The sequence below is a fragment of the Aotus nancymaae genome, unplaced genomic scaffold (assembly GCF_030222135.1).
Source record: "Aotus nancymaae isolate 86718 unplaced genomic scaffold, 86718_ANA_hifiasm-v0.15.2.pri h1tg000015l_0, whole genome shotgun sequence".
NCBI classification, from domain to species: Eukaryota; Metazoa; Chordata; class Mammalia; order Primates; family Aotidae; genus Aotus; species Aotus nancymaae.
The window spans coordinates 1,581,133-2,157,848 of NW_026988426.1; the positions used below are offsets into that span (position 1 = coordinate 1,581,133).

General features: G+C 46.3%; 4 protein-coding genes, 2 non-coding genes and 2 pseudogenes across 18 annotated transcripts; 6 read left to right on the forward strand and 2 right to left on the reverse strand.

Annotated features, from left to right (window-relative positions):
* Window positions 1-707: 707 nt before the first annotated feature.
* On the forward strand, window positions 708-35,684 carry KPNA7 (karyopherin subunit alpha 7). The gene is made up of 11 exons (XM_012455457.3): window positions 708-795; window positions 1,012-1,100; window positions 5,450-5,584; window positions 14,666-14,748; window positions 15,505-15,773; window positions 17,695-17,777; window positions 21,602-21,865; window positions 24,119-24,352; window positions 27,459-27,641; window positions 30,676-30,822; window positions 35,469-35,684. Exons 2-11 carry the CDS (start codon window positions 1,035-1,037, stop codon window positions 35,553-35,555), a joined length of 1,551 nt encoding a protein of 516 aa, XP_012310880.2. The 5' UTR covers window positions 708-795; window positions 1,012-1,034; the 3' UTR covers window positions 35,556-35,684.
* A 30,786-nt stretch (window positions 35,685-66,470) lies between these two features.
* SMURF1 (SMAD specific E3 ubiquitin protein ligase 1) lies at window positions 66,471-185,407 on the forward strand. Of its 5 annotated transcripts, none has more exons than XM_021671673.2 (19): window positions 66,471-66,835; window positions 152,888-152,926; window positions 154,028-154,136; window positions 156,039-156,172; window positions 156,319-156,384; window positions 158,831-158,906; window positions 161,297-161,538; window positions 162,302-162,386; window positions 162,762-162,839; window positions 164,063-164,209; window positions 165,170-165,368; window positions 167,198-167,301; window positions 170,758-170,872; window positions 172,436-172,614; window positions 174,061-174,198; window positions 175,389-175,509; window positions 176,881-177,082; window positions 179,443-179,527; window positions 182,183-185,407. In XM_021671673.2, the coding sequence occupies exons 1-19, from the start codon at window positions 66,781-66,783 to the stop codon at window positions 182,280-182,282; spliced, it is 2,274 nt and encodes a 757-aa protein (XP_021527348.1). In that variant the 5' UTR covers window positions 66,471-66,780; the 3' UTR covers window positions 182,283-185,407. The 5 variants fall into 5 exon arrangements, with proteins under 5 accessions (XP_021527348.1, XP_021527351.1, XP_021527352.1 ...); XM_021671674.2 differs by having other exon boundaries at window positions 66,753-66,835; window positions 179,452-179,527; XM_064376428.1 differs by lacking the exon at window positions 66,471-66,835 and adding an exon at window positions 118,394-122,401.
* TRRAP (transformation/transcription domain associated protein) lies at window positions 163,573-332,260 on the reverse strand. Of its 8 annotated transcripts, XR_010342806.1 has the most exons (79): window positions 332,152-332,214; window positions 329,611-329,771; window positions 328,835-328,884; window positions 323,421-323,531; window positions 321,977-322,081; window positions 320,616-320,699; window positions 318,417-318,473; window positions 316,390-316,515; window positions 314,636-314,713; window positions 314,367-314,455; window positions 313,423-313,519; window positions 309,974-310,112; window positions 306,930-307,008; window positions 303,651-303,885; window positions 302,194-302,557; window positions 302,006-302,103; window positions 301,342-301,536; window positions 300,079-300,270; window positions 296,361-296,526; window positions 294,597-294,853; window positions 290,550-290,750; window positions 287,751-287,902; window positions 284,551-284,750; window positions 282,367-282,584; window positions 282,048-282,245; window positions 281,171-281,431; window positions 279,683-279,844; window positions 277,472-277,568; window positions 275,876-275,997; window positions 275,351-275,521; window positions 269,892-269,960; window positions 267,074-267,127; window positions 264,832-264,951; window positions 264,481-264,600; window positions 263,588-263,752; window positions 263,327-263,508; window positions 262,926-263,124; window positions 262,181-262,309; window positions 259,609-259,875; window positions 257,850-258,056; window positions 256,869-257,027; window positions 256,644-256,778; window positions 255,092-255,202; window positions 253,699-253,845; window positions 250,594-250,807; window positions 249,946-250,071; window positions 247,564-247,710; window positions 246,479-246,681; window positions 245,526-245,647; window positions 245,004-245,217; window positions 241,797-241,976; window positions 240,324-240,470; window positions 235,904-236,023; window positions 235,400-235,687; window positions 235,096-235,233; window positions 233,873-233,985; window positions 233,289-233,424; window positions 231,603-231,794; window positions 230,078-230,306; window positions 229,223-229,488; window positions 228,560-228,660; window positions 224,690-224,891; window positions 223,060-223,224; window positions 221,469-221,559; window positions 219,958-220,157; window positions 218,843-219,104; window positions 208,515-208,740; window positions 207,638-207,855; window positions 204,498-204,682; window positions 201,586-201,789; window positions 201,306-201,500; window positions 199,771-200,773; window positions 181,848-181,978; window positions 179,525-179,664; window positions 176,863-177,128; window positions 176,537-176,673; window positions 174,053-174,164; window positions 167,207-167,471; window positions 163,573-165,397 (listed from the first exon to the last, which is right to left on the reverse strand). XR_010342806.1 is itself a non-coding variant. In XM_012455499.2 (73 exons), exons 2-73 carry the CDS (start codon window positions 329,708-329,710, stop codon window positions 200,489-200,491), a joined length of 11,622 nt encoding a protein of 3,873 aa, XP_012310922.1. In that variant the 5' UTR covers window positions 329,711-329,771; window positions 332,152-332,260; the 3' UTR covers window positions 199,648-200,488. The 8 variants fall into 8 exon arrangements, 4 of the variants coding, with proteins under 4 accessions (XP_012310922.1, XP_012310916.1, XP_012310926.1 ...); XR_010342808.1 differs by lacking the exon at window positions 267,074-267,127 and having other exon boundaries at window positions 230,111-230,306; XR_010342807.1 differs by lacking the exon at window positions 267,074-267,127.
* Window positions 209,709-214,261, forward strand: LOC105719382 (E3 ubiquitin-protein ligase RNF14-like; annotated as a pseudogene).
* Window positions 214,464-215,098, forward strand: LOC135268106 (E3 ubiquitin-protein ligase RNF14-like; annotated as a pseudogene).
* Window positions 325,097-325,201, forward strand: LOC135275141 (small nucleolar RNA U13). Its single transcript, XR_010342855.1, has one exon. It is a non-coding gene; the product is annotated as a small nucleolar RNA U13 (small nucleolar RNA).
* Window positions 328,975-329,174, reverse strand: LOC135275144 (small nucleolar RNA ZL1). Its single transcript, XR_010342857.1, has one exon. It is a non-coding gene; the product is annotated as a small nucleolar RNA ZL1 (small nucleolar RNA).
* Window positions 332,261-341,786: 9,526 nt separating the features above from the next.
* TMEM130 (transmembrane protein 130) lies at window positions 341,787-365,131 on the forward strand. 2 transcript variants are annotated; one of them, XM_012455491.3, is made up of 8 exons: window positions 341,787-341,943; window positions 349,126-349,431; window positions 351,566-351,725; window positions 355,453-355,619; window positions 356,307-356,391; window positions 360,034-360,236; window positions 363,272-363,384; window positions 363,722-365,131. In XM_012455491.3, the coding sequence occupies exons 1-8, from the start codon at window positions 341,859-341,861 to the stop codon at window positions 363,908-363,910; spliced, it is 1,308 nt and encodes a 435-aa protein (XP_012310914.2). In that variant the 5' UTR covers window positions 341,787-341,858; the 3' UTR covers window positions 363,911-365,131. The 2 variants fall into 2 exon arrangements, with proteins under 2 accessions (XP_012310914.2, XP_012310915.2); XM_012455492.3 differs by having other exon boundaries at window positions 363,758-365,131.
* Window positions 365,132-576,716: the final 211,585 nt, after the last annotated feature.

The following is a 576,716-nucleotide window of genomic DNA, read 5'->3' on the forward strand; positions in this document are numbered from 1 at the left end:
TTCAAGTGATTCTCCTGCCTCAGCCTCCCAAGTAGCTGCAGTTGTAGGCATCCACCACCATGCCTGGCTAATTGTTGTATCTTTAGTAGAGACGGGGTTTCGCCATGTTGGTCAGGCTGGTCTCAAACTCCTGACCTCAAGTGATTAATCTGCCTCAGCCTCCCAAAGTGCTGGGATTATAGCGTGAGCCACTGCACCTGGCATGAAAGGCTTCTGTATATGACAACCAGCCTACCTGTCTCGTTGAGGACCTAGTTGAAGCCAAAACACCTTTAAAGGGTTTCCTTCACTGTTAATGCCCAGGGCTGGTTGTCTTGGTGCTCTCACGGTGCTCACAGCCTACTGAGCTGGCGTGGCAATGCTTATAGGAGCTGTCTTCAAGTGTGGCATGGCGGCTCATGCCTGTAATCCCAGCATTTTGGGAGGCTGAGGTGGGAGGATCACCTGAGCTCAGGAGTTCAAGACCAGCCTGAGCAACATGGTGATATATATATATACACACACACATACACACACACACACACACACACACACACACACACACACACACACACACAGAGGCACAGACACACACACAAATAAGCCAGGTGTGATGGCTCATGCCTGTAGTCCCAGCTACTCAAGAGGCTGAAATGGGTGTCTCACTTGAGTCCAGGAGGTCAAGGTTGCAGTGAGCCGTGATTGTGCCATTGCACTCCAGCCCAGGTGACAGAGTGAGGCCCTGATGCCAACAAGCATGCCTTGCAGACATAGGACTTGGAACTGAGAAGTCCGGACTGTTGTTCTTGCTTCCAGGCTGAGCCCAAGGGCTGGGGATGGGGAGTCTGTGCTGTGTATGTGGATTCTAACTCGCACTCGGCTTCTCTGGTCTCAAAAAATAAAAACGTGCTGACTTACTGGGTCTGTCCTCTGCTCCACTGGGAGCCCTTTAAGGGTTAGTGCCCGATGATACTGATGTAATAACCTACACAATGGGCACTGAAAATCTCTTTGTTCTTGTCCAACCTGCAGGTAACTTACTACTACCCACCAATATGCCGAGCTTAGATGCTCCAGAAGAGAGGCTGAGAAAATTTAAGTACCGAGGCAAAGATGCATCTGTGAGTATAAAGTACCCACATGCTTCTATCAAGGACCAGTGCAATGTGCATAAAAAATAGAATGGAGAGGCCAGGCGTGGTTGCTCACACTTGCAATCCCAGCACTTTGGGAGGCCAAGTCCGGTGGATCACTTGAGGTCAGGAATTCAAGACCAGCCTGACCAAACATGGTGAAAGACCATCTCAACTAAAAATACAAAATTAGCCAGGTGTGGTGACAGGTGCCTGTAATCCCAGCTACTTGGGAGGGTGAGGCTGGAGAATAGCTTGAACCCAGGAAGTCAAGGTTGCAGTGAGCCGAGATCGTGCCACTGCACTTCAGCCTGGGCAACAAGAGCAAAACTCCATCTCAAAAAAAGGAGCGGGGTGGGGCACAGCAGCTTATGCCTGTATTCTTAGCACTTTGGGAGACTGAGGTGGGCGGATCATGAGGTCAAGAGATCGCGACCATCCTGGCCAACATGGTGAAACGCTGTCTCTACTAAAAATATAAAAATCTAGCTCAGCGTAGTGGTGCACACCTGTAGTCCCAGCTACTTGAGAGGTTGAGGCAGGAGAATTGCTTGAACTCAGGAGGCTGAGGTTTCAGTGAGCTGAGATCTCGCCACTACACTCAGGCCTGGTGACAGAGCAAGACTCCATCTCAAAAAAAAAAGCAGGGATGGTGGTGGTTGGTGGTGGAGAGATGGATTGACAAGGCAAATACAGCAAAAGATTTTTTAGATAGATGCCTGAGTGTTTCCTTGAATTATCCTTTCAACTTTTCTGTATGTTTGCTATTTTCATCAAATATTAAAGGTGGGAAAGACAAAAACACGTGGACTTGGGAGCCAGACAACTGTGGAATCAAAGTTTCCATGGGATCTTGCAATTATTTTATTTCAGAATCCCAGTTTCTTCATCCATAAAACAGGGTTGCTTGGGTAGGCATGGTGGCTCATGCCTGTGTTCGCAGCACTTTGGGAGGCTGAGGGGGGAGGATCGCTTGAGGACAGGGGTTCGAGACCAGCCTGGGCAACATAGCAAGACCTCCAACTCTACAAAAATCAGCTAGATGTGGTGGCGTGTGCCCATAGTCTATTACTCAGGAGGCTGAGGTGGGAGGATTGCTTGAGCCCAGGAGTTCAAGGCTGCAGTGAACTGCGATTACACCACTGCACTCCAGCCTGGGTGACAGAGCCAGAGCCTGTCTCTAAAACAAAACCAAACTAAAAACTAGGCTGGGCCAGGCGCAGAGGCTCATGCCTGTAATCCCAGCACTTTGGGAGGCTGAGGCGGGCAGATCACCTGAGGTCAGGAGTTCGAGACAAGCCTGGCCAACATGGTGAAACCCTGTCTCTATTAAAAATATAAAAAATTAGCTGGGCATGGTGGTGGGGGCCTGCAATCCCAGCCACTTGGGAGGCTGAGGCAGGAGAATCACTTGAATCTAGGAGGCAGAAGTTGCAGTGAACTGAGACCGCGCCACTGCCCTCCAGCCCGGGCAACGGTGAGAGATTCCATCTCAAAAAAAAAAAGCCCGAGGCCGGGCGGGGTGGCTCAAGCCTGTAATCCCAGCACTTTGGGAAGCCGAGGCGGGTGGATCACGAGGTCAAGAGATCGAGACCATCCTGGTCAACATGGTGAAACCCCATCTCTACTAATACAAAAAATTAGCTGGGCATGGTGGTGCGTGCCTGTAGTCCCAGCTACTCAGGAGACTGAGGCAGGAGAATTGCCTGAATCCAGGAGGCGGAGGTTGCGGTGAGCTGAGATCGCGCCATTGCACTCCAGCCTGGGTAACGAGCGAAACTCTGTCTCAAAAAAAAAAAAAAAAAAAAAAGCCCGAAAAACACAGGCTGCTACTTATCTCCCAGGGGCTGGATATATTTATCTCCAAGGGCCAGTATACAGGTGTTTAACTACAACTGCTCATGTCAATGTTGAGCTGTTCTTGCTGCCAGGCTGAGCCCAAGGGCTGGGGCTGGGGAGTCCGTGCTGTTTATATGATTCTAACTCTGACTCAGCTTCTTTGGTTGCATAGTTTTCTGTTGCTAGCTCTGTATCTCTGTATCTTTTTTTTAGATGAAGACTCGCTTTGTACCCCAGGCTGGAGTGCAGTGTTGTAATCCTAGCTCAGTCCAACTTCTGCCTCCCAAGTTCAAGCAATTCTCATGCCTCAGCCCTCCAAGTAGCTGGGATTACAGGCGTGCACCACTATGCCCAGCTAATTTTTGTATTTTTAGTGAAGGCAGGGTTTTGCCATGTTGTCCAGGCTGGTCTCAAACTCCTGGCCTCAAGTGATCCACCCTCCTCGGCCTCCCAAAGTGCTGGGATTACAGGCATGAGCCACCACGCCTGGCCCCATCTCTGCATCTTGACTGGCATCATAGAAGGTTAGCTCTGCTTTGGGAATCTGAAAGCCTGATTAGGGATGAGGGAAGCACAGGGTGACAGCAGCCTGGTCAGGCCACAGTCAGGAACCAAATCCCTCTTACAGTAACCTGTTCCAGCAATGAAGCTGTCTGGCTTCTAGGACCACTGCAGATTAAAGGAAACCAGTGAGAACAAAGGAACTGAGTCCTCCACATGGACAACAACAGGGAGGGCCTGCCAAAGAGAAGAGAGAAACATATAAAACTTTTCACAGGGAAGTCCTGCCTAGCGATGCGGCAAGAGTATGCTGGACTCTGATTCCCACAGGTGTTCCTGCCTTGCCAGATAATGCCACCATGACTCTTTAACATTTTTTCCTTTTATTATTATTGCTATTATTTGAACACAGTCTCACTCTGTCATCCAGGCTGGAGTGCAGTGGCATGATCATAGTCCACCGCAGCCTCTGCCTCCCAGGCTCAAGTGATCCTCCCACCTTAGCCTCCAAAGTAGCATCATGTCCAGCTAATTTTTTGTAGAGACAGGGTCTCACCATGTTGGCCAGACTGATCTTGAACTCCTGAGCTCAAGCAGTCCTCCTGCCTCAGCCTCACGAAGTGCTGAGATTGCAGGTCTGAGCCACCATGCTTGGCTGATGACCCTTTTTCAAACAAGAATTAAATAGCTTAAGGAACCAGAAGTATCTCATATGTTGTGACTTCTTTATAATTACTCCTTAAAAGACTTCAGCTTAAACTCAGCTATCTAGAAAGGTTAGGTCATTTTCCTCAGGATTCTCAACACTATAAAGTTTGAGTCATTAACTGACAAAAGGAGAAAGAGAGAGAGAGAGAGAGTGTGTGTCTGTGTGTGTGTTTTAGAGGCAGGGTCTCAGTCTATTGCTCAGGCTGGAGTGCAGTGGTACAATCACAACTCAAAGCAGCCTAGACCTCTCTGGCTCAAGGGATCCTCCCACCTTAGCCTCCCAAGTAGCTGGGACTACATATGCATGCCACCAATCCCAACTAATTTTTTTTTTTTTTTTTGGTAGAGATAGGGTTTTGCTGTGTTGTCCAGGCTGGTCTGGAATATCTGGCCTTAAGTGATCCTCCTGCCTTGACCTCCCAAAGGGCTGGGATTACAGGCATGAGTTGCCATGCCCAGCCTTGTTTTAATTTTAATCACCCTCAGTACGTAGTCTTGGGGATGAAGGCCTTAATGGCTTATAGACAAGTTTCATTAATAGTGGAAATGGGCCACGCGCAGTTGCTAAGCCTGTAATCCCAGCACTTTCAGAGGTTGAGGTGGGTGGATCACTTGAGCCCAGGAATTTGAGACCAGCCTGGCCAACATGGTGAAACCCTGTATCTGCTAAAAACACAAAAATTAGCAGGTGTGGTGATGCATGCCTGTGATCCCAGTGATTTGAGAGCCTGGGACACAAGAATGGTTTGAACCCCAGAGGCAGAGGTTGCAGTGAGCCGAGATCACATCACTGCACTCTAGCCTGGGTGACAGAGTGAAACTCCATCTCAAAAAAGTAGTGGAAATGATCAGGGCGTCTAGGACATGGACAGTCCCCTAATCATCCATGGCACCACCTGTCAAGCCACCACTGAAAAGGCCTGGGCACATTCAGGAAGCAGCCATACTCTTCAGGAACTGATCAGCATTGGTGAAGATGCGTTCAGACTTATGGAGGGCAATGGGATGCTTTGCCGAGGTGTTTTTACAGCTGAGAATCCTGACCTGTCAAGGTTGTACATGGTCTTGCTTTATTTTGGAAGAAGATTGAATTATTTTCTAGACATGGTAGAAGAGAAAGCAGAAGAGAATGTAAACAGCTGAGATGATTTATTAACTGTGATCCAAACTCTTTCAGCCTGTTGGATTTGTAAAAATGAGATTGGATACTTTGAAACGTGTTTGACAGACTAAATGTGGTGATATCCCCACTCCTGGTTCTAAATGCTCCAATTTCTTTTCCTCACTAGCTGAGGCGACAGCAGAGGATGGCAGTCAGCCTGAAGCTCCGAAAGGCCAAAAAAGATGAACAGACCTTAAAGAGAAGGAATATAACCAGCTTCTGCCCTGACACACCTTCTGAAAAAACAGCCGAAGGGGTGGCGGTCAGTACATAGTGTTTATAGCAGTCTTGTGCAAAATATGTTCTTAGTGTCTCTGGCTGGAAAATGTTTAATAGATTCAGAACTTGCAAACTCTCATTTGGGGCTTTTAAAGAAAAGAGTGAAGAGATTATGGTTTGGTCTAAACCGCCTTCGTCAAAAGGAAAATGGCCATTACTCCTGTGTTTGTGAGCTGTGGAATCTAGGTCCTAGTGGGGGATGGAAAACGTGCTATTTCTTTTTTTATTTTACTTTTTTTATTTTATTTTACTTTTTTTTTTTTTTTTTTTTTTGAGGCAGAGTTTCGTTCTTGTCTCCCAGGCTGGAGTGCAATGGCGTGATCTTGGCTCACTGCAACCTCTGCCTCCCGGGTTCAAGTGACTGCCTTAGCCTCTCGAGTAGCTGAGATTGCAGGCATGCACCACCACACCTAGCTAATTTTGTATTTTTAGTAGAGACGGAGTTTCTCAATGTTGGTCAGGCTGGTCTCTAACTCCCTATCTCAAGGGATCTGCCCGCCTTGGCCTCCCAAAGTGCTGGGATTAAAGGCATGAGCTACCATGCCCGGCTTACTTTTTTATCTTTTTAATTTTTAATTTTTGAGACAGGGTCTCTCTCTGTCACCCAGGCTGGAGTGCAATGGCACAATCGGAGCTCATCGCAGCCCTAACCTCCCTGGGTTTAAGCGAGTCTTCTGGCTCAGCTTCTAGAAGACCTGGGACTACAGGCACTCACCACCATGCCTGATGAATTTTTGTATTTTTTATAGAGACAGGGATTTGCCCTGTGGCCCAGGATAGTCTCAAACCCCTGACTCAAGTGATCTGCCCGCCTCAGCCTCCCAAAGTGCTGGGATTACAGGCGTGAGTCACTGCACCTGGCCAAAAAGGTGATATTTCTAATTGAAAATTCACTTGCTACCTGTAAGCCTGAAAACTGAGGAAATGAGGGTAGGTGAAGGTTACTTCTCAGTGGAGGCATCTAGTCCCTGGGTGGGTTAAGTCTTCCCTTCTCCATCTACCCCAACCTCATTAAATGCAGATTCTGGGTTGACTTCAAGGTTAGTTTGGTTTCTGTGAATCCCGAATGCCTTGACCAGGAAGTTTTCCTTCTTAGCACTTCAATACTGTTGCCTCTGTCTGTCTTTTGGGGTACACCACTGTCTGTGTCTTACCTTAGCCACCCACATGTCCCCTTTTACCCTGCTAGGCTTAGGGCTCTTAGAGGGCAGAGTCTACTTTCATTTTTACCACTTGGGTCCAATGGTTCCTTCCCATTCATCAGTGAAATGGGTAGTCATTCTCTGAATTGCCATAGGAATCCGAACTATATCTCTAGTTAGCTTAATTTGTTTGGAGCAGTCCCTGGAATCCCCCATCCAAGAAAGGTATGAAACAAAAGGGAAAATAAGGCCAGATGCAGTGGCTCACAGCTGTAATCCCAACACTTGGGGAGGCTGAGGCGGGTGGATCACCTGAGGTCAGCAGTTTGAGATCAGCCTTGCCAACATGGTGAAACCCAGTCTCTACTAAAAATACAAAAACTAGCTGGGTGTTGTGGCATGTGTCTGTAATCCCAGCTATTCGGGAGGCTGAGGCAGGAGTATCACTTGCACCTGGGGGGCAGAGGTTGCAGTGAGCCGAGATCATGCCACTGCTCTCCAGCCTGGGTGACAGAGCGAGACTCCATCTCAAAAAAAAAAAGAAAAAAAATTGCTTACCTTTTGGTTCTATATTAGCGTTTATTTATTTATTTATTTAAAGAAACGTAGATATAACTCATACTTCAAATTTCACTCTTGAAGTACCTAATCAGTGGTTTCGAGTATAGTCGCCAAGTTGTGCAACCATCACCACTAGATAATTCCAGAACCTACTCATCACCTCAAATAGAAACTCCACACTCATTCAGTAGTCACTCCCCATTCCTCACCCACTACAGTCTCTGCAAACACTAGTCTACTTTCTGTCTCTGGAATAACCTCTTCTATACATTCCCTATGAATGCAGTCATACAACATGCAAGTTTTTGTGTTTAGCTTTCATGTTTTCAAAGTTCATGTTGTAGCCTGTATCAGTACTTCCTTCCTTTTGAACAGAATGATATTCTGTTGTATGGGTAGACCACAGTTTGTGTATCTATTTGTTTATAAGATAAATATAAGTCTCACTCTGTCGCCCAGGCTGGAATGCAGTGGCGCAATCTCAGCTCACTGCAACTTTCGCCTCCTGGGATCAAGCGATTCCCTTGCCTCAGCCTTCCGAGTAACTGGGATTAGAGGTGCATGCCACCAGGCCCGGCTAATTTTTGTATTTTAGTAGAGATGGGATTTCACCATGTTGGCCAGGCTGGTCTTGAACTCGTGACCTCAAGCAATCTGCCCACCTTGGCGTCCCAAAGTGCTGGGATTACAGGCATGAGCCACCATGCCCGGCCTGTTTATCCATTTATTAGTTGGGGGACATTTGAGTTGTTTCCACTTTTTGGTTATTATGATGAGTGCAGTCATTAACATCTGTGTACAAGTTTTTATGTGGATGGATGTCTTTGGTTCCACTGAGAATAACTAGGTTATGTGCTGAGTCTGTTTCAATCTTTGTAGTAGGCTGTATCATGGCACCCCAAGTGTCTGCATCTTCTAATCTCCAAACCTGTGAATGTTGCTCTATGACAAAAGGGACCCTGCAGATGTGATCAAGTTAAGAATTTTGAGATAGACAGGTGATTCTGTATTATATGAGTGGGCCTGGCATTCGATGGGGCTTATAAGAAGAGCAATGTGATGATAAAAGCAGATGCCAGGGATGGCGGTTCATGCCTGTAATCCCAGCACTTTGGGAGGTTGAGGCAGGAGGATCACTTGAGGTCAGGAGTTTGAGACCAGCCTGGCCAACATGGTGAAACCTCGTCTCTACTAAAAATACAAAAATTAGCCGGGCTTGGTGGCACACACCTGTAATCCCAGCACGTTGAGAGGCCAAGGTGGGAGGATCACTTGAGGTCAAGTCCAGCCTGGCCAACATGACAAAACCCCATCTCTACCAAAAAACACAAAAATTAGCTGGGTGCAGTGGTGTGTGCCTGTAATCTCAGCTACTCAGGAGGTGGAGGAAGGAGAATCTCTGGAGCCTGGGAGGCAGAGGTTGCAGTGAGCTGAGATCACACCACTGCACTCCAGCCTGGGTGACAGAGTGAGACTCTGTCTCAAAAAAAAAAAAAAAAAAAAAAGGCTGGGGAGTGGGCAGATATTAGCATGGTGTGCTTTGACGATGGAGGGAGGGACCACAAATCAAGGAATACATGTGATTCCACGAGTAGCTGAAAAGAGCAAGGAAACAGATTCTCCTCTCAGAGGCTTCAGGGGGAACCAGCCCTGTTGATATCTTAATTTTAGCCCAGTGAAATCTATTATGAACTTCTGACCTTCCGAACCACAGGAATAAGTCTGTGTGTTCTAAGCCACTAAGTCTGTGGTAGCTTTTGCAGCAGCAATAGGAAACATGATGTCAAGCCATTTTCTAAAGTGGTTCCACCACCATACAGCTTGACATTCCTACTAATACTCGTTATTGTTTATTTTTAAAAATTATAGCTATCTAGTAGGTTCAAAAAGCTATGTTACTATGATTTTCATATGTTTTGCCTTTTTTTTTTTTTTTTGGTTGATGTTTTGAGACAGACTCTTGCTGTGTCACCCAGGCTGGAGTGCAGTAGTATGATCACAGCTCACTGCAGCCTCAAACTCCTGGGCTCAAGCAATCCTCTTGCCTCAGCCTCCTAAGTAGAGGGGACTACAGGCATACACCACCACACCTGGCTAATTTAAACATTTTTTTGGTAGAGATGGGGGTCTCACTATGTTGCCCAGTCTGGTCTTGAACTCCTGGCCTCAAGTAATCCTCCCACCTCAATCTTCCAAAGCACTAGGATGTACTTTTCATGTGCTTAATTTATATTTTCTTTGGAAAAATGTCTATTCTGGCTGGGCACAGTAACTTACACACCTGTAATCCCAGCACTTTGGGAGGCCAAGGTGGGTGGATCACTTGAGGTCAGGAGTTTGAGACTAACCTGGCCAACATGGTGAAATCCCATCTCTAGTAAAAATACAAAAATTATCCAGGTGTGGTGGTGGGTGCCTGTAACCCCAGCTACTCAGGAGACTGAGAAGGAGAATTGCTTGAACCCAGGAGGCAGAGGTTGCAGTGAGCTGAGATCATGCCACTGCACTCCAGCCTGGGTGACAGAGAAAGACTGTCTCAAAAAAAAAAAAAAAAAAAAAGGGTAGTCTATTCAAGCCCTTTGTCTATTTTTAAGTCAAATAAATTGGGTTTTATTGAGTAGTAAGAATTCCTTATATATTCTAGATACTAATCCTTAGCAGATATGACTTGGAAATATATTCTACTGCTCTGTGGGTTGTCTTTTTCACTTTCTTTGTCTTTTCACTTTCTTGATAGTATCCTATGAAGCATAAAAGGTGTCTAGCTTATTTTCTTAGCTGTGTTTTAGGTGTCATATTCAAGAATCCATTGCCTAATCTAAGGTCACAAAGATTTATGCTTATGTTTCTTTTTTTTTTTTTTTTTGAGATGGAGTTTCGCTCTTGTTACCCAGGCTGGAGTGCAATGGAGCGATCTCAGCTCACTGCAACCTCCGCCTCCTGGGTTCAGGTAATTCTCCTGCCTCAGCCTCCCGAGTAGCTGGGATTACAGGCACATGCCACCATGCCCAGCTAATTTTTTGTATTTTTAGTAGAGACGGGGTTTCACCATGTTGACCAGGATGGTCTCGATCTCTTGACCTCGTGATCCACCCGCCTTGGCCTCCCAAAGTGCTGGGATTACAGGTGTGAGCCACCGCGCCCGGCCTGCTTATGTTTCTTTCTAAGAGTTTATAATTTTAGCTCTTACTTTTAGGGTTTTGAGCCATTTGGAGTTAATTTTTGTAAATAGTGAGAGTAGGAGTCCAACTTTGTGCTTTTGCATATGATACATAGTTGTACAAGCACAATTATTTGATGAGACTACTTTCTACCCATTGAATTGTCTTGGTACCTTTGTCAAAAATCAATTGACCATGAATATAAGGGTTCGTCTGTGGATTGTCAGTTCTATTCTATTGATTATATGTTTATCTTTATGCCATTGAATATTTGATTACTGTAGTTTTGTGGTCAGTTTTGAAATTGAGAAGTGTGAGTCTTCCAGCTTTGTCCTTTTTTCAGTATAATTTTGGCTATTCTGGATCCTTTGTATTTCTATATGAATTTTAAAATCAGCTTGTCAATTTATTCAATAAAGGCAGCTCAGCTTTTGATGGAGATTGCGTTGAACCTATAGAGTGGAGTCATTGAACCTATAAGGTGGAGTATTGCCATCTTAATATGAAGTCTTCCCATCCATGAACATGGGATACCTTTTCATTTATTTCAGTTCTCTTTATTATTAATTTTTTACAGTTTGCATCATATAACTCACATTTCTTTTGATAAATTTATTACTAAGCATTTTATTGTTTTTATGTTATTGTAAATTAAATTGCTTTGATTTTTGATCACTATTAATTGTGTAAAAATACAATTAATTTTTGTATATCAATTCTGCAACCTAGCTGAATTTATTAGCTCTGGGCTTTTTGTGTAAATTCCTTAGGATTTTCTATATATAAGGTATGTTGGCTGGGCATGGTGGCCCACACCTGTAATCCCAGCACTCAGCACTTTGGGAGGCTGAGGTGGGCAGATCATGAGGTCAAGAGTTTGAGACTAGCCTGGCCAATGTGGTGAAATCTCATCTCTACTAAAAATACAATAATTTGCTGGGCATGGTGGCATGTGCCTGTAAACCCAGCTACTTGGGAGGCTGAGGCAGGAGAATCACTTGAACTCAGGAGGTGGAAGTTGCAATGAGCTGATATCACGCTACTCCAGCATGGGTGACAAAGCAAGACTCTGTCTTGGGAGAGAAAAAGGATTATGTCACTTGCAAATAGTTTTATTTCTTCCTTTCCAATCTGGGTGCACTTTATTTGTTGCCTAATTAATGCATCTAGAACTTCCAATACCATCTCAGATAAAAGTGAAAAGAGCAGCATCCTTGTCTTATTCCTGATCTTGGGGAAAACCTTTAGACTTTCACCATTAAGTATGAGGTTACCGCTGAGTTTTTTGTAGATGCCTTTATCAGAATGAAGAAGTTACCTTTTATATCAGTTTGTCGAGTTTTTTTTATTATGAAAGTATGTTGAATTTTGTCAAATGCTTTTTCTGCATTGAGATGATCACGTAGGTTTCCCCCTTTACTAATACGGGGTACTATGTTGATTTTTTCACATGTTAAACCACTCCTGAATTCTTGGATTAAATTCTAATTCATCATGATGACCAATATGTTGATCATATGTTTCACATGTTTATGCATTTGGTTTCCTCCTATTTTGTTGAATTTTTGCATCTGTAGTTATACGGGATATTAGTATGTACTTTTCTTTTAATGTTCTTAGTTTGGTATCAAATTAATACTAGCCTCAAAGAATGGGTGAGAAATTTATTTTGTAAAGTTGGTAAAGATTCTTCTTCTTCTTCTTCTTTTTTTTTTCTGTTTTGAGATGGAGTTTTGCTCTTGTTCCCCAGGCTGGAGTGCAATGGTGTACAGTTCTTGGCTCACTGCACCGCAGCTTTTTGGCCTTGACGTTTTCTGATAAGAGATCAGCTCTTAATCTTATTGAGGCTTTGTACATGAGTTGTTTCTCTCTTACTGGTTTCAATGTTTTTGATTCTATAGTTTTGGCTTTCAACAGTTAGATTATAATATGTCTGGATCTTGGGATTTATTCTATTTGGAGTTAATTGAGCTTTTCAGATGTGTAGACTAATTATTCTGTTGGATTTGGGAATGTCTTTGGCCATTATTTCTTTGGATATACTTTCTGCTTCTTTCCCTCCTCTCCTTCCTATTGTGCATTTGTTGGTATCCTTGAGGGTGTTCCACAGAGCTCTAAAAATCTGTTAATTTTCATCTTCAGTCTCTTCTGTGTTATCTTCCTCAGACTGGATAATTTCACTTAACCTATCTTCAGCTTCACTGCTGCTGTATTCTATCTGCTTAAATCTGCTGTTAAGCCCCTTTAGTGAATTTTTTGTTTCAGTTATTGTATTCTCCAATTCCAGAATTTGTATCTGGATCCTTCTAATAACTTAATCTGCTCATTGATATTCTCTATTTGATGCGACCTCATTCTTGTACTTTAGTTCTTTAGTCATGGTTTACTTGAGTTCTTTGACTGTATTTGAAATCTTTGTCTAGTTGAACATCTGGTCTCCTCAGGGACCATTTCTATTGATTACTTTTTTTCCACATATATATGTATATGTGTGTGTCACACTTTCTTTGCTTGTCTCATAATTGTTGAAAACTAGTCATTTAAAATAGTGTGACAACTCTAGAAATCAGACTTTCCATTGCCCCAGGATTTGTTGTTGTTGCTGGCTGTGCTTGTTTAGTAATTCCTGAACTAATTATCTAAAATCTGTATTTTTTGTGATGTGTGGCTACTGAAGTCTCTGCTCAGTTTGCTTAGTGTCAACTAATCAGAGATTTATTTTAACACTTGGAACCACAAGGAAAAGAACCCTCAATTTTTGCCAAGAAGCTGTGTGTTGGGGGCATGCCGTCATCACTCAGCCAGGCAGTTGACAATTCTGCTGTAAGCCTTCACTTCCTGTTTGCATAGAGCCTTAAGGTCAGCGAGAGGTGAGAGCTGAGGGTCTTAGTTTTTGTTGTTATTGTTTTTAGCGTGTGTATAGCCCTATACGTGCACATGACCTCCTAGATTCTTAGGAATATGTCAGAGCTTTCAAAGCCCCAATGGACATCTAATTCCTCAGATATTCCTTTCAAGTTTTTGTGTTAGCCTGTTGTTTATCCCAATTGTTATTCAACCTCTCAGGTAGCTGTGAAGTTAAACAACTTACTCTGTTTTCAATGAACATTCTCAGGGAAAGGCCTTTTCACATTGAGTAAGCTCTGAGTCAGCATGGTCTATAAGTGGGATCTTTCAGGGAACGACCAGGAAGATCAAATAATAATTTTCTGGGAATGGAGCTTCAAAGGAGCACCTACCCATTTTGCCTCTTCTGGTGGCCATTGGTTTTTCACAATGATTGTGGACTATTGGTTTTCAAGACTACCATGGAGCTGAGGGTGGACAGGAATAGGGCAAAGTGCTGCAAAGCTCTCATGATTCTTTTTTTTAAGACAGAGTCTCACTCTGGTGGGCTGGAGTGCAGTGGCACGATCTCGGATCACTGTAACTTCTGCCTCCCAAGTTCCAGCTATTCTCCTGCCCCAGCCTTGTGAGTGGCTGGGACTATAAGAGCATTTCATCATGCCCAGCTGCTTTTTGTGTTTTACGTAGAGACAGGGTTTCACCATGTTGGCCAGGATGGTCTGGATCTCCTGACCTCGTGATCTACCTGCCTCGGCCTCCCAAAATGCTGGGATTACAGGTGTGAGCCACCAGGCCCAGCCATTCTCATGATTCTTACTGAGATTCGGCTGTCTTTCCTGGATGAACACTTCCTGGCTTGAATAAAACAACTGGCTGAAAGCCTTTGGTCAATTTCTACAGTGCTGAAAAAGTTGATTCTATTTTGGTCAGTTTTCTTGTTGCTTCTATGGAGGAGATAATTTTTTGGACATCCTTAGTCTGCCATGTTTTGTATCCAGTAGCATGTTCTTACTGCATGGGATAAAAATGTTCTTGGGATCCAAGTCATGATAGGTATGACAGTCTGCCATGTTTTGTATCCAGTAGCATGTTCTTACTGCATGGGATAAAAATGTTCTTGGGATCCAAGTCATGATAGGTATGACTTCTCCCTTAAGCATGGGAAGTGTCACCCAGATCTGTGAGATCCGTGGACCACCAAATGTTCTTGCCTCCCTGAGTAGAGAACAGCATGCAAGATGGGACGTCCTGTTCAAGCCAGCCTGTTTTAATCAGATGGATGACGGCTAGACGAGGTGATGTTGACAGCTCCTTTTGGCAGAGAATCTGACCTGAATGTGTCTCTCCTTGCAGGTCAGCCTCACTCTGGGTGAAATAATCCAAGGTGTGAATAGCTCAGATCCAGCCCTGTGTTTCCAGGCCACCCAGACAGCCAGGTATCTCTCCAAACAGACTTCTGCTGTTAGCAGGTTCATAGTTAGCCATGAGGTCCAGTGGCCTATTTGGTTTCTTGGCATTGGCAATATGCCTGTAAAACACACACAAAAGTCTAGCCCATCTACAAGTGAAATGAGATTGCAGTTCTACACTGTCCTTGAGGGCAATTTAAAAGATTCGATGTGTTGTCAGAAATGAATTGCTTAATTTACATTGGCCTCTACAGAAATTTCAGCTTGTAGATAATACCTTAAAGGGGAAAATGTTGCTTGATCACTGCAAAATGCTATCATCTGAACACTAGGATGTAAAATAGCTCAGACCCAGTTATGTGCCTCATCTGATAGTTAGGAATGCCAAGAACATGTATAAAAGGAGGTTCTTTTTTTTCTTTCTTTCTTTTTTGAGACAGAGTCTCACTCTGTCACCCAGGTTGGAGTGTAGTGGCACGATCTTGGCTCTCTGCAACTTCTGCCTACTGAGTTCAAGTGATTCTCCTGCCTCAGCCTCCCAAGAGGCTGGGATTATAGGTGTGTACCACCACACCCTCCAATTTTTGTATTTTTTTGTACAGATGGGGGTTTCACCATGTGGGCCAGGCTGGTCTTGAACTCCTGACCTCAAATGATCTGCCCGCTGCGGCCTCTCAAAGTGGTAGGATTACAGGTGTGAGCCACCGCACCTGGCTGAAAAAAAGGTCCTTAAAACCTCCCTCACATGACCTCCCCCGCCCCACCCTCTCTTTCATTGCATAGGAAAATGCTATCGCAGGAAAAGAACCCCCCTCTGAAATTGGTCGTCGAAGCGGGCCTCATTCCCAGGATGGTGGAGTTCCTGAAGTCATCACGTTACCCTTGCTTGCAGTTTGAGGCCGCCTGGGCCCTCACCAACATTGCTGCAGGGACTTCGGAGCAGACTCGAGCCGTGGTAGAAGGGGGAGCCATCCAGCCCTTGATTGCGCTCCTGTCTTCCCCCAACCTGGCTGTGTGTGAACAGGCAGTATGGGCTCTTGGTAACATAGCTGGTGAGACTCTCCCCTTAACGGGCTAAGAAAAGAGGGGGGCTTTGGTTGGTGGGTATACTCAATGTCCCAGAAACCATTGCCACGTAAATACCTAGAAGTGCTGTCAAGAGTACAATGAGCTATTTCATAACTCAGAACCAGCCCAGGCACGGTGGCTCACAGCTGTAATCTCTGCACATTGGGAGGCCGAGGTGGATGGATCACTTTGAGGTTAGGAGTTCGAGATCAGCCTGGCCAACATGGCGAAACCTCGTCTCTACTAAAATAGAAAAGTTAGCTGGGTGTGGTGGTGTGTGCCCTGTAGTCCCAGCTACTTGGGAGGCTGAGACAGGAGAATCGCTTGAGCCTGGGAGGAGGAGATTGTACCGCTGCACTCCAGTGTGGGCAACAGAGGGAGACTCTGTCTCAAAAAAAAAAACCCTCAAATCCAAGTTTAGAGGCCAGATATTGAAGGTGAAACAGGATGATACAGTGTGTACTGAAGCCATAGGCTAATTAGAGCTGTCAATACCAGGGTCCTACAGCCTCAGGGGTTAGTGGCTTCAAGAACAAGTCTTTGGCTCATGCAGTGTGGGAGTTTATGACAGACCCTGACATAACTCGGGATTCTAGAAGGACTCTGCCTTCAGTGGAAGTTGCTAAGGGAACATGCCAAAAACAAAAACAAAAAAACAAAACTCCTTGGTTTGGGCTAAAAAGCATTCCCTGCAAATGCAATCCAAAGACTCCCTTTCTGAATATGGCGCTCAATGCCGTGTTTCCTTCGGGGTCTAGTGAGTTAGTGCTGTAGGGTTGGAAGCCCTCAGATTCCTGGCTGACATCAATCCAGTAACTTTTTAAGGAAAACTAAGTTGAGTCCCTCAGGATTTTGACAAATTAAGATCAGCCAACTATTAGCATTTTCAAGTTCAGAGAAGCAACAACCCACCATGACTGAGTCAGCAGAAACGGTACGATTAGACCTCCAGGATTTCACATATTGGAATTAGCAAACAGAATGTAAAATAACTGCTAAAACGAAACAACACAAAAATGCTTGCAGAGGCCTAGCGTAGTGGCTCATGCCTTTAATCTCAGCACTATAGGAGGCAGAGGTGGGAGGATTGCTTGAGCCCAGGCGTTTGAGACCAGCCTGGGCAATGTAATGAGATCTCATCTCTACAAAAAATAAAAATATTCACTAGGCATAGTGATGCGTGCCTATAGTCCCGGGGACTCAGGAGGCAGAGGTGGGAGGATTGATTGAGTCCTGGAGGTCGAGACTGCAGTGAGCTATGATCGTACCACTGCACTCCAGCCTGGGCAACAGGGTAAGATCCTATCTTGGGGAAAAAAAAAAAAAAAACGGCTTGCAGAAGGAAAGTACCTACTAGAGAAGCTGTCTCTCATTTTGCTTGGTGTGCAGTAAAGTAGGCAAGACTGGAGGGTACGAAGTGACGCCTTGCCTTATGGTTAACAAATAGAGACTTATGGGTCCAAAATTGTTATCCTAGCTAAGGTAGCCGGTGGCTGGTCTCCAGCACCTACGGATCCCCAGACTGTTCTGAGTTGCATTGGAAGTTATTGCCCTGTGCCAGGGTCTTCTGGGAAGACAACTTGGTCTGCACCAGCCTTCGTCTTCCTAAGAACCATGCTGTGAAATGCCACCAGCCCACCTTGGCTGAGTTGGCTGGCTCTGCTATGCCCATAGCCTCTGCTTCTAACATTGCTGACGAGGGATGCCTGCTTGTTACATCGGGACTGTGCACCCACCCACCACGCCAGACACCCAGAATTGAGTACGTGGCTATACTACCTACTTGCCAAACCCGGGAATGAGTTTTTTTCTCTTGCCCTTTGCACAGACTCTTAAAAAACAGGTCACCCGCTTCAGGATTGTCTTTGTTCTCTCCCTGAATGTCACATTCTGATCTATTTGTAGGTGACGGCCCAGAGTTCAGAGATAAGATCATCTCAAGCAATGCTATCCCACATCTGCTGGCCTTGATTTCACACACCCTACCAGTGAGTGTCTTTTTCTTTCTCTTTATTTTTTTGAATTAAAATTTTAAAATAATTTTAATAGAGATGGGTGTCACTATTCTGCCCAGGCTGGTCTTGAACTCCTGGCCTTAAGCAATTCTCCTACCTCAGCCTCTCACAGTTCTGGGATTATGGACGTGAGCCACAGTACCAGGCCAAGTGAGTGTCTAAATGTGAGAGAACCTAGCTAGATAACAAATTCTAATGTTGGGACATTGGGAAGTACTTTTAAATCAATGCTAGATCATGTGGCTGCTGTCTGGTCTCTTAGGGACTTGAAAACAAGGCTCAGGGCTGGGCACGGCGACTCATGTCTGTGATTCCAGTGCTTGCTAGACCAAGACAGAAGGATCACTTGACACCAAGAGTTCAAAACCAGCCTGGGCAACATAGGTGAGACCCTGCTTCTAAAAATAAAAAAAAAAAATTAGCCAAGTGTGATGGTGTACACCTGTAGTCCCAGCTACTCAGGAGGCTGAGGCAGGAGGATTGCTTGAGCCCAGGAGACGGAGGCTGCAGTGAGCCAATATCACACCACTGCACTCCAACCTGGGTGATAGATTGAGACTCTGTCTCTAAAAAAAAAATAATAATAATAATAGCAAGGCTTAGGACTGAGTATCATTTTAGGTAAAGATTGACTCAGTTCTGTCTTTAGGGACCAGTAGCACTGATCCTTCTCTTTGAGGCACTGGAAGAGGTCCACAAGCTTACCATCTTGTGAAATAGATGGCTGAGATCTCCATTCTAGGATCATAGTTTAACATTTATGCCTAGTGTTCTATTATTGGAACGCTAAGCTTGTGGGAGTTATTTATAACCTGCTCAAGGTCATCACCAAGGTCTGATTTTTCACCACAAAAATGTTGCAACTTCTGGCATCAATGGGTTAATGTCTCACCAGTTCTGTTCATGGGGAACAGGATCTTCTTTTGGGGCTGAGAGTCAAGGTTGGTTGATTGTGGTTGTTGATTGAAGAGGACTTCTGGTTTAGGAACTGGGTTCTAGGTTGGCCTCAAACAAAAAGAATCCAGGGGACTATGTTCAAAGCCTTCAGCTGGGCGCTGTGGCTCATGCCCGTATTCCCAACATTTTGGGAGGCTGAGGCAGGTGGATCACCTGAGGTCAGGAGTTCGAGACCAGCCTGACCAATATGGTGAAACCCAGTCTCTACTGAAAATACAAAAATTAGCTGGGCATATAAGTGGGCGCCTGTAATCCCAGCTACTTGGAGGCTGAGGCAGAAGAATTGCTTAAACCTAGGAGGCGGAAGTTGTAGTGAGCCAAGATTGCGCCCCTGCACTCCAGTCTGGCAATAGAGTGAGACTCTGTCAAAAAAAAACAAAAAAAAAAAAACAAAAAACTTCAAGCTGGAAAGAAAATCTGACATGGTTGAACAAAAAAAAGACTAGCCATGACCCGAGGGGGGTTCCAACTAGAGAACACTTACAATGTCAAGCAGGAAAAGGGCTTAGACACCCTCTTGCTGGCAATGGGGAGGCTTTGGAGGATTTTGAGGCAAGGGAATAAAGTGGTCTGATCTTCCAGAAACACCCATCTGGCTGCCTGCAGTAGAATTATATAGCAGAGGGAGATGGTGAAGCAGGTGGGTCTGGGATGTGGCTATCATAGACATGAAAGGGAGACAGGAAGAAGCCAGGATGCCCCTAGGTTTCAGGTTAGGTTGTTCAGATGACTGTCTTCCTAGAGAAAGGGGAAAAAAAGAAATCGAACCTTTCATTGCAGGGGTTGGGTTGAGGCAAGTTAGAGACACATTACAGCAGAGTGGGGTTGAGAGATGTGCCCCCCTGGTGACCTATTTGTATATATCAGCCAGCTGGGCAAGGTCAACTGGGGCCAGGGGTCACAAACCTGTCCTGACCAGCTGCTTGCTTTGTAAACAAAGTTTTATCAAGCTGGGCATGGTGGTGCATGTCTGTAGTCCCAGCTACTTGGGAAGGCAAGGTGGGAGGATTGCTTGAGATGGAGGCTGCAGTGAGCTATGATTGCATTACTGCACTCTAGCCTGGGTGATGGAGTGAGACCCTGTCTCAAAAAGTTTTACTGGCACACAGCCACGCTCATTTATTTACATACTGTCTAAGCTGCAAGGATAGAGTTGAGTTGTTACCACAGAGGCCACAGGCTGAAAATGTTTACGATCTGGCCCTTTATAAAAAGAGCTTGCCAACCCCTGACCTCGAGTGTGAGGAGGGCCTGGGACCCAGTCCTGTGGGCTCTAAGATTCTAAAGTCGGACAGAGCCTGTCAGAAAGACTGAGTAGCAACAGCTCATTTGGCCGTAGAAAACCAGGCGTGGTGTCATGGTTGCCAAGAAGATCTCTTTCAAAAGGGGAAGGGCTGACTACTAACCACAGCTGAGAGGGACAGTCACTTTAGGACCAAGAAACAGTTGCTGAGTTTGGTGACTTGGAAGGAGCTGATTCCCATTCCTAACCCCAAAGAATTAGGGGCAGAAACATGACTAGAATGGCCTGAAGAACAGCTGGAGGCCAGGCGCTCATGCCTGTAATCCCAGTACTTTGGGAGGCCAAGGAGGGAGGATTCCTTGAACCCAGGAGTTTGAGACCATCCTGGGCAACATAGCAAGACATTGTCTCTACAAAAAAGCATGGCTCGAGCTGTAGCTACTCAGGAGGCTGAGATAGGATCACTTGGGCCTGGGAGGTGGAGGCTATAGTGAGCTATGATCGTGCCACGGCACTGCAGCCTGGGCAACAGAGTGAGACCCTGTCTCAAAAAAAAAAAAAAAAAAAAAACCCAACAGTTGGGAATCTGGGAGGTAGTGAATATAGATGCCTCCTTGAGGATGGACACTGAAAGAGGTGGGGTGATGGCTAAAAGGGGTGGAAGGGGGAGCAGCTGACAGTCCCAGAATGTTGTTTTTTTTTTTTAATTGGTGGGAGTGACTTGGGGTCAGAGGTGATTCTGGGCAGAATCTGTAAAGGCAAAAAGTAAGGGCCAGGTGTGATGACTCACGCCTGTAATCTCAGCACTTTGGGAGGCTGAGGTAGGCAGACCAGTTGAGCCTAGGAGTTGAAGTCCAGACTGGACAACATCGCAAGACCTCCTGTCTCTACAAAACCTAAAACTAATAATCATTAAAGGCCAAAATGGATGGGATTCAGAGGCAGAGTAGGAAGACTTATCCTCAAATAGAAGACCAGAAATATGGGGATGACATGCCGGTGGTGTTCTAGACCAGCGGAAAGACCAGGTAACTCTTGCTTGGGAAAGAACACTTTGAAAGACACAAGGAAGGCTCCACCTAATGTTGGAATGTGAAATATAAAGCTCATTCTGTGTCCCTAATACACATCACTGCCTGGAACACATTTCTATTTGAAGCTCAACGCTCTGATTCAGCCGGGCACACAGCCTGTAATCCCAGCGCTTTGGGAGGCCGAGGCTGAGGCCGGCAGATCACTTGAGGTAAGGAGTTTGAGACCAGCCTGGGCAATATGACAAAACCCCATCTTTACTAAAAATTTTTAAAATGAGCTGGGCGTGTGTGACAGGTGTCTGTAATTGCAGCTACTCAGGAGGCTGAGGCAGGAGAATCGGTTGAATCTGGGAGGCAGAGGTTGCAGTGAGCCAATTTGTGCCACCGCACTCCAGCCTGGGCAACAGAGCAAGCCTGTCCCAATAAATAAATAAATAAATGTAAATGTTAAAAAGTTCTGGTTCATGCTGATCCATGATACTGATTGGAAATGGTAAGAACACACTGCTGTTTGCATTTTCTCTCCTTTACACCGGATGCTGGAGGCAGTCTCCTTGTTACAGATCACATTCCTGCGGAATATCACGTGGACCTTGTCGAACCTGTGCCGAAACAAGAACCCGTACCCTTGTGACACTGCGGTGAAGCAGATACTGCCGGCCCTCCTCCACCTCCTACAGCACCATGACAGCGAGGTTCTCTCTGACGCCTGCTGGGCGCTGTCCTACCTCACTGACAGCTGCAGCAAGCGCATCGGCCAAGTGGTTGACACGGGGGTCCTGCCCAGGCTGGTGGCGCTCATGAACAGCTCAGAGCTCAACGTCTTGGTAAATGTCATCATGGACCCTGCAGATTTGTGTCCTCGAGTCACAGTCAGTTTAGCAGGTTCTGGGGCAAGGCTTGTCATCTGCATTTCCCTGGTCTTTGCTATTGTCTCTCTCTCTTTGCCTTTTTTTTTTTTTTTTTTGAGATAGAGTCTCACTCTTGTCACCCAGGCTGGAATGCAGTGGTGCGATCTCAGCTCACTGCAACCTCCACCTCCTGGGTTCAAGCAATTTTCCTGCCTCAGCCTCCCCAGTAGCTGGGATCACAGGCGCCCACTACCACCATGCCTGGCTAATTTTTGTATTTTTAGTAGAAACAGGATTGCACCAGGTTGGCCAGGATGGTCCTGAACTCCTGACCTCAGGTGATCTGCCCACCTCAGCCTCCCGAAATGCTAGGATGACCGCATGAGCCACTGCGCCCTGCCGCTTTGTTACGTTATTAAACATGTTACCTACATCATACACTGCTTTGAAACGTGGGTGCATTATATGGAAGATGCCTCTGTGCTGCCCGCTCTTGACTTTCCTAATCTTTTACCTACTTTTGCATACTCTGCAGCCTTAGTGATCATCTGTTTTGAGATTAGTATAGGATTTTTCAGATGTCAGGGTTGGTTTGGGGATGGTGCTAGGGGCATGGAGAGCATGAGGTAAGACTAGCTTTTCTTTTTTTTTTTTTTTGGGATGGAGTCTTACTCTGTCACCCAGGCCGGAGTGCAGTGGCATGATCTAGACTCCCTGCATCTTCCATCTCCCGGGTTCAAGCGATTTTCCTGCCTCAGCCTCCCGAGTAGCTGGGACTACAGGTGTGTGCCACCACGCCCAGCTAATTTTTGTATTTTTAGTAGAGATGGGGTTTCACCATATTGGCCAGGCTGGTCTCGAGCTCCTGACCTCAAGTAATCTTCCCACCTCAGACTCCCAAAGTGGAGAAGCAAATTCTATAAGTTGCTTATCCCTGAGTTCTGTGGTCTATTTGGAGCTGCCCTGGTAAGGCCATGACTGGCCTGAAGTACCACTTGTACCTCTCACTTCAGTATCACGTAAGTAGCCTAATAGGCTAGGAACATTCTAGAACTGTTGCTGGACTTCACTGGGGCTGCCACTACAGTGCAGAGAAATCAGAATAAAGCCATCATCAGCCCTTGTAGGAGAGTTGTTGTTTTGAGCCCAATCATAGACGTGTCCTGGGGATCTTCTGAGTTATTGTGAAGGGGTTCCTGACTACACCAAGGAATGCCATTGCGATCTCATTATCTCCAGTTAAATATTCAACAAGCTTGACGCTGCTGCTGAATACTGATTCAGTCATTATTACATGATAGAGGCTATAGTCACCAGGCGCAGTGGCTCACGCCTGTAATCCAGCACTTTGGGAGGCCGAGATGGGTGGATCTCTTGAGGTCAGGAGTTCGAGTCCAGCCTGGCCAACACGGTGAAACCCTGTCTATACTAAAAATATAAAAATTAGCTGGGTGTGGTGGTACATGCCTATAATCCCAGCTACTCAGGAGACTGAGGCAGAATTGCTTGAACTCTGGAGGTGGAGGTTGTAGTGAGCCAAAATCACACCACTGCACTCCAGCCTGGGGGACAGAGCAAGACCCTGACTCAAAAAAAAAAAAAAAAAAAGCTATCATAAATTTAGCATTTGATGATGAAATTGAAATTGAAAGCATATGAAAAGCACAACAGCATTTCTCAATAAGGATATTTCTTGGGTATTTCTATCCCACTTGAGCCAAACAAGTCGGAGGCCTGAAAGTTCCTTTAAATCACACTGAGGTAGCCATGGGCCAGGCGTAGCAGCTGATGATTGTAATGCCAGCACTTTGGGAAGCCAAGGCAGGAAGATCACTTGAGGCCAGCCTGGCCAACATAGCGAGACCCCCGCCTCTATAATAAAATTTAAAAATTAGCTGGGCATGGTGGCACACACCTGTAGTCCCAGATACTTGGGAGGCTGAGGGAAGAGGATCACTTGATCCCAAGAGTTGGAGGCTGCAGTGAGCTCTGATCACGCCGCTGCATTCCAGCCTGGGTAACAGTAAGACCTTACCTCTAAAACAAAAAATAAAAAGGCCATGCATGAGTTGAATAAATAATGATCACAGATATAATTCCTGTGCACAGACTTCCAGACTACCGTCAGCATAGCATGACAATGTTTGGGAGGGAACAGGGGTTGGTGTGATTGTTGCCTTCTCCTGTGACAGACTTGCAATACTTAGACGGCTCGTCTTGTTCTTCCAGACCCCTTCTCTCCGCACCGTGGGGAACATTGTCACGGGCACAGATGAACAGACGCAGAGGGCCATCGACACAGGCATACTGAACGTGCTCCCCCAGCTCCTCCAACACAACAAGCCCTCTATCCAGAAGGAGGCAGCCTGGGCCCTGAGCAACGTGGCAGCAGGGCCCTGTCACCACATCCAGCAGCTGCTTGCCTACGACGTCTTGCCTCCCTTGGTGGCTGTGCTAAAACACGTAAGTGGTGCACACAGGGACCGTGGCAAAGGACTACTTTCCAGTAGCACTGGGTTGAACTCCTTCAGGAATCCAGACATAGGCAAGCAAATTAATTGAGATCACAAGGGAGCTATGAAACCTGAGATTCCTAGGTCTGCCTGAGAAAAGGAACGGGGCATTCTATTCTGAAGAACCCATTCAAGATCTGAAAACTGTGGCTGGGCGCGGTGGTCAGGCTGGACTCAAACTCCTGACCTCAGGTAATCTGCCTGCCTCAGCCTCCCCAATGTGGTGAAACCCCATCTCTACTAAAGATACAAAAAATTAGCCGGGTGTGGTGGTGGGCACCTGTAGTCCCAGCTACTGGGGAGGCTGAGGCAGGAGAATCGCTTGAACCTGGGAGGCGGAAGTTGCAGTGAGCTGAGCTCGTGCCACTGCACTCCAGCCTGGACAACAGAAGTGAAACTCTGTCTCAAAAAAAAGATTTGAAAGATGGAAGAAGCATTGTTCAGTGACAAAGCGACCCATGGCTCAAACATCCAGAAAGCTCTTGAGCTAGTAAATATTGGCTTATGTCTAAGTGGTGGTGAAAGAATGTGCCGTCTATTCTCTCCCTACCAAAAGAGGGTGGAGTTTTTGTTTTTAGGAGGAAAACCCTATCAAGGCTATGGTGATACCATACACTGAAGGGAAGCCAAGTTAAGTTGATTAAAGTGGCAATATCAACAAAATTCTAATCTAAACATAGAAATACAATAAAGCAGACTGAGCACAGTGGCTCATGCCTGTAATTCTAACGTTTTGTGAGGCTGAGTAGGGTGGATAGTTTGAGCTCAGGAGTTCGAGACCAACCTGGGCAATGTGGCAAAACTTCATCTTTACAAATTATATATATATATGTGTACACACACACACACACACACACACACACACACAAAGTAGCCAGGCCTGGTGGCATATGCCTGTAGTCCCAGTTACTTGGGAGGCTAAGGTGGGAGGATCTATTGAGCCTGGGAGGTCAAGGTTGCAATGAACTAGCATCACACCACTGCACTGCAGCCTGTGTGACAGAGTGAGACCCTGTGTCAAAAAAAAGAAGAAAGAAAAAAGGGCCAGGCACAGTGGCTCATACCTGTAATCCCAGCACTTTGGGAAGCTGAGGCAGGTGAACCACCTGAGGTCAGGAGTTCAGGACCAGCCTGGCCAACATGGTGAAACCCTGTCTCTACTAAAAATACAAAAAATTATCTGGGCGTGGTAGTGGGCACTTGTAATCCCAGCTACTTGGGAGGCTAAGACAGGAGAATTGCTGGAACCTGGGAGGCAGAGGTGGCAGTGAGCCGACATCATGCCACTGCACTCCAGCCTGGGCAACAAGAGTGAAACTCCATCTCTTAAAAAGAAAAAAGAAAAAAGCTTCATTCTTCTGATTTGCAGTCCCCTTTCGCAGGAGCAATGACTATCCTTTGCATTTTTCTTTTTGCCACCTTTAAAGAATTGAGCTGTGTTTAAACCATCTGTAGTCAGGAGTGGTTACCTTGGGCTGGGGGTGGGGAGGCAGGTGGAGTCCCATGGGGGTGAGGAGAAGCTACTGGCAGTGTTCCTGTTCTCAGGTTGGGTAGTGGGTTCCCAGGGGTGCATCAGGTATGACAGGCTAGGCGAGAAAGGCCAGGCGTGTCACCCAAATGATAGCTTCTTCCAATCTATTCAGTGCTTTTTGTCCTGCACTCCCCTGTGAATCTGTACATATTTTAGTGAGAAATGTCTAGTCATGAACCAAAGAGCATTTATATTTCAAGTGGTGTCTTTTGAACTAGAACTTGATTGGAGCCGTAAGTTATTTGTTTTGTGTTTTTACACTGAGGTCAGTTTTCCCCAGCCATAAAATGGGAATAATAAAATAGGAATAGAAAAATAGAAGATAAACTCCTCCCATATCTCTGGGCCAAGTATACTTTACAAATGCAAAGATTTATTGAGTAATCTTCCTTTCTTTCTTTCTCTCTCTCTTTCTTTCTTTCTTTCCTTCTTTCTTTCTTTTTTTTTGATACAGAATCTTGCTGTGTTGCCCAGGCTGGAGTGCAGTGGCACGATCTTAGCTCACTGCAACCTTTGCCTCCCAGGTTCAAGCAATTTTCCTGCCTTAGCCTCCTGAGTAGCTGGGATTACAGGTGCACACCGCCACGCCTGGCTAACTTTGTGTTTTTAGTAGAGACAGTGTTTTACCATGTTGCCCAGGCTGGTCTTGAACTCCTGAGTCCAGGCAATCTGCCTGCCTCAGCCTCCCAAAGTGCTGGGATTGCAGGTGTGAGCCACCACACCCAGCCCATTGAGCGATATTTCTAGGCTCTTTCTCTGTCACCTCTGGACTGGCTTGGTCCCTCAGGCTTTATCTGTGTTCCCAGCCTTTATAGCTTCTTGTCCAAAGTTTTACTAGATCAGAAAGACTAGAAATGCAGACATAGGTCACTATCATCTAAAACCCCAAGCATAACTCCGTCTATGTAGATTACCTGGATTGGTTAATGTCAGTTTCATTTTCCTATAGCCTGATGTGGGCAAATGAGCCTATTTAATCTTAGAGCCTCCCTTTAAGATCCCATCTCAGTCTGTCTGCCTGCTTCTTAGCTTTTCAAAGACGTCGTCTTCTGATCAAAAGCTAGAGACAGGGGCTGGGCATGAGGGCTCACGCCTGTAATCCCAGCACTTTGGGAGGCTGAGATGGGAGGCTCACTTGAGGTCAGGAGTTCGAGACCAGCCTGGCCAACATGATGAAGCCCTGTCTCTACTAAAAGTACAAAAATTAGCCAGGCATGGTGGCAGGTGCCTGTAATCCCAGTTACTCAGGAGGCTGAGGTCGGAGAATCTCTTGAATCTAGAAGGTGGAGGTTGTGGTGAGCTGAGATTGCACCACTGCACTCCAGCCTGGGAGACAGAGTGAGCTGTGAGGGTGGGGGGTGGGTGGGGAAGAAAAAGAACTAGAGGCAGATAGCCAAGGCGTTCTATGTAAATGGTACAGGCATTCCTGGCTGTCACCAGGCTCCCTAGAAAGTGAACCAAGTTGGTGTCACTATATTTACGTTCTTCAGGACCTGTAGAGAATGTAAACGTTCTTGTTCTGCAGGGAGAATTTAAAGTCCAGAAAGAGGCTATCTGGACGGTGGCAAACTTTGTAACGGGGGCCACCATGGATCAGCTGATCCAGCTCGTCCATTCTGGGATCCTGGAGCCCCTGGTGAATCTGCTCACCGCCCCAGATGTTAAAATTGTTCTCATCATCCTCGATGTCATCTCTTTCATCCTCGAGGTGAGATGTCCTGAACAGGTTGGTTTGTAAATAGCTGTCTCCAACTGGATGAAGACATTTAATTTGGCTCGTAAAACCCAAGTTGCACTTTGGGAGGCCGAGGCAGGTGGATCACCTGAGGTCGGGAGTTTGAGACCAGCTGGGCCAACACAGTGAAACCCGTCTCCACTAAAAATACAAAAATTAGCTGGTAGTGCATGCCTGCATCCCCAGCTACTCAGAAGGCTGAGGTGGGAGAATCACTTGAATCCAGGAGGCGGAGGTTGCAGTGAGCTGAGATCGTGCCACTGCACTCCAGCCAGGGTGACAGAGCCAGACTCTGTCTCAAAACAAAACCCAAGTTGGATTATTTCTGTTCCCCTAATCCCTCCTCCCTCCTCTGTCCATGTGTCCTGTGGATAAACACAAAAAGAGCCATTTTGAAGGACCATTGTCTTCATTTTCTCAAACTAATGTCTATGTGCCAGGTATTTTTTTCAGATGCTCAGACTATGACAGTGCAAAGTCCTTGCTGTAATGGACATTATGTATGAGGAGAGAAACAGAGGACAGATGCATCGGGGAGGGAGTTATGGATAAAGTAAATCCGATAAAGGGGCAGTCACTAATAGCTCAGGTTGGGGAGTGGCTGTAGCTATCTTTATTTATTGAGAGAGAGAGAGACAGGATCTCTGCTCTGTCGCCCAGGTTGGAGTGCTGTGATCTTAGCTCACTGCAGCCTTGATATCCCAGCTCAAGCAATCCTCCACCTCAGCCTCCAGAATCCCTGGCACTACAGCCAGATGCCACCACGCCTAGCCAGTGTTTGTATTTTTAGTAGAGACAGGGTCTCACTGGCTGTTCTCTAACTCCTGGGCTCAAGTCATCCTCCTGCCTCAGCCTCCCAAAGAGCTAGCATTACAAGTGTGAGCCACCATGCCTGGCCAAGAGGATTGGCTTCTCAGGTGGCTCACACAGTGCTGAGAAGTCACTTGTACACGTGGCCCCTCTCCATTGGGGTGGCTGAGTGTTCTCACGTCACAGCCGCTGCCTTCCTATGGAGCAAGGGGTCTTAAAACAAGGCAAGGGTCTCAGTGTCCTTTGCGGCATGACCTTGGAGGTCACATTATGTCACTTTTATAACATTTTATTGGTTACACAGGTCACCATGATTCACTGTGAGTGGGGAACTACACAGGTTTTGAGCATCAGGAGTCAGGGATCATCAGGGCAATCTTGGAGGCTAGCTAGATTCATTTGGTTAGGGTCCTTTGCAAAATCACTATTTTTTGAGCTGGGAGTGATGGCTCACGCCTGTAATCCCAGCCCTTTGGGAGGCCGAGGCATGTGGATCAGCTGAGGTCAGGACTTCAAGACAAGCCTGGCCAGCATAGTGAAACCCCATCTCTATAAAACAAAGAGAAAAAAAAAGGAAATTAGCCAGGTGTGGTGGCTCATGCCTGTAATCCCAGCTACTCAGGAGGTTGAGGCATGAGAATGATTTGAACCAGGAGGTGAAGGTTGCAGTAAGCCGAGATTACACTACTGCACTCCAGCTTGGGCAACAGACCAAGGCTCTGTCTCTGAAAGTAAAAATTTAAAAATAAATATATTTTGAAACAGGATCTCATGCTGTCACCCAGGCTGGAATGCAGTGGTGTGAGCTCAGCTCACAGCAGCCTCAACCTCTGGGCTAAGCTTATCCTCCAACCTCAGCCTTCCAAGCAGCTGGGATTATGGGCTTGTGCTACCACACCCAGCTAATTTATGTATTTTTAGTAGATACCAGGTCTTGCTATGTTGCCCAGGCTGGTCTTAAACTCCTGGGCTCAACTGATCCTCTCACCTTGGCCTACCAAAGTGCCGGGATTACAGGAATGGGCCACTGTGCCCAGCTTAGTTAAGGTCCTTTTATAGGTGACAAAACCATCTGAAAAGCTTCAAAGTGACACCAGGGAGCTCCCTTTCGAAGCCCACTTTAAGCATCTTTTTAATGTAACTGTCTTGAAAAGAACAATTTGAGTCAAGACTAGATTTGAAACTCAACCCAACGGCACCCTGCAACTTGGAGCAAACCACACAGATATTTGGATCAAGTGCAGTGGTTCATGCTTGTAATCATAGCACTTTGGGAGGCAGAGGCGGGCAGATCACCTGAGGACAGGAGCTCAAGACCAGCAGGGCCAACATGGTGAAACCTGCTCTCTACAAAAATATTTTAAAAATCAGCCAGGCATGGTGGCGTGCACCTGCAGTCCCAACTACTTGGGAGGCTGAGGTAGGAGAATCTCTTGAACCTGGGAGGTGGAGAGTGTAGTGAGCGGAGATTATACCACTGCACTCCAGGCTGGGTGATAGAGCGAGACTGTCTCAAAAAAAAAAGATTTGGGCCAAGTGCAGTGGCTCATGTCTGTAATCCAGCACTTTGGGAGGCTGAGGCAGGAGGATCGCTTGAGACCCGGAGTTGGAGACTAATCTAGGTAATGCGGTAAGATACTGTCTCTACACAAAATGTTAACAAAATTATGATACCTTCCGAGTCTTTCCTATGTATCTTCTTGTATTTTTTTGAGACTGAGTCTCATGCCGTCATCCAGGCTGGAGTGCAGTGGCACAGCCTCAGTCACTGTAACCACTGCTTCCCATTTCAGGCATTCTTGTGCCTCAACCTCCTGAGTAGCTGGGATTACAGGCACTGCACCATGCCCAGCTACTTTTGCATTTTTAGTAGAGATGGGGTTTTACCATGTTGGCCAGGCTGGTCTTGAACTCCTGACCTCAAGTGATCCACCTGCCTTGGCCTCCCAGAGTGCTGGGATTCCAGCCATGAGCCACTGTGCCTGGCCCTGCCCTGTATTTATGATATATGTCTATATATCATGGATACCTGGAATGGGAGGAAGATCATGTAATTTTCAACCAACGTGGGAAAAGCAAAACTGCAGCTACCCCTTCTGGAATAGTAGCCTTTGGTCTGCTTCTACTGAGGGCAGCTCCCTTGAGGGCTGGCAGAGGTCCTGCTGGGGGTCTCATGTGCCCTTGTACTTGGTCACAGGCGGCAGAGAAACTGTCTGAGAAGGAAAACGTGTGTCTTCTGATAGAAGAACTTGGTGGAATTGATAGAATTGAAGCTTTACAACTGCATGAGAACCGTCAGATTAGCCTGTTGGCTTTGAACATCATCGAGAAGCACTTTAGCGAGGTAAGTGACTTAGGAGTGCAAAGGAGTGTCCAGGGGTCCTGGTAGGGCCACCTCTGCAGAGGGTCACCCTGCCAGGGTCTGGGCTGTTGGTTGTGGCAGATGACTGGGCAGGTGGGCTTCTGTCCTGCCCCATCCTCCGAAGTTAATGTGTTTCCCCTACCCTTGCTGTATCGGGTCACCTTCTTGGTGCCTGGAAGTTCTTCTAACACCTCGGGAGCTTGTCCTGCTGCCTCTGACTTAAAACTTCACTCTACTGGTCTCCTTTTTGGGAGATGTATGGCAGGGGAGAGGATTTGGTGCTAAAGTGACCTTTTATTTTTTTCTGTTTTTATTTTATTTTTATTTTTGAGATAGCCTCACTCTGTTGCCCAGGCTGGAGGACAGTGGCGTGATCTCGGCTCACTGCAACCTCCGCCTCCCGGATTCAGTTGATCCTTGAGCCTCAGCCACTCCAGTAGCTGGGATTAGAGGGATGTACCGCCACATCCAGCTAATCTTCAGTAGAGATGGGGTTTCCCTGTGTTAGCCAGGCTGATCTCAAACTCCTGGTCTCAAATGATCCACCTGCCTCGGCGTCATCCCAAAGTGCTGGGATGACGGGCATAAGCCACCATGCCCAGCCCATCTCCACAGCGTTTTTAACTTCCCAAATGGAAACTCCCTACCTATTAACTACAAAGTCCCCAACACACCTTTCTCCCAGCCCTTAGTAACTATCATTTAGCTTTCTGTCTCTATGAACTTGACTATTCTAGGGACATCATGAGTGGGATTGCACAGTATCTGTCCTTTGGTGACTGATAGATTTCCACTTGGCATACTGTCTTCAGGGTTCATCCATGTCGTAGCACGCATCGGGATTTCTTTCCTTTTTAAGGCTGAATAATATTTCATTGAATGTATATGCCACATTGTATTTATTCATTCACCTGTGAATGGATAAGTGAGTCTCTTCTACCATTTGGCTATGGGGAAAACACTGCTATGTATTTATTCATTCATCTGTCAAAGGATATGTGAGTTGCTTCTACTATTTGCCTGTGCTATGAACCTGGATGTGTTAGCCTGTTAGAGTCCCTGCGTGAATTTTTTTTTCAATGGAGTTTTGCTTTTGTTGCCCAGGCTGGAGTGCAGTAATGCAATCTCGGCTCACCACAATCTCCATCTCCCAGGTTCAAGTGATTCTTCTGCCAAGGCCTCCTAAGTAGCTGGGGTTACAGGCATGTGCCACCATGCCCACCCAATTTTGTATTTTTAGTAGAGAGGGGGTTTCTCCATGTTGGTCAGGCTGGTCTTGAACTGCTGACCTCAGGTGATCCGCCCACCTTGTCCTCCCAACGTGCTGGGATTACAGGTGTGAGCCACCACGCCTGGCTGCATTTTTTTTTTCAAGACAGGGTCTTGCTCTGTTGTGCAGGCCGGAAGGCAGTGGCCGCAATGATAGCTCACTGTAGCCTTGACCCCCTGGGCTCAAGCAATCCTCCCACCTCAGCCTCCCAAGTAGCTGGGACTACAGGCATGACTCGCCATGCCGGCAGCTAACTTTTCTATTTTTTTTTTTTTTTTGTAGAGATGGGGTTTCTCCGTGTTGCCCAGATGGGTCTCAAACTCCTGAGCTCAAGCAAGCCACCCCTCTTAGCCTTGCAAAGTGCCGGGACTACAGGCATGTGCCACCACGCCTGGCCCTATTCTTTGGAGTATATACCCAGAAGTGGAATTGCTAGATGATATGGTAGTTCCGTTATGGATTTGTGAAGAACTACCATGCTCTTTTTCCATAGTAGAAGTACCATTTCACTTCCCTACCAAGGATGTACAAGGATTCCAGTTTATCCACACTCTTGCCAACACTTGTTATTTTCTGGGTGTTTTGGTAGTAGCTATCCTCATGGGTATAAAGTGGTATCTCATTGTGGTTTGATTTTCACTCATATCAGATACTTTTATACGAGGAAGGCAACCTCATATTTATTACATGACCAGATAAAAGTCAGTGAAGTTGATGTGTAGTATACCTGAGTGAGAGGCAACAAGAAGGTATTGGGGAAGGGAGGAAAAAGGGTGGGGGGGGGGCCCTTCCTGTGGTGAACTGACAGAACCTTCTAAGATGAGCTGCCAGTATACCCCATGGATGGGGCAGTGCCATGTGAAGGCATGCTAGCTGACCAACAGAAAAGGCAGGGTGACGGACTGACACTAAGCTGTCAAAGGTGACTTATCAGCAAAATACAGGACTATACAATCAATATGACCTGGTCATATTGATTGTATGCTGGTGGATGCTGTGGTTAGCTAGGGCAGTTAATCTTGATTTAGGACCACAGAAGATGCTCTCGGCTGGGAGCGGTGACTCACGTCTGTAATCCCAGCACTTTAGGAGGCTGAAGCAGGCTGATCACTTGAGGGTCAGGAGTTTGAGACCAGCCTGGCCAACATGGTGAAACCCTGTCTCTACTGAAAATACAAAATTAGCTTGGCGTGGTGGTGTGTGCCTGTAATCCCAGCTACTCAGGAGGCTGAGGCAGGAGAATCACTTTAACCTGGTAGGCGGACGTTGCAGTGAGCCAAAATCGCGCCATGGCACTCCAGCCTGGGCGACAGACAGAGCAAAACTTCATCTAAAAACAAAAACAAAAACAAAAACAAACAAACAAAAAAAAAACTCAAGTCAGGTGCGGTGGCTCACGCCTGTAGTTGCAGCACTTTGGGAGACTAGGTGGGTGGATTGCTTAAGCCCAGGAGTTCGAGACCAGCCTGGCCAAGATAGCATGAACCCATCTCTATAAAAAATTTAAAAATTAGCCAGGCGTAATGGCATGTGCCTGTAATCCCAGTTACTCGGGAGACTGAAACGGGAGGACTGCTTGATCCCAGGAGGTGGAGGCTGCAATGAGTTGTGATTGTGCACCTGCATTCTAACCTGGACAACAGAGCAACGCTGTCTCAAAAAAATAAAAAAGATGACCTAGAATGGTGATAATGTGATAAGCATCTTCTAGGTTAAGGGTTCCTATGAAAACCTCGTAAAAAAGAGACTTGGCCGGGCAAGGTGGTTCACGGTTGTAATCCCAGCACTTTGGGAGGCCAAGGCGGTGGATCACCTAAGGTCAGGAGTTTGAGACCAGCCTGGCCAACATGGCAAAACCTGGTCTCTACTGAAAATGCAAAAATTAGCTGGACATGGTGATGTATGCCTGTAATCCCAGCTACTCGGGAGGCTGAGACAAGAGAATCGCTTGAACACAGGAGGCAGAGGTCGCAGTGAACCAAGATCACTCCACTGCACTCCAGCCTTAGGTGACAGAGGAAGGCTCTGTCTCGAAAAAAAAAAAAAAAAGACTCCTCTCTCAAAGAGGGTTGAATCCCTGGGGCTTATCCAAGAACTCCAGGTTAAAGACTTCTCGTCTAGAAATGGTAGCTATTCTCATCATCTCCTTCCTCATTGCCAGGATGGTGTTCTAGTACACCAAACTGCATTTAAAAACAAGCTAGTCACAAAAGGACAAATGTGCGATTCCACTTACATGTGGTACCTAGAGTCGTCAAATTTGTAGAGACAAAGTAGAATGGTGGTTGCCAGGTGCAGGGTGGAGGAGGAAATGAGGAGTGATTTAATACAGTGGTCCCCAGCTTTTTAAATTTATTTATTTTGAGACAGAGTCTCACTCTGTCGCCCAGGCTGGAGTGCAGTGGCACGATCTCGGCTCACTGCAACCTCCACCTCCCAGATTCAGGCAATTCTCCTGCCTCAGCCTCCTGAGTTGCTGGGATTACAGGCATGTGCCACCATGCCCAGCTAATTTTTGTATTTTTAGTAGAGACAGGGTTTCACCATGTTGGTCAGGCTGGTCTCGAACTTCTGACCTCATGATCCACCCGACTCGGCCTCCCAAAGTGCTGGGATTACAGGTGTGAACCACCGTGCCCGACCCCATGCCCAGCCTTTTTAACACTAGGGACCAGTTTTTATGAAAGACAAATTTTCCACTGACTTTGGGGTGAGGGGATGGTTTCAGGAAGAGCATTATATTTATTGTGGACTTTATTTCTATGATTACATGGTAATATATAATAAAATAATTACACAACTCATCATAATGTAGAATCGATGGGAGCCCTAAGCTTTATTCCTGCAACTAGATGGTCCCATCTAGGCGTGATGGGAGACCGTGACAGATCGGGAGGCATTAGATTCTCATAAGGAGCAGGCAACCTACATCTCTCTCAGGCACAGTTCACAATAGGGTTCATACTCCTATGAGAATCTAATGCTGCAGCTGATCTGACAGGAGGCGGAGCTCAGGTGGTCATGTGAGCCATGGGCAGTGACTGTAAATACAGAGGAAGCTTATTTTGCTGCCCTGCTGCTCACCTCCTGCTGTGTGGCCCAGTTCCTAACAGGCCATGGACAGGGGGTTGGGGACCCCTGATTTAATAGATGCTAAGCTTCCGTTGTACAAGATGAAACAGTTCTAGAGGTGGGTGGTGGTGGTGGTTGCACAGTCACACTGAGGTGACTGTACTTAATTAATTCAATGTGAATGTACTTAATGACTTAGACACGGTGAAGAGGGTGGATTTTGTCAAATGTGCAGTGATGATGTGCTGAGAAGCCTGGAGGTATAACAGTTTGTTCTCTCCTGAAGGAAGAAGATGAGAGCCTAATGTTACTGAGCCAAGTCATAGACCAAGATTGTGAATTTATAAATTGTGACTGCTTAGCAAAAAAATAGCCAAGCTCCATTACTCCCAACCCAACAACCCAATGCCAGTGGATAACCTCTTTAAGAAGCAGCAGCCCTATATCTTAGTGTAACCCAAATGTAAAGCTTTTAAACTTAACATTAATAAAATATTCAGCATGTACACCTTTCTCTATCTGAACTTCAGATAAACCACTTGCATCTTAAAACCATGTGGAATTCATCTCCTAAGAACATTTGTTTAGGCTGGGTATAGCAGCTCATGCCTGTAATCTCAGCGCTTTGGGAGGCCAAGGCAGGTGGATCATCTGAGGTCAGGAGTTCAAGACCAGCTTGGATAACATGGTGAAATCCTGTTTCTACTAAAAAGACAAAAACTTAGCTGGGGGTGGTGGTGTGTACCCATAATCCCAACTACTTGAGAGGCTGAGGCAGGAGAATCACTTGAACCCGGGAGGTGGAGGTTGCAATGAACCAAGATCATGCCATTGCACTCCAGCCTGGGCAACAAGAGTGAAACTGTCTCAAAAAAATAAAAATAAACATTTGCTCAGTAATTGGCTTTTAAAAGGTCTTAAAGTAAAACCTTCAAGACCGTAGAATGGTGTTATAACTATCTGGATGACTGTTTTTCTTCTTTTTATTTTTTCTTTTTTGAGATGGAGTTTCACTCTTGTCACCCAGGCTGGAGTGCAGTGGTATGATCTCAGCTCACTGCAACCTCCATCTCCCAGGTTCAAGCGATTCTTCTACCTCAGCCTCCCAAATAGCTGGGACTATAGGTACCTGCCACCACACCCAGCTAATTTTTGTATTTTTAGTAAAAGAGATGGCATTTTGGCCAGGCGTGGTGGCTCACACCTGTAATCTAAGCACTTTGGAGGCCAAGGTGGGCAGATCACCTGAGGTCGGGCGTTCAAGACCAGCCTGACCAACATAGTGAAACCCCGTCTTTAAAAAAAAAAAAAAAAAAAAAGATGGGGTTTCACCACGTTGACCAGGCTGGTCTTGAACTCCTGATCTCCAGTGATCCACATGCTTCAGCTTCCCAGAGTGCTGAGATTATAAGTGTGAGCCACCGCGCCTGGCCTCTGGACAGACTTCGACTTGAGGATACCGTATCATTGGTTCTTGGTGCTGCAGGAGTAGTGTTACTGGCTTGCTTTCCTCTGGCAATTAACATCCTGACATTGATAAGATCAAAGATGATCGTCTGTAGAAACTCAATCTCTCTTACCCTTCCTAGAAAGTTCAAGAGACAACATGTGTGTGTGGATTTAAGCCATCATCTATAGTTCAGGGCAGTGCCACCACACACAGCTAACTTTTTAAAGAATTCTGTAGAGATGGGGTCTCATTATGTTGTCCAGGTTAGTCTTGAACTCCTGACCTCAAGCTATCCCCTCCCCTTGGCCTCCCAAAGTGCTGGGTTTATAGGTATGAGCCACTGCACCTGGCCTACATTTTATATTTGAACCATGACTTTCCTATATACTTTGTTTTCATAACTTAAATGAACTTTGATACAATGTATACATTTTATAGAGCTAAAGATATTTAAAGCAAGGGAGGACTGGTGCCTGCCTCTTCCACCCCTGCTCCACCTTACCCAACCCCAGAGGCCAGAACTTTCTACTCTTTGATCTATTTATTCTAGTCTATGCTTTCATAATTCTAAACATCATGCTTACGCTACATTTAAAGATGATGTTCAAATTTACAGAAGAGATACCCGGGGTTTTTCTGGTTGTTGTTTGTTTGAGATGGGAGTCTCGCTCTGTCGCCCAGGCTGGAGTGCAGTGGCATGATCTCGGCTCACTGCAACCTCTGCCTCCCGGGTTCAAGGAATCCTCTGTCTCAGCCTCCTGAGTAGCTGTGATTACAGGCATCTGCCACCACAGCTGGCTAATTTTTTTTGCATTTTTAGTAGAGACAGGGTTTCACCATCTTAGCCAGGCTGGTCTGAAACTCCTGACCTCATGATCCACCTGCCTCAGCCTTCCAAAGTGCTGGGATTACAGGCATGAACTACCACGCCTGGCTGAGACACCCAACTTTTTTTTTAATACCATCTCCCTGTCTTCCTATCATAGATATCTAATTTTTGTTAGCTTGATGTCAGGTTTTGTCATAATTATGTAAATTATATTCAGAAGTGTGTTTTCCTTGGAATTAATCCACATCTTCACTCGTATCTTTGTTTTCCTTGGGCTTACCTCATGCCAAATTCTTTGCTACAAGTGTAAACCTCCTGCTGAATATAATACATCAGTAATCTACCAACATGCTTGTCATCCACACCCACTGTAAAGCTCTCTGTTTACTCCAGCCTGGAATAGTTACCCCTACCCTCTGGTACACGTCTGTTGTCCTGGGATCGGCTTTTACCATCATCCTGGGGGTTCCACTCACTTTTCCTGGGTCTGTTTTCCTATTTCCTGGATCTCATGCCTGCCTTTACTTGTTTTCTCCTTTATTTTAGAGCCAAGGTCTCACTCTGTCTCCCTGGCTGGAGTCCAGTGGCACCATCACAGCTCAGCTCACTGCAGCCTTGAACTGCTGTGCTAAAGAATCCTCCTGCCTCAGACTCCTGAGTAGCTGTGTCATAGGTGTGTACCACTATGCCCAGCTGATTGTTTAATTTTAATTAATTTGGCTTTTAAAATTTTAATTTGGCTTTGGGAAGCCATGGCAAGAGGATTGCTTGAGCCAGGGAGTTTGAGGCTGCAGTGAGCAATGATGGCCCCTGCACTCCAGCTGGGGCTACAGAGTGAGACTCCATCTCTAAATGAGAAAACAAGTGAAGGTAGGCATGGGATCCAGGAAACAGGGAAGCTGATCTTGAATTCCTGGGATCAAGCAGTCTTCCTGCCTTGGCTTCTCAAAGTGCTAGGATTACAGGCATGAGCTACTGTGACCCACTGGCTTTTACATAGGTGTATCTTGCTTCTGAGAGAAGGTACATAGGAGGTTAAATTTCAGACACTGCTCATCCGAAAACATGTACTTTATTTTTTATTTGTTTGAGACAGTCTCACTCTGTCACCCAGGCTGGAGTGCAGTGGTGTGATCTTGGCTCACTGTAACCTCCACTTCCAGGGTTCAAGCGATTCTCCTGCCTTAGCCTCCCAAATAGCTGGGATTACAGGCACCCACCACCATGCCTGGCTAATTTTTGTATATATATATTTTTTAGTAGAGATGGGGTTTCACCATGTTGGCCTGGCTGGTCTCGAACTCCTGACCTCAGTGGGGTTACAGGCATAAGCCACCATGCCCTGCCTTGAAAACATGTACTTAGCTTTGGCTCCTGGTTGTTAATTGAGCTGCAGAGAGTGTTCTCAACCGGAAACTATGACCTTCAGAATGTTGCAAGCATTGATCAATATCTTCTAGTTTTCAGTGTTGGGTTCAAAGTCTTCTACTCTGATCGCCAATTATTTTGTGCATGACTCTCTTCCCCTGTCTCAGCTTTACTGACTGAAGTTTGTAGGTTGTGTCTCTGGTATTCTTAATGTGCTGTCCTGAATAGAAACCTATTTTGTCTATATCCAAGTATGAGCCTTGCAATCTAGAATTATGTTCTTTGGTGTTTTTTTTGTTTTGTTTTTTTTTTTGAGACGGCATTTCAGTCTTGTTGCCCAGGCTGGAGTGCAATGGTGCGATCTCGCAGTGCAATCTCCATCTCTTGGGTTCAAGTGATTCTCCTGCCTCAGCTTCCAGAGTAGCTGGGATTACAGGCATGCACCACCACACCTGGCGAATTTTGTATTTTTAGTAGAGATGGGGTTTCTCCATGTTGGTCAGGCTGGTATTGAACTTCTGACCTGGTGATCTGCCTGCCTCGGCCTCCCAAAATACTGGGATTACAGGTGTGAGCCACTGCCCCTGGCCCATCCTTAACTTTTTTTTTTTTCAAAGAGCTTGGCATAGTGGCTCATGCTTATAATTCCAGCACTTTGGGAGGCTGAGGTGGGAGGATCCCTTGAGTTCAGGAGTTTGAGACCAGCCTGGGCAACATAGTGAGACACCCATTTCTAAAAAGAAAAGAAAAAAAATAGAATTATCTCCCTTGCCACCACCGTTTTTTCCCCTGAAACGGATTCTCTAATTTTCTTGTCTCATTCTCTATTTTCCTTCTTTATTTTTTACTTTCTGGGGTATTTATTCCATTTCACCTTATTTCCTCTTCCAGGCTTTTCATTTCTGCAGTCACTTAATTGGAGACATTTTGTTTGCACAGGCTTCCCTTGTCAAGCCTCCTTCTTCATTAATGCAAGATCCTATCTGTGCTATCGACTATAGCTGTTTGTGCATTGATTCTTGGATGGGGGTGTGTCTGTCTGTTTTTAGTTTGGTATGCCCACGGCAAAGGCCTCCATCAAATGTCTGGTGTCCTTGGATCTCTGCTTATAATAGAAAGGTCCTCGGGCTGATTGGAGCCATGAGTGGGGCTTGTCATTGGTGGACATCTGCTAGGGGACCGCATAGGAATCTGGCCCTTCCAACAAGTGATCCCAACGGTCAGAGCTGCAGATCTTATTTATTTATCTTTGTTTTTTTTTGAGACAAAGTCTCATTCTGTCACCCAGGCTGGAGTGCAGTGGCACAATCTCAGCTCACTGCAACCTCCACCTCCTGGGTTCAACTGATTCTCCTGCCTCAGCCTCCCAAGTAGCTGGGATTACAGGTGCGTGCCACCACGCCCAGCTAATTTTTGTATTTTTAGTAGAGACAGCGTTTCACCATGTTGGCCAGGCTGGTCTTAAATTCCTGACATGAAGTGATCCGCCTGCCTTGGCCTCTCAAAGTGCTGGGATTACAAGTGTGAGCCACTGTGCCTGGCCCAGAGCTGCAGATCTTCACTTACGGGCTGTTTAGTTTTCCTACAGAGGAATCCTTCAACCATTCGTGAGACTTATGCTGCCCTCCTTCCATTCTCTGGGCAGGGCACAGGAACAAGGTCAGATTGTTTATTTTTGAGATGAAGTCATGCTTTGTTGCCCAGGCTGGAGTGCAATGGTGAGATCTTGGCTCACTACAACCTCCCAGGTTCAAGCGATTCTCCTGTCTCAGCCTCCTGAGTAGCTGAGATTACATGCATGCACCACTATGCCTGTAATCTAATTTTTGTATTGGTAGAGATGGGGTTTTACTATGTTGGCCAGGCTGGCCTCGAACTCCTGACCTCAAGTAATCTATCTGCCTCAGCCTCCCAAAGTGCTGGGATTACAGGCATAAGCCACTGTATCTGGCCAAGGTTAGGCTGTTCGGTGGGCAAAATACTCACTTTTCTCAGGGTTCCTCCCTTGGACGCTGTCCTCCCCAAGTCCAGAGTCATTACACCTGCCCTCCCAGGGACCCGCCAAGCTTTCAGGCTGGAGGCTAAGAATCCAGTAAAATTGTTTCATGTTACATTAGTGGAGAGTTCAGGATGGAAAGCAAACTAATGTTAAGGGCTAGATGTGCTTTGAAGTTCTTTAAAGTGGGTGGTGGTGCACCCATATCAAAGATAAGGAAACACAGCTGGGTGTGGTGCTGTGCGTGTGTGGTCCCAGCTACTGAGGAGGCTGAGGTGGAAGAATCGCTTGAGGCCAGGAGTTTGAGATCAGCCTCAGGCATATAGCCAGATCCCATCTCTACAAAAAATTTTGAAAATTAGCCAGACAAGGCGGTATACACCTGTGGTCCTGGCTACTTGGGAGGCTGATGTGGGAGGATCACTTGAGCCCATGAGGTTGAGGCGGCTGTGAGCCATGATCCTGCCACTGCACTCCAGCCTGGGCAACAGAGCCAGACCCTATCTCTAAAAAAAAAAATAAAAAAAAAAATAGGGGGTCAGGCATGCTGGCTCATGCCTATAATCCTAGCACTTTGAGAGGCTGAGGCAGGCAGATCACAAGGTCAGGAGTTCGATGAGCCAGTCTGGCCAATATGGTGAAACCCCCCTGTCTCTACGAAAAATACAAAATTAGCTGGTGTGTGCCTGTAGGCTCGGCTACTTGGGAGGCTGAGGCAGAAGAATCGCTCGAACCCGAGAGGTAGAGGTTGAAGTGAGCTGAGATTGTGCCACTGTACTCCAGCCTGGGCGACAAAGCAAGACTGTCTCAAAAAATAAAATAATAAGGAAACAAGTCCCAAAGTGGTAAAGATGAACACCAAGTAATAGCAGGGCCAGGATTCACTCTGCTGGTCTGGAAGCCCATGTTTTGTGTGTGTTTTGGGGGAATGGGGGTTTTGCTCTGTGAGGGACACTAACCCCCTATCCCCACATCCCTCAGAACACTGGCTATTACCACTTGCCTGAGAGCCATCCAAGAAAATGGCAAAAATGCAGAATTCTTGGCTGGGCGTGGTGGCTCACGCCTGTAATCCCAGCACTTTGAGAGGCTAAGGTGGGCGGATCACCTAAGGTCAGGAGTTCAAGACCAGCCTGGCCGACATGGTGAAATCCTGTCTCTACTAAAAATACAAAAATTAGCCCAGTGTGGTGGTGCACACCTGTAATTCCAGCTACTCAGGAGACTGAGACAGGAGAATTGCTTGAACCCAGGGAGTGGAGGTTGCAGTGAGCTGAGGTCATGCCACTGCACTGCAGCCTGGGTGACAGAGAGACTCTGTCTCAAAAAGTAACTGGGATGGAAGGGACCTAGAAACGTAGATTAGGTGCTAGGCAGTGTGGTCATGGATATGAGATATGTTGAAAGAGGGATTAAACTGGGCGAGGCGATGTGCACCTGTAATCAGTGTATTCGTCTGTTTTGGCATTGCTATAAAATACTTGAGACTGTGTGGTTTATAAAGAAAAGAGGTTTGGCTGGGTGCGGTGGCTCACACCTGTAATCCTAGCACTTTGGGAGGCTGAGGCGGGGGGATGACAAGGTCAGGAGACTGAGAACAGCCTGACCAACATGGTGAAACCCCATCTTTACTAAAAATATAAAAGTTAGCTGGGCATGGTGGCAGGTGCCTGTAATCCCAGGTACTTGGGAGGCTGAGGCAGAGGTTGCAGTGAGCCAAGATCGTGCCACTGCACTCCAGCCTGGCGATAGAGTGTGACTCCATCCAAAAAAAAAGAGGTTTAATTGGCTCACAGTTCGGCAGGCTGCACAGGAAGCGTGGCTGAGGAGGCCTCAGGAAACTTACAATCATGGCAGAAGGTGAAGGGGAAGCAGGCATGTCTTATACAGCCAGAGCAGAAGGGAGAGAAGGGGGAGGTGCTACCACTTTTAAATAACCAGATCTCATGACAACGCACTATGATGAGAACAGCAAGGGGGAAATCTGCCTCCATGATCCAGGCCCCACCTCCAACACTGCGGATTACTATTTGACATGAGATTTGGTCAGAGACACGAATCCAAACCCTATCACCCAGCTACCCGGAAGCTGAAGCTGGAGGATCCCTCAAGCCCAGAAGTTCAAGTCCAGCCTAGACAATCTAGCTAGACCCTGTCCCTAAGGGATTGGACTTGGTTTGCACAAGTTGAGTGTAGAGATTAGATCAAGCTAAATTTTGGCTCAAAAGTGTCACCAAAACATCATGCCCAAAGCGGGTCTTTGGTGGCCCTTAATACATGGAGAAAAAAGGTGTTTGGGTGTTGGTCTAAAATACTGCTGGAAGACAGTTCACATGCACCAACTGCTCATTTAGTGATAGAACAAGTCTATGATTTAGTGGACATGGGGGCCTGCAATCAGTATCTTCATCTCCTTCTGGGGCGATTATCTGTCCACTGTTGAGGGTATGATGGGGGCGGAGGCACTCCTTGAGGGGCTCTGCCATCTCACATGGAGATGGGGGCACCTGGGAGATTCCAGTTCCTCGTTTCTCGTCAGCTCAGGATGTCCTAGGTGGCAGATCTTTGGCCAAGCATACTCTCATCTTTCTCTGATATATATATATATTTTTTGAGACAGAGTCTCACTCTGTTGCCAGGCTGGAGTGTAGTGGCACGATCTCGGCTCATTGCAACCTCTGCCTTCCGGGTTCAAGCGATTCTCCTGCCTCAGCCTCCTGAAAAGCTGGGACTACAGGCACGTGCCACCATACCCAGCTAACTTTTGTATTTTTAGTAGAGACAGGGTTTCACCATGTTAGCCAGGATAGTCTTGATCTCCTGACCTCGTGATTTGCCCACCTCGGCCTCCCAAAGTGCTGGGATTACAGGTGTCAGCCATGGCGCCTGGCCAACTTTTCTTTTTCTTTTTTTTTTTGAGACAAGGCTTCACTGTCGCCCAAGCTGGAGTGCACTGGCACAATCTTGGCTCACTGCAACCTTTGCCTCCCTGGTTCAAGTGATCCTCCCGCCTCAGCCTCCCTAGTAGCTGGGACTACAGCTGTGCACTACCACAGCCAGCTAATTTTTGTATTTTTAGTAGACAGGGTTTTGTCATGTTGACTGGGCTGGTCTTAAAACTCCTGACCTCAGGTGGTTCTCCTGCCTTGGCCTCCCAAAGTGCTGGGATTACAGGTGTGAGTAATGGGGCCCGGTCTGAGACTTTGAATCTAAGACCCAGGGGCTGGGGACAGAAGAAACAGCTTATGTGTCTTTGATGACTCCAGTGGCAAGCCCTGCAGTCGACGTTTCCAGTGGCTGCCTGCATCCTGCCTCTCCGGGCCTCCTCTTTGGTCTTATGTGCTCTCGGATTCTCTCTCAAATTCTTTTTTTTTTTTTTTGAGACAGAGTCTCGCTCTCTCATCTAGGCTGGGGTGCAGTGGCGAGATCTCAACTCACTGCAACCTCCACCTCCCGGCTTCAAGGGATTCTCCTGCTTCAGCCTCCTGAGTAATTGGGATTATAGGCATGCGCCACCATGCCTGGCTAATTTTTGTATTTTTAGTAGAGATGGGGTTTCTCCATGTTGGTCAGGCTGGTCTCAAATTCCCGAACTCAGGTGATCTACCTGTCTCAGCTTCCCAAAGTGCTAGGATTACAGGCGTGAACCACTGTACCCGGCTCAAATTCTTTTTAAGTAGCCAGAGTGGGTTCCTGTTGCTTGCAACTGAAGGATCTTAAGCACATGAGGAGTAGAAAACGACACCACAGCTCCAGCCATTATTGAAATCTAAAAGATCTATTAAGTCTCATTCTGTCAAGATAGAGACATAATATAACATTTGAATTTTTACATTAAATATGTAATATTAGTTACACACAAAATACATATTAGGCCAGGCATGGTGGCTCATGCCTGTAATCTCAGCACTTTGGGAGGCTGAGGTGGGAGGATTACTTGAGGCCAGGAGTTCAAGACCAGCCTGGGCAACACAGTACAACCCTATCTCTATAAAGATAAAAAATTGGCCAGGCATGGTGGTGAACATCTGTAGCCCCAGCTACCCAGGAGGCTGAAATGGAAGGATCACTTGAACCCAGGAGTTCAGGGTTACAGTGAGCTACAATTGCACTACTGTACTCCAGCCTGGGCAACAAAGTGAGACTGTGTCTCAAAATGGATATATGTATTTATATAGATATATATTTATACATATATATAAATATATATATTTATACATATATATAAATATATATATTTATACATATATATAAATATATATTTATACATATATATAAATATATATTTATATATAAATTTATAGTATATATAAAAAAATATATAGAAAATGCATTACAAATTTAAAAATTAAAGAAAAAATGTATATGTAAATTCAAACTAGAAAAATGCAAACATAAAAATGTTTGTGACTTCACAACATGTTTTCCCCCATTCGTAGACTGTAGTTGAAGGGAGGCAGAAAGGTGAGATGGTATGCAAGGATATGTCTTTGAGAAAAAAAAAGTTTGAATTTAAAAAGCTGGAAGCCCATGGAGCTTAGTTACTGTTGTCCAAGTGATTTAACCTTGTTGGCTGAAAATACCGTCAACCTCTTTTTTTTTTCTTCTCTCTCAATTAACTATTCTTTGCTAAAATTGCATGACAAAGGAGCCTTTGTAGTTTGAAGATACTGATACCAGCTTGCCTAGCAAGGTTTAAAAAAAGGAGCAATTTGCCTTTTGTTCATGGTCTGGGTGCAGAGATGGTGTTAGTCACCTTCTGGCTGGGGGCCTACGTGCTTAGACTCAGGGAGTTGGGATGACTGGCAAGGCAACAAAGAGAGGAAGGAAGGCGTGAGTGGCTGTAGGTTGGCTTACAGTGTGAACACTGAACTGAAACAACTTTGACCTTTTGCATTTGCCCAGAAATTGTCATGCACCATTGAAGAATGCAATTCTCAGCCAGGCACAGTGGCTCACATCTGTAATCCCAGTACTGTGGGAGGCCAAGGCGGGTGGATCACCTGAAGTCAGGAGTTCAAGACCAGCTTGGCCAACATAGTGAGACCCCATCTCTGCTAAAAATACAAAATTAGCTGGGCAAGGTGGCGCATGCCTGTAATCCCAGCTACTCAGGAGGCCAGGCTGGAGAATTGCTTGAACCTGGGAGGTGGAGGTTGCGGTGAGCTGAGATCGCGCCATTGCACTCCAGCCTGGGTAACAAGAGTGAAACTCCATCTCAAAAAAAAAAAAAAAAAGCAATTCTCTTGGTTAGCCATGCACATGGTGTAAGTTATCTGACTTATCTGCTGTTTGTTCCTGAAACAGGTTGTATTAATGATAATGAGATGCATTGTAAGGCAACACAGGTTGCTTTAAGGCATGAAAGAGAATAATTTGGTTTGGAGCCATGAGCCCTGGGGTCAGTCCTACTCTTTTTCTAAATAGCCTAAGCCTGGACATGTCATGTAATTTCTCTGTTAAGTGCTTCATCTGTGGATTCTTTTCTGTGAATTCCTTTGGGCTTCAGTTTTTTTCATCTATAAAAGAAGAGGTTCAAATGTCAAACAAGGTGATGCAAAAATGGTTATCCTCAATTTCCAAGTAAAGAAACTGGAGCTCATAAGGTTAGCCAACTTGCGCTTCATCTTTCAGTAAAGTGGCAGACAGGGAATCACTAATAACTAATTCAAAGCCTCATGAATTAGTTATTTGCTATATAATAAATTTCCCAGAAACTTAACAGCTAGAAAAAAAATTACTATACACAGCTTCTGTAAGGCAAGAATCTGGGGACAGTATAGGTGGTTCTGGCTCAAGGTCTTTTATGAGGTTGGATTTAAGCTGTCAGCCAGAAATGTGATCTCATCCGAAGGCTCAACTGGGGGAGGACCTACTTATAATGGTAGTATGTGGTGGTTAGAGGGTTTCAGTTCCTCCGTGGCTGATGGCTGGAGATTTCAGTTCCCTACCACATAGGCTCTTGCCCTTGGGCTTCCTGAATCTCAAATGGCAGGAAAATTTGCTTCTCTCAAAGCAAGTGATCAGAAAGAGAGAGAGAGAAAGAAGAGAGAGAGAGAGAGAGAGAGAGAGAGAGAGAGAGAGAGAGAGAGAACACAAGACAGAAGCCATAGTCCTTTATGACCTAATCTTAGAACTGGCATATAGGGCCAGGCACGATATCTCACACCTGTAATCCCAGCACTTTGAGAGGCTGAGGTGGGCACATCACTTGAGGTCAGGAGCTTGAGACCAGCCTGGTAAATAAGATGAAACCCTGTCTCTACTAAAAAACTACAAAAATAAGCCAGGTGTGGTGGCACATGCCTATAGTCTCAGCTACTCAGGAGGCTGAGGCAGGAGGATCACTTGAACCCTAGAGGTTGCAGTGAGCTGAGATCATGCCACTGCACTCCAGCAGTCTGGGTGACAGAGCAAGACTCTTGTCTCCAAAAAAAAAAAAAAAAGCATACAATCACACTGCTATATGCTAATCTTGGTAGGATGTGGGAGGGGCCACACAGGAGTGTAAAGACCAGAAGACAGCGGTCATTGGGAACCATCTCGGAGGCTGGCCTCCCCACTCATCCACTCCACCCTGGGGTGGATCATTTGTTCTCATTGGAAAGGACATCATTTAGATGTTAACCTAGAGTCACTGAAGTCTCAGCAGAGAAATAGAAGAGAATCAAATGTAGGTGTTGGAACTGAGAAAATACAATAACTGGAATTTAAAATTTACTGGATGATGGCCGGGTACAGTGACTCAAACCTGTAATCCCAGGACTTTGGTAGGCCAAGGCAGGAAGATTGCTTGAGCCCAGGAGTTCAAAACCCACCTGGGCAACATAGTCACACCCTGTCTCTAAAAAAAGTAAATAAATAGGGCCAGGCACGGTGGCTCACGCCTGTAATCCCAGCACTTTGGGAGGCCGAGGCGGGTGGATCACGAGGTCAAGAGATCGAGACCATCCTGATCAACATGGTGAAACCTCGTCTCTACTAAAAATACAAAAAAAAAAAAATTAGCTGGGCATGGTGGTGCGTGCCTGTAGTCCCAGCTACTCAGGAGGCTGAGGCAGGAGAATTGCCTGAACCCAGGAGGCAGAGGTTGCGGTGAGCCGAGATCGTGCCATTGCACTCCAGCCTGGGTAACAAGAGCGAAACTCCGTCTCAAAAAAAAAAAAGTAAATAAATAAATTTACTGGATGTGCTAAATAGCAGAATGGAGGAGACAGGAAAGAATCCATGAGCTTGAAGATAAAACAATAGAAAGCGCAATTAAACCTCTAGATCCAACTACCAGTTTATAAGAAATACAAAGGGGAAAACGCTAAGCTACACTTCAGAAAAGCAAGCGGCAGACTCCAGACTGTGAGAAGCAGGCAAGCCACTTCATTCCTCCTTCTAATAAATTCCAACTAAAAAATTGCTCAGCAGGGGAGGGAACTTATAACTTTAGACTTAAATGACGTATTGACTAACCAGAATGGGCCTCATTTATATTCTGATACCACCAAACAATTGAGGAAATAAAACACACATGATGTTTATGAGACAATTGGAAACTTGAACATTGAATGGAGGTTTGATGATGACAAAGAATTATTGGGTGCTTTGGTTTAATCGTCATATTGGGGTTATGTTAGTTAGAAATAAAGTCCTTTTAGAGAAATCTGAATAATCATAGATGAAATGATGTGATGTTTGGAATTTGTTTCAAAGTAATAATGGAAGAGGAAAGTGAAAGAGATACACGCATGGGGTGGAATTGGCAAAGTGATGATGGTTACTGGGGCTGGTGATGGGTCCATGGGGAAGTATATACTCTTTCTGGGAGTGTTTGAAGTTCTCCATAATATGAAGTTAAAAAGACAAAAAGCTGTTAAATCCCCCTATTCCATGTAGCTGACCAACTGCCCCCTACCCCACCTGGTGGCAGTAAACTGAAAGTTTATTCTCTCTTTTTTTTCTTTTTTTTTTTTGAGAGCGGTCTAGCTGTGTCACCCAGGCTGGAGTGAAGTAACACGACCATAGCTTACTGCAGCCTTGAACTCCTGGGCTCAAGGAATCCTGCCACTTCAGCCTCCCAAGTAGCTGGGACTACGGGCACGCACTACCGTGCCTGGCTACTGACATTGCTTTTATGAAGCAAAACATAGGATACGGCCGGGTGTGGTGGCTCACACCTGTAATCCTAGCACTTTGGGAGGCTGAGGCGGGCAGATCACTTGGGGTCAGGAGTTCAAAACCAGCCTGACCAACATGGTGAAACTCTGTCTCTACTAAAAATACAAAAATTAGCCAGGCATGGTGGTGCAAACCTGTAATCCCAGCTCAGGGGGCTGAGACAGGAGAATCCCTTGAACCTGGGAGGTAAAGGTTGCAGTGAGCCAAGGTTGAGCTACTCCACTCCAGCCTGGGTGATTCTTTCTCAAAAAACCCAAAAACAAAACAAAACAAAACAAAAAAAAAACCCCAAAACACAGGATGCTATTTATATAAATTCCAAGAACAAAAAGGGTTATTGGAAATTAAAAATGATAGTAGAAATGGGCTGGGTGTGGTGGCTGACGCCTGTAATCCCAGCACTTTGTGAGGATGAGGCAGGTGGATCACTTGAAGTCAGGAGTTCGAGACCAGCCTGGCCAACATGGTGAAGCCCTGTCTTTACTAAAAATACAAAAATTAGCTGGGCATGGTGGTGCACACCTGTAGACCCAGCTACTCAGGAGGGTGAAGTAGGAGAACCGCTTGAACTCAGGAGGTGGAGGTTGTAGTGAGCAGAGATTGTGCCACTGCACTTTAGCCTGGGTAACAGCGTAAGAGTCCATTTCAAAAAATGAAAAATAAATAAAAATAATAGTAGAAATGAATAACAATGGTAGAATTGGAAGATGAAATTGAGGATATTTTCCATAAAGTAGAGCAAAATAGCAAAAATAGAAAGGATGAAATTATATAAAGTCCAGAACTGGAGATCTGAAATCTGAATAAAGGAATTCCAGAAGTAGAGAAAAAAAAATACAGAGGAAAGAAAATTATCAGATAAGTCAAGAGCATTTCCCCAAACAGAAGAAAACTGATCTCTACATTTAAAGGATCCAGTGAATAGCCCAGAAAAATGGATGAAAGCTGACTGATGGCAAAGCATGTCATTATGAAAATTTAAAACTCTGATTAAAAAAATAATAAGATCCAGTTGGGTGCAGTGGCTCACACCTGTAATCCCAGCACTTTGGGAGGCTGAGATGGGAGGATCGCTTGAGGCCAGGATTTCACGACCAGCCTGGGCAACAGAGGGAGACCCATCTCTACAAAAAAATCAAAAAATTAGCCAAATGCGGTGGCATGTGCCTGTAGTCCCAGCTACTCAGGAGGCCAGGAGTTGAAGACCAACCTGGGCAGCATAAGGAGACCCATCTCTACAAAAAATGAAAAAAAAAAAAAAATTTAGCCAGATTTGGTGGCACCTGCCTGTAGTCTTAGCTACTTAGGAGGCTGAGGTGGGTGGACTGCTTGAGTCCAGGAGTTTGAGGCTGCAGTGAGCTGTGATCACACCACTACACTCTAGCCTGAGTGACAGTGAGACCCTGTATCAAAAAAACAAACCTACACATTTCTGGAGTGTAAAAAGAAGTCATGTTTAAAAGATCAAGAATCACAATGGCTTGCTTTCTTACCTGACAGTCAAGAAATTTTAAAATCACATTCATAGGGCATTCAGTCAGCTAATCTATTCGTAGAAGAATTCTAACAGGAATACCTAGATGTGTGTCTACAAGAAGAAATCTAAATGAATCATCCTGAAAAATCAACCTGGGCTCCCATTCTTAAATATGAAAGATCAGACACAAGAAGAAAGTTGGCATGATGGAAGAGAAAAAGGCAAATGAATAAAACCATTTCCCTGAAGAAAGAGTCATACTCAGAGAATTGGGGGGAATTAAAACCAACGTCCTCTAATTTATAGTCTCAACAGCTTTGAGAAGATTCTGCGGCTATAAAACAAAAAGATACCATGAAAAAGGAACAATCTCAGAAAATAAATGATTACCAGAAAAAAAATTCAACAGAAAAGTTTGAAGATAAAGAAATCTGGCTGGGCTTGGTGGCTCATGCCTGTAATCCCATCACTTTGAGAGGCCAAGGTGGGTGGATCACTTGAAGTCAGGAGTTGGAGACCAGCCTGGCCAATATGGTGAAACCCTGTCTCTACTAAAAATACAAAAAAATTATCCAGGCATGGTGGTGTACGCCTGTAGTCCCAGCTACTCAGGAGGCTGAGTTAGGAGAATCACTTGAACCCAGGAGGCGGAGGTTGCAGTGAGCCAAGATCAAACCATTGTACTCCAGCCTGGGTGACAGAGAGAGATGCCATCTAATAAAAAAATAAATAAAAGAGAAATATTTCAGAAGGTAGGCCAGAAAGTTACAAAGAGATGAAAAGTTTGGGGAGAAGAAAAAATGTCAATTCAAGAAGCTCACCATCTGAGTAACTGAAGTTCTAGAAAAAGACAAAAGAGAAAACACAGGGACAGACATTATCAAAGAAACCCTAGAAGAAAATTTATCAGAATTGAGGCTGGGCACAGTGGCTCATGCCTGTAATTCCAGCACTTTGGGAGGCTGAAGCGGGTGGATCACCTGAGGTCCGGAGTTTGAGACCAGCCTGGCAACATGGTGAAGCCCTGTCTCTACTAAAATACAAAAATTAGCCAGGCATGGTGGTGGGCACCTGTAATCTCAGCTACTTGGGAGGTTGAGGCAGGAGAATCATTTGAACCTGGGAGGCAGAGGTTGCAGTGAGCTAAGATTGTGCCATTGCACTCCAGCCTGGGTGACAAGAGCAAGAATCTATCTCAAAAACCAAAACAAAACAAAAGCCAAAACAAAACAAAACAAAACAAAACAAAAAAAACCCCCCAAAAATATTTATCAGAATTGATGAAAGTAAATCTCTAGGCTGAAATGGCTCATTGAGTGCCAAGCAGAATAAATAAAAATGATCAATCCTGGATTCAATGCTGTAAAATTTTGGAACGCCAAGAATAAATAGAAGACTGTTTCCAGAAAGAAAAAATAGATTATAAAAGAATGAGAATCGGGTTGGCCTCAGATTTCTCTTTGTGGACTCTGAATGATAGAAAAATTGTAAGTTCTAGCTGGGCACAGTGGCTCGAGTCTGCAATCCCAGCACTTTGGGAGACCGAGATGGGTGGATCACCTGAGGTCAGGAGTTTGAGACCAGCCTGACCAACATGGCGAAACCCCATCTCTACTAAAAAATTCAGAAGTAGCTGGGTGTGGTGGTGGGTGCCTGTAATCCCAGCTACTTGGGAGGCTGAGGCAGGAGAATCGCTTGAACATGGGATGTGGAGGTTGAGGTGAGCTGAGATTGTGCCATTGCACTCCTGCCTGGGCAACAAAAGCAAAACTCTGTCTAAAAAAAAAAAAGGAAAATTCATAAATTTAGGACCATAAATCATTTAGAACTACATAGCCATATAAGACATAATCATATTCTCAGATATAAACTCAGAAAGATGAAATTTCAAGTACTAAGAAAGTTACTTGAGAATGTACTCCATTTAGAAAGGATGTAAATAATATATCCCACCTCCAGAAAAGAGAAAGATAAAATACAAGAAATGGTGAAACCAACCTAGAAGTCCACTGAAAAGCAATCGCAAGATGAGAGTTGTACAGGAGACCTGAAAGGCGGTTTTCTCCATATGAGAACAGATGGGGCAGCGAGCTCCAGGTAGACTGTCTTCAACAAGAAGAATAAAGTTGATTCTTGTTGGAAGAATGAAATTGATTCTAACTAATAGAATGGCTAAGATTCTATTAGTTGGAATCAATTTCATTCTTCCAACAAGAATCAACTTTATTCTTCTTGTTGGAAGATGATAGTTAGATGATACTAATGACATGACAAAGAAAACATAAATCTGGGCTGGGCGCAGTGGCTCATGTCTGTAATCCCAGCACTTAGGGAGGCCAAGGCAGGCAGATTGCTGGAGCCCAGGAGGTTGACACCAGCCTGGGCAACAGGGTGAAAACCCATCTCTATAATTACAAAATAAAGTGGAGTGTGATGGTGCTGACTGTTAGTCCTAGCTATTCAGGAGGCTGAGGTGGGAGGATCATTTGAGCCCAGGAGGCTGAGGCTGCAGTGAGCTGTGATCACATCACTACACTCCAGCCTGGGCAACAGAGCAAGATCCTATCTTAAAACCAAGAAAAACCCCATAAATCTGTTCCTTAACACCAATAAGAGGAAAATAAAGCAATTAGAAACAACAACAAAATATGTAAGAAAACTCCAGGTCCAAACATGAAGCCAACTGAAATGTGGTGTGATTTTGACCTTGATTCTAAAACAATCCATTTATAGAATCAACAGACAAAACAGGGAAGTCAGTAATGCACACAGAAGAGAATGTGACTTGTCATCCTTGACATTGTCAACGTTCAGCTGAGAAGGATGAAGGTGGAGTATAGAGCGGAACAGATGGCTCAGCGCCAATATCTTTGTGTAACATGGAGGGGATCGTAAGTAATAAGCTGATAGGAGAGGAAACAGGTTCAAAAAAATATTTAAAAGTACAAATAGAAAAACTGAAAATAGTAACTATAAAAATGGAGGCAGGAAGAAGGAAGTGTTAGTCACCTACTCTTCATAAATGAAGAGCCAACACATAATGTCCTAAATTGGTGAATCAAGAAATATATGTGCATATGTCTGTATACATAAACACACACAGACATATGTATATATATAAAGTTTTATACAAAGTATATATGTGTTAGTATATGTATAGAAAATAATTCTGGAAGCCTGTTCACCAAACTGCTGACTTCTGTCTAGGAGATAGAATTGAGTGGATGTGTCAAGTTTATCATTGGTAGCTTTTTAGTGATTTAAAATCTAGGAAAACCTCAAACATTAAAACTGTGTAATTTCATGGTGTATTTACATGAACATAGATTCAAGACCTAAGTTTTTGAAGCATAACTACCTACAATCAAAGTCTGATAAGTGACCTGGGAGTTACCTGTAATAAAAAGGCATTTCTGCTGGGTGTGGTGGCTCACACATGTAATCTCAGCACTTTGGGAGCCCAAGGTAGGCTGATTGCTTGAGATCAGGAGTTCAAGACTGGCCTGGCCAACATGGTGAAACCCCATCTGTACTAAAAATACATAAATTAGCCAGGTATGGTGGTGGTGGGCACCTGTAGTCCTAGCTACTTGAGAGGCTGAGGCATGAGAATCACTTGAACCCGGGTTGCAGTGAGCTGAGATCATGCCACTGCACTCTAGCCTGGGTGACAGAGAGACACTGTCTCAAAAAGAAAAGCATTTCGTGTGTGAGCTACTCTCCTTTAAAGTAAACACTCTTTTTTGCTCACTTTCAGCAAATTATGAATGGGAAAAATATTCTATATCCCTGATTTACTTGTCTTTGAGAAGTGTGATTATTTGGAAAACATTTAAAGTTTTTTTGGGGAGGGGGATCATAACATTAAATAATCATTAAAAATTATGGAAACTTCTTTTCTTTTCCTTTTTTTAGAGACCCTTGCTCTGTCACCCAGGCTGAAGTGCAGTGGTTTGATCATGGCTCACTGCAGCTTTGAACTCCTGGGCTCAAATGATTCTCCCACCACAGTCTCCTGAATGGCAAGGACTACAGGCATGATCAACCACACCTGGCTGATTTTCATTTTTATTTATTTTTTGTAGAGATGAGGTCTTGCTATGTTACCCAGGCTGGTCTTGAATTCCTGGGCTCAAGCAATCCTTTCACCTCAGTCCTGTAAAGTGCTGGGATTACAGGCATGAAGGCATGAGCCACTGTACCCATCTGGGAGCTTTTATTATGTATAAAGTTCTGGTCACTATATAGATATTCAGTAAATATACAAAGAAAACCAAAGTCTCTTTTTGGACACTTGTAGGTTTACTCCAAGATCAAGAACAATCTTTTTCTTTCTTTTCTTTTCTTTTTTTTTTTCTTTTTCTTTTTTGAGACAGAGTCTTGCTCTGTTGCCCGGGCTGGAGTGCCATGGTGCAATCTTGGCTCACTGCAACCTCTGCCTCCCAGGTTCAAGCGATTCTCCTGCCTCAGCCTCCTGAGTCGCTGGGATTACAGGCATATACCACCATGCCTGGCTAATTTTTTGTATTTTTTTTTCTTTTTTTTTTGAGACAGAGTTTCGCTCTTGTTACCCAGGCTGGAGTGCAATGGCGCGATCTCGGCTCACCGCAACCTCCGCCTCCTGGGTTCAGGCAATTCTCCTGCCTCAGCCTCCTGAGTAGCTGCGATTACAGGCACGCGCCACCATGCCCAGCTAATTTTTTGTATTAGTAGAGACGGGGTTTCACCATGTTTACCAGGATGTTCTCGATCTCTTGACCTCGTGATCCACCCGCCTTGGCCTCCCAAAGTGCTGGGATTACAGGCTTGAGCCACCGCGCCCGGCCTCTAATTTTTTGTATTTTTAGTAGAGATAGGGTTTCGCCATGTTGGCCAGTCTGGTCTTGAACTCCTGACCTCAGGTGATCCTTCCAAAGTGCTATTACAAGCATGAGCCATAGCGCCTGGCCAAGAATGATCACTTATATAACACTTCTACAAAGAACTTTCAAAGACATCATCTTCTATACCAGTAATGCTTACAATAGCTGTATGATGTTGGTGTCACCTCTGTTTTATAGATGACAAAATTCAAATCTCAGAATTTAAGGGAACATGTTGATGCCAAATTCACACCAGGGAACTAATTGTTCTGGGGTTTATCCTTGTTCTTTTTTTGGAGACAGAATCTCACTCACTGTTACCCAGGCTGGAGGGCAGTGGCTCAATCTCAGCTCACTGTACCAGTGCCTCTCAGGTTCAAGTGATTCTCCTGCCTCAGCCTCTCCAGTAGCTGGGATCACAGGTGAGGGTCACCATGCCTGGCTAATTTTTATATTTTCAGTAGAGACGAGGTTTCACCATGTTTTTCAGGCTGGTCTTGAACTCCTGACCTCAAGCAATCTGCCCTCCTTGGCCTCCCAAAGTGCTGGGATTACAGGCATAAGCCACTGTGCCTAGCCCCAAATATCATGTTCTAAGCAACTGGTAAGTTTATAACTTTTTTTTTTTTTTTTTTTTTTTGATACAGAGTCTTGCTCTGTCACCAGGCGCCAGGCTGGAGTGCAGTGGCTTGATCTTGGCTCACTGCAACCTCCGCCTCCCGGGTTGAAGCAATTCTCCTGCCTCAGCCTCCCAAGCAGCTGGGACTACAGGCGCGTGCCACCACGCCCAGCTAATTTCCGTATATTTTAGTAGAGACAGGGTTTCACCATGTTAGCCAGGATGGTCTTGATCTCTTGACCTCATGATCTGCCCACCTCCCAAAGTGCTGGGATTACAGACGTGAGCCACTGTGCCTGGCCAAGTTTATATTTTTTAAAGTCATTCACTGTTGGTACCAATGCCCTACCCACTTCCCCTCTCCTCCCACTTATATAAAAATCATTCTGCAAAGTATTGCATTTAGGGAGCCGAAACTCCTTCAGGGAAACGTGTTAGTCCAACAGATTCCATGAAACATCCCTACGATCCTCACCCCCTTAGCAAGGTAAGCATTCTCCTAAGACCAGCCTGTTGTTATAAAAATATTCCCTTCCTATGCATGGTGGCTTGTCACAACATTTAAACCTTCTCTTAGCTGGGCACAGTGGTGCATGCCTGTAGTCCCAGCTACTCGGGAGGCGGAGGCTGGAGGATCGCTTGAGCTCAGCAGTTCTGGGCTGTAGTGCGCTATGCCGATTGGGTGTCCGCACTAAGTTCAGCATCAATATGGTGACCTCCTGGGAGCAGGGGACCACCAGGTTGCCTAAGGAGGGGTGAACCGGCCCAGGTTGGAAACAGAGCATGTCAAAACTCCCGTGCTGATCAGTAGTGGGATCGTGCCTGTGAATAGCCACTGCACTCCAGCCTGGGCAAACGTAGTGAGACCTCATCTCTAAAAATATATAAAAATTGAAATAAAAAAGAAATCCTTCTCTTAATTTTTGTCAATGAATTGAGGATCCAACCATAATCTATAAATTCAATTAAAGTAAGTACAGTCTTTCCTTAGTGAAAAATAAAACTGTTTTCCCATTTGATTCTGAGGACGCTCGCTTATTAAAGAGAGGCACGGCAGTCCTCATCTTGCACTCAGTGAAGACATCACAGACCCTGCTCTCTGAGCAGATTGCGATGTCTAAAATGATTATACCTCTAAGTGATAACCCGAGATGAAAACTCACAGCAAAAATAGATGCGGCTTGTGGAGACAGAAGTGCTCAAGGCTTTTAAATAGCAAAGGTTGGGGCCGCTTTACAAGACATAAAGTTACCAAAGATACGTCCCAAGTATATTTAAATTCGTAAGGTTCCTGAATTAACCACTGTTAATTTTTGAATCTCTTTAGAAACTAAGATCAGCAGCAAAACCACCAAACATGCAAGTTACTTTACGCATATAATCCTGATGAACCCACCAAACGCTTCCCTTTGCATGCCCATATCCAAGGCATATTGGTGTCCACAGAGAAGGGGACTGCTTCAGTCAGTCCTTTCTACCATATTTATACTTTTTTTTTTTTTTTTTTTTTGAGATGGAATCTTGCTGTGTTGCCGAGGCTGGAGTGCAGTGGCATAATACTGGCTCACTGCAACTTCTGCCTCCTGGGTTCAAGTGATTCTCCTGCCTCAGCCTCCCGAGTAGCTGGGATTACAGGTACCTGCCACCATGCCTGGCTAATTTTTGTATTTTCAGTAGAGATGGAGTTTTACCATGTTGGCCAGGCTGGTCTCGAACTTCTGACTTCAGGTGATCTGCCTGCCTCAACCTCCCAAAGTGCTGGGATTACAGGCATGAGCCACGCACCCAGCCTATACATTGTTTTAATAATGTGTTTATATGATGCACTCCATGACTAGATGTGAACCACAAAATACAGGGACTATATCTTGTTGACCTTTTAAAATTCTTTGTATGTTACCACATTGCCTGGTACATAGGAGGTTCTTAATGTTTGTGACCAGGAGCAGTGGCTCACACCTATTATCCCAGCACTTTTGGAAGCTGAGGTGGGAGGACTGCTTGAGCCCAGGGATTCAAGACCAGCCTGTGCAACATAGGGAGACCCTGTCCCTAGAAAAAAATTTTTTAAAAAATTTAATTAGCCAGGTGGTTGGATGCAGTGGCTCACACCTGTAATCCCAGCACTTTTGGACACCAATGCGGGCAGATCACTTGTGGTCAGGAGTTCAAGACCAGCCTGACCAACATGGAGAAATCCCATCTCTACTAAAAATACAAAATTAGCTGGGCATGGTGGCACATGCCTGTAATCCCAGCTACTCAGGAGGCTGAGGCAGGAGAATCGCTTGTACCTGGGAGGTGAAGGATAAGGTGAGCTGAGATCGTGCCATTGCACTCCAGCCAACAAGAGCAAAACTGTTGTTGCCAACAAGGGCAACAAGAGCAAAACTCCATCTCAAAAAAAAAAAGAAAAAAAAATTAGCCAGGCATGGTGGTGCACACCGTGGTCCCCAGCTACTCAGCATTGGGAGGCTGAGGCTGGAGGATCAGTAAATCCCAGGAAGTGGAGAATGCAGTTAGCTATGATTGCACCATTGCACTCCAGCCTGGGCAACAGGGCAAGAGCCTGTCTCAAAAAAAAAAAAAAAAAAAAAAGTTTGCTTACTATTCTACAGTACAAAGAGAAGAAAAATGAATTAATATTACTAATAGTTGCATACAAATGACAAAATTGTGTTTTTTAAATATGATTTCTGGGAAGAAAAAGATCAAAATCTTAAGGCCATTCTATGGATTAAGTCCTAGGCAAGACTAGGTCCAGAGAAGTCCTAGGCAGATGGAAGATTGATGCAGGCTAAAGTGACAGACAGACAGACAGACAGTGTTGGCTATCAGTACCATGCAGGCACAGGAAAAAGGGACAGGAAGCTGGATTGGAGATCACTGTCCTTGAAAAACCTTCATCATGTTCACTAAGCAGGAATAGTAACTAATAATTACCTAGCATCCCTCTCTCACACAAACCAGATGCTGTTAAACCCCAAATTAACTTAATTTGTTTATACAAATACCTTTAAGTAATGAGGTACAGCTCCCCACCCCTTTCTTGGTAAGTAGGGGAATCTTTGTCACATTGATCCTTACTTGTTTCCATTTTTGCACCATCAGGGTAAGATTAGAGCCTCACCAGGACTCAGTGGAAGGGTAAGCTTGATGTAGATACTCTGCAAATGCAGAGGGCAATGATTTGGTTACGGGTTCTGCACAACTGTATGAGTGGGGAATTGGGTCACCTCCTTGCCAGCAGGAACTATGGTGAATATTTGCCACAGCTGGGCACTCAACTACCATTCTTCTTGATTAGTACAAGAACGTCTGATTCATGAAGTTTCCAGTTTGTTGGAAGTCACCACACCTGTAATCCTAGCACTTTGGAAGGCCAAGGTGGGCGGATCACTTGAGGTCAGGAGTTCAAGTCTGGCCAACATGGCGAAACCCTATCTCTACTAAAAACGTGAAAATTAGCTGGGCTTGGTGGTGCATGCCTGTAGTCTCAGCTACTTGGGAAGCTAAGGTGGGAGGATTGCTTGGGCTCAGGAGGTCAAGGCTGCAGTGAACTATGATTGTACCACTGCACCCCAGACTAGGTGACAGAGCAAGACCCTGCCTCAAAAACAAAAACAAAGGCCAGGTGCGGTGGCTCATGTCTGTAATCCCAGCACTTTAGGAGGCTGAGGCAAGCAGATCACCTGAGGTGACCAACATGGAGAAACCCCATCTCTACTAAAAATACAAAATTAGCCAGGTGTGGTGGTTCATGCCGTAATCCCAGCTACTCAGGAGGCTGAGGCAGGAGAATTGCTTGAACCACAGAGGCAGAGGTTTTGGTGAGCCAAGATTGTGCCATTGCACTCCAGCCTGGGCAACAAGAGCAAAACTTTGTCTCAAACAAAACAAAATAAAACAACAACAACAACAAAAAACTACCATTTACCAACAGCTTGCTGTATTGGAATGCTAAATCTACATCCATGATTTAAGCCTCATCAGTAACTTTGAGGGAGAAGTATTATCTCCATTTTACAGATAAGCAAAGTGAGGCTTGGAGAATTTTATGATCTTGCTCCAGTACCAGCTGGTGATGTGGTGGGGGCGGGCTTGGGTGTGGGCCTCCGTGGGTCATAGCTGTCCTCTTTCAGCACACCTGCTACCTTTCAAAAGGGTTATTATTGTCCTTGATCCTGAACACATACATACAGGATATGCTCAACATCTTGATAATTTCCTTTAGAAAAAAATTCTTGGGTTCAGGTGTGGTGGCTCACACTTGTAATCCCAGCACTTTGGGAGGCCAAAGTGGGTGGATCACTTGAGGTCAGGAGTGTGAGACCAGCCTGGCCAACATGGTGAAACCTCATGGCTACTAACTATTAAAAATACAAAAATTAGCTGGGTCTGGTGGTGCACGCTTGTAATCCCAGCTACTTGGAAGGCTGAGGCAGGAGAATAGCTAGAATCCAGGAGGCAGAGGTCGCAGTGATCCGAGATGGTGCCATTGCACTCCAGCCTGGGCGACAGGGCAATACTTCATCTCAAAAAAAAAAAGTTATTGGGCTGAGTACAGTGGCTCATGCCTGTAATCTTAGCCCTTTGGGAAGTTGAAGCAGGGGGATCACTTGAGGCGACCAGTGTGGGCGACAATGTAAGACCCTATGTGTACAAAAAATAAAAAATTCAGCCAGGTGTATGTGTTGGCACATGCTTGTAGTCCCAGGTACTTGGGAGACTGAGGTGGGAGGATTGAGCTCAGGAGTTCAAGGCTAAAGTCAGCCATGATCACAGCACTGCCTTTCAGCCTGAGTGACAGAGTGAGACCCTGTCTCTTAAAGAATAAAAAAGGAGTTATTAATCTAGGGACTAGAGGCCCTTACACGATTCATAAATTGGTTTCAGGTGATTATAAACCCACTGAAATCAGAAGCAAATTTTGATGTATATTTTCACATATGAATTTTTCTGGAAGAAGGAGTCCAGAGTTCCCATCAGATTGTCAAAGAGGTTTGGGATTCAGAAACTAGTTAAGAACTACTGCAGTCTAGCCGGACGCAGTGGCTCACACCTGTAATCCCAGCACTTTGGGAGGCCAAGGCGGGTGGATCACCTGAGATCAGGAGTTTGAGACCAGCCTGACCAACATGGAGAAACCAGTCTCCACTAAAAATACAAAATTAGCTGGGCGTAGCGGCACATGCCTATAATCCCAGCTACTCGGGATGCTGAGGCAGGAGAATCGCTTGAACCTGGGAGGTGGAGGTTGCAGTGAGCCGAGATGGTGCCATTGCATTCCAGCCTGAGCAACAAGAGTGAAACTCTGTCTCAAAACAACAACAACAACAAAAAAACAAAACAAAAATCACACACACACAAAAAACAAAACAAAAAAACTGCAGTCAGATCCAAAGAGAGATTTGCCCACTGGAAAATTTTGCAAATGCCCAATAACACCTATACAAGGAACTGATACATTTCTGGGAAATAAAAGCTGTGAAACTCTACCTAGAAAGCAGGGTCAAAACTGCTCTGTGTAAAGCCATTGCAAAGAGGACACTTTAAGAGGCTCACCAAGTTCCATCTCTGTTTCTGCAGAATTGTTAGACGTTTTGCATCTATTCATTGGTTCCAGATAGCTTTAGAAGATAGTATTTTTGAGGAATGTGATACATGATGAAAGGATATGAAGATACACTTTAAGTTCAATATGATAATGACTGATGATTTTTAAGTGGGCAAATGCTTTTTGTTATTTTTTTATCAATTTTTTTTTTTTTTTTTTTTAAAGACATGGGGTCTCATTCTGTGATCTAGGCTGGAGTGCAGTGGCACAATCATAGCTCACTGTAGCCTTGAACTACTGGGCTTAAGTCATCCTCCCCCTCAACTTCCTGAGTAGCTGGGACTACAGGCATGCACCACCTCACCCAGCTAATTTTTAAACTTTTTTGTAGAGATGGGGGTCTTGTTATGTTGTCCAAACTTTTATCTTTTTTTTTTTTTTTTATGAGATGGAGTCTCGCTCTTGTCGTCTAGGCTAGAGTGCAGTGGCACAATCTCGGCTCACTGCAACCCCTGCCTCCTGGGTTCAAGTAATTCTCTTGCCTCAGCCTCCCAAGTAGCTGGGATTACAGGCACCTGCCACCACACCTGACTAACTTTTTTTTTTGAGATGGAGTCTCGCTCTGTCACCCAGGCTGGAGTGCAATGGCTTGATCTCGGCTCACTGCAACCTCCGCCTCTCAGGTTCAAGCAATTCTTCTGCCTCAGCCTCCAGAGTAGTTGGGACTATAGGCGTCTGCCACCACACCTGGATAATTTTCGTATTTTTAGTAGAGATGGGGTGTCACCATATCGGCCAGGCTGGTCTTGAACTTCTGACCTTGTGATCTGTCCACCTTGGCCTCCTAAAGTGCTGGGATTACAGGCGTGAGCCACTGTGCACAGCCTTTTTGGGTATTTTTAGTAGAGATGGGGTTTCACCATGTTGGCCAAGCTGGTCTTGAACTCCTGACCTCAGATGATCTACTCACCTTGGCTTCCCAAAGTGCTAGGATTACAGGCATGAGCCACCGTGCCCAGCCTTTTATCAACTTTTAATGGAGTAAGCGGTATGGATAGAATATACAAGCGGCTCCATGAGTACACTTTTATTGAAAATGGTGCTGGAAAATGCATTCATGTTTATGCCTTTGCACAGCTATTCCTTCTATCTATAATGCCCTTCCTCACCAATTTGCCCAGCAAACTTGAACACTGGCTTTAAGCTCTAGTTTAAGGTCATCTGTGACTCGAGATGTCACCATTTCTCTTCTTATGCAGAATTGTTCTGTAATCTGCATTCTAGCCTGCTATACAGATCCTTGTCACTGTGTCATTGTTAGTTGTTCATGTCTGTTTCATCCAGTTAACTGAGCCTCTGGAATGCTGCAGCTGTAATGGATTTATTTTGTGTTCCTTGTTCCTAGCGATATAGTAGGTGGCAGATGTTTGCCGAATGAGTAAAACATTCGCTTCTGGGTAGGAAGGTCCCCTTTGTGCAGCCATGGTGAAAGATACTATTGGGTGTATCTAGCAATTTCAGATGGTCCCAGTTTCTGATGGTTTGACTTAGGATTTTTTGATGTTATGGTAGGAAAGTGATACACATTCAGTGAAACCATACTTCAAATTTTGATTCAAAATTCTGTATAACTTTATTGTAAAATAGGCTTTGTGTTATTTTGCTCCACCATATGATAATGCAAGTGTTCTGTGAACATTTAAGGTAGGCTGGGCTAAGCTATAATGGTTGTAGCTTAGGTGTAGTAAAAGCATTTTCTGTTATTGATTGATTGACAGAGTCTTGCTCTGTTGGGAGGCTGAAGTGCAGTGGCATAATCTCGCCTCACTGCAACCTCCACCTCCCAGGTTCAAGCAATTTTTGTGCCTCAGCTTCCAGAGTAGTTGGGACTACAGGCACCTGCCACCACACCCAGCTAATTTTTGTATTTTTAGTAGACAGGGTTTCACCATGTTGGCCAGCCTGGTCTCAAACTCCTGACCGCAACTAATCTCCCCACCTCAGCCTCCTAAAGTGCTGAGATTACAGGCGTGAGCCACTGCTCCTGGCCTTTCTAAATGCATTTTTCACATGATATTTTCATAGGTTTATCAGAGTGTAACCCCATTATACATCAAGGAGCATCTGTACTTGTTAATTAGTGAACACAATGCCTTTCACAAACCTCCAAAAGCAACCTCCTGACTCAAAGGTTGAGGAAAAAGTCAAGCTGAGGAAGAACTAGCCATCTGAGCAGGGAGAAAAACGATAAAAATAAGCAATGAAAGGTTTCCAGGTCAGGAACACCTGGGGATGAGAAGAGGCACCTGCACCCAGGTAAGCAGAGAGAGATGTTTGGTTTTGTTTAGAGAGGAGACTCTTTGAATAGGAAAATAAAGAGGAGGGGGAAATACTAATGGGATTGGCAGAAGAATGGGGATTACTTGGGAGCATTAGAGACTGGATGGGTTAATTCAGACCCAGGCGTTCACTCTCAGGGACAATCATCTACAAATGGAAATCGCGGATTCTGGCTCTACTGATACTGCTTAAACATTCCTTGTATTCTTGGGTCTTTCCTGAGGATAACTCAAAGTCAGAGCTGCAAGGTGCCATAGAAATGATCTAGGACTGGGCTGGGCACAGTGGCTCATGCCTGGAATCCCAGCACTTTGGGAGGCCAAGGCTGGTGGATCACCTGAGGTCGGGAGTTCAAGACCAGCCTGACCATCATGGAGAAACCCTGTCTCTGCAACAAATACAAAATTAGCTGGGTGTGGTGGCACATGCCTGTAATCATAGCTACTTGGGAGGCTGAGGCAGAAGAATTACTAGAACCTGGGAGGCGGAGGTTGCAGTGAACTGAGATCACGCCATTGCTCTCCAGCCTGGGGGACAAGAGCGAAACCCCACCTTAAAAAAAAAAAAAGGAAAAAGGAAAAATAAATGACCTGAGACCATCCTTCTATTTGACAGATGTGATGCCTTGAATCCTACCCAGGACTTTGACTAGGTTCATCCTGAGGCCGGTGGGCAGGCAGCCATGTCTAGGGGCTCTAGGTAGAAGTCTCTATTCTGAAGACTGTGACCTCAGAAAGGGCCCAAGGCTGCGGGAGATGGTATCAATGGCTTAGAGCCTACTTTCCTTGGGAGACACACACACACACACACACACGGTATTAAAAGAATTTGTTCAAGTGATTGATGAAGAATCCAACATAAATAAGAATTTGTGGCCAGGCGTGGTGGCTCACACCTGTAATCCCAGCACTTTGGGAGGCTGAGGTGGGCTGATCACAAGGTCAGGAGTTTGAGACCAGCCTGACCAACATGGTGAAACCCCATCTCTACTAATAAAAATACAAAATTAGCCGGGTGCAGTGGCACACATCTGTAATTCCAGCTACTCAGGAGGCTGAGGCAGGAGAATGGCTTGAACCCGGGAGACAGAGGTTGCATTGAGCTGAGATAGCATCATTGTACTTCAGCCTGGGTGACAAGAGCGAAACTCTGACTCAAAAAAAAAAAAAAAAAAAAGAATTTGTACTTGAAAATAGGTAGTCGGGGCTGGAAGTGGTAGCTCATTCCTGATATCCCAACACTTTGGGAGGCTGAAGTGGATGGATCACCTGAGATCAGGAGTTTGAGACCAGCGGAGTTTGAGACCAGCCTGGCCAACACAGCGAAACCCCATCTCTACTAAACAAACAAAAAACCAGTTGTGGTGACTAACACCTGTAATCCCAGCTACTCAGGAGGCTGAGGCATGAGAATCGCTTGAACCGGGGAGGTAGAGGTTGCACTGAGCCAATATCGTGCCATTGCACTCCAGCCTGGGTGACCAAGTGAGACCCTGTCTCAAAAAATAATAATAATAATAATAATAAAAATAAAGCAGTGGCTAAAAAACAAGTTTGATAAACCTAGCTTTCTCTCTAATAACATATTTCCTTTCTATAACATGCTAACAAAGATGTTTGCTGGAGAAAGTGCACAGTGAGCTTTTATAGGGGGTTTTCTTTTTGGAGACAGTGTCTTGCTCTGTCACCCAGGCTGCAGTGCAGTGGCCTGACCATAGCTCACTGCAGCCTTAACTCTGGGGCTCGAGTGATTCTCCCGCCTCAGCCTCGCAGTACCTGGGACTACAGACGCCGCGCCACCATGCCCAGATAATTTTTAAATTTTTTGTAGAGACAGGGTCTCGCTATGTTGCTCAGGCTAGTCTCAAAATCCTGGGCTCAAGTGATCCGCCCGCCTCGGCCTCCAAAAGTGCTGGGATTACAGGCTACAGCCACCTACCCAGCCATGAGGTTTTGGTTCTAACCTGCAACCCTGGGAGAAAGGGAAATTTAGCAGAAGGCAGGGGAACACAAGCCGCAGTGCTGCTTTCTTGTTTGGTCAAATTGTATGCAGATTGGAAAATAACAAGCATCCACCTCTCAACTTTATCCCTTTCTCTCATCTACTTTCCCTTGTCGTCTGTATGTGCACTTCTGCAATTCTGGCAACTTTGTTATGGGTCAGTGGAGCACACCCGTTGCACAGAACACAACTAAGCGCTTTGTCTCTTGGAGAAGTCCCTCCCTTGAACTTGCACTATCGAAAGCTCTTAACTAAAAAGAAACTGGTATTGCACGCCTGTGTGCAAGGTGCTTGGTGTGAATACAGACCACGGTTTCATGCAAACCCCTCTTCAGTCACTCAGGAGCGCGGGCCAAGACCGAGGGCGACGGTGCGCTGGGCCCCAGGGCCAGCTCTGCTCTCCCTTCCCGGGCTCAAGGCCAGACTCTCCCACCCGCCGGCCAGAGGAAGAGAGAAGACCCCAGCCCGAGGGATCCGGGTCCCGCGCGCTAGAGGCTGGCGGGCGACGTAGCGGCGCAACCCACCCCGCCCCGACGTACGCCGCGGGGGCGCGCGCGCACGCAGGCGCGGGGGCGCGCAGGGCCGGGCCGGCACGGCGGCGGGCGCGCGCGCGGCTTGGGGAGGCGGCGGCGGCGGCGGAAGCGGCGAGGGCGGCGGGCGTCCGGCTCTGAGGTAGTGGAGGCGGCGGCGGCTGCTCGGGACTGGGCTCGGCTGGGAGGAGCGAGGGTCAGGGCGCCGCAGCGAGCGCTGATCTCCCGGCTCTACCATCCATCAGCCGCCCAGACGCCTGGGCCGCGGAGTTTGTGTCCCGGCTCGGACCCCGGCGCCCAGCCCGGAGCCGTAACCTTGAGGCGGCGGCGGCGGGGCCGGGCCGGGCCGGGCCGGGGGGCGGCGGCGCTGGATCCGCGGCTGCCCGATCGTTGGCGGGAGATGTCGAACCCCGGGACGCGCAGGAACGGCTCCAGCATCAAGATCCGTCTGACAGGTACGGCCGGCAGGAGGTCCACCCGCGCTCCGGCGCCCCCTCGCCCGCTCGGGAATTCCCCGCAGGGCGCCCTTGGAAGCGGCCCTCCCCCACGCCGGCCGTTGTCCCAGGACCTCGTCACCCCCTTCGGCGTGCGCCCCTCGCTTCTCCCTCCCGGCCCCGCCCCCTCGCCGCTGCCCGGCCCCGCCCCCTGGCCGCTCGCGCCCCCTCGGTCTCCGGTTTCCTCCCGTTCCCCCGCACCTGCCCACTCGCATCTCCGTCCTGGCCCCGCCCCTCTCATTTTCATTCCTAGCCCCGCCCCTTGCATAATCCTTCCCTGGCCCCGCCCCTCGCTTTTCCTTTCTTGGCCCCGCCCCTTGTATCTCCTTCCAGGTCCTATCCCCTCACCTCTCCCGGACTCGGCCCCTAGCCTCTCGCTTCCCTGTCTCTTCCTGGCACCTGACCCCTGGCTGCTCCCTCCAGGCCCCGCCCCGTTGCCGTTCACCTCCATCCCCAGTGGTCTTTTCGCTTCCTCCCTCCCTCCCCTCCCCCCTGCCCCTGGCACCTGACCTCTCACTTCTCCCTGTCCCGCCCACTCGCTTCTCTCTGGCCCCGCCCCCTCACTTCTCCTTGGCTCAGGCTCCCTCGCTTCTCCCTGGCCCCTGTTCTCTCGCTTCTTTCTGGTCCCGCCTCCTTACTTCTCCCTGGCCCCGCCCCCTCACTTCTTCCTGGTCCCACCTCCTCACTTCTTTCCTAGCTTCGGTCCTCACTTCTCCCTGGTCCCGCCCCCTCGCTTCTCCTTTTTTTCCCTCCTCCGCCGTTTTTACCTCCTCTAGCCTTCTCGCTTCCCATTACTCCGCCTACCTGCCCCCTCGCTTTTTCCTCCTGGCCTCGCCTCTGTTCCCTTGGTCTCATCCTTCGCTTCTCACCACCTTTCCATCCTCTCTCTTGCTTGCCTGTGTCCCCTCCCACTTGCTCCCTCTCTTCATCCTCCTGGTCCCTCCCACCTGCTTCTCCCCTACCTCCATCCTCTTTTACTACCTCCCCTTCCACTTGCCCACTTGCTTCTCCCCTCCTGCTCTCACCCACCCGCTTCTGAACCCCTCAATCCTCTTTCTTTTCTACCTCTCCCCTACCGTCCTTCTTCCTTCTTCCCCTGGCCCCGCCCCTCACTTCAATCCCCGCCCACATTCCTACCTAGCCCCGCCCCCTCGTGTTGTCTGGCTGGGCCTCCACCCTTTCTTTCCTTCAGCCTCAAATTTCTCCATCCTATCTAGTAGCTGCTCCCTGTCCTGCTCTCCTCACTCCCCCCTGGTCCAGCCCTCTTCAGTCTCAGTCTGGGCCACTTCCTGTCTCTTAGGCCAGATCGCTAGCTACTCTTGACTCTGCTTCTTTAATTCTTACCTTTTCTGCATTTCACTTCACTATCACCCCCACACTCAGCACCCCTGAGCCCCGGTGAGACGCTGATCCTTACTCCCACACTCACTGGAGGCTTTGGAAGCTACCCACACGCAGGCTCCTTCATTCATTTCGTCTTCAATGAGAAGCCTGTGTTTCCTGGGTGGCTCTGTAGTGCCACCTTCAAGAGTGAGCGCGACACTCTGCCGTGGGCCTGCGGCTTGGTGGCGCGGCTGTGTGTAGATGCCAACCTGTCTCCCCAGCGGGCTCCAGAGGTTCTGGACCAGGCTGCATCCTTGTCTTCCCTTTTTCGCTCTGCTCAGTACTAATCTCTTGCCAGTTTCAATTCATCCCTAAAGCAGGATGGCCGTGTTGCAAATGTGGCTCTGCTCTAGGACTTTCCAAACTCAAGTATTTCCAGCTCTGGAAGGAAACTAAAAAGTTCATTCTAATCCTCGTCAGGGATTTTCCCCTGGATTTTTCTGTTCAGTGGCCCAGTCGGGTGAGAACTCCAAGTCCGGGTCTGGTCAGGTCCTTTCAAAGAGAGTATTTTGAACACTTTGTGGCAGATTCGCAGCCATAAAGTCATCAGTAAAATCCATGCAAACAACAGGTAATTTTTTTCAAACAAAAATTTACTTTGAAGCCCATAGTTGTCGCACAGCCCAATTTTTGTCTTAAGAGAAGATTTTGTTTTTTGTATAAAGATGTCAGATAATGATTTGGACTCAAACCCAGACCCTGTTTTTGTAACGTTAACAGGTAGTTCCCTCTTGGATTTTTGCTTCTGGGGAAATACACGTCAGGGCTGATAGGAAACACTTCTCACTTTGTAGATTCAATGTAGATACATTGTTATTTATGTGATAACATAAAAGTAACATTTTTGAGATTGTAATACTTGTATTTTTAAGTTGGTTCTGATTTACAACTGAGTCTGTAATTGACATCAGATTGTTTTCAGTACCTTGTTAAAAGCGAAAGTAACTGATTTTGTGAGTTTTGTTAGAAATATAATGAATGTTTTAGAAGGAATAGATTTTAATTGAAATGTTTATGATATATAGATATATAAATCAATCCTAGTTGCAAAGCCTAGGCCTATCAAAGGGAGGATTTGGTTTGTCCTCCTCCCAAATTACTTTTGGATTCAGAAATTTAGATGTTATCCATGCAAGAATGCTCTAAGGAATTTTTGGATGACATTTGATAGGGAAGGGTCAGATGACGAGTGTTCTTTCTGAAACACCTTTTCCCTTTCCCTTCCAGTAGATGATATGAATGGTCTGAGAGGATCTGTGAGTGTGCTCATCCTTACAATAGGATTGAGGTTTAGCAGTGATGGTGTACACATGGGATGCTAGTAGTCCGTGGAAACTTAGTATATGTGGAAAGGCTTGAACTAGAAATTTTGTTGACAGTGGAATAGGTTTTAGCCTCATCTTTCTGGTTTTTAAGGGAAGCTTGAATTCTCATTTCTGGCACGTTGATTAGCAGTCTTTCAAAAGTTGAATATTTTTGTTACAGGTTTCAGAGATTATTTCCATGTATGATATTTGAAAAAAAGGACTTTTAAAAATGAAGGATATTTCAACCAGTCAATGAATAGACATAGAGCATAATTCATTGCAAAGATAGTGAAGATACTGCATTTAGAACTTTAGGGTCCACGATTGTATTTGGGGGTGAATAAGCATTAGATTTAGAGTTAGGAGATCTGGATTCTGGACAGATCTCTCATTAACTACGTGTTATGGAACACGTTATTTAAACTTTTTGGGTCTCAGTTTCTTTATATAGCAAATGAGATTTCAGCTCCATGATAACACTTTCTTATCCTCCTTCTTACAAGTATATCAATTTGGCTACCTACTTACTTCAAATTACTGTTGGGCACTTGGGCTTGCTGGTATTCTTCATCCTGATATTCAGAAAATTGTGTTGGAGTGTAGCACATGTGTTTGATTTATGCCAAACATTAATTTTGTGTATTGATTATATTTACAACTTTTTTTTTCTTCATGTGGGATTGTTTTTGAAAACTGTTGGGTAATATGTTGAACTGCTTTGGCAACCTCGTCTAAACAGAAGAATGTTTGAGCCTTTATATTTAAAATAGTATTATTTTAATGAATGTCTTTGTGGTATTTTAGTAGGAAAATAGTTTTTAAATGGTTTCAGTAGGTTTGGGGGCCTGATATATCCAGAATCAAGTGATCTTTGTTAAAGAGCATTATGTTGCAGTCTTGGAGTTTACTGGCAAATCAAACACTTTAGAAACATTTTGATTGAAAAATCAAGCCGTTTTTGCAAAGACTTTGTTCTTATGTGGTACACAAATGAATCCCAGACACATTGTTTAGGCCACTTTGGGTAAAATAATGGAATTCAGGGTTCTACAATGCTCTTAATTTAATCAAGAAAATTAAATTTTGTTGTAATGTCAACCAGTTAGTTGAAACACCAAGTGCCTAAAATTTTTTTGTGGTTTTATGCATTGATGAAATAGTCTCAGATCTCTTGGTGTTTTTATATCTTTTGGAGCATGACTGCATATCTGCATATTGTAAAATAAGAAAAACTCTAATTCCAAATAGAGAGGGACAAAGAGACTTTCCTTGATAGCATGTGGAAATATGAGGTTGTTTTTTTAAAATTGTAGCAATGGGATGTATGGGTGACTTGCGTTTTGGCAGTCAGGTGATGCAACTTTGAGTGAAACAGTTGTAGTAATAGCTGTTGATGACATCAGTTGATCAATAACAGGTGTCCCAATTGAGTCAAAATAGTTAAGTTTCTCAAGAAAGATTAAGAAAATTGTTAAGACTGTTGACTTTGTCAATTTGTACCGGCAAAGAACCTCACTTATGTAAGGCAGGCATAACTGTTTTTCAACAACCATGTAACACAGTTGCTGTGATGAGATGGATAGGTGGTCAGTTTTTAGCTCTCCTTTGCATTTACATTTTCCTTAGGGTCTGCCTCAAGTTTAGGAAGATCCAGTTAAGGCAGTTCTTTGAGTGGAATTATCGGAAGGTGTAAGATGGGTTAGAACAAACGCGGTGGCAAAACCTGAATTGCAATTATACTTTAAGAGAATCACATTCTGCCAAATAGAGGTTTTGTCACTGATTTTGTGATTTGATCACATTTGTGTTGCCTTTTAAAACAACTTTCTTTTTTCAAATCCATTTTTTTCCTTTTAATCTTCTTGGCCCACTCAACTGACTTTAGACATGAAATCGTTCATATGCTTTATTTCTATCTCTATTTTTACAGTAGTTGTGATTTATCTAACTAGGATTTTTTACTTCAAGTCCATCTGTCAGAGTTTAAAACCTCTAATCTTGCAGTTACAAAAGTCGTTTCTGAATGTCGGGTTTTTCTTTCTCTTGCACAAATTTTCATTTTCTTGGTTCAGTCACAATATCAAGTTCTAGTGTGGAACTCCGGATGAAAGAAAGGAGGTGTTGGAGGCTGTCTTACTTATGAAATATTTCCTCATGGATTAAGAAAGTAAAAAAGACAAAAAGACAATGTTTCAATATCAGCTGAGTTGATCCAGTTATCTAGACTGGCTGTTTTGTAAAACATTGTGGGCACTGGTTAACAGTTAAAATAGCTGAATTGTGCATTTTACTGAGTGGTTCAAAAAAGCCTCAAATGGATGAAATAATTTGATATCTTCACTATGCTCCGATTTGCTGGGTAAGAAAGCTAACTCTTAGGATGCTCATTTGGATCAATTTTTTATAATTTCAAAAACATTTTAGAGGTTAAATTTTTTAAAACAAATAAGGAATACATGAATCTTTTTTTTTTGTCACACTGAACAAGTTAAATTACTGGTTTGTTATTTTGTAAGTGAGTTTGTAAGTGAAAGCCTCCAACTTAAATTAGCTTCTTGTCCAGGGAACTCATTCTGACTGACTAAAGTCCCTAAGGCCTTTCTAGTTAAAGGACAGCCATAGAGCTGTGTTTAAAAAACAAAAGCACATAGCCATGTGGCTTGAGCACATCTTTTTAAAATGTCAGTATTACTGTTTTGTCTCCAGAACAAATTTAATCCATTTAGATATTTAAACCAAGTGGAATGTTGTTTCCACATTTCTGGACTAATGGGGGAGAAAAAACCCCTTATATTGTTTTAAAACAAGGTTAAAATAATGTACAATCAGTGCGTCTGGTGACACGCCCCACTCTGTAATTCCAGCTGTGTTCACCTCCACTGCAGCTGAAAGGAATTCTAATTGGCTGAGGAATGTCGGCAGCATCATTTATCACTGAGCAGGAACCTATCCTCCTGGCCGCTGGGTGATGCATTTCAGATGTTTTAAGCTCCTTAGCCCAACTTGGGCTTGCTTTCAGGAGTCTGGAAGAGCATGTCACGAAGCTGCAGATTGTAGATGGCAGCCTGCGTTCTTCTTTGTATGTTGGGCATCCGCTGAGTTCTCTAAAGGGTACAATGCTGTCTTATGGCTCCAACACTAGGCTGGGGATCAGATCTGAATTTTATTTTTAATTCACACAAGTACCACAATGAAGAAAGGGGTGGTCTGCATAGAATTATAATCTTTTCACGATTCAGTTTTCCTATCTGTAATGCCAGAGATCTATCTTTTTAGATCACAAAAGGACCTGCTAAAGATGGATTAAATATTTTAATGAGTAGTCATGAATTATTTATAGAGTTGCACAATGTTAATACAGTCATAGATTCCTGTTATTTGTTATTCCTAAATAGCCAGGTAAATAATAAAGCTAATAATGTACTCTGCCATTGAAGAAAATCTATAGAACCGATTAATAAACATGGAAAAATAATACAATGAATTGATAAATTCTCTATGTATTCAGAAAGATCCTTAGAGAAATAGTGTTAGAAGCCAAAGCCAGCATTATTTTTATTTTATGTATTTTTTCCAGGCCAGGTAATGTGCCATGAGATAGCAGCATGTTTATTTTTTTGTTTTGTTTTGAGACTGGGTCTCTGTCATCCAGGCTGGAGCACAGTGGCACTGTCATGGCTCACCTCAGCCTCAACTTCCTGGGCTCCAATGATCCTCCCTCCTCAGCCTCCAGAGTAGCTGAGACCACAAACATGTGCCACCATGCCTGGCTAATGATTGTATTTTTGGTAGAGATGGGGTTTTGCCATGTTGCCAGGCTGATCTTGAACTCCTGAGCTCAAGCAATCCACCTGCCTCAGCCTCCGAAAGTGCTGGGGTTACAGGCATGAGCCACTGTGTCTGGCCAGCATCATCTTTAAATGGTGAAATTGTGGAAACATTCCCATTAAAATCAGGAACAATGCAGGGATGTACACTGTCAAAATTGTTATTGTTAATAACTAGAGAAAGGTATCAGAAAGCAGGAAACAAAATTGCTGTTATTTACAGATATTATGATATATTGTTAAAAACCCATAAGATCAGCTGAAAAACAATTATAAACAATAAACTTTAGCTGGATGGAAAATTTCTTCATGGCAAAAACAGGATAAAATGAACATGCAGAGAAAAACTAGGAAAAACAATTTATAATGGGTATGAAAAATTAAAGTCTGGTTTTCCTAATATATAAAGAGCCTTCAAAATCAATTAGGAAAAGGCCATTACCTAATAAACAAAGAATATGGACAATTCGTAGAAAAGAAAATGGAAATGGATTTGAAACATGTGAAAAGACAACCCTATTTTCTCTCTTCTTCTTTGCTTTCCTTTACTTTTTTAGAGATGGGGTCTTGCTCTGTTGCCCAGGCTAGGGTAGAGTACACTGGCATGATCATAGCTCACTGCTGCCTGGAACTCCTGGGCTCAAGTGATGATCAGCTTCTGGAGTAGCCGGGACTACAAGTATATGCCACTGTGCCCTGTTCTGTCTAATGTCCATTTTCTTTCTTTAAAAGATTATTTTTAATCCCAAAACCAGTATAATGCTTAATGGGTAAAAAAAAAAAAATTATTTTTAATTGATAATCAGCCCTATTCATACTGAACAAACTACAAATTAAAAGTAAGAATGAAACAATTTTTTATCTAGAAGGGTGGCGGACCAAAGAGTCTGAAAATCTTCTGTGATGAGGCAAGGGTGTGGAAAACCAGGTCTTTACCCTGGTGGTCGAGAATATAAATGGAAACAGCAAGTACTGAGAGCAGTTTGGTACTGTCTATCACGTCATAAATGTGTATGCCTTTTGCTCTACCAATTCTGATGCAGGACTTTTTTCTTACAGGTGTATTCACATATTTACATAAAGTCTTGCATGCAAAATTATTGGAGCATTGTTTGAAATTACAAAAGACTGAAATCAACGTGAATGTGCATCAGCAGAGACTAGTTAAATAAATTATCATGTATCCCCAATGATGCATAGCTGTTTAAAATAATAAGATAGTGCTTTATATTTTGATATGGAATATTCTCCAAGATATATTATTGAGTGGGGAGAAAAAAGCAAGATTCAGAACAGAGGCTACTGTGTACTATTTGAGTAATAAAACAAGAAATAAAAATAAAAGGGGAAGTTTATAGTTATGTTTGTATAGAATGTCACTGGGAGATGTTGATTGTGATTTCCTCTGAAGAGATTCCTCTTCAGAGGAAAGAGAGGAGAGAGGGAGAGAGGAGAGGAAAGAGAGAAAAGAGGGTAACTTTTCATTGGGTGCCTTTTGTAATATTTAATCTCCTCCCTTCTCTTACCCCCTTGAGCATATATTGCTTTTCAACAATTAAACAGATTAAAAAGCTCTTAAATAGGTAAGAATTTCTTAGAGGAACTAGTAACTACAGTAGCTGCGAATAGTAATTGTTTTAATAATATAGGCATTCCAAAAATTCAAAATGATCATGCCGAATGTATTTTAAAAGGCTAAAATGTTATAGCATTTCAAAGTATATACTCATGTTTATAAGGACTTCCTTACTAGGAAGATTCTTGGGTTCTACAGAATAAAATTCTTGGCTACTTCTGTTATAGCTCTGAACAAACTTATTTTCCCAGAGAGTATGTTTATTATATGATAGCAAGATGCCTGACCCCCCCCCCCCCGCAAAAGCTTGTTCTATCATATTAAAATAAGGCCAAATAATTATTTTCAGATTAAGAAATTTGGACTCCTTAGATCTTGTTTATATAGTGAGTTCTTTGAAAAACTGAGGTCTTGATTCTGAATAATAGTGCTGGTTTATATAATTTATTTAGAATGCCATTTGGGGTTATCTCTGACCTATTTTAATAAAATAATCTTATCCCTAAAATAGGAATAAAATGGTCATTTGCATAAGCCAGTAATAATAATTTAGTGTTTTCCCAAGTATTTATAGTCAATATGTTTGCCATGAACTTTTTTTAAGAGATTGTTTTTAATTTTCGAAGTGCTTTAAAAAGCAGTATTGACATCTGGCTCTGTAGAAGTAGAAAAAATGGTAACCTCAATGTCATAGATTGCCTTTTTTCCCGCTTATGTCTTTGGAGTAAAAAAATCCAAAGTTTATTCAATTTTATTTCTACATATATTCCCTAGACATTATAGATGTGAGAACTGCTTGCTGCCTGTTCATACCTGTCAGTGATACTAATACCTTACGTCTGTACAGCATGTCATAGTTTCCAGAGGGTTCTTACATGGTTCCTCAATTGAGCCTGGTGAGGAAATACCTATAAACCTGGGTATAAGTTTTAGTCCCTTGTAAAACTCTGATATAATATCAAGACCAGGAAATTGTTCACAGATTCTAAGGATTGGGGAAAAGAGAAAAATAACCAAATTGCTCGGGAGTAGAATTTGCAAAAAAAAAAAAAAAAAAAAAAAAGTGAAACAAAATAGAAAAATGCTGAAAATAAGGGATGTTAAGCCTTACAGGAAGAATCCCTGTTTCCAAAAAAAAAAAAAAAGTGGTGGAGAAGCACTTTTCCTGATCTAGATCAAGACATAGAAGATTGCTGGTACTTGGAATGTCCCCACAATCCTGAAAATACCTCCTTCTGACTTTCTACCTCCCTGAAGCCCCCCAAAGATAACCACAGTCCTGACTTGTAACATTCTATTTTCGAACTTCATATTAATGGAATCATACTGCTTGCAACTGGCTTCTTTTGTTCACTATTATGTTGATGAGATTTATCTATATTGTTATGTGTGGTTGTACATCAGTCATTCTTTTTGCTGTTCAGTATCACATTATGGGCATATGCTATAATTTATCCCTTTATCTGTTGATGGGCAGGGCAGAGTCCTTTCTAGTTTTGGCTTTTATGACTAGCACTGTTTGGAATTTTCATGTATGTGTCTTTTGGTGAGTATTTGCATGCACTTCTGTTGGGTGTCTACTCAGGAGGAGAATCACTGGATTGTGGAGTAGGCATATGTTCCACTCTAACGAAACTTTCCAAATGCTTTTCCGAAGTGGCTGTACCAATCTACATTTTCCACCAGTGTTGGATGAGAGCTCTGGGTGCTCCTTTGCCACGCTGGGTGTTTTCTTTTTCATTTTAACCCTTTCCCTGGTGTGGATTGGTGTCACACATTGTGGTTCTACTTCCTACTTTCACTTTTCTCCAGTCTATACCTTAAACGGCAGCTTTAGGAATCTGGTTTTTGTTTTTTTTTTTCCTTTTTAAAATTTTGAAGTATGATAGATGCACAGGAGATGGGAGAGAAATGTACCAGGAGGTCCTGTGTACCGTTCACTCATCCTCCCCCAGTTTTAGTGTTTTGTATAACTGTGGTATAATACCAAAACCAGGAACCTGTTCACAGGTTCTAAGGATTGGGAAAAAGTAAGAGCAAAATAACACAAAGAAAAAGCCCCTGGGAAACTCTTTACATTGGTGCAATCCAGAGCTTAATCAGATTTCACTAGCTCTGCATGCACTCTGTGTGTGAGTGTCAGGTGGGTCTGTGTAGCTGTCTATGCAGTTTGATCCCATGTACAGACTCATGTCACCACCATTGCCGTCAAGATGCCCAGCTGAGCCACTACCCCAAGCTCCTTGGACCTTTCTAGCCGCACCGTCCCTCCCCAATCCCTGGGGCCCTGGCAACCACTGAACTGTCGTCCCCAAATCTTTTAAGCACATAGATCAGATCATGTCATTTTCTTCCTTAAAGTCCTCCAGCAGCTCCCTACTCAGAATAAAATCAAACTCCCTCCGTGATCCTGCCATCTTCCTTTCTGGCTACCTCTGTGCCAGGTTCTGCCTTATTCTCCACCCCAGTCCTCACATGTGGTGAGTTTAATCTTGCTTTAGGGCTTTTGCATGAATTATTTCTCTCTGTGTGTGTGTGACTGTGTGTGATGTTATAAAAATCTCCCTCTCGACTTCTGGATGGATTCTTCCTGTCATTCAGGTCTTTAGCCTAACTAAATATCATCACGTCAGGGAGACCCTCTCTGACCATCCCACCACAGTGGCACCCTCACTCATGACCAGGCAGCCTATTCTGCTATCTTCACAGCACTCATCACTTCATGATATTTTTGTTTGGTTGTTTGCCCATCATTCATCTGCTGATGAATCAATTTTTATTTTCTGTGCCTGCTCTTGGTAGTCAAGTTCCATGAAGCTAGGGTCCTTGCTGTCTATTTACTTCTGTGTAACACTGCTTGACACTTCCTGGTGCCCACAAATACCTGGTGAATGAGAATGAATGCCCTCCTTGTTTATTGGGTCTCCTGGTCACATCTGAGTTGGGCATTGGAGGACGCCCCTCCTGGAGGCAGCATTGTGTTCATAGCCGCTTCTTGTTGATATGAGCAGGGATTAGGGATCAAGCAATTACAGATTGTTGTCAGCCAGGCTTGGGGTTTCTTTGACTATGTGATACCCTAAAAGCCTAGTCTACTCTATCTTGGGCTTCTGGGCCATTCCAGGGACTTGAACCAAAGCCTGATTTTAATTCTGGAATTTGACCCATCTTTGTAGCTTTGGTTTCCTGGTCTGTTCCTTAGCCTCTCTCTCCTTCAGGGCTGTTGGGAAGAACTGGTTGGGCTGGAGAGACATCATTCATTTGCCCCTTGCCCAAGCCTTGCAGTTGCATCTTGAATAACGTTTCCCATTTTCAGGCTGTGAATACTGGACATGAGTGCCTGGGAGAGACCTGGGGAAGGCTTCTTTTGCTCACCCTACCTCACAGCCTTACCTCCTGCTAAATCTACCACTTCCCTCCCTTTCTTTCTTCATCCTATCTCTTGGTTCCCCTAGATGGCATTTTGTAGCAGAAATGGCCTCTTTCCTCCCTTTTCACTGCATTTGCTTTGAGATGGGATCTTGCTCTGTCGCCCAGGCTGGAGTACAATGGCACAGTCATAGCTCACTGCAGCCTAGAACTCCTGAGCTCAACTCATCTTCCCACCTCAGCTTAAACCACCATGGCCAGCTAATTTTTAAACTTTTTGTAGAGACAGGGTCTCACTATATTGCCTAGGCTGGTCCAGAACTCCTGGCTTCAAGCGATCCTCTCATCTTCTTCTCCCAAAGTACTAGGATTACAGGTGAGAGCCACCACACCCACTCATTTCCTTGATTCTTTCCTACCAAGTCTCTTAGTGTTCTTTGTAGTCTTGGTGGCTGTATCAGACCACAGTCTCATTCTTTCTTTTTCTGGTAATAAAGATAGTTAAATTCTCAGGCCAGGTGAGGAGGGTGTTCATTGATTTTCACTCTGCTTCCTTCAACTAATCCCACATTTCTGGTTCTGTCTTTTATTTACAGTATCACACTTTCTAATATTGTTGTTGTTTAAAAACAGGATGCCTTCAGATGTAAGTAACAGAAAACCTAGGGTAAATTGACTCAATAGAGAGAATTTTAATGAATTGACTGAAAAGCCTAGGTCATTCCAATGGCAAAGCAGGGACCTGGTTTCTCTCTGTGTCTCAGTGTTGTGACCTCAGCATCAGTCATGACCATCTCTTACCCTTGTGCTCAAAAGGTTGCTGCCAGCAGCTCCCATGGCTGTTTGCTTGCAGCTTTAAATCCAGCAAAAAGTTAAAAGTCTGCTTCTTCAACAGCTTAGTCCTGGGGTAGAGGCCTGGAGTTGAATCTTGAATCTTCTTGTCTCATTGGCCTAATTTGGGTCAAGGGTTCATTGCTGAACCAATGGCTGTGGCTGGGATGATGGATGTGCTGGTTGGACAGTTAGGTTCCATCTTTGAATCTAATTGTGGCATTAGTCCCACCCACAATACAGACTTGAGTTATTTGGGGGAAGAGGAATGTGGATGCCAGGTAGGCAATCAACAAATAACTGGATGATACCAATTGTTTTCTTTTAAACTTTATAATATTAGCTTCGGGTATGCTGAGTAAAAGGAAGGCACATCATTTAATGCACTTCTGAAAAAGAAGTATACCTTCTTTGTGGTAGTGTGAAGCAAAGGGTGTATTTTTGTAAAGGCACCAAGAATTTTTGCCAAAGATTAGGAGTGGTACCTTTATATGTTAACTTAGCCCCATAAATTTTGTTGCCAATTTGTATTGCAGAATATTCCTGGATTGTTGTATAATGTTATTTTATTTGGGACTCTTTTTTTTTGAGAAAGAGTTTCGCTCTTGTCGCCCAGGCTGAAGTGCAATGGGGCGATCTTGGCTCACTGCAACCTCTGCCTCCCAGATTCAAGCGATTCTCCTGCCTCAGCCTCTCAAGTAACTGGAGATACAGGTGCACTCCACCATGCCTGGCAAATTTTTTGTATTTTTAGTAGAGATGGGGTTTCACCATGTTGGCCAGGCTGGTCTCAAACTCTTGACCTCAGGTGATTGACCTGCCTCGGTCTCTCAACATGCTGGGGTTGCAGGTGTGAGCCACCACGCCTGGACTATTTGGGACTATTTTTAAACAAAATTCAGGTACAGATTGTAGGAATATATTCTTAAATTATTTCTCTAGAGATAACAGGACAGTTTTAAGAAAGGAAAATACATGCTAATTATCTGTAAATTGAATTCAGGATGTGTAGAAATAAAAATAATTTAGTTTTTCTGCAATAATGTAGTTTTTATAGGATAAGTGATTACCACCCCTTTCCTGTAATAAATGCTTTGAATTAATGTCTGTTCTTGATATCTGGAGCTCTATATTTTCATGTCTGTATTCTTCAAACAAAAAGTTCTTGTAAGATGCTTGGCTGAAGTTTGAACCTGTGTTCCAGGAATGGTTGAGTCTCAGACCCCCAAGCTCTTCCCTCTGTGGAATCATTGAGGTGGAATGGTTAAGGGCTGGGCTGGAGCCAGCCTGTGCCTTTATGCAAATGACTTCATTTCTTAGTTTCCTTAGCTATAAAAATGGGGGAAGACTGGGTACAGTGGCTAGCACCTGTAATTCCAATACTTTGGGAGGTCGAGGTAGAAGGATCACTTGAGCCCAGGAGTTTGAGACCAGCTGGGGCAACACAGCAAGACCCCATCTCTTAAAAAAAAAAAAAAAAAGTTGAGCATAGTGGTGCCCACCTATAGTCACAGCTACTTGGGAGGCTGAGGTGGGAGAATTGTTTGAGCTCAAGAAGTTGAGGCTGCAGTGAGCTGTGATTATGCCACTGCACTCTAGTCTAAGAGTGAGACTGTCTTTAAAAAAAAAAAAAAAAGGCTGGGAGCCATGGCTCACGCTTCTGATCCCAGCACTTTGGGAGGCTGAGGCGAGTGGATCACCTGAGGTTAGGAATTTGAGACCATCCTGACCAACATGGAGAAAACTGTCTCTACTAAAAATACAAAATTAGCTAGGTGTGGTGGCACATGCCTATAATCCCAGCTACTCAGGAGGCTGAGACAGGAGAATTGCTTGAGCTGAGGAGACAGAGGTTGCAATGAGCTGAGATCGTGCCATTGCACTCCAGCCTGGGCAATAAGAACAAAACTGTCTCAAAATAAAACCAACCAAAAAACATAATATAAAAATGGGGGAAATAGCTGGAATCATTTCAGAGTGTTATTATTGTGGGTAATAAATGAAATAATACACATGCACTGTCTGGTACATAATGTGTTCAATGTATGTTAGCTAATATTAACATGGTCTTATTTCAGTGAATCTAAGATGACCGCTTGTAAGTCATACCATTGTTTTATGTACTACTTAAAAAGAATCACAGGTGATTACACTGCAGAATGTGATCCATTTGAAGATTTCAGGGATGTTAAAGTATGAAGAAAAGTGTGTCTTGAAATCAGTGCTATACGGTATTATGGCTGCCTCTTACTTGGAAGTCCTGGGAATTGTTTGCATACCCATAAATATACGCCATCTGCCTTGGTTTAAACATAATAGAGTATGATCTAAAGTTTCTTTTCATTTTTGTTTTTGTTCTAAACTTAACATTGAATTTAGTCTCATATGTTGCAACACTGGAAATTTAATAATCATTAATTTATTCTGTAGGCTTAAATAATGGATTATATAACATTCAAGATTGGCTTGGCAACTTCGGTGATTAATTTTTCTTCAGCAATTTAGAAAAAACATGAGACATGTTTTTGAAAATCGTTACTATTGCTTGAATAAACCTGTTTGGAAGGTAAAGGTGGGTTCAGCGGTAGTGCCTGTAACCGCTTGGAGTGGCATGAGTTATTGGCAGCAAGCCTGTTTAGGTAACCACCTTTGATACACCCAGCACATTCAATTTAGAAAGTACAATATTGGTATTTGAAAGCAATGCATGGTAGTTGATTTTCCGCTAAAATTTAAATGTGGACAGTGTATTATAGAGCTTGAATGATAGTCACAGGCTATTTAAGGACCAGCCTGGTAGAGTAAAAAGTTGCTATGTAATACACTTAGCATAAATTTAGAAGTAAAACCCATGAGGATAGCATATTGCTTTGTGAGAATGCCATTTCTCTTAGGAGCCCAGTATTTAGAATGATATGAATGGGATAGTTTATTATAAGCTGTTTTTTTTTTTCTTAAAGGCTTGCTTTTTGATATTTATGTTGAAATGAATTATGGAAGCCTTTTTGGGGACTTGACCTGTTTATTGACTGCATTATTCATGGCTTATCCTCATCAGCCAAATGTCAGCAGGAGTCTACTTTTAAGACAACCACATGAGAAGAACAGATGTGCCATTGGGTCATCTTGTCACAAGCCCCAGAGGCTATCTCTTGGCACATCTAGCATGTGATGTATTTAAATATTATTTTAGGGTGTTGAGTCTAATTTTGTAAAAGACTGTGTCCTGGTACATTCTATATCTTAATACATACTGAAACAGCAATATTATTATTTTGTTGGAAGCCCCAGAGGGTTTACTTAGTGTATTTTGTATAGGGTTCAGCTTAACAGTACGAAAAGTACATTTTTATTTTAGAAAAGGAGTTTTGGTTGAGAAAATGGAAACTGAATTGAAATAATAGTAAAATTATTCTCAAAAGGAGACAGTTTAAGTACATTTTGTATCCCCTGTGTAGTAGTGTTGTTTGTGTTTAGAACAGACAGAAGCCAGTCCGTGATCTCCCACGAAGACTTTATAAAAGGATACGGTTTTTGTCATGGTTACTCCAGGTGTTTCATTTCAAGCAGTATGAGTCAAGGATTTGGTGTTTCTAATACTAGAATAAACTGGACTTTATTGAGGGGGGAAAAACACCCAACTCATTAATTGGAAGTACATGTCTCAAAGCCTAAAAATTATTTCAGTTAGTACTTTTAAATAGATAATACATGCATATGGTATAAAAGGGTAACTGAAAAATAAGCCTCCTTTCCCCTCTGTCCCTTGTTAACCAGTCTGCCTCCAGAGAAGGAGCTGTTCCTTTTTTTTTTTTTTTTTTTAAATTTTTTTTAGAGATGGGAGTCTTGCTATGTTGACCAGGCTGGGTTTGAACTCCCGACCTTAAGTGTTCCTCCTATCCTGGCCTCCCAAAGTGCTAGGATTACAGGCGTGAGCCACTGCGCCCAGCTGAGCTTTTCTTATCATGGTATTCTTGTGTTCTTCCAGAGATTTTAAAAATGTCTGTTCCTTTTCTCATTCCCTCCCTCTTTGTATTTTAGCACCGATGGGGGCCTTGTGTGTGCATTGTTGTATACTTGCTTTGTGCACATACAGATCAGGGATTTCTCCATTTCCTTACCTCCTGATCTGCTTTCTGTGGCAGGAACATTCACTATGCAATGACTATCCCTGTGCTCTTCAGCATTCCCGTGTGACCTTGCAGTTAGGTGGGACCATGTAACTACTACTGGATAGCGAACTGTGAGAAGTGAGTTGTCCCACTTCGGGGCTGAAGCACTAGGAATCTCCAGCTCTGCCGAGGAACACCCTGAAGCTCTGTGTCATGTGGTGGAGCCTCGATCAGCCTAGATCCCCAAGTGATTACCTGAAGCTGACGATACCCCTTCCTCCCTGGCCCCTGCTTAGACCCAACCTACGCTGAACATGTAGTTGAGCAAGAAATAAACCTCTCTTAATTTGTTTCTCTATCACAGAGCTACCCCGATACAGCTGATTTCTTTTTAACAGCTGTGAATTCACAACACTTTGAATGAACCCAGTTCAGATGATCAAATAGCTTAAGAACAAAAGAACATCTAAAGAATAATGATTTTAAATATACAGGTACCAGATCAATGCATCTTATCCCAGTGCGTTACCACACAAATATAATCTGTATACGTAATTTCTAATTAAACTTATTATTTATTTATTTTTTTGAGATGGAGTCTCACTCCGTCGCCCAGGCTGGAGTGCAGTGGCATGACCTCGGCTCACTGCAACCTCCATCTCCTGGGTTCAAGCAGTTCTCCTGCCTTAGCCTCCTGAGTAGCTGGGACTATAGGCGTATGCCACCATACTGGCTAAATTTTGTATTTTTAGTAGAGATGGGTTTTCACTATGTTGGTCAGGCTGGTCTCAACTCCTGACCTTGTGATCCACCTGCTTCTGCCTCCCAAAGGGATTACAGGTGTGAGCCACTGTGCCCGGCTGACTCTTTTTTTTTTTTTTTTGAGACAAGATCTTACTCTGTCTCCCAGGATGGAGTGCAGCAGTCTTTGCCTACCAGGATCAAGCAATGCTCCCTCCTCAGCTTCCCAAGTAGCTGAGACTTTACAGGCATATGCCACCATGCCCAGCTAATTTTTAGTAGAGATGTAGTCTCTCTATGGTACCCAGACTGATCTTAAACTCCTGGGCTCAAGTGATCCTCTTGCCTCAGCCTCCAAGAGTGTTGGGATTAGAGGTGGGAGCCACCACACCCAGCCTGTAATTTAAATAAAGGAATATATGCTTTTTGAAAAGTATAAAGGAGAAATACGTACTTTATTCTTTGAAATGAGACTTGATTCATTAATATTAAAGCTTACAATTTTTGCCTTAGAATTTGGTATTAATTTTCTAGTCATTCTAAAGGAAGATGAATACCAAAGCCATACATGCTAGCTGTTCTCATTGAGGACAACAGTGAGTAGAGAGGAGTACTGAAAAAGACAGTAGTCTCTACCAGAAATGTAATGGTCATAGGGAAGTGGGACATTCACTAGAAACAGTTAAGTAACAATACAAAGTGCCCCCGCGTCTAGCTGCTGGGGAGGCCAAAGGTGAACTGGCTCTAGAAAGATCTGGGTAGGCCATATAGAGAATAGCACGAGCAAAGACAGAGTGGACATGAGTCTGACGGCTTTGAAGGACACATCGACAGAAAAGGTGCCAGGTATGTAGAGGGAAGAGAGGACACGTGCTTCTATAGTGGTTGTGTGATGTCGGGGAGATTGGATGAGGAAATGAGATGATAAATTGTAAGTTTTATAGGCCTGCTGGGTAGAAAATAGGGGCTTTTCCTTTCATGCCCTGAGGATATCATGGGATCCAAGGACTGGAGTAGTGTGGTGACTAAGGGCCAGGTGCTGAAGGCAAGTAGCCTGGGTTCCAATCCTGGCTTTGCCACCTTCTAGCCATGGAAAGTGCCAGGAGGGTACGTGGGGTAAGTGTATAGGTAATGTGAGCTGTGACAGTGGCTGCTGTTGTGCTACTTGAGAAGGAACCTGGTGACACAGAGCGACATCTAATGAGGGAATAAATTAGGCCCCTTCACAAAGTAAGTGTGACACTGTGCTTACACAAATGCTGATGATAGTCTTTCTAGCGTGTTCCACAAGGACTCCTTTACTGGGGGCAAAGTTTAGACTAGGTGCTTTACAAAGATTCTTAAAAAATGTTGGCTGGGCACAGTGGCTCATGCCTGTAATCCCAACACTTCGGGAGGCTAAGGTAGGAGGATTGCTTGAACCCAGGAGCTCAAGACCAGCCTGGGCAACCCCCTCATCCTTAAAAAAACAAAAACAAAAACAAAAAAATTAGCCAGGTGTGGTAGACTGTATATGCCTATTGTCCTAGCTACTTGGGAGGCTAAGGCAGAAGGATCTCTTGAGCCCAGAAGCTTGAGGCTGCAGTGAGCCATGGTGGCACTACTGAACTCCAGCCTGGACAACAGAGCAAGACCCTGTCTTGAATGAATGAATGAAAGAAATTTTTATTGAATGACTACTATGCTCTAGGTTATCTGGCAAGTAGAGTACCAGACATAGTAAACAGGGTAGAGACCAGAGGAAGTAAATACTGTTTATCCACTCTGCACATTGTTACTGAGTTAATGTCAGGTTCCTATCTGGCCCTTGAAAAACCACTCCAAGTAGATAAGAAGTGTCTGTAAGTAAGTTAAATTTTTCTAAGTACCAAGATGACGGACGTCTTGATAAAGCGCAGTGGCATTCAGAGGGAAGTTTAGCTGGCCCTGCCCGCGAGGTCCTTACATTAGTATCTTGCTGCTTTATTGTACCATGCTTTCTTAAAACCTTCTTGGAAGTACTAATTGGATCCCAACTGTGGCTCCTTCAGTCAATGGTTAAGTTAGTATTTGTGCAGTGACTTTTTTTTTTTTCCTTTTTGACACTGGGGCTACTTCCATTTACAATCAGATACTGCTTGAAACCTTTTTGTGGGCAAAGTAGGTCAAACCTAAAGCGTACAGGAACTGCTTGGGTTGAAAGGCAGATTCTTTAGAAGCTCCTGTCCTGTTTGCCTTCACTTGGTTCTGCCCTTGGATTACTTTCGCTGGAGCCGTGCAGCCTTCATGCCCAAAGCTTGGAGTCTCTCCAGAAGTATTCTAGAATGAGATTCTGCCAAGTGCTGGCACTAAAGCTTACTGAAGCTTTAGTTGGGACTTTTGAGTGCCCCTTCTGTCCTTTGACCTTTCTAAATGGAAACTGGGCAAGGCTGGTAAGCTCTACCTTACTATTCTAAGGTGAACACCACTTGGCGTATAGGTTTAAGAGTACTGCTAACCTGGGTTTCCAGTTCAGCTCTGGTGCTTGGTAGTGGGGTGACTTTGGATGGTAATAATAAAGCTATTTGTCAATTATTTGAGCTTTTTACTATGTTCCCGGCAGCACTGATGCCAAGCACTTTTCTTGAGTTATGTTTCCTCCTCTCGATAAACTCAAAAGATATGTCCAATTCTTGTCCCATTTTTGAGATGGTGAAATGCAATGGAGTCAGCCAACCCAGTTCCACCACATACCAGTAGCCTTGGCCAAATCGTGTGCTTCATTTTTAAGCCTCAGACAAGACCTACCCCTCAAGTTGTTGCAAGGAACAAGTGAAGTAACCTGGTACCCACCTGTTGCCCAGCGCATAGCAGGGGCTAGCTTGCCTAAGGCTTCACTGAGAGTGTTTTGTAAGTGGACTAAAGTTGAACTGCTTTGGGAAGATATTTGGCTTCTTACTTTGTAAGTTGGGGTAAAGATTGTTCCTAATTCTAGTTATTCTCCTTTTTGTCTCCAGATTAAACTCTTACTATCATTCAGTTAGGAGCTCCCATGTTTAGCCAACATTCCCAGAAAGGGGTCAGTTCCAGGGCTGTGGCATGGAGGGGAAATGATGCAAGCTTTATCATGATACAGATGAGTAACTACGTAAAATGGAAAAGCGTATTTGCTCTCCCTACATTCCAATCATCCCCTCTTACCAACCTAATGTTTATTTATCTATCTATTTCTTTTGAAAATTTTGAGGCAGGGTCTGTCTCTGTAACCCAGGCTAGAGTACAGTGGTGCGATCATAGCTCACTGCAGCCTCAGCCTCCTGGGGTCAAGCAGATCCTCCCACTTTGGCCTGAGTAGCTGGGACTACAGGTGTATACCACCATGCCCAGCTGATTTTTTTATATTTTGTAGAGACAGGGTCTTGCTATGTTGCCCAGGCTGGTCTTGAACAACTGGTCTCTAGTGATCCTCAGCCTCCCAAAGTGCCAGAATTACAGGCATAAGCTATCATGCCTGGCCGTAATATTTACTTTTTTATTGCTATTTATAACTTGGCTTACACCCCTACTGGCTATTTACTAAAAATCAGAGCAAACTTTGCCTTATTATTATGTATTGCATATATATTTTTGAAATGTCACTCTTTAATTGAAGTTTCACTAAAAAAATAAAAGTTTTCGTGACTTCCAAAAGTTTGAAAATTCTTGGTTTTGGCTAGCCGTGTCCTATGTTTCCATCTGGCTCTGTCCTCAGGCCTTGCCAACATTCTCTCTCCACGAAAGAACTTTGCTGCATGTTCTATTCAGTTTCATGAACCTGCCTGTGACTTTGAGACAGAGCATTTTGGGATTCTGCTCCATTAGCCTTTGAACTCATGAACCAAGTTGACAGAATTTGCTTCTATAGGCAACTGTTGGATCGTCAAGGTATTTTGAACAATTCCCAAGTACAACACCAGTGGTTGTCCAAAAGACACAGAGAAGTGATGTGAAATTATGATTATGTTTAAAAAAAAAAAAGAAAGCCCTGTGTTGTGGTTGACGTCACTGCTGTGGAGTAAGCCTTTTAGTAGTGCAGTCAAGGACGCTAACATTTCTTTCTTTTTTTTTTTTTTTTGAGATGGAATCTCGCTCTGTCATCCAGGCTGGAGTGCAGTGGCACTCTCTCAGCTCACTGCAAATTCTGCCTCCCAGGTTCAAGTGATTCTCCTGCCTCAGCCTCCCAAGTAGCTGGGATTACAGGTGCCTGCCAACACATCTGGCTGATTTTGTATTTTTAGTAAAGACGGGGTTTCACCATGTTGGTCAGGGTGGTCTTGAACTCCTGACCTCAGGTGATCCACCTGCCTCAGCTTCCCAAAGTGCTGAGATTATAGGCGTGAGCCACCACACCCGGCCTTTTTTTGTTTGTTTGTTTTTGGGACAGAGTCTCACTCTATTGCCCAGGCTGGCGTGCAGTGGCCTGATCTTGGCTCACCACAACTTCTGCCTCCCGGGTTCAAGTGATACTCCTGCCTCAGCCTCCCAAATAGCTGGGATGACAGGGCATGCGCCACCACGCCTGGCTAATTTTCGTATTTTTAGTAGAGACAGGGTTTCACCATGTTGCCCAGGCTGGTCTCGAACTCCTGACCTCAGGTGATCACCTGCCTCAGCCTCCCAAAGTGCTGGGATTACAGGCGTGAGCCACTGCGCCCGGCCTAACATTTCAAAAATGCTAAAAACAGGTTCTTCTATTCTTTTCCCTGTGTCCAGTATGGTTTGTTGCTGACAATGTCAAGCAGTTACCAAGATGGTGCAGTGAAGGTGATGCGCAGTGGAGACTCTGTCCCCCTCGCCACTCCCTGGTTCTTGCAGAGTCCTGTTGGGAACTCGTTGGAACAATAGTTTTCCCCTGAAGTTTGAGGAGCTTGTCTTGGGTGTGGTGCCTCCCTGCACCATGTGTACAGTTTCCAGACTGCTATGATTTTATCTCTCAGCAACGCGCTAGGAGGTTTTAGTGAAAACTAAAAACCGCCGAGTCGCCTATCAAACTTGAGTTTGAAAAGAGACCTCTGGGGAAAGGACAAACTAAATATTCTAAGTGGTCTGCGATCCAAAGCATTTCCTGGGTTGAGTGTTTATCAAAGCTGAGCTTTACTTCCAAACTAAGCTTGAGAAGGATCTGGGAGTGTTTCCCAGCTGACTGGGGGTGGAGGGAAGAGGAGGATGAGAGTCCAAGAACAGAGAAAATATCACTCTCTTATCTTTTACACAGTTATCTGCTGAAATCTGTCTACAGATATGGCTTGCAAACTAAGTGTTGCTTTGGAGGAGAAATAGGTTAGGTTTGCTAAGTGTTAATTTAGAAAGAATTACATGTAATATTTAAATTTTATTTTAGGAATGGAGCATTGGGTAAGATTAGCTTTTAAATGGATCAGCTTTACTCTTTAAGGTTAAAAAAATGCATAGAAAATGACATTATTTCCCTGTTAATTGTTATTAATCTCAACTCCTAACCCCCCCTCTTTTTTTTTTTGCCTTGACTCTTATCATCTCAGCAGAGTTCATGGTCTAAATTGACACATTTGGGAAGAGCAGGGTGTTGGGGAAAAAGAACTGGTAAGTGAATGGTTTTCCCCTCCCATCTGACTCAATGTTAGAGAACTCTGCTTGAGACAATGCTGATTTCAATATCTGGATGCCTGATTTCATCATTACAGACATCCTGATATACAGAGTAGCTTATTTGCTCTCTGAATAGAAATCTTGCAAAGAAAATCTTTCTTCCTTATTTCACTGTTTCTTTCCCTAAAAGTTTTTGTATACCACCCCTTTATCAAGAATTAAGATCTTGATGACACCAGAAAAAAAAAAAATCTTTGGGCTAAATAGTGCCAACTTCACTTCCCTCAACGATGACACATTTATCTGTATTTTAAAGTTGTTTTTTTTTCCCTTCCCACTATACTGCTCTGCATGTGGGTTCCCTAGCTGAGAAGCTGCCATTGATGGTGAAAGACTTTAATCTAAATTTAGATTCTCTTCAGAGGTTTCGTAGAATGCTTCCTTAAATTAAGCCACAGACTGCAAAAGCTGCTGCTGAGTGGGGCTTCCAGGTTTGTTATTTTTTTTCAGCTTTAGAAATAAAGAAGATGGGGCAGGAAGGACTGGCTCTCACTCTCAGCTTCTTTGGGAGATTCTGCCATTGTAGACAGAATCAGTAGCAGCTTCTGTCATGAATTTAAAACTCAGGAGAGAGGATTTGGTGGCAGTCTGATGGAAGTGGAAAACAGTCACGACTCTGAGGGAGTGTGGGTGAAACAAGTGGCTTTGTTTGGGTTTTGATGTAGATTGTAGGTAGTAATAGACAATGATAGGACATCTTTTTGTCTGACGCCTGTAAATGTACCTGGAGACTTTTAAGCCATACTTGTTAGTTCATTCTTGCTTTACTGTAAAGAAATACCTGAGGCTGAGTAATTGACAAAAGAGGTTTTATTGGCTCATGGTTTTGCAGGCTGTATGTGAAGCGTGATGTTGGCATCTGCTCAGCTTCTGGGGAGACCGCGGGAAGCTTCCAGTCACAGCGGAAGCCAAAGAGGGAGCAGGCATCACGTGGTGAGGGAGGGGGTGAGATGCCAGGCTCCTTAAACAACCAGATTTCATGTGAACTAGCAGAGCAAGAACTCACTTATTACCATGCGGACGGCACCAAGCCATCCATGAGGGATCCGCCCCCATGACCCAATATCTCCAACACTGGAGGTCTCATTTCAACATGAGATTTGGAGAGGACACATATCCAAACCATATCACCATGAGTTAAACCATTTTAGGGACCGTTGGAAGATCTTCAGAGTCAAGAAGAAAGAGTTGAAAATGGGGTGTTGGACTATAATCGTGAGTTTTTTATACAATCTCTCTTTCTCCTTGAATCATAGAAATGGTGTTTGAAGGCTCCTTTCAATATAGAGAACTCCCTTACCTGTCAGTGCCTAAAGGTTCCCGACTGGAGAGAGCTGAATTGGGAGGAAGAAGGCACCCAGGGTTTCCTGTCCCTGGAGAGCCATGGGTCCTGAGGATTGCTTGCTGGGCAGGCTTATCATTGGGCAGGCTGTTGTCACATACACAGCCTTCCAGTTTCTATTATGATACATTACACTGTTTATATAATCTTGTATTTGGGAAATGCCTAATTATATTTTTGCAAATTATTCCAATATCTGTCACTGTTAGATAAACACATCTAGAATCTCATTCCCAGTGTTTTTCCCCCCCAGCATGGGTCAACAACATTCCCATGAGCATCTTTTCATTATATAATGGCCCCTTTATTTACATATTTACTCTTTTTAAAAGGTTAACTTCTTTCGGGGGAGGGAAGGTAATACACTCACAGTGTGACATTTAAACTGTACAAGATGGCTTATTTGGAAAGGAAATCTCTTCACGCCTGGCCTTTGCCTCTAAGTTTTCTTTCCCAGAGGCAATCCACTAGTAACAATTTCTTGTGTATTTTGGCGAAGATATGCTAGAATAAAAATGTTTGTACATATATTCCTTCTCTATCTCCTCATCCCCCTTTAAAAGAAGCATACTGGGCCAGGCGTGGTGGCTCATGCCTGTAATCCCAGAACTATGGGAGGCTGAGGCAGGCGGATCACGAGGTCAGGAGTTCAAGACCGGCCTGGCCAATATGGTGAAATTCTGTCTCTACTAAAACTAGAAAAATTAGCCAGATGTGGTGGTGCTCGCCTATAGTCCTAGCTACTTGGGAGGCTGAGGCAGAAAATCACTTGAACCTGGGAGGCGGAAGTTGCAGTGAGTCAAGATCTTGCCATTACATTCCAGCATGGATGACACAACTTAGACTCCGTCTCAAAAAAAAAAAAAGAGAAGAAGCATACTATACACAGTTCTTTGCTTTGGTTTTTTCCTCAATATAACTTAGAGATGAGGAATTCAAGACCAGCTTTGGCAACATAGCGAGACTCCATCTTTACCAAAATAAAAACAATTAGCTGGGCATGTTAGCTACTCCGGAGGCGGAGATGGGGCGATCGCTTGAGCCCAGGAGGTTGAGGCTGCGGTGAACTGTCATTGCGTCACACACTGCAGCCTGGGTGACAGTACAAAAATAACAATACAAAAATAAATAAAAATAATCTTAGAGATCCTCCCATATCGGTGTAATATAGAGCTGTCTTTTAAAAAAATTGAGGTAAAATTTCATGCAACATAAAATGTACTGTGTATAATTAAGTGGCTCTTAGTACATTCCCGGTGTTGTACAACCATCACCACTATCTAACTCCAGAACATCATCACCCCAAAAAGAAACCCAGCGCCCATTAAGCAGTCATCTTTCATTCCCCTAACCCTAGCCTTTGCAACTACTAATCTGCTCTGTCCCTATGAATTTGCCTGTTGTAGATGTTTCACGAAAATGAAATTATATGTATGTGGCCTTTTGTGTCTGGTTTCTTTCACTTGGCCTAATGTTTTCAAGGTTCAATCATGTTGTAACTTGTATCAATACTTCACTCCTTTTTCTTGCTAAGTAATATTTTATTGTTTGGATAAACCACATTCTTTTAATTGATTGACATTTGGATTGTTTCTACTTTTTGGCTATTGGGAATAGTGCTGCTGTGAGCATTTGTGGGCAAGTTTCTCTGTGAACATATGTTTTCATTCTTGGATATGTACCCAGGAATGGAAATGCTGGGTCATATGGAATTCTGTATTTAAATTTTGAAGGACTGCCAACCTGTTTTCCACAGTCGCTGCATCATTTTACCATTGCCATCACTGGTGTTCAAGGGTTTCAGTTTCTCCACATCCTAGTTATTTTCCATCTTTGTTTTGTTTTTTGCTGTTTCGTTATTATTATAGCCATCCTAAAGGGTAGGAGGTAGTATCTTATTGTGGTTTTGATTTGCATTTCCCTGATGACTAATGAGGATGAGGTTATTTTCATGAGCTTATTGGCCACTTGTATATTTCCTTACAGAAATGTCCATTGTTTATCCATTATTTGTATATTTTCCTTAGTGAAATGTCCAATAATTTTTGTATTTTTAGCAGAGATGGGGTTTCACCATGTTGGCCAGGCTGGTCTTGAACTCCTAACCTCAGGTGATCCTCCCACCTCAGCCTCCCAAAGTGCTGGGATTACAGGTGTGAGCCTATAATCCCACTGAGGCGGGAGAATCACCACCTCACCCGGCCTATATATTCTTGATACTAGACTCTTATCAGATACATGATTTCCAAATATTTTCCCCCATTTTATGGGCTTTTACTTTTTTAATAGTGTTCTATGCTGCACAGAAGTTTTACATGATAGAGTCCTTTATTTTAAAATTTTGTTGTAGCTGGGCATGGTGGCTCATGCCTGTAATATCAGCACTTTGGGTATGACAGGTGGGTGGATCATCTGAGGTCAGGAGTTCGAGACCAGCCTGGCCAACATGGTGAAACCCTGTCTCTACCAAAAATACAAAAAAATTAGCCGGGCATGGTGGCGGTTGCCTATAATCACAGCTACTCTGGAGGCTGAGACTGGAGAATCACTTGAACCCAAGAGGCAGAGGTTGCAGTGAGCTGAGATTGCTAGCCTGGTTGACAGAGTGATACTCTGTCTCAAAAAAAAAAAAAAATTGTTGTTTGTGCTTTTAGTATCATATTGAAGAAACTATTACCTAATCCAAAGTCATGACTAGTTTACCTCTATGTTTTATTCTAAGAGTTTTACTATTTTAGCTCTTACATTTAGATTTTTGTTCTATTCTGAATTAATCTTTATATATAGTGTGACATATGGGGTCCAGATTTATCCTTTTGCTAGTGGATATCCAGTTGTTCCAGCACTATTTGTTGAAAAGATTATTTGTTGAAAAAGACTTTTCCCCCATTGAATGGTATTGGCACCCTCTTGAAAAGAAAAGTTGACCATAAATATATGGCTTTATTTCTGAACTCTCAATTGTATCCTGTATTCTGACTCTCAATTGATCTATAATGTCTCTCCTTACGCCAGTGCCACACTGTTTTGATTACTATTGCTTTGTAGTAAGTTTTGAAATAGGAAGTATGAGTCCCCCAACTTTGTTCTTTTTCCAGATTGTTTTTGCTCTTTGGGCTCCCTTATAGTTTCATATGAATTTTAGGATGAACATGTTCGTTTCTACAAAAAAGGCACTTGGGGCTTTGATAGAAATTGCTTTGAATCTGTAGATCAATTTTGGGAATATTGTTATCTAATATTATGTCTTCATATTATTAAGTCTGTGAACACAGTATGTTTTTCTATTTAAGTCTTAAGTTTCTTTCAATAATATATTGTAATTTCAGTGTATGAGTCTTGTATTTCTTTGACTAGGTTTATTTTGAAGTATTTTACTCTTTTTGATGCTAATGTAAATGGAATTCTCTTCTGAATTTCATTTTTGGATTGTCATTGCTGGTATATTGAAATATAGTTGATTTTAGTATGTTGATCTTGTATTCTGCAGTTCTGCAGAGCTTATTCATTAGCACTAACAGCTTTTGTGTGGATTCTTTAGGGTTTTCTATATATAAGATGATGTTATTTTTGAATAGAGATAGTTTTACTTCTTCCATTCCAATCCGGATACCTTATTTGGCAAATGCAGTCTAGTCTTGTTCCTGTTATTAGTGGGGAAGCCATTTGGTCTTTCACAAGTAAATATGATATTAGCTGTGGGTTTTTCATAGATGCCCCTTATCTAGTTGAGGGAGTTTCTATTCCGAGGATGTTGAATATTTTTATCATGAATGTTGGAACTTGTCAAAAAAAATTTTCTGCATCAATTCAGATGATATTGTGGGAAAGTTTCCTCCTTTATTCTATTAACATGGTGTATTACATTGATTGATTTTTGTATGTTGAACCCTTGCATTCCTGGGATAAATCCCTTGATCATGACATATAATCCTTTTAATATGCTGCTATATTAAATTTGTGCATATTTCATTGACGATTATTTGCATCTGTACTCATAAAGGATATTGGTCTGTAATGTCTTTGTCTGACTTTGGTATCTGGGTGATACTGGCCTCACAGAATGAGTTAGGAAATTGTTCCTCTTTATTTTTGGAAGAATTTATAAAGGGTTTTTGTTATTTAAAAAAAAATGTTTGGTGAAGCTCACCAATGAAGCCATCTGGTCTTCAAGTTTTTCTTTTTGGATGTTTTTTTTTTGGTTACTGAATTAATGTGTTTCTTATAGGTCTATTCATTTTGCTGTTTCTTCTTGAGTCAGTTTTTAAAAAATTTGTAATTTTTGTGTTGAGTCGGTTTTTGCAGTATGCATATTTCTAAGAATTTGTTCATTTCATCTAGGTTACCTAATTTGTTGGCATACAATTATTCTTAGTATTTTTTTTTTTAAAGTTCAGTAGTAATGTCCCTAGCATCTCTCTCTCTCTCTCTCTCTCTCTCTCTCTCTCTCTCTCTCTCTCCCCCCCTCTCCCTCTCTCCACCTTCAACCACCCAGGTTCAAGTGATCCCCTCCACCTCAGCCTCCCAAGTAGCTGTACTATAGGTGTGTGCCACCATGCCTGGCTAATTTTTGTCCCTTTTGTTAGCGATGGCATTTCACCGTGTTGTCAGGCTGGTCGCAAAACTCCTGAACTCAAGTGATCCACCCACCTCAGCCTCCCAAAGTGCTGGGATTACAGACATGAGCCACTGTGCTGGCCCGTGTCCCCACTTTCATTTTTTATTTCTAGTGATTTAAATCTTCTCTCTTTTTATTTTGGTCAGTCTGTATAAATATTTGTCAATTTTATTGATCTTTCAAAGAACGAACTTTTGGTTTTCTTAATTCTCTGTATTGCTATTTTAGTCTCTATTTCTCTTATCTGTGTTCTAATCTTTAATATTTCCTTTCTTCTGCTTGCTTTGGGTTTAATTTGCTGTTCTTTTCTGATTCCTTGAGATGGAAGTTTAGGTTATTGATTTCAGGTCTTCCTATTTCAATATAGGCATTTGTAGCTATACATTTTGCTCTCTTCACTGCTTTTGTTATATGCCATACATTTTGAAATGTTGTATTTTCTTTCTCATTCTTCTCAAAGTATTTTCTGATTTCTCTTGTCATTTTTTCTTGACCCATTGGTTAAGTTTAGTGTATAATTTTACATTTTTGTGAATTCCAAATTTCCTTCTGTTACTGATTTTTAATTTCATTCTAGTATGGATACAGAAGGTACTTTGTATGACTTCGTTCTTTTAAAATTTATTAAGACTTGTTTTGTGGCCTAATACATATCCTAAAGAATGTTCCACATGTACTTGAGAAGAACAGCTTTTTGCTATTGTTGGGTAAACTATCCTGCATATGTCTGTTAGGTATAGATGCTTTATAGTATTTTTTAAGTCTTCTGTGTCCTTGTTGATCTTTGGTCTAGTTGTTCTGTTGTCATTGAAAATGGAGTATCAGTGTCTCCAACAATTATCATAGAGCTATTTCTCCTTCAATTTTGTTAGTTTTTTCTCTCTTATATTTGGGGCTCTGTTGTTAGGTTCATATACGCTTATAATTATTACATCATCTTGATGGTTTGATCCTTTTATTATTATATAAGGTGTTTCTTTGCCCCTTTTAACAATTTTTGTCTTAAAATCTATTTTATCTGTTATTAATATAGCCACTGCAGTTGGTTACTGTTTGCATGGGTTATCCTTTTCTATCCTTCTACTTTCAACCTATTTGTGTTATTGGATCTAAAAAGAATCTCTTGTAAACAGTGTATCATGTTTTGTGTCCATTCTATTTTTTGCCTTTTAGTTAACCTATTTACATTTATGTAATTGCTGATAAGGAAGAGTTCTACCATTTTCCTATTTGTTTTCTGTCTGTCTTATATCTTTTTTGGTTACTGTGTTCCTCCAGTATGTCTTGTTTATGTTAAGTAAATATTTTCTAGTATATTATTTTAATTCCCTTTTAATTTCTTTTAGTATACACTTAAATAGTATTTTCTTAGGGTGCCCTGTGGTTTACAATTCACATCTTAATTTATAACAATCTAGTTTAACTTAATACCAACTTACCTTCAATGGTAAATAAAAACTTTGCTCTTATATAGTTCTGTCCACCACTTTATCTTGTTATTCTCACAAATTATATCTTTATTCATTATGTGTGCATCAATGTGTATTTGTAATAATCTTTATGCAGTCATCTGTTAAAGCTTATTTAAAAAAGAAGAGTTACAAACCAAAAATAACATTAATACTGATTTTAAAAATTTACTTATATATTTTTCTTTATTGATGCTTTTTATTTCTTTATATGGATCAGGTTACTGTCTAATGTACTTTTATTTCAGCTTGAAAAGACTCCCCTCAGCATTTCTTGTAGAGCAGGTTTATGATCTACAAACTTTCTTGTTTTTTTACCTTGTAATGTCTTCTTTTCTCCTTTGTATTTGAAGGATAGTTTTGGCACATGTAGAATTTTTGGTTGACAGTGTTTTTCTTTCAGTAATTTGAATATATAATTCCATTGCCTTTGGCTCTATGGTTTCTGATGTGAAGTCACATGTGACTTTTATTGAGGATCTCTTCTACATGATTAGTTGTTTCTCTTTTGCTGTTTTCAGGATTCTCTCTTTGTCTTTGTCATCTAACAATTTGATTACAATGTGTTCCTGTGTGGATCCCTTTGAGTTTATCTTACTTAAAAGTTTGTTTAGCTTCTTGAATGTGTAGATTCATGTTTTTCATCAAGTTTGGAACACTCGCAGTCATTATTTTTAAAAATAATTTTCCCTCTCCTTTCTCTTCTCTCATTCTGGGATTCCCATTATGCTTATGTTATGCTTGATGGTATTCCACAGACTTCTTAGACTCTTTGTTTTTTAGAAATTCTTTTTTTCTTTCTGTTCATCAAGCCAGAAAACCTGAAGTTACCTATCCTCAATTCTCATGACCTAATTTTCTACTTATTCAAATCTGCTGTTGAGCCTCTCTAGTGAATTTTTAATTTATGTTATTGTACTTTTCAAATCCAGCATTTTTATTTGATTGCTTTTTTATAATTTTTGTTGCTTTGTTGATATTCTTTGTTTGTTGAGACATTGTTCTCATGATTTCCATTAGTTCTTTAGGCATGGCTTTTGGTTTTGTTTTTAGCTCTTCAAGCATATTTAGGACCATTGATTTAAAGTCTTTGTCTAGTAAGTCTAGTGTCTAGGCTTCCTCAGGGACAATTTCTGTTAATTTCTTTTTTCTGTGTACAGGCCATAGTTTTTTGTTTATGTCTCATAATTTTTTTGTTTCAAACTGGATTTTTTGACTATTATAATGTTGTAAATCAGTAAATGAGATTCTCCCCCTCCCTGTGGATCGTTGCTGCTTGTTAGAGCTATGCTTTGTTCATTTAGGGCTTTTCTGAACTAATTTTATGAAGTCTGTATACTTTGTCATGTGTGGCCACTGAGGAGGCCTCTCTTCCACTAGCTTAGTGGCCAGCTAATGAATCACTAGAGATTTATTTACATGTTTGGGATGACAACAACAACAGAAACCTCCCAGTCTTTGCAGATGGGCTGTGTGTATGTTGTGAGGCAGGCCTTCAAGATGCAGCCAGGTAGTTTACAACTCTGCCTTAGTTTTTACTTCCTGCTTGCAAAGATCCTGAATGTTAGCCAGAGGTAGGAGCTTAGGGCCCTCTTAGGTCTTTTCTGAGCATGCACCCAGTTGTGGCATGCATATGTCCTTCTTGATTCACAATTATGTTGGAGCTCTTCAGATGAAGCCCATATTCCCTAAAGAATCTCATTCCTTAGCCTTTCCTCCCAAGCATTTACATTAGTCCATTGTTTGTCCCTTGCCCCAGGTAATAGCAATGAGTACATAAATGTTTTCAACAAATGCATGCCCCTGCACCCCACCTCTCTCCTCCCCTGCAGACCTCCACACTCCCACACCCTTATGCCGATATCTACCTTAGCCCTGGGAGAGTTCTGAGTTAGGCAAAAGACAGGCATACCTTTGAGCCAGTTCTTCAAGGAGCCACTAGACAGGTCAAATCAACCACAATTCTTTTAGAATAAGAAATGTTCTGCTCCTTCCAGTACTAGTTACCTATACTGGGAATGTTAACTGTTGCCTTCAGGGCTGCTGCTAAACTGGGGAGTGGATGGGACCAGGGTAAATTAAAATTCCATGACACTCTCTTAGCTGTTTATTTTTTATTAGGTGTTCCCTTGCTTGTAGTAAGCTTTTGATTATTTCTCAGCGTTCTGAAACAGTTGATTCTGACAGTTTTTGCCAGTTATTGTTTTCAATAGAGTGACAGACTTTTGGTGTTCTCTACTGTCTTAGTCCATTGTCTGGTGCTATAACAGAATACCACAGACTGGGCAATTTATAAAGAAAATAAATTTATTTCTTATAGTTCTGCAGGCTGGGAAGTTCAAGAGCATAGCTCTGGCATCTGGCAAGGGTATCATACATGGCTAAAGGGCAAGTGAGCACATGATACAGAGAGAAAGTGGGGGCTGAACTTATCCTTTTATCAGGAGTTCATGCTCATGGTAACTAACTCCCATGATAATGGCATTAATCCATTAAGGAGTGTGATTACCCCACTTTTTATTAATGAGCCTTCATGACCTAATCACCTCTTAAAGGCCCTACCTCCCAATACCATTATATTGGCAATTAAATTTCAACAGAGGAGACTTTCAAACCATACCACCTACTCTGGCATTTTTTACCCTCAGTCTTTTAAAATAACTGTATTGTATTTTATCATATGGATATATATTGTTTTGGTGTGTTTTCTGTTAGTTATAATAGAATACCTGAAACTGGGTAATTTCTAAGAAATAAAGTTTATTTCTTATGTTCTGGAGGCTGAGAAGTGCAAGGTTGAGGGGGCAAATTTGGTGAGAGCTTTCTTGTTGGTGAGGACTGTACAGAGCCCTGAGGTGCACAGTGCATCACATGGTGAGGGTGCTGAGTGTGCTAACATGCCACACTCAGTTCGCTTCCTCTTTTTATAAACCTATCAGTCCCACTCTCATGGTAACTAACTCATTAGTCTATTAATGCTTTAACCTATTAATGCAGTTAATTACATTTTAAAGGCCTCACCTCTTAAAGTCCCCACTTCTCAATACTACCACATTGAGGATTAAGTTTCAGCATGAGCTTTGGAGGGGTTGTTCAAACCATAGCCTACATTAAATCCACTGGCCTTCTTTGATGGACACATAGGGTGTTTCCCCTCTTATGCTTTTTTTTTTTTTTTTTTTTTTTTTTGAGACGGGGTTTCGGTCTTGTTGCCTAGGCTGTAGTGCGATGGCACAATCTTGGCTCTCCGCAATCTCCATCTCCTGGGTTCAAGAGATTCTCCTGCCTCAGCCTCCCGAGTAGCTGGGATTACAGGCATATGCCATTACGCCTGGCTAATTTTGTATTTTTAATAGAGATGGGGTTTCTCCATGTTGGTCAGTCTGGTCTCAAACTCCCAACCTCAGGTGATCCACCTGCCTCAGCCTCCCAAAGTTCTGGGATTACAGATGTGAGCCACTGTGTCTGGCTGTCTTATGCTTTTTATATACAATGCTGCAGTGACTATCATTGAATATATGTAATTTTATGCATATGCAAGCACATCTGTGGATAAATTCCTACAACTGGTAATTTTGGGTCAAAAGTTTTGTGTGTTTTAAATTTTGATTTATAATTTTGATCTCTGCATTGGCATAGGTGTAAAAAACAAAAAGAAAATATTTTTTGAATGTTTAAAAATTATAATTTTGATAAATTTGATACAATTAAATTTAAATTTGCTAAGTAGCTCTTCATAGAGATTATTTTAATTTATATGCTTATCAGCAATGTCTGAGAGTGGCTGTTTCTCTGTACCATCATCAGCACTACTTAGTATCAAATTTCGTGATCGTCACAAATTGGTAGATAAATGCTATCTCTTTTTGGTTTGCTTGGCTTTTCTCTTATGATTTTGGATAAATTTTTTTTAGGTGTTATTCGTATTTGTTTTTCCACTGAACCGCTTTTTTGTATCATTGACCTTTATTCAATTTTTCTTGGCCTTTAAAATTTATTATTTTATTTTGTCATTACCTCTTGACTAGTATTACATTTAACTGGTTAAAAAATCAAAGTGCTATAAAAAGGAGCACTCAGCAAGTCGTGCACCTGCAGTTGCTAGCTATTTTATTAGTTTCTTGTTGATCCTTCCATGGTTCTTAACATGCAAATACCAGCAAACACGAATTTACTTGTTAACTCCCTTCTTACACAAAAGGCGACACCCTGTGTATACCACTTGCGTATTGTTTTTGTCACTTACTATTTTCCTGGGGGCCTTTCTCATCCTTTTTCGTGGCTGTGTATTTACCAGAATTTACTCCATCAGTCCTGTGTTGCTGGATCACTTGGGCTTTTTCCTGGACTCTGCTCCTCAGTGATGTGCTAAGTAGCCCTGTATACATGTGCCAGTTTGTCTATGGACTACATTTCCAGAGTGAGATTGCTAAGTTAAAAGGCACATGCATTTAAAAAGATACGATAGATATGGCTGGACTTCCCTACATAGGTGTTACAGCATTTTGCATTTGTTCCAGTCTGTTTCCACATCATCTTTACAGTAGATTGTCAAACTTGGATTTTTGCCAGTCTGATAGGTAAGAGATGGCATCTTATTGTAGGTTTAATTTGCGTCTCTCTTGAGTAAGGTTGAGGGTCCTTTCATATAGTCACAGGCTGTTGATTTTTATTTTTGGTGAGCTAGCTTTTGACATCTAGTTCCCTGATTCTTCCCCAAGAAAAATTCCATAAATATTTTAACAGGGTTACGTTAAATTTCTAGATTAATTTTGAAAGAACTAGGGTTTATGTTGTGTCTTTTTATCCAGGAACTTGTTATGTTTTCCATTTGTTCAACCCTTCATATATAAAACTTTCTTCATATGCTTTTATTTCTAAAGTTTATTTCTAGGAATTTTATCTTTTTTCGCTATTGCTTTAAATGAGATCTTTATCACATCTTTGAACTAAGATTGCCTATAGATACAAAGGCTATTGTTTTCAGTATTCTAATTGTGTTCCCAGTTATCTTACTGAATTATTCTTATTCTTTATGTTAGTTTTGCAGTATATGTTCCTGATTAAAAAATCATATCAATGAACGATGTTTCAGGACCTCATTTTTTAGTTCTAGCTCTTTTCTTGCTCTGTTGAGTCATTAGTGCATTCCAACACGCCTTTTTTTTTTTTTTTTTTTTTTTTTTTTTGAGATGCAGTCTTGCCCCTGTTGCCCAGGCTGGAGTGCAGTGACCCGATCTCTGCTCACTGCAACCTCCACCTCCTGAGTTCAAGCGATTCTCCTGCCTCAGCCTCCTGAGTTGCTGGGATTACAGGTGTGCGCCTCCATGCGCAGCTAATTTTTGTATTTTTTTTTTTGAGCTGGAGTCTCACTCTGTCACCCAGGTTTGAGTGCAATGGTGTTATCTAGGCTCACTGCAACCTCTGCCTCCCAGGTTCAAGCGATTCTCCTGCCTCAGCCTCCTGAGTAGCTGTGATTACAGGTACATGCCACCAAACCCAGCTAATTTTTGTATTTTTAGTAGAGACGGGCTTTCTCCATGTTGTTCAGGCTGGTCTTGAACTCCTGACCTCATGATCTGCCCGCCTCGGCCTCCCAAAGTGCTGGGATTACAGGTGTGAGCTACCTCACCTGGCCTAATTTTTGTATTTTTAGTAGAGATGGGGTTTCACCATACTGGCCAGGCTGGTCTCTTAACTCCTGACTTCGTGATCTGCCCACCTCGGCCTCCCAAAGTGCTGGGATTGCAGGTGTGAGCCACTGCACCCAGCCCCAACACTCTTGTACTACAAAAGAATCTATGTACTATGTACTGTGTGTTGGTGGTTCTCGGGATGTCCTTGGTTGCTCTTGGCTTTGATGGAAATGTGTCAAATATTTCTCCATGAAGTGTGATGTTTGCTTCTGAATTGAAATATGTATATTTTTATCATGTGGAGAAAGCATTTATATCTTTTTCTTTTATTAAGTTTAAACAAATCATAAATGGATGTTGAATTTTATCAAATGCTTTTTCAGTGTCTTTGGTGACTGAGTCAGAGTCCAGTCAGAAAAACAGATTGCTCTAGCTATTTTCAGAAAGAAGAGATTGAATACAGGGATTGGGTTACACATGTGTTCAAAGGTTGACAAAACACAGAGGAAACGGGTACTAGGATAGCGCAGACACTGTCACTTCCAGCACTGAGGAAAAATAAGAGGTGATGTTAGCACAGCTTTGGAGCTTCGTTCAGGGCTCCTGTGGGGCTGGTATCCAGGCCTCTGAGAGAGGCACTATGGAACTGCTGTACTGATGTTTGAGGGTGTGGGTGCAGCTCAGTGAGTGTTTGAACCCCTGGGGAGGGTTTGTGACCTGGTGGGTGCCAGGTGAACTGAGAGGGGTCCCATCTGGTCAGTGTTTGGAGAGCCAGCTGGTGAGGGAGTGAGTACAGTAGAGCCTGAGGACACAGCCTAGGGCTAAGCCCTGCGGCTTGCTGGTGTCTTTGAGGGGGTTGTGGGGAGGCTGGCGCTAAGAGTGACAACGGAAGGTGGGGGCTGGAAGCACCATCTGCTGCTGGTGGTGGCATACTGACAGAAATAGGAAACTGGGAAGGAAGTCCCTTTTTCTCTCCTGTCATCTTCCATCCTCTCTCTAGGACTTCCTGCTGGCAGAAGTTAACAGGGAGTCAGCCAACGTGGGGTCTGGAAAACCTAGTTGAGTTGGTGGAACTCTAGCCCCGGTGTTACAGAGTATATCAGAGTAGGCTTGGAGAGGACGAGCATGCCAAATAACTGCACATGAGGATTCATGCTGTTCCCTGAACATGCCATTTCTAGGTGTCCAGAATGACTTTCAACATGGTTACATTAGCTTCATATCATAGTAGGAAAACTCAAACCTTTTCCAAATTACAGGTCACACCACCACTTTGTTACTCTTGTCAATACTGAATTCCATTCATTCTGTTATGCTGTTACTCTTACCAGCCTTCTTCTTTGATTGAAAATGTGCATATTACTTTAGGCTTGCAGCTAGTGCTGTGCATATAATGGGCAATGCTGCTGTGTCCTTTTCTTCTTTCATTTTTTTGGGCAGAGTCTCTCTCTCGCCCAGGCTGGAGTGCAGTGACGTGATCTTGGCTCACCGCAACCTCCACCTCCCGGGTTCGAGCAATTCTCCTGCCTTAGGCTCCCGAGTAGCTGGGATTACAGGCATGTGCCACCATGCCCAGCGAATTTTTTTTTATTTTTAGTAGAGACAGGATTTCACATGTTGACCAGGCTGGTTTCAAACTCCTGACCTCAAGTGACCCGCCCGCCTCGGCCTCCCAAAGTGCTGGGATTATAGGCAAGAGCCACCACGCCCGGCCACTGCTGTGTCCTTTCCAAATCTCAGATGAGCAAGATTGCTGTCAGTCCCTGCATCAGCTAACTGGAAGAACGGTGTATTCCAAATCTTAGCCATATCTAACCTTCCTTTTTCTCTTAGCTTCTGTTATGCTTTCATCATCAAAGAGTATGCCTAATAGGAAGTGAACTATTAACGTGTGTTGGCATCTATAGAACAGCAGAAATATCCCTCGAAGCTCAAAAACAGTTTTGTCTGGTGGATGTGTTCTAGAGTGGTGACCATATTTTCTGCTTCTTCATGGAATAATTCTGTTTAAAACTTGTTGTCCAGGTTGGGCGCGGTGACTCACACCTGTAATTCCAGCACTTTGGGAGGCCAAGGCAGGTGGATCACTTGATGTCAGGAGTTTGAGACCAGCCTGGCCAACATGGTGAAACTTCGTCTCTACTAAAAATACAAAAATTAGCCAGGTGTGGTGGTGTGTGCCTTTAATCCCAGCTACTCAGGAGGCTGAGGCAGGAGAATCGCTTGAGCCTGGGTGGTGGAGGTTGCAGTGAGGCGAGATCACGCCTTTGCACTTCAGCCAGGGCAACAAGAGTGAGTGTCTTCTCAAAAACAAACAAAACCCCAAAAAACAAACAAAAAAAACTTGTCCGAGCATAATTAATAATAGCACCCTTTCTTTTTAAATGTGCCCTGGTTTGTCCAGGTGGAATGGCTTATGTCTGTTATCTCAGCACTTTGGGAGGCTGAGGTGGGAGGATCACTTGAGACCAGGCGTTCGAGACCAGCCTGGCCAACATGTTGAAACCCCATCTCTACTAAAAATGCAAAAATTAGCTGGGTGTAGTGGCTCATGCCTGTAATCTCAGCTACTCAGGAGGCTGAGGCATGAGAATCACTTTTTTTTTTATTTTGAGATGGAGTCTTACTCTGTCACCCAGGCTGTAGTATAATGACATGATCTCAGCTCACTGCAACCTCCGCCTCTCGGGTTCAAGCGATTCTCCTGTCTCAGCCTCCTGAATAGCTTGAATTACAATTGTGCCCTACCATGCCTGGGTAATTTTTTTGTATTTTTAGTAGAGACGGAGTTTCACCATATTGGCCAGGCTGGTCTCAAACTCCTGACCTCAGGTGATCCACCTGCCTCGGCCTCCCAAAGTGCTGGGATTACAAGCGTGAGCCACTGCGTCTGGCCAAGAATCACTTTGGACCCAGTTAATGGAGGTTGCAGTGAGCCAAGATGGTGCTACTACCCTCCAGCCTGGACTGTACGATGAGATGCCATCTCAAAAAAAAAGTGCCCTGGTTTTGTTGCTGTGGTCCCTCTACATCGAATCTTTCTGACTGATGTTCAAGCTGTCTTCCCTGGTGGAGTTCTGTTCTATTAGAAATTCTAAAAGTTTGGCAGGGCATGGTGGCTCACGCCTGTAATCCCAGCACTTTGAGAGGCTGAGGCAGGCAGATCACGAGGCCAGGAGATCGAGACCATCCTGGCCAACATGGTGAAACCCCATCTCTACTAGAAATACAAAAATTTGTATTTCTAACTGGGCATGGTGGCACGTACCTATAGTCCCAGCTACTAGGGAGGCTGAGGCAGGAGAATAGCTTGAACCCAGGAGGGGGAGGTTGCAATGAGCCGAGATCATGCCACTGCACTACAGCCTGGGTGACAGAGCAAGACTCAGTCTCAAAAAAAGAAAAATCCTAAAAGTTAACCTCTCAGATAATTAACCATGGTCCTTCATACATCACCACGTGAGGATGCCATCCAGAGAGAGGTTGAAGTCTAGGGTTGGGCTGTTACAAGGACCTGCAATATCAGGTTGCATATGTGCCTATAATGACATATGTGTCCATGATCATCACCATACATGCTTTCTCAGGATGTGTTCTCAGACATCCAAACACATGCACATCTCTAAGGGATTTATTTTCAACTTTAAGTATTACTATCCTTTAATAAAGGAATGATTCTTTGCAAGATGAGTGGTCCTATTAATCTTTTTAAATTGCAAGTCTTGGGTGCAAGGGCGTAACAGGGAATGCCTGGTATGGACCAGTTGTTAAGACTCCACACAGCAACAATGGCCAAGTGTTCTTTGGGTTGTGAGTAGGTTGTGAATTTCCTTACAGTTTGATGAGGTTTGTTCCGTTAGGGGTTTTTGAATACTTTCTTTTTTTTTTTTTTTTTTTTTTTGTGACGGAGTCTTGCTCTGTCATCCAGGCTGGAGTGCAATGGCGCAATGATCTCCGTTCATCGCAACCTCCGCCTCCTGGGTTCAAGGAATTCTACTGCCTCAGCTCCCCAAGTAGCTGGGACTACAGGCATGTGCCACCATGCACAGCTAATATTTGTATTGTTAGTAGAGACAGGGTTTCACCGTGTTAGCCAGAATGTTCTCAATCTTACCTCGTGATCCATCCGTCACTGCCTTCCAAAGTTCTGGGATTACCGTGAGCCACCTTGCTCAGCCAGGTTTTGCATACTTTCAAGGGATTTTCTTAAACTTGAGAGTTCAGAGATGTCTGTTATGAATGAGATTTTAAGAAGAATGACTTTTGAAAGGGTTCTCCCGTAGGCAAATTAGGTCAGCAACTTCACTTTCCATGCTTTTCATACTTTTGGACTATTTGTCACCTAGTTTCTGGGTCAGGTGTGTATATATGCCAATAGGCTGGCTGTTTAGGTGAGCAATAAGATGTCTCAATACCCTGGTGGTGTTACTAATACTCAAAAGATCGATTAAGTGTGAGGTTTCATTAAGGGCAACTTCTTTTTTTTTTTTTTGAGACAGAGTCTCATTCTGTCACCCAGGCTGGAGTACAGTGGCGTGATCTCGGCTCACTGCAACCTCTGCCTCCTGGGTTCAAGCAATTCTCCTGCCTCAGCCTCCCGAGTGGCTGGGTTTATAGGTGCCCACCACCATGCCTAGCTAATTTTTGTATTTTTAGTAGAGACGGAGTTTCACCATGTTGGTCAGGCTGGTCTCGAACTTCTGACCTCATGATCCACCTGCGTCAGCCTCCCAAAGTGCTGGGATTACAGGCGTGAGCCACTGTACCTGACCAGGGCAACTTCTTTTCTCCAGGAATGCCACTTAATGCCACTCAGGACTGGCTCTGAGAAAGATGGGAGAAGCTTAATATTTCTTGCTTCCTGTAACTGTATGCTGTTTGGTACAGGGTAGCCCTGCAAATAGGACAGAAAGATCGTTTGCAGTGAGAATGGCTGGAGGTTGACGCCCAACTTTCTCTGTGTTCAAGAATGGTTGTTTCCCATTTGTCAGTTGTGTTAGGTCCAAGGGATTTCCAGGAACTCCTCATGAGTCTGGATCTTAAGGAATCAATGAAGCCCAATCAGAAATATCTTAATGTCAGTTTCTTTCTTTCTTGTTTTTTTTGGTGAGAATTAAAATTTTATTATCTTTTAAAATTTTTGTGGGTCCATAGTAGGTGTATATATTTATGAGGTACATGAGATGTTTTGATACAGGCATGCATTGTGAAATAAGCACATTGTGGAGAATGGAGTATCCATCCCTGGAAGCATTTATCCTTCAAGTTACAAATAATCCACATACCTTCTTTAAGTTATTTTAAAATATATGAAGTTTTCCAAAAAAGAATGCTTTCTGTAAGAGGCTCCCCATGGTGAGGGTTCTTTGTGGTGGCGGAGGAATTAATGAGCGTAGATTTGGATTTCACACCCTTTCTACAGAGGTGATGGGAGCTCTCTTTCTATGTTTGCTTTGCAGGTGCTGAGGGCAGTGAGTCATCTTTGTTTAGTCTTGTTTCTCCTGGTGACACAGGAATGTACCTTTACCAAAAACTTATCACAGAATCTATGATGTGTTCTTTCCATTTGGTTAATGATTAAAACTATCTTTGAGTTTCTTCCTACCATCTTTCCACATTTACTTGGGGAAAATGCAAAAGGAATATTTCATTTTCACTGTAGTAGTGCCTGTGATACATGCAGTCATGAGCTGGTAACGAGAAAAGCAAAGAACTGCTTAGCTTTGATTTAATCCTTAAATCACTTGGAAAAAACCAACTTAAGGGAAAAAAGGTTGGAGAAGGCACTGGAATTCTCTTTTTTATTTTTTCAAAAGATAGGGTCTCGCTATATTGCCCAGACTGGATTCAAACTCCCAGGCTCAGGCAATCCTGCCTCTGCCCCAGGTGGTTGGGATTACAGGCATACACCACTGCTCCCAGCAACAGTGGAATTGTTAAAAACAGGCTGGCCACCTGTCTGACTTGCTTGCAGTTAGCACCCACACTGCTTGTGAAAGTAGCAGTGAGTTTCAGGCCTTTTCCTTGTGGTTCGTGTGACCTTGTGTTCCCAGTATTTACCAAATATTTTAAATAGTTTCCCGAAAAATTTCCTCTTTCATTTCGCACAGTGTGCACATTCAGACCACAAAAGGACCTATTGGAATAAATGCTGAAATTTCACAAAACACAATGTATCTTAATGATAGGTTTTTCGATACAGATTTACAGGGGGGCTTTATAGTCGTTTCATGATAGGATGAATTTTTCTAAATCTTTGATATTTTCCAGTTTGCCTCCTTGGGATTGCATTTTGGTAGAGAAGTCTTCAATATCCCAGTTTTCTTAACTTGAGTAGTTGTTAATTGAACAACTACTTTTGGCAATAACCTTCTTCTATACCATAGAGGATATCAAACAAAAAAGGAGAATTGACCAGATGTAGTCCCTGCTTTGTAGAATTTTACATTGGGAGGGGAGGGATGGAAAGGTAAACAGAATCACAGGAATATGGAGAGAGGCAGATTCATTCCAGCTGGAAGGGTTTGGGGAAGGTTTGTATAGGACGTGGCATTTGAACTTGCCCTGACATAATTGGTTGGAAATAGACAAAGCGGTGATGAGTTGGGAGGGCATTTTAAATAATGCAGATAGATTGAGCAAAGGCTTGGAAGTAGAACAGCGCTTGGCATTTGTTGGGAAAAAGGGAGTGATAGTCACTCTGTGGACTGGAATCGTACTCTTAATGGGACAGGCAATAGGAGATGGTCTTCATCCAACTGTGTGGTAAATATCCTCTGGCCATTTAGGACCCATCTGTAAGACACACAGCCAAAATTTAATATATGATTAGAATGCAAAAATCTATCATTATAAGACAAAAATCAAGAAGCAATATATGTGGTGGTGAAGAACACAGTTTTGAAGCTTAGCTGTCTGGGTTCAAATCCTTAATAGCTGTGTTATCTTGGGCAAGCTACTCAGCCTCTCTGATGCCTCAGTTTCCTCACATATAACATGAGTGTAAGAATAGTCCCTATGATAGATTAATTGCAAGAATTAGATGGTTAACGTGAAAAGGGTTTACAACAGTACCTGACATATAGTATAGAGTAGTATGTAATTGTTAGTAATTTGTAGTAGTGGTTGTTGTTTTAGTATTTGTATTTGGGTATAATGTGTTATTTGTCTTTTTTCCTCTGAGAAAGATTAGATTAGTCTTTCTGTAGCGTATATATTCTAAATAATTTTGCATTAGTGAAAGTATAGCATCTCAAGCTCATAAGTGCATGAAGACTCATGCCGGAATTTTCATTGTGATAAAAATGTTTTTCTTTCAGAGAGAATTTGTGCTTTGCATTGTAGCTGTCTAGTTTCACTGGCTGCATCTTGGGACGTGGCAGATTGTGAAGGTTGATTGGTTGTGTAGCTTATTCACGTGTGTGCAGGTGTATACCTGTGTGTGTATCACAGGTTTTCTTTGAGTCCATTTTGAAATGAATGGGATATTTATAGAAGAGAATTATGTCTTTTCTATCAGGAGGGTGTTTTGGTTACAAGCAACAGAAACCAACTTTGGCTAATTTAGTCTTAAGAGAACTAATTGGAAGGCTGCTAGGAGTGCCTAGAAGGGTCAGAAGCTGGGCACCAAACTTGAGAAAAAGCAAGAAGCAAGGTAGCTTGGGTGACCACGAAATGCAGCAGCCAGATCACAGGCAGACAGCCTGGTCTGTGTGAAGCTGCTGTTGCTGTCATTGTCACTGCAGTGTGGGATCTCCAGCTTCCACTTATTCCTACTCTCCTCATGTAACTGCTTGTTGTACAATAGCAACAAATTGGAAGCAGTTTAAATGCTTAGCAATAGAGATCTTAATACATTATGAAACAGCCATGTAGCGGAATAATTGCAGCCCTTAAACATTTTATGTAAGAATATCGAATGACATAGAAACTGTTCACACATTCTATTAAGTGAAAGTGGCAGGTAGCAAAACCATATGGGCAGGATAATGACATTAAAAATCCGATGAAGTAGGTATTACTGCTATTCCTGTTTTACAGATGACACATAGACATATTAACTCTTTTGCCCAACATCACGTGGGCTAGGAAGTGGAAGAGGAGGGTTTAAACCTGGGAGTGAGGCTCAGAACCAGGCACTTAGCCATTTCACTGTCTTTCCCCTGATAAAGACAGGCTCTAGAGGAAAAAGTAGTAATAGCAGTTATAGCTGGGTAGTGAGATCATGGATACTTGTATTATTATTTATTCTAATTTCTGTGAACATATGTTACCTGTAATAGTGACCAAAATGATTCTTAAGTTATTGTAAAAACATAAAGTTTTAGAATACTTTTCTTCCAGTTGAAAAGTTATGTGTCCAGATGGGATGTGATGACTCATGCCCATAATCCCAGCACTTTGGGAGGCCAAGGCAGGCAGGTCACTTAAGGTCAGGAGTTGAAGACCAGCCTGGCCAACATGGTGAAACCCCATCTCTACTAAAAATACAAAAATGACCCGGGTGTGGTGATGCACACATGTAATCCCAGCTACTTGGGAGGCTGAGGCACAAGAATTGCTTGAATCCCAGAGGCAGAGGTTGCAGTGAGCCGGGATCACACTGCTGCGTTCTAGCCTCGGTGACAGAGCAAGACTCTGTCTCAAAAAAAAGAAAGAAAAGGAAAAAAAAAAAAGGAAAGTTATGGGCCAGAGATATCCATCACAAATTTCTTTTCATATATAACAAGAACATTTCAGAATTGTCTCCAGTAATATATGAATTTTCTCTTTGAACTTGTGGGTCCTACCGCGTGTGTTTATTGTAGATAGGATAAGCAATTTCTATCACTGAAACCAGAAAACATCTTTGGAATTTTAAACTCAGTTTTGCTGTATTTTGGGGATTACATAAAAGCGTTGATAAAATAGTTTGTGCTTTAAATGGAAGATTTAAATCTGTGAAGCTTTTTAAGATTTGTGTTTGTCACGTCTTGGCACACATTTCTTGTTTGTAGAGTCTGGTTATGAAAAGACTCTGGTTTCCATATGTATATTTAAAATACTCTGAGTCATGGATTCAAATAAGTAATTGACATAATATCTCCATCAGATTTCTGCTTTGTGATAGCTTCACATGAGGGCAGTACCTTTATTTTAGTAATTGTAATAGCAAACATATTTAATTAGCAAAATCGTATTCATTTTAAATACCTTTCCCCAGTGTCTTTTATAACTTTCCAGGAATTGCTTTATTGGAATGAAAATGTGTGTTTGATTTCATAGGAAGCTTAGGAAAAGGGTCACATGTATATGAACACAGGCATATATATATGATGCTAGGAGTGATGTGTACATAGGTGTTTGGAGATTAGAAGCTTCATGTCTCCATTTCTTCCCCCTTTTTACTAAGTCTCAACTTAAGATCTGAAACCACATTGATTGTAAGATGTACAATTACATGTGCCACCAAAAAAAGAAAAAAGTGTGATTGTAGCCAGTTGTGGTGGCTCATACCTGTCATCCCAGTATTTTCGGAGACTGAGGTGGGTGGATCACTTGAGCTCAGGAGTTTAATACCAGCCTGGGCAACATAGTGAGACCCCATTTCCACTAAAAATACAAATATCAGCCAGGCGTGATGGCATGCACCTGTGGTCCCAGCTACTTGGGAGGCTGAGGTGGGAAGATTGCTTGAGCCCGGGAGATACACTATTTATTGCACTCCAGCCTGGGCAACAGAGTGAGACCATCTCAAAAACAAAAAACAAACAAAATGCAGTTGTAAGTTTTATAATTACATGCACCACCAAAAGAGAAAAAATGCTATGAATTAAATAGAATAATTAAATAATGTTGATGCTTTCTAATTATCTGTAAGCTTTATTTATAATATTGAAAGAGCCACTTATTTAAGTATAGATTTTTTGCATATGTTATTCTCACATCTACATAATTTAAAAGTATAAGAAAAATAGATTAAAGAATTCTTAAAATGTCTTTACAGTCAGTGTCCATCTCTTCTGAGTCATCTGTTTGACACAGAACCAACAATATTTGTATTTCCACTAATGAGTAATCAAAGTGTTGACAAGGTAGCTTTTCTGGAAGAGGGCTCTGTAAGTTTTTTTAAACAGCTATATTAAGATTGAATTCACATATCATATTATTTGTCCCTTTAAAATGTAAATTTCAGTGGTTTTGGGTATACTCAATTATTCATTTTGTAAATTTGGTAAAATATACATTATAAAACTTGCCATTTTAACCATGTTTAAGTAATGCAATTCAGTAACATTAATTACATTCAGAATGTTGTACAGTCATAGCCACTGTCTATTTCCAAAACATTTTTTAGTCACTAAAACAGAAACTCTGTAACCATTAAGTGGTAACTCTCCATTTGTAAGTGTCACATCCATGTATCAGACCAGCGTTTCTTTTCCATTGTTGAATTTCCATGAGAACTTGTTCTCCCCATCCCTTGTTTTTTTAACCAGTGAATCAGACACACACACACACACAGGCACTGCCACATAGCATGCATTTGTCATGATATTGCTATAACTGTTGAGTGAATAGTTCTCTTTCAAAACTCATTAGAGACAGATGCGTAGGATGTTATTAATATGAACAAAGAACAGCCAGATGTTGAAATAATTTCATTAAAATGTTAGAGAGATTGTAGAATGTATAAAAATATAAAAATTCCATGTTACTATGTATAGGATCTTATTTTACCTATCTTTTATAAATAGAGTGAAAATTTAAGTGGAATCAAAATTTATAATCCTAGTATGCCCATATAAAAGGGTAGACAATATACAATGCCTTGTCTTTTAAAATTTCAAGTGTGTCATAATATCACATTAAAACTTTTTGAACATGCCTAAACATGGAAATGCAAAATAAGGAAAATTAAATCATTCCCTATTTTTGTATGTATCTTTTTGTTTTTTTTGAGACAGAGTTTTGCTCTGTCACCCAGGCTGGAGTGCAATGGCATGAACTCAGCTCACTGCAACCTCTGCCTCCTGGGTTCAAGGTATTCTCCTGCCTCAGGCTCCCAAGTAGCTTACAGGCACCCACCACCACACCTGGCTAATTTCTGTATTTTTGGTAGAGATGGGATTTCACCATGTAGGCCAGGCTGGTCTTGAACTCCTGATCTCAGGTAATCCGCTCGCCTCAGCCTCCCAAAGTGCTGGGAATACAGGCCTGAGCCACCATGCCTGGCCATGCCTAGACATGGAAGTCTTCTGTTTCAAGGCTCTAGTCTTCTGTTTCAAGTCTCAGTTTGATTATTGATAGAATGTTTCCAGTATCATTTTTTTCCCTTTAGGGTGAGATTAAAATGTCTAGACCTTTAGATGTGGAATTCCCATCTCCATTTACAAAAAGTGATTATACATTGGGCAATAAGTTAAATATATTTATTGTGTTTCAGTCTGAAATTTAATTGTGCATGTCTCTGGTAGGGTATTGTTTTGCTGTTTAAATCTCTGCTCCAAATATGAGCCAGGAGCTCTGTAGCTCAGTTTTAAAATTAGTGGAAACTGCATGTTACATGAATGGAACATTCTTTTTTTTTGAGTCAGGGTCTTACTCTGTCACCCATGCTAGAGTGCAGTGGTGCAATCACAGCTCACTGCAGCCTCGAACTCCTGGGCTCAAGGGATCCTCCACCTCAGCCTCCTGAGTACTGGGACTACAGGCACTCTCCACCACACCCAGCTAATTTCTATATTTTTTGTAGAGATGAGGTTTTGCTATGTTGTCCAGGCTGGGGATGGGACATTCTTATCACTATTTCCTACACCACAGATTTCTTCAGAACTTAATAATAGGTTTGTTCCTTATCAAGAACCAAGTTCATTGGTAGCGTCTCAGAAAATTGGACTCAGTTCTAAAATGAAGAGAGTCATTTGCTTGAACCCAGGTGGCAGAGGTTGCAGTGAGCTGAGATTGCGCCATTGCACTCCAGCCTGGGTAATAGAGTGAGACTCCGTCTCAAAAAAGAAAAAAAAAAAAATACAAAAATAGGGAATGATTTAATTTTCTTATTTTGTATTTCCATGTCTAGGCACGTTCAAAGACTTTTAATGTGATACTATGATGCACATTTGAAATTTTAAAATTTATCAAATGCATTTAAAAATTGATCACCTTTTCCTCCATTTAAGAAAAGTCTCAAAATCACTTCATTATATATAATACTCTTTTCTCCACCTTGCTTATCTCCGAAACATTCTTTCTTGCATTTGTATTTAAAATTTGATAAGAATTATTTGTATCCCTCTTTGACTATGAATATTCTTGTTGCTTCATAGGATGTATGTCTGAATCTCATCACTTCACTCCACATCATGAAATCTTCCTTCTCTAGTCTTCTGTTTCAAGTCTTAGTTTGATTATTGATAGAATAATCCAGTATTAACTTACAAGCTATGACTATGAGTTGGTAACTGTTGTTATAACAAAGATACAAAATTTATTCAAATAAATCTGCTTCTTTAGTCACCTGGGAAAGCTGGATATATATTTCTGTGATGTTGGGGTGAGAATTTAGAACTGTGTTTTTATTTTATTTTTAAATTTTTATTGTTCAAGATGGAGTTTCGCTTTTTTGCCCTGGCTGGAGTGAAGTGGCACTATCTTGGCTCACTGCAGCCTCTCTCCCCCACCCCCGGGTTCAAGCGATTCTCCTGCCTCAGCCTCCCGAGTAGCTGGGATTACAGGCATCCACCAACATGTCCAGCTAAGTTTTGTATTTTTAGTAGAGACAGGGTTTCACCATGTTGGCCAGGCTGATCTTAAACTCCTGACTTCAGGTCATCCACCCACCTCTGCCTCCCAAAGTACTAGAATTACAGGTGTGAGCCACCATGCCTGGCTGGAACTGTGTTTTTAAATTGAAATTAACTCTGGATGCTCTCTTACTGGTTGACTAGTTACAATACAACATCTTTCCCTTTGCTTAGTTTATATTGTTAAAAATACATATTTGGCATTCTAGCCAGCCTGGCCAACATGGTGAAAGACTTTAACCCCAAAATGAGCATTTTCTTATGGACATTACCAAAGGTGACTGAGTTAGAGGGATCTCTGTTTATGAACATGTTAACTGACTGGGAGAAAAAAAAATGACTCTAATCAAAGAGAAAGAGGAATGTATATAATAACAAAAGACAGAATGGTCTCGCAGTGTAAAGCGAACTTTTTTTAACTGGACAGATCACGACTATGATGTGGAACTCTCTCCATATATATATATATATATATTTGGGTGTGTGTGTGTGTATGTGTGTGTGTATATATATACGTGTGTATATATATATATATATTTGGCATTCTGAGGTCAGAGCATTTTACTTTGCAGTTTTGTTTGTTTTTTTCTTTAACTTTGTCCCACTAAGGTTTTAAGATTACTGTAAATGTGATAAAATGAACATAGAAGAAAACCTGTGCGAACCAGGGTTCTCCAGGGATTTTTGACTGTATATTTGGAATGGTGTGAAAGGCACTGGTGGCTGTCTTAGTTCATTTAGAGTTGCTATATCAGAATACCTGAAAATGGATCATTTATAAAGAAAAGAGGTTTATTTAGCACATGATTCTGAGGGTTGGAAAGTTCAAGATTGGGCATTTGCATCTGGGGGAGGGCCTTAGACTGCTTTAACTCATGTTGGAAAACAGAAGTGGAGATGGGGTGTGCAGAGAGACCACATAGCAAGAGAGAGAAACCAAGGAAGCCAGAATCTTCTTAACAACACATTCTCTTGGTAATTGTGAGAATGAGAACTCACTCCTGTGGGAAGGCATTAGTCTATTCATGAGGGATCCACCCCCATGACCCAGATGCCTCCCAGTAGGCCTACTAGGCGCCACCTCCCACCACTACCACAGTGGGGATCAAACTTTAACATGAGTTTTGGTGGGGACAAGCCAACCACAGCAGTGGTCTTGCCAGTGTGTACATGATAATGGGCTTTTCCCCCCATCCTGGGAAAGGAATTACTGCATGGACCTTTGAAAGCAGGTAAACTACTCTATAAGAAATGCAGGCATTTTTGTCTTAGAATCAATTCGGCTCAATGTTATTGTTCTCTTTTATGTGTTAGGCCCTGTGTTAGATACTTTGGAGTGACAGCAAAGCAATGTAAAACCTCCCTAGACTATTCAGACAGCCTCCAAAGAGGTCAGTTTCCTTCCTCCTGCCTCTCTCCATTCCTTCTCATTTTCTACTCCAGTGCCAGTTTATAGCTTTCCAAAAAAAAAAAAAAAAAAAGAATAAAAAAAGAATCTAGTTATGTTTGGCTCCTCATTGCCTACAGGGCAAAGTCCAGATTCCTTAACATTGATATAAGACCTTTTCTCATCTGGCTCTAGTCTCTTCTCTTGTTCCTGAACCAAATCTTCATGGAAACACGTTACCCCAAATGCATTCTGCCTCTCAAACATGTCTTTACACATGTTCTTTCTGTGGAATCATCTACTCCCTAGTTACTCCTTCTTGTCTTCCCGTCACAGTGTCTTCATAACCCTATTCATATTATTTATTTCCTTGTCTTTGCTGCTGCCAAAGATGAAAGGAGGGATCTCAATCATTTCTATTCCAGGGCCTGGTACAAAGCACTTATTAAATGTTGTTTTCAATTAACGATGCAGAGTACCTCCTTAAAGGAGATTATAATTTAATGAGGAGAGAAGATGATCGGAGGTCCGAAAGTCACTAACGTGGCTGAATGGAAATCGTGTATTATTCAGCTAAATTCTGCAGTTCCCCTTGACTAGATAGAGAACAAATATAGATCTGTCCAATTTTAGTTACCCCATAGCTTAGTGTTCAGTGACGTTTCTCAGTGCACTGTGGTGTTATTTTGTATGTTACTGTTCTTTGTCAGTAAAGCTCCAAGCAGAGTGCTTGTGAATACAGGGCTGATGTTTGTTGAAACGGGGAAGAAATATGAGTCAATTAGTGATGAACAGGAGGAAATGCACTGTTCCACATCATAGTTGTGATCTGTCCAGTTAAAAAAAGTTCGCTTTACACTGCGAGACCATTCTGTCTTTTGTTATTATATACATTCCTCTTTCTCTTTGATTAGAGTCATTTTTTTTTTTCCCAGTCAGTTAACATATTCATAAACAGAGATCCCTCTAACTCAGTCACCTTTGGTAATGTCCATAAGAAAATGCTCATTTTGGGGTTAAAGTCTTATAGTCTCCCCCAGCTTCCATCTCAGTTTCTTTACCTTACTAGAAAATTAGGTAATTATCTATTAGATTTAAATTTTGAGGATCAGAGTTAACTCCTGAAATAAGGAGAAAGTTGTAGATTATTTTGTTGTTTATTATTCTTATTATTTATTATTATTTTTTTTTTGAGATGGAGTTTCACTCTTGGTCCCCAGGCTGGAGTGCAATGGCATAATCTTGGCTCACTGCAAACTCCACCTCCTGGGTTTAAGCAATTCTCCTGCCTCAGCCTCCTAAGTAGCTGGGATTATAGGCATGAGCCACCTATCCCAGCTAATTTTGTATTTTTAGTAGAGATAGGTTTTCACCATGTTGGTCAGGCTGCTCTTGAACTGACCTCAGGTGATCCACCCACTTTGGCCTCCCAAAGTGATGAGATTACAGGCATGAGCCACTGTGCCTGGCCTGTTTTGTTTATTCTTATAGCAAATTTAGTGTTACTGTAGAATTACTTTATAATATTTTATGAATTTGGATTTTTTCTCTGGTTTGTGTGTCTTAAATAAAAGCAGTTCTTGATGTTGACAATGAAAATTTTGCTGATGGCTAATTTGGGTTTTGTCTGTTGAAAAAGATCTTTATTTTTATCTTTTTTTTTTTTTTAACATCTCCTTCTTGAATTATATCTTGATTCTTGAGAGCTATTTTTGCTGGGTAGAGAATTCTAGGTTAGCAGTTATTTTCTTGAAGATATTCCTCTGTCTTCAGATCTTCACTGTGGCTTTTGAGAAGTTAGTCATCAGTACTTGGAAAGTGATCTTTCCTTTTTCTGTGGCTGCATTCAATATTTTTCTCTTTGTATTTCATTTTCTGCAATTTCACTGTGATGTAACCAGATATGTATTTCTTTTCATTTATCCAGATATCTATTTCTTTTCATTTAGGCCCTTCGAATTTATGGATTGGTGTTTTTCATTACTGCCTTAGTCTGTTTTGTGTTGCTATAACAGAATACCACAGGCTGGGTAACTTATAAATAAAAGAAGTTTATTTCTTACAGTTCTTGAGGCTGGTTAGTCCAGTATCAGGGTGCTAGCATCTGGTGAGGGCCTTCTTGCAGCGTCATTCTGTAGCAAAAGATGGAAGGGCAAGAGAACATGTGTGTGAGAGAGAGCAAGAAAGAGATTGAGCTCACAGCCTCAAGCCCTTTTTAATGTCATCAATCCATTCATGCAAGTGGAGCCCTTCATGACCTAAATAACTCCCATTGGGCCCACCTCCCAGCACAGTTGCATTGGAGATTAAGTTTCCAATGTGTACTCTTTGGGGTACACATTCAAGCCATAGCAATCACGTGTTGAAAATTCCCAGCCATGATCTCATACGTTGTTGCTTTTGCCCCATTCCCTCTCTCTCTCCCCTCTTTTTGGTACTCTAGTGAAGCTCAAGTTAGAGTTTATGATTGCAATGGTTCATTTGCTTTCCCTTTTTAACTTCTTAAGACATGAGCTTAGATACTTGATTTGTGACTTTTTTCTTTTGTAGTAAAAACATTTCATCTTATAAATTTCTAAATGTAGCTGAATCTCAGAACTGTTTATTTTTTTTTCCATTTTCTTTCAGTTCAGAATATTCTCTAATTTCCTTAGAGACCTTCCCTGTCACCCATGGATTATTTAGAAGTGTGATGTTAATATCCAAGTGTTTGAAGATTTTCCTGTTATTTTTTCATACTGCTTTCTAGTTTAATTCCATGATGGCCAGGAACATACATTGTATGACTGCAGTCCTTTTCAGTTTGCTAAGATTTCTTTTACAAATGTTCCATTTTGTACTTGAAAAGAATATGTATACTGTTTTGGTTGAATGGAGTGTTCTATAAATGTCAGTTTGATTCCATTAGTTAATAGTGTTCAGTTCTTCTATATATATCCTTGCTGACTTTGTCTACTAGCTCTGTCAATTGCTGATTATAGTTTTTATGTCTCCAGCTGTAATTTTAGATTTGTCTCTCTCTTTCAGTTCTGTCAGTTTTTGCTCTATGTATTTTGATGCTCTATTAGATGCAAACATGTATAGGATTGTTATATCTTCTTGGTGAATTGACCCTTTTATTATCATATAATGTCCTTCTTTATCTCCCACAGTTTTTCTTTCTCTGAAGTTTACTCTAATATTAATATAGTCATGCAGGCTTTCTTATGATTAGTGTTTGCCTGGCATATCTTTTCCCCCCATGTGAGTTGCAATTTCCCTGGTTCTTTATATGCTGAGTAATTTTGGATTTTATCCTTGACATTTTGGTTATTATGTTCTGAGACTCTGTGTCTTGTGTAAATACTATGGAGAATATTGACGTATTTGTTTAGCAGGCACTGACCTAGTTGAGCTCAGGGCACGTGTTCTGTTCTAACTAGCCTTTTGTGGGTTGTGGTTTCAATGTCACTTCTGTTTTCAGAACCTTTGCAGTGCTATTTGTTACCTATCGGTATTTTATCATGTGATCACCTGGAGCCTGGTTGGTGGTTTACCCCGTGATTTAGGCGTGCTGGTCTTTTGTAGTTGAAAGTTGTTCATAGTAGTCCAGAACCAAGGTTTGGGATTTTCGTGGCCACTCAGCTGATGTGAAGCTGGGTTGCTATCTGAACTTGTACCCTCAGGGTGCTGCCCCTTTGAAGGCTAGCCTAAACTGATAGGTAATGCCCCAGCACCCCATTCTTGGAAGTTAAAGGACTCCAGCCCTCATCCTCCAACCCCTAAGATGACTCCTTTCAGCAAATGACCCTAGGACCAAAGCAGCTGGACTTTTCTATGTTTGCTTCTGGCTCATGTCCTGATCTGAGGTTTCTAGCCTTCAGAACTGTGAGACAATACATTTCCGTTGTTAAGCTACCGAGCAGATGGTACTTTATGGCAGCCCTAGCAAGCTAGTGTTAAGTGTGCAGTTCTCATCTCCCCCATGCCTCTGTGGCTAAGTTGAGATCTTTAAGAAAACATATTCTTTGAGGTCCTTAAGTTTAACTTTGAGTACCTAGTCCATTGCCTGTACATAGGAAGTAGGCACTTGATACATACTCACTGGTGTTTCTGCCAGATGGAAAATTTATGTTCCTGAAAAACCATACATTCTGCACAATAATATACTAAAAATAGGCCGGGCACGATGGCTCATGCCTGTAAGCCCAGCACTTTGGGAGGCGGAGGTGGGCAAATGACGAGGTCAGGAGTTTGACACCAGCCTGGCTAACATGGTGAAACCCTGTCTCTACAAAAATACAAAAAAAAAAAAAAAAAAAAAAATTAGCCGGGCGTGGTGGCGGGTGCCTGTGTAGTCCCAGCTACTCTAGAGGCTGAGGCAGGAGAATCGCTTGAAACCAGGAGGTGATGGTTGCAGAGAGCCGAGATGGTGCCATTGTACTCCAGCCTGTACAACAATGCGAGACTCCATCTGAGAAAAACAAAAAAAAATCCACTAAAAATAATAAATATCTCATGGGAAAAGTAAGATTATAGCTGATCTTTCAAAATCATTGCAACTCGATAACTACTAGCAAAAACCATAATTGCTACCTTAAGAGATTATCCAGACCACCCAAGCAGGCATCTCGGCATGACTGGATGTTGCTAAAATGGATACTAAAATATACAAAAAACAGGCTGGGCATGGTGGTTCATACCTGTAATCCCAGCACTTTAGGAGGCCGAGGCAGGTGGATCACCTGAGGTCAGGCATCCAAAATCAGCCTGGTCAACACGGTGAAACCCCGTCTCTACTAAAAATACAAAAATTAGCCGGACATGGTGGCAGGTGCCTGTAATCCCAACCGCTCCTGAGTCTGAAGCAGGAGAATCACTTGAACCTGGGAATTGGAGGTTGTAGTGAGCCAAGGGCGTGCCATTGCACTCCAGCCTGGGTGACAGAGCGAGGCTCCATCTCAAAAATAAAATAAAATAAAATATACAAAAACAGCAATATGGAAACCTGACAATGTTTGAATTGGTACATGGGTGGTTGAGACAATGCACATAGAAGTGGAACTCTCAGCCCTGGGGCTCCTGTGATAGAGAGGCCATTGATGGAGCCAGTGCAGGTAGTCAAACTGAGGGAGCCTCTGCCTGGCTGTGGATGCACTGTCGGGGAGTGGGACCCAGCTATAGGCTCTTGGACAGTGTGGCATGAAGTAATTTTTTGCATGAAACTTTTTAGTCATGAAACTGCAAAGCTGCTTAGGACTTGGGTGCCATTTCTAAAGGGCTCTGACAATTTGGCAATGACTTAATGTCATTCTAGGGTGGTTGCTTTGTTCTTAAAATACAGCTTCTTGCTAAGGCCAAGTTAGGTGAGGATTTTTTTTTTTCCTTTTCTTGCCTAACATTTTCATTTCACTCCCCCCACTTTTTTGCTTAGGAAACTCTCAGATGAATCAATGTGACTTCCATGCTGTAAGATGTCACTGCCACGTACCAATCAAACATGAGCTCATCTCTGTTACAGAAGCAGAACAGAACAGATGGTATTTGAATTAAATTGAATTCCCTTTTGTACTCCTCCTATTCATTTGTTAGTCTCCTGTGCTTATGATAAATTCAAGTGACTTCAGATGTATTGAGTTAGCCAGAGCTGTATATTTAAAATTACCTGTGGAGTTATTTAAAAATTAAGTTGTTATATATTACCCTAAACTTGTTCAAAATTTGAATTCATTCATTGAGACATTCAAAAATAGAAGGTTTCAATTAATAGAGACATCCTCTGTGTGATATAGAAAGCTATTCATTGTTCTTGTTGATTTCCTTTCTTAAAAAAGAGGTTGTTTATAAACTTTTAGTTTGATCCTAATTGTATTTCTGATATTTTTGGTTTGCTTCCCTAAGATAGTTAAGGTTACTTTTAGGTAACAATTAGCATTTTGACCATATATAGACATATACCACACACACACGCGCACACACACACACACACACACACACACACACCCTACACCCCCCCCACACAAATATAGTTTCAAATAATTTCTTTTAGTTGATTTCAGTTTTGCTAATCTTGTGCATTAATTTCAACTGAGCTATTAATGACACCTACAATTGATTTTCATTATTTGTTATTTTTGAAAATTCAAATGAATATATTACAGCATAGAAAGTCTCCATCAAATCTTGAACATTTAGATTGTAAAGCTTTTTGTTTTAGCAAATTTACTTATGATCAATTTATAATTGAAGAATTGGCTTCTAATCTCAATTTAACATGGGGTATATAGTTTTTTAAAATTGAAATTTTACATATATATATATATATGCAGAAAAGTACATTTATAGAGTGCCATACTTTGTCATAGGTTAAGTTTTCTAAATAAGGAAAGTATCTTAAAGAGAAACCCTTTCTATGAAGAGGAAAGTTGTCATAAACTATTCTTAGTTTGGCATAAAATGATTTTTTTTTTTTGCATGTAAATTATAGGTGTAAAACTGCAAAAACTGCTTAGGACTTGGTTGCCATTTCTATAGGACTCTGGCAGTTTGGCAGTAATGTAATGTCATTATGGCATGGTTGCTTTGTTGCATTTTATTGACTTTTTAGTGATAAATTCCAGGAGAATCTTTATTTTCCAGGATAAAACTCAATGCGGTGTTAATCCTTTCCATTTCTCACCTCCTTTCTGTAGCTAGAGCTGACAGCAGAGTAAGAGTGGCTTTGAAAAGGATGGAAAATAAGTTTGACAATGATAACACATGCCAGGCTGAAGGCAGCTTTTTAATTTGATTAACCAGTTTGTAATTCATTTTTGGGAAACATTTCCAAAACATAACAATTTCAGAGAACACTAAACCTTCTTATAATTCTGGAAGTGGGAAGGAGAGAGGAACAGTGTGTGTTTTTGATGTGTAGCTTGCATTCCGTCTTCCGTTTTTGGAGCAGTGTGAGATTATTAGAATGCTACATTTCCTCCCTCTGAGCCCTCCTACCCCATAACGTGTCTCATGGGTGGTGTGATATAGGCTGTGGGGGTGAAAACCACTGGTGTTAGTCTGTGTATAGTTCCTGGGGTGTGGCAAGTATCAGCTCTGACAGTGGAAGAGAATGATACAGTGGATTCCCATCATTCTCAGTAGCTATGTTGTATAACATTGCCATGAACATCAAATTAGTGAATCCTGAGCCATCGTTCCCAGAGGAATAGGGGGTTAGGGTTCTGTGAGCCATAGGTCACAACACTGTTTTTGATTGATTAATATGTAACCTTATTTGATAGGTGCTTCTGTTTAAAGATACCTAACTTCCTATATATCATGGATTCATTCACATTGAACTCACAGTGAACAGCACTGCCACTCACATCTGCACAAAATTTCCCTAATCCATGCATTTTCTCTGCAAGGCACATGGATAGCACTTCACTACCATGCTTGGGGACCTTTCTGAACAGCAAAATCACCAACACAAAGCACAGACATGTGAAAAAAAATAGCACTAAATAGACCATAAAAAGACCATTTGTTGACAGTAGGAGGCTCAAACATGAAGGCACATTGTTGCCTGGCTTGACCTCAGCTGGGAATATGCACGTTCGATGACTCAGTTTTTTTTGCTGCTCTGCAAACATCTGTAAATGACCAGGGAAGTGCCATGAGTATTGATTTTTGAGGTTACAAATACATTTTAGGAAGTAGGTGAATTCACAAATACAGAATCCACGAATAATGAGAATCAGCTGTATTGGAAAGACTAGGATTGGAGTTTTTCCGTCTCAGTTTCCATATTTATAAAATGGGTATAAATATGACACACAGTAGAAGTTGGTGAATATCAATATGGAAGGTTAAATGAGTAAAGTTTTCATCACATTGCCAGACGTTAGAGTCCTCGATAAGTGATAGTGGCATTAGCAGTAATTATTAAGACAAGTTAAAAATAATAGCAGCTATCTTTATTCAGCACCTATGCCATTGCTCACAATAACCCTGCAAAGTAGGAAGTATTATCTGAAAATTGAAGCCCAGAGAGGTTGAGTAATTTGCCCTGTCACCCTTCTGGGAAAGAGCCAAACTGGACTTTGAATCCAGGACTTGATGAGTTCAAAATCCACATCTTTTGGCCTGATGCGGTGAATAAAGATTAGATATGGCTTCAGGTCCCAGACGATGAAGGTGGGATTGATATTAGGTTGGTGCAAAAGTAATTGCACCAAATACATCCAGGTGAGGGCAGAAAGTAGCCAGGGAAAGAGGAAAGCCATGTGGGGGAGGTTAGGCTTGCTGCCAGAGCTGGAGACATTCAGGCAGAGTGATCCAACTGACTAGTCTTGGGATGCAAACACATTAAAAAAAAAATTATAAGACTGGAGTAGAAGCCAGAGGGGGCTAGAAAGAGAATAAAGGCTTTAGCTAGGGACATTCTGGAAAGAGGGCCTGGGCAAGGAACGTTTTGTGTTTAAGGGAGGTAGTGAATTTGAGGCTCCTTGGTTTCAGGTATTTCTGTCCATCATCTTTCTAGCTGTCCAAACCTTCTCCCTTCTCCTCCTGATTGTTGCATAGAGCTAATTGTGAGCCAAGGCAGAGCAGTCTTGTGAATGCCCAAACCCTAAGAGACAATGTAAGTTTCCTATCATTTTTCTACTTGTTATTCTGCAAATATTTGTCAATAGACTACAACATAGCAATTTCAGAGGAATGCTTCATGGTGTTCTTGTGGAATGATTATTTCCTACATCTGGTTCAAGTTTGATGGGTATGCATTGCATGAATTTTACCAAATTGTGTGTGTGTGTGTGTGTTTGTTTGTTTCAAATCTGTGTAAATAAATAAGTAGTCAAAAGCAAGGGTAGTGTTTTGGGGAATATATTTTTCTTACATTGTGGGTCCCCAAGAAATTTGTCCACTGATTTTATGCATATATGCGATCATATCTGGAGTAGAGGCTGGCAAGCTTCTGAAACACTCAGATAGTAAATATTTTATGCTTTGCAGCCCATGTGGTCTCTATTACAGCTACCCAACTCTGCTGGTGTAGCCAGCTGTGTTCCAATAAAACTTTATTTGCAAACACAGGCAGTAGCTTGCCAACCCCCAACTAGAGCATAGCTGTCACTTTAAGACCAGAGTGTAACTTCTTTGTAGGGTTACACCCTTGCAGGAATTCTGCCTGCAGCGTTTCCGAGTTTGCATTATAACCTTGTGGACAGGGCAGTGAAAGTAATGTTATATAGGAAAGTTACCATCTCCTAGGAAATTTTGTTTTAAGAAAAAGATTGCAGTACTGAAGTATGCCATTTGTTGAACATTTTTTATTGGCAGTAGGAAAGGAAAATTGAAATTACATGCAGGAACTCCAAAAGCTTGCTCATGCTCATTTTTCTTCTATTACAAATTGAGCATTTAATGATAAATGTGGGTGAGGGGATTTAATATTTCAGACAGAAGGCAGAGATTAATTTTATTTTGCCCCCTAAAATGTAATACATTTTCTCTCTCTCTTCTTGCCTGCTGCCCTGCCCTTTCCCACTCTTCCTCTCTGTCCCTCTGCTGGGATAGGGAAATTGACTGTAAGGGGATATGGGTCTATGCAGGAGGGAGAGACCACAGGGTCCTGACAGCAAGAGGCCACCTCTGACCCTGCTATGGCTGTAAGCAGTAGGGAAGGGTTGATAGCTCTCTCAACTCCTGATCGGTTAGTGCCACCTCCACGATTGTTTGATCATGGTCAATTAGTAGAGGATCCATTTCTAAAGAGCTTTGTTTTAAACAGCCCCTTCTTTAAACACCTTAGATTGCACCCAGCACCTGGGATCACCTGCTGGAGGCCACAGAGGACAAATGTTAATTGCCAGGTTTGTGAGCCGCCTCTGCTGAACAGTAGTGGGTGTGGGAAGCATCAACAATTATCCACTTGCTTTTCACAGTCCCTTTCCAAACTGACTTTTACTCATGCATGGCGTGGAGATATGTTTGCCAGTCTTTGTCAATTCATCAGTTTTTTTTCCAGGAAGTAAGTCCTTTTCTTTCAAATGCTATCATATGAAGGCTGCCTATGCTTTAAGCATTTGTGATACCATTATTAAAATGAAGAAGGAGCCCCTTCCTTCTCTCCTACCCCACATTCTTTGGAGGTTTAAGTGAGCAGAAAATGGTAGTATGATCAAAGATCCATGTAGGTGGGTTTGCAGAAAAGTTAATCCAAGATCCTATTACAGGTAACAGATTGAAGACTTAGGCTTCTGACTATGCTAGCACAAACCGAGTTAAGTGGGTCGATTAGAGTTTATTTTCCAACATTATTTTGATGAATAGTGTAACATTTTGAAAGGCTTTTTGAAGACAAAACAACTAACCCATTGTATTTTTTGTTTTAAGAGACAGAGTCTTGCTCTGTTGCCCAGGCTGGAGGGCAGTGGTATGATCATGGCTCACTGCAGCCTGGACCTCCTGAGCTCAAGCGATTCTCCCACCTCAGCCTCCTGAGTAGCTGGGATTACAGGCACATGCCACCACATCCAGCTAATTTTTGTATTTTTTTTTGTGTGTGTGGAGACAGGGTTTCACCATGTTTCTCAGGCTGGTCTTGAACTCCTGGGCCCAAGCGATCCTCCTGCCTTGGCCTCCCAAAGTGCTGGGATTACAGGTGTGAGCCACCATGCCCAGCCTTAACCAACTAGATTTTAAAGATTCAATATGTATCTGTGTTTGGATACAAGCAATTGACACACGGACCCTAGGATATGCTGTGTGCCGTCTGATTTCTTTCTCTCTCTCTCTCTTTTTTTTTTTTTTGTACTTTTAGTAGAGATGGGGCTTCACCATGTTGGCCAGACTGATCCTGAACTCCTGACCTCAGGTGATCCACCCTCCTCAGCCTCCCAGAGTGCTGGGGTTACAAGCATGAGCCACTGATTTCTGACAATACATCTTTACAATGGATCCAAAACCTACCTGACTTTTGAAACCCAGGCTGTCTCACCTTACAAAAACAAACAAACCGCCTTCCTAACCATTCCTACAATACGATTCTATTTCTCTGAATTCTTATAATCTGCCTGAACAGCCCATTGTGAAATCTGATTCTCTATGTCAGTGTTTATTGCCTTAGATTTACCAGCTGCGTGGATCCTACTTTTAATGAATTTGAAATCTGTTTGGAGAGTGATATAAGTACCAATGAAAAAAAGGAGCAGCTAACTTTACAGGACAGTAAATGACAGATGATTGAAGGAAGGGGACTTGAACTAGGTCTGGAAGGCAGGGGTAAAGGAAATGGAGCATGTTGGTTGCAAGGGGACCCTGAGCAAAGGAGCACTTAAAAAAATGCATGAGGGGAAGCAGGAAGCAGTGAGGTCAGTAGTTCGATCCAAGGGGGTGCTAAGAGTTTGTACTCTTTTTGAAAAAAGTACTTTTTTTTTTTTTTTGAGACAGAGTCTCGCTCTGTCACCCAGGCTGTAGTGCAGTTGTGCAATCTCGGCTCACTGCAACCTCCGCCTCCCAGGTTCAGGTGAATCTCCTGCCTCAGCTTCCTGAGCATCTGGGATTACAGGTGCCTGTCACCACTGGCTAATTTTTTGTATTTTTAGTAGAGATGAGGTTTCCCTATATTGGCCAGGCTGGTCTTGAACTCCTGACCTCAGGTGATTTACCCGCCTCGGCCTCCCAAAGTACTGGGATTATAGGCATGAGCCACTGCACCCAACCAAATACTTTTTTTTTTTTTTTAAGAAATTTTCATTTAGTAAATGATGGTGAGCTCAGAGGTTTATGTGTAGGAGGGTTATATAATGACAAATGTTTTATTCATTTATCCAACAAATAATTATTTCATGATTAAAATGAATTAGAGAAAAGAGTTGCCAAAGCCTATTGTAATCATCCAGACATGAGATAAGAGTTGCCTGGAATTGAGCAGTGGCAGCGGGGCTGGAAAGAATGGACCTAAAAGATAGCACAAAAGATGAATTGATAGCGCCGAGGAGTCACTGAATGTGGCAAGCAAAAGTGATCGGCCCACACTATCGTTGCTTTTCTTGCTGATGCGTTTTTGTCTGTCTAGCTAAACTCTAAACTCTTATGCGCAGACACTACCTTTTATAATCCTTTTACACTCCTTTTACAATAGGTGCCATTGTCTTTTTATTCTTGTTTCAATAATTTATTTAAAATATATTACTCCACACAGCAGGGCATTTTAAACACTGACTTAAAATACCCTAATAAAATAATGCTAAGAGTGACGAATACTTAAAAGAAACAAATGCCACTTCTGTATGTCTTCAAATTACTCTTGTGTTTAATTTTCTTTTTTGGGCAGATCTTGCTGTGTTTCCCAGGTTGGAGAGCAGTGGTGCACTCATAGCTTATTGAAACTTTGACCTCCTGGGCTCAAGCAGTCCTTTCACCTCAGCCTCCCAAGTAGCTGGGACCATAGGCACATGACACCATGACTGGCTCAATTTTTAAAATAAAAAAAAAATTTTGTTTTGTAGAGATGGGGTTTTGCTGTGTTGCCCAGGCTGGTCTCAAACTCCTGAGCTCAAGTGATCCTCCCACCTTGACCTCCCAAAGTGTTGGGATTGTAGGCATGAGCCACTGCACCCATTACATTTAATTTTTTTGAGATGAAATTGTAATACCATAAGCTTAACCCTTTAAAGTGCATAATTTACTATTTTTAGTAGAGACGGAGTTTCACTTTGTTGGCCAGGCTGGTCTAGAACTCCTGACCTCAGGTGATCTACCCACCTCAACCTTCCAAAGTGCTGGGATTACAAGTGTGAACCACTGCGCCTGGTTGTGGAAAATGATATTTCCTAGTAGTTTTGATTTGCTGATGATGTTGAACATCTTCTATGAGTGTATCAGCCATTTGTTCATCTTCTTTGGAGAAATGTCTGGTCAGATCCTTTGCCTATATTTTAATTGGCTTATTGTGTCTTTATTGCTGAACTGTAAGAATTCTAAGTGAAAGAAGTCAATCTGAAAAGGTTATATACTATATGATTCCAACTATGTGACATTCTGGAAAAGGCAAAACTTTAGAGACAGTTAAAAGATCAGAAGTTGCCAAGGGGAGGAAGAGAATGATGGGTAGAGTACAGAGGATTTTTAAGGCAGTGAAACTATTCCATGTGATACTATAAGAGTGGCTACATGTCATTCTACATTTGTCAAAACCTGTAGAATGTACTACACCACGAGTGAACCCTAATGTAAAGTATAGACTCTGTATGATAACGATGTGTTAACATAGGTTCATGGATGAGAATAATGCAGTGCTCTGATGTAAGATATTGATAGTGCATGTATTCGTCTGCTCTTGCAGTGCTATAAAGAAATACCTGAGACTGGGTAATTTATAAAGAGACTTAATTAGCTTATGGTTCCACAGGCTGAACAGGAAGCATGATGGCTTCTGAGGAGGCCGCAGGAAACTTTCAGTCACGTGGAAGGTGAAGGGGAAGCAGGCACGTCTTACATGGCCAAAACAGGAGGAAGCGAAAGAACGAGGGGGCATGCTCCTTGCTACACACTTCTAAGCAACCAGGTCTTGTGAGGACTCACTATACAGTACCAAGGGGGGTAGGATTTAAACCATTCATGAGAACTCCACCCCCATGATCCACTCACCTCTCACTAGGCCCCACTTCTAACACTGGGGAGACTTGGTGGGGACACAGATCCAAGCCATATCAGTAAGGCAAGCTGTGCATTTGGTGGGGGAGCAAGTATATAGGACTTCTGTGTACCTTTTGCTCGATGTTGTTGTGCTAAAGCTGCTCTACAAAATAGAGTCTACTTAAAGAAATAATTCAAGGTAATGTAGATTTATGTGTCAAAGGCAGGAAGTACTTTAGCAGTGTAGAGAAAGGAGAATCATTGTTGGCCCTAGAGATGAGAGAGGAAAGAGGATTTGAGCAGTCAACTGAAGAATAACTAGGATTTCAGTCACTGGACAGTGGTTCAATGTGTGCAGCCTTGGACAAGTGATGTTTTAGACTGCTAGTTTCTTCACACAGTTTGTGGAGGAAATACAGGAGACAATGTAGGTGAAGTGCTTAACACAGAGTCACGCATACAACAGTAGGTGGAGCTCTTCAGCAAATACTGATCAAATGCCTACTATGTGCTGTGCACTCCTGTTGAGCCTGCATTCTACCTGAAATATTGGCTAGATGTTATCGAAAGGTGGGCAACATGGAACACAAAGAAAGACCCAGAGGTCAACAATTCTATGTCCTGGTCTGTGAACCATGAAACAAACCACATTTGAATGATAAGGTTGCTAAAGTAGATCAAGAGAAACTGCATTTTTGGGGGTTTTGAACCCAAAGAATGCAGTTCGTAGGCAGTGGAGATCTTTGAAAAATCAGGATGGATTTTAATAATGTATTAAGAACAATTTGGATTTGAATCAACATAGGAAGCAGGGATTTTAGTTTGAGACTTTTTCAGTAATTTTGAAATCATTGCCCAGGATTTTAGTTGGTTTGTTGATAATGGGTAGTTTATCTATTTGTGAATTCCAAATGTACTCCATCACCATTCCATTGAATAATTTACAAAAGCAAACAGCAGGGGTTTAACGTTTTTTTCTTCTCCTAGTTTAATATTGTGGCAGTCATATCATACTTTGTTTTAGACTAATTTAACAGGAGTTAATGTTTCCAAGTAAATCATTAGTATCTAAACAGTGTCTTTTTGACATTGGCCTGAGGATGCGGAACTTTTTTCTTACTGAAGTAAATGAAACAGTGTACAAAATGCTAAGCATTTGTTTTATCTTAACAAAGTTCTTTCTTTTGTTTGGTAACATTTTTATTGAGATAACTCTCATACTGTAAAACTCAACATTTTAAATTTTCCATTCTGTGGTTTTTATATTGAAAGACCCAGAGGTCAACATTTCTATGTCCTGGTCTGTGAACCATGAAACAAACCACATTTGAATGATAAGGTTGCTAAAGTAGATCAAGAGAAACTGCATTTTTGGGCGTTTTGAACCCAAAGAATGTAGTTTGTAGGCAGTGGAGATCTTTGAAAAATCAGGATGGATTTTAATAATGTATTAAGAACAATTTGGTTTTTAGTATAGTCAGAGTTGTGCAACCATCACCACAATCATTTATGGAACATTTTCTTCACCTCCAAAAGAAACCATGTATCCCTTAGCTGTTAAGCCCAGATCCCCTTATTTCCTGCCCCTGCCCCAATAGGGTTTGGATCCTATTATCTAAACCCTAATCTACTGAAAAGCAAAAAATTTTAAAAATCTATTTTAAAATAGTATAAAAAAGCATTAATACTCAGGAATAAATTCAACAAAAGAAGTATAAGACTTGTACACTAAAAACTCTAAAACATCGTGGAAAGAAATCGAAGAGGACCTAACTAAATGGATAGACAGCCCATGTTGATGGATTGAGAGACTTGCTTTTGTCAAGGTGGGAGTCCTCACTGACCAGATCTATAGATGCAGCATGGTACCTAGTAACATCCCAGGAGGGGTTTGTTGTTGTTGCTGTTGTTGTTGTTTTGAAGAATTTGACAAGCTGACTGAAATTTATGTGGTAATGCAAGAGATCTAGAATAGCCAAGAGTCTTGAAAAAACAAGAACAAAGTTGGAGATGAGCACTTCTCAATTTCAAAACTTACTACAAAGCTAAAGTAATTAAGACAGAATGGTACTGACAATAGGGTAGATATAGAGATCAATAGAATAGACTTCAGAATCCAGAAATAAGCCCTCATATTTATGGTCAGTTGATTTTCAACCATGATGACAAGATAATTTGATAGGGGAAATTGTCTTTTCAACAAACGGTCCTGGGACAAGTGGGTATACACATGCAAAAGAGTGAAGTTGGGCTCCTCCTCAAGAACTATTAGGAGAAAATGTAGGAATAAATCTTAATTGCTTTGGTCTAGACATGGAATCTTAGCTATGACAACCAAAGCACAGGCAACAAAAGAAAAATAGATTAATTAGATTTCATCAAAATTAAAAGCTTCTGTACTTCAAAGGACTCTTGAAGAAAAAGAAAACTCACAGAATGGGAGAAAATGTTTGCAAATTATGTTTGAAAAGGGTCTTGTCTCTAGAATATACAAAGAGCCCTTACAACTTTACAATGAAAAAACAAATAACTCAGTTTAATACATGGGTAAAGATCTGAATAGACATTTCTCCAAAGAAGGCATACCACATGGCCAATAAGCACATGAAAAGATGCTTAGCATCAAAGTCATCAGAGATGTGCCAATCAAAACCACAGTGAGATAACCCTTAGACTCACTAGATGGCTAAAAATAAAAAATGAGATCAGGCCAGGTGCGGTGGCTCATGCCTGTAATCCCAGCACTTTGGGAGGCCAAGGCGGGCAGATCACCTGAGGTTAGGAGTTCGAGACCAGCCTGGTTAACATGATAAACCCTGTCTCTACTAAAAATACAAAAATTACCCAGGCTTGGTGGCATGTGCCTGTAATTCCAGCTACTTGGGAGGCTGAGGCAGGAGAACTGCTTGAACTTGGGAGGCAGAGATTACAGTGAGCTAAGATTGCGCCACTGCACTCTGGCCTGGGTGACAGAGCAAAACTCTGTCAAAAACAGCAACAAAAGTGAGATCATATTAAGTGGTGGCTAGAATGTGGAGAAACTGGAACCTTTATGTATTGCTGGTGGGAATGTAAAATTATGTAGCCACTTTGGAAAACACTTTGTCAGTTCCCTAAAATGTTGAACATAGAGTTCCTATGTGATGTAGCAATTCTACCTCTAGGCAGAATCCTCGAGAATTAAATATATGTCTGCACAAACCCTTGTTACATGAATGTTCTATAGTGACACCCGACTTCAGCCTCTCAAGGAGCTGGAACTAACAGATGTGTGTCACCATGCCCAGCTAACTTAAAACAGTATTTTTAGTAGAGATGGGATCTTGCTATGTTGCCTGGACTGGTCTCGAACTCTTGGCTTCAAGTGATCTTCCTGCCTCGGCCTCCCAAAGTGTTGGGATTATAGATGTGAACCACTGTACCTGGCCCAAGATTTATTTTTAATTAGGAAGCAGTATATAAATGCATTCTCTTTGAGAAAAGACAAAAATGTTAGGATAACAGCCCTCTCGTCCACCTCTTCCAAACCTGGTCTTTTTCCTGCGCTGTACCTCCCCACTCCCTTACCATTGCCCCAGGTAACTATGATTTAATTTTTGCACATGTTCATTGTGAGTTGGGGGTCAGGGGGAGCTGTTTTTCACCCAGTCATTCAGATATTAAGGCTAATAGGGGTTCTGTGGCTTCACTGAGGCTTGGAGATCACTCTCTTTTTTTTTGTTTTTTTTTTGAGGGGAGAGATAGAATCTTGCTCTGTCGCCCATGCTGGAGTGCAGTGGCATGATCACAGCTCACTGCTACCTTCGCCTCCTGGGTTCAAGCGATTTTCCTGCCTTAGCCTCACGAGTAGCGGGACTACACGCACATGACACCATGCCCAGCTAATTTTTTTTGTGTGTGTTTTTAGTAGGGATGGGTTTCACCATATTGGCCAGGCTGGTCTTGAAATCCTGACCTCATGATCCACCTGCTTCAGCCTCTCAAAGTGCTGGGGGAGATCTATTACCTGATCTGTGGTCCAGAAGTGACACACAGCACTTTTGCTAGAAGCCCTTCACTCACATGGTCCCTTGCAGGGAGCAGAGAAGTACAGTCTACCATCTTCCCAGAAGGAAAGGAAAGGGAGATGTTGGGAGCACTGGGGGAATCTACTATAGCCTGGCATTTTGCTTCTTTTGTTGTAGTTTCCTGGTTTCAATGTCGGTCTCATCAAACTCAGTTGGGATGGCTTCTCATTATTTTTTTAGATGGTGGGAACAGTTTTTATGAGGTGGGAATTATCTGTACCGTGAAATCTTGATAGCGTTTTCCTGTAAAACTATGTAAGTTTAGTGCCTTGTTTCTATGGGTAGATTTTCGATTATCATTTCAACTTAACAGCCATTGGTCAGGGTTTCACTACTTGGGCCTATTTCAGGCAGTTTATATGTTCTTAGAAAACGTTTCATTCTAGCTATTGGTGTAAAGTTGGGCCTCTGTGGTGCACTGTTAGGATTTATAAAATTGTTCCTTGTGATTTTATTTCCTCCTTTTGTCTTTATTTGGGGGTATCTGTGCCTTTTCTCTTTTTCTTGAGCTTACTTAAAAAGATTTGTTCTTAGGCCAGGTGCGATGGCTCACGCCTGTAATCCCAGCACTTTGGAAGGCAGAGGTGGGCAGATCACGAGATCAGGAGATTGAGACCATCCTGGCTAACATGGTGAAACCCCATCTTCACTAAAAGTAAAAAAATAATTTAAAAAAAAAACAGCCAGTGTGGTGGTAGTCGCCTGTAATCCCTGCTACTTGAGAGGCTGAGGCAGGAGAATTGATTGAATCCGGGAGGTGGAAGTTGCAGTGAGCCGAAGTTGTGCCATTGCACTCCAGCCTGGGCAACAGAGTGAGACTCCATCTCAAAGCAAACAAAAAAAGATTTCTTCTTCTTTTTTTTTTTTTTAAAGCTAATCTTTTAAAAGAACTGGCTTCTGGTTTGATTGACAGTTTTTTCCTCTTTCATTAATGTGTGCTATTATCTTTATTAATTCCTTCTTTCTGCTTTATTTATTCATCCTTGAGTTGAAAGTGTAGGTTATTCATTTTTAGTCTTTCTGGGTTTTAGTGCATGAATTTAAGTCTGCATTTTAATACAGAGTATTTTTATTTTCATTTGATTCAAATAGTTTTTCATTTCTACTTTGACTTTCTCTTTAATCCAAGAGTTATTTAAAACTATTTAAAAATTTCCAGATGTGTGGATTTATTTAGGATGTAAATCTAGTGAGGATTTTTTGGGTTACATTTAGCGAATGAATGCAGACTGTTTATCAATTTGGGAGATTTGTTAAAAGTCTCTTTCGTAGCTTAGTATGTAGTCAGTTTTTCTAAATTCCATGTGTGTTGGAAAAGAGTATGTAGTCTCTGTTTTACCAGGAAACACTTTTATTGAGTTTATTTCTTTCTTTCATGGTGCGACTTCCTGTAAATGTTGGATGGTTCTTGGTTCTGTGTTCATTCTTGCAGCTGGGATTTCTCTGTGGAGCTGGGGCCAGGAGCTGGGGATGAACTGCAGGAGGGACTCTTATTTTGTGCACTGGACACACTATGTTCTTCAGTCACTTGCCATCCTGCCCAGAATGTGGCCCTGTGTCCCAGAGCCAGGCTTCTATACTCAGTCTTGCAGATGGAGGAAGAGCCTGGCCCCAGGTCATTGCCTCCATTGTGGGGTGGGCAGGGACAAGCAATGAGGTGCCCAAGCGCAGCTGCTATGGCAGCTCACATGCCCTGCCTGAGGCATCACTCTAGTGGCCTCTCTTGGGCCTCAGCTTCCTGGCTTCCCACCTGGGAAGCTTGCCCCAAGGGTTGGTCCTGCCTCATGCAGTGGCAGTTGCCTGAGTGTGGCTGTGCCATCTGTCAATAGCGAGGATTTCCCTCTGCTCCTTTGCTTTCCATCTTTTAGGGCAGCAATCCCCAGCCTTCTTGGCACCAGAGACCAGTTTCATGGAAGGCCATTTCTCCATGGACAGGGGTGGGGGAGATGGTTTTGGGATGATTCAAGTGCATTCCATTTATTGTGCACTTTATTTCTATTATTATTACATGGTAATACATAATGAAATAATTCTACAACTCACCATCATGCAGAATCAGTGGGAGCCCTGAGCTTGTTTTCCTGCAACTAGACGGTCCCATATGGGGGTGGTTGGAGACAATGACAGATCATCAGGCATTAGATTCTTATAAGGAGCACACAACCTAGATCCCTCACATGCACAGTTCAAGATAGGGTTTGTGCTCCTGAGAATCAAATGCCATATGGCTGATCTGACAGGAGGCGGAGCTAAGGCGGTAATGAGAGCTGTAAATACCGATGAAGCTTTGCTTCATGGGGCGGGGAGTGGTTTGAGGACACCTGTTTTAAGGATTCCTTTTGTGAGCAGAGCTGTGTATATGTTTATCTTAAATATCTATTTTGTCATTCCTATTGGTGTGGCAAGGAAGGGGCAGTCTGCAGCATGTGTTCAGTCTGTCGGTCTCACAAGCTAATTATCTGTCAGTTTTATTCAAGTTGGAAGTGTGAAATTAAGCTCTCAATTTGGTGCCACTGTTTTTTTTTTTTTAAATAAAGAAATGAAAAGCCACAAGATTTCAGATAGCAAAGTAATTAACCGAGTAATAGAATGAGCACTTTCAGGGCTCTGTAACAGCTATTTTATTTGTGAATTAATTTTTGAAAAATTGTATCCTGAGTTTTCAAAACTTTGTGTTTTTCTGTGGTTAGCAACATTTCTTTTTTATTTGCCTCTCTCTTCTGTAGCATATTATGCATCAACCTGGAAAAATTCCATATTCAGCCCTTTTGAATTGCCTGATGGTGAAAATCACAAATGACATATTAATAATCTGAACAAAGAATAGAAAGTGGAACCAGATGTAGCACCAGTGACTGTGTTTAGAAGTGGATTAAGGATCCTAGCTACTGTCAGCTTAATCCTTTTTTTACAAAGTCACTAATATTTTCATATAAAAAATAAGCTTTTGTTTTTCTTCATAAATGTTTTTCATATCATCATTCTTTGCAGAAAATTTAAAGATTACAACCAGGGGAAAAGAGAAATAAGTTATACCATAATCTATTGTGAGAAAAGAAAATAAATTATACTGTATTAGTTGACATCACTCCAGACTGTTAAATACTCATTTATCCACATACACACAATTTTATGAAAAAGAGTTTACACTGTCACTGTTTTGTAACCTTTACTTGTTGTTTTTTTATTATAGACTTTATTTTTTAGAACAATTTTAGACTTACAGAATTATTGCAAAGGTAGGACAGACAGTTCCCATGTTACCTGTACCATACACACACACACACACACGTGCACACACATGTATATGCGCATACATACATGTCCAGATTCCCCAATTAACAACATCTAACGAGTACAGTACAGTTGTTGCAATTAATGAACCAATTTTTATTTATTTATTTATTTTTGAGATGGAGTCTCGCTCAGTCGCCCAGGCTGGAGTGCAGTGGCTCAATCTCCGCTCATGGCAACCTCTGCCTTCTGGGTTCAAGCAATTCTCCTGTCTCAGCCTCCCGAGTAGCTGGGACTACAGGTGCCTGCCACCACGCCTGGCTAGTTTTTGTATTTTTAGTAGAGATGGGGTTTCACCTTCTTGGTCAGGCTGGTCTGGAACTCCTGACTTCAGATGATCCACCTGCCTCAGCCTCCCAAAGTGCTGGGATTACAGGCGTGAGCCACCGTGCCTGGCCGAACCAATTTTAATATACTGTTATTAACTGAAGTCCATGCTTTCACTGTCTTAGTTTTTATCTGATGATATGTTCTGTCTCAGGATCCCATCCAGGATAGGACATTACATTTAGTTGTCATGTTTCCATAGGCTGCTCTTGGCTGTGACAGTTTCTTAGACTTTCCTGGTTTTTGATGACCTTGACAGCTTTAAGAAGCACTGATCAGGTATTTGTAGAATGTTCCTTCAATGGCATTGTCTGATATTGGTGTCATGATTAGAATGGGGTTATACATTTTGGGGAGGAAGACCACAGAAGTGAAGTACCATTCTTATGACGTCCTATGAAAATTACAAGTCATGAAAATAGCATGACTTGTCACTGTTGATGTTGACCTCGATCACCTGGCTGAGCTGGTGTTCATCAGGTTTCTCCACTGCAAAGTTACTCTTTTTTCCCTCTTTCTATACTGGACTCTTTGGAAGGAAGTCACTACACGCAGCCCATACATAAGGAGCAGGGGCTGGGTATGGTGGCCCACACCTGTAATCCCAGCACTTTAGTAGGCTGTGGCTATAGGATCACTTGAGCCCAATTCAAGACCAGCCTGGGCAACATAGGGAGACTCCATCTTTATAAAAAATAAAAAATCAGCCAGGTATGGTGGTACACACCTGTGGTCCCAGCTACTTTGGAAGCTACATAGGAGGATCACTTGAGCCCAAGAGGTTGAGGCTGCAACGAGCTGTGATTGTGCCATTGCATTCCAGCCTGGGAAACACAGTGAGATACTGTTTCAAGAAAAAGAAAGAAAGAAAGAAAGAGTAGGGAGTGATGCCACTCCACCTTGATGGTAGAACATCTGAGTCATTTATTTAGAGTCTTTTGCACATGGGATTTGGCTCTTCCCCTGCCCCCAGCATTATCCATTTACTTAATCATTCATTAATGTCAGTATGGACTCATAGAGATTGATTTTTTAGTTTGGGTTATAACCCAGGACTATTTTATTTGTTTTACTGCTCAAAATGTTCTAGCTTTGGCCATTGGGAGCTCTCTCAGTTGGGTCTGGTGTCTCTCTGATGTACCCCCAGCAATACAGTGGGATTTATTTATATTTTTATTTTTAGACAGAGTGCTACTCTGTTTCCCAGGCTAGAGTGCAGTAGCACAATCTTGGCTCACTGCAACCTCCGCCTCCTGGGTTCAAGTGATTCATGTGCCTTAGCCTCTCACGTAGTTGGGACTACAGGCTGTGCCACACCTGGCTAATTTTTTTTTTTGTATGTTTAGTAGAGATGGGTTTTGCCGTGTTGTCCAGGCTGGTCTTGAACTCCTGGCCTCAAGTGATCCATCTGCCTCAGCCTCCCAAAGTGCTAGGATTACAGGCGTGAGCCACTATGCCTGGCCAGATTTTTTCTTTTGCCCTTCACTACCTTCTGTAATGAAGATGCTCTTGTATATCACGTGTCCCAGCCCTAGAATCAGCCATTTCTCCATAGAGCTCTTTTTCCCCTTCCCCTTCCCCTTCCCTCCCTCCTCCTCCTCATCTTCATCTTCGTCTCTTTCTGTCACCCAGGCTGGAGTACAGTGGTGCAGCCTTGAATTCCTGTCTCCTCCTCTTCCTCCTCCTTTCTTCCTCCTCCTCCTCCTTCTTTCTTCTTCCTCCTCCTCCTTCTTTCTTCTTCCTCCTCCTTCTTTCTTCTTCTTCCTCTTCCTCCTCTTCTTCTTCCTCATCTTTGTCTTTTTCCTTGTCTTCATCTTCGTCTCTCTCGGTCTTCCAGGCTGGAGTACAGTGGTGCAGCCTTGAATTCCTGGCTCACTGCAGCCTTCAACTCCTGGGCTCAAATGATCCTCCTACTTTCAGCCTCCCTAGTAGCTGGAACTAAAGGCATAAGCCACCACATCCAGCTAATTTTTAAATTTTTTTTGTAGAGACAGGGTCTCCATATGTTGCCTAGGTGGGTCTCAAACCCCTGGGCTCAAAGGATCCACTTAACCTGGCCTCCCAAAGTGCTGGGTAATCAGGCACGAACCACTGTGTCTAGCCCCCTTTTCCTTTTAATAGAGAATATCAGGAATATAATCTTTCTTCAAACTGCATATATTGTCATGTCATGTCATTATATATTCCTCTACAGAACAGTCTTGCTCTGTTGCCCAGGCTGGAGTGCAGTAATGCGATCTTGGCTCACTACAACCTCTGACTCCCAGTTCAAGTGATTCTCTTGCCTCAGCTACCTGAGTAGCTGGGATTACAGACAAACAGCATCATGCCTGGTGAATTTTTCTATTTTTAGCAAAGACAGGGTTTCACTATGTTGGCCAGGCTGATCTTGAACTCTTGGCCTTAAGTGATCTGCCTATCTTGGCCTCCCAAAGTACTGGATTACAGGCATGAGCCACCATGCCCAGCCCTGTTTCTTACTTTTTTTTTTTTTCTTTTTTGAGTTGGAGTCTTACTCTGTCGCCCAGGCTGGAGTGCAGTGGTGTGATCTCGGCTCACCACAATCTCCGCCTCCTAGGTTCAAGTAATGTTCCTGCTTCAGCCTCCCAAGTAGCTGGGACTACAGGCATGTGCCACCATGCCCGCATAATCTTTGTATTTTTAGTAGAGACAGGGTTTCACTATGTCGGCCAGGCTGGTCTGGAACTCCTGACCTCATGATCCACCCACCTTGGCCTCCCAAAGTGCTGGGATTACAACTGTGTGCCACTGCACAGCTTTTTTTTTTTTTTTTTTTTTTTCAAAGTTTTAAATGATCTTATGAATCTATTGTTGGCTACATTGACTGGAAACTTTTAATGTTGTGACAAATTTTTTCATTCTTAATGCTTAGTTGTCTTGATGAAGTAATGTGAGTCAGTGAATGATACGGTTTTCATTTAGGAGAGGGATCCGTTCTTATCTCCATCACTAACATTGCCAGGTCACCTTGAGCAGTTGCTTAAGCTCTCTGAGCTTCTATTTTTCTTCTGTGCTCAATCAAATTGAGCATAATGATTTTACCCTGATTTATACTGTGCTGTGAATAATGATTAGCCAAATAATTATAATGGCTTTTATGATAAAACCAGGCAAAATACTACCATTAAATACTTCAGTGTTATGGAAGTAGCACCATAAAATGATAAACAGGAAAGAAATTATAAGGCACTTTGTTTTAGAAGATTCTGTGTATTTCTTGCTTTTTTTTTTTTTTTTTTTTGAGACGGCATCTCATTCTGTCACCCAGACTTGAGTGCAGTGCTGTGATCTCAGCTCACTGCAACTTCCCCCTCCAGGGTTCAAGCGATTCTCCTGCCTCAGCCTCCCAAGTAGCTGGGATTACAGGTGTCCGCCACCATGCTTGCCTATTTTTTTTTTTTTTTTTTTTTTTTTTGTATTTTTAGTAGAGACAGGGTTTCACCACGTTGGCCAAGCTGGTCTGGAACTCCTAACCTCAGGTGATCCACCTGCCTCCGCCTCCCAAAGTGCTGGTGAGCCACCATGCCTGGCCACCTTTGGATTTTCTGTTGACCTTTCTATGTGTTGAATTAATACTGCCTCAGTTGGACATGTTGGCTCACACCTGTAATTCCAGCACTCCGCACGGCTGAGGCAGAAGGATTGCTTAGACCGGGAGTTTGAGACCAGCCTGGGCAACATAGCGAGACCCTATCTCTATAAAATAATAATAATAATACTGCCTCATTTGGTAGAACACAGAGAGAGAAAATGCTGACATTACTTTCTTTTGCTATTACTTACGATTACTTTTTTTTCCTTTCTTCTTATGTATTTATTGTTTTAAAGAGATGGCGTCTCACTCTGTTGCTCAGGCTGGAGTGCAGTGGTGTAGTCATAGCTCACTGCAGCGTTGAACTCTTGGGTTCAAGCAGTTCTCCTGCCTCAGCTTCCTGAGTAGCTGGGAGCACAGGTGCATACCACTGAACCTGGCTAATTTTTAATTATTACTATTTTTTTTAAGATACAGTGTCTTGTTATGTTGCTCAGGGGTGGTCTCAAACTCCTGGGCTCAAGGAATCTTCCTGCCTCAGCCTCCCAAAGTGCTAGGATTACAGGCGAGAGCCACTGAGCCTGGCCTTGGCCTTGTTCTGCTGTAAAACATTCCACTGGGTTTATTTAAGATAGAAACATGACCTGGAGATAGAAATTGTCCTATAGAGATAGACTTTACTGAGGCACTTTTCTTATCTTCCAAAGCAAAGGTGGTTAGCCTATAATACTTCAGAAGAAACTGAACAAAAGAAAACAATAGTTTGGCAGTTGCTTCCTGTGTGGGACCTGTCTTCTTTTTCTGCCCAGGAAGAGCTCCTGCTTCAAGGGCTGCAGATTCTGTGTGGCAGATCTAGGGTGTTGGGAAAAATAACATTTTCATGTTAAAATTAAAAAATAGGGCCAGGCGCAGTGGATCACACCTGTAATCCCAGCACTTTGGGAGGCCGAGGTGGGTGGATCATGAGGTCAGGAGAGCGAGACTATCGTGGCCAACATGGTGAAACCCTGTCTCTACTAAAAATACAAAAATTAAAGCTGGGTGTGGTGGCACATGCCTGTAATCCCAGCTACTCAGAAAGGTGAGGCAGGAGAATTGCTTGAGCCCAGGAGGCGGAGGTTGCAGTGAGCCGAGATCACACCATTGCACTCCAGCCTGGGTGACAGAGTGAGAGTCTGGCTCAAAAAAAAAAAAAAAAGAATGATCCCCAATTATAGGTTTTCTTAGAATGTGATGGTATAACAGATCCTTGAAGATCATCTTTTAAGCTGTAAAAATGATGGTTCCTTAATGAGAGCTTTGTTCAGATAAAAAGGTCCAAATGCCCTCTGGACCTTAGTACTTGTGTTCTGACATGTACTTTATTGCTTTATTTCTCCCACATTATAATAATACTTCTGCTTTGAACCTGCAGAATATATATATATTTTTTATTTCTGAAGAACCAGATCTGCCAGGCAGTAGTGCGCAAAGCTTCCAGGCGCTCGACTCCTTGTGGAAGATGGCAGAGGGGTCAGACACATCCCATTGTGGCTCTTGCAAAGCAGTTGTTTTCATACATTCATTCAAGCAGGCAATTATTCATTTATTTCAGCAAACATTGATCAAGCACTAATTTCTGCCAGGCCCTGTGCTCCATGCTAGGAATGTAACAGTTGAGAAGGCAGCCTCTGTCTTCTCATGGGTTAGTTACACAGTTAAAAATAAGGTCATTGCCTAATGCCATCTAGCAAATATGTTGAAAGTCAGCTGTGTGTGCCAGGCACTGTTTCAGCCTCTAGGGATACAGTGGTTCATAATAAAAGATACAGTGCTTGCTTCAGTGGAGCTAGGCATTAAGAATAATACAAATAAAGAGAAGGTTTAATTTCAGGCTCTGCAAAGAGCTATGATGATGTCACACTAATATAGAGTGGGATGGGGGTGGAGTAGAGATTCCTTCCCCCATGAATTGGGGAAAAGCCCATCTGCCCTGTGTGTCCGTGTTCCTCATCCTATGAGAATAAGAAGAGAATAATATATATAGAAGAGCTTTTTGGGTCGGGCACGGTGGCTCCTGTTTGTCATCTCAGCACTTTGGAGGCGCGCAGATCTGGCCAACATGGTGAAACTCTGCCTCTACTAAAAATACAAAAAATTAGCTGGGCGTGGTGGCGTGTGCCTATAGTCCTTGCTACTCCGGAGGCTGAGGCAGGAGGATTGCTTGAACCTGGGAGGCGGAGGTTGCGGTGAGTCGAGATCGTGCCACTGCATTCCAGCCTGGCGACAGAGCGAAACTCCATCTCAAAAAACAAAACCCAAAAACAAACAGAGCCTTCCGGACTAGAAAGGATCACACAGATAGTATTAGTGTTTGGTGCTGGCAAAGCAGGTGGCACATCAGCTCCTCGTCCTTGGGGCTCAGTTGTGCCTCATAGGAGAGAGAGTTGTTTCTGCCACAACAGCCCTGCCTCACCCGCCAGGTTTGGGGTATGATCTGAATTCTGTCACACTTCCGATGGCAAATAGTTCATATGATTTTGTCATTTATTTTAAATTTAGTGCAATTGTAGAAGATGAATGATAACATCCTTATTTTAAGCAAACAGGTGTTTTGAAAACTTACCTCAGGATTGTCAGTTTATTGGAGATCAGTTCCCACCTTCAAAGCCAAAAGGCATGGCTGGTGGGTGCTCAAATGTGTTAACTTAGACGGTTTTCCCACAGGAGGAAGTCATTTGATCATTTAATGGTATCTGAATAGTGGAAACATGTATGTGTGTTGGGTATGCATAAATGCATTGAGCAAGATTGGAAAAAAGTGTTTGTTTCAGTAGCAGACAATGGCATGGAGTTCCGTTCTGTATAAGCCTAACATTTTTGGCATTCGAGTCTGTTGATATAAATGAAATGTGATTTTTTTTCCTTCAATGCAAATTTCAAGATATTCTACATTTGTATCAGAATTGATGGATCAGTGGCTCTGGTCCAGTGGCCTTGAAAGTGGCACAGCACGTTGGGAGGCTTAGGTGGGAGGATCACTTCAGCTCAGTTTGAGACCAGCCTGGGCAACATAGTGAGACCTTGTCCCTACAAGAAATTAAACAATTAGGTGTGGTGGTGCCTGCCTATAGTCCCAGGTACTCAGGAGGCTATGGTTGGAGAATCACTGGAGCCCAGGAGTTCAAGACTGCAGTGAGCCGTGTTCATGCCACTGCATTCTAGCCTGAGTACAGAGCGAGACCCTATCTCAGAAAATGAATGAATGAATGAATAGATGGATGAATGGATGGGAGATGGGGTTCCTACCTCAGAGGCACTTAACTTAGCTGGGAACAAAGCCACCTATGTATGGGAAGCAGTTGAATATAAACTATATGATTCTTAAAGTAAATAGGATTAAAAAGAGGGAGCTGATCATTGATGGTTAGGGTTGTAATTCCCAGAGCAGTCAAAACATTTATGTACATGTGGCCATCAGTATAATATTGGCCAATTTTTATTTTGCCAAGTCACTGCTCTAGCACTATTTTTTGTTACCTCTCATTAAAGAAAGGGCATTTTAACATGAAAAAAGCAGGAAAGACGTAGCACGAGAACAAAGAACAGCCACTTAAAATTAGTTAGTTTTATGAAAACTCTGCTTACCTTGTCCTTATTTTTTTGGTTTTGGCACTAGTGAAAATGTCATCACAGATGACGTCGGGAAACACTGGTGTGAGTGAGGCTTCACTGACAAAACGCCCGGCCTGGACCCTGAATTTAGGCCCCAGCAAAGAGAAAGGGATTGTCTGAGGCTTAAGTAGCAAGAATAAACTCTTGGAGGTAGTTGGGGTGGGTAAAAGGGGGTAATCCAAGCTATACCTTGAGGAATAGTGGAAAATAAATGTGTTGTTAGGGAATGAGAAATTGTAAAACCCAGGGAGAAACTTAGATTCACAGTAAAATATAATACAGAGTCATTAGAGGACTTTTTTGTTGTCTGTGAAAATGCCATTCAAAAGATTGATCTGAGCTGGGCACGGTGGCTCAGGCCTATAATCTTAGCACTTTGGGAGGCTGAGGCGGGAGGGTTACTCGAGGCTAGGTGTTTGAGAGCAGCCTGGGCAACACAGCGAGACTTTGTTTCTCCTGAATTTTTTAAAAATAGGAAAATTAGCTGAGCATAGTGGTGCACGCCTATAGTCCCAGCTACTCAGGAGGCTGAGGCGGGAGGATCACTTGAGCCCAGGAGTTTGACACTGCAGTCAGCCATGATTGTGCTCCAGCACTCTAGACTGGGCAAAGAGCGAGACCCTGCCTCTACAGAAACAAAAGAAATTGATGTAGTGGCTAAATGTCTTGTGGACTAGGGAGGCTTCCATCAGGGAGGGCATAGTTGTGTGTAGGTGATGCCAAGAATAAGAGAGTGGGTATAAAAATAGAAAACAGGCCAGGCGCGGTGGCTGACGCCTGTAATCTTAGCATTTTGGGAGGCCAAGGTGGGTGAATCACGAGGTCAGGAATTCGAGACCAGCCTGGCCAACATGGTAAAACCTCGTCTCTACTAAAAATACAAAAATTAGCTGGGCTTGATGGCACTCGCCTCTTATCCCAGCTACTTGGGAGGCCGAGGCAGGAGAATCACTTGAACCTGGGAGGCGGAGGTTGCAGTTGAGCCAAGATCGCACCATTGCACTTCAGCCAGGGCAACAGAGCGAGACTCCGTCTCAAAAAAAAAAGAGGAACAGACAAATTCCAGAGACCAGAGACATTTGGAAGAAAACAGTGATAGGACTTGGAGACACAGAAATGTAAGAGGAAGAGAGGAATAAAAACATAGCAGTGAAAGTTTCTAGCCATAGGCTAGAAAAATAGTAGACATATTGACACAAATTAGAAACTTTCTCAAGATTGAATAAAGTACTAAATCTTTGCTGCAGTTCTTTGTCAGAGTGGGTGGAACCACAGTAGTATTTTTATTTTTTGAGGTGGAGTTTCGCTCTGTCACCCAGGCTGGAGTGCAGTGGCCCAATCTTGGCTCACTGCAACCTCCGCCTCCTGGATTTAAGCACTTCTCCGCCTCAGCCTCCCAAGTAGCTGGGACTACAGGCGTGCGTCACCATGCCTGGCTAATTTTTGTGTTTTTAGTAGAGACGGGGTTTCACCATCATGGTCAGGCTAATCTTGAACTGACTTTGTGATCCACCCGCCTCGGCCTCCTAAACTGCTGGGATTACGGGCATGAGCCACCGCACCCGGTTTTTGTTTGTTTGTTTGTTTGTTTGTTTTTTAGGTAGTCTCACTCTGTCACCCAGGCTAGAGTGCAGTGGTGCAATCTTGGCTCACTGCAACCTCCACCTCTCTGGTTCAAGCAATTTTCCTACCTCAGTCTCCTGAGTAGCTGGGATTACAGGTGCATGCCACCATACCTGGCTCATTTTTTTGTATTTTTAGTAGAGACGAGTTTCACCATGTTGGCCAGGCTGGTCTGGAACTCCTGGCCTCAAGTTATCCACCTGCCTCAGCCTCCCAAAGTTCTGGGATTACAGGCATGAGCCACCATGCCTGGCCTCAAGTCGTATTTTTGTAACCCTGTCTTTTGGCAGGTAAAAGCAGCTCGTGTTACTAACTGAATGTACCTCTTATTAGCAAAACACTTCCTTTCCGTGTATTCAAATGCTTCATGAACATTATGTAATTTGCTTTGACCATATCCCTAACATCAGGAAAACTATGGGATGTGATTAGGGAATTATGGGATGTAAGAGGCATGATTCGGCTAAGGTAGAGGGCTGCTTCAGGGTTGGAACTGTAGAAACCATGCATTGGTCCACACTGAAATGTAAGCTCAGTTTTCTAGAAATGTGTCTTTTGTTAATTGCTATATCCTTGAAACCTCACTCGTACATTGGTACATAAATGTATTTTTAAAAAATAATAAATCTAAATAGGATGGGATTTTATGCTGTTGAATAAATTACATTTTATTCATATATCTCTGGAGTGAACAAAGAATTCCGTGTCTGGATCACAAAGCTATTTTTGTAGGAGAAATAAGTACCATTAATTTAGCCACATTCAGAATGACCCTAAATGATCCTTATAGAGAACTGAAGCGAATTTTTTCTTTCTTTCTTTCCTTTCTTCCTTTCTCTTTCTCTCTTTTCTTTTCTCTTTCTTTTTTTTTTGAGACAGCGTCTCACTCTGTCACCCAGGCTGGAATGCAGTGGTGTGGTCATAGCTCACTGCAGTCTTGACCTCCCCAGGCTCAGGTGAGCCTCCCATCTCAGCCTCCCAAGTAGCTGGAACTACAGGCCTGGCTAATTTTTGTATTTTTTGTAGAGATGGGATCTTGCCATGTTGCCCAGGCTGGTCTCAAACTCCTGGGCTCAAGCAATCCTGCCTGCCTCAGTCTCTCAAAGTGCTGGGATTACAGTCATGAGCCACTGCATCCGGACAAAGCAAAATTTTCTTTGTGTTAACACTGCTGAGACCTTTCCCCACTTTATGATGTAACCAAATTACATTGGAATGAGTCTTAAACTCAAACATTGTGAGTATGTGCAAAGAATTAATATTTGTGAGTTATGTGACCAGGATTTTTCTATACAGAAGCAATCTAGCACCAGCACCTCCAAAATCCAGGGCCCAGAATTAGTGGCTAATATTTGAGACTGCACAGGGAAGTAGGGAGGAATTGGAGTCTCACAAGGCTAGAGTTTTGCAAGGGAAAGCCACTGGAGAATTTTAAAAGGAAGACAGACAGGTTGGGTGTGGTGGCTCACGCCTGTATTCCCAGCACATTGGGAGGCCAAGGCGGGTGGATCATGAGATGAGGAGTTCCAGACCAGCCTGGCCAGCATGGTGAAACCCTGTCTCTACTAAAAAAACAAAAATTAGCCAGGCATGGTGACGCATGCCTGTAATCCCAGCTACTTGGGAGGCTGAGGCAGGAGAATTGCTTGAACCTGGCAGGTGGAGGTGTAGTGAGCTGAGATCGAGCCATTGCACTCCAGCCTGGGCGATAGAGAGAGACACCATCTCAAAAAGAAAAAGGAAGACAGACATGAGATGTAAGTCTCAAAACGATCACTTCATCATAGCTTGTGTTGGGAGCTTGGACAAGGGTGGAGATGCTAAGAATGTGACATATTTGAGATCGAGAGGAAAAGGACATGTAATCTTCTCGCTTGTGCCTTCTGTGGGGGCTGCTAAGGTCTCTGAACTGACCCATCCTGGGAGAGGACAGGTTTCTAGTCAGACTGGAAGAACTTCAGTTTTGGACACTAGTTTTCTATGAGAGTTGCTGAGGTATTCCAAGCTTTGGGAAAGAAAAGGAAAATTGAAGCAAACAGAATGTTACAGGGCCGCATGAAGAGAGCTCAAATAGATGGTGAGTTCAAATTAATGTGAGAAAATGAACAGCCCCTCTATATGCAAATAACAATGAGAAAATGCAGCAAAAGGAATGATTCCATCCAAATAGAAATGTGCAAGACTTTTATGAAATACTTTAAAATCTCGGCTGGGTGTGGTAGTTTACACCTATAATCCCAGCACTTTGGGAGGTTGAGGCTGGTGGATCACTTTAACCCAGGAGTTTCAGACCAGCCTGGGCAACATACTGAGACTCCGTCTCTACAAAAAATTTTTAAAAAATTATCCAAGTGTGCTGGTGTATATGTGTGGTCCCTGCTCCTCAAGAGGCTGAGGTGGGAGGCTCACGTGAGCCTGGGAAGTTTCAGGCTGCAGTGAGCTGTGATCACACCACTGCACTCCAGCCTGGGTGACAGAGACCCTGTCTCAGAAAAAAAAAACAAAAACTAACTCACTTGAGGGCATTGAAAAACTTAACAAAGGGATAAATGTGCTATATTCAGGAATGAGAATACTCAGTATTATAAGCAGGTAAAAAAAATTCCCTTATGAAGTCATTTCTTAAAAACTTGATCAAAATGATTCTAAATGTTAATGGGACAAAGAAGCACATGAGACTAGCCAGGCAAATGCTGAACAAACAGTAATGATGAGTTTTGGGGCTGTGGATTTTTTATTTTACGTATTTCCACATTTTCAAGTATGTATTACTTTTGTAATTAGAGTAACAAGAAATGGAGCATCAGCAGGAGGTGTAATTAATAGTGATCTATCCACTAAAAAGACTGAGGTGGAAAGGAAGGACATAAAGATAACATTACTCTGAAGAAGAAATATTAACTATGTGGAAGTAAGATCAAGGATATTGATTATCAAGGAATACTATGGATAACTGTATGCCAACAATTTGAAAACTTAGGTGAAATCAACAAATGTCGACAAAGGCACAACCTACCAAGGCTGAAGAAGAAATGGAAAAGTCTGAATAGACCTAACGAGATCAACAAACTTCTGGAAATTCACAAACTGCCCAGGGCTGACTGAAGAAGAAATGGAAAAATCTGAGTAGATCTATAGAAAGTAAAGAGATTGCATTAGTAATTTAATACACTTCTCACAAAGAAAATGAAAAGCCCAGGCCTAGATGCTGTCACTGGTGACAAACATTAAAGAAAAATTAATACCAATTCTTCACAAATTCTTCTAAAACAAAACAAACCAACACAAAAAGACGAGGAGGAGGAGGGAGTGTTTCCCCGCTCATTCTGTGAGGCCAATATCACTCTGATACCAAAACTGGATAGCCTATGAAGGAAAAGAAAATACAAACCAGTATCCCTTTGGAATATAGATGTAAATTTCCTCAACAAAGTACTAGCAAACTGAGTATAGCAATATATCAAAAGGATTGTGTACCATGACCAAGTGGTGTTAATCTCACAATGCGGGGTTGGTTTAACATCTGAAAATCAATTAATGTCATGCACCGTATCAACAGACAAAGTTCACACACCAAAGGAGCATCTCAACACATGTAGAAAAAGCGTTTGACAAAATCTAACACCATTTTGTGATGTCAAGTAATCCGCCCTCCTTGGCCTCCCAAAGTGCTGGGATTTCAGGCATAAGCCACTGCATCTGGCCTGGGGATGGCATTTCTTTTTGGGATGACAAAAATGTTCTAAAATTGATTGTAATGATAGTTGTCCAACCATGAGTATTCTAAAAACTATTGTATTACACACTTCGAATGGGCGAATTGTGTGGTATATAAATTATATCTTGGTTGGGCACGGTGGCTCATGCCTGTAATCCCAACACTCTGGGAGGTGGAGGCGGGAGGATTGCTTGAGGCCAGGAGCTTGGGACCAGTCTAGGCAACATAGTGAGAGCCAGTCTCTTAAAAATAAAAAAAAAGAAATTAGCTGGGTGCGGTGGTGTGTGCCTGTAGTCCCAGTGACTTGAGAGGCTGGGGCTGGAGGATCTCTAGGACCCAAGGGTTTGAGGCTACAGTGAGCTACGATTGTGCAACTGCACTCCAGCCTGGGGTGATGGAGTGAGATTCTGTCTCAGTAACTAACTTGGCTGGCTTGGTGACTCACGCCTGTAATCCCAGCACTTTGGGAGGCTGATGTGGGCGGATCACCTGAGGTCAGGAGTTCAACACCAGCCTGGCCAATGTGGTGTAACCCTGTCTCTACTAAAAATACAAAAAAATAAAATAAAATTAGCCAGACATGGTGGTGGGCACCTGTAATCTCAGCCACTCTGGAGGCTGAGGCAGGAGAATTGCTGAATCCGGAAAGTGGAGGTTGCAGTGAGCCAAGATCATGCCATTGCACTCCAGCCTGGGCAACAAAAGTGAAACTCTGTCTCAAAAAAAAAAAAAAAAGTATATATATATATCTTGTTAAAGCTGTTATATAAAAACTAAGTGAAACTTGGCAGAACAATATCTATTATGTGAATACATTTTTGTAAAATATAAGTTCTTAAAAAAACATAATATTCTTAAAATTGAGCAGAATTTGTGAAGCAGTGCAGAAGAGGAAAGTAACTCAGTGTTTTTTCCCTGACAGTCACTTTCACTGTGTAGCAAGCAGGTCTGGTGACAAACTGTCTTAACAGTAATTGGTACTACCTCATTACTCATTAATAAAGTAATAAGAGCCTTAATTGCATTCTTTCTGTACATCAACACTGTGCTAAGTTCTTTGTTTTAGAGACAGAGCCTTGCTCTGTTGCCCAGGCTGGAGTGCAGTGGCCCATCTCAGCTCACTGCCACCTCTGCCTCCCGGGTTCAAGTGATTCTCCTGCCTCAGCCTCCTGAGTAGCTGAGATTACAGGCATGTACCACCACGCCCAGCTAATTTTTATATTTTAGTAGAGACGGGGTTTCTCCCTGTTGGCCAGGCTGGTCTCAAACTCCTGACCTCAAGTGATCCGCCCACCTCTGCCTCCCAAAGTGCTGGGATTACAGGTGTGAACCACCCCGCCCAGTCTGTGCTAGGTTCTTAATATGCATTTTATCATGTTTTGTTCACACCACCCTGATGATGGCCCCATATATTTTTTTTTACCACCTTCCCCCTGCTTACTGTTTTCCAACATATCAAAGTTTACATTTACAAAATCGTATTATTTATTGAATACAAAAAATGCATAGCTTCTTCTATTGTTAGCAGTACGTATAAGGATAAATACTTCAGGTCTTTATTTGAATTGGTTTTTATGTGATCGTATGCAGTATAAGAATATTGGTAGGCCGGGTGCAGTGGCTTATGCCTGTAAACCCAGCACTCTGGGAGAACAAGGAGGGAGGATCACTTGAGACCAGGATTTCAAGACTAGCCTGGGCAACATAGTGAGACCCTATCTCTACAAAAATAAAAAAAAAATTAGCCAGGTGTGGTGGTATGTGCCTGTAATCCTAGCTGCTGGGGAGGCTGAGGCAAGAGGATTACTTGAACCCAGGAGTTCGAGGCTGCAGTGAGCTATGATCATGCCACTGCACTCCAGCCTGCGCCACAGAACAAGATCCTGTCTCTTAGAAAATAAAAAAGTATATTACTAAATCCATCTGAATGTGTTTTCAGATTTTTAGTTTAAAGCATTTTGTATTTGTTATAGTTGATCTTCAGTTTGAGGAGAAAACACCTTTTAGATGGTTGTCCATTTTTTTTGTTTAATGTTGATACCAGATTTGAAAGTCAAATCTTTGGCAAAGATAATTGTATAGTCTTTTGTTCTGGCGTAAACATAGATTAGCTATTATGGAAATCTTCTCCTGAAGGCTAACCTGAGCAATTTTTCTTTGTTTTTAGTATTATGTGCCAAGAACCTTGCAAAGAAAGACTTCTTCAGTAAGTAAACACTTTTTTTCTTTCTTGTAACATTATGCATATATTTCTGAAATTTTAAAATTAAAAAAAAATAAGGTGTATTCTCTTAAAAGTTTTAGTAGAAATCCATGGTTTGCCAAACTTGATTTCCCAATTAACTACAACGTGGGGGTTCCTTAGCTGAAAGACACAGAGCTTATAAATCATACCCAAAAACCTTTCATTTCCCATTCTGGCCATACCCTATTTTCTCTGCCTCTCTACCCATTATAATATTGCTTTCTGCTGGATGATGTATTCTCAGCAGAAATACAAATGATATTTTTCTATGAAACAGCTGAATTTGCATAAAATTTTAAATCACATTTTATACATTAAATCACATTTACAACACCCTGTAATTAAAGGAATTGTCCAAATAGAGACTCCTTTTCTAAGGGAAGGAATCACTCCTTAAGAAAGTCACTTAGTATCTGGTAAGTGCCTGCAGCAATTAATTCGTCACACAGAACATCTTTGAGTTCCTGAGTGGTATTATTCATTCTTTAAAGATGAAGAAACTTGGGCTCAAAGGCTTTATCCAGGTAGTGAGGAAATTCCCGAGTGGTGGCTGGTGTCCAGCTCTGTCTCTGACACCTGTATACTTTGCCACATGTCTGATCTAATAAACCCGTCTGATCAGTCTCTAGCATTAGGGACTTACCAAATTAAGACCTGGTGCATACTTACTTCCATAGATAAGAGAGGTAAAGATCAGTAAACAAGATTTCAGGGCATTAATAATTTTTAAAAAGTCTAAATACAATTACTTTCAGACACTTCCCTCCACTTAGCCTCACTTAATAGAAATTTGAATGTAAGCCTATTTTTTTGGTCACTTTCTTTTCTGTCCTCTAAAAATCTGAGTATGGAGGCATACTAGGTTGTCTCTCTTAGAAAGCTCAATAGAAATAACTTATTTTGCTGATTGAAATTATCCTGAAATTAGAGAAGAAAATGCACACAGGTAATCTTTACCAAATAAGATGATCCTGAAGCTCCCTTTAGCCTGAAAGACTGTGTTCTGTGTCACATGTATGAATCCGAGGTCTCATCTAGGTGTGGGTCTCCTCTCTCCTCTAGGGCTCCCTGACCCGTTTGCAAAGATTGTCGTGGATGGGTCTGGGCAATGCCACTCAACCGACACTGTGAAAAACACATTGGACCCAAAGTGGAACCAGCACTATGATCTGTGAGTTGAATGTTCTGGAAGCCACATGGGGAATGGCAAGAAAGCAGGTGTCTAGCTTTTATGAAAGATATTTTTTAAAAAAATGACTTTTATTAATAACAAAAGCAGACGGCCAAATGAACGTATACGTTGCCTAACTGTAGAATTCATGCACTTGGAAGTTCTTGCATTTAGCACTTTTTTTCTTTTTCTTTCCTTTTTTTTTTTTTTTTTTTGAGATGAAGTCTCACTCTGTCACCCAAGCTGGAGTGCAGTGGCATGATCTTGGCTTACCGCAACCGCCGCCTCCTGGATACAAGCGATTCTCCTACCTCAGCCTCCAAAGTAGCTGGGTTTACAGACATATGCCACTATGCCCAACTAATTTTTGTATTTTTTTAGTAGAGACAGGGTTTCACCATATTGGCCAGGCTGGTCTTGAATTCCTGACCTCAAGTGATCCGCCCACCTTGGTCTCCCAAAGTGTTAGGATTACAGGCGTGAGCCACCGTGCCTGACTGCATTTGGCAATTTCATAGATTTTTATGGCTTGGTTTTGTACCTGTGATCCTCAAACTTTTCAGTATCCTGGCCATTTTAGCAGGAAAAAAGACTGTATAGTTTGTGAACTCCACATGCTACTGTTTTTCAGCAAAACCCTAAACCTAGTTGTAGTTTCTACTTAAAATGCATTATTATGACTGTATGTTTCTGTTCACTTTGGAAATTTTTGCTTTTTTTTAGTACACATATATTTTCTGAAACAGAAAATATGGTTTTATTTTACCAAAGTCATCAGACAATTTCTTGTATTCATTCAAAAACTGGCTTGCGCTTTAAAAACCACTACTTTATTTAATTTTTAATTTAATTTTTTTTTTGAAACAGAGCCTCACTCTGTTGCCCAGGCTGGAGCGCAGTGGTGCAATCTCGGGTCATTGCAACCTCCTCCTCCTGGGTTCAAGTGATTTTCGTGCCTCAGCCTCCCGAGTAGCTGGGATTACAGGTGCCCACCACCACACCTGGCTAATTTTTGTAGTTTTGGTAGAGACGGGGTTTTACCATGTTGGCCAGGCTGATTGCGATCTCCTGACCTCCAGTGATCTTCCTGCTTCAGCCTCCCAAAGTGCTGGGATTACAGGCGTGACACTGCTCCCGGCCGTGAAGATCACTATTTTATATGCACCCATGTTTTCATGACCCTGCTAAGATATTTTCGTCAAAGTAATCCTGAAAGCTTATTGTCTTTTAATTGACACAAATTATACTGTATTTGGGTGGGGTTTTTAAGAGTTATATTCTAAGATTCAGTTTCAGTGACACTGAGGCTCTGTAAGTGGGTTGAAAAGTGGCTGTCAATTATTGTCCTGAAAGTTCCTCTCTCTCCGTGATTGGCTTGCAGTGACAGTAATTGGAGGTTTAATGTCTTAGTGTCCTCTTGTGTACTTGGAATGGATCCATAGGTTTGTAAGTAGTCCCTTGCTGCAAACCAGTATTCTATATTAAACCTAATTGGTGAGAATTTATGAATCATGTTACTGTCCTATGCAACTATTAAAATACAGCAAATTTGCTGGGTGCAGTGGCTCACACCTGTAATCCCAGCACTTTGGGAGGCTGAGGCAGGCGGATCACCTGAGATCAGGAGGTCGAGACCAGCCTGGCCAACATGGTGAAACTCCATCTCTACTAAAAATACAAAAATTAGTCAGGTGTGGTGATATACGCCTGTAGTCCCAGCTTCTTGGGAGGCTGAGGCAGGAGAATCACTTGAACTTAGAAGGCAGAGGTTGCAGTGAGCTGAGATGGCGCAACTGCACTCCAGACTGGGGGCAACTGAGCGGGACTCCATCCCTCCCAAAAAAAAGAAAGAAAGAAAAAAGAGAAATACAATTAAAAATGAGTTTTGTACTTTTTTTCCAGATATGTTGGGAAAACAGATTCAATAACCATTAGTGTGTGGAACCACAAGAAAATTCACAAGAAACAGGGAGCTGGCTTCCTGGGCTGCGTGCGGCTGCTCTCCAATGCCATCAGCAGATTAAAAGACACCGGATGTAAGAATCAAATGCTTTCTCGCCTCTTAATGCAACCGAAGAAAGCTTAGGAGGCATCGTTTTTTTGTTTTGATCGCTGAATACTGATCCTGCCTTCCTCCCTAGTTCACGTTCCTTGGGTTAAGTTTCGAATTGTTTGTTTACAGACCAGCGTTTGGATCTATGCAAACTGAACCCCTCAGATACGGATGCAGTTCGTGGCCAGATAGTGGGTAAGAACTTTCTTGTCTGTGTAAAGAGATGCTTTTCCAGAACTTTCTTTCAACCCTTCATCACCAGGAACTCACAGGCCTTTGACAGGCCTCAAAGGACAGACCACATACTGGGCTTTCTCTTCATCTTCAGCACTAGGAAGTTTTGTCTTATTTAGTTTTTAGTTTTTATTATTTTATCTAATTCCCTTTTCCTGGCTTTTTTCTTTTTCTTTTTTTTGAGATTGAGTGCAGTGGTGAGATGTTGGCTCTCTGCAACCTCCTCCTCCCTGGTTCAAGTGATTCTCCTGCCTCAGCCTCCCAAGTCCCTGGGACCTCAAGCGCCCGCCACCACTCCCAGCACATTTTTGTATTTTCAGTGGAGATGGAGTTTCACCATGTGGGCCAGGCTGGTCTCTTATCTCCTGATCTCAAGTGATCCGCCTGCCTCTGCCTCCCAAACTGCTGGGATTACAGGCGTGAGCCACTGCACCTGGTCCCCTTCTCCTGGCTTTTAAAGTCGAGTTAAAATGACTTGGGTACAGAAAGATTTAGGATTAGAATTTTAAATGTCATTTTAATCATTACAGTAATGGACAGTACATTTGTGACTGTATTATGCAAGGGTAGATAAGAATGGTGGCCACACATATGAGAGTTGGGAAATAGTTTCTTCTGGAAGCCCCATCATATGAGTAAAGAGCAAAGAGTTGTGAAGAATTCCATGTGATATGATTTGTACAGTCAGGGGATTACATTATTTAGAATGAAAAATTAAAATGTGCTAATGTTATGAAGTGTTGGCTAGAGGCAGTCTGTTGGAAGTGATTTAGCTGTTTAATAGCTCATCCTATTAGCTACTCATTTGTTTCAGTATTTTAGGGTAACTCAAATATTGGCTTGTAAGCACTTACTACATGGAATCAAAGAAAACAGTCTCTCTGCAGCACACTGGAGTGATGGTAACTCCAAAGCTTTTAGGTATTGTCCTATGTAGACTAAACCCAAGATAAATGAATACTACAGGCATACACCCTGAAATCTGCCATAATGTCAAAATTCTCACCTAATGCTTTCCCGTGTGGAATTTCTTTTTTTCTTTTCGAAATGGACTCTCGCTCTATCACCCAGGCTGGAGGGCAGTGGCACGATCTCAGCTCACTGCAACCTCCGCCTCCCGGGTTCAAACGATTCTCCTGCCTCAGCCTCCTGAGTAGCTGGGATTACAGGTGCCTGCCACCACGCCTTGCCAATGTTTTGTATTTTTAGTAGAGATGGTGTTTCACCATATTGGCCAGGCTGGTCTGGAACTCCCCGCCTCAGGTGATCCACCCTCCTTGTCCCCGCAAAGTGCTGGAATTACAGGCGTGAGCCACCGTGCCCAGCCTCTCTGTGTCTTTATTAAACTTAAGTCAGAATGTTCTTAAGAAATAAAAACTGGGCTCAGTGGTATGTGCCTGTAGTCTTAGCTACTCTGAGGCCAAGGGTGGGCAATACAGTGAGACTTAATTCCCTTCCAAAAAAACTTATTTTTAATTCTTTTGTTTTTAAATTTAAAAAACTTCTTTGGAGACAGAGTCTTGCTCTGTCACTCCAGCTGCAGTTCAGTGGTGTAATTTTAGCTCACTGCAACCTCCGCCTCCTGGGTTCAAGCGATTTTCTTGCCTCAGCCTCCCGAGTAGCTAGGACTACAGGCGCATGCCACCTTGCTTGGCTAATCTTTGTATTTTTAGTAGAGATGGGGTTTTGCCATGTTGCCCAGGCTGATCTCAAATTCCTAGGCTCAGGTGATCCACCCATCTCAGCCTTTCAAAGTGCTGGGATTACAGGCATGAGCCCCCATGCCCAGCCCAAAAAAAGTCTTCTTACAAAATAAATCTTCTTGGCCAGGCGCGGTGATTCACACCTGTAATCCCAGCATTTTGGGAGGCTAAGGCAGGCGGATCACCTGAAGTCGGGAGTTCAAGACCAGCCTGACCAACATGGAGAAACCCCATCTCTGCTGAAAATACAAAATTAGCTGGATGTGGTGGTGCATGCCTGTAATCCCAGCTATTCCAGAGGCTGAGGCAGGAGAATCACTTGAACCTGGGAGGCAGAGGTTGTGGTGAGCTGAGATCATGCCACTGCGCTCCAGCCTGGGCAACAAGTGAAACTCCGTCTCATAAATCAATCAATCATCAATCTTCTTAAGGGACTGAATATCACATTGTTATTTTTATGTAGACCAGGAGTAACATAGGACCCTTTTCTGTGCCACATTTATAAGAAATATTACAGATAGCATGCAGCTACCGCAATAAAATGCTTCGTATGTGAAAGCATAGGTATATGTGTGTGTACATACACATACGCCTCGTTTTTTTCGGATATTGTACATAAATTCTAAATGAGCCATGACTTACTGTATTTAATCATTATGTAAACCCCGCTGGGTTTTAACACATGTCGTTCTTTTCTGTTTTAGTTAGTTTACAGACACGAGACAGAATCGGCACCGGCGGCTCGGTGGTGGACTGCAGAGGCCTGCTAGAAAATGAAGGGTGCGTATAACCACAGCGAGAGGTGGACCGAGTTCTCTGCTGTCTTAACCTCTCGGCCTCTGTGAAAGTGTCCTTCCCTCCTTAAGTCACTCTGGGGAGTGCTTGAGATGCATAAAGGATGTTGGGATAAAACTCTGAACAGTTTACTTGTCTATAAAAGAAGCTGTAAAAACAACTGGGGTTGTGCCTGAAAGACGCAGAATCCAATTAAAGTGGCTCCCGTGGGCCAAAGATGGGTGAGTTTGAGCATCAGTAAGAATTATAACTGCCTGGAATCCTAGCACTTTGGGAGGCCAAGGTGGGCCGAGACTTTGGTGTTGAGTTTGAGATCAGCCTGGGCAACATAGTGAGACTTTGTTGCTACCAAAAAATAAAAAGATAAATTAGCCAGGCATGGTGGCATGCACCTGTAGTCCTAGCTCCTAGGGAGGCTGAGGTGGGAGGATTGCTTTTGAGTCCAGGAGTTTGAAATTGCAGTGAGCCCTTATCGCACCATTGCACTCCACCCTGGGCGACACAGCAAGACCCTGGCTCAAAGGAAAGAAAAGAATTGTAACTGCAATGAATTGGAACATATCAAATATATTAAAAATCCCTGGGTTCACAGTGACGGGGTTCACAATGACGGGGATCACAATGACGGGGAAAAAAACTCAACACGCTGAAAAAGAAAACAAACTGGTGAACTCTAACTGGTCACTGTCACAGCTGCAGCCCCCCATGAATTAACGGACCGGGCCAACAATCATTAATCATCGCTGACAACACGAAAGAGATGATCCAACATGAACACACCTCTTGGAAATACAGGGGACTGGGAATGTGTCTCACGGCCCCAGGGGAATGCGATCAGCAAACATCCAGAATGGGGCCCTCTATGGGCCAGAACACCCAGTGTCTTCAACAAATAGACTGCAAGAAAAAGAAAGGAGGGGAGAACCTAGCATCAATTCATATTAAAAGAAACTTGAGACATAGCTACAAATGCAAAGTGTGGACTTTGAATCCTGATTTATGAGACAGTTGGAGAAATCTGAACAGTGGTGTTTGATTTTTTTTTTTTTTTTTGAGACAGAGTTTTGCTTTGTCACCCAGGCTGGAGTACAGTGGCACGATCTCAGTTCACTGCAACTTCTGCCTCGCAGGTTCAAGCGATTCTCCTGCCTCAGCCTCCTGAGTAGCTGGGATTATAGGCACCCACCACCACACCCAGCTAATTTTGTATTTTTAGTAGAGACAAGGTTTCACCGTATTGGCCAGGATGGTCTCGATCTCTTGACCTCATGATCTGCCCACCTTGGCCTCCCAAAAAGTACTGGGATTACAGGCGTAAGCCACCGCACCTGGCCTGTTTTTTTAAAAACTTGATGAACATTTTTTAGTTGTGATCATGGAAAAAGTCCTTGTCTTTTAGAGGCATAACGCAGACCCTTTTAGAGGCTGAAATATTTAAGGATGAAGTCATAAAATGGGGCTGGCGAGGAGGGATTGGAAAAGTGGACGCTGGATGATGGTTAGCTGGGAGGGGTGGATACGGGGGCATTCACTGTGCTGGTCTCTTAATTTTATGTACATATTTGAAATTTGTCAGTCAAAGATTTTATAAAAGTATTTGCTTATAAGGGACAGTAGCCTATTAAGGTAAATTGTCTTCACAATTGCTTAGGGGTTGAAGATTCAAATTTAAAAACTACCTAAAGGCATTTTGGTATTTTATGTAACCAGGAGTTCCATTATAGAGTAAAATAACAAGGAAAATGGAGTATTTAGATGTGATTTATTTTGTTTTCGAGATGAAGTCTCACTCTGTTGCCCAGGCTGGAGTGCAGTGGCGCAATCTCAGCTCACTGCAACCTCTGCTTCCTGGGTTCAAGCAATTCTCGTGCGTCAGCCTCCCGAGTAGCTGGGACCACAGGCGTGTGCCACCATGCCCAGCGAATTTTTGTATTTTTAGTAAAGATGGAGTTTGACCTGGCTGGTCTTGAACTCCTGACCTCAAGTGATCTGCCTGCCTCAGCCTCTCAAAGTGTTGGGATTACAGGCTTGAGCCACCGCACTGGCCTGGATGTGATTTTAAATTAAGAAATATGAAATCTCATTTCACGAATTCCTCACAGTGTAAAGCTGGTTTCTTCCATTCATTCCAGTCTCCCCTATGGTGAAATTGTACAGTTGGCCTTGGTGACACTCTGGCCACCTGTTCCTCTTAGAAGTGTCTGTCTTTCTGTTTGAGTGGCCCATGATGAATTTTTACGAAACCAGGCCCTTGGAACACTCGAAATTATTAAAGGAATATATGTGAGGGCGTCCCCTAGGACATTAGCGCTAAGGCGCTGGTCTTGTGACTCCTCCATGGTGTCACCATGCCTACCTGCTCTCGTCCCTTTCAGAACGGTGTATGAAGACTCGGGGCCTGGGAGGCCACTCAGCTGCTTCATGGAGGAACCAGCCCCTTACACAGATAGCACCGGTGCTGCCGCTGGAGGAGGGAACTGCAGGTTCGTGGAGTCCCCAAGTCAAGATCAAAGACTTCAGGCACAGCGACTTCGAAACCCTGATGTGCGAGGTTCACTGCAGACGCCCCAGAACCGACCACATGGCCACCAGTCCCCGGAACTGCCTGAGGGCTACGGTGAGAGAATGTACCCTGCTATGGCCAGTGCCATCTGCCCTGTTTCCAACAGCTTGACTTTGTTTTTGAGACAAGGTCCTGCTCTGTCACCCATGCTGGAGTGCAGTGGCATGATCATGGCTCACTGCAGCCTTGACCTCCCTAGCTCAAGCGATCCTCCCGAGTAGCTGGGATTACATGCAGGCACCATCATGCTTGGCTAATTTTTTTTTTTTTTTTGTAGAGAATGGGTCTCACCATGTTGCCCAGGCTGGTCTCTAACTCCTGGGCTGAAGTGATCTGCTTGCCTCAGTCACGCAAGTGCTGGGATTACAGGCGTGAGCCCCACGCCCGGCCTCTAACCCTTTCGAGTAGCCTGTTTGTGTATAAATGCTGATGCTCGCATGGCTATGCCATTTGATAATTGTGGCAGTGTAAAGACAGAACTGGAAGCAAATGGTGCGAAATCTAGCTAATGACGAATTTTCAGCAATTGCTCCAAATATTCCAGTTTCAAAATCGTGAAAATCTTAGGCAAGTGAAAACCAAAGCAAACCAAGATAACATGTAGGCAAGATGCAGGCCCTGTAGTGCTCTGGGAAGGAGGGCATGGGGTAAGACTGAGAAGAAGCGATTATTTGGCCGCCTCAGAGAGAAGAACCGGAATAAGAGAGGGAGTGCTGTCTAGATTTAGACGGTACCAGAAGTGAGGGCACAGCGGGCTGGTGGCAAACCCTCCCTGGAATTGAACTTGTCTAATTTGGATTCCCAACTTCTCGTGCAGAACAAAGAACAACAGTCCAGGGCCAGGTTTACTTCTTGCACACACAGACTGGAGTTAGCACGTGGCACGACCCCAGGATACCAAGGTAAGCTTCTGAAAGGCACACCCTCCAAGCTGTCTTTCCAGCAGTTGACTTGAAAAGCCAATACCCTTCCAGATGTGTTGCTCGTTTTCAACTAAAAATATCGATGAATGAGATGCTATTGATGTCTGGGATTTGCTTCAGATAAGCTGGGGTGGGGGGAGAGTGGACAGGGGTACGTGTGAAATAAGGTTGGCCATGAGTCATTGTTGACCTTTGAAACAAGGTTGACCATGATCACTGTTGAAGTTGGTTTCACAGCGATTCATTATGGTCTCTCTCATTTTTGATATGCTTAAAATTTTCCATAATAAGTCAAGGAAATATAAAGACTTTGTTACCCTTTCTCTCTTCTACTTTACTGTCCCTGTGCCTCAGTCCCTTGGGGACCATTCCTGGGGGAGATGAAGCTTTTCTATACGAATTCCTTCTACAAGGCCATACATCTGAGCCCAGGTTAGAGAGACCCCCCATCCCATAACAGAGTTAAGTTTCTTTTTTTCTTTTCTTTGCTTTTTTTTTCTTTCTTTTAGAATAGCATTACTACCGAATATGATTTTTAGTAATGCTTATTTCCTTTTTATTTATAATCTGTTTCATCTGAGAATAAACTTCCTGTCTTTGATTTTCCAAGTCTGTGTTCAATTTATGATTCAGTACCTCTAATGAGAATGGAAATATATTACCTGCAAATGAATGAGGTATCTCTTTAGTACCCACTGTTAGAAATGGCAGGCTTTTGTGTTAATTAGAAACACATCTTGGTCAGTAAAGCTGCACTCCCATCTGACTGTAGATTGTGTTGAAATTATTAATCAAGAGAATAATTAATCATTCTTAGAATGGAAAATACTTGTTTAACAAAAACCCCATTTGACCATGAGAATGCCTTACTCTGGTGCAACTGTTTAGAATCATGAGTTTCTGGATGCATGTTCCTGTATTTTCCTTAGCCCTGAAAATCTTGGTGCTGTCTGGGAGCTTTTCAATGAAGAAACTTTTCTGGCCTTGAGCATTTAATTACACTTGTGAATTCAGATAGCTTTCCAGCAGCATTAAGATACTCCCTACTATTTGGGCCTTCTTTCATATAAGAAATTATATTTGCTGGGGAGCCCCTGTTCCTTATCATGGTTATAAGCTCTGAAAGTTCCTTTTTGTTTGTTTGTTTTGTTTTTTTGGAGATGGAGTTTTGCTCTTGTCACACAGGCTGGAGTGTAATGGTGTGATCTCAGCTCACTGCAACGTCTGCCTCCCTGGTTCAAGTAATTCTCCTGCCTTAGCCTCCCAAGTAGCTGGGATTACAGGCGCCCGCCATAACACCGGGCTAATTTTTGTATTATTTGTAGAGATGGGGTTTCACCATGTTGGCCAGGCTGGTCTCTAACTCTTGACTTCAGGTGATCAACCTGCCTCGGACTCCCAGAGTGCTGGGATTACTGGTGTGAGCCACCGCACCCGGCCTGAAAGTTCCATTTTTAATCTCTTGGATGTTGCTGCTGTTTGCAGCAGAAGGGTCTGGACTGAGTAGAGGTTTGGCGTAAGTAGCACCACGAAGGTCCATCTCAGCAGAGTTGGGACAGACACCTTGATAAGGAACCTCTGCGGCTTCTGTGGCTTTTGATCTCATTCCTTTGTACTCAGTTGGACCAACCTCTCTATATCTTCCTTTTTGGTAGAGACCTTAACAGTGTGAATTGTGATGAACTTGGACCACTGCCGCCAGGCTGGGAAGTCAGAAGTACAGTTTCTGGGAGGATATATTTTGTAGATCATAATAACCGAACAACCCAGTTTACAGACCCACGGTTACACCACATCATGAAGTAAGACTTAAACATTTGTTTTGCTGACCTCTTTCATTGAGAATTGAATCTCTTCTTGGATTGGTATTTTTCTGAATTTATCTACTGCTTTGCTGGTTGGATAATAAGCGTGGTCAAACATTTGGTGGCTAATTGCACATTTTGAACTGTTAAATTAGCTGTGAAGAGCACTGAAGCCGTATGTTGCTGCTCCCCTTTTCTTACTTGCAGCCTAAGTAAAATTTACCGAGATGATAGTGTTAGGCAGCTTCATGAAGGAAGCTTCCTGATGCAGCACTTTAGACACCCGTGGCCCTTAGGTTGAGAAGTAGAAAAATGCGATATCCCCTTAGTGTCTGCACAGTGGGTAACTGGGTAACTTGGAACTGGGAATTATCTTGGATCCCATATTTAGTGATCCAGTCCTGTTGTGTTCTCAGAGCCAAACATCCCACATAGCTTTTTTTTTTTTTTGGAGACAGAATCCTGCTCTGTTGCCCAGGCTGGAGTGCAACGGCACGATCTTGGCTCACTGCAACCTCCACTTCCTAGGTTCAAATGATTCTCCTGCCTCAGTCTCCTGAATAGCTGGGATTATAGGTGCCCGCCACCACACCTGGCAGATTTCTTGCATTTTTTAGTAGAGACACAGTTTTGCCATGTTGGCCAGGCTGGTCTTGAACTACTGACTTCAGGTGATCCTCCTACCTCGGCCTCCTCAAGTGGTGGGATTATAGGTGTAAGCTACCATGCCAGGCCTGGGGTGCCTCCTTTACTGTACTGTAGACCTATATTTGGGCTACTATGGCCATCAGCAACTTTGACACAGCTAGCAAGGTACATGGTTATGTCATCAGGGAAGCAAATTCTGCCTGAAGTTGCGTGCAGCAAGCTCTCTCCTCCAACCCTGTCGCGTGTGTGGGTGCTTGCAGCTTTCTTGCTGGGGCTTTGGAGTGACTTTCTGTGTCTCTTCTTCTCAAGTCACCAGTGCCAACTCAAGGAGCCCAGCCAGCCGCTGCCACTGCCCAGCGAGGGCTCTGTGGAGGACGAGGAGCTTCCTGCCCAGAGATACGAAAGAGATCTAGTCCAGAAGCTGAAGGTCCTCAGACACGAACTGTCCCTTCAGCAGCCCCAAGCTGGTCATTGCCGCATCGAAGTGTCCAGAGAAGAAATCTTCGAGGTAGAGAGTTCAGGGCCACTGCCCAGACCCTGTTGAGAAACAAAGAAGGCGATTTAGACAAAGGAATTGCAGACGCCTTTGTTTCAAAGGGGCTGCTTTCAGTGAACTGCTTTGTGGGTGATGTCTCCATTTCAGGGAGCCCTTCTTTGTATTTGGTATTTCAGGTATTGATTTGATTACTGAGGGAAACGGAGAGTCTGTCAGGACCACAGCCTGTGCAGAGGGAGGGAACGGTATTTATTTCCTCTTATGGTAAAAATGGAGAAACTCTAAATAGTTTCACCTCTAGGGGAAATCTAGAGGAATATACAGAAACTTGAAAAAATTCTCAAAAATAATGGGAACTGCCTCGTCTACATTATGTGGGTGAAATATTCTGGCAATCTGCACTTTCCCCAGAGCCAGGCAGCCTCCCTCCTGTGTCCTTGTGTAGGGATGTCATCTGAGGGCCATCCTTCTCAGAGCAGCTCAGGGCTGGGGGCCGTCCTGCTTCTCCTATGGAAATTGGCGAGGAGCAGGTAGTTCTTGGGACAGGCTCTGTCCCTTACACAGCTTCCTGCAGGAAGGGCCCTAAACAGCCTAGGCCCTTTTCCCAAGACAGCCGACCATACAGGAAAATCTCCATGGCATTTGGGCCATTTCCTGCCCTCCTCTGTGGAGATACTGTCAGAAATGATCACAGGAGACTGAGCACAGATTCTCCCTGGGTGACAGCCACTGCAGGAGCACCAGAGGCGAGCGCCTTCCCCACCGCGAGGTGTGGCCTGGGTGTTGGATGGGCAGCTTGGCCACAGTGCCCAGCCCTGTCTGCTGCACGTCTGCCCTTGTTGCAGGGCTAGAAAAGTGCTGAAGTATTGACTTTATTACCAGATCGTTTCCTCTTTCTTGTCAGTTTGATTTTTTTTTTTTGAGATGGAGTCTCACTCTGCCACCCAGGCTGGAGTGCAGTCTCAGTTTACTGCAACCTCCATGTCCCAGGTTCAAGTAAGTCTCCTGCTTCAGCCTCCCAAGTAGCCGAGATTACAGGCATGCACCACCACACCCAGACATTTTTTTGTATTTTTAGTAGAGACAGGGTTTCACCATCTTGGCCAGGCTAGTCTTGAACTCCTGACCTCAAGTGGTCCTCCCACTTCGGCCTCCCAAAGTACTGGGATTATAGGCTTGAGCCAACACATTGGCTGGGTTGCTGGAGTTTGAATTTCGTTAAATTTAAAGCTGAAAAATTCTTCAGTGCCTCGTCACTGAATGTATCTACAAACATGCAGCAGCGTCTACGTAAAGTGCTGAGTCAGAGGAAATAGCAGGCAGGTCACATGTGTTCTGTGCAGTGCTTAAGCCACCTTATGTCTTACTTAAAAACTTAAAATCTTTTTTGCTTTTTGACTCAGTGGGAAGTCAAATGTGATTTTTCATTTTAGATATAAAAACAGGTCAGAACTTTCTTAGCATTCAGACTTCCCAAAGTCTTGATTTTGTTTGCAATGCCTAAGTTGTTTATAGTGTGCACTGATATTAATTGATACAGAGAAAAATCAACTCTAGTGAGATCTGTCTAAGTCCTTGGTGATTCACTGAAAACAGACACGTGGTCCCCTTCAGGTTAGTGTTTCCTGGCATTGTTTGTTTTGTTGCTGTCTCAAAGGGAGAAACTGAGAAAAAAGATGATGGAATAGACCAGATGCCAAAGAAACATTCTAATTAGGAGCCAGATAAAGCTTGAATTGGAATGAATGCTTATTCTTAACCAGGCTCCATTATCAATAACCTTTTATAACTTTAAGAATAAGAACCATTCTTCTCTCTGAAACTGTAATTTTGATGTTCAGGAGTCTTACCGCCAGATAATGAAGATGAGACCGAAAGATTTGAAAAAACGGCTCATGGTGAAATTCCGTGGGGAAGAAGGTTTGGATTACGGTGGAGTGGCGAGGTGAGTTGCTAATTCATTCACCTTCTCTGCTGCGTGGATTTCAGTATAGTTGTAACAGTTTTTTCAAGAGAAGTCACTTGCCCTTCGCTAGTGCTCATCACCAAGCACTCCTGGGCAGGGCTGATGTATCCTTGGAGCAGTCAGGCCATCATGCGCTGGCTTCAGCCACCCTGCTGAGAATAAGAATTCCTCAGAGCATGCTCGTGCCAGCCTCTTGCCATAACCCACCAGAATATAGCCATGATCGTCACCACTGACTGACTTCTTGTAAAGCTAGAATTAAACTTTAAACTCACTCTCTTCATCTGAAACATAAGGGACATGTTCCTGAATTAGCACAGGAGGCAGCCTTGCTCTCCTCTCCACAGGGATTGCATCTGTGCATGTAAATTGCATTTGTGTCAAAGGAATTTTGTAAAATAAAATGTTGAAATTTTGGTCAAAATAATTCAAGAAAATGATATAAAAAACAGAATAGAATGACGAAAAGCTGCTATTTGATGTCCTGCCTCTTTTCACCTTCAAGACAATTGTGGGTGGGTTTTTTTGTCATTTTTTTTTTTTTACAAGACAGGGTCTTGCTCTGTCGCCCAGGCTGGAGCACAGTGGCACAATCATAGCTCACTGCAGCCTCAACCTCCTAGGCTTAAGCAGGCCTCCCACCTCAGCCTCCCAAGTAGCTGGAACTACACATGTGTACCACCATGCCTGGCTACTTTTTTAAAAGTTTTTTTGTAGAGATGAGGTCTCACTATGTTGCCCAGGCTGGTCTCAAACTCCTAGGCTCAAGCCATCCTCCCATCTTGGGCTTCCAAAGTGCTGAGATTGCAGGTATGAATCACTGTGCTTGGTTGAGACGACTGCTTCTTAACTCTTTTAGCTCTTTGTTTGAATAGGTATCTTGTTATTTCCTGATTTAATGATTTATGGGCATATACATAAGATAGACTGAATCTAATTATTCTTATGTTCAATTTAGTAATATCAGTCTTTTTAGTTCTTCCATCATTTGTAACTTTATGTCCTGTGCTTTCACATTTATTTTTTGATTTGTCAACTGGAGACATTATCTTTGGACCTCTCATTTGCATAAGAACAGGATATTCATACTTGTAACTTTCTCTTCAGCATTCTTTCTGCCTCGTAAATTCTGTCATCTATAGCATTACTTTTACATTGTCAAGGCTGAAGATTTACATTCTCTTCTGTAACCAAAATTTGGTCAGTCTCCTATGCTTGTCTACCAATTATTTGTAAAGGGATGAAAGTTTATATTGTTTATATTATGAATGTAAATATTGTCCATTAAGGAGTTAAATAGTATTCTAGAATTTATTTAATTTTTTGGAGCAAATTCTAATTTTTCCAATAATTTCTCCTTCCTCTTTTTTCTGGAGACGGAGTCTCACTCTGTGGCCCAGGCTGGAGTGCACTGGCCAGATCTCAGCTCACTGCCATGATCTCAACTCACTGCCACCTCCACCTCCCAGGTTCAAGTGATTCTTGTGCCTCAGTCCCGAGTAGCTGGGACTACAGGTGCGAGTCACCATGTCCAGCTAATTTTTGTATTTTTAGTAGAGACGGGGTTTCACCATGTTGGCCAGGCTGGTCTCGAACTCCTGACCTCAGGTGATCCTCCCGCCTCGGCTTCCCAAAGTCGTCTTCCCTCCCCAGTAGCTTTCATTGTCTCCATTGCCCCTTGAACTTCAAAGTCCTCCAGGACGGTTACACATCATACCTTCTGACAGCCCCCCTGTGTTTCCCTTGAGGCCTCTGTGCAGCCTGATGACGATTCTCTCGCTCCTCTGTGCCGCAGTCATTGTGAGATTTCACTGCTTCCCTGGGTTAGGGCCATTGTCCTGGGTGTCTCATAGCTTTCCTTTTCTTGGCGCCCTCCGGCGCCATCCCTTGTCATGCTGTGACCACCGCACAGGTGTGTGGTGTGATGTTTCTCGTCTGCATCTTCCAAGAGACTCAAACTGCATGCAGTCGGGAACCCTGTCTTGTTCACAGCTGATCCCCAGTTCCTAGAACAGCACCTAATACACAGCGAACACTTATCTCTGTAAATATGTACCAAATGAATGAATTTTACTTTTTGTTAATTTCTTTGCACATTTCCTTTCTCTGGTTGTTCTGAAATGTCTGTGACTTAGCCATCGGACTCCCTGGTTTGGTTTGGTAGGAGTTACATTCCTTCTGTGTTTTCCTTAGTTGTCCAGTCTTCTGCGTGGAGATAGGTCTTTGTGACGTCCCCTTGAACGGCATGATGCTGGAGTAGAAAGAGTTGAGAATCCCTGCTTTGCCACCTCCAGCTTGGTCTTCCTCCCGTCTAAATGGGTTCATGCCTATCTCAGAGAGGGTGGAGAGAAGTCAGTTGCATGTGGATTACACATGTGCAGGTGTGGATTCGTTATCTGATCTGTGAGAGCCAGGCTACACTCATTTCCCCAGTATTTAGTCCACAGTCCTTCCTGTAGCCGCTCTCTTTTGCCTGTTAGTTATTGCTTCCCTTACCACTTCCAGAACAGAGCTGATTGTATCTTTGCATCGTCCATGGCTCGGTCAGATTGTTTGCTTGTATTGTAATCACTTCCTGTCTGGATGATTGCAGGTCTTTGTCTTTTTCAAAAAAGGTTCTTCTCAAATCTAAACTCCAAACTTTGGGATGAATGAAAATTCAGCACTGTTGCTTTGTAGTAAAGAGACTTTATAGGATTCGGAGTCTCGTCTCTTCCGGCAGTTCCTTTCTGTTCTTCTGAGTGCAATACAGAACTGTTTTCATTTAATGTTTTTTGTGTATTCGCACAATTTTCTTGGACAGATTATCTACATTTGTGCTTATCCTTCCCTGTTCTCTCTCATTTGTTTGAAAAGTCCAAATAAAATTTGGAGCTGCTATCTTAATGTGATCCATTGAAAAGGCGTTTTGAGTAGAATGAATAAAAGATTGTGTATCTGCCGCAGGTGTTTGTCTAAGGGTTCTGCTGCTAGCTGGGCTTATCACAACCTGAGTGTAGCCACTGAATCATACAATCTCTATTTAAAATGCTTTCTTTTTCTTTTTTTGCTTAACTGTTTTGAACTTTGGAGTTTTAAAAAAATAATAAAATGATGCAAACATTAAAAAAATTCAGAAAATAGTAACTCGGGCCTGGCGTGATGGCTTACACCTGTAATCCCAGCACTTTGGGATGCCAAAGTGGGTGGATCATTTGAGGTCAGGAGTTTGAGACCACCCTGGCCAACATGGTGAAACCCCGTCTCTACTGAAAATACAGAAGTTAGCCAGGCCTGGTGGCATGCACCTGTACCTGCAAGGCAGAGGTTGCAGTGAGCCGAGATCGCGCCAGTGCACTCCAAACCTGGTGACAGAGTGAGACTCTGTCTCAGAAAAAAAAAAAAAATGTAGAAATTTTAGCACATATAAAATGAATGTTTTTTGTTTTTTCCTAGGGAATGGCTTTATTTGCTGTGCCATGAAATGCTGAATCCATATTATGGGCTCTTCCAGTATTCTACAGACAATATTTACATGTTGCAAATAAATCCAGATTCTTCAATCAACCCCGTAAGTATGAATGAACAAAGGGGGAACTGAGTTGGAGAATTTCTGAGGTGGATTTTCAGTTTCATTCTCCGTTCTTGGTTTATTCATTGTAGACTTAATCAAAGGCAGTGGTAAGCAAAGCATGGAAAGGTAAAGTGCAAACTGGATTAAGATGGATTTCAATCCTGTATTTTCAGAGATTGTGATCACTGGGCATGTTGTGTTGAAGGAGATGAAAGGTGAGATTGAGCTGTTCATATACTTAGGACACTTTATGGTCACTGAGGGAACTCTGGTGTGATGACTGTATTTGTTAATGGTGACATTCTAAGGAGTGGGTTCCGAAGTCCAGCCTCCTCCCAGTCACAACTGGAATCTTTCCAGAACTGGCTTTTTAAGCCACAAATGCCACCCTTAGGGTGCTTGTTTTAGAGATGAGGAAGTCAGTGTGGTGTTTGCACACTCCGCCCGAGGGTGGGCCACCGGCCAGGGGCGGACTCCTCCTGTGGCGGCACGGCCTTCACCAGCGTCCTGCTCAGGCCACTGAGGTGAAGTTGGGACAGGCTCCCCTGTGCATTCAAATGTGGAAGAACCTTTTACCAACATGGAAGCAGAGTTTTCACTCATTTTCTGAGATGAACATAATTCAAACCTGAAAGCAGAAGCGTATGGTTCCTGAGTTAAAAACCAGATGGCTCTGGGTCTAGAATGTTTTTTTTTTTGTTTTTTTTTTGAGACGTAGTCTTGCTCTGTTGATCAGGCTGGAGTGCAGTGACGTGATCTCAGATCACTGTAACCTCCGCCTCTCAAGTTCAAGCGATTCTCCCGCCTCAGCCTCCCGAGTAGCTTGGATTACAGGCTTGTGCCACTATACCCAGCTAATTTTTGTATTTTTAGTAGAGATGGGGCTTCACCATGTTGGCCAGGCTGGTTTCGACCTCCTGATCTCAGGTGATCTGCCCGCCTCAGCCTCCCAAAGTGCTAGGATTACAGGCATGGGCAACCATGCCCAGCCTAGAATTGTTTATTTTACTTGGCTTATTCATACATATTTTCCTGTGGTCTTTTTGTTCCCCCTTCTTAGAATTTCTTCCCTCCCTCATTCCTTTCATTCTGGATCAAGGGAGGGGTGGTGGAAGAATAAGCGGGCTTGCCCTCGTCTTACTCGTGCAGTGGGAGGGAATGCAGGGCTGGCTTCCTGGGCGTGGGTCCTGCAGGATGCCGAGGCCCTGCAGTGTCAAGGCCCCACGCTTGGTTTGATTCTCTGTTGTCACCAAGGTGAAATGCTCAGTCATTGTTGAACATGGGCTCTGCATTTTCATTTTGCACCGGACTGGGCTCCTCTGCAAGTTATATAGTCTCTGAGGAGGTATTGGCCCTGAAAACATACAAAACATTGTCCAGTGACTCTATGCAAATTTCAGCTACACAAGCAGCCTTCTTTCACTTGCTCATGAGCGGGGCCTGTGAGTCTGAGTCTGGTGGCCTCTGGGACACTTTTCCCAAGAAGCCTGGGGCTGAGTGAGATTCCCACATTGACCAGCATTGTGCTGACAAATTTGTGTTTTCTGGTGCCCCCTACAGGACCACTTGTCTTACTTCCACTTTGTGGGGCGGATCATGGGGCTGGCTGTGTTCCATGGGCACTACATCAATGGGGGCTTCACGGTGCCCTTCTATAAGCAGCTCCTGGGAAAGCCCATCCAGCTCTCGGATCTGGAATCTGTGGACCCGGAGCTGCATAAGAGCCTGGTGTGGATCCTGTAAGTACTGACTGATGGTGCACGGTCACTTGGCGTGGGGCACACCACCGCCTGTTGTCTGCATGCATGTGTGTGCGTGTGTGTATTTGGGGATGGGTGTGAAACTGAAGAAGAGACACAAAGAAGCCATTGTATTATATAACCTGAAACAAAAAAGAAGGTTCTTTGGGAGGCCAGGGTGGGCAGATTGCTTGAGCCCAGGAGTTTGAGACCGGCCTGGGCAACATCGTGAGACCCCATTACTGCAATAAAGACAAAAAAAACACCAGATCTAGCCAAAAAAAAATACTCAGTTGCCTTATTTTCCTTGTGATGTTGGGCCCAGCTTCTCTTCAGGGACTAGATTCTTTTGTTTCCTTGAATTATGAAGGTAAGATCACGAACATAAACAGGCTACTCCCCAGGCTGGGTGTGGGGCGTGTGTGACACTCACGGGTGTCTCCAGTTAACCTACACAGGGGCCAAGCCCGTATCAAAACAAATTGAACATTTAGGTTCCTCTGCTTTAGAATTATTCTAGACATTCTGTTACGGGCAGCAGGCAATGACAATGAGTGTCACGGGTCTCACGGATTTCATGGGGATGAAAGATCAGGCTCTGCTCTGGCAGACAGAAGGAATGTGGGTGAGTTGGAGTAGGGGCCTCCTAGTTATGTCCTATGTTCCAACTTGAAGAGGGGACTCCAGGGACCGGGTAGAAAATCTTCCACTCAGCGTGTTGGCTCATTGCCTGTTATCCCAGCACTTTGGGAGGCCGAGGTGGGCGGATCACTTGCCCTTTCACTTGAGATCAGGAGTTCGAGACCAGACTGGCCAACATGGTGAAACCGTGTCTACTAAAAACACACACACACAAAAACCGGGTGTGGTATGTGCCTGTAATCCCAGCTACTCAGGAGGCTGAGGCAGGAGAACTGCTTGAACCCAGGAGGCAGAGGTTGCGGTGAGTTAAGATCGCACCACTGCACTCCAGCCTGGATGACAAAGTGAGTCTCTGTCTCAAAAAAAAAAAAAAATTCCACTCTGCCTACGGCTCAAAAACCATGGCAGATTCAAGAGCTAATTTTCACTTTTTTAAGTGCTTTTGCATTTGAACTAATGTGTTTGGAAAGGCTGGCTCTAAGGGGGGAAACGTATTTTCTTGGCGTGGCTTCATCTCGAGGTCAATTTCCTGCCTTCTATGCTGCCCGCTTTCTATCAGTGAGGAAGGCAGGAGTCGGGGACATCTGGAACCAGAACTGTGGTCTCCGAGGCCTCCCAGCACCATTTGCTGGCCGCCCCCATATGGGTTCCGTGTCCGCCTGCGGCTGTCCTCTCTCGCAGCCCGGGTCTGGGAGTCCTAAACGCCATCTCTCTGTCTACCCGATGGCCCTACTTGATGTTCCTTTCAATTGGCACATGGTGGCTGAACTCTAACCGACGTCACCTTCTGTCTTACTTCAACAGAGAGAATGACATCACACCGGTGCTGGACCACACCTTCTGCGTGGAACACAATGCCTTTGGGCGGATTCTTCAACATGAACTGAAACCCAATGGCAGAAACGTGCCTGTCACAGAGGAGAACAAGAAAGAATACGTCAGGCAAGTTGCCTGGGGGGCACAGCCAGGTACCTGGGGCACAGCTGAGTTTGCATTTAGTTGCTGTAGCTCACTCGCTGTGTGAGGCCTGCGTGTCCCTGATGGCTGGTGCTTGTGATCAGATCACAGGAACAGAAGCGACTTTCAGAAACCGACAGCTCAGCAGCCACGTCAGGGATCTGCTTGGAGGGTTCCTGATGGGGCCAGGCCTGCCTGAGGGACAGAGCCCACGTGGGGAAGGACTTTCAAGTGACCACCTAATTCTGGGTGCAAAGTGGGGGGGCCAAGGAGAGAGCAGCTGCTTGGAGGGTCTTGTGATCAGTCCGAGGAAGCTACCCTGTCAGTCTTTTCCACCCCTAAATTGAGGCAAATCCATGTTCAGGCCTAGGCACTGGCAGCTGAGAAGTGTGTGGGCATGGCTGTGTGCCAGGCTGTCCTGCGCTGTCCTTTCAAATAATGCACTTTTAAACATTTTTAAATGTTTAACATTTGATACAGGGTCTTGCTGTGCTGCCAGGCTGGTCTCAGACCCCTGGCCTAAAGCGATCCTCTTGCTTTGGCCTCCCAAGGGGTTGAGATTACAGGTGTGAGCCACCATGCCTGGCCAGAACGTGCTTTCAAATTACAGCAATTGATGTGACAAGTCGGGTTCAATCCTGCTGTTTTCAGTAGAGAACCAGAATGAATCAGGGCATGTGCTGAGTCATTTTTAACGTGATGCCAAGGTTTGGTACTACTAGCTGGTGGGGTTTTTGTGTGTCTTGGTGGGGAGATCTAGAGGGGCACCCAATACGTTCTCATGTTTGTCAGACTGTGATATCAGAACCTGCTCATGGGTTGAGTGTGGTGATTCATGCCTGTAATCTCAGCACTTTGGGAGGCTGAGGCGGGCAGATCACCTGAGGTCAGGAGCTCGAGACCAGCCTGGCCACCATGGTGAAAACCCATTTCTACTAAAAATACAAAAATTAGCTGGGCATGGTGGCAGATGCCTGTAAGCCCAGCTACTAGGTAGGCTGAGGTAGAAGAACTGCTTGAACCCAGGAGGCGGAGGTTGCAGTGAGCCAGGATTGCGCCACTGTACTTCAGCCTGGGCGAAGTGAGACCCTGTCTCAAAAACAAAACAAAACAAAACCTCCCTATGGAGGAAAATCCACTTGGTGTTGCATCCAACTTGTGAGTTTTTCTTCCAGGTTGTATGTAAACTGGAGGTTTATGAGAGGAATTGAAGCCCAGTTCTTAGCTCTGCAGAAGGGGTTCAATGAACTCATCCCTCAACACTTGCTGAAGCCTTTTGACCAGAAGGAACTGGAGGTACGTGCCTGCTGTGCGGAGTCCACCCAGGGCGTTCAGGGGCTCCCCCGTGGCTGGTGTCTGCCTGTTTTAAATCCTTGATGCAGGGTGTGGCATGCGCTGTTTCCTAGAAAGCCCAGGAGCTGTTGGGGTTCCCAGAATAGAGTCAGCTGGAGCAACAGTGGGGAGTAGAGGGTGTTTATGTCAGTTGGTAACCGGTGAGATGTCTGCGTGGTGGTCGGAAATCTGAATATTCCCGGGCCGTTGTTCAAGGTGGTTGCGGCTTCTCTCGTTTTCAGGATCTCTAGCAGGGAGATCACATGGCCCTCTCCTTTCCTGGGAGAACCAGGTTCTCCCACAACTTACTGCCTTTTATTCTGGCTGTTACTAGACCAAGAACAAGGGCATACTGTCCTCTCCAGTCCTACTCATGAGCTTGAACATAGTGACTCATTCATCCCTTACCGTCTCTGGTGCGAAACAGCTCAAGCCTTGTAGATTGTTCTCCTAGTCTTTCTACTGCCAGTGAGGAGAGCTGCCAGTGAGGAGAGCCTGGGAGCCAAGAGCTTGGATGGGGCAGTAGTTCTGGGGTGAACTTTTGTGTCTTTTTTTTTTTAAAGACAGTCTCGCTCTGTTGCCCAGGCTGGAGTGCAGTGGTGCAATCATGGCTCACTGCAGCCTCAACCTCCCAGGCTGAAGCGATCCTCCCACCTCAGCCTCCTGAGTAGCTGAGGCTACAGGTGCATGTCACCATGCCTGGCTAATTTTTGTATTTGTTGTAGAGACAGGGTTTCTCCATGTTGCCCAGGATGGCCTTGAACTCCTGGGCTCAAGCGATCCACCCAACTTCAGCCCCCACAAAGTGCTGGGAATATAGTGGCGTGAGCCACTGCGCCCAGCGGGGGGTGAACCTTTTAAGCAAGTTGCAGAAACACGTCCCATCTACCCCAGCCCCACGTAACTCATGCTGAATTCTCCTTTCTTCAGACTTGAAACTCCACATGTCCTTGAGTGTCCTAGAGAGACCCCGGGACATGCTCTTACTCACAGTTAGCTCTGTTCAGTGTCACTGGGTGGTTCTTTGATAATCACTCCTCACTGATGCAGAGCAGAAACCCCGCTTTGGTTATAAGATGATGTCCCATCAGTAGCTGTGCACCGTGGTCCTCGGGGTTGGAGGCCAGCCTGGAGGAGGCGGAGGGAAGCATGTACCATAGGTCTTCTGTTCGGAGCTTTCTTCCTGTCTCAACTACTATCTAGTTTCTTTGGACACAGTCACTGCTTTGTTTGGGAACCAACTTTTCACTTGTGTGTGTGTTGGGTATCTAGGAGGCGTGTCCTGATGTGGGTTTATACATTTTGGGAGTAACTCACCTTTCGGCACCTCCTCAGCTGATCATAGGTGGCCTGGATAAAATAGACCTGAACGACTGGAAGTCGAACACGCGGCTAAAGCACTGTGTGGCTGACAGCAACATCGTCCGGTGGTTCTGGCAAGCGGTGGAGACGTTTGATGAAGAAAGGAGGGCCAGGCTGTTGCAGTTTGTGACCGGGTCCACGCGAGTCCCGCTCCAAGGCTTCAAGGCTTTGCAAGGTGACTGACGTGGAGGCGGGGCTATTTGATTATACGTCTCTGTGGGCTGTGGACAGGAAGAGTGAAGATGGCTGAGATGTTTTTCCGAGATGTGTGCTAGAAAACGGCATAAGGAGTGTTCTCCAGTTATGAATGCTCTGTGCTGCAGAGGCAGCCACCTACCTGGCCGGGGCCGTGTGTAAGCAAAGACTGCAGAGCCACTCTCGGGCACGGGGGTTCCCCTCCTCACTGCTTCCAAAAAGCCAAGAGAGTCTGGCCAGCAGGGGTCTTTGAAGTGTCTGGGAGGCCTTGCACTTCCATCTCTGTGAGCCCAGCTTAGCCAAGACCCTGGGTAGGGAGCTATGGGGGAACCACCCCAGTCTCAGTGGCTCCGAAGCTTGAAGCTGCACATGAACCCCTACTTAGCCACAAACATACCGAAAGGTGCTGTGATGCTCACTCTGCTTGAGCCACTCGGGTTGCTGAAAGTGGGGTGGAATTCTGTGGGAGAGTTGCCGATCTGCCTGTCATCTTTTACACTTAGGGCTTGGAGGGGATGCTGCTGGAAGGAGTGAGGTGAAGGGTGTCACCGTACTGAAGTTCAGCTGACTGGACTGTAAATGCTGATTGATAGACAGACAGACACACTGTGAAGACAGAGTATTCCCTCTGACTTGCTGGGTCAAAGGAGGTCATCAGGGCACCTGCCTCTTTTCCATCATGACCTCTGCCTATGGATTTGCTGCCAGGGGCCCAGCATGAATAAAAAGGGGTTGGAGGCTGAGACCCACTCGTATCTGGGAGCCTCCATCTGCTTGACCAGCCTGACCATGACGGCTGCTCCCAGAGCTTGCTGGAGCCTTTTATGAAGCCTATCTCCTTCAGTTCTCCTAACAACCCGGAGAGCCTGGCTGAGTGGGGATTAGCCCCATTCCATGGAAGAGGAAGCTGTGACTCACGGAGGTCACGGGATTTATTTTCCCTTCAAGGGGGAAAAAAAAACCCAGAAGGTGTGAGCGGTGAGCCAGGGCAGGAATCCAGGCTTTGTGACCATGCCACCATCGTCTTGCCTGCAGCAGGCCCACGTGCTAAACTTTCCTGCTTAGAGAGAATCTCTGTCGTCGTAAGGGTCTCATCAGTCCCCTAATCAGATGGACTTTAGGCCAGTGTCCCTGAAGTGTCTAGAAGGTGGGTCAGAGGTGACCAGGACTCACCTGACAGAGTCACAGTCCAGTACCGGAGTGCTGGTGCTGAGGGAAGGGAATGACTGGTAGCAGGGCCAGGCAGAGTGGCCAGGGCCCTGCAAGAGGTCTCTGAAGCCCTCACTTGGGCATGTCTGGTCCAGCCTATCCTGACTCCCCAGGAGATCAGGGTTGGAGGGTGTGGACTGTGAGGGGGAGGAGCTAGCTTCCTGCCCCAGGTCCCCAGGAACCAGGGGGGTGCATTCCAAGACCCTCTGCCCAACATAAAGATGGGATCTCCACTTGTCCACAACTCTCCTGGATTCCTGTCCTAACACTGACCTTAGCCCAGGTTGAAATGAATATCTGTGAATATACAGGAGCAAGGGGCAGCAAAGCCCAGGCCAGTGGCCTCTGTGCCCCTCTTCCCAGTGCCCGGCAGCCCTGTCAGCTAGCGGTCTTTGTGCCGGCCAGCCTGGTGCTCATGTGGGGCTGAGTTTGGGGAGACCTGAGCAAGCAGGGGCCTGGCGCCTCTCTCTGCCCTACAGAATTGGTGGGCCAAGTCATCTATTCCAGAGGGTGGGTACAAATAACTTTGATCCTCAGGGAGCCTATTTGGAGCAGGCTCATGGTCAGAGTGTACTTTAGGAAGGTCCTTAGCAGTCCTTGCTCTGCCCCCTGGGATATTCTTAAAATGTCTGAATTTTGGCCGGGTGTGGCCGCTCATGCCTGTAATCCCAGCACTTTGGGAGGCCAGGGTGGGTGGATCACCTGAGGCCAGGAGTTTGAGACCAGCCTGGGAAACATGGTGAAACCCCATCTCTACTAAAAATATAAAAATTAGCTGGGCATGATGGCATATACCTGTAATCCCAGCTACTCGGGAGGTTGAGGCAGGAGAATCGCTTGAACCCGGCTGTCAGATGTTTCAGTGAGCCAAAATTGTGCCACTGCATTCCAGCCTGAGCAACAGAGCGAGATCCTGTCTCAAAAAAAAGTCTGCATTTTGTCACTTTCATGGCCACTGCAGGCATATCCTAAAACCGGGCCTGTGAACTCCACGGCCCTCTCACAGGATAGCCTGCCTGAGTGTGGGGGCTGGGAACGTGGTCAGGGCCCTGGCTCGTCGGGGGCTGTGTGGCCGGGACCGCGCCATGGCTGTGCCTCTGAAGTGCATTAACTAGAATGTTGTCTCGTAAGGTTCTACAGGCGCGGCAGGGCCCCGGCTGTTCACCATCCACCTGATAGATGCAAACACAGACAACCTTCCGAAGGCCCATACCTGGTAAGCACTGCGGCCGGCAGGTCACTGAATCCTAGGGGCCTGTCCTGGAGGGTGCAGGCGGTCACATTAGTTTTGTTTTGAGACCGAGTCTCTGCCAAAATATTTTTGTCATCATCAAAAGTCAAAAGCCACAGCACCTGAGACAGAAGGAAAAATTCTACAGTTAAATGACAATTCTGAAGCCCTCAAGCAAGTGACTTTTTCCCCAACATGACAATACTGTATAGAGCGGCTTTACTGGCCATGTAACAAAATAGGTATAAGAGGGCCAAAATTATTGCTAAAACTTGGTGGGGCGTGGTGGCTCACACCTGTAGTCCCAGCACTTTGGGAGGCCGAGGCGGGTGGATCACAAGGTAAGGAGTTCGAGACCAGCCTGGCCAACATGGTGAAACCCCGTCTCTACTAAAAATATAAAAATTAGCCAGGCGTGGTGGCACGTCCCTGTAATCCCAGCTACTTGGGAGGTTGAGGCAGGAGAACTGCTTAAACCTGGAAGGCGGAGGTTGTGGTGAGCTGAGATCGTGTTACAGCCTGGGAAACAAGACTGAAACTCCGTCTCAAAAAAAAAACAACAACAACAATATAAATCTACAGCATATGTAACCTAAAATTTAAATAGAGATTTTCTCTTGATTTAGTTTTTTGTTTGGTTTTTCGAGATGGAGTTTCACTTTTGTCACCCAGGCTGGAGTGCTGTGGCACAATCTCGACTCACTGCAACCTCTGCCTGCTGGGTTCAAGCAATTCTCATGCCTCAGCCTCCGAGTAGCTGGGACTACAGGTGCCCGGCACCACGCCTGGCTGGTTTTTGTGTTTTTAGTAGAGACGAGATTTCACCATGTTAGCCAGGCTAGTCTGGAACTCCTGACCTCAGGTGATCCGCCTACCTCAGCTTCCCAATGTGCTGAGATTACAGGCATGAGCCACCGCTCCTGGCCTCATGTTATTTTTTAAAGCTGTTTTCTGATTTGTAGGACTGTGTTTCATTTATGCCAAGTCTCAATGAGTGACAGTAGCGCTGTATCAGATGGGACAAGTACTTTGCAGCATGCTACACAAAGGCTAACAGAGTCTCTTACGAAACTAATTTTGTGATGAGCATGTAATTAACACTGGTGTTTCGGTGGAGCGTGGCTACCACCCCAGCGTGCTCAAGTCTTCCTTTTTGCCAGGTCTTGTGCACATGTGTGTGTGTACATGCACCTGCTGGTAAGGAAAACTGGCCAGTGTTTCAGTTGGATGTATTAGTCTTCACTTTATCTGACATTTCTGGGTCTCCATCTTCTTGGGATCCTGCTTATGACAGATGCACCCTGTCTATTGACAAATGTTTTCTTCCTAAATTTTAATTTAAAAATGAGTCTCCATAGATTGTTCCCTGTATGTTTTAAAAATCCAACCACTTGCACACACTTTGTCCTGGAACCATCCATTGAGACAAGCAGCTGCATCTCCTTGGGGGAACCAGTTCTAGATGCTGCTGAGATGCCCCATGAGGTGGTGGAAGGTTCCTGACTTGGAACCCAAGAATGCGGGATCAAATGTTAGCTGTGACACCCTGACATGTGATTCGGGGCAAGTGGCTTCGTATTTTAACTTGGTTTTCCACATCTGCGATATGGGGATTAATACAGCTGGTCCTGGACCGTGGTGGGTGCCAAGGCCCTGTTCCGAGATGGCTGTGGTGTCCCATTACGGGAACGCGCCACATTGGGCGGGTGCCTACTCACGAGGCTGTTGTCCTTAGCAGTTTAGTGCTTGGAATAAGATGGATGTGAAAAGTAGCCTCTGAAGCTTCAGAAAAAAGAGTGCCTGCCCTGGAACCCAGCTCTGTAGAGACAGAAACCGTCCCTAATTGTTTACCCCTAGGAAGTCAATAAATCACTGCATGTCCTCTGGGTCACAATTTTGTATTTTTTTGGTTTGCTTCTTAAAGGACATTTTTCTTTCCACAAATATTGGAAACCAGTTTCCCCTGGAAATACAGAGTCAAAAGTTGAATATTCGTTTCATCTTTGAAGGATTTGTCATCTTACTAGTTTTGGGATCTATTTTGTTTTTGCAGGGAATTTGCCAGACTGCCCATTTTGGTCTCAGATAAAGTCCCAGAGGAACAGACAGACACTCAGTACGTCGTCAGTGATGACGTGCCTGACAGCTAGTCTGGGTGACGGGGGCTGCCAAGGAGGCATTCGCAGCACAGAGAAGGAATTTCTCCCAAAGACAGACAAACCAAAAACAAGTGGAGAGCATTGTCCTGACAGAAGCAGTAAACAGTAACTTAGTTATGTTTTGGTTGTTAAGGCGGAAGACTTACTCTGCTGTGTGTTGATTGGGCACAGTGGTTCATGCCTGTAATCCCAGCATGTTGGAAAGCCAAGGCAGGAGGATCACTTGAGGCCAGGAGTTTGAGAGCAGCCTGGGCAACCTAGTGCGACCCTGTCTCTACTAAAAAGCAAAAACAAATTAAAAATCTTTGTATCAGAAGCAGAAAAGCACAGAGGGAACACGGATAACTCATCGCCACCCCCGCCCCGCCCCCGTTCCTTTCCCTTTCCCATACACACTTCTTGCCACCTGTCCTTGGCCTTGAGGTTGGTCCTAGGGCTGGACTGCCCATGCGGTGACTCTCATTCTTTTGTCTTTTTTTAGCTTTAACCGGATCGACATTCCACCATATGAGTCCTATGAGAAGCTCTACGAGAAGCTGCTGACAGCCGTGGAGGAGACCTGCGGGTTTGCTGTGGAGTGAAGAACCACCAAAGGCAACAGAGTCTAGCTCATGGCCACCAGACCAAAAGCATCCAGCTTCTGTGCGCCTCCTGCAAAGCTGGCAGAGGCCCTGGAATTCCAGATCATCTGAGGGGAAAGGGTTGTCTCTCTCCTTTCTGTTGCGGGAGGGGGATGGGGGACTTTTGTTGGTGGCTCCCACCCATACATCCCTCATTATAGTACTCCCACCCACTTCCATCACCCATCCAATAAAATGCAGCCAGGGCCTTTGGCTTCGGTCACACAGGATATTCTGCTATGGTTGCAACCCATGTGGTGATAAGGCTCATGGCCCTGAGCTCTTTACAGGAGCATCAGCTCACAGTTAGGGGACTGAGTGTGGTTGACTGAGGGTTTGGAACTGGTGGCTGTCCCAGCTATTCCCATCTCAAAACAAAGAGCCTGGAGGCCCCTTTTCAATTTGAGCAGCTGCTAGATATCTTACCAGAGCTCAGATTACAAATTTCACATCCCAGCAGCCTGTTATGGGTAGCAGAAATTTCCAACTGAAAAATAACTATATAATGTATGCTTATTGGAATTCTGCCACAGCAGGAAGCTTGAGTCAAAACATGTTTCCCCTTTGAAAGGAGAAGGAATTGGAGCAGCTTTCCTGGAGGCCCAGGATATTTCTTTTCTGGGTATCTTGGCTGAAAATTTTGTTTTACAAAATGAGAAAAATGATCTTTCAAGGGTTCCTTTTGCTGCATTATCTGTCCAGCTTGACTTTTTTTCAGTGAAAACACAAAGTCACAGAGTGTATAAAAGAACAGACCAAAACCAGCCCTAGAGCCAACCAGTCAGTCCCAAAGCTGTGAGCTCTGTGCCACTGTTGTCCATAGAAAAGCATCGCCTGTGTCACTGAAAATACTAGTGAACCACGATGCGGCAACTGCTAAGAGCTAAACTAACAAAATGGTGTTATCACGGCTGCTGGCTTGGTGTGAACTCGCTTAAAAGCAATGGGGAAAGGATAACCTTGAGGCAAATCCACCCAAAGATACTGTCTGTCTACAAAAAGCAGGGTGTGGACGCAAACCTGTGACCATGGGGGTGGGGGTCGACTACACACTGCCTCGTGTAGCCCCTTTCCCAGTGGCAGCCGGTGACGATTGCTACTCGGTTCGCTTGCCCAGATGTCTTCGTACGATGAGCAAGGCCAAAAGCAAGCCTAGACTTGAAGTTCTGACACCATCTATAGTTTGCACAAAAGTCAAACAGCGTCTTATCAAGTGGCTTGATGTCCAGTAGCTGAACTTTGGCAAAAAAACAGCAGCAACCAATGTTCCTGTACGGTTTTTTTGTTGTTGTTTTTGTTTGTTTGGGGGTGGGGGCAAGTACAGGGTAATTCATTAGCAAGACGTTTCACTGCCGTCGAAGTCTCTGGGATCTCGCTGTGGGTCTGAGATGGCCTGGAAAGGACCTTGTGGATGACTGTTTTATCTGTTCTTTTTGTCACTGTTACCTTCTGGGCTGCTGAGGTTCTAGAATGGAAGGGCTGCCAAATGAGGTCTGCTGCAGGAGGAAAGTTTAATCCCTTATGCCAAAAGTCCAGGCCAAATGGTGGGCTTAGCCTCTTTCAGAAGCTCTGCCTTGCCCCAGTGGGCGTATCCTGTGTCTCATTCACCATCATGCTTCCTGAGGGCGTTCTAGAAGCCCATTCCCCAGTGGCTCTATCCAGCCTTTCCTTGCATCTTCCTCTTGAAGGCGAGGAAGTGAAAACTACAGACCTCCCCTGGAGAGCCCACTCTCTATCATCTTGAGCCTAACCCGTGGGAGGCGGGAGAGACATCCATCCAAGAACTGAAGCAGCCTCCGGATGAGGTCGGAGGTACCACCTGATTTTCCTGGTGGTGTATCCAAAATCTGCAGTAATTAGGAAGGAAACCAGGGTCTTGTGGTTTAAAAGACTTTGAAGCAGGAATGTTGCATTTGACGCCTTTAAAACTACCTTTTTGCTGTTGGGAGGAGTCGGAGGCGAGCCTTAGCAGCTGTACCCGCCAGCCCCAGGCTGGTCGGTGCTGCCCTGCCTCTCGTGCCGGGTGTCACTTCAGCCCAGAGCCAGAGGGCTGTGTCCTCCACGGGTGGCCCCGGCGGACACATGCGTTCCCGTCCCAGCCCAGCCTGTCTCTGCTTTTCCACTTCCACCTGCGTGTGGGTTTGCCGCCTTGTCATCGGTCGTGTGAGTGTCGCAGACCTTTCCGGAGCTCCAGTTCACTCTTTCCAAACAGGCCTCCCTGTCAGTGGCACTGCACTCCCAGAACCTTCAGTTTCTATGATGGTTGGTTTAGTCCTTTTGAACCACCCCCAAGAACTCAATATGGCAAGCAAACGGTTAAAGCTCCCGACTGTTCTACTTTGGGTCCGCGCAAAGCCCATTCCTGTGTGATCTCTGCGTCGCCCTTCTCGGTGGTCCCAGGTGATCCAGCCATGCCCCCCGCCCCTCTGCCCAGATGCTTCAGGGGCCCAACCTTTCAGGCTTGCCCGCACCAGCGGCCATCAGCCGACACTCAGGGATGCAGCAAACACCACTCCACCAGTGCTTTCAGCAGGAAGAGATGAGGCTGCCTGGGAGGCCCTGGGCGACGGGAAAAGGGCTCTCTCAAATTCTGAAGAGAGAATCTGCCACCAGATCGAATTCCAACCCCTAACTTGTTCGGCCATATGGTTCAAATTCAGATTAGGTGGGTCACCCAATCTGAGATGTCAGGAAAGGCCTTCTGCAGAGAAAATGGCCCCCCCCACCCCCCCATCTGCAGCCAGGTGTGTGCCGCATGGCAGCCTTCCCGAAACCTAGTATGGATTTTAAAAATTTGTTTATTTTTGTTTCTCAACCACTTTATAATGTATTTTTAATTTATTTTGTAACATCTTGTTTTTAAGTATTGCTGCTATCCTTCCCACTGTTTTTATCGCTGATTTATTTTGTGAAAGTTGTACACTAATGTTCTGTTTTATGTCAAAATCAAAAGTATTTAATGATATACTAGTTGTATTTAATGTGGTTACGGAACCAGCTGGAAACACAAAACAGTGATTGTACAGCAGGCTGGACCCGGGAGGCCAGGTTCATTTTGTTACATATGCAATAAACTCACAACTTTACATTTTTGGTGTCTGTTACTTTGGTGTGGAAATGAGATTCCAATGTCTTTGCAAACCCACAAGAAAGGAAGTGTGTAGGCAGGAGTACTGGCAAGGGCCTTCCAAGGACAAAGTTAAGGACAGAATTGTAAGGGAAACTGATGACACTACGGTTGTCGGTTAAAAGTGCTCTATCAAGCAAAAACATGGAATTGAGAAAGTTCAGAATTTCTTTGCACACTTTTTTTTCCCTTTTTCCTTTAAAAAAAATGTAGTAAAAGCTGGGTGCAGTGGCTCATGCCTGTAATCCCAGCATTTTGGGAGGCTCAGGCAGGCGGATCACGAGGTCAGGAGATTGAGACCATCGTGGCCAATATGGTGAAACTCCATCTCTACTAAAAATACAAAAATTAGCTGGGCATGGTGGTGTGTGCCTGCAGTCCCAGCTACTCGGGAGGCTGAGGCAGAAGAATCGCTTGAACCCAGGAGGTGGAGGTTGCAGTGAGCCAAGATCGCATGACTGCACTCCACCTTGGTGACAGAGCAAGACTCCATCTCAAATAAATAAATAAATAAATAATACAATTGTAGTAAACTACTGTCAGCCCTACATATCTGTGGATTCCACATCCATGGATTCAACCAGGGATCAAAAATTTTTTGGCTGGGTGCGGTGGCTCCTGCAATCCCCGCACTTTGGGAGGCCAAGGTGGGTAGATCACATGAGGTCAGGAGTTGGAGACCAGTCTCAGCTTCTTGGGAGGCTGAGGCATGAGAACTGCTTGAACCCGGGAGGTGAAGTTTGCAGTGAGCCGAAATCGCACTACTGCACTCCAGGCTGGGTAACACAGCAAGACTCCAGCTCAAAAAAAAAAATTTTTTTAAAAAAACATACTTGCATCAGAACATGCATAGATTTTTCATTACTCCCTAAACCATACAGAATAAAAACAATTTACATGGCCTTTATGCTGTATTAGGAATTATAAGCAATCTAGAGATGTTTTAAAATATACAGGAGGATGTGCATGAGGATGACTTTCTTATTTTTTTGAGACAGAGTCTGTCACCCAGGTTACAGTGCAATGACACAATCTTGGCTCACTGCAACCTTCGCCTCCTGGGTTCAAGCGGTTCTTCTGCTTCAGCCTCCCAAGTAGCTGGGACTACAGGAGTGTGCCACCATGCCCAGCTAATTTTTGTATTTTCAGTAAAGATAGGGTTTCGCCATGTTGCCCAGGCTGGTCTTGAACTCCTCCACCCACCTGACATTCCAAAGTGCTGGGATTACAGGTGTGAGCCACCACACCTGGCATTATTGACATCTTAACAAAGTTATCTTCCAATCTATGAACATGGGATGTCTTTTCAATTTACTTAGGTTTTAACTTATTTACACAGTATTTGGTTTTCAGCAGACAAATGGCAAGTCTTTCACCTACTTGGTTAGATTTATTCTTTTAGATGCTATTCTAAACATAATTGCTTTATTTTGTGGATCATTTGTGGCTGGTATATAGAAACATAACTGCATTTGTGTGTCAGTCTTGTACCCTAAAACTTGGCAAAAAAATTGATTTCCTAGCTCTAGTGGCTTTCTTGTGAATTCTTTGCCATTTTCTATCTGTAGGAGATAGCTCTGCCTGCTCCTTCCAATTTGGATGCGTCCAATTTCTTATCTATTAGCTCTGGCTTATACTTTCCAGTACAATGTTGAACAGCTGTGGTAAAAGTGGGAATTTTTGTCTTGTTCCTGGATCTTAGGGGAATTCTTACATATAGTAAAATGCCCTTCTGTATCAGTTGAGATGTACATATTTTTTTTCCTCTGTTCTATTAATGTGATGTGCTACACTGATTGATTTTTTTATGTTGAGCCACCCTTCCCTTCCTGAGATAAATTCCACTTGGCTGTGGTAAAGAATCCTTTTATTATGCTCTTGGGGCCAGGCACAGTGGCTCACGCATGTAATCCCAGAACTTTTGGAGGCCAAGGTGGGCAGGAGTTTGAGATCAGCCTGGCCGAAATGGTGAAACCCCATCTCTACTAAAAATACAAAAATTAGCTGGGCATGGTGGTGCATGCCTGTAGTCCCAGCTACTCAGGATGCTGAGGCAGGAGAATCGCTTGAACCCGGGAGGTTGCAGTGAGCCGAGAGCACCACTGTATTCCAGCCAGGGTGACAGACTGAGATTCTGTCTCAAAAAAGAAAAAGAAAAAGCTGTTGGATTCAATTTGCTAATATTTTGTTGAGGACTTTTACATCTGTATTCATAAGGGATATTGGTCTAGAGTTTTCTTGTAGTGTTTTTGTCTGGGTTTCAAATCACAGTAACGCTAGCCTCAGAATAAGTTAGGAAGCATTATTTCCTTTTCAACTATTTGGAAGGGTTTGAGAAAGACTGGTATTGATGGAATTCACCAGTGAAGCCATCTGGTCTTGAGCTTTTCTTTGTTGGGACATTTTTGATTTTTGATTCAATCTTCTTACTAGTTACCAGTCTATTCAGATTTTCTGTTTCTTCATGATTCAGTCTTGGTAGGTTGCAGAGTTCTAGGAATCTATCCATTCCAACTAGGTTATTCAATTTGTTGGCATACAGTTGTTCAAAATACACTAATAATCTTTTATATTTCTGTAAAATTGGTAATAATGTCCCCTCTTTTCTGATTTTAGTTGATCTTTCTAAGTCATCTAAAGTTTTGTCAATTTTGTTGATCTTTTTTGAAGAACCAACTCAGCTTCATTGATCTCTATCATTTGTCTAACCTTTCTTTCCTCTGCTATAATATTCATTTTCTTAACTGCTGTTAGCTTTGGATTTGGTTTTTTCTTTCTAGTTCCTTAAGGTATAATATAGGTTGTTCACTTTGACCTTCTTTTTCATATAAATATTTGCAGCTGTAAGTTTCCTCAGTCACGGTGAACAATCCTTCTTAGCTCTGCTTTCACTACATTCCATACATTTTGGTATGTTGTTTTCATTTGCATGTCTCAAGATATTTTCTAATTTCCCTTGTGATTTATTCTTTGACCCATTGGTTGTTTGTTTGAAAGCATCTTGTTTCATTTCCACATATTTGTGAATTCCCAGTTTCCTTCTGTTACTTATTTCTAGCTTCATTCCGTTGTGGTCAGAGAAAATACTTTGTATGACTTCAGTCTTAAATTTATTAAGACTTGTTTTATGATCTCTCTGGAGACAGTCTGTTCTGGAGAATGTTCCATGTGCATTTGAGAAGAACGTGTATTCTGCTTGTTGCTGGGCAGAGTGTTTTGTGTATGTCTGTTCGGTCCAGTTGATCTATAGTGTTGTTCAAAAGTCCTATATTTCCTTATTTTCTCTGACCACAACGGAATGAAGCTAGAAATAAGTATTGATCCTCTGTCTAGTTATTCTATTAATAATTTATCGAAAGTGGGGTACTGGGCTAGGCGCAGTGGCTCATGCCTGTAATCTCCACACTTTGGGAGGCTGAGGCGGGTGGTTCACTTGAGGTCAAGAGCTTGAGACCAGCCTAACATGGCGAAACCTGTCTCTAATAAAAATACAAAAATTAGCCAGGTGTGGTGGGGCCTGCCTGTAATCAGCTACTCTGGAGGCTGAGGCAGGAGAATCGCTTGAACCCAGGAGGTGGAGGTTGCAGTGAGCTGAAATTCTATCACTGCACTCCCGTCTGGGTGACAGAGCAACACTCCATCTCAAACAAACAAACAAGTTGAGTACTGAAGCTTCGTACTATTAAAATGGAGCTATTTCACCCTTCACCTTTGTTAGTGTTTGCTCGACTCTCTGGGTTTATCCTAGTTGGAAAATCGTTGAGCTTCCTAAATTTGTATATCCATTTCTTTCTTCCAATTTGGGAAAGTTTTGTCCGTTATTTTTTCAAATAAGCTCTGTCCCCTTCTGTCTCTCTTCTCTTTCTAGAACTTCCATAACGCCTGAATTGGACATCTTGATGTGTCCCATAAATCCTTTGGGCGCTTCATATTTTCTTTTTGCTCCTCCAGTTCAGTGATTTGAAATGATCAGTTTTCTAAGGTCTCTGATTCTTTCTTTTGCCTGTTTGAGTTGGCTGTTGAACCACTGTATTGAATACTTCATTTACTGTATTTTTCAGCTCCAGAATTTGCTTCTTTTAAATAATTTCTATTTTTTGTTGATATTCTCATTTTGTTCATACATCTCTATCCTGATCTCCTTTAGTTCTTCATCATGTTCTCCCTTAGATCTCTGAGCATATTCAAGACAACTGTTTTAAAGTCTTTTCTCACAAGTCTGATGCCTTTGTTTCTTCAGGGATGGTTTCTAGAGATATATTTTGTTCCTTTGAATGGGACATGGTTTCCTGTTTCTTTTTTTTTTATTCCTTGTGATTTTTTTTTTTTTAAACTGGGCATTTGCAAAAGCAGTCATCTCTTCCAGTCTTTAAAGACTGGTAAGGAAAACCGTCACTAATTCAGAGGGTATATCCTAATATTTGGTATCAGCCCAAGGTGACAGCTTAAGGTCATCTCAGGTCTTTTTGGGTCCATCTCAGGTCCATTTTTCTTTGGCTTTTACCATATACATGGCTGCTTTTAAAAGTCTTAATTTCTCAAAGGGTCTTAACCCAGCTGCTTCTAAGGAATAAGATGTTCTCTTATATTATTCTGCCATAATCTCTTGTGCCAGATATCCACTGTAGTCCCCCGGCAGCTTTTACATGTCACGCCTGCCACTGCCTTCCATGGCTCTTGATCTTAACTGTCACCTTCCCTGTTTAACCTCTGAGTCAGGTGACACAGAAACCAGCCCTTCTCAGGCAGCCGAAAGACAGGGCAGAACACTGCAGCCAAGTTCTGCTCTGCTCCTTCTGGTGCAAGGGAAGAAAACTTGAAATTGGGCTGCTTCCTCCCAAACAAGCACACGGTTGTGCCAGGGAGGGATGGAAGAAGGGCAAATAAAAATGACAAACACACTATTCTGAATGGCTTTCTCTTGATTGGGTGTTCGCCTGGTTGCTATAGATCTTTGACTGGTTTCTAGAGCGCCTAGTGAGTGCCTAGTTACCTTTCTTTCCCTCAATGTTTTCTTGAGGAAATGTGGCCCTGGAAGCTTCCTGTTCCGCCATCTTTAATCTCTGTCTTGATTGCAGAATTCAATCCATTTTACATTTAAAGTACTTACTGATAAGGGACAGTGGCTCACGCCTGTAATCCCAGCACTTTGGGAGGCTGAGGCGGGCAGATCACGAGGTCAAGAGATTGAGACCATCCTGGCCAACATGGTGAAACCCCGTCTCTACTAAAAAAATACAAAAATTAGCTGGGTGTGGTGGCGCATGCCTGTAGTCCTAGCTACTCGGGAGGCTGAAGCAGGAGAATTGCCTGAACCTGGGATGTGGAGGTTGCAGTGAGCCGAGATTGCACCACTGCACTCCAGCCTAGCGACAGAGCAAAACTGTCTCAAAAGTAAAGAAAAAAGAAGGGACTTCCTTCTGTCACTTAAATATTTTATTTGGGTCTCTCATTTCCTCCATTACTATCTTTTGTGTTTAGTTCATTTTTTATAGTAACATGAGGATTACACTGGATATTCTAACATTACAACAACCTAAACTGAATTTATATCAACCTAATTTGAATAACTTACAAAAACTCTGAAAACTGCTCCTGTGCTGCACTGTCTCCCTTACTGTTACCGACATCACAAATTACATCTTTATACACTGTGTACCCATTATTAGCAGTTGTTAATGGATCTGTCTTTTGAATCACATAGAAAATAAAAACTAGAGTTACAAACCAACATTAGAGTATACTAGGTTTTATAACTGTCCATGTATTTACCTTTACTGGTGGTCTCTATTTCTTCTTACAACTTGAAGTTCTAAGTTTAGTGTTCTTTTAAAGAAGTTTAGTGTTGCCGGGTGCGGTGGCTCAAGCCTGTAATCCCAGCACTTTGGGAGGCCGAGGCGGGTGGATCACGAGGTCAAGAGATCGAGACCATCCTGGTCAACATGGTGAAACCCCGTCTCTACTAATACAAAAAATTAGCTGGGCACGGTGGCGCGTGCCTGTAATCCCAGCTACTCAGGAGGCTGAGGCAGGAGAATTGCCTGAACCCAGGAGGCGGAGATTGCGGTGAGCCGAGATCGCGCCATTGCGCTCCAGCCTGGGTATCAAGAGCGAAACTCCGTCTCAAAAAAAAAAAAAAAAAAAAAGAAGTTTAGTGTTTAGCATTTCAACCTGAAAGACTCCTTCTAGCATTTCTTGCAAAGAATGATAATGAACTCCCTCAGCTTTTATTTATCTGGGAAAGTATTGATTTCTTCCTCATTTCTGAAGGACAGTTGTTAGATACAGAATTCTAACAGGTTTTCTTTCTTTCAGCAGTCTTAATATATGAGCCCATTGCCTTCTGACTTCCAAGGTTTCTGATGAAAAATACGCTGAAAATCTTGAGAATCTCTTGTATGTGATAAATTACTTCTCTCTTGCTGCTTTCACGGTTCTTTTTTGTCTTCAGTGAAGTGTCTTGGTGTGTGTTTCCTTGAGCTTATCCTATCTGGAGTTTGTTATGCTTCTTGGGTTTGTAGATACATGTCTTTTACCAAATATGAGCAGTTTTCTGTTGAACTTTCTTTAAATATACTTTCTGCCCTTGTTTCTCTACTTCTGGTCTTATTTATGGTATTCCACAGGTTGGTTCCTTAGGTTTTCATTTTTTTTTTTTTTAATTCTACTTTAGGTTCTGGGGTACATATGCAGATCATGCAGGATTGTTGCATATGTACATACATGGTAAGGTGGTTTGCTGCCTTCCTCCCCCCATCACCCGTATCTGGTATTTCTCCCCATGTTACCCCTCCCCAACCTCCCCAGTTCAATCGTTTCAACTGCCCTAGTTTCAAGTTCACTGAGTGGTTCTTCGGCCTGCTTAAATATTTTGAACCCCTTAGGCAATTTTTCATTTCAATTATACTTTTCAGTTCCAGAATTTGTTTCCTTTTTATAATTTCCGTTACTTTACTGATATTCTCATTTTGTTCATATACTGTTCTCCTGTCTTTGTTTTCTTTTAGCTCCTTCAGCATCTTTCAAACAGTTGTTTTAAAGTTATTGTCTAGTAAGTCTGCTGTCAGGACTTCCTCAGTGATGGTTTCCATTGATTTGTTTCTTCCTTTTCTATTTCTTCATGTATCTTGTGATTGTTTCTTGTTCAAAACTGGACATTTGAATCTGGAAATCAGATTCTCCTTTTTTTCCCCAGCATTTACCCTTGTTTCCCCACACCAGCTATTGAGGGTATCTCTGGATCAGCTTGAGGTGAAAGCTTAAAGTCTTCCCATGTCTCTTCTGAGTGTGCGTATTTCTCTATGTACGTGCAGTGGCTTTCTAAATTGCCCTGTATACACTTTTATTTCACAGTTTATTTGAATGCTCTGCTCAGGGTCTCACAAGGCTGCAATCAAGGCGTCAGCCAAACTGTATTCTCATCTCACAGCTCGACCAGGGAGAATCTTCTTGCAGGCTCCTCCAGGTTGTTGGTGGAATTCATTTTCATGTGGCTTTGTGACTGAGGGACTTGGCATCTTACTGGCTGTTGGCAGGAGGCCCAAGTAAGTTGTCCACACACTTGCTTTTCAATATCCTAATCCTTAAGCCTGGCTCCCCAAATGGAAAAACAGGAAAGAAGAAAAACAACTGAGGCTGTTCCTTAAATCCTCTGGAAGCCACTTCAGCCAGTAGGGAATGCAACAATGGCTGCCACCTATATGTCTGCACTTCTGCAATCAAAACACTGAACCTTGATATGTGGAGGACAAGACTTCCACCCTGGCTTCAGGAAGTCATGCCAGGAACACGGGCATGGCTGCCTACCACAAGACTCAGGCTGGGGAGACGCTAATATCCTAAAGGCTGAGATTGACCAAAATTAACAGCAATTTACCAGCCAAGAGTTTCCTTGGAAGTTGCAAGCATTCAATGAGACTCCAGAGTTCCAAAATAGTTACCTCAGACAGATTCTGCCACTCCAATTTTTGTCTCAGTGGGGAGAGAGATTCCTTCCTCTTCTGTCCCCTTCCTGATCGTCACTCCTGTCGTATCTGCTTTTATTATTTCCCACCCTGGCACGTTCCAGGAGAAGGTGGAGTGTGTCTGTGAGCTTAGCCAGCAGACACAGTCCTGTACTCTGACGTCTGTGAGACGATGCTGTGCTCTAGGTTAGGGAACGTGTGTCTGGCTTGTTGGAGCATTTTCTATAGTCAAGAGTCAGAATGTTTTCAGGTTTTGATCTCAGTGTTATCACTAGGTAGCTGGGGCTTTAAACAAGTTGGTCTGCCTGTCTGTGCTCACATCTATCCTGTCTACTGTCTTTGTGATTTTTTTTTTTTTTTTAAGATAGAGTTTTGCTCTTATTGTCTAGGCTGGAGTGAAAATGGTGTGATCTCGGCTCACTCAACCTCTGCCTCCTGGGTTCAAGTTATTCTCCTGCCTCAGCCTCCCAGGTAGCTGGGATTACAGGTGCCTGCCACCACACTCGGCTATATTTTTAGTAGAGATGGGGTTTCACCATGTTGGCCAGGCTGGCCTCAAACTCCTGACCTCAAGTGATCTGCCCACCTTGGCCTCCCAAAGTGCTAGGATTGCAGGCATGAGCCAATGACTTTTTTTTTTTTTTTTTGAGATGGAGTCTCCCTCTGTCGCCAGGCTGGAGTGCAGTGGCACGATCTTGGCTCACTGCAACCTCCAACTCCCTGGTCCAAAGGATTCTCGTCCTGAGTATCGGACTACAGGCGTGTGCCACCACGCCCAGCTAATTTTTGTATTTTTAGTAGAGACGAGGTTTCATCCCATTGGCCAGGATGGTCTCGATCTCCTGACCTCATGATCCACCCACCCCGGCCTCCCGACATGCTGGGATTACAGGCATGAGCCACTGTGCCCGGCCGAGCCAATGACTTTTTAAAAACATGCTCTTTTGAAACGCTCTCTTTGTTCTTTCCTGTTCCCTTCTACCACCAAAGCGCTGCAGCTCCCTCGGGTAACCATGGCGTCCTTGTCTTCTGAATTTTACCTGATGATCACGTACAGATAGATATATGTGTACACATTTTTTGTGTGCACGGATTTTTTTTCCCCATGTCTATGCTCTCAAAGAGGATGACTTTGTTGAGAGCAGAGCTAGGATGTAGGATCAAGTACTGGCTTTGCAACATGACCTTGGATATTACCCTGATACAAAACCCAGGCGCCAAAAGAAAACTACTAACTAATAGCCCCTGTGAATATTGACACAAGATTTTCAACAAAATACCAGCAAACCAAATTCAACAGCATATTAAAAGGACTATACACCATGATAAATCGGGATTTTTTCCTGGGATGTGCCAAGGAGGAGTCAACAAATGAACAGGTTAAAGAGGAAAAACCACAAAATCATCTTAACTGATTTGACAAGATTTATCACCCTTTCAGATAAAAACTTCCAACAACTAGGAATAGAAGGAAACTGCATCAACATAATAAAGGCCATTATGCAAAACCCACAGCTAAGATCACACTTAACGATGAGGAATGAGACAAGGATGCCTGTTTCTGCCCCTTGTACTCAACACAGCAGTGGAAGTTCTAGCCAGAACAATTAGGCAAGTGGGGAAAAAAAGTCCAAATTGGAAGGGAAGAGGTAAAATTATCTGTTTACAGACGACATGATTATAGAAAATGCTAAAGAAAACCAACTATTAGAATAAACATTCAGCAATATTGTAGGATACAAAAATCAACATATAAAAATCAGTTGTGTTTCTGTACACTAACAATAAATAATCCAAAGAGGAACTAAAGAAAACCAATCCATTTACAGTGGCATTAAAAAGAATAAACAGGCACGTGCTTAACCAATGAAGTCAAATACTTGTATACTGAAAACCATAAATCATTGATTAAAGAAATTATAGGCTGGGCACAGTGGCTCACGCCTGTAATCCCAGCACTTTGGGAGGCTGAGGCAGGTGGATCACGAGGTCAAGAGATTGAGACCGTCCTGGCCAACATGGTGAAACCCTGTCTCTACTAAAAGTACAAAAAATTAGCTGGGCATGGTGGCATGTGCCTGTAATCCCAGCTACTTGGGAGGCTGAGGCAGGAGAATCACTTGAACCCAGGAAGCAGAGGTTGGAATGAGTGGAGATCACACCACTGCCCTCCAGCCTGGGCAACAAGAGCATAGCTCCATTTCAAAACAAAAACAAAAACACAGTCACCAGAAAAGGACAAATACTGCATGATTCCACTTATATGAGGTCCCTAGGGTCATCACATTCACAGAGACAAAGTAAAATAGTAGTTGGCAGGGGCTGGGGGAAGGGCTGATGGGGAGTGGGTGTTTAATGAGGACAGATTTTTCCGAATGGGAAGATGTACAAGTTCTAGAGACAGATGGTGGTGAAGGCACATAATGCCACTGAACTATGCACTTAAAATGAATTCAAATGGTCAATTTTGTGTTATACATACCTTACCACAAGAATAAAAATAAGTCTGATAATAGTACTTGCCTTGAAATGGCGTTTGGAGAATAATGGTGTTCGGAGGTTGCAGTGAGCCGAGATCACGCCACGGCACTCCAGCCTGGGCAACAGAGCAAGACCTTGTCTCAAAACACACACACAAACAAAAAAAACCAACATTTTAGCGGAAACAGAAAAAGACATCCTCAAATTTGTATGAAATTGCAAGGGACCCCAAATCCAAAACAGTCTTGAAAAAGCAGCACAGAATTGGAGAACTTACACTTCCTGGTTTCAAATCATACTAAAAAGCTCCAGAACAAAACACTCTGGTGGCGTACGGACAGACACAAGGATCAACCGAACAGAACAGAGAGCCCAGAAATCGGCTCTCCACACTGTACACAGTCAACTAATTTTTTGACAAGGGTGCCGAGACCCTTTTTAACAGACTGTCTTTTCATCAAAATGATGCTGGGAAACCGGATATCCACAAGTGAAAGAATCTGGCTGGACATTTAGCTTATAGCATATATACAAATTAACTCGAAACGGACAAAGACCTAAAGTTAAGTGTTAAAACTAAAACTCTTGGAAGAATATGTAGGGGAAAAGCCTCATGGCATTAGATTTGGCAATGATTTTTTTGATATTACATGAAAAGCATAGGCAACGAAAGGAAAAATAAATCGAACTACATCGAAATTCAAAATTTTTGAGCATCAAATGACACTATCAACAGAGTGAAAAGGGAACCCACACAATATCAGAAATTATTTATAAACCGTCTATCTCCAAGGGATTCCTATCCAGACTATATAAAGAACTGTGAGTCAGCAACAAAAACGACCCAACTGAAACATGTAGAGGACTAGAAATGACACATCTCCAAAGAAGATATACAACTGGCTCACAAGCATATGAAAAGCTGCTCAGCCTCACTCATCAAAACCGCAATCAAGTACCACTTTGTGCCTATTAGGATGGATGTCATAAAACAAAAACAAACAAACAGAGCATTGCAAGTGTTGGCAAGAATGTGAAGACACGGAAAACCACACATATTGCTGGTGGGAACGTAAAATGATACAGCTGCTATGGAAAACAGCATGGCAGTTGGTCACATAATTAAAGACAGAATTCCTACGTGATCCAGCAATCCTACTTCTGGGTATATAACCACAGCAACCAAAACTAGGGAACTGAAGAAATATCTGCAAGCCTGTGTTCACAGGAGCATTATTCATAGTGGACAAAAGCAACAACCCAGCAACCTAAGTGCCCATCAATAGACCAATGAATAAACACAATGTCTACACAGACAAGGAAATGCAATTCAGCCTTAAAAAGAAAGGAGAGTCTGACACACACATGGATGAGATTTGAGGTCACTGTGCTAAGTGAAATAACACAGTCACAAAAGGCTGGGTGCCGTGGCTCACACCTGTGATCCCAGCACTTTGGGAGGCTGAGGTGGGTAATTGCCTGAGGTCAGGAGTTTGAGATCAGCCTGGCCAACATGGTGAAACCCCATTTCTATTAAAAAATACAAAAAATTAGCTGGACGTGGCAGTGGGCACCTGTAATCCCAGCTACTCGGGAGGCTGAGGCAGGAGAATCCTTGAAACGGGAGGCAGAGGTTGCAGTGAGCCAAGACCACGTCGGTGCACTCCGGCCGGGTGACAAGAGTGAAACTCTGTCTCAAAACAAAAACAAACAGAAAACAGTCAGAAAAGGACAAATATTCCATGATTCCACTCAAATGAGGTCCCTAGAGTCATCAAATGCAGAGACAGAAAATAGAATGGTAGTTGGCAGGGGCTGGGGGAAGGGCTGATGGGGAGTGAGTGTTTAATGAGGACAGATTTTTCCGAATGGGAAGACATAAAGGTTCTGGAGATGGATGGTGGTGAAGGTACATAATGCCACTGAACTGTGCACTTAAAATGAATTCAAATGGTCAATTTTATCTTACACATACCTTACCATAAGAATAAAAAGAAGTCTAATAATAGCACCTGCTTTGAAATGGTGTTTGGAGAATAAGGGCACAGTTTCTGTGTGGTCTGGACCCTCCTCACTCTGGAGCCGGCAGCCTCCCGGGCCCAGCTCCCAGCAATGCTGTGCTAGGGTGGACAGAACTGAGGCTCCTGGTCACTGAGTTGCTGCCTGAAGGGAGCCCGCCTCCAGCTCTTTGATCTTTCCACATGGAGCTCAGGAGATGCCGGATCTTCACTGGGGAGGCGGTATCTCCCGCTTTGGCCGTTCCAAGGTTGGTTTTCCCAACAACCAGAGGGAGGGCGTGGGTGAGCCTGGCAGGGAGCCAGGCTTCTTCCTTACCAGTAGCACCAGCTCCAGACTCCATTCTCCAGCGTGAAAGACAAATGACCCCCAACCCTAATGCCACCCACATATCTACACAGACACCACGCTCCATGGAATGCAAGACAATTCACTCAGTGGTCTATACCTTGTCACACGCAATGAGGACGCTCGGAGGGGCATGGTCTCCACTCAGGCCTGATGCCAGCAGGATACCCATCCACTGCCTGACGAGCACACAATCACTCCTCATTTGCAAAGCACGGCTCCCATCATTCCAGAACCCATGACACAGTCTCACAAAGACAACTCTTTGCAAGGAGCTGGGAAGTAACTTGAGTCCTGTCAGACTGGCAAAAACAGCCTCCCTGTGGCCCAGGGAGTAGCATGGGGGCTTGGAGTCAGGCTGGATGGGTTCAATCCCAGTTTCTCCACAACTGCTTCAGATCTTGGACAAGCTTCTCACCTTCTCCGAGCTGGAAACTCCCCCTCAATAAAATGGGAAACAGCCCCTCTGGCCTGAGGACTGGAGCCCAGCACAAAGACATTGACTGCAGCTGCCAGCACTGCCCACTGCAAACCAGCCTGCACCCAGGTTGTAACCCAGCAACAGAACCGTGATCCAAAGCTGCCAACGGACATTAGGTCATGGCCCTTCATTTGACTCTGCGGTGGGATTTGAGTCATCTCAGCTGTAGGCATCATTTCATGGTTGCCTGAAACAATGGCAGGTAAATGGAAGGCAAGTAGAGTCAAGGGCTGGAGAAGGTTCTGTGGCCTGGGGCAGAGGCCCAGTGAGGGCTCCATGTTGCCCCATGCCCTCGGTCCTGTAAAGGGCCATCTTCCTGGAAGAAACGTCACACTTCCCAACAGGCAAGTCCTTTCCGATTCAGGGCCATAGCCCTGGAGTGGGAACCTCATCCCTCTTCCTGCGCTGTTTCTGGCACAAGGGCATGTGCTCCTCGGGGACTGCCCCTCCCATGTGAGGGCAGGCCTGGCCACGGTACACACTGGATGAAGCACAAGGAGGAGGTGGAGCTGGGCGCAGAGTGCTTCATGCTGAGCCTCCGGGCATGCTTCAGGCACACTCTGCACACGCTCCACACATGGATGTTACATGGCAGCAGCCTGGAAACACATCAACACAGCTGAGGGCTCTGGGTCCCGGCACCCTGACCCGCTGCTGAGGTCGGGCCGCCATTCCTTGTCGCTGTGACTGCATATGCTCTGAGCTGGTTTCCCACGCCCCAAGTCACAGCTTCCCCTGTGATCACAGCAGCACTGTGCCTGCTCGGGCAGTGCACGCCATCACCAAGAGGCTACAATGAGGAGCCCACACTGCCTCTGGGGCCTCTGTTTCCCAAGGGGCTGAGGGACGTTGAGAGGGAAGAAACCTCTCATGGAAACAAGCATTTTAACATAAATAATGGACAATAAACCCTTTTATAAAATATTTATTCTAAAAAAAAAAAATCACACTGTACAAATTTAGATAGAACATTCTCAATGCTCAGATTTATAAAAATGTGAACAGAAAGACTGAAGTAGCAAAGGAACTTACATTTCTGTTTTGTCTTTTTAAATTAGGAAGGTAAAAGTGATTTTTCTTCAGGTACAATGATAGTAAACGTCTAGAAGACATCCAAAGAGCCAGAAATAAAAAGTGCAGGAGCCGCCTGCAGACTCTCAGTTCTGTCTCCTCCAGCGGAATCCAGGTGGATGTGGTGTGGCGCTCCCGCAGGGTGACCCAACCCATGGATCCACGCCGAACGCTCAGCAAGAATCCCAGGGCGAGCTGCGTACAACCTAAAACTCTGTGCTCAGAAAAACCAGCAAGATCAGTTCATCATCTCTTGTGTCTCAAACAAAATGGGTTTTCTGTACACTTGTTACAAAGGTCTGTACAAAAGCACGAAGCTGCTGTGAGGTGTTAAAAATGGACGGTTGGGAGCTGCTCGTACGGTTCCGCCTGTACATTCACAGAGGGAGGACACCATAAAAAAAGGACTCACCCAGAAATTCCAGACTGGAGAATCCTGGTTTCTTAAAAGATCATTTAAAAGCTTGGAGTAAGTTCCAGCTCTACCATTTCTAACCGCCTCGCCCACAGTCGTCACCAGCTCCCTCTTTCACACACAAACTGTCAGGAAAGTAACCGCAACCCAGTGAAACTGCAGGACTTTCGTGAATAAAATGAACGAGGCGGAGAGAAGTGGTAAAAGCCGCGGGCTCAGAGCCTGGGGGTCCCTTCACATTCTGGGTGGCTGAGGCGGCCGCGGTCACAGCCAGGGGTGCCAGGCGGGGTCCATGCGGCACAGGTTGTCCAGGCTGTTTGCCGCAGCCACCAGGGTGTTCACCTTGCTCTCCCCGCCTTCAAACTGGGCGAGGTTGTGCAGGCGGGTCATGATGGCGGTCACGGCTTTCTGAACTAGGGACACGAGCTGCTGGCTGTCCATGTTCTCTGGCTGCCCGGCGGCCGAGAGAGGAGAGGATGTGTCCTCCTGCGTTTTTTTGTGCCAAGCAATGATCTCGTCCCGGAGCACGGTTTTCAGAATGCCATCCACCTGCGTGAGGGAGATAATGTGAGGACTTGTGTTGAACCAAGAACAGCCCAGAGGGGCGGCTTCCTCACAAGGCAGGGCTCAGCCACAGCGGCCACCCAGGGCCACCAGGGCTGCTCAAGCCTCAGCACTGGGCCAGGCCATGTGCCCTCAGGACGGGCTGGGGAAGCCGCTGGGGGACACATGCCCTCCTCCACTTGAAGCAGCAGCCAGAAGGCCTCGGAGCTGGGCAGCACAAACCTGGGTGGCACAGGCGGCCACCTGCGATTGGGGCTCCATCTGCTTATTTACTCGACGCCTTCCAGTGTCTGCTGAGTGTCGGGCAGGCCTGTTCCAGGCACTACAGCCGAGAGTGAACCAAAGAGAAAACCATCCCCTGCCCTCACAGCAAAGAAGGACGTAACCCACGGGGGTGCTGGCCACGGTGGGAAATGCAGAGCCCACGAGGCAGATAAGCAGCTCCCGCAAGGCCGTGACGTGCGTGCACCTGAGCGGCTCTGGGCTGCTCCCGTCACCAGACGATGTGGAGACCCACCTTGAAGTTCGGCTGCGCGAAGCACCGGGCCACTGCGATCATGGACGCCGTCAACGGGCCGGAGACGCCAATGGTGGTCAGAAACTCAGAAATGTTGGGAGTGAGGCGGAACGGGACGGGACGGTTGGCATCCAGGTCTCCAGTCGCGTCGTTTATGTCAAATCGAAAGTAGGCAACGTTCAGTTTGCCAGTGTCCTAAATTTCAGAAGGAGACACTTTAGGAACTTCAACAGAAAGGTGACGTCTTGAGGAGAGGATCTGGCTGTTCAAACCAGCTTACCTGAGCGATCTGTAACATCTCGGGGTTGAGTCTATTTAAATGCAGGACGAATTCCGCAAAGCCTATGAGAGCCAGCTGAATGGTGAACATCTTGCGGAACGTCCAGTAGTCCGTGGCGTTGGGGAAGGTATGCAGTGCCCACTCCTTCAGCATGCTGCGCGGCACCATGTTACTCTGAACCTCCTTGAGGATGTCGCGAAGGACCTGAAGTACATCGATCCATGATACTTCCACCTAACTCACTGATTTTTTTTTTGCAAAAGAAAAACTCTCAAATTGCAATTAGTCTTTAACTCAGAAGCAAGAGTAAATTCTGGTGAGAGATTTGACACATGCATTGTTATCTGACTGAACACGAGGAGGCACAAGATGGCTCTGTTTCCCTCTGGGGTTTGCTGCCGTCCCCTCTAAAGCACCAATGCAGCTGGTCTGTGCCAAAGCCTGTTACCTGATACGTGACACCTGACGAGAATGCAGGTGAATATCGAAACACTTCCACCCTTGCTCACCACAGAATTTATCAGACCAATTAACACAACAAACAGCTGACGCCAGCAGCGCCACTTCCAACCAAGACCGTATACCGAAGACAAATGTTTCACAAACTGAAGGAGCTGCTGTACCCACACACGCCACACTTGAGACTGATCTCTAGACTGGAGACTCATAGACCACTGCAGGCACCACCACTCGGTAAGAGTTTACTGAGTTAATGGAGCTCCTGTTCGACCATCTGGTATAGGCTCGGGGTCTTTTCTCAGTTAAGTCCAACCCCCACGCTCCGAATGGCCGTGAGAAAGCAGGCCCTTCCGCTGGCAAGAACAAGGCAGGCCGCCCACGACACATGCAGCTTGTTTCCTCGTCTGTCAAATGGGAAGCACTTCTGAGACCTCAAGGATTTCCAAAATCTGCTCCTCAAGCAGTGAGCATGCTGCCAAAACCCATCAAAATCAACTTTTTCAGAACTCTAGAAATTAAAGGCTTGCAACAGTCTAAGGAAAAGGCTGACTCCTGGTGAGAACAGTGAGTGCACTGCCAGTTCACTGTGCGCCATTCCCACTCACTTCTCCCCAGCTCCACAGAAGCCTGGAAAACCAGCCGCCTCACCACTGTGGGAGCTGTGAAAACCAGCAGCCTGGCCAGGCGCGGTGGCTCACGCCTGTAATCACAGCTACGTTGGAGGCTGAGGTGGGAGAATCGCTTGAACTCGGGAGGTGGAGGTTGCAGTGAGTCAAGATCACACCACTGCACTCCAGCCTGGGCGACAGAGAGAGACTGTCTTTAACATACAACAAAACCAAACAAGCCTGGGCAGGGTGGCTCATGCCTGTAATTCCAGGTTTGGAATTACACTTTGGGAGGCTGAGGCGGGCAGATCACCTGAGGTCGGGAGTTCAAGACCAGCCTGACCAACACGGATAAACCCCGTATCTACCAAAAATACAAAATTAGCTGGGCATGGTGATGCATGCCTGTAATTCCAGCTACTCGGGAGGCTGAGGCAGGAGAATCGCTTAAACCTGGGAGACAGAGGTTGTAGTGAGCCCAGATCGTGCCATTGCACTCCAGCCTGGGCAATAAGAGAAAAACTCTGTCTCGAAAAGAAAGAGAGAATGATGGAGCAGAATTTACAACAAAACAAAAAACAAGAGGCACAGAGAGGAGGAAGCAGCTCTGAAGCTGGAGTCCTCTGTGCTGTGTGCATCTCCCTCTGCCTACAGGCCCTGGCAGCTGCTAACCTGGAACAAACAGCCTGGTCGGTCACTCATGCTGTTTAGAAACAGGATGACTCTGAGGTCGGCACGTGTTTGTCACTGGCTTCCACGCTGTCGAAAGTTAATGTTGCCTTAAGAGAAAAACCCATTCCTCTCCTGCAAATACCTCAGAGCTGCCCACCATTCACAGAATGAGCAGGCTGTGGCCTGTGCCACAAAAAAGTGCTGGCATCGATTCCCAAGAGAGGCCATGAGCTCTGTCAACAGAGGTCGATCAGAAACAGGGATCCACGCCTCTGCCTGCACAGAGCTGGGAGGCAGCACCTGACCCCGTAGCCTGGAACACCTTGGGCCCTGCAGTGCCCTGGGCCATGGAGCATAGGGTGGGCTCAACCTTTCTCAACCAAACTAAGTCCTCCAGGAGCCAGGAGAACTGGAATAAGTCCCTGCAAGACTTGGGCAAGGTCACAGCGTCCACCTCTGTGGTCTCTCCTGCTTGGGACCCACACAAAGGACTTCAGGTGCACCTGGGGAGAGGCCAAAACAGCTGCTGCTGGGTGCTCCACACAATCCCCCAAAAATCTCATCCAGAGCCCATACCCGCCCTGCCTCCTACCAAGAGCAAAAACGTGCAGGTGAAAAGAGGGCCTCTGGGGGCTGCAGGCAGGGCCACCCAAGACTCCTGCGGGACCCACGCTCCCGGCTCAGGCAACCCAAACAGCTGGGCCCCGCACTCCAGAGTCTGTCGCTTTCTGTATTTTAGAAAGTATGGACAGTACACATACTGCACATGGCCTAACGCCCCAGCAGACCAGGTGAGGTGGATGAATGCAGACTGCAGTCAGCCTCCCATCACCTCAGATCAGATGCGGCTGCCAGATGAGACTGCCAGAAACTTATTTTAAAATTCTAACTTCAGAGCTTCTTTGTAAGTACAGGCAGAGGACAAGGGGCCTCTCCAAGGTCGAGGAATGACCCGTGTCCTATCATGACAAACCATCACAAGCATCCTCTCACTAAGGTCAATGGCTGTCTCTCTACCATCTCACGAGTCTAATCAAGTTATCTTAAATGACAGAGGTGGTCCCCAATGAACGCCTGCATGTCTCCCGAGCACCCGTGTCCCCGAGCACTGCTGCACGCAGGAGGGCTGCAGGCGGCAGCTCAGCCCCCAGCCCGGCCCCGCCCCGCTGCTACCTGGTGGCTGGCCTGGGTCCCCCGCGCCTGCACCGTGGCCAGCCGGTCGTAGTAACGGGAGATGGGGTTGTCATGCTCGATGCCCTTCTTGGCACAGCGCTGCTTGTAGATCTCCACCAGGGAAAGTGAAGAGGGATTGTCCTCCACGAGGCGCATCTGCGGGGAAACTGCCACGACCCGGGGCACTGGGAAGAGGGGAAGAGAAACAGGGCAGGTTGAGGGTGACCGTGGGCCAGCGCTCAGCGCCACTGTCAAGGCGTCACTAGGAGCAGAGCTGACCCGGCCCTGTGTGCCTCAGGGGGGCAAAGAAGGAAGCTGCACCACCCATTTACCCAGCAGATGGCACGAGGCTCTGATGGCACGAGCTGATCGTCAGCCTGTGTTCACAATCAGAAATGCTTTAGAAGGCAATTTTAAAAAGATGTCTTAAAAGAAAACAAAAATAAAGAATAGCCTGTAGTCCCAGCTACTCGGGAGGTTGTGGTGGGAGGATTGTTTGAGCCCGGGAGTTGGAGGCTGTCATGAGCTGTGATTGCACCACTGTACTCCAGCCTGGGTGATACAGAGTAGGACCCTGTCTGAAAAATAAGAACATGGCCAGGCATGGTGGCTCATCCCTGTAATCCAAACACTTTGGGAGGCCAGGGCAGGAGGATCACTTGAGGTCAGGAGTTCGAGACCAGCCTGACCAACATGGCAAAATCCTGTCTCTACTAAAAAACACAAAAATTAGCTGGGTGTGGTGGCGCATGCCTGTGGTCCCAGCTACTCGGAAGAATCACTTGAACCCAGGAGGCGGAGGCTGCAGTGAGCTGAGATTGCGCTACTGCATTTCTGTCTGGACAACAGAGTGAGACACCCTATCAAAAAAAAAATAATAATAAACAGACTCTGCCAAATGTTCAGTCTTAGAGGCTTTCCTTAATTAGAGTCTACGGGAAGAGTCCAGCCCTCCTGCTCTGAGACAGCTGCTGGCTAATGACGCAACCTTGTCTTTCAGCACATAGGACGGCTATGCCCCATCTTTGGAGAAGCAGGAAAATCATCCCTGAGGTCATCTTGTGTGTTCTGTCCAGAAAAGGAAAGCCACTGGCATCAACCTGATCATCCAGCCCCATTAACGTGTAAATCCCTGTCCACACATGGTGACCGGCACTGTTCCCAATCACCATTTGGTATCTGAGATGCAGTTAATGAACCGCCCGCCCAACAGGATGCTAACCTGCCCTGAAACCCACTCCTGTCTGAGCTAGCTGGAGGCGGCAGAAGCGCTGGGTGGCCACTCCAGAGCCTGCCTTCCCAATGACGTCACCTTGGGGAGCAGCACCAGACTTGTGTGCAGTCTCTTGATGCAAAAGTAGAGTAATAGTACCTACCCCAGAGGGTTGCTTGTGGATTAAATGAGATAATATTTTATGAAGATATTAGGTTCAGATACCTTGTTGAAATAAAGTTGGAGGGAACTGAGAGATTTCCAGAAGACGGCAGATTAAGCCTCCCCGGTGAGGGTCCCAATGGTGGCCGTGTCCAGGCTGCTGTAACCTCTGATGTGGAGTCAGGGGTGCGTGAGGTGCACAGATGATTCTGACTTCTGTGAACCAAGTGGCTAATTCTGTCCAATGTCAGTTAAGCCACAGCTGATGGCTCGCTGTCCTGGCTTCTACCCACAGAGAAATCCCCACATGACTCCAGGACACACATTAGGACTGCCAGGCCGTGCTAACCAATGTTGAAAAGCAGAGAAATCAATAACCCACAGCTGGGGTCAACACTAAAGGTCATGTTACATATGTGTTAAAACACACACAGCTTTCCATGATGCATTCTGAGCTTTCTTCAGCCTTTTTTAAAAAAATCTACTTATTTTGAGATATAGAACTTAAGGGTCAGAGATTTCAGGTCAAAAGGGGCTGGATCACGGCTTAGGTGGTGAAAGAAAGTTCCCATACAGGACTAGATGACATGCACTGCAGTGGGCTCTCAACCCCAGGGATTAGACGCTAAAATGTCATCACAGTGATTCTCGCCTCTGGGTAACATTATAAGCATCACATCTGCGTGCCGTGCATAGAGTCAGACCACTCACGATAACTCAAAGATAAAGACTTCACTCAGAGGTTGCTTCTTATCAGCTACTTGTGCCCCTGATAATCTCTGTGGCCCTAACTGGGCAGCCAGACTTCCCTGAGTCCTGTATTTCACCCAGGAAGGAAATTCAGGGAGGGCCCAGAGTGCAGTGTGTGACATGGCTCGAGGTGTGCTGGAAACCTGGTGCGTGCTGCTGCTCCCAGGCTAGGCTCGGCCGGGTCCCCCAGACTCCCTGGAGGAGAAGTAAAACAGCAGCACACTGGCAGGCGCCGGCTCTCCCAAAAGCCCGCTGCATAGAGCGCGAAAGGCCTTAGAACAGGGGTGTCCACTCTTTTGGCTTCCCTGGGTAACACTGGAAGAAGGATCATCTTGGGGCACACATACAATACGCTGACACTAACAACAGCTGATGAGCTAAAAAAGAAAAAAAAATAGCAAAAAAAAAAAAAAAAAAAAATCTGGGCTGGGTGTGGCAGCTGGCCTGTAATCCCAGCACTTTGGGAGGCCGAGGCGGGTGGATCACAAGGTCAGGAGTTCAAGACCAGCCTGGCCAAGATGGTGAAACTCCATCTCAACTAAAAATTGCAAAAAAAAAAAAAAAAAATTAGCTGGGCTCAGTGGCACGTGTGTGTAATCCCAGCTACTCGGGAGGCTGTGGCAGGAGAACTGCTTGAACCCGGGAGGTGGAGGTTGCAGTGAGCTGAGATCGCACCACTGCACTCCAGGCTGGGTGACAGAGCGAGACCGTCTCAAAAAACAAAACAAAACAAAATCTCATAATGTTCTAAGAAAGCTTACGAATTTGCATTGGACCACATTCAAAGGCAACCTGGGCTGCATGGAGCCCGCAGGTCGGACAAGCTCGCCTTAGAGAAAAGGTGGACACAGCTCTCATCTCTCAGAGTGAGAAGCCTGAAAGCCCTGAGCTGCTCCTCTTGCTGAGGCCTTCCCTGCTAGGCACAGACTAGAACGTTCTCTGGGGATGCAGGTGGACCCTCAAAGGCTAAGGTGAGCTGCCTGTGGACCCTGCGAAGCGTGGCTCTCACACCTACCTGTGAAAAACAAGTGCCTCTTGGTGGTCTCCTTTCTCTTCTCCAAACAGGGGTTCAGCAGACGTAGCAGCTGCAACACGCGCTCCTCCCGCCGCGACTCTGTGAGGCAGGCGTCGTTCATGACGAGGTATGGATAGATCTTGCCATTGTGCCCCCGGATGTAGAGCCGCCGGGCTGCGGTGTTGTGCTTCTGCACAATCTCCACCCGGGGCATGAACCTACCAAAGCGAGAAGTGTGAGGCGCGCGCCCTGTGTCTCTGTTACCAGTCCTTGTCTTGAGAAGAAACTAGAGTCGTCAGAACTGTCACGGGAAACAGACTGCGTAGGTCAGTGGTCGTTTATCAATTTATCTGTACCCTGTCTCACCCTGATATGTGGAAATGGAGTCACAATATTTTAAATTCAGCAGCCAGAGATGGAAGTCGAGGAGGAGGGACAGCTGGCCAGCACAGGAGCCAGATTTGGAGGAAAGGGCAGCTAACCTCTGGCTGTATGGGAAAGCAGAGCTGTGTCTGCCTCAGAAATAAACATGAAACACTTAACCGCTTCAAAGCCCTTTCTGTATTTCAAATGAGACACAGCCCGCTCTGGGAAACACTACAGTCGTCTGATTCTGCCTGAATACTGTTCTTCGAGGGTTTACAAAAGATGGGACATGCTATGTTTTGTCTAGTTCTATGGTGACTCAGAAGAAGGTCTGCTGAATGCAAACCTGAACTGCATTGAGGACAGCTAACCGGTCAGGGCAGGCAGAGCTTCTAAGGTGCCTGACCACTTAAATCCTAGAATCGTCTTATGTTCTCCCATGTCACAGAATCCATGTCCCAAATTCCACACAGGGCAGGGTTAGTTCCACCTGACAGGTTGGCCCACTCACCGCGCGATCTTGATGTAATAATGTGTCGGCTTCGGCATCAGAAACTCCCCGGGAATCTCCACTTCAGCTGTCTGCGCTGAGAAATTGCTCAAGAACCGGCACTTTTCCTCTATGAGGAAGAATTTGGGGAGTTGCTTGGTTTTGGCCTCCAAGATTTTGATCCACTTTTTCAACTTAGAAATAAGATTATGAAGCTTCATGGATCCTGGAACACTGAAGTCAAAATCTTCAAAATAAAACATGATTAAAAACATTTTTAGTCATCTGGGCCAGTTCTGAGTCACTGCAAAAAAAAAATGCTCAAGTCGCCACCAGCTACGAACAACATGTTTGATACACGGTGTGGAGCAAAACAGTTTACGTCCTTTGCTCCCCAAAAGGCTGAAAGAACAAGAGAAGCTCTGTCAGGGACCTCCCATCGTGTGGAGAGGAAGAGGAAAAGAGGAACCGCCAGCCTGAAACTCTGTCCCCAGCCCCAGGCCCTTTCAGGAATGGTGTCATTGAGGCAACGTGAGGCTCAGGCTCTGGGAGACACAGGAGCTTGCGGGAGGCCTGTGAATCCCAACAACCAGAAGCCCGTGTCGCCAGGGCCCGAAGATCAGTATCCAACGGCAGCCCCGTCTCTGAGTACCTGTGTCACATGGAACCCTAGGCCTCATGTCAAAGCCAATATTGTAATCCATGTGAGGAAAGAGCCACCCAGGACAAAGTGCTAGATTCTAAATGAGCCACGAGAAGGAACTAACGCAAGATATCAAAATGGCAAAAGCCGAAAACATGTTTCACTGAAGCAATTCAAAAATCTCCAGTCAATGTATTTCTCAAATTTTATTGAAACTCAATGTTTAAAAGATCAATTATATTAAAACGTCTTTCTGTAAAAAACCTTGACTTCCTCCCAGATGAGCGCCAGTGCTGGAAGGAGCCTAGTCACCCTGACTCACCAGGGCGACCAGAGGTCGGGACGAACCCAACAGCTTCTACAGCAAAACAGGGGCCCTGTGGGAGCCACGAGGAGGCACCGTCCCCAGGCTGCACCAGGGCTGGCGTCCTGAGCCCAAAGAGAACACTGGCTGCGTCATCGCAGCAGACACACCAGCTCAGAGCTTGGAGCATGCTGCTGAACCTCTCAGGGCCTCGTTTTTCTAACCCATGGAACAGGAGTGGGAATAACTTAACACCTACCGTGTAAGGATGAAATTAAACGAGGTAGCGCACAGGAGGCACTTGGCGTAACACCCAGCTATTCAAGTGGCCTATGCCTGCCCACACGCAATAACACCCCGCTATTTGAGTGACCTGACCATCCCTGCCCACACGTGATAAAACCCAGCTATTCGAGTGACCTGACCATCCCTGCCCACGTGCAATAACACCCAGCTATTCGAGTGACCTGACCATCCCTGCCCACATGTGATAACACCCTGCTATTCGAGTGACCTGACCATCCCTGTCCACGCGTGATAACACCCCGCTATTTGAGTGACCTGACTATCCCTGCCCACGCATGGTAACATCCCGTTGTTTGAGTGACCTGACCATCTCTGCCCACGCATGATAACACCCCGCTATTTGAGTGGCCTATCCCTGCCCACGCATGATAACACCCCGCTGTTTGAGTGGCCTATCCCTGCCCACGCGTGATAACACCCTGCTGTTTGAGTGGCTTATCCCTGCTCACGCGTGATAACACCTTGCTATTCGAGTGGCCTGACTATCCCAGTCCACATATGAATTTGGTTGTCTACAAATGTCATCAGTTTCATGAAAGCCAATGTATTTTCTTGTGTGTTTTTTCAATGGCACTTGTCTGGTTTCCCTTTCATTTTAAGCTCTGGCACCTCCCTCCTCTGCATCTCTCATGACTTGACATGGGCAGGTGGCTGGAGAAGCACCTCCAGCCACCAACGTGAGATACAAGGTGAGCACCAAGGTGAGATCCCCCAGCAGAGCTGCAACAGAGACAGAGGCCACCGCCAAGGATGCAGGCCACCTCACTGTTCCCTCTCCACACAGGACCAAAAGGTACCACCAAACTCTGATCTAGTTCTTTTTTTTTTTTTTTTTTTAAACTCTTATTTTGAAGTTCCTAGCAGGAAGTCTCATGTTCCTAAACCCCTCCTCCCACATCAGCATCCTATCAACCCAGTGTGATGCCAACACCAAAAGGTGACATTGGCACAGTCCAAAGAGCTGATTCAGACTTCACCAGTTACGTGTGCACATGTGTGTGTGCGCATGTGTGTGTACGCACACACACCGCTGTGTGGTCATGTCACATGTGTCACCTCGCAGAGCCACATGCACAATCAGTTACTGAGCTGCACCATCAGCATGGGACGCCCTAGGTCACCCTTCATGGCCACACCCACCTCTCCCCTGCATCCCAAACACCCTGGCCACCAAGAATCCCTTCTGGTGATGCTTCACAAATAAGAATCCTGCAGTACACATCCTTTCCAAGTTGGCCTTTTGCATTTAGCATAATTTCTTTTTTTATGAGACGGGGTTTCACCATGTTAGTCAGACTGGTCTCGAACTGTTGACCTCAGGTAATCCACCCGCCTCGGCCTCCCAAAGTGCTGGGATTACAGGCATGAGCCATCGCGCCCGGCTATCAGCATAATTTCTTTGAGGTTCAACCATGTTACAGTGTATCAGTAATTAACTCTTCATTGCTGAGGATGGGTATACTTAATGCATTCAATACCCTCTGAAAGGGCATCCCCATGGTTTCCAGTTTTGAGTTATCACAAATAAAGTAACAAATGCTCTGAATATTTGTGTACAAGTTCCCACATGAAGGGAAGCCTTCGTTTCTGTGGCGTAAGTGGAATGTGCCACTTCTTTTTTCCACCTCTTTACCAACATGTGGTTGGTAGTCAACACAGGCAGCTCCACTAGAGAATCGGACTGCTTTCCATGAACGGAGCACAGAGAGACTGAAACAGCCGCCCCTGCGAACGGGAGAGTGGGAGGTGGACAAGCGCTGGCTGAGCGTGTCTGAACCTGCTGCAGTCTGAGATGAGTCAGGACCCTCATGCTGGCTTTTCCCAGTTTCAGTTTTGTGATTTTTTTTTTTTTAAACATAAAAAGCCAGATGATCTGTTCCATTTCTGATTCTCTACTTTTTTGATATAATAATGTGGACATTTTAAGATAAAAGCACGCTGAATATCACCATTTCTTTTAAGTAAAATATGATTTCCATAAAACTTTCATCTCAGACTCTTCTGTTCTCAGAGGGTGAAAGACCACACATCACAAGCACAAGCCTGAGACATGAAAGCGCTTTGCATGAAAGACGGGGAGGACGGTGCTTGCGTTTTACTTCCAAAGAGCACCTCCCTCAGCTATGGGTTCACCTAAGGTGAGCCCAGTGTTACCCTCAACACCCAACTCATACATCACGAATGGGAGCCGCACCCCCAAACTGCCTGGAGCCACTGCAGGGCATGCAGGCACTTCAGATGGACGCAACCCTAGTCACGCTGTCACTATCGAGTGTCCTTTCTGATTACGGAGATAAAGATTTTCTTTCATGTGATTTAAGTTTTTTTTTTTTTTTTTTTTTTTTTGGAGACAGAGTCTTTTTTTGCTCTGTCACCAGGCTGGAGTGCAGTGGCACAATCTTGGCTCACTGCAACCTCTGCCTCCCGGGTTCAAGCGATTCTCCTGCCTCAGCCTCCTGAGTAACTGGGATTACAGGCACGCACCACCACACCTGGCTAACTTTTATATTTTCAGCAGAGACAGAGTTTCACCATGTTGGCCAGGATGGTCTCAAACTCCTGACCTTGTGATCCACCCGCCTCAGCCTCCCAAAGTGCTGCGATTACAGACATGAGCCACCACACCTGGCCGATTTAATATTAACTGTGTCCTCTAAGACACAATGGTCTTTAGAAGGTACTTTAATGATCACAAATGTGAACCACTTATTCTATGATTTAACCCATCAGTGAAGAAAGAATGTGATAAAAGATCATTACAAAAGCGCTAAGTAGGGCACTGCAGAGCAGCCGGAAGGTATGGTAGGGACCACACCCTGGGCAGGTGAGAAAGAGAAGGGGGCCGGGCCAGGACTTCCCAGTGGGCCTTGGTTCCCCAAACCTGGGACAGGGTGCCCCCGGCCCAGCCTGGCCAGGACCCTTCAGGGCACTAAGGTGGAAGGGAAGCGTATGGGCCCTGCTCCTTCAGGATGCCCCAGGCTGGCCCACAGCTCACAGGCCCTCACGGGGCCCCATGATCCCAGCTCTGGGGCGGAGAGCTAGGCAGCGGCCTGCCCCACTTGTCAGTCAGTTGCCACGTGACACCAGGTGGCAAGTGCTGGAGACAGCAGCAGTGGCATGCTGAACCCAGACCAGGGCTGGTCTCAAGGCTGGAGTGTGTACAGTGTGGCCTGGAAGGATGAAAGGAGTTTCCCAGGCTGGAGGGAAACACCGTGGTGGAGGGGCTTCCCTCACTGGGGTAGCGGTTTCCAGTTTGCCCAAAATGGCAGGATTTCCATAGTATAGGTAGGACGAGCTCCACATCTTGGCCTGTTACCCAGCTTCCACAGTCCCAACTCCACCAGCTGGAAAATGAATGGGATCTGCATGAACTCCACTCTAAACTGAAATACATGGACAGTTAGGGTTGCTCACGACTGTAATCCCAGCACTTTGGGAGGCTGAGGTGGGTGGATCAGTTGAGGTCAGGAGTTCAAAACCAGCCTGGCCAACGTGGTGAAACCCCATCTCTACTAAAAATAAAAAAATAAGCTGGGCGTGGTGGCAGGTGCCTGTAATCCCAGCTACTCTCCTGAGGCAGGAGAACTGCTTGAACCCGGGAGGCAGAGGTGGCAATGAGCCGAGATTGCGCCACTGTACTCCAGCCTGGGTGACAGAGTGAAAAAAAAATAATAATAAAATAAATAAACTGAAATACACACTGTGATGTTGATATCCTTCTCTTCTGATTGTTATTAACAATTACTCATAAAATTAAATGTTGTCAGAAGACTGAGAAGCTCAGGAGATGAAGTGCTGACCCTGGCAAGTACTGATGAAGGAAATGAATCTGGAAAAGCAGAGCCTGTCCAAGGTGGAGAAACCAGGATCTACTTGAATTTGCCACAGAACTACAAGGTATTTGTGAGCGGCAATTCAGATGAGTGCCTTCAGAGTAGTGGCTTTGAATACACCCTTTGCTTTCTCCCTCCACTTGTGCTGAACTCTGAACTGCCACCAGATTATCCATCCTCCTCCCTACCATCATTCACACTTAGTGGCAAGTGGCTACCACCAACTCAGCTATTTGCTCTACGCGAGCACTCAGACCACCTATGGGAAGAACCCCGTGGCAGTGTGGTCCTGTTGGCCTGGATGCAGTTTCTGAAGCAACAGACCCTGGTGCATCCGAATAGTGTCTCTCTCTCTCTGAGCTCAAGATGGGTTCTCAGAAGAAAGCGCAGAGGACAGCTCAACCTCTCCCAACACAGAGCTAGATTGTGGAGGAGCTGCTGGGTCTTATGTAGACCAAGAGGAAATTGTGGATGAGAGAGCTGTGCAGGATGTAGAATCACTGTCAAGTCTGATCCAGGAAATCTTGGACTCCAATCAAGCGCAGCAGATAAAATGCTTTAATAGTACATTGCTCCTGTATGGTATCTGTTTCTGTAAGAAGCTAGGTAGTGAATGCATGTACTTCATGGAGTGAGGCATGTGAACTGCAAATCCTGTCTGGAGGACTGCTTTGAAATCTAGATCAGACAGCCGGGCATGGTGGTGCACGCCTGTAATCCTGGCTACTTGAGAGGTGGAGGCAGAAGAATCGTTTGAACCTGGGATGTGGAGGCTGCAGTGAGCCAAGATTGAGCCACTGTACTCCAGCCTGAGCAACATAGCCAAGACTCTGTCTCAAAACAAAAAAAAAAAAAAAAGGAAGATCAGAGATGGCCAGGGTCAATGCATCAACTGCCCAGAACTGAAGTGCGCTTCGGCGGCCACTCCTGGTCAGGTCAAAGAGCCAGTGGAAGCAGAGTCACCTGCCTGCCATGGCTGCCTCCTCCTGTCCACCTTGGACCTGGTGGCAGATGTAGTGTGCTGCCCCCACCCGTGTGGCCAGCTGCCTGTGATGCAGGAGCCTGGCTGTACCACAGGCATCTGCTCCAGCTACAATTTTGCCTTTGGTACCTTGTGCAGACTGACCTACCATGGGGCCTCTCCATGTAAGGTGACCACAGAGGAATTAACAGACTTACAAAATGAATACCTGAAACCTGATGAGGCCAATACAAGATTTCTGAAACAGAGGTAAGGTAAGAGGGTGACTCAGAACGTACTGGAAGAGATGGAAAGTGAGGAGTGGCTGGAAGAGAACTCAAAGAGGTGCCATGCTGTGGAACTCCCACAGAGAAGTTAGATGGACATAACAGGATGCCATGTACTGGCTGTATGCAGTATTTCTGTTGGGTTGGCATGGGTTCTCTCTCTAGCAAACTCTTACAAACATTTCACCAACCCTGCTTCACTGTGTTACAACCAGCTGCTTCATGCTTGGATGCAAATGGAGATATTTGGGAAGATGAGATTGAAGACTAGTTAACTACTGCTCAAGATAATGCAAGTAGATTGGTTTTCCCTTATCTTTTGTCAAGTACACAAAGTAACCTTGCAGGATATTTACGGTACTATTCATTCACTCTTCCTGTGTAGAAGATATGGAAGAACAAGGCTTATATTTTCAAGTGGTACTACTCGTGAAGGTGCGTTCACATATTTTTTCTTTTTTCCATATAAATAATAAAGACATTTTTTTAATGTAAGTTGAGAAAAAAATTATAAGCCAAAGGTTCAGAAAATGAAACTACAGAATATTAAATATTACAATGTGCCCAAAGCTCTGAAAAGTTAAAAATTAAATATTTATTTTCTTCCCCAAGTTTTAAGTAAGGAGAAAAGGGGTCAAGAGTTAAACTTAGAGCCCCCCTTTTGTCTCTGGGAAGCATCCCTCTAAGACGTTCTGTTGGAGCTCCCTCGGTACTACTCCTTATAACTGGAGTGGGTAGAAAAGCCTTATGGAAATGATGCTGACAGCCTGATTTCATTTACTCCATGTTACTTGCACTCCTTCCAGGCTAGGTTTCAGCCAAGTCAGTCCTCTTTGGAGGGAGCCCTTTACTCTGGAACCGACTGGAAGGTCCAGTGTCATTTTGACCTACTGCTTTTCAGAATAGAGTAAGTTTCTACTTATAATAATTAAAGAAAATTTTTAATACCACAAACACTGTGGGTCACTTGATATTTATTATGGAATATGTGGTCCACTGGTTTCAGGCCAAATCTAGAATCTAGTGATAATGGTTCAGGAAAAATCCAACTTTCCTGGGCAGTAGAGCCTAGATTCAAGGGGGCTTGTCTTTGCTACTTTTGTTCCATGTTCTCTATTTTTACCTTCTGTGTGTAGGGACAATTTTAATATTAATTCCAGCAACATGTTTTTATTTCCTCTGATGGACTAGGAGAAAGGCTAATGTATTTCCAAGCTGAATGTTCCTGAATTATCTGCACTCTGAACCTGTCTTTACCACTATAGTTCTACTCTTAACTTTCTGAATTCTTTTTAAAGATCTTCTCTAACAAGCTATGGGAATTTGGCTTCCCACTCTTTTTTTTTTTTTTTGGCAACAGCAGTCTTTTGGGTGATAGTACCTGTTTCTTTTTCTGTGTTTTGTTGGTTTTTTTTTTTTTTTTTTTTTGAAAAATTGTCTTTCCTTATAGTTTGGTGAGTGGCTTGGTAGTAAAACAAGATTTATTGGAGAAGAGGACAGAAAACCTGAACTGCAGCTTGAGAACATCTTTTTTGAGACAGTGTCACTCTGTCACCAGGCTCTTAGAGTGCAGTGGTGGGATCTTGGCTCACTGCAACCTCTGCCTCCCAGGTTCAAGCAATCCTCCCACTTCAGCCTCCCGAGTAGCTAGGATGACAGGCGTGTGTCACCAAACCCAGCTAATTTTTTTATTTTTAGGAGAGACTGGGTTTCAACATGTTGGCCAGGCTGGTCTTGAACTCTTGACCTCAAGTGTCCCGCCCATCTCGGCGTCCGAAAGTGCTGGGATTATAGGCATGAGCCACCACGATCAGCAAGAACATATTCTTTTTTTCCTACTTTGTTATTGAAAATTGAGGCATCACTTTTAACTGTTTTAGGTGTGTATCCAAAGAGTCAGCAAAGACTCTGTTTCTGGGTTGTCAAAGAGGATGCTTCATTTTAAAAATAAAAATCAAATTTAAACTTATCTTACAATTAGAACAGGGTTGCTGCTTTTTATTCTGTTACCAAGGCAACTAATCATATTTTAAAACTGTTTGGCATATATTCTTAAGAGGAAAAAGGTCACAGAATAGCATCTCTTCCTTTTACCTGGGCCAGTGACTGAGCTTAGGTTTTAGGGCCCATATTTTGTTTAAACCAGATAGTTTCATGGACTGCCATTCGGGATGTTTTGTATAAAAATTGAAGTTAATTTAAAGAATAAGTTGAAGATAAGAAATGAAAATTAAAATGTTTGTTCTACTATTTTAAAAAAGCAGTAATTAAGCTTGTAAATGGGAATGATTCAATGCTTCTTTCACCTCCGGGAAATTGTACCAGACAAATCTCATTTTCACACGACAATCACTCGTGCTGACACTCAAGAGGTGAAAGGCTGGGGAAGCTACTCAGGCGGCTGAAGTCACATCCTGGCACCAGGAGCTCTCAAGTGAGAGCTGGCAAGAGAGCCCACCACACACTCCCTGCTAGGGTGCCTTCAGATCAGTGGCACGGAAGCTGAGTGATGAGTAAGAAGCAATGTGGTCCAGATAGCACGAGAAGCAGCTGTGCCTGTGCACACAGCGGTGGGCGCGGGTGTATATGATGGGACCCAGGTGCGTAGATGAGACACGGGTCGGTACGCTGGGACACGTGTGTGTAAATGGGATATGGGCATGTATGATGGGATGAGGTAAGCAGATGGGATACAGGTGTGTAGATGGGACATGAGGATGATGGGATGCAGGTGAGCGGATGGGGTGTATGACTGGATGGGGGTGCGTGGATGGGATGGGGTTAGATGGAACGGCGGTGTATAGATGGGACACGGGTGCGTACGATGGGACATGTGTGTATAAATGGGATGTGGGTGTGTAAGATGGGAAGAGGGTAAGTAGATGGGACATGGGGATGATGGGATGCAGGTGAATGGATGGGATGGATGGACGGGACGTGCATATGATGGAACGGGGGTGACGATCCCTCTTTGACAGAGGAAGAAACCTGGGCTGAAGGAAATTAGACTCCTTTCCCTCACATCACAACATAAGAGGCAAAGCCAGGAGCTAAGCTCCTATGGGTCTAGGAAAACACATTAACCTGAATTACAGACAAGCACTGAAAATGCATCTCCCTACCATGATGCCCAAATCCACAGTGAGCTTACACTTAGCTTATCACTGCAGGCCCTGTCCCTGTAAATCCTACAGGCTCACTGGGACACGTCTCCCACTGGCTCACCCGGACCCGTCTCCACCGGCTCACCCGGACCCGTCTCCCACAGGCTCACCGGGACCCTGTCTCCCATCGACTCACCCGGACCCTATCTCCCATCGACTCACCCGGACCCTGTCTCCCACCAGCTCACCGGGACCCATCTCCCACCGGCTCACCCGGACCCGTCTCCCACCGGCTCACTGGGACACGTCTCCCACGGGCCCACTGGACCCATCTCCCACTGGCTCACCGGGACCCGTCTCCACCGGCTCATCCAGACCCGTCTCTCACCGGCTCACCGGGACGCGTCTCCCATGGGTCCACTGGACCCTGTCTCTCAGCAGCCTACCAGACACCGTCTCCTACTGGCTCACTAACACTGTCTCCCATCACCACACCCAGCGCCATCTCCCACTGGCTTACCGGACCCCATCTCCCACTGGCTCACCGGGAGTTCATCTCCTCCTGGTTCACACTAACATGTCTCCCACCACCCCACCCTACACTGTTTCCCACCAAAAGCAAGTGAAGGAAGGGTCTCAGGAAGGCAGGAGGGCAGTGTGGCCTGAAACCATGCATTTTCTATCCCATTTTGGATCCTGGCAGCTTCTGCTCCACACCTGGACCCCTCGCTAGGGAGAAAAACGTGTGGTCTCAGCTATGTGCTCTGAAGTCTGCGTTGTAAACAGAGTGTAACCAGTGTGCCCAGTGCAGTGATCAGAAAACTAACGATACAATCAGCTTTGACACTGAAGACGAGGAAATCAGCATGCAGAACTCTCCCTATGAACAGGGAAGGAAAATTGAGACTCACCCGTCGTGAACTGGCCTTTTAGCTTTTGAAAGACAGGGTCTTGTGCAGTGGCCTGCGCCCGCCTGGCCAGAGATTCAGAAGCCGCACTGGAGAACATGGTTGAGACGTTGGACACGTTCTCCAGGCCCACCCCAAAGGTGCTCACCAACTTCTTAACAAAATTGAGAGTGTGGGGGGTGATTTTAGCATCAGACACCGCTCCGCTTTTCTCAAACGCCACGGAGTAACATTTCGCCAGGCCCTGCTGGAGCTGCCTGAGAACCTGGTAGAAAAGAGCCAAAGACAACTGATAAACAGAGCCCTCCACTCCAGGACCAGCAGCCAAAAGCACCTGTTAAGTGTGGCCTTCCCAGCCCGGGTCATCTCTGCACCACCCCCAGGACCCGCACACAGCAGGCGTGAAATCAGTGTGTGCAAGAGACAGGACACCTGTGTGCCATGTGGGAGCAGGTGCTTTTGCCTTTGGGGAGTAAGGACCTTGAAGACTAAAAAAAAACAAAAACAGAAAAGCCCCACATTTTTGGATCATACACCCATCTGCGATTAGCTACAAAATCCCCGTATTTTCAGGTAGCCATACCGTTCCCACTGAGTGTCTGTGTGCACACACGAGACTTCCATAGCACTACGGAGCTGGCCTCGGGGCTCAACCAGGTAAGCATCCGGGCAGTGAGGTGTGGACTATTTTGTCATCGGCTTAAGCCAGCATAATATTAAGGAAGCGGTATGACTACTATTATTATCAAATAACCCCACATACCTACAGTTTCCTATGTCTGGAAATTATAACCCTGTTAACTCATGCCACGGCTCCTACTCACACCTAGTTATCAGTGGCACTCAGGTCACTGAGCACAGAGAAGTGAGCACGGCCAGCATTTTAACAGCAAGAAGTGGCTTCCTGAATTCCACCCTCTCATGTGTCTTCTGCTTCGAATCTTTAAGGCTGTACTAATGCGCGGAGACAGCTCTTTGCCTGGTCCATGGTTAAGTTGGACAACAAATATATAAAAGGACCAGGCAGCCAAACCTCAAGGTAAGAGAGCCACAGAAGCATAAAGAACAACACGTCCCCTCTACAAGGAGCCAGCATGTGCAAGATCAGAGCCAAATACCTCTTCATGCCAATTTTCTCTGAACCAGACCATCTGATCGACGATGCCTTCCAGGGAAGACAGAAGGGTGGGGTGGAGCTCTCGCTGCATGTGCATGATTCGGCTGCAGCGCCACATGGGTGCTGTTGCTCTTATGGGCCCTGGATCTGATGCAGAATGGGACTGGTTACCCACTGAACTTGGCTGCTGCTGTCCAGAATCTGAGAGCAACACACACAACGCCAGTGTCAGCGCAAAACCGACAGATGCCAGGGCTCGGAGCGCTGCAGGACCCATGGGCCAAAGGAGCGCTGGTTCCTGCCGGCGTGTGAATCCTCACAAGACCGCTTCCCCAGGGACTGCATGGGAGAAGGCCCTGGTTCTAGGCGCAGGTGCGCAGAGGGACTCGGGGATGGACAGCGCAATTGTCTACAACACGACTTCAATCCATTCCATTAAATAAACCCGTGTATGTGTTTCAGGAGAAAGCGGGTGTGACAACACGCCGCCTGGTAGTCCAGGTGAGGGTATACGAGGGTTCCCCGAGCACTCTTTTTAATCTTTCGGTTATGTCTGATCATCTTAAACATAAATGTTTGGAAAAATATCTCACAATATGTTACACGTTCCTTGCTACTATAAACTCAGAGAACCTAAAAGCACTTAACAGGAAATAGGTTTGGAAAACCAAACCAATACTGCTTTTGAAAAATAGTCATTTTTCCCTGTGAGATACACTGCAGAACCCTTAATGCCCATTTTTTTTTTTTCTGAATTTACCTCTCTACACTTAGTCTTAAAACTAAAAATTTTCAAATGACCAAGACATGAAGCCACCTAGGGAGACTGACTCCCCAGAAGACAGAGCTGAAATGTGCCACACAGCCCCATCCACCACCTCTCACCAACCAAGCTCGGTCCATGGCCCTTAGGAGACTCAGCCTTGAAAACAAGGACAGTCAACAGTCCTCTCATTATTTAAAGTACCGTGCTTCGTGGGTAACTGAAACCACCAAATCAGTTGTTTCTTTGTAGATGAGGGCTATTCAATAGCGATTAAAAGTCTTACGCTGTGAGTGAAATTTCACCAACATCCGGTAAGACTGACTTCAATGCTGATTCTTTTCATAGCTGAAGATACTCCTCATCTCACTCTCACTCTCACACACACACACACACACACACACACACACACACGGCACCTGGCATCTGTGGTGCATATCAGGATGCACTTACTACTAAGAAGGAAGGTAAATGTTACAATTTTCTGAAGCTGAAAATTTCACATATTTTTTCTACCTCTGGATCAAATCACTCGCATAAATGAATGCCTATTACATCCTGGCAAAGGAGAGACTTGACTCAGATCAGGCTTTGCTTCCTGCCCTACGGCATTGCCCACTGAGGAGAAACTGGCCACAGCTAGGAGTGAGCTGCAGGGCAGGGGGTGGCCGCGGTGGTCTGTCTGGATGTGGGGCACCCCCGGAACAAGCCCTTCCCGGCCTGGCCTGCAGGCCCCACCCGAGACATACCGCTCTTGTAGCGTTCCCGCTGTTCTATTTTCAGGGTCAAGTATAGGGTCCGGATGGGAAAGTAGACCGCCTGGGGATACACGCGTCCAACCTGCTCAGAGACAAGGTGTCATAAACAGTGCTGCTCTCCAATGAACTCTGGATAATTTGTACTGAAAATAACCAACGTCAAGTGAGAAACAGGTTTGCCTTTGGACCAAGGAAGCAAATACTGCAGCATGAATCTGACGCACAAGGCCAGGTTCAACAGCAGCAAAATACTTAATTCACTTTAAAAGAGCCAAACCACATCAACACATGCATCTCATCAACTCTATCTAGGAACTGTGAGTGACAGGGCAACATGCATTCCTTCCAGGCAATAAATCAGAGGAAGACAAAGTGCACGTGCCCCCAGATCTCACAGAGGCAAATAAAAAACATACAAATACCAGTTAATCTTTCTGCCAGGCACAATTCACTGTGGACTGTGAACTAATTCCATTATTAAATAACTTTATTCTGCACAACTGCAGCTGGGAGGAGATACAGGGATATTCAGTTAAGACAGTTAAGAAATTCCAGTTTTATTGAACTGGAGTGCTGTGGCTGACAGGACAGTACCAAGTCACTTGGATCCTTCAGAATGTGCCCGTAAAATGAAGAAAGGAATAACATCTGAGCTGTGACAGAACCAGGCGGCTGCTCCTGTACCCGAGAAGTTCCACAAGTGACGGGACCAAGTAGGTGGGATCTGCATCCTAAGGATAAACGCTACACAGAATGCCGGGGTCAAATGCACAGCTGCCTCCTCAAGGAAAACCAGGGCATCATTCAGGGCCCACAGAGCACAGGTGCTGCACACAGGAAGGGGCTAGAGGAATGAGTGGGCGGAGCACGAGGGCACAGCTCCTTCCTAAAGACCTTTATGGACTCCTGCAGCACTTTGTGATTCTAAAAGCAACCACAAAGCCACTGTGTCCCAAACCTCGCTGTAGCCACACTTCCGCCGTTTCTGGTCCTTCCGCTATACCTGGATCTTTACAGAGGTGAGGGACATCCTGGAACCATTCTCGAGAGATGGTTATGAGAGGCTTTCCAGAGGGCCCTGGCCTGTCCACTTCCCCAGCCCTGCCCCAGTGCCCTCGAGAACCATGGGTTCCTGACAATACAGCTCAACTGAAAAAAGGGCAACAGCCACAATCACGTGCACGTTTTAGTTTACAGGCAGCTCCAAAGAGCACCCAGCACATGACAAAAAATCAGAGAAAAACTACCAATCAGATACAGGGTTCACTGTCATTCTCAGGATATCAACCGGCAATTGTGCATTTTAACAAAAGTTTATTTTACTTGCATTATTTATGGGAAAATGTTTAAGAAATTACGATTTTAACACTAAACTGCTGTATTAGCTATTTCATTTCAACTCTGATTTAATAACTTTTAATTATGCTTTATATTAAGTAATATCTAGATGATTACGTCTTCCCATCTCTTTACTTATTTTTAATACTTTGAGCACTCAAATTTACTTTCTGGGAAAAAAAAGAATGACAGACAAAGACACAATGTTTTGTGCCTGTGAACAAGACCACCCTGCTCTTCCCACCTGGCTAATGAGGTTCAAGAGCAGCTTTCCCTCTGAGCCGACCAGGCAGGTGAGCAGCTGCGGGATCCAGGCCAGCCACTGGATGGGTGGTACGCCAATGCAGTACTTGTCAACAGCATCTGCCAAAGTGTTTTTGTCGTCATCAAAACTCAAAAGCCACAGCACCTGAGACAGAAGGAGAAATTCTAGAGTTGAATGACAATTCTGAAGCCCTTAAGCAAGCAACTTTTTCCCCAACATGACAACACTGTATAGGGCAGCTTCACTGGCCATGTAACAAAACAGCCTTAGAGGGCCAACATTATTGCTAAACTTAACATAAATCTTACAGCATATATAACCTAAAATTTAAATAGAGATTTTCTCTTTAGTTTTTTCTTTTTCTTTTTTTTTTTTGAGACAGAGTTTCGCTGTTGTTACCCAGGCTGGAGGGCAGTGGTAAGATTTTGGCTCATTGCAACTTCCACCTCCCAGGTTCAAAGCGATTCTCCTGCCTCAGCCTCTCCAGTAGCTGGGATTACAGGTGCACACCAACATGCCCGGCTAATTTTTATATTTTAGTAGAAACAGGGTTTTGCCATGTTGGCTAGGCTGGTCTTGAAATCCTGACATCAAGTGACCCACCCACCTCGGCCTCCCAAAGTGCTTGGATTACAGGTGTGAGCCACCACTCCTAGTCTCTTGATTTAGTTTTAGTGACAATTACTCACTAATCTAATCTACTGGCTAGCAGTGACCAGTGACCACAAGACAGCAACAGGCAGATGCCTGGAGACTGCCCACCTGCTAGCTCACACTCATGATCTCATCCAAACAAAATGAACTTTTGCTAAAAATCTCAGATGCTCATCACCCTGGTATCATGTAGGCCACACGCTGACAGCCAGGTGTCCATGGATGACTGAAACAATTACAGCTGGGTATAAGCAACCTGGAGCCAGGCACTGAGGCAGTGTGTGTGTAGCTATCTCTATAGTCAGCTTTAACTGCCATGTGCTGGTGTACATTCCAGATTTTTACTTAAATTGAGGAATTCTAAAATATCCAAACCTTTAATGGACAAAATAAGAAAGGGAACAATTTATTCTTAGGTTTCCTGCTGGACATAATTCTGGATTTTATTTGTCTGCTTCTTGGGGGAAGATAGGAAGCAACATGAAAGAGGAACCTGAATGTCAAGTGCACTTCCTTCAGTGAGCAGGTGGGGACACCCACCCTGAGCTCAGGGATGCCAGGGGCACAATGCAGAAAGAAAACCCACAACCACCCAGCACACGGGCTCTGTGGCTGTACAAATGGCAGCCCTGCAGGGGAAGGCATCCAGGAGGGAAGTCCTAGCTCCAGATCCCCTCCTCAGCCCACTGCTGGGTGTGAGCTCTCACAGGCAGTGCTATACTTGAGCTCCCGGCAAGGCTTTGCCACTCGGAAGTTCTGGGGCCCTAAGAATGTCCAAGTCTCAGTCTTCTCAGCTTTAAAATGGAACTGTGAAAGATGTTTCAAAGGGTGATGACCATTAAGACTTAAGGCATGAAATCATGCCTCACACTCAATGTGGATGAGTAAATTGTAGCTAAAATTTGGTCCAAACCAACTGATGGCCTCTGGTCAAAGCTTGTTTTTTCTGTCTCACCTTGGCTAAGTATTTCCTTGATTTGCTCTCGTTCTGATGCCGGCACGCATGCAGGTAGCAGGTGATGGCAGACACGCCGAGGTGCAGCTGCCGCTCCTTCACGAAGATGTTCTCCAGGTAGTCACCCCACATGGCCCAGGCTTTCACCAGCACGTCATGCATCTGCACAGCTGCAGAGAAGGCTTTGTTTGCCTCCTCGGACCTGGGAGAAGATGGAAAACCAAAACATGTGTATCTTTTTCACTTGAAGCAAACTTCACATAACCTGAAACTAACCATTAAAAAATGTACACCGCAGGACATCTGATTCATTCACAATGTGGCACAATCATCCGCCCCAAAAGCAGTCGCTCTGAACCTCTCCTGCCTCCAGCCCCTGTGAACCTGCAGTCTGCCTTCTGTCTCTGGGGATTGACCTGTTCTGCACATTTCATGCAAACTGAATCGTACATCATGTGACCTTTTGAATCTGGCTGCTTTCACCTAGCACAGTGTTTTCGAGGTTTATCCATGTTGAAGCCTGTGTCAGCACTTCATTCTCTTTAATAACTGAATCATATTCCATTGCACATAACAACATAAATTTTGTTTTTCTGTTCATTTGTGTTATTTCTATATCTTGGTTATTGCAAACAGTCCTGCTACAAACATTCCCGAACAGGTATGTGTTTATATCAACACTTCTGGGTGTACACCAGGGAGTGGAAATGCTAGTCACATGGTAATGTTAAGCTTACTTTCTGTGGAACCGTCAAACTTTTTCCACGGCAGTTACACCACTTCACTATTATACCGGCAATGTACAAAACATAGCAAGGAAACTTCAGACCCACGTGCTTTATGATACAGATGCAAACATCCTCAACAAAGACGAGCAACCCAACTCTAGCAGCGGATTAAAAGGATTATCCATCATGACCAAGTGGGATTTATTCCAGCAATAACAGTGGTTCAATATGGAAAACAACAAAATCAATACAAATAAAACCAATCAATGTGATAAACCACATTCAAAGAATGAATGAAGAAAAAAAAAAACACAATCATCTCAGGGGACACAGAAAAAGCCATTTGGAAAAAATCCAACATCCTTTCGTGATTAAAATACCCAGAAAAGAGAACAGAAGGGAAGTTCCTCAAGCTTATAAAAGGCATCTACAAAACACCCACAGCTAACATCACACTCAGTGGCTGAAAGACTGGCTTTCCCCAAGATACAGAAAAAGACAAAGATCTCATCTCTTTAATTCAGCACTGTACTTGAGGTTCTAGTCAGGGCAATCAGGAAGAAAAAGAAATAAAAGGCACCCTTACTGGAATAGAAGATGTAAGTCCATCTCTACCTGCAGGTGACACAATCTTATACACAGAAAAGAAGAATTACCGAAAAGCTACTAGAGCAAATGAACTCAGCAAGCTTGAGAAATCTAAGACCGATATGTAAAACTGTGGTATTTCCAAATGTTAGCAATGGACAATGTAAAAACAGAGAAAACAGCTCCATTCACATAACAATACTGAGGAATACATTTAATGTAAGTGCAGGACTTGTACGCTAAAAACTATAAAACATTGTTGAATGAAACTAAAGAAGACCTAAAGTTATGGAAAGACATCTTGTGTTCACAAACTGGAAAACTTGCTTAGATGGCAAAATACTTCCCAAACTAATCTACAGATTCAACGTAGATTCAATTCCAACCATTTTGGCAAAAACACAAGAAAATAACTTAAAATTCATATGGAAATATAAGGGACTCTACACAGTAGATTGATGTAATAGAAGTGAGAGTCTAGAAGTAAACCCACAAAAAAATGGTCAACTGATTTTTATTTTTTGGAAATGAGGGTCTCCACTAGACTGTCCAGGCTGGTCTCAAATTCCTGGGCTCCAGTGATGCTCCCACCTCAGCTTCCCAAAGTGCTAGGATTACAGGTGTGAGCCACTGGGCCTTGTCCCAACTGATTTTTGACAGGAGTGTCAACACCATTCAATGTAGATAGATTAAACTTTTCAGAAAATGGTGCTGGGACAACAGGGTATCTACATGGAGCATAATAAATAAGGACTCCTACCTCATACCACATATAAAAATTACTCAAAATGGATCAGAGATCTAAACCTAAGAGCTCAATCTATAAAACACTTAGAAGAAAACATAATGCTTCCGATCCTGGATTAGGGTATGGTTTCTTATAAGATGTGAAAAGTATGAGCAACAAAAGAAAAACATACATAACGTAGACTTCATCAAAATGAAAAACTTGTACATTAAAGAACACTATCAAAAAAGTGAAAAAGCCCACAGAATGTGAGAAAATACCTGGAAATCATATATCTGAAAGAAACTTTTATCCAGACATACAAAGAATTACAAACTAACAATAAAAACCAAGAAAGGAAGCTCAGCATCATCAGCCATTAGGAAAATGCAATTCAAAACCACAGTGAAATATATTTTATAGTCATTAGGATGGCTATAATCAGATAAATGTGCCAGTGAGGATGCGGAGAAATTAGAAACCTTAAACATTGCTGGTGGGAATGCAAAATGGTACAGCCAACTGTGGAAGACCGACAATGTCTCTAAAAGATAAACAGAGAAGTACCATATGCCCCAGCAATTCTGCCCCCAGGTATATACCCAAGAGAACTCAAACATGCTCACATGAAGCCACATATTCAGTGTTTATACCAGCATTACTCATGTAGCTAAAAAGTAGAAAGAACCCACACGTCCATCAACTGCTGAATGGATGAACAAAATGTATGGATAGCCAATGGAATATTATTCAGCCATGAAAAAGAATGGGGTACTGATACATGATAGCAAGTCGATGAAAACATCCTGCTAAGTGAAAGAAGACAGTCACAGAAGGCCACATAGTGTATGCTTCTATTCATATCAATGTTCAGAATAAGCAAATCCATAGAGGCAGAAAGCAGATTAGTGGTTGTCAAGAGAAAGGAGGAGGGGACAAAGGAGAGTGCTAACAGATATGAGGTTTACTTTGGGGATGATGCAAATATTCTAGAATTAGCTACTGGTGATGGTTGTAGAACACTGTAAATATACTAAAACCCACTAAATTGTACACTTTCAAATGGTTGTGCCTGTCACATGAATTTAAAACATTACAAAAAAAGATAAAACCTTTTTATGTTGACAAAACTGCTTCCTAATTTAAAAATAAGCTAAACACGCAAGCCCTGTCTACTGAAGATGTGAAAGGCAGGCGCTAGAGCCTACACAAACAAGGCAACAGGCAGCATCTTGTGAGTCTACCTCATTTGCATGCTATTTACAAAATCTCCTCTGATGTTTACTTTTCAAGACCAGGGCTTGGCAACCTTTTCTGTGACGGGCCAGACAGCCAATGGTTTAGGCTTTGCAGGCCATACAATTCCTATCACAACTCCTTGACTCTGCAGTAGGGCAAAAGCAGTCACAGGCAACATCGGTGGGTAGGGATGTGTTCTAGTACCACTCACTGACAAAAACAGGGCAGTGGCTGGATGTGGTCCCCAGGCCATCCTTTACTGACCCCTGGTCTTAAAGCAAGAATCATCTCCACAAAAGGAATCAGCTCTGTAAATGACGGGGAATTAATCCATGTTATCAGCAGTTCTGTGATCAAGCAGCTCATTTTAGAAAAGTTTAAAAATACTACACATCAAATAGGCTTACCAATTTGTTACAAGTTACTGTCTTTGCAGAGGTTCAATACCTAAAAAATCGTATCTAATGACTGTCACTAAATCACAGCAATTTCTAGCTTGAGCTTCACACTGGCTTCAGGTTATAAGTAACTATTTATATAATCTGATGCATTTTTTTCTATTATTCTCTTTTAATATAACATACATACTTATTGATCTGAGCCAAGAACATTCCCTTTAGTGCATAAAATTCGGCTGTCATCTCTTTTGTGAAGTATTTTAAGTTTGTGGATTCAATAACTTCAAGGCCCTGTTTAAAAAGAGTAGAAAAAAAGTTCTTGAAATTTTTGAACAAGAATATGAAAACTTCATAAAAATACTAATCTAGGCATTAAGTCCTATGAGTCACTGATGAGTGTAAACTGACAATAGATTTGCCTACCATGAATATTTATTGATGGATGTTCAGAATTGAAACTGAATCACTATCGCTAAAGTTAATCCTAAATACTTAGGGGTCTTATTTACTCCAAAGCTTTATAGATCTAGTTGGTTTTACTGTTCTTATTAATATTCCTCTGGACACAGTCAAAATCTATCTTAGATCCTCATAATTCTGTAGTGTGTAATTTTTTTCTTTCCTTAAATACATTAACTAAGTATATGGTAGGAGAGAGACCATAAGACACTGTAATTCATAGTCAAATAGCTTCCTTTCCCTTTTGTGTTTTGGAAGGACTGTTTCCCCTTTACTGCGGCTGTTATTTGTAGGAAGTTCGAATCCACCTTCCCTATTATCTGAACCAGGAGTCCCCACATGGACTCGTTCTCTCAGACCCCGCAGTGGGTGGGGACAAGCGTCCTGTCCGCACCTGCATGCACTCGTTTTTGCCCATGACGCCTGCCAGCTGGAGGTAGCATTTAACTTGCTGTCGAATCTTCTGGAAGCAATCCACGATAGGAACAGTTGGAATAGTATGAATTCGACTTAATATATCCAGAGCCACATTGACCAGTCCTTGTTTCCGGGCAATCTTTCCGTACTGGATGATTGCTGAAGCTGACGCATGAACCCCAAGCATAGCATTATTTGAACTTGGATCATGCTGAGAGCTATTCTCATAGGCAGTTACAATTGCTAGAGGGCAAAGAAAGGAATCATCAGCCCACACCAATCCTCTTTCAAAGTGCTCCACAACAAGGCTTAAATAAAAAATGAAAAACACACACACATGGCTTATGAAAATGGGGACCTCTGTGATAAACTCTTGTTACTTTGTATTTTATGACATAAGCAACTTCTAAAAGGTGCTAATTCTTGAGTCGAGTGTTACCATCTTGGCTAACCAAACCATAAAGTGACAAAGGCTGCTCTAAATACATGGATGCCTGGGCAGGTTTAGGGGACAAGCAGGGGACCAAGAAAACCAGAAAATGCCACCCAGAGCTACCTGAGCACAGCTCGTCCTGGGACAGGAGCTTCAAAGCAGAGTGCCACAGCTCAGAGCACTGATCCCCCTGGCCTGTGCAATTCTGCCCAAACTAGAAAAATCTAGCAGGTACAAAAACAAAAAACAAAACCTCCCTTCTACCACCTTCATCTTTCCCTGCATCATTACCACCCAGACCTGTCATCCCTACCCCAAAATAGAAAACCTGGGGAAGAAAAACCAAAGCAAAACAAAACACAGAGACGAAACCAGAACCGTGGGCGTCTGGAAAATTACATGATGAATGCATGCCGGACCAGGTCGGTTTACCCTGGTAATGATGCTGCCTCCACATGAAGATGCTGCTCCAGTGGGACAAGTCATCAGACACAATGGGCAGCCGGTTCCTCCAGGTTTTCACCACCGTCTTCATGTCGTGCAGGCTGTTGTTCCTCCCCAGGTTGGTCGGCTGTAAGCCTGCGTTGATCTGTGCAGCTTCCTGAAGTTCGATAATCTGCTGGGCTGCCTGATGGGACCAGCATAAGAGATTCCATGGTAAATGTTAGTGAAGATTAAACGGGAAAAACACAGGTGAGTCCACCAGGGGTCTGATTACCGCAAAGATGGGGCGATTACCAAAGGAAGCACTCTTGTTTACACGCAGACACCTGAGATCCCACATTTAACTTAATTCTTTACCCCAAACACTGCTTTCCTTATGATGTCTCCAATTTTAAAATCTCAGCTTGTAGCTCCTGAAACAGGAGAGTGAGAGAACAATGGTCCAGACACCAAATCTCACTAATGGGTAGTCCTCAAAACTCCTCTTCCTGCTGTCCATGCCCTTTGCCACCTTCCCTGCCCAGCTCTTTGCCCAGCAATGCCTCAGGATGAGGCAGCCAGGTATCCCTGCTGCAGGCCTGCCTTCTCCCAGCATGCCTGCTAAACCCCACAGCCATACTAAGCACCTGCAAACGTGGCTCTCATGACCTCTTTGGAGCCATAAAATGTAAACACATTTTGAGTCACCATCCTACAAGCCCAGGAGGTTGACTACCCTTAAATTCCAGATGCACTGTTGGCACCAAACTTCTGATGCCACCTTTCACTTGGAAGGCCCTGGCCACAATCCTCAGGCTAGCCAAATTTTGTCCCTGGCTTCTATGGAGCATACGACATTTCCCTTCTCTCAATCCCTGTTACCCTGATTTTCTGTCTGATATGGGCATGGCTCCGAATCACAGTCCACCTCCAACTGTAAATTTGCTTTTATGGTTATGCCTACTGTCTCAGGTTCAATGCTCCTTTGAGGCAGAATCTATTGTTTTAAAATGCTTTTTCATCTCCTAAACATAGCACCTAGTTCAGTACTCTGTATCTTGTTTGATTGTAATTTTTAAAATTGTCTAGAAAAATCTGTGCTATTTATATTTCAAGTTTAACTCATGACATTCGGATTTCTGAAAACATTTCCTAATCTTATCCCTCCAGCTCCCGCCAAAAGCTTGCTGAAAACAGTGGCGTGATATTTTTAGCAAGCTTTTGTGAGGGTGGCACAGTGGGCACTGAAAAAAATCTCTCTGGCAAAATTCAAAACCCGAATCACTGGTGAGGATGTCTTCAATCCCGCAGAAACGCCAATGAGAAGCAACATTTTCCTCAACCTTTTAACTGTGGCCTTCCTTTCCTGAGGACGAGTTATTGGAGAGAGGGCAAGACAAGGGGAGGGAGTTTCATCTGCTATCTGCAGATCTCAGCCTGGACACTGGTGCTTGGCTGCGACGGGCCACGGCCTGTGCTCGCACCGGGGTGCCGCACCCACCTGCAGGAGAGGCGTGTGCACGTGGGACACCACGTGGGGCAGCCGCCGCCACTCGCGGATGGCCAGGCTGCTGGCCATCTCCACCAGGCGCTCAATGAAGCTGAGCTGCTGCTCCTCAGGGTGGCAGATAGCCAGGTATCCGCGGTACATGTTCACCTTCCAGGCCATCTCCTTCGGACAGCTCACTTCCACCTGGCAGTGAAAGAACACGACACAGGGAGTGAGGGGCCTTCTCTCCCTCAGTGTAAAGGGTCCAAAAGGAAAAAGACCACTTGTTTTTTGGTCACTAGTTACGCAAGGCAATAAACAGAAATTAGGCTATAAAGAGAAAGGTATTTTCTTTAGAGAAGTCTGGCCAACACTGTGAAACCCTGTCTCTACTAATAACATAAAAATTAGGTGGGCATGGTGGCGGGCACCTATAATCCCAGCTACTCGGGAGGTTGAGGCAGGACAGTCGTTTGAACACGGGAGGTAGAGATTGCAGCGAGCTGAGATCACACCACTGTACTTCCTGGGTGACAGAGCAAGACTCCATCAAAAAAAAAAATGCTGGCTGACTTTGTAGCAGAGCGGTGATTTTTTTCATCTGATCTGTCGTAACAGCGTTGATCAGTCTCTTTTTTTTTGAAACAGCTAATGACCATAAAGCCAAGAGCCTGTGGTGTGCTTTAATATAATAGCTAGAGAGACTGGCCGCTCACTAGAATTTAGAAAAGTAGAGTATCCAGAAAAAGACTGTCTAAACATCCTTTTCCTTTTAAGACTATTTGAAATTAATTTAGTGCAGATTACCTAGAGTGTTCACTCACATATCTGAGCTTTTTTCTAAGCAGCGAGTACCTTACAGTTTTTGTAAAATGCGTCTGAGTCCTCGGGACAGTGTGACGCTGCATATACTCAGATAAGTGAAACTCTGGGAAGGAGACAGAAGGGAACGTTAAAGTCAGCTACCAACACTTACTCAGTGTTATGTTTTGTCAGAATAAAGAAAAATAAGCAACTGTAAATGCATTCTGACAGCAAAATATATACAACTGGTGCTCCATATCACGTGTGGATTCGACCAACTGTGGATAAAAAATATTCAGGGAAAAAAAACTGCATCTGTACTAAGCATGTACAGAGCTTTTCTAGTCATTATTCTCTAAAAACTACAGTGTAACAACCGTGTACACAGCAATTAAGACCATATTAGGTACTTTAAGTAACCTAGACAGGATTTAAAGAACGCAGGAGGCCATGCAGAAATTACATGCAAATACTACACGCACGATTTTCTATCAGGGACTCGAGTATCCGTGGGTTTTGGTATCTGTGGGGGTCCTAGATACTGAGGGAAGAATGTATTTTTACTGATATAAGTGACTGGTTATTTCTCAGAGGAACACAAACTCCCTGCATCCAGTGAGTCATTTCCCAGAAGTCAACAACCTGGGCTTGATTCCATCCTTTAGTTAATAGTCTGTGACTATTTCTAATCTTCGACTTCTCACATTTTGTAAAAAAATGACATTACTCAAATTCAGGAAAGGCGTTGGAGATAATCAAAAAGAACCTTTCCTTTCCACAAGTTATCTTTCCACTGCCAAAATGCTTGTTCTAAGGGAAATCTTCCCAACAGACACCTGCTGCTTCAGGAAAGAGGACCCAGGCAGCTGCAGGGATGCCCCTGGGGCGCCTCACCTGTACCAGTGCCTCCTTCATGGCGGTCCAGTTGGACACCCGCCAGGCGCACTCCAGGACAAGGTAGGGATTGATGTGGCCTTTGGACTGGCCATACTCGGTCAGGGCTTCCCACTGGTTCAACTCCTTGGAGCACCTACAAGACCAGAGATCCGAGGGCAGAAGCTCAGTCACCAGCACACTCATGAAATCAGAGAGGCAGTGACAGGGTTTTAAGAAGCAAATTTCCATTCTACAGAAGAACAACACAGCAAGAGTGAACTTCTACAGGACACGGAGGTGGGCTCCATTACAGGGTGAGCCCCCTGCCCGCTGCCCACCATGAAACACCTGCTTTTCAGCAAAGGGCCTCAAGCACTGGAACCAGGGGAGATGCAAGGACAGTTTACTGCTTCTCCAGTCGACATGTTTAATTACTCAAGGCTTTAAATGCTGGTCTTAGGTTTTTGTTTGTTTTTTTTTTTACGTGGCCATACAGTAGCAAAGCTCCCTTTAAAAAACACTCATTACAAGAAAAGGTCCGAGATGTTTCCTTGGTTCCCTTAACTCATTCATGCTCATGTCAAGCACTGTGTTTGGCTTACCGAATCCAGTGGTCTTCCCAGAGCTGGTATTCGGGGAAAATCGCAGGGGAGGCGTTGCTCCTTTCGTGTTCTTTTTTGGCTTTATCCATTGCCTTTTCATAGGATTCTTGTGCCTAAAAAATGTTAACGCTTTTAAACTACTGTTTAACTAGTAACATACCTTTTCTTTCTGTGTTTTAAAATTTAACACTTAGAAAAGTTTTTTGAGATGGGTTTTTGCTATGTTGCCAAAGCTAGACTCAAACTCCTAAGTCCTGGGCTCAAGGGACCCTCCTGCCTCAGCCTCCCTGAGTCGCTGAACTGCAGGTGCAAGCCTGCAGCTGGTTAAGAAATACCTTTTCACCGCCATGGCCCAGTCATATAGAGCAAGTTGAATCACAGACCTGAGAGCATGTGGGGCTCTTCTCTAGGACCACTCAACACCCACAGCTCTCTGTTCACAGAGACAGAGAAGGTGGGTTTCCCTGTACAGATGGAAGAAGGGGAGGCTGTCCAGATGCGGGATTGATTTCCCCATCCTTTAGTGATCGGAGCAGGAGCCACAAGGCCACATCTGCTTCTGGAGCTTCTGTGGCTTGGCACCCTACACAGTGCTGGGATCACACCCTGAAACAGTGGCCTGCGCCATGCTGAAGGGCAGAATGAGGAGTAAAATGTAAGCATTAAACGAAACCTATCACTTCTAACAGGACCAACGATGGGAGGTAAAAAGCATCCACACTGGCATCTAATGCAAAGGACTTATTAAGACTGCTTTAGCTCATGTCATATACAGAAGTGTCTCTTAAACGCAGACTTCAGTCACAGGGCCTTTACAGATTCACGTTTTAAAGCATATTTAAATGTGAACTCCGGGCCGGTCGCGGTGGCTCATATCTATAATCCCAGCACTTTGGGAGGCTGAAGTGGGCGTATCACCTGAGGCCAGGAGTTTGAGACCAGCCTGGCCAACATGGTGAAATCCCATCTCTACCAAAAATAGAAAAATTAGCCAGGCATGGTGGTAGGCGCCTGTAGTTCCAGCTACTCGGGAGGCTGAGGCAGGAAAATCGCTTGAACCCAGAAGGTGGAGGCTGCAGTGAGCCGAGATTGTGCCACTGTACTCCAGCCTGGGTGACAGAGCGAGACTCCATCTCATAAAAAAGGTGAACTCCGACTTTAGAAGAACCATCAGAAATGGCCTCTCACTGCACATGCAAGCCAGGCAGTTACTGGAGGTTTACCTGCTCGAAGAAGCCGTGCTGCTCGTAAGCAATTGCAGTCGCCGTCTCCGAGTACTTGCACCGCTTCTGCCACAGACCGGCCCACATATCTTCCTCTTGTAACAGGGAGTAAAGCTCTGCAAGGGAATCCAGTATCTCCTGAAAACACAAAGCAAGGTTCCTCAGTGCTCAGGACAAAGACTTTTTTTTTTTCCTAAAAATGCAGCTTCACCATGTTGTAATTTGAAATCATTTGGGAGCAGTATTTAAAGTGTGAGGCCACTGGCAGGGAAGAGGTAATGAACAATCTGAGGCGCATCCTCACCTGCTGAGGTGGGGTGATGCTCTCCTGCTCATAAAACTCTGTTGTTTGCTTTGGCTTAATCTGAAGACTCAGACCCTTTTCAAAAGCCTGGTGCTCCAGCATCAGCGTGGACCGGAACCAGAGGTTGTGTGTTTTCCCCAGGTACTTCAGGACACAGGGTCGGATGGGGATCGGGGGCACGCACTGGGACATGGCTTCCACGAAGCAGTTCAGCGCACTGGGCTGGCAGTCTCGCTGCACCTGGTGACTGCCGCTGCACAGGAATGGACTTATCTCGCCCGCGAGCGCCTGCAACCAAAGCACATGTCATCCACGCCTTCATTCAAAAATCAGCGTCTCACTATCTTTCTCGATGCAGCTAAGAATACTTTCCTAATTCACTCCCGTGACAGCCAGCAGTTTCCTCCTCCTCTTAAACTTGATCAAGACTGTGTTCTTTTAAAATATACTTACCAAAACATAAAACTACATTTTTCCAAAACAGTATTTTAAAGATACACTCACATGCTGCTGTCTGTCAGAGAGGATCTTCCATAATCTGGGGAAAAGCTGGACCCATGTCTTCTCTGCCAGCGTTGTGGAAATGTGGCACAGCTGAACGAAAGCGCTGAGCAGCGCTCCAGTCTATGGACAGAAAGACGACAGGCTGAGATGGCCATGGTCTAGAGGTGCCTTGCACACCCAGGCTCCGAAGATGCCCATGATCTGTCTCATACATTATCAGATGCTCCTCTACTTCTGAACTTTCAAAGATCTGAGAAATCTTTTTTTTACTCCACATTGGAGTAAAAGTCTATGGATCCTGAGTGCCGGAAAGCCATGGTGCACTTAGCAGAAAGTCCAGGCATCCCTCAGCAATGGCACCTGCATTCGTCCTCAGCTTTTAAGGGCATTTCCTAACACTACTGATCCCATCATATCCAAGAAGTACAAAAACTGACAAGGCTGAAGGAGTAACTTAGAGGGACACAGATGTTGCCGAGGCCCAGGCCACTGAAAATCGGAAAGTGAAAACACATGTATGTGACATAAACTATTTGCCAACAGGTATTATTATGAAGAACAAATCAAGAACTGAAAGTTCAGTGTCTGCAATTGGCAGTGGACAAGAGACAGGAGAAAATGACCGAGACAGATGGAACAGAATACAACTGAACAGAGGAGAATGGAATGGACTGGAAGGGAACCTGGAGGATGAGAGCCAGAGGGAGAAACCGAGGCCCGGAGGGCACAGCAAATCCACAGATGTGTTTATTTCGTCCCAGGCCTGTTGTTTGGAAGATCTGATCTGAATTAGCTGCCAACATTCCTTATTAACAGCCAGGTTTCTAGTCTGCCTGAAGCTGCTCTAGCCCACAGAAGACCCCCTACGTGGCATCAGGCAGTGGCGCCAGGGGCTGGAGCACAAGCCGACAGCCACAGTGCCTGCTGCCCCAGTGTAGAGACAGAGTTCCAGGGACATGATTATGCTTCCATCTCTCCTTCAGCAAACCCAAGAGAGGAAACCACTGGCACGGTCACGTTTCTACTAAAAACAGACAGCAAGGATACCAATCTTTCAAGGAAGATGGGTGAAAATGTTTAGGTAAAGAACGCTCCTAGTTGTGTGCCACAGAGGAGACCCTTGAACTCAGTGCCCAGGCTGAGCCTGATATCAGGCTCCCTGTGAGGAGGACTATGATAAGTGGCCACAGTTCCCCTCACACGGCCACATGCTTCACCCTGACCAGCCTAACAGGGGCCTCTCAGCTCAAGGTCAATTTAGCAGAGGCCAAGAGCTGGGGAGAACCAATGGGCCTAGCAACGTCACCGACCTACTGACAAAGCTGTTCAACTCCAACCATGGGGGTTTGCATCAGAATCCCAAAAGACACAATCCTAACTGCCATAACCCCAAGTGTTGAAATCCTGAAAGATCAAAATCCCTGAAAATCATCATCACACGACAGCTACATCAGGTGAGGAACTGTGAGCTGTTACTGTCTGCATGGGTTAAGGAGATGCCTATGGGTGCCACACTGATGGTGGTAGGGGTGGGAACTTGTGGATTTAATTTTCAGCGTCGACTTGACTGGACTAAGGAATACCTAGAAGCCTACCTAGTAAAGTATTATTTGAAGTATGTCTGTGTATCTTTTAAAAGAATTTTTAAATTATTTTTTCCAGCATTATATTTTTGGGATTTTAGAGATTAGAAGTGTTGATCTTTAGGGTTTTCAACATTTGGGATTACGACATTCAGGGCTGTGTCTGAGGATTATGATCCACTCCTGCTCCACAAGTCTGTGGCTTGTTCTGATGTACATACCGTCCCATAGAGGTGCAGGGGTGAGGACCCCATGGTGGCCCTGCAGCACCAAAAGAGCCCAGTGGGGGGGCCACTACTTCCATAGGCCTTCCACAGAGAACGATGGCCAGACCCAGAAAAAAGGCAGAGGAAAAAGAGCCTGTGAGCCCGAGGTGAGGATCGCCCTCTCTGGATTGAGAACCCAAGGGTCTAAGACGAGCCGGTGGCACTTGACCACTTCTCAAAGTAGAGGAGCTCCAGAAAGGAAAACGTTGGGCACTAACAACAAACACAGTGATTTGTAACCCCATCTGGCTCCATGAAAAAAATCTTAACTCCCACAAATACACAGAAAATAAAATAACACAACTCCACCCTCTCCAATCCCCACCAGCCCTGGCTGCTTTACCCCAGCACCCGTCTCGCCTCCCGAGGAATTAGCACTTCTTGCTGCTCATTATTTCCCCTCACTAGAATGCACACCCTGTTGAGGACCAGCTACCACTGTGTTTCCAGTGTCCAGAACATCACCTGGTATACAGCAGGCTCTCAGTAAAAAGATGCTAAAATAATGAAATGAGATCAATGAAAAAAGGTGAATGAAGAAAATGGGACACAAAAGAATGCAAGGAGAAGGGAAGAATTAAGTCACACCCAAGTACCCCAAGAGCCACACCCTTCTAAGAGGTGGGCACAGGTCTGCCAGAGCTGCCTGGGGAAATGCCGCAAGCAGGCAGCACACCTGGCTCAGGGGTGATAGGGTGCTCACCTGTGCTGGGCACTGAGTTCCAGGGTCTCCTCTGTGGCACACACCTGGGGGCGGTATGGCTGACAACGTATGCAGCCCTGGCCTGAGCAATCCTCTTATAAAGGGGGACATGGATTGGCCCTGCGACTCAGGCTATGAAGGCTCAGATCAAGAGAAGACCATGGGGACACCCGTGGGCAAGATTCTCTGTGAGATTCGCTAAGATTCTAAGCCATGTCTGGTCTAACCCAGCCACCATCCAGAAAGCAGCCATGGCCCCACAGAGGATGCGGAGGCAAGCAGCTGTGACCAATTCAGCAAGACGAAAAGCTTACTGAGTAAAACCAAATACCCCCACCCCCTGCGACATATTACTACTACTAGAGCTTCCTCTCCTGATGGCACTCCTACCACGAGCTGAGGATAAAAGTGAGGCACAGGTACCTGATGGGTCAGGAACTATGTGGTGACATGTCATGGTGACCATCAGCCAAGGAAGGCCTTTGGACTTGGGGACATGTACTTACAGCCCTTTTTGCTGGTGGTGGCAGCAGTAGGGACAGGGGTCTATTAAGGCGCCATAATCCCAGCACTTTGGGAGGCCGGGGCAGGCAGATCACCGGAGGTCAGGAGTTCAAGATCAGCCCAGCCAAGAAGGCAAAGCCCCGTCTCTACTAAAAATACGAAAATTAGCTGGGTGTGGTGGCATGCTCCTGCAATTCCAGCTACTTGGGACGTTGAGGCAGAAGAATCACTCGAATCCAGGAGGCGGAGGCTGCAGTGAGCCGAGATTGCGGCACTGCACTCCAGCCTGGATAACGAAGTGAGACTCTGTCTCAAAAAAAAAAAAAAAAAAAGGGGGCCTGATCCACAACATGAGAGCTATCACTCACATGTATCAGGCTGTTTTGCTTCCCACTCCATCCCACAGAAAAGCATTTTATCCTTACTCAAGATGACAATGGTGTCACTTAGACACAAGTTCTAAGACTGATCCAATGCACAAGTTCAGCATAGGTCACCAAAAGATTTTAATGTAAAAATTACTTGTGAGAAGCAAGCAGTTCATACTTTTTTCCCACCTAGCTCCTGATCTGAACAGAATAATTAGAATCATCACCTACCTCTCGAAGGAACAGAAAAATAGCTCCTCATCAAAAGCAAAAGTATGTATGTAAAGCTTCAACCAGTCTTTCAAGGTCATCACATAAAACACAATCAGATCCTAATTTACCTGAGAGTTTGTAGAAGTCAGAGTTTCTACTGGCTAGATTTCAAACACAAGTGCATCTGGAGACCCCCAGCTCCACAAAGTGGGCTTGATTTAGCAAATTAACTTATTTCTCATTTTCTTCTTTTAGTACACTTGAAAAATAATCCAACATTATTATGTCTCCTCAAACATTTTTGTACACAGGTTTACTGTTTTCTTCCAAGAAATGGTGGTGGAGAAATTAACTTTTTTCCTATTTTCTCCCATAAGAGACTGTGACACTCCCAAATCTCTGGTTCAAGCCTGTAATCCCAGTACTTTGGGAGGCCAAGGTGGGTGGATCACTTGAGTCCAGGAGTCCAAAACCAGCCTGAGCAATGTATCAAGACCCTGTGGCTACTAAAAAATTAACAAATTAGCTGAGTGTGGCAGCTCACGTCTGTGGTCCCAGCTACTTGGGAGGCTGAGATGAGAGGATCACGTGAGCCCAGGAGATAGAGGCTGCAGTGAGCTGTTGACTGTGCCACTACACTCTAGGCTAGGCGACAGAGCAATATCCCATTGCAAAAAGAAAAAAGAAACAGAAAAATTTACACCGCCGTGGAATGATCCTGATTTAGGCCTTGAGCTACCCAAGGGAGGAAAGCAACAAATCCTTTCCAAGTTGTGTACAGACCTTCACCTCCCGGAGGGTGTCCAGAAACTTGTCGTGCCTGTTGGTTAGCATGTGCAACTGGTTTCCAATGTCCTTTTCGGAAAGTTCTTTGTTTTTGGGCGTGCTGGTCTGGTCCCCAGGAGCTAGTTCAATGTCTATCTCTACATCCTAAGAAACAAAGCAGAAAGCAAAACCAGAAAGTCAAAGGCTTAAAGAAAACCCAACAAACACACCTCCTGTAGACTTCTTGTTACAATTTTGGCAAATAAAATTTGTGCTTGTTTCCTGGAAGTATTTAAATCATCTTCAATCCTAAAATAAACAAAGCCCAGATTAAGTAGACCAGATCTCTCTCTTTTTAAAAATGACTATAAAGAAGCCAGCATTGTGCTTTCATATTTGGGTTGTGAAAAGCAAAATTTAAAAGAGTAAACTTTAAATGGTAAAAATGATGAAGATTAACAGGAATTCTAGCCTATGATTTCTCCAAATGCAATACAGATGCCCAGCTGCCTGGCTTGCTCAGACTGAGAATACCCTCAGGGCCACAGCGGAGTGTGTCATCAGTGCTATGTTTTATATGACCATTCCCTAAGAGGAATACACCTTATTTCTGTCTGAAGGTTTGGAGAAGTCAGTCGAGAATCAAACTATTCCCTGAAGTCAGGTAACAACAATTTGGTGTGTGCCCTTGAAAATGAAGAACTTTAGAGTTGGCAATTTATTTCACACAGGAAGATTACAGAAAGAAAAGACCAAATGATCGGATAATCTAGTGTTTTAGCAACAGTAGAAAAAATTTTTTTAATTCGTAATTGTTGATGAGTAGACATCCTGTACATGGAAGAGGGAATGCACCACCCTTTAAGAGCAAAGAAGGTGCAGCAACCACCTGCAGTCCGGGGTGACTGTCTCCTGAGATGCAACGCTCTACACAGACTAAGCCTCCAAAAACCAACAACCTTAAGGAGACGCACAGCCTACAAAAATCCCTGTCAGGAACAGTGGCAGCCACTTCTTCATGGAGCACAGAAAGCCACCAAGACTAAAGCATCAGCCTTGGTACGGGTTCTTGGAGGAGCAAAGGCTCCCTGCTGCCCATCCTGGGACTAGGCAGAGACACAGGTTCTGAGCAGACTGCTGGAGGAACCAACTAGTGCCCCAGCCCCTCTGTGATGGGCAGCACTCCCCCAAGCAGTGCTTTCTGTGACTGAACATGGGCTTTTCTCACCAGGAGAGAAACATCACAGCACAGGAAAATGTTCTGTTCTCAGCAGTACTAGCTCATGGTAAAGGGATCTATCTCAAAACTGCATGGCAGTGCAAGCTGCTTCTCAATTCTAACTAAAAAAAATCTAGTGGAACTTAGTTACCACATTCGGAGCTTTCAGGTAGACAGGTTTTTATACTTTACTCATGTCCTAAAAAAATCTAAAGCTGATACAAAAACTTCTTCCAGAGGATGGAGGTTCTGCCAGTGGAGCGGAGCCTCACCTCCTCTTTGGACTCGCTGTTCTCCCTCTCCCGAGGCTCCTGCTTGACGTGTGTGACCATGGCAAAGGCGGCGCGGTCATGGCTGTCGGCTAGGTTGATGACGTTGGTGATGGACGGGAGCATGGCTCCTTGGCAGCTGGTGCCAATGGGGGTGCTCTTCTCACACACGGCCAGGAGCAGCTGCAAAGGGTGCAGAAAGGAGACAGACCCAGGTGTGCGCATGGCATTTGGGGCGTCCAGACTTCTCTCCCAGATGCCCCTCACTCAGGCACCTCTGACTCTGCAGGTCCAAGTGTGAGCTCAGCACCTTTCCCCACCTCTCCCTGACTAGGCGGGCTTCCTCTCCTCTGTCCCCTCCAAGGCATCATCCCCACACAGAAGACCTCTGCTTCACTCACAGCACACAGCAGGCCCTGCCACTCTTACCTCCTGAACACCTAGGCAGGTGCCTGCTGCCACCTGTGTGAAACCTCCCACTTCACCCCCAGACTCGTTCTCCTGGACCCAACTCTTTCCACACAGTGGCCCTTTACCCTGGCCCACCCACCCATGGCTTCCTACAGCCTCAGGTGACAGTGAAGGCTGCCCCGTGTGACTTGCAAGCCCCTCTGTGATGTGCTGCAGCCCCTGCCTGCCTCTGCAGTTGGGCCACTCCCTGCCGCACTGTGCTTCCCCACAGGTCCTGTGCACACTGCCTGGCCACACCACTCTTGCTGTCTTGGGCGAATATACCCTGAGCATCCACAGGGTGCCATGGAGACCATGTAGATTTTTCTGTCAACTGCACAGAGATGGCATCCCCGGCCTCAAGGAGCTGAAGTGTCAGAGGGAAGGACACATCACAGACATGTGCTCACTGTGGTAACACAGCCAGGAAACAGGGTGGACTGACGGAAAATTAAAGGGAGCTGCACGTTAGCCTGAGTGGCAAGAGTGAGGCCAGTTCAAGAACATGGAAGGCCAGTGCACTGGAGACTGATGGAGGGAGAGAGGGACAGGACAGGGATGCAGAGAGAGGTGAGGGGCCAGTCACTTGGGGACCAGAGTCTGGAGGCTGGATTTTATGCCACGCACAACGGAAAGAGTAATGTGATCTGCTTTATTCTCCAAGATAATTTTGTAACAACAGAGAAAACTTACCAGTAGGAAGGGAGGTGGGTGAACACTAAGGAAACAGCTCCCACTGTCCTAATGAGAGATGGCGGTTGCCAGTGGGCCCTGAACTGTAACCCTCGGTGAGGGAGTAGATACTCAGGGCAAAGAAAGGAGGGAGTCGAGGACCCCCTGGCTTGTGCCCTTCCCTGGACCGATTCATATGGACGTGCCACAGCCAGTGTCTCGTCTTTGTATTTTTAGCACCTGACCCAGTGCCTGGCAACTAACCAGCGGTCGGAAGGTCTCTTTCACGAGTGATGGAGGAGTAGGGAACTCTGCCCAGGTATGGCCGTGGGCAAAATTCCAAATGCATGTTGCACAAGCACGAAGAGAGCGCCCATTCAGCACAAACGAGAAACGTGCTAGCAGGCTCTCCTGAGACCAGCGCCACAACTATTTCCTACTACTCATGCTATTTGGTTGAGGCCTGAAAGTACCCAGGTGCAGAGTACCTTGCGCCAGAGAACAGAAAACATAGATGTTAAAAAGTACTGTGTACATTACCTTGAGGATGTAGGCTCTTTTGAGTATACTCGTAATACTCTTGTAGAGCTTGAATCTAAAGCCTATAAACAGATTGATGCACGTGGTGGGAACCCGAGCTAGTAGCCCTAATAAAGCACTTTAGTAAGATGTTCAGAGAAGAAAATGAATAATGTTAAGCCATATCTGGATTGAGCTTTATAGCTTATTTTAGTTAATCATTTTTTGGTCTTTTAGCCTACCACCTTTTAAAAATTTTGGTCCAAGCTGTTATTCCCCAAAAACTGAGTAAATAGGTGAGTAGGGGTGATGCAAGTGATTTTGCTTCAATTTAGAAAAACCTCTATACAGATAATCAAAAGTTGGAAGAATCAAAAGAAGCCACAGTCACGTAGGTCTGATTTGAACGTCATAATAACAGTGGGAGGACACTGTCACCAACTCTGCCCTACTACCATCCATGTTGTGTTTATTCTGTTAATAAAAAAGACTCGCTTCCGGGGAAAAAAACAGTCCTCTTTTCATTAAAGAGAATTCATCCGCCTTCCATCTCAGCTGTCTCAGGAGACACAGTACGTGGTGACCTGATTTGATTCACTCCAGGTAAACAGACAAGAACTACTTGCACAGTACTGGTAACCTGCCAGAGCAAACCCAGGCTGATGAGTGAGCCACAGGCTGAACCTCTAGCAAACTAGGGGCTCACCACAATCCTGCTGGAAATTCAAAGAACATCTGACCTGCCTTCCACGCAACACCAATCCTACTCTAGGTCTGGACCTCACTTTTATAATATAACACTGAGCGTGTTAAACACGTCTGTGTTGCCAGCACCCAACTCCTCATACTAAAGAACCAAAACCGACAGTGTGGTCAGGCCCTGGCCCGGCTGCTTCATTTTCCTGCTTGAAGAATAATGGGGACCAGGTGTGGTGGCTCACGCCTGTAAGCCCAGCACTTTGGGAGGCCAAGGTGGGCGATTACTTGAGCTCAGGAGTTCGTGACCAGCCTGGGCAACATGGTGAAACTTTGTTTCTACTAAAAATACAAAAATTAGTGGGGCGTGGTCACACATGCCTGTAATCCCAGCTACTACAGAGGCTGGGACACAAGAATTGTTTAAACCCAGGAGTCAGAGGTTGCAGTGAACTAAGATCACACCACTTCATTCCAGCCTGGGCAACAGAGCATGACTCTGTCTTAAAAAAACAAAACAAAAAAAAAGAAAAGAACAGAACAACGGGAGTTGACATTCACAATACACACATTTTATTTTCTAGGGCAAGTAGACGGAATTTAAACATTTTTATGTTTGAAGGAAAAATGAAAGCTTCGCCTATAAAGTAAGATATACTGTTCAACCTTCTGATAAAGTATTTTAAATAAGCCCCGAAACACTTTGGATGAATGCTTGTGCTAAAGTCTTGATTTCCTCCAGGAGATCAGAAGCAGGCTTATACTGGAGATTCCTAATTCGTCTTAAGTGTGTATGACCACCTCCTAGCTTTAGAGCCCTCACTCAGAAATCCACAGCTGCCCCCACCACGGACGTGAGCCAAGGCTTCCTACCTCAATGCACTGCTTGATCCAGAAGTGGTTCCCCATGGCTTCCCAGTTCTGCGAACAGGTCACATAAAGCAGGCGCTCGTAGACACGACGTTTCATGGAGTTGTCAAAAACCTCGAAAAACTTTGCCCTGATGAGTGGCTGGGCGCAGCGCAGCCCAGAGAGAAAGGCAGGCTCAAGTTTTGCTGTCAGCTCGCTGCCAGACAGTGTCTCATCCCTGTAACACCAAGAAGTCAGAGAGAGGCAAGACGGTGGCCTCTCCAAGCCATAAGCAAACAAGCAGAAACAGGCAGACATGAACTTGCTGAAATGCTACTAGGAAAACCAAGAGTATGTTACAAATCGTGGCAGGCTCACCTAGCATTACAACAAAAGGTCCTTTAATGACATCAAAGTAGGTCGCACAATTTAGCATTTAAGTGAGTATTTTAAGCGTAGGTATAAGATGAAAGCCATGCTGTGGTGGCTGGCCATGGAACACGCTATGGAACGACATCTGTAATACTTGCTTACTGCTGTAATTACCTGTAGACATAGTTAACAAGGTCTAAAAACTGGGCATTTAATTCAAGGTCTTCTGGAAAACGTTTTTCTATGTAGGTCATCATTTTCACAAGCAAAATAGACTTTTCCCGGAGTGTAGGTGTCTATGAAATTTGAGAAAAGACACAGTTAAAAGTATTTCAACCATCTGCTCTTATTTTTTAAGCTCCTACAGTTTTGCCAAGCACAGTAAGACAAGGTCATTCCTAAACAGGAAGGCAAACATGGCTTTATCTTTGGATGCTTAAAATCAAGACATGCCAATATAATTTTCATACAGGCTACAACTCATTTTGGAGAGAAAGCAACTATAAACTATAAAACAAATCAGAAGTTTGCGAGCATCTCACTAAGTGAAATAATAGTCTCTATTATTATTTTATTATTTGTTTTATATTTACTGCTATAAAAAAGTAATACGGTTAACTTTTTTTTTTTTTTGGAGTCTCGCCACGATGCCCAGGCTGGAGTACAGTGGTGTGATCTTCAGGTCACTGCAACCTCCGCCTTCTGAATTCAAGCGATTCTCCTGCCTCAGCTTCCCGAGTAGCTGGGATTACATGTGTGTGCCACCACACCTGGCTAAATTTTGCATTTGTAGTCTAGAGAGTTTCACCTTGCTGGCCAGTCTGGTCTCAAACTCCTGATCTCAAGGGATACGCCTGCCTCGGCCTCTCAAAGTGCTGAGATTACAGGACTTGGTCTTCATTTAACATTTTAACAGGAGTAAAGCCACATTAAGATGAGCAACTGAGTTTCTATTTAACATCTGTTAAGCGCACTGAAAAAAATACACCTTAATCAAGAAAAGATGTTGTGAGTGCAATTACAGCAGAAAAAAATGTTTTGCTTCAAGTTTCAGAAAGATCAAGAAGGTGAGCCTTGAATTTTCTTTTATTCAAAGGCAGGTCAGGTGGCATACCGTCCCACCTCACCTGATTGGCTGCCATTGGGGAATTATTCTTGACCCATTCTTCCACGATTTTGACCACGGCCCGCAGGATTTTGGCATCTGGTGATTTCTCGATGAGGGATGTCAGAATGGCCTGGATGAAGTTCTTCCGCATCTCCATGCTCATCACTGCCAGGCGCGTCTTCACCAGCTCCAGACTTAGCATCACCAGCTCGCTTGTACCTGCTTGCACCAAGAAAGAAAAAACCCATGGGTCTCTACACATTGATTTAATCAGGCAGCCACTCAGCTTTGCTGGGCGTGCTGGGTTCTACCCCTTTTCCCCCTCAATGATTTCTTCTGCAACTAGAGCTCTGGGATTTGAGGCACATGTACATTCTTCCATGTATCTTGGGAGTGTAGCCTTCCCAGCAGGGAGAGGGGTGAGGGAGCTGATGGACCGGTGCAGGTGGCCCCGGCCTCTCCACACCCAGCTATGAAGTTCCAGTCATGGCCCCTGTACTCTGAGGTGTACCCAGAAGCTGTGACCACCACAGCCCTTGCCAAGCAGCACCATACCCCTACAGAGCATCCAGATTCCTGGAGCCCACTGCTCAGCTCTGAAACCTGTGACCTAACTCTTCAGAAACAGCAACTCTGACTGAGCAATCTCTGTTTCATAGCAAGCACTGGTAACTCTCAGTGGTGAATGTAGCATATAAAAGTCCAACTACTTTAAAATTTCTGCATTCTTACATTTGCAGACTTTAAAAGCAGGTGGGGGTGTGTGTCAGAGACAGAGAGAGACAGACAGAGAGTTTGTGCAACAGACTGAGTGCAGTGACTATTTACAGGCGTGATCATGGCTCCCAGCAGCCTCCAATTCTTGGCCTCAAGCAATTCTCTTGCATCAGCTACTGAGGAGCTGGGACCACTGGCGCGCCACCATACCCAGCTTAATAACAGTCAATTTTTAACTACGAGTCCTGCTTTTTAAACCCATACATTGAAGAGCAAATGGTAACGAATTAAAACAACAGGACTTGGTGAATGCACATTCCCTTTAGAGTTCAGTCCCAGCCCGCAAAGCAGAGTCTGAGGAAAGGTCCCCAGCATCCAGCGCATCACCTGAGGTGGCTTCAGTGCTTCCTGATGCTGCCTGAGGGTTTAAATGCTCCCGGACCATCTTCTGCAGGGAGCGCATAAAGACGGAGATCAGTCGGTCTATGTAGCTGGGGTTGTTGCTGCAGGCTGACTTGAGGATCATCAGGGTCCCTAAGATGTAGAAATTGCCAGGTGTTTTACAGAAAAGTAACAACCAGGGAAAAACAAAGTGGAAACAATGCGCTATTTGAAACAATGTATTCTAACAAAAGTTTTGATTAATCCCAATGTCAACACTGTGAGCTCTCACATGGCTCAGGCCCCATTCTGAAACACTGTATTTGCACTCCTAATTCTCAATTACATCAAATCATCATGAATGAGAACTGATTTTTGTGCCTCAGTAGAAACAACATTCTTACCTTCAGTTCTGGATTTTATTTTTAGGTTATGGCAAATTACCCTAAGTTTTTAGTCCTATAATATGTTTGGGAAAATAAAAAGATGGAAAAAAAACTTTTTTTAAACAACCTAGCCTATCTAGAGGACATGCCAAATATCTTCAAATTCAATTTGCACTCATTCTGAAAAACGGCCTAAGATCAATAAAAATCAACAAGCCAATATTAGAACAGAAACATATAATATACGGAAAAATTCTCTTTCATAACTGGTATTGTGAAAATTACCTTGCTCTTGACCTACACATTAAACTGCTGTTGCTGTTTTCTGACATGTAGTCTCGCTCTGCCACCCAGGCTGGAAGCACAGTGGCGTAATCTCCACTCACTGCACAACCTCTGCCGCCTGCGTTCAAAGGATTCTCCTGCCTCAGCCTCCCAAGTAGCTGGGATTACAGGTGCCTGCCACCATTCCCGGCTAATTTTTGTATTTTTACTAGAGATGGAGTTCCAACATGTTGGCCGGGCTGGTCTCAAACTCCTGACCTCAAGTGATCCGCTCGCCTCAGTCTTCCAAAGTGCTGGGATTACAGGGATGAGCTACTGCGCCTCGCCCTATTCATTAAACTTTAAATCTGTATTCGTGGATCGATCACATAATAGAACAACCAAAGAGTATATGCCAGTTACGAGGCCATTTCAGGCTAGCTTTGTTAAAAGATCAACTCTTAACATAGCAGTCAACATAGGGCCAGTCTGGTTGTAAGCCAGGCAACCCATGACACTTGATGATGACAGTGATGTAAACAGGGTATGCTCTGTGGTTCCCAAGTGCGGTGCTCTCCTCCATGAAGCAGATGGTGGTGACTACGCCGCAGATCCAGCACGGGGACAACGGTGTGGCCAGCTCCCCAGGCCCACCTCACCCCAAGGTTGCCTGTGGCCTTTGACACCCCACAGAGGAGGGAGGCAGGGTCCGTGAGGTCAGCCCTTCTTAACGAGAGTTCTTCAGACAATAAGCAGGGGGAGGAGATACTTGTGCTACTCTGTGGTGGAAGCTGGGATCTTATGCAGGGTGACCCCACTTAAAAAAGGTCCCGGAAGCACTTCTCACTCTCCACACCTGGCTGCTGCCTGAAGAGAGATAGAAAGCTGGGATGGCAATGGACACCATTTTAACCAAATTCTCCTAGCTGCTGCCAAGTTTAGAGAGCAACGAACTCACCCAAATATATTCAGTTGGCAAATTCAGACAAGCATTTGCCTAACAAGGGCTATCTATATAGGTAATTACATACATGTGTATAGTAAATGACAATCACTCTAAAATACTGGGACTGATTACTACTAGGAAGAGAGCCTGACAGGTGACTGGTACTTAGTTTTCCTTCATTTGTATTTTCACAGTTTCACCCAATGAATATGCAATAAAGGAGAAAATAAATTTTGAGACACTAAACCAAAGTCTAGGATCAAAGACATGTGTCTGCCACAAAGCTGAGGGCACATGTACAAATCTGACTCCCGGGTACCTGGGGCCAGAGTGACCCAGCTGCCCGATCACCTAAGAGGGAGGCAGTTTTCATCTCACCTGAGCCAGCCAGAGCCTCACCCATTAGACAGAACGAGTTCTCATCTTTTGAGTGGCTGACTCACAGGCGGGCTGTGGTGAACGGCAGAGATCACATGTTGGCATGTAGCTCTTGTGGTGCCTATTGAGGGTGACACTGGGGCAACAGGACACATGCACCCTGGCAACGTCCCTCACGCCAAAGCCTGTGCTGGAGGCTGAGGACGGAGTGCAGAACTAGGATTGGCGAGGGGAGGGGTGCAGTCTACAGGGGATGGTGGCCTTGAGGCCCCCATGCAACAGACGCCTGAACAACCAGTGGCTCTAAGTTCCGTCCAACAACCAGAGCCTTTTCCCGAAGGGAAGCACGTCCAGTGTGCAGGGACAGATCCCAAACTGAGCCACCACAGAACACCAGGACAAACGCACACTCACCGAAGAGCTGGGAGGGATTGGCGTTGGTGGCCTTCTCGTAGTTGGTGAGCCCTTCGTAGATGACCTTTCCGACGGCCGCGTAGAGGCACTCCAGCTCTTCGTACTTAGAGGCCACACTGGAAGTACCTACAGGGCAGGGACCCAGGCACATGGTTAGGGCTCTCGGGCCCATCAGTGCTGATATCAGGGACTGAGTGCTGGCTGCTCGGGTATCAGAAGGGACTGGCATTGGCATTTCTCTCCCTGCAGAACAGTGTGGGCCTCCCCTCTGGGCTGGTGCAGAATACTCAAAAAACAGCTATGTGCAGAATACTCAAAAAACCTAACGGAATGTGCTCGAAACACACTTATTTATAATATGTCAAAATTTGATCCTGCCAAATGTGCAACAATTGAATACTTTAATACAACACTTTAACTTCCCTTTAGTAGTTTAACAACTGATGAACTGAATTTCCAAAGCGGACTAAATTTGATGAGCGCAGCCATTCTGTCTTTATGTCAATTTTTAAAAGAAAGTTTGAGAGTAGAAAGGAAAGCGATAACAAAGTGCTCAACAGAGTAACTAGAGGATAAGTACTCTCATAACAAGCTCCACGTCCACCGTCCACTCTCAAAAGAAAAGCACTGGTGGAAAAGGCCACGTACTCGGCTCCGTTGGGAAAATACTCATCAGGCGCGAGAGAAGGCTGTGGACGGCTCGCAGCACCTTGGTGTTTCCACATGTCATGCAAGCGGCAATTCCACGCTGCAAGGGTTTGAAGCTACTAAGGATGGCTGGCGACTGGAGGACAGTTAGCAGGAAGCTCAGCACTTCTAGTCCCGTGCAGATATTCCCATAGTTCACTTGGTTTGGCTGCTCCTGGAATGGAGAACATGGGCCACAGAGGAAATGAATACTCAATGACAATGAATTCTAGAAACCAGAGTCTGGCAAAATCTAGCACTAGATTTATTATTTGGAGACTAAGTTAAAAAAAAAAAAAAAAACCACTAGAGAATGACCACTGGATTTCATAAAAATGATTCCTTCATAAAATCACTCTAAGTATCTATTTAAACTCTTTTAAAAAGGTTAAAGTATTAATATTTAATACTAACCAATATTAATATTTTAAAATCAGTAAAGCCCTAAAAAAGTTCCTGCAATGAATTTTGCTTTTCTCTTCTCATTTTCTTAAGACACAAAAATACAAATATCCTTCCAATCCTTCCAGGCCAGGCACAGTGGCTCACACCTGTAATCCTAGCACTTTGGGAGGCTGAGGTGGGTGGATCACTTGAGACTAGCCTGGTCAACACGGTGAAACCCTGTCTCTACTAAAATTACAAAAAAAGAGAAAATTAGCCAGGTATGCTGGCACATGCCTGTAGTCTCAGCTACTTGGGAGACTGAGGCACAAGAATCACTTGAACTCGGGAGGTGGAGGTTGCAGTGAGCTGAGATTGTGCCACTGCACTCCAGCCTGGGCAACAGAGTGAGACTGTCTCAAAAAAACAAAACTAAAACCAAAAAAAAATACTCTTCCAAAAAGAAGCATCTTTCAAACCATGTATCATGAAATCAACAGATGATGGCAGCATTAAAAATCAGTAAAAACAAGCTGGCTGCAATGGCTCATGCCTGTAATCCCAGCACTTTGGGAGGCTGATGTGGGTGGATCATGAGGTTAGGAGTTCGAGACCACCCTGACCAACATAGTGAAACCCTGTCTCTACTAAAAATACACACACACACAAATTAGCTAGGCGTGGTGGCATGAGCCTGTAGACCCAGCTACTGGAGAGGCAGGGGCAGGAGAATCACTTGAACCTGGGAGGCGAAGGGTGCAGTGAGCCGAGATTGCGCCACTGCACTCCAGCCCGTGTGACAGAGGGAGACTCTGTCAAAAAAATAAATAAAAGTAAAAATTAATAAAAACAAACCAAAACAACTGAATAAAACAGAAAATAGAGTTCATGGTTCACAGCAGAGGTAAAACAGAAGCAACATGGTCTTCACAGTCCAAAATAATAAGTGCTTGCAATAGAGTTTATAATCTCAATAGTAAAAGTCTTCAAATTCTGCCAACACCTAGAAAAACAAAATCTGGATAAGGCAAGAGAATAGCTTTTGCTGCCACCAGAAAAGTATGGAATCATGATTTTTACAAGCAAAAAACCAGCAAGCAAAATAAAATAATTAGCATTTTGGGACTAGCTCCTTGTTACCTAAGTACTGTACTTGATAACAAATTATAGTTTCATCATCAAAATCTGTTTTAAAAATTCAAAGCTCATCTTAAAGGTTGTTGCAACAGTCAACTAAAATGCGTAGCCCAAGGCAACTGGTAGGTAACTTTTACAAATGAGTCCACAAAATGCAAGAGAACTGTATTAAGGTTAAACACTCCAAACTGTACTTGGGGCCAGCAGGAGAGCTCAAATTCCAAAGCCATTCTTTCCTTTCCTTTCTTTTTTTTTTTTTTTTTTTTTTTTTTAAGAGACAAGATCTTGCTTGCTCGGTCTCACAAGCTGTAGTGCAGTGGCACAATCATAGTTCACTGCAGCCTCAACCTCCCAGCTTCAGCCAATCCTCCTGCTTTAGCGTCTTCTGAGTAGCTGGGATTACAAGCTCACACCACCATGCCCAGCTAATTTTCTCTCTTCTCTTTTGTAGAGTTGGGATCTCACTATGCTGTCCAGACTGGTCTCACACTCCTAAAGTCTCTAGAGCAAAGCCATTATTAGTCAGACTCCCTCCCTGGTATCAGCAGTGGAGGGCATCGTGGGAGAGGCCATGACTGGCAAAGAGGACAGGAGATTTGGGGCCTAGGGGTCAGGCCCAGAGTGATCCACAAATGTTCAGTCCCTGCCCAGGCGACAGCATCTGATAACTGTGGGTCGAGATGGCCAGCGGGAGGCCTATGTTAATTCTAGCTAAATAATTGTAAGCTTGTTTGGCTCAGAGTACACTGAAGTTTATACACAGAACTAAAATATATTATTGGTGCAGTTAATTAGAAATCAAGCGGCAACAGGAGGCCTAAGGTAAAGACCATGTGAGAGCGCAGTAACACTGGAGAACACCAAGGGGTGGTCGCAGAGCAGGCAATACTGCTCTGGTCCCACAAATGCCTTCTCAACATAGAGACTGCATCAGGGCCTCATAAAAAGGGCTGATGCAAAAATCTCTGAAAAAGGAGGGGACCTCTGCTCAAAGATCTGGGAAGGTCTTTGCAGATGGGAGCTGGCAAGGAGGAGAAAAGCCTTGTAGGGCAGAGATCACAGAACACCTCAGGCTCTGCCTGGTTCTCAGAATATGGAGTGATTTTAATTGCTCTCTGTCCTCAATGCTCAGGAGATAAAAGCCCCATGATGCATCTGCTATACTTCTGATGCAGCCACACCCTGAAAACAGTCAGAGTACTAGTAATAACCTCAGAGTACTAGTTTAGCATGTCTTAGAAGGATCTCCACCAGGCTTTCTTACCCATTCCTTTACCCTCCCCTTCCATGCCCATAAGATCAATGAGATCATGCACATAATAAAAGTGTCTGGAGCCCAGAGTTCGGGGCCAACGCGGTGCCCACGTTGCGTTGGTCCCCTGGACCCATGCTGTAAATTGTACTCTTGTGTCTCTGTCTTTATTTTCTTTTCTCAATCCCTCGTCACCGCCGGGAATAAGGGCACCCACGTACAAGGCTGGGGCTGGTTCCCAACAATAATGGCCTCGGTGGCCCTGCCCCGGCCCTTCAGACACTTGTACTTACCACAGTCATCAGCAGCTTATCAAACCACTGCAGCTTGAGCTCAGACTTGGACCACATGTCTGGCCGCAACGCAGTCTTCAGAAGGTTCACACATCGGCGAGAGAGCACCTCCCCAGGGGACCCCGCAGTGTTGGTGTTGTCATTAACCTAGGAATTCATCCGAGTTAGAGCCGGCATTTCACTGCTTCCAAGTTTACAGTCATTCCAGTGACAGCGCTTCTCGATCATGCCCCAGCCAGTGCACTGTCTCAGACCTTCACCCTCTCCACCACTCCTCTTCCGCCTGACCTCCACACAGCTGGACACCTTCCCTGACCAGCCTGACTGGTGAACCCTCATGGCTCCCTACCCTGCATCTGTAGCACGTCCGTGGGGACCTGCAATCCCTTGTGGGCCCTGCAGGCTCCCCACAGGACCTCCCTACACACTGCAGGGAGGCAAGGAATTATATATTTGTTAGGTACTTAGCAGATCCTTTTTAGTACTTGGAAATTCTCAAAGGAACTGTAAGATATACTATTTTGTTTAACAGGAATAAAAACTTAAGATTTAGGAAAATTTCATTTACAATAGATTTTTGAAATATAAAGTTTCAGAAATAAATTCCTAAATAATTCCATAAAGATAAAAATTGATATGAATGATAAATAAACCCAAGTTATAAAAGCACTTAAACAGCTAAATGCACATTCTTTCTGTAGGTTGGATCATCTCACCCTTTACTGAGCTGTGTGCTGTTCCCATCTTCAGGATGCAAAAAGAACACTTGGAAGTTAAATGATCAGCTGAGATCACTGCCTACCATATTCCACCAGTGCTAAGATGCCGTCAATTAGAAGACACATCATTATTTTATTATCACTCAAAGAGTGAAATGCTTTTTTAAAAAAATTGTATCAGGCTAGCTCATGCCTGCAATCCCAGGACTTTAGGAGGCTGAGGCAGGCTGATCACTTGAGGTCAGGAGTTCAAGACCAGCCTGGCCAATTTGGTGAAACTCCGTTTCTATCAAAAATACAAAAACTAACCAGGCATGGTGGTGGGCACCTGTAATCCCAGCAACTCAGGAGGCTGAGGATGAGAATCGCTTGAACCCTGAGCAGAGGTTGTAGTGGGCTGAGATCACACCACTGCACTCCAGCTTGGATGACAAAAAGCGAGACTCCATCTCAAAAAATTAAAAATCTTATCAATTATAAGACACAAGTAGATTTTGGAAATGTTAACCTGCCACAAAATCAAGTGCATTTGGTATGAAAATGACGGAACCAGCTCGCAGACCTTGGTTTGTCTGTATCTTTTTTGACAAAACTGTCACAGATAACATCCTGGAATGTTAGTAAGTAGCCTCTGGTCTGCAGACACCCTGATGCAAGACACTTGGAGTCCATACCTGACAGGCCACACGGATGAGGAAGTTCACCACAGTGTCTGTGTGCTGCTTGTCAATGGGCTTGGCGAGGAGAGAGTCTGCTCCAGGTAGTGACTGGCTCCTCCCAAAGACCTGGAAAAGGACCTCCTTTCAGGCAGGAAGAAAATCGCAACACGAATTTCCAATCCAGGTTTGACTTGTTCACCCAACTAGTGGGTATGCGGTACCTCCCGGGGACAGAGGCAGGTCTGGGCGCTGGGGATACCAAAGACAGATGTCATCTCTGCCCTGGTGAAGCCAACACAGCCAACAGGAGGGCAGATGGCTAGCCAGCCAAGCAGCCACAAAAAGTAGTGGCTCACGTGATGGGGAACAAAAATGCGAGGCCCAGGAAGTGAGAGGACGTCATCAAAGGAGGTCTTTAGGTTGAGATGAAGCCAGCCACGAGAAAAAAGAGAGACGGCTCCCAGGGGAGGGAAAAGGCCAGGGAATGCATCCTGAGTGAGCACAGAGCCAGAACCCTGAGACGGTGCTGGGGGTCAAGAGCCATCAGCAGGGCCTGGTCACCCAGGCCCTGGAGGCCACGGTCAAGGGGAGGGCTCAAGCAAGGGGAAAGGCAACCTGACTTGATTCAACTTTTTATTTTCAAAGGACTGTAAGATCCACAAGACATTTTTACAAAAACACTATGGAGGTCTCACATACCCTTCACCAGCTTCCCCTGATTCAAGTTCTGAAAAGAGGCTTCTGTGGCAGGCAGTCTGACTGCTCTGTGAAAAGTCGAGGGGGGATAAAAGTGGAGGCAAAGAGAGGAACAGGGACAGAGAGAGGAAAAGGGAGGCAGCTGAGCAGCTCCCATCTGGTTACTTCGAGGGGTGATAGAGGCTGGCACTATGGTGCAGAGGCAGTGATGGGAGGAGTGGGTGTTTGCAGCAAGGTCAGTGACACTTGCTCTGGATCAGATGTGTGGGGAGAAGCCAATGGACAAAGTGCAGACGATGCCAAGTTTCTAATAGGAGCCGAGGGCAGACGTGGGTGCCATGTAAGATGGGGGATGGTGAGGGTGCAAGAAGAGCTCAGCCTCAGGCCTACAAAGCTGGAAGTGGGGCGGCCAGGCCTGTGTCCACAAGCCAGGGGGGCCAAGACACCAGCTGAGATCAGGATCAGGACTCCTAAGGCCACCCTTCCATAAGGAGCAATACCCAGGACCCTCTAAGGCAGCTGCCCAGCAAAACAGAACACGTCTTTTTCTGAAATTGATCTCAACACGGGCACATGTTCTTAATCAACTCCTTCCTTCAAAGACTTTCTCTAGATGCCTTTCTGCAAGTAATCAACTATCATTGACAGAACTCTAATGGTATGAACTGAACGCAAAGGCAAACGTGTCTGGTGGCCTGGGAACCCCCTGCATGACTGATGTGTCCCTGAGTTTCAATCTGGTGAGCGTGGCTATTCCCAGCTGCCACTGCTGCACACAGCTGGACACTGAGCTCACATTCTAAATGTAGGGAATAAACAAACCAACTCCTAGCAGGATGTACAGCACCCGTACAGAGGCACATCATCTTACTGCACTGATGGCTCCGGTGGCCGTTCTGAAGCGTTTCACTTCCTGGGCAGAATCCACAGACAGGCCTCTCTTAATGGAGGATGAGACAGAATTGACTCCTTCTCCACTGGAATTTGGGTCCATATCTGAATCCGGCTTAAAAACACACAGGTGCTTGGCTTTACTGACTGATTTCTAGGGAAAAGTCGAAGAAAGGCGACTGGGGAAACCTGATGACACTCCTACCTGTTGGTCCTTGATCCTCTGCAGCTCCCACTTGATGACGACTTCAGACAGGTCCACGGCCAGCCGCCTCTGCTCGATGGTGACACTGGGCGTGAAGCCAAGCCTCTGCATGGCGCTCACCATGTGCTGCACCAGGTGGTGCCGTACCGGGTAGTACACCTATGGGCGCAGGGCTGGCATCACACTGCGAACATGGGACCTTGGTCCCAGAGCGCGCACACACACACACGCACACAACCCTGACGCGTCTCAGCCCCAACATACGCACACAGACCAACTTGAAGCTTAAGAATTCTGAATCCTAACCTTACTGAGGAAATTCTCCCTGCCTTATGTATGTGTGTTTATCACCCTCCCCCACCCCAACTAAATCCTATTGTAATAGTATACTTCAGTCTTAAAAAACTGAATTCTCTTCAGACAGGAAGGTGAGTCTCATTACATGTATCAAACTTCAGACTTGACATTGTAAAAGTTTAAGACATATCAAAAAGCAAAGTTCCAATTCTAAGAGTTGGCTATAAAAGAATTTGCTTTTAACACAATCCTTTCTCCTCTACCCCAAATTTACAAGAAACATTTACATATAAACAAATCCCACAAAGGGGGTGATTTCGCCATAGAGAAGGAGGTGCCAGCAACATGAATTAACTTTCCAAGCTTGGTTACGGAAATCTAGAGTCAATGAAGACTATCTCTCTCACCTTAAGGTGCAAATTTGGCAGCAAACAAGGGTTAACTGAGCACAGTATTTAGGACAGAAATGCAGCTTTAGACACAAAGATGCATATACCTGGGACATATTTTATTACGGCAACTTTAATGCTGATAGAGCCATACACACTTATAGAAACTAACCAATGAACCAGAAGTCGCTTTACTAAAAGAGGACCACCTTATTACTGCAGAACAAGAGGAGGCCAAGGTTCAAAGCAAGTGCCTGAAGACGCACGCCCGCAGCCCACCATCGCTCTCACACACCTTGAAGTGCTGCACTATCAGGTGCAGAATGTGCACCAGCTGCGGGACGGTGTGCCCCTCCTCCACGATGATCTTCCGGGTCCAGTGGGTTAGCATCTGGTGCCCGTCCTCCATCCTGGCCGGCACTGCCGGGGTCAGAATGGCCATCGCCTGTCTGACGATCGCTCGAGCTTCCATTGCATGAGCCTTGAGGAGACTATGGAAAACCTAAAACAGGGAAGAGACACTTACAGAGGATGAGAAGGCTTTAAAAAACAGGAAAACACAAACAATCCATTGGGATCAAGGCACGGTATTTTTACAAAACAATTTTTTAAACATTTCTCAGGACTTTCTAATTAGGAAACAACTTAGTTGCTTTCTGTTTTGTTTAGTTGTGACCGATGAATACATCCATTCTCGTATTTACAAAGCACCTGCTATGTGCCCGCGCTGAACTAGGCTGGGGCATGCAGACAGATAAGACCTAGCTCTCTGCAGGGATCCTGTGTCCTGCCTAACCAGCAGCAAGTCAGGGAGGTACACCGCTCATCTCCCTCTGGCTGCGGGTGGGAAATAAAGTGAACAGGGCCAGCAGGAGAGACGCTGAGAAGCAGCAGCTGCAGTTGTTCAAGTGAGGTGAGGTCACCGAACACGGAAAGACCAGTCCTGGGGTGGAACAGGGTGGGTGTTAGAAGCTGCAGAACCCCCTGGTGCATGGGCACTGGGGAGGAGGAGAGAAGGTCAAGAGTCCCTGGGTGTTTCAAACTGGGGGAGAGCAGTGAAGTTCAGAGGCTGGAGTTCTAGCTCAAGGGCCCATGGGAGGGGATGTGAGAGGCCCCTGGCTTGATCGGGGTCCAGAGTTCAACACCACAAAGGTTCACAGGAGAAAGACATCAGGGGAAAGCCATCAGAGATGGTCTCACAGAAGACAGGAGCTATCAGTGATCAAATGCTGAGCACTCGAGTGTAGTATTACATTTAATTCTCACATAGAGACATTAACTTGCCCAAGGGCACAGACCATGTGAGCGGAGGAAAGAACACTCAAACCCGGGGTGCCCAACCTCAGAGCCCAAACCACCGAGGGACACCATGAAGAGGCGCTCAATACCAGCTGCACGGCAGCAGGCTCATGAGATACAGATCCGAAAGTACCTACTGTCTTTAGCTAAGAGAACTGGGCTGAGGCCCTTGAATATTTATAATATTTGCCATGGAATGTCAGAGTTGGAGGCCAGAATGCAATTGCCAGAGAAGCCTGAGATGGAAAAGGTGGCATTTCCTTTAAAAAGCAAAGCTGTCGAGGAATGAGAGAGCAGAGTCGGAACGAGGGAGGAAGGGAGTGCATGGATAGTCACAGTGTGGGTTATTTTCCCCTCAAATTTCCTGTTATTGTAGTAAAACACACAAAACACAGAATGTACCATCATACCCATTTGTGGGTGCACAGCCCAGTGGCGCCAGGCACCTTCACGGGGTGTGCAGCCACAAGTCCCATCACCTGCAGAACGCATGCCTCTTCCCAGGCTGAAACTCTGCACCCAGTCAACGCTCGCTCCCCACCCCCTCTCCCCGGCCTGGCCCCCCCACAGTCTCTTTTTGTCTCTGAATTTGAGTGCCCTAGGGTCTTCTAAGTGGAATCAATCATATAGTGTCTGTGTTTTCATGGTTTTTACTGATATTGGGAAAAGACAGCAGGGGAGGCTGACACTGCGCCAGGGAGTCAAGCTCACCGCTTGGGATCCACATGGAGGACAAGAGAGGCCTTGCAAAATACCTGCAGGACGATCTTCTTGTGTATAGCGAATTTGGCGATAATGTGTGCCAGGAGCAAGTGTCCACTGTACTTGCAGGCCGGGTCCACACAGGCCTTGGAGAGTAGGCAGGGCCAGGCGAAGGTCATGAGGCGGCGAAGCTTGCTGTTGCGGTTCTTGTTATTGTCGTGGATGTGGTGCGGGGCATGCTCCACCAGCAGTGTGGCGTACTGCAGCAGGTAGATCCGCAGCGAGTCCAGCATGTCCGCCTGCTTCTCGGGGTCCAGGACCTGCACGGGGACAGTAGGAAGGACTCGTTTCCAGCCGTGAACTGCATTACTGACTGAGGGTCATATAACAGGTGTAAGCCTTAAACACACACACACACACACACACACACACACACATACACACACACTCTCTCTCTCTCTCTCTCTGAGGGTCATACAACAGGTTTAAGCCTTAAAAATACACACACACACACACACACACACACACTCTCTCTCTCTCACACTCTGAGGGTCATACAACAGGTTTAAGCCTTAAACACACACACACACACACACACACACACACACACACACACAGAGTATGTAACATGAAGTATTACAATGAGGTTATCAATAACATCCTATCCATCTTCCTTCATATATATGTGAAAGGAGGAAAAAACCTTAGGATCCCAATTCGCTCTGCCCAATGGAAAAAATTAAGCTGAAAGTTGAGTCATGCAAGAAACTGGCTCTCCTTTTGTTCCCAAGCAGAGCTAGAGATAAAAGGTTAACGATTTCCACAGGTATCAGCTCCATGTTCACCATATCTTCCGTAAAGTCCTGACTTCCTAAGCATGAGACAAACACAGAACTGCCTGTTCCCCTACCTGCTCCCCTTCTTTTGCAATGTGTGGATGACCACACCCTCCCTCTTTCTCCTTCAGCCCAATTTTCCCCTTCAAATACTGAAGTCCTCAAAACCATCTGTAAAGTAGGACACAAACCTCTCTCCCAGACATATCTTTAACTTAGGCAAAATAAATTTCTAAACTGATTGAGATCCATCTCAGACTTTTTGGTTTACATATCGATTAGAAATTCACCAAATTCATTTCAACATTTAAAAAAGGGGAGGCTTAAGAGTCAGGACACAGGGCTGGAGGAAGGCGAGGTGGAAAGGAAGACTTTGATTCAAGGTGACTTAGGACTGAGTTTCTTAATTTTCTAGTAGTTGAGAGTTTTTTTTTCCTGGTCAACTTTTGTCTGTTCCTTATTTTTCTGCTGTATGATTAGAAAACGTGACCTGGAAAAATGTCAACTTCCAAAAACTTGTTACAGTTTTGAAAGCATCTGACAGATATTTTAAGCATTTCATGGACATAAGAAAAAGTGTACTTTCTTTGAGGAATATTCTACATGTCTCTACTAAATTAAGTATAATGGTGGCATCATTCAATTCAACTAAGTATCCTAACCACTGTCTGTCTACCAGGCCTTAATACTACTGAAAAACTGAAAGACTGACGTTTTCCATGATAATCATGTTTTCATCAAGGTCCCTTTTAGCCCCACCCAAGGTCCTCTCTTCCCTGGATGTACTGCTTCTTGGCAGCCCCACACTTGCATCCCCAGCCTCCGGTCTGCCAGCTCCTTTTCTCCTCATCCTGACATTCAAAGTCCCCTAGCCGCAGCATCTGACCCAGGAGGCACAGCCTGGAGAAGATGACAAAGGAGAAGGGGTCCTTCTGGGCCCCATCTCCCTACACTTGCCCAGAATAAGGCAAATAACAGTAAGGGGACCAAGAATAAACCCCTGGGCTTGCTCTGATCCCAGGGTGGGATGTCAACACTGTAGGAAGGAGGCCTGTCTGAAAGGACGAAGGCTATGTAAGGTCCAGGAATCTGCCAATGGAAACAACAGTCCCCTCTGCCTTGACCCCAGGACAAAATGGATAAGAAAACCAGCCATCTGTATTTCTGATGAGGAAAATATTCACTAAGCATTCCAACACACACTCAACGTGAGAATCTCAAGGCAAACACCACCTTTAACAGTGAGGATCAATATAGTGAGTATTGGGAAAGTAACAGAACGCAGGCCATTTAATTCAAAAAATCCTCTCTAATAAAAACTGTAAAGCCATTGTAAAAAATGTACAGAGGTGTTAAAACCTGAGCTCATTTCAGACTGGACTACGGCTGCCACAGGGTTTCATAACTTGGCAAGAAGGAGTTGCAGCAGGAACTGTAGACAGTCTCATAGGCTCACTGGCTATTAGGTGATTCTTTTGCAAAACTGGAGATGAAAACAGAACATGGAAATTCCGCTGACCGGCAACAAGGGTTTTCACAAAATAACTGCTACATGAATTTTCATCAAGATACATTTAGTTTCTGATTAGAATCTATTAATGTGGGAAGTTAATTCATTCCAAAGTAAGGTTGCCTACAAAAACTCACTAATAAGAATCGTAATGTGATGGTCTGCTATAAATTAACACAATCATGAAAAATAAACGCGTTGTGGAAACAAACAACACACACACAGACATTCGTTCATCTGATTGGTTATTTCTCACACCCATGTACGTAGTTATACCACCTTGGTAATAAACACACTGGTGATGCTTTCTGGGTTATCTCCTTCTGGATTGGGAGGTCCCAACAGCTGCTCTCCTTCCCCCTTCTCAAAGCTGTACAAGAAAGCAGGATTCAATATATGCTGCAGAACCTACAAAAAAAATTAAAATAAAGAAGGAGAAAAACAAAGTCATGCTGTCTGTTTCTTTAGTAAGATAGGAAGAACAGCCAGTCTTGGCCATACCACACCAACAAGTTAGAACTCAACCAGGGTGTGACTACTAACCTTGACTTCTATGCAAAGAGCAACTAGAAAGGTAGGTTTAAAACTGTGGAAAAGAGATGTCAACCTGGTTTATTCTTCTCAAATCAAACAAGCCATTTTCTAAAAACAAGGAAATTAACGAACTATTCTTCAACACTGGGTCAACCGCTGCATGAACCTGACATTCCTCAACAATGGAATTTTCTCATCTACAGCCCAGCCTACTAATTTTTTTTCCCCCTTAAGAGACAGGGTCTCATTGTGCCACCCATGCTGGAATGCAGTGGTGTGATTATAGCTCAGTGCAGCCTCTAACTCCCGAGCTCAAGCAATCCTCCCGCGGTGGTCCCGAGTAGCTGGGATTATAGGCGCGTGCCACAGCACCTGGCTCACTTTACTATTTAGTCAAGGGAGACCCAGCGGAAAAAGAAAAGGGCCCAAGGTTCCCTAGAAAACCAGATCAAAAACCCGTAGCCTTCTACAGCGTAAGAGTGGGACTCACTTTAGCTTTTAATTCGTCTCCAAAGTTAGGGTCATTTAAGTCTACAAAGCGAAAAAATAGGGCGCGTTTCTGAGTGATGCTGTAATTTTTGGGAATCTCTTCCTCCATATACTCTTTTAAGAATGTCATGTTGCAGAGAAAACGACCAGTAAAGGCTCGAAGCAACTGGAATAGCAGTTCTATATCTCCATAATTCCTTCTGGAGGGTCAAAAGAAAAAGACAGGTTAACTTATAGCAAAGTTCATTAACAACTATGCCTCTGACTTGCCTTTAAGCAGCTCAGAGACATAGCCCATTCTCCTGTACAATGACCACAGCTTTGTACAGACTAGAAGGAGGCTCCAGCTGAGCTTTCAGGACAGAGCCGGTCCCTCGGGGCAGGGCGGGAGTAGGCACCCACTTGCAGTAGTTCAGCAGGCAGTAGGCCAGCAGCTTGGGCTCCTTCCAGTTGGTGGCTGCCATGTTCTCCTTGTGGTGCCTCTCCTGGAAGGTCTCACTCACCCACACACGTCGCAACTGGCTCACCAGAGAGTGCTGGCTGGCCAGCCAGGAGTCATCGTTTTTCACTATAATGCTTATGATCTGTCAAAGAAGAGACAATTAGGGAACCATGTCTCCATTAAACCCCTGGGCATCGGGGGGCCAGAGGAAGGGGCGCTACCTTGATGGCCTGGAACTGGAGGTCCAGGCGCATGGTGCTGGTGCTGGGTGAGCCGGGGCGCACGGCCGTCTGGGCACCCCCCGGCAGAAGCAGGGTGATGAACCTGTTGGGGTTGGCGGCCAGCACATCCCTCAGAGGTCTGGCGTCTTTGTGTTTTAAAAAACTCTGAAAGCAAAACAAATAGAAAAGCTGTTTTAAGCTAACCAAACTCATAGAAAGTTAGAGGATATGAATTTTAAATCTTTCTAAATCTTTAAAAAATCTTACTAAATCTCTAGAGGAAGGCTTACCAAAAAAGCACTATATGCATGCTTTTTAAAAGATGCTTTTTTTTTTTCTTTTTACAAAGAGACAAGAGTCTTCGCTCAGTGGCCCAGGCTGAAGTGCAGTGGTAAAATCATAGCTCACTGCAGCCCCCAACTCTTGGGCTCATGCAATCCACCCACTTCAGCCTTCTGAGTAGCTGGGACTACAGGCATGCGCCACCATGCCTGGCTAATTTTCCTAGTTTTTGTACAGACAAGGTCTCACTCTGTTGCCCAGGCTGGTCTCGAACTCCTGGGCTCAAGTAATCCACCTGCCTAAGTTTCCTGAAGTGCTGGGATTACAGGTGTGGGCACTTAAAAATACTTTTAAACAGTAATCATACTTTGTGATTTTATAATCCTGTCAGAGCATTTATTTGCTACCACCACCGTCCTACAAAGAGTGGTTCCTAGACCAGTGTGTTTCATAGACACAACCAAGCAGCAATGATGTTCCCCATATTCAAATATATGTGAGAAAAAAGCAGCCAGGACACTCAACAGTGAAATATGAACTGAACATTTCAGAGCACAATGGCTCACACCCACTTGCAGGGACCCCTGACTCCAGCCTCTCGCAGCTCTTACCATAAACATTCTGCTCCACTGGGGATCATTCAGTGTGGCTTCCATCATGAACAGCTCCACCGTCTGTGAGGGGTGCCGAGTCAGGAACTTGATCAGGGGCTCTCGGAATGGACTGCCTGCCTACAAAACATGTGGGAAGACTGTACCTCACACCTTCCTCTCCTCAGAGCTTGAGGCTCTGTCTACCTAACTTGGTCCCTTGTTACTATAGCACACGAACACTCACAAGCAAATGTGGACATCCAAAGCCTTTATGCTGCTCCATATGTCCATTTAAAATACAACCAAGTGAGGATGCCACAAGCACTGGAGGGCGACAGAGCGAGAAACAGCCTTCAGCGTGGCCCTTACCTCGATCAGCATCGCCCGCTCTGTTTTCATGACAACCTCTAGCAAAGGCTTCACCAGAGTCTGAGGAGCAGCCGGGATCAGATGAAAAAGGTTTATAATTGCTGAACAAATCTTCATTTCCTGATCAAGAAAACCAGAAATTATAAACAGGTCAATTACTTTTGTGAGTGACAGAGGTCAAAGTCACTACAGACCCTACCACAGTCTAACTATGTTGGCAAGGCTAGGCAGTGAAGCGAAGGGTTAACATGTAAAAGCCACAACTTACCAGCCTTAGGTTCTAACTGTGCTGTGTCCTAAGGAAACTGACTGCCCGTGGCCTGCGGCATTCCTGTCAATTGTGAGGGGGTGTCGGGGGGTCGACTGTGTACACCTGATGTGATCGTGCTGTTTGCTGTCATGCATGCTGACGAGTGGTGGAGGTGGCCTTACAGGGCTGCCATGCTAGTCCCACTCATAGAGGCAGGGATGATTCCATCTGGGGGCAGGACAGCATGGGGATGCCCTACTTTGCCATGGTATCACGAGGTCCTCTCAGTACATACGCTAAGTACTAAGGGCACATATGTCTTTCACCCTCAAAAGCTAGCAGAGGCCCGTGTGGTGGCTCACACCTGTAATTTCAGCACTTTGGGAGGCTGAGGTGGATGGATCACCTGAGATCAGGAGTTCAAGACCAGCCTGGCCGACATGGAGAAACCTCATCTCTACTAAAAATACAAAAATTAGCCAGGCAGGGTAGTGCATACCTGTAGTCCCAGCTACTCTGGAGGCTGAGGCAGGAGAATCACTTGAACCTGGGAGGCAGAGGTTGCAGTAAGCTGAGATCATGCCACTGCACTCCAGCCTGAGCGATAGAGTAAGACCCTGACTCAAAAACAAAAAACAACAAAAAACAAAATCCCTAGCAGAGAAAGTTTTTCAAAAAATACCTAAGTATTTACCCTGGAAACTAAATATTAACAAATATAAAGAACTAATCCTGGTACTAAGTATTTGTCAAAGGCCTTAAAATAAAGCTGACAATGTCTCCACTGAATTAAATGAAAAATGTGTGATATGCCAAGGGTGCTGCACGTCCTACTGTCTCACAGCTTGGGGGTGGCCTGCTGTTGTTCCAGCTTTCCCTCCTCAGTTTCCAGTTTTGCTCCTGTCATTCAAAGGCATTCTACATGGCCACAAGCGAAGGACGTATTCCAATGTGCCGTGCTGCGCCGTGTGTGCACTGTGATCCTCGGGTAAGATGGGGATGACCGCACCCGTCAGGAAGAGCCTCACTCTCAGCAGCACCCGAGAGACTTCTCGGAATTTTTCTTCACATCAAAAGTCAAAGCAGAAAATGGGTACAAAATGAGGAAAATGGGCCCTAGAATTCTCTTCCACAGAATTTGCAAGACTTAGGACAGAGTAAGTTCCATCCTGAAATTATAATATTCTAAAATGGCGCTTTTATACTCTGCTTTTTCACTTTCAAAGCACTGACACAGAAACCACTTCTTTGGGTCTTCGAAACACCGGTGGGAGGCAGGAATGACAGATGCCATTATCCCCGTTTTACACGAGAGGGAAAGCTCGGGGTGTGTGCAACACTGCACAATGTTGTGAGTGCATGAATGTGTGTGGTGTGTGTGTGAGAGAGATGCAGGGGACTGGGTGGGTGAGTAGGGTGAGCTGTAAGGTTTTAAATTCAGGGCAGTCAGTAGTGTGAGGGAAACTGTAACTCCTCCCACTTCTAGCAGGTATAATATACTGTGTGAGTTTCCTCTCAGGAGGTTGCTAGCTATGTGTGTTCAGATGGAGGTTAGGAACGCAAAATCTAATTTAGTCTTAAATATAATTCAGACATTGCGATTCTCACACGAACTTATGAGTCTTGCTTAAAACGTCCTAACAGAAAACATGCTTGGCGTCAGACAGTTCACAGCAATGATACTGATACAACTCTGCCACAGACAGACAATACAGGTCACTGCACTCAAGGGCACAACGCACTCTGTCCAGTACAGAACCACGGCACAGCTAACAAGTCACAGCAAAACCAGCAACGACAACGACCCCCTCCTGCAACTCCACTCAAGTTCTCACCTCTACCCCTTCCATGGCAGGCTGAACCAAAACAAAAATTACAGCATGAAAAAAGGCAACAGAAAGGTAAAAAGAAAAGAAAAGAAAAAAGAAAAGAAAAAGTAAACTGTTCTTCACATTGCAAGTCAGAAACTGACTGTTAATAGGTTGTTCTCACCTCAAACTGACAGAATGGAGACAAGGGACATCTCCCGCACTCGGAAATGCTTTCCTGAGGATGGGGAGGAAAATCATCTTTTTTCTATTTATGTTATTTACATAAAAACTTCCCATACACTCAAACACAATAAGGGTTATTGGGGTTAACAAGACAGTAAAGACACAAATTATCAGAAAGCACACAGTAATTAACAAATGCTCAACAGCAAAAAGCACACCTTCACCTTCGATGACTAAACACAGCCCTTCTGATAGAGAGTGTCTAACAATGGACTTCTTCCCTACAGCACGTTTTCATAATAGGGCTTCAGGATTCTTGTGAAAAGGGAGAAACTAGAAGATCTTGTTGTATGCAAGTACATTTTTAAAAAACAATCTTTCGTAGAGTGAATAATTCAAATGTTATATGAAGAGCTAAGATATTAAAAAATAACAAAAACCTCTTTGCCAGCTACAATCAGAAGAGGTCCAGGTGGTTTGGGCCATGACAACACCCAACGGACACTGGGTTATCGTGTAAGGTGAAGCACAGTCTTCCTAAAACTAGCTGTGTGTGTGGGTGTGCATGCACACGTCTATATGCGCACATGCAGAGAACAGGTATAAAATGTGGTCATGCGTTCTCTCCTGTAAGCTCACGGTTAAAAAGGGAAGATTCCTAAACACAGTGATGGGGCAGAGCTCTGATCACAGGGCTAATCAAAGCTCCAGGGCAGGCCAGGTGCAGTCGCTCACACCAATAATCCCAGCACTTAGGGAGGCCAAGGCGGGTGGATCACCTGAGGTCAGGAGTTTAAGACCAGCCAGGCCAAACACAGTGAAACTTTAGTAATTTTTGTACTAAAAATACAAAAATTAGCCAGGCGTGGTGGCAGGTGCCTGTAATTCCCAGTTACTTGGAAGACTGAGACAGGAGATGCTTGAATCTGGGAGGCAGAGGCTGCAGTGAGCTAAGATTGTGCCACTGCACTCGAGCCTGGGTGACAGACTCCGTCTCAAAAAAAAACAAAAAACAATACAAAAAAAACCAAAGCTCCAGGGCAGCTTTTATTTATTTCTTTAGTCAACTATTGAGTATATATTCAATTATAGTGTCTCAATGGAGCAATGTCCTTTGGGGATTCTGCCAAACAGGAACAAGCTACTTTCCAAGATCTGTTTCCCATCCTATTTAACATCCATAAAATATGTGGCCTGGCCCCAGGTTTAGGTGATGAAACCATGGCCATGTTGGCTATCTCTGGGCCCCAAAACACCATGGCCTCTGAGTTTCAGACAAGCAGCCAACCTTACAGAGCTGGACCCTCCCCAGATGTTCAGGTAATACAATCGCGGGATGATTTTAAAAATGTTCCAGGAAGAGCTCAAGGACTTCCCAGTATCCACGACTCTATCCCCTATACAACTGCGCCCCCACCTCCAAATCATCTGCTGTAAACTTTCATGAAGTCTTTTTCTTGTTTTTTTTTTTTACTAGGTCATGTTAAGGACTTTATATAAAATCTTTTTGATTCAACTGAAGTTGTTCATCTACCCACTAGGTTTTTTAAATGTTTATTCTAAAACTGAGTTTCAGAAAATTAACAGCTTACTATAAAAACAAATATAAAATTTAAAGCAGAAGTACCTAACCAATGAGAGAGGGAGAGAAGCACAGAGATACCTGCCCCTTATTCCAGGAGCCTGGGCTCATTAACACACTCTGCTCTCCTCCATGAAGAGTTCCTGAGTCTTTTCTGCATATATAAATAGCACACCTTCAAAAGGGTCATGCATGGCATGTTACTTCTTTAAAAAGTTTAAAATCCTGGCTTAGTTTTGCTTACTTGGCTGTTTAGAAGCAGTAGGAAACAAGACTTACATAAACAAAACACCTTGACACACAATGGTCAAAACAAAGCATAATAAAGCCAGAAAAAAAAAATCCAAGTTGGGATGGAACACATCCAGCAAAGGCACACGAGGACAAAAAGCCACGTTAATTATGCCTCTGAAGAACTATGAGGAAGTCCCTAGCAGGAATGCTGCTGTAAAGTTTCACTAGGTGTTGGGAAACGCATGGAAAAGGCAATTCCACTGTGATGACATCAAGTTAAAAACAAAAACTGTAAAAATAAACATATACAAATAATATTAGATTTAAAACAGCAGAAAGCATGCATTCTTAAGAGACAAAGTCTTTAATGACCCACATCAGATACTTAAAAAGATTTAGCTAAAGTGGTTTTCCTTTAAAACCATACAAACGTACTTTGAAGGGCTAGTCAAATGACTGGGCAAACAAGGGGTGGATGATTCAGACCTTGAACACACACATGCCAGTGTTTATGGGATACCTTCTTATATTCCCCTTAAGGCTTTAGGTCCTAAAAAATCTCTAATTGGTTTTATAAGGCAATAATGATTAAACACATTTACCGACCACCCGGTGATGGAAAGCAATGGAAACAATAGCTGAGGAACGCACCACCATGTAAACAGCAGCTGCCAAGGACAGGCTAGAAAATACACTGTTTAAAGCAGAGCTAGTAAAATTGAAATACTGACATTCAAGCCCCCCAGAATTCTCAACAGAAAAGTCGTATTAAAGTGAACCAAAGGGGAGATTTTAAAGAAACATAAAAAAGGAATGCTTAGCAATTAAGAGAAAGAAAGACAAAATAGAATACTAATCAAATGTGTTTAACAATTTACAAGGACTAGAATCATGTCAAACTAGATTTCTGACCGGCATTTCAATGAAAGCACTGTCCCGGCATTAGCACTGACCCAGCATGGCGGCTGGTGCCCTTCTCAGAAACAAACAAGTCACTCACGTTTCCGTCGCTCCTCTGGCCCCCTTTGTGGGTGATGACCACCACTTCCATCCACTTGCGCAGATGTTGCTGTTGGAAAAATACATTCTGAGACACAATTGCTTCACAACAGGTGCATTTCAATTCCAACATATTGCTCTCTGGTGGAAACTCATATGTAATCATTCATTTCCATAGTGTTTAGTGTGAGAACTGCAGGGTTTACATTATTAAAACAGCGCAACTATCTAACTAGTGATGAGAGTAACTGGCATTTGTTCATGTTTCAGAATGACAAGGCTGTCCTTGCTGTGACACAAAAGGCAACATCCTGACTCCTGGGGTTCCAATACCAGGCCCTGCCAATTTACTTCCATTACTTCTATTAACTTGTTTCCCAGCCGTTCACTGAGAGTTTGGAAGTGTCGGCTCCCACACTGGGTGTCTTGGTACAGACATGAAGGGCTGACATCATCCCTGTCCTGATGTCCCTGTCCTTGTGCATCCCGTGGTCTGATAGGGAAAAAAGGTAAACACAAAGACGCCTGCTGTGTGTAGCTACAATTACGGTGTTGTAAGAGGAAGACAGGAACCAGCTTTGGCTGAGAGAGAAGGGAGTCAGTGTCCTCCTGCTGAGAATGCAGGAAGGCCAGAAGCAGAGGAGCAGAGAGAAGAGAACAAAGGCCTTGACACCAGAGAAGGAATGGCAGCCAGAGTGGCTGCAGAGCAGTGGGCACAAGGGGAACCCTAGGTAAGGGGCTGGTGATATAAACATGGACCCCATTTGGTCAGGGACTGTGCAAATGAGTGCCATAGGGCAGCAATTCCTTCTGCAGAGTGAGGGCCACGCTTTAGCAAGAGACTCTGCCTTTAAGTGCATGGGAAGAGAGACCCCCAACTTTAGCTTAACCCAGGCACCTGGTAGCCAAGCTTCAGCCTCTGTGTCCAGCAAAGCCAGGCAGACAAATGTCCAGGGCTTAAAGCTAAAACCGCGACAAGAGCATTCAATAACAGCTGCATCCTTATTATCCTGCGTTGTTCAAAGCTGTCCTTCAGAACACCCATGTGCTACAGGCACTGCCTGTAGAGGTTTCCATGGTAAAACAGGAATGAGAAACAATGGTTTGGACACCTAAATACTCTTCTCTAAGACAAGCCTTCCCTGAGCCTTTAACATCCTTATAGTCCACGTCAAACTTTGAGAGGCTGTGTTTCCCAAGCTTACAGAGCCAATAAACTGGTCTTCACGAAACACCGACATCACGCGGTCAGTGTTCCAAGGAACGCTGGCATTGAGAAATGCATACGATAATATACATTTCTTCAAAGCACTCAACTAACAACATTTTACCAACAACATTCCCTAAAGGATGTTAATCACCAGAACATAAATTCATAAGTCCTGCACCTTGCTAGAATGCCTACTTACACAAAGACATAAATGAGAGTAACAGAATTAAAGGGGTAGACAACAGATAGCCACACCAACATTCTTTTTTTCCCTTAAAGGAATAAAGTGACACGAATGGGTACATAAAATTCATCTGAAGTTTGATGAGGAAATATCCAAAACAACCAATCACATGGCTGGGTCTGGTGGCTCACGTCTGTAATCTCAGCACTTTGGGGGGCCAAGGCAGGTGGATCAATTGAGGCCAGGAGTTTGAGACCAGCTTGGCCAACATGCTGTGACCCTGTCTTTACTAAAAACACAAAAATAAGCTAGGCATGGTGGCGCGTGCCTGTAATCCCAGCTACTCAGGAGGCTGAGGTGGGAGGACCACTTGAACCCAGGAGGTGGAGGTTGCAGTGAGCTATGATCACACCACTGTACTCCAGCTTGGGAGACAGAGCAAGACTCTGTCACAAAAAAACAAACAGAAAAACCAACTAACTACATATGAGACTTCATAATCATATGTCAAGTAGTTCAATCTTAAATAAGGAAACTGAGTAATATATGCAGAAGAATGAAGTTGGACCCTTATCTAATGCCATATACAAAAATGAACTCAAAATGAATCAAAGACCTAAATGTAAGATCTAAAACTCTAAAACTCTTAAAGAAAGGTAAATTTTCAGGGTTGTTTCCATCAATGCCCATCCTAAAAGTAAGGTGTCTTAGCTCTTAAAATACTGCTGAAGGCTTAAGCTATTAAACTCAAAGGTTTATAAGGGAAAACAAAAGCTCCAGCAGTGACTGAACTTGGTTCTGAAGAACATGACAAAGTATGGATGAGTGTGTCCCTTACCACTGTCCCTGGCAGAGGACAGCAAACACTGGGTAATTCAGGAAGACCTCAGCCACTAATCGCAAAGGCACTGTCAACGTTAAGTCCAGGCTGGACTCAGTCTAGGTGGGTGCTAAATGAAAACGTGTGGATTGAAACTCCTCCAGTTTCAACCACTCAGAAAGCAGGAAAGGGAGGAAAAATTCACCGTAATGAACCATTAACACAAAACCCATGTGATTTATTTTAAGCAGAAAGACCACCGGCCTTGGTCAGAAACTACAGATGTTAAGGCAGTTGTCTTCAAACGGCACTAAAAAAATCCTGGCTCACAGCACATTTGAAAGGTTAGACTGGAAATGAAAAATAAACAGACCAGGCAAGGTGGTTCACCTGAGGTCAGGAGTTCAAGACCAACCTGGCCAACAAAACAAAACTCCATCTCTACTAGAAATACAAAAATTCAGCCAGGCACGATGGTGGGCGCCTGTAATCCCAGCTACTCGGGAGGCTGAGACTGCAGCACTGCACTCCAGCCTGGGTGACAGAGTGAGACTGTCTCAAAAAAAAATTAAATAAATAAACTTGCCAGACACGGTGGCTCACATCTGTAATCCCGGCACTTTGGGAGGCCGAGGCAGGTGGATCACTTGAGGTCAGGAGTTCAAGACCAGCCTGGCCAACATGGTGAAATCCCATCTCTACTAAAAATACAAAAAATTAGCTGGGCATGGTGGCAGGCACCTGTACACTCAGTTACTTGGGAAGCTAAGGCAGCAGAATCACTGGAACCCGGGAGGTAGAGGTTGCAGTGAGCCGAGATCGTACCACTGCACTCCAGCCTGGCAACAGAGCCAGACCATGTCTCAAAAATAAAAATAAACCAAAGTTGCTTCAAGCAAGCACGCAAAAGTGGCAAGAAATGACAGATGACTTTTCAAGAGGAGATGTACACAAAAGCGTTAGGACATTTGAACAGATGCACAGAGCTCATGGGCCTCCTATGTGAAAGCACTTCAGCTGTAATACAGGATGTAAGATAAAGTGTTTATAGGATGTGCTTTGATTAGGAAGTGATGTAACTTTATGTATTTATTTTAGCCATTCTTGTAAATATATGCATGGAAATTGATAGGTACGTATGCGTATTACATATAGTTGGAAGGAGAAATATATTAAGGAGAAAGTCTCCATTTTGGACAATTCACTTCCATATTATACTTTGTTTTTCAATTATAATGTATTATTAGGGCACCATTTACAATTTAAGTATTTGGGTCATCATTATATTCGTAGATATGAAGAAACTAGCATATAGATGAGGTAAAAAGCTCTATGTCTTTCATATATGAGATATTTCTCTACACTCTTAAGTATAGATAAATACAATGTTGCTATACACTGTGATACACAGAATCACACATAATGTATCCATACCTGTGTGTCTCTCTCTCTACATAATGCAATCTGTACATTATCTATCCATCAGTAAATGTAAACCCCTATTTATAGCTAGGGGAAAGGTATACCAAAAATAAAAAAGTACCTCCAGTATCTTAAAATGTCAAATGGTTGGCCGGGTGTGGTGCTCAGGCCTGTAATCCCAGCACTTTGGGAGGCCAAGGCAGATGGATCACTTAAGGTCAGGAGTTCAAAACCAGCCCAGCCAACATGGTGAAGCCCCATCTCTACTAAAGAATATCAAAATTTGGCTGGGTGTGGTGGTGCATGCCCGTAATCCCAGCTACTCAGGAGGCTGAGGCAGGAGAATTGCTTGAACCTGGGAGTTGGAGGTTGCAGCGAGGCGAGATAGTGCTGCCACTGCACTCCAGCAGCCTGGGCAACAGAGCAAGACTCCATTACAAAAAAAAAAAAAAAAGTCAAATGGTCAAAGGCTACTTAGGAAAATAAGCAAGAAAAATATATTCATATTTGTAGTGGTGGACCATGAAATCATAAGTTTATTATTTATAAGTCCAAGAAGCAAAATTGAATGCAAAAGAAAGTAACAGATGAAATCCTCTGTTTGCTTACATTTCAATTTTAAACAGTGTCAAATGGGTTTTTACCTGCATGATTACTTCTCTGGTAATTCTAAAAACCCAAAGGAATTCTGATGTTCTTACCCAAGATTGTATGGAAGAAGACACATTTATCTTTTTTGCAGGAGTGTATACTGGTAAAAATTTCTTTGGAGAGCAATTTGACAAGGTGTTGAAAGATTAAAATGCATATTCTTTTGATCCAGAAATTCTACCACTAGAATGTACACCACAGATAAACACATAGAAATTACAAATAGGCTTTTCAATGCATCACGGTATACAATAAAAAGGCTGGGAACAATCTAAATGTTCACCAGTGAGGCCATGGTTAAATAAATGACAGCAAGTCCATGTCATGAGATATTATGTGGCCATAAGGTGGAATGAATTAGTACATCTGGTACTAATATGAAATGATGGGTGTGAAATGGAAAAAGCAAGTATCGTGTATATATATATTACACCTCCTTTTATAGGAAAAAATATATATATACACGTATGTCCTCCTATATATATAAAACGTTTCTAGAAGGATACACAACAAAGTCTTAACCTTGGCTGTCTCAGGGAGGGGACTGGGTAGCTGGAGGACAGGGTGGGAGGGAGGCTCTCTGCAGTTTATCTTTTTACACCTTTTCAATTTTAAGCCATCTGAAGGCATTATTTATTTTATTTTACTTTTTTGAGGCAGGGTCTTGCTCTGTCACCCAGACTGGGGTGCAGTGGTGCCATCTCGGCTCACTGCGACCTTTGCCTCCCATGCTCAGGCGATCCTCCCATCTCAGCCTCCAAACCAAGAAGCTGGGACCACAGGCGGGTGCCACTAGGCCCGGCTAATGTTCTTTTTCTTTTGAGATGGAGTTTCATTCTTGTTGCCCAGGTTCAAGTGCAGTGGTGCAGTCTTGGCTCACTGCAATCTCTGCCTCTCCGGTTCAAGCAATTCTCCTGCCTCAGCCTCCCTAGCAGCTGAAATTACTGGTGCATGCCAACACATCTGGCTGATTTTTGTATTTTTAGTAGACAGGGCTTCCCCACGTTGAGCAGTCTGGTCTCAAACTCCTGACTGCAGGTGATCCACACGGCTCGGCCTCCCAAAGTGCTGGGATTACAGGCATGAGCCACTGCATCCAGCGGCATTATTTATTTTAAAAATAATTTATTTTTTTTAGGTTTATTATAGAGCATTTAAATGCATTTGGCTTACCATCATCTGATCACAAAATTTATCATTGAAGGAATTTGGGAAGAGCCGTGTGACCGAAGTCAGACGATTCACAACATTCAGCGTCAAGCTCCGGTAATCTCCCAGCATCATCAGCAAAGGTCGCATATGTGTGTGAATTTGGTCGACTTCTATGGTAGCACCTTCTAAAAACTATTAAAAAAGAAAAGTTGTAAAGAAAAATAGACAACTGAGAATACGTCATAATAGAACAGAGCTCATATTCAACTTTAGTTGCACGTTTCTGTTCTCCCTTAGGAAAATGGAATTATTAATCATATACTATTTCAGAAATTTATGATGAAATGAGGAAGACTTTACTGTTTAATACTTTTAAAAATTCAGTATGCCTATGAAACAGGTGTAGACTTATTATAGTCTAGTGTGTAATAGCTACATGCCTAAAGTCTTTTAGGCATACATTGTTTATATAGCAATAAACAGGAAGAACTCTTAATGCAGAGCACACACACACACACTCACACTCACATTCTCTCTCTCTCTCACCTTTCTCATACAGGCTTCTCCAGCCTCCTGGAGCTCACTATTGGTGGAATTCAGGGCTTTGAAGAGTGCAGCAATGATTTTCTCCCTGGACTGAGGAAGGTAATTGCAGGCAGCAAGTGCATCTTCAGGGAGAAAAATCAAGACAATTTCATTATTAACCAGAAAGACACCCAAATAATTTTCTTCTCTTTATTTATTATTTGGTAGAGAAGGTGTCTTGCTATGTTGCCCAGATTGATCTCCAACTCCTGGCCTCAAGGGATCTTCCTGCCCTGGCCTCTCCAAGTGCTAAGATGACAGGTGCGAGTGACTGCCCCTGGCTGAATTTTCTTTTCTAAAGACTCCTACCAACCAACAAAAAATATGAACCACGAACCCTTTTTCCTAGTATTTGGCCTTGAGAAAGACAAAAGAACGCATGGTCTTCCATCCACATGTTCAGTAAAATCTAAGAGTGAAGTTCAGCCTGCCAGAAAAGCCATGATAAATCTTACACCTCCAGATAAGAAGAAAGGCTTGAGGGGGAAGAAGAGAGACCCTACTGACACCCCATCCCAGGATCCCCTCATAGGGTTAGGCCCCAGGGTAGTCCCATCTGAACAAGGTTGATGGCATGGTTTCTGGACCTCTGGTGACAGGCAATGCAAGGGACTGACACACACAGCCCAGCGTTTCTTCACTACCCAGTTTTGAGGGTGAAAGGCTTTAAGACTTTCAAAATGCAAATATTCTTAGGGAAGGAGACATACCTCAATCCTCTATGTGAGGTGAGAGTTAACATTCATTCTAGCAAAAGTAGCACCCAGAGTGGCTAACGGGAAGGAGGCACAGGAGAGGTCCCCAGAGAAGGGACCCTAAGAGGAGAAGTAAGAAGCTACCAGTCACCCCGGGTCCCCTTGTTCGCCTTGGCTTGCCCTGTCTGGAACACTCCACCCCCATCCTCTAGCTCAGGTATTATGGTCTGCCTCTCAGCTCTCCAACTCAAACTCAAGGAAGATTCTGGAAATATTTTATTAAGAGCATAAAAATCAACAAAGCAAGAGAGAGTCAACTAAAAAAGTTTGTATTAGTACAAAAGTTTGTATTCACTCCCCGCAAAAGAGAAAATGACTGTTTCTATGTCAGGCAGTACAGATCTAGTCGATTTTCCTAAACTTTGTATCATTCCTGCGCTTGACAATGATAACTGAGGTTTCCCAGTGACAGCCTAGAGACTGCAGGATTCACAAATGTCTGAGTCATGAGAAGCCTCTAAGGCTGTGTGTTCCTTACTATATATACTCTTGATTCTGATAGAAATGACACTGTATGAATGATACAACAATCTTTTTAAACCAGAACATATGATTCAACAACAAAGTTTACTGTAAAGCACAAAATTATTTCAATCCTAATAACAGATATAATTTTATGGCATCTCATTACACAATTTGATAAACATACAAAAAAAAATTTTTGATCCCATCTTAAAAAGACTACAAAAAGTCGTAAAACTTAGACAACAAAAAAAGGCCACTGTTTTTTTTCTTTTCTATAGAGCTCCCCTGTGATCAGTCTCCTTTCACTTTTATACCCTGTTGATTTTCGTTAACTTACTTAATGCTGCAATTCGTAAAGGTACGAGCGACGGAAGGCTTTTATAGCAGGGCAGCTTTGTTAAAGCTGAATCTTCAGCCTCACACAAATTCAACAGCTGCAAAAGAGAAAACGATTTCATTTAGCCCATTCCTCCTGTGAAGACGTAATAACCTTGCAAATAACAGTACACGGCAATCTTCCACACACACTTCCCCACAATTAACAACTGACAAACTAAGCTCAAATCCTCAAGAATTTAAGTATCAAAATATGAATGAGCCTCTTTAAAGCAAAACTCAGTTTACTTCATTAGTGGAAAAATTCTTAGACACTTTCTCACCCACTCTGATACCATAATGTTTTTTCCTCTAAACAGAGGGTCACTTTATCTAACTACAAATCTCATGATGGTGGGGCCATCTCTTCCTGGTTCAGATCAGTCTCCCCAGTGCCTCGGGCCAATGTTTAAGAAACAGATGGGTTAGAATTGAAATATTTAAGTGAACACACTTTTTTCCTTTTCAGGTACAGGAAAGCATAAAGCAGGAAGCTGAACATCACTGGGAATTCCACTGGCTACCCTTCCAGACATTTTACCACACAAATAGATATTTCTATATCTAATATCTAAATAACAGATATGGTGCTCTATCACTATTTCCCCCTTCTCTTTAATTACATCCTAGAAAGCTAGTATAGGCTTTTACTGTTTTTTTTCTCCCTTAAAAGATTCCAACCTGGTAAAAGATTTAAAGCAACAGAAAAAGGACATACAGTGAAAAGCACTTCAAGCCAGCCATCCCATTCTACTGCCCAGAGGAAACCACTGTTGTTAGGGCCTTATATAACCTTCAAAAATACTCCCCTCATATATAAGAACACACGTGTATATATGTGCTCGAGTAAGGAGGGAGAAGGAGAGAGAAAGAGAGAGAGACAGAGACAGGCAACTACAAAACAAAACCCCCACACAGCATCACGGGGAAAGCTTTCAGACAGTGGATTCCCAGGTCTCACCCAAATCAACTGAACCTGAATCTCCAGGGAAAGGACTAGAGTCCACGCTTTTCAAAAGATCCGCACGTGTTCTGATGCAGCCAGGGCACTGAGAGACACAGTTTCATGCCCTCAATACTGCCAGGCTTTGGTCTTAAGTGCAGTGAGGAGTTTTCCATGCAGGTTAAAACACATTTGTCTCTACATCAGCCAAGGGAAGTTATGCATTTCCTAAATGTCTTGACCTTCTGTCAAGCTTACAAATGATAAGGTATAAAGATCAGAGCCAGACCATATGATCCTATGACCATATGCCCAAGCAAAAACAGGACCTTAAAACATCAAGAGGTAAATTTTCAATCAGAAATTCAGACAGTGTGGACCTGGAAGAATCTGCTTTCTTCTGTTTTTTGCCATGTTACACTCTAACAACGCTTCTGCACGTATGATTCACATCCCATAAAAATTTTAAATTGTATCTCATCACCAGACTGTTACTGTATTCTAAGAATTTTGCTTGTAATTTGGCAACAGCTACAGTTTCATTCCTGTTTGTCAGTCTAATATCACCCCACACTGGAACATTTACAGTGACAAATATTCATAAGATGCCATCTGCCAGGGTCCGTGTTTGGGTCAAAGGACAAATCAAGTCCACCAAAAAAATAAAATAAGAACCCACTGGACCATGCAGTGATCAAGAACCGTGCTCTATGTAACAGTCCTGGCTTAAACCCAAGCTCTCCAGCTCACCTGCCCTGTGGCTTTGGGTAATCAGCAAACTCTAAGCCTTCGTTTCCACACCTTGAAAATGAGAATGAACAGATCAACCGCTACACTTCAGGGGGTGGTGTCATAACTAAGGGCACGGCACATTTCAGTGATTAATGAATGAAATAAACTGGCACTTGTGCTGGGCCAGCTGATATAAGAGTGATTAAAGCAACTGGGTGCAGCTTCATCTTTAAATTCAACCTTGAGGCCCGAAATTCAAGCAAGGTTTCCTGTAGAGAACTCAGAAGACATCTGCATCTCTGCTGGCCATACCTCCCTTCTGCCCTAGCCCAGACGCAACATACCTGCTCAGGTTGCTGTGCCAGGTGTCAGTGGGTTACTTGTGGGTCCCTGCCCAAGCCTTCTCTGAACGCTGCCTGACCAGTCTTTGCGTACAAAGACAGGCTAGCAGACACACGTCATCACCATCCACACCACTCCGCACCACCACCCCCCTACCTCTGTGTAGAACACCTTATGCTCCACCACGTTCAGGTCCATTGTGAAGAGCCTGGGCTGCAACGTGGTACAGAATGTGTTCCCCTCCATCAGGCCGATCTGCGCGTTGGCAGGCTGGTGTCGGAGCAGGTGCTTCTTAGGGGGGACCATATCCTGCAGGACCTGGGGAAGTCGAGGAGGCACCACTCACCAGCTGCCCCTTGAGACGCAAACACTTTTTGAAAATTCAAAAACCGTGTGTGAGATCCAAAGTTATTACAGATATCTTCTAATTAGGGAAGGGGAAATACGTTTCATATGAAAACCTGGGAAGTGGAGAGGCATGTAAGTAAGATATGTTAGTTCTTAAAGCTACAGGCTAACCTCTCTCACTTTAATAAGAAAGATAAATCCAAAACAAAAAACAAAACCATAACAAAACAAGAATAAAACTACCAGACTGTGCTATACTGACTCAGGAAAGCAGGCTTCTAGTCTCTTTATTCTAACAATCGCTGATACAGCCATAACTATAAGTACAGTATTTTGCATATCTGAAGTCATAAAGAGCAGGCACAATGGTAGAGCCAGCCCTGTGTGTCTGTGGCTCTATATCCTCAGATTCTACTAGGCAAGGAGGAAACATACTTGAGGAAAAAATAAATTAAAAATAATGTAACAAGAAAATACAAATAAATTAATACAGGGTAACATCTGTTTACATAGCATTTACATTGTATTCGGTATTATAAGTAATCTAGAACTAATTCAAAGTATATGGGAGATTATACATATTTTTATGTACCCATAAAAATTTAAGGATAGGCACAGTGGCTCACACCTGTAATCCCAACACTTTGGGAGGCTGAGGTGGGAAGACTGCTTGACCCCAGGAATTCAAGGCCAGCCTGGGCAACAGAGTGAGACCCCCATCTTTATAAAAAGTAACTAGCTGAAAAAATTTTTTTAAACTGAAAAGAAGAAAACAACATTTTGGGCAGGATAATTTCCTTAAAGAAAGAATTTTAAAAGCTCTTTAAAAAATAAAGAAACTAGCCAGGTGTGGTGGTATGCATCCTTAGTCCCAGCTACTCAGGAGGCTGAGGCAGGAGGACAGCTTGAGCCCAGGAGTTCGAGGCTGCAGTGAGCAAGGACTGCACTACTACACTCCAGCCTGGGTAACAGAGCAAGACTCTGTCTCAAAAAATAAATAAATGAAAATAAAAAAGCATTAAAAAAGAAAAAATAAATCAATAAACAAAGTAAATGGAGGACTGCATAGGTTACATGCAAGTATCACACCATTTTACATCAGAGAGATCCCCAGATTTTGGTATCCACACAGGGTCCTGGAACCAAGACCAAGACCCCCCCCAGATAACAACGGACGACTGTACTTTGTGTCACCGACACAAAATTATAAATGGAGAATCATCTCAACTCAAATTAAAAAAAAAATTATCAAAACTTTCGTTGAAATTATCTTGGTTCTGGTGACAGAAATCTCACCTCTTTATGGGGCTCCATGATCACCGTCACACTCTTCCCAGTGACCTGGGCCAACACCTGCAGTGAATGCATGGCCTGCTTTCTCACAGTGGAGTTTGGAGAGGTGACTTCTCGAACCAAATCATGTGTCACGTGGTGGAAAGACTTTTCCTGGGCGGCCACGATCTCTTCGGCTCTCTCCTCATCTTTTAAAGGCGTTGCGCACCGCATCAGAAGCTGCTCCAGGGTGGTCTTTGCCATGGCGACTGCCCCATTGGAAACCTGCAAGTCAGGGACGCCTTAGAATGAAAACAGGACGATGCCGCCCACTGCCCCCACCGTCTCCTGCACACCTGTCTGCCATAAACACTGTGTCACTGGGGGTCCATGCCCCTCTCGCTAGCTGCTTTAATGAGATGACATCACAACACCCACTTGGTGCTTTAGTCCCTAAGTCTCCTTCTGGTTGGTAATTCCTGTTACTCAGAAAAGAAAACATGGATCCAGATGTGACCGCCGCATTCACCAGATAAGCTGGCAATGCCCACCATGCTCTACTGGTATCAGTCACATCTGCATACAGGTTTATTAAGAATGCATCTCCTCTGGAAACTTCTATAGCACATGAGAAGCGGAATTCCCCTTTCCAGATGCACTGTGGTAAATACTCTGGCCTGTAACTGTTCTTTATCAAAGCAAACAGATATTTAGATACCCACAGAAGGCAGATGGGAGCTCTCAGTTGTCCCTTTAGTAAAAACGCTGAAATGAAATCTGACTATCAAAGTCACCATGCTGCTAGGAGAGCATATTTGCAGAAGGGTCTTACACTAACTATTATTTAGGAAACCACCATTTCAGAAACAGCATGGTTAGGTTTGGGGCCCCCGTCACCTACCTCTCCAGTTAAGTCCATCATGACAAAGAGAAGTGCCTTGAGGAAGGTCTGCTGGTTCTGTAGAACCCAAGTGAGAGGCAGCCGCTCCATGAGAAACTTAATGGACACCACGCCCCCCAGCTTTGCATACCACGCCTGTTCATAACAACACGCACACAGGCGCTCCACGATGTAAGAAAACAGGGGCAGCTGACAGGCCTGGAGAGGAAAATGAACCAACCACAACACGTTACTCCAATTCTTAAGCCACCCTAGAAAGACTACCCTCAGATACACACACACCCTCCAAATCAGAAGATACTCCTCAACCCTTCCTCACCCTCTCTTTGGAGCCCAGGATGATACTTGCAACGTCAAATATCACAGCTAGGGCCACCTCCCCAATTTTGCAAAGCTCCTTTTCTTCATATGCCATACAAATAGCTATTGCATCAATGAGAACCAAAGGATCCATTCCTTTCGAGCCGTTTTCTTCACTGTGAAACATGGCTGTGCTGGGCTGGCTGCCCACCTGGTAGCAAGGCAGCAAGAAAGGACCTAAATGGAGAGCGAGGGAAGGCACGTGAGAGTTCATTTACGTAAACAGTCTTGTACCTCAAATTGCAGAACTGCCCGATGTTTTCCCTGACATTAGAAACGCTATAAAACCAGGCATGATGGCTCACGCCTGTAATCCCAGCACTTTGGGAGGCCATGGCGGGTGGATCATTGAGGTCAGGAGTTTGAGACTAGCCTAGTCCAACGTGGTGAAACCCCATCTTTACTAAAAATACAAAAATTAGCCAGGTGTGGTGGCAGGTGCCTGTAATCCCAGCTACTCAGGAGGCTGAGGTGGGAGAATTGCTTGAACCCGGGAGGCAGAGGTGCAGAGATCGTGTCACTGCATCCAGTCAGGGCGACAGAGTAAGACTGTCTAAAAAAAAAAAAAAACACCCAGAACTGAGATTTTAAACCAATTTCTGTTAAATTGCAATTATGTATAAATTAAGTGGTCTGATATGCCTTTAGGCTGTATTTTTCTGAATGTTTTCCATGATACACTGAGTCATTTTCAGATATTTCTGTCATAACTCAAAAATATATTTGTTCCAAATGAGAACCACAGGGGTCAGACACAGTGGCTCACGCCACTTTTATAATCTTTTATAATTAAATAAGCCCAGTACTTTCAGAAGCCAAGGCAGGAGAATTACTTGAGGCCAGGAGTTCAAGACCACCCTAAGCAACATGCGACACGTCTCCATTTAAAATTTTTTTTAATTAACCGGGCGTGGTGTTACACGCCTGTAGTCCCAGCTACTCAAGAGGCTGAGGTGGGAGGATCACTTGAGCTTAGCAGGTTGAGGCTGCAGTGAGCCATGACTGCGCCACTGCACTCCAGCCTGGGCAACAAAGCGAGACTCTGTCTAAAAAACAAAACAAAACAACAATTTAAAAAAAATAAAGAGAACCACAATGATGTCACTTTAAAAAAAAATTATTAAATAGGCCAATATGCTCCACATACTCCTAATATACAATTAACAATATAAAAAGCAACAGCACCCACCTATGGCAGAGAACAGTTGGCCACAGCATTATTGGGTAATGCCTCAGAGGTACCCAGCTCCAAGGCAGAAGTTATCGAGAAGCTTAGTTTTGCCAGAGAGACAATGTTAACATAGAAGAAGCAGTGAGAAACAAAGTGCTAAATTGTACAGTACTGACCGGTCAGGCCAAGAAAAATTAAAAGGGGAAGGTTCTATGTGCTCTGCTGGTTGATCTAAGGGTGAGGGGCTTTGAGGACACCAACTGGGCAGTGCTACTCCAGCGGTGTCTGCAGACGAACTGTTACTGGTCTGGGAGGAGATGCCAAAGTTGACGGTAAGTTTTCAGAAACTTACGTAGCAACTGGTAGCGTCATGACATTTTTATTGTCTTTTACAAAGACATAACTTAAAATGGATTGGAAATAAAAATGAACAAATACAAGTGGTCCTTCACCACCAAGAGCATGAGAGCCACTGAAGTGGTGGTGAGCAGCCATTCCAGGCAGGGGGAATAGCAGAATGAGGATCCTGGGAACAGAAACAGGCACTGCAGAGAGACTGCAAGGAGTGGGCTAGGGAGCAGAGAGCAGGTGATGGAGACAGCAGGTGATGGAGAAGGGAGGGCAAGGCTGGCCTTGGAAAACACCGCCAGGCAGAGGGGAAGGCGAGCAGTGAGTGTGACCACAAACTGTTTCACAAGCCGCATGTCCAAAAGCGCTTGAACACAGAAGTATTATTAAATTGGGTCTATTTTACAGACAAAACTTGGTAGAGAATAACTTTCAAGCTGATACATCGCCCACCACTGAAATACCAATTACCAACGTAGTAAATAGAAAATTAGAAAATAAAAGCTGAAAACCAATCAGCCAAACTCAGCTTCTCTGGAACAATAAAACGTTCTGAGAAAGTTTTCAAAGCACGCAAAGAAGTGAAATAACCACTCCCGTGCCCCACTGTGTCCCCATGCTCACCGCACTGCTGGGCAACTGCCACCATCGTATAGTGGCGGATCAAGCTGGCCACGAAGGGCAGGGCACTGGGCCGCAGGTCCTTAATGACGGCGGACATGAAGGCGCCTGTCAGGGCCTGCTCAAACGTCTTCCGGGCTGGAGTGTCCTGGGCTTTGTAGCGATGTGAGATGATGACGTTGGGGATGGTCTTTTCTGTAAAGCTGAAAGACAAAATCAGATCCAGTGTCACGACACCCAACTCCCGAGCTGATGACTCCACCAGGACTTCTTTTTAAATTTTTAATCTGCCTGCTTCCCTCTTATTCAGACAGGCCTGGGTGAGGTAATTTCTCTGCTTTAATTTCAGCAACACCTGGACAGAGTCTCATTCTGTCGCCCAGGCTGGAGCGCAGTGGCGTGATCTGGGCTCACCGCAACCTTTGCCTCCTGGGTTCAAGCGATTCTCCTGCCCCAGCCTCCTAAGTAGCTGGGATTACAGGTGCCCTTGACCACACCTAGCTAATTTTTCTTGTATTTTTAGTAGAGACGGGGTTTCGCCATGTTGGCTAGGCTGGTCTCGATGGTCTCAAACTCCTGACCTCAGGTGATCCACCTGCTTCAGCCTCCCAATGTACTGGGATTACAGGCATGGGCCACTGCGCCCGGTCTTTTTTTTTTTTTTTTTAATTTTAATCTATTTATTTAGAGACTGGGTTATTTTGTATTTTGCGTAGAGACAGAGTGTCAGTGTATTGCCAAGGCTGGTCTGGAACTCCTGGGCTCAAGCGATCTACCTGACTTGCCCTCCCAAAGTGCTGGGATTACAGGCGTGAGCCACTGTGGCCTGGCCCTCACAGATCTTGATTTCTAATATGGTTAACAATGCCTTCTCTTTTTCAATCCATGTCAGTCTCACAAAAGGCTTTTCAATTTTTTTTTTTTTTTTTTTTTTGAGATGAAGTCTCACTCCGTCTCCATGCTTGAGTGCAGTGGCGTGATCTCAGCTCACTGCAACCTCTGTCTCCCAGGTTCAAGTGATTCTTCTGCCTCAGTCTCCCAAGTAGCTTGGACTACAGGCGTGCACCACCATGTCCAGCTAATTTTTGTATTTTTAGTGGAGATGGGGTTTCACGATGTTGGCCAGGAATGGTGTTGATCTCCTGACCTTGTTATTTGCTCGCCTCAGCCTCCCAAAGTGCTAGGATTACAGGAATGACCCACAGTGCCTGACCGAGATTTTTCAATTTTATGATCTTCCCAGAGAACCAACTTTGGCTTTATTGTGCAATTCTACTGCATTTGTGTTTGTTTACTTTTTCTGACTTTTAACTCAAGTTTCAACATTTGTTCTTTTCTATGCTGATTTTTAACAGCTTTCCTGAGGTATATTCATGGGCCATGAAACTGATGCATTTTAATTATACAGTTCAGTGGGTTTTAGTAAATGTGTACAGTTGTGCAAACCATCACTACAATGCAATTTTAAAACTTCATCCCACAACATCAGTCCCCACTCCTACTCCCCAGGCAACCTCTGATCTTCAATCTCTGTTTTGTCTTTGCTACAAATTTCATATAAACGAAATCACGTAACAATTTTGGGTTTGGCTTCGTTCTCTTGACATGGCATTTGAGACGACACGCCCATGCTGGCTGAAGTGTCAGTAGCTCCCCGCTTTTCATAGCTGGGTTGTGTTCATCTGCTACATTCTATGTATTTGCCAGATGATAAAAATGCAGCTGGTTCCCGGTCTATTATGATTTGTCAAGGCTGTAAGTTTCCCTCTGAGTATCACTTTAGCTGCATCCCATTTACATTTGGTCATGAATTACCATTTTCTTGGCTTTTTCCTTCTCCCACCTCTGATCTTCCATGGAGAAACTTTCTGTCTGAATGAAGTTCATCCTTTAGAATGCTCTTCACTGAAGATGTGCTGGTGGCAGATTTCTGTTTTTATCTGAAAACATCTTTCATCCTTATTCATGGGTCATATTGCACCAGATATATGATTCTAAGTTGGCAATTCTTTTCTTTCAGACTAAAGATTCATTCCATGGTTCAGTGGCTTTCACAGCTTCCAAGTGATCATTCATTTGAATGTCATCTTTTTGTTATGCCATCTTTTAAGATTTTCCCTTTGTTTCTGATTTGTAGTTGTTTCACTACAGTTTGCCCATGTGGATTACTTTTTATTTATCCTGCTTTGGATTCACTGAACATCTTGAATCTGTGCACTAACTTTTTCAACAGTTCTGGAAAATTCTGTCTCTATGTCTCTCTTTTTTCAGGGTTTCAAGTAAATGCTGTTTCTTCCCTCTACTCTTCATGTCTCTTACTCTCTTTATTGAATTTTCCATCTTTTTCTCTCTCTGCATGCATTCTAGATAAGTATTTGACAACTTCTTAAAGGTTCTCTAAATTTTTTGGGCAATTTTTATAGGTTTCTATTTCTTGGAGATATATTCAAGTTTCTCTTTCATTAATTTAAACATTCTAAGCATAGTTACAACCTAGTTCTGATAATCCTAACACCTGAAGGCTGTGCAGCTATTTCTGCCTTCCATTTGTTCTGCTGGCTCTTACTCATGTTGCTTTACTTCCTTGTGCATTCGGTTACCTTGACTCATCTCTCTTCAATGTCCTTTAGACAACTGAGCACCTACCACATACTCAGCATCACTTCTGATGCTGTGAGGAATGTGAAAATTGACAAGAAAAATCCATCCCCTGAAACTTACAACACAGAAAGATGGTATACATGTGTTCCCTCAAAAGATCATTACATTAAGGTCATGCAGTCTCAAGAGGTAAAAGCAAGATACAGACATCGTAAGATATATCTGGAGAAAGATCACTACAAACTGAAAATGCACAGGGTCCACTGGACGCCTTTCAGATGCCAGCTGCTGTGGACAGAATGTGAGACAAAGGGAGGGAAAAGGGACATGACCTTTGATTTCTTCACGCTTACAAACTAATAGAGGAAGTGACAAGACACAACAAAGGCAGGCGACAACTGCGATGCCTTCTGATTCTCAAGCACCTAGTTCTCTTTTCCATTTTCTCTAAGGCCCCAAGAAGAAGGAGTAGGTAGATAATATGGCATCTGCTGGACTTAATGGAGCCTGCTCCTAGCACCAGGAAACCTGGGAGCCCCTCTGCAGCCCCAATTCCTAAAGCAGGATCCACCCAATCACAGGGAAGGAAATGGCCGACATACTTTGGGTGCGCCAGGAGTTGGTACAGTGCATGTTTGTTGTCCTCCAGGCTCATCATGGCCACCAGGAAGCACTTGATCACTTCCCACGCCTGCCTCCGGTAGTAGGGCTCAGTGTTGGCACTTTTCAGGCAGTCCAGAGCAGTTTCAATGGCCTATGATCAAGACACAAAGAAAATGCAGTTTGTGCTGAAATTATGTGATTGTAAAAAGCTTTCACTGAAAGTATCTGCAGCACCCAGAAGACTCTTAATGCATATTTCTAGACAGGTGCCTTAACCAACTAAGCCACAGCACTAGCTTCATGCATATTTTCTTTTGAAGAGAACACAGTGGGCCAATGCAGCCTAACAGGTATTCAGTAGATGAAACTTCCAGAAGAGGCGGTAGAAGTATTATGAAATAAATAACTGCACAGTTCAAAGTAAAATGCAAGATGGAGTTGAACAATTTCATGTTCAAATAGCCAGCGGCAGATTACAGAAACTAAGTGAACTCGGAGAGCCTCTTGTGGTAGATTTTCTGGGTTAAACCAGATTCTGCCTCACCCACACACACTCATCAAGATCCTAATAAGAATAATGAACTTTCTGCAAAGCAGACTTTGCTGTGTGTAGGTTTGAAACTGAAAGATGGCTTTCTTAAGCTTTTACTAAACTCACTCTTTAAGAAAGAAAAAGGTTTACATCATTTTTTTCAGAAAGCCTACATAACTACACGCACACATTTTTATTCTATTCATTCCAATGAGGTTGACTGAGATAGCGGCGAAGACACAATCACACACCAAAGTAATCTGAAGCCTTTAACAGCCAAGATGTTCACCTTAGCAATAATTACGTACATATACATCAAATAACTAATCTTTGTTAATAATTTACCCAGACCCTGTGTGAGGAACCAGGAGAGGCTGACGACAGGGAAAGAGGCCCTCCCCTCCAGCCCTGCCAGGCTCGGAGACACACAGCGCACATAACATGACAACAGCTCTTCCCCGGATGAACTCCGGCTTATCTGTGCTCTTCTGGGGTACTGCGGAACTGTTTGTGATCTGGTCAGTTAACAGTCATAAATGGTGATATTTTCTAAAATTTTATTTTTAAGAATCAATATAACCTATGAGCCAATTACCTGCCAAAAAAACCCAAGGACTGCCAAGGGCTCCAAAAACACAGAATGGTTTAATAGAAACTCACTGGCGTGTGGCTTTTGGCCATGCTAATCTTGCCCTTTACTGATGGGCTCCTTAGCTCTGCAGGGTGTGCTGCAGCCAACACCCGGCAGGCCGGCAGGATGTCCTGCTCAGAAAAAAGGCCTTGACAGCCACCACGGTGAGCCTCTGTAAGGGAGCCTGGACCCTTACAGTCCTATCTCACATCTTTCTGCAAAAACCTGATTTCTTCCAGACTTCAGCTGCTTTGGGGCAAAACTATTTCTAAAGGGATTTTGGGGGTGAGGGTGGGGGAAGCTCTCAGTCTATACAGAGTCAAATAGAAGACGCTTTAGTTTGCACTACTAATACTAACCTTATCACAGATGCAGCTAAGCGAGCAGAATTTTATCTCAAGGAAATTACCTAAGATGTGGGAAACTACTGTGGGTAAAAGGATGTTACTATTTTCAAAAAAGACAGAATTTGAGCCACCTGATTCTCTTAGGAGGAAAGCTGCATTCATTTGCAAAGTACGTGGATCAAGGTTTGAGTTAGAGGCTGAGACTGCACCCACCCTGAGGCTGGAGAGGGAACAGTGCTTCATCAGGTGGGAGGTTGGGGAGGGCTGGGGATGAGGCGCAGGCTTGAGGAAGTTGGGGGAACAGGCAGAGTGAGATGATGACAGAAAAAAAGTCCAGAGTGACGCTTATCTGTACTGACATCTCCGTCCCCAATGTTTAGTTATGAACACAGAAGCCACTACATAGGCACACGTCTTCTACAGAGGTAAACAGGCCCAGTGCTACACCATGATGCAACAGGGCAAGGCAGAGTTAGCCAGAGCAAAAGGAGGGAGGCCACCCAATGCTGGCTGAAGATCAGATCTGTGAGAGGCTCAGGACCCCAGCAGGCAGCCAGCTTACTGAAACGCCCAACTCAAGCAGATCCGCTCAAAAGACTACCATGATATCCTTAAAAAAAAATACATCCAATATACGACCACTAGATGATGTCCTGCAAAGACATGGAAACAAGTGCTGACACCATGGGGGGAAGGGCTGGTGACAGAGTCGGGGAAAAGCCAACGTGACGACAAGCTGATGCTGACACAGGACTAGGACATGGCAGCGGGCCAGACACTCCAGCAGGGTGCGGGGGCACTGCCTGCTTTTCACACAATAAAACGAGGGTCTCCAACGGGCCTAAGAGAGACCCAGGAACTGTCAGCAGTGGGATGAGAGCCAGGAATGAAACAGCGCGAGCTGCATCTGGATGGAGACTGGGAGAAAGTGAGGCACTGCGTGTGGTTGCAAAGAAAGGCAGGCATGGACTCTACTCAGGTTCTCAGTAAGCCTGCAGGGCGTCAGAATGGATGCAGTTAACGGCGGGATGTGCTGGTGTCTCCTCCTGGTCACCAGGAGAGAGAGCTTCTCCGGAGTCCCAAGTTCTCAGGTGACACCCCTCCACTGGCCTCCTGGTATTAGGAAAGTTCCCCGTGCCAACCAGGCTGATCATCTGATACATCTGGGTTCTACTCAGAAATTGCCTCCCCAAAACACACAGGCCTAATTAACGTTTTCACAGAGACAAACATAGTATCTTCACAAGGCTTAAAACGAAAGCACACTGTCACAAGACTCCAAGCTTACCTTCTCCATGGGGAGCTGGAGAGAGGCTTTACAGTCGGAAAACTCCACAGTGATGCTGGGGCCCTGAACTTCAGTCACAACATAGTGCAGCTTCTGCGACTCCTTCAGCATCTTCCTGTTACTGCCACCAAACTTACCAAGGACACGGTAAGCCACATGGGAGATGCTGTCAGCAGGGTTGCGTAAGGTGCGCCACAGAGCCTGAAAATCAGCGTGCTTTCATTAAGGTCCTCTTAAGGTAACACCTTCACAAGGTTCAGATGAAAACTCAAAGAGAGGCCAGGTGTAGAGGCTCACACCTGCAATTCCAGCACTTTGGGAGGCCAAGGCAGGTGGATCACCTGAGGTCAGGAGTTTGAAACCAGCCTGGCCCAGAGGGCAAAATCCCGTTTCTACTAAATATAAAAAAATTCACTGGGCATAGTGGCAGGCGCCTGTAATCCAAGCTACTTGGGAGGCTGAGGCAGGAGAATCGCTTGAACCCAGGAGGTTTCAGTGAGCCGAGACTGAGCTACTGCACTGTAGTCTGGGCAACAGAGCAAGACTCTGTGTCGAAAAAAAACTCAAAGTGATGAAACACTTTTTGGCAACAATCCTTCCTCCCACTTCTGTTCCCCAAACACACAGTTCTTCCTTCTTTGGGGAAACCAACGTTATTAATTTGCATATTCTTCCAAGGAAATTTTATGTCCTTATAAATAAAGTAAATGTGTAAATATAAATGTTCACCCATGCTCCTGGAATATAAACAGTTGCATATTATAAGTGCTACAGAGCTCTCAAGCAAGAAAACTAAGCAGTATCTTGTTTCGGCACATGCTGTATAAAAGTGGGTGGGGAGGAGCATGCAGGTGGATGCGACTTAGTGGTGAGGGTCCAGTCCTGGGTGGGACGGCAACTTCTCAGGTTAAGTCTATTTATTAAGATTTTTAACTTACAAACATGGCATCAATTGTCTTGTACACTTCAAATCTTACAACAGAAAGGGTGCTAAAGGAAAAACATGATCACAAAGGCATCTGCATTACAGGACTACTGGGAAGAAGTTAATATGGACCCTGCATTTAAGAAACACGCACACTCGGCCGGGCACGATGGCTCATGCCTGTAATCCCAGCACTTCGGGAGGCCAAGGTGGGCCAATCACAAGGTCAGGAAGCTTGAGACTAGCCTGGCCAATATGGTAAAACCTCATCTCTACTAAAAATGTAAAAATTAGCCAGACGTGGCAGCGGGCACCTGCAGTCCCAGCTACTTGGGAGGCTGAGGCAGGAGAATCACTTGAACCTGGGAGGCAGAGGCTGCAGTGAGCCAAGATTGTACCACTGCACTCCAGCCTGGTTGACAGAGCAAGACTCCATCTCAAAAAATAAAGAAACATGCACACCCAACTGTCCCAAAGAAAACTCTAAATTTCTCCACATTTTTTCATCTGAATTATCAGAGGTCCTAAAAATTACTACAGTTCACTATGTAAGTCTATTTTCTTCCTTTTTTTTTTTTGAGATGAAGTCTTGCTCGGTCAACCAGGCTGGAGTGCAGCGGCACAATCTTGGCTTACTGCAACCTCCGCCTCCCAGGTCCAAGCAAGCAATCCTCCCACCTCAGCCTCCTGAGTAGCTCAGCATCCTAAGTAGGATATGGTGCACCACCATATCCCTGGCGAATTTTTTTGTTATTTCTTTTTAGTGCAGATGGGGTTTCATTATGTTGGCCAGGCTGGTCTTGAACTCCCAACCTCAACTGATCTGCCTGCCTCAGCCTCTCACAGTGCTGGGATTACAGGCGTGAGCCACCACGCCTGGTCGTAAATCTATTTTCTTAAATCACCTTCCATAACAATGCCAGATATTCATGTCTAGCAATACTCCTTAACATAAAATCTTGGTACTTTTCTCTAAACCAAGCAAAATTCCAATTTCTCTTACATTCCTGTAGATTCAAACATACTTCTCTTTAATAACTGTCAGAAAGGTGGTCTAAGACCCCTTGCCGAATCCACCCTCCACCTGGCCCACCCAACCCTTGGGTGTCCTTAGGAGGGGGCAGCCCTGGGAACAAGCATGCCCTCCCGATGTGCTTAAATGGCCTCAGCTGACTGATGGGACTGGGAGAGGCTGGCCCTATGCTTTTCACCTGGAGGCCTGTGGTGGTTCCTGTGGCTTTGACTCTGTGTGTGTCTCTCTTGGGCTGTGTGCCTTCTCATGGATGGTGAGAAGACCTAAGAACCACCTCCTCCTCCTCTCCCACGTGCTGCTCATGCACCCTAAGTCAGGCATAGGGTCTGCCTTCTAGAACCAACACTACCGTTCTAAAGGCAGGCTCTCGTCAATCCTCCATGTAACCAGCAGGGACTCTGAACCAGTTCTATGCCATCTTTATCATTCGTTTTTTTGAAACAGGGTCTTGTTCTGTCACTCAGGTTGGAGTGTAGTGGTTCAATCATGGCTCACTGTAGTCTAACCTCCGGAGTTCAACTGATTCTTCCACCGCAACCTCCTGAGTAGCTGGGACTATAGGCGTGTACCACCAAACCCAGCTGATTTTTTGTATTTTTAATAGAGATGGGATTTCACCACATTGCCCAGGCTGATCTGGAACTCCTGGGCTCAAACAATGCTCCTGCTTCAGCCTCCCAAAGTGCTGGGATTACAGGTGCGAGCCACTGTGCCTGGCCCCTATGCCATCTTCTTACAGCCTAGATGAAGCCCAAGACCTAAATCTCAGGAAGGGAGGGGAAATCTCCCAACCTCAAACTCAAGTCCTAGCTGCAGTCTCTAATCTAAATTGTTGAGAGACTCCTAGGAGTAACTGAGCCTCCATCATCTAAAGCGGGCATTCTTACTCCTATCTGGGGCCAAATACCTGCTACTAAAGGGGCAGATGCTTTGAAACAGACAGCCTAATCCTCTAAAGATAACCAACCAGATCACAAATCAGTAACAGCAAAATATGAAGGAAAAACCTAACTTTAACATATGAACTTTTTTTTTTTTTGAGACAGAGTCTCGCTCTGTCACCCAGGCTGGAGTACAGTGGCGCAATCTGCGCTCACTGCAACCTCCGCCTCCCAGGTTCCAGCAATTCTCCTGCTCAGCCTCCTGAGTAGCTGGAATTACAGGCACCTGCCACCATGGCTGGCTAATTTTTGTATTTTTAGTAGAGACAGGATTTCACCATGTTGGCCAGGCTGGTCTTGAACTTCAGGACTCAAGTGATCCACCTGCCTCAGCCTCCCAAAGTGCTGGGATTACAGGCGTGAACCACCATGCCCGACCAACATATGAACTTTAATAAACAAAAATACAAATGTCTTCAAAACAACCTCCTTTATTATCTGCTCTTTTACCCTTCAGATAGGGTAGAGCAGATGCCTGTATCTTCCCTTTAGAGTCAATATCCCTTTACTATGCAACTGAAGATCTTTCCTGGATAGAGAGGCTCTTGCTGGAAACAACAGTGGCCATATAGTAACCCTAACAGCTGCCTTCATCAGTTATCAACTTATTAAGAATATAACCCTCGTGAAAACTCTCTGAAAAACAGGCAATGCTGCAAAACAATGTCCATTCAATACCAACATTTCTTTACACATTTTCTTTTTCTTTTGAGACAGGGTCTGACTTTGTCGCCCAGACTGGAGTGCAGCGGTGCAATCATAGCCCTCTGCAGCCTCGTCCTCCCTGGGCTCAGGTGATCCTCCTGCCTGAGCCCCAAGTAGCTGGGATTATAGGTGTGGGTTACCATGCTTGGCTAATTTTTGTATTTTTTGTAGAGATGGGTTTTTACCATGTTGCCCAGGCTGGTCTCCAACTCCTGGGCTCAAGCGATCTGCCCTCCTTGGCCTCCCAAAGAACAGAGATTACAGTCATGAAACACCAGCCTTCTTTACATAGTTCTATCCATCAAAAGACTCGCACAGACGAAGTAAGCAGAGAGTTGCACCAGTCCATCTTGCAGAGAGCCCACCCTTGAGTACAAAGAGCCCAGTGCTGACACGCTGCTTCCGGGGAAGCAGCCCAGCTAACGCCCTCACTAAAGTCTTACCTGCATGAGCTCTGCGCGCACCGGCTGGATGTGGTCATAGAGGAAGTCGGGCTGCAGGTTGTCCACACACAGCTCCAGTGTCCTGAGGCCTTGGCTGACCAACGTCTGAGACCCGTTGAGCGCAGACACCAAGGGATCCATGAGCATGGGCAGGTAGGGCAAGAGCGAGCTCAGCCGCACGGGGACGGTGAGACACAGCTCCACAAAGAGGTCCTTCATGTGCTGTTTGTGCAGGCCGCTCTGCAGCATGTTCAGCCCTAGGGAAGAGGGTACAGCTGTCAGAGAGGGAAGGTGCTCCCCGGACTCGGACCCAGGTTAAACACACAAAAGAATTGCCCCTCCTTCTCTCATGCATGCCAGCACGACTACAGGGAGACCTCTGTGCCCCCAGACTCCACCCTGTAACATCTGTCCCATAACTGCATCCACGACCCCTTCTGAGTGGCAACAACAGGCTGAATGTAACTGTTATAAATTATAATCATATTATATCCTTTTAATATTCTAAGTTATTTTTAAATTACGTTGTACTATCAGGCTTCCAGTAAACCACAGCTGAGGTCTATTCTCTGAAGTTTTCAAAACTACTTTTTTGCATATTATAAATGGAGAGGAGCCTCCTTTTGATACACCCTCCCACCACTCATGAGGACAGTCAAGGATTTACTGAGCCTGTTCCTAACTGAGACAATTCCACTGAGAGCCAACACTAGCTATAAAGACAAAGTCGTATGGTAGTGGACCTGAGGCAAGGCACGTCCTACGCAGCATGGGCGGGCAGGATGAAGGATGAGAATTCAGGGAGAAGAGAAGTACTCAGGGATGGCCTCATGGGGCACCAAAACCAGGTCCCAAATCCAAAGGATAAGGAGGATGGAAGAGGGCAAGGGGCTGAGTTCCCAGCACAGGATCAGCTTGAATGAGACTGGGAGGGAGGAACACACTTGGGGGCAGCTGAGAGCACAGGAGGAAATCAGACTGCATAGAACAGTAGCTCGGGTCAGGAATGACCAGAGACAGGGTTAAATGTGGACACAAAGCCAGCTTATGGGCCCCTCCCATGGCAGATTCATTGCCATTTCAGTCAATAGATTCAAGGATGTCCCAGCTGCCTCCTGGGTATCCTATGTCACTTCTCTAAGGAAGTTAAGGAAATACATGGAAGGGTCAATCCCTTGTCAAGAGCTCACCTTGCCACGAAGTGTAATGAATTCCTGGGGCAGTGTTTCCAATCAGCTCACACCCCATAAGCATTCAACGAACCCAGATCCCCGTCAACTACGTACCTTGAGAGCATTCCTAATCATACAGGAATTATAGGATTCTGGCTATGCAAATCAGAAGCTAAATGAAAATATAAACTAACTGTAAGTCAACTTTGTCACGTGCTTTTTCTTTTTTTGTTCTGATTCTCTATAATCTAGAGATCCTCGATCTTCCTAAACCACTAGAATCCACTTTCTAGACTTGCTTACCAAACACTATAAAAATGCAACCAAGCCCTAACCAGGACAACTAAAACCTAAATCCCATTCAGTGCTAAGGAGGGAGGGGAAGAGCCCATCCCTGAAGAGAACGCCCTTCAAAGTCCCAATGGGGGACCAGGGCGTGGAGGAGTTGAGGGGGGAGGGCAATGTGCCACATGCCATCCCAGCAACTATGACCCTCACCAGTTACAGAGGATAAAGCCCAGCAATGAGGGTGCCTAGACACGTGACTAAATGGCACACAAGACTAAAAGGCAACCAAAGTCAGTGCTCTGACCTTGCAGGAGGTTTGGAAGGAGAGGCAAGAACTCCTGATACAAGAGATCGTGGCTACCTCCACCAATAGAGCGAAACAGCGCCCGGAGCAGCAAGAAGTAGTTGTAGGGTTCCTTGGCGGTCTGTGCGAGCTCCATGGAGCTGTTCACAATCTTGTGCAAGTGAGGCTGCAGGTGGAGAAGACACAGATGAGTCCATACCCTCCAGACTCTGAAGTGTCATCGACAGCAATGCAAGGCAATTGTGATGTGTTTACTCCAATGTGAAAAACCAAACAAGCACATTCTAATCTTTACTTGACTCCAAATAGTTTACCTTAAACTTTATGTTGGTATCCATAACAAATGAAATGCAAAAAGTAACCTACAGGCACTGGGTGCGGTGGTTCCTGCCTGTAATACTAGCACTTTGGGGAGGCCAAGGCAGGCGGGATCACCTGAGGTCAGGAGTGAGACCAGTTTGGCCAAGACAGTGAAACCACGTCTATACTAAAAATACAAAATTAGCAGGGCATGGTGGTGCACACCTGTAATCCCAGCTACTCGGGAGGCTGAGGCAGGAGTATCACTGGAGCCCAGGAGGCGGAGACTGCAGTGAGCCAAGATCATGCCACTGCACTCCAGCTTGGCTGACAAGAGTGAAATTCTGCCTAAAAAAAAAAAAAGTAACCTACAGGAACTGAAATTGGACTACCAATCAAACAAGATGTATGCAAAGTGTAAAAAACATCCGAAAAGGTTACAGGGTTTTGGAAGACTTAACTGAAAAATATTTTTATGTAAATCTTTCTTTTAAAAAAAACCACTCTACTAGATCACTGGAGCTTTAATCAACATTTTAAACCATATTAACTTTTTATTTTGTACTCAAATCCTGGTTTTGACATGTCACAGGCTAAGTTTCACATGAAATTTTTTTGCATGTATATTTAAGCAACTATAAACTGTTGGTATAGTCACTGATACAATTCCAAATTTATTATGGTATATGGCATGATATATTTATTTTACAAAACTACATGTATTATTCTGGACAAAAAGTTATGTGAAAATTGTTCCTTGAATATTTTTTTTTGAACAACATTCCAACATTCTTTTTTTTTTGTTGAGATAGGGTCTCATTTTGTCTCCCAGGATGGAGGACAGTGGCACAATCTCAGCTCACTGCAACCTCCGCCTCCCAGGTTCAAGCAATTTTCCTCCCTTAGCCTCCCCAGTAGCTGGAATTACAGGCATGTGCCCCTCACCCAGCTAATTTTTTACTATTTTTAGTAGAAATGGAGTCTCACCACATTGGCCAGGCTGGTCTTGAACTCCTGACCTCAGGTGATCTGCCCACCTTGGCCTCCTAAAGTGCTGGGATTACAGGGGTGAGCCACCACACAGCCACTTCCAACATTCTAATATTAGGTTTTTCCTGATAGGTTTTAACCTGGGCTTTTTGTTGTTGTTTTGCATGGTCATATCTAATGCTGGCAAAAAATGAATTATTTGAGGATAATGAATTATGTAGACACAGGTTATAATTAGATACTTTATATCTTTAAATTTAAAAATAAGTATTTTCCCTTTTTTTTTTTTTTGAGACAGGATCTCCCTCTATCACCCAGGCTGAAGTGCACTGCAGCCTCGACCTCCTGAGCTCATTCAAACGATCCTTCTCCAGCCTCCTGAGTAGCTGGGACTACAGGTGCATAAAACTACATTCAGCTGATTTTTTTTTTTTTTAATTAATTTTGTAGAGAAAGGATCTCACTATGCTGCCCAGACTGGTCTTGAACTCTTGGGCTCAAGCAATCCTCCTGCCTCAGCCTCCCAAAGTGCTAGGATTATAAGATTACAGGCATGAGCTACCAGAGCTACCAAGGCTTTGGCAGTATTCTCCTTCCATTAACACAAACGTTAAGATTGTTGACAAGTGATTACTACAGAACTGCAAAAAGAAAACAAGGAAAGCACCATGTGAAAGCACAGGTTACTGGAGCTGTCTCACCATCTGCGCAAAATTACTCCCAATGAACAGATCTTGTTTACAACTTCAAATTTTCCCCTGTGAGAAAACATCTCTTTTGACACATTGAATTTTCATAGAAATTAAGATGTTTTGCCACAAGAGGGAGTGTATTTTTATAAGGTTTTTATTCTACCACCTGCTGCTTTTAGTGAGTGATATAACCAGGGATAGGTTTTACCCATTTGCTAGACTCAAACAACAGATGAGATCCTATTATATAGGATTAGCCATCTATAAAAATGGATGATGGAACACCTTCTGTAAGATGTTAATAAAGAAGCACAGACTGATCAGAATTCTTAATTTAAAGGGGAAAAAGAAACAAATAGTCCTGAAATGTGTCACTTTCATATTACCAAGACCATGAACACAGAGAAGACACAAAACTTGAGTAAAGTCTGGGCGAGGTGGCTCACACGTGTAATCCCAGCACTTGGGGAAGCCGAGGCATGTGGATCACAAGGTCAGGAGTTTGACACCAGCCTGGTTAACATGGTGAAAACCCATCTGTACTAAAATACAAAAATTAGCCAAGCGTGGTGGCATGCACCTATAATCCCAGCTACTCAGGAAGCTGAGGCAAGAGAATTGCTTGAACCCAGGAGGCGGAGGTTGCAGTGAGCCAAGACAGCACCACTGCACTCCAGCCTGGGTGACAGACTCAAAAAAAAAAAAACCCCCAAAAAACAACAAAAAAAACCCTGAGTGAAGTGGACAACTGTCAATGTAACTGTAACCACAGCACCAGTTCAAACTGGTTCAGCTTCATCTGAGTTGATTTCAGTTCCAACAGACTCCAAGGCTGCAAGTGGCAAGCATGTGCAGGTGAACCAGGCATGTGTGATTAGTGACCCTGGGGCTGGCTGCAAGGAAAAGTTAACCGCAGGTGGAACCCAAGTACCTGGACCAAATGAAGAAACAAGGAGGGCCCCATTTTGTTGCAATAGGAACTTAAGACCCAGTACTGCCTCTCTGCAGAGCTCAATCATTTTTCCATCTCCCTCACAGTTACTCGTCCTATAAAACCCACCCTGAGACCACAGCTCTGGAAGACAGACTTGAATGTGGTCTCCTGTGTCCTTGTCAACCGACCTTGCAATAAAGATGTTTTTTTCCTGAAAAGCTGGTACCATGGTATTGGCTTCAGTATGCATCTGGGAGTGAGACCATTGCTTGGAAACATAATCAGAACTGTCACACCATATTTGACAGGTATGTGAAGACATTTTTTCCTTGTAGTTAGTTCATCTGCATCACGAATTTTTTAAAAATAAGAATAATATGCTCTTATTTTATTTGTGTAATCCAAAAAAAAATTAGGTTTAAAAAAGAAAATCAGTGCTGTCGATACTAATAACACTACACTTGCTGGCCACAGAGTTCTGGATTTTTCATTTTAAGTCATGAGATAGATAAATTAGGTACTGCTTAGAAATACATGGAATGTTTTTCACACTTGGCAAATATTAACTATTTCAAAGAGCACTTTATACAGTTTCTGTTTAAAAGTGAAAATAAGAATTAAAAAAAAAAAAACAAGCCAGGCACACTGGCGAGTGCCTGTAGTCCCAGCAACTGGGGAGGCTAAGGCAGGAGGATTGCTTGAGTCCAGAAGGCTAACCAGACTGGGCAATACAGTGAGGCCGTCTCTAGCAACAACAGCAAAACCCTGAACAGAAGCACTACTTAGATTAAATGGACTTTACCTTCAGCATTTGTTCATTTTCAGCTGCGAAGAGGGAGACAGAGCCAAAGACCAGCTTAAACAGCTTGAGGTACAGGTTGGAGAGCTCCACATTGGAGCCCATTTCTGGCAGGCGATCAAGGAGATACTCCACCAGAATCGTAGCAAACAAAGCAGAGGTAGTAGGATTTGCCAAGAAGGAATTGGCAACAATCTGTCAAAACAAGAAATGCATGTGACAAAATTAATCCCTTCCCTAAAGCAGCTTTAAGACAAAGTGGTGAGCTTTCCAAAAACATAAAACCGAAACTGTATCACACACTCTAAGAAATTTAATTATCCACCAAAGGAAAAAAATGGAATGGGTGTACTAAGCATTGAGCAGTGCAGTTCACTTCAATGATGTAATCTGTTATTTCATTCTCATCAACAAATATGAAGGACTACATTTAACGCAATTTTTTTTTTGACACTTTGAGATGGGGTCTTGCTCTGTCACCCAGGCTGGATGGAGTGCAGTGATTTGATCTCAGCTCACTGCAGCCTCAACCTCCTGAACTCAAACAATCCTCCTGCCTCAACCTCCTGAGTAACTGGGACTACAGGTGTCTGCCACCACATCCGGCTAATTTTTGTATTTTTTTCTAGAGACGGGGTTTCACCATTGTCGCCCAGGCTGATCTTGAACTCCTAGGCTTAAGCAATCCTTGGCCTCCTAAAATGCTGGGATAACAGGCATGAGCTATTGCACCTGGCCCACATATTTATTTTTACTAATGAAAGAAACTGATCCAAAGCATCTGAATCTTTTAAAAATTGTTTCAAGGCCAGGTGTGGTGGCTCATGCCTGTAATCCCAGAAGTGTAGGAAGCTGAGGCAGGCAGATCACCTGAGGTCAGGAGTTCGAGACTAGTTTGACTAACATGGAGAAACCCTGTCTCTACTAGAAATACAAAATTAGCTGGACGTGGTAGCGCATGCCTGTAATCCCAGCTACTCGGGAGGCTGAGGCAGGAGAATCGTTTGAATCCAGAGGCAGAGGTTGCAGTGAGCTGAGATTGCGCCATTGCACTCCAGCCTGGGCAACAAGAGCAAAACTCCATTTAAAAAAAAAGAAAAAGATTGTTTCAAGACATTATGGTCTAATATTTCTTTAAATTTTTTTCTATTAAGCACATCCTTGGCTACACTGTTTTTAAAACGCTCAAAATAAATGAAAAAGTATTTAAGACATAAACAATTGTAAACTTAATGTTCAAACAACACTTAAAAAAGAGTTTTATACCTGAAGAGCATAATTTTTTGAGATTCTCTCCACCATATAAGGGACTGTAGTTTGGAAGATTTCTTTGAACGTTAAGGGGTTCATCATTGTGAACACACCAGCAAAGTGCTCCAATACCTCCTTCTCTTCTTTCATTCTCACAGTCTGGCAGTTGGCCACTCGAATATACGTTTGTCCATTTCCTGCTATCTGGACCTAATACAGGGGAGAAAAGCCATCCCTGGGCATTAAAACTGAGTCTCTCTGAATATATTTCATTATATAACCAGATTAGTTACATACTTCAAATAGAGCACTTAAATTAGATAATAAATGACTCCCTCCAAAATCTTTTAAATTCTTTCTCCCCTTAATTTTGGAATTTAAAAAAAAAAAAACCTGTAGATGTTCAGACCATGAAAAATATTCGTAAACTTGTGCTATATTTCTATTGCATTCCATTTACACCATCTGCCCCATAAAATGCACATATTTGGTCTCTTATAAATAAGAATTCCTACATAAATGCAGTGTTATGTTGTAGAACAAAGCACATCTGAGTATACGAACACTGCGGACCATCGAAATACTAACAGCTCTCACTGCCACCCCATCACTAGCACCTCTAGTACTAAGAGGTACTACTTTCCATATGGGAAAGCCTGGCTGGTGGGCACTTCCTTACCTGATAAATATCTAAAGCTTGCATTGCATACTTCACAAGTTTGATGTAAATTTGTGTCTCTTTGGGTTGTAATTGCTTGTTGGGAATGAACTGAGCTTCTGGAAAAGAGAGAGCATATTAAGTTAACTTGAATAAAACTCCCTTTACAAAAAGTATTGTTTGTCTACATAACTGAAGAGCAGAATTACCACCAGGTGCTTTGCATGATGTTATGCCCCACGTGATTGTCTTGACACCACACACCAAGGTTTTGACCAAACTTCGACAGTCTGTGACTTGGAATGTCTGCTTGTCTTCCTTGTCCTTTTCTCCTTGCTTCTCAAAGGGAGGCACAGGGGCCGGGGTCACGGGGGTCGCAGGTGGAGGTGGTGGTGGGGGCGGAGCTGGGGCAGGGACGGGGGCTGGGGAGGGAGCAGGGCCGGGAGCTGCAGGGGCAGTGGGCACCCCAGGCAGAGTTGCTTCCACAGCTCCAAGTTCTGATTGAGGCTTGCACTTCTTAAAAATGGCAGAGAGTTGGTACCGAGCAATGGTGTGGAATTTGAGAACAAAAACCTAATGGGAAAAGAAATTCGAGGGGGAAGACAGAATTATTCCTCTTCGATAGGCCAAACAAATACTGCTCAGATCACAGTAAAATAAGATGGGACTGACACCAGCTGCCAAACTCATGTTGCTTGTTTTGTGAGGTTGGTGTCAAAGGAATTGTGGCTTTTGCCATTACTTTTGATAAAACTGTAATTACTTTTGCACCAACCCAACAAAACTGGTAGAAGACTGGTAATATGTGGGCACCTCCTTTGTGCCAGGTGTAAAGAAAAGTGCTGGTTACTCCCAACACCACCTCCGTTTTGCATGTGCAGAGTCTGGCTCAGGAAGGCTGAGTGACTGGCCTGACAGGCAGGGCCTGGATTTCACCCAGGACTACAGACTTCGTCCCCCTGGGACCCTGCCAGCACCCACAGGGCTCAGGAATCATATCCCTCACACTCTGGGTGTCTCCCCAGAGATGTCCTTGGCCAGTCTAGCACCTGGCCACTATGCCCCCAGAAAATAACTCTGCTAATTACTTGCCAGGAAGTGTGCTAAGAGCTTTCAAGCACCGTCTGATTTAACTCTCACAGTGATCTAGGAGGCAGATATCATCACCCCAGGTGAAAAGATGAAAAAACTGGTCCAAAGAAGTGAAGCATGTGGGGAGCCTGAGTCTGAATCTAGGTGGTTTAACTCCTGGGATCGAGCCTGGCAATCGAGCCGCCCCTGCAGCACTGGTTCAAGTTTAGCCACAAGCCAGGCACAGTGGCTCCTGCCTGTAATCCCAGCACTTTGGGAGGCTGAGGTGGGAGGACCACTTGAGGCCAGGAGTTCACGACCAGCCTGGCCAACATGGCAAAACCCTGTCTCTACTACAATACAAAAGGCTGGCTGGGCTTGACAGTGCATGCCTTAATCCCAGCTACTTGGGAGGCTGAGGCATGAGAATCGCTTGAACCCAGGAGGCAGAGGTTGCAGTGAGCTGAGATTGCGCCACTGCACTCCAGCCTAGGCAACAGAGCAAGGCTCTGTCTCAAAAAAAAAAAAAAAAAAGTTTAGCTACAAACAGGATAGAGTGCAGGGTGGATGATGAAGCTCTTGGAAGAGCTGGTACCTCCAGCATCCGCATCAGGACGTCTCTCCCGTTGCCGCTCTCCTGCTCGCTCTTGGAGCGGATGCAGTCCACCAGGTTCAGCAGGAGCTTACAGGACATGGTCTGGATGCTGCTGGGAAGGGACTCATCATCGATGTTCTTGGCGAAGAGCTGGACGGCGAGGGAGAGGTCGCTGAGGGGCAGGTGCTGGCGGACGTGGTGCACGAGGTCGGCCAGTGTGCTGTAGGCGAGGGGCCTGCAGGCAGAGACCTCCACTAGTGCTCATTCTAGTGCTTATGCCTGCTGCAGCAGGCCATCAGTGACATCACCCTCTGCCCCAGGAACACCACTACTGGGACGGCACAGTTACATGGCCCATTTCCCCCATATTACTCTCTCCCAGATACATGATGGAAGGGAGCTCGAGCTAAGTTTTGCATTGATGCCTCCATCTTACCTTCTAAGCTAAAAGGTTAACTTTGTGTATGTCATAAAGTTGCTAACAGATGTTGGCACATACAGCTAACCCAAGAAGGAATATTGCCAGCTTGATCATGCACTGAATGGGATGTGTTGTTCGAAAATAAATAGGACAGGTCAATCAATCTTTATATATGGATGACCGCTTTACAGAGACACTGAGAATTTTCAGGCTACAAGTTCTTTCCCAAACTAAACACATGAACACTAGCCATAGGACACCTCAGCAACCCATGCAGAGCTACTGCCCTCAGGAAGCTTACTTACAGCAGAGGAACACAAATAAAGAAACTACACAAGTTAGTAAGTGCTAGGGGAGATGTGAAAAGGGTATATGAGAAACCTGAGTGGGGGAGCTATTCTTAAACAGGGTGCCAGGGAAGGGTCCTTTGAGGTGGCACTGAAGCTAAGATCTTAAGGACAGAAAAGGACCATAAAGCAAAAATCCACAGCAATTTGCAGATGGAAGAAACAGGAAAGATAAAGGCCCAGAGGTAGTAACTGCCTGACGTAGCCAAGAAGGTATAGGGGCCGGCATGTCTGCAGCAGGTCAGGAAGGGCAGCTGTAGGGGCCGGCATGGCTGCAGCAGTTCAGGAAAGACAGTTGTAGGGGACGGCATGGCTGCGGCAGGTCAGGGAGGGCAGCTGTAGGGGCCGGCATGGCTGTAGCAGGTCAGGGAAGGCAGCTGTAGGGGCCGGCATGGCTGCGGCAGGTCAAGGAGGGCAGCTGTAGGGGCCGGCATGGCTGTGGCAGGTCAGGGAGGGCAGCTGTAGGGGCTAGCATGGCTGCGGCAGGTCAGGGAGGGCAGCTGTAGGGGCCAGCATGGCTGCGGCAGGTCAGGGAGGGCAGCTGTTGGGGCCGGCATGGCTGCAGCAGGTCAAAGAGGGCAGCTGTAGGGGCCGGCATGGCTGCAGCAGGTCAGGGAGGGCAGCTGTAGGGGCCAGCATGGCTGCAGCAGGTCAGGGAGGGCAGCTGTAGGGGCCGGCAAGGCTGCAGCAGGTCAAAGAGGGCAGCTGTAGGGGCCAGCGTGGCTGCAGCAGGTCAAAGAGGGCAGCTGTAGGGGCCAGAGTGGCTGCAGCAGGTCAGGGAGGGCAGTTGTAGGGGCCAGCATGGCTGCGGCAGGTCAGGGAGGGCAGCTGTAGGGGCCAGAGTGGCTGCGGCAGGTCAGGGAGGGCAGCTGTAGGGGTCGGCATGGCTGCGGCAGGTCAGGGAGGGCAGCTGTAGGGGCCAGAGTGGCTGCAGCAGGTCAGGGAGGGCAGCTGTAGGGGTCGGCATGGCTGCAGCAGGTCAGGGAGGGCAGCTGTAGGGGCCAGAGTGGCTGCAGCAGGTCAGGGAGGGCAGCTGTAGGGGCCGGCATGGCTGTGGCAGGTCAGGGAGGGCAGCTGTAGGGGCCGGCATGGCTGCGGCAGGTCAGGGAGGGCAGCTGTAGCGGCTGGCATGGCTGAAGCAGGTCAGAGAGGACAGCTGTAGGGGCCAGTGTGCTGTAGCAGGTTGCGGAGGGCAGCTGCAGGGGCTGGTGTGGCTGTAACAACTCGAGGAGGAAGGACCAACACAAGATGCAGAATAGGTGGGCAGAGCCAAATCATGCAGAGACTCAAATGCTACCATCATGAGTTTGGGCTTCATCTAAGCACAACAGAAAGCCACTGAAGGGCTTCAAGCAGGGGTAATGTAATTTAATATCCAATTCCAACCAGGTTCAACCCCAAGTTACAAAAAAAAGTCTTGATGTTTTATAACAACATTGTCTACGAAAACAGTGAGAAAGGCCGGGCGCGGTGGCTCATGCCTGTAATCCCAGCACTTTGAGGGGCCGAGGCGGGTGGATCACGAGGTCAAGAGATGGAGACCATCCCGGTCAACATGGTGAAACCTTGTCTCTACTAAAAATACAAAAAATTAGCTGGGCACGGTGGCGCGTGCCTGTAATCCCAGCTACTCAGGAGGCTGAGGCAGGAGAATTGCCTGAACCCAGGAGGCGGAGGTTGCGGTGAGCCGAGATCGCGCCATTGCACTCCAGCCTGGGTAACAACAGCGAAACTCCGTCTCAAAAAAGAAAAGAAAACAGTGAGAAAACTATCATATTCAAAGGATACTGAACACTTTTCAAAAGATCCATGATACTTTCCTCATTGGAAGCAAAGTATGACAAATATTGATTCATTTTTATAATGTAAAGATGATTAAATGTTTATTTTATGCTTTAGAAACATTAACCACTATCACAACTACTTTTTTTAAGTGTAAGAAACAAAGATTATACAGACATACATTAAGATATTAGCAACACTACTCCATCTCTCTGTGCAGAACCAAAAGGTTTTCTTCCCTTCTTTCTTCCTGGTGGGTTATCAAATGTTCTTTTTTTAAAAAAAGGATGCATTATATAAAGAGCAAAAAACACTAAAAAGTCAGATAGTTTTACCTAAAATTTAAATCAAGATGATTCCTCTGATTTCTTCCTTTAAGCTAAAGCACAAAAAGTAATCTAAGAGCTTTCCAAAAATCCTGCAATGCTTGGCTGGGCACAGTGGCTTACACCTGTAATCCTAGCACTTTGGGAGGCTGAGGCAGGGAGAATTGCATGAACCCAGGAGGCAGAGGTTACAGTGAGCGGAGATTGCACCACTGCACTCCAGCCTGGGCAACAGTGCAAGACTCTATCTCACACACACACAAAAAAAATCCTGCAATTCTAAACCTAACAGGTGCGTCAAGGCCTAATAGTCTGCATTCACTGAAACACTTGTAACATTAAGTGCCAGTAACCGATGCACCTGGCATTTAACCAACCAGATATTATTGATTTAATCTCATACCTTAGAGTCTCCCGGGCAGTATATCCTGAGCCAATTAGTATGGATTCATCAAACAGCTTGTCCATGCAAGGAATGAACTCTAGAAGACAAATACCCATTGCACAGATCACTAACAAAACCAACTATACATTAAATTACTTTACAGTGTTTTCACAGTAGCCAGCCCACAGTCTGATGTGCAATCTAGGTCTGAAAAGGGACAGAGAGGAGACCAGAAAGGCACAAGTGCTATTTCAGCCTAACATAGCAGCTCTGCTGAACCACACCAACCACCTGCTATCAAAATACAGTCAGGGTCACGTTCAGGGTCAGAGATCGGATTAAGAATAAATCAGCTTGGTGTCCTTGGCAGAGACCGCACCTCTAATACTTAACTGTGGGCACATCCCACCATCCTTAATCACCACTACCACTCTCCCAACCAGTTTGGAGAAGGGAAAGGGATCTCCTAAATGCCCTAAATGCCCCTTTACTACCCTGAAGCATTGTGAAGACCTAAGGATATTTAGCTATGTAAATTACAAAAGTCTAGGCATTTTTATAATGTTCTCATAGGCATGAGTCCCAGGTTACAGTTCCTAATTCCCTGGATGATGCTAACCAGAATCCCCCCAGGGTTCCTCTCTTGCTCTATTCCTGCAGGTGGAACCACCCCTAAACTTACTCTCTGCGCCCTTGCAGGCCTGAACCTAACCAGGGTTCTACAGAAACAGATGGTCGCCACTAAGGGACAATTCAGGCCCCAAGGATGTGCAGACAGGGATACTGACAGCACGTCCACCCTTCCCCTGGGGAGCTCTATTAATACAATCATCCCAAAGGATGTGTAGGCGTTGGAATAAGCTTGACATAAAGCCAGCTGCAGTAAGTCAAATAAAGTACATTTTATAGCTAATAGCTATTGAGGGTCAAAGGCATAAAAGAAATGCAAACGGCCAGGCACGGTGCCTCATGCCTGTAATCCCAGCACTTTGGGAGGCTGAGGCAGATCACGAGGTCAGGAGTTCGAGAGCTGCCTGGCCAGCATAGTGAAATCCCGTCTCTACTAAAAATACAAAAAATTAGCTGGGCATAGTGGTGCATGCCTGTAGTCCCAGCTACTCAGGAGGCTGAGGCAGGAGAATTGCTTGAACCCAGCAGGCTGAGGTTGCAGTGAGCCAAGCCGAGATTGTGCCATTGCACTGCAGCCTGGGCAATAGAGGGAGACTCTGTAACACACACAAAAAAAAGAAAGAAAGAAAGAAAGAAATGCAGCCACTGAAATGTGCAAGATGCACATCTCTGGGTAACTCCACAGCCAGGCAGCACATGAAGGAGCAGCCAAAAGGAAGCAGTGACAAGCAGGCCCTTCTGAGGTGACAGGACGCAACAGTCTGTGAAGGCTGCAGTGAGGTGGCCAAAATGAAGGAGGCACAGAGGGGTGCGAAGGGCTTGACCGTGACGTGGAGAACTTGCTGGAGGAGGTGGGAACACGCCCAGCAGAGGGAGGAGTGATGGGAGACTGAATTGTATGCCCACTGCTTTCCAGATCCTCTCCATGACCCAGAATCAGAATCTCTAGGAAAATGCGCAACTTGTTAAACTGGCAGGTTTTCTCAAACCACTGGCTCTTCAGAATGAGTGAAAATGGGCCACCATTTGATCCCGCTGCAGGTTCCAAAAAAGGTGAAGAGAAAATGTTTGTAAAAGTGGATGTTTTGACTGTAACACACACTTAACATTTAACACAATTCTCAAAATGTTTCTTTCCACCAAAACTTTTTTGATTTGTAATGCTAACATCTACTTAAGTCTCAGGAACTACTAAAGGGCTTCAAACTAAAGTGTCCTATAATCTCTTGTTTATTAAAAAAAACAAAAATCAAGCCAACTAGCAAATGGAGTTTAAAAAAAAAAAAAGGAAGACTAAAAGCTGAACCCCAAAGTCTAATGTGATCAACCCCTGGAGAGCAGCAGCTTGGGAAGCCAGCAATCCTGGCAGCAGCCATGAACACTGATTAAAACCCCTCAGAAGGGGCCAGTTTGTGCAGTAATGGGACAGAAGTGACTTGGTAAGCATGAGAAGGATTTTTAATCCGTTAGCAGATCTACGAGAATCCTCGTGCTACAAAGGTCCCTAACCCATTTCTAAAATCCTTCTCACACAGCAGGAGTATTGGAAAGAGGTCAGGCACGGTGGCTCACGCCTATAATCTCAGCACTCTGGGAGGCTGAGGCGGCCGAATAACTTGAGATCAGGAGTTTGAGACCAGCCTGGCCAACATGGTGAAACCCCGTCTCCACTAAAAATACAAAAATTAAACGGGTATGGTGGCGGGCGCCTGTAATCCCAGCTACCTGAAAGGCTGAGGCAGGAGAACCGCACCTAGCTGAGATCTAATGGTTTTGTGTTTGTGGGGTTTTTTTGTTTTGTTTTGTTTTTTGAGACAGTCTCGCTCTTGTTACCCAGGCTGGAGTGCAGTGGCATGATCTTGGCTCACTGCAACCTCCGCCTCCTGGGTTCAAACAATTCTCCTGCCTCAGCCTCCTGAGTAGCTGTGACTACAGGCGTGCACCACCATGACCAGCTAATTTTTTGTATTTTAGTACAGATGGGGTTTCACCATGTTGGCCAGGATGGTCTCAATCTCTTGACCTCGTGATCCGCCCACCTCGGCCTCCCAAAGTGATCTGATGGTTTTATAAGGGGGAGTTTCCCTGCACAAGCTCTCTTTGCCTGCCGCCATCCACATAATATGTGACTTGCTCCTCCTTGCCTTCTGCTATGATCGTGAGGCCTCCCTAGCCATGTGGAACTCTAAGTCCATGAAACCTCTTTTTTATTTTTGGTAAACTGCCCAGTCTCAGTATGTCTGTATCAACAGCGTGAAAACAGACTAATACAGGAAGGCAGAGAAAAGAGGGAAAAGAATGAACCCAAGACAGCAATGAAGTTAGCAAGGACATGTGGAAACCTCACAGCACAACTATGGAATGTCAGCTGAGTCTGCAAAGACGGCCACAGGACTGGCACCAGCATTCAAGACAAGACAGGCTGAACTTACGGTTTCTCAGCTCAGTGGTGAGGATGTGTTTGGCAGCAATCAGAAGCTCCTTTCTGAGGTGTGCAGTCTCTGCTGGACAATTTGAAAGTAACTGGAGCATTCCTTTCACCATCTGTTGAGAATACTTAGTCACCAACTCCTGTAAGAACAGAGTGAGAAGACAGAGTTAATGCAGAGTGTTAAGAAAAATTCAAATGTTATTGGCTTCTTAAAAATTCAGTAAGACCTTTGGGAGGCCAAGGCAGACAGATCACATGAGGTCAGGAGTTTGAGACCAGCCTGGCCCACATGGTGAAACCCCGACTCAACTAAAAATACAAAAATCATTGGGAGGCCAAGGCAGGTGGATCACGAGGTCAAGAGATTGAGACCATACCGGTCAACATGGTGAAACCCCGTCTCTACTAAAAATACAAAAAAGTTAGCTGGGCGTGGTGCCGCATGCCTGTAGTCCCAGCTACTTGAGAGGCTGAGACAAGAGAATTGCTTGAACCCATGAGGCAGAGGTTGCGGTGAGCCGAGATCGCGCCATTGCACTCCAGCCTGGGTAACAGGAGTGAAACTCCGTCTCAAAAAAAAAAAAAAAAAAAAAAAATCAGCTGGGCGTGATGGCAGGCACCTGTAATCCCAGCTACTTGGGAGGCTGAGGCACAAGAATCACTTGAACCTCGGAGGAAGAGGTTGCAGTGAGCCAAGATTACACCACTGTACTCCAGCTTGGGCAAAAGAGTGAGACCCTTGTCTCGAAAAAAAACAAAAAAAAAAAACCCAAAAACAAATAAACAAACAAAAATTCAGTAAGACTAAGCTTGACTCAAACGACCCTCAAAAAGTAGCAGGCCTACTTACACAATATATAAAAAGTTTTAATTGTATGTGTGGCATGTATACAATGCTGTAAGGGAAGGATGTGTAGCCACACGGCAGTTTCTTTTATATGGTGAGACCATGGATGCCTTCTTTGTACCTCTCTGTATTTTCCCAACTTTCAACAGTGAACATGTATTACTTTCACTGTTGAACAGAAAGATAAAAGTACTGCAAGATTGTCTTTATTTGTTTTTTTTTAAGAGATGAGGTCTCACTCTGTTGTTCAGGCTAAAGTGTGGTGGTGTTATCACAGCTTGCTGCAGCCTCGATTTCCTGGGCTCATGCCATCCTCCCACTTCAGTCTCCCGAGTAGCTGGGACTAAGGGTGCACACCACCATGCCTGACTAATTTTCATTTTTTATAGAGATGGGGTCTCTACGTTGCCCAGGCTGGCATCCAACTCCCGGGCTCAAGCAATCATCCCACCGTGGCCTCCCAGACTGCTGGGATTATAGATGTGAGCCACCACGCCAAACGTGTAAGATTTTTTAAAAGTAATTACTTGTTTACTTAGTCATCCCACTAACGTAAATTGTGAACAACACTGGAGTCAACTTATTGCCAACTCAGAACAGATCTAATCACAATCTTCTTTTGAGGTGTCAGCAGAAGGCCGCTCACCAAGATAACGCAAGCTGATTAAAATATCAAGGAGTACCTAATTTAGACTTTTTACACCAAATGCTCCATTTTCTTCATGTAAGGTATCATTATCTAGTTACATACATTAAAGCGGGGGCGGTTACAAATGCTTTTAAAAGTAGTTTTTATCCTAAACAATTCAGCATGTATGTTTTCACTTTTATTTTTCTGAAATAAAAGCCTTACAAAAAGTGTATATTATAATCCAATTCCATTAATACAAATCAGTACTAAATTTATTCCATACTATGGAACAATCATAACTGACCGTATAAGAATTTTTTTAAAAAACACTTAAAGGAGGTAAGCTATTTTTTCCTTCAAGTTCTTATGATTTAAATAAGAACATCACTATGCATGAAAAATGAAACAAAAATCCACCACACATGCTCCTCAAAAAGCACCCAAAACTTCTTTATCAGTTTTATTGACAATGCCATTGAAGTCCCAATCTCTCTCACACCTGGTTGCCACAACACACAACTTCTAACAGCAGCAAAAGTCAATGAACCAAGTATGTCCATACAAAATTCTGCATGTATATGTGTATAGCTGCTTTATTAATAATGGCCGAAAAAGAAAAAGGCAAATCCATGAAGACAGAAAGTACATTAGCGGTTGCCAGGAGCACGTAGTCAAGGAAGACTACCGATGGGACAGGGTCTCTTTTTGGGGTGATGACATTGTTCTAAAATTGGATGGCGGTAATGGTACAAATCTGTGGCTAAACTAAAAGTCACTGAATTGTATACTTAAAGAGGGGGAATTTTATGATACATAAACTATATCTCAATAAAGCTGTTTTTAGGCCTGGCTCAAGCCTGTAATCCTAGCACTTTGGGACACTGAGACAGGCAGATCACTTGAGGCCAGGAGTTCGAGACCAGCCTGGGCAACATGGCCAAACCCCACTTCTACAAAAAAATACAAAAATTAGCCAGGCGTGTGCATGCAAGTCATCCCAGCTACGAGTGGCTGAGGCACAAGCATAGCTTGAACCAGTAAGGCAAAGGCTGCAGTGAGCCAAGACTGTGCCACTGCACTCCATCCTGGGCAAGAGTGTGAGACTGTTACAAAAAATAAGTAAATAAATAATAAAGCTGTTTGTAAAAACATAAGAATAATCTGAATACTCATCAATTGGTGAACAGATAAACACACACAGTGATACATCCACACAATGGGATTCTACTGCTGTAGACTGAGCTGTGTCCCTTTAAAATTCCTCTGTGAAAGCCCTAACTCCAAATGTGACTGTATCTGGACACAGAGTCTTCATGAGGGGATGAAAGTTCAGTGAGGTCATAAGGCTGCTGCCGTTATCTGGCAGGACTGTGGTCTTGTAAGAGGAGGAAGAAAGAACTCTCCCTCCCTCCCTGTTTGCCATTGTGACGACACAGCAGAAGGCAGCTGTCTGCAAGGCAGGAAGGAAGCCCTCACGGGAAACAAGAGCCTTGATCTCAGACTTCCAGCCTCCAGAACTGTGAGACAACTGCTGCTGTGTAAACAACCTAGCCTGTGGGATTTTGTTAAGGCTGCCAAGCAAAGACAACTACATAGCAATAAAAAGTAATGAATCATCAGTAAAACAAGGCCATATCTCAACACGACTGCTAAGTGAAAGAAGCCAGACTCAAAAGGTTGCAGAGACTAGACAATGGACATTTCCATTTATACGACATTCTGGAAAGCGCAGAACTATGGGGATCAAATACATCAGTGTGTATCTGGGGATGGAGATGGCAGGAAGAAACTGACACCAAATGTATACAATGGAATTTTGGAGGGTAATGGAAATGTTCTATATTTTGATGTGTTAGTAAAGATTAACAACTGTAAGCATTTGTCAATTCCTAGAACTGGACACCCACAAAAGGTGAATTTTATTGTATGTAAATTATCTCAGTAAACCTGACATAAAAGTCAATGACCTTACCTGGTAAATCCTGATGATGTAAGCTAAAAATGACAATGTTTTAATCTGAGCAGCAATGAAGTCAGCATACAGCTCCTTGTTGTAAAGCTTATGTTGCCTGAATGAGAAGAGAATATAAATATTAGCTCTCAATTTTGGGTGATATTAGTATTAATTAAAAGCCTGTAACAATGACAAAGCTCAAAAGATTGATTCATTTCCACAGAAACCCAAACGACACAGCAGCAATAGCAAAGGTGTCTATACTTTTCGTGCAATTCCAAATAACAGAAAGTTTTAAGGGAACACATCGAACAGCTCTCCAACCCATTCCATAGCCATTACAACGTGAATCCCGCAAAGCCAAGGCCAGGCCAGTCCACTTAGTCCGCAGAAAGAATTCATGTAACATCTGCTGAGTGCAAGACCCAGACTAGGGCCGTGGCGAGGGCCAAAGAGGTTTCCTCCTCAGATCCCGCCCTCAAATGACTCAGCCAGACAGGCTGCAAGTCAGGCGAGTGTGTGAAGATGGTCTCAGGAGGAACATTCTTAGGTTTAAGAAAAGGCTTCAAAGGATGGACACAGCCTATCTGGAGATTAAGGCTGATGGGGAACCAAGTGGATAAAGAACATTCTAGCACTCACGCTGAACAATCAGCAAGAAGAAAGGCTTGAAGGTGAGAAAGGCTTGCATATGCCATAGCTGTTAGTGAGCACAGTAATGCATGGCGATGTTTCTAGTTTACAACACACCAAAATAGAGGATATTATCTCATCTGTCCAAATTGAGAACTAAAATAGCTAAAACTGTCATCACTGAAAACACAGGTTCAGAAAGTCAACAGTGCATACAATTTTACTATAATTTTATCACTCATAATTTTCATGTCTTAAGAATGAGAACAGCAAGTATATTTTCACTTGGAATCCAGGTACTGTGGCAGCTGGCTACAGTGACTCCTCACCTGGCTTGTGCAGACACCTGAATGGCAATGGTGTTCATGATCAAGGGCACAAACTCAGCAACAACATTGTGGATGTTCAGTTTGTAGAGCTAAAGGCAAACATAACAGATTTTTACCATCTACACTCTGCTATGGCAACAAAATCTGGCATACCAAAGAATCATCACATTATTTAGCGTGTATTATACGCCTCTTTTTGCCCCAGATGACAATTTTCTCACAAAATAAAGAAGTCCAAAACCCAAGAGACTAATAAGCAATACACATACCTGATACATTAAAACAACAATAATGGGCAATTCTGCCAACACTTTCAGAGAAAGTGATCCCCTTGGAATGATGGAATGCTAGAAGACAGAAATGGGTAAAACCCAGGTTACCACTGTGGCATTTAAAATGGCCCACTGAAAGAGAAGGGAAAACAGTGACACCTTTTTGTAAATATTTGTGACGAAAGATCCAAACTATGTTGAAAACAAAGTATATAGAACTATCATTTAATATAAAAGTTTTCACATTTTCTTTTTTGAGATGGAGTCTCACTCTGTTGCCAGGCTGGAGTGCAATGGTGCGATCTTAGCTCACTGCAACCTCCACCTCCTGGATTCAAGCGATTCTTCTGCCTCAGCCTCCTGAGTAGCTGGGATTACAGGTATATGCCACCACACCCAGCTAATTTTTGTGTTTTTTTAGTGGAGACGAGGTTTCACCATGTTGGCCAGGCTGGTGTCGAACACCTGACCTCAGGTGATCTGCCCACATTGGCCACTGGAAGTGCTGGGATTAGAAGGTGTGAGCCACCACGCCCAGTTAATTTTTGCATTTTTTTAGTAGAGATGGGGTTTCACCATGTTGGCCAGGCTGGTCTCAAACTCCTGACCTCAGGTATCTACCCATCTTGGCCTCCCGAAGTGCTGGGATTACAGGTGTGAGCCACAGCACCTGGCATAAAGGTTTTCATATTTTCCTACATAATCATTTGTAAACACAACGGGAAAGTATGTCAAAACTTGGAGATTTAAATCACCTGAGAAATTTTTAAAACAAATAGCTATGATTTTACTTATTTAAAAGAACCGCACAAAGTACAATCTACCCAGTAGTTTTATTCACAGATATTTCTAAACAGAAAATGCTTATGATATAGAAAAGTTCAACAGTCCTAATATATAAGGACTCATGAAACAAGGAAAATGTTAGGCTCAAAATACAAATGGGCAATGGATATGGACAGACAAGGAAAAAAGAAAATACAAAGGAATGATACTCAGAAAACAAATTTCTAATTTAAGAACAATGAAAGGAAAGCTTTATTCAAAGTTTCTTGTTCATCCTAGAACAAACTGAAACACTCTGCACAACCATTTCAGCAAAACAAACATGGTAATATTCTTAATTCTATCACAAAAATTGTCATAGTAAATGCTCAAAACATGTTACCTACGTGGCAGACACCACAAATATAATATGATACATTACCTGCGTACCATGCCAACATTACCTTCACAAAGTCCGTGAGACGGGTTTTTCAGACAACGAGAGGAAAAATAAGGTCAGAACGCAGGCTCATTAACTTTCCTAGAGTCAGAAAACCCCAGTAGGTGGGGCCAGGACATTGTACTAGAGCTCTCTGTCCCAGAGCCCACACTCTCAGTCACTCAGCTATATGCTTTTATCTCTAGTTTAAGGGACTTTATTAATGTCAAAAGACTCAAAGCTAAGGGACAGTACAGAGACCCCACACCTGGTCTGCTGCTCTTCCCAGCAGAGTGGGTGATCCTGGGTTTCGACAACAACCTTATCTTTCTAGCCTGGCATCAATGACACCCAACAGGTCATCTTCACCCCTCCCAGGCTGCAGAGAAAGACCAGTGATGCTTTGCCAGGCACACACATTTGTTTATTCGTCTTAAATGCCTCCACATATTTAAGGGGAAAAAAAAAATGGTTTAACAGGCCAGTATCTTAACTATAGGAGCCACGGGTAGAAACAACTCGGTAGCAAAATAGCAGAAACGCTTACTGTTCGAGTCTCGCTGTCCTCACGCTCCGGGTTGACTTTCACAGCAATTGTTGTTATCATACCAACCATTTCTGGGGGAGGCACAGTGTTCTCGGGGATCACTTGAGGGTTCTCAAAGTAGCGATTCTACATAAAAATAGAAATATTTTTTCCTAAAGTCAAACCCAATAATCATTTAAAAAAAAAAAGGCAAAAAAAACCCTGACTCTTGGGTGGAAAAAACCAGAATGTTCTACATGTTTATACTGCACCACCTCCACAGTATTTGGACTCGGCCACTCATTTTCCAATGCCCTTTAAAGCCTAAACCAACACACACTAGATGTTTAGTCTTCACACAAGACAGTAAGATGACACAACAGGGACCAACATGTTCCACACCTTCAACAAGAGAAAGTCAAAGTTTGCCTAAAAGTATTTTCTACTCTTTTTTCCCTGGCTAATAAACGATGAAATACAAACAATATTACATTCCTACCACAGTTAGGCAGGAAAGAAGGCACTCCATCCCCTTGGGAAGAAACTATAGGCTGGCAGTCCCCACTGATTAATTTTTCATTCTCTAAATAGAAATCAGGAGGGAACAGAAGCAAAACACAGGAAACTTTTTTCTTAAGACAGAGTCTCACTTTGTGGCCCAGGTTGGAGTGCAGTGGCACAATCTTGGCTCACTGTAACTTCTGCCTCCCGGGTTCAAGTGATTCTCCAGCCTCAGCCTCCCAAGTAGCTGGGATTACTGGCACACACCACCATACTGGCTAATTTTTGTATTTTTAGTAGAGATGGGGTTTCACCATGTTGGCCAGGCTGGTCTCGAACTCCCAGCATCCAGGTGATCCACCTGCCTGGGCCTCCCAAAGTGCTGGGATTGCAGAGGTGAGCCACTGCACCTGGCCAAAACACATGACATTTTTAAAAGCCAGGACCTCACTGTCATCCTTCGCTCTCAGCAGACTTTGGGTTTCAAGTTCAACAAAGCAGCTGCCTGTGGAAAGCAGCGCTCAGGCTCTGACAGGAGGGCAAGTGGGAGGACTTGACAACTCAAAGTCACTGATTTTAAGTTTTATACATTCTCCCCAGACTGAAATCCTTTAAATGCCAAGAAGAGTCCATTTTATCCTACATCAACTTAAAAACTTTTTAAAGACTAAAAAGAAATCTTTCGGCTGGGTGCAGTGGCTGATGCCTATAATCCCAGCACTCTGGGAGGCTGCGGTGGGTGGATCAGCTGAGGTCAGGAGTTCGAGACCAAGCTTGACCAACAGGGTGAAACTCGTCACTAATAAAAATACAAAATTAGCTGGGTGTGGTGATGCACTCCTGTAATCCCAGCTACTTGGGAGGCTGAGGCAGGAGGACTGCTTGAACTTAGGAGGTGGGGGCTGCAGTGAGCTGAGATGGTGCCACTATACTCCAGCCTGGGCAGACAGAGACTCTGTCCCTCCATTCCAAAAAAAAAAAGAATTATGATGGCCAGAAGAGTCTGGAAGAAGCTGTTCCAAGCTGGCAAGAGTGTTTACTTCTAATAAGCAAGGAGATGAGATTTTCTTCTTCTACTCCACAAATCTGTATATTGTGGCACTGCTTGTAAAGAGTTCTTAATAAGATCGAAAAAAAATTAGTAATATTAAAAAACACTGAAAATATACATCACCTCCCCAAAAAGTCTTCAATCCTATAAAATCAACTATCTTTAAAATGCACAAAGTAAAAAACAAGAGCAAAACCTCTATGTCAATGGTGGCTTACAAGTAAATAAATTACGACAGTTATTTTTTCCAAAATTTCTATAATAAAAAAAATTGCCTTTATGTACAAAAAAAATAAGTTAAATAGAGAAACTAAAAAAGCTAATTTTTTGAATAGCTGACTTATCCACCTAGCTTTTAACTATCACTAAACATTCCCCATTTTAAAACAGTACCCCTCTCCACACACTATTTCTTCAACCCAACTGTTCTAAAGTCTTTTTGGAATAAGGAATAAACAAATGTAACTAACGGATTAAAACCATAGTAAAAACATACCACTACTTTTGGAAGCTCCTTGTAAATCTGTTTCACAAAATCCAGAAAATGATGAATCTGAAAAAAAGCAGACACTTTCATTATAGGAAGATATTCATAAACAGAAAATGCTTATAATAAATAAGAAAAGTTAAAATTGTCTTACTAAATAAGAACGGTAAGGAAAATGACGGGCTCAAGATACAAACAGGCAATGGATGTGAACAAAAAAAAAAAGTAAGTAAATATAAAGGACTGATGAACAGAAAACAAGTTTCTGATTCAGGAAAAGCAAAGAGTTGAAAATTAAAATAAATGCCAGTTGCTGCCTTTCAAAAAATAGTAATACACAATGCTTAACAGGATGGAATACAAGACTCACATACTGTGGGACCATAAACTACTGAAACCTTTCTAGAAATCAGTTTAACACAGGAGTATTAAAACTTTAATGCCTTTGCCTCAGTAATTCTCCTACAAAGCTAGTCTATAAAATAACTGGAACCGTAAACAAAAGTATTCCACAATAGCCATTAAGTTAAGAAATTTGAAATACCTTATATACCAGAAATAAGGACAACTATAAGAAGAATACCATGTACCCATTAAAAAATAATTGTGGCTGGGCACAGTGGCTGACGCCTATAATCCCAACACTTTGGGAGGCCGAGACTGAAGGATCGCTTCAGGCCAGGAGTTTCAGACCAGCCTGGGAAACAAAGTGACACCCTGTCTCTACAAAAAATTTTTTTAAAAATAATTTTATAGAGAATTTGTTATGACTGTGAAAATGCTTACACTTAACATGAAATGATCAAGCTATAAGATGTTATATACAGTATTACCACAGTTATGTAAAAAATATACAAACAAAAACATTAAGGTGAGAAAAAGGAAAGAAAAGGCTGGGTGCAGTAGTTCATGCCTGTAATCCCAGCATTTTGTGAGGGTGAGGCGGGCAGATCACATGAGGTCAGGAGTTATAGACCAGCCTGGCAACATGGCAAAACCCCATTTCTACTAAAAATACCAAAAAAAAAAAAAAAAAAATTAGCCAGGTATGGTAGTGGGCGTCTGTATCCCAGCTAACTGGGGAGGCTGAGGCAGGAGAATCACTTGAATCCACAGGCAGAGGTTAGAGTGAGTGGAGACTGCATCACAGCACTCCAGCTTAGGTGACAGAGGAACATTCATCTCAAAAGAAAAAAATCAAAAGGAAAGAAAACCATCAAGGCATAAAATCCTGTCTTTGAGATGGTAGGAACCCTATTTCATCTTTGTGTTTTTAATTTCTATTTTAAATAATTTATAATTTTAATAAATAATAAAGTTCTATCTTAAATCATCTGTAACATGCATTTACTTAGGTTATCATCAGAGAAAATATAATTACGGTTAATGTATACTTGCTGTTTACTGTACAGGTAGATGTCAATCACTGTGCTAAGAACTTTAAATTTTATATCTTATTCTTCAAATAACATTTCAAGGATAAACTATGATTTTCCTCATTTCACAGAAAAATTTCCAAAAGGCTACAAACTTAACCAGTGTCACATAGCTACAATTGCAGAGTTGAGACTCAAACCCGACTCTGACTTCAGAGCCCACATCTTAATCCTTGTAGAACATAAAATGACTTGTACATAATATGTGTAAATACCAAGCAGCCCTAATAACCTGTCAGTCTGGTCATTTAATACACCTCAACTACTGAACCAATTTAGCAAAGTATTGATATATACTTTTTTTTTGTTTTTGAGATAGAGTCTTGCTCTGTCTTGCAGGCTGGAGTGCAGAGGCGTGATCCTGGCTCAGTGCAACCTCCACCTCCTGGGTTCAAGCGATTCTGCCGTCTCAGCCTCCCAAGTAGCTGGGACTGCAGGCGCACACCACCACGCCCAGCTAAGTTTTTTATTTTTAATAGAGATGGGGTTTCACCATGTTGGGCAGGCTGGTCTCGATCTCCTGACCTCATGATCTACCTGCCTCAGCCTCCCAAAGTGCTGGGATTACAGGCATGAGTCACCACGCCTGGTCAATAAATTCATTTTTTTAAATCACTGTTTAACTCATAAAGAAGTGCCCCAAACTTAGGCTGTATTTCTATACTTAAAAACAATTATGTGTTCACTCAACTTTAAGAGAACAAATAATTTCACAGCAGAAGGAACATGCTGACATACTTTATAAATGTTATTAGGATTTTAAACAACTTACTTCTTGTGTGATCGGTGGCCTAAATTGTTTGTGTAGCTCAATAATTATTCTTAGACAAATAAGAACATTTTCTTCATTTTCCGTCTAAAAAAAAGCATTTAAAGAAGTTACACTTCTGAGGACTCACTTTAAAGATTAAAGGCTAATTTTCTAAGCATTTTCTGCACACACACTCTCCATCAATCAACTTCTATTGGATTTGCTGAAAATTCATCAGCCCACAGAACACAGTTGTCCCGGACAGAAAGCTTCCATGCACCACCAAGGAATCCCACCAGCCAGCCCTGCATGAGTAACCTGGACAGGGGCTGCACTGGCTTTCGTGGCAAGTGGCACCAGGAGTTAAGGACTTTATGGCCCAAATGACACTTTCTATTGTTAGAAAATATTGTGAAAAGACCAGGAAAGAATTACTGGGCAAGTGCCAGGGACTGAACCCTTACAAACGTTCTGTGAGGATGGGGTTGCACCTACATTTGACCTGTGAGGGTGCAAAATCTCAGAGGAGTTAAGAAATGTGGCAGACACAACACAGCTACAAAGTGTTCCAGCCGGGACTGAATCCAAGTTCATCTTTCCAAGGGACCCAGAAAACACGACTGAAATCTAACTGCATCAAGACTAAGAGGGCTGGGCACGGTGGCTCATGCCTGTAATCCCAGCACTTTGGGAGGCTGAGGTGGGTGGATCACCACAGGTCAGGAATTCCAGACCAGCCTGGCCAACATGGAGAAACCCCATCTCTACTAAAAATACAAAAACTAGCTGGGCGTGGTGGTGAACACCTGTGATCCCAGCTACTCGGGAGGCTGAGGCAGGAGAATCACTTCAACCCGGGAGGTGGAGGTTGTAGTGAGTTGAGATCGCACCACTGTACTCCAGCCTGGGCGACAGAGAGAGATTTCACCTCAAAAAAACAAAACAAAACAAAACACACTAAAAGAAGCAGAAAAACAATTTTGAAGGTACCAGATGGATTCACCCCAAGAATCTGAGATAGTCTTTATGAGCATCTACTAGGTGTGATGCGCTGCACTTGAGATACACACAGAAAGAACAACGCAAGTCAACCACGCACTTGGGAGTCTGAGGGCTGGCACCCAACTCACTGTCTACAGATTTTTCAAAGGTATCTACTACGTCTAGCCAATTCCTCAGTAACTTGAAACAATGATTTTCAATTAAGTAATCTTTCTCAGTTGGAAATGGGGGAAAAGGGACATTAAGAAAAATTTTTACTCATGTGGCTCAGAATTTGGGCGAAAGATAAAACAGTTGTATAATGCTGAATTTTACCATAAGAAAAATCAGTGGAAGTTTTGCATGTGGCTATATGACAAGAATTAATACTCAAAGGTTACCTCTAAAAAGCGAAACATAACAGACAAAACATTTTTTGTGTGAGGACGAAGATGTTCATTGGTTGGTATTCTATGAATTATTTCAAGTACTAGCTTCCGCAGTTGCTGCCAAGAAAAAATAAATAAATGTAAGGATAAAAATACTTCCAAGGTTCCAAATTAACTATCTCACATTCTGCAAGTGTCACACAGCTATTTACACCCAGCACTAGGAACAAACCACCATACTACAAAATAGACCCAATTTTTGAAACAGTCCTAAAAACTACTGAAATGCAACCCAAAGTAAGTACTGCAGGTGATCATTTTCAATATTTCTACAACTGTGTACCAAATCAACTAAGTCAATTTCTCCTCTTCCATGGCTTATCAGTAACTCCGACAGAAGGACAATGGTGTATGAACATGGAGTCCATTTAAGATAAAAGAGAAAAACACACACTGAATCTCCCCTTATAATCTCGGGTTAGCTCCCACAATGCTATTGCCAACTACGCTGGGCCCAAGGACTATTTACAGCACGAGCTGTACTAAGCTTCTGTGATTCTGCCTGTGGAGCTGAAAACTTAAAGAGGTCAAATATGGAAGGTCTCGCACTGGTATGATATAAAAATGATTTACTAGTAAGCAGATATTATGGGAATTCTTTTTAAAGTTATTAAGAGCTACATGCTGAAATACTTATAGAAAAAGTGGTATAATGGGACTATTTCTAAATGATTAAGGCAGGGAGGTGTGAACAGTGTGTTGGGGGAATGTGGATAAAATAAAATTAACTATTAGCTACAATAACTGACATTAGGCTATGCATGGTGGCTCATACCTGCAATACTAGAATTTTGGGAGGCTGAGGAAGGAGGATCTATTGAGCTCAGGAGTTCAAGACCAGGCTGGGCAACAAAGCAAGACCCCCATTCTCTACAAAAAATTTTTTAAAAATTAGCCAGGCATTGTGGTGCATACCAGTAGTCCCAGCTACTGGGGAGACTGAGGTGGGAGTATCACCTGAGCCCAGAATGTCATGGCTGCAGTGAGCTGTGATGGCACCACTGCACTCCAGCCTAGGTGAAAGGGTGAGACCTTGTCTTTAAAAAAAAAAAAAAAAAAAGGAATTGATATTAATACGATAATAAGATTGGAGTTGTGCAATAGGTATGGGAGGAGTCATTCCTTCTTTCGTATACATTTGCACTGGGCTATAATAAACAATGTTCACACATACATCATCAGTTGGCAAATGTGAACAATTTAAACTGTAAAAGAGATGGCCTGGACAAAATCAAACCAAGACATGTAACTGAGGAGGCAGTAGTCCTGAACAGTTATCCTTATGTGACAAAACCTCTCTCATTTTTAAGTGGAACTGTAAATTTTCTGAGTTAATTTGTAATTGCTCACGAGCCCACAGCATCCTCGTCTTCTCATTGGTATTTTTTGACATTACCTGCGCCGGTTTCTCCTGAAGAAACTGAACTTCTCCATCTTGAAGAAATGTAAGGAATCGAGGGATGATATGTTCCAGGAATGTAGAATACTGAGGAGATGACGTGACATTCTAATTGTGCCAAAATAAAGGAAAACGCCATTCAGTTATGTGTACAAATATTCATTTTAAACTCACATGATAGTAACTGCAAAGGAATATAAAACATTTTAGCCAAAAGCAAATTTTTTGTACTTGTATTATTTAGTAATAACAATTTTAAATTGATTGTATTTCTGCAATCCAATTCAGGAGAACGAAATGCTAACTTTTACTATCAAAATTAGAAATACCAATGCTTTGGAAAATGCTGAACCTGGAACCCGTTCCAGCTTGGCTCTGCCACGATCTAAGTATGACACCTCTACGAAGTTATTTAGCTTCTAGCTCTCAGTTGTTTCATCTAGAAAATGAAGAGCCTAAGCAAACTAATGTATTAGATGTAAATTAATTATGTGCTAATTAGATGTATATTAATTACATTATAGTCTAGTCTAGTCTATTGTTGATCCTAGCGGTGATTTTAAAAGAAAAACAGGAAGGGCTGGGCACTGTAGCTCAGGCCTGTAATCCCACCACTTTGGGAAGCCAAGACAGGAGGATCGCTTGAGCGCAATAGTTCAAGAACAGCCTGGGCAACACAGCAAGACCCCATCTCTACAAGAAATTTTAAAAACAAAAGCTGGGCATGGTGGCATATGCCTGTGCTGTGGTCTTAGCTACTCAGAAGGCTGAGGTAAAAGGATCACTTGAGGTAACCTGCTAACTGCAAATACTAAAAAGAATAAAGTCTCAGAACCTCAAAAGGGTCAGATATTTAATCCAGATAGCCGCATGTCCACACTCGGAGCCCTGACCCACATGCTTGTTCCTGCAGGTTCACAGACTGCCCATGATTTCAGCCTCTCCAACAAACCTGCCAGGACTATGTTGCCTCACATCAGTTCTTCCAATAAAAGCAGAATGCAGGCTTATCCTCTTCTGCCTCTCAGCTCTTTATATATATATTTGTAAACAGTTTGTTTTAGCAGCTTGGGCAGAAGAGAAAGTTCTTTAGCTAGATTTCTAAATATCTCAAGATTTTTTTTCTAGCTTGGCTCAAGGCAACAAGTCCTTAAAAAGGTCTATTTAAAAAAAAAACTAAAATACTATCCATTACTACAGATAGTAGGGTATTTGATTCAATCCTACTAGTATGTATTTAATGTTTATTAATTCAAAAGACCTCAAGGAGGCTCGGAAACATTTTCTCTATTGTTCCTAATCTTATCTCTGTGAGAAAGGTTTTATTAACCTCACATGAAAAAAGAGAAATGTTGGCTGGGCTCAGTGCGTGACACCTGTAATACTGGCACCTTGGGAAGCCAAAGTAGGAGGATCGCTTGAGCCCAGAGTTCAACCAGCCTGGGAAACACAGCAAGACCTTGTCTCTAAAAAAGAATTAGCCAAGCATGGTGTCTCCCACCCGCAGTTCCAGGTACTCAGGAAGACCACGTGAGCTCAGGAGTTCAAGGCTGCAGTGGGCTGTGATTATACCACTGTACAGCAAGACCCTGGCTCTTAAACTTTTTTTTAACTAAAAAAACAAAAAACAAAAACAAAAACAAAAACAAAAAACAATAAAAATCGGAAATGTGATCCTTTTGTAGTTCGATAAGTGTGATGATTGGGATTTCATGCTCATGTGTGAGATGTGCCTCTCTCAAACTTCGTTACAATGTCAGCACATTACTCAACTGATGTGAAAAAAATAAATAACAAATGTGACTTTCTCATCTGTCTATGAGACTAACTGGTACCAAGGTGAACCAAAAAGTTGGGCAAAATATGAGATAACTTTTTTCAGGGGTTGGATTTGTGGGGGAGAAACCCCACAAGTGCCGTGGCAAGGGTCTGAAGCCTCAGCCTGTTCTCATATAAATATTGATTTAGAAAAGAATTAGAAATATAAGCACAGTTATTCCTTTATATAATCATATATAATCTTATAGTTACTCACTTATAAAGATAGATACTCAATATAACCTTTATTTTACTAATAATTATCGGGTTATGAAGCATGGAACTGAGGTGACACTGAACAAAGTGATCCTAAGGCAAGATGCTCTAAGTCCTCTGCCACGCCCACATAAGGGCTGCTGGAGGGCACCTCGGCTGTGTGGCAGCACCAGCGCTGGCTAAGTGCCTGCTGTTTAGCCAGCTAGGGAAGGAGATGTCAAAAATGGCCGAGACGTCTCCTTCCTCAGGGGAGTTAGGAGAAAACTCCGCTCTTCCAAGCTCTTGTGGTAGGCCTGGCGGCTGTCAGGGAGGCCCGCAGACATCCAGGGGCTTAACTGTCTCTATGTGATGCTGTGATTCAGTGGTCACGTCCATGTCCACTTTCACGCTCCACTTCTGCACCTGGTTTCTCTTTTTCTTAGAAGATAAGAATTAATAATAGTAACATACCTTAATGTCCTTGATATTTCTGACAAATATGCGAAGAGTGCTGATGCATTAGGTTTTCTCCTCGTCTCAGCTACTTCAAAGATCTGGGCCCCCTATCTCCAAGACATGTGATTTACTTGGTCCTATCACTGACCACCAATGCCTGGCCCTACCCACCCTGCCTCCTGCTTTGTACTCAATAAAAGTCAGAGTGTCCAGGCACTCACGGCCACTGCCGGACTCTGCACTTTGGTTAGCAGTTGACTCTCGGGCCCAAACTCTTTTTTCTCTTTCTCAGTGCCTTGTGTTTTTTATTTCCACAGTTTCTCATCTCCACACCAGCAGGGAGGGGCTCACAGGACCCTGATTAGGAGCAGTACTGGAGCATGACTCCCAGGAGAAGGGAAATTCACACACACAGCCCCATGACCACCATGGCTCTCTGCCTAGGTACAATTTTCCAACTGGGGTTCAGCAAGCTGGGTACAAGCGGGGGTCAGGGCCTGCTGAGCTGAGGAATAAAATACTCAGAGTTCAGGGCAGCTAAAGTGGCTGGAATCTGCAGGGCACAGCACCAGAGAAAAGCAAACCACAGAGCAGGGGAATGGGGAGAGTCTCCAGTGAGGCCAGCTGAGGGCTGGACTGCACATACACAGGGTGCCACTGCCTGAAGCTCACCAGTGTGCCTGCTTTAAGACTGAGAGATGGGGCCAGGAGCGGTGCCTCACATTTGTAATCCTAGCACTTTGGGAGGCCAAGGTGGGCAGATCGCTTGAGGTCGGGAGTTTGTGATCCGCCTGGGCAACATGGCAAAACCCCATCTCTACTAAAAATACAAAAATTAGTGGGGCACGGTGGTGCACACCTGAGTCCCCAGTACTCCAGAGGCTGAGGTGAAAGGATCACCTAGCCCAGGAAGTTAAGACTGCAGTGAGCTGTGACCACACCACTGCACTCCAGCCTAGGTGACAGAGGGAGACTGTCTCCAAAAAAAAAAAAAAAAAAAAAAAAAAGACTGTGAGATGAATGAAGATACCATACATCTAGCAATGTTAGAGGTTGCTGATGCTGGATTTCAAGCCTAGCCAGAGTGCAAAGACCTACTTAACATCTTGACAACATCCCAGACCTCAAGACCTCACACATACAGCTAGACCATGTCCTAGAGTAAGGCCTATTCTAGACCAGCCCCAACAAAGCCTAAAATCAACCTCTGATGAGATCCATAGGCAGAATTTGGAGGTTGAATCCTACGAAGTTAGAGACCAGGGAAACACCTTGGGCTATCCAGAGATTCTCCTCATCAAAGCATAAAACCAAGCCTACACAAGTTCAGTATCAGCTGGTAACTGAACTGCTGACGACGATAAAATGTCAATGTTCTTCAGAGGGAGATAATAGGATCTAGAGTCCCCACAATATCACACAGAGAATGTCCACTGTACAGGAAAAAAAATTACTAGATTGTTGGGCGCAGTGGCTCACATCTGTAATCCCAGCACTTTGGGAGGCTGAGGAAGGAGGATCACTTGAGTCCAGGAGTTTGAGACCAGTCTGGGCAACATGGTGAAACCTCGTCTCTACAAAATATACAAAAGTTAGCCAAGCATGGTAGTACATGCCTGTAGTCCCATAGTCCCAGCTACTCAGGAGGCTGAGGTGGGAGGATCACCCGAGCCCAGGAGGTTGAGGTTGCAGTAAGCCAAAATCGCACCACTGCACTCCAGCCTGGGTGACAGTGAGACCCTGTTTCAAAATACATAAATATATAAATTACTAAACAAGGAGAGAAAAAGGATAAAGTGTCCCACAGCTCATAGAATTTGACCTTCATAGAGCCCAGATGTTGGCTTTAATACATGAAGACTTGAAAGGAGCCCCTATACAGTAAATATGTTCAAAAAATAAAAGAATATGGTCTTAATAAATGAAGATAAGGAATCTGTAGAGAAGTGAAATCTATAAAGAACCAAATAGAAATTCTAGAACTGAAAGCACAATAACTAAAATTTTTAAAAATACAAAAAATAAACTGAAATTCTAAGAAAAACCCAGCAGTGTGGTTTTTTATTAGCCAGGTGTGGTGGCGGACACCTGTAATCCCAGCTACTTGGGAGGCTGATAACAAAAAAATTCTCAGAAGATCAGCAGAAACTATCCAATCTAAAGGACAAACAGAAAAAAGACTAAGGGACATGGGGGACAATATAAAATTGTAGGATGTGAGGTCCACAAGAGAGAAAGCTCTTTCTTGATCAAGGTCACAGATGTTCTGATTAGCAGAACCAGAAATGAATCCAGATCTCAATACATAAGAATATACCATTAATTACCTGAACATAACAAATTAACGGCCGAGTGCAGTGGCTCACACCTGTAATCCCAGCACTTTAGGAGGCCAAGGTAGGCGGATCATAAGATCAAGAGATCGAGAACATCCTGGCAAACATGGTAAAACCCCGTCTCTATTAAAAATATAAAAATTAGCTGGGTGTGGTGGCAGTCACCTGAAATCCCAGCTAGTCAGGAGGCTGAGTCAGGAGAATCCCTTGAACTCAGGAGGTGGAGGCTGCAGTGAGCTGAGATCGCGCCACTGCACTCCAGCCAGGCAATAAGAGCGAGACTCCGTCTCGGGGAAAAAAAGAAAATAAAAGAATAAATCTAAATGCATCCCAAGAGGCATGGTAGCCTAGAAGAGCTACCATATTTAAAATGAAAAATGTTAAAACAGAAACAAAACTGATATTCCTCAACATGGTGTGGGGCTGGCTATCAGTAGCATGAAGATGGACAATGCTGAGTACAAAGTTTCAAATGTCAGTTTCAAAATGTAACTTACGTGAACAAAGACAATGATCTTTGAGCTGCTAGTAAAAAGACTGACAAAGGAGAAACAAAAAAGCGCATATTTACCTCCAAATGAAAAACACAAAATATAATGCTCATACCTCAAAATTTTCACTAACTTCTTGCATCATTTTCAACTTCGTTTCATCAGCTGTGAACAGCAAAACAAGCCGTCAGGTAATTGAAATTATGTTAAGGAATCATGTTAATCCACAACTGTATTGGATTTAGTAATTGAAGAGAAGCAATCAGATCTTATCAGTTTGACTGTCACGGCCTAATAGAAGGCACATAGCTAGTTCCCTACCACCAGTCGCACACATTTGTACTCCCAGACATACACGTGCATGCACTGACAAGCATAAAGATACACACACGCAAACACACACACACGTGCCTCTTTGGGGCTCCAGCCAGTATTACTCATCACTTTGCTTCTCTATTAGGTAGAGAAAAGGAAAACGAGAATAAACGTTAATGTTACTATTAATTTCAAAGTGCACATCATTTGAGCTGAGACAGATGTATCATATTTATGCACTTCTTTTTTTTTGAGAGGAAGTTTCGCTCTGTCACCCAGGCTAGAGAGCAATGGCACGATCTTGGCTCACTACAACCTCTGCCTCCCAGATTTAAGCGATTCTCCTGCCTCAGCCTCCCGAATAGCTGGGATTACAGGTGCCCGCCACCGCGCCCAGCTAATTTTTTTTGTATTTTTAGTAGAGACGGGGTTTCACCATGTTGGCCAGGCTGGTCTCAAACTCCTGACCTCAGGTGATTCAAGTGCCTCGGCCTCCCAAAGTGCTGGATTACAGGCATGAGCCACCGCACCCAGCCTTATTTATGCCTTTCTTAATGACAAAAAGGATCAACTCACGTGTATTCACATCTGTGAGAGCTGCCACAAACTGAAGGTACTTTTTCATCAGAGTGGTTTGGTCAACCACTGTGGCCCCCTGTGTTGCAACAAAGGCCATTTTTCTTTTGGGCTGGTTTGCTTCTCAAAAGAAAAGTATCAGGTCCATGAGTTCACCCAGCCTACAAAAAGAAGCATAGAGTTAGTCAACTCACAGAGCGCACAGGATCACAATCTCTGTGAAAATGCTTTCACCTTAAACCAGAATCTAACGCTATTCATTCCGGTTTTTTGAATATGAAGTTTACTCAACTCCATTTTGTCTATTAACTTTGAAACATGATTTTTCTATGCAGATACATTTCTTTCCTATGGTATTTCCACATTCCCTGAGTCAGGGGTTGGCAAACACTTTCTGCTAAGAGCCACATAGTAGATATTTTAGTCTTTGTGGCCACGCAGTCTGTCACAACTACTCAGCTCTGCTATAATCAGAAAGCAGTCACAGACAACATGTAAATGAATGAGTGAGGCTGTGTTCCAATAAAACTTTATTTATGGATGCTGAAATCTGAATTTCACATAACTTTCATTCACCATGAAAATTTCCCCAGCGATTTAAAAATACAAAACCATTCTTAGTTCATGGGTGGTATAAAAACTGGCAGTAGGCTGGGCATGGTGACTTAACACCTGTAATCTGAGCACTCTGGGAGGCCAAGGCAGGCAGATCACAAGGTCAGGAGTTCCATACCAGCCTGGCCAACATGGTGAAACCCCGACTCTACTAAAAATACAAAAATTAGCCAGGCATGGTGGCGGGCACCTTTAATCCCAGCTACTTGGGAGGCTGAGGCAGGAGAACTGCTTGAACACAGGAAGTGGAGACTGCAGTGAACTGAGATCATGCCACTGCACTCTAGCCTAGGCAACAGAGCAAGACTCGGTCCCCGAAAAAACAAAAACAAACAAATAAAAAACAGGCAGCAGGGTGGATCGGGGCAACCGTGGCCATAGGTGACTGATTCCCAAACTTCAGCAGGCATCAAAATCCCCAGATACCAAAGGTGGGCTCCCAAGCAGCACCCCTCCAGACTGTGGTTACCTGAGGGACACAGGCAGTTATAGATTCTGTTTGTAGCTGGCAGGCAGCAGGCACTCAATGGCTGCTCCCAGCTAACACACAGACGGAAACTTGGTTTCTCTTTTAACAGGTGTTACAAAGTATCCTGAGAAGCTGGTGAAATACATTGCTTTTACCCCTCCCTCCTTGCATAATCCCACTCTGCACTGAGAGGTGGTTTCAGGGCTTCGTTTTCTTTCAACAGACACACGCCTCCTCTGCAGGCCTGCTGGATACTGCCTTACAGGTGACACTAGAGAGCTCCTTCCAACCACTCTTCCTAGACACCAAAGACGCTTCTTCCATGCAGAGAGAAGGCCCACAGGTGTCCCACAAGCCCACCAGAAGCCCGAGCCCTCTGGCTCCGGGTAGGAAATGCCACAAAGGAAACCGAGGCGGGGGAGTCTGTCATGTCCTGCTAGGGGACCTGGCAACTGCCTGTTTCAGATGACACCCCCTTCCCCATCTCCAGCGGCCCAAGATTCGGGGGTCATGGCCTCTCCCTGCCCATCCTGATCCCTGGGGGGACCCAAGACTCGAGGTCACGGCCTCTTCCTACCCATCCCCATCCGAGAGGACCCAAGACTCGGGGCCACGGCCTCTCCCTGCCCATCTCCATCCGAGGGAACCCAAGACTCAGGGGTCACGGCCTCTCTGTGCCTAAGAACCTCCCTACTTCCGTCCAAACTTCCCCCTTCCCACGGAAGTCGTCAACTCTTCCATTTTCCGGGGTCCCGCAGAGCCTAGGGGCCCTGGCTAGGGGGAAACGCCCCCATTCTGCGTGTGTTTCCCCCATTCTGCGTGTCTGCGGGAAAGCAGCTTCACCACCACGGATGCCGAGGGCCCAGGCCGGGCCGGCGACGCGCTGCTCCCTCTCCCGGGGACGAACGGCCCCGCCGCGCCCCCATCCCCCGCCCCAACCCCGCCAAGCCCGGCCTGAGGCGGCGCCGCCGGGCCAGAAGGGGCGCTGTGGTCACCGCTACCTTCGCTCCCGAAGCCTGGCCTAACGAGCCCGGTGCCTGCGTGGAGGCCCGGAGGTGCCAGTTTGGCCGAGGGGTCGCCTCCCGAGAAAAGGGACCACCCCCAACGTCCCACCCGACCTCTCAGCTCACAAACGGCCCTCCGGTTCCCTCCTTTTGTCGCCGTCCCGGGCGCAACGCGACCGCCTCCCAGGCCGAGCTACGGCGTGCGCCGAGCGCCAAGCGCCAATTCCCGCACCCGCGAGTGCGGCGCCTCCTACAGCTTCCTCTCAGCTCGGCCGCGAACGCCGTCGTCCCTGCAGCCTCCGGTGGACCCTGGAGGAGGCCTAAGGAAGTCCGGGGCGCTCGGAGCTCCTCCGCTCCCTCCCTCCGCGGAGCGGCCGCGCCGCAGAGGCCTCCCCATGCCCGGTGGCCGCGCGCACCTCCCGGGGCCGTTCCGACGCCCGCCCCGCAACTTACCCCGACCTTGTAGGCCCGGCTGCAGCAGGCCCAGCCCGCGACCCCTGCGACCCCCAGCCGAGCCCTCGCCGCCGCCGCCGCTCCGCCGCGCGCAGTCCCGCCCCCGCTTAAAGCGGCCGCGCCCGCCGACCGTGCACCAGGCCTCGGCGCACCGCCCCCAAGTGGGTGCGGCCTAGGCGGGCGCGGGCGCGGGGAGGGGCGTCCACCGTCCCGGTGGGCCCCGGCCCTTTAAACCCCCGCCAGCCATAACCGGGCCAGGCCAGCGCCCAGGTTCTAGGGGCTCCTTCGGCCCCTAAGTCTCCTCCCAGGAGTCAGGCCGCGGGGAATGCTCGGGCATCCTGGGGGCGGTGGGCACCCTGGGGGGCTTCCCGAGTTGGTAGCAATGGGGCCCGGGTATCGTCTACCACTGGACTGAAAGGTGGCAGGCAGGGCAGAGTTTGCCACCCCTACTCCCTGCTCCCGGCCCCCGCTGCCCTCCTGGGGTCCTTCTCGCCCCGCAGCAGGGAGAGGAGGCCAGGAGGGTCTTTGGGAAGGTAAGGCTGGTGACGGACTGAGACCCTATTAGCAAAATAAAGTCCGGGTGTGCTTCCTGGAGGTAGCTGCCCAGGTGCATGCAGAAAGGTCCCATTGGTTCTCCAGCTGCTTTACCACTAAGGCTGGATCCACCTGTCGGGCAGATCTACCTCCATCAAAACTTGATGGAGATTTTTTTTTTTTTTAAGTAAGTTTCAGGCCAGGCCCCAGTAATGAAGGGATAGAGGGGGGATGAAGCCAAGGGAGGTGGCACGGGCCGGACCAAAAGGTGTCTCGAAGAGAAAGGTACCGTCAGGAGCCATGGTTGTTACAGGGACACAGGACATGTTACAGGGACAGAGCATGGAAACATGACCTGAACTTGGCCACCTCCAGGCCCTGGTTCCACCTTCCTGCGCCTACCCCCTACATCACTAACCCACCAAGATCATTATGTTCCGTTCTCAGACAGATACATTTCATACCCTGCGATAATAACTGTTGCAATGCCCATGGATACTCTGGAGGGGAGGTGCTCTTTTCTGAAGCTCCTTGCTTGTTTAATATTGCCATTCAAGAGCAAGGCCACAGCTGAAATGTTGGGATTGTAAGTGGATGTTTTTAGCAGCAATTAATTCTGCCCCAGGAGAAACAAAATGGTTCAGAATAGCTCTTCCATCACGGAAGAGGTTGCCTGTTTGCGAGCAAAATCTTCTGTGGTCCTACCGCCACTGCCCCAAGAAAGTGGGAGGCCTAGCTGGGTGTGGTGGCTCACGCCTGTAATCCCAGCACTTTGGGAGGCTGAGGCGGGTGGATCACGAGGTCAGGAGATCGAGACCATCCTGGACAACGTGGTGAAACACTGTCTTTACTAAAAATATGAAAATTAGCTTGGCATGGTGGCACATGCCTGTAATCTCAGCTACTCGGGTGGCTGAAGCAGGAGAATTGCTTGAACCCAGGAGGTGAAGGTCACAGTGAGCCGAGATTATGCCACTGCACTCCAGCCTGGTGACAGAGTGGGACTCCATCTAAAAAAAAAACAAAACAAAACAGTGGGAGGCCCAGGTGGGCTGTGGTGGCTCATGCCTGTAATCCCAGCACTTCAGGAGGCCAAGGTGGGAGGAGGACTGTTTGAGCTCAGGAGTTCATGACCAGCCTAGGCAACATAGTGAGACCTCATCTTTGCCAAAAATACAAAAATTAGTCAGGCTTAGTGGCAGGCACCTGTGGTCCCAGCTAATAGGGCGGCTGAGGTGGAAGCAAGACTTTGTCTCAGAAAATAAAAAATAATAAGTAGGAGGTCCAAAGTTGAAGAAGATTGAAAAATCTGAGGGCGGAAATTAGTGTGCTAAATAATAGTTTAATGTTTTTTGAGGGAGAGGAATTAGGAAAACAGCTGTAGACACTTTTTTAAAAACTAAGTTTCAGCTCAATTGCATATCATAAAGACCTGCAGTCAAGCCTGGCCTTGACATTGGCAAAATCCCTGAACTTTCAGGAGGCATAAGCTTCTATCAAAGTAGTCATCATTCTTTCATTATTTTTGCCTGTTTTCTGATCTGTCTCCTGAATTAGAGGTGAGGGATCGTGTCAGCTTCATCCCCATCAGGTAAACTAGATCACATTCACTCCTCTGCTTAAAATCCTTCAAAGAATTTTTTCTAAAGAAGGATTTTTGGAGAATTTTTGGAATCCCACCTATTGGGGAGGCTGAGGTGAGAGGATTGCTTCAGGCCAGGAATTTGAGACCAGCTTGGGCAACATAGTAAGACCCCATCTCTACAAAATGTAAAACAAATTAGCAGGGCATGCTGCCATGCACCTGAAGTCCCAGCTACTTGGGACACTAAGGCAGGGGGATCGCTTAAGCCCAGGAGTTTAAGTCTGCAGTGAGCTATGATCACGCCACTGCACTCCAGCCTAGGTGACAGAGAGAGACTCTATCTCTAAAAAACAAAGGGATACGGCAGGTGTGGTGGCTCACACCTGTAATCCCAGCACTTTGGGAGACCGAGGCAGGTAGATCACAAGGTTAGGAGTTTGAGAGAAGCCTGGCCAACACGGTGAAATTCCATCTCTGCTAAAAATGCAAAAATTAGCCAGGCGTGGTGGTGGGCACCTGTAATCCCAGCTACTTGGGAGGCTAAGATAGGAGAATAGCTTGAACCCAGGAGGCAGAGGTTGCAGCGAGCCAAGATGGTGCCACTGCACTCCAGCCTGGGCAACAGAGCGAGACTGTCTCAAAAAAAAAAAAAAAAAAAAAAATCCCTGAACTCATTTTGCCCCCTCCAAGCTACTCCAGGATTTAGCCCCAAATGCATCTCCCAGGAGCTGATTCTGAGTCATTGTTACCTGCCCAGCAGCCCCCACATCCCATAGTCAATTTCCAATGCGGGACAATGAGGATGTGTGGTAGGAATATGGACCCTAGGGCCACTGCCCTTGAATGACCAAAGAAGATTCCATTATACCACCTTGCTAGGGCCAACAGACCAACTAACACTAACTTGCTTTAGAAAGACTTTCACCAATAAGAACTGACTCCAGAGGAGTGTGAGCTTTCCATTACCCAGAAAAATGTAATTAACCAAAACAGGCCACCACCCCCAGAGCCAGGCGAATGAGATTTGACTGTTCACAACGTCTGATGTGTCCCTGGGCCCCAGACCCTTACCTGTGGCTACTGTTCTGGACGTTTGGCCTGAGGCATCCTTTGTTAAGGCTGCCCTCAGTGTCTATTGTGACCGATGCTCAACTCGCCAGGGGAGAGAATGTCTCCTCTGTGCTGCTGCGTGATTATATGAGATGGCGTCTGCAAAAGCAGTCCAAGGTCAGTGCGGAGGAGGCACGGACAAATAGTTTCCAACACTGAGTCATGTTCAAGGCCTTGGGGGAGTTATCAAAGGGAGACCTTATCTTATTCTTTCAGCCATTCCACTTTTAGCATCTGCTTTGCAAACTACATGCTGTGTAATTTTAAGTTTTCGAGTAGCCACATTTCAAAAAAAGAAAAACAAGTGAAATCAATTTTAATGATGTTACAAAACTCAATATACTCAAAATATCATTTCAACATATAATCAATGTCAAAATGATCAATAAGCCAGGTGTGGTGGCTCATGCCTGTAATTCCAACACTTTGGGAGGCCGAGGCGGGCAGATCTCTTGAGGCTAGGAGTTTGAAGTATCAGGTTCTTGAGGACTCATCTTATCCTTTCAGCCATTTCACAAGCGTCTACTTTGCACTAAACTACATGCTAAGTAGCAGGCACGCAGACACATGGCTTAGGTGAGGAAGCTCGGAGGAAGGTCAGAGTCACCCTTGTAAGAGGGACTTGTGGCCCCTATGGGCTAGACTGGGAGAATTTGTGGAAAAAAAAAATGACTCTTGAGACTGGGCACAGTGGCTTATTCCTGTAATCCTAGTACTTCAGGAGGCCGACGGGGGAGAATCACTTGAGGCTAGGAGCTCAAGACCAGCCTGGGAAACATAGTGAGGCTCCATCTCTACCAAAAATCAAAAAATTAGGTCGACATGGTGGTGCATGCTTGTAGTTCCACCTGCCTGGGAGGCTGAGGTGGGAGGATCACTTGAGCCCAGGAGTTAGAGGCTGCAGTGATCTATGAGTTACAGTTGTGCCACTGCACTCTAAACTAGGCAACAGGGAGAGAATCTGTCTCAAAAACAAAAAAACAGGCTGGGCACAGTGGCTCTCGCCTGTAATCCCAGCACTTTGGGAGGCCGAGTCAAGGAGATCACCTGAGGTCAAGAGTTCGAGACCAGCCTGACCAACAGGAAGACATCCTGTCTCTACTTAAAAAAAAATTTTTTTTTAAGGCAAAAATTAGCCAGGCATGATGGTACATGCCTGTAATCCCAGCTACTTGGGAGGCTGAGGCAGGAAATTGCTTGAACCTGGGAGGCAGAGGTTGCAGTGAGCCAAGATTGCACCATTACACTCTAGCTTGGGCAACAAGAGCAAAACTCTGTCTCAAAAAAAAAAAAAAAAGGAGGACGAAGAAGATTCTTGGGATGGTCAGATACATTTGTACTCAGACACTGCAGCGCTGTGCTTTCCACTTCAGCAGCCACTAACCCCGTGTGCGGTGTGACCCCTCTTAATGGAGACGAATTTGCAGTGTAAAATGCAGATGAGATGCTGCAGCCTTACGACAAACAAAAAAAGGCTAGAGTACAGTGGCGCAATCTTAGCTCATTGCAACCTTTGCCCCTCAGGTTGAAGACGTCCCCATGCCTCAGCCTCTCAAGTAGCTGGGATTACAGGCACCTGCCACCACGCCTAGCTAAGTTTTATATTTTTTGTAGAGATGGGGTTTTGCCATGTTGGGCATGCTAGTCTTAAACTCCTGGCCTCAAGAGATCTGCCCGCCTCGGCCTCCCAAAGTGCTGGGATTACAGGTGTGAGCCACCGTGCCTGGCTTATTGATCACTATTACATTGATTATATGTTGAAAGGATATTTTGAGTTTACTGAGTTTTGTAACAGCATTAAAATTGATTTCACTTGTTTCTTTTTCTTTTTTGAAATGTGGCTATTTGAAAATTTAAAATACAGCTCGAATTCTGTTTCTAGCCAACAACACTAATTTAGGAAAGCCAAGTGGGGCTTGGTGGTGCACACCTGTAATCCTTGCTACTCTGGAGGCCGAGGTGGGACGATCACTTCAGGCCAGGAGTCTGAGACCAAGTTGGGCAAGGTAAAGAGACGCCTCTCTGAAAGAAAAGAAAAGCAAAAAGAAAAGAAAAGCTAGCTTTCTGGGCTGGGTGTGGTGGCTCACACCTGTAATCCCAGCACTTTGGAAGGCAGAGGTGGGCGGCACATGAGGCCACGAGTTCAAGACCAGCCTGGCCAACATGGTGAAACCTCATCTCTACTAAGAAATTAAAAAATTAGTTGGGCATGCTGGTGTGCACCTGTGATCCCAGCTACTCAGGAGACTGAGGCAGGAGAATCGCTTGAATCCAAGAGGCAGAGGTCGCAGTGAGCCAAGATCACACCATTGCACTCCAGCCTAGGCAAAAGAGCTAGACTCCATCTCAAAAAATAAAAGAAAAAGAAAAAAATAAAAAGAATACCTAGGCTTCTGAGAGGATTTCCTGCCCCTCCCTTATCAGATACTCCCTAGAAGAGTGAAGCTCCCCAGCCTGTTATGGGTTGGAGCAGAGATGGGTACTGTGAGAGTGGTGGTGGTGGTGATGGGGTAAGAGTAATGCCTATGGAATATCCTGGCTAGGCGCAGTGGCTCACGCCTGTAATCCCGGCACTTTGGGAGGCCAAGGCAGGTGGATCACCTCCTGAGGTCAGGAGTTCGAGACCAGCCTGGCCAACATAGCGAAACCCTGTCTCTACTAAAAGATATATATATATATATTTTTTAATATATATATATATATTAAAAAAAACCACCATGCCTGGCTAAAAAAAGTACAAAAAATTAGCTAAGCATGGTGGTGAGCAAGTGTGATCCCAGCTACTTGGGAGTCTGAGGCAGAAGAATTGCTTGAACCCGGGAAACAGTGGTTATAGTGAGCCGAGATCATGCCATTGCACACCAGCCTGAGTGACAGAGCAAGACTCCATCTCAAAAAAAATAAATAAATAAAAGAAAATCCTGGCTGGCAAACAGGAATTACCCAAAGGGTGGCATCAGCATCAGTTTCAGGGTGCCCTTGAAGTTCGCTTCCATAACATAGATAACACTATGGCTACTATAAAATTATTACTCAGGGCAATAATTACCAGTTTTAAAAACAATGCATCTCATTTTATTTGGTACATTTTAAAAAGCAGGACAACCTGACCTTCCAATTATGTTAAACGGTCTTAAAGATTTGCAACTCTGCAGCCTTGACTGTTTTCTTCTCAAGCACTTCAAATTCCTGGTGAACAAGCCAGTTTCTCCCAAGTCCTTCAGCAATTCCCACCTGACAGCCAACACTGATTGGACACTTCACTATGTCCTAAGTGCTGTTTTACATGTTAATTCCTTTTATTCTTACATCAGTCTCACCGTGTTGGGACTATTATTATGCCCATAAAGTAAAAGGAGGCCTGACATTGTGACTCATGCCTGTAGTCCCAGCTACTCTGGAGGCTGGAGCAGGAGGATGGCCTGAGCCCAGGAGTTTGAGACCAGTCTGAGCAACCTAGCAAGACCCCATCTCTATAAAAAATAATTTTAAAAAATTATCTTAGAGAGGAAAGTGACTTCCCCAGAGTCTTATAACTCTCAGGGAGAACCCAAAGTCTTCTTGTTCCTAGGCCTGGTATTTGTCACCACTGTAGAAGTTGGTGCCACTAGAGGTGACATCTGTCTCACAGTTTTTTTTTTTTTTTTTTTTTTGAGACAGTCTTGCTCTGTCGTCCAGGCTACAGTACAGTGGTGCCATCTCAACTCACTGCAACTTCTGCTTCCCAGGTTCAAATGATTCTTCTGCCTCGGCCTCCTAAGTAGCTGGGTTACAGGCACACGCCACCATGCCTGGCTAATATTTGTATTTTTAGTAAAGATGGGGTTTCACCATGTTGCCCAGGCTGGTCTCGAACTCCTGACTTCGTGATCCACCTGCCTTGGCCACCCAAAGTGCTGGGATTACAGGCGTGAGCCACCAAGCCCAGCCTCTTTTTTTCTGAGACAGAATCTCTCTCTGTTGCCCTGGCTGGTGTGCAGTGGCACTTCCTCATTGCAGCCTCTGCCTCCCGGGTTCCAGAGATTCTTGTGCCTCAGCCTTGCAAGTAGTTGGGACTACAGGCATACATCACCATGCCTGGCTAATTTTTTGTATTTTTAGTAGAGATGGGGTTTTGCTAAGTTGGCCAGGCTGGTCTCAAAACTCCTGACCTCAGGTAATCCACCCATCTCAATCTTCCAAATTGCTGGGACTGCAGGCGTGAGCCGCCATGCCTAGCCCTGTCTAGCCCCTTTAACTTTTCACAGGGGCTCACTCAAATCTATTCCCCTTCCATTCCCTGAATATGGCAGTGGGGCCAGTGGGGCTCATTCTTAGGGAAACCCACAGCTGTCCCAGAGCTAGGGGCCCTTTAGACCAGCAGTCCCAAAACTTTTTGGCACCAGGGACAATTTTTTCCATGAATGGGTGTTTGGAGGGATGGTTTCGGGATGATTCAAGCACATTACACTTATTATGTACTTTATTTCTATTATGATTACTTACTCACCATCATGCAGAATCAGCGGGAGCCCTGAGCTTGTTTTCCTGCAACTAGACAGTCCCATCTGGGGGTGATGGGAGACAGTGACAGATCATCGGGCATTAGATTCTCATAAGGAACTTGCAACCCAGATCCCTCACAGGCGCGGTTCACAATAAGGTTTGCGCTCCTAGGAAACTCTCAAGCCATGCTGATCTGACAGGAGGTGGAGCTCCTTGTGGCTCACAGGCTGCTCACCTCCTGCTGAGCAGCCAGGCCATGTACTGGTACTGGCAGCCAGGGACTTGGAGACCCCTGCTTTAGACGCCTTGATGCCAATGTAGTGGGAGGAAGGGGGTGCAGTGATTGTCCATCAGTGCCTCATGGGCCAGAGAGGAGGTCAAAGGCCCTCACTGTGTGGGAGGATCCCTTGCCCAGGTATGTAGCAAAGCAGAAGCACAGCTGGGACCAGAGCCCACTAGGCTTCCAGCTTTTTTTTTTTTTTTTTTTTGAGACTGAGTTTCGCTCTTGTTACCCAGACTGGAGTGCAATGGCGCAATCTCGGCTCACTGCAACCTCCACCTCCCGGGTTCATGTGTTTCTCCTGCATCAACCTCCTGAGTAGCTGGGATTACAGGCGGGTGCCACCACACCCAGCTAATTTTATGTATTTTTAGTAGAGACGGGGTTTCACTATGTTGGCCAGGCTGGTCTCAAACTCTTGACCTGGTGATCTGCCCACCTCAGCCTCCCAAAGTGCTAGGATTACAGGCGTGAACCACTGTGCCCAGCCTGGGCTTCCAGCCTTTAAGGCCAGCCAGGCCCCTCCAGCTTCTAGGAGAGCCCAGCCCTGCTCCCCCAAGGCAAATGGCAGTAGCTGTGTAGGCTGGTCACCTCTCACAGTGGTTGCCTGACTCCCACAAGGCCCTTAGTGACAAAGAAGTGGCCCTGGGCCCAGATAAGGGCAGGAGCCCGATCTTACAGCAGCTGTGAGAGGGTAAACTGGGGAATGACATCAAGCACAGCGTAGGGGCCACCACTCAGGACCCTCTTTCAAGAAGGGGCAGGAGGCTGGGCACAGTGGCTCACACCTGTAATCCCAGCATTTTGGGAGGCCGAGGTGAGAGGATGACTTGAGGCCAGGAGTTCGAGACCAACCTAGCCTACATGGAGAAACTCAGTCTCTACTAAAAATACAAAAATTAGCTGGGCCTAGTGGCGGGCACCTTTAGTCCCAACTACTCGGGAGGCTGAGGCAGGAGAATCTCTTGAACTTGGGAGGGGGAGATTGCAGTGAGCCGAGATCAGATAATTGCACTCCAACCCGGGACAGAGCAAGACTCCATCTCAAGGCATAAAAAAGGGGCAAGAAGCGTTTCAAGGCCTTTTGCCCAGTGCCTGGTGCACCCTAAGCACTCAACAGTTCTTGAATGAGGAGCAGCCTCCCGGAGCCGCGAGTGTGCAGAGAGAAGGCACCTGGAGGGAGCCCCAAGGGACTTGCAGGCGTCTTACAGCGCAGTGCACACCCCTTGGGACGCTGATTCAGAGCCCGCGGCCTCGGACTGGGCGGGGGGGAGGGGGGAGGGGTTCGGGGGAAGGGAAGGATGCAGGTGGGGGCGGGGTAGGGGGGTAAGAACGTGGGGAGGAGCCAGGGCGCAGGGAGGGAGCTTGGGGACCCCTAGAGGGGAGGCAAGCGGGGAGGGGCGATCGTGGACTCCTGGAGGGCACGCGGCCGTGGAGACAGACGCGGGAAGGGAGGACGCGGCTGGAGCAGGGGGCGGCGGGAGGAGGAGGAGGGCGCGTGGCGCGGCTGACGTGGGCCGGGGTCGCGCAGCGGGCTGTGCGCGGCAGCGGCGCGCAGCGACAGAGTCCCCCGGCGAGGACGAGCGAGCGCGGCGCCCGCACCTCCCTGTACCGCTCGCGCTGCGCGCCCCGAGGAGCAGCCACCGCCGTTCCCGATCTCGAGCCACATTCCCTCCGCGTCTGCCCCACACTCCTCCCGCTCCGGGCCCCGCCATGGTCCAGGCAGTGTGGTCGCGCCTCAACCGCATCCTCTGGCTCTCCTGCCTCCTGTCCTGGGCCCCGGCTGGGGTGGCCGCAGGTAAGGCGCTGGGTAGCCCGGCCTCCCTGCAGCCGCAGCCCACCCAGGGCCTGGAACCGTCTTCACGGGTGGGTGGGCCCGGAGCGGGGATGGCGGAGGTGGCACCGTGCACCCTGCGCGCATCTCTCTCCTCGGCGGAGGCCTCTGCGGCACCCTCTCCTCTTTCCTTTCCCCCAAAGTCACCTGGGCACTGGAGGGGGATCCCCGCACCCCCTGGATTCCTGCATCCACCCCCCGGATTCCTACTTCCACCCCCCGGGCTGGCCCTACCCTGGAAACCTCGTGGGAGTGACCGGCGCATCCCTCGAGGCCTGGGGACCATGCACCCTCTAAGGGAGGGAAGGACGAAGCCGGGAGACGGGGATGCACCCGGGACTGTCATCGAGCCACAATCCCCCACCCCACCCGCCTCCAGAGGGCACGGGATGGGCAGCGTTTTTGCCTTAAAATGTCGCCTCTTCTAGAGGGCTTTTCCACTCTGTTGGTGCTGGCTCTGGGGAGATGCGATTTTAGAGCCCAGGAGGCCAGGCTGCCATTTCCTCTCTGATGGTGATTTCCAAAATGGACCCGAAGCTGACAGGTTCCTGGGGTGTGTGTGTGGGGGGGCATTGTGTGTCTACTGCCCCCACATCCCCACCACCAGAAGGCCAGCACCCACCTTTCTGCCACATTTTGGGAAGCATAAAAGGACCCACATTGGGGACTTGTCGAGGGACAGGTGGGGTGTGGGCAGCTAAGGGGGTTGAATATTATCCAACAATTTCATACCCTCTCCCCTCACAAAAGAATCGGGGGGTGGGGAGAGAGAAGCGGGGGATCTCTAATGAAAATTTGTGACAAGGTAAAAGAAAACCTGCACCTCAGGGATGACTTAGATGAATTTTATGGGAATCGTGTTTGGTCAAGATCACCTGTTTCCTCCCGGAAATATAGAAGAGGGGTCTCTTGTTCATCAGGTTTATTTGTGTCCAGAGATCCTCAATGTGTCCTAAATTGAAAAAGAAAAAGAAAAAAAGAGAAAGGAACAAAAGTGAATTAATTCTTTGGAAATTGTGTGGTTCCCATTCTAGCCAATCTCACTGTTGATACGGTCAAAATCACAGTGGCTGGGAGTGAGGCTGGGAAACATATCTTCTCCCTCACCCATGGGGGAGACCTTTCTACCCTTCCCCTTTCTGAGGTCTGCATGAACTAGGGATGTGTAAGTCAAAAGTCCATGTACTGGACAGTTAATTAATTCCGGGTTGTGTTATCCAGACTTTAGAAGTACTCTTGGAAAGTGTTTTGGGTAGTCTGCGTGTTCTGTGGGAAAGGACTGGTGTAGCCATTTTCTAGAATGTTCAGGGCCCCACATGCTGTGTTACTGGGAAAGGTGGGTGTTTCTTCCATGGGCCAAGCTTTGGGGTGGTTGCCCCTTCTCTTTTTGCTTTTGCCCCTTCAGCTCTGGGTGACTTGAGGGGGCCATGGAGTCCCCTAAACCTCTGCCTTGGCTGCTCCGTACCATGCCCGGCTAATGTTTTACATTTTTTTTTTTTTTTTTTGAGACAGAATCTCACTCTGTCACCAGGCTGTAGTGCAGTGGCGCAATCTCACCTCACTGCAACCTCCGCCTCCTGTGTTCAAGTGATTCTCCTGCCTCAGCCTCCCGAGAAGCTGGGATTACAGGCGCGTGCCACCATGCTCAGCTAAATGTCACTTGGATGCCCAAACCTGGAAAGATGAATTTTTTTTGTTCTGAGATGGAGACTTGCTCTGTTGCCCAGGCTGGAATACAGCGGCACGATCTTGGCTCACTGCGTCAGCCTTCCTGATTCAAGCAATTCTCCTGCCTCAGCCTTCTGAGTAGCTGGGATTACAGGTGTCCGCCACCATGGCCAGCTAATTTTTGTATTTTTAATAGAGACAGGGTTTCACTATGTTGGCCAGGCTGGTCTCGAACCTCTGACCTCAGGTGATCTGCCCTCCTCATCCTCCCAAAGTGCTGGGATTACAGGTGTGAGCCACCGCCTGGAAAGATGAATTTGATGGGTAGAGCAGCAGGCCCTGTGATTGGTTCCTCAGCCACATTTGGCAAAGGCTTCATAATCCATTTCTACCCCGGATGTTCCGGCCATCTCTGTGAGCCCTGAGGAAAAGAGGCAGCATCACCCAGGAGCTGTGACACACCTGATTTTGAAAAAAACAGACTGAGAAAAAGTGCCCTTGGAACCTCTTTTGGCTTGGCAGGTGCGGGGGGCGGGGGAGGGCTGCTCCCATGAGCTGGGCCAGTGTCTGCAGCAATGCAGCAGACACAGCCCCTCCCTGCCCCTACCCATCCTCCCTCCCAGTCCCAGCTGGCTGCCCTCCTGATCCATTCCCCTGGCAACCGATCTGCGTGCTGACATGCGCCTGTTTCACTGCAGATGTGGTTTGGCCATTAGCATGCAGCCAAATGTCCCCGCCACCTGCCAGCCTCGCTCATGCCCACCCTCCTGGGGTGGGGTGGTGGGGTGGTGGGGAGGATGGGGAGGAGAGGAGAGTGCCAGGAGCCAGGGGGAGAAGGAAGGAGGGGTCTCTCGACCATGCATCTCTGTGCACAACCTGGCCAAATGCTGCCTCCCAGCCAAAGTGGGGGGAGAGCAGAGCTCAGCCAGGGTGGTACAGACTGGCTAGGTGGCCTCAGGCAGCAGCAGTGGCCATGTGGGCAGGGTCTCTCACTTTGTTGCCCAGGCTGAAGTACAGGGGCGCAATCATAGCTCACTGCAACCTTGAACTCCTGGGCTCAAGAGATCCTCCTGCCTCAGCCTTCCAAGTAGCTGGGGCAACAGGTGCATGCTACCATGCCTGGCTAATGTTTTACTTTTGAATTTTTTTTGAGACAGAGTCTCACTCTGTCACCAGGCTGGAGTGCAGTGCTGCGATCTCAGCTCACTGCAACCTCCGCCTTCCAGGTTCAAGTGATTCTCCTGCCTCAGCCTCCTGAGTAGCTGGGACTGCAGGCACGTGCCACCACGCCCAGCTCATTTTTTTGTATTTTTAGTAGAGACAGGGTTTCACCATGTTAGCCAGGATGGTCTCGATCTCGTGATCTCATGATCTGCCTGCCTCAGCCTCCCAAAGTGCTGGGATTACAGGCATAAGCCACTGCACCCGGTTTTAAATTATTTTTTGTAGATATGAGGTGGTACTATGTTGCTCAGGCTGACGTTAAACTCCTGGGCTCAAGTGACCCTCTGGCCTCAAAGTGCTGGGATTACAGGTGTGAGCAGACTGGGCCTGGCCTCAAATGCCTTTATAATTTAAGAAATAGCCCTGAAAGCAAGGGAAATGTGTAACGTGGGCCAAAGCAGCGAAGGCATGACGTGGGCCTGAGGAAAGGCTGGATCTGGAGTCCCTTGCAGGGACAGGTGATGTTGCTTCAAAGTGAATGAAATGAAGCTGAAAAAAATAATCTCAGAGTCACCTGGGCATTGGACGGGGCTCCCCTCGCCCCCTCGATTCCTGTGTCTACCCCTGGACTGGCCCTGCCCTGGAAACCATGAGAGAGTGGCTGGCATATCGTCAGATGCCTGGGGACCATGCACCCAATAAGGGAGGCGAGGGGAGGATGAGGCAGGAAGGCGGGGATGCATCACGGTCGGTCATTGGCCCACAACCCCCCCAGCTCCCAGGGAGCACGGGATGGGCAGTGTTTTCACCTTAAAATGTCACCTCATCTAAAGGGGTTTTCCACCCTGTTGGTGCTGGCTTTGGGGAGATGTAATTTTATCTTATTTATTTTTTTATTTTGAGACAGAGTTTCACTCTTGTTGCCCAGGCTGGAGTGCAGTGGCATGATCTTGGCTCACTGCAACCCCCATCTCCTGGGTTCAAGTGATTCTTCTGCCTCAGCCTCCTGAGCAGCTGGGATTATAGGCGCCTGCCACCACACCTGGCTAATTTTTGTATTTTTAGTAGAGACAGGGTTTCACCATGTTGGTCAGGCTGGTCTCGAACTCTTGACCTCAGGCAATCCACCCACCTCGGCCTCCCCAAGTGCTGGGACCACAGGTGTGAGCCGATGTGCCTGTAAAACTGAGAGATGCAATTTTAGAGCCCAGGAGGCCAGGCTGCTATTTCTTCTGGGAGTGATTTCCCAAATGGACCCAGAGCTGACAGGTTCCTGGGGGGACTTGGGGGAGGGGGACCTTGTGCCCACCCAGTCGTCCATCTACTGCCTCCATGTCCCTACCACCAGAAGGCCAGCACCCACCTTTCTGCCACATTTTGGGAAGCATAAAAGAACCCAGATTGGAGACTTGTCCAGGGACAGGTGGGAGGTGGGCAGTTAAGGAGGCTAAATATTATCCAACATTTTCATCTCCTCCCCCCTGATAAAATTGGTAAAGTCGGGCACTGTGGCTCACGCTGTAATCCCAGCACTTTGGGAGGCTGAGGCAGGCGGATCACCTGAGGTCTGGAGTTCGAGACCAGCCTGGCCAATGTGTTGAAACCCTGTCTCTACTAAAAATACAAAAAATTGGCCAGGTTTGGTGGTGGGTGCTTCTAATCCCAGCTACATGGGAGGCTGAGGCAGGAAAATTGCTTGAACCTGCACGGCAGGGGTGGGTAGGGGCGTGGTGGAGGTTAAAATGAGCAGAGATCACACCATTGCACTCCAGCCTGGGCAACAAGAGTGAAACTCCATCTCAAAAAAAAAAAAAAGAGTGGTAGAGAGAGGGTAAGGGATCTAATGAAAATTTGTAAAAGAAAAACAACAAGGTAAAATAGTTGAAATAGATGAAAAGGTGAAATAGTTGGCCTTTTGGCCGGGAGTGGTGGTTCATGCCTGTAATCCCAGCACTTTGGGAGGTCGAGGTGGGCGGATCACAAGGTCAGGAGTTCAAGAGCAGCCCGACCAACATGGAGAAACCCCATCTCTACTAAAAATACAAAAATTAGCCAGGCACGGTGGCGGGCACCTGTAATCCCAGGTACTTAGGAGGCTGAGACAGGAAAATCTCTTGAACCTGGGAGGCAGATATTGTAGTGAGCTGAGATTGCACCACTGCACTCCAGCCTGGGTGACAGAGTGAGACTCTGTCTCAAAATAAATAAAGGAATAGTTGGCTTTTCCTGTTGAAAGCCTAACAGGTCTTCTGTGAGGTCCCTCGAGGGAGGAGCCTACTCTGCATTTCTGGGTCCTCCCAGCACGGTGGGGATGGGGTCCGTGGAAGGGACTCAGTCAGTGCCATGTGGGTGAACAGTCTCCTGGGGCAGGACCAGGTAGGCTAGTCCCTCTGAGGCACCCTGCTCTCCAGGTGCCCCTTGGCAGCAGCAGTACCAAACACCTATTATGTGCTAAGCGCTGTGCCGGGCACAGGGAAGATGGAAATGATCCCTGCTCTAAAGGAGTTTGGAGCATAGCAGAGGAGGCAAAGAAACCTTCATTCTCACATGGTGTAGTGACAACAGTGGCCTCAGGCTGTTGGGGGAGAGCTGAGGGGGTGAAAGATTCAGGGAAGTGTTGTTGCTGTTTTCTTTTTGAGACAGAGTTTTGCTCTTGTTGCCCAGCTGCAGTGCAATGGTGCAATCTCGGCTCACTGCAACGTCCACCTCCTGGGCTCAAGCGATACTCCTGCCTCAGCCTCCCGAGTAGCTGGGATTACAGGTGTGCACCACCATTTTTGTATTTTTAGTAGACATGGGGTTTTACCAAGTTGACCAAACTGGTCTCGAACTCCCGACCTCAAGTGATCCGCCTACCTCGGCCTCCCAAAGTTCTGGGATTACAGGCATGAACCACAGCGCCTGGCCAACAGCTGAATCCTTTAACCCCGACAGAGAGGGAGAAATGAAGAGAGGAGGAATCCAGAGGCATGAGACCAGCACTGTCCAATAGATCTCTGGGCAATGTGGTTAAGCATGCTGGTTCGTGCCTGTAATCCCAGCACTTTGGAAGGCCAAGGCAGGGGGATTGCTTGAAGCCAGGAGTTTGAGACTAGCCTGGGCAACATAGTGAGATCCTGTCTCTACCAAAAAATGAAAAAATCAGCCATGCGTGGTGACTTGCACCTACAATCCCAGCTACTAGGGAGGCTGAGGTGGGAGGATCACTTGAGCCCAGGAGGTTGAGCTGCAGTGAGCTGTGATCATGCCACTGCACCGCAGCCCTGGATGACAGAGGGAGACCTGGTCTCCAAATGAAATCAAGCAGTTCTGGGTGATGGCAGAAATGTTTTCTGTGTGCCCTGTCCAGAAGCGTAGCCACTAAACCAAGGCCTTGCCTGGCTGACGTGAAAAGAAAATATAATTTGGGCAGCCTGTGCAACATACTGAGACCCTGTCTCTACAAAAATAAAATAAAAAATTGGCCAGGTGTGGTGGTGTGTGCCTGTAGCTTCAGCTATTTGGGAGGCTGAGGCAGGAGGATCACTTGATCCTGGAAGGTGGAGGCTGTAGTGAACTGTGATGATTATACTCCAGTCTGGGTGACAGAGTGAGACCCAGAGAAAGAAAGGAAGAAAGAGACAGACAGAGAAAGAAAGAGGGAAAGAGAGAGAGAAGAAGAAAGGAAGAAAGGAGGAAAAAAGGAAGAAAAGAAAAAAGAAAGAAGGAAAGAGAGAGAAGGAAGGGAGGAAGGGAAAGGAAAGGAAAGAAAGGAAAGAGAGAGAGAGGCCGGGCACGGCAGCCGGAGCCTGTAATCCCAGCACTGTGGGAGTCTGAGGCGGGCGGATCATGAGGTCAAGAGATGGAGACCATCTTGGCCAACATGGTGAAACCCTGTCTCTACTAAAAATACAAAAATTAGCCGGGCATCGTGGCACATGCCTGTAATCCCAGCTACTCGGGAGGCTGAGGCAGGAGAATTGCTTGAACCCGGGAGGTGGAGGTTGCAGTGAGCCAAGATCTTGCCACTGCACTCCAGCCTGGCAACAGAGTGAGACTCTGTCAGAAAAAAGAAAGAAAAAGAGATAGAGAGGAAGGAAGGAGAAATAACACTGTAAGAGGCTGTGATGGAGTCACAGGGGAGTCAGTGGGACTCAGGTTTGAACCCCAGTTTGATGTCACATTGGCTGAGTGACCCTTGGGCAAGTCACTTGAGCTGTCTGAGCCTCAGTTTCTCCACCTGGGAAACAGAATGGCTGATGGCAGCCCAGAGGTGACTGTGGGGCTCTTTGCCACATCCCTCCTGAAAGACAGTCTTTGTTTCTGGGCTCCTAGGCCTGTATGAACTCAATCTCACCACTGATAGCCCTGCCACCACGGGAGCGGAGGTGACCATCTCGGCCAGCCTGGTGGCCAAGGACAACGGCAGCCTGGCCCTGCCTACCGACGCCCACCTCTACCGCTTCCACTGGATCCACACCCCCCTGCTGCTCACCGGCAAGACGGAGGAGGGTCTCAGCTCCACCATCCGTGTGGTCAGCCACATGCCCGGGGACTTCCCTGTCTCCGTCTGGGTCACTGCTGCCGACTGCTGGATGTGCCAGCCCGTGGCCAGAGGCTTCGTGGTTCTCCCCATCACAGGTGAGGCTCACTCCCATTTGCTAGTTTGCCTTCGAACCCTTGGTGCAGAGAAAAACATCCAGCCTCACTAAGATCAATGCAGATTAGGCTCGTAGGTTCTTACCCTGGGTTGGTCGACTTAGAAAGGATCCAAAAATGGCAGCATTTCCACCCCTGCCCAACCAGCAAGTATTGTGCTAAAATGAACACTTAGAGCATGCGTGGCTGCTGAGGGCATCCATTAATACAGCCCTTTCGAGAGCGACTGGTCAATAGGTACTGATGGTTAGAAATTATTATAGTCTTGGCTGGGCACAGTGGCTCACGCCTGTAATCCCAGCACTTCGGGAGGCCGAGGCAGGTGGATCGCCTGAGATTGGGAGTTTGAGACCAGCCTGACCAATATGACAAAACCCCATCTCTACTAAAAATACAAAAATTAGCTGGGCGTGGTGGTGGGCACCTATAATCCCAGCCTTTCGGGAGGCTGAAGCAGGAGAATTGCTTGAACCTGGGAGGGCGGAGGTTGCCTTGAGCCGAGCGCACCACTGCACTCCAGCCTGGGAGACAGAGCCAGACTCTATCTCAAAAAAAAAAAGAAATTATTATAGTATTGGGGCCAATCTGTAATTTACTGGTTCTTTTCTCTTTATCACCTCTCTCTCTCTTTTCTGCCTCTCTGTGTCCCTCTCTTTGTTCTTTTTATCTCTCTGTCTCTTCCTCTCTGTCTCTGTCCCCTTTCTCTGTCTCTCACTGTGTCCCTCTCTGTCCCTCTCTCTGTTCTCTGTTTGTCTCTCTCTGTGTCTCTGTGTCTTTCTGTCTCTCTCCGTCTCAGTCTCTTTGTCTCTCTTTGTCTCTTTATCTTTCTCTCTCTCTGGCAGCCTCTCTTTCTCTCTCTGTCTCATTTTAAGAGAAGATGCCCCTTTAGCCTTTTGGACTTTACAGTCTAATAATAAAATTATCTTCAGAAAATCAACATGTATTTGGGTAACACCTTCTGCATTAAGATGTTCATTGCAGTCGTGTTTATAATAGCAAGAGAATTAGATAAACAAGCTAAGTGAGCAAGTGTTAGAAGACTGGCTAAATATAATGAAATCATGTGTACAACTATTAACAGTGAATCTTACAAATGAGTTTGTAATGCCATGGGGCATTACACATGCATGTAAAATTACATGTTAAGAAAGCAAAGCACAGAATTGTCTAATGAACCCGATAATCTGTATTTAATATATATGTGTACATTAAACACACACGCAAATACTTCCTCATACTTCAAAACAGCAACAGTGGTAGAGTTGAATGATTGTTCGCTTATTTTCTTATTTTATGTTTGAACATTTTCCAAATGCGCTTTATTGAATATATGCCTTCTTTACTTTCCACTTTTGCTAATTTTAATTATTTTTATTCTTTTTTTTTTGAGACAGAGTCTCCCTCTGTCTCCTAGGCTGGAGTGCAGTGGTGTGACCTCGGCTCACTGCAACCTCCACCTCTCAGTTCAAGCGATTCTCCTGCCTCAGCCTCCTGAGTAGCTGGGACTACAGGTGCCTGCCACCACGCCCAGCAAATATTTACATTTTTAGTAGAGATGGGGTTTCACCATGTTGGCCAGGATGGTCTGGAACTCCTGGCCCCAAGTGATCTGCCCTCCTTGGCCTCCCAAAGTGCTGGGATTACAGGCGTGAGCCACTGCGCTTCTCCAATTTTTTTTTTCTTTTTAGAGAAGTAGACACAGGACAGCGACCCCAGCGTGTTGGGTGTGGAACTGCGATCAGTGCAACTACTAATTTTTCTAGGCTCACCTGACATTCTGAAATATTTCCCAAAAGTTCCCTTCAAAGCCCATGCATTTCCTTCTGATCCTGGGCATCTTTTGTGCCAGAAAGTTGAGGGTCCTGGTGAGACGGGGACAGGAGAGAAAACAATCAATGTGACAGAGCCCTCTGGACCATGCAGCAGGGGGAGGATGTGGATGCCTCTGTGTTTAGGGGTCTTTGGGGAAGGAGGGTCCCCTCTCCCTGCCTAGCTCTGACAGCCAGAAGGTTGGGGCAGGGGACCAGTGGCTTTGCCAGCTGCCTTCAAGGTCTCTATCTGGCTCCCCACTCCCTGAATCTCCAAGACTCACCCTCCCATCTCTCTTCTCTCCCAGACTTCCTCGTGGGGGACCTTGTTGTTACCCAGAACACCTCCCTGCCCTGGCCCAGCTCCTATCTCACTAAGACGGTCCTTAAAGTCTCCTTCCTCCTCCACGACCCCAGCGACTTCCTCAAGACCGCCTCATTTCTCTACAGCTGGGACTTCGGGGACGGGTAGGTCCTCACCCCTCTGCTGGCCCTACAGCTGTCACCAGTGCCCCACAGTCCTGCACGCTGTGCAGGGTGCTCTGAATCTCCCCACTTTCCTTTCTTTTCTTTAAATTTTTTTTTGAGATACAGTCTCACTGTGTCATCTAGGCTGGAGTGCAGTGGCGCCATATCGGCCCACAGCAACCTCTGCCTCCTGGGTTCAAGCTATTCTCCTGCCTCAGCCTCCTCAGTAGCTGGAACTACAGGCATGCGCCATCACACCTGGCTAATTTTTTTTATTTTTGTTTTTTTGGTAGTCTTGGGATTACAGGTGTGAACCACCATGCTCGGCTAATGTTTTTTTTAGCAGAGACGGGGTTTTACCATGTTGGCCAGGCTGGTCTCGGACTCCTGACCTCAAGTGATCCTCCCACCTTGGCCTCCCAAAGTGCTGGGATTACAGGCGTGAACCACCGCGCCTGGCCTGAAACTCCCCACCTTTACCCCCTCATTCTCTCTTCCCTTCAAGCATCCCTCAAGCACCTCCTCTCTGCCAGGCCTGGGGATCCTGGGAAACACAGGCGAATCAGTCACTAGCCCTGCCTTTGTGGTGTTGTCACCTAATAGAGGAGGCCATTGGTGCCCAAAACAGCCCTTTAAGGAAGGTCAATCCCTTTAAAGTAGGATTTTTTTCTCATTTGATCTTGAAGGGCACCCAGCCAGCCATTGGTAGACACAAGGTAGAACCAGGTGCCCTGGTTTCATTTCTCTTCATTCCTCCTTTTGAACTTTTTGTCTTCCCCCATGTCTTTTTTTCATGGAGGAGAACCAGGTCTTGGTATGTTGCCCAGGCTGGTCTTGAACTCCTGGGCTCAAGTGATCCTCCCACCTCTGCCCCACTAAGTGCTGGGATTACAGGTGGGAGCCACTGTGCTCAGCTCGTGCCCTCCTTCCCTACCTCCCTCCTTTCTTTCTTTCTCTTTCTTTCTTTCTTTTTCTTTTTCTTTCTCTTTCCTTTTTTCTTTCTTTCTTTCTCTTTTTCTTCTCTTTCCCTCCCTTCCTTCCTTTCCTTCCTTTATCTTCCTCTCTTTCCTCTTTCTCTCTCTTTCCTTGTCTCTCTCCCCCTTCCCTCTCCCCCTCCTTTCCCTTCCTTCCAAAGTATTGGGATTACAGGGGTGAGCCACGGTGCCCAGCAAAACTCAGAATGTGGATTCCCTAACTCTTGGTGACAAAAGCAACCTGTGGTCACTTGGGCTAGTACAGTGGTGTGATTATAGATCACTGCTGCCTTGACCTCCCAGCCTCAAGCAATCCTCCCACCTCTGCCTCCTGAGTGGCTAGGACTACAGGCATGCACCACCAAGCCTAGATAATTTTAATTTTTTTTTCTAGAGACAGGGTCTTACCATGTTGCCAAGGCTGGCCTCAAACTCCTGGGCTCAAGCGATCCTTCCATATCAGCTTCCCAAAGTGTTCGGATTACAGGTGTAACCCACTGCCACTGTGCTTGACTTCCCCCACCCCCGGCTTTTTTTTTAGAGACAGGGTCTTGCTCTGTCACCCAGGCCAGTGGCACGAACCTGACTCACTGCAGCCTTGATCACTTGTGCTCAAGTAATCCTCTTGCCTCAACCTCTTGAGTAGCTGGGACCACAGGCATGTCCCACCACACCTGAATGGTTTTTAAAAATGTTTTGTAGAAATGGGTCTCACTATGTTGCCCAGGCAGGTCTTGAACTCCTGGCCTCAAGCCATCCTCTCACCTCGGCCTTCCAAAGCACTGGGATGACAGATGGGAGCCACCATGCCCGGTCAGATCATCTCTTTAGATGCCAAAAAAGTGTTCAGGTGAACAGAAATGGACATTCAATGTAATATCAGTAAACTAGAAAAAAGAAGTTGCTAGCACTAACAACTAACATTATACTGAGTGGAGAACTTAGAATATGTTTTTGTTTTTGGCTAGGCGTGGTGACTCATGCCTGTAATCCCAGCACTTTGGGAGGCTGAGGTGGGTGGATCACTTGAGGTCAGGAGTTTGAGACCAGCCTGGCCAACATGGCCAAAACCCATTTCTACTAAAAAAATATTAAAAAGTTAGCCAGGGCGTGGTGGCTCATGCCTGTAGTCCCAGCTACTCAGGAGGCTGTTATGGGAGAATCATTTGAACCTGGGAGGTGGAGGTTGCAGTGAGCCGAGATCGTGCCACTGCACTCCAGCCTGGGTGACAGAACAAGACTCCATCTCAAAAAAAAAAAAAAAAAAAGATGTGTTTTTGAGATAGGGTCTCACTCTGTTACCCAGGCTGGAGTGCAGTGGCACGTTCTTGGCTCACTGCAACCTCCACCTCCTGGCCTCAAGCGATCCTCCCATCTCAGCCTCCTGAGTAGCTGGGACCACAAGTCTGCAACATTACAGCCGGCTAATTTTTGTATTTTTTTTGTAGAGACGGGGTTTTGCCAAGTTACCCAGGCTGGTCTTAAACTTCTGGCCTCTAGCAGTCCTCCCACCTCAGCTTCCCAAAGTGTTGGTATTACAGGGGTGAGCCACTGTGCCTGGCAAAACTCAGAATATAGATTCCCTAACTCTTGGTGACAAAAGTGACCTGTGTTCAAACACCTTTGGGAATCATTCCATTGAGATGCTGGGGGACCCTGGCCCTGGATGCAGGAATAAGACAAGGGTGCTCCTTATCAGGGTCCTTCAATGTCATCCTGAAAGTTCTAACTTACTCAGTAGAGTCAAGAAAATAAGTGCAGGCCAGGCGCGGTGGCTCACACCTGTCATTCAGTGTTTTGAGAGGCCGAGGGGGTACGGGAGTCACTTGTGTCCAGGAATTCGAGACTAGTTTGGGCAACATAGTGAGACTTCATCTCTACAAAAAACACAAAAAGTAGCCAGGCATGGTGGTGCATGCCTGTAGTCCCAGCTACTTGGGAGGCTGAGGTGGTAGGATTGCTTGAGCCCAGGAGTTGAGAGACTGCAGTGAGCTATGATTGAACCACAGCACTCCAGCCTGGGCAACAGAGCAGAACCTTATCTCTAAAAAGAAAACAGAAAAAAGAGAGAGAAAAAGTGTAGTACAAATATGGAAAGCAGACAATTTGCAGCAAAGACTATTTACTTGAAAGATCTGGATGGCAGCTTTGTCCAATAGAACCCTTGGCTTGTCCAGGCACAGTGGCTCATGCCTGTAATCCCAGCACTTTGGGAGGCTGAGGCAGGAGGATCACTTGAACACAGGAGTTCAAGACCAGCCTGGGCAACATAGTGAGAACCTGTCTTTACAAAAAATCATCTATTAGCCAGGCACAGTGGTACACACCTGTGATTCCTGCTACTTGGGAGGCTGACGGAGTTCAAGGCTGCAGTGAGCCATGATTGTGCCATTGCGTGACAGAGTGAGACCCTGTCCCAATAAAAAACACAAACAAAACCAGCATTTTTGGCTATGTTCTGTCTCCACCCCGTGGTGCTGTTGAGCCCTTGGACTCTGGCTAATGTGAGAAATTCGTAATTGTACCTAATTTTAGGCCCTGTCTGGCCTGTTTCCTCATCTGGGAAATGCGCCGGCTGACCTGGAGCCCCAGCTGGCTCTAGGCTGCGATGACAGATGTGTTTACTGGTAGCTGGGAGTATCACTACACAGCCTCCCCTGACTCTATCAAGTCCCCTGAATCACTTCTGAGTTACAGGCAGGGGAAGCAACCCTCTGCTGTCTTGCTCCTCTCGCCTCCCTGTCTCCTAACAGGACCCAGATGGTGACTGAAGACGCCGTGGTCTATTATAATTATTCCATCATCGGGACCTTCACTGTGAAGCTCAAAGTGGTGGCAGAGTGGGAAGAGGTGAAGCCGGATGCCACGAAGGGTGTCATGCAGAAGACAGGGGACTTCTTTGCCTCACTGAAGCTACAGGGTGGGTCTCTGGGTGGGCGGATACAGTCTGAGCGTTCCAGAGCGGGGTCACCGTACGCACAGATCACAGTGGCTCTGGGCTAGACTCACACCCTGTCTTCTTGAGCCCCACAGACCTCTGAGGAGCATCTGTCATCACCCCTGCTTCAGAGAGGGCACTGAAGGCCACTGATGGGATCACATGGCCGTGCAGTGGCCGGACGGCCCCTGTTCCCTAGGCCTACCTGTTCACAGAGCCTGAGCCTGTGACCAGCTCTCTGCTGTGAATGGGCTGGTCCATGTTGATCCCCGTTCCCCGGCCCCATCAGCCTCCCACCAAGGCTCACCCAGGGTGGAAGGGTCTCCGTCTCTCCCTGGCTTTGGCGAGAGGGGGCTCTTGGGTGGCTGCAGAAGATGTCTTGGTTTTTGCTAATGGGATGGTGCTTTCCTGCGTGTGACACGGAGGATGAATCGGCGGCGGGCAGGACGGCCCTGTGTTTGCCTGCCTTTTCCAACTCCTCTGTGCCGGCTCCAGCACCTGCTGCTGATGGGGGAGGGCAGGACCCAGAGGAACTTTGCACAGAACTGTGACCCACTCTTAGGAGAGGGACAGAGGAGAGGACAGGGTGGCGGTCACTCCACCCTGCGCCCCAGGAGCCTTGACAACAGTCCTCAACCACCAGGTCTAATGCGGTTCTCTGCCTTACAGAAACCCTTCGAGGAATCCAAGTTTTGGGGCCCACCCTAATTCAGACCTTCCAAAAGATGACTGTGACCTTGAACTTCCTGGGGAGGTAAGTGGGCTCTGGAGTGCACTGTGGGTACCCTGTGGGCTCTGCACATCCACTGTCATGGTACGTCCAAGTCTGTTCCACTCTGTGACCAGCCCAGGTCTGGGACCTCAAGGAAGGAAAGGCAGTGCCACTCTGTCCTGAGGCTGGGCCATGGGGAAAAAATGGGCTCAGCTCTAGTCTTTATTTTATTTTTATTTTTATTTATTTTTTGAGACAGTGTCTCACTCTGTCACCCAGGCTGGAGTGCAGTGGTGCAATCTCGGCTCACTGCAACCTCCTCCTCCCAAGTTCAAGTGATTCTCCTGCCTCAGCCTCCCAAGTAGCTGGGATTACAGGTGCACACTGCCACGCCTGGCTAATTTTTTTGTAGTTTTAGTAGAGACGGGGTTTCATCCTGTTGGCCAGGATGGTCTCGATCTCCTGACCTCGTGATCTGCCCGTCTCGGCCTCCCAAGGTGCTGAGATTATAGGCGTGAGCCACCACACCCGGCCCTGTTTTTACTTTTTAGAAACAGGGTTTTACTCTGTCACCCAGGCTGGAGTGCAGTGGTACCATCACAGCTCACTGCAGCCTCGACCTCCTAGGCTTAAATGATTCTCCTGGCCAGGTGTGGTGGCTCACGCCTGTAATCCCAGCACTTTGGGAGGCCGAGGTGGGCAGATTGCCTGAAGTTAGGAGTTCAAGACCAGTCTGGCCAACATGGTGAAACCCCATCTCTACTAAAAGTTCAAAAAAAATTCGCTGGGCGTGGTGGTACATGTCTGTAATCCCTGCAACTCAGAAGGCTGAGGCAGGGGAATTGCTTGAACCAGGGAGGTGGAGGTTGCAGTGAGCTAATATCACGCCACTGCACTCTAGCCTGGGCGACAGAACGAGACCCTGTCTTAAGGAAAAAAAAAAAAAAGATTCTCCTACTTCAGCCTCCTGGGTGGATGGGACTACAGATGGGCACCACTGTGCCTGGCTAACTTTTAGTTTTTGTAGAGATGAGGATCTCGCTATGTTGCCCAGGCTGGTCTCAGACTTTTGGGCTCAAGTGATCCTCCCAACTTGGCCTTCCAAAGTGCTCGGATTACAGGCATGAGCCACCGCACCTAGCCCTCAGCTCAATTATTGAGGCAGGAGGGAGGACCTGCCTTTTGGGGCTGCATTCACCGTGGGCATGGAGGCAAAGGTGGGAAGGGAGCCCTCCCATGAGAAGCCCTCTGCGTATGACGTGGCCCGTTTTCCAGCCCCCGGCCTTTGCCCATGCGGTTCTTTCAGGGTTCCCTTCTCTCCCTCACATGTCCAGATGTTCCTCATTCTTCTAAACCCCTTGGAATGCCTGCCTTCAAAACCCTTTTCTGAGGCCAGGCGCTGTGACTCATGCCTGTAATCCCAGCTACTCGGGAGGCTGAGGCAGGGGAATTGCTTGATTCCGGGAGGTGGAGGTTGCAGTGAGCCAAGATCCTGCCACTGCACTCCAGCCTGGGCGACAGAGTGAGACTCTGACTAAAAACCAACCAACCAACCAACCAACCAACCAACCAACCAACCAACCAACCTCTTCTGCCCTTGAGCTTGCACCAGCTGGCAGAAGTTCATTGTGCATCTGTTTTGGACCAGGTGCTATTCTGGAAGCTTCCAGATCAGAGTAGAAAAGACAGAGCCAGTGCTTCCAAGGGTACTGTGTGCAGGGTGGGGCGCTCCACGTGACACAGAAGGAGATCATCCCAGGGGATTCTCATTAGCCCGTCTACTCAAGGTGGCCTGGCCCAGACTTGGCAAGAGCAGTGTCAGGCTGAGTGTTTAGTAAGTGAGGAGACGCAGAGGCCAAGTGCCCTCTGTCCATGAGAGTACCCCTCCTTGGGGCCCCTGGGAGGATAGAGCGGCAGATGTTAGCAGTCAGGGCCCAGGCCTTAAAGGACTCTCTTTTTTTTAAAGTTTATTTTATTTTATTGTTTTTTTCAGATGAAGTCTCACTTTGTTGCCCAGGCTGGAGTGCAATGGCACAATCTCAGCTCACTGCAACCTCCGCCTCCTGGGTTCAAGTGATTCTCTTGCCTCAGCCTCCTGAGTAGATGGGATTACAGGCATGTGCCACCATGCCGGCTAATTTATTTATTTTTTTTGAGACTGAATCTTGCTCTGTCACCCAGGCTGCAATGCAGTGGCATGATTTCGGCTTACCTAACCTCCGCCTCCTGGGTTCAAGTGATTCTCCTGCCTCAGCCTCCCAAGTAGCTGGGACTACAGGTGCATGTTACCTGACGCGCTCCTGACTATTCTTCCCTGGCTAATTTCTTTTTTTTGTATTTTCAGTGGAGACGGGTTTTTACCATGTTAGCCAGGATGGTCTCAATCTCCTGACCTCATGATCTGTCCACCTCGGCCTCCCAAAGTGCTGGGATTATAGGCATGAGCCACCACACCCAGCCAGCCCTTGAAGGATACTTGTCCCCACACAGAGACACATCAGAGGGATGCTAGGCCAGACAGAGAGTGAGCAACGAAGGCCGGGGGAAGAGGAAGATGAGCTATTAATAATTTAGGGGTGGGCTGGGCGCGGTGGCTCACACCTGTAATCCCAGCACTTTGGGAGGCTGAGGCAGGCAGATCACGAGGTCAAAAGATCGAGACCATCCTGGCCAAAATGGTGAAACTTCGTCTCTACTAAAATTAAAAAAATTAGCTGGGCGTGGTGGTACACGCCTGTAGTCCCAGCTACTTGGGAGGCTGAGGCAGGAGAATTGCTTGAACCTGGGAGGCAGTGGTTGCAGTGAGCCGAGATTGTGCCATTGCACTCTAACCTGGGCAACAGAGTGAGACTCCATCTCAAAAATAAATAAAATAAAATAAAATAATTAGTTGGGCATGGTGGCTGGTGCCTGTAGCCCATGGAGGCTGGGGCAGGAAGATGGCTTGAGCTCAGGAGTTGGAGGCTGCAGTAAGCTATGATCGAGCCACTGAATGTTAGCCTGGGTGATAGAATGAGACCCTGTCTCAAAAACAAACAAACAAAACCCACAAAATACGGGGTGCGCTTATTATTCCCCTGGGCTTCCAGGTAATACCATGTGGGCCATCAGACCACTCATCCTGCCTCCAGTGAGCAGTCTGTGTATATCTCTGTTTGCCTTTTCCACTTGGAATCCCCCTGGGGGTCCGGGACCATCTCTTTTGCACCACAGGGCAAAAATGCGTGTAGCTGAGTCCAGCACAGCTTGGTATCCTGTCCTATAAAGGACACTGAGGTTCATGCCCACCCGGCCTGCCTCTGTGCTGACGCTCTTTGCCGATCCTTTTCTAAAAAACCATTCCCGGCCAGGCATGGTGGCTCATGCCTGTAATCCCAACACTTTGGGAGGCTGAGGCGGGTGGATCGCTTGAGGTTGGGTTTGAGACCAGCCTGGCCAACATGGCGAAACCGCATCTCTACTAGAAATACAAATATTAGCTGGGTGTGGTGGTGGGTGCCTGGAGTCCCAGCTACTCGGGAGGCTGAAGCAGGAGAATCGCTTGAACCCGGGAGGCGGAGGTTGCAGTGAGCCAAGATTGTGTCACTGCACTCCAGCCTGGTGACAGAGTGAGACTCCATCTCAAAAATACAAAAACAAAAACAAAAACAAAAAACAAAAAAAATCATCCCCATTTCCCCGCAGCCCTCCTCTGACCGTGTGCTGGCGTCTCAAGCCTGAGTGCCTCCCACTGGAGGAAGGGGAGTGCCACCCTGTGTCGGTGGCCAGCACAGCATACAACCTGACCCACACCTTCAGGGACCCTGGGGACTACTGCTTCAGCATCCGGGCAGAGAATGTCATCAGCAAGACGCATCAGTACCACAGGATCCAGGTGTGGCCCTCCAGTAAGTGAACCTCGCCTTCTGCTCCAGTGCCACATGGACAGCACAAGCCTGTCCATCCCACCACCACCACCTGTACGCTCCTACCAGCCAGCCTTACCAAGACCCTCAGCAACAAAGTCCACCGGCATCAGCACCATCAGTAACTCTACTGACTCCAGTGATGACCAACATTAGCTTTGGCCAACTGCCAATACCACCACCACCAAACGCTCCAACCCCACCCGCAACCAACTGTGCCGACCCCAACACGGCACCCATCAATTCTACCAACATCGCCATCAGCACCAGCACCACTAACGGCTGTAACCGACTCAGCCACCACCCTGACCATATGCGCTCCTGACTATTCTTCCAGCACCACCAATGCCACCGCTAACGACTCTATCCAACATTCTCACCAAGTCACCTCAATGACCCCTGACCCTACCCACATCTATAAGCCCATGCCACCACCTGCCCCAATGCCAGCTCCATGGACCAAAACCATTCATGCCAATGTCCTCTCCCACATATTTCTAAGACCACACATGTCCCCACTGCAAACACTTTTGTACCAAATGAGCCACCATGATTGCAGCGTTCCCTCCCTCATCGCCATCACTGCTGCCCCAGCAGTTGCCACCACTAAAACCAGCATCCCCAACAGTAACTCTACTCAACTCTCAGTGTCGTAGTGAGTCTTCCAGGGAGAAGGAGTTGCATATAATTAATAAGGATGCCTGGGCTAGGCATGGTGGCTCCCAGGACTTTGGGAGACTGAGGCAGGTGGATTGATTGAACCCAGGAGTTGAGACCAGCTTGGGTAACATGGCAAAACTCTGTCTCTACAAAAAATAGAAAAATAGGCCAGGTGCAGCAGCTCATGCCTGTAATCCCAGCACTTTGAGAGGCTGAGGTGGGTGGATCACTTGAGGCCAGGGGATTGAGACCAGCCTGGCCAATGTGGTGAAACCCCATCTCTACTAAAAATACCAAAAATTAGCTGGGCGTGGTGATGTGTTGTAATCCCAGCTACTTGGGAGGCTGAGGCACGAGAATCCCCTGAACCCGGGAGGTGGAGGTTGCAGTAAGCTGAGATTGTGCCACTGCACTCCAACCTGGGCCACAGAGAGGCTCTTGTCTCAAAAAAAAAAAAAAAAAAAAAAAAAATATATATATATATATATAGAGAGAGAGAGAGATAGATAGGTAGATAGATAGATAGATAGATAGTGGCATGTGCCTGTAATCCCTGCTACTTGGGAAACTGATGTAGTAGGATCACTTGAGCTCGAGAGATTGAGGCTGCAGTGAGCCAAGATCGTACCACGGCACTCCAGCCTGAGCGACAGAGTGAGACCCTGTCAAAAAAAAAAAAAAAAAAAAAAAAAAAAGAGAGAGAGAGAGAGAGAAAAGGATGCCTAAACTTCTTTCTTAAAATACCCTTCCCAAACCATCATCAGGCCCAGCCCCTGGCTTATGGTTGCAGGCTTTGCTGACTACAGCATTGGGTTCTACACTTCATTTTTATGGAGGACTCTGGGAGCCCCAGAGAAGTACTTCCTTACATAGAGGAGAAAGTAGGATCTCAGGTCCTGAAGGTACCATCTTTCAGATGCCCAACCCAGTCCTACTTTTGATGCTACAAAAGGGGAAACTAAGGCACAGGGAGGCAATAAGACTGAATGTCAGCCTGAGCCTGACCCAGGCTTTCAGATTCCTGGTCCCGGGGTAGGAGTTAGTTCTTCCCAGTGCTCCCAAGCTCATGTCAAACTCTGCCAGCTGCACCTGTCTTCAGGGTTGGTCCTATGGATGCACCTGAAGCTGTCACTGTCCCCTCCAGTCTCCCTAATCCAACTCTGAACCCCTGAGAAGATGCTACACTCCATTTGGGACCTGGCTTACTTTGTGGCCATCATCAAGTCACTTGGGCCCTACTGTCCCTCAGCACCCTCTGGGTACCAAGTTACAATCAGGAACCCCCTGAATTCTGCAGAGAAGACAGCAGTACAGGTAATCAAAATCAATGCCAACTTTTCTTGCCAGACTCTCATGGCAGAGAGGGAGGGAAAAGGGAGAGGGAACTCACACTTCCTGATCACCTATCACATGTCACACATGTCAACACCCCTCGTCTTCTTGCATCTCCTTAGCAGTCTTGCAGGTCAGCATTAGCATGAGGTAGCCCGTTCAGAGCTAGGATTTGAACCCAGGACTGTTTAACTTTAGACACTGGACTCTTTCTACCATACCACTTCATATAGCAACAGGTTTAGTGGATGAGCCTGGAGTTGCCAGAGGGTGGGAAGCTGAAACAGAGGACACAGTACTGATTGGGTGACCTCACAACATGGCTGCCCTTCCCAAAAGAGTGTCGTCCAAGAGAGCAAGGAGGAAGCTATGGTGTCTTTTATGGCTTAGACTCAGGAGTCATGCACTGTCACTCCTTTCATCTGCTGTAGACTAGGAGCTGGTCACTGAGTCCAGCCCATACTCAAGGAGTGAGGAATTTAGCTGCCCCTCTTGGAAGTTGCTACCAAGTAAGCTGTGGATGTATGCTGAAAGCCTCGTGCTCAGACCCCAGTTTATTTTTTGTGAAGTCCTGTATTTTCCTATTGGGGTTGCCCAGTTGGGATGCATGTACATGAGGGTAAAAAAAATCACTGGTAGACTAGGAGTGGTGGCTCACGCCTATAATCCCAGCACTTTGGGAGGCCAAGGTCGGGAGTTTGAGACCAGCCTGACCAACATGGAGAAACCTAGTCTCTATTAAAAATACAAAAATTAGCAGAGTGTGGTAGCACATGCCTGTAATCCCAGCTACTCGGGAGGTGGAGGCAAGAGAATCGCTTGAATCTGGGAGGCGGAGGTTGCGGTGAGCTGAGATCATGCCCTTGCACTCCAGCCTGAGCAACAAGAGCGAAACTCTGTCTTGAAAGAAAAAAAAAAATCACCGGTGGGGCTTGACCATTTCCTCCTTTGTTATGCTTCCTTCCTGAGAACCAGCACTGTAGCACCAGCTACCCAGTCCTGTAATGTTACTCTTTCATTCCCAGGCATCCAGCCGGCTGTCTTCGCTTTCCCATGTGCTACACTTATCACTGTGATGTTGGCCTTCATCATGTACATGACCCTACGGAATGCTACTCAGCAAAAGGACATGGTGGAGGTGAGTACTCAGTGGGGTGGGGGCTGGACTACTGGGCCTTGTCTAGAAACAATCTTTAGAGAGGGTATGGGGGCCAGGCCAGGATGCCTGGAGGGGGTCTTGATGTTACAGTGAGGCTCTGGGACTTGGGTGATGTGCCCAAGAGGCATCTGTAGGCCAGGAAAAATTGCTAAGCTGGTGTCTCATCTGATTTATCTCCTATGTCCATCCCTTACATCTGTGTGGTGCCAGAAAGGTGTTTCTGTGCACTCTGCCTCCAGGCAGCTGAGCTCATAAGGCCACGTGATGGGGCTCCTGGTGGGTGGGTGATTGACCCATGGGGTTTTGTTCACCTTAGGTGGCTGATTTTGACTTTTCCCCCATGTCTGACAAGAACCCGGAGCCGCCCTCTGGGGTCAGGTGCTGCTGCCAGATGTGCTGTGGGCCCTTCTTGCTGGAGACTCCATCTGAGTACCTGGAAATTGTTCGTGAGAACCACGGGCTGCTCCCGCCCCTCTATAAGTCTGTCAAAACTTATACTGTGTGAACACTCCCCCTCCCCACCCCATCTCAGTGTTAACTGACTGCTGACTCGGAGTTTCTGGCAGGGTGGTGTGTACCACTGACCAGGAGGGGTTTATGTATGTGGGGCTGTTGGCCTGGTCAATCCATCCATCTGTACACATCCAGCCACTGCCACAAGCCCCTCTCTGTCACCCCTGCCCCCAGCCATTCACCCATCTGTACAGTCCAGCCACTGATGTAAGCCCCTCTCAGTTACCACTCCCTTGACCCCCTACCTTTGAAGAGGCTTCATGCAGGATTCTGACACTTGGGGTGCTCCATGTTCACTCCCAGGTGGGCCTGAATGCCCACTGCCCATTCCTCTCATGTTGGCATATCTGCTGTCCATTGGGGGTCCTCAGTTTCCTCCCTCAGACAGCCCTGTCTGTGCTAGAGAGCTAGAAAGAAGGTCGCAAAGGGTTAAAAATCCATAACTAAAGGTTTGTCGCATGGACGGCTACACTCACAGAGACAAGTGTGCATGTACACACACACACACGCAGATATAAACACAAGTGTCACATGGGCATTTCAGAGGATCTGTTCTGTGTCTGGTTAAGTCAGTTGCTGGGATGCACCCTGCACTTGAACTGAAAGGAAATTTGACCCTCTCCATGCAGCCCCAACAGGTCCTGGGCCTGGGCCCTCTTGTATGCTTTTTCTCTGCAGTTCCTGCTCCCTTTATAAGGCCACCCTAGTCCCGGCTTGCTGGCAGGGGGCTGGAGCAGGACTGACACTTAGTGAGTGCAGAGTGCTTTATAAATATCACCCTATTTTATCAAAACCCATGTGTGAAACTTTCATCGAGGTAAAGGCCTTGCCAAAGCAAGAGGTTGAGACAGTAGGGACTGGGGATCCCTGTGTGTGACAGGGGGCATTCTTGCCGGCCAGCTGCTCCCGAGGTGGCCTTGAGAAGGAAGAAGCAGGATGACAGAGCCTAAGCCGTGGAACCAGCCTGCGCCCTCCCCTCTGGCCCAGTGACCTGGGCGGTGGCTGAGGGAGACAATAATGGGGCCAGAAGTAGCCCGAGCCTGTTCAGGAAGGGAAGGACAGGACTGTGGGGTCCGGGCTCTGTTGCTGTAACCATCTGCTCCCAGGCTGTGTGCTGAAAATGGCATTGACATGATTGTGCAGCTCATTCTCATGAAACACTGCCATTGTTACTAAATAAAGCTTGTGTGCTCTGAATATAGCCAAGCATCGACGGCGTGGCCAGAGTCTCTTTTTTATGCATGGATGTTTTTGCCTTGCAGACAGCACAGCAAGTGTGCCGCACGGCAGGACGTCCCGCGTGTCCTCTGTGGTGAAGATACTGAATGGAGCCACTTCAGGTCCCTGGAGGTGGGGACAGCTGTCCCCAGGTGACCTGGACATACAAGCACAATCTGAGACCCGAGGGGGATTCTAGAGTCAGAGGGGGAACGTGGGCCACAGCTGGGGATGTGATGGACATGCAGACCCCTGGGCTTCCCTGATACCTGAACCAGTGCCTGGGGAGGGGGCCGCCACCTGTTTCACAAGCCCTCTGGGATCCTGGTCCATATCGAGTGTGAGAACTGCTCGTCTCTAGCAGGGCTTCCTACACTTTGAGGTTCACGAGAATTGCTGGAGATCTCGGTAAACAAGAATTTTCATTCAGGAGGTCTGCAGTAGGGCCTGGGATTCTGCATTTCTTTATTTTTATTTATTTATTTATTTTTTGAGACAGATTCTCTGTCACCCAGGCTGGAGTACAGTGGCATGATCATAGCTCACTGTAGCCTAGATCTCCTGGGCTCAAGTGATTCTCCCATCTCAGCCTTAACCAGATACTGAGTAGTTGGGACTATAGGTACATGCCACCACCTCTGGCTAATTTTCTGTTTATTTTTTGTTGAGACAAAGTCCCACTATGTTGCCCAGGCTGGTCTCGAACTCCTGAGCTCAAGTGTTCCTTCCACCTCAGCCTCCCAAATTGTGTAAGCCACTGAGCCTGACTCTGCCCTTATTTTTTTCTGCTTTTTCTCCCCAAGGCAGGAATTGACCCTCCCTCTTTCTGTCTTGGAGCTGGCCACAAAGAAGTTCTCTGACTTACCTTGGTTCATTGGAGGTCATAGATTCTCATTGCTGAAGGCATCCTTCCCCATCCCCCGAAGGAAGGAATGCTACACAGAGAGGCCCAGGAGAATCTGAACAAACAGGAACAAACAGGTCTTGCAGAGTTTCCTCACTGGGCCTATCAGTATTAGGTTATGCTCTATCTGTCCAATCACATTTCTATGCAGTTGTCAATCATGTCTATTCAAGGGAGCCTTCCTTAAAGGCTCAAGAGGCCTAGGTTTGCAGAGCTTCTGGATAGGTGAACTCATTGAGGTTCTTGGAGGGTGGTGCACCTGGGAGGGCATGGAGCTCTGAGCCCTTACCCCACACTTTGCCCTCCGCATCTCTTCATCTGTATCTTTTGTAAGATCCTTTATCTTTTTTTTTTTTTCAGATGGAGTCTTACTCTGTTGCCCAGACTGGAGTGCAGTAGCACAATCTCTGCTCACTGTAACATCTGCCTCCTGGGTTCAAGCGATTCTCCTGCCTCAGCCTCCTGAGTAGCGGGGAATACAGGCTCATGTCACCACGCCCAGCTAATTTTTATATTTTTAGCAGAGACAGGGTTTCACCATGTTGGCCAGGGTGGTCTTGAACTCCCAACCTCAGATGATCTGCCCACCTTGGCTTTCCAAAGTGTTGGGATTACAGGTGTGAGCCACAGTGCCTGGCCCTGAGGTTTGTTTGTTTTTTTTTTTTTTTGAGACACAGTCTTGCTCTATCCCTCAGCCTGGAGGTGACTCACTACAACCTCTGCCTCCCGGGTTCAAGCAATTCTCCTGCCTCAGCCTCTTGAGTAGCTAGGACTACAGGCATCCACTACCACACCCAGCTAAGTTTTGTATTTTTAGTAGAGACGGGGTTTCACCATGTTGGCCAGGATGGTCTCGAACTCCTGTCCTTAGGTGATCTGTCCGCCTCTGCCTTTGAAAGTGCTGGGATTACAGGTGTGAGCCACCTCGTCTGGCTGATTCCCCGAGTTCTGTGAGCTACTCTAGCAAATTAATTAAACCGAAAGAGTGGGGTGGTGGGAACCCTGATTTATAGCTAGTCAGAAGTTCCAGAGGTCCAAACTTGCAACTGGCAGAAAGAGGGGGGCAGTCTTGTGGGATTGAGCCCTCCATCTGTGGGATCTGATGCTAACTCTGGGTAGGTAGCATCTGAATCAAATTGAAGGCCAGCCAGGTGGTGTCCGCTGCTGAATTAATCTCTTGCTTGGTGGGTGGGGAGAAACCCCGACACATTTGGCCGTAGACACCTTGTGTGTTGATTGTTGTGTTGTAACAGAGTTAGAGTTGGCTTTTCTATGTGTATAGAAATAGGGTCTTTTCATGCCTTTAATCTCAGCACTTTGGGAGGCCGAGGCAGGTGGATCACCTGAGGTCAGGACTTCAAGACCATCCTGGCCAACATGGGGAAACCCCATCTCTACCATAAAATATAAAAATTAGCTGGGGGTGGTGGCTCCTGCCTGTAATCCCAGCACTTTGGGAGGCCGAGGTGGGCGGCTCACCTGAGGTCAGGGGTTCAAGACCAGCCTGGTCAATGTGGTGAAACCCCATCTCTACTATAAAATATAAAAATTAGCTGGGTGTGGTGGCACATGCCTGTAATCCCAGCTACTCAGGAGACTGAGGCTGGAGAACCACTTGAACCTGGGTGGTGGAGGTTGTAGTGAGCCGAGATGGCACCACTGCACTCCAGCCTGGGCTACAGAGCAAGACTTTGCCACAAAATAAACAAACAAACAACAACAACAACAACAACAAAAAAAAACAAAAAAAAAAGAAGAAAGAAAGAAATAAATAGGTCTTTGCAGATGTAATGAAGTTAAAATGAGGTCACACTGTCTTAGAATGGGCCCTAATCCAATGACTGGTATCCCTATGAGAAGACAAATTTGGCTGGGTACGGTGGCTCATGCCTGTAATCCCAGCAGTTTGAGAGGCTGAGGTGGGCGGATCACTTGAGGTCAGGAGTTTGAGACTAGCCTGGCCAACATGATGAAACCCTGTCTCTAGTAAAAATACAAAAATTAGTCGGGCAGGTTGGTAGGCACCTGTAATCCCAGCTACTTGGGAGGTTGAGGCAGGAGAATCGCTTGAACCGGGGAGGCGGAGATTGCAGTGAGCTGAGCTTGTGCCACTGCACTCCAGCCTGGGCAACCATTTCAAAAAAAAAAAAGAAGAGAAACATTGGACGCAGACATACCCCAGGGGAGACAGCCACATAATGAGGAGGCAGAGATGTGAAAGAGCACATTTCTGTTTTGTTTTTGTTTTTTTTAAATATGGAGTCTTGCTCCATAGCTCAGGCTGGAGTGCAGTGGCGCCATCTCAACTCACTGCAACCTCCGCCTCCCGGGTTCAAGCGATTCTCCTGCCTCAGCCTCCTGAGTAGCTGCGATTACAGGTGCCCGCCACCATACCTGGATAATTTTTATATTTTTAGTAGAGATGGGATTTCACCATGTTAGCTGGGCTGGTCTCAAACTCCTGACCTCACGTGATCCACCCACCTCGGCTTCCCAGAGTGCTGGGATTACAGGTGTGATTACAGGCGCCTGGCCAGTTTCTGTTGTTTTAAGCCACCTGGTTTGTGGTACCTTGTTTCAGCAACCCCAGGAAACAGACAGACTTCCCCACGTCAATTTCAGCAGCTCCATATTTCACATTCCATATCCATCCTACAGGAAATCCTTCAACTGAGATCCGGAATTTGACTGCTGCCCCCACCTCTCCTGCCGCCACTATTCCTGTCCCTGGCAGGGCTCTCACCATGCCTGGCGGCTCCCGCTCACCCTCACTGTGCCAGGAGTCTATCCTCAAAACTGCGCCACAACCATGTCTTCCTCTGCCCCAAACCCTTCAGTGTCTCCCATCTCAGAGAAAACCCCAAATCCTTCCAGTGGCCCCCGAAGTCCCTGTACAAACTGGCCTGTGACCTTGTCATCCCCTGTCCCTACTGGCTGTCCGGCTGGGTCTTATCTGGGCTGCTCCCTTTGCTGGGTGGGATGCTCTTCCCTGGACACGTGTGGGGTTCCCTCTCTTCTCCTTCAGGGCTGGTCAAACATCACCTTCATCTGTGAGGTCACCTTGGCACTTTTTTCTCCTACCTGCCCTTATCCTCATGGCTTATGTCACCTTCAAACATTCTATCATTATTATTTTTTGAGATGAAGTCTCACTCTGTCGCCCAGACTGGAGTGCAGTGGTGTGATCTCGGCTCACTGCAACTTCTGCCTCTCAGTGTCAAGCAATTCTCCTGCCTCAGCCTCCTGAGTGGCTGGGATTACAGGCACCCACCACCAGGCCTGGCTAATATTTTTGTATTTTTAGTAGAGATGGGGTTTCTCTATGTTGGCCAGGCTGGTCTCAAGTGATCTGCCTGCCTCAGCCTCCTAAAGTGTTAGGATTATAGGCGTGAGCCACTGCGCCCAGCCTAACATACTATTAATTTATTTATTTTAGAATTTAGTTGTACTTTTAAAAGAGACAGTCTTGTCATACTCTGTCACCCAAGCTGGAGTGCAGTGGTGCAATCATAGCTCACTGCAGCCCCAACCTCCCTGACTCAAGCAATCCTCCCATCTCGGCCTCCCAAGTAGCTGGGACTACAGGAACACACCACCATGCCCAGCTAATTTTTAAAAACTTTTCGTAGAGATGATAGGGTCTTGCTTGTTCCCGAGGCTGGTCTGGAACTCTTGGCCTCCAGCGATCCTCCCACCTTGGCCTCCCAATGTGCTGAGATTAAAGGCATGACTCACGGCAGCTGGCCTCAACTTGTTTATTTAATCTGAGCCTTACATGGTACATAAACTTGAAAAAGGATTTTGCCTGTTTTGTTCACTATTTCTACTTTGAACACCCAGAATACTACTCAGCACATAGTAGGTGTTCATTAAATATTGTTGAAAGGAAAGAGGAATGGCGTGAGGAAGGGAAGAAGGTCTATTTCCTCACACTTGTGTTGTAACCTCACAATGACTGGAATCAGGGGAGGGCAAACAAGACTCTGAGGAACAGACTCCGTGTCTCTGCAGACTGTCCAGAAGAGCCCATAGGTCAGGACAAATGGCCGGAAGCCCTGGTGTGAGACATGTGCTGATGTCTGGTGTCAGGAGGCAAGAGCCTCCCTCCCTGAATCCTGGAGAGAAGGACCGTGGTGCAGGCCCCTTCCGGCATGGTGGCATCTTGGATATCAGATCGGGTGCTTATCCATCCTTGGAGCAGAAAGCTGCTGGCCTGGCTTCTGAGGCTGGTGCCTCATTCTGTGTTGAGGAGGGAAGGTCAGAGGGTGGAGGCTGGGGGAGTGACCAGCCTGTGGATGGGTGGCAGAGGCTGAGGGAGTGAGCTGAGCTGGGTCCTGTGTGGTAGTGGGCCAAGGGGCTGAGGAGACCCCCGGGCCTTAAGGCAGGGAATGGGTCAGAGTCTCTTAAACTGAGCTACCTCAACTCCCAGGGGATCCATGGAAAGCACTGAGGAACTTGGATGGGAGGAATTACATCTTTCTTTTCTTTTCTTTTCTTTTCTTTTGAGATGGAGTCTCGCTCTTTCGCCCAGGCTGGAGTGTGATGGTGCGATCTCGGCTCACTGCAACCTCCACCTCACAGTTTAAGTGATTCACTTGCCTTAGCTTCCTGAGTAGCTAGGATTACAGGTGCGTGCCAGCACACCTGGCTAATTTTTGTATTTTTAGTAGAGACAGGTTTCACCATGTTGGTCAGGCTGGTCTTGAACCAGCTGCCCCCACCTCTCCTGCCACCACTATCCCTGTCCCTGGCAGGGCTCTTACCACACCTGGTGGATCCTGACCTCATGATCCAACTGTTTCAGCCTCCCAGAGTGCTGGGATTTTCTTTTTTTTTTGGGATGGAGTTTCGTTCTTGTTGCCCAGGCTGGAGTGCAATGGCGCGATCTTGACTTACTGCAACCTCTGCCTCCTGGGTTCAAGCAATTCTCCTGCTTCAGCCTCCCGAGTAGCTGGGATTACAGGAATGTGCCACCACGCCTGACTAATTTTGTATTTTTAGTAGAGATGGGGTTTCTTCATGTTGATCAGGCTGATCTCAAACTCCTGACTTCAGGTGATCCACCACCTTGTCCTCCCAAAGTGCTGGGATTACAGGTGTGAGCCACTGTGCCTGGCCAGAATTACTTTATTTACATATTTGTTTAGAGACAAGACCTCACTCTGTCTCCCAGGCTAGAATGCAGTGGTGCGATCACAGCTCACTGCAGCCTCGAACTCCTGGCCCCAAGCGATCCTCCCACCTCAGCCTCCCCAGTAGCTGGGACTACAGGTGTGCATCACCACACTCAGGTGACTTTTAAATTTTCTGTAGAGACAGGATCTTGCTATGTTTCCCAGGCTGGTCTCTAACTCTTGGCCTCAAGCAATCCTCCTGCCTTGGCTTCCCAAAGTGCTGGGATTACAGGTATAAGCCACCACGCCTGGCTAATTAACATTTTTTTTTGTAGAGATGGTGGTCTTGCTGTGTTGCCCAGGCTGGTTTTGAACTCCTGGCCTCAAGTGACCCTCTTGCCTCAGCCTCCCAAAGTGCTGGGATTATAGGTGTGAGCCAATGTGCCCAGCATTATTTTATATTATGCTTTTGAAAACATTATTCTGAGAAGAGGATTTGACTTGACTTAAAGGGGTTCATGTTGCCAAAAGGTTAATCAGTAGGTGTTTTCCTTTTTTATTTTTGAGATGGAGGAGCCTCACTCTGTCACCCAGGCTGGAGTGCAGTAGTGCAATCTCGGCTCACTGCAACCTCTGCCTCCTGGGTTCAAGCTATTCTCCTGCCTCAGCCTCCTGAGTAGCTGGGATTACAGGCACGTGCCACCATACCCAGATAATTTTTCTATTTTTAGTAGACGGGGTACGTTGGCCAGGCTGGTCTCGAACTCCTGACCTCATGATCTGCCCACCTTGGCCTCCCAAAGTGCTGGGATTACACCCTGTAGGTGTTTTCTAGAGAGGCCCACATAGGCAATGAGGGGTGATGGAGGACACTGCTTTCTGGGGGCCTTCATAGGAGTTGAGGTGCCGGGCCCCAAGCCATCTGCATGCAGTTCCCAGTGTGCCCAGCAGGTGGCAGCATCTGCCCAGCCATGCTTTCTGCAGGCTTCCAGCCACTGCCAGGTGCATTGGGGGGCATGGTGGGCAGTGGGGATGGGCGGGGTCCTGGCGTTGTGGCATCTGCCGACACACACCTATGCACATGCATGAACAAACAGGCACACTGTACGCACATACACATACACTCACGTCGGTGAAACAGCCAAGCTGGCAACCAACTTCTAGAACCTCCAGCCCCTTCCGGGACAGAAGGCATTCCTGGGACTCCGGCCCTTGAGAAATCTTTTCAGAAGAGGAGGTTCCCTTTGTTTTGCCTCTTCCTTTTCTTGCCCAGTAGCTTTTTCCGAGGCATCCACAGGTCAGCACGAGTCAACAGCTACAGCCACAAAATAGTTTGATTGTGGCTGATTTGGGGAGTGGGCTGAGGAAATGGAGATCTGCGTTCCAGCCTGGCTCTGTGACCTTGGGCTGGCTGATGAATCTTTCCGAGCTTTTGTTTTTTCATGTTGTACAACGTGGATAAAGAGTGAACTCGCTGTGATCTCACCACTTTGGGAGGCCGAGGTGGGAGGATTGTTTGAGGCCAGGAGTTTGAGACCAGCCTGGGCAACACAGCAAGACCCCATCTCTGCAAAAAATAAAAATTAAAAAAATTAGCTGGGTGTGGTGGCAGGTACCTGTAGACCCAGCTTCCAGGGAGGCTGAGGTGGGAGGATTGCTTGAGCCCAGAAGTTGGAGGCTGCAGTGAGCTAGTATCAAGCCACCACACTCCAGCCTGGGTGACAGAGCAAGACCTTGTGTCTTAAAAGAAAAAAAAAAAAAGGAGACACACACACACACACACACACACACACACACACACACACACACAGAGAGAGAAGAGGGAATGGTAGCTGGGCGTAGTGGCTCATGCCTGTAATCCCAGTACTTTGGGAGGCCAAGGCAGGGGTATCACAAGGTCAAGAGACCATCCTGGCCAGCATAGTGAAACCCCATCTCTACTAAAAATACAAAACTTAGCTGGGTGTGGTGGCATATGCCCGAGTCTCAGCTACTTAGGAGGCTGAGGCAGAAGAATTGCTTGAACCCTGGAGGCAGAGGTTGCAGTGAGCCGAGATTGCACCATCGTATTCCCCTCTGGCGACAGAGTGAGAGTCTGTCTCAAAAAAAAAAAAAAGAAGAAAAGGATGTATTTTTCTAGGCATTCATTCAGAAAACATTGTGGAGGCACACATAGCTTGCTGCCCCAGAGACCCAGCAGAGCCTACATACCTGCCCATTCTTTCCCAGCTTCTTGACCATAGTGAACTCATATAACTCAGCAATTAACAGATAACCCAATTGAAAGAAATGGGCAAAGGACTTGAATAGACATGTAGCCAAAGGAAATATACAGATGGCCAATAAGCCCACGAAAAGATGTAGGATGTCACTGGTCATTACGGAAATGCAAATCCAAACCACAGGGAGACACCACTCCACACCTCCTAGGGCTGTTGTAGACTGGGAATGGAAGATTCTACAGGAACGAGTGTGAAGAGAGACAGGGGAGCTGCCCACCGCCTCCCTGACCCCCTCTCCGGGCTGTGCTGTTTTCTCCAGCTTCTCACTGGTTCTGCGTGAGACCCACAGCAGCCCTTGCCCTAGAATCTCCCGAGCTGAGTTTCTCCTGTTTTGTGCTGGGCGTTGGGGACACTGGCCCAGAGGCATGCAAGCCCCAGTCGCCACTCCCTTCCATCAGATGATGGGGCTCAGCCGCCCCGGGGCCCCAGAGCAGAGCTGTGGTGGGGGAGATGAAGGAATGAGGGAGCAGAGGCCACCGGCTGGACCCCTGCATGAGGACCCTGGGGAGAGCAGGGAGGCCTTTGGGGATCCAGGTGCACTAACCACTCGGTCCCACTGCCATTGCCTCGGCTCTGAACAGCTGCTGATTCTCGGGGCTGCCACCACCATGATGGCATGATCAGTCCACCTGTTTCTCCTGCTTCTGATACCCCCATGTCTGCTCTTCTCTGTAAACTGCATGCTGTGCATGTGTGTGTGTATTTGTGGGAGGGCATCTGCCTGCTGTGTACCTTCCTTCCTTCCTTTTCCTGAGACGGGGTCTCCCGCTGTTGGCCAGGCTGGAGTGCACTAGCACTAACATGGCTCACTGCAGCCTCGACCCCACGGGCTCAAGGATCCTCCGGCCTCAGGCTCCACAGTAGCTGGGACTATAGGCGCACACCACTATGCTTGGCTGACTTTTGTATTTTCGTAGAGATGGGGTCTCTCTGTGTTGCCCAGGCTGGTCTCAAACTCTTGAAATCAAGCGATCTCCTCACCGCAGCCTCCCAAAGTGCTGGAATCACAGGCATGAGTCACTGTGCCTGGCTCAACGCTGGGTGCATTTTAAAGCCACGAGAGAGTATGTGTTAACATTTTGGAGACTGTGATCAGCAAACAGTTCCCAGTGCAGACACCCCATCTGGTGGGGTTTGGGCTTTGGCACCTTTTAATTTTCTTCCAGCTGCCCCCAAAGCCCCACTGTGCTCCTAGGAATGGGCACTGGGTGTTGGGGGTGGGAGGGGGGCTGTGTTATAAGCTCTTTTGAGAGGAAGCCCCGGGGAACGAGGGCCCAATGGCCAGGCTTCCCTTTAAGACAAGACTGCCCTGCTGGAATCCAGGTCCCCAATTCCTAGGTCCCCAAAGGACAGTTGATCCAGCACTGCGCTGCTGCTGGCCTGGTCCTGGGGGAGACTGGGCGTGTGTAGCAGAAACTGCTTCTCTCAAGCAGAGACCACAGCCTGTGTCTCTGCGCCATACACTGGAGCGTTGTTTTACAAACTGCAGCTGGGTCAGCTCACTCTCCCACTCAAAACCCTCAGGGAGGCCAGGCGCGGTGACTCACGCCTGTAGTCCCAGCACTTTGGGAGGCTGAGGTGCGTGGAACACCTGAGGTCAGGAGTTCCAGACCAGCCTGGCCAACATGGTGAAACTCTGTCTCTACTAAAAATACAAAAATTAGCCGGGCATGGTGGCAGGTGCCTGTAATCCCAGCTACTCGGGAGGCTGAGGCAGGAGAATTGCTTGAACCTGGGAGGCGGAGGTTGCAGTGAGCTGAGATTGCGCCACTGTGCTCCAGCCTGGGGGACAAGGGTGAGACTTCCTCTCAAAAACAAAAAACTCTCCGGGTTTCCCCATAACATTCAGCCCCAAGTCTAAACGCTTCAGGCTTATCATCCCAGCTGCTGCGCTCCAGCTCATTTACTACAACATCCAGCTTTGCTCATTTGTTTTGATTTGTTTTTGAGACAAGGTCTAGCTTTGTTGGCCAGGCTAGAGTGGGGTGGTGCAATCATAGCTCACTGTGGCCCCCAACTTCGGGGCTCAAGCCATCCTCCCACCTCAGACTCCCAAGTAGCTGGGCCCGCCGTTGTGGACCGCCGGTGTGCACCACCATGCCCAGCCAGTTTTAAAATTTTCTTCGAGCTGGGAGTCTCACTACATTGCCCAGACTGGTCTCAAACTCCTGGCCTCAAGCAATCCTCCCACCTTGGCCTCCCAAAATGAGGGGCTCACAGGCATAAGCCACAGCGCCATCGGTCCACACCTGATTCTGCCTTTGTTTATTCCTTTCTATTAAAACAATTCTTTTTGCCTTTTGCCCAACTATCGAGCAGTTGTAGACTTTAAGGTCATAGTCTTGTCTCTCTTGCAAAAGATGCTTTCCTCCTTTTTTTTTTTTTTTTTTTTTTTTGAGACGGGGTATTGTTCTGTCACTCAGGCTGGAGTGCAGTGGCATGATCATAGCCCATTATAGCCTCGATCTCTTAGGCTCAAGGCATCCTCCTGCTTCAGCCTTCTAAGTAGCTAGGACTACAGGCATGTGCCACCACACCCGGATAACTTTTTTTTTTTTGGTAGAGACGGGGGTCTCCCTATGTTGCCCAGGCTGGTCTTGAACTCTTGGACTCAAGGGGGTCCTCCTGTCTTGGCTTCCTAAATTGCTGGGATTACAGGCATAAGCCAGCACGCCAGGCTCCTTTTCCTCCTTTGCAATAGCGCTTTTAAAGAAAGTCTCTCCTTACTAAGCCTGGATTTATTTTTATTTGACACTCTTGAGAGATGGTTGTTAGTGACTGGACTTGAGTTTTAGGAGACCCAGCAGGAAGCCTTCCCTCCTGTTCCCTGGGATTGCAGGCCCCACCGGAGGCTCTCAACAGGGTCTCACAGTTTGTGGGGAAAATGCTTTCACGTGCAAAGGAGCGAAAGCACACACGATTTCAGCTCCAGGTCTATCACAACACAGATACAGGGTCGGCTCCAGGTCTATCACGACACAGACACAGGGTCGGCTCCAGGTCTATCACGACACAGACACAGGGTCGGCTCCAGGTCTATCACGACACAGACACGGGGTCAGCTCCAGGTCTATCACGACACAGACACGGGGTCGGCCCCAGGTCTATCACAACACAGATACGGGGTCGGCTCCAGGTCTATCACAACACAGACACAGGGTCGGCCCCAGGTCTATCACAACACAGATACAGGGTCGGCCCCAGGTCTATCACAACACAGATACCGGGTCGGCCCCAGGTCTATCACAACACAGATACAGGGTCGGCCCCAGGTCTATCACAACACAGATACAGGGTCGGCTTCAGGTCTATCACAACACAGACACAGGGTTACACTCCCCCAGCCGCCCTCTCCCCACGCAGCCCAGCGGCATCCCCCTCCCCACAGTTCAGCATTCACAATAAAAGCCAGGAAACAAGAGAAATCTCATGCAAAGACCTGGAGACCTGATCTCTTGTTGGAACCAGGAAGGAGAAAATGTAGCAAGAACAAAGCAAAAATTCACCTCGCAGTGATTCCTCCTACCTCAGCACCTCGCCGAGGTCACAGAGCTGGGGGCCGTGAAGCTTGGATCTAAGGTCCTGGGCTGCCGGATTGATCGCCACCCTCCTGGGCATCTTAGCAGGTGCTTCTCAGGCATTCTGACCGCTGACCTGCCTGAGGCCCATTTACCCCAGAGTGACCAGGTGGAGGAGGTTGGACCAGGAAGATGGGAGCTGAGCAGGGGTTGCTGTGACCACTAGGGGGCGCCAGACTCCAGAGGAACAGGAGGGTTTAGGGCCGAGCTCAGCGGTTCAAGACCCTGTCTGGCTCAAATCCTTGCAAGCTGCGATAGGTAATTTTGCTTTTCTGAGTCTCATTTGCCTTGTCTCAATTGAGAGAAATAATAGCACCCACCTAGGGGACTCTGTGGCATGTGCCACATAGGGAGAACTTAGAAAATACTAACCACGACCACCACTGTCAACCCCAATCTACAGATGAGAGAAAACTGAGCCGAGGGAGCCGGGGCTACCTGCACACAAAAGCTAGAGAAATGGCCCCAACCCAGTTCTTCATAAAAATCCTCCGGGGCTGGGCGCCGTGGCTCACGCCTGTAATCCCAGCACTTTGGGAGGCCGAGGCGGGCAGATCAGTTCGAGACCAGCCTGGCCAACATGGTGAAATCCTGTCTCTACAAAAAATACAAAAATTAGCCAGTCATGGTGGCAGGTGCCTGTAGTTCCAGCTAGCAGGGAGGCTGAGGCACGAGAATCGCTTGAACCTGGGAGGTGGAGGTTGCAGTGAGCCAAGAACATGCCACTGCACTCCAGCCTGGGGGAGAGAGTGAGACTCCATCTTAAAAAAATAAAAATTAAAATCCAGTTGGCAGCATGGCTCAGGCATGCCTTTGTACCAGCTTCCAGAAACTTCCAGTGCCCCTGGAACAGAGATATTTGTGGTGTTTGTTTTTGTTTTTGTTTTTTCGAGTCTTGTTCTGTCGCCCAGGCTGTAGTGCAGTGGCGTAATCTTGTCTCACTACAATTCCACCTCCCAGGTTCAAGTGATTCTCCTGCCTCAGCCTCCCAAGTAGCTGGGACTACAGGCGACTGCCACCACACCTGGCTAGTTTTTGTATTTTTAGTAGAGGCGGGGTTTCACCGTGTTGGCCGGGCTGGTCTCAAACTCCTGACCTCATGATCTGCCTGCTTTGGCCTCCCAAAGTGCTGGGATTATAGGCATGAGCCGCTGCGCCTGAGTGTAACAGAGATTTGTACTGGAATAGGTAGCTCCCTGCAGAGGCTAACGCTGGGACCACCACTGGGACAGAGAGTGCCCCAGGTCTGAGTCCCAGCTTGGCCACAGGCAGTTACACTGACCTTTCTGAGCCTGTTTCCCCGGAGATAATGCTTGGAAGTCATTGGAAATTAGCGGATGTTGTGAAAATGCTTTGTTTCCAGGAACATTGACCCCAACTTGGAACTCCTAGAGAGCAGGGCCGGTGATCAACGGTGTCCTGGTGAGGATACCAGGGATGAGGGGACCAGGGCTTAAGGATCACAAAATCTCTCTGCCAAAGGGAGACTGGGCTAGGACCACTGCAGAGGATGGACAGACACCATTGTCCTGAGTGTCCCAGGGTAGCTGGGGAAGGAGGGCTACCTTTGTCCCAGGAGCCTTCTCCACTGCCTGGGTCTCCTGACATAGGAATGCTTGTCCGCAGGCCGTCTCACCAACAATGGATTTTTCCCTCAATGCCCTGACCTTGAGGAGAGCACTCTGTGATTTTCCTCACAGCCTAGCCGGCAGTTCCATCTTTAAAAATAGTTGCAGAAAAACGTATTGCTTATTCAATGAGCTCTTTTGTTAAAAAAAAAAAAAAAAAAAAAAAAAAAAAGAATACCCTGCAGCTTCAGTTTGTTTAGTTCCTAAAAAACCCACTGCAGTTATCAAAGAGCTGGCTCATTAAAGAAACACAGGATGGTGGGAAGGAGGGAGAGCTGGGAGGGGTGAAGATGGTGCTGGGGCTGGGCTGGGCTGGGCTGGGCTGTGACTGGAGGGCCACACTCAGATGCAAACTTCCAGTCCCTTCTGCAAATCTGGGACAATCATTCTACCTCTTTGAGCCTCCGTCTTGTCATATGTTTGTTGGGGATAATGATGATGATGACAATGACTGTGACGATGATGATGATGATAGGGGCCAGGTGCATGCTGGTTCACACCTATTATCCCAGCACTTTGGGAAGGTGAGGCAGGAGAATCACTTGAGGCCAGGAGTTCAAGACCAGCCTCGGCAACGTAACGAGACCCTCATCTGTACAAAAAAAAATTAAAGAAAAATTGGCCTGGCGCAGTGGCTCATGCCCATAATCCTAGCACTTTGGGAGGCCAAAGCAGGTGGATCATGAGGTCAAGAGATTGAGACCATCCTGGCCAACTTGGTGAAACCCCATCTCTACCAAAAAAAATATAAAAATTAGCTGGGTGTGGCGGCGTGTGCCTGTAGTCCCAACTACTTGGGAGGCTGAGGCAGGAGAATTGCTTGAACCCGGGAGGCAGAGGTTGCAGTGAGCCGAGATTGCACCACTGCATTCTAGCCTGGTGCCTGGCGACAGAGCAAGACTCTGTCTTAAAAAAAGAAGAGAAAAGAAAAGGAAAGAAAGAAAAGAAAAATCAGCCAGGTGGGGTGACACACACCTGTAATGCCAGCTGCTTGGGAGGCTGAGGTAGGAGGACCACTTGAGCACAGGAACTGGAGGCTACAGTGAGCTATGACGGCACCACTGAACTCCACCCTGGATGACAGAGTGAGACCCTGACTCTAATAATAACGATGATGACAATACTGGCTGCTGGAATTCGGAGCTGAGTAGGGCACCGTTCCTCCCTCCATTTCCCCTCGCCTCCCCAGTCAAACTCTGGAGAGAATGACTCCTTCCTGTCTGGTCACTGCTCAATGGGACCTGGCTTCCTCACTCTTATCTCCTCGGAAACTGCTCTTAACAACGATATTGAGAATATTCACTTGGCCAAACCCACCTTATTCAAGAAGTGGGCTGGGTGCGGTGGCTCACACCTGTAATCCCAGCACCTTGGGAAGCTGAGACAGTGGATCACTTGAGGTCAGGAGTTTGAGACCAGCCTGACCAACATGGAGAAACCCCGTCTCTACTAAAAATACAAAATTAGCTGGGCATGGTGGTGCATGCCTATAATCCCAGCTACTCGGGAGGCTGAGGCAGGAGAATTACTGGAACCTGGGAGGCGAGGTTGCAGTGAGCTGGGATGGCACCATTGCACTCTGGCCTGGGCAACAGAGTAAGACTCCGTCTCAAAAAAAAAAGAAAAGAAAAAAGAAAAAAGAAAAGAGAGAAAGAAATACATGTCAATCACCTCCTGTGAGCCAGGGGGTGATCTCTACAAAACACTTTTTATAGAGACAGGGGTCTTGCTGTGTTGTCCAGGCTGGTCTTTGGCAGCTTCCAGCCTCATCTTGCCTGGAGCTTGGAGGGGTGCTGGGTCCTGGGCCCCAGCCCTTCCCCTCAAAACCCCATGTTCTCCTGGTTTCCTTTCTGCCTGCTCGCTGGCCTTTCCCTCCATTTTCCTGATTTCCTTTCAAATGTTGCATCTCAGGGCTCAGTGCTGGGACCCCTGCTGTATCACCTGTCCCTGAAGGGTCTCACCTTCTCTGGGAGGTCACCATGCCAGTAAGCAGCTCAGAAGGGCTGCGACCACCTCTCACCTCCACAGCGAAGCCTTCTGAGGTGGTACCGTCCATGTCACGGCTGTGGGTCCCTCCAAGACTCAGAGTCACCTACCCAGAACCCACTGTGCTGTGCCTGAGCTTACTAATCATTCATTCTCCCTAGGATGGGGCCCTCCTGTTGTCTCAGACAGCCATGGACCCAATTAAACTAGATTTTCCGGTCCCCACAGGGCTAGAGGTGGCGATGAGGTTAAAGCAGAAGTTTTGGGTAAACTGGCTTTTTTATTTTTATTTTTTGAGACAAAATCTCACTCTGTCACCAGGTTGGAGTGCAGTGGCATGATCTCGGCTCACTGCAACCTTTGCCTCCTGGGTTCAAGCAACCCTCCTGCCTTAGCCGCCCAAGTAGCTGGGACTACAAGTGCGCGCCTCCAGGCCCAGCTAATTTTTGCATTTTTAGTAGAGATGGGGTTTCACCATGTTGGCCAGGATGGTCTCAATCTCTTGACCTCATGATCTGCCTGTCTTGGCCCCCCAAAGTGCTGGGATAACAGGTGTGAGCCACCGTGTCTGGCCTTGTATTTTTTTTTTTTTTTTTAGTAGAGACAAAGTTTCACCATGTTGGCCAAAATCTCCTGACCTTGTGATCCGCCCACCTCGACCTCCCAAAGTGCTGGGATTACAGGCATGAGCCACTGCACCTGGCCTTGGATGAAATTTCTGTGAAATTTTCTGAAAAGAGAGATAGGCAGCTTTTTCTGTCCCTGGCACCTGTAGTGCCAGCTACCTGGGAGGCTGAGGCAGGAGGATCACTTGAGCCTGGGAGTTGGGGGCTACAGTGAGCTACGATTGCACACCGTACTCCAGCCTGGATGACAGAGTGAGACCCTGACTCTAATAATAATGATGATGATGATAGGGCCACCATCCTAACCCAAGCCCCTCTCATATCTGGTGAGCTTGATGACAATGGTTTCCCAACTGGCTTCCCTACTCCCTCCATCCTCCCCAGAGCTGTCAGAGGCATAAATATATGACTTTCCAGGCTTAAGTATCTGACCCTGTCATTGCTGTGCTCCAACACCTGCTGTGGCTCCCCATTACCCAGGAAGAAGTTCAAGCTCCCCATTGAGCCTATGAGAACTCCAGACCTCTCCAGCTCCCTTTCTGCCCCCTTCCTCCCCATCTAAGCCCTAACCCCACACTGTTCCATAGAAATATAATGTGAGCCACATACGTAAGTTTTTCTTTCTTTTGAGATGGAGTCTCACTCTGTTGCCCAGGCTGGAGTGCAGTGATGTGATGTCGGCTCACTGCAACCTCCACCTCCTGGTTCTAGTGATACTCCTGCCTCAGCCTCCCGAGTAGCTGGGATTACAGGCGTGAGCCACTGCACCTGGCCCCATATTTTAATAATGTACATGTATTTTTAGCACACTCCTTCTAAAATATTATCATCTCACCATGCAATCAATATAACATTTAGTAGTAACATATTTTACCTTTATTTTTTTTCAGTCTATGTCTTCCCCGTCTGGTGTGCGTACTTTCCTTTTATAGAGCATTTCAACATGATCTGTGTTTAGATTTTGTAAAATGTACAGTTTAAAAAATAGATATACATACCCGAGTTGTACCAAACATAATTAAAAGTCTTCCAGTGACTGAATTAAAGATCCGTGTTTAAATTTTAATCTTAACTAATTAAAATAAAATACAATTTAAAATTCAGCTCTTTGGTGGCATGAGCCATATTTCAAGTGCCCAGCAGCCACCTGTGGGTGGTGGCTGTGGCACTGGATGGCCCAGCTTGGCGTCTTGACCAGCACTGACCACGCTCACCTTTCCTCAATGATGGAAACGTTCTGTGCTTGCATTGCACAATGCACCGTGCCTTTTGAGCTCCAAGGAACCGAATTTTTAATTCTGTTTACTTTTCGTTGATTTAAATTTAAGCTAGGTATGGTGGCTCATATCTTTAATACCGGCACTTTGGGAGGCCTAGGTGGGAGGATAGCCTGAGCCCAGGAATTTGAGACCAGCCTGGGGAGCACAGCGAGACCCTGTCCCTACAAAACAACAACAAAAACAAAATAGCCAGGTGCGGTGACGTGCGCCCGTGGTCCCCAGTACTCAGGAGACTGAGGCAGGAGGCAGGAGCCCAGGAAGTTGAGGCTGCAGTGAGTGGTGATTGCACCACTCCACTCTAGCCTAGGCAACAGAGCAAGACTCTGCCTCTAAAAAAGAAATAAGGCCAGGCACGGTGGCTCACGCCTGTAATCCCAGCACTTTGGGAGGCCTAGGTGGGCGGATTACCTGAGGTCGGGAGTTCGAGACCAGACTGACCAACATGGAGAAACCCTGTCTCTACTAAAAATACAAAAATTAGCTGGGCGTGGTGGTGCATGCCTGTAGTCCCAGCTACTTGGGAGGATGAGGCAGGAGAATTGCTTGAACCTGGGAGGCAGAGGTTGCCGTGAGCCTAGATCACGCCATTGCACTCCACCCTGGCAACAAGAGCGAAACTCCGTTTAAAAAAAAAAAAAAAAAGGAAATGAAATTAAAAAAAAAAAAATTATCAGCTTAAATAGCCACATCTGGTCAGTGGCGCCCCCTACTGGACAGAGCGGGCCTCGTCATACTGAGCTCCCGTCATTCCCCAGGCGCATCCCGGCCCTGTCCTCTGTGCCCGAAGCGCTAGAACCTCGCTCTAGTCTTTCCCTTGGCTGAGTCGCAAACATCAATTAGCTGTTAGGGAATGGCCTGGCCTGCCTCTGTGGTTCCCTGTTCCAATAATTACATGTTTATTATAATAAATTGTTTAGTTTATCTTCCCAGGTAGAGGGTGAGCTCCGTGAGGGCACAGACAAAGGCCATCTTGTTTATCACTGTCTCCAGTGTTTTGGGAGGAGTACATAGTGGGCGTTCTAGGAGACTTATTGAATGAATGAATGAGTGAATACCCATGAATGAACAAATGAATATTCAGGATTCAATACATATTCATGAGGAACGAAATGAATATTCATGAAGGAACACATTAATAAATGAACAAATGAATATTCATGAAAAATGAATTATCATGAATGAATGAATGAATGTTCATGAATGAATGAAGTGCCACACTGCCTGGGATCCCATGGTTAGAGAGTGCTCTTTGTGGCTGAGCATTGCCTTTCTCTTCTTTCTCTTCCTCCTCCCTTTCCAGGCCAGCAAATTCCCGACACCTTAGTGACAGCTGCTATTTATGGAGCACTTAGAATGTGCTAGGAGCTGTTTAGAACACTTGACGTCCATTAGCTTATTTCATCCCCACATCCATCTTGTAATGAGGGGAGGATTATTCACGGCATTTTAAAGGTGAAGCTGCTGAGGCGCAGAGAGCTTTAGTAACTTGTTCAAGGTCACACACCCGATCATCGACAGAACCAGAGCCAGGCAACCTGGCTCCAGAGGCCACGGTCAAACCTACTACAAGAAGCGATTTTCCAGCTCTTTGGATCATACAGTAAGAAGCACATTTTACATTCAGCACATCACCTCCCCAACCCACGCCTGAAAAAAGTTTATAAAGTATTGCTTACATTATAACATGGAATGAATCCTAGTGTGTTCTATTCTAGACTGTTCTTTTTTTTAAAAAAAAAATTTAGAGATGGGCTCTAGCTCTGTGGCTGAGGCTGGAGTGCAGTGGTGTGATCATAGCTCACTGCAGCCCTGACCTCCTGGGCTCAAGCCATCCTCCCATTTCAGCTTCCCCAGTAGCTGGGACTTTACGTGCATGCCACCATGATCGATTAATGTTTAAAGTTATTTGTAGAGATGGGGTCTTGCTATGCTGCCCAGGCGGGTCTTGAACTTTTGGCCTCGAACGATCCTCCCACTTTAGCCTCCCAAAGTTCTGGGATTACAGGTATGAGTCACCTGACATAGATGATTCTATTTTATTCCATCTCATTTAAGAAGATGCTGGTTCTGACCCCACCAAAGTGATTTCATGACCCACTCCACTATACTACTTCTACAAACCTTCTAAGAGAGAACGTTCCATACACACAAATGTAGAGGGAAAATGGAGGCCTCTCTCCTCCGTGACCTCATCACTCATCAGCAATTTTCAGCTTGTTTTGTTTTTCGCTTTTTTTTTTTGAGACAGAGTCTGGCTCTGTCACCCAGGCTGGAGTGCAATGATGCGATCTCAGCTCACTGCAACCTTCACCTCCTGGGTTCAAGTGATTCTCTTGCCTCAGCCTCCCAAGTAACTGGGATTACAGGTTGTGAGCCACCACGCCTGGCTGATTTTTTTATTTTTAGTAGAGACAGGGTTTCACCATGTTGGCCAGGCTGATCTCAAACTCCTCACTCCAAGTGATCAGCCCAACTCACCCTCCCACAGTGCTGGGATTACAGGTGTGAACCACCTTGCCTGGACAATTTTCAGCTTGTGGCCAATCCTGTTTCTTGCTAACCCTGCTCACTTCCCCACCTGTGTGATTTTGGAGCATCTCCCAGACTTGATATCATTGAATCTGTAAATGTTTCAGTCCTTGTCTTAGTGTGCTGGAGCTGCCGTAGCAAAATACCATCGACTGGGTGGCTTAAAAGGCAAATGCTTATTTTCTCACAGTTCTGGAGGCTGGAAGTCTAAGATCAAGGTTCTACTAAGACTGATTTCTTTCTTTTTTTCTTTCTTCCTTTTTTGAGATGGAGTCTCGCTCTGTCACCCAGGCTGGAGTGCAGTAGCGTAATCTTGCTCACTGCAACCTCTGCCTCCCGGGTTCAAGTGATTCTCCTGCCTCAGCCTCCCAAGTAGCTGGGATTACAGATACACTCCACCACGCCCGGCTACTTTTTGTATTTTTAGTAAAAATGGGGTTTCGCCTTGTTGGCCAGGCTGGTCTTGAACTCCTCAACTCAAGTGATCCACCCACCTCGGCCCTGCAAAGTGCTGGGATTATAGGCATGAGCCACCGAGCCCAGCCATACTAGGGTTGATTTTTCTTTCCCTTTCTCCCCTTTTCTCCCATCCCCTCCCTTTCCTCCCTTCTTTTAAGAGACAGAGTCTTGCTCTGTTGCCCAGGCTGGAGAGCAGAGGCACAGTCATAGCTCACTGCAGCCTCAACTTCTCAAGTCCAAAGGCTGCCTTCTCTTTATGCCCTCACACGACTTTCCTTGGTATCTGTGTGCAGAGGTGCTCTGGCGTCCCCTTCCTTTTATGAGGGCACCAATCCTATCAGACGGAGACCCCACACTCATGACCTCATTTACCTGAATTACCTCCTCTTGGAAATAGATGCTCGGTGCTGCCAAGAAAAATTAGCACTGACACAAAGGATTTTTCCGCAATGCAATTTTTACTTCCTCGATTGCAGGAAAGGTACTCTCACTAGCCATCTTGCCACAAGAGTACCCTTTCCAGCAGTCCAGGAAATAAAAATTGCATTGCTGAAAGAGCCTTTGTCTCAGTGCTGATTTTTCTTTGTGGCACCGAGCATCTATTTCCAACACTGCCTTACAGGTACCATCTCCGAATACAGCCACGCTGGGGGTCAGCCTTCAACATATGAATTCAGCAAACTGAATGTCTGGACACAAACATTTAGTCTGTCACGGTCGGTACCCATTTTAGCAAAGGTGTCCTCCCTTGAAGGGAAGGAAGATGGGGACATCAGGTACTTAGAGGGCTGGAGTGAAGAGGACAGATGGAAAGGTGCTAGGGTCTGGCCAGGCACGGCGGCTCATGCCTGTAATCCCAGCACTTTCGGAGACTGAGGTAGGAGGATCGCTTCAAGCAAGGAATTTGAGACCAGCCTGGGCAACAAAGACCTCATGTCTATTAAAAAATTTAAAAATAAGCGGGGCATAGGGGCATGCACCTGCAGTCCCAGCCACTCGGGAGGCTCAGGTGGGAGGATCGCTGGCGTCCAGGAGTTCCAGGCTGTAGTGAGCTATGATCACACCACTGCACTGCAACCTGGGCTACAGAGTAAGACTCCGTCTCTAAAAGAAAAAAAGGTGCTAAGCTCTGCCCACCAAGGTCTCGTGCCCCTGAACCTGGAGAGGAGGAGAGGGAGGCAGGGAGGCAACAGGCCCTGCCTGTGACCCCAGCTGTAACAGAGAGCTGTCTGTGGGGGACTTTGGGGTGCTAAGGGCCCCTCTCTCATCATGTCTGTGCCTGAGGAGACCTCAGCTCCTATTCCCCAGGACCATTGACTCACGACATGGCTTAGGTAAGCCGATTCCCTCTCTGACTCAGTTTCCCCTCTGTAAGACCAGAAGTTTCAGATCAGCATGTCCAGCTCATGGATTCCTGGATTCCCACCATTGTGGCTCAAGGTCAGGGCTTACACATAGCAAACACCAACAGGTCTCTCCAGGTTGTGCGTGTGTGTGTGTATTTAGAGACAGGATCTCACTCTGGCACCCAGGCTGAAGTGCAGTGGCACCATCATGGCTTATTGCAGCCTTGACCTCCCAGCCTCAAGAGATCCTCCTCCCTTAGCCTCCCAAATACCTGGAACTACAGGTGCATGCAACCTAGTCTGGCTAAATTTATTTTTACTTTTTTGTAGAGATGGTGGGGGTGGGGGAGGTGGGTCTCACTATGTTGCCCAGACTGGTCTTGAACTCTTGGCCTCAAATGATCCTTCTGCCTTGACCTCCCAAAGCACTGGGATTACGGGCATGAGCCACCATGCCAGGCCTTCTGTGTAGTTTCTGCAAGGATGGAGGGATTCACCGTCTTAGGGGAGGCAGTCAAGGACTGCCTGGAGCAGGGCTGGAAGGCGGCATAGTTCTTGCTGATGGGGCAGATTCCATTAGAGGTTGGGGAGGGGAGTGGGCGAGGGGTTAGCAATCCCTGATGGACCATTCTGATGAAGAGTGGAGGTTTTTTTTTTTTTTTTTTTTTTTTTGAGAGAGAGTTTCACTCTTGTTGCCCAGGCTGGAGTGCAACGGTGTGATCTTGGCTCACTGCAACCTCTGCCTCCCGAGTTCAAGCAATTCTCCTGCCTCAGCCTCCTGAGTAGCTGGATTACAGGCACACACCACTATACCAGGCTAATTTTGTATTTTCAGTAGAGACAGGGTTTCTCCATGTTGGTTAGCCTGGTCTCGAACTCCTGACCTCATGTGATCCACCCACCTCAGCCTCCCAAAGTGCTGGGTTACAGGCATCAGCCACTGCGCCCGGCTAGAAAAGGGGAGTCTTCAGACCAGGCCCTGAGGGGGTAGGGGAGGGGGTCAGGGACAGCTTTCAGTGGCAGGACTGGCTGAAGGACTTCCAGGGCTAGGTGACTTTGTTTCAGTTTAAAGGTGTCCAAGGCTGTGCTGGAGCCTGGAAAAAGCTGCCTACAGGCAGCATTGAGTCCCTGAAGCTCTGTGGTTGTGATGTCTGGCCGAGAAGGACGGCTGGCACGGGGCACTCCCTTAAGCAGGGCAGATGGAGAATTCAGCGAGAGCCAGAACTGAGCGCCAGACGGGCCTGGAGCCGTGTCAGCCTGCAGAGAATCTCCTGGGAGCCGGCGGGCAGCAAGCCCAATGTTGTTGAAACGTGGCAGGACAAGGTGACCCCAGCTGGCCGGCGGGCTTGAGGGTGGTGGAAGAGGCTGGCAGATGGGCCAATGGTGGGAGAACGTCTGTGCTGTGATTTCAGCCGGCTTCCCCAAACTTGGCCCCAAGCTTGCATATGGCCAGCAGGTATGCACACCTGTGTTGCTGTGCACGGCATGGAGCCACCGCAGACATGCAGACACCTGGGGCGGCAGGCCTGCCTCCCTCTCCAGCTCTCGCTGCGGACATCCTCTGTTCCTAGAGGTGTGTTGTCCTGGAAATCTCTTGCCGTTCCAGGATTTCTTGGATGCTGCAGCCAATTTTCATTCCTGCCATGAAGCTTCTCCGCAGACCCTGCCAGGAACATCTCTTTTTTTCATTTATTTCGGGCACAGGAGAAGCAGCAAGAGGAAGAGCCCTGCAGACATCTCTGTGTTATTTTCATCAACACGGCAGCCTCCTGAGCGTGTACACCCTGGAAGCCAGGGCCCGGCTCCAGAGAGTGGTGGGACCAGAGCCCCTCCGTGGGAGGCAGGAAAGCTGGGTGGAGGGGAGTGCACCCCTCCCTCCCTCCCTCCCTCCCTCCCTCCCAGATCTGGCCCTTAGCACCTGCCTAACTCCCATGTCTTCTGTCCTGTGGGGACACAAGACGTCACTGGGTGGTCCACCCTTGTCACTCCAGTGCCTAGCATGGAACCTGGCCCACTGGGTTGTGTTAGTTCAGGTTCGCCAGCATCAGACATTAAGAGGGATTTTATGGCTGGGTGTGGTGGCTCATGCCTGTAATCCCAGCACTTAGGGAGGCCAAGGTGGACAGATCACAAGGTCATGAGACAGAGACAATCCTGGTCAATACAATGAAACCGTGTCTCTACTAAAAATACAAAAAAAAAAAAAAAAAAAAAGGGATTTTATTCAGGGAATCACCTCTATAGTGGGTTAAATAGTGTCCTTCTCAAAAATGTATGTTCCCCCAGACCTCAGGCTGTAACTGTATTTGGAAATAGGGTTGTATTCATCCATTTTGTCTTGCTCTATGGGAATACTTGAGGCTGGGTAATTTGCGAAGAAAAGAGGTTTATTTGGCTCACGGTTCTGGGGGCTGTGCAGGCACAGCACTGGCATATGCTTCTTGTAAGAACCTCAGGAAGCCTCCGATCATGGTGGAAGGCAAAGTGGGAGCAGCCAGGTCACATGGTGAGAGAGGGAGCAAGAGGGGGAGGAGGAGGCGCCAGGCTCTTTGTAACAATCAGATCTCACAGTAACTAATAGAGCAAGAATTCACTCATTACCATGGCGAGGGTGCCAAGCCATTACCGAGGAAGCCACCCCCATGACCCAAACACCTCTCACCAGACCCCACCTTCAACATGGGAAATTTCGGCATGAGATTTGGAGGTGACAAACATCCAAACTATATCAAGGGCTTGTGCAAGTATAATTAGTTAAGAATCTCAAGATGAAATTATCTTGGATTTAGGGAAGACTCTAAGACCAAATGACAGGTGTCCTTAGAAGAAGAGGAGAGGGCTGGGCATGGTGGCTCACGCTTGTACTGCCAGCACTGTGGGAGGCCAAGGTGGGTGGATCACCTGAGGTCAGGAGTTCAAGACCAGCCTGACTAACATGGAGAAACCCCATCTCTACTAAAAATACAAAATTAGCCAGGTGTGGTGGTGTATGCCTGTAATCCCAGCTACCCAGGAGGCTGAGGCAGGAGAATTGCCTGAACCTGGGAGGCGGAGGTTGAAGTGAGCTGAGATTGAGCCACTGTGCTCCAGCCTAGGTGACAAAATAAATAAATAAATAAATAAATAAATGAAATCAGCCCATGTAAGAGATGTAGGGGGCGGAGTCCAGGATGATTCCACACATGGAGTTTCCAGTTGTCCCGTCCTGTGGGGTCATGCCTAGCATTCCAAACAATGATTCGTGACAACACACACAGCGTATTGAGAACCAGAGCAGCTCACCTGAGCCTTGATGTCCAGTTTTTACTGGGGCTTGGTCAGCTAGACATGGCTGACGCCCCATGCGGCTGACAGTCTCCAGCCCCTCTGGAGGTCCACCTGCAGTTGTGTAGCACGAAACCCCCACCAGAAGTCACGCTGTTGGGTTACATTGCCCCACAGCCCCGGGTAAGCAAAGACATTCTTACCAGACAGGACATTGCAGGGGCCGAGTGCTCACCTCCCAGGAGCTGGTAGCAAAAGCCATACCACTCTTTGGATAAAGTTAATTCTTTTTAAAAATGTTTAATTTTAATTAATTTTTAACCCAGAGTCTCTTGCTCTGTCACCCAGGCTGGAGTGCAGTGGTACAATCTTGGCTTACTGCAGCCTCCACCTCCTGGGCTCAAGCAATCCTCCCACCTTAGTAGCTGGGATTACAGTTTAGTCACCTCCTGAGTAGCTGGGATTACAGGCACCCGCCACCATGCCTGGCTAATTTTTGTATTTTTAGTAGAGACAGGGATTCACCATGTTGACCAGGCTGGTCTTGAACTCCTGACCTCAGGTGATCTGCCTGCCTCGGCCTCCCAAAGCACTGGTATTACAGGCATGAACCACTGTGCCTGGCCATCTTTTATTTTTATTTTAAAATTAATTATTTATTTTTTGACATGATGTCTCACTCTGTTGCCCAGGCTGAAGTGCAGTGGTGTGATCAGAGCTGACTGCAGCCTCCAAGTCCTAGGCTCAAGCAATCCTCCTGCCTCAGCCTCCTGAGTAGCTGAGACTGCAGGTGCACCACCATGTCTCGCTGATTTTTAAATTTTTTTGTATGGATGATGTCTTGCTATGTTGCCCAGGCTGGTCTCAAACTCCTGGCCTCAAGTAATCCTCTCACCTTGGCCTCCCAAAGTTCTGGGATTACAGGCATGAGCCACTGCACCTGGCCTAGGATAAGGTTAATTCTTTTCTACACACAAGCCAAGGGACCCCAAAGAAGACACTAAAACCTCTTAGCACCTCAGTGTCCACATCTGCAAAATAGGCATGTGAGCCCCTTCCTTCTAGCATTGTCAGCAAGGAGATGATGCAAGAGGGCATCTAGGAAAGGTTCCAGTCCAGGGCCCAGCATACCTCAGGCACTCAATACACTCCTTTTGTTTTTGATGGAGTCTTGTTCTGTCACCCAGGCTGGAGTGTAGTGGCGCAATCTCGGCTCACTGGAACTTCCACCTCCTGGGTTCAAGTGATTCTGGTGCCTCAGCCTCCCGACTAGCTGGAATTACAGGTGCATACCACCACACCAGGCTTATTTTTGTGTTTTTAGCAGAGAAGCGTTTTCGCGATGTTGACTAGGCTGGTCCTGAACTCCTGATCTCAGGTGATCCATCCCTCTCAGCCTCCCAAAGTGCTGGAATTACAGACGTGAACCACCATACCTGGCCAATAAACTCTTGTTCAATGACTGAATGATGGAAGGAAGGGAAGCCCCCAGCCTGGCCCCTTGTACAGGGCTAGTCCTCTGGAAGGGAAGGAGGCCTCCGGAGAGCAGTGCTGGCTCAGCCTGCTGCCTGACTCACAGGTGACTCATTCCCAGCCTTAGGACAAGATCTAAGGGGCCGTGGCTGGGTGCGGGGTTCTTAAAAGGTGAACTGACACCCCAGCTGCAGAGTAAGAACTGAGCTCATTATGTGTGGCCTTTTTGATGAATTATAAAAAGCCCGAGTCTCATACTGAGAACGTACAGAGGGGATGTGAGGCCACCAGCAGATGTATACATTTTATTTCTGAAGTGAGAGGAAGTCTAGCTTTTTACTGGGAGAAGTAAACTTTGTGCAGAATGACTGAGCAGGCTGAGGGCTTAGAGGTGCCATGCCACTATCAGGGCCTCGTCAAGGACAAAGCAGCGGGGCCAGATGTCAACTGTGCCTTTTAGGGGACAAGTCCAGCGTCATGTCATCTGCTGGCAGTGAGAAGTCAGCTCTGAGTTCCTCCCCAAAGGCATAGATTTTTTTTTTTTTTGGACAAGGAGTTTTGCTCTTGTTGTCCAGGCTGGCATGCAATGGCACAATCTCGGCTCACTACAACCTCCGCCTCCTGGGTTCAGGTGATACTCCTGCCTCAGCCTCCTGAGTAGCTGGGATTACAGTGCCCGCCACCATGCCTAATTTTTGTATTTTTAGTAGAGAAGGGGTTTCACCATGTTGGCCAGGCTGGTCTTGAACTCCTGACTTTAAGTGATCTGCCTGCCCCGGCCTCCCAAAGTGCTGGGATTACAGGGGTGAGCCACTGTGTCCGGCCGGATTTTGTTTTGTTTTGTTTTGAAATGGAGTCTCGCACTGTCACCCAGGCTGGAGTGCAGTGGCATGATCTCAGTTCACTGCAACCTCTGTCTCCTGGGTTCAAGTGATTCTTCTGCCTCAGCCTCCCAGGTAGCTGAGATTAAAGTCACATGCCACCACACCAGGCTAATTTTTGTATTTTTAGTAGAGACAGGGTTTCGTCATGTTGTCCAGGCTGGTCTTGAACTCTTAACCTCAAGTGATCTGTCCACCTCAGCCTCCAGAAGTGCTGGGATTACAGGTGTGAGCCACTGCACCCAGCAGGATTCAAAGATTTTCTATTTGTGATTGGTTAAGGAGGCAAAGCTTTGTCTAAAAAATTGTGGACAGGGCCCAGCATGTGGCTCACGCCTGTAATCCCAGCACTTTGGGAGGCTGAGGCGGGCAGATCACTTGAGGTCAGGAATTCAATACCAGCCTGGCCAACGTGGTGAAACCCCATCTGTAGAAAAGAAGGCTAGGTCTGGCCTGTGGGTATGACCTCCTCCAGGCCCCTCCGGAAGAAATTTAGACCAAAGAACTACTCAGTTCAGTCCTCGGTTCCCCCTTATCTGAGGTCTACCTGCCAGCAGGTCCATTTGGCAGGAGCCCAGTTTCTGAAAAAGTCGAAGACATCTTTGGTTTCCATCAGGCACTAAATATCAAGTGACTCTAGCTTCCTTGGCTATTGCTTTAAGCTACTATTACCTTCTTGCTTATCAAATTGTTCGTTTACTGCTCAGGGCTAGCTAGGCACCTGGAGTTTCCCTTGAAGCAACTCAAGATTCTCCTTTATTTCCATGCTTGGACAGGGAGGGTGCCCACCAGGCCCCTAATAGGGTCTTCACTCTATCAAATCTTCAGGGAGGGCTGCCCAGTGGACCCCCAGCCAGGAGGACAGGTCAAACACACTCACTGACTCCATTCAGCTCTAGGTCTTTAAAAGAGATTTGATTCATTCAATCCTTACAATGACCCACAAGAGAGGTTACTACTATTATTTCCAGATGTGTGGGTTTTTCTCAGATTCTTTTTTGCAACATTGCAGTTATTGTCAATAACAGCTCATTATTTGAAAATTCTTCCTGGGACAGGCAGACAAATATGAAACCCAAGACAGCTGGGGTGGAACACAACTCCTGGTCTGTTTGGTCAAGAGGGGCTCGGTAGGAATGAGCTTGGAAGAGTTGATATCCCGTTCTTCTTCCTCTAGTTCAGGGTGGGGTAGAACCACTGGCAACTCTACAAGCCCCAACACTTGGCCGTCGTGGACACTATGGTGATTCTAATACTAACAGCCAGTGTGAGTTCTGTTCCCACCATGTGCCAGGCCTCTTGTGGAATGCTTTGTGTGATCTGTCTCCTTCCACCCAGGATCATGGAGGGTGTGGACTTCATTGTACAAATGAGGAGACCCAGGCTCAGAGAGGCTACATCACTTGCTCCTTGGCCAGCTCCAATCCTGGGAGATTCACTTTGTAGAAAGTGGAAAAGTTCCTCTACTAAGTTTCCCTTTTTTTTTTTTTTTTTTTTTGAGACAGAGTCTCACTCCATCACCAGGCGCCAGACTGGAGTGCAGTGGTGCGACCTTGGCTCACTGCAACTTCTGCCTCCCGGGTTCAAGCGATTCTCCTGCCTCAGCCTCCCGAGTAGCTGGGATTACAGGCGCCTGCCACCAGGCCCAGCTTTTTTTTGTATTTTTAGTAGAGACGGGGTTTCACCATGTTGGCCAGGCTGGTCTTGATCTCTTGACCTCGTGATCCGCCCGCCTCGGCCTCCCAAAGTAATAGTTTGTTTGAAACACTTTCTTCAAAGCCTTCTTGCTTTTTGCTAGTAGCTGTTTGTTAAGCACCTATCCTATGTAGCTGTTAGACACGCTCACAGGCACGTAGTATACATTCTACGTCCTTGTACTTTAACCAAGATACGTGTGCTAGACACGCTCACAGGAGCATAGTACATTCTATGTCCTTGTACTTTAACCAAGATATTTATGCTATTACTTTTCTAAGTCCTTTCGTAAGCAACTTCCCGTCCGTCCATATTTAGACTTCCTCTTTTCCTTTTGTTCTCCATTGTATTTACCTCTTTAGAAAAGTTTTAAGTTGTTAGCCAATCAAGTTTTAGTTTAGATTGTGAGGTCTGGCTCCAGCCAAAGGAGATCAGACACAGCAGTAAAGACCATTCCAAATGTGAAATGGATAACTATGTCTGCTTTTCCTTTGTTTGTTGTACTCTCATGGCAAGGTTGCTGGTGAAGGTACCCTTTCTGCAGGAAGTAAAGATTGCCTTCCTGAGAGATCCTTTGTCCCAGTGCTGACTTTTCTTTGTAGGACCAAAAATTTACATATTAAAAACTTTGACCTCTGTTTTTCCACTGGTGTTCATGAGGGCCTTCTATCCATGGCAGAGAAGACATGCAGACTCATGGGTAAGTCAGGGATCTTTCCTCCCTCTCTCTGTGCCTGGCGAGAGGCATAGACTTTGTTTTCTGGGGCTCTTGGCTGCTTAGCGACTCTCGCTGCGTCTGGCCTCTTGTGTCTCTTCCCATTTACGTTCTTTACCATCTGCCAAACCCCGTGCTCCCAAGGCTGCCTGTCATAATACTCTGGTAGCCTGGCCACCCCTTATCCAGACTCTCCAGGCTGTACCCAGGGACCAGTTTCCAAAAATACACATTGGCTTCAGCACAAGGCTGAAGGGCAGGGCAGCCGGGAATTGGGGGGTGGCACTGCAAGAGAGTCAGCCAGTAGCACTCTGGGATGGAAAATTTTACCCAAACTCCTAGGGATATGGCAAGGATCAACTCTGGACTCTGGGGCTCATGAATGAGAATGAGCATCTTTGACATCAGGTATCCCCATGTCTCACCCGCAACCTCTGTCGGGTCTGAGTGGCGATAAGGAGACTCTGCCATTGTGCAGGCAGACCTGTGTGTGGGGCCATAAAACCTAACGCATTTGCCTACTGAGAGGACATTTTAATAAGGGCCACTGTACACTGTTTTCAAGACAGGCTTGTCTGATGAATAGCTGGGTGAGCCTAATAAAGTTATAGGTGAATGGAAATTAGGTCTTTAATGGGTCCAGTGGCAGCTGAGGATCATTCACACTGCCTTGTTTTATGAGATCAGGACAGAACTCTCCCTCCTCTTTCATTCCTTCAATCCCACCTTGGAGCAAAGGTCCTCACGGCTGAGACCTGAATCTGTTAATCTCTCCCAATCCTCTGATCTTCCATCTCTTATCTATCTATCATCTATCTATCTATCTATCTATCTATCTATCTATCTATCTATTATCTGCCTATCTGTCCTATCTATCTATCTATCTATATCTGATTGTCTAATCTGTCTGCCTGCCTGCCTGTCTTATCTATCTCTGCCTGTTCTATCTATCTGTCTGCCTGCCTGCCTGCCTGTAATATATCTCTGTCTGTCTGTGTGTCTGTGTGTCTGTCTGTCTGTCTCTCTCTATCCATCTATCTATCTATCATCTATTATTAAAGACTGGGTCTTCCTTTGTCACCCAGGCTGGAGTGTAGTGGTCTAACCACAGCTCACTGCAGCCTTGAACTCCTGGGCTCAAGTGATCCTCCTGCCTCAGCCTCCCAAGTAGCTGGAACCACAGGCATGTGTCACTATGCCTGGCTAATTTTTTAAAATTTTTTCTAGAGAACTGGGTCTTTTTGTGTTGCCCAGGCTGGTCAAACTCTTGACCTCAAGCAATTCTTCAGCCTCGGTCTCCCAAAGTGTTGGGATTACAGGCATGAGCCACCATGGCTGGCCATCTATCTCTTTTTGGACAAGATAGGCCAAGGGAGGTGTAGATTGTCCCAGTCTGCCTCCGACCTGGGTTGAAAAGAGACCTAGCTTTGGACTCACAGCATCTTCTAGTGATAACCAAACCAGAAACCAGACAAAAGTGGGCTTGCCCAGTGCAAAGAAGGAGCAAATCTGCATCTGTGGCCAGGCGCAGTGGCTCATGCCTGTAATCTCAGCACTTTGGAAGGCCAAGGTGGGCAGGTCACCTGAGGTGGGGAGTTCAAGACAGACTAGCCTGACCAACATAGAGAAACCTTGTCTCTACTAAAAATAGAAGATTAGCCAGGTATGATGGCACATGCCTGTAATCCCAGCTACTTGGGAGGCTGAGGCAGGAGAATCGCTTGAAGTTTGGAGGCAGAGGTTGTGGTGAGCCAAGATCTCACCCTTGCACTCCAGCCTGGGCAAATCTGCATCTATGAGAGCTGATTTCATTTGACAAATTTGTCCTGAGTTGGACTCAAGCTTGTCTGGGGACAAACTTGTCCCCCATGTTCCTGGCTGGGCCACACACTCCAAGATGGACACTTGGGGAAAAGGCACAGGACCGATGGACACAGTGGGGCAAGATGGTGAGGGTTCCACCGTGGACCTCAGAGCCACGGCCATCACCGCCATCAGGCGACAGCTCCAAAGCAGTTCCAAAAGGACCTCCAGCACCAATGTGGAAGGCGCCATCTGTTTTCCAAAAGCTCCCAGTGCAACCCTGATCCCAGCTGGGCTTTTCATATTGCAATCCAGCCCCTCCATGCTCTCTTCTTCCTCCTCCATGCCTCCTTCTTCCACAGAAGGCAGGCCTGGGACATGCACCATGTTTGCAAGTGTCCTGGACAATGGAGCCTCTCGCACCATCATGGAGTCCCCTTCAGTGGCTGCTGGTCTGCAATGGGTTCCCCAGTAGCACATGAAGTTTATTGCACATGGAGGTTCCCCAGATCCCAGGCAGCTCCAAAGAAGGGTGGGCATCTATGTGTATGCCGAGGGGTTGCCCCAAGCCACAGACCCAGGAATTGCACAATCAGAGTTGGGAACTCAAGCTTTCTGCCCTCTGCATCCCTTTCCGGACATTGCTACATGTCTTGGAATGAGTTTCTTTTTCTTCTCACTCTGTCACCCAGGCTGGAGTGCAGTGGCGCGATATCAGCTCACTGTAGCCTCTGCGTCCTGGGTTCAAGTGATTCTCCTGCCTCAGCCTCCTGAGTAGCTGGGATTACAGGCATGCGCCACCACTCCTGGCTAATTTTTGTATTTTTAGTAGAGAAAGGTTTCACCAGGTTGGCCAGGCTGGTCTTGAACTTCTGACCTCAAGTGATCCACCCACTTCAGCCTCCCAAAGTGCTGGGATTACAGGTGTGAGCCACCGCACCCAGCCTGGAATGTTTCTTTTGGAACCTTCTTGCTGCCTTCAGGAATGTATACATTCCTTGAGTCATAGCACAGAAGTCTGTGGTGTTGGGTGGCATCATGCCTGTTGATTGTCTTTGGAAGACCCATACACATTTTGTGTAAATTAGGATAAAAGATAGTGGGAATTTTTCCTAAAACGACCAAAAGCTAACCACAAACAACTTTTCTCAGTGCAAATGTCTGTAGGGCTTTGCTTCTCCCAAAGGCAGAGGGTTTCAAAGCTTCTTCAACTGTGATGTAAGATGGTCAGGATGAATGAACGTCACAATGAATCAGAGCTCTCAGTAGCAATGTCTCAGCCTGTCACATTCATTTGTCAAGTTCATCTGATTGTCATTCTCATAACTGCTGCTGGCTTGGGTAAGCCTCAGTATTCATTCATCTGCCAGAAACACATGCTGGGGACTCTGGATGTGAGGATGATTTAGACATGGAGTTCACAGTCAAGGGTGGGAAGAAGAGGTGACACAAGCTCAGATACTCAGGGCCTGGGAACTCAGGACCCACGATGAGGAGAACAGCCAGAAGGGGATCTGGGCAGCACAGAGCAGAGAGGTGAAACTTACAGGTAGAACTGGGTTGAACAGGAGGTGACTTGGCAAAGGCTGCTCAGAAGAGCGACACTGGATATTCTCTTCACTCATTGGAAACTGGTCATTTAGATTTGATCTTGGAACCCTCTATGAAGAGATGGTCTGCCAAGCAAGTGACTAGTATAGACAAGGTTTCAGGGAGAAGGTTCACAAGTTATATATTTGTATTTCACCAGTGTAGCTAAAAATGCCTCCTTTCCTCATTTTTTGGCTTAATATCATTTATTCAATATATATATTATATATACATATATACACACATACACATGTGTCATACTGAATGAATGAGATTCATTAAGCCTATATAGGATATATACATTGATATATATACATGATATATACAATATATATATCACTGCCTATACATATATTTAGGCAATTAAAAGTAGGGCCTTTTGGAGGCCCTGTGTATATGTATATATATATGTATATATAGCCTATATATTTACGTATATACATATGTACAAACATACATACATATATAGGCTATATATACACACACACACAATATGTATACACACACACACACATAATTTTTAGAGATGAGATCTTGCTCTATTGCCTAGGCTGGAGTGCACAGGTGCACTCATAGCTCACTGTAGCCTTGAACTCTTGGGCTCAAGCGATACTCCTGCCTTAGTCTTCTGAGTAGCTGGGACTACAGGTGTACATCACCACACATGGCTAATTTAAAAACTTTTTTGGAGAGATGGGGTCTCACTATGTTGCCCAGGATTGGTCTTGAACTCCTGGAGTCAAGCAATCCTCCTACCCTGGCTTCCCAAAGTGTTGGGATTACAGGCATGAGCCACTGTACCTAGCTGAAATTTTTTTTTTTTGAGATGGAGTCTTGCTCTGTTGCCCAGGCTGGAGTGTAGTGGCGTGATCTTGGCTCACTGCAACCTGTCTCCTGGGTTCAAGCAATTCTCTGCCTCAGCCTCCCAAGTAACTGGGATTACAGGTGCCCACCACCACGCCTGGGTAATTTTTGTATTTTTAGTAGAGTCGGGGTTTCATCTTGGCCAGGCTGGTCTTGAACTTCTGACCTCATGATCCACCCACCTCAGCCTCCCAAAGTGCTGGGATTATAGGCATGAGCCACTGTGCCTGGCTGCTGAAATCTTTATATCGTGTGTTCTACCTGTTAAGAATAAATGTAGCCAGGCATGGTGGCTCATGCCCAGTAATCCCAGAATTTTTGGAGGCCAAGGAAGGCAGATTGTTTGAGGCCAGGAGTTTGAGACCAGGCCTGGGCAACAGAGTGAGATTCCACCTCAAAAAAAAAAAATAATAATAATAATAAATAAAGGTACATTAAATTTTGATGTTAAAAAAAATCAGTTTTCAAATACCGTCAAAAATTTTTGAAGCAGATGAATCTAGCTGGCTGAGGAGTGGGTCAGCAATGACCAGGAGGCAGCACAGCAGCCCTGACTGCCCTGCAGAATCCCCTGGACTTCGACAAAATCTCAGTGCTGCAGCCACAAGCACCATCACCACCACCACCAATCACTACTATCAACTACTACCACCATTACCATCACCACTACCAATCACTACTACTGGCCATCACCATTACTAATCACCACCGCCACCACTTATCACACTACCAACCACCGCCACCACCACCACCACCACCACCACCACCACCACTAACCACTAACCACTACCAACCACCACCACCATCACCACCTCCACCAACCACCACCACCACCACCACCACCACCACTAACCACTACCAACCACCACCACCACCACCACCACTAACCAACCACTACCAACCACCACCACCACCACCACCACCACCACTAATGAACCACTACCAACCATACCACCACCACCACCACTAACCAACCACTACCAACCACCACCACCACCACCACCACTCATCACCACTACCAACCACCACCACTACCAACTATTACCACCATTACCAACCATCACCACTATCAATCACTACTACCAACCATCACCACTACCAACCACCACCACCACCACCAGGCACTCTAATTTCTTTGGCCTTGGGTGGGGCCTTGGGTAGGGGGATTTAAGAAAATCTTACTAGATGATTTCACTGGCAAAGTAACGAGAGGCTGGTTTGGAAGTTAGGATAGCTGAATCTGCCTCCAGCTCTGCCCTGCCTTGTTGGGTGACATTGAGGCCACCTGGTTTCCTTTCTGAGGCTCAGTTTCCCTATATTTTCCTGCCTGGAGGCAGGGCTCCCTACACTATAAACTGTTCTGCACTGTTAGGGACATTTGTGGTCAGTCACCCCCTGGTTAGCAGAGGTGGGCATTCAAGTCTGCAGAAAAGCCACCCAGGAGGCAAGGATTCCTTTCTTTCTTCCTTTCCCCTGAAGACACCACTCCCTACAGCTCTCTGGGATCCTCGTGTCTGCTCCTGGCTCCCACAGCTTACAGCTGCTTTCATACAAAGCCTAAGACCTCCTGAGGGTTCCGGTCCTTGCAAGAACGTTTTCTGGTGCACTGCGAAGGGGGAGAGGAGGCAGAGGGTGTACAGATGGGATGTGTGTGTTTTGGCCTATTTTCCCAGCTTTCTCTGGCTCTGGCTGCAGCCCAGGGGCCTAGGGAGCTTGTGATCCATTTGGTGCCACAAGCCACTTTTTTTGTCCATGCCCCAGTTTCTCCAGCCCGTGGGTTTCAGCTGTTCTCCTGTGGCCTGTAAAGCTGGAATTCAATGACCTCCTTCTGGGGGGTGGGTTTGGTTGCCATGGAGATGATTTACTTCTCAGCCTCCTACGTCCTCCCAGAATGGGGCAGAGATCTGTGTTTAGATGTGGTCTCTGCCAGGGAAGGGAGTCCAGCACAGCAACAATAGCATTAATAGCTACAGTGACCCAAAAGGGCTGAGTGCTTCCCCCAGGCCAGGCTCTCTGTGGCACCAGCCCTGAGCAGTCACTGCTGCGGACAGCTGTGGGGCATGGTGCCTGAGCACGTTCAACAACCCAAGTGATGTTTTGTGTCTTATTTTGTTTCCTGTTGCTATAACAGAAAACACAGACTGGGTGTTTTCTAAAGAAAAGATGTTTATTTAGCTCATGGTTCTGGAGGCTGGGAAGTCCAAGAACATGGCACCAGCATCTGGTGAGGACCTTCCTGCTGCATCATGATGTGGTGAAGGGTGAAGCACTGGGAGAGGGTAAGAGTGTGTCTGCTCAGGTTTCTCTTCCTCTTAGAAAGCCACCAGTTCCATCATGGGAGCCCCTCACCCTGATAGCATTGTCTAATCCTATTGAGACAGGGTCTTGCTCTGTCACTCAGGCTGGAGTGCAGTGGCATGATCTCGGCTCACTGCAACCTCCTCATCCCAGGTTCAAGTGATTCTCCTGCCTCAGCCTCCCAAGTAGCTGGGATTACAGGTGCCTGCTACCACACCCAGCTATTTTTTTTTGTATTTTTAATAGAGATGGGGTTTCACCATGTTGGCCAGGCTGGTCTTAAACTCATGACCTCAAGTGATCTACCTGCCTCAGCCTCCTGAAGTGCTGGGGTTGCAGGCGTGAGCCACTGCGCCTGGCCCCCAGCACATTTTGAGCCATTGCCACGCTTGCATTGGCTCACATTCCCATTGGCAGGGTCACGTTACTGAGCCCAACACCAGTGGGGCTGGAGAGTTATAAGTACATGCTCAATAGCCCAATTGAGACCAGCCACTTAGCAGCTGGGCAGACTGGGGCATATCCCCTACTGTCTGCCATCCTCAGTTCCTGCCTCTCTAAAGTGGGAAAACATGCACAGCACCCACCAGCTGTGAACGTGAGTGCAGGTAAGGCCTGGCGGCTGACTGTGTCCAGTCACCTGGGCCAGGTGTCACAGCTGGCAGTGCTGATGCTCTGTAAGTCCCAGGATTTCTCTTCTCAGCTTGAGTGGGTAAGTGGGGAGCCTTTATTCTCCATGTTCTTTTGTTTTTTTTTTTTTGAGATGGAGTCTTGCTCTATTGCCAGGCTGGAGTGCAGTGGCGCGATCCCGGCTCATTGCAACCTCCACCTCCTGGGTTCAAGTGATTCTCCTGCCTCAGCCTCCTGAGAAGCTGGTATTAAAGGTGCCCGCCACCATGCCTGGCTAATTTTTGTATTTTTAGTAGAGACGGGGTTTCACCATGTTGGTCAGGATGGTCTTGATCTCTTGACCTCATAATCCACCCCACCTCGGCCGCCCAAAGTGCTGGGATTACAGGCGTGAGCCACTGCGCCCAGCCCTCCATGTTCTAAACGATTAGACATCAGCATGACCAGCTAAAGCCCTAGTGGTCCACACAGGCTTGCAATTGGGACATAGTTCCAGTCCTGTGCTAACCACACCCCGATACAGTGTTTCTGAGGGGGAAAAGCAGGATTTTCCTGGTTTGCTCCCCTGAGAGCTGTTCCTTGCTTTTGCATCCTCTCCGTGATGACTCTAACGAATCTTGACTCTGGTTTATATATATATTTTGATTGTTTGTTTTTTGTAGAAATATAATCTCACTATGTTACCCAGGCTGGTCTCAAACTCCTGGCCTCAAGCGATCCTCTTGCCTCAGCATCCCAAAGTGCTGGGATTGCAGACGACTGGTTTATATTTACTGAGGACTGAGTTCTCTATTCTCTGTTCTTGTGCAAAAATTCCACATGCAGGTAACCTCCATTGCAACAATTTCTTTCTTTTTTTTTTTTCTGAGACAGAGTTTCATTCTGTTGCCAAGGCTGGAGTGCAGTGGTGCAATCTTGGCTCACCGCAACCTCTGCATCCCAGGTTCTAGCAATTCCTTGCCTCAGCCTCCCGAGTAGCTGGAACTACAGGCACATGCTGCTACCCCTGGCTGATTTTTTATATTTTAGTAGAGATGGGGCTTCACCGTGTGGTCCAGGCTGGTCTTGAACTCCTGAGCTCAGGCAATTCACCTGCCTCGGCCTCCCAAAGTGCTAGGGTTACAGGCATGAGCCACCGCGCCCTGCTGCAACAATTTCAATCGCCACTGTCGATCGTTACCGTCCCACACGTAGAAACCCCCTGCAAAACTCACCTGTTCCTGATATTTCCACAGGGCCTTCATCCTCTTTCAAGAGCACTGGGAGGAAGGTATCGATCCACTTGGTGTTCATTCTACACGTTTCCAGCTCAAAACCTGCGGATACCATTGGATGCTTGCTGTCTATCAAGTCCTGGCTAGGTACTGGGGACCCGCATTATCTGATGTGTCTCCAGTGAAGTGGGGGACACCTGGCTGTTGAGGGACTGGCCTGACCTGTATCATATCATTGGAATGATCTCTGTCTGTCTGTCTGTCTATCTATCTATCTATCTTTGAGATGGAGTCTGGCTCTGTCACCCAGGCTGGAGTGCAATGATGCCATCTTGGCTCACTACAACCTCCACCTCCTGGGTTCAAGTGATTCTCCTGCCTCAGCCTCCCCAGTCGCTGGGATTACAGGTGTACACCACCATGCCTGGCTAATTTTTATATTTTTAGTAGAGATAGGGTTTCGCCACATTGACCATGCTGGTCTTGAACTCCTGACCTCAAGTGATCTGCCTGCCTCAGCCTCCTGAATATCTGGGATTATAGGCATGCACCACCATGCCCGGCTAATTTTTGTATTTTTAGTAGAGACAGAGTTTCATCATGTTGGCCAGGCTGGTCTTGAACTCCTGACCTCAAGTGATCTGCCTGCCTCGGCCTCCCAAGGTGCTGGGATTACAGGCATGAGTATGTATACTCATGCCTGGCTTCTGTATATATTTCTGCCTCCCCGGCCAGTGGGCAGGGACTACATCTCACTCATCCTTCTCATATCCCTGGTAAACAGTTGACGTCAGTGAGGGATGCAGGCTGGGGCTGAGTTGCAGTTTTCCTACAACAAACATCACTGCTGCCTCCAGGGAAAGTTCTGGGTTCTTGGCAGCTCAGTGTGCCCAGAAAACCTCTGTTTCATAACCAGAGTGGCCACCAGGAACCCTGTGCCTTATGGGCCTCAGTCTTCCCTGGGCTGGAAAACCCGATGTCTGCATTTTTGTTTTTTTTTTAAAAGTTCTGCTGACAGCCCGAGAATCTTGTGATTTATACGATTAATATGAGAAGCAACATCATTATTCTGTTAATATATTATTCATTTCACCGGTGATCTATTCTCTCCACACCCAGCTCCATGAGTCAACTTTCCCTCCCTGCTATTTTAATAGAGCTGCATTTTAAATGGCGAGAACAGTACATTAAACATGTATAAGATGTAATCTCATTTAGAATGCTCTCTTCCAGCCGATCCGCCTCATAAGCATAAAAACAACAATGCTGCCTGGTGTTACAGGGCTGCACACGGGTGGGCAGCTGAGAACAAAATCAGGCTCTAATTAAGGAATATGTTAAAACTTCTGATTTGCACCTTCTCTTTGCTAGTAAGAGGAAGCAGCTCCATCTCTATGCTGCCTGGTTTTCAGAGGCCCCAACCTTGAGGTGCCCCTGCTGTTCCCCACCCTTGCTAACCACACCCCCGATAAAGCACATTTGGGGGAAAAGCAAAGGTGGGGTTGCTCTCTGTGCAGTGGTGCATGCCTGTAATCCCAGCACTTTGGGAGGCTGAGACAGGAGGCTCACTTGAGGCCAGGAGTTCCAGACCAGCCTGGCAACATGGCGAGACCCCATCTCTACAAAAAAGAAAAACTGGCTGGCCATGGTGGCACATGCCTGTAGTGCCAGCTACTAAGGAGGCGGAGGCAGAAGCGTTGCTTGAGCTCAGGAGTTGGAGGCTGCAGTGAACTATGATCATGTCATTGCACTCCAGCCTGGGCAGCAGAGTGAGACCCTGTCTCTTTTTTTTTGAGACAGGCGCCAGGTTGGGGTGTAGTGGCACAATCTTGGCTCACTGCGATCTCCGCCTCCTGGGTTCAAGCAATTCTCCTGCCTCAGCCTCCCAAGTAGCTGGGACTACAGGTGCGCACCACCGTGCCCAGCTAATTTTTGTATTTTTAGTAGAGATGGGGTTTCACCATGTTGGCCAGGATGGTCTCAGTCTCTTGACGTCGTGATCCGCCCGCCTTGGCCTCCCAAAGTGCTGGGATTACAGGCATGAGCCACCATGCCCGGCCGACCCTGTCTTAAAAAAAAAAAAGTGGCCAGGCGTGGTGGCTCATGCCTGTAATCTCAGCGCTTTGGGAGGCCAAGGTGGGTGGATCACGAGGTCAGGAGTTCGAGACCAGCCTCACTAACATAGTGAACCCTGTCTCTACTAAAAATACAAAAATTAGCTGGGTGTAGTGGTGTGTGCCTATAATCCCAGCTATTCGGGAGGCTGAGGCAGGAGAATCGCTTGAATCTGAGAGGTGAAGGTTGCGGTGAGCTGAGATTGTACCACTGCACTCCAGCCTGGATGACAGAGAGAGACCGTCTCAAAATACACAAACAAACAAACAAAACCCAACAAAAACTGCAACAGGTAATGGTTGAGATTAAATGATTGACTCAGAAGAGGATGAGAGCTTATCTCAGTTTGGGTTGCCCAAGAACCAGACCTGACACAAGGAGTCAGGGGCACATAGTTTATCTGGAGGTGGGCTTCTGCAAGAAGAGGAGGGATGAAGTGAGGCTGGGCATAGAAAGCAGCCAATAAAGAGCAAATTACCAAGGAAGTTACTGCTATGGGTAGCTGGAGCTCACAGCTGCCAGGAAGCTCTGGGAGACAGCATAAGACACACACTTCAGAGTTATCCACTGCAGGGGTGAGGGAGCTGGGGTATTGATACTCCAACAGTCTCAGCCACCATTGGTTGAGGACTGCTCTTGAGGGCTTTTGGCCAGTCGTGTGTCTAAGCAAAGGCAAGCAGGCGCTGGTGGTCAGAGAAAGCCATCAGGCCACAAGGTAGGCAGGCTAGCAGTGGGAAGCCCAGTGGCCTGCATGGAAGTGGTAAAGGCAATGGGAATATGAATGTGATTCTGGCAGCATCTGCTGTGAAGCTTCATCCATCTGAAGTGTATGGCCACAAAGATGGAAGCTGAGAGAGACATGAGCTGCGGTGCATGTCCAGCCCTGTCCAGTCCTGTCTGTGTCTTGGCTAACACAAAACTCTTTTCCTCTGGAGACTGGTCCAGCACACCCGGCCAGGATGACACATCTCTGTCTTTCCCCTCTAATTCCAACTCCCACTGCCTCTTTTGATCATTCATTCAGCTTGCCAGGAGCCTCCATTCCAGGAAAGGGGGCCCCAGATGGTAAACCTGAGTACTGGGTCCCTGGGAAAGGACTAGGCCTGTAAACCACCTGGAGATGTTTCTCATCTTCCTCCCATGAGTCAGCTTCCAAGAGACGTGGTTTGCTCTGTGCCCCGACAGTTCCCAGTATTTGGGTCATATTCTGGGGACCAGCCAGGCTCCTTTCTGAAAGATGCCTCCCTGCTCCCTTTCAGACAGCAGCAGACTTAGGGCTGCCCCATCTTCCCATCTCTCAGTTCTCCCCTTCTCTGTCTGCTGCCCCCACTGGCATGAGCTCCCTGGGGCATGGACTGTGCATAAGAAGGTTCTGGTTAGCACTGTAAGACAGGGAGGGGAAGAAATGAATGAATGAAAAAGAAGTTTCTGGTTTCAGTGCCCAGCCCAGGTGCCCATCACGGAGCATCAAATGAGCAATGGATGGCAGCCTCCTCCACAGATGCAACCCCAATGCATTGACCAGACCGCACATTCTCAATGGAGGTGATATTACCCCAAGGGGCCAAAATTGGTTCTTGGAGGAGATGCTGAAAATGTCTTAGCTATTACTGGCTGGGCATGGTGGCTCGTGCCCAGAATCCCAGCACTTTGGGAGGCTGAGGAGGGCAGATCACATGAGGCCAGGAGTTTGAGACTAGCCTGGTCAACATGGTGAAATCCCATGTTGTACTGAAAATGCAAAAATTAGCCGGGCGTGGTAGTGCACATCTGTGATCCCAGCTACTGGAGAGGCTGAGGCAGGAGAATTGCTTGAACCTGAGAGGCAGAGGTTGCAGTGAGCTGAGATTGCGCCACTGCACTCCAGCTTGGGCGACAGTAAGACTCTGACTCAAAACACACACACACCCACACATACCCACACACACACACCACCAACAAAGTCTTAGCTATTACAGTGACTTGTGGTCATGCAAAGCTTAACACTATCGAACTCAATCTTATTCCTTAGTATTTAATTTCATGAACAGAGGAGAGATTAGTTTAAAATGTCCACAAATCCTCCTTAGGAAGACAATAATGGAAAAACAATAGAGATATACTGGATGAAATGGACAGCATGAATGAAACCAGCTCTTTTTCTTTTTCTTTTTTTTTTGAGACTGAGTTTTGCTCTTGTCACCCAGGCTGGAGTACAATGGTGCCATCTAGGCTCACTGCAACCTCCATCTTCTGGGTTTAAGCGATTCTCCTGCCTCGACCTCCCGAGGAGCTGGGATTACAAGCGTGCACCACCATGCCTGGCCAGTTTTTGTATTTTTGGTAGAGACAAGGTTTTACCACATTGGCCAGGCTGGTCTCAAACTCCCGACCTCAGGTAATCCACCTACCTTGGCCTCCCAAAGTGCTGGGATTCCAGGCGTGAGCTACCACGCCGGCCTAGCTCATCTTTTTAACACATTCGTAACTCCATGTGGCTCATACTCACATGACTTTGAAGACCGGCTGGTGCTGGGGCCCAGACCCGTGGTATGGCTCTATGGCAGAGGGGTGGAGGGGGTTTGGGCCCCCCCAGAAGGTTCTGATTCCAGAACCCCAGCATTGGAATGAGGGGGTCCCCTAGCCTCAGGGGTGGCCTCCACAGCTCCAGGGAAGAGCCACTGAGTTCTTGACAGATGTAGTTCTGGGTTTAATTCTTCCATCAAAGGCCACAACCCCCAGCCATGAGGGTGAGCAGGCTGGAATTCACTCTCCTTCCAGCCATCTTTCCAATGAATGGCCCTTGGTTCTTCTTGCTTGGGAGGTTAGAGGACCAGTGTTAACTACTCTGCTGGGGAGCAGCCTGCCACGCTTGGATTTCTTTCTCTGCAACATGAATGTTTCATCCAACTTTTTGTTGCTTGCTAGCAAACCAGCATGAAGGACCAGCTATGTGGCTCCATCTTAAAATGAGGACACAACCACCCCCCCGCCAACTGCCCCTAGTTTTCATGGCCCTTACCCCTTCCCCAGCTCCAGATCTCAGGAATTACATGGAGAGAAGGGGTTGGCCTGGGATCACTGAGGCGGCATCATCTCCAGCAGCTGCCCGCATGCCGGATCTGTGAGGGTGGGTATCAAGGCTTCCCCCAGCTGACTCCACCACCTGGCCTGTGCTCCGTGGCAGAGTGGCCAGTGAGGCTGTTCTGCAGTCCCAAAATATCCTCACTTCGGAGCCCAGTTTTCCCTTGTGTGTGGCCTTTGCAAGCCTAGAAGGCTCTAGAAGGCTGTGTACAAAATGGGACTGCTGAGGACATGACACCTGCCTCTGAGGACTGTTTGAAGGTGGAATGAGGTGTGTGAAGTGGGTAACAGAGACTGGAGTCCAGAACATGGCCTAACTTGAGTGCAATCAGTAAAGACGTCAGTGACAGGCACCGACGGTCCCTCATCTGTGGTTCCTAGCTTGCACATCTGCAGACAGTAGCTAGAGTTTGGCAATGTAGCCAAGAAGGATGGGTCTCCCTGGGGGTAGGGCCTCTCAATTTTCTTTCTTTCTTTTTTTTTTGAGATGGAGTCTCACTTTGTTGCCCAGGCTGGAGTGCAGTGGTGTGATCTCAGCTAACTGCAACCTCTGCCTCCCAGGGTTCAAGCGATTCTCGTGTCTCAGCCTTCCAAATTCTGGGATTACAGGCACGCACCATCATGCCCAACTAATTTTTTTGTATTTCTTTCTAGTAGAGACAGGTTTCACCATGTTGGCCTGGCTGGTCTCGAACTCCTGACCTCAGGTAATCCACCCACTTTGGCCTCCCAAAGTGCTGGGATTACAGGTATGAACCACTGCGCCCAGCTGAGCCTCTCAATTTTCAAGAAAAGTCAGACTCTGGGCAGAAGGGAACACCACAGGATGTAGTAATGAAGTTTGCATGGGCTAGCCTGGGAACCTGACTGTTTGCATGAGCTAGCCTGGAAACCTGATGGTCCACATGCTATGAAACCAGCAACTCACTTAATCTCCGAGAAGACCTGGGGGTGGGATTGTTCTCTGCTGGGCTCAGGCCACATCAGGGGCTCTTGTCCAACCTCGCCTGCTCATCCAATGGATGACAGTGGGCTGGGAAGAAGCGCATCCACTGGGCGGGGGGGGATCTCCACTTCTTGTCTTCTTGGCCCCATGTGGACCCACTGTGTGATCCTGACCAAGTCCCCAAACCTTCCTTGAACCCTGGATGAATGCAGCTGTGCCGGGTGGACTCTTAGGCTGCAGCCTAGACTGAGAGGCTCCCTGATCCCCCATGATCACCAAAGGTAACATCTGTGGAGCCCAGCCCTGGGCTCTAGTCTGCTGGGAAGTTTGGTCTTTTGGGTTCAAGAACTGACCCAAAAGACTAGACTCGGTTTGGCTCAAATCCGACTGCTTGGCAAAGGAGATCCCTTGGCTCCTGTGATCCGGGCTTGGCAGCCCTACGCTATTTCCTGAGCCATGTCATTACTCTAACTTCCCCCTCCCCTTTCCTCCCACCCCACCCCCATCCTACCCCCTCCCTGCCACCCACACTCCACTCTCTTAATGAGTCCCAGGGAGATGCTGCCTGCCTTACATCACCTTCCCCATTGGCAGAAGAGAGGCCCTGAGAGCCCCTGGCATGTTTGGCTTTGCTGAGTGCGGCCCTGACTCAGGGTTTCCATGGCAATGGCACTTGCAGCAACAGCCTTGGCTTGTTGCCAGGGCAGATGACAACCACGACAGCCAGTCAGACTGCGTCCAGCTATGCTTGCAGCCAGAGGGGACAGGGATGCTGAGTGGGGTGGCTCTCCTGCCCCTCTCTCTGCCCACCCAGGTTCTACCCTGGACTATCCAACTTGCCTGGACAACCTCAGCAGGGATGTGAGGGTGCAGGAGGGGCCCTGGATGGGGACCTAAGACCTAGGAACAGGCCAGGCCATACCATTGTCTCGCTGTGCAAACTGGGCAGGACTGTAGCTTCTGTGGGTCTCTATTATACTAGAGGGCTGGGCTAGACCATGGAGCTTCAGGGCCACCTGAGTCTCCCAGGAGCAGATTCTTGATATTGGGGTATACTTTCTCCTCAGTGCAGGTGCCAGCATTGTCCCTCCCTGGAGCCTTTCCTCCCCCATCCTCCAAGGCTAAGTGTGGGGTCTAGGCCCTTCTCTGTGGCCTGGAGGGGGCCTGGATCCAGGTGAGTGGGCTAAGTTGTCTCTCTGTGACATCACTGGCTCTAAGCAGGGAGCTGCCCCTCCTTGGAGAAGGCTCTCTGTTGTTCTGACACAGTCCCCTGTTCCTGTAGATTCTCATCAGCAGGGGTTACACTGTGTTTCGAGGGTTGCCCTGGAACCCCCAAACTTGTGATCTCTTTGTACTGTGCTGCTTTCAACAATTCCACAATTCTTAGTTCCAAATATTACAGAAGAAAAAGTAGAGATGGTTAGAAAAGGGAGCCTCCCAAAAAAGCCTCCTACATGAGTGCCATACCATGGCAGTCACTCAGACACACATTTCTCAAGATCATCTCCTGCTCACATTCCACACAGGCTGCTTTGCAGATTTCAGCCCCACGGGAGGTAAAGCAAGAGCTACTGCTATTTCACTTCCCAATTGCCATGTAGCAAAACTACCTCCAAAGAACCATATTATTATCTCTCATAGTCCTGTGGGTTGGCTGGGCTCAGCAAGACAGTTCTTCTGGTCTCACTAAAGCTTTCTGTGTGTTCTAGTTAGATACTGGCTGGGCTGGTGTCATCCATAGACTACTTACTATAGTGCAAAGATCTCACTTCTCTATGTGGTCTTCCTGGAGAGCACCTGGACTTTTTAGATGATGATTCAGAGCTTCCAAAAGTGCAGAATCCAAGAGGGAAGAAGTGAAAGATTATAGTCCTCCTAGGTCTAAAAGCTGGGCCCAAATGGACACTTTTCTGTCACCTTCCAGACATAAAGCTGGGAAAGAACCTATTTCTAAATGAGGTCACGCCCTGAGGTTCCAGGTGGACATGAATTTTGGGTGGATGCTACCTCTGTTAGTCCTTTCTCACACTGTTGTAAAGAAACATCTGAAAGTCAAAAAATAACAGATGCCGGCGAGGTTGCAGAGAAAGGAGAACCCTTATACACTGCTGATGGAAGGGTAAATTGGTTCAACCATTGTGGAAAGCGGTACGGTGATTCCTCAAAGAGCTAAAAGCAGAACTACCATTTGACCCAGCAATCTCATTGCTGAGTATATACCCAGAGAAATATAAATCATTCTACCATAAAGACACATGCACATGAATGTTCACTGCAAAACCATTCACAATAGCAAAGACATGGAATCAACTTAAATGCCCATCAGTGACAACTGGATAAAGAAAATGTGGTACTATACACCATGGAATACTATGCAGCCATGAGAAAAAATGAGATCACATCTTTTGTGAGATCATGGATGAAGCTGGAGACTATTATTCTCAGTAGACTAATGCAGGAACAGAACACCAAATACTGCATGTTCTCATTTATAAGTGGGAGCTAGGCCAGGTGCAGTGACTCACACCTGTAATCCCAGCACTTTGGGAGGCTGAGGCGGTGGATCACCTGAGGTCAGGAGTTTGAGACCAGCCTGGCCAACGTGGCAAAACCCTATCTCTACTAAAAATAAAAAATTAGCCGGTATGGTGGTGGGTGTCTATAATCCCAGCTACTTGGGAGGCTGAGACAGGAGAATCTCTTGAACCCAGGAGGACAAGGTTGCAGTGAGCTGAGTCTGTGCCATTGCACTTCAGCCTGGGCAACAAGAGTGAAACTCCATCTAAAAAAAAAAAGGTGACTTTCAAAAGGCTGGGTGCAGTGGCTCATACCTGTAATCCCAGCACTTTGGGAGGTTGAAGGGGGCAGATCACTTGAGGTCAGGAGTTCAGGACTAGCTTGGTGAACATGCTGAAACCCCATCTCTACTAAAATTACAAAAAATTAGCCAGGCATGGTTTTGGGCACCTGTAATCCCAGCTATTTGGGAGGATGAGGCAGGATAATTGCTTGAACCCAGGAGGCGGAGGTTGCAGTGAGCCAAGATCACACCATTGCACTCCAGCCTCAGTGACAGAGTGAGACTCCATCTCAAAATAAAAACAAAAAAACAAAAAAACAAAAAAAGGGAGTAAATGATGAGAATTCATGAACAGAAAGAAGGAAACAACACACACTGAAGTCTCCTTGAGGTGGGAGGGTAGGAAGAGAGAGAGGAGCAGAAAAATACTGATTGGGTACTGGCTTAATACGCTTAATACATGGTTGATGAAATAATCCGTACAACAAACCCCTATGACACGAGTTTACCTATGCAACAAACCTTCACGTGTGCCCCTGAACCTAAAAGTTAAAAAAAAAGAGGAAATGCCTGAGACTAGCTAATTCCTAAGAAAGGACATTTAATTGGGTAGTGGTTCTACAGGCTGTACAGGAAATGCAGCAGCTTCTGCTTCTGGGGAGGCCCCAGGAAGCTGCCAGTCATGGCGGAAGGTGAACGAGGATCGAGCGGCTGGAGAGGGAGGGAGAGCGCGAGTGGGGAGGTGCCACACACTTTTAAACAACCAGATCTTGTCAGCACTCACTCACTATGGTGAGGACAGCACCAAGAGAGAAATCTGCCCCCATGATCCCATCACCTCCTGCCAGATCCCACGTCCAGCATTGGGAATTACAACTGAATATGAGATCTGGTGGGGATGCAGATGCAAACCGTATCACCATCCAGCCCACGACAGGAGCTATCAAGCCTGGGCTCACAGAGATGTTGGAGGCTAGAATCCAATCATGCAAAGAGCGGAGCCGGCCACAGAAGGGATGCTCAATACACGGTCATTATTGTTTGTTTGTTTATTTATTGAGATGTAGTCTCACTCAGTTGCCCAGGCTGGAGTGTAGTGGTGTGATCTCAGCTCACTGCAACCTCCACTTCCCTGGTTCATGTGATTCTCCTGCCTCAGCCTCCCGAGTAGCTAGGACCACAGGCATGTGCCACCACACCTGGCTACTTTTTTTTTTTTTTTTTTTTGTAGAGACAGGTGGGTTTCACCATGTTGGCCAGGCTGGTCTCAAACTCCTGACCTCAGGTGATCCACTCGCCTCGGCCTCCCAAAGTGCTGGGATTACAGGCATGAGCCACCGCGCCCGGCCTCATTATTGCTATATACAAAATAGAGGTGCAAAAAACACTGCCCTTCACCTTCCCAACAAACACTCCTCCAGGGGAAACCAGGAACCAGGGCTGAGGAAATGTGGAAATGCACCTTTGCAGACTCTACAAAGCCAAGCTCCAATTTATGTTTCTTTTATTCCTTTTTTTTTTTTAATATGGCATTTCACTCTTTATTTTGCTTAGGCTGCAGTATAATGGTGTGATCTTGGCTCACTACAACTTCTGCTTCCTGGGTTCAAGTGATTCTCCCGCCTCAGCCTCCTGAGTAGCTGGGATTACAGGAACCCGCCACCACGCCTAGCTATTTTTGTATTTTTGTAGAGATGGGGTTTAGGGGTTTTACTATGTTGGCCAGGCTGGTCTTGAACTCTGAACTCAAGTGATCCGCCCACCTCGCCCTCCCAAAGTGCTGGGATAGCAGGTGTGAGCCACCGCGCCCGGCCAGAAGAGACTCTACTTCTACAAAAATAAAAAAAAAAATCCAGGCATGGTGGGGTGCATCTGTGGTCCCAGCTACTCTGGAGGCTGAGGTGGGAGGATCGCTTGAGCCCAGGAGTAGGAGGCTGTAGCGAGCTATAATGGCATCACTGCACTCCAGCCTTGGGAACAGAGCAAGACCCTGTCTCCAAAAACGTTAAAAGTAATTTTTAAAAAAGACTCTATGGACGAGAAGCTGCTCTATTTGGCTACATCCAGTCCTCAGGGCCCTCGACCCGGGCCCAGTGTCCCTTGCACTGCTCCCTCTGTCATCAAATGTGCAGTGACAGTGTCTATGCTGCTGAAGCCCTCTGTTGGCCTCTGACACAGCAGAACATGAAGAACACCCTGGAGCTCCTTGGCCTCCTGCGTGGTGTCAGCCCCGTGCCTCCCAAGGGCCCCACTCTCTAAATTTAATATCTTGTGACAGGTGCCCAGAGCCGTTTCCAGCTGGTGATTTATGGAGACAAAGTGAGCCCCCTTCCAGACTCAGGGTAGTCTGCCCCAGCACCAGGACATCTGGGACAGCTGGTTCCAGGTTTGCCAGGCACCCAGGGCGAGGTCCACTGGGCCATTCTGCCCATCCCAGGGACGGCAAAGCCCCGGGGTCACTTCTGAGTGACATTATATTTATTTTTAAGTGTAAATACTTTTTTTTTGGGACAGAGTTTTGAGTTTTGCTCTTGTTGCCCAGGCTGGAGTGTGATGGCGTGATCTTGGCTCACCGCAACCTCCGCCTCCTGGGTTCTAGTAATTCTCCTGCCTCAGCCTCCTGAGTAGCTGGGATTATAGGCATGCGCCACCACGCTCGGCTAATTTTGCATTTTTAGTAGAGACAGGGTTTCTCCATGTTGGTCAGGCTGGTCTCAAAGTCCTGACCTCAGGTGATCCACCTGCCTCGGCCTCCCAAAGTGCTGGGATTACGGGTGTGAGCCACCGCGCCCGGCCAAGTGCAAATACTTTTATATTCAGCCCCTGTAAAGCTATTAGATACCTGAAAAAAGTGTATATTTTTGTTGTTGTTTTGTCTTGTTTTTGAGACAGCGCCTTACTCTGCTGCCAGCCTGGAGTGCAGGGGCATAATCATAGCTCACTGCAGCCTGGAAGTCCTGGGCTTAAGTAATCTTCCTGCCTCAGCTTCCTGAGTAGCTGAGACTACAGGTGCATACCACCATGCCTTGTTGCTTTTAATTTTTTTTTTGTAGGGACAGGGTTTCACTATGTTGCTCAGGCTGGTCTTGAACTCCTGGCCTCAAGCATTTCTCCTGCCTTAGCCTCTCAAGTTCTGGGATTATAGCGTGAGTGACTGCGCCCAGCAATAAAAAGGTCGTGTTTTTTTTTTTTTTAAATACAGTCTTGCTCTGCTGCCCAGGCTGGGGTGCCGTGGCATGATCTCAGCTCACTGCGATCTCTACCTCCCTGGTTCAAGCAATTCTTCTGCCTCAGTATCCTGAGTAGCTGGGACTACAGGCACACACCTCCTGGCCCAGCTAATTTTAAAATATTTTTTAGTAGAGACAGGGTTTCACCATGTTGGCCAGGCTGGTCTTGAACTCCTGACCTCAGGTGATCTGCCCACCTCGGCCTCCCAAAATGCTGGGATTACAGGCATGAGCCATCACGCCAAGCCAAAAGTTTTAAAATATGAACCAAAGAGTCTAGTTTTAAGAACTTAGCTAGGAATCAGTGAATTCTTACCCATGTAATAGAGTTCTCCATATGAGTAACTGGAAGTATAAAATGAAAGGCAGGTCCCTTAGAGATTTGAAATTCTTCTGTGGCACAATCCTGTCTGTGTTTTGGATTGAAGAGTTTGCAGTCATTTTCAGAATTCACTCCAGAAACTGACTTTTTAATCTGGGCATCAGTAAGCTAGTCATTGCAAAAGACAGGCAAAGAAAAACACTATCATGGCTGGGTGTGGTGGCTCACACCTCTAATTCCAGCACTTTGGGAGACCGAGGTGGGTGGATCACTTCAGGTCAGGAGTTCAAGACCAGCCTGGACAACATGGTGAAACCCCCGTTTCTACTAAAAGTACAAACAAATTAGCTGGTGGATGCCTATAATCCCAGCTACTTGGGAGGCTGAGGCAAGAGAATTGCTTGAACCCAGGAGGCAGAAGTTGCAGTGAGCCAAGATCGCATCACTGTACTCCAGCCCGGGCAACAAGAACAAAACTCTATCTGAAAAAAAAAAGAAAGAAAAGAAAAACACTATCACACCGAAAAGGATGAAGAACCAAGGATCCAACCAGTAGGACAGCTTGGGAAGGCCGTTTGCCCTGGACTGAGGCCCGGCCACTTCTGGGGACCATCCCAGCCTTCTGCCAACGCATCCACCTCCATCCACCTCCTTCCTGCAGACCCGCTGCGACCCTAGCACTTGAAAAAGCCCTACTTATTCATTTTTGTTTTGGCAGAATAAACATTATGAAATTTACCATTTTAACCATTTTGAGTGTACAGTTGGCCTGGTGCGGTGATTCACGCCTGTAACCCCAGCACTTTGGGATGGGAGGCCGAGGTGAGAGGACTGCTTGAGGCTAGGAGGGCGAGCCTGGCCTGGGCAACATGGTGAAACCATGTCTCTATTAAAAATACAAAAATTAGGCCAGGTACAGTGGCTCATGACTATAATCCCAGCACTTTGGGAGGCCGAGGCAGGTAAATCATAAGGTTAGGAGTTCAAGACCAGCCCAACCAACATGGAGAAATTCTGTCTCTACTAAAAATACAAAAAAAAACCCAAAAAACAATTTTGTTGGGTAGGGTGATGGGCACCTGTACTCCCCGCTACTTGGGAGGCTAAGGCAGGAAAATTGCTTGAACCCAGGACTCAGAGGTTGCAGTGAGCCAAGATGGCACCATTGCACTCCAGCCTGGGTGACAGAGCAAAGACTCCGTCTCGAAGAAAAAAAAAAAAAAAGTAAATTCGCATTGTTGTGTAAGAGATTTCCAGAATTTTCTTTTTCTTTTTTTTTTAAGACAGAGTCTCATTCTGTTGCCCAGGCTGGAGTGCAGTGGTGTGATCTTGGCTCACAACTTCTGCCTCCCAGGTTCAAGTGATTCTCCTGCCTCAGCCTCCCAAGTAGCTGGGACTACAGGCACGAGCCACCATGCCTGGCTAATTTTTTGTATTTTTAGTAGAGACGGGGTTTCACTATGTTGGCCAGGCTGTTGAAACCCCTGACCTTATGATCCGCCCACCTCAGCCTCCCAATGTGCTGAGATTACAGGCGTGAGCCACCGCACCCGGCCTCCAGCACATTTTCATCTTGCAAAACTGCAACTCTATCCATTAAATACTAACTGTCCATTTCCCTCCCCCAGTCTCTGGTAACCCCATTCTACTTTCTGTCTCTATGAATTAGCTTGCTCTAGGTACCTCATTAAGGGGAATCTTGCAATATTTGTCCTGTTATGACTGGTTTATTTCACTGAGCATAATGTCCTCATGTTTTATCTATGTTGTACCATGTGATAGAATTTCCGTCTTTTTTTTTTAAACAGGAACACGTTGCCCTTTTATTTGCATTTCTCAGAATACTGTACAAAGGGAGTAAAAATCCTATTCACATGTTGCTTAGAACTATTTTAAGGTGAAAGTTCCCTATGATACATGGGGTGGGAGATGCAGGGCCAGGAGGCAGAAAACAGGGCCAGTGACCTCTCCTGCTTCCCCGGGCCCCTGGAGGAGGACACAGGTACCCACGCCTTTTCAAAATTAACACTGCCCTTAGTTGGCCAGGGGAAGGGAGAAGGCTCCAGCCCAGCCCAGGCTGAATAATATTCCATGAGATGAATGTATCACACTATGTTTATACATCTATCTGTTGATGGACACCTGGGTCGCTTTTACCCTTCGGCTATTGTAAATAATGCTGCTATAAAATTGGTTATGGATTAGCCAGGCATGTAGTGGACACCTGTGATCCCAGATACTCAGGAGGCTGAGGCAGGAGAATTGCTTGAATCAGGGAAGTGGAGATTGCAGTGAGCTGAGATTGCACCACTGCCCTCCAGCCTGGGCGACAGAGCAAGACCCTGTCTCAAAAAGAATAATTGGTTATACGAATATCTCTTTGGGCCCCTGCTTTCACTTCTTTGGGGGTACACAGCCAGAAGTGCAATGGCTGGATCTCTTTAAGTTTTCGAGGAATCTTGCACATTTCTTGTGTGCATTGCCATTTGTGAATCTACAGAGAAGCCAGGTGCGTGCAGGGAAAAGTCTAATGTTCTGGCCAGGCACGGTGGCTCATGCCTGTAATCCCAGCACTGTGGGAGGCCAAGGCAGGCAGATCACTTGAAGTCAGGAGTTCGAGACCAGCCTGGCCAACATGGCGAAACCCTGTCTCTACTAAAAATACAAAAATTAGCCGGGAGTGGTGGCAGGCACCTGTAATCCCAGTTACTACGGGAGGCTGAGGCAGGAGAATCACTTGAACCTGCGAGGTGGAGGTTGCAGTGAGCCAAGATCATGCCATTGTACTCCAGCCTGGGAGACAGAGCAATTGAGACTCTGTATCAAAAAACAAAAAAGGAAAGAAAGAAGTATAATGTTTCCTTCTGAAGGCACTGACGGCGTGGCATGGGGGTTGTGGCAGTGGGTGAGGACTATCACTCCTCTCTCTTTTTTCAGAATCGCTGATGAAAGCTGCCACTTGGATCTCATCAAATTTTCAAGGGAAAGAAAAAAGTGGTTTTGATGGAAGGCAAGATGACTCCAGGGCTCCTCTAGAGAAATTTCGTGATCTGAGGAGGGAGGAAGCTGGAGGGGGTTGCCTCTGCTCTGTTCCACACAATTCAGGTCCTGAAGCCTGATCACAAATGCTGGTTTTGCAGTTATCAGGATCCACCAGACAGGAAAAACGTTGCCCATGTCCACACGTGTGGCTTAGCAGAGGCAAGGGCCCAGTTTGGTGCACAGCCAACAAACGCTGGTGACTGTCCTGCATTTCACGACACACAGGCCACATCTCTGGAAAGGCATCAGCTAAAATTCCCTGAACTCGAAATAACTGCTCTTCTACACATAGGCCCCCAGGGGAAAATGTCTACTAGAATCCAGTTTTTAAATGGAAAAGGAGAAAGAAAAACCCCTGGTGGAATTTCTGCTGCATAAAATTATCACCAACTAGCTCAGGGTTTTGGAGAAAATCTTCCAATTGATACGCCATGTCAAAATTGCAGGGAAGACATCAAGAGCAGTTTGCATAAGGTGGGGAGTAGACTTGGCAAACGCTGAGAAGGCCTTCAACACAACTGGTGTGGAAAAGGCTGTTTGGGGTGGGTGCGGTGGCTCACACCTGTAATCCCAGCACTTTGGGAGGCTGAGGTGGGCAGGTCACTTGAGGCCAGGAGTTTGAGACCAGCCTGGCCAACATAGCAAAATTGGGACCAGGTGCGGTGGCTCACAACTGTAAAAAATACAAAAATTAACCAGGCATCTCTAGTAAAAAATACAATAATTAGCCAGACGTCATAGTATGTGCCTGTGTAATCCCAGCTACTTGGGAGGCCGAGGCAGGAGAATTGCCTGAACACAGGAGCTGGAGGATGCAGTAAGCCGAGATCGCGCCACTGCTCTCCAGCCTGGGTGACAGAGTGAGACTCCGTCTCAAAAAAGAAAGGCTGTTTGGGGTTAGAAAAGATTTTTAAAATCAGTGGGAAGCATGGGAGACTACCAGAAATTGCTTTTATTTTATTTATTTTTTTGGAGACAGAGTCTCGTTCTGTCACTCAGGCTGGAGTGCAGTGGCACAAACACAGCTCACTGCAGCCTCCAATTCTTGGGCTCAAGTGGTCCGCTCACCTCAGCCTCCCCAGTAGCTGGGACCACAGGTTTACTCCACTATGCTTGGCCAATTTTAAAATTTTTTGTAGGACCAGATGCAGGTAGCCCATGCCTGTAATCCCAGTACTTTGGGAGGCCAAGGAAGGAAGCTCACTTGAGGTCAAATGTTCAAGACCAGCCTGGGCAACACGGTGAAACCCCATCTCTACAAAAAATACAAGAAAAAAAATTAACTGGGTGTGGTGATGCATGCCTGTAATCCCAGCTACTCAAGAAACTGAGGCAGGAGAATTGTTTAAACCTGGGAGATGGGGTAGCAGTGAGTCCAGGTCACGCCACTGCACTCCAGCCTGGGCAACAAAGTGAGATTCTGTCTCAAAATAAATAAATAAATAAATAATAAAATAAAATAAAAAACTTTTTGTCGAGACAGGGTCTCACTATGTTTCCCAGATGGTCTTGACCTCTATCCTCAAGTGACCTCCTGTGGGAGCCTCCCAAAGTGCTTGGATTACAGGTGTGAGATGCAGGCCCTGGCCTGGAGGATGCTTTTAAATCACAGAAGATGGTTTTCAATCACTTCTTGTCTTGCAATCTGATGCCTCTCTCTTCTGATCCCTCTCGCAGGCTGTCGGGAGCTGCTGTTCCTGGGTCCTCGCCGGTCTCTGGAGGACTTGCCTCCTGTTTTCAGGGCTGTGCCTTTCCCAGGTAGACGTACTTCGGGGCCTCTGAGGATGTCCCAGGAGAAATTCTCACCAAGAGGTTCAGGTCAGCCAAAGAAAAAAGTCAGAGGGGCAGAAGTCACCTCCCTGCCCCACGTCCAGTGGAATCAGCCATAGGAAGGAATTCTAAACACGTCCCTGCCTGGGCTCTGTTCCGTCCCCTCCAAATGATGTCTGTGTGGGGCAGTGTGGAGGCAGCAACACCAGGACCTGACATGGGCTGCAGGTTCTCCGGGCACTCCCGGGCTGGCCCTGGATGCTGCCTGGGGCTGTGGGCACAGCAGTCCTGGGAGAAAGGATTCCCCCGCAAGGCTCACCGTGCTGATCATTGGAGGCTCGAGGGAGATTGTGAGCTAGCTCAGAGGAGCCGAGTCACAAATCCATGCAACAGAATTACTTCCGTTCTGGAAGGACTCATTGTAGTAGTCCAGGAGGAGAGAAGGGTTGACTGGGGAAAGACATCAGAACTCTGGTGTTTTCTTCATGTTGTCTCTGCTTGCCTTCTCAGTCGCTCTAAAGAAATAACTTAGCTTGCCACTGCCTAATAACCACCTCCCATGTATCTGGCGGTCTCTGTGCAGCATCCTTTTTTTTTTTTTTTGAGATGGAGCCTCACTCTGTAGCCCAGGCTGGAGTGCAGTGGCACAATCTTGGCTCTTGCAACCTCCGCCTCCTCGGTTCAAGAGATTTTCCTGCCTCAGCCTCCTGAGTAATGCGGATTACAGGCGCCCGCCACTGCACCCAGCTAATTTTTGTATTTTTAGTAGAGATGGGGTTTCACCATGTTGAACGAGGCTGGTCTCGAACTCCTGACCTCATGATCTGCCTGCCTTGGCCTCCCAAAGTGTTGGGATTATGGGCGTGAGCCACTGAGCTCAGCCTGCATCTCATCTCTTGTGGGCTAAATGGTGTCTCTCTAAAATTCATGCATTGAAATCCTAGACCCCAGTACTTGAGAATGTGGCTGTGTTTGGAGACAGGGTCTTTTATTTATTTTATTTTATTTTTTGAGACAGAGTCTTGCTCTGTTGCCCAGGCTGTAGTGCAGTGGTGTGATCTCAACTCACTGCAATATCTATCCCTCATGTTTAAGTGATTCTCGTGCTAGCTGGGATCGCAGGCGTGCGCTACCACACCTGGCCAATTTTTGTATTTCTAGTAGAGAAGGGGTTTCACCATGTAGGACAGGCTGGTCTCGAGCTCCTGACCTCAAGCAATCCGCCTACCTTGGCCTGCAAAATGTTGGGATTACAGGTGTGAGCTACTGCGCCCAGGAGACAGGGTCTTTAAAGAAGTAACTGAGTTGGCATGAGGTTGTTAGGGTGGGCCCCAAGCCAACATGGCTGTTGTCCTTCTAGGAAGAGGAAATTTGGACATAGCCTTGTGTAGTACAGATGACTATACAGGGAGAGGACGCCCTCCGCAAGCCAAGGAGAGAGTCTTCAGAAGGAACCCACTGGGCTGGGCGCAGTGGCTCATGCCTGTAATCCCAGCACTTTGGGAGGCTGAAGTGGGCGGATCACCTGAGGTCAGGAGTTCAAGACCAGCCTGGTCAATATGGTGAAACCCCATTCCTACTAAAAAAAAAATACAAAAATTAGCCAGGTGTGGTGGTGGGCACCTGTAATCCCAGCTTCTTGGGAGGCTGAGACAGAAGAATCACTTAAATCCAGGAGGCAGAGGTTGCAGTGAGCCTAGATCGTGCCATTGCACTCCAGCCTGGGTGACAGAGCAAGACTTCATCTCAGACAAAGAAAGAAACAAACAAAAATATGAAAATTAGGCAGGCATGGTGGTGGGTGTCTGCAATCCCAGCTGCTTGGGAGGCTGAGACAGGAGAGTCACCTGAATCCAGGAGGCGGAGGTTGCAGTGAGCCAAGATCACGCCACTGCACTCCAGCCTGGGTGACAGGGCGAGACTCTGTCTCAAAAAAAAAAAAAAAAAAAAAAGAACCCACTTTCCCAACACCTTGATCTTGGCCTTCCAGCCTCTAGAATGGTGAGAATATACATTTCTGCTGTTTAATCCTCTCCATGTGGTACTTTGTGATGGCAGTCCCTGCAAACAAAGGCATCATTTAATTCTCACAGGCTTGCCTGAGATAGTCCGAGGCCAGAAAGGCTGCCGCTGGGTTCCCGGGGGTCTCTCTCCACTTTGACCTGTATCTGAAGTGCAGTTTCTTCTGCAGCTCTTCCTGGAATAACTGGCTGTGTCCTTGGGGCTGGATCAATGCCTTTTTTTCCAATTCACCAGCCCCAGACAGCAAGAATGATAGCAGGGCTGGCAGCCAGAGTCTGAGCCAACAGCCTTGCTCCAGGCAGGACATCACCAAGCCAGAGAGTCCCTGGAGAGAGCTGGACTCTTCTCGGTGGTCGGTGGCCTGGCTCAAAGGCTAGAGGCCAGTGCCAGAATACCCATGTCACAGCCAGTGTGTGGGTTTGCACTGCAGGCAGTGACACTATCATGGCACCGATAGTCTGGACCAGGCTCTCTGCTGAGGAATGCCAGACTTCTGACTGCTAGTGAAATATTTTGAGACCAGGGTCTCTGTCCCCCAGGCTGGAGTGCAGTGGATCACAGCTCACTGCAGCTCCTGGGCTTACACGATCTCCCCACATCAGCCATCTGAGTAGCTGGGCCTACAGGTGCATGCTACCATGCCTGACTAAGTTTTTTTTGTAGAGACAGTGGGAGTCTTGCTATGTTGCCCAGGCTGGTCTTGAACTCCTGATCTCAAGTAATCATCCCACCTTGTCCTCCCAAAGAACTGATATTACAGGCATGAGCCACTGTGCCCGGCCTGCTTGTGCAAAAATGTCTCTCTCCCATCTTATTTCACTTGCTGTAAATATTCCAAGTGCTTTACAGCCCTATCTAAGAAGGTTGTTTATTTATTTATTTATTTTTTTGAGATGGAGTCTTGCTCTATCGCCCAGGCTGGAGTGCAGTGGTATGATCTCGGCTTGCTGCAGCCTCCATCAGCTGGGTTCAAGCAGTTTTCCTGCCTCAGCCTCCCTAGTAGCTGGGATTACAGGTGTACACCGCCAGGTCTGGCTAATTTTCATCTTTTTAGTAGAGACAGGGTTTCAACATTTTGGCCAGGCTCATCTTGGACTCTTGACCTCAAGTGATCCTCCTGCTTCAGCCTCCCAAGGTGCTGGGATTACAGGTGTGAGCCACCGCGCCCGGCCAGAAGGTTTCTGTTAGTGTAATTTGTAGCTCACCATAGTTTTGGGATCTCCAGTAATCGCTTTTGACCAGGATCCAGCATCCTTAGCCTGAGTCCTTACCCTGCAATCTCCACCTCCCCAGGAGCCCCAGGCATTCGTGTATCCTTGCCTTGAGCAAAACTGACCTGGGAATTAGCTTGAGTGGGTTTCTTGGAGGAATATCCCTCCCACCAATCCCCAGCAAGGCCAGGCGACTGGAGGACCTAGGGTGGAAGTGAGAGAGGAGGCAAGGAGCTCTGGAGAGCCAGGAATCAAAGACGACTGTGGCCTCAGAAAAGGACTGGTCATTGTGACCTCCAGAGATAAGGAACCTTCCACAGTCTTGAGGCTTCATTGAGGAGACTCAGAGTCGGATGGAAGAGCTACGTCAGTGTCTGTTCTACTGAGTCAGGGAGGAGCGGGCGGGGGGCGCGGGTCGGGGGGACGGTGGGGGGCGCAGAGGATTTGGCCCGCTGGCCCCCATGGTGGGGCAAGTATAGGAAAATGAGGCATGATGCTGATTGACAAAGAATGGCAGGATGTGGCCACCTGGAGCACTACTTTAGGGGTTCAGACTCTGGGGTGCACCATGAATCTCAGAAGTCTGCGCAATCCCTAGAACTGCCGGCAACAGTGCATGTGCGGAGAAGAGCATCTGTGTGCAGGGAGCCAGTGCGTCTATCAGAGGAGATGGGCTGTGGCTCTCTCTGGGGGCTCACAGTAAGTCTGGCACTAGTTCGCTCTCCCACAAAAGACTCAGCATCACACTTGAAGCACCTCCACTGCGACCACAGCCCTCCCTGCAGCATCCCTGTGTGTGGGGTGGCTCTTGCAGTTGCCCCTAGACCGACCTCTCTGCCCTTTCTCTCCACCCGACACCCCATTCTGATGGAGAGCAGGGAGAAGAATCTTGGAGGAGTCACAGATATCATCATCTTGTGCTCCTGTGTGAGAATCTCCCATGCCTCCCCTCACTCTTCGATCTAGTCTCCAAGATCCAGACCTCCTTCCATGGGTGGCAAGACTCCTGATGATCCCGCTCCATCTCAATCTCTCTCCACCCTTCACCCTGCACTCCCCACTCCAGCCACAAGCAAATCCCCTGGGGGCTCCATCTCAGGAGATGGACCACCCAGGTTGTCTGGCACTGTGGGGTGTCTCAGGACATGGGACTTCCTTTTTTCTTTCTTTTTTTTTTTTGAGACAGAGTCTGGCTCTGTTGCCCAGGCTGGAGTGCAGTGGTGCAATCTCAGCTCGCTGCAGCTTCCACCTCCCAGATTCAAGAGCTCCTCCTGCCTCGGCCTCCCTGTAGCTGGGATTACAGGCATAAGCCATCACGCCAGCTAATTTTTGTATTTTTAATAGAGATGGGGTTTCGACACGTTGGCCAGGCTGGTCTCAAACTCCTGGCTTTGGGTGATTCGCCCACCTCTGCCTCCCAAAGTGCTGGGATTATAGGCATGAGCCACCGTACCCGGCCGGGACATGGCATTTTCCTTTTTTTTTTTTTTCTTTTTGAGACTGAGTCTTGTTGCCCAGGCTGGAATACAGTGGTGTGATCTTGGCTCACTGCAACCTCCACCTCTCGGGGTTCAAGCGATTCTTTTGCCTCAGCCTCTGAGCTGGGACAAGAGGTACGTGCCACCATGCCCAGCTAATTTTTCTATTTTTAGTAGAGACAGGGTTTCACCATATTGGCCAAGCTGGTCTTGAACTCCTAAACTCGTGACCCGCCCACCTCGGCCTCCCAAAGTGCTGGGATTACAGGTGTGAGCCATTGCGCCTGGCTGACATGGCACTTTCAACGCTAAAACCAGAATAGTCCCAGGTAAACTGGAACAGCTGGTCACCCTGGCTCTGTCCTCTTCCTGCACTAATTAGCTCTGGTCCCTCACCCCTGGCCACCCTCTACACTGATTAGGTGGCCCTCATCTCTGCTCCTACAGAGCCCCAATTTTCTGTTTTAAGACTTACCTGGCTGTGTTGTAATTGCTTTTTTTTTTTTTTTTTCTGGAGAGGGAGTCTGGCTCTGTTGCCCAGGCTGGAGTGCAGTGGCATGATCTTGGCTCACTGCAACCTCTGCTTCCTGCGTTCAAGCAATTCTCCCACCTCAGCCTCCTGAGTAGCTGGGATTACAGGCCTGCACCTCCATGGCTGGCTAATTTCTGTATTTACTTAGTAAAGACAGGGTTTCACCACACTGGCCAGACTAGTCTCAATCTCGTGACCTCAAGTGATCTGCCCACCTCGGCCTCCCAAAGTGCTGGGATTATAGGTGTGAGCCATCGCGCCTGGCCGAAATTGCGTCTATAATCCTTTTCTGCCACCTTGTTTATTGCAGTATCCCTGCAGCAAACATATGCACTAGAGGAGAACAAGGGGCGTGGTCAGGACAAGAGGGTTGGACGACTCTACACTGAACAACCCCAGTGTGTCATGGACTTAGTCCCCTCCCTGCCCGGAGACTCGTATTACAAGGGGCAAGGCTGTGGTTCTGGTATAAGTCAGGTGTATTTGCTTGCAAGCAAGAGAAAAAAATGTGAATACTGTACATTAAACCCCCCCACCCCAAATTATTAGGCAGCTCTGGGCGTTGCTCACACTGAACAAGGTGAATATTGAAAGGGAGATAGGAGGACTCCACCCTCATGACCTAGTCACCTCCAAAGCCCCCACCTCCTAATACGTTGGGGTTTCAGTTTCAGCATCTGAATTTTTGGGGGGACACAGACATTCAGACCATGGCAGCAAGTTGATCAGATGCAAATTGCTCAAGCACCTCATTTGTTTTGTGCAGTAATTAAATAGAAGCTGTTTGGAAATATGATTATAGATTGGCCCATCAAAGCAAATTAAACCTTTGAAGAGTAATGGCCTCATTAGCTTCAGAATTCTGCCATTCCCAAGATCCAAAAGCTCGCTTGTCCTGAATCAGGAAATACTGAGGGCCGACTGCAAAAGGCATCAAAGAGACATGAATGTCCAGAGGCTGTGGATTTGGAGAGACGAAGGGGCCGCAGGTGCAGACCCATGTGTCAAGATGAACCCGGCTGGCTTGGCTTCTGTTCTTTATGAATGAATGAATGCATGAATCCTTCCTGGGGTCTTCTCAGTAGACATTCACATATAACCGATCCAGTCTGGGAATTCTTGGCTTCATGCTGGTTGGGTTCTTCCCCACCCTGCCCCCTCCTTTCTCTCACAGCCCGAAAGCCTCAGCCTGTTTTGCTTTCTATTCCTTTTCAAAACTGAGCCTGTACATCTGCCTTTGTTTCCTCTTGTCAGTGAAAAATAAAATCCCAAGCCCCGTCACCCACTGATGGAGCAGACCCTCTGCTTGGCTAGCCAAGGGGGATCCCAGAGAAAGCTGAAACACTGAGTTCTTGGCCATGGCAGAAAGGGAGGTTGAGCACGCCTTGTTATGCCATACACCTGCCCCTCACACACCACCTTTTTCATTTTAGACACAAGTGACCAGCATTAGGGTTAAAATAGAGCTCCTAAGACTGACAGAACAGACTCTTTGTGGCAATAAGATACCAAATTATAAGCAGGACCTGTCCGGGCATGGTGGGTCACACCCATGATTCCAGCATTTTGGGAGGCCAAGGCAGGTGGATCACGAGGTCATGAGGTCATGAGTTCGAGACCAGCCTGGCCAACATGGTGAACCCTGTCTCTACTAAAAATAACAAAACTTAGCCGGGCATGATGGCGGGCATCTGTAATCCCAGCTACTTGGGAGGCTGAGGCAGGAGAATCACTTGAACCTGGGAGGCAGAGGTTGCAGTGAGCAGAGATTGCGCCACTGCACTCTAGCCTGGGCAACAAGAGCAAAACTCCGTCTCAAAAAGAGATCCTAAGGTTGACAGAACAGATTCTTTGTGGCAGTAAGATACCAAATTAAAAACAGGACCTGAGGCTATGCCAGGAAAGGGTTAAGTCACACCCTGTTTTTTTTTTGAGACAGGATTTTATCCCAATGCCCAGGCTGGAGTGCAATGTGGTACGATCACTGCTCACTGCAGCCTTGACTTCCTGGGCTCAAGTGATCCTCCCATCTCAGCCTCCCAGGTAGCTGGGACTACAGGAGCACACTACCACACATGGCTACTTTTTTGTAGAGATGGGGTTTTGCCATGTTGCCCAGGCTGGTCTCAAATGCCTGAGCTCAAGTGATTGCCCGCCTCAGACTCCCCAAGTGCTGGGATTACAGGTGTGAGTCACTGCACCTGGCCAGGTTTTATTTATTTATTTTTACAACCCAGTATAACGTGGCTTACTTTTTTTTTGAGATGGAGTCTCTCTCTGTCGCCCAGGCTGGAGTGCAGTGTCCTGATCTTGGCTTACTGCAGCCTCCACCTCCCAGATTTAAGCAATTCTCATGTCTTGTCCTTTCCAATAGCTGGAATTACAGGCACCTGCCACCACATCCAGCTAATTTTTATATTTTTCGTAAGGGGCCAAGTTGATCTCAAACTCCTGACCTCAAGTGATCCACCCGCCTCGGCTTTCCAAAGTGCTGGGATTATAGGCATGAGCCACTGCACTGGGCCAATATGGCTTATTTTCCAAACTGACTCCTGTACAGCATCCCATGACAGATTGCAGTAACTTCAGCATTCCTTTCTATGACTTCAAGTCTTTAGAAAAAGCTTAACTCTTCCAAGCAATTGCCAATGAAAGAATCCCTAGGCCAGGCTCAGTGGCTTATGCTTGTGATCCCAGCACTTTGGGAGGCTGAGGTGGGCGGATTACCTGAGGTCAGGAGTTTGAGACCAGCCTGGCCAACATGGTGAAACTCTGTCTCTACTAAAAATACAAATATTAGCCGGGCGTGGTGGCTCACACCCGTCGTCCCAGCTACTCGGGAGGCTGAGGCAGGAGAATCACTTGAACCTAGAAGGCGGAGGCTGCTGTGAGCCAAGATTGTGCCACTGCACTCCAGCCTGGGCAATAGAGTGAGACTTGATCTCAATTAAAAAAAAAAAATCCCTAAAACCAGCCTATGATTTGTAATCCCCCTGCTTGGAGATATCCTGCTTTTTCCTGCTGAACCATTGTAAAGCTTCCATGCAATGATTTACGATGTTACCTACAATTCCTGTTTCCCTAAAATGTATAAATCCAAACTGTAACCAGACCCCCTTGGGCACACTTTCTCAGGACCGTTTAAGACTGTTCCCCAGGCCATGGTCACTCAGATTGGCTCAGAATAAACCTCTTTAAACATTTTACAGGATTTTTTTTTTCTGTAAACACTCAGCAGTGTTAACAGACTTCCCCTCACCCCATGCCCTCCGCACATTCATAGTTTTTCTGCTGACCTGGGAGATAAGATGGATGAGGTTCTTGAGGGTTCTAGAATCTTCCAAGGGCTCAGGCTCACCCCTGTCTGACTCCAGACTCTGTGGAATCGATGTCTGGGGCACTTCGGGCTTCCTGGGCTCAGCTTCTTGAGGGTGGGCCTCCCAGGACTCTTTGAGCCTGATTTCCCAGGGAACTGCCCTCCACTCGGGGGTCCCTTCCGACTGGGCTGGTTAACCCCACCCCTTGGCCAATCAGAACATAGGTAAGTGATTGGCCAGCCATGAGTGATCCAGGCCTGGCCAATCAGAATACTGGATCCCTCTGGGCCGGCTGAGGCATTGCCGCAGGTGTTAATGTTGGAGCTGGCGCTGATTACCATCTGCTCCCAGAGACCTTCCTTATCTCCTGGGTCTCCTGTTGCCTCTTGGGAAGTGAAGGCGCTGGACTTGAGAAGGTTCTTAAGCAACGTGTGCACCAGAACCACCCAGGGAGTTTCTGCAAAACCTGCCCAGGCCTCACCCTCTAAGTGGGGGGCTGGGAATGTGCACTTTGCAAAAGTCCCCTAGGTGTAATCCACGTCTATCTCGACTCCCAGGGTGAGTCTTGAGAAGCCCCACTCAGAAGAATCTTCTGATCCTCCCAACACCCCCACATTCCTTCCCGGAGAGGCAGCTAGAGCCGAGAAGACTTGATTTATTCATCCTCGTTAAGGGCAAGCTTTGGGGAAGATGGGCTGGCAGACTGAGTTGCAAATGAAAACCAAACACATTCTGAATTATGAAATGCACCAAAACCCCCCCCGGAAAGCAGGCTTTTCCATTCAGATCTGGAGGACCGGATGCTGTGTCCTTGGCAATGCCGTTGCAGAAAAACAAGTCTTTTTCCTGCCAGCCAGCCTGGCGTCGCGATGAGGAGGCTTCCATCCTGTGATGGGAGACAGGGCCCCTCTCTTAGGCGCCTGCTCCTTTGCCACCTCCCAATCAGCATTGCTCATGCCTATTGATTTGTGGAGCTGGAAGGGAGGAGGGAAAACTGCCTATTTCAAGAAACTCGCTGGACACGGCGTGAAAAATGCAGACCTGAGGGTCACTTTGATGTAATTTCCAGAACCGTTGCAAACCAATTCCCATTTCTCCATTTCCTTAATCTTTGTGATAAATGAGCCCTCTAATTACATTTCCTTTTGAGATGTCCAGCAACAAAAACTCTAAGCTTGGAAGATAAAACCGGTGCTTTGTCATAGCATTATGCAAAGGCGGCAAGGAACACGTTTGGGATACATTTAGCTTTACGTTTAATTCACTCCATATTGATTTTCATCAATGTGACTTAAGCAATTACCTCTGAGTTAATTCTTAGTTAAAAAGGAGAAGTTGAAAGTTGCACGGCACAGACCTCGAGATCTTGGAGATGCCCGGGCGAGGTGGCTCACGCCTGTAATTGCAGCACTTTGGGAGACCAAGGTGGGCAGCTCACCTGAGGTCAGGAGTTTGAGACCAGCCTGGAAAACATGGTGAAACCCCATCTATAGTAAAAATACAAAAAATTAGCCAGGCATGGTGGTGGGCATCTGTAGTCCCAACTACCTGGGAGGCTGAGGCAGGAGAATTGCTTGAACCCGGGAGATGGAGGTTGCAGTTAGCTGAGATCATGCCACTGCACTCCAGCCTGGGCGAAAGAATGAGACTCCATCTCATCTCAAAAAAAAAAAAAAAGAAAGAAAAGGGGTCTCAGAGTTTACTCAAGAGACTGAGGTGGGCAGATCGCTTGAGCCTGGGAGGTAGAAATTTCAGTGAACTGTGATCGTGCCACTGCACTCAGCCTGGATGACAGAGCAAGACCCCGTCTCAAAAAACAAACAAACAAACAAAAAACCAAAAACACCTCAGCGCTTTATAATGGATGGAGCCGGAGCTATAGGGAGCAGGTGTCTGGTGGCTACTTGCACCCATTTTTATGAGCAGCAAGAAAATAACGTGGCACGTGCCATGCAGGCACCAAGATCTTCCACAACAGCGGTGTGGGGCTGAGATGTGGCACGTGCCATGCAGGCACCAAGATCTTCCACAACAGCGGTGTGGGGCTGAGATGTGGCACGTGCCATGCAGGCACCAAGATCTTCCACAACAGCGGTGTGGGGCTGAGATGTGGCACGTGCCATGCAGGCACCAAGATCTTCCACAACAGTGGTGTGGGGCTGAGATGTGGCTGCTTCGTTTTACAGGTGGATACACTGAGAGACGAGAAAGTTAAGTGTCCCCAGAAGGGTGGGAGCTGGATCCTGTGTCCCCTCTGGGAGAGGACACAGGCCACCAATGATGTCGCCAAGTCAGCAGTGAAATGGACTTTCTCTTGGTTCTCATCTGAGACGTCGCTCATTCATTCATTCACCCTCTTATTAGCCAGGCATGGTGGTGTGCGCCTGTAGTTCCAGTGACTCGGGAGGCTGAGGCAGGAGGATGGCTTGAGCCCAGGAGTTCGAGGCCGCAGTGAGCTATCATGGTGCCACTGCATTCTAGCCTGGGCGACGGAGTGAGACTCTGTCTCTAAGCAAAAAGAGCGGGTCTCGGGGCGGATCACTTTCTTACCAAGAGCTAGGGAGGTCACGCAGCCTGTGCTGAGCCTAGCGCTCTGCATGGGGGTATTGCTCTCTGTTTGACTCTGTGTGTACCCTGTTCTGCTTCAGCGCATGCATCCGTGGCTCCCATGGGGTGGGAGGAGGAGGGGTCTTTCCACTGTAGCATGAAGTGTGGTTCGGGCAGCCACATGGCCCCTGTCAGTGGTTGAGTGGCTCCACTGGCCTCGGAGGACTGACACATCGCAAGGGGCTAGATTATGGGCATCCTCTCTTCTCTCTTGCCGTAAATAAATGCTGCACCACTGGCTCCTGGCGTGCATACGTTGTCTGTTCTCAGAGACCTCGAATCCTGCGCTGTTCTCTTCTCTTCTCTGAGAGACACTTACCTGTCGTTTAACCTCGTCTGCATTCCTGTTATTCTGTCCTGTGGCACAGCCTGGCCACCCGGTGGACGGCAAAACAAGCCACTATATGAGTGGAGTTTAAAACCTGTTTCCTTGAGGCTGGGCGTGGTGGCTCTCGCCTGTAATCCCAGTGCTTTGGGAGGCCGAGGCAGGTGGATCATGAGGTCAGGAGTTCGAGACCAGTCTGGCCAACATGGTAAAAACTGATCTCTACTAAAAATACAAAAAATTAGCCAGGTGTGGTGGTGGGCACCTGTAATTCCAGCTACTCAGGAGGCTGAGGCAGGAGAATCACATGAACCTGGTGGGGCAGAGGTTGCAGTGAGTGGAGATGGTGCCACTGCACTCCAGCCTGGGCCACAGTCTGAGACTCCATCTCAAAAAAAAAAAAAAGACCTGTTTCCTCAAGCACCGTGATGGATGGACGTGCTCCCTACTGGTCACATGAGGAAGCTGGGGCTCAGGGAGGGTCGTGGCTTGCTTAGGATAACAGGAGCATGACATGGACCCTGTGTATCTGATTTCAAAGCTGTCATCTCTTCAAGAGGGAGACTCAGGTCGGGCGTGGTGGCTCATGACTGTAATCCCAGTGCTTTGGGAGGCTAAGATGGGAGGATCGCTTGAGGCCAGGAGTTCAAGACCAGCCTGGGCAACAGAGCAAGACCCTGTCTCTACAAAAAATAATTTAAAAATTAGCAGGTGTGGTGGTGCATGTCCCCAGCTCCTCGGAAGGCTAAGGTGGGAGGATTGCTTGAGCCCAGGAGTTCAAGGCTGCAGTGAACCCTGATTCTGCTACTGCCCTCCAGTCTGAGCCACAGAGTGAGACCCTGTCTTGAGAAAAAAAAGAGGAAGACTCTTGTGAATGCAGTCAGTGTTGATGAGCCTGAAAGGCAGAAGGGACCTCCAGGTGGTGAACAGGCAGAGGGTGAGCTGCCAGGAGGGCTTGCTGAAACCAGGGCAGCCATGGATGGACCAAGGGAAAGCAGCGTGGGATCTGGGGCCTGTGCCCAGGTCAGGCATTAGACTTTAGTTCTCGTAATGCCCTTAACTCTAAAATACTCCAGAGGCAGGGAGGAGCCCAGGTGTGCCAGGGAGGGCCTCTGCTGACCTCCACCTTCTTCCCCTTTCATCAAACAGCTATCTGGCTCTGCAGAATTCTGATTGGCTGAGCCTGGGTCACTTGACCACAGCCCAGTCCCCACGGAGTGGGGAGAGAGTGGCTACTTGCCCCTCCACTCCTGAACAAAAAAGACATTGCCACGCCTGGCCTGGCACCTACCTGTCTGTAGTGGTGCAGGAAGAGTCACTGGGGTGGGCTGGCCAGTGGGGTGGGCTGGCTTTTCTGCTCAAGGAGACAGCTCAGGACTTTCTTTTCCTCCCTCCCTCCTCCCTCCCTCCTCCCTCCTTCCCTCCTTCCCTCCCTCTCTCCCTTCCTTTCTCCTTCCCTTCCTCCCTCCCTCCCTCCCTTTCTCCCTCTCTCTCTCCCTTTCTCCTTCCCTCCCTCCCTCCTTGCCTTTTCCCCTCCCTCCCTGCCTTTTGCCCTCCCTCCCTCCCTCCCTGCCTCCCTACCTCCCTGCCTTTTGCCCTTCCTCCCTCCCTCCTTTCCTCCCTCCCTCCCTCCCTGCCTTTTGCCCTCCCTCCCTCCCTCCCTGCCTCCCTACCTCCCTGCCTTTTGCCCTTCCTCCCTCCCTCCTTTCCTCCCTCCCTCCCTCCCTGCCTTTTGCCCTCCCTCCCTCCCTCCCTGCCTCCCTGCCTTTTGCCTTTCCTCCCTCCTCCCTCCCTCCCTCCCTTCTTTCCCTCCCTTGCCCTTCCCCTTCCCTTTCCCCTTCCCCTTCTCCTTCCCTTCTTTCTTTTTTGACAGGGTCTTGCTTTGTCACCCAGGCTGGAGTGCAGTGGCACTATCATAGCTCACTACACCCTAAATCTCCTGGGCTCAAGGGATCCTCCTGCCTCAGCCTCCTGAGTAGCTGAGACCACATGTGTGCACCCCCATGCTGCCTAATGTTTTATTTTTTGTAGAGATGGGGTTTTGCTGTATTGCCCAGGCTGGTCTCAAATTTCTGGCCTTAAACAATTCTCCTGCCTCAACCTCCCAAAGCACTGGGATTACAGGTGTGAGCCCCCATGCCTGACCAGGCAGGACTTTCCTTGTCCTCAGGGGTGTCTTCGTGCTGGGAGAGGAGACAGCAAGGTGAGAGATGCTGGATCCACCAGGCCACTGCGGGCATGGAGCCTGTGGCTCCTTTAAGGCTGAAGAAAAGGTTTGAGACCTGGAAAAAGCAATTATTGACTGTGAAATATGGGAAGAAAATTGCAAAATCACAATCAATAACAAGTTTAATTAAACATCTACAGAATGTCATGTTATGACGTCTAGTCCACAGTGATGTGGTTGGTTATAAATGGGGTTTAATGAGGGACACAGGGTTGCTTAAAGGTGCTGGGGGTGACGTGGAAGAGGCCGGGTATTAGCCTCCTGGGGCTCCTGTCTGGAATTACCGAAGCCTGGGTGGTTGAAACAGTGGAAGTTGATTCTATCCCAGTTCTGGAGGGAGGCCGGAAGTCTGAAATCAGGTGTCAGCAGGACCATGTGTCCCTGCGGGGTCGAGGCAGAGTCCTTCTTGCTGCTTCCAGCCTCCTGTGTTTCAGACAAGCCCTGGTGCTCCTGGCTCGTAGCTGTGTCACTCCCATCTGTCTCTGTCTTCACATGGCCACCTTCTCTTGGCCCTCTCCTCTTCTATTTTTTATTATCTTGTCATTTTCTCTTCTATTTATTTATTTATTTTTATTTTTAGAGATGGGGTCTCACTCTGTCACCTAGGCTGGAGTGTAGTGGTGTGATCACAGCTCACTGCAGCCTTGAACTCCCAGGCTCAAGCGATCCTCCCACTGCAGCCTCCTGAGCAGCTGTGACTACAGGTGCATACCACAACACCTGGCTAATTTTTTTTTTTTTTTTTTTTTGTATAAATAGGGTCTTGGCTGGGCACGGTGGCTCACGCCTGTAATCTCAGCACTTTGGGAGGCCAAGGTGGGTGGATCACCTGAGGTTGGGAGTTCGAGACCAGCCCGACCAACATGGAGAAATCCTATCTCTATTAAAAATACAAAATTAACTGGACATGGTGGTGCATGCCTGTAATCCTAGCTACTTGGGAGGCTGAGACAGGAGAATAGCTTGAACCCAGGAGGAGGAGGTTGTGGTGAGCCGAGATCATGCCATTACACTCAGCCTGGGCAACAAGAGTGAGACTCCGTCTCAAAAAAGAAAAAAAAAAAAAAAAAAAAAGAAATAGAGTTTTGCTATGTTGCCCAGGCTAGTCAAATTCCTGGCCTCAATCGAGACTCCCACCTTGACCTCCCAAAGTGCTGGGATTACAGGTGTGAGCCACCACATCCAGCTTATCCTGGGTTCTCTTGAAGGTACCTGCAGGGACACAGGAAGCTGTGTCTAGTGGTAGGTGGTTCTGAAATGACACTTGACCCTTGTCTAGCAAGAACACCTTAAAATAGCCCGAGGCAAGGGTTCATCTACTTCTCCAAGGGTTCATCTGATACTCTAACCAGTTACCCAAGGCATGGGGGTCCCTGGCGACATCCAGTTTTCCTTCTTGTCCTGAACCCTGCATGGGGGGGCAGAGGCAGTGCATAGTGGCCAAATCCACCACCCCTGCCAACAAGGTGGGATGGGGGGAGCCTGTCCCTAGGTCAGACATTGGGTCTTTGGTCTTCTAATACCCAGCTAAGAATATGACTTGTGCCTCTTTTTTTTTGTTTTTGAGACGGAGTGCCCAGGCTGGAGTGCAGTGGCATGATCTTGGGTCACTGCAACCTTTGCCTCCCAGGTTCAAGCAATTCTCCTGCCTCAGCCTCCCAAGTAGGTGGGATTACAGGCATGTGCCACCATGCCTGGCTAATTTTTTTTTTATTTGGTAGAGACAGGGTTTCACCATGTTGGTCAGTCTGGTCTCGAACTCCTGACCTCAGGTGATCCACCTGCCTCGGCCTCCCAAAGTGCTGGGATTACATGCTTGAGCCACCGCTCTTGGCCCAATGCTCCTTAATAAACTTTCCTTTGCATATACTTCTATCCTATTCTGTCCCTCTAGAGAACCCTAATACAGATGCAGATGCAGCTGATACGCGATCTTCCCATCACAACCTCCTGAGTAGCTGGTACTACAGAAGGAATTTGACAGAAGAGGAGGCTGAGACTTGGAGAAGTGAAGTTGCTCAAGGTCACATAACTAGTAAGTGGAAGAGTTGGGATTTGAACCCAGAACCCCCAGCAGTCTGGCTCCCAAGCCTGCTTGCATCCTCAGGCCCAACACGACCTCACCAGAGAGGATTTGGAGGGGGTGGCAGTGGGTTGGATGGGGCAAGAGAGGATGCTCCATCTCCCAGTACCTGGGTGGTAGGGCCTCTTGCTGAGATTGAAAATGGTGGAATGGGTTCAGGGTTCAGGGAGTTGTTGGGGGACAGACAGAGAACGAGTCGAGTCAATTTTGGGCATCTTGAGTAGGAGGGGCCTGTGGGATGATACTTGGTCACTTGGGGCACTGCTTTTTTTTAGACAGAGTCTTGTTCTGTTGCCCAGGCTGGAGTGCAGTGGTGCAATCTCGGCTTACCGCAACCTCCACCTCCTGAGTTCAAGTGATTCTCCTGCCTCAGCCTCCCAAGCAGCTGGGATTACAGGCGCACACCACCACACCCAACTAATTTTTTGTATTTTTAGTAGAGACCAGATTTCACCATGTTGACTAGGCTGGTCTCGAACTCCTGACCTTGTGATCTGCCCACCTCGGCTTCCCAAAGTGCTGGGATTACAGGCATGAGCCACTGTGCCTGGCCTAGGGGCACTGCTTAGTAAGTGCCTGGGTCCTCGGGGGATTAGAAGTAGAATTTGCACAGTTTGCCGGGAATTTATAGACTGAGAATCTGAGTAAATCAAAGAAACAACTCCCCCACCTCCTCCTCTGCTCATACAAGCGCGTACTCTTTTCCCTCAACAGCGGGGCCCTCGTTCCTACCTTTTTTTTCTGCTCCCTTTTTTACAACTCCCTTGACAACTCACCCGTCTTTGCTGGCGTGGCCAGCAGCAGCAAATGATGGCTATTTCAGGACGCATTTCACCCTCGTGTTGTTTCTTCTCCCACCGCTTCTATTCGCATCAGTGGTTTGGCACAAGGTTTTGAATTGTTGGTTTTTGCGCTAAATTCATTTCGCAGAAATGTCAAGCATCACCAAGGCCACCGAGAGTGGGACACACACGCGTTCTCTTCTCCTTTGTTCCCGGGCTCGTCTTTTCATACGCAAATTTGTTCTTTCATTCGGCAGCTTGCAGAACCCCTGTACCTTGAACTGAGCTGATGGCTGGGGACTCGCCGCCTGCCAGACACACAAGGCTGTCTCCTGTTTCAGCATCCCTTTGGAAAGAATTGCTGAAGATTTAATGCATAGAAAGAGGGGTGGTCGAGGTTCTCAAACCCTGGCTGTATGGTGGAGACACGATTCTGGGTCTGCTCTGGCAGACACAGCCCCAAGACCTCTGCAAAAATAGTCACAGGTCAGTGGGATGAAAAGTGGTGCCCCTAGGCTGGGCACAGTGGCTCACGCCTGTAATCCCAGCACTTTGGGAGGCTGAGGCAGGTGGATCACAAGGTCAGGAGTTCGAGACCAGCCTGGCCAACATGGTGGGACCCCCCCACCCCGCCGCACCCCTGCAATCTCTACTAAAAAGTCACAGGTCAGTGTGTTGTGTATGGTCTGCATTTCCGAACTGGAAGGAGGCCTCTCCCTTCCTGCTCAGCTGTCCCAGGCAGATCTCAGAGCCACACACACAGCCCTCGCCTTGTGCTCTGATTCCTTAAGACCCCAGCATCCGCTGACTCAGCACACATCTGCTCCTCAGGCGTCCTCTGGAAGTGAAACCCTGCAAACAGTCGTAAATATTATAGGGAGGCTCTGGAGGGTTAAACTTTTATGATCGCCTCTATGGCAGACTGTTGAGGCTGCTGGCATTTTAATAGTGAGATCATCTTTGTCCTTGTGGCATTGATAGTTTCCTTCGTGGCTTCAACTTTTTTCCTGAGTGGTTTGTGTGTCTTCCAAGCTTCTTGGAAGACGCAATAACAGATCTGTCCCTTGGAGCTATGGGCCTGGGGAGCCGGGGAAGCAGCCGTGATGGAGGATGGGATGGCAAATAACTGGTAGGTACCTCTCTGCAAGGGATACCCTCAGCTGGGTGGTGAGCCCTGGGGTATTTAAGAGAGTGAAGACCACATCTCAGTATATAATAAAATAATAATAATAATAATGATGAAAATAACAGCCCAGGAGTTTGAAACCAGCCTGGGCAACATAGTGAGACTCCTACTGTACACAAAATTAAAAAATTAGCTGGGCATGGTGGCACATGCCTGTAGTCCTAGCTACTTGGGAGGTTGAAGTGGGAGGATCGCTTGAGCCCAGGAGTTTGAGGCTGCAGTGAACTGTGATACCACAACGCTCCAGCCTTAGGCAGAGAGCAAGACCTCATCTTAAAAAAAAAATCACACACATGCTATGTCCCAGGTGCTGTCATTAATGCTTGATGTGGTTAATAATTAAGCTTCACAGCCGGGCAAGGTGGCTCACGCCTGTAAACCCAACACTTTGGGAGGCTGAGGCAGGCGGATCACGAGGTCAGGAGTTCAAGACCAACCTGGCCAAGATGGTGAAACCCTGTCTCTATTAAAAATACAAAAATTAGCCTGGCGTGGTGGTGGGCACCTGTAATCCCAGCTACTTGGGAGGCTGAGGCAGAGAATTGCTTGAACCCAGGAGGCGGAGTTGCAATAAGTCGAGATTGCGCCACTGTACTCCAGCCTGGGAGACAGAGCGAGACTCAGTAACAAAAAGAATTAAACTTCACGATAGTCCTGCTGTTTTCTAGTTATGCCCTTCTCTAAGGCAGCTTCATAAGCACAGGTTATGAGTTAAATTATGTCCCCCAAAAGATGGGGAGGTTGTAACCCTCAGTACCTGTGACGAGTGACCTTATTTGGCAATAGGGTTTTGCAGGTCATCAAGTAAAATGAAGTCATTAGAGTGGATGCTAATCCCATATGGCTGGTGTCCTTATAAAAAGGGGACATTTGGACACAGGGGTACACAGAGGGGAGAGGCTGCAAAGAGACAGAGAGCAGATGGCCATCTGTGAGCCGAGGAGAAAGGCCTGGAACAGATTCTTCCTTAAAGACCAGATAAGAAACCAGCCTTGCCAGCACCTCCCTTTTTTATTTCTTTAGAGACAAGGTCTTGCTCTGTTGCCCAGGTTGGAGTGCAGTGGTACAATTGCAGCTCATGGCAGCCTCAAACTCCTGGGCTTGAGCGATCCTCTGCCTCAGGTTCCCGAGTAGCTGGGATTACAGACACACACAGTCATGCTTGGCTAATTTTTATATTTATTTATTTAGAGATAGATTCTTACTCTGTCACCCAGGCTGGAGTGCAGTGGTGTGATCTCGGTTCACTGCAACCTCTGCCTCCCAGATTCAAGTGTGCCTCAGCCTCTCGAGTAGCTGAGATTACAGGCACCCGCCACCATGCCCGGCTAATTTTTGTATTTTTAGAAGAGTCAGGGTTTCGCCACGTTGGCCAGGCTGGTTTTGAACTCCTGGTCTCAGGTGATCCACCCACCTCGGCCTCCCAAAGTGCTGGGATTACAGATGTGAGCCACCGCACCCAGTCATAATTTTTATATTGTTAGTAGAAACAGTGTCTTCTTATATTGCCCAGGCTGGTCTCCTACTCCTGGCCTCAAACAATCCTCTGGTCTTGGCCTCCCAAAGTGCTGAGGTTACAGGTGTGAGCCACCACGGTCACCAGCTGCCACCCCTTGGATTCAGAACCTCCAGCCTCCAGAACTGTGGGACATTAAATGTTGCTTGAGCCCCAGAGTGTGATGCTTTGTTTTGGTGGCCCTGGCAAACAAAACAGCAAGTGTTTTATTAAGAAAGGGCTCCCATGGGAGACTGGTGAGGATGTGGGGGAAGCAGAGAGGAAGAGGGCAAAGTGTGATTTTAGACTCTTGCTTGGGAAGAAGTGGGTGATGGGGGTGCAGGCCCCAGAAACAACCTGTGACTCGTTTTTGTGATATGAAGTTGATCTTAACAGAGCTTAAATTGCATAATTTGTGATCAGAGTAGACACATCTCGGTGGAGGGGAGGACAGACTCTCAGCTTCCTGCCTCTGCCCTTACGTCACTCACTCACACACTCACTCACTCGAAGCATTTATTGAGTGCATATTATGGAATGGGGTTGACAATTAAATAAGCTTGAAGGAATTAAAAAATTTGTATTAACTTAAAAAAAATTCTAGTCCAGTGTGATGGTGAGTACCTGTAGTCCCAGCTATTCAGGAGGCTGAGGCAGGAGGATTGCTTGAGCCCAGGAGGTTGGGCTGCAATGAGCTATAGTTGTGTCACTGCACTTCAGCCTGAGGCACAGAGCCAGACTCTGCCTCTCCAAAAAAAAAAAAATCAAACAGTGGGGCATGGTGGCTTGGGAAGCTGAGGCAGAAGGATGGCTTGAGCCCAGGAGTTCGAGGCTGCAGTGAGCTATGATCGTGCCACTGCACTCCAGCCTGGGCAACAAAGTGAGACCCTGTCTCAAAATAATAATAATAATAATCTTTCCTATATGATTATGGTATCCATTTGATGTAGTTAGGTCCATTTATTTATGTTCTTAACCACTTTTAGACATTTTCCCACAACCTTATTAATTTTTGACACAAAAGTGAGAACTATATAAAAAAAGGTGTAGTCAAATATCTCTTCCCTACCTAGCCCTCATAGGTAACTAATTTCATTATTTTATTTTATTTTTCACTCTTGTTGCCCAGGCTGGAGTGCAGTGGAGTGATCTCTGTTCATGGCAACTTCTGCCTCCCGGGTTCAAATGATTCTCCTGCCTCAGCCTCCCAAGTAGCTGGGATTACAGGCGCCCATCACCACGCCCAGCTAATTTTTTGTAGTTTTAGTAGAGTTGGGATTTCACCATGTTGTCCAGGCTGGCTTCAAACTCCTGACCTCAGGAAATCCACCCGCCTCAGCCTCCCAAAGTGCTGAAATTACAGGTGTGAGCCCCTGAGCCCGGGCATAATTTTATTAATTTTAAGGTTTTCCTTCTAGTGTTTCTGTTTACAAAAATTAGCAGATATATGTATATATATCCTTTTTTTTTTCTGGGAGGTGGGACAGAGCCTCACTCTGTCACCAGGCTGGAGTGCAATGGTGTGATCTTGGCTCACCGCAACCTCCGCCTTCTGGGTTCAAGCAATTCTCCTGCCTCTCAGCCTCCCGAGTAGCTGGGATTACAGGCACACGCTATCACGCCCAGCTTATTTTTGTATTTTTAGTAGAGACGAAGTTTCACCATGTTTGCCAGGATGGTCTCAATCTCCTGACCTTGTGATTCACCTGCCTTGGCCTACTAAAGTGTTAGGATTACAGGTGTGAGCCACCATGCCTGGCTTTCTTTTTTTCTCATACAAAAAATTGCCCCACAGTAAGTAGTTTTTTATACCTTGTTTTTTTGTTTTTTTTTTTTTTTTCACTTAAAAATATATCCTGGAAGTCGCTCCCTCCATATCAGTACCTAGAGATCTTCATTTATTTTTTTATTAACTGCACAGTGTCTATTGTGTGGGCGCACCACCATTTACTCAATCTCCCTCCTGCGAGGTGGGGGAGTTTATCACAGATAACACTGCGATAGCTTAGCAGGTGCGTATCTACTCAGCATTGTTGGAAGTTTATCTTCAGAGTGTGGATCCCTGCTGTGAGATTGCTGGGTTAGGGGTAAATGCACATCGTTTTGTTGGATATGATCAAATTTCCCTGCATAGGAGGGATGTGCTATTTTATTCTTCCACCGGCAACGTATGAAAATGCCTGTGATTTTTTTGGGAGGGAGGGTGGCGAACCTAACCAGCAGATCGGCATAGACCCTCATTCTGTGATGTCCTCTAGCACAGGGAAGTTCATCAAAGGTCAAAGGCAGGGAGGGAAAGCAGGTGGGTGTATGTTCATGTTTTGCCTGCAAGAGGTTTCTCCTTGCAGCCTGGTGCGGTGGCTCACGCCTGTAATCCCAGCACTTTGGGAGGCCGAGGCAGGCAGATCACCTGACCTCAGGAGTTTGAGACCAGCCTGGCCAATATGGTGAAACTCCATCCCTATTAAAAATACAAAAACTGGCCGGGTGTGGTGGCAGGCCTATAATCCTAGCTACTTGTGGGGCTGAGGCAGGAGAATCGCTTGAACCTGGGAGGCAGAGGTTGCGGTGAGCGGAGATTGCACCACTGCACTCCACCCTGGGCAACAGAGTGAGACTCTGTCTCAAAAAAAAAAAAAGAAAAAAAAAAGTCTCTCCTTGTAATTAGGCAGGGCATGGGCTCCAGAAAAGAAGGAAGTCAAGCAGCTCACTAATCCTCCCCACAAGAGACCTTGTTTCTTAGAGACACATAAGTGGGTAACATTCTCTGTCAGCCCACCCACTGTCTGCTGTCCCCTCTCGAGGGGACAGAGCTGGGAGGGAGAGTTCATCCATCTACCCTGGCATCCATCCATCTACCCATTCACTCACCATTTCTGGTCTATACCCTGTGAGGCCACTATACAGGGACCCCAGTGTGACTCAGACATGGACCCCACTCTTAGTGAACTCACAGCCTAGAGCACAGCTTCCTACAGGATGGTTCCCATCATCAGTGGATATTAAGTTCTGCCTGATGAGCTGATCAAAGAGAACAGGGAATGCATGAGAGCAGGATGAGGTAAGATGGCAGCTGGAGGCCCTGGCGCTGTTGGGGGGGCCTGGGATCGGGATAACCAGGTGCGTCTTCTCATTCCTGAGAGGGAGCATGACCAAGAGACAGTGTTCTGGAGCTGGAGGACCTGGGTTCAAATCCCCGCTTCTCCATGAACGCATGGACAGTACTCCCTTGGACAAAAACATACCATCTCTGTACCTCATCTCTGTACCTGCAAAGTAGGGGTTCTTTCGTTCATTCAAAATTTCACCTGGGCGCAGTGGCTCATACCTGTAATCCCAGCACTTTGGGAGGCTGAGGTGGGTGGTTCACCTGAGGTCAGGAGTTCAAGACCAGCCTGGCCAACATGGTGAAACCCCATCTCTACTAAAAATACAAAAATTACCTGGACGTAGTGGCACGCACCTGTAATCCCAGCTACTCAGGAGGCTATGGCAGGAGAATCACTTGAACTTGGGAGGTGGAGATTGCAGTGAGCCACAGCCTGGGTGACAAAGCGAGACTCTGCCTCAAAACAAAACAAAACAAAACAAAAAACCAAAAAAAAAAAAAACTACTTACTGAGCACCTACTATGTGCTAGACCCTACTCTAGGCTGTTGGGATACTGTGAACAAGAGAGACAACCATGTCCATCCCTGTGGAGCCTGCAAGACGCGGGGGAGAAACAGACCAGAAGCATCAATATTGTAAATGGGTAAAAAATATGATAACTAGGTAAATTGATCAATCTATCAACAATCAATAAGTAAATTAGAAGGTGTTGAGTATTATGGGACAAGAAAACGTAGAGCAGAATAACAAGAATGGAAAAGAACAGTTGAAAATTTAAAGAAGGACAGTTAGTGTTGTGTATCTTGGTTTTGGGAGTGGTGCCCTGGATGCATTTGTCAAAGCTAATTGAACTACATACATGCTTAGAATCTGTGCACGTATCTTATTCCGCGATAAACTTAAGGCCAGGTGGGGTAGGTCAGGCCTGTAATCCCAGCATTTTGGGAGGCCAAGGCAGGAGAATTGCTTGAAGCTAGGAGTTTAAGAACAGCCTGGGCAACAAAGGGAGACCCTCATCTCTATGAAAATAAAAATAAAAAAGTTACTCAGGCATGGTGGTGCACACCTGTAGTCCCAATTACCTGGGAGGTTGAAGTGGGAGGATTACTTGAGCCCAGGAAGTCGAGACTGAAGTGAGCTGTGATGGCGCCACTGCACTCCAGCCTGGGTGACAGAGAAAGACCCTATTTCTAAAAAAAGATAAGACCAGACACTGTGGCTCACGCCTGTTAACGCAGCTCTTTGGGAGGCCAAGGCAGACAGATTGCTTGAGCTCAGGAGCTCAAGATTAGCCTGGGCAACATGGCAAAAAAACCATCTCTACAACAAATACAAAAATTAGTCAGGTGTGGTGGCACATGCCTGGAGTCCCAGCTACTTGGAAGGCTGAGGTGGGAGGATCGCTTGAGCCTGGGAGGTTGAGGCTGCAGTGAGCCATAATTGCACCACTGCACTCCAGCCTGGGCTATAGAGGAGGATCTATCTCAAAACAGAAACAAAAACAAAAGCAGATAAACCTAGTATTTGAAATATGGCCGCCAGAGTGGACATCCTTGAGACGATGAGGTTTCTACAAACTGAGAAGAGGTGAGGACAGAGCCAAGTGGCTCTTGAAGGGAAAGGTGTGCCCAGAACAGGGAGTGGCTGGACTGGGGGCCTGGAGCCTAGAAGAGTCTAGAAAGCCCCCTGGTGCTGCGAAGACTGGTCACACCCATTTTGGTTGATGACTTGGTCAGCTTTGACCAAGGACGACAGAATGATGGCACAGTCTTCTGTCCCTCACTGGGCACAGAGGAGGACATCTGGATATACCCAGCCCTTTGGTCCAGCTGAAGGTCTGTGTCAGTCAGTTTTCATTGCAATAATGCTGTGTAACAAGTTACCTAAAAAATCCCAGTGACTTACAGGAAAGCGTAAATTTATGATTCCTGTGCCTGGATCTGCAGGCCCGCTGTGTGTGAGCTTAACCTGGCTCCACTAGATTTGGTTCCACATCATATGTTCAGCTTAGGTTTTATTTTTAAAATTTTTTTGGCCGGGCACAGTGGCTCACGCCTGTAATCCCAGCACTTTGGGAGGCCGAGGCGGGTGGATCACAGGTCAGGAGACGGAGACCATCCTGGCCAACATGGTGAAACCCCATCTCTACTAAAATACAAAAAGTTATCCGGGCATAGTGGAGGGCACCTATAATCCCAGCTACTCCAGAGGCTAAGGCAGGGGAATCACTTGAACCTGGAAGGTGGAGGTTGCAGTGAGCCGAGATCAGCCACTGCACTCCAGCCTGGTGACAGAGCAAGACTCTCTCCAAAAAAATAAATTTACATTTTTATTATTATTTTTTGAGATTGGAGTTTTGTTCTTTATGCCCAGGCTGGAGCGCAATGGCACAATTCTCCTGCCTCAGCCTCACCAGTAGCTGGGATTTTAGGCATGCACCACCACACCTGGCTAATTTTGTATTTTTAGTAGAGATGGGGTTTCACCATGTTGGCCAAGCTGGTCTTGAACTCCTGACCTCAGGTGATCCTCCCGCCTCGGCCTCCCGAAGAGCTGGGATTACAGGCGTGAGCCACTGCACCTGGCCGAGCTCAGGTTTTTAGCAGGAGCCTGCTCCATGTGTCTTCTTTTTGTTTTGGGATCATAAGCACTCTGTTCGTATCATAGCAGCTGAAGCAAGTCAGGTGGCCAAGGCGAGTGTCAACAGGGCTGGGACATGTACCTGACTCACCGGGGAGTGCTTCACACCACAGGATAGAGAGTGTAGAACAAGAATCCAAGAGTCGGAGACCAGCCTGACCAACATGGAGAAACCCTGTCCCTACTAAAGATACAAAATTAACTGGGTGTGGGGGTGTGCACCTGTAATCCCAGTTATTTGGGAGGCTGAGGCAGGAGAATCGCTTGAACCTGGGAGGTGGAGTTTGTGGTGAGCCGAGATCGTGCTATTGCACTCCAGCCTGGGCAACAAGGATGAAACTCTGTCTCAAAAAAAAAAAAAAAAAAAAAAAAAAATCTAATTGACTCCAGGATCTCTGATCAAGGCAGGGAGCTCTGACGTCCCCCACCCCCGCCACCTCCCAGCAAAGAAGAGCCCTCCAAATCCCTTTCTTGAATAGTGATGGAGAGGCATGCCGGGCACCCCAGTTACTATTCTTGCTCCTGATAAGGGTGCTGGAGTGGGTGGGTTCAGGGCTGTGCTACTTTAGAGACACGGCACTACATTTATCTGCCTTTCCGGGTATGGGCCCTATATGCCGAGAGCCCTGCCTATGTTTTCTGGGTGTGGAATGTTTTATGGACGTAAGAGGAAGAAACCTTCATTATGTGATGTTGTGCAATCTGACATGGTGGCTTGGATTTAGAGTTTCAGCCGTATCCCTAGCGCAAGCAGCTTTCATTTCTGAGCTTTATTGAGCATTGTCTTTTTTTTTTTAATTTTAAATAATGACCCATCTACGACTTCTGAACAAAGTGTAATAAAAGTGACAAATACTGGTACGACGTACATGGATTGTCACCTTGGATTTACTAACCCCCAACATTTTCTGGGAAGTCACACTAGATTTATGCTTTGGATCTTAATCCATCACTCTATCTTTTAATGCAATATCTAATCTCACTGCTTCTTTTCTTTCTTTAATATGGTTTCTCTTGAGGAGCATTTGCAGAACTGATTTTTATCATTTGCAACGTGTTTAAAATAACGCATTAGCTATAAATCAGAGGCCTTTATTGGGAAGCTTGAAAAGTTGCTTTTAACACAATAAATTTAGTACCTTTGATTAGTTCTGGGAAATCTGACGGTAGGAAGAGGAACTGAGGCCCATTTGAACTCTGGGGACTGGGGGATCATCCTTTCAAGGTGAAAATGGAATACTTTTTTCAGCAGAAGTCGACTTCCAACTCTTGAGACCAGGATTCAGGAACCAATGTCATGCAGTGTGGGTTGGCAGAATCTGCTAGGAGCCAGGTAAATCTTTTTTTTTTTTTTTTGAGACAGTTTTGCTCTGTCACCCAGGCTGGAGTGCAGTGGTGTGATCTCAGCTCACTGCAACCTCTGCCTCCTGGTTCAAGTGATTCTCCTGCCTCAGCCTCCCTAGTAACTGGGATTACAGGCATGTACCACCACACTGGGCTAATTTTTGTGTTTTTAGTAGAGACGGTGTTTCGCCATGTTGGCCAGGCTGGTCTCGAACTCCTGACCTCAAGTGATCCTCCCACCTTGGCCTCCCAAAGTGCTGGGATTACAGGCGTGAACCACCATGTCCCCTGCCATTCTTAAGGCTCCTACTATGTGCCAGATTCCATGCTGGGAATGACATGGCTCAGACCCAGGCCCTGCCACTTCTGCTCCTGGTCTCCTGGCTCTCTGGTCTCTGCACTGGCTGTTTCCTCTGCTGGACAGTTCTTCTCCTGACACCCACATGGCAGGGAAATGTCCAGTCTAGTGGAAGGCCAGTCTGGACACAGATGCTCCCAGCCCAGTGAGGACAAGGCTAGGCGTGTCTGTGTTCAGAAGTTGTAGATGAGTCATTATTTAAAAAAAAAAAAAAAAAGCTCAGTAAAGCTTAGAAACAAAAGCTTCTTGTGCTGAGGACACAGGCTAAATCCCTAAATCTAAGCCACTGTGTCAGACAGAGAGGGTCACATAATAAAGGATCTTCCCGTTATGTCTGTAAAATATCCCACAGCCAGCAAACATGAGAAGGGCTCTTGGAAGATGCCAGACCACATCCGGGAAGGTGGATAAAGGTAGTGCCATGTCTCTAAGGTAGGGGAGCCCTGGGGGTTGGGACGGGTTTGAGCTGGCAGAGATAGGGTAGGGGACGGTGGGTTAAATATGGAGGTCTAATGGCTCCCATGTGGGTTGGAAGCCATTAGATCCCTCCATATTTAATCTGTCCATATTTAACCCACATGGGATCCATTAGATCCTACCACGTCTAACCTGTATGGGATTCTTCCCTTTCCCCAACCCTCTCCTTCCTGCTTCTTTCATCTTTTCCATGGAGTTGCTCCTCCAATGCCCTCAGCGGGGACACCTCCAGCCTCTTGTCGCCTTCCCAAAGTCTCTGGTTTTTGGGGATCTGCTCATGTGACACTTGCTTTGGGAAGGAACTCCCAAATGCCCTGGCCCAGAACCCTCCTGTCCTTTCCAACTGTGAAGTACTGAGGGCGGCCTTGTGAATGGCTCCATTACTGTAGATCCTTACGTCTCTCCTGGGAGCTGCGTCAGCTTCTCACCCTGCCCTGGGCCAGGAGAAAGTCCGGGAAGAGGCTTATACGTGGCCACCCTGCCTCCAGGGCCGCTTTTCACATGGGCAGCTGGGAACAAGGCCACGTTAGTCTGGGAGCTCCTTCCAGAAACAACACAGATGAAATTAAGGGGGGTAAATGGCTCCCAGCATTGTTACCAGCAAGACATTTGGGGAACATACATTTCACAGGGAATTAGTCACTCCAAACTGCTTTATTTGGTTTTAACTTAGAATAGCACTTAAATTATTCAGCTAGGGAGGGGGAGGAAGGGGGCAGGAAGGAGTTGCCAGGCCCTGTATCAACCTTAAGGAGTCATGGGCGGAAAAGCAGTGACATCTGTCTGGGGGTGGCCGTTGGTAGCTTGTGGGCCGCCTGGATTCCTTCTGAATTTGGTAAAAGCCCCCAGGATGTGAGACGCAAAAGCACGACTTCGCATCAGTAACACACGAGTTTCGTTTTACTCCACGCCCGTGCAGAGGCCTGGGAGAAGTGATGCTGTTAGTCCTTCCGTCTTAAGAACCTCTCTCCTGACCCCCTGCCTACTCCAGTCACTGCCCTTTATTCTGTTCTGCTTTGTAAACAAAACTCCATGGCTCCAACTCTCTCTTGCCCTCCACCCACAGCACCCCTCTCTTAACCCACTCCACGAAGGCTTTGCCTGCCCCACTCCAAGGAAACTGCCCCCCTAAGGCCCCGTGACCTCCAAGGTAGATTCTCAGTCCTCAGCCCAACTGACTTGGAAGCCACGTAGGGCACAGTTGTTGTCCTCCTGGGAAAACTTTCTTCCCTTGGCTTCCTGTCCCCCAAATCTGCTTTGCCTCCTAACCTGCTGGCTGGTTTCTCCTGACTCCTCCCAGCCCCCACCAACCTTCTATCGTTAGGCCCTGGGGCTTAGACCCTGGATCTCTTGCTCTCTCTACGCTCCCTCCCGTGGGGACCTCATCTGGCTGGATGGCAATGAAACCGTCAATTCACTAAAGCCCCCTAAATTGATATCTCCAGGCTAGATTCCCCTTAAACTGCAGACTTGTACATACAACTGCCTTTTGGACTTCTGCACCTGCATGTCTAGTTAGGCATCTGAAACTTACCATCCCCCAGAATATGAATTGCTGGACCTTCTCCCTGTACCCCCAAACTACCCCAAGGGACCTCTCCACCTAGTTAATAGCAACTCCACTCTTTCAGTTGCTATCCTGGGCCCAATCCTGGGTGATCTCTTTGATTCGTCTCTTCCTCCATATCTAATCCACATGGAATTCATTAAATCTTTCCAAATCCAACCCACATGGGAGCCATTAGGTCCCTCCACATTTAACCCACATGGGATTGTCAGATCCTACCATATCCAATCTGTACATGATCCATTAGATCTCCCATGTCTAAGCCTTATGGAATCAATTAGATCCCACCATATCCAATCTGCACAGGACCCATTAGATCTCCTGTATCTAAGCCACATGAAATCAGTTAGATTCCAGCATGTCTAATCTGTATGGGATCCATTGGATCCCCCACATCTAACCCACATGGAATCTATTAGATACCTCTATATGTAGCCCACATGGAATCCATTAGATCATCCCAAATCTAACCCATATGGAATCTATTAGATCCCTCCATATCCAAGCCACATGGAATCCATTAGATACCTCCATATCTAATCATACAGAATCTACTAGATGCTCCATATCTAACCCACATGGAATCCATTAGACCCCCAATATCCAATAATACAGAATCTACTAGATCCACCCATATCTAACCCACATGGACTCCACTAGATCCCCCCATAGCTAACCCACATGAAATCCATTAGATCCCCCCATATCTAACCCACATGGAATCCATCATATCCCCATATCTAACCAACATGGAATCCACTAGATCCTTCCATATCTAACCCACACAGAATCTATTAGATCACACCATAGTTAATTCACATGGAATCCATTAGATCCCTCCATATGTAACCCACATGAAATCCATTAGATCCCCCATACATAACCCACATAAAATCCATTAGATCCCCCATGCATAACCCTCATGGAATCCATTAGCTCTCTCCATATCTAACCCACATGGAATCCATTAGATCCACATATCTAACCCACACGGAATCCATTAGATCCCCCATACCTAACCCACACGGAATCCATTAGATCCCCCATGCATAACCCACACGGAATCCATTAGATCCCCCATGCGTAACCCACGTGGAATCCATTAGATCCCCCATGCGTAACCCACATGGAATCCATTAGATCCCCCATGCCTAACCCACATGGAATCCATTAGATCCCCCATACCTAACCCACATAGAATCCATTAAATCCCCCATACCTAACCCACATGGAATCCAGTAGTTCCCTCCATATATAATCCATATTGCAAGTCCCATTGGCTCCACTTTAAAAATGTATCTAGAATCCAACCTCCTGTGCTTTCACCCTCATCCAAGCCACCATCATCTGTCCCCTAGATTGCTGCATTAGCACTCCCTATGTCCACCCCACCACAATCGAATCCCAGTAGAGTGACCCAAGGAAAAGTCTATGGGCAGGCGGGGGGGGGGTGTTCATGTCTCTCCTTCTCTGTTCAAACTCTCCAGAGACTTATGTCATAAAGCAAAGTTCTTTCCAGGACTGGCAGCCCTGACTCTGACCTCTCTCCTCTGTGCTCAAGCCACTTCTGCTACCGGTCTCCTTGATGTCTGAACACACTCTGTGTTCATGCTCAACCTCAAGGCCTTTGCACTGCTGTCCTCTCTGCTGGTTGAGCCTCCCAGACACCCATGTGGCTCATTGCCTCATCTCCTTCAGGTCTTTGCTCATCTGTCACCTTCTCAGTGAGGCCTGCTCTGATCATTCCAACTTGAAATTCAACCTCTAAGCCCTGCACGCTTCCCCTTCTACCTCCATCAGGCTTTTAGTAGCCTGGACAATCTTCTAATATACCACATGGTTTACCTAAATAGTATGTTTGAAAGTTAACTCTGGCTGGGTGCGGTGGCTCACACTGTAATCTCAGCACTTTGGTAGGCTGAGGCAGGTGGATCACCTGACATCAGGCATTTGAGACCAGCCTGGCCAACATGGCAAAAACTCATCTCTACTAAAAATGCAAAAATTAGCCAGGTGTGGTGGCAGGTGTCTGTAATCTCAGCTACTAGGGAGGATGAGGCTGGAGAATCACTTGAATCCAGGAGGCAGAGGTTGCAGTGAGCCGAGATTACACCATTGCACTCCAGCCTGGGCAACAAGAGCAAAACTGTCTCATAAAAAGAAAAAATAAAGGAAATTATCTCTTTCCTCCACCAGAATGTAAGTTCCACGAAGCCAGGGGGGTTTTCCTTCTTTTATTCTTTCATTTTTTTAGAGACAGAACCTCACTCTGTCACCCAAGCTGGAGTAGCATATCTCACAGCAGTTTCATAGCTCACATAGTATCATAGCTCACAGCAGTTTCAAACTCCTGGGCTCAAGTGATTCTCTCACCTCAGCCTCCTGAGTGGCTGGGACTATGGGCATGCACTACTATATGTGGCTTTATTTTTAGTAGAGATGAGGTCTCACTACATTGCCCAGACTGGTCTCAAACTCCTGGCCTAAGTGATCCTCTTACCTCAGCCTCCCAAAGCACTGGGACTATGCGCCATCATGCCTGGTTGAATTTTTCTTTCCTTGCTCCCTGCTGTATCGTCATTTCCTAGAACAGTGCCTGACACATAGTAGATGCTCAATAAACACATACTGAATGAAAAAAGCATGTCATGAGGTGTTGGCTAGACTTTAGCACCTACGATGTGGTTCTGTCTCCAGCTCTTCAGGCAGGTGGCCATGGGCTACATTTTTTAAGCTCAGGAGCCTCTATTTGCCATTATCCACAATGGGCAGAGCTCCAACAGGCATCTGCAGGGCACTGAGATGAAATGGGCAAAGCGTCTAGCATTGTGCTTGGTGTGTGGTAATATCTCTAGAAATGTGTGCCACGGTAGTGGCTCACATCTGTAATCAGTGCTTTGGAAGGCTGAGGCAGGAGGACCACTTGAGCCCAGGAGTTTGAGACCAGCCTGGGCAACATAGTGAGACCCAGTCTCTACAAAAAATTAAAAAGTTAGTCGGACATGGTGGCACAAGTCTGTGGTCCCAGCTACTCAGTAGGCTGAGATGGGAGGACAGATCTCTTGAGCCCAGGAGGTTAAACCTGCAGTGATTAATGATTGTTCTGCTGCACTCCAGCATGGGCGACAGAATGAGACTCCTTCTAAAAAAAAAGTTTGTAAACTGTGAAGTGCTGAACAGTGATATGTGGATGGTTACCGTGTAGGTCCTTATTTTGGGAGAATCTACTCAGGTCTGGGAAGTGAGCCAGGCTTGAACCTGCTGGGGGAGGGGAAAATACAAGGAATGGAGTCTGGGGTGCAGGGCTAAAGTCGAGCCAGCCAGTTCCTGTGCTGTTAGGTGGGTATCTCAGGGACCCCTGCATCCAGCACCAGCCTGAACATGCTTCCTTCCTCCCTCCCACTGTGGGTTTTACAAATATCCCTGCTCAGACGAGCACTCCTTCTACCAGGAGTCTGCGGCTGGATTTCTTGGTGAAATTTACAGGGGATTCTGGAAAGTTTGGAGAACCCCAAGCTGGGTCCTCTGTGGGTATCAGGGATGCCCGGGGGCTGTGGGATCCAGAGCAGCTCCATGAGGCATTCCCAGCAGGAGGCCCGATTAGACCCTCAAGATGGAGGGTAATTAAGTTGCTTAATTAAAGCGTGCAGGCACAGGGCTCCTATGGGGACATACTGAGGGGGCTGCATGACTTCCACCCTAGAAAGAGTTTCTTGTGCCGTTGTTACAGCACCATCAGGGAGTGGTGGGGAAAATTAATTAAGAAGCAGGTTTGGGAAGCACAGCCCCTGGGAACCATAGCCTGGCAGGAGGGCTGGGGCCCCGGATGCTGGTTGGGGCCTGTGGGGAGGTGCGTGTCCCTGGAATGCCCCAGCCATGTGGGTTTGGGATTGGAGGGGAGAGAGGCAGTGCCTGCTGGGCTATAGGTGGGCTCTGTGGAGCTGGCAGGCTGGCATCTGCTTCATCAAATTCTCTCCCTTGAAATGCCAGGGCAGCCCTCCTTCCTCCTGAACTACAGGAAAAGGCGGCTGAGCTGACTGTGGGAGGTGGAGAAGGCATCTGGGTATGCCAGAGCCTCAGGGTATGAGAGTCACTTCCCTGGACCAGGAGGGTGGCTCCAGAGAGAGCCACACAGCAGCCAGCCCTGGACACAGCACCCGGACTCCTGCCTCAGGCCACACGCTCTGCCGGTTCCATCTTGAGACCTTGGTCCCTGCTCGTCCCTTGGGTAGGGACCCTCCCTGTGCTGTGCCTGCCCTTCTACATCTCCACAGAAGCCCTGACCACGGTCCCATGCTGCATTCCCACCCAGTGCCCTTCCCTCAATGCTCTGCACACTGGGGGCTGGAGGGTAGTGTCTTCTCATTCATAGATTGTAGCCCTGGGGATGCACCTGCCGAGGCTGGCTGTCAGTCATTCACTCAGCAACTGTCCAGCATCTGCAGCACGCTTGGCTGTCTTGGATGCTGCAGACAGAGGAAAACATTGTTTCTCCTCCCGAGAGAACTCTGTCCTCAAGGGCTGGGAGGGGCAGGAGAGGGGAAAGGAGAAGCCTGTGTCCAGTAGTGCTACGTTAGGGTAGGAAGGTGGCGTCAGGAGTGGTCAGGGAAGACCATTCCATGTAGGGGGCTGTTGTGAGCCGAATCTCGCCCCTTCTAATTCATATGTTCAAGTCTTAATGCCAGTCCTTCGGAATGTGGCTGCATTTGCAGATAGAATCCCTAAGGAGGTAATTAAGTTTCAGTGGGGATCATCAGGGTGGGCTCTAATCCAACAGGTCTGGTGTCATTATAAGAGATGAGGGGCCTGTCACGGTGATGCACGCCTGTAATCCCAGCACTTTGGGAGGTCGAGGTGGGTGGATCACAAGGTCAGGAGTTTGAGACCAGCCTGGCCAACATGGTGAAACCCCTGTCCCTACTAAAGATACAAAAATTAGCCAGGCGTGGTGGCACACCCCTGTAATCCCAGCTACTTGGGAGGCTGAGGCAGGAGAATTGCTTGAACCTGGGAGGCAGAGGTGGCAGTGAGCCAAGATTGCACTACTGCACTCCAGCCTGGGTGACAGAGTGAGACTCCATCTCAAAAAAAAAAAAAAGAGATGAGGACACAGACACACACAGAGGGACGACCATACGAGGACACAGGGAAGACGGACATCCACAAGCAAGGAGAGAGACACCAGTCCTGTTGTGTCAGCCTTGAATTCCTGGCCTCCAGAATGGTGAGACCAAATATTTTGTTGTTTAAGCCCTGCAGATTGTAGGACTTTGTAAGGGTGGCCCAGAAAACCAACACAGGGATCTTTGAGTACAGGCCATAGGGAATGGGAGGATAAGCCTGGGGGCTGCCTGAGAAGTGTTCCAGGCAAAGGCTGGAGGTGGGAACTGCTGGAGTGTTCAGGGACCAGCCAGGAGGTGACTGAGGCCGGAGCTGCAGTCAGGCTGCAGGGAGGGGAGTAGAGGCCATGACCTGCCTGAGGGGTTTCTGGCTCCTCTGGACTGAGGGGCCCAGGACCCAAGCAGAGAGATGCAGTCCAGCAAGCGGGGGAGGCAGGAAGCAGGATTCAACTTTGGAGGCGGGGCTCGGACACCAGACCAAATTGAGGACTACCTAAACCAGGTCCGGGGTGGAAGCTGCTTTCTTGAAGACATGCCGATCTGTGTGCCCTGTCAGTTTACTGTTGCCATGGCAACACCAGGAAGTTACTGCCCCTTACCATGGCAAAATCCTGACGACCAGGAAGTTGCCACATTTTTCCTAGAAATCTCTGCATAAACCGCCCCTTAATTTGCATATAATTAAAAGTGGGTATAAATATGACTTCCACACTGCCTCTGAGCTGCTGCTCTTGGCACGCTACCTATGGGGTAGCTCTGCTCTGCAATAAAAGTTGCTGTCTAGGCTGGGCGTGGTGGCTCACGCCTGTAATCCCAGCACTTTGGGAGGCAGAGGTGGGCAGATCACCTGAGGTCAGTAGTTCCAGACCAGCCGGGCCAACATGGTGAAACCCCCGTCTCTACTAAATACACACACACAGACAAAGACACACACACACACACACACACATACACACATCAGCTGGGCGTGGTGGCATGTGCCTGTAATCCCAGCTACTCAAGAGGCTGAGGCAGGAGAATCCCTTGAACCCTGGAGGTGGCAGTTGCAGTGAGCTGAGATCACGCCACTGCCCTCCATCTCAGAGCAAGACTCCATCTCAAAAAATAAAAACAAACAAACAACAACGACAACAAAAGCTGCTGTGTAACGCCACTGGCTTGCCCTCCAATTCTTTCCTAGTCCTAGCCAAGAGTGCTGTCATTTGCTCAGTAACTGTCCAGCCCCTGCAGCGCGCCTGGCTGTCTTGGGTGCTGCAGACGGCAGGGCTAAGCTCCAACTCTGGGGCTCACCTGCCCTGAATCACAGGGAGAATATTCCCAGGGGACCTCCAGCATGAGGCCACTGCTGGACACCCCAGGTGACTCTGGATGGTTGAGGCAGCAGTGGCCCGGCCCCTGTGAAGCCAGGTTCTGCCCGGAGTGTGTGTCTGTCCACACATGCCTCAGTTTCACAAAATCTACCAGCTCACATTCGTGGTGAGCTCTACCCAGTGGAATAGCTGAGCTCCATGGACAGGAAGCTCCTGCGGGCAAGAGCTATGCCAGTGCAGGCCCAATGTGGGGTGCAGCTTGGAGGACTGGGGAGCTGGGCAGAACAGAGCCTGGAACGGGATGGGGCTGGACTGACAGGGCCTACAGACAGGTGCTGGTTTAATCAAACTAAACCCTCTCGAGCTGCCTCCTCCCAGCACAGACTGTTTTGAGTCTTCACTGACCTGAGGCCTGGGTGCACCTTCTGGCCATGGTGGGGAGATGCTGGGGGCACCTAGGTCTGCATGGCTTCCGTCTGTGACCAGGCCTTCTGAAAAATCTACCTTGAGAACTGTTAGACCAAACTGCACCATCTTTTCTTTGGAGATGAACTTTTGCTCTTGTCACCCAGGCTGGAGTGCAGTGGCACCATCTTAGCTCACTGCAACCTCTGCCTCCCAGGTTCAAGGATTCTCCTGCCTTAGCCTCTGGAGTAGCTGAGGTTACAGGCACGCACTACTGTGCCTGGCTACTTTTTGTACTTTTAGCAGAGGCAGCATTTTGCTCTCTTGGCCAGGCTGATCCTAAACTCCTGAACTTGTGATCTGCCCGCCTCAGCATCCCAAAGAGCTGGGATTACAGATGTGAGCCACCGCGCCTAGCCCTTTTTTTTTCCCTCTGAGGCAGAGTTTCGTTCTTGTCATCGAGGCTGGAGTGCAGTGGTGCGATCTTGGCTCACTGCAACCTCTGCCTCCTGGGTTCAAGCGATTCACCTGCTTCAGCCTCCCAAGTAGCTGGGATTACAGGTGAGCACCACCACCCTTGGCTAATTTTTTGTATTTTTAGTAGAGATGGGGTTTCACCATGTTGCCTAGGCTGGTCTCAAACTCCTGACCTCAAGTGATCCACCCACCTCGGCCTTCCATAGTGCTGGGATTACAGGAGTGAGCCACCACACCTGGCCCAAACTGCACCATTTTGTAAGCCCCCTGCCATTTATCAGACTTTGGTCAAAGTGAAACATCCCACAGGGCTTCTGGTGGTAAGAAACAGCCTACCCAGCTGCCTGACTTTATCACATTCCGTTGGGAAAAAGTCCAAGGAACATCTCTATCCCATTCTGGGGAACAAGTGTTAAATTGCCTCATCATGGGAATAAACGTCTTATCAGCATCTTCCCAGGCTACAAGTCATACGGCCCAGACCCCTCCCGCCCAGACCTATAAGCACCCCAGTCTATAGATGACAGTGAGCCCTGGCATTAAGCTGGTGCTCCACCTCTGCAGAGCTTATGCTGGATATAAAGCCTGCTTTTGCTGTAGAGCCGTCACACGCTCTCTTTAACCCCCACCTTCCCTTTAAAACCTAATAAGAATGAGCTCCCAGGGTCCTCCCCACCACCTTGGCCTTCTGGCTCCTCTTGTGTGCTGGGCAGCTCTGGGCCTTGGGGTTGTTCGGAGCCCTCCCGATTGGCTAAGCATTTCCCTGAATCTCTATCACATTCTCAGCTCCTAAACAGAATCCAGCTTCTCCTGGAAGAATTGGCAACTGGCTGGATGGAAAAGTGCAGCTCGAGTCTCAGCCACATCTGGGAGGTACCTTGTCTGCGGCCTGGCTCTCTCTTCCCTGCCGTTCCTTGGAGCCTACCCTGGGCTGTTGCCTTGATGTCCTGCAGGTATCCTGAGTGGCTGAGCCAGGAGGGGACTCTGCCCAGATCCTTCCCAGGGGCCCTGGAATGCAGCTCTCAACAGCAGCCCCAGCCCCTCTCATCACCACTTCCCTCCAGACACATTAGAGCTTCACTTATTTGGTCTTTGGTTTCTCTCAATAATATTTCACAGCGTTCTGAGTAGAAGTCATATATCCCTTAGCTCTTAAGAAATTGCCAAATAGCCAGGCACGGTGGCTCATGCCTATAATCCCAGCAGCACTTTGGGAGGCCAAGGCAGGCAGATCACCTGAGGTCAGGAGTTCGAGACCAGCCTGGCCAACATGGTGAAACCCCATCTCTACTAAAAATACAAAGATTAGCCGGGTGTGATGGTGGGTGCTCATAATCCCAGCTACTCGGGAGGCTGAGGCAGGAGAATCACTTGAACCCAGGAGGTGGAGGTTGCAGAAAGCCAAGACTGCGCCACTGCACTCCAGCCTGGGTGACAGGGCGAGATTCTGTCTCAAAAACAAAACAAAACAAACAACAAGAAATTGCCAAACTATATTCCAAAGTGGTTGTGCTATTTTATGTTCCCATTAGCAGCATATAGGAGTTAGAAATGTTCCATATTCTGGCCAGGCATGGTGGCTTACACCTGTAACCCCAGCACTTTGGGAGGCTGAGGTGGGTGGATCACTTGTGGTCAGGAGTTCAAGACCAGCCTGATCAAATGGTGAAACATCATCTCTACTAAAAAAAAGAAAAAAGAAAAAAAGAAAAGAAAAGAAAATACAAAATTAGCCAGGCGTGGTGGTGCATGCCTCTAATCCCAGCTACTTGGGAGGCTGAGGCAGGAGAATGGCTTGAACACGGGAAGCAGAGGTTGCAGTGAGCCGAGATCATGCTCCAGCCTGAGCAATAGAGTAAGACTCCTTTTCAAAAAAATTAAAAAAAAGAGAGACGCTCCATATCCTTGTCAATGCCTGCTTTTTGTTGTTACTTGTTTGTATCAGAGACAGGATCTTGCTCTGTCACTAGGTGGGACAGCAGTGGCATGGCCATAACTTATGATAGCCTCAAACCCCTGGGCTCAGGTGATTCTCCCACCTCAACCTCCTGAGTAGCTGGGACTATAGGTGCACACCACCACGGCCAGCTAATTTATTTTAATTTTTTTGTAGAGATGGGGTCTTGCTATATTGCCCAGGTGGGTCTCAAACTCCTGGGATCAGGCAATCCTCCCACCTCGGCCTCCAAAGTGCTGGGATTACAGGCGTGACCCATCACACCTGGCCATCAACCCGTTAATGTTCATCTTTTTCATGACCTATCCTAGTGGGTACCAAGCGTTGTCTCATTGATAACTATCTCTAATAGGCTAATGACTAAGCATGGTGAGTATCTTTACACAGGCTTCTTGGCTATTTGTATACCTTCTTTGGAGAAATATCCATATAAATCTCTTGCCATTTAAAACATGGTTATCTGTCTTTTTTATGGTTGCATTGTAAGAGTTCTTGTATTCGGAATTCTAGACTTTTATCTAGATATATGATTTGCAAACATTTTCTCCATTTTTAGGTTGTCTTTGCAGTTTCTCGATGATATCCTTTGAAACACAGAAGGTTTAAATTTTGATGAGGTCCAATTTGTCTGCTGTTTTCTTCTTTGATTGTTCTGTGCTTTAGGTGTCAGATCTAGGTACCTTCCTTTACTTTTAACCTAGAGGAGTTTCTTTTTTTTTTTTTGAGATGGAGTCTCTCTCTGTCACCAGGCTGAAGTGCAGCAGCATGATCTCGGTTCACTGCAACCTCTGCCACCCAGCTTCAAGTGATTCTCCTGCCTCAGCCTCCTGAGTGGCTGGGACTATAGGCATGTGCCACCATGCCTGGCTAGTTTTTGTATTTTTAGTAGAGACGGAGTTTCACCATGTTGGCCAGGATGGTCTCGATCTCTTGACCTTGTGATCTGCCTGCCTTGGCTTCCCAAGAAAGTGCTGCGATTACAGATGTGAGCCACTGCACCTGGCCCCTAGTGGAGTTTCTATATTTAAAGTGGGTTTGTTATAGATAACATATAGTTGCGTCTTGTTTCTTTTATCCACTCTGACAATCTCTGCTTTTTAAATGATACATTTATATTATTTGCATTTAAAGTGAGGATTTCTATAGTTGGATTAACATCTGCCATGTTTGTAGCTGTTTTCTATATTTTGCAGTTTGCTTATTTTTTGAGGTGGAGTCTTGCTGTGTCACCCAGGCTGGAGTGCAGTGGTGCAGTCTTGGCTCACTGCAACCTCCACCTCCCGGTTCAAGCGATTCTCCTGCCTCAGTCTCCCAAGTAGCTGGGATTATAGGAGCTTACCACCACACTCAGCTAATTTTTACATTTTTAGTAGAAACAGGGCTTCACCATGTTGACCAGGATAGTCTCGATCTCTGGACCTTGTGATTCGCCCGCCTCGGCCTCCCAAAGTGCTGGGATTACAGGTGTGAGCCACTGCACCTGGCCTTTTTGTCTTAATGGTTCTCCTAGAGTTTGTGATATACAGATGCTCTTTGACTTAGGTGGGGTTATGCCCCATTAAGCCCATCATAAATTGAAAATAGGATAAATGGAAGATATATTTCATACATGTAACCTACCAGACATCACCTCGTAGCATTGCCTACCTTAAACGTGCCCAGGACACTTACATGAGCCTCAGGCTGGCAAAATAACCTGGACACACACAACACTGTATGGTATGGGTTGTCTACCCCAGCAATCACGTGGCTGCCTGGGAGCTGCAGCTGCTCAGCGTTGAGAGAGTATTGGACTGTATAGTCCTAGACCCAGATGACATTGGAATTCAAAGTGTGGATTCTACTGAATGTGTATCACTTTCACACCATCGCAAAGTCAAAAAATTGTAAGTTGAGCCACTGCAAAGTGGGGATTGTCTGAACATTTTCTCTTTTTTTTTTCTCTCTCCTCCCTTCCTTCTCTCCTTCCCTCTCTCTCTCTCCCCTTCCTTCCTTTTCTCCTTCCCTCTCTCTCTCCTTCTCTTTCTCTTCTCTTCCTTCTTTCTCTCCTTACCTTTCTCTTTCCCTCCCTCCTTTTCTCTCTCCCTCTTTCTCATCTCTTTCCTTTCTCTTCTTCCCTCTCTCCCTCCCTCTCTCCTTTCCTCTTTCTCTTTCCTTCTTTCCTTCCTTTCCTCTCTCCCTCCCTCTCTTTCCTTCCTTCCTTCCCCCTCTCTCCTTCCTTCCCTCCCTCTCTCTGCCTCTTTTTTTCTTTTTGTAGCAGGGTCTCACTCCATCCAGGTGGGACACCATGAACACAGCAGTTAGATGGAACATAGGCTGGGCATTGGGCAGAACTGAGTGTGAATGGCAACACTGACCTTGAGATTTGACTTTGGCCTTAGGCAAGTCACTTCTCTGAGCCTCTGTTTCCTCATCTGCAAGGCAGTAATAACATGTACCTTGCAGGGAGGTTGTACAAAGTGAAGGAGATGATAACATGCTCAACCTGGTCCAAACCTGCTGCAAATTGCAGCTGTGATGATGATAACTAGGTCCCTGCGTGACATTGCTCTCTCATTAGTCACCCTCCACCCACCCACTCCAACCCAAATGCAGAACAGCTGCTGGCAGGTCCCCTTGGGCTCACATCTGCCCTTGACCTAGAATAGGCAGTTGCTAGCTTGTTTCTTTTCTTTTTTGAGACGGAATTTCACTCTTGTTGCCCAGGCTGGAGTGCAATGGCGCAATCTTGGCTCACCGCAAACTCTGCCTCCCGGGTTCAAGAGATTCTCCTGCCTCAGACTCAATGAGTTTCAGCTGGGATTACAGGCATGCACCACCATGCCTGCTAATTTTGTATTTTTAGTAGAGACGGGGTTTCTCCATGTTGGTCAGGCTGGTCTTGAGCTCCTGACCTCAGGTGATCTGCCCGCCTTGGCCTCCCAAAGTGCTGGCATTACAGGCATGAGCCACCTTGCCCAGTCTTGTTTTTTTTTCTTTCTCTGACTGAGATCATCTTTCAGCCTCATTTTTATACCTCAGGGTAGGGTTAACCCTGCCAGACTTGGGGACAGGCTGTGTGGCTTGCTCCGTTTGTCCCGGAAGTCCTCAGGACCCATAACCTTGAAGGAGCCCCTCTGAGGCACCCAGGAAGCCTGGCTTCAAAGCCATGAGGTGTGCATGTTTGCCTTTGATTGAGAATAACTAGTCTAGTGCACCTGTCTTCAATTTAGATAGGAGCCCACAGTTTGTCAAGAGAGAAATGGATTCGGGGCATGGGAGGAAACGATCCAGTGCTCTTCAGGTTTGAATGGTGAACAGATGTGCAATTCCCAGCTCTTCCGGGCTGTGGTCCGCAGACATGAGAATCGCCTGCACACCCTCCGCTTTGCATAATGAGAAGGAACAAGGTTGGAATAGACCCAGGGAATGTGCCCACAGGGTGTGCCCACTGGAGTCACCTTCAGAAAAGGCTCTGTCTAAAGAGAAGAACCAGATTTCTGAGAGCAAGGAATTGATTTCTGGTTGGATTGTAAGATCCGCAGGCTGGCCACCCTGGTGGCCCTCCTGCTCTGCTGATGTGTCCCCACGTAACTGCCCCCTCATCTCAGCAGTTCAGATGATTACAGACACATCCCCCATCTCAGCTGGCAGCTGATGGGGCCCCTGATTCCAGGAGACTTTCGGCTGGGGAGAGGCTCGGAGGGGAGGGGCTGCAGGGAAGGTATTAGAGCTGGGTGCGGTGGCTCACGCCTGTAATTCCAGCACTTTGGGAGGGCAGGATCCAAGGTGGGCGGATCACAAGGTCCAGAGATTGAGATCATCCTGGCCAACATAGTGAGACCCCATCTCTACTAAAATATACAAAATTTAGCTGGGCATGGTGGTGGGTGCCTGTGATCCCAGCTACTTGGGAGGCTGAGGTAGGAGATCATTTGAACCAAAGAGGTGGAGGTTGCAGTGAGCCGAGATCGTGCCACTGCACTCCAGCCTGGTGAGACAGCAAGACTCTTTCTCAAAAAAAAAAAAAAAAAGGGTATTAGAGGCACCATCTGCAACAATGCCTGGGTCAAAGCCCCTGCCCCCCAGTCCAGTGGGGAGACTACCTCTTCATGCTCAAAGTAGAACCGCTTTGAAGGGAGACAGGGGCCTTGTAGGGGAGACACTTTCCTGGTAGAAAGGCCCCAGCCCCCAGCAGGGGAGGCTGAGATCCAGGCCTGGGCACTGCTGGGTCCTGGGATTAATGGTCTCTCATTTCCAAATCCATATGTTGAAATTGTAAACCCGAGAACTCCAGAATGTGACTTTGTTTAGAAATGGGTTCTTTACAGAGTTATAAATGAGGCTGGGTGTGGTGGCTCGTGCCCATACTTCTAAAAGTGTGGGAGGCTGAGGTGGGAGGATCACTGGAGCTCGGTAGTTTGAGACCAGCTTGGGCAACAAAGTGAGACCCAAACTCTACAAAAAAAAAAAAAAAAAAAAAAAAAAAAATCAGAAAGTTAACTGGGCACGGTGGCTCCCGCCCGTAATTCCAGCACTTTGGGAGGCCAAGGTGGGAGAATCACTTGAGTCCAGCATATAGAGACTAGCCTGGGCAACATAGTGAGACCCCGTCTCTAAAAAAACAATAAAATTAGCTAGTCATGGTAGCACCCACCTGAGTACCAGCTACTCGAGAGGCTAAGGTGGGAGATTGGGGCTGCAGTGAGCTGTGATTGTGCCACTGCACTCCAGCCTGGGCAACACAGCGAGACCCTGTCTCAAAACAAAAACAAAAACAAAAACAAAAAACCTAACCAAAAACCTGAGGGTGGTTTTGAGAAACCTCTGAACTTACATAGTTGGAGTCTTGCAGCTTGGCTAACACTGGATACAAGCCCAAACCACCAGGGGGCAGTGGAGAGGGGATGGGCCTGGCTCAGGTAAGAAAGTCTCCTCTTGGAACAAATGAGTGTTCTTGTCCCAGATATAAGAGGGGACAACCCAGACATCTCGTTATTAGCTCATGTTCCTTTCCCTCTTCTTTTTCTGAGCTGGAACTAAGAGCCTCTCCACTCTACCAAGGCAGAAGGCTGATAAAAATGCACTGTGGGCCAGGCGTGGTGGTTCACACCTGTAATCCCAGCACTTTGGGAGGCCAAGGCGGGCGTATCACCAGGTCAGGAGTTCGAGACCAGCCTGACCAACATAGTGAAACTCCATTTCTAATAAAAAAAAGAAATAGAAAAATTAGCCGGGCATGGTGGTGCATGCCTGTAATCCCAGCTACTCAGGAGGCTGAGGCGGGAGAATCGCTTGTACTTGTGAGGTAGAGGTTGCAGTGAGCCGAGATTGTGCCATTGCACTCCAGCCTGGGCGACAGAGCGAGACTCTGTTTCAAAAAAAAAAAATGCACTGTGAACCCCCACCAGTGAGATCATTGTTCTCCTGAACTTCTTTAATTCTTTGTTTTCAAATATTGATGAAAGGAGTGTTTCTAGACCCAAATATAGTGTTAAACCTGAAGATGCCCTCATGGTAGAATAAGTCACTGTATGGCCAAGAGTGATTAGAATTCATGAAACCTACAGGATGATCTCTCCCTGCAGCTGGGCCACCTTTTTAGGGTTATTATTAAGGAGCTGGTTTTGGGGAGGGAGGGATGTCCTGTTTTCTATTTTCTGCTTGGCTTGGACTCCTGATAAGGACACACGGATAATTCCCTTTTATTGCATCTGAGCTACCTCCAGGTTTCCACAACTCTGCAGTCATTAAAATACCATGGAAGACCGGGCGTGGTGGCTCACACCTGTCATCCCATCACTTTGGGAGGCTGAGGCAGGCAGATCACCTGAGGTCAGGAGTTTGAGACCAGCCTGGTCAACATGGCAAAACCCTGTCTCTACTAAAAATACAAAATTAGGCCAGCTGCGGTGGCTCACATCTGTAATCCCAGCACTTTGGGAGATTGAGGCATGTGGATCACCAGGTCAGGAGTTCAAGACCAGCCTGGCCAACATAGTGAAACTCCATCTCTCTCTACTAAAAATAAAAAAATTGGCTGGGCGTGGTGGTGGGCACCTGTAGTCCCAGCTACTCAGGAGGCTGAGGCAGGAGAATTGCTTGACCCGGGAAGCAGCAGTTGCAGTGAGCCAAGATGGCACCAATGCACTCCAGCCTGGGTGACAGAGTGAGCCTCCATATCAATCAATCAATCAATCAATAATATGGAAAACTAATGGTACCCCAAAATCACCACCTAGGAAATTAACTTTCTCACTGTTTGAAGACAACCGTCAGAGTGTTTCCTTGTCAGTGCACAGCAGCCTTAAACCCTTGGTCTGGTTTCCTTTCATCTTGATTCATCTACTGAATTCTTGAGAGGATTCCACTTTGCAAATGTAATTGACCATACCCAAAACAAAGGCCGTTGATGGCTTCGAGAGAGAGCATGTGTATACAGCATTTGATGGGCTAATTTTACCGTGTTTTAATTACAACCCTGGATGGCATAATAAATTTGTGTTCAATTAGGCTTAAGCCATCAACTGCTGAATACATTATACATTTTGTTAAATCAGCCCAACTGATGTTATAAGCTTCACCATAATATCAAGCAAAGACACTGTCGTCAGATGAACTTAGCCTTCCGATCCCTACTCAAACATGTATGCATAGACACAGAACTGGTTAAATAAAGAAATAACTTTATCATCAATATGAATGTCGACATAAAATCAAAGCATGAAGTGTAGAGCAAAATCACAATAGATCTGTAAAGCTCTCTGCCTGCACACCTATAAGCTACAGAAACAGAGTTCAGGCAAAACTCACTCCCCTGCTGAGCGGGAGGAAGCAGAAAAGATTCAGACTTGAGCACGACAACTGTGACCCATAGCGGCAGCAGATACTTTGAATGAGGTACAGATTCGTTCACTATTCTAGCTCTTTTTTTTCTAGCTGGAAAAGTAAACCAAAATGAGGATGAAGAACTGGGGTGGACATCACTAGTGTTCACCAATATCCCATTCTCCTCTCCTTCCTAGCACAGGGAAGCCACATACCCTTGCCGGTAGGTCAGTCTGTGTAACTAGATTTGGCCAATGATACACAGTATAAGAAATGGCATGTGTACCTTTTGGGCCGAGGCACTGAACTGATGGCTCGATTCTCCAGTCTCTCTTCTTCCCTTGTCTTGATGATTGAGAAGGCCTCCATTAGCCTGGATCCCTGAGTGACTGTGTGGAGGAAAGCATGTCCAGCCTCTCCTCCTGGCCCTGTCTGCATATGCTGGATATACACTATGAGCTAGTAAGAAATCACTGTTGTTGTTGTTTTTTGGTTTTTGAGATGGAGTCTTGCTCTGTTGCTCAGGCTGGAATGCAGTGTCGGGATCTTGGCTCACTGTCACCTCCATCTCCTGGGTTGAAGTGATTCTCCTACCTCAGCTTTCTGAGTAGCTGGCATTACAGGCGTGTGCCACCATGTCCGACTAAGAAATCATTGTATTAAGTCACTGAGATGTTGGAGTTATTTGTTAATGCACAAAGCCTCTCTTAATGACTAATATAAGAATTAAAAAATAATTCTTGAGGCTGGGCCCGATAGGCTCATGCTTGTAATTCCAGCACTTTGGGAGGCTGAGGTGGGAGGATTGCTTAAGCCCAGGAGTTCAAGACCAGTTTGGGCAACATAGTGAGATCCTGTCTCTACAAAAATTTAAAAAAGGAAATTAGCTAGGTGTGGTGGTGCATACCTGTAGTCCCAGCTACTCTGGAGGATGAGGTGAGAGAATTGCTTGAGCCCAGGAGGTTGAGGTTATAGTGATCTGTGATTATATCACAGCACTAACAGAGCAAGACCTTGTCTAAAAAATAATAATTGAAATATGGTAAAACTCAAGAGAACATCAGCTTGGGCCATCAATTTATTGTGTCTCTGATGAGAGAGCTTTGATGAAGCCAAGGCATCTCTTGGACAGCTTGGGATCATTATTTTTGCCATTAATGGGTAATGTAAACTAATATGCCACTGTGTCTTAAGTCTGTCTCTTGGCACCTGGGCCATAGTTTCGACCTGACCTTCTTAGGTCCTATGATTATAAAATGAGGCTAGAACTTCATTCATTCATCCATTCATCCATCCATCCACTCATTCATTCATGTATTCTGAGCATCAGGATATATTAGGGACTGTACCAGGAGCTGAGGGGGAGTTATTGGGAGATCATCAAGTGGTAGGCGCTGTGCCACATGTTTCATGCATTATCAGACTTAATGCTCTCCCCACTACACGTGGCAGGAGCCATCCTCATCTGCATTTTAGGGAACTGGAAGAAGGAAGGAACTTGTTCAAGGTGCACCTCCAGGAAGCTGCCGAAGCAGAATTGGAGCCTGACCTTTGGACCTGAGAACCTGCACTTTAGCCACCGCCCAGTGGTAGCAGAATGACCGCCTGCCAGTCATGCTTCTGAAACGCCAATCTGTTTTTGTTACTCCTCCCCTCAAGCCCTTCACAGACTCCCTACTGCTCTTGGGATAAAGTCTCATCTCCTCAGCCTAGCTTCAAGGCCCCTGCAAATAGGTCCCTGCCTTCCTGTACCACCCCACCTTGAACATACGATTCTGCTCCTTTCTGTCTCAGTGGCTTTAGGATTGTTTCCTTTGCTGTATTCACCCTGCCCCATCAGTGTTACATTTATGTCCAGCTGTGAGACCTTTGGAGCTGACTCCCAGGCTACTCACCCATCCATGTGGGTACGTGGGCTGCTGGGTGTTGGTGCCCATCACATGATTCTCCCACTGGACTCACTGTGAGGCCATGAGCTCCTCTTTTCCAGGTAAAATTATTTGTGGGCTACCTGGGGAAGATATTCCAGCCATCCCAGGAAGGTGTGAATTAAACCTTACAGAACACATAGACTTTAAGAGGCGCTGAGGCCAGGTGTGGTGGCTCATGCCTGTAATCCCAGCACTTTGGGAGGCTGAGGCACATGGATCACAAGGTCAGGAGTTCAAGACCAGCCTAGCCAACATGGTGAAACCCCATCTGTACTAAAAATACAAAAATTAGCCAGGCATGGTGGTGTGTGCCTGTAATCCCAGCTACTGGGGAGGCTGAGGCAGGAGAATGGCTTGAACTCAGGAGGTAGAGGTTGCAGTGAGCTGAGATCACACCACTGCACTCCAGCCTGGGTGACTGAGCAAGACTCCATCTCAAAAAAAAAAAAAAAAAAAAAAAAAAGAGGAGCTGAGTGGAAGGGCACAGAGGCTCTTGCCTGTAAATCTTTGGGAGGCTGAGGCAGGAGGATCACTTGAGGCCAGGAGTTTGAAACTAGCCTGAGCAACACAGCAAGACTCTGTCTCCACAAAATATCAAAATAAGTTAGCCAAGCATGATGGTGCATGCCTGTGCTCCCAGCTGCTCAGGAGGGTGAGGTGGGAGGATCACTTGAGCCCGGGGGTCGACGCTGTAGTGAGCTATGATCGTACCACTGTTCCCCAGCCTGAGCAACAGTGAGACCCTGTCTCAAAAAAAAAAAAAAAAGCAGCTGAGTATAAGGGTGGTTCTGTAGACTTTAAAATTATAGTGTCAGGCGGGTGGATCACGAGGTCAAGAGATTGAGACCATCCTGAGCAACATGGGGAAATCCCATCTCTACTAAAAATACAAAAATTAGCTGGGTGTGGTAGCGTGCATCTGTAGTCCCAGCTACTCAGGAGGCTGAAGCAGGAGAATTGCCTGAACCTGGGAGGCGGAGGTTGCAGTGAGCCGAGATTGTGCCATTGCACTCCAGTCTGGCGCCTGGCAACAGAATAAGACTCTGTCTCAAAAAAAAAAAAAAAAATTATAGTGTCAGGGGCTCTGCACAGTGGCTCACAACTGTAATCCTAGCACTTTGAGAGAATGAGGTAGGTGGGTCATTTGAGGTTAGGAGTTCAAGACCAGCCTGGCCAACATGGTGAAATCTGGTCTCTACAAAAGTTAGCTGGGTGTGGTAGCAGACGCCTGTAATCCCAGCTACTCCAGAGGCCGAGGCTTGAGAATCACTTGAAGCCAGAAGGCGGAGGTTGCAGTGAGCCAAGATTGCGCTACTGCACTGTAGCCTGGGCGATAGAGCGAGACTCTATCTCAAAAAAAAAGTGTCAGACTTTTAGTTAAAACCACTTACCCCTCTCTTTCTCTTCCTCGGCGTCCGTTCCTCCTGTAGCACTGGCATGGTTCACTCCTGGCTGGCCACCCACCTGGGATCAAGGTCCTTCAACTTCGTCTCCTGGGCCCAGTTCAGTGCCTGCTGCGTAGCAGGACTCAGAATCTCCAAATGTGCCCCCTGTGGGGGTGACTCTGGCAGATCTGAAATGACAGACAGCCCCTCGGTGGGGCAACCACAAGTCCCAGCAACGCCAGCCCCGGCTCCGAGAAGCAAAATCCATCCCTCAACAGAGGCTCAGCTGCTCCTATGAACAGAGAGTCGTGGCCGCCTGCAGCTGATTAGGCCCTTTTAATCCTGAATAGCGGGGATTAGCACTCATGGTCCTTTGTGGTTAAAGAGGACACAGCTGAAGGAAGAGCCGGAAAGAGCCGCCTCTTTCCGCCGAAACTCGGCTCAACACCTAAATCTCCAGAGGCTGGATGCTCTGCAGGTGGTATATTTATCCAAGCAAAACCTCCACCTCCCAGGCCCACCCTAGAACTTGATCGGAACCTGGAGGTGACGCCTGTCACTTCAAAATGTTCCACTGGGGTGATGCCTAGATTCTGGAACTGATGACCAGACCAGCTCACACTCTCCTTTTCATCCCTATTTGCCTCCAACACCAGGGTGGTGGATGTTTTCTGGGGGTCAGGAAGCGTCAGTGTTCTTCCCAGATGTAGCCATCTCTCCCCAGGGCAGCTGTTCCCCAATCCTGGCTGTGCGTTTCAATCACACTCTTTAGGGTGAGGCCCACGCATCAGTGTTTTTGTTTGTTTGTTTGTTTCTTTGAGATGGAGTTTCGCTTTTGTTGTCCAGGCTGGAGTGCAATGGTGCGATCTCGGCTCACAGCAACCTCCACCTCCCGGGTTCAAGCGATTCTCCAGCTTCAGCCTCCCGAGTAGCTGGGATTACAGGCACCCGCCACCACACCCAGCTCATTTTTGTATTTTTAGGGGGTTCACCATGTTGGTCAGGCTGCTCTCAAACTTCTGACTTCAGGTTATCTGCCTGCCTTGGCCTCCCACAGTGCTGGGATTACAGGTGTGTGCCACAGTGTCCAGACTCTGCATCAGTGTTTTTTAAGCTTGCACATAAGTCCAGTGTGCAACCCAGCTTGAGAACCACTCCCTTAAGGAGAACTGAGGGAGGCAGGCACAGACTTCCAGGCACAAAGCAGGAGGAAGCCAGGCTGGACTTGACACTTGATCCTTTGGAAGAGGGTCCTGCTGCTTCTTCTATCCCTGCCTCCCCAGTGTCCAAGTGTCCAGACAACAAAAATGCTGCTATCTGTTACTCTCGAGGCCAAGGTGGGAGGATCAACCTGGGCAGCACGGTGAGACCCGACTCTACAAAGAGTTTAAAAATTAGCCATGTGTGGTGATGCATGCCTGTAGTCCCAGCTACTTGGGAGGCTGAGGTGGGAGGATTGCTTGAGCCCAACAGGTCAAGACTGGGCAATATAGTGAGACCCCATCTCTACAAAAGATAAGATGAAATAAAATCAGCTAGGCATGGCGGCACATCCCTATCATCCCAGCCACTCGAAAGGCTAAGACTGGAGAGTCACTTGAACCCAGAAGTTTGAGATCAGCCTGAGCAACATAGTGAGATCTGACCCTACAAAAAAATTTAAAAAAATTACCCATGGGTGATGGTGTGCACCTGGAGTCCCAGTTACTCGGAAGGCTGAGGCGGAAGGATTGCTTGAGCCCACGACATGGAGGCTGCAGTGAGCTATGATCATGCTGCTGTACTCCAGCCTGGGTGACAGAGTGAGAACCTGTTTCTGGAAAAAAAAAAGATGCTGCTATCAGAGGAAGGAGACAGGATATTCTGCAGTTATAGGAGGTGTTGGAAATAGATGCTTGGTGCTGCAAAAAAAAAAAAAAAAAAAAAAAAATTAGCACTGAGGCAAAGGATCTTTCAGCAACACAATTTTCCCTTCCTGGACTGCATGAAGGGTACTCCCAGTAGCCATCAGGTTGTGAGAGTACAATGAACAAAGGGAATACACACATATTTATCCCTTACGCATTTGGGGTCATCATTACTGTGGTGTCCGATCTCCATTGGCTGGAGCCAGACCTCACAATCTAAACTAAAACTCGATTGGCTAACAACTGAAAACTTTTCTAAACAGGTAAAAGCAATGGAGAGCTGGGACATGGTTGTGAGCACATCCAGCACAGATATCTTGGTTAAAGTACACGGACATAGAATGTACTGCGTGCCTGTAAGCATGGCATGTCTCACAGCTACATAGGATAGGGCTTAACAAAGAGTTATTAGCACACTTATTCTTTAACAAGAAAGGAAACTTAAAAAGGAAATTTACTTCCCACAGGAGAGGTCTGGAAGACATGTCTCTGAGAAGGTATCTCTGGAGAACCTGTCTGTTGATTTCAGGAGGCAGTAACTAGTTGCAGGGTGACTGATCCGGCTTCTCCTCCTTGCTACGACCTCCTGAATTTCAACCAGCCTTCTTCTCAAGTCCACCGCTCAAGTCCATTCTGGTTTTGTTGTGACATAGAGGAAGAGGCCCTGGACTCGGACTAAACACACCTGGACTTTGATCATTAATCACTGGCTCTGTAATAATGGGACATTTACTGAACCTATCTGGACCTCAATAACCTCATCTGTAAAATGGGGATAATAAATAATAGCTCCTTTGCCAGGCCCAGGCGGGACTCAGGTGATCCTGTTTCTGAAAGTGCTCAGACAGCATGGGACACAGCTGTCATTCATTATTTGTTCATTTTCATTCATTATTTGTTCATTTGGCAAACGTTTTTCCTTTTTCCATTTTTTTTTTTTTTTTTTTTTTTGAGATGCAGTTTTTCTCTTGTGGCCCAGGCTAGAATGCAGTGGCGTAATCTTGGCTCACTGCAACTTCCACCTCCCGGGTTCAAATGATCCTCCTGTCTCAGCCTCCTGAGTAGGTGGGATTACAGGCGCCTGCCACCATACCCAGCTAATTTTTTTGTATTTTGTAGAGATGGGGTTTCACCACGTTGGCCAGGCTGGTCTTGAATTCCTGACCTCAGGTGATCTACGTGCCTTGGCCTCCCAAAGTGCTGGGATTACAGGCGTAAGCTGCTGTGCCTGGCTTTTTTTTTTTTTTCCTTTGAGATGGAGTTTTTATCTTGTTGCCCAGGCTGGAGTGCAGTGGTGTAATCTCGGCTCGCTGCAAACTGTCTCCCAGGTTCAGGCAATTCTACTGCTTCAGCCTTCTGAGTTGCTAAGATTACAGGTATGCACCACCACACCTGGCTACTTTTTATATTTTTAGTAGAGACGGGGTTTCACCATGTTGGCCAGGCTGGTCTCAAACTCCTGACCTCAGGTGGCAAATGTTCTCTAAGTGCCCCTGCTGGGAAAGATATTCCACACATCCCAGTAAAGTGTGAATTAAACCTCATGGAACACGTAGCCTTTAAGAGGACTTGAGTGGCTGCTTACAGTGGCTCATGCCTGTAATCCCAGCACTTTGGGAGGCTGGGGCAGGAGGATTGCTGGAGTCCAGGCATTTGTGACCAGCCTGGGCAATGTAGTAAGACTGTCTCTACAAAATATCAAAATAAGTTAGACAGACGTGGTGGTGCATGCTTGTGTTCCCAGCTACTCAGGAGGCTGAGGTGGGAGCATTGCTTGAGCCCAGGAAGTTGAGGCTGCAGTGAGCAGTGATCGTGCCACTGCGCTGCAGCCTGGGTGACAGAGAGAGACCCTGTCTCAAAAAAAAAAAACAAAACCAAAACCAAAACAAACAAACAAAAAAAGATGAGCTGAGTGTAGTGTGGTTCTCCAGACTTTAAAATTAAAGTGTCTCCAGATGCAGTGGCTCATGCCTGTAATCCCAGTACTTTGGGAGGCTGAGGTGTGTGGATCACAAGGTCAGAAGTTCGAGACCAGCCTGACCAACATACTGAAACCCCATCTCTACTAAAAATACACACACAAAAAAAAAATGATCTGGGCATGGTGGCAGGTGCCTGTAATCCCAGCCACTCTGGAGGCTGAAGCAGGAGAATCACTTGAACCCAGCAGGCAGAGGTTGCAGTGAGCCGAGATCACACCATTGCACTCCAGCCCGACTCTATCTCAAAAGAAAAAAAAAAATCAAAGTGTCAGATTTGTACCTATCACCCTTACCCCTCTATTTCTCTTCTTTCTTTCTGCCTCTTTAAAGTGTCTTTTTTTTCTTTTTGTGGCTACAGAGACCATTTTAGTGTTAGCAGCATTATTTCCTATTCAGTTTTCTTTCCAACAATAAAACCCTCATTGGAATCTCCATTTATGAAGATACCTGAAGTTCTTTATGCATTGACACTTTAAATCAAATATTTTAAAACTGGTCATGGGGCCAGGTGTGGTGGCTTATGCATACAATCTCAGCACTTTGGGAGGCCAAGGCCAGCAGATCACTTGAGGTCAGGAGTTTGAGACCAGCCTGGCCAAAATGGTGAAACCCGTCTCTACTAAAAATACAAAAATTAGCCGGGCATGATGGTGGGCATCTGTAATCCCAGCTGCTTGGGAGGCTGAGGCAGGAGAATCGCTTGAACCTGGGAGGAAGAGGTTGCAGTGAGCCAAGATCACGCCGCTACAATTCAGCCTGGGCAACAGAGTAAGACTTTGTCTCCAAAATAAATAAAATAAAATAATAATATAAACAAAACTGGTCACGGGAAAAGCAGTAAATCTGTGACTGGACTTAAGACTGAACAAATAATAATAAAAAAACTCACATCAAAGTAATAAACAATGGTAATTCCAGTGACTCATTAGAGTTCAAGATGCCTAATCATAGCAGATAAGTATTTTAATAAGAAGAGAGAGGAAGAGGAGAAATTGAAATTAAAATGTTTGTTTTTCTTCCTTTGAGTCAGTGTTTTCTCTTTATTTGAATCTCATCATAGTGATTTTAGATGATTAGCTCTTGAGGGGAGAGTTCTGGATCACTCTGGTTTTTTTTTTTTATTTTTGTTTTTGAGATGGAGTCTAGCTCTGTTGCTAGGTTGGGGTGCAATGGTGCAATCTCGGCTCACTGCAACCTCTGCCTCCCGGGATCAAGCAATTCTCCTGCCTCAGCCTCCCGAGTAGCTGGGAGTACAAGCGTGCACCACCATGCCCAGCCATTTTTTTTTTTTTTTTTTTTTGGTATTTTTAGTAAAGATGAGGTTTCACCATGTTGACCAGGATAGTCTCGATCTCTTGACCTCCTGATCTGCCCGCCTCTGCCTCCCAAAGTGCTGGGATTACAGGCATGAGCCACCGCACCTGGCTAAGCACCCTGGTTTTGATGAATGAATTCGGTCAGAGAATGTACTTGGAGGGGCAGAAGCTGAAAGAAAATAAACATGATTGTAAGCAATCATTGGGTGTGTTTGAGTCATGTCCAAAAAAACCTCCCACTCCTTTTTTTTGCTAGCACCTACCTTGTTTTTGGGCTTATATAGAGTTCCCTTGGCATAACTAACTCTATCTTAAAAAATCCACCATTTTATATTTCTTTCTTCTATTTTTTTGAGACAGTCTCACTCTGTTGCCCAGGCTGGACTGCAGTGCTGCGATCTCGGCTACTTTGTTTGTTGTGAAATACTTAGCCTATGACATTTATGTATTGGCAGGGCATGGTGGCTCAAGCCTGTAGTCCTAGCACTTTGAGAAGCCAAGGTGGGTGGAGGAGTTTGAGGTCAGGAGTTCCAGACCAGCCTGACCAATATGGCGAAACCCTGTCTCCACTAAAAATACAAAAAATAGCCAGGTGTGATAGCACACGCCTATAATCCCAGCTACTTGGGAGGCTGAGGCAGGAGAATCACTTGAACCCAGAGGGTGAAGGTTGCAGCGAGCTGAGATCGCACCACTGCACTCCAGCCTGGGCAACAGAGCAAGACTTCATCTAGAAAACAAAACAAAACATTTATGTGTTAGTTGAGTACACTCTTATGCCTGGTTTATAATATTAACTGACTTGAGAAAAGGCTTGAGCCTGTGTGCCTGCAGGCTTGCGCATGATTGCACCACTGGACTCCAGCCTGGGTGACAGAGTGAGACCCTGTCTCTAAAAAAATTAAATAATTAAAATTTAAAGGCTGGGCGCAGTGGCTTACACCTGTAATCCCAGCACTTTGGGAGGCTGAGGCTGACGGATCATGACCAGTCTGACAAACATGGTGAAACCCCATCTCTAGTAAAAATACAAAAATTAGCCAGGTGTGGTGGCTACACCTGTAGTCCCAGCTACTTGGAAGTCTGAGGCAGAAGAATCACTTGAACCCGGGAGGGGGAGGTTGCAGTGAGCCAAGATTGCACCACTGCACTCCATCCAGCCTGGGCGACAAAGTGAGACTCCGTCTGAAAAAAATATATAAAATAAAACAAAAAATGATAAAAACCAAAACCCTCCAAGAACGCAACATTGAAAACAGGTAAAGGTGGAATTATTCAACTAGCAGTGAAGGTGGGCAGCTTGGAGCACCGCTCCCCCCCGCACCACACCACCACTAAACTCCCCTTGGGGCACTACAAAGGTCCCTAAGGTGACTCTGCTAGGGTTCCATCAGGGACAGTTTGGAAATCAGTGATTTCCCCATTGATCCCATTTTGTAGCTGTAAAAACAGCCCAAGGGAGAGGAAGGGGTTTCTCAAGATCACGGTGGGTATGGGCCAGTGGCTTAGTTTGCAGTCTTCAGTCTCCAGGAGGCTGCTGCTCAAATGCAGGTGTTGTCTGAGGAGGTTAACGTTGAACACCCTCTTGTGGCTGGTCCTGTGCCCTGCAGACTGTCATCTCTAACAGGGGAAACTGATGGACAGGTGGGCTGTGATGGGGACCCATGCCACCAGGGCTGGTTGCAAAGGTGGCTTTTTCCTTTCCCTCCCTCCATTCTGAGTCCTTGACATATATGTGCACATCTGCATTTATGTCCAAACCCATGGCACAGAATGACATCGGGTCTTTTTTTTTTTTTGAAAGAAGGAATCTTGTTCCATTGCCCAGGCTGGAGGCTGGAGTGCAGTGGTGCAGTCACAGCTCACTTCAGCCTTGACCTCCCAGACTCAAACAGTCCTCCCACTGCAGCCTCCTGAGTAGCTGGGACTACAGGCACACACCACCACGCCTGGCTAGTTTTTGTGTTTTTGTAGACACAGGGTCTCCCTATGTTGCTCAGCTGGTCTCGAACTCCTGGGCTCAAGTGATCCACCTGCCACAGTCTCCCAAAGTGCTGGGATTACGGGTGTGTGCCACTATGCCAATATTGGGGATTTTAATTAATTTTTATTATTTTTTGTTTTATTTATTTTATTTTTTGAGACGGAGTCTCACTCTATTGCCCAGGTTGGAGTGCAATGGCATGATCCTGGCTCACTGAAACCTCCATCTTCTGGGTTCAAGTGATTCTCCTGCCTCAGCCTCCAGAGTAGCTGGGGTTACAGGCGCCTGACACCACACACAGCTATTTTTTGTATTCTTTTTAGTAGAGATGGGGTTTCACCATGTTGGCCAGGCTGGTCTCGAACGCCCAACCTCGAGAGATCCACCCACCTCGGCCTCCCAAAGTGCTGGGATTACAGGTGTGAGCCACCGCTCCAGCCTGGAGAATTTTAAAGGCCTAATGAGAAAGTGTTCAGAGGATGTTATTACCTTTTCCCTCCCTGGCGGAGGAGTTAAAGCACCAGGCTGGGCTCCTTCACAGCTCCTGCCATGAGCTAATTTATCTGTGATTTGTAGAGAGCATTTATGGTTTAATAAAGTGACTTTCCAGTTGCTGTGTTTATCACAACTCAAGCGAGGAGTCTCACTGGGGAAGCATCTGGTGCCGATTATTATTAAAATAAAAAACACTTTCGTGAGCTATTTTGTCAAACTGCTTCAGAGTGACTCAACGTCCCCAGTCCCAAATGGAAGAAACGAGTTGAGAAAGTTCATGGAAGGGGAGGCTGAAGCCTGGAGCGGGACTCTGTCGGGAAGGGTCTCAGTGGGCAGGGGAGTAGGAAGGACAGGACCCCAGAGCAGACACACCTGACCTTTGCTTCTCTGGGTGGTGACTCAGGACGATCCCATGTGCACGTGCTTAGACCACAGAAACACCAGTGTCGTGGCTGGCATGGACTCCACACAGGTCAGCCCTATTCTTGGAGAAAGGGAACTCCATGGTATGAATACCAGGAAGCCAGAAAGACTTGGTGCCATCTTGGAAGCCAGCTATCATACTGTTTTAGTTTCAAGGATGTGTGTGTGGCCCATGATGGTTCTAGAACCTTCTTTGAAATCCCTGGGACTCCTGAGCACACAATTTGCAGAGAATGTGGGAAACGACTTTGGCTGACTTTTGTGAGCTCTAGCAGACCACAGTAGCCCTGACCGCTGTGTAGGTTCCATTGGGGTGTAGGTTCCATTCCAGCAAATTGGGACCCACTACTCTTTGGAAATCATACATTTCTTTTCTTTTCTTTTTTTTTTTTTTTTGAGATGGAGTCTCGTTCTGTCACCTAGCTTGGAGTGCAGTGGTGCGATCTTGGCTCACTGCAACCTCTACCTCCCAGGTTGAAGCAATTCTCCTGCCTCAGCCTCCTGAGTAGCTGGAATTATAGGCACATGCCACCACAACCAGCTAATTTTTATATTTTTAGTAGAGATGGGGTTTCACCATGTTGATCAGGCTGGTCTCTAACTCCTGACCTCATGATCTGCCCACCTCGGCCTCCCAAAGTGCTGGGATTACAGACGTGAGCAACGACACCCAGCCCATTTCTATTTTTCTTATGTCTGGCAACTACAGAAGGAAATCATAAATTAATTTCTTTCTCCTCCCTCCCTCCTTTCCCTCCCTCCCTCCTTTCCCTCCCTTCCTCCCTTCCTCCATCCCTCCTTCCCTTCCTCCCTTCCCTTTCTTTCTTCCAAGAAAGGGTCTCATTCTTTCACCTAGGCTAGAGTGCAGTGGTGCAATCATAGCTCACTGCAGCCTTACTCCCGAGCTTAAGCGATCCTCCCACCTCATTCTCTCAAATAGCTGGGACTACAGCCGTATGCCACCATGCCCACCTAATTTTGTGATGGTTCTAGAACCTTCTTTGAAATCCCTGGGAAAGAGGTGGGTCCTTTACAGCAAGACTGTAACTGGGTAGAAAACCTACATGGCATTGACTCAAGAGAGCTTTCTCAGGCCCTCCCATGCCCGATGTATTTATTTAACATGGATTTTTCTGATTATAAAAATACTATATATCATTTATAGAAATACTTGAAGATTCCTCCCAATCTTTACACTTAGAGAAAACCTTGCTAACATCTTAGTATATTTCTTTTCTTCCTTTTGATCTCTTGTCCATCCATGTCTGTATGACTTTCTCTCTCTTCCCACCACCCCCCACCCATCATCCTTTTTATAGCAAGACATTTAAGCTGGTCTCATTACTGCACATCTTCTGTGGCATAAAACTAAAAATAAAAGCTAATGAGTCATGGTATCTTCAGGCTCTGGCTCCCCAGGAGGCTGGATAGTTGGGGGACTTGGAGCAGCCTTGGGTGATGGCTCCCTAACAGCCACCTGGGCTGAGTGTACCTGCTTCTCCAGCAGGGTGGCGGGACAGTTCTAGGTCCTTCTGCTCCTGTTGGGGTCAGTGTTGGAGCTCAGAGGCCCATCCTGCATGATTATTATTATTATTTGAAATGGAGTCTCTCTCTGTCACCCAAATCACCCAGTGGTGTGATCTTGGCTCACTGCAACCTCCGTCTCTTGGGTTCAAGCGATTCTCCAGCCTCAGCCTCCTAAATAGCTGGGAATACAGGTGTGTGCCACTGCGTCTGGCTAATTTTTGTATTTTTTTTTAGTAGACACAGGGTTTCATCATGTTGGCCAGGCTGGTCTTAAACTCCTGACTTCTGGTGATCTGCCTGCCTCGGCCTCCCAAAGTTCTGGGATTACAGGCGTGAGCCACCACGCCCAGCCCCCATCGTCAATTATTACTGAAGGAGAAGGATACCTATTTCCAGGCCATGGATAAAATGGCTGTAGGCCTGCTGGGGGAGGTCTTGGTAGGGGACAACTGTGACACTGCGGGCCCCTGGGCCGGGGCCTGACCCATCTTCCAGGAGAGTAGGGCTCTTATTTGCCCTTCCTTGGGGTCAACTACAATGTGGGGACCCCTGGCCCAAACTGGTGGCCTCTGATGGCAGCCAAATTGACAGAATTCCCTGACCCTGCTCCTACCTTCCTTCATGATGCTGCTTTATTGGTTCCAACTTCCAGCAGCATCTGGCCTGTGGCACTCCTCCCCCGGGGCACTGCCAACCCCAACACACACACACACACGCGCGCACGCACGCGCATGCGCACGCACAGTCACACGCACACGCACACACTCACACACGCACACACCCCTGTGGGCCCTACCAGGGCTGGAACAGGAAGAACGGGGGCCTGTCTGGCTTAGGTGGAGCCTGGGACTCCTGGTCTGGCCAGCTACCTGCTTCCCCAGCCTCTGCCCAACCCTGCGCTCCCCGCTCCTCCTCTTCCACAGTGGATGCCCAGCCACACCCTGCTCAGGCCCCACCAGCTCATGTCCTTGCCCCCCACAACCACATCACTCACTCCCACCCCTCCAGCTGGTCCCAGGAGCCCTGCTCACTAGGCACCGTGATAGTTGTTATCAGTGCTCACTGTCATGGAAAGCACGATCTCAGCTCACGGTGGCCTTGACCTTCAGGCTCAAGCAATCTTCCCACCTCAGTATCCTGAGTAGCCGGAACTACAGGTGTGCCACCACACCCAGCTAATTTTTTTAAGTTTTTTTTTTTGGCAGAATTTTGCTTTTGTTGCCCAGGCTGGAGTGCAGTGACGTAATCTAGGCTCACTGCAACTTCTGCCTCCCAGGTTCAAGCGATGCTCATGCCTCTCAGCCTCCCAAATAGCTTAGATTACAGGCATATGCCACCAAAAACAATTTTCTATTTTTAATAGAGATGGGGTTTCACCATGTTTGTCAGGCTGGTCTTGAACTCCTGACCTCAAGTGATCCACCCACCTCGGCCTCCCAAAGTGCTGGGATTACAGGCATGAGTCACCATGCCCAGCCCCCTTTTGTTTTCGTGGAGATGGGGTCTTGCTACATTGCCCAGGCTGGTCTTGAACTCCTAACCTCAAATGATTCTCCCACCTCATCTTCTCAAAGTGCTGGGATTCTAGGCATCAGCCACTGTGCCTGGTGTATTTATTGCTTTTAATAACTCTGTGGATGTATGAGATGCCCTGTTTCATAGAGGAGGGAATCAAGGTTAAGTAACTTGCCCAGCTGAGTATCTACAGCTGAACGCATTTCAACATCAACCTGACTCCAGTGTCAATGTCCCTGTTAGACATAACACAATGCTGCTGCTTACAACCCCGACCCAGCGACCACCTCCTCCAGGAAGCCCACCTCCCACCCTCGGAAACCTGACTCCATGAGCCTGTCCTGCTGCCTTGTTTCTCTCTGTGCCTTCCTCAGTCCCGTTTTCCCCTTTGGTGACCTTCTTCTCCCTCCATCTCTTTCTCCAGCATTCCTTTCTCGCCATGTTTGGTGTTACGAGCTGGACTGTGTCCACCCAAAATTAATATGTTGAAATCCGAATCCCCAGCACCTCAGAATGTAACCTTATTTGGAAATTGGGCCTTTGAAAAGGTAATTAAACCTGGGTGCGGTGGCTCACACCTGTAATCCCAGCACTTCAGAGGCCAAGGTGGAAGGATCGCTTGAGGCCAGGAGTTCAAGACCAGCTTTGGCAGCATGGTGAACCTCTATCTCTACCAAAAATACAAAAACTAGCTGGGCGTGATGGTGCACACCTGTAATCCCATCTACTCAGGAGACTGAGGCGTGAGATTTGCCTGAACCCGGGAGTAGAGGTTGCTGTGAACTGAGATTGCATCACTGCACTCCAGCCTGGGCGACACTGGAAACTCCATCTGAAAAAAATAAAATAAAATAAAATAAAATTAAGAGGGAATTAAGTCCAAATGAGTTCTTTAGAGTGGGCCTAAATCCCACCTGAATGGAGATTAGGACACAGACACACACAGAGGGACAGCCACTCGAGGCACAGGGACGTGACGGTAATCTGCACTAACTCCAGAAGTTAGTGTCAGGCTAGGATTGAATTGTGAGACACTCAGTTGGTGTGGAAGGACTGGAGCATTGGTTGGTGTCAGAGAAGACACCACTTATTTGGTGTCAGGAAAGAAAAACCATCAGGCAGCTTTAGGAAATTAACCCCTTTGGGAAGGATATTAGGGTTAGGATATGAGAACAGAGGGGAGATTTGGGGGCTCTGACATGTAGTGTCCACGCCACTCCTGTGTCTCATTCTTCCCAGCACTGCACCTCTGCACCCCCAAGCTCTTCCTAGGAAGGGCTGAGGCCATCTGCACAGAGAGGTGTCCTCATGGCATGTGAGGGACAGAGCTGGAGATGCTGACACTTCGTTGGTGAATGTCTTGAATCACTCCATCTTGCAGCCTAGCCACGGGGTGGCCCAAGCCACTCTCTCCCTTTTGTTGCTGATGAGTTTCTGATGCGAATGTGTCTCACGCTGCACATATTTGGAAACTGGTTTCTTTCTGTTGCTCATTTAAAGCAGAATGAAGACTTTCTTGGAACACAGGTTGCAATTATTAACTCACAGCCAAGAAAACACGGCCAAGATCTCGAGTTTGCAAGGAACCAGGAGCTGAGCTATTAATTTGGAGTCTAGTGTATCGAGGCCCACGGTGACCCTGGTGCTCTGTTCCTGCCATAAGACCCCATTCCTGCCCAAGTGGGGATCAATTTTTCATCCAAATAAATTCTCAGTTCCATCAGAATAATAATATAACTTCCTCCCCGAATCTCAGCATGAGTTCTGGCCAGGAAAAGCAAAGAAATTTCTGCTCTCAAATTCTTCCCTTGAGCTAAGTCGACCAGCATTCATCAGAAAGCACACAGAATTTGTTTCCTTAAAAAAAATTGGTTTGCTTTCCTTCTCGTTCATTTGCAGAAAGAAGTTCACGCTAAAGGAGAAAGGAAAGAATGAGGAAGAAGAAAAAAGGGAGAAAGGAGGTGAGGAAGAAGAGAGGGAAGGGAATGGAAGGAGAGAAAGGAAGGAGGGAGGGAAGAAGGAAGGGAAAGAGGCACGGAAAAAGATGGGAGGGAGGGAAAGAGGGAAAGGAGGGAGAGGGGAGGAAGGAAGAGGGGAAGGAAACAAGAATCTGGAAGAGGCAAAACTCCAGGAGCAGCAGAAAACATACCTTCAGTTGCCAGGGTGGGTGCACAGAAGGGGTTGACTACAGAAGGGTCACAAGGGAATTTGTTAGAATGAGAATAATGTCCTCTATCTTGACTGTGATTGTTACATGACTGTACGTATTTGTGAAAACTCATAGAAATGGCCAGGCATGGTGGCTCATGCCTGTAATCCCAGCACTTTGGGAGGCTTGAGGCAGGTGGATCACTTGAGGTCAGGAGTTCGAGACCAGCCTGGCCAACATGGTGAAACTCTGTCTCTACTAAAAATACAAAAATTAGCCTGGCGTGGTGGCATGCAGCTGTAATCCCAGCTACTTGGGTGACTGAAGCAGGAGAATCACTTGAGCCTGGGAGGTCGGAGGTTGCAGTGAGCAGAGATTGCACCACTGTACTCCAACCTGGGCAACAGTGCAAGACTCTGTCTCAGAACAGCAACAACAGCAACAAACCTCATAGAAATGAACACGAAAATGAGATTTTCTTTCTTCTTTTTTTTAAGAGACAGGATCTCACTGTGTTACCCAGGCTGGAGTGCAGCGGTGCAATCCTGGCTCACTGCAGCCTTAACCTCCTGGGCTCAAGCTATTCTCCTGGCTCAGCCTCCCAAAGTGCTGGGATTACAGGCATGAGCCACTGTGTCTGGTCTCTTGGAGTGAATTTTATGGTATGTAAATTCCATACCATATGTAAATTCCATATCATAGGTAAATTTCATACCCAATAAATCTGACTCCCAAAAAAGGAAAAGAAAGCAGGAAGAGAGAGAAAAAGAGAAAGAGAGGAGAGAGAGAGAAAGGATGAGAGAAAAAATATAGAAAGAGGGAGATTGAAAATCCTGTTAGCCAGTGCAATGGTGGCAGTCGACAAACTGAAGCTCTTCATGTCATGGAGATCTTAAATTACAGGCAGACAGAAAGACAGAGACAAAAGGCACATTCAGGATCTGACCAGGCCCGGCACTGGGCTCTGATTTAGGGTGAGGAGGTGGCGGGGGGCCACCAGGAGAAATGCAAGGGCCAGAGACATTGATGCTGGGAAAGAGGGGAAGTGTCTGCTCCCTGCTCCTTGCTCCCTGTCCTCCCCTATCCTGAAGATGCTTCTGACATAGGGCACCAAGAAGGCAGAACTCTGGAAGGTGAATGTCGAGGAAGTGGAGTTCTGGAAGGTGAATGTTTAGAAGGAGGCGGAGTTCTGGGAGGTGAATGTTTAGAAGGAGGCGGAGTTCTGGGAGGTGAATGTTTAGAAGGAGGCGGAGTTCTGGGAGGTGAATGTTTAGAAGGAGGCGGAGTTCTGGGAGGAGAATGTTTAGAAGGAGGCGGAGTTCTGGGAGGTGAATGTTTAGAAGGAGGCGGAGTTCTGGGAGGTGACTGTTTAGAAGGAGGCGGGGTTCTGGGAGGTGAATGTTTAGAAGGAGGCGGGGTTCTGGGAGGTGAATGTTTAGAAGGAGGCGGAGTTCTGGGAGGTGAATGTTTAGAAGGTGGCGGAGTTCTGGGAGGTGAATGTTTAGAAGGTGGCGGAGTTCTGGGAGGTGAATGTTTAGAAGGAGGCGGAGTTCTGGGAGGTGAATGCATAGAAGGTGGATTTCTGGGAGATTAATGTCAAGAAACCCTTGGAGATCCGAGTGCCCACCACTCCATCTTCAAATGATAACATGTCAGGGGTTGACTAGGGCTTGTTCAGGGCTGACAGTGTCAGGGACTGCATCCCAACGGCCATCAGACCCTCAATTTCTTTCCGTCTTGCTGCATCCAGGGCTTGGATTTTCATTCCAGCAGGTGGGAGTTGTTGACCTGCCTGCAGCTACCTCCCCATGGTGGGGCCCCTGAGGACAGGAGACTGACTGTACTTTTCTGGTCCAGTGCTAAGTCCATTGTTGTGGAAATTTAGTATGTGGAAAATTATATAAAAATTTTTTAGAAGTTATATTAAAGCAGAATTATATCAAGGTTTGAGTGTAATAGTGCATTAGTCCATTCTCACATTGCTATAAGGAAATCCCGAGTCTGGGTAATTTATAAAGGAAAGAAGTTTAATTGACTCACAGTTCCGCATGGCTGGGAAGGCCTCAGGAAACTTACAATAATGATGAAATTTGAAGGGGAAGCAGGTGCCTTCTTCACAGGGTGGCAGGAGGGAGAAGTACAAGCAAGGGAAATGCCAGATGCTTAAAACCATCAGATCCACTTTGGGAGGCCAAGGCAGTAGATCATGAGGTCAGTAGATCAAGACCATCCTGGCCAACATGGTGAAACCCCGTCTGTACTAAAATACAAAACTTAGCTGGGCGTGGTGATGCATGCCCGTAATCCTAGCTACTTGGGAGATTGAGGCAGGAGAATCACTTGAACCAGGGAGTCAGAGGTTGGAGTGAGTTGAGATCATGCCACTGCACTCCAGCCTGGTGCAAGAGTGAGACTCCATCTCAAAAAATCTGATGGAGACTCCATCTCCATCAGATCTGGCTGGGCACCGTGGTTCATGCCTGTAATTCCAGCACTTTGGGAGGCTGAGGCGGGCGGATCACTTGAGGTCAGGAGCTTGAGACCAGCCTGGCCAACATGGTGACACCCCGTCTCTACTAAAAATACAAAAATTAGCCAGGCGTGGTGGGGGTCACCTGTAATCTCAGCTACTTGGGAGGGTAAGGCAGGAGAATTGCTTGAACCCAGGAAGCAGAGGTTGCAACGAGCCAAGATTGCACCATTGCACTCCAGCCTGGGCATTACAGCCAGACTCTGTCTGAACAACAACAACAACAACAACAACCGTCAGATCTTGTGATAACTCACTCACTATGATAAGGACAGCCTGGGGAAACTGCCCCATGACCCAATCGCTTTCTACCGACTCCCTCCCACGACACGTGGGGATTACGGGAACTGCAATTTAAGATGAGATTTGGATGGGGACACAGCCAAACCATATCAAAGAGTGCATCTGGTTATAGATTATAGTGGTACAATTACTTTTTTTTTTTGAGATGGAGTCTTGCTTTGTCGCCCAGGCTGAAGTGCAGTGGCGTGATCTCAGATCACTGCAACCTCCGCCTCCTGGGTTCCAGTGATTCCCCTGCCACATCCTCCTGAGTAGCTGGGACTACAGGCGTCCACCACCACATCCAGCTAATTTTTTGTACTTTTAGTAGAGACGGGGTTTTGCAGTGTTAGCCAGGATGGTCTTGATTTACTGACCTCGTGATCTGCCTGCCTCAGCCTCCCAAAGTGCTGGGATCACAGGAGTGAGCTACCGTGCCCTGTCTACTTTTTTTTTCTTTTTTAGACAGGGTCTTGCTGTCTCCCAGGCTGGAGTGCAGTGGTGTGATCATGGTTCGCTGCAGCCTCAACCTCCTGGGTGATCCCCCTACTTCACTCTCCCAAGCAGCTGGGACTACCGCTGTGCACCACCATGTCTGGCTAATTAAAAAAATTTTTTTTGTAGAGATGAGGTCTTGCTATGTTGCCCAGGCTGATCTCAAACTGCTGACCTCACATGATCCTCCTGCCTTTGGTGCCTGGATTAGGGCCTGGCACACAGAGAGTGAAAACCCACTGAATGCTCCATTTGCTACCTGTTTGATGAGTGAAGGGAATGCACACATAAAGTAACCAATCCATGAAATGGGTTTCAGCTCTACTGATGGAAATCTCTGGCTAAAACCTGTTGGAAATCCCTTGAAAACTTGAGCAAAGTGACAGCTGGCTCCATGAAAGCGAAGTCCATTGGGCCTCCCGTTTTTGCTTGTTAGCTTGAGTGGGGCGTAGTTAGTCTTCCTGGGCTTCCTGGCTGTGACTCCCACTGTCAGCACCATCGAGGCCCGAGCCGCAGCCACCAGTGCATTGACCTTTGTTGGTCCTTGGAGATGTCCACTGGTCAGACCCTGGGGACAGAGCAGAGAGAAGACCAGGCGGGGCCTTTCTAGGGAGCTGATGTCCTCTTGGGGCAAGGCAGGTGCCCAACGAACACGTGGTTACGTGCTTCCAGCTAAGCTCTGAGAGCCCCTGGCATCGCTAGTCTTAGCTGGGCCCCATGAGGACTCTAGAGATTCAGTCTCCCAGAGCAGATCCATCTGAGAAAGCAGCTGCAATCAAGATTTTCCTTTGCAGCCTTGGTTTCCTTCCAAGAATTCTGTTCTCCTGTTTCACAGAAATAATAAATAAAAAAGCTGTCCCTCTTGGCCAGGCATGGTGGCTCATGCCTGTAATCCCAGCACTTTGGGAGGCCCAGGTGGGCAGATCACCTAGGGTCAGGAGTTCAAGACTAGCCTGGCCAATATGGTGAAACCCTGTCTCTATTAAAACTACAAAAATTAGGATGGGCGCAGTGGCTCACGCCTGTAATCTCAGAACGGTGGGAGGCCGAGGCAGGTGGATCATGAGGTCAAGAGATTGAGACCATCCTGGCCAACATGGTGAAACCCTGTCTCTACTAAAAATACAAAAATTAGCCGGGCATGGTTGCATACACCTGTAGTCCCAGCTACTCAGAAGGCTGAGGCAGGAGAATCACTTGAACCTGGGAGACGGAGGTTGCAGTGAGCAGAGATTGCGACACTGTACTCCAGTCTGGCAACAGAGTGTGACTCCATCTAAAAACAAACAAAATACAAAAATTAGCCGGGCGTACTGGCGTGTGCCTGTAGTCCCAGCTACTCAGGAGGCTGAGGTGTGGGAGGATCACTTGAGCCCAGGAGGCGGAGGCTACGGTGAGCTGAGACTGCACCACTGCGCCCCAGCCTGGATGACAGAGCCAGATCTAGTCTGAAAAACAAAAAACAAAAACAAGCCTAACAAAAACCAAAAAAGCCAACTGCTTTGCAGAGGGCCAGAGACTTTGCAATGCATAGTTAGAGCCTTGTTGGGGTTCCTGGCCAGTGACCACCACCATCAGCACCACTGGGACCTGAGCCACAGCCACCAATGCTGCTCTGGTCCTTGGGGATGACCACTGGGCAGGCCCTGGGGACAGGGCAGAGAGAAGACCAGACAAGGCCTTCCCGCCCCAGGTGCTGATGTCCTCCAGGGGCAAGGTCATCATTCAGCCAGGTGTCTCCAACACCGAGCTTTCTGAACCATTAAAACAAGAGCAATGGCAGTTTTCTTAATGGTGGATCATTATGTGAATCTGCTCACCTAACTTTGACAGTCTATAAATAATTGATGGGTGCTGCTCTAAAAAACCCCTTCCATGCGCCCATCTACTTATTTTATTTATTCATTTATTTATTTATTTTTTGAGACAGAGTTTCACTGTTGTTTCCCAGACTGGAGTGCAGTGGCATGATCTTGGCCCACGGCGACCTCCACCTCCTGGGTTCAAGCGATTCTCCTGCCTCAGCCTGCAGAGTAGCTGGATTACAGTCACCTGCCACCACGCCTGACTAATTTTTGTATTTTTAGTAGAGACAGGGTTTTACCTTGTTGGTCAGGCTGTTCTTGAACCCCTGACCTTAGGCAATCCACCCGCCTCGGCCTCCCGAAGTGCTGGGATTACAGGAATGAGCCACCGCACCTGGCCTACTTATTTTGTGAACGACATTTTTTCATTCTTGCATTAAAAAATAAACAGACGCCGGGTACGGTGGTTCATGCTTGTAATCCCAGCACTTTGGGAGGCTGAGGCAGGCAGATCACTTGAGGTCAGGAGTTCGAGACCAGCCTGGCCAATATGGTGAAACCCCGTCTCTACTAAAAATATAAAAATTAGCCAGGCATGGTGGTGCGCACCTGTAATTAATTGCTTGAACCTGGGAGGTGGAGGGTGCAGTGCACCAAGATCACACCACTGCACTCCAGGCTGGACATCAGAGCGAGACCCCGTCTCAGAAAAATAAAGTAAAAATAAAAATAAAAAGAGGAAAACGGCTGCTGAATTTGGGTTCACTGAGGAAAGAGACACTCAGCTACAGATTCATGGACTCAGTTCGGAAAAACAGACACCCCCATCTATCTCATTAAGAGATGCGATTCTCACAAAAGTTTATGTTTATGCTTAATAATTATTTACAAAATTGTATAATGAGTTGGTTTTGATAAATTGGGGACTCATAATTGTATTGTTAGCTCAAACAAGAAGAATTTCACTCTAGAGCTTTCTTGTCACAGGTAATTAAAAAATGCAATTTTAACTAATATTTTTTTTGTTGAGAGAGTTATAATAGGGCGATTAATAAAATACTTTCAAGCATAAAAATAGATTGTGTTAGAATAAAATTCTGTGGGGGAAATGGAATGGAACTATGAGCTCAAGGAGAGAAATGAAAATTACAAAGTTTTTGACTATTAAAAAAGAGCTTGTTGTGTATCTTTTAAGCAAATGATGATGGATATCAAATTACTGTGGTATGTAGATTTCAATGGATACAGTTAAGAGAACAATATGACAGTTTTATTTTTTAATGTCAATATTTACACCAGAAATATTATCCTTTGCAACCATTTACAATGAGGAAAAGTTTTAGATGCCAATTTAAAAAGTCAGATGATAGAAAATGTTTCAGATTCTTTGTGGTGGTGGAGGAGGGCATATAATCAAACAATAATAATAATAATATGAGCCAAAACAATAAATGGAAGAAGTCATGTTTACTTATTTTTGCTTTGGGTGTAATTTTATAAAGATTTGGTTTGTGGCTGGGTGTGGTGGCTCACGCCTGTAATCCCAGAACTTTGGGAGGTCAAGGCAGGCAGATCACCTGAGGCTGGGAGTTCAAGACCAGCCTGGCCAACATGTTGAAACGCCGTCTCTACTAAAAATACAAAAATTAGTTGGGCATGGTGGTGGGCGCCTGTAGTCCCAGCTAGTCTGAGGCTGAGGCAGGAGAATCAGTGGAACCCAGGAGGGGGAGGTTGCAACGAGCCTAGATTGTGCCACTGCACTCCAGCCTGGGTGACAAAATAAAATAAAATAAAACAAAATAAAAATAAATAAATAAAAAATAAAACAAAAGACCAGCAGGATGGCTAAATCGCCGGGAAAAGAGCTTTATTGGTGATGTCAGTTTGCAAACCAGAAGAGAGACGGTCTCCACAGGTGCTAAAGATGCCCTCTCTTGGAGAAGCAAAAGAAGGATGGTTTGGGATTTATGCCTCATAGGTTCCTCAGTAGACAATAGAGTCATGCATATTCAGGAGGTTTTGGAGGGAAAGCTATACATATTTATGAGAGGAGCTGCAGGCATGGACATCAGGTAAGCATATAGGTCACATACATCCCGTGCTCACTTTGGTGTGGCGTTTTGGCATTCAAATGAGGTGGCATGTGGCTTTTTACAGCAAAAGGTGAACTATAGGACGCAAAGACAGTTTGGGAGCATTTCTGTGAGCGCTGAAACCGGCTTAAGGTCTGCAGTTGCTTATTAGGAAAGTGTGTTTGTTAAGGCTGGTCCTTTGTCCAGTCAGAATTGCAGTGGTTTGGGTTGTAAATTAGAGGTAGGCTGGGCACAGTGGCCCACGCCTGTAATCTCAGCACTTTGGGAGGCTGAGGAGGGAGGATTGCTTGAACTCAGGAGTCTAAGAACAGCCTGGACAACATAGCAAGACTTTGTCTTTATCATAAAAAAAAAAAAAAAAAAAGGCCAAGTGTGATGTGGCTCACATCTCTAATCCTAGCACTTTGCAGGGCTGAGGTGGATGGATCACCTGAGGTCAGGAGTTCGAGACCAGGCTGGCCAACATGGTGAAACCCCATCTCTACTAAAAATACAAAAATTAACCAGACGTGGTGGTGGGTGCCTGTAGTCCCAGCTACTCGAACGGCTGAGGCAGGAGAATCACTTGAACCCAGTAGGCGGAGTTTGGAGTGAGCTGAGATCGAGCCACTACACTCCAGCCTGGGCAACAGAATGAGACTCTGTCTCAAAAAAAACAAAAAACAAAGAGTTAGTAGGGGTCTGATAGCTCGTATTGTCAGGGAGTTTAGCAAGTGTGGTTTTTCTTGTGGAATTTAGCAATTTGCCATATTAGCCAGGCCCTGAACACTTGACCTATAGGTAATTTTGTTTCCTTGAACTTAGAGTCCATCTAAGTTTAATATGGAGGCATCTATTTTGGTGTCTCTGATGACAGAAGTAAACCCTAGACATCATCTCTCATCTGTAAGGATTTCAGTAAATGTATTTAAAAGATAAGGGCACGTTTTTCCAAAAAAAACCCACACAACCTCTATTTTATTATCACACCTAAAAATTGAGCTCTAAGTCCTTGGTCTCATCAAATATTCACAGCGTTCAATTTCCCCTCTTCTCCAATTGTCTTGTAATTGTACATATTTATATATATATATTTTTACAGTTTGAATCACAATCCAAATAAAGTCCACACATTGCAACTGGATCCACGTCTCTTTTATTCTGGAGGATTTTCCCTCCCGCACTTTCCCTCTTTATTTTTTCCACCCCCTTTGTGATTTATTCATCAAAGAAACTAGCTTGTTGATTCTGTTGGGTTTCCCACTGCCTGGATTTTGCTGCTTGCAGCCCCGAGATGTCCTGAAATGCACTCCTCTGTCCTCTGTGTTTAATCTAATTGGGGAAAGTCTGAAGACCTCTCAGTTTCAGGAAGAATTTTCGGCAAGACCACTTCATGGATGATGGTGTGTCCTCCCTTGGGGACGTGTTACATCTGATGCTCTCTTTCTTCGATTGTATCACTGCTGAGTTTGCAATATGATGACACCCTAAATCTATGATTTCTCCCGTGTTTGTGAGCTGGAAGAATTCTGCAAAGAGAAAATGCTCCCAACTATTTGATTATTCGGAGGAAACATTTATTCAGAAAAGGCAGGATGAGTGTTCGATCTCACTGTCTGTCCCTTTTTTTTTTTCTTTTTTTACAAACCAGTTTTTGAAATCATGAGTTGTTTCAAGCCACTGCAATTATTATTCTTTATCGATACTCAAATTGTCCTCTCTTAAGAAGTCAGTCTTTTGGCCAGGTGAGGTGGCCCACACCTGTAATCCCAGCACTTTGGGAGGCTGAGGCACGTGGATCACTGGAGGTCAGGAGTTTGAGACCAGCCTGGTCAACATGGTGAAACCCGGTCTCTACTAAAAATACAAAATTAATTAGCTGGGTGTGGTGGTGAGCACCTGTAGTTCCAGCTACTCCAGAGGCTGAGGCAGGAAAATCACTTGAACCTGGGAGAGGGAGGTTGCAGCTTGCCAAGATTGTGCCACTGCACTCCAGCCTGGACGACAGTGAAGCTTAGTCTCAAAAAAAAAAAAAAAAAAAGAAAGTAGATTTTTAATAAGGATCTTGAAAAAGGAGCCAACCAAAGGCACTAGCCAGAATCCATTTAGTGGAAAAACCCTTTGATACTAGCGCTTCCATTTTTTCACATAAAGCATTCTTTTTTTTGAGGCAGGGTCTTGCTTGTCACCCAGGCTGGATTGCCTGGGAGATCACAGCTCACTGCAGCCTGGAAAACCCAGGCCCAAGCAATCCTCCCACCTCAGCCTCCAGGGTAGCTAGGATCACAGGTGTGCACTACCACGCCTAGATAATTTTTTAATTTTTGGTGGAGACGGGGTCTTGGTATGTTGCCCAGGCTGGTTTCAAACTCCTGGACTTAAGCGATCCTTCCACCTCAGCCTCCCAAATCACTGGGATTACAGGAATGAGCCACCTCACCCAGCCAGATGTAATACTTGAAACGTCAGCCTGACCTAACTAATTATTGATGTGTTAAACGCCCTCAGGGGAGAACTCAGAAAGGCTGTTATGCCTCAAATGCTTGATCCTAGTTTGAATCAACCTCAGAGTCAAGCAACTCACTTTTTATACTACAATTACCCTGCTGTGTGAAATTCAGTAATTTGCATGAATAACTTTCTAACAAGAAAAAGGAGTGGGGATTCTATGATTTTAAAAGCCATGTTAGTTTGCTATGTGCTAAGCTTGAATGGTATATATTCTACATATGCTAAGCTTGTTCCAGAAAAGCTGTGATGCTCTAGTTTAAAAACCAGTTCATTGGTTCTTCCTTAAACTGCCACACAAAACTATGCTTGGATCTGGTATGCAAATGATATCTTTCTAGTGAAAATGATCACTAACGTAATGTATCACTCCAACAAGAAACCTGATTTTATTGCGTTACAGTTCTGATTTTATTAGAACTGGATCATTTTGCCAAAATGGTGAAAGTATCCAAATGTCTCTATAATTCAAAATGCTGTATTATGGGTTGGTTCTGTTATTTTTGTAATTTGATTCTAACTAGAACACAAAAATCATTTCCTGAATTTTGAAATACTATAAATGTAAACTGAGAAACAGCTGTTCATCTCTTTAATGCATTCTCTTTGCCATCTGACAAAATCATGCCTCGGTAATTGCTATACACTGATCATTTTATTTAATTTAAATACTGTATTTAACTACATTTTCCTTTTTTAAATAGATGGGACCACATGAAGTCTTTCTTTGTACATGATATGACTAATATCCTGCTTTGATATGAAACACAATTTCCAGCTATTAATAATCTGGTGACATGGAAAAAGAACTCTCTCACCACTAAGTGCAATTGTCTTAAAGCTTTTCTTATGGAAAATCCTTCCTTCTGATGTCCAAGGGTCAGCGGGATTCTACAAAATATAACCTAATAAAAAGCATTTCGTTTCACAGCAGAATATAATTTGCTATTAAACAGTATTTCTGACACAATTATTTCTTTTTGGAGTAATTTTGATGTGGTTTCTAGCTAGTTTTTTACTAAAAGGAAATTATCCCTTTCCTTTAATTTGCAATGCTTAATGTAAGCAATAAACTTCTACTCCAGCTTATTATGGGATGGCTAATGGGTGCTCTGAGCCACTAAGATGGATGATCACTCAACTCTGTGAAAATTAGTCTTTTCCTACTTAAAATATTGTTTGGTTTGACTTTTTTTTTTTTTTTTTTTAACAGAGTTTTGCTCTTGTCACCCAGGCTGGAGTGCAATGGCACGGTCTCTGCTCACAGCAACCTCCGTCTCCCGGGTTCAAGGGAGTCTTCTGCCTCAGCCTTCCTAGTAGCTGGGATTACAGGCATGTGCCACCATGCCTGGCTAATTTTTTTGTATTTTTAGTAGAGATGGGTTTCTCCATGTTGGTCAGGTTGGTCTTGAACTCTCGACCTCAGGTGATCTGCCTGCTTTGGCCTTCCAAAGGGCTGGGATAACAGGCATGAATCACCACGCCTGGACTGGTTTGACTTTTTTAAGACATTTGAAAAAGAAGCTCAAATTGACTAAGGCTTGTGGTTCTTTCTTGTAACTGTAATGACATTTCAGCTAGATGCAAAATTTATATTCTTGGTTACAGTTGATGTAAGGTTGGCTAGTTGGTGTTCTCTGTGCCAAGCTTGTTCCAGAAAAGGTGTGACGCTCTAAAGGCAGTATATTTCTAAAACTTCCTGTGTGTGTCAAATTCTCACACATGTGGTAAGCGGTAAATTGCACATATACTTTTTAGTTTTGAAACGCACTCCAATTTTCTTCTTAAAAGGACCTCAGTTGTATTGGATTCAGGGTGACCTCCAGTGAATTCATTCAAACTCAATCACCTCTTTAATGCCCTGTGTTCAAATACAGGCACTTTCTGGGAGAGCTAAGGGTTAGGACTTCTATATATGAATTTTAGGAGAACAGAATTCAGCCCACACCCCCTGTGGTAAACCTCACGTTGTCTACACAGCACCAAGGGGTTCGGCTCAATCCCACCCTGACTAACACAACAGCATCTTTTTTGTATCTTTTTGTTTTGTGAAAATTAATCTTTTCTTACTTTGGTTTGACTTTTTTTTTTTTTGAGATGGAGTTTCACTCTTGTTGCCCAGGCTGGGGTGCAATGGCGCCATCTCAGCTCACCGCAACCTCCACCTCCCAGGTTTGAGCGATTCTCCTTCCTCAGCCTCCTGAGTAGCTGAGGGGCAGCTTCTTCTAGATGAGCAACTTGAACAGGATCCATGGATGAATTTTCCTATGATCGTGTAACTGATTATAGGAAAGACAGAAGAAGCCAAACACCCCCAGGAATTGAGATCCCAGGACTCCAGCCTCCCCCAGCTACATACATCGGCGGCCCTCGGGCACCGGTCAGCTTAATGGGTGTCACCTGTGGGGGCTGCCCTTTGCGCCACCCACAGAAGCCCCTGCACTGCTTTCCAGGAAACTGGTGGCTCCCGGTGGTCCCAGGGCCTTATCTTACTGGGAGGAGGCTGTGCTGTGCCCCTCTGGATAGCTGAGCTCTGCATTCCTGGGTGGGTAACCACATCTGGCAAGCAGACCAGGGGATGTGCTTGGCAAAGGTGGGCGCTGTCCTCCGACTCCGGCTGCAGCCCCTTAACCTCCCTTTGCACAAGCCCCCAGGTGCTGAGCTCTTGAAGGAAGCGTGTCCACTCTAACGCCTCTGTGAGCCCCACAATCCATGAGGAGGGTCCCACTTACTGTCCCACCTCCACCACCTCATATTCTGCTCTTGCCTGGGGCCCTCGATGACAATGAGAGAAGGTGAGCCCTGTTATATTCGCTTCTAGGTGCTACCATGACGAAATACATAGACTGGGCGGCTTCAACAACAGAGATTTATTTTCTGTCAATTCTGGAGGCTAAGTTAAGATCGAGGTGTCGGCAGGACTGATTCCTTCTGAGGCCACTTTCCTTGGCTGGTGACGCTATCTTCTCCCTGTGTCATCACAGGAGCAGGGGGAGGGGAGGAGAAAGGAGGGGAGGGGAGAGGAAGGGAGGGAGGGGAGGGGAAGAGAGGGGAGGGGAGGGGAGTTGTTCAGTTACACAATTATAGGAAAATTAATCCATGGATCCTGTTCAAGTTGCACGCCTGTGCATATCTGTGTCCTAACCTTTTCTTCTTATAAAGACCCTAGTCATATTGGATTAAAGTACACTCCCATGAATTCACTCAAATGTAATCATGTCTTCAAAGCTCCATCAGCCTCCTGAGTAGCTGGGACTACAGGTTCGTGCCACTGTACCTGGTTAATTTTTAAACTGTTCTTGTTTGTTTGTTTGTTTTTCGAGATGGAGTCTCGCTCTGTCACACAGGCTGAAGTGCAGTGGTGCGATCTTGGCTCACTGCAACCTCCCCCTCCCAGGTTCAAGTGATTCTCCTGCCTCAGCCTCCCAGGTAGCTGGTATTACAGGCACGCACTACCAAGTTTGGCTAATTTTTGTATTTTTAGTAGAGACAGGCTTTCACCATGTTGGCCAGGCTGGTCTCAAACTCCTGACCTCAAGTAATCTGCTCATCTCTTTCTGTGGTACCAGAAGTTAGAACTTCAGCATATGAATTTTAGGGAATAGAATTCAGCCCACACCACCTACAGTCAACACTGAATTGTACACACAGCCCCAGGTAGTTCTGCTGCTCAGATCCAACCCCGACTAACACAACAACACCTTTTTTTGTGTCTTCTCGTTTTTACCCATTTGGTGCTTCTGTGTGTTTGGGGGTTGGGGTGGGGAGGAATTTGTCTCCGAGAGGTGGGTGCTCATCTGGGGCATCTTCTCTGTCTTTATCTCTGTCTTGCCACTTTCCCTTCAATAGTCCCTCAACAAACCCTTGTTGACCTCCTACTGTGTGCTATGCCAAGCGCTGGGTTCTGGGAACTGAGGAATCAAGACGACAGCTCAAGCCTGGTGCAGTGGCTCACACCTGTAATCCTAGCATTTTGGGAGGCTGAGGTCAGCAGATCACTTGAGGTCAGGAGTTCGAGACCAGCCTGGCCAACATGGTAATTACAACCCTGTCTCTACAGAGAACACAAAACTTAGCCAGACGTAGTGGCACATGCCTGTAATTCCAGCTACTTGGGAGGCTGAGGCAGAAGAATCGTTTGAATCTGGGTGGGGGAGGTTGCAGTGAGCCAAGATCATGCCACTGCACTCCAACCTGGGCGATAGAGTGAGACTCCGTCTCAAAAAAGAAAAGAAATTTAAAAAATTAACCAGGCATGGTAGCACCGACTTGCAGTCTCAGCTACTCAGGACACCGAAGCAGGAGGATGGCTTGAGTCCAGCAGTTCGAGGCTGCAGTGAGCTATGATTGCACCACTTCACTCCAGCTTGGGCGAGAGAGCAAGACCATGTCTCAAAGTAAAAAGAAAAACAAAGAGATCACTCAGGCCCTTGCTCTTATGAGGTTTGCATTCTACTAGTACAGTCAGACAGTAAGCCAGAAACAAATGACTGAACACGATAACTTCAGATCAAGGTGAATGATTAAAAGACAGAGGGAGTCAGCCAGGTGAAGATTCTGGGTGTGGCCAAGGCATAGCCGGACACCAGAGCCCTGGGTGATTCCACAGGGGCCTTATGGTTTAGAGTCTAGGCTTTTTTTTTTTCTTTGTTTTTAGAGACAGGGTCTCACTGTCACCCAGGCTGGAGTGCAGTGGCAAGATCATTGGTCACTGCAGTCTCCAGCTTTCAGGTTCAAGGGATCCTCCTGTCTCAGTCTCCCGAGCAGCTGGGACCCCAGGTGCACACCACCAAACCCAGCTAACTTCTAAATGTTTTGGAAAGACGGGGACTCAGAATGTTGCCCAGGCTGGTCTCAAACTCCTGGGCTCAAACGATCCTTCTGCCTTGGCCTCCCGAAGTGCTGGGATTATAGGTGTGAGCCACGGCACCTGGCCCAGAGTTTGGATTTTATTGTAAGAGATATGGGAAAAATTCAGAGGGCCCTCAGGGAGAGAATCATATCTGATTTGTACTTTTAAAAGGTTATTCTGAATAGATGGTATAGAGTTTCAGTTTTGCAAGATGAAAAATTCTGGAGTTGATGGAGATGAGATTTGCATAGCAATGTGAATACACTCACCACTAGTAAACTGTACCCTCAAAATGGTTAAGATGGTACATTTTATGTCTGTATATTTCACCACAATCAAAAAAATCTGAACTTGAACCATACCCATACATGTATTTGATACTTTTTAAATTCTTTTTTGAGAGAGGGTCTCACTCTGTCACCCAGGCTGGAGTGCAGTGGGACAATCACGCTCACTATAGCCTCAGCCTCTCCAGCCTCAAGCAATCCTCCCCCCTCAGCCTCCCAAGTAGCTGGGACTACAGGTCCACCACCATGCCTGGCAATTTTGTTCTTTTTGGTTTTTATTTTTTGTAGAGACAAGATCTCTCTATGTTGCCCAGGCTGGTCTTGAATTCCTGGACTCAAGCAATCTTCCCGCCTGGGTCTCCCAAGGTGCTGGGATGACAGGTGTGAGCAACCACCCCCAGCTGTGTGTGTTTCTTTGCTTTTCCTCTGATTTTGAGGGTGAAGAGAATACATGAGACAAAGAATGACTTAAAAACAGTTCGTTCTATATATGCAGAAAACGATGAATTCTCCGTCCATGATAAGGAGTAACAGAAGGATTTTCATCATCCTTAAAAAGATCAAAATACCAACCATTCCAATTATTAAAATAAATGCAGGCCTAAGCCCATTTTAAGATGCTTGTCTAATTTAGATATTTTAGTTAGATAAGTGACATATGATCCATTGGTGCCATTTTTTGTTTCTTTGTTTTTTGTTTTGTTTTGATTTGTTTTGAGCCAGAGTCTCGCTCTGTCTCCCAGGTTGGAGTGCAGCAGTGCAATCTCAGCTCACTGCAACCTCCACCTCCCGGGCTCAAGTAATTCCCCTGCCTCAGCCTCCTGAGTAGCAGGGATTATAATCACCCACCACCACGCCCAGCTAATTTTTGCAGTTTTAGTAGAGATGGGATTTCACCATGTTGGCAAGGCTGGTTTCAAACTCCTGACCTCAAATGATCTGCCAGCCTCAGTCTCTCAGAGTGCTGGGATTACGGGCATGAGCCATCACACCTGGCCCCATTGGTACCATTTAAAATATTGATATTGAGAAGCACTTGAGAAAATTGAACTATTGTTCATAACAGATCAGGGATATTTTATCTTGTTCATAGAATAATGTACCTCGCTTTCTGACAAGCTGAAGAATTCATGGCAACAGTAAAGTATTTAATGTCAGTATTTTTTTTTTTTTTTTTTTTTTGAGATGGAGTCTCGCTCTGTCACCCAGGCTGGAGTGCATTGGCACGCTCTCGGCTCACTGCAACCTCCGCCTCTCAGGTTCAAGTGATTCTCCTGCCTCAGCCTCCCAAGTAGCTGGGACTACAGCCATGCGCCACCATGCCCAGCTAATTTTTGTATTTTTAGTAGAGACAGGTTTTCCCATATTGGCCAGGCTGGTCTTGAACTCCTGACCTCAAGTAATCCACCCGCCTCTGCCTCCCAAAGTGCTGGGATGACAGGTTGAGCCACTGGACCCGGCCTTAATGTGGGTAATTTTTAAGGAAGAGTGTTATTTTGATGTTAACTTAAGGAGAAGCTGAATGAAAAGGAGACAGGAGCCATATCGGCAACTTCTCTACAAATCTGTAGTATTTGCAACTGTTCTACAAGTCTACAATTATTTCAAAATAGAAAGTAGATTTTTAAAAAACGATTCTGCATATGCCCACTAGGAAGACTAAAATGACAAGGACAGACAGTACCCAACAAGGATGTGGTACTAGAAATCCGACTTTATTCTTTCCAGGTCTCTGAAGAAGTGCTAAAATTACGTGCGCATTAATGCGTGCAAATACTGTTGGTTAGATGTTAGGAGCATACACAAATGCAGAAAAGGCAATTTCTGTTTTGAAATGTCAGTGGATCTAAGTCACTGCTTTGCCTACACTTTTAGACTTTATATAGCAGCAAATGACTGAAAGTCCTTAACTGTGAGCATAGCGCTAGAAATCTCACTCCAACTCGGTGAGAATGTTGATTGGTGCAACCACTTGGGAAGAGCGTTTGGGGGTATTGACTGATGTCACTCATGCTACATGCTACATGTATGTAACATGTTACACCGCTTGCTATCTGCAGCCTGCACCAGTACTTCCAACCCTGAGTGTACGCCCAGCAAAAAATGAGTGCTGATGTTCATGAAAAGACCGTGCGTGTAAATGTTCATAGCAGCATTATTCTTTTTAAAAAGAACTGATATGTATATATATATTAAATTGACAAATAAAAATTGTATATTTTATCATGTACATGTTTTGTCATTGTTTTAGCCATTGTCGAATGGCTAAATTGAGCAAATTAACATATGCATTACTTCACATACTTAAAAAACATTTTTTTTGAGATAGAGTCTCAGTCTCACCCAGACAGGAGTGCAGTGGTGCAATTTTGGCTCACTGCAACTCTGCCTCCCACGTTCAAGTGATTCTCCTGCCTCAGCCTCCTGAGTAGCTGGGATTACAGGCACCCGCCACCATGCACAGCTAATTTTTGTATTTTTAGTAGAGACAGGTTTGCCAGGCTTGTCTTGAACTCCTGACCTCAGGTGATCCACCTGCCTCAGCCTCCCAAATTTCTGGGATTGCTGGTGTGAGCCACGGAGCCCAGCCTATTTTACATGCTTCTTTTGTGATGTGAACACTTAAACTCTACTGTCTTGGCAATTTTCAGGAATACAATACATTGTTATAAAACTGTAGGCACCCCAATGTACAATAGATCTCTTGAACTTGTTTATGTATTTATTTTTTGAGACACTATCTCGCTCTGTCACCCAGGCTAGCGTGCAGTGGTGCTATCACAGCTCATTGCAGCCTTGACCTCCTGGGCTCAAGTGATCCTCCCACCTCAGCCTCCCGAGTAGCTGGAACCACAGGTTCACACCACCATGCTGCTTCATCTTTTTGTAGAGATGGGGTTTTGCTGTGTTGCCCAGGCTGGTCTCTGCCTCCTGGTCTCAAGTGATCCTCCTGCCTCAGCGTCCCAAAGTGTGGGATTATGGGCGTGAGCCACCTCGCCCAGACTGTTTGCCCATTTTTAAAAAATTGAGTTCTTTGTTTTCTTCTCATTGAGTTATTTGAGTTCCTTAAGCAGATTTATTCTTAATAGCCTGTTATGGACTGACTTATGTCTCCTCAAAATTTATATATTGAAGCCTGAGCCCCTAATGTGACTGTGCTTGATCTTTAAAGAGATAATTACAATGAAATGAGAGCATAAGAGCGAAGCTCTAATCCGATATGACTTGTCTGTGTAAGAAGAGGAAGAGACACCACAGATACACACACACGGAGAAAAGGCCACGTGAGGACATCATGAGAAGGCAGCCTTATGCAAGCCAAGAGAGAGCGCTCAGGAGGAAAGAAATTTGCTGACACCTTGATCTTGGACTTCCATACTCCAGAACTGTGAAAAAATAAATTTCAGCTGTTTAAGCCATGCGATCTGTGGTACTTTGTTATGGCAGCCTGAGCATATTAATATAGAGCCCAAATTGGAAATAACCCAAATCCCTGCCAAAAGCAGAATAGATAAATACATTGCACTATGTTGGAGTGGAATACTACACAGGAATGAAAAAGAATAAACATGGAGGTGTGTGTGGCCTTATGGGTAAATTAAAAAACATGTGGGGTGAAAGGTGCAGCCATGCTGTAAGTTTCCATTTATATAAAGTTTAAGACTAATTGGCCGGGTGCAGTGGCTCACGCCTGTAATCCCAACACTTGGGAGGCCAAGGCAGGTGGATCACTTGAAGTCAGGAGTTCTAGACCAGCCTGGCCAACTTGGTGAAACCCCATCTGTACTAAAAATACAAAAAATTAGCCAGGCGTGGTGGTGCACACCTGTAAAACAAGCTACTCAGGGTGCTGAGGCAGGAGAATCGCTTGAACCTGGGAGGTGGAGGTTGCAGTGAGTAGAGATCGTGACCCTGCACTTCAGCCTGGGCGACAGAGTGGGACTCTGTCTCAAAAAACAAAAACAAAACAAACACCTTTTGAGTCTACTGACTGGGAAGGGCCAGGGAGGACCCTCTGAAGAGACAGAATGTTCTAGATCTTGATAGAAATGACAAGGGGCACGTGCACAGAAATGCATTGATCTGTGCCCTTAGATCTTAGATCTGTAGGTTATCTCTCTCCCTCTCTCTTTTTCTGTTTGTTTTTAGTGACAAAGTCTTGCTCTGTCACTCAGGATGGAATGCAGTGGCAGAAACAATGCTCATTGGAGCCTGGAACTCCTAGGCTCAAGCAATCCTCCTGCATCAGTCTCCCAAGAGTAGCTGGGACTACAGGTGCATGCCGCCATGCCCCCAAGTCCAACTAATTAAAAAAAAAAATTTTTTAAGATGGGGTCTTGCTATATTGCCCCAGTTGGTCTCAAACTCCTGGCCTCAAGTGATCCTCCTGTCTTGGCCTCCCAAAGTGTTGGGAATACAGGTGTGAGCCACTGCAACCCAGCCTACTATAAGTTATGTCTCGATTAAAAAGTGGAAAGAGCCGGGCGCGGTGGCTCACGCCTGTAATCCCAGCACTTTGGGAGGCTGAGGCGAGTGGATCACGAGGTCAAGAGATCAAGACCATCCTGCTCAACATGGTGAAACCCCGTCTCTACTAAAACTACAAAAAATTAGCTGGGCATGGTGGCATGTGCCTGTAATCCCAGCTACTCAGGAGGCTGAGGCAGGAGAATTGCCTGAACCCAGGAGGCAGAGGTTGTGGTGAGCCGAGATCGCGCCATTGCACTCCAGCCTGGGTAACAAGAGCGAAACTCCGTCTCAAAAAAAAAAAAAAAAGTGGAAAGAAAGGAGAAAAAGAAAAAGGAAGGAGAGAGAAGCAGGAAAAAGAGTCAAGCCGCCCTGAATTAACTGCGCTTTTCCACAGATAGCTTGACCTCTGTAAGAACAAACCCTACTGCCTCACGCCTCCATGTCAGAGGGGTCTGCTCACTGACCTCTCTGGGACAGTGAAATTCTCTCCTCAACTGCGATGAGTTCCTAGTTTTCGTCCCCTGTCTCTCGTGAGACCAAACCGTGAAAGGCTTTGGGCTCATAAAACTTGAAAGGCAATAAATTAAAACATCAAGGCGATAGAAATGAGTATTTAAAGCACGAAGTGGACCCAAACATCAGTTTGAGGCTGAAAAATCAAGTTCGACTTTCTTGAAGACCAATGTTAAGAGCCTGGGTAGCTCCCTTTCATGAAAGGACCCTTTAAATATTGCATGCCGGCCCCATCTCCCAGGGATTCGCCGCACGACACCACAGTCTGCGTTTCATCTTCTGCCTGCATCAAAGGTGGGACAGCTTCATCACTGATTCAGAGGGTGCGCATTGCCGGCTTCCTGGGGGCCAGCCCAAGGACTTAGCATTTTCTACTCACAACTGACGAAATATGGGATAAAATAAGGTGGACTCAATGAAGACAGGAACGAGGGCTGTGGCGAACAAGTGCTGTGGCTTTGTAGGAGAGGGTGGTCCCTGGGGTGGGTGCAGCCTGGGAGGCTTCCTGGAGGAGGTGGAAGATGAGATGGATCCCATTTAAGAGTAATAATGGTAATAATAATAATAGCTTTGTTTGAATTCCTGCTAGAAGCATTTCTGGGATAAGGGTTCAAACGCATGCCGTTTATTTGGGGGTTACTGGGAACACCAAGAGTGGGAGGGAGGGAGGCGGGCAGAGAAGGTGTTCAGTAAAGGGTGCAATGACCATGTTCTCACTTATTTGTGGGAGCTAGAAATGAAAACAATGAACTCATGGAGATAGACAGTGGAAGGATGGTTACCACAGGCTGGGACAAGTCGTAGGGGTGGGGGAGGGTGGGGATGGTTAATGGATGCAAAACAATAGAATGAGTAAGGCCTAGCATTTGAGAACATCGTGGGGTGACTGTAGTCAATCATAATTTAATTGTACATTTTAAAATAATTAAAAACAGGCCAGTACAGTGGTTCATGCCTGTAATCCCAGCACTTTGGGAGGCCGAGGCAGGTGGATCATTTGAGGTCAGGAGTTCAAGACCAGCCTGGTAAATGTGGTGAAACGCCCCCGTCTCTACTAAAAATACAAAAAAATTAGCCAGGCGTGTTGGCAGGCACCTGTAATCCCAGCTACTCTGGAGGCTGAGGCAGAATCACTTGAACCCGGGAGGTGGAGGTTTTGGTGAGGCAAGATGGTGCCACTGCACTCCAGTCTGGGTGACAGAGTGAGACCCTGTCTCAAATAAATAAATAAAATAAAACAATTTAAAAAGTATAATTGGATAGTTTGTAACACAAAGGATGAATGCTTGAGGGAAGGGATACTCCATTTACACTGACGTGATTATTACATGCTGCATTCCTGTATCAAAATAGCTTATGTATTCCATAAACATATACACCTACTATGTACCCACAAAATATCTTTAAACAGGGTGTGATGGCAAGCCAGGCTCCCCTATAGGCAACTGGAGCATCATCTCCCTGGGGGGACCCTGGCAGCTCTGCAGAATGGGTACTGTGGAGTTACCCTCCCCCCACATGGGAGGGAGCTGGGCGTTTCTGCACTGTTGTGTGAGGGCTTCTAGGGGAGGGGATGCCTTTATTTCCTGCATTTCCATCCTGCCGTGAGCACCGTTAGGGCAGGCTCTGGCTGCCAGGAAAACCCCAGGTAGAGAGACGTGGATGGTGCCAGGGAGAAGGCGGGATGGCAGCCTTGCACCCATGCTGCTATGGGTTGGGTGTCCGTCACAGGTCAGCTGCTGGGCTAAGCTCTCTGCCCACACTTCTCTTTTCTCACTTGACTGCATTCCACATGGAGGCATTACATGAGGGAGCTGAGCTGCACAGAGGGTGAGGAGCTTGCCCCAATTGGCACATTGGGAGGGACCCAAGTCTACGTCAGCTGGGTCACTGGACATACGGATGGGCATGACCATCTCCCCTCTATCCTCCCTCGCCCTCCAGAGCTGCTCCTCCTTTTTGTTAAAACGTGCACTCTGAATGAAGACATCCCCCCCGAAACAGGCTTTGTGTGAGCAACATGGCTGTTTATTCACCTGGGTGCGGGCGGGCTGAGTCCAAAAAGAGAGTCAGCGAAGGACGGTGGTATAGGAGTTGGTTTTATAGGTTTGGGGTGGGCAGTTTAGGGCAGTTTTTTGCAAGCTGGGATGGGGTTGCAGGTTTGCAAGCTGGGAGGGGGTCATAGGGTGTGGAGTCCCAAGGTTGACCAAGGTCGGGTACAAAGTCCAATGGCCTCAGTTGGGGTGGGAATAAGGAACAATAGAGAATGTCTCAAAGTTAAGTGGGCGCAGCAAGCGTTGATCATTTCTTCCTCTTTTTCATGGTCTTCCAGTTACTTTAGATTTTTCAGGAATGCAACCTCCACCTTCTGGATTCAAGTGATTCTCATGCCTTAGCCACCCAAGTAGCTGAGATTACAGGTGTGCACCACCACACTTGGCTAATTTTTGCATTGTTAGTAGAGACGGGGTTTCGCCATGTTGGCCAGGCTGGTCTTGACTCCTGACCTCAAAGAATCCACCTACCTCGACCTCCCAAAGTGCTAGGATTACAGGCCTGAGTCACTGCGCCCAGGCCAACATGTTTTTAAAATTTTAATAATGTAATATGCCTCAAACCATTGAATTCCACACTTTAAGTGGGTACATTGTAGGATACTTATATTACACCTCAATAAAACTGTTTTTATTTTAATTAATTTACTTTTTACTTTTTATTTTTTGAGACAGGTTCTTACTTTGTCACTGAGACTGGAGTACAGTGGTGCAGTCACGGCTCACTGCAACCTCATCCTCTCTGGGCTCCAGGGATCCTCCCACCTCGGCCTCCTGAGTAGCTGCAACCACAGGTGTTCACTACCATGCTTGGCTGACTTTTTAATTTTCTTGGTAGAGACAGGGTCTTGCTATGTTGCCCAGGCTGGTCTCGAACTCCTGGCCTCCAGCGATCCTCTCACCTCAACTTCTCAAAGTGCTGGGATTACAGGTTTCAGTCACTGCACCCAACAAAAGCTGTTTTTAAAAAAGCTGAGGCCTTAGCTGGGCATGATAGCTCATGCCTGTAATCCCAGAACTTTGGGAGACCAAAACAGGCAGATCACGAGGTCTGGAGATCGAAACCATCCTAGCTAACATGAAGAAACCCTGTCTCTACTAAAAATACAAAAAATTAGCCGGGTGCGGTGGCACACGCCTATAGTCCCAGCTACTCGGGAGGCTGAGGCAGGAGAATCTCTTGAACCCGGGAGGCAGAGGTTTCTGTGAGCCAAGATAGTGCCACTGCACTCCAGCCTGGGCTACAGAGCAAGACTCTGTCTCAAAAAAAAAAAAAAAAAAAAAGAAAGCCAAAAGGGCCAGTGGCAGGTGCTGGCACAGCAGATGGACCTTCCCTTTGGCTTCTTCTGGTTCTTTCTACTGTTTGTGAAGGAGAGAAATGGATCCGATGAGGTGACCAAGATCACGTTGGTGGTCACCACACCCAGTATGACAGCAGCTGATCGGGGAAACTCCCAGACTTACAGAGACTCCCCTGAGAGGCAGAGCTATGAGTGGGGTGGAGGCCATCCCAGCAGGCCACATCCCTGGAGGCCACAAAAGAGCCCCAGAAAACCATGCTGGGAGCCCCCATCCAGGAAAAATTTGGTAACTCAAAGGTCCCAACACACCAGGGGTGTTAGGAGCCAGGAACCTGAGAGGGGACATCTGAGTCACTACAGTGCCACACTTTCATCAGCCAGACATGCCTTAAAGAAAAAACAATTTTTTTTTCAATGAAAATAGCTTTTCTCTGCTTTCTGATGATGTAAAAATACATGCTCATTGTAAAAGTAATTGCAACAACATAGAAAATTATAAAGAAGAAAAATCACCTAAATGTCACCACTCACATTTTGGGATCGTCTTTTCACGCGTCTATTTAAGCATTTACACACACAGGTTCATAAATAGATCCCATTATACGAGCGTATTATATTATGGAAATTTTTTTGTTTGTCTTGTCTCTGCCTCCTTCTCTCCTTCCCTCTCTTCCTTCCTTCCCCTCCTCTCTCTCTCTCCCCACTCTCCTTTCCTTTTTCTCTCTCTCCCTTTCTTTCCTTTCCCCATCACTCCTTTCTGGCCAGTGTTAGCCTGGGATATGACTCTGTCCATTTTCTCTCTACTCGTGTTATCTTAAACAAACATGCCATGACATAGCTACGTATTCATGAAGAGAGGAATGACCTTTAGGAGAGGGAGGTTCCAGGGATGGGTGCAGTCAGGGCGGCTTCCTGGAGGAGGCAGAAGATGTAAGTATCCATTGCTACATAACTCACTACCTCAAGGAGAGTGGCATGAAACACAATCATTTTGGTAGGCTCATGGCTTCTGTGGGTCTGGAATTCAGGGAAGGCACAGTCTTTGTTCCACGTGTCTGGGGTGTCAGCTGGGAAGAGTGGGGCCATCTGGGGGCTTCTCCACTCACAGTTCTTCTGTCTAGGTGCCTGGAAGCCTGGCCTCCACTGGAATTGTGGCCTGGAATGCGTAAGCATGGCCTCTCCAGGTGGCTTGGTCATCCTCAGAGCATGGCAGGTGATTTGCTCAAGGCAAGGTCCCAGGAGAAGCCCTCCAGAGGGGAAGAGTTTTGAGGGTCTCACAGTCATGCAGCACCATTTCTTTGTGTTCTATTGGTTAAAGGTGAATCATATGGCCAGATTCAAGGGCAGGGGATTAGACCCCAGGCCTGATGGGGGAGTGTCAAGGTCACACTGCAGAAGCACTTGTGGGGCGGGAGATATTGTTGCAACCATTTTTGGGACATAGGTTCTACCTCACTGTAACGGTAACTACATCTATGGTTATAACCAAAATTTTTTTCTTTCTTTCCTTCCTTCCTTCTTTTTCTTTTTCTTTTCTTTTCTTTTCTTTTTTTTGAGACAGAATCTTACTCTGTCACCCAAGCTGGAGTGCAATGGCACAGTCTCAGCTCACTGCAACCTCTGCCTCCGGGGTTCAAGTGATTCTCCCACCTCAGCCTCCTGAGTAGCTGGGACTGGCTAATTTTTGTATTTTTAGTAGAGATGGAGCTTCACTATGTTGGCCAAGCTGGTCTTGAACCCATGACCTCAAGTGATCCACCCACCTTGGCCTCCCAAAATGCTGGGATTACAGGCGTGAGCCACTGCACCTGACTTGCTTTCTCTTTTTTTCTCTCTCTGCCTCCTTCCCTCCCTCCTTTCTTCTCTCCCTCCCTCCCTCCCTCCCTTCCCTCCTTCCCTTCCTTTCTCCTTCCTTCCTTCCTTTTTCTTTCCTTTCTCTCTCTCTTCTCTTTCTTTTCTTTTATTTCTTTCCCTTTTTTCCCAGCACTCTGTCACCCAAGCTGGAGTGCAGTGGCACAATCATGGCTCACTGCAGCCTTGACCTCCAGGCTCAAGCTGTCCTCCCACCTCAGTCTCCGAAGTAGCTGGCACAATTTCTGAATACAACATCTTGTCTATCCTCCTCTGATTCCATCTTTTCTCACTTAATGCTAAGTCACAGAAAGTAAGTCGGTCACCTGGAAAAGCTCAGCCCCCAACTTCTCACAGCACACTGTGGTCCACAGTAACAGTGTGGCTGCCTCTGTTCAGCAGCTCTGCAGTTTTGGCAGCATCCTCCGTAGGGCTCCAGCCTCCTGACATTGCATAGTCCGGCCTTTCTGTACAGGCAAAACTCATTCTGCAACAAGAAGGTGATGACGGAGGAGGCTGAGAGAGGCCTGCCCAACGCTACCCCAAAAAAATCACCGCAGAGGGTTAGACAGAGGCATATGGGCAGAGAATGAGTTGAAGTGACTGAGTGTCTTCTAGCTGGGTTCACGGACGTCGTGACTATGTAACTTATATTCACTCCAGAGCCCAAAGTGTGGAATCCCCTGTCCTCTGACCTGCCAAGCCAAGGATACACTTTGTCGTTTGGACATCAGGCTGAAGCTGAGGAAGCTCAGAGCACTGGTGGCAGTTGTGCCTGATGGTAGACCAGTGATGGGAGGACAGGAGGAGACTGTCAGATTTGCCTAATGGTGGCAGAGCAAACTCACCGTCAGCTTTGCCTTACTGTTGGCAGTTTTGCCTAATGGTAGACCAGTGACAGGAAGCTGTTGGTTAGTGAAACTAACAGCCTTGGGCTGGGCGCAGTGGCTCATGCCTGTAATCTCAGTACTTTGGGAGGCTGAGGAGGGTGGATCATGAGGTCAGGAGTTCGAGACCAGCCTGACCAACATGGTGAAACGCTATCTCTACTAAAAATACAAAAATTAGTCGTGCTTGGTGGCATGCACCTGTAATCTCAGCTATCTGGGGGACTGAGGCAGGAGAGTCACTTGAACCCAGGAGGCAGAGGTTGCAGTGAGCTGAGATCACACCATTGCACTCCAGCCTGGGCAACAGACCGAGACTCCATCTCAAAAACAAAGAAAGAAAGAAGAAAGAAAGAAAGAAGAAAGAAAGAAAGAAAGAAAGAAAGAAAGAAAGAAACTAATAGCTTCATTAGCTCCAGATGTTGAATCTGTTCAGGGATGGCAGACAACACAGCTGTTCAGAAGACATGCCCAGAAAAAACTGGATTTTTTTTTCCCTCCACAGAAGAAGCAAGAAAGGGCAAGTTAAAAACCTGGCCCATTGAAAAGGGAACCTCAGGACAGGAGCAGTGGCTCATGCCTGTAATCCCAAAACATTGGAAAGCTGAGGCTAGAGGATCACTTGAGGCCAGGAGTTCAAGACTAGCCTGAGCAACATGGTGAAACCCCATCTCTACAAAAAAAAAAAAAAAAAAAAAAAATTAGCTGGGAGTGGTGGCATGTACCTGTAATCCCAGCCACTCAGGAGGCTGAGGTGGGAGAATTGTTTGACCACAGGAAGTGGAGGTTGCAGTGAGTCAAGATTGTGCCACTGCACTCCATTCAATGAAGGGGCAAGAACCCGTCAAAAAAAAAAAAAAAAAAAGAAAGAAAAGAAAAATAAAAAAGAAAAAAGAAAGATGAAAGTTAGTCTTGATCTCTCATCTGAATCTAGGTTGCTGCTGATGTTTGCAAAGTATCAGTGACAGCAGGAAAAAGAGACTGGGCACAGTAGCTCACATCTGTAATCCCAGCACTTTGGGAGGCCGAGGTGGGCACATTACTTGAGGTCAGGAGTTTTTTGAGACCAGCCTGACCAACATGGTGAAACCCTGTCTCTGCTAAAAATACAAAAATTAGCCAAGTGTGGTGGTGGGCACCTGTAATCCCAGCTACTAGGGAGGCTGAGGTAGGAAAACTGCTTGATCCTGGGAGGCGGAGGTTGCAGTGAGCCGAGATCGCACCACTGCACTCCAGCCTGGGCAACAGAGCAATACTTTGTCTCAAAAAAAAAAAAAATGTACAGTAAAGCTAATGAAGTGCCAGAGTCAGCCCCTTCCTTTGCAAGGACCCATTCCAAGACCCTGCTGCTAATTGGTAATGCTACTGTTGTATTCTTTTCTTAAGGAGAGTCTGCCAAATCTCCTGTTTCACATCCCACAAAACCTGAACCCATCCTCACTCTCCCGTAATGTACTTAAGGCACAACGCCAAGGGCGATGTAACTTTGAAACTTCTAGCAATTTCCGAAGGACGTGTCTTTGAGAAATCCACAGCTGCATTTGCAGCGGGTGAGCTTTTGTTTGCTTGTTTTTGTCAGGGGCACAGAGGTTAGTGAAGGAGAAAGGAGTTGGGAATAGAAAAATGTATTTGCATGCTCTCAGAGTTTTAAAAATAAATACTTATCATACTGCATTGATATCCCCAATCCAAATGCAAATGGGGGCAGAGGTCCAGGCCTTGGAATTCAGCCCTCTTTAAAAAAGGCAATTATGAGATTTTATTTTCGGTCGTGCCTCTTACCGTCCAGCCCTTCGGCAAAGAAGTTGAAAGAGGGCCAAGCTTGCGAAGGCAAGCAGACTGCCAATTCATCAGCTCTCATTGGAGGGAGGTAAAGTTTCTGACCAGGAAAATCACAGCCTTGGGCACTCCCAGTACACTGAAAATTTGGCAGGTTCAAGTCTCCACATGGACAGATCAACAAATTAGTCTTCCTGATTGTGAGGCACAGACTTGATGGATTTGGCTGAGGTTGGCAGGAAAAGAAGTTACTTGGTGAGGCCCCTGCTGCTTTTGGACTCAAGAAATCCAGTGGACTGGCCTTCACTTCAACATTTTATATGGGTTTACTGTTATGGTGGCTATGGCTTCCATCAGTACCCAAATGGTCTCTGCTGACCCTACTTGTTTCAATCACTGGCTACCAAGTTGAAGATTGGGTTGGAGCATCTGATTGGTCAAGACTAGGTCATGTGACTATAGGCTAGTTGGAAAGGAAGCTGGGAAAATGACTATTATGCACTTGTTTTGAATGTGGAAGGCAGACTTGGAGCATCTGATTGGTCAAGACTAGATCACGTGACTGAAGGCTAGTTGCAAAGGAAGCTGGGAAAATGACTATTCGGTCCTTTTTACTAAAAATGTAGAAAGCAGGCTTCAAAAGCATTCGGGGTAGCCAAAAGATATGAATGAAACTTTCACCAAAGCAAATGCATGAATGGCCAAAAAGCACATGAAAAGATGGCCAACATCATTACTCATGAAGGAATTGCAAATTAAAACCACAATGAGATGCTACTATGTGCTTATTCTAATAGCTAAAACTTAAAAGACTGATAATGCCAAATGTTGGCAAGGATCTGGAGAAACCAGAACTCTCATGTGTTGTCAATCAGAGAATAAGATGGTACAACCACTTTGGAAAACACTTTGGAAGTCTCTTGTAAAGTGTACACTTACCATCCACCTCATTGACTGCATTCCTAGATATTTACCCAATGAAATGAAAATGTATGCTCACACAAAGACTTATACATGAATGTTCACAGAAGCTTTAATCATAATAGCCCAAGCCAGAAACAATTCAAGTGTCCATCAGCAAGTGAATTAATGAACAAACTATAATAGATCCATAAAATGAAACACCACTCAGTCTTAAAAAGGAATGCAATAATATGGCTGAATCTCCAAATTCAAAAACCTTATGGTGAATAAAAGAAGTCAGTCCCACTGGAGTTCCTACAGCATGATTCTATTTTCATAAAACTATAGAAAAGAGAAATCTACTCTATTATGATAGAAAGCAAATCAATGGTTGTCAGCAGCCTGGGGAGAGGAGTGTGTTTTGACTGAGAAGGGAGAAAATAATGGGACATTTTGCAGTGATGAAAATGTTCTCTATCTTGACTGTATACACAGTCAAAACTCGTCAAACAAAACTGTGCGCATTTTATTTTACATAAATTGTACCTCAAAATTTAAAAGAAGCATTAGGAGAACATGGGGCTTGCTTTCAAATAATTTATGTTGTCTAGGGAAGTCAAAAGGAATACATATTGCTGAACCCCTACAATGGATTTTTTTTTTTTTTTCTGAGACAGAGTCTTGTTCTGTCACCCAGGCTGGAGTGCAGTGGCACATTCTCAGCTCACTGCAACCTCCACCTCCCGGGTTAAAGTGATTCTCCTGCCTCAGCCTCCTGAGTAGCTGGAATTACAGGTGTGGACCACCACACCTGGCTAATTTTTGTATTTATAGTAGACATGGGGTTTCATCATGTTGGCCAGGCTGGTCTCGAACTCCTGGCCTTAAGTGATCCTCCTTGGCCTCCCAAAGCACTGGTATTACAAGTGTGGGCCACCATACCCAGCTCCTACAATGGATCTTATACATTACAGGTGTGATCTCATATAATTTCATCCTTTATATAGTCCCTAAGAGATATTTTATCCATTTTTTTCCAACAAGGAAATTCAGACTCAGAAAAAATAAGTGTACAATGGATCTTACACATTACAGGTGCGATCTCATAGAATTTCATCCTTCATATAATCCCTACGAGACATTTTATCCATTTTTTTCCTGCAAGGAAATTCAGACTCAGAAAAATTAAATCACTTACCCATAACAAATAAAAGATTGAGTTATTAAGGACTTCATTTATTTGGTCAACCGACATTGACTATTAACATTGATTTCAACATGTACAAGGCTGTCTGCAGAGTTCTGAGATTGTTCCTCCAGGAACTCCCAAGGTGGTGGGTAAGGGGAACACGTAGTGGACAGGAGCAGTCCAATGGGAGGAGGGTGTGTGGGTATGAAAGCAGTGACGGATGGACTTCTTCAGCCTTGTAAGGTGGAGTGAGAGGGATTTATGCATTTGGGAAGATGAAAATGTCAGCTCAGGGGTGGGGGTTGGGGTGGTGCTTCCCACTGTCCAGAACTACGTGGATGAACTTGAGCACTGCTTTTCCATGGATGTGAATATCACAGACAGATGTAGGAACAAATTACACAGGCTTGGGGCCGGTCGAGGTGGCTCACACCTGTAATTCCAGCACTTTGGAAGGCTGAGGCAGGCAGATCACCTGAGGTTAGGAGTTCGAGACCAGCCTGACCAACATGGTGAAACCCCATCTCTTCTAAAAATACAAAAATTAGCCGAGTGTAGTGACGGGTGCTGTAATCCCAGCTACTCGAGAGGCTGAGGCAGGAGAATCACTTGAACCAGGGAGGCAGAGGTTGCAGTGAGCTGAGATTGCATCACTGCATTCCAGCCTGGCAACAGAGTGAAACTGCATCTTGAAAAACACAGTTGCACAGGCTTGAAATTGTTATGGCAGGAAATAGGGAATCACGGCAGGTGTTTGAGCAGCACAGCACTGTGGTGCAGATAAAGACGGATAATTCCTACAGTGGCATTCACCTGGAAAACTCCTCATCTGTCCTGGCCCAGCTTTGATGCCGCCTTTTCAGAAAAGCCATTTACAATAAATAAAGCCCAGACCCACATATTAAGCATTATCCTAAGAGCTGATGAGCAAGGACGTCTATCACAGTCAAAAATAGTCACAGCATTAAGGACTTCATTTATTTATTTGGTCAACCAACGTTGACTATTAGCATTGATTTCACTTGTTGCATGCCAAGCACTTTATATACATCATCTGACTTCATCCTCCTAATGACCCCATGGGTTGCTTTATGGTCCCCCTCTTATGGTTGCAGAAGGTACGGCACACAGGGGTTAAGTCATGTTTCACAAGGCTGGCAAATAGTAGGGCTAAGCTTTGAAAACTAATCTTTCAGCTGGACATGGTGGCTCACACCTGCACTTTGGGAGGCTGGGGCAGGTGGATCACCTGAGTTTGGGAGTTCGAAACCAGCCTGACCAACATGGAGAAACCCCATCTCTACTGAAAATACAAAAAATTAGCTGGGCATGGTGGCACATGCTTATAATCCCAGCTACTCAGGAGGCTGAGGCAGGAGCTTGAACCTGGGAGGAGGAGGTTATGGTGAGCCAAGATTGCGCCATTGCACTCCAGCCTGGGTAATAAGAGAGAAACTCCGTTTCATAAAAAAAGAAAAGAAAAGAAAACTAACCTGTCTGCTTCTTTACGTTTCACTGTACAGTTTTTGATTATGAACGCAGATTTCTCCTATTGCAATGGCCCCCAAACTTAGGCACCGGGGACCAGTTTCATGGAAGACAATTTTTTCACCGATGGAGGGGTTGGGGCGGGCATGGTTTCAGGATGATTCAAGCACATTGCATTTATTGCATCCTTTATTTTTATTATTATTACATGGTAATATCTAATAAAATAATTATGCAACTCATCATTATGTAGGATCAGTGGGAGCCCTGAGCTTGTTTTCCTGCAACTAGATGGTCCCATCTGGGGGTGGTTGGAGACAGGGACAGATCACCAGGCTTTAGATTCTGATAAGGAGCCCGCAACCTAGATTCCTTGAGTGCACAGTTCACAATAGGATTTGTGCTCCTATGAGAATATAATGCCTTGACTGGTGTGCCCAAAGGTGGAGCTAGGGTGGTGCTGCCAGCCGTAGGGAGTGGCTGCAAATACAGATGAGGCTTTGCTTGCTCACCCCCCGCTCATCTGTGCACAGCCCAGTTTCTGGGGTTGGAAACCCCTGTCCTATTGGTTCTGTAGGGCTCACCCACAGGCTTACTGCAAAAGCTGGTCTGACCCCTTGTTGATGCCCCTGCCTGGTCTTGTCAGTCCCAGAGGGACACAGCCAGAAGCTGTGTCGCACTTTGCACCCAGGGTGCACCCAGGGAGCACCCTGCATCTGTTTATGTGTGGAATTCCCCTTCCTGCTCTCTGGAAACTTCTCCTTCAATTTCCTCTCTAGCCAGGGCAGCCCTGTGTGGGCCACACTCATAGGCTCTCTGTCCTCTTCCTTTTCAATAGCTTTAGCAATGAGGAGCCCAGGAGGTGACAGGGGGAGGGAGGAGCATGAGGTCTGAGTACCGGTTCCTCACTTGCTATTGGTGCAGTCACCATGGGCTGGTTGTTTCCTTTCACCAGGGTCGCAGGTCCCTTCGCCTTGGACTTTTTGTTATTGTTGTTTTGAGATGGAATGTCACTCTGTTGCCCAGGCTGGAGTGCAGTGTCACCATGTTGGTTCACTGCAACCTCCACCTCCTAGGGTCAAGCTATTCTCCTGCCTCAGCCTCCTGAGTAGCTAGGATCACAGGCACGTACCACCACATCTGGCTAATTTTTGTATTTTTAGTAGAGATAGAGTTTTGCCATGTTGGCCAGGCTGGTTTTGAACTCCTGACCTCAGGTAATCCACACACCTTGGCCTCCCAAAGTGCTGGGATTACAGTCATGAGCCACTACATCTGGCCCTCTTGGACCCTTCTGACGCTGATTTCAGTGACCACAGGGGTCTCCTGCCCCTGCAGACTGAGGAGCGGTCATGGAACCCAGGGCACAGCCTCAACCTCATAGTTTCTGTAACGTTCTGCCACCTCTTTGATGGGTGTCTGTTAAATTCTCCTCAAATTGTCTTAATATTTTGTGTTCCTAAATTGTATCAGTTTCAACACATCCCTCCTTTCTAACCACATTCCACTTCTTTCTTCTCCTGGCGTAGTATCTGAAGTTTAGGTAATCTGGCACAGAGGTTGAGTCATCTGCCTAAGCCCACTGGGGCTTGGCCTGGTTGTTCTAATCACAGCAGAATGCAGGTCTCTGGCAGTCATGAAGCCATTCTCTCACTCACCCTCCCTATCCCTCTCCCAACCCCCCACCATAAGAAGGGAGATGCCTGCAGCTGCAGATCTCCTGCAGCCGTCTTGTGACCATGAGGGAAACAAACATGAGAAAGAAACCAACGAGTGGAGGAGAAAATGAAACCACCTTTTCAAAATCATGATAGCAAAAGAAGTCTGGCATGGCTGACTCCAGCAAACTTCAAGCTGTCTTCGATTATTCCTGGACATGGGTTGAGCTAACCCTGTGAGGAATTTAGTTTATGGTTTAACTTTGAAACAAGGATGACAATAGTCACTTCCTATAACTGGTCCCCTCTTTGTTTGGGGACTGAAACTGCCTTTGTAAAACTAATGAAAGGCCATGAGAACAGGATTATGGAAGGGCCCAGAATTCTGCTAAAATGTAGCCATGGTTTCTATAATCTCTTACTGTTCAGGAGTCGTGTGACCAGAGACCATGGGATTTGTGACTTCCCTAATTGCTCCTATAGATAACATCACTATCACCGAATCTAAGATTAGTCTTTTCAGGTTTCTTCCGACGGACACCACCTGGACCTATGACTCATGACTCAACTGTTCTGCGGCCCCATCCAGAGGCAGACTCAGTGCATGAGGACTGTTTTCCACACTCCTATGAGTTCATCCCTAACCAATCAGCAGCACCCATGCTCTAGCCCCCTGCCCACCAAATTATCCATAAAACTCTAGCTTCTGGCTTCTGGTTGGGCGTGGTGGCTCATACTGTAATCTCAGCACTTTGGGAGGCCGAGGAGGGTGGATCACAAGCTCAGGAGTTTGAGACCAGCCTGGCCAACATGGTGAAACCCTATTGTAAAGATACAAAAAATTAGCTGGGCATGGTACTGCACACCTGTAATCCCAGCTACTCAGGAGGCTGAGGCAGGAGAATCGCTTGAACCCAGGAGGCAGAGGTTGCATTGAGCTGAGATCATGTCCCTGCACTCCAGCCTGGGTGACAGAGTGAGACTCTTTCAAAAACAAAAACAAAAACAGAAAAAAAACCTCTAGCCTCTGAGCTCTTGGCGGTACTGAATTGAGTGATAATCCAGTTCTTCTGTATGCCCGGCTTTGCATCAATTAAACTCTTTCTCCACTGCAATGCTGTGATTCCAGTGAGTTGATTTTGTCTGTGCAGCCAGCAGGAAGAACCCTTCAGGCAATTACAGAGAGACAAGAGAACAACAGAGAAGCCGAGTCTGAGACTGCTCAGACAGCTCTACTACAGGACTTCAGTTTCTGAAAATAGCATATGTTCCTTATGCTTAGTTTGTACTGGATTTTCGACCATTTGCAAAATATACCTGCAAGAGATTTACCAAAGAGTGACCTGAAACCGCCCCCCACCTCTCTTTTTCGAGACAGAGTCTTGCTCTAGCATCCAGGCTGCAGTGCAGTGTCATGATCTCAGCTCATTATAACCTCTGCCTCCCAAGTTCAAGCAATTCTCCTGCCACAGCCTTCTGAGTAGCTGGGATTACAGGTGCCAACCCACCACGCCTGGCTAATTTTTTATTTTATTTTTAGTAGAGACAGAGTTTCACCATGTTGGTGGTCAGGCTGGTCTCTAACTTCTGATTTCAAGTGATCCGCCTACTTCGGCCCCTCAAAGCGCTGGGATTGTAGGAGTCTGCCAGCATGCCCGGCCTGAAAGCCCTTTCTACTCCCTCAATTTTTTCCTAATGAATTCGGCTTCGTTGTTTGCCCATTTGCATTTCTCTCTTAGATACACAACTGATCAGATCACTTCTAGAATGAAAACCCAGTGCTTATCTTGTTGAAGCAACTGCTTTAATTTCAGCCTTTACAATCACAGTTATTCTTACCCCAGAGCCTGGCAGCATCTTCCATGAACGCGTCAGCACTGAGCTCCCTGAAATAAAGTACTGGAGCACAGTTGTCGAGCTGGACTAATTAAAGATGTGTATCACTGGTGGAATTGTCTCTTTGGAACCAAAAAATTAATTACATTTCTTTGGCCTGGTGACCAGATGTGGAAAACAAATCAACAGATACACATAGTTGTTTGCTATCAACAGCTCTCCCAATACAGTATGTCTAGTTCTCATTTGCTTTTTCAGATTCTGGGGGTACCAGAGGATGAAAGTCTGACAGGATCTAAAGAAACCAACTTCTGACTGAGTGCAGTGGCTCAAACCTGTAATCTCAGCACTCTGGGAGGCTGAAGTGGGTGGATTGTTTGAGCCCAGGAGTCCGAGATCAGCCTGGGCAATATGGTGAAGCCCGGTCTCTACAAAAAAAAAAAAAAAAAAATTAGCTGGGTGTTGTGGTGTATGCCTGTAATTAGCTGGGTGTTATGGTGTATGCCTGTAGTCCCAGCTACTCAGTAGGCTGAGGTGGGAGGATGGCTTGAGCCCAGGCGGTTGAGGCTGCAGTGAGCCGTGATTGTGCCACTGTACTCTAGCCTGGGTGATAGAGGGAGAGACTGTCAAAAAAAAGAAAGGAAGAAAGAAAAAGAAAGAAAGAAAGAAGGGAGGGAGGGAGGGAAGGAAGGAAGGAAGGGAGACGAAGAGAGAAAGAAAAGAAAGACAGAAGCCAACTTCAGACAGTAAATAGCACCTGGAAATTCTCCCCAGACAGGAGACTGGGAAGGAAAAGGAAGAAACTGGAACCAGAGTGGAGGCTTAAAGGGTTCATAACTTTATTTATTTATTTAGACACGGAGTCTTGCTCTGTCGCACAGGCTCGAGTGCAGCAGTGCGATCTCAGCTCACTGCAACCTCTGCCTCCCCAGGTTCAAGTGGTTTTCCTGCCTCAGCCTCCCGAGTAGCTGGGTGTACAGGCGCCACCATGCCATGCTAATTTTTGTATTTTTAGTGGAGATAGGGTTTTGCCATGTTGGCTAGGCTGGTCTTGAACTCCTGACCTCAGGTGATCCACCCACCTTGGCCTCCCAAAGTGCTGGGATTACAAGTGTGAGCCACTGTGCCCAGCCTCAATTTTTTTTTTTTTCAGACTGTCTCTGTTGTCCAAGCTGGAGTGCAGTGGTGTGATCACAGCTCACTGCAGCCTCAACCTCCCTGGGCTCAGGTGATCCTCCCACCTCAGACTCCTGAGTAGCTGGGACCACAGGTATGAGCTACCACACCCAACTAATTTTTTTTATTTTTAGAGGCAGGATCTCACAGGCCAAGGAGGGTGGATCACCTGAGGTCAGGAGTTCAAGACCAGCCTGACCAACATGGAGAAACCTCGTCTCTACTGAAAATACAAAATTAGCTGGACGTGGTGATGCATGCCTGTAATCCCAGCTATTCAGGAGGGTGAGGCAGGAGAATCGCTTGAACCCGGGAGGCAGAGGTTGCAGTGAGCCGAGATAGCACCATTGCACTCCAGCCCGGGCAACAAGAACGAAACTCCATCTCAAAAAAAAAAAAAAAAAGAAAGAAAGAAAATAAAGAAAGAATGGCTCGGTGAATTTTTGCACATATACAACCAGGTAGTCACCGCCAGGTCAAAACCCAGCTTTTTCAGAACCTCATGGCCCCTCTCCAGCCAGCATCACCCTCTAGAGGTAACCACTATCCTGTCTTCTATTGCCGTAGAATTCTTTTACTTATAACCAAACTTCAAGTAATGGCACATGCCCACCATAAATTGGCCTCCCGGGGGAGGACATCTGGAAAAGTGTCCCTTCCAGGCTGACCAAGCCTGGTGTCTTCAGTCAGCCACTGTGGATTTTCTTGCCCTCCCTTTATTTACCTTACTGGGGGTCCAGCTCCAGAATTGTGTCCCTGGAGGGTCTGGCTGTAACTTGTGTATTAAGGGAGCCCTCTGTGTTTCAGCTGGGAACACAGGCATAAAGCTCCCTGGGCCTTTCTCAGCTGCCAACTTTCATCCATTCTACTTTTCTTCCCTGAAATACCTCATCTCTCTTTTCCTTCCTTCCTTCCTTCCTTCTTCCCTTTCTTCCTTCCTTCCTGTTTTCTTTCTTTCTTTTTCTTTCCTTTCTTTTTTCTTTCTCTTTCTTTCTCATCTCTCCTTCCTTCCTCCTCCCTTCCTTCCTTCCCATTTTCTTTCTTTATTTCTCTCTCTTTCTCTCTTCTCTCTCTCTCCTTCCTTCCCATTTTCTTTCTTTTTCTTTCTCTCTTTCTCCCTTTCCCTCCCTCCCTCCCTCTCTCTCTATTTTTTCTTTCTTTTCTTTCTTCTTTCTCTATCTCCTTCTTTCCTTTCTTCCTTCCTTTCCATTTCTTTCTTTCTTTTGTTCTCTCTTTTTCTCCTGCCTTCCTTCCTGTCTTTGTGCAGTTTTTATTTTTGCAGTTCATTTGGCATATTTGATGATCAGTAATTAGTTCTCATCACACTGACAGTAGATTTTTGAAAGTGGTAACAGGTACATAGGTAACCAAAGCGTAGAGCTTGTTTGGTGAATCTTCGTCCTTGTTACGTTTTCTGGACAATCACACATGGATACGGTACGGGACATTTCTTATTCCTTTGGCCCAGGCAGCTTTGTTGAAGCTGGTATCAATGTGCACATCTAGGGTCCCCATCTCTTCCACGACAATTTTCTGGATGTCTTTGCATGCCTGAGGGGCACGCTTCTTGAAGCCCCCTCCATGGATGTGCTTGTGAATGCTGAGGGTGCGTTCTTGGGCCACTAACTCACTGATGGCAGAACGGTCCTTCTTTGCAGGAGCCATACTGCCAGGCCTGAGTTGGAAAAGTGTCTTGACTCTTTCTATCTGTTCAGCCAATTCCCACCCAGTCGGTGAGGTTACCCCCAGCCCACTTCCTCCTGGAAGTCCTTGGAGACTTTCCACAGCTGGTTCCTTTTTACAGCCATCCCAGAGGACAGCAGACGCAGTATGATCTTGCTGCTGTACCCCTCAGTCCCTATGATAGCATCTGGCACTTTAGGAGGCCCTTTGAAACACTAGGGAATCTGTTTTGGGGATGAGCTAGGGTGTTCTGGGGTAGCCTTGTGTGCAGACTTCTCAGAGCCTTTGTAGCTGATTTGGCAAATGAGTAACAGAATGACTCCCTCCCCAGGGTCCTCTCAGCAGAGTGGCCAAAAGGTCCTGGGCCTGCTCCTCAGCCTTTTCCACAAATTCTGGATTCATTCATGCAGCATGGGCCCAAGACAGCCGCAGAAGTCACCCCCTGGGGAGTAAATTAGAGTTTTTGAAGTTTAGAGGAATTTATGAAGAGAGCAACTAAACCAAACCCCCCATTTACAGAGAAAGAAACTGGGCTTAGAGAGAGGAGCAGGCTTGCTGCCAATTCCTTCCTGCTCAAGAGCTTGTTTGCAGATAGAACGGATGGTTAAAGGGTTTTACAATTAATGTAATGAATGTCAGTCATTCTATGGGCATTCTGCAAAATTGCCAGCTTAGAAAGGCTAAAGTGAGATCTTGTCTGATCAGATTTTAAGCTCTGTGATTAACGAACAACATGGCTTGAAGCCACAAAAAGTATGAGCAATACTCCTCGCCAGCTCAGAGCAATCACTGACATTTGCAGTGCAGATGTGGGGAGAATGCCAAGATTTGGGCACTCCCTGATTTTAAGAAGAAAGGGTAAGATTAGGGGATGACAAAGGAGACCCCAGATCGCCAAGTCCTTGGAAACAAACGCTCCATCACGGTGGCTTTCACATGGCTGGGATGCAGTGTATCTTTTACAGCTCTGTCATTCTTTTGCATTTGCCACTGAAGCCCGTTTTTCGGCTTTGTGTCCAATTTATGGATGCACATGTATAATTACACTGGTATTATACGCTTGCACATAAAACCTGGTGACTGTGGAATCTCATTAGTTTTCACTTTGGTAAATCTCCATCCTGGATGAATTCAACAAATAAGTGGTTTGTTTTCTGAGTAGCAATTGGCCCACACATCTGCCTGCCAGAGCCTTCCCTAATTATGGAACACACTCCAGGGCTCATTAGGAACTTAAATTACATCCTTGTTTTACAAGGAAGCACGTGGGTAGGATGCAGGAGCTTTGATGTATTATTCATTCATTCACTCGTCCATCATTTGTTGATTTGCCCATTCATTGTTTCACTCATTTATCCATTCATTATCTTGTCCACTGGTCCATTGACTCATTCATTCATTGGTTTGCCCATTTATTCATTCATTTACTCATTCATCCATTTGTTAGTTTGTCCATTTGTTCACTCATTATTTTTCACTGGTTTATCCATTCATTCATTCACTCTTTTGTTGGTTTGTTCATTCACTCATTCATTCATTTGCTCAGTTCGTTCATTCATTCACTGTTCATTCATTCACTCATTTGCTTGGTTCATCCATTCACTCAATCATTCATTCACTCCTTCATTTGTTCACTCAGTTTGTTCATTCAGTCATTTATTCCACTTGGTTTGTTCATTCACTAATTCACTCATTCATTCACTCATTGGTTTGTTAATTCATTCGTTCACTCCTTCATACACTAGTTGGTTTTTTTTTTTTTTTTTTTTTTTTGAGATGGAGTCTCTCTCTGTCACCCAGCTGGAGTGCAATGGCATGGTCTCTGCCCACTGCAACCTCTGCCTCCTGGGCACAAGCAATTCTCCCACCTCAGTGTCTTGAGTAGCTGGGACTACAGGGGCATGCCACCACACTCAGCTGATTTTTGTATTTTTAGTAGAAACGGGGTTTCACTATGTTGGCCAGGCTGGTCTCAAACTCCTGACCTCATGATCTGCCCACCTTGGCCTCCCAAAGTGCTAGAATTGCAGGCGTGAGCCACCACGCCTGGCCTAGGTGGTTTGTTAATTCATTTATACACTCATGCATTTGTTGGTTTTTTAATCATTCATTCATTCCTTCACTCACTCCTTCATTAACTCATTCATTTCTTTGCACAATACCACACTGGAGATGCTCAGAGGTCAGCCAAGTCCCCCTGGTCATCTGCTCAAGCTCACAAGGCACAGTATGACACGGTAACATCTCAGTTAAGAGCCATCACTGTCTTCAGGTTCAACCTGCCCTTACTTTTAGCTACATGAGTTTGATGAGTTCAATGTCAGCCAAATCTAAGAAATGTGGTTTAAACATTGGTCGGGGCAAGTTGGAGGCCTTGAAAATATGGCCCCAAACATCTTGAGGGAAGGCTGCCTCCAGGGACAACCAGGCTGTTGTGTGGAGCCCAAGGGTGTGTCCCTGTCACCCTGCAGGAGCTCTGGCGTTGACTGTCCCTGCAGTGACTCAGGATTCATTCAGTCATTCACCCATTTATTCTGCTTGCAGCCTCATCTCTTGCTCATCTCTTGTCCATCTCTTGCTGGACAACCAGAATCACAAGTTTTCCCACCTCCTTCCACAATTCATTGTCCCCACAGTGTCCCATGCATCCTTCTAGCACTCCATTCAGATCATGGCGTGCTCTGGCTTAAAACCCTTCAGTGGCTCCCCATGACCCCCAGGTAAGGTTCCATGTTCCCTGGAAATATGGGGTCCCTAATGCCCCAGCACTTGCTCCCCTCTCTGACCTCATCCCATCTCCCTCCCTCTGGAAGCACAAAGCCCCGCCCTTCCCCTGGTGCCTGGGTCCTGTGCCAAGGATGCTGATTCCTCTGTCCGGGCCACCCTTTCCTGGAAACAACTCCTCTGCTTTCCAGACTCAGCTTCCAAATCCATGTCCAGGAAGATTTCCCGATGAGAGATGGGATGCATGGAAACAAGGGCTCCTTCTGAGGATGGAACAGAGGTGGGCATTCAGGGCGGAGAGACTGGAATGCAAACCCACCAGTGGTCGGCCTGTGTACGACAATGGAACTCGGATCCACGTCCTGCAGCTGCCAGCCCAGAAGCCATACCAAACACCAGGGCGAGAACGGGAACTACCAGCTTCCCGAATAATTGTTCCCCGCACTTCCAGTTCATGACCAAATAGAGGAAGCCAGTGATGTTCCTCTATCCAACCTCATAGGAACCCAGCTTCTAGGGAGATGTCTCCAGCCTCCAATCTGGACACACCCGGGCCTTCAATTTTCTCTCTAAAACTTTCCTCTGTCTGCCTTTGAGTCTCTGCTTAACGCCCAAATGATGGTGGCTGACCCCCCTTGCTATAGCGAGCTCTGAATCAGGAGCCTTTGCTGGCTCTCATTTGGGTGCTTTTCATTTACATCCACACTGACCAGCTCCTGACTCCCATCTGCCTTCTTCCCAAGCATGAGGCCTCCCTCCATGGAGCCCTCCCCACCCTCCATGGCTCACTTCCATTATCACCATCTTCTCTCTGGGCTAGAGTCTCCTGTTTGCAGATTTGTATCCCTAGTACCCAGCATAGGGTCTGCCTGTTATTTGAGGGAATGAACAAATGAATGAATGAATGATGTGACTATTTACAGATAGCCAAATGAATGAATGATGTGACTATTTACCACAGTGCCAAATTGCCAAAAATCCAAGTCTACTCTGCAGACATGTGGGCATTAGACCAGAGAAGATCAAAACTTCCTGGACTTTGGAGATGTTAAAGAACAGAGATGATAGGCTGGGCACGGTGACTCATGCCTGTGATCTCACTGCTTTGGGAGGCTGAGGTGGGAGAATTGCTGGAGGCCAGGAGTTTGAAACCAGTCCGGGCAACATAGTGAGACCTCATCTCTACAAAAAATTTAAAAACTACCACCAGGCACAATGGCTCATGCCTGTAATCCTAGCACCTCGGGAGGCTGAGGTGGGTGGATCACTTGAGGTCAAGAGTTCAAGACCAGCCTGATCAACAAGGTGAAACCCCATCTCTACTGAAAATACAAAAAATTCATTGGATGTGGTGGCAGGCACCTATACTCCCAGCTACTTGGGAGGCTAAGGCAAGAGAATCACTTGAATCTGGGAGGTGGAAATTGCAGTGAGCCAAGATCATGACACTACACTCCAGCCTGGGCAACATAGCGAGACTCTATCTCAAAATAAATAATAAAATAAAATATAAAATTACCTGGGCATGCTGGTGTGCACCTGTGGTCCCAGCTACTCCAGAGGCTGAGGCAGGAGGAGCACTTGAGCCCAGGAGTTGGAGGCTGCAGTGAGCTATGATTGTGCTACTGTACTCTAGCCTGGCCGACAGAGCAAGACCTCATCTCACAATTAATTAATTAAATTTAAACACGAAAGAAAGAAACCGAGAGGAGAAGTGGGTGCTCTTCCCTGGTAGTTAGTATGGCTGTGAATTCACACATTGTGGATTCTGTAAGGAATGTTTCTCTCTTCCTCAGGGCAAAACACTTTCCAAGGACAGGGACTTGGCTTTATTATTATTATTGTTATTTGGCATATTTTTAGTGTCTGATATGTAGTTAGATGCTTATAAAATGTTATTGGAAGGGAAGGAGGGAGGAAGGAAGGAAGGAAAGAAGGGAGGGAGGGAGGGAAAGAGAGAGAGAGAGTGAGGGAGGGAGGAAGGAAGAAAGGAAGGAAAGAAGGGAGGGAGGGAAGAAGAGAGGGAGGTAGGGAAGGAGGAAGGAAGGAAGGAGGGAAGGGTCTTAGTCTGTTCAGGCTCCTTTAAAGGGACATCTCAGACTGGTGGCTTATCAACAACAGAAATTTATTGCTCATAGTTCTGGAGGCTGAGAAGTCCAAGGTCAAGGTGCTGGCACATTCAAAGTCTGGCGAGGACCTGCTTTCTGGTTCATAGATGACATCTTCTCACTGTGTCTTCATATGGAGGAGGGAGAAAGAGTGCTCTTTGGGATCCATTTTATAAGGACAATAACCCCTCATGACCTAATCACCTCCCAAAGGCCCCACCTTCAAATACCCTCACACTGGGGATTAGGTTTTCACGTGAATGTTCGGAGAACACAGAAAAAAGGAGAGGGAAGGAGAGATGGAGGAGTATAAGCAGAACCTTGGGGCTCCGGGGGTCCCCTCTTTTCCCCTCTCCTGCCTCTGTCTTCATTATTCTTCCCCTCCACCCCTACTTCCATGAGCTTTCTGTTTAGCACAGAATAAAGCTGGAGACGGGACTGTGGTAAGGATGCAGAATGAAAGAATGTGTGGTGTATGAAAACATATCCAAGCTTTATTTTTTTAAGTAGAGACAGGATCTCATTCTGTCACCCAGGCTGGAGTGCAGTGGCATGATCATAGCTCACTGTCACCTCAAAATCCTGGGCTCAAGTGATCCCCCCATCTCAGCCTTCCAAGCAGCTGGGACTACAGGTGCATGCCAGCACACACGACTAATTAAAACATTTTTCTTTTGTAGAGATGGGGGTCTCCCTGTGTTGTTCAGGATGGTCTCAAACTCCTGGTCTCAAGGGGTGCTCCTACCTTGGCCTCTCAAAGCACTAAGATTATAGGCCATGAGCCACCACACTTGCACACTTGGCCCATTTCTAAGCACCAATTGTTTTTTTTTTGAGACAGAGTCCTTCTCTGTCACCAAGGCTGGAATCCGGGAGGGACCCAGTGGTACAATCTCAGCTCACTGCAACTTCTGCCTCCCAGGTTCTGTTGTAACCGAGCGAGTTGTAGGTAAGCGCCACACACTGAGATTGAATCTGGAGTCCTTTATTGCCGGTGACCGAGAGACGACTAACGCCCAAAATTCTCTCGGCCCCAAAGAAGGGGCTTGATTCCTTTTTATACCTTGCTTAGAAAAGGGGGTGGCAAAGTGGAATTGTACAGAAGCAGAACAAGTAAGTTAGTAGGAGGAAGCTGGTAACCAGGAGGCAGGAGGTTCCCATAGATGCTGGTTATCAAGGGTGTTTCCATACGATCATCAAGGCAGGTAGCAAGGGGGACTTTGTATACAATCAATCATCAAGGAAGGGGTTTTTCACAATAGCAGGTGGGCTTGCAAGCAGGATGTGGTTACATCAGTTGCAGGTACTGAGAACAGCATGCCCCAAACCTCAACGGTTCAAGGCTCTGAGTACAGTGTGACCCAGCAATGCACCCGAGGGGGCTGTGGCAGGGAGGGAGAAGCTAAGATGGAGTTTGTCAGACTCACAGCTAAGATGGAGTCAGTTAGACTAACACAGTTCAAGCGAGTCTCCTGCCTCAGCCACCCAAGTAGCTGGGACTACAGGTGCATACCACCACACCTGGTTAATTTTTATATTTTTAGCAGAGACAAGGTTTCACCATGCCAGCCAGGCTGGTTTGAACTCCTGACCTCAGGTGAGACTTCTGCCTCAGCCTCCCAAAGTGCTGTAATTTGGGACGCAGTGGACTGCGTCCAGCCTGAGCCTCTTTAAATGGGGTTTTCATCTTACCTCTAACCCAAATTCCCAGGCCAGGCACCAGCCAGGCACCAATCACTTCTCTAACTGGGAGGGCCACCCCAGGGCAGGGTCAGCCACGTCTCCTCTGGACGGGGCCTGACCCAGGGGTGGAAGGGAAGGGGCATTTCTACCAAGGGTGGGGAGCCTCTGTTGAAGACAACAGCCCAGTGCCAAGCGTCGCAAATTATTCTGTGAGTTTTACAGGAATCATAAATATTACATAGCATATTCCTCTGTTCTGCGAGCTCAGGAAGCAGGTGTGACATGCACTCCAACACGTAATTAGGCAGACTCAGCCAGAGACCAGCCTCAGCCATAAAAATATCACTGATGATGGCCTCCAGACCCACCGTTAGGAGCAGGAAAGACCAGCATGAGAGAAGTCTGGTGTCAGAGACAGTTGCTGGTCGTCTCACAAGACCTCCAAGTTTTATTTTAATTCTGATATTATCTGAGGTTGATAATAGCCACGCCAAATCCAAATTAAATACATAGCTAAAGGATTTTAATCTGAGCAATACCAGCAAATGTGCCACTTTGGGGACGGATTGTTTATTTTGGGGGTGTTGACAGGAGATCACATAAGCAGACCAAGGCCCTGAAATAGCGGGAAATAAATTAAACCAGCACCCTTCAGCTGACATCAGATCTGGTCTGTTAATGAACTCACAGAGATGTACACATCTGACAGTCTCACTGGCAACTCTCCAGCGGGACCGAAAGGGACCAGATGGGCCCCATCCAGGAAGTGCTCAAAGATGTGTCAATTTCAGGCTTCATTTTTCCATGTGTTCTGGAAACGCTGTCTCCCAGAGTTTCCTGAATTTTTATTTTTTAGATTTTGTGTCTCCATCTGAAAAACAAAGGTGTAGAGAAAATTATAACATCTACCTTTTCTTTTTTTTTTTTTGAGACAGAGTCTCACTTTGTTGCCAAAGCTGGAGTGCAGTGGCACTGTAACCTCCGCCTCCTGGGTTCAACGGATGCTCCTGTCTCAGCCTCCCAAGTAGCTGGGATTACAGGCATGTACCACCATGCCTGGCTATTTTTTGTATTTTTAGTAGAGATGGGGTTTCCCCATGTTGGCCAGGTTGGTCTTGAACTCCTGACCTCAGGTGGTCTGCCCACTTTGACCTCCCATTGTGCTGGGATTACTGGCGTGAGCCACCATGCACGGCCAAAATCTGCCTTTTCATTCTGAGCCGGGCAGGCTCTAAGTTTTCTCACTCATGTGTTTGACAGAATTGTGTCTGCTTTTCTAAAAGTATTACTGGTTTCGCTGGGGATATTTTGGGGTCACCTAGATGGAGACAGCATTGACCACAATCCCCTCAGGGATGAGCTAAAGGCCTAAGTGCCCCAATGGATAAGGCATACCCTTGGCCAAAGGACATGAGGGCCTGGCTTTGTTCTGCCCTGCAGAATTTTCTAGAGCTCTGAAAATGTTCTCTATGTTGCACAATACAACGATCAACAGCCCGTGTGAATACAAAGCATTTGGAATTTTTTTTTTTTTTGAGACAGAGTTGGTCGGGCGCGGTGGCTCACACTTGTAATCTAAGCACTTTGGAGGCCAAGGCGGGCGGATCACCTGAGGTCGGGAGTTCAAGAGACAGAGTTTTGCTTTTGTTGCCCAGGCAGGAGAGCCATGGTGTGATCTTGGCTCACTGCAACCTCCGCCTCCTGGGTTCAAGTGATTCTCCTGCCTCAGCCTCCCGAGTAGCTGGGATTACAGGCATGCGCCACCATGCCCAGCTAATTTTGTATTTTTAGTAGAGACAGGGTTTCAGGCTGGTCTTGAACTCTCTACCTCAGGTGATTGGCCCACCTGGGCCTTCCAAAGTTCTGGGATTACAGGCGTGAGCCACCACGCCCAGCTGCATTTAAAATTTTAAGTGGCTAGCATGGCTGAGGAGCTGAATGTTTCTTTTATAAATTGTATTTGTTTCCAATTCATTTGAATTTTAAGAATGGATACCAGAGGCAGTTATCAGAAAATTTGTCAAGATGTTTAGAACCACTTAGACATTTGAATCTGCTTTTTTTCAACTGCAAATTTTTTTAAAAAGTCTAAATACAGATCAAGTTTTTCTGAGGAAAATTTAGAGCATGAATGGAAATATGCAGTGAGTGTAAAGTATACACCAGATTTCTAAGACCGAGTATCAAAATGTAAAATATTTCATTCTTAATTCTTATATTGATGATATGTCAGGATGACAAACATTTTGGGTACATTGAGTTAAAATGAAATAAATTATTAAAATGTACTTCATCTGTTTCATTTTCCTGTTTTAACCCATTTAATGCCTGAGGCTGCAATGTTTTGAATTTTTGCAATCAGACCTTGGCGATGACTGAGGGGAGGATATAAATAACTTCCACATGCTTAGAGTTCCAATAATGGAACAGTCGGCATAAATGGGCTTAATGTGGTTCCTGGAGAATTCAGATCACATGTGTGGCTTATGCAATCATGTTGATGACTTGGCCTCAGCTAGGCACTGGATACAGGGGTGATGAGTCTCAGTGTTTAAGAGCTCAGGGCTGTAGGGGAGATAGACATGTCAAATTAAAAAAAAATCAAGCGTTCATCTTTTCTTTTTTTTTCCTTTCTTGAGACAGAGTTTTGTTCTTGTTGCTCAGGCTGGAGTGCAATGGCACAATCTTGGCTCACTCCGACCTCCACCTCTTAGGTTCAATCAATTCTCTTTCCTCAGCCTGCTGGGTAGGTGGGATTACAGGTGCCCGCCACCACACCCGGCAAATTTTTGTATTTTTAGTAGAGACAGGGTTTCTCCATGTTGGCCAGGCTAGTCTCAAACTTCTGACCTCAGGTGATCTACCCGCCTTGGCCTCCCGAAGTGCTGGGATTACAGGTGTGAGCCACCATACCCAGCCAACCTGGTGTCTTATGTTAGTTACTTTGTCTCAGAGACAGTGAGCAAATACACAATCACGACAATAGAAGGAATGCAGGGATGTTCTGAAGAAACCCGTCATGTGCACAGAGCTTCCCTAGAACCTCATGTCTGCAACCTGCGCAACCGTAGATGGCAGACCTGCTGCCCTGCTCCCCCTCCTCCCTCTGCAATGCCAGCAGTTCCCCAAATCACAGGCCGGGAGCTCAACAGCCCAGGCCTAGGGAGAAATCTGGACACCAGCAATAGCTGATGTGAATACCACCAAGGTGACCTCATTTTCAGGCAAGCATCAGTACCCGGATCAGATAGCAAAATCTACAGTTACAGTCTCAGCTCTTCTGGAAAGCACAGATATCGCATGTAAGAGGGTCTGGCACTAGAATACCCGCTCCTGCCCCCCAGTAGTCTTCCTGATCTGGCAGTGCTCACAGTCATCACTGCACACATCACCGTTGCCCTGGGTCAACAGCCTGTGTGGGGCCAAGGGTCCCAGAGTTATTCAGTGTGGAGATACCAGTCTTATTCTGTACAAGAGCCAGTTTGTAACATTAGAAACATATGGCCGGGCGCAGTGGCTCATGTCTGTAATGCCAGCACTTTGGGAGGCCAAGGCAGGTGGATCATCTGAGGTCAGGAGTTCAAGACCAGCCTGGCCAACATGGTAAAACCCCATCTCTACTAAAAATACAAAAATTAGCCGGGTGTAGTGGTGGGCACTTGTAGTACCAGCTACTTGAGAGGCTGAGGCAGGATGTGGAGGTTGCAGTGAGCTGAGATTCATGCTACTGCACTCCAGCCTGGGTGACAGAGAGAGACTACAGAGAGCAGAGAGCAGCTATGAATGAACTCAGCACATTTTTTTTGAGACAGTCTTGCTCTGTCACCCAGGCTGGAGTGCAGTGGTGCAATCATAGCTCACCGCAGCCTCCATTTCCCAGTCTCAAGCAATGCTCCCACCTCAGCCTCCCGAGTAGCCAGGATCACAGGTGCACTGCACCACACCTGGCGAATTTTTCTTTTATTTTTTGTAGATATGGGCCCTCGCTGCATTGCCCAGGCTGGTCTCGAACTCCTGGGTTCAAGTGATCCTCCCAACTCGGCCTCCCAAAGAGCTGGGATTACAGGCGTGAGCTACAGCACCCGGCCCTGGCTCATTTTTAAGAGAATTTTAATTCTATTCATCACAGCAGCTACACACATTTGAAAACTAATCCACTGTGGGGAGACTTTCCGCGTGCCAGCCACGGAGTAGAGTGGGAAGGTGGATTTGGGAAACCCGGGAGGTAACTCAGAGTCCCAGTCTGGGACCTGCTGGGGGGCTGCAGGCAGGGGTGATGGCTGGGAGCAGGGAAGGGGTTGGGATGGCCTTGGGTCTCCAGGCCATGAATATGGTGCTGCAGCCTGGGTTTGGGGGGCATTTTTCTGCCCAGTAGGTTCAAGAGGAGGCAAGTTTCCTGGGACGTGTGAGACCTATAAGGTAAATAGGACCCAGGACTCAGGCTCCTTGGGGCTGGACATGCTGGGCCCAGATGTCCGCCGTGCAACAGCCACAGCCAGGCCCTGCCAGGCCTCAGACCTTGCACTGCAAGGAGTGGCACTGCAAAAGGAGGTAAGTGGACATGGTAGGGACTCTGACATCCGCCCGTCCCTTGGGTTAGAGCCCCCAAAAACCAAATCCGAGATAAGAATTGGAGACAAGAGGCCAGGTGCAGCGGCTCATGCCTGTAATCATAGCACTTTGGGAGGTCGAGGTGGGTGGATCACCTGAGGTCAGGAGTTAGAGACCAGCCTGGCCAATATAGTGAAACCCCATCTCTACTAAAAGTATGAAAATTAGCTAGGTGTGGTGGCGGGCGCCTGTAATCTTAGCTACTCAGGAGGCTGAGACACAAAAATCGCTTGAACCTAGGAAACGGAGGTTGCAGTGAGTGGAGATTGTGCTACTGCACTTCAGCCTGGGAAACAGAGGGAGACTCTGTCTCAAAGAAAAAAAAAAAAGATTTGAAACAAGAATGGGAATCTGGGAGATGGAAAGAATGAGGTGGAAAGTGAGATTAGGAATAGAAAGCAGCCAGGAATGAGGGCATATTCCTGCAAATTTACCACCCTGGACAACTGGAGAGTTATCCTAACTGGGGGCAGTGTGCAACGCCCAGCTTACAGTTACCGACAGATAGCGACGCCATCTCGCTGGGGTATTCATTCTCCATCTTCGTTACCTACCTCTGCATAAAAAAATCACCCCAACCCGCGCCGGGCGCGGTGGCTCATGCCTGTAATTCCAGCACTTTGGGAGACCGAGGTGGGTGGATCACCAGAAGTCAGGAGTTCAGGACCAGCCTGGTCAACATGGTGAAACCCGGTCTCTACTAAAAATACAAAAACTAGCCAGGCGTGGAGGCGGGCACCTGTAATCTCAGCTACTCGGGAGGCTGAGGCAGGAAAATCGCTTGAACCCAGGAGGTGGAGGTTGCAGTGAGCAGAGATGGCGCCATTGCACTCCAGCCTGGGCGGCATTTGGGAGTGACATGGCTGGGTAGTTCCAGCTTAGGATCTCTCGTGAGGTTGCAGTTAAGACATGGGCTGGAGAGCTTGGCTGCGACAAGAGAGTTCGCTTCTAAAATGACTACATGTGTCTTGCGAGTGGGTTTCTCATGTGACCTCTCCACCGTATTGCTTGCTGGTTATCTTGACACAGCTCTGAGACTCAAAGGTGAGGCAGGAGGCAGCAGTGACTCCGGAGGCTGGACTCGGACACCGGAACAAATTGAGGTAAGACACGCCCACCAGCGTGCTAAGTCCGTTTACCATTGCCATGGCAACACCCGGGAGTTACCGCCCCTTTCCATGGCAATGACCCAATGACCCAAAAGTTACTAACCCTTTCCTAGAAATTTCTGCACAAACTGCCCCTTAATCTACATGCCATTAAAAGTAGGTATAAATGGGCCTGGTGTGGTGGCTCACAACTGTAATACCAGCATTTTGGGAGGCTAAAGAGGGTGAATAACAGGAGTTCGAGACCAGCCTGGCCAACATGGTGAAACCTCGTCTTTGCTAAAAATACAAAAATTAACCAGGCGTGCTGGCACGCATTGTAGTCCCAGCTACTTGGGGGGCGGAGAAAGGAGAATTGCTTGAAATCTGGGAAGTGGAGGTTGCAGTGAGTGAAGATCTCACTCCAACCTGGGCAACAGAGTGAGATTCCATCTCAAAAAAAAAAAAAAAAAAAAAAAGTGACTGCAAAACTGCCCTGAGCTGCTGCTCTCTGCCTCTGGGGCAGCCCTGCTCACAGGAGCCGTCATGGAGCTGTAACCCTGCAGCCCCACTAAAGCTGTTTTCTTCTACCCTACCACTGGCTTGCCCTTGAATTCTTTCCTGGGCAAAGCTGAGGACCCTCTCGGGCTAAGCCCCACTTTGGGGCTAACCTGTCCTGCAACAAAGAGATCAGGCATCTCTGCCCAGGAATCCAGGAAGGCTCCTCAGAGGAGGTGGCTGTGGATAGGGGTGGAAGGCTTTTCCAAGGGAGGGAGGAAAAAGACACTCCTGGCAGGGGGACATGATTCACTGAATGATTGATTTCAGAACTGCACCAGGTGCTGTGGCTGATGGGAGCAGCGGTATGTGCTGTGTGTGTGCTGGGATGTGTGACCCACGGGGCTGGGAGGACAGGGCTTCCTGACAATGACAGTGACATTTAATTGCAGTGCCAGGCTTGGCCCCAAGGACCCATGTGTATGATCTCATTTACCATTTACATATACTCTGAGGCAATATCACTATCACCTCCAGTTTACAGAAGGGGAAACTGAGACACGGGAAAGTAAGTGGTTTGTGGATAAGGTCAAGCAGCTGTAAGTATAGAGCTGGAATCAACAGGCTGAGATAAGAAGAGATCTGGAGCATTTGTGAGGGAGGGCAGGGCTAGAAAGAAAGAGCACAGAAGACCCAGGTTCGAATTCTGACACTGACCCATGACATGGGCTTTGGTAAGTCTCTCTGGGCCTCAGTTGTCTCATCTGTAAAATGGGACCCTTTCATTCATCTTAATAATATTTACTGAGGACCTACTATGCACCATGCTCTTTTCTTTTTAAAATTTAATTTATTTATTAATTTATTTTGAGACAGAGTCACACTCTTGTCTCCCAGGCTGGAGTGCAATGGCACAATTTTGGCTCACTGCAACCTCTGCCTCCTAGATTCAGGCGGTTCTCCTGCCTCAGGCTCCTGAGTAGCTGGGATTATGAGCACCCAGCACCACGCCTGGCTAATTTTTGTATTTTTAGTAGAGATGGAGTTTCACCATGTTGGCCAGGCTGGTCTTGAACTCCTGACCTCAGGTGATCTGCCCGCCTCAGCCTCCCAAAGTGCTGTGATTACAGGTGTGAGTCACATGCTTGGCTGGTGCACCATGCTCTTTTCTAGGTATTGGGGCCACAGGGCTTGTTCCCTGGTGGGAGGAGAAGGATATTATGAGACCATGACAAAATAAGGGCTGTTAAGGAATAAAACCTGCAGCCATTAGAAGGAATGAGATCATGTCCTTTGCAGGGACAGTGATGAAACTGGAAGCCATCATTCTCAGCAAACTAACACAGGAACAGAAAACCACACACCGTATGTTCTCACTTATAAGTGGGAGTTGAACAATGAGAACACATGGACACAGGGAGGGGAACATCACACACCAGAGCCTGTCGGGGGATGGGGGTAAGAGGAGGGGGAGCATTAGGACCAATACCTAATGCGCGTTGGGCTTAAAACCTAGATGATGGGTTGATGGGTGCAGCAAACCACCGTGGCACATGTAACAAACCTGCATGTTCTGCACATGTATTTTACTTAAAGTAAAATAAAATTTTAAAGAATTCAAAAGAAAAAGAAAGAAAAAAACCATGGGGCCAGGCACAGTGGCTCATGCCTATAATCCCAGCAATTTGGGAGACTGAGACAGGAGGATCACTTGAGGCTAGGAGTTCGAGGCCAGCCTGGGCAACACAGCAAGACCCTCCTCTCTACAAAAAAAATATGTACATTAGCCACCTGTGGGAGCTGTACCTGTAGTCCCAGCTACTTGGGAGGCTGAGGCAGGAGGAGTGCTTGAGCCCAGAAGTTTGGAGCTGGAGGCTGCAGTGAGCTATGATGGCACCACGGTGCTCCAGTCCGGGCCACAGAGTAAGACCCTGTCTCTAAAATTAAATTTTAAAAAAGAATAAAACTATGAGAAAGGCACAGAGGATGAAGAGTGACTGGGTGACCACTCTGCATTAAGAGGTGACCCCTGTGGAATGAGAAAGGAAGGACTCTGGCCACAGAGGTGGGGGAAGAGCATTTCTGCCCAAAGAGATGACAGGTGCGAAGGCCCCAAGGCAGGAATGATCTTGGAGGTTAATGAGAAGCTCAAATCAATGAGTCAAGTCAGGGAGCTGATAGGAGAGGGATGGGCTGATGGACAGTTGCCCCCAGGCCCAGCTTAGCCCAGAGGCCTCAGAAGAGGACACCTGTGTGCCAGACAGCGGTCCTCCAATTTCCTCCCCAAATCCACCCCTCTTAGGGGAAGCTGATTTCCCAAGAGGGCCAGCTGCTTGGTGTCTACTTAGATAGACCATTTAGAACACTGATACTCCAAATTTAATTTTTCCTCTATGTCTCTTTCTGATTGATGAACTCTGAGTCATCTCAAAAAAAAAAAAAAATCGTCCTAGAAGGGAGAAATCAGCAGATTTCAAAGCAAAATCAAGAGCTGCATTCAGCACTTGACCAGGGCTATCTCTCACACTGGTGCGGCCCAGGGCAGTGCATGCAGTAGGTGCATTATGTGTGCTCAATATGCATGATTGGCACCAGGCACGATGTTCTGCTGAGTCTCTCCTAGGCTTCTCTGCCACCGGAGTACTGGGAAGGAGGCGGGCAGTCTCAGGAAGTCACAGGACAGATGGACACTCTTGACACTAAGCAGATTGACACCAACCAAGCCCGGCCAGGCCAGCTCCATAGCATCCACCTGCAGCATATGGAGTGGCACCTGGCATCTCCCACCTATTTCTGGAACATCTGTGCTTTCTCAGACATTGCACCAGCTCAAATGATCCACTCAGGACCCAAGGGCTGAGCTGCTGCCTGCCCAGGGCCCGGGAACATGCCCACGTGACTTCCCCAAAGCCTGGGACTGATAGGGCTCCTTGGAGACCAGCCACAAACAGAACAGCCGTGGGGGATCCACGGGGGTCTTGTCCACTCTCCTGCTTATGGACCACAATCCCCAGAGGCTCTCAGAGGTACCCGGGCTGATTAAGCAGGGGCTGGAACCTCGTCTCTGCAGAAATCTATTGGCTTGACCTTTCCAGTTTTCACCCCTATGGGACACCAGGAGCTAGGGCAACCCCTGCTGCAGCCTCCAGCTCCAAGGTGAAGCCAGCTCAAGTGCTGGTCCCAGCTCTCAACATCTGCATATTCATGGCGGAGCCAGCGCTCCCAGGCTTCAGCTTCCATCCTTCTTCTGTGTGCCTACCAACCAAAACAATGTATCACAGAAAGTGGGTGGGGTGGGGAGAGGGCAGCAGGTGGAAATCTGAATCATTCCAGTCCTGGAAAGTCCCCATCCTCACTGGTCCTGGCAGAGTCACCTCACATGAGCAGAGCAGGCTCCTGGCTGTGGTCCTGTGAGCTTCCTGGTCAAACTCCCTCCTTCTCAGTTTATTCCTCCTGTGGGCTCTGAAGAAAACACATGAGCAATTTCCGCCTTCTTCAGCCTCAGGACTCTCCAAGCAAAACTCTAAGCTACCTCTGCAGGGATGGTAAAATATATTTTGGAATATATTTCTGTATAATTTGGGGTAGTTCAGTAATTTTCCAGAATGACATTAACTGGGGCTGTGCCAGCCTTTGTATGTAAATATTGTTTCCCTAGTATAATAATTACAACGATATTTGCCATTTATTAAACACTTACTGTATTCTAGGCACTGCAACCCAGGGAGGGAGATACTCTTTTTGCCCCCATTTTCCAACTGAATAAACTGAAGTTCCAATAAATCATTTGTGCAAGGTCACATTCTAAGTGGTATTGCCAAATCTGCCTCTCTCTGGCAGACAGCAAGGATTGGATGCCCAATGACATTTCCATCCCCTTTTTCCTTACCTTCCTCTTCTAGACAAGATGGAAACCTTATCTTGCCAGATTTCCTTGCAACTAGACATGGCCAACCGACCTATCTGGGCCATGAAGATGTAAGCCAAAAAGGCACAGGCTTTGGAACAGATTCAGCCAATCAGATTTCTACCTTTATTCTGCCTGGAGGCACAGCATCCATTCTGTGGCCATGAGGCAGCCAAATTCACGTGCCAAGGATGGCAGAGCAAGGAGGTAGGAGTAATCTGGTTTTTGATGACATCAGTGGATTGTCTTCCCCATGATCATTATTGCATGAGGCAAATAAACTTATTTAATACATCATTCATTGGCTTTTTGGTTTCTCGCAGGCAAACACCATTGATATAGTTCGGATACGTATCCCCTCCAAATCTCATGTCAAACCGTGATTCCTAATGTTGGAGACAGGGTTTTGTGGGAGGTGTCTGGGTCCTTAGGGTCAATCCCTCATGAACGACTTGGTGCTGTCCTTGTGGTAATGAGTGTGTTCTTGTGTGTTAGTTACCACGGAGCTCTGAATGTTAAAAGGAACCTGGGCCTGGACATAGTGGCTCACACCTGTAATCCCAGCACTTTGGGAGGCCAAGGCAGGCAGATCACTTGAGGTCAGGAGTTTGTGACCAGCCTGGCCAACATGGCCAAACCCCATCTCTACTAAAAATACAAAAATTAGCCAAGTATGGTGGCAGGCTCCTGTAATTCCAGCCACTCAGGAGGCTGAGGGAGGAGAATCGCTTGAACCCGGGAGGCAGAGATTGCAGAGAGCTGAGATTGTGCCACTGCACCTCCTTTCTCTCTCTCTTGCTCCGTCTCTTGCCATGTGACATGTCTGCACCCCTTTTGCCTTCTGCTATGACTGGAAGCTTCCTGAGTATCCTTACAAGAAACAGATGGTGGCACTATGCTTCTTGTGCAGCTTGCAGAACCATGAGCCAAAATAAACCTCTTTTCTTTATAAATTACCCAGCCTCGGGTATCTCTTTATAGCAAGGCAAATGGACTAACACAGCCATCGTAAGTGAGACCTGACCTCCAAAGTCCATGGTGTTGCCCAGTTTGGGAGCTGCCCATTGATCAGGGGGCTTTGGGCTCGGTCCTGGCAAACACCACTAGAATGAACCGTGATTTGTCAAAAACCAAGGATTTGTACCCACAAACACCACTGGAGTGTCCAGGGAGTTTCAGGGGTGGCAGCGAGCACCTCCTCATTGGACCAAAATTGTCACTTCTGTTTCAAAGACTTTGAGATTCTTCATGAGTAGCTTCTTCCCACAGGAGAACTGGGGGCTCCTGCTTCAAGCACAGTCAACCCACAAATCTTGTCCTGATTTTAGTCTGTGTGCTGGTTGACTGCCTTCATCCCTGTCCGTCTGCCACTTTGGGGAAACTGAGGCAGTACCACACTCTCTGGTCTATCTGGGCCCAACAGACATCAGGAAAATCAAATGCATTACTCAGCCTCTCGAGCAGCTGGAATTACAGGAGTCTGCCACCACACCTGGCCAAGAGTCTTGGGGGCTGTTCCGTCTGTCCCCATCAATGAGGCTCTCCTGGAGGTAGCACAGGAGGGATGGTTGTACAGACAAGTCAGTTCATTTCTCTGAGTCTCAGTTTCCTCTTCTATAAAATGGGTGTGGAAAGAATGCCTGCCTTATAATATTGCTGTAAGAGTTGAATGACTTATCATGTGCCATGCTCAGTACAGCACCAGGATGTCAGCAGCCACCACGAGTGTGTTGTGACTCTTATTGTGATTGTCAGCTGTGGGAGGTGGCAGGACTACTCCCCACCATCCCCACCATCTTCTCTGTCTGGATCCAGGGATCACTGTGCCTTCTTCTTCCCTTGAATCAGGCACAGATTTGTGGACTGTTGGGAAAACACATAGAGGAGATTCCCAAAGCATCAACCAGACCAGCAACAGAATTTGCATGAACAATAAAGACATCAACTAGGTGAAAGTGATGAGATTTGGGCATTGTTTGTTACTGCAGCAGAGCATAGTTTAACCTGACTAATATACTCTTTCAGCTCAACTACTCAATAAACTCATAATAAAGATCCACAGTCACGACTGGGTGGCTGTTACAACTGAGACTGAAACTTTGCTCTAAGCCTTTTGCTTAGGGTAAAGGTGGGACAAGATGACCTTCTTTTCTCAAGAGGGAAGGTTGAGGACATATTGAAAGGGAGATGTTGGTTCTAAGCCTCCCAAGATTCAAGTCTGGTAATCCCAGCACTTTGAAAGGCTGAGGTAGGAGAATTGCTTGAGGCCAGGAGTTTGAGACCAGCCTAGGTAACATAGTGAGTTCCGTCTCTACAAAAAATAATTCAGGCTGCTCACAGTGGCTCACGCCTGTAATCCCAGAACTTTGGGAGGCTGAAGTGGGTGGATCACGAGGTCAGGAGTTCAAAACCAGCCTGACCAACATAGTGAAACCCCGTCTCTACTAAAAACACAAAAATTAGCCGGGTGTGGTGTCACACGCCTATAATCCCAGCTATTGGGGAAGCTGAGGCAGGAGAATCACTTGAACCCGGGAGGCGGCGGTTGCAGTGAACCAAAATCACGCCACTGCACTCCAACCTGAGCAGCAGAGCAAGACTCCATCTCAAAATAATAATAATTCAAAAATTAGTTGGGCATGGTGCCATGTGCCTGTAGTCCTAGCTACTGGGGCGGCTAAGGTAGGAGGATCACTTGAGCCCAGGAAGTCAAGGCTACAGTGAGCTATGACTGCTCCACTGCAGTCCAGCCTGGGTGACAGAGTGGGGTACTGTCTCTAAAGAATAATAATAATAATAAGCCTCTCAATAGGGCCCTCCCAGGCACACAAAAGGTGGCAGCTACAGTAGGGGCTAATGCCCAAGACTCCAACAGCCACTGCCAAGGGCAAGCCTGGCCAGTGAAGAGCATTGCCCAGGGAGGCTCTTGTGGGTGTTCAAACCCAATGTGCCGATTCTGGTGTCCAGCTCAGGGCAAAGGTGGAATCTCTATTCCTGGAAGATGGAGCAACAGGGCTGTGTCGTCTGGGCCAAGGAGCTAGGGAAAGGCAGACAACAGAGGCAAAGGCACGTTGTGCAATCTACCCTCTTCACCAAGAGACAGATGAGGCAGCTGCTCCTCTGGGTTTGTAGCATCATCACTGCGAGGAGGGCAGAGGCTTCATGATGCTATTGGCAGGCTCCAGGAGCAGCCTTGGCAAAAGTCCCTGTAACAGGAGGCCACACAACAGGGTGAAACTCCCCTTCATAAGCCAGCTCAGGAGATGCTCCCACCTCCTCTTCCCAACCATGATCTCCAGATGAGCACTGGAGGAAGGGAAGAAAGGGTGTCACTGATTACTAATCAGAGAGACTATACCAGCCTGTATCCTGGCCTCATCTCTGTTCATATACATATATTTAAGAGACAGGGTCTTGCTATGTTGCTCAGGCTGGAGTACAGTGATGCAATCATAGCTCACTGCAGCTTCCAACTCCTGGGCTCAAGTGATCCTCTCACCTCAGCTTCTCAAGTAGCTGGGACTCACAGGGGCACAGCAGCATGCATGCTACCCAGCAGTGGAAGCACCCAGCACATGCAGGTGTATATCTTTCAATCTCATGACACCCAGTAGCACACTCCACCGCCTCCATTCTACAGATAAGGACACCAAGGCCTAGAGATGCCAAGTCTCTCAACCAAAGTCACATGGGCCGTTTTGGAGGCTGGAGTGGGCTTTCAGATCCAGCCTACTCTCCTTCAGCAGATGTCTCATGGGGTTCCAGGCAGTTACAGGGCAGCGTCCAGGCAGCCTGACACCAGGCTGGACAGCTGGGGAATTCCTACCTCAGTAGCCCAGAGGCTTAGTGGCAGGTTCAGAGAAATGACCACAGCCTCGAACGGCTCTTAGGCAATAATGTAGGTGTGAGTCTGAAACCCCAGTGGCATCACCAGGGTTCCAGGTGAGACTTAGTTCTGGGGAGGGAAAGGAAAACCAGGAAGACAGAGTTGAGCAGACCCAGCTCAGACTCCTGAAATCCTCCCTGCAGGGAAAACCTTGGCTCGGGTGCGTGGCAAACCCTCCATGCCTGGCCCTCCTCCCGGGCCTGTCAGCCACGGGCAGGACCCGTCTCCCCAGTTACCTTGGCATTAAAATATTGTCCACATATGGTGGGAAATTAAAGTCCTCTTTCCTTTTCTTGCTGTTTTAATGACTTAATATGCAACAAAAGGCGAGCTTTTCTCCCAGGAGTTTCCAGCAGATGTTGCTGTTTATCCTGGCTGTGCTTCCCCGTCCAGCTACCCGTCTCACATCACTCCTGCCCACTCCACTTCAGAACACAATTGAAATGTGGCTCAGACATGCGACAGGGACCGTTTCATCCAATCTGGGCTCTTTTTGATGGGGAAGTTCAAGTTTCTGTCAAGTATTGCAGGTTTTCTCCCAAATTGAAATAACGGTGTAATAACAGTGTAATCAACACTGGTGCCAGCTCATGACAGCCCTCTCAGGAACACTTCATCTGGCTGGAGAAAGCTGCAAACCACCCTTCTGGTTTCCATCCTGGTCCCACCTGCAGCCTGTATCCCGGCCTCATCTCTGTTCAGATATATATATGAAAATATATATATATGAAAAAATATATATGTATGTTGGAAATACATGCTTGGTGCTGCAAAGAAAAATTAGCACTGAGACAAAGGATTTTTCAGCAATGCAATTTTTACTTCCTGGACTGCAGGAAGGGTACCCTTGCAAGCCATCTTGACACAAGAGTAAAATGAACAAAGGAAAACACACAAATTTATCCCTTACGCATTTGGGGTCGTCCTTACTGCTGAGGCCAGACCTCATAATCTAAACTAAAATCTGATTGGCCAACAGCTGAAAACTTTTCTAAACAGGTAAAAGCAATGGAGAGCTGGGACATGCTTGTGATCACATCCAGCGCAGATATCTTGGTTAAAGTACAAGGACATAGAGTGCACTAAGTACCTATAAGCAAGGCAGGTTTAACAGCTACGTAGGATAGGGCTTAACAAAGAGTTATTAGCACACTGATTCTTTAACAAGAAAGGAAACTTTAAAAAGGAACTTTCTACTTTCCACTATATATATATATATATATATGAGATGGAGTCTCGCTCTATCGCCCAGGCTAGAGTACAATGGCGCGATCTCAGCTCACTGCAAACTCCACCTCCTGAGTTCATGCAATTCTCCTGCCTTAGCCTCCAGAGTAGCTGAGATTACAGGTGCACACCACCACGCCCAGCTAATTTTTGTATTTTTTTAGTACAGATGCGGTTTTGCTATGTTGGCCAGGCTGGTCTCGAACTCCTGACCTTAGGTGAGCCACCCACTTCAGATTCCCAAAGTGCTGGGATTACAGGAGTGAGCCACTGTGCCTGGCCTCATTTTTTTTTTTTTTTTTTTTTTTTTTTTTTTTTTGAGACAGGGTCTTGTTCTGTTGCTCCAGCTGGAGTGCAGTGGCACAATCAGAGCTCACTGCAGCTTCCAAGACCTGGGCTCAAGCAATCCTCCTGGCTCAGCTTCCCAAGTAGTTGGGACCACAGGGGCACAGCACCATGCATGACTAATTTTTAATTGTTTTTGTAGAGATGAGGTCGATGAGATCCTCGCTATGTTTCCCCGGCTGGTCTTGAACTCCTGGCCTCAAGCAATCTTCCCACCTCTGCATACCCAAAGCACTGGGATTACTGGCTTGAGCTGCTGCAGCCGGTCCCCTGTTTGTGTGTTGATATTCTCAGTGACTTCCCCCTAAGTTCTTCTCATGTTGTATTAGCAATTATTTTGCTGCAGAGAGGAAATCTCATCCTATAGTGGCTTAGGGAGAGGGCTCCGAGATGAGCTCATCCAGGTTTCAAGTTCCAAGTGATATTGCATGAACTCCTGTGCCAGTCATGTGTTGCAGATGCTTTGACATTTGGAGGCCTTGCTGACCCTGGAGAGACCGCCCCTTCCACGGTTCCTCAATTCCTAGGGATAGTAAAGGACTGGCCTCTGAGCGTGCCTTTCACAGGCAAACCAAGCACTCCAGAGCACACGCCCCACCACCTCTGCTGTGGGACTCTCACACTATGGGCCACCATTCTCCTGCCCTAATCATTCCAAGGCCAGGCACCAGAAAACAACAGGTAGTCCCTAGCCTCCAGAGCCCACTGACATTTTCAGAATAGCCAATCCTAAGCCTTCTTACTCTGCCTTGCCTGTTCCCTCTGAAGGAAGCCACAATAAAGGCTTTTGCTCAACAGGCGGGGTGCAATGGCTCACGCCTATAATCCTAGCACTTTGGGAGGCTGAGGCAGGAGGATCACTTGAGCCCAGAAGTTCAAGACCAGCCTGGGCAATGTAGACCCCATCTCTACAAATAATGTAAAAAGTTAGCCAGGCATGGTGGTGCATGACTGTAGTCCCAGCTACTTGGGAGGCTGAGGAAGGAGGATCACTTGAGTCCGGGAGTTCAAAGCTGCAGTGAGCTGTGATCACACCACTGCACTCCAGCCTGGGCAATAGAGCAAGACCCTATCTCAAAATAAAATAAGACAAAGTAAAGGCTCTTGTTCATGCTTATCCCCATCCTTCTGCCTCCTGCCCAACCCTAGTGCTTCCCCACATGGCCCTGTGTGGCATGGCAGGCCTCCTTCCTCTTGGGAACTGTGAGTAACAAACTATTTATTCAATGGCAATTTATTCCTGATCAGTTGGCCTCACTATACTTGAATAATAATAAAATCTACATTTTTAAACAGTTCATTACTCATCTGGACCTTAAGTTCCTCATCTTCAAATGGTAATAAAGAGTATTTACCTCCTAGGGTTGTACTTAGGATCAAACTAGTTAGTATCTGTAAGTGCTAAGCACACTGCCAGGCACATAGTAAGTGCTCATTAAATGTTAGTGATGATAATTATAACTGATATGGTCACTGTGGAATATAGTAGAAAGGGTATGATTCTGAGGTCAGAGGTTGTTCCTGACTCCAATACTCCCTAGCAGGGTGACTGGGTTACTAAACGTTTTTTTTTAATTGAGACAAGGTCTCACTCTGTTGCCATCTCTGCTCACTGGGACCTCTGCCTCCCAGGTTCAAATAATCCTCCTGCCTCAGCCTTCTGAGTAGCTGGGCTTACAAGCACCCATGACCACACCTGGCTAATGTTTACAGTTTTTAGTACAGACAGGGTTTCGCCATGTTAGCCAGGCTGGTCTCAAAACTCCTGACCTCAGGTGATCCGCCTGTTTAGGCTTCTGAAAGTGCCGGGATTACAGGTGTGAGCCACCATGCCTGGCCATGGGTTACTCAATTCTTTTTTTTTTTTTTTTGAGACAGAGTCTTGCTCTGTCACCAGGCTGTACTGCAGTGGCGTGATCTCGGCTCACTGCAACCTCTGCCTCCCAGTTTCAAGTGATTCTCTTGCCTCAGCCTCCTGAGTAGCTGGGATTACAGGTGTGTGCCACCACGTCCAGCTAATTTTTGAATTTTTAGTAGAGACGGGGTTTCACCATATTGGCCAGGATGGTCTGGATCTCTTGACCTTGTGATCTGCCTGCCTCGGTCTCTCAAAGTTCTGGGATTACAGGCATGAACCACCGCGCCTAGCCTGGACCCTCAATTCTTACAGGGAAGATAGAGATTAAAAATATCTACTGCATGATATCCCTTAGAGGACTAAGTCATGTAAAGGATGTTGAATGCTGGCACAGAGACCTGCTCTTAGGATGAATGCGGCACTGGGAACAGGGTCTCTTTGGGCAAAAACCGAAGAACGGGTTTTGAGTCCAAAATAGTGATTGAGAACTTATTTGGATCTCAATTCACAAGGAGAAGAGTTGATCTTTCTTTTATCACTGGGCCTGATTTTTGCCAGTTGGGTTTTTCGAAGCCAGACGGCTAAGGTGCGTGATCATTCCCACTTCACAACACTCTGTGGTTATAAAAAGCTCTCACCTTCTGAAAGAGTGACTCAGGCTGCTTGCTTCAAAAGCACTGGGGCCTGGGTTCAAATGCTGCCTCCCTAACTCTTTGGAGGGTGCTGCCCAGGGGAAAATGACTTTATCTCACCATGCCTCTGTTTGTCCATCTTTAAAATGGGCTCTTGGCCAGGCATAGTAGCTCATGCCTGTAATCCCAGCACTTTGGGAGGCCGAGGTGGGTGGTTCACCTGAGATCAAGAGTTCAAGACCACCCTGGTCAACAAGGCAAAACCCCATTTCTACTAAAAATACAAAAATCAGCTGAGTGTGGTGGTGCTTGCCTGTAATCCCAGCTACTCAGGAGGCTGGGGAAGGAGAATTGCTTGAACCCAGGAGGCAGAGGTTGCAGTGAGCTATGTCATTCCACTGCACTCCAGTCTGGGTGACAGAGTGAGACTCTGTCGCAATAAATAAAAAAAAAAAACAAAATAGCTCTGGTGAGGATCATGCAAGATGGTCCATCCATCCATATAAAGCCCTCGGTGCAGGACTGTCTGCTACAGACCTTTGCAAGCATGTGTCATCATATTTCTCTGGCCTTCTTGCTGTTTCTGCAGAAACTCTAAGCTCAGAGAGCTGCATGGCACCAACCTGGAGCTCAGCCTCCTGATCTAGGAGGGAAAATGAAGGAATTGGGAGTAGTATTTAGGCTGGACCACAAAAAAAAAAAAAGGCTTCTGAGGGAGACGTTCTTGCCCTCCCACCCCAACCCACAAATACTTACTGGGCACCTACTATGCACTGAGCACTGTTCTGGGTGCCACGGATACAGCAGGGAATAGGATGAGCCCAGTTTCTGCTCACAGGGAGGAGATTTTCTAGTGGGGGAAGATACACAATAAAGAAACAAGTGAAGGTGCCGTGTTCATGCCTGTAATCCCAGCACTCGGAGTCCAAGGGGGGATCACTTGAGGTCAGGAGTTTGAGACCAGCCTGAGCAACATAGCAAGACCCCATCTCTACCAAAAAAAAAAAAAAAAAAATTAGCTGGGTGTGGTGGCAGGTGCTTGTAGTCCCAGCTACTTGGAAGGCTGAGGTAGGAGGATCGCTGGAGCCCAGCAGTTTGAGGATGCAGTGAGCCGAGATTGCATCACTGCACTGCAGCCTGGGCAAGAGAACAAGACCCTGTCTCTAATGAAAAAAAAAGAAAAAGAAACAAGTGAAACCTACAGAAGTATCATAATGATGATGAGCTATAAAAACAAAACAAAACAAAACAAAACAAAACAAAACAAAACAAAACAAAACAAAACACAACACTGGATTCTGATAGAGATGTAGAAATGTGGCCCAGTAGAGGGATTTTTGGACGGGGAGATGAGGAAAGAGGATGGCTGGGGGCTGAGCTGGGACGTCAGCTAGGATCAGGAGTCTGCATTTTATTCTAAGTTTGTCCCAGGAGCACTGCGGGATCATGCAGGCCAGAGCAGGGAGGCCGGAAGGTCCCAGGAGAGTGGGGAGAAGACCCTCAGAGCTGTTTTAATTGAAAGATAGCCTCTTCCCTGTGTTCTCTGCAGGCAGCGGGGACTTTGAATTAAACATGAGCAGTAATTTATTTATCAAGACTTTGAAAAAGTCTCTCTCTGGCTGTGATTCAGCATACTGCTCCAGTTAACCCTTCCCAGCCTTGGATCAAGGGTCTGAGAGCATCAAATGCCAAGTCCTAACGTAGAGGGCGTGTGCTGGAGGCAGAGAGGGGATGGTGAAGACTCACCTGGGCAGGAGGTGAGACGGGGAGGCGGTGGGCACGGAATCTGCCCTACTTCCTGCCTACTAGCCCCACAGTCTCTACCTTCCCTAGGCTTCTGGAGCCTGGCTGTGGGCTGCTCCACCCCACGCCCCCTTCGAGGAGACTGACTTGCTGGTCACACTCCTGCACTCCCTTTAAGTTTTGCCTTTGAGATATTCCTTCAGGTCCTGCATACTGATGGAACTATCGACTTCACTGGTCTCAGGGACCCCACCAACACAAACTGGTCTGAAAGATCCCATTGGCATCGGTTGGTCCACAGGGTCCTACAAGAAGCTGACTCACCAAAGAATGCAGTTTCCACATCCTGATGCCTTCATCTCCCTCACCCCAACCAATCTACAACCCCAATTCTCCAGCCTCTTGCCCTCCATGATCCCCTTAGAAACCCCAGCCCAGAACTTCTCAGGGAGATGAATTTGAGGGTCTCCTCAAATCCTGGAGAAGTATTACTCACATTTTGCACCCTTGCCACAGCCTGGTAGCAGGTGGAGGGGACCTCGCCACCCCCTGACTTTGGGCCTGGCCATGTAGCTTGCTATGACCCATGGGGTATGAACAGGCATGAGGCATCAGAGGCTTGAAATGTGCTTGTGCAACTGGGTCTGCCATTGCTGTGAGGAGGATGCACCCAGCCTGGCCAGAGAACCAGATATGAGATATGAGCTATGTAAAGCCAAGCTACCTCCATGTCCCATGCATGCCTGAGTGTGAGAATAAATGGTTGTTTTAAGCTGCTAAATATTGGGGTTGTTTGTGACCAGCACCATCATGGCAGTAGCTAACTAGTAGACTCAGGCTCCATTGGAAGGCACTGGCAGATCCAAAGTCTGGAGGAGAGAGGTCGGGATATTCCCGCCCCATTGTTATAGGACCACCAGGTTTGTATGCCTGCCAGGCAGTAACTGGCTCATTATGCTGAGACAACAGGGTTTGCAGCAGAGAAAGAATTTAATGATTGCAGGACACCAAGCGAGGAGATGGATGGGAGGAGACCCTCAAATCCATCTCCCTGAGAAGTTCTGGGCTGGGGTTTCTAAGGGGATCATGGAGGGTGAGAGGCTAGAGAATTGGGGTTGTAGATTGGTTGGGGTGAGGGAGATTATGGCATCAGGATGTGAAAATTGCATTCTTTGGTGAGTCAGCTTCTCGTAGGATCCTTTGGACCAACTGATGTCCGTGAGATATTTCAGGCCAGCTTGTGTTGGTGGGGTCCCTGGGACCCCCAATAGTTTTTTATCTGTATGCAGGACCTGAAGGAATATCTCAAAGGCAAAACTTAGTATTTCATAAGGTTCAAATTGTTATCTACAGAGCAGTTAAGGGGAACAATAATCTTGTTACAAGATCTGCATGAGTCTAGAATGCTAGGCATGAAACTAATCTAAGGAAGTGGGTCAGAGAGCAGGCTGGCCTCATTATGAATGCTGAATGTGATGCAAACTTGGTTAATTTTTATTTTACCTCCCTCTCATCTTCCCTGATTAATTTCATAAAGTTTATAGGTGTGATTTCACCATTGCCAATGGCCCTGCTCCCCATCCATTTTGCTGTGGTTCTAGAAGCTATGGTTGCGGCTGGGCTGCCCTAAACACTCCCTGGCCTCTGCTGACCACCTTCTCCATCCTTCCCTGTTCAGGTCTAGAGCTTCCCACTCCTGCTCACATCTGGGTAGATCACTACCCCTGGGTGGGAAGCAGGTTCATCGCACGCTGCTTACCAATTTGTCTGAGTTTGGTGAGATAGACCACCCACATACAAGAAGTTACATGAAGTGGGTTTATTCCTTGCAGATAGACAGCAAGGGATGACAGAAGCCGGAGATTCATTGAGAGTCTGTACTCCAAGGCTCAGGAAAGCTCTTGGGGGCAGATGGAGTCTCAAATGCATGTGCCCTACTTTTACTGAAGTTGTGGTACACTGAAAATCAGCCCATCTAGGGTTTTATGCCCTGAAGAAACATGACTCACTGGGCAAAGGCACTGAAGGACAACCTGTTTCTAGGGGCTGGGAGTTGGCTCAGAGGCTGGTCTGTGCTAGCTGGTTCCTCCTTGTCACAGATGTCTTTACTGCATTCTGAGTGGGAAAGAGGTCAGGGGGAGATCTGAGACCATCCAAGACCACCCAGAGAACTGTCCCACACTGGTTGGTTTCTCCATCCATTCCTCACCTCTGCAAATAACCACTCCCTTAAACTGTCTCTACAAACATCTAGTGAAACCATCACCCAAATAGTGAACATAGCACCCAACGGTTAGTGTTTTAACCCTTGTTCCCCTGCCTCCCTCTCCCCTTCTGGCGTGAGGGTGCACCTGTCTCCTGGAGGACCATAAGTCACCCGTGTGGTCTGCTGTTCCTCATCTTGGCTCCCCAGATGCCACCCCACCTGAGGAGGGGTGCTGGGGCCAGGGCGGAAAGGGGCTATGACAGATGTCCTCCCAGACTATGGTGTCCCAGGCCACCTGGAGAGTTCAGGCTGTAGCCAGGGCCTTGGGGAGCAACATGTGATACTTGTCACTAAGTGGTAGCCTTCTCTTCCCCAAGAAACCCAGGAGTCAAGCCAAGAACGGCATCATCTTGAGGGTGAGAAGGGCATGAACTTGTCCCTGTGCTTGTGAGAAGCTCAGGGGATGCTTCATTGGCAGGGGCCTTAGGAGACACTTGTGTTTTTGTCCCTGGAGCTGTCCTCATAGGCTGCTGGACCCACAGGCAGCACTGGCCTGGGAGCCACAGACCAACTGGGAGACCTCAGGAACATTACTCCCTCCTGGGAGTCTCAAGTCCCTCCTCTGTGGAAAAAGCTGAAGTGAAGGAGTGTATCTGTCAGTGCTCTTTAAGCTGTAAGGAACTGAAACCTCACTCATAACATCCTTAAATAAAAAGGATCTTTATTAGCTCATAAAACTGAAAATTCCTGAATGGGTGGGCTCCAAAGTCGGGTTCAGTTCAGCTGTTGGACAACACCAAGGCCCTGGTATGTTTGGTGTCTCCCTGCTATCTCACTAGTGTCAGCTTCACTGAAGGCTGGTTCCCTCATGGGCATAAAAGGGCTGCCATTGCACTGGGGTTTCACTTCCCCCAAGCCCTCGTAGAACTTCTCATTGTGCCATCCTGGCTGGAGAAGGTCAGCATCCCCATGGCTGTACCAGTAGAATTTAATGAATTGAGTTAGGTTAAAGTCAAACAGGGCCCACCTCAGAGACGGGGAAGAGGGAGTCCTGGAGCAAAAATCTGGGTCTTTTAAGTTAGGAGGCTGGGCACACAGGCTGGGCAGCACCCCTCACTATGTCTGCTGTGGAATCTGAAAAGTCCCTGACAGCTTGAATGGTGTTGACAACATTGTTGAAATTGCCAACAAAAGAATCATGAAATCTATGTTATACATTTGGAAAGGAGACTTTCTTTTTTAAATTAAATTAAATTTTTTCTTTAAGATAGAGTCTCAGTCTGTCACCCAGGCTGGAGTGCAGAGGCGCCATCTCAGCTCACTGCAACCTCTGCCTCCTGGTTTCAAGGGATTCTCCTGCCTCAGCCTCCCCAGAAGCTGGGACTACAGGCATATGCCACCACACCTGGCTAATTTTTTTTGTATTTTTAGTAGAGACGGGGTTTCACCATGTTAGTCAGGATGGTCTTGATCTCCTGACCTTGTGATCCACCCACCTTGGCCTCCCAAGGTCCTGGGATTACAGGCATGAGCCACTATGCGAGGGCCTTTTTTTTGTTTTTTGAAACAGGGTCTCACTCTGTCTCCTGGTGAGCCTGCTGACTCTGGGGTCAAGTGCTCCAGAAAGCACGGGCCTCTGCCATGCCAACTCAGCAAGTTCTGGATTTACTTAGCACCAGCATCCATAGAAATTGAGACCCATCTCACTCACCCCCTACAAACGTGGGGGTTAGGCTTCCAGGAAGCCTGGGGTCGGTGGAGGCCGAGGGCCCGCAACTCTGTATCATTGAGCAAATGTGCTCGCTCTCCAGTGTGCACAGAAGCCAATACCTTGGCCACAGCTTTAGAGAAAAGAAAGGCTTTTATTGCAAGACAGCAAGGAGACAAGACGCAGACTCAGATCTGTCTCTGATTTAGAGTCTGGGGCAAGTTCTAAGGGATCAGAGGACAAGAGAAAGGATTTAGGATTGTTGGCATAGCGGGGTCTGATGGGAGGGCTTCAAATTTGACAATTTACAGTAAGGTATATTGAGGTGGATTTTAGCCCCAGATCTTCTGGGCCAGCAGATCCTCGCTTCTGGAAGTTTCAGTATTTAGGTTTTTGCTATGTCCCAGTCTTCTTGGTTCCACGGGGAGGAATTATTGATTCCCAGTGTTGTTAGAGGTCAAAGCGTTTTCTTTTGTTCTTTCTTTCCTTTTTTTCTTTTTTATTCTATGTATTTTTTATTATTATACTTTAAGTTCTGGGGTACATGTGTAGAATGCACAGGTTTGTTACATAGGTATACATATGCCATGGTGGTTTGCTGCATCCATCCCCACCGTCATCTACATTAGGTATTTCTCCTAATGCTATCCCTCCCCATCCCCCAACCTCCTGCTATACCTCCCCTAGCCCCCACCCCGACAGGCCCTGGTGTGTGATGTTCCCCTCCCAGTGTCCATGTGTTTTCCTTGTTCAACACCCACTCATGAGTGAGAACATGTGGTATTTGGTTTTCTGTTCTTGTGTCAGTTTGCTAAGAATGATGGTTTCCAGCTTCATCCATGTCCCTGCAAAGGACATGAACTCATCCTTTTTTATGGCTGCCTAGTATTCCATAGTGGATATTTGCCACATTTTCTTTATCCAGTCTATCTCTGATGGGCAATTGGGTTGGTTCCAAGTCTTTGCTATGGTAAACAGTGCCACAATAAACATATGTGTGCATGTGTCTTTATAATAGAATGATTTATAATCCTTTGGGTATATACCCAGTAATGGGATTGCTGGATCAAAAGGTATTTCTATGTCTAGATCCTTCAGGAATTGCCAAACTGTCTTCCACAATGGTTGAACTAATTTACAATCCCACCAACAGTGTAAAAGTGTTCCTATTTCTCCACATCCTCTCCAGCATCTGTTGTCTCCTGATTTTTTAATGATCACCATTCTAACTGGCATGAGATGGTATCTCAATGTGTTCTGATTTGCATTTGTCTAGTGACCAGTGATGATGACCTTTTTTTCATACATTTGTTGGTTGCATAAATGTCTTCTTTTGAAAAGTGTTCATATTTTTTTTTTGAGACCGTGTCTCACTCTGTTGCCCAGGTTGGAGTGCAATGGTGGGATCACAGCTCAGTGCAGCCTCAACCTCCTGGGCTCAAGCAACCCTCCTACCTCAGCCTCTGAAGTAGTGGGGACTAGAGGCATGTACCACTATGCACAACTAATTTTTAATTTTTTTGAGGATCTCACTTTGTTGCCCAGGCTGGTCTCGAACTCCTAGACTCAAGCAATCCTCCTGCCTTGGCCTCTGAAAGTGCTGGGATTACAGGCATGAGCCACCGCACCTGGCCTCCAAGCTTTTTCTACCGTTCATGCCTGGGCTAAATGACTTACAGCTTTTGGCTGTTTTAACTACAAGATAAAACTTGACATTTTGTTATCAACAGAGCAGGCCCCGTTTGGGCAGGTCCCATGGTTCCACCTGCAACTCGAGAAGGTGGTCATTCTGCAAGTCCTTGTTTCTTTGCTGATTGTCTGTCCCTGGCTGGAATATGAGCCCTGGGAGGCAAAGGGACTCATCTGGATGACCCACCGCCTGGAACAGCAGCAGGTGCAGAGCATGAGCCCCCAAAATACTGAGCCCTAGAAACACTGGTGGAAGAGCAGGCCTTGCTCAGCCAGTGGCGGCTTCTTGGGTCCTCTTTCTTTCTTTCTTCTTTCTTTCTTTCTTTCTTCCTTCCTTCCTTCCTTCCTTCCTTCCTTCCTTCCTTCCTTCCTTCCTTCCTTCCTTCTTTCTTTCTCTTCTTTCTTGACAGAGTTTCCCTCTTGTTGCCCAGGCTGGAGTGCAATGGCACCATCTTGGCTCACTGCAATCTCCGCCCCCCAGATTCTCCTGCCTCAGCCTCCTGAGTAGCTGGGATGCCTGAGTACAGGCATGCGCCACCACACCCAGCTAATTTTTTGTATTTTTAGTAGAGACAGAATTTCTCTGTGTTGGTCAGGCTGATCTCGAACTCCTGACCTCAGGTGATCTGCCTGCCTCAGCCTCCCAGAGTGCTGGGATTACAGATGTGAGCCACACTCTTTCTATGCGTGTGCAGCTTTAAGAAAAAGGGGGTGTGTGCACCGATGGACGTCCCAGCCAAAGCTGCCCCTGCCCAGGCATGGAACAATGCATTCCCCTCCGGGACATGCCAAGCCCTCCCATCCGGCTACCTGGCTGCTGTGACCAGAAAAGCCACAGCTACCCTCACTCCCAAACACTTCCCACCTGGAATCGCATTGATCAGGCAGGCCAGATGGCTCCCAGAAGCAGCAAGACATGGCTAGACAATTTGATTAACTTGCCTAATGAAATCTGAATTCACTCCATTTTTTTTCCATGACAACTGTATTTTCTCCCTAAAATTGTTATTGATTCCTCATATGTGGAGACGTAGGTGGGGCAGGAAAGCTCATTTTGCACAGGGAGGACAGGAAATCAAGAGGTGGAGGTGGAGAGAGGCGGAGGCGGGCAAGCGCAGACTCAGTGTTTCTCCTGAGCCCCATGGTGGTCTTACGGCCCCTTCCGACGACTGTCTTACCCTGGCCATTAATCATCAGTGGAGGGGGCAAGTTAAGGGGTGGGTATGGTTGCCAGATACTGCAAATAAAAATACAAGGTACCCAGTTAAATCTGAATTCAGGGCCAGGCGTAGTGACTCACACTTGTAATCCCAACACTTTGGGAGGCTGCGGCTGGAGAATCTCTTGAGCCCAAGAGTTTGAAATCAGCTTGGCCAATATAGCTAGACCCCCATCTCCACTTAAAAAAAAAATTAGCCGGGCATGGTGGTGCGCACCTGTAGTTCCAGCTACTGGGAAGGCTGAGGTGGGAGGAGTTCAGGAGTTCGAGGCAGCAGTAAGCTGTGATCACGCCACTGTACTCCAGCCTGGGTGACAGAGAGAGACCTAGATTCAAAAAAATCTGAATTTGGATAAACAAGTAGTTTATAGTATAAATATATCCCATGTAACACTTGGAATATACTTCTACTAAAAAATGATTTGCTGTGTATCTGAAATTCAGATGTTTCTGGGCATCCTGTATTTTATCTGTCAACCCTAAGAGTGGTGAGGTGTTATGTCCTCGGCTGCTCAAAGCTGGGCTATAGCCCACAGACACCTACTCCCAGAAAGCTGGCCCAAGCAGAGACTCAGATGCTACAAATCCGCCAATGTCCTTCTAACTGCTGTTCCTTCTTTCTGTCCACCCCATCCTTCAATGCACAGGTCCGGACTCCCTCCCTGGTGGGTTTCATGAATCGAATTCCCACCTGGGTCCTGTCTCTGAGCCAGGAGTGGAGGGACATAAACATTGCTATTGACTGCAAGAGCTTATCCTGAGCTTGGCCTGCAGGCAGCATGCATACGCTGATCAAACCTACCACTTCCGAGGTGCTGTTCTGCCCATTTATCTGGGAAGGAAACAAGGCTCCAAGCGGGAAAGCGCTGGCCAAAAAGCAGCAGAGCAGGACTCAAACCCTGTGACCCACCCCAGCCATAGAGGTCACGTCTAGAGATGTCCCCAGGAGAGTCACCAGTGTCTTGGCTCTGATGCCTCAGGGTTGGAGGGGGACAGAGAGGACAAGGCAGTGGGGGTTCAAGGCCCCAAGCCTCTGGCTAAAAGTGGCCTCTAGTGTGGGCTGGGTAACCGGACAGGGACTCTTAAGTAGCCATCTGTGTTCATTTGCTAGGGTGGCTGGGACAGAGTACTGCAAGATGGATGTCTTAAAACACCAGGCATGTGTTCTCCCATGGTGCAGGAGGCCATAACTCTGAAATTGGGGTGTCAGTGGGGCTGCGCTCCCTCTGAAGGCCCCGGCGGGAGGCCCCTTCCTGGCCTCTTTCAGCTTCTGGTGGCCCCAGGCCTCAGTCTTCACATGGGGTCCCCCGTCTATGTCTCTCTATGTGTCCTGTCCCCTTTTTACAGGGACATCAGCCATTGAATTAGGGCTAATCATCCAATCCAATGTGACCTCATCTTAATTAATTACATCTGCAAATGCCCCAGCTCCAAGTAAGATCTCATGTTGCAGTTCCTAGTGGAGATGAATTTGAAGGACACTGTTCCACACACTACACTGTTTATCTATCTATCCATCCATCCATCATCTATCTATCCATCTATCCACCTATCTATCCATCCATCATCTATCCATTCATCCATTCATCTATTCATCATTTATCTATCCATCCATCCACCTATCTATCCATCCATCATCTGTCTATCCATCTACCCACCTATCTATCCATCCATCCATTCATCTATTAATTGTCCATCCATCCATCCACCTATCTATCCACCCATCATCTATCTATCCATCTGTCTCCATCTATCCACCTGTCTATCTATCCATCCATCATCTATCCATTCATCCATCTATTCATCATCTATGTATCCATCCATCCATTCATCATCTATCCATCCATCCACCTATATATCCATCCATCATCTATCTATCCATCCACCCATCTATCCATCCATCATCTATCTATTCATCCATCGTCTATCCATCCAATCCACCTATCTATCTCTCCATCATCTATCCATCCATCCTTCTATTCATCATCTATCAATCCATCTGCCTATCTATCCACCATCTATTCATCTACCCATCCGACTATTCATCATCTATCTATTCATCCATTTATCCATCATCTATCGATCCATTATCTATTCATCCATCCATCTATCTATCCATCATCTGTCTATCCATCCATCCACCTATCTATTCATTATCTATCTATCCATCTGCCCATCTATTCATCTATCAATCCATCATCTATTTATCTACCCATCCATCTATCTATTCATCTATCCATCTTCTATGTATCCATCATCTATGTATCTATCCATTATCTATCTATCTATTGACCTGTTTATCTATCTGTCTATCTATCTATCTATCTATCCATCCATCCGTCTATCTATTCATCATCTGTCTGTCTGTCTGATATGGTTTTGGCTTTGTGTCCCTGCCCAAATATCATCTTGAATTGTAATCCCTTGTGTCAGGGGAGGAGACTGGTGGGAAGTTACTGAATCATGGAGGTGGATTTTTCCCTTGCTGTTCTCTCTCTCTCTTTTTTTGAGACAGAGTCTTGCTCTGTCCCCCAGGTTGAAGTGCAATCCTGGATCCCAGTGATCCACCTGCCTCAGTCTCCCGAGTAGCTGAGATTACAGGCACCCACCACCATGCCCGGCTAATTTTGTATTTTTAGTAGAGACGGGGTTTCACCATGTTGGCTGGGCTGATGTTAAACTCCTGACCTCGGGTGATCCACCACTCTGACCTCCCAGAGTGTTAGGATTACAGGCATGAGCCACCTTGCCCAGCAGCTGTTCTCATCATAGTGAGTTCTCAGGAGATCTGGTTGTTTACAAGAGTGTAGCACCTCCCTCTTCTCTCTCTTCCTCCTGCTCTGGCCATGTAAGGCATGCCTGCTTCCCCTTCTACCATGATTGTAAATTTCCTGAGACCTCCTTCAGCCTGCAGAACCCTGAGCCTCTTTGCTTTATAAATTACCTATTCTCAGGTAGTTCTTTATAGCAGTGTGAGAATGGACTTTATTTATAGCCGTGTGAGATACACAGTCGGATGCTGGCTGGTGGTATCAGATTTACCTCCTTGCTGAAATGCTCCTGGCTTCACCTGCCATTCCTGGGTGGTTCCTCCTCCTCTCTTCACCGCTAACCCAGGAGTGTCCAGGCCTGGCTCCCTGCCCTCTGCTCCCTGGGTGACCTTATGGCTTAAATTCAACTTCCGTGCCTGGTTCCTGACACGTTCTTGTCCCCAACTCTGACTGCTCTCCCAGCTCCAGGCTGATGTGCACACCTGTGCCTACCTCCACCTGGCATCCACAGACATCTACAGCTCCAACGTCTAAACCTAACCACAATACACCCCCCAGACTCCCCCTCCCCAGTGCTCCAACTCAGCAAATGGCATTGCCATCCCCCGGGCTCTGGCCCAAACCCTGAGTCATTCTCATGCCTCTCCTCCTCTTGCACCCACGGTCAATCTGCTGGGAACCCCTGTCAGTTCCACTTTCAGAACAAACCTAGAATCCAACCCCTTCTCACCACCTCCACTGCCAGCACCCTAGACTCAGCCCCCACCATTTCCCTCCTGAATTACTAGAATAGGCTCATTGGCCTCCTTACTTTCTTCCAGGGCCTCCATGCTCTCTTCCCACAGCAGCCAGGATGCTGCTGTTACAACCTGGGTCAGATGACCACTGTCTCGACCAGCCCTGCAGCAGCTCCCCACAAGCCTGGAGTGAAATCTGAATCCTGACCTAGGGCATCCAGACCCTGGAAGCTGTGGCCCCAAGACCTGTCTTGTTGCATGTCTCACCATGTTACCTTGGATTCTCCTGCCACACGGACCTTTCCTACCCTGAGTTACTCTGAAAATGTTTTTCCCTCGGGTCTTGGCACTTGTGATTCTCTCTACCTATATATATCCTAGTAGTTCTGTTTCTCTGATGCAATCATTAGGTGACTAATACAATCACCATGTGACATTCTACACATTTTAGTATCAATGTTACTAAGATAATAGAGCAATAGGTAGATAGTGTATTGGTCTGTTCTCACACTGCTATACAGAACTACCTGAGAGTGGGTAATTTATAAAGACAGGAGGTTTCACTGGCTCACGGTTCTGCAGGCTGCACAGGAAGCATGGCTGGGGAGGCCTCAGGAAATGTACAATCACGGCAGAAGGGGAAGCAGGCAAGTCTTACAAGGCCAGAGCAGAAGGAAGAGAGAGAAGGGGGAGGTGCTACACAGTTTTAAACAGCCAGACCTTGTCAGAGCTCACTATCATGGGAACAGCAAGGGAGAAATCCTCCCCCATGACCCAATCACCTTCCACCAGTTCCCTCCCCCAACACTGGGGATTATAATTCAACATGAGATTTTGGCGGAGACACAAATCCAAACCAAGATAGATAGATAATAGAATAAATAGGTAGATAGATGATTGATAGATGATAGGTAAATAGATGCTGGACAGATAAACAGACTATAGATACATTGATGACTGATAGATGCTAGACAGATAAACAGATAGACTATAGATACATTGATCACTGATAGATGATAGACAGATAGACTATAGATACATTGATGACTGAGAGAAGATAGATAATAGATGACAGATGATAGATGATAGAGAGATGATAGGTTATAGATAGATAGATGATAGATAGGTGACAGATAGATGACAAATAGATAGATAATCAATAGATAGAGAACTATATACATATTACTAAGTTGCAGAATCAAACCGATCCTGGTGTGAACCTGCTTTCAGTACTTCCAGATTCATTAGTCAAGAAATCCCCCTTCCTGCTTGCACCAGTTGGTGTTGGAATTTCCAGCATTTGTACCTGGATGTGTAGCAGGTCGGTCAGGTTTGGTGGGAGTTGGTGGTAGGAGTGGGGAATTGTTTACCTCAATCTGTTCCCCTCCTGGTGGCAAAATGGCTGCAGCTGCTCCAGGCCCTACACCTGTACCCACAAAGTCTAGAAGAGGAGTAAGATGATTTTTGTTCCCACACGCTGAGTGAGAGCTCCAAGGCTGATTTTGATTGGATGTTCTCAATCCAGGGTAAAGGCCTCTGTCTTCCCAAGGTCATGCACTTCAAACTTCCTGTATCTGGTGATTGAACGAGGCTAGAGAGGTCTGGCCACATCACACTCTGACACGCTGTCCTCTCTCCAGGGTCCCTCCAGGTCAGCCAAGGCTCTGTTGGGCCTGTGGTCCCAGCTCTTTTCCTTCAGCTCAGCCCTGCTTCACCCTCCTTTCCACAGCTGTTGCTTCCTAATGAGTCCCTTGTTTCCCAAATTCCATATTAGCATCTGCAACCAGAGAACCCCACCTGCCACATGTGCTTTTTCCTTCCAGCTTTATTGAGGTATAATTGACAAAAGCTGCATGTATTCAAGGAGTACGATTTGATGTTTTGAGATACGTATGCATTGTGGGATGATCACCACCATCGAACTAATTAACGAAGCCATCGATACTCACTGTTACTGCCCCTTTTTTCCTTTTTGCAGTTAGAACACTTGAGATCTACAGCTTAGTGAATTTCAGGTATCCAATACAGAGTATTAACTAATGTCACCATGCTGTACATTAGCTCTCTGGAACTTTGTAAAATTTCTGAGACTTGCTCTGTCACCCAGGCTGGAGTGCAATGGTGCAATCATAGTTCACTGCAGCCTCAAACTCCCAGGCTCAAAAAATCCTCCTGCCTCAGCCTCCTGAGTAGCTGGGACTGCGGGTATGTGCCATCATGCCTGGCTAATTTTTAAATTATTTTCTGAGTCTCCCTATGTTGCCCAGGCTGAGCTCTCTGGAACTTGTTTATCTTGCATTATTGAAAACGTCTGCCCTTTGGCCTCCTTCTCCCCATTTATTTTTATTTCTACTCCCTAGCATTTACCATCCTACTCTCTGCTTATATGAGTTTGAAACGTCCACATCTGAGTGAGGTCAATGCTAGTGAACAGAGAGACAGAGAGAAGGAGTTTCAGAAGATCCTTCAAAATAGCAGCACCTGGCAGATCCTGCCTCACACGGCTAGGGCCTGTGTTGGGTCCTAGGTTCATCCCTGATCCATCTCAGAGGTGCCGTGATCTCTTGTTGGAAACAGATGCTCAGTGCCGCAAAGAAAAATCAGCACTGAGACAAAGGATCTCTTAGCAAAGCAATTTTTACTTCCTGAACAGCAGAAAGGGTACCCTCGCTAGCCATTTTGTTGTGAGTACAACGAACAAAGGAAAAGCCGACATATTTATCCCTTATGCATTTGGGGTCGTCCTTATTACTGTCTCTGATCTCCGTTGGCTGGAGCCAGACCTCACAATCTAAGCTAAAACCTGATTGACTAACAACTTAAAACGTTCTAAACAGGTAAGGGGCATATGCTGTGATCTGGAACATGCCTATGAGCATGTCCAACACAGATACCTTGGTTAAAGTACCAGGACATAGAATATTCTACATGCCTGTAAGCATGGCATGTTTAACAGCTACATAGGATAGGGATTAACAAAGAGTTATTAGCACATTTATGATTTATTCTTTAACAAGAAAGAAAACTTTGAAGAGGAATTTTTCTACTTCCCACATCACCGATCCATCTTGGAGACCTTTGAGACATTTCCTGACATTTCCCACTTCCTCTCCTCCTCACCAGAGACAGAGTGCAATCTGTTTCTACAAAGCAAGAACACTTGTTTTCTTTTTTGAGACGGAGTCTCGCTCTGTAGCCCAGGCTGGAGTGCAGTGGCACAATCTCAGCTCACTGCAATCTCCACCTCCCGGGTCCTGGTTCAAGCAATTCTCCTACCTCAGCCTCCCAAGTAGCTGGGATTACAGGTATGAGCCACCATGCCCGGCTAACTTTTGTATTTTTTTAGTAGAGATGGGATTTCACCATGTTGGCCAGTCCGGTTTTGAACCCCTTACCTCGTGACCCACCCACCTCGGCAGCAAGAGCATTTTAAGACGGTGGAAGGGTGCTCATCTGTGTCAGGGTCATGTCTGTGTGCAAAGCCCCAAGGTCATTGTCGAGAGAAAGGGGAAGATATTGAAGAGGCCTGGCAAGCAGGTGCCGACTACCCTCACACTTGCACATAGCATATGTCAAGTCACCTAAAGGAAACCTGAATGATTTGTTCAGAGACTCTGCATGGTATTACTGGAGGTGCCCTGGGTTGAACATCACCAAGGCAGAACCAGCCATCACGGCAATAGACGCCCCATGCAGATAAGCCCTGTGCATGAAAAACCAAGGGTTTTAGAACAAGTTGAGAAGGAGGTCAGGAGTTCAAGACCAGCCTGGCCAACATGGTGAAACCCCATCTTTTGTACTAAAAATACAAAAAGTTAGCCAGTTGTGGTGGTGGGTGCCTGTAATCCCAGCACTTTGGGAGGCCGAGGTGGGTGGATCACCTGAGGTCAGGAGTTCAAGACCACCCTGGCCAACATGGAGAAACCCCATCTTTACTAAAAATACAAAATTAGCTGGGCATGGTGGAGTGTGCCTCCCTCTGGAGGCTTTCGGGGAAAATCTGTTCTGTGCCTCTCTCCAGCCTCTGGCAGCGGCCCCCAATCCTCGGAGTTTCTTGGCTCTTCCGCCTCCATCTTCATGTGGCCTTGCCCCATTGTGTCTGTGTGTCTCAAATCTCCCTCTCCTTCCTCTTATAAGGATGCCAGTCATTGACCTTAGGGTCCACCCTAAATCCAGTATGATCCCATCTTGAGATCCTTAATTTAATTGCATCTGCAAAGAAGCTATTTCCAAATAAAGTCATATGCACGGGTACCAGGGTACCAGGGATTCAGACTTGGATACTTCTTTTTTGGGAGGGACAATATCCAGCCCACTTTATGACCCAGCCATCCTTCCTCTCACTCCTCCATAGGGATTGTCCATACCCTCAGCTTCTTCCAGGTCCCTCCACCTTGCCATTTTTTCTTGCAGGCATTTTCTGCAATAAATGTCTTGCACATCGAATCCCATGTAATTCCACACTGCAGCCTGTTTCTCGGAGGAGAAACAGATAACACAGATGTGATTTTTACTTAAAGGGGATTATATGGGCTGGGAGCAGTGACTCACGCCTGTAAGTCCAGCACTTTGGGAGGCCGAGGCAGGCGGATCACCTGAGGTCAGGAGTTTGAGATCAGCCTGGCCAATATGGTGAAACCCTGTCTCTACCAAAAATACAAAACTTAGCTGGGCATGGCGGCACGCACCTGTAATCCCAGCTGCTCGGGAGGCTGAGGCAGGAGAATTGCTTGAACCTGGGAGGCGGAGGTTGCAGTGAGCCTAGATCATACCATTGCACTCCAGCCTGGGTGACAGAGCGAGACTCCCTCCCCTGACAAAATAATCTCAAAAAAAAAGGATTATATGTATAGTGTCCTGAAGCTTTTTATTTTACTGCCGAGTGTCTTGGACATCTTCCCATGTCAGTACAGAAGAGCTGCAGAATCTTCCACCTTGATTTATCTGCAGTGTTTTTGAGTGCCTCTCCTGTCTAGTTTGTGCAGTGGCTGCCCTGGGTGTTACAATACACATATGTAATTTCTCGTAATCTCCTAGTACCAACATTTCACCACTTTGAGTGAAGTGGGAAGACCTCGTTTCAATTTCAGTCTTTTTCTCTTTCCCACTTTTAAATACCTTGGTCTTGAGTATTGGATGTTTTTGTAATTTTTGTTCCAATCATCAAATATGATTTGTAAAGCTCAGGAGGAGAAGGTCAGTCTATTGCACATGACCCAGATCCCTGCCCTCCTCATTATTCCTTCTCCCTTCCTGATGCTCTAAGATTCTTTCTTTTATCATTTTCTTTCTGTTTCAAAAACTTCCTTCAGCTAATTGTTAAGGGTAGGTCCACTTGCGGCACTTTCTTCTTGTTTTCCTTCATATGAGAATGTCTTTATTTCCCCTTCATTCTCAAAGGATGGTTTCACCAAGTATAGAACTAATGGCTCAGCTCAGACCTTGCCAGTGTTATACCTATAAGTACGATCTGGACGTTTTTTGGGTACAACATCCATATCTCACCCAAAATACTCAATCTTTTCTCCAGTTTCTTGAACATATGGAATATGACCTTTCCCAGCCATTCTACAAATTCTGGCTTAGCATTAATTGATTGCTTTTTCTCCTCCTTTTTGGTTGTATTTCTCCACTTCTTTGAATGTGTGGTCATTTTTGACTGGATGCCTGACATTGTGAATTTTACCTTACTGGGATCTGGATAATTTTGTATTACCACAAATGATCTGTTTTATTTGGGGATATCTTTAAGTAGTTTGGGGGCCATGTGTGGTGGTGGCTCAAGCCTGTAGTCCTAGTACTTTGGGAGGCTGAAGCTGGTAGATCATATATATACACAGAAAGTTAGCTAGGCATGGCAGTTGCATACCTGTAGTCCCAACTACTCAGGAGGTTGAGGCCAGAGAATCACTTGAGCCTGGGAGGTTGAGGCTGCAGTGACCTGTGATTGTGTTACTGCACTCCAGCCTGGGCAACAGAGCAAGACCGCATCTCAAATAAATAAATAAGTAGTTTGGAAACCATTTTGTTACCAGAAAAGGGGTCTCAATGCAGACCCCAAGAGAGGGTTCTTGGATCTCACATAGGAAAGGATTCAAGGCGAGTCACAGAGTGCAGTGAAAGAGAGAGTTTGTTGAAAGCTACTCCCTTAGAGAGAAGAGCGTTCCTCAGAAAGCAAGAAGAAGAATGCACCGTCTTTGTTTAAAATTTTTCCTATATAGAAGTCTTGTCTATATAAAGACTAAACCAAGCTGTGTCTACATGTGGGCAGGCAGACAGCATGACAAAATGTATTATTCTATTGATTTAAAGAAAACTAACCTTGACATTTTAGTGGATAAGTATATCAAAGCATAACTATAATTATTTTGAGAGCATGTATTGTCACAGGCATTGGGACATTGGGACTTTCTGTTGTTATAGGTGTTTGTCCTTGCAGACATTACCAATCTGCTTTCTTAGCTGTAAACAGTTCATGACAATGGGTTGTAACTGGCAAGGAATGTTCCTCGTTAGTCTCAAGATGGAGCTGAACTTAAAATGGCACTACTCTGGCTCTCTGAGGCTCTTGCTTCCCTAACAATCTCATCTTTTCAAGGCTTGCTCTTTGAGATTTGGTAGGTAGAATCAGAGAAGTGTTTAGTATGGGGCTAATTTTCCCCCACTACTGAGGCAAAACCTTTCTGAATACTCTCCCTGATGCTTTGTGAATTATGAGAATTTCTACTCTGGCTGGTAGGAACAGAAACTATTCCCATTCCTGGGTGAACCCCTTGAATTGTTCTCTCTAATCCTTTTGGGTGATCCTTTCCCTGGCCTCAGGTAATTTTCTTTTCTTTTTTTTTTGAGACAGAGTCTCACTCTGTTGCTCAAGCTGAAGTGCAATGGCTCAATCTCGGCTCATTGCAATCTCCGCCTCCCAGGTTCAAGTGATTCTCCTGCCTCAGCCTCCCCAGTAGCTGGGATTACAGGTGCCATGATCACGCTCGGTTAATTTTTGTATTTTTAATAGAGACAGGGTTTCACCATGTTGGCCAGGCTGGTTTCAAACTCCTGACCTCAGGTGATCCACCTGTCTTGGCCTCCTAAATTGCTGGGATTACAGGTGTGAGCCACTGTGCCTGGCCAGTACTTTTCTCACACACGTGCTAGCCACTACTTAGCTAAAGATCTCTAGAACTCTTTCCTCTCTCTCTTATTTCCTTGTACCTGGCACTGTGTTCTCCATGGGAAGGCTCACTTGTTTAAGAGACAAAGAATAGCTCTTGGCTGCCTTTGGAACCAAGAAATTGGTCTTTAACTGAAACGAAAACTGAGACCAGGGCAGACAGATGTTGTCTACCTACTGTGAGTCCGGGAGCTTACTGCGGGGACAAGGAAACCCTCCAATGAGAATGGAAGGTGCACAGATCCATCCTGCCGGCTGTGTATGATGAGTATATCAAGGCTGCATGGCCACGTGCACTCTTGGAGAGGTGGTCTGCTGTGGGGCTGAGAGCAGGTGCCCCGAGGGAGGCAGGTTGGGTCAGGCCCTGCTCTGAGCCCTCCAGCTGTGTCTCCTTGGGAAATTTAGCAATTCCCAGACCCCGTGGTAGGTAGACATGTTCTATCTGCCCTGGTCTCAGCTTTTGCTCCAGTTAAAGATTAACTTCTTGGTTCCAAAGGCAGCCAAGAGCTATTCTTTGTCTCTTAAACAAGTGGGCCTTCCCACAGAGAGCACAGTGCCAGGTACAAATGAGTCGGAGGTCATCACTGAATTGCCCAAGGGGACACAGATGGAGGGGACAGAGCAGGGCCTGACCCAAGCTGCCTCCCTCGGGGCATCTGCTCTCAGCCCCACAGCAGACAGCCTCTCCAAGAGTGCACGTGGCCATGCAGCCTTGAAATTTCTCCAAGCTGCATCTGCTGTCAGCCCGGTAGCCTGTGGTCCCAGCTATCTGGGAGGCTGAGGTGGGAGGATCGCTTGAGCCTGCTGCAGTGAATCAGCATCAGAATCATCTTGGAGTTCCTAAACAATGCAGAATCCTGGGCCTCCACTGATCCCGAGTCAGAGTCCCCAGGGAGTGGCCTGGAAATCTGTAGGTAGGTTGTTCTGGGCTGCACTTTGAGAGCAGCTGGATCTTAGCCAGTGCGCTTCATGGTGCAAAAGACAGAGTGCCCGATGCTCCCCGGGGGTTCACTCAGGGCCTTCAACAAGGACCAGGTTGCCAGGTACGGTGGCTTACACCTGTAATCCCAGCACTTTGGGAAGCTGAGGTGGGCAGATCGCTTGAGCCCAGGAATTTGAGGCTATTCTGGCCAACATGGTGAAACCCCATCTCTACTAAAATACAAAAATTAGCCCGGTGTAGTGGCACACATCTGTAATTCCAGCTACTCAGAAGACTGAGGCAGGAGAATCGCTTGAACCTGGGAGGCGGAGGTTGCAGTGAGCCAAGATCCTGCCACTGCACTCCAGCCTGGGCAACAGAGCGAGATTCTGTCTCAAACAACAACAACAACAACAACAACAACAACAACAACAAAAACAACCCAAGGACAAGCTTAGGACCTGTCCATGGTTGTTTTCTCATGGAGGCAACATGGCAGCTGCTGGCCTGTTCCTTCTTCCCCACACCACACAGCCCAGAGAGGGGAGGCTTTCTCACAACCCTCTCAGAACAAAGAATGTTTTCCTAGACACCCCAACACTTCTCCCCGAGGCCAAAATTGGACCACATTGCCCCTTACTGAACCAGTCCCTTAGGCCTGAGTTACTGAACCAGGGGGTGGGTGTATTCATCTCCCAGGGCCGCCATAACAAAGTACTGGGGACTGGGCAGCTTAAACAACAGACATTAGGCCGGGCACGGTGGCTCATGCCTGTAATCCCAGCACTCTGGGAGGCCGAGGTGGGCAGATCACCTGAGGTCAGGAGTTCGAGACCAGCCTGGCTAACATGTCGAAACCCCATCTCTACTACAAAATTAAAAAAAAAAATAGCCGAAAGTGGTGGCGTGAGCCTGTAATCCCAGCTACTGGGGAAGCTGAGGCTGGAGAATGGCTTGAACCCCGATCACAGCGAGCCAAGATCACGCCATTGCACTCCAGCCTGGGCGACAGAGCAAGACTCTATCTCCAAATAAATAAACAAATAAACAACAGACATTTATTGTCTCACAGTTCTGGAGGTTGGAAGTCCAAGATCAAGGTATCGGCAGGTGCGGTTCCTCCTGAGGGCTCTCTTCTTGGTTTGCAAACAGCGTCTTCTCCCCAGGTCCTCACATGGTCATCCCTCTGTGAATGTCTGTGTCTTAATCTCCTATTTTTTTTTTTTTTTTTTTTTTTTGAGAAGTAGTCTCACTCTGTCTCCCAGGCTGGAGTGCAGTGGCATGATCTCGGCTCACTGCAACTTCTGCCTCCTGAGTTCAAGCGATTCTCCTGCCTCAGCCTCCTGAGTAGCTGGGACTATAGGCGCACCCCGCTATGCCCAGCTAATGTTTTGTATTTTAGTAGAGATGGGGTTTCACTGTGTTGCCCAGACTGGTCTCGAACTCCTGAGCTCAGGCAGTCTGCCTGCCTTGGCCTCCCAAAGTGCTAGAATTACAGGCATGAGCCACTGTGCCCAGCCATCTCCTCTTATGAGGACACTGGTCATACTGAGTTAGGGTCCACCATATAAAGACCCCATTTTAACTGAATTACCTCTTTAAGGGCCCTGTCCTCAAACACAGTCTCATTCCAAGGTACTGAGGGTTAGGACAGGAACATGAATGTTGGAGAAACACAATTCATCTCAAAGATGTAGTGTAACCCTGACTGGTTTAGATCAGCCAGGGCCCTTCCCTGAAAATGGGTTTGGGCTCAGGCCCCTCCCAGTATAGTGGGGGAGGGATGTAAAGAATGGGGAGACAGTTGGGCACAGGGGCTCATGCCTATAGTCCCAGCACTGTGGGAGGCCAAGGTAGGAGGATTGCTTGAGTCCAGGAGTTCAAGACCGGCCTGGGCAATATAGTGAGACCCCCATCTCTACTAAAAATTTAAAAATTAGGCCAGGCGCAGTGGCTCATGACTGTAATCCCAGCACCTTGGGAGGCTGAGGCGGGCTAATCACTTGAGGTCAGGACTTTGAGACTAGCTTGACCAACATGATGAAACCTCATCTCTACTAAAAATACAAAAATTAACCTGGTGTGGTGACAGGCGCCTGTAATCCCAGCTACTCAGGAGGCTGAGGCAGGAGAATTACTGGAACCCGGGAGGTGGAGGTTGCAGTGAGCCGAGATTGCACCATTGCACTCCAGCCTGGGCAACAAGAGTGAGACTCCATCTCAAAAAAGTAAATATGTAAGTAAAAATAAAAACAAAAATTAGACTCATGTAGTAGTGAATACCTGTGGTCCCAGCTACTGGGGAGGATGAGGCAGGAGGATCAGTTGAGCCCAGGATTGGAGGCTTCAGTGAGCTATGATTGCACCACTGCACTCCAGTCTGGGCAACAGAGTGAGACCCTGACTTCGCAATGAAAAAAACAAAAAACAAAAATGAATGTAGAGGCCAGTGATGTCCAGCACACACACGCTATTAATTGCTATGCCAATGTGGGTAAGAAGTCAGCCATGTGGTCAGCCTGGAGGAGGAGGAGGAATGAGCTGGGGTCTGAGCACAGGCAGAGCACAGACAGATGGATAAGAAAGGGCATTACCAATGGGCCGCAGCTGAGCAGGAACTGATGTCCTGAGACCTTTCCAGGGACCTCCCCCAGCAGCTAGTACACAACAGGCATTTAATAATTACACAGCTGGCAATGGCACCCTTATTGGCAGGGGAGCCCCTTCATTACTTCTTCCTGCTGAGCCAAGTTATTGCCCCATATTTACAGTTAATCACTCAAATCCACTCGATAGAATAGCCTGGAAACTACTCTTGGGGCAGGGCTCCAAGAAAAGATGTGAAAATTTCCATATTCATGCAGAAAACATGATTGACATTCCAGTTGGGCTGGCATCAGTTTCATTATTTCCTTTGCTTCCCAGCTCATTGGAATTTAATATTGGGTTCTTCCTTCAGCCTTCGCCTGGGCGTGCTTCTGAATCTAGCCTGATCCGGATCAATGGAGATGGACATGGGGAGGACACACCTGTGATGAAAAGGAGACGCCATCTGGGTCTGAAATAGCAGCTGGAAAAGCTGACCTGGTCTCTGATCTCCAGGTGTTGGGGAGTTGGAGCCTTAAGGGCTATGCTTGCCTGGGGTTCAAAATAGAATGGCCACTCCAGGCTGGGCATGGTGGCTCATGCCTGTAATCCCAGCACTTTGGGAGGCTGGAGTAGGCAGATCACTGTCCACTATGGAGATCACTGGCTAACATGGTGAAACCCTGTCTCTACCAAAAATGCAAAAATGAGCTGGGCATAGTGGTGGGCACCCGTAATCCCAGCTACTTGGGAGGCTGAAGCAGGAGAATCGCTTGAATCCGGGAGGCGGAGGTTTTAGTGAGCGGAGATTGCACCACTGCACTCCAGCCTGGGCGACAGAGCAAGATTCTGTCTCAAAAATAAAAAAGACTGATCACTCTAGTTAGATGGTTCCCCAGCCTAGAAAGTGAGTGTCAGCTGGATTAGCCTAGGGGTCATCTTCCCTTCTTCATTCTCCTTCACTCACTCTTTCTCCAGATACTCATGGGAGAACCTGCTGAGCCCTGGCACCAGGCTGGGTTTGGGAAGTGTACAATGAACAAGGCAGACCCAGTCTCTGCTTTCAGTCCTGCATATGGGGACAGAAAATACACAAGCAGGCCAGGTGCGGCAGCTCACGCCTATAATCCCAGCACTTTGAAAGGCTGAGGCGGGCAGATCATCTGAGGTCAGGAGTTCGAGACCAATCTGGCCAACATGGTGAAACCTCATCTCTGCTAAAAATACAATAAAATTAGTCGGGTGTGGTGGTGTGCCCCTGTAATTCCAGGTACTTGGGAAGCTGAGGCAGGGGAATTGCTTGAACAGGAGAGGTGGAGGTTGCAGTGTGCCGAGATCACGCCACTGCACTCCTGTCTGGGTGACACAGTGAGACTCCATTTCAAAAAAAAAAAAAAAAAGATAATACATAAGCAGTCAAGAGACACAGCAGAGGCCAAGCGTGGTGGCTTACACCTGTCATTAAACATTTTGAGAGGCCAACATGGGAAGAGTGCTTGAAGCCAGGAGTTCCAAGTCAGCCTGGACAACATAGAAAGACCCCATCTCTGTAAAAAATACAAAAAAATAGGCTGGGCACAGTGGCTCAAGCCTGTAATCCCAGCACATTGGGAGGCCGAGGTGGGTGGATCATCTGAGGTCAGGAGTTCAGGACCAGCCTGGGCAACATGGTGAAACCCCATCTCTACTAATAAATACAACATTAGCTGGGCACAGCAGCATGCACCTGTAATTCCAGCTACTCAGGAGGCTGAGGCAGGAAAATCACTTGAACCCAGGAGGCAGAGGTTGCAGTGAGCCGAGATGGCATCACTGCACTGCACTCCAGCTTGTGCAACAGAGACTCCATCTCAAAAAAAAAAAGAAAAAGAAAAAAGAAAAAAATTAGCTGGATGTGGTGGCATGCACCTGTGGTCCTAGCTATTTGGGAGGATGAGGTGGGATGATCGCTTGAGCCTGGGAGTTCAAAGCTACGGTGGGCTGTGATTGCAACAGTGCACTCCAGCCTGGGCTACAAAGCAAGATCCTGTCTCTAATAATAATAATAATAATAATAATAATAATAATAAACACCAGATGATGATGGGAAGTCATTGTGCTCTAGAGATCATAAAGCAGGGAGGGTTGGGGCACACGCGAGGAGGAGGTCTGGGAAGACCCTTCTGAGGCTGTCTTTTGAGCATTTTCCTGGGTGGCAGGAAGGAGGGAGTTGGAGCATGAAGAGAATCTCATACTAGGCTCTTTGCACCTTCCAAGTGCTTGGCTCCAAAGCAAGTGAATGAAGCAGTGTGAACACAGATGAATCGGGAGGCACTCAGTAAGGCACAGGAAAGGAGACAGCTCAGGAAACCCCACAGGGAGTGTGAACAGAGCACACAGGACCGGAGTCTTGCAGGGCGAAGGCAGCTTTGGAGGGAAACTCTGAGGACAGGAGTGTCCACGGTGCCCACTCCACCCACTCCAGATGCCTCCCTGCTCGGCGGGACAGGGACAGGCAGGACACAGGGTTCAGCTGAATTCCCAGCCATCAACTGACCCTGGGCTGCCCTGGCTCTGAGCTGGTGGTCTGGCTCCTGCAAGCTTGTATCCTCCCTGGGGTCCTCCTCCCGCCCCTTCTCCACCTGCCACGGCAGGGCTGGGCACCAGGTCTCTTTGCCTGGTCCAGGAAATGTGTCTCCCTTGGGGCCTGAGGTCTCACTTCTAGGTCTGGTCTCTTTGCTGCTTTCCCTTCTCCAACCCCGAGGCAGTCTAGGTTGTAGAGTTGTGTACTGTAGAATAAGTGTGTCATCTCCCATATACTAAGTATTCGTTGTGTGCTGGGCACTGGGGGAGTCCTTTCCTCACTGTGATAGCCAACCTCAAAGCAGGAACTAGGGGCTAGAGATGGCCCCAGCCATCCCCGCCTCCTGGTGTTCACAGCCTCTCACTTATTCTAATAAGGTTAGTCTGTGTGACCAGTACAAGACAGCAGAAGTGATGGCATGTCTTCCAAGACTAGGTTATAAACCATGTTATGCTTTCTCAGATCACTCACCCTGGGAAGCCAGCTGCCCTGTCATGAGCAGCCCTTTGTGTTTTGTTTTGTTTTGTTTTTGCTTTTTAGAGACAGGGTCTCATTCTGCAGCCCAGGCTGGAGTGCAGTGGTGCAATCATGGCTCCCTGCAGCCTCAACCTCTGGGATCAAGCGATCCTCCTACTTCAGCCCCCTGAATAGCTGGGACCACAGGTGCTCCACCATGCCTGGATAATTTTTTACTTTTTGTAGAGATGGGGTCTCCCTATGTTGCCCAGGCTGGTCTGGACCTCCTGAGCTCAAGCGATCCTCTTGTCTCAGCATCCTAAAGTGTTGGGATTACAGATGTAGCCACCACACATGGCCACGAGCAGCCCTTTGGAGAGGCCCACGTGGTGAGGAACTGAGGCCTCCTGCCAATAGCCACGTGCAGAAGCCATCATGGAAAGGGCTCCTCCAGCTCAGTTCAGTCCTCAGCGACTGCAGCCCTGGCCCTTTTTTTTTTTTTTTTTAATGGAGTCTCACTCTGTCACTCAGGCTGGAGTGCAGTGGCACAATCTTAGCTCACTGCAACCTCCACCTCCCAGGTTCAAGCAATTCTTATACCTCAGTCTCCAAAGTAGCTGGGACTACAGGTGTGCACCACCATGCCTGGTTTATTTTTTTGTATTTTTTGTAGAGATGGGTTTTCACCATGTTGGCCAGGCTGGTCTCAAACTCCTGACCTCAAATGATCCACCCGCCTTGGCCTCCCAAAGTGTTGTGATTACAGGCGTGAGCCACCATCCCCGGTTCTGGCCAACATTTTTATTGTGACTTTATGAAAGACCCCTGAGCCACAATTACCCAGTAAGGCCACTCCTGGACTCCTGACCCACAGAAACAGTGAGATATTAAATATTTGAGATATTAAACGTTTGTTATCTCCAACTGGTAAGTTTTGGAGTAATTCGTTACGTAGCAACAGAGAGCTAACACACTCAGCTCCTTCGTTCTTCAGAGCAAGTCTCTGCTGTGCAACAACTTGTTCTCCCCTGGTCCAAGCAGAAAACGGCAGCTCACAATCACCCAAAGAGGTAGTTATGCAGAGAAATGCAAACTTGAAGGTTTGCATCTGTTGGAGCTGGGTGCCATATCAGACCTCTGGGCTTTCCATCCGCTGGCCACCGCACAACCCTACTCAGCAAGCGTGACTTAGGCTGAAGGCTTAACTCCTCGAAATAAGCCCACAAGGGTTCATCGCCCTGATTTCACAGATGAGCAAACTGACATCAGACCGCCATGACTCACTCAGGGTCACACAGCTGGTGAGGAGGGGCACCCTGCCAGAACTCAGCCACCTGGGATTATTGGGGGCTGGAGTCCTGCTGTGCAGGAGTGGCACCTCTTCAGGGCAAGGAGGGATGCTGGAGTGCCTCCCCAAAGTAGGCTTTTGTGGTCTCAGGCTGTCCCCCAACTCCAGGGCTGCCAGGCCTAGTAAAAAACCCTCAGCTGGCAAAGAGCCTACAGCCTGGGGTGATGAGATGTGGTCACCTGCAGGACCCAAGTTTTAAGAAGCAGCTGTTTACTCTGGTCTTGAATTTTAAAGAGGTTTCAAGTCCAACTTGGACCCTCAGCTTCGGGGATGCCTGTAACCATGGCAGCGGCTCACAGCAGCAACAGCAAATATTTGTGGAAAGAGAAGAGCAGGGAGGGAGGGAGACAGGAGGGAAGTGGGAGCAGGGCTCAGCCCTGGGCACCTGAAGATGGATGGGGGGGTATCCCTGGGTTCCCAAGGGGCACTCAGATGGGTGGAGGATGTGTGTCTGTGGGGTGTCAGGAGGTCCCATGCCCCGTCTTAAGCACTGTTTTCCCCAGGTCTCTGCATAAAATGTGCCTTCAGGACAGCATGTCCAGGACCAGACCTCAGGTGGGCCTCCCTTGACCTAATTGTTCATGTGAACTTAGACAAATCCTTTCTTTTCCTTTGTTGCCCAGTCTGGAGTACAATGGCACAGTCTCAGCTTACCGAAAACTCCCCCTCCCAGGTTCAAGCAATTTTCCTGCCTCAGCCTCCCGAGTAGCTGGGATTACAGGCATGCACCACCACACTCAGCTAATTTTGTATTTTTAGTAGAGATGGGGTTTCTCCATGTTGGTCAGGCTGGTCTTGAAATCCCGACCTCAGGGATTTGCCCACCTTGGCCTCCCATAGTGCTGGGATTACAGGCGTCAGCCACCACACCTGGCCAGACAAGTCCTTTCTTTTACCAGAGTCTCAGTTTCCTCATCTCTGAATGGGAAGAGCAAACTGGCCTGTGTTTGCAGAGGTGTGTGGCTAAAGTGAATTCCAGGCCAGGCAGGGTGGCTCACACCTGTAATCTCAGCACATTGGGAGGCTGAGGCCAGGGGATAGCTTGAGGCTAGGAAACAAGCCTGGGCAGCAAAGTGAGACACTGTCTCTATACTGTTGCCCAGGCTGGAGTGCAGCGACGCAATCTTGGCTCACTGCAAACTTCACCTCCCAGGTTCAAGTGATCCTCCTGCCTCGGCCTCCTGCGTGGCTGGGATTACAGGTGCACACTACCATGCCTGACTAATTTTTGTATTTTTAGTAGAGACGGGGTTTCACCATGTTGGCCAGGATCACCAACTCCTGGCCTCAGGTGGTCCACCTGTCTTGGCCTCCTAGCATTCTGAGATTACAGGCATGAACCACTGTGCCTGGCCAAAATAAATAGAAATTTTAAAAATAAAATGAATTCCAGCCATCACCATCCAAAGCATCCTGCTGAGGGGTTGTTGTAAAGATCCCATGGCTGGCTTTCAGGACAGAGTGATGTCGAGAGCTCCCAGCCACATTCCAGATAGCCCAGAGAGGGAAAGTGGCTGGCTCAGGGCCACACAGTGAGTGCAATGAGACCCATAACTTAGCTATATCATCCTGCTGCCTTCAGGCCATGAGGGCCTGCCCTGTTCAGCTGTCACCAGCTGTGTGGCTGTGAAGGATGGCTGGGCCATGCTTCCCTGCAGATGTGCTCAGGACTAGCTACAATCTGGGTCAGGGCCGTGGGTGAGTCATGCGCATGGACAGTGTCTGCTGAGCGAGTTTCCGCAGAGAGAAGATGGAAATAGAACCCCACAGGTCTAAGCTGCCGGCAAGGGACCCTGGGTTCTCCCAGTGGGGGTGGTCCCCATCACCACAGGTTTCCAGGTTAACTGGTCTACATACACCCTTTGATGTATAAATAGGCCAAATGCTGCATTTATATTTAAATTACATCTCGGGGTAAAAAATAGACTACATCCTATTAGTAAGGGGATGAGGTGTGCAGAGCTAGCATGCAGAAATACTACGGAGAGATCCAGGATGGAGCATCTGCTTTTTTAGAAGTCTGGGGCCTTGTATTCTCACCTGTGAACGGGGGTGGTCTCCATGCTTGGAATTGCCCCCAACTGGAGTGAGTCCGAATATTCTCATGAGACAGTGGTCTGAAAGTCTCCTGGGAGGCATCTCCATCCGCCTCTTCTCTTCTGAAAGCTCATATGTATTTATTTTTTTTCATTTTCCTGTTTTTGCATTGGCAATCCCTAAAATAGAATGGGAGATAGGGCTGTGAGGAGAGGTCCCCAGGCACAGACTCTTCTTGGAGGTCCCCAAGGAATGGTCCAGGCTCCAGAGCTGGAAGTAGTTTAGTTAGGCTTGAAATTCACCCTCCACATCCATGCCATAGAGAGACTTGCAATGAAGTTGGTCCTTTCCACTGCAAAATTAAACCGATAACCACTAGGGGTAGGATGCCCTCCTCATCCATGCCACACCTGGATTCCTCAGTGCCATCAGAGGCCCCTGCTTCTAATGAGCAGCTTGGGGACCAGCTGAAGGGCTGCCCTGGGGAAAATGAACACTGTAACAGCTGAGCTGGTCCTGTGCCTGGTGGTTACTCACCTATGGAGAAGATGCTAGGCAAGGCCATCTCTTGGAACCTGTCTGCCACACGAGGCCCGCTCAGAACAGGCAGGAGATCCAGGGTCTTTAGAGCATGCACCCTGAGGAAGGATATCAGAGAGTTCCTCCCATCCAGGCCCATTGCCCTTTGGGACAGACAGCTTGCTCAGTCATTCCACTGTCCCTGGACAGATGTGCAGACACAGAGTAAAAGATGGCAGACAGATCATACTCAGTTGAGGACTTATCCCCAGACTGGAAGCCACTGAACACTTGCTGGGATAAGGCTCCTGGTAGCCTCTATCAGGCCTCAGAGGCAGGTGGCAGCTGGCAGGTCTCCTCCCTGGCAGGGCTCTGTGGCCTCATCCAGACCTTCCTTGCCCTGCTAGTCAGGGCCTCAACCCCCACCAGCTGGCTGACCTCAGTCACCTACCACCTGAGAGAGGAACTCTCTCAGCCCATCTCTGCCACATCTAGCTGTAACCTTGACCCAAGCCTTGACCAAAGGCCAACATACATCTTGACAAAGACATCATTATTGATCTGCCCCAAACCAGTAATCAATAGCCACAATAAATGTAAATGGTCTAAATTCTCCAAGTTAAAGGCAGAGTTCATTAGATTTCAACCCAGCCATTCCACTCCTAGGTACTGGCCCTAGAGAAACTTCTTGCACATGGCATTAGTAAATATGCACCATCTAACAGTCCCTGAGTAGGAGAGTGGATAGAAAACCACAGTATATGCAATCAGGAAAGACTAGATGGCAGTGAAAATTGATGAATTACACACATCAGCTTGGAGAAATCTCAAAAACATAATATCAAGAAAAAAAAAGCAAGTTACAGAAGAACTCATATAGTTTGATCATGCAAATATATGTGTGGCAAATTCTCTCATTTCCACCAAGTCTCAGATCAAATGTCATTTTCTCAAAGAGGCCTCCTCCATCGCCCTACCTTAAGCCGTGAACCCCAGACAACCACATTTTCACCCCCTCTTTCCCAGAGCACTTATCACCTTCTAACAAATTATGTAATTGACTTAGTAGTTATCATCATTCTCCTTCTTCCGGAATGTTAGATCCACAAGGTAAGGAGTCTTTTTCTCTTTTGTTCATTGATTTCAGCAAAGTACCTGGTATAAAACAGCACTAACTAAATATTTCTTAAACTGAGTCGTTGGTACACAAATATTCATTTATGATTATTCTTTCAAAGGTGCATATGCCTGATGTCTGGTGTATCTATGATGTCTCATAATAAAATATAATATAAAGATGATAATCAGGTGTGATATTTCTTGCAAGATCTGAGTCTTGAGCTGAGACACAGACTCTCCACAATCTATGCTGCCCTCTTAAGCACAGAAATGGTTGACCGTCTTATTCCCAAAGGGTGTGATCGCTTGTGTATGATGATGAGTGATAAGCCAATGTCAATCCGCCCCCCTCAGCTATAGTCTTCTGTGACTTATTTCTGCCTGAACACGGTTTTAAAATGTGCCTGTGAATATTTGCACTGACAACTACAGAGAGCAGAATCACTTTGAAGAGAAAAGTAAAACAACCTGGTAAATCTGTCTTGCGCTTCTTTGAGAAAACAATGGGAAACTTGCTGTTTGTCAAGGCCAAAGTCATATAGCCCAACATGCGCAATCTTGGCCTTGACAAGCTTCTTACCATGTTGAAATTCCCAGAAACAATCAAATCGCTTCTGTACAACTGCTCAATACCAACCCCTTGCAGAGTCATCTGGCTGCTCTGTGAGCCACCTGGGCTGAGGTCAACAACTCTTCTTTACTGGTTCGGCATGTAGCTGAAGGTAGAGCTATGGATGATTAAAGAAGTCACTATGGAGACGGCCCCTCCCTCAGCCTTAGCCAGGTGAAGTCTTTCTGATACAGCAATTTGCTTAATTGGCTTAACTGTCTGTCTCTCACACTGGACTATGAAGTGAGGACCGTGTCTCACTTGTGTAGACACTGCACACAGTAGGATAACGCATGCTGAATTAAATTGGCTTATGCATGAATATGCTTCCTGCCAGTGAGGAGTCAATGATCTAAGTCAGGATGAACATATCTGTTTCTGTATATTTACTTTCAAATGGTAGGGAGGCTGGGAGTGCCTAGAGGCAAGGACTATGTTTTTAATCCAATTTTGAAAAATTTATCTTTTATTTGTTTTAGAAACAGAGTCTTGCTTTGTTGTCCATGCTGGAGTGCAGTGGTGTGATCACAGCTCACTGCAGCCTTGACCTCCCAGGCTCAAGTAATCCTCCTGCCTCAGCCTCCTGAGTAGCTGGGACTACAGGCATGCATCACCATGCCTAGCTAATTTTTGTATTTTTGTAGAGACAGTCTTGAAATGTTGACCAAGCTGGTCTTGAACTCCTGGCCTCAAGCGATCCTCCTGCCTTGACCTCCCAAAGCACTGGGATTATAGATGTGAGTCACTGTGCCCAGCCTAACCCATTTTTTATCTCCAGCTCTGACCTCTTCCCAAATCCAATTACCCATTTGACAGTTACCCTAAAATACATTCTGACATTGAAGTCCAAAACAGAACTCTTTATTTTCTCCTATCCCCAGACCTGCTTTTTGCCCCCCTCCAACTCCTCATCAGTAGATGGCATCTACCCACCTGGTCCAAAACCTTATTTTTAAAATGAGGCTGTGTCCAGTAGCTCATACCTATAATCCTAGTGCTTTGGGAGGCCCAGGCAGGAAGATCATTTCAGGTCAGAAGTTTGAGACGAGCCTGGGCAACAGGGCAGAGACCGGTCTCTACAAAAAAATTTTAAA

Bases quoted from the DNA above. Each gene is read 5' to 3' on its own strand.
- SMURF1 (XM_021671673.2), top strand. From the start codon at position 66,781: ATGTCGAACCCCGGGACGCGCAGGAACGGCTCCAGCATCAAGATCCGT. The intron at 66,836-152,887 runs GTACGGCCGGCA...CTTTGTTTTTAG, and splicing joins CATCAAGATCCGTCTGACAG to TATTATGTGCCAAGAACCTT. The intron at 179,528-182,182 runs GTAAGCACTGCG...GTCTTTTTTTAG, and splicing joins CTTCCGAAGGCCCATACCTG to CTTTAACCGGATCGACATTC.
- TRRAP (XM_012455493.2), bottom strand. From the start codon at position 329,710: ATGGCCTTTGTTGCAACACAGGGGGCCACAGTGGTTGACCAAACCACT. The intron at 316,516-318,416 runs GTATGTTTTTAC...ATTTTTATGTAG, and splicing joins AGGAGCTTCCAAAAGTAGTG to AATCGCTACTTTGAGAACCC. The intron at 208,741-218,842 runs GTGAGTCTCAAT...TTTATTTTGAAG, and splicing joins AAAAGGCCAGTTCACGACGG to ATTTTGACTTCAGTGTTCCA.
- TMEM130 (XM_012455491.3), top strand. From the start codon at position 341,859: ATGGTCCAGGCAGTGTGGTCGCGCCTCAACCGCATCCTCTGGCTCTCC. The intron at 360,237-363,271 runs GTAAGTGAACCT...TTTCATTCCCAG, and splicing joins GATCCAGGTGTGGCCCTCCA to GCATCCAGCCGGCTGTCTTC. The intron at 363,385-363,721 runs GTGAGTACTCAG...TGTTCACCTTAG, and splicing joins AGCAAAAGGACATGGTGGAG to GTGGCTGATTTTGACTTTTC.
- KPNA7 (XM_012455457.3), top strand. From the start codon at position 1,035: ATGCCGAGCTTAGATGCTCCAGAAGAGAGGCTGAGAAAATTTAAGTAC. The intron at 21,866-24,118 runs GTAAATGTCATC...TTGTTCTTCCAG, and splicing joins GCTCAGAGCTCAACGTCTTG to ACCCCTTCTCTCCGCACCGT. The intron at 27,642-30,675 runs GTGAGATGTCCT...ACTTGGTCACAG, and splicing joins TCATCTCTTTCATCCTCGAG to GCGGCAGAGAAACTGTCTGA.